Source organism: Hemiscyllium ocellatum, chromosome 3 (genome assembly GCF_020745735.1).
Source record: "Hemiscyllium ocellatum isolate sHemOce1 chromosome 3, sHemOce1.pat.X.cur, whole genome shotgun sequence".
NCBI classification, from domain to species: domain Eukaryota; kingdom Metazoa; phylum Chordata; class Chondrichthyes; order Orectolobiformes; family Hemiscylliidae; genus Hemiscyllium; species Hemiscyllium ocellatum.
In genome coordinates, this window is record NC_083403.1 from 128,586,689 (window position 1) to 129,163,404 (window position 576,716).

Consider the following 576,716-nt stretch of genomic DNA (forward strand, 5'->3'; position numbering starts at 1 on the left):
GCATGATGACCAGTACAGAATTCAGCCAACTGCAGCCACCTCCTAGATCTTATCGTTTGGGGTTTTGGATCATCTCATTTCTCAATTAGAAAGTGCAATGCAAGTAAGGCGCATTGGTTTATTAACAATACAAATAAGCTAGATACTACTCATGGGCGCAACTCTGAAGTTACCAGTTAATACGAGAGAAGAAAATCGTGCAAGATTTTCTTGATGTCAAGAATCAGATGTTCTTTTCCTTCTTGCAAAATGCAGTCACCTTACCCTACCATTGCTCTTCCCACACCAATGAAGGGAAAATTCTACCCATTCTATAAATGAGCAAAGTGCACTGAAACAAATTTTGCCTTTTAAGTGGAGTTTTCCCAAATATTGTAAAACTCCTGGCTATAATATTTGAAACAAATATATTAAACCTATAAGCTGTAAACATAACTTTTTTCTGGAGATTTAGCAGCTTTTTTGACCTGAGAATTAAACCCATGAACTCTATTAACAATGTATTAGTGACTAGTAATGATAATGAATGTCAAAACAAAAACTTTTCAAATCCCAAAGCTTTCTAACATCTTAAAGCTCCGAAAGGGAATGTTTATCTCAGAGAAATGTTTGAAATGCACCCAGTGATTGAGCAGTAATTTCCAGGATCTTAGAACTGTTCAGGCAGTCAAGAACTTCCATACAATTCCATCTGGGTCATTCAGGATGAGCTAGAACTTCTTTAATGTAACCCAGAATGGAACCAGATGTCAACACAATGAAATGCAAAGCAGGACTTAGTGTAAAGCCTACTTTATAGTTTACTTGGATTGCCATTAGCTAAACGCACCTCTACTGAATTAACTTCCATTAAACAGTGTGGTACAAATGTTGTCATGTAGCTTCTAGTGATTTTACTAGGAAATAAGTACAACACAATATCAAGACAATTATTGAGGTGCTTTAGCCATCAAGGTTCCTAAGAAAGTGAAAGCTCCTGCACGGTCAAGGACATTGACACTAGAAATAAAAAGGAAATTGATTTGGTTGCATGTCTTGTCAGTTCCTTCTTGCAGTTTAAATCCCTTGATAACACCACAGTTTTCAAAATGGTGACTGCCTTAAGGTTTTAGGAAAGTACCTTCTATAATGGTGAAGGGTGAGTTTGAAACTGGACTAGTATATGCCAATGAGCAATTCAACTTTTACATTCCAGTCACAGATGCTGAGCGACAAAATTTGACTCAAAAAAAAGCGCATTTGCTCTAAAATTACATTTAATCTGTTTCCAATCAAGAAAGATTTGTCACTCAAAGAAGCTTTTTGGCTTCTTGCAGCAAGTTCATGGAATAGATAAAGAAGCAATTGTCAATTATTCCTTCAAAGTGATAGCAGGAAAGTGATACGAGGATTGGATTGGACTATTTCACTATGTTTCATGTCATTTTGTCATCTCTGGACGTGACTATTCCAACACATTCATTGGTAGTCTCCTAACTGCTAAGCTATAAATTTATCTGAAATTGGCTGACTGCAATTTAACTTTACCACATCCCATTCACTCATAACCCTACTCTAGTTAATGATACAAATAAGCTAGGTACCACTCATGGGTACAACTCTGAAGTTACCAGTTAATACGAGAGAAGAAAATCGTGCAAGATTTTCTTGATGTCAAGAATCAGATGTTCTTTTCCTTCTTGCAAAATGCAGTCACCTTACCTACCATTGCTCTTCCCACGAGGAGAAAGTGAGATCTGCAGATGCTGGAGATCAGAGCTGAAAATGTGTTGCTGGAAAAGCGCAGCAGGTCAGGCAGCATCCAAGGAACAGGAAATTCGATGTTGCCCGAAACGTCGAATTTCCTGTTCCTCGGATGCTGCCTGACCTGCTGCGCTTTTCCAGCAACACATTTTCAGCATTGCTCTTCCCACACCGATGAAGGGAAAATTCCATCCATTCTATGAATGAGCAAAGTGCACTAAAACAAATTTTGCCTTTTAAGTGGCTCTCACTTTAACACCTCAGCTTTTACATTCTTATCTTTGCTTTCACCTCCATCTATGGCCTCATCCTGATGTCTTACTGAAACCACACCAGGATGTCTGCGCTTGGACAATTCCAGCCTTCTTGCTCTTCACTCATTTTACTTGCTCCACCAATGATGGCAAAGCTCTAAAATTCATTGAAAGTATCTTTGCCTCTCTAAGGCAGGAACAGGATACTGATTGTGGATGATCAGCCATAATTATAATGAATGGTGGTGCTGGCTTGAAGAGTCGAATGGCCTACTCCTACATCAATTGTCTGTTGTGTATTGTCTATACTTCTCCTTCCTTCACCTATACTTCCCAGTGCCTCAGGAAAGCAGCCAACATAATCAAAGAGGTCTATTGCCCAGAGTAGGGCTGTCCAACACGAGAGGCATCTGGATGGGTATATGAATAGGAAGGGTTTAGAGGGATATGGGCCAAATGGGACTAAATTAATTTAGGATATCTGATTGGCAAGGACAAATTGGGCTGAAGAGTCTGTTTCTATGCTATATATCTCTATGACTCTATGACTCTAATTACCCAAATCATTACTGACTATCTATGGCTAGATCTTATATCAGAATTCTGTGGAACACTTCCTTGACAATGGCAAGCAAGATTTGCCTTCTCGGGATTATTTGTTTCCAGGCTATACATCTCTATGACTCACTCAATCCTCCCACCCAGGTTATACTCCCTTCCACAGTCTTCAGTCAGCCTAGTAATACGAAAGCTTGAAAACATGTACTGACAGATTCAAGAACAGCTTCTTCCCTGTTGTTATCAGATGTTTGAAGGAACCTCTCAAATATTAAAGCTGCAAATGTGTTGCTGGTCAAAGCACAGCAGGCCAGGCAGCATCTCAGGAATAGAGAATTCGACGTTTCGAGCATAAGCCTTATTCCTGATGAAGGGCTTATGCTCGAAACGTCGAATTCTCTATTCCTGAGATGCTGCCTGGCCTGCTGTGCTTTGACCAGCAACACATTTGCAGCTGTGATCTCCAGCATCTGCAGACCTCATTTTTTACTCGAAGATTTTAACCTACTGCGAATCCTCTTACAAGGATGCCTTCCTTGAAGAAGCTCTCTTCCTCCCTCTACAAGGATTTCAGTGAGTCTCTCTCTCACTGCACCCCCCAGGTCATGCTCTTATTCCTGATGAAGGGCTTATGCTCGAAACGTCGAATTCTCTATTCCTGAGATGCTGCCTGGCCTGCTGTGCTTTGACCAGCAACACATTTGCAGCTGTGATCTCCAGCATCTGCAGACCTCATTTTTTACTCTCAAATATTAAAGTTGATCTCTCTTTGTACTTTGTCTGTATCTGTGACACTATAGTCTGCACTCTGTTCTATCACCCTAATGTAGTTACGTAAGGTATGATTTGTCTGTGCAGCACAATACAAAACAATAATTTTCACTGTATTTCAGTACATGTGGTAATAATAAATCAAACCAAATCATTTAAGTTGTTCTAAAAAACCTACAGCTTTGACTAAGCTTTTAGCCATTGTTTCTATTGTGGCTCTGCATCAAATGGATTTGAATGATTTTTTTTTATATATATATATAAAATGTGTTCAAGGCATAATGGTTATGACCAGGTGAGAAAGGGAAATAAGGTCTCGTCTATTTAACTCACTCTCAGTCAGCCTAAATGTTTGTTATTTCTTTTTAGCACATTGAAGAATGCTAGCTATTAGAATTAAAATTTCTATTGCTAGAAAATGAAAAATTTAATTACCAAGATGCTCTGAAGTAAAAGAGTTATTTTATTGTCTAATAACTCAGAAATAAAATTAAAACACAAGATTAAATATACGCACAAATACAGGTAATAAGTTTTTTTTATGTTTAGGATGGCATGGACAGGGGAGAATAAATAGTTTGAGTTCTTAGAAGTTTTGAGGTATTAGATACTAAACCTATGATGGTCGATTAATGGCTGACTTGTATCCATAGCAGGAGCACAATCTATAGTTCTGTGTGGATAGTTATTTTCTCAATTTGTATTTTTTTATTGAGACACTTTTCTAAGATGAAGTAGGTTGGAAAAAAAAGTTCCAACTCTCATTGTCACAGATTAATTTTGTCTTCACTTGACATTACTCTTCATAAAAACAAGTCAGCTAGGTTGCTTCAGTCAACTTGCTTATTAACAAACTTGTTCAAGCAAAGATGCAGATTAATGACAGTTTGGATTATGCAAATACATACGTTCAAATTTGTAATAAAAATTGATATAGATACTTAGCACAAACACACTGTCTGAGGTGAATCAAAAAATGAAACACTGTAGAGAGTTACTTTAAAGTACTTTGGCCTAGTAATAATTAAACTCATGATAAATGGATAAGTCATGAATTGTCCCGGAAGGTATTCTGATTCTAAAGCAATTCTGTATACATACAACCTACTGACACTGAGTGTCCTCCAGGAACAGCTGTAATTTTTGAATTTTCTTTGCTTCAGACAATCAGGTAGACACCAAGAAATCCTCTTCAGAATCTCTCCTCGAATAGTAATGGTGACTTTCAGTGTCTTTTCATCTGATACATTTCGCTGAGATATTTTGCAAAGTGAGAGAGAGAGCAATGGGCTATTGTTACTCAGGTGGGGCTCAAATTTCATCCTGACTGAGTTCAAACTTGCAATGGTCTTATACCATCAAAAAACTAGATCATTTAACCTCCCTCTAAAAATTCTCCAGACTGCGTGACTTAATTCAGGTTTTCTGCTCTTAGCAGGTCTTAGCCTCCTCAACCGCGACCTCAGCTCCCATCACCAAACCATCAGCTCCCAGACCACCCACAACCTCGTCATCTCCCATCCACAGACTCCAACCTCATCGGCTGCAAACCCCATAAGCCTAATTCTACCTCCTACTGAAGATTCACGAACCTGGCTTCCCCAGTCAAGCCAAGGTCTCATATTGCTCCTGTCCCACTGAACTCATCTCTGCATACCTTGACACCGTCCTGTCCCCCTTAGTCCAGGAACTCCCCATTTACATTTGGGACACCACCCACATCCCTCATCTTCTCCAAGACATTCATTTCCCCGGACCCCTACACCTTATCTTCACCATGGAAGTTCAGTCCCTATACACATTTATTTGCCACAATGAAAGCCTGCAAGCCCTCCATTTCTTCCTCTCATGCTGTCCCAACTAGTACCTTCCACCCTCATCCACCTGGTTAAACTGGTCCTCACCCATAACAAACCTTCCATTTCCTCCAAACTAAAGAGGTGGCCATGGGCATCTGATGGGCCCCGGCTATACCTGTCTCTTTGTTGGGTATGTGGAACAGTCCATTTTCTGCAGCTACACCGGCACCATTCCCCACCGTTTTTCCTCCGTTATATCAATGACTGTATTTGGGCCACCTCATGCTTCCATGAGGAGGTTGAACAGTTCATCAACTTTTCTGACACCTTTTATCCCAACCTCAAGCTCACCTGGATCATCTCGGACACCTCCCTCCCCTTCCTGGACCTCTCCATCTCCATCTCCGGTGACCGACTAACAACAGACATCTACGACAAACCCAGATTTGCACAGCTACCTGGTCCACACCTCATCCCACCCTGCCTCCTGTAAAAACACTGTCCCTTATTCCAAGTTGTCCCTCCGCCACATCTGTTCCCAGCAAGAGCAATTCAACCAAAGAAAATCCCAGATGGCCTCCTTTTTCAAAGACCACAATCTCCCATCCAATTTGGTTGACGATGACCTCCAGCACATCTCCTCCACATCCCACACCTCCGCAATTCAAACCCACCCCTCCCAACACAACAAGGACAGAATGCCCCTAGTCCTCACTTTCCACTCACCAACCTCTGTATACATCGCATCATCCTCTGCCAATTCCACCATCTACAAACAGATATATTTCTCTCCCCAGTCCTATCAGCATTCCAGAGAGACAATTCCCTCCGCAACTCCCTTGTCAGATCTATACCCCCCGCCAGCCCTCACCCCACTCCCGGTATCTTCTCCTGCCACTGCAGGATGTACAAAACCTGCACCCACACTTCCCTCTTCACCTCTATCCAAGGACCCAAAGAACATGTCTACATCCAACATAAATTTACCTGCACTCTACTGTATCTGTTGCACCCGGTGCGGTTTCCTCTACATCGGGAGACAAGACATCAACTTGCAGATTGTTTGAGAGAACATCTCTGGGGCACCCACACCAACCAATCCCACCGCCCTGTGGCTAAACACTTGAACTCCCCCTCCCACTCCACCAAGAACATCGCCAAACGCTAACCACCCGATTCCTGGGGGAAAAACGCCTCATCTTCCGCCTTGGGACCCTAAAACCATACGGGATTATTGGGGATTTCACCAGTTTCCTCTATTCCCCTCCTCCCAGCTCATCCCAGTCCCAAGCTTCCAACTAGGCACTGCCGTCTTAACCTGTCCATCATCCATCTATCTGCTCCACCCTCCTCTCTGACCTATCCCCTTTTACCCCACCTTCATCTACCTATTACATTCTCAGCTATCTCGCCCCTAGCCCCACCCCCTCCCATTTATCTCTCAGCCCCCCAGCCCACAAACCTCAATCCTGATGAAACAGTGTGGAAACAGAGCCTTTGGCCCAACCAGTCCACACCGACCCTCCGAAGAATAACCCACCCAGACCCATTTTCCTCTGAATGATGCACCTAACACTATGGGCAATTTAGCATGGCCAATTCACCTGACCTACACATCTTTGGACTTTGGGAGGAAACTGGAGCAAACTCCACACAGACAGTTGCCCAATGCTGGTTTCGAACCCAGATCTCTGGTGCTGTGAGGCAGCAGTGCTAACCACTGAGCCACTGTGCTACCCATGCCGCCCAGATGTACAGCACGGAACCAGACCCTTTGGTTCAACCCGTCCATGCTGACAAAGTGTGTTTTTCCAGCACTGCAGTCTTGAATCTGATCTCTAACATCTGCAGCCCTCACTTTCTCTTCCTGTTAGCAGGTGTACTGTTGGTGTTGTTATTCTCTTAGCAAGGTGATCTTTACTTGAAAGTCAACATATATTTCTGTGAGTCCATACATTCTTCTCAGAGTGAATATTTGGATCACATCTCTTCAGAACACTGTTCACATCTGTTTCAGATAAACTGGTGTTTCTCCACTTTTCTTCATTAAGCTCACAGCCAGAACGTGAGGCAATCATTAAATTTGAATTGTGATAAATGTCCAGTCAACAGGAGGTGTAAATATACGCTTGGATTCACCTCTCATGTGCATAATCATGAAGGCCAACTCACTTATGTTTATTTACTTTCTTAGAACCTTCAGGAGAATTGAGCTAAATTTTTTTGTCTGTCACCTGACTCACAGCAGTGAATGACGTTGCAAATCTGACACCTTCCCTGGGCATGACATAGGTACTGCAATGCCCCCTCCCACGTGAATGATGATGCTCTCCTGCGCATCTCATCTGCTTCCTGCATAACTGCCCTCGAACCCTACCCTCCAACTGCAACAACGACAGAATGCCCCTGGTTCTTACCTTCCACCCCACCAATCACTGTATACATCGCATCATCCTCTGTCATTTCTGCCACCTATAAATGGACCCCATCACCAGAGACATATTTCCCTCCCCACCTCTATCCACTTTCCATAAAGACAATTTTGTCAGGTCCACGCCCCACAACAACTTCCCCCCCCCCCCCGGCACCCTCTCCTGCCACCACAGGAATTGCAAAACCTGTGCCCACACCTTCCCCCTCACCTCCGTTCAAGGCCCCAAAGGAGCCTTCCACATCCATCAAAGTTTCGCCTTCCACACATGTCATTTACTGCATCTGTCTCTCCTCATACGGTCTCCTCTGGGGAGACAGGATGCCTACTCGCTGAGCGCTTCAGAGAACATCTCCGGGACACCTGCACCAATCAACCCCACCGCCCCGTGGCCGAACACTTCAACTTCCCCGCCCACTCTGCTGAGGACATGCAGGTCCTGGGTGTCCTTCACTCCCTAACCACCCGATGCCTGAAGGAAGAATGCCCCATCTTCCACCTCAGGACCCTCCAACCTCACGGCATCGATGCAGACTTCACCGGTTTTCTCATTTCCCCTCCCTGACCTTATCCTAGACCCAACCTTCCAACTTGACCTGTCCCACCTGTCCATCTTCCTTCCCACCTATCCGCTCCTTCCTTCTTTCTGACCTATCACCACTACTGCCAACTTCATCCACCTCTCGCATTCTCAGCTACCTCTCCCCCCAGCCCTACCCCCTCCCATTTATCTCACCTCCGAGGTTCCTAGCCTCATTCCTGATGAAGGGCTTTAACCGAAACATCGATTTTCCTGCTCCTTGGATGCTGCCTGACCTGCTGTGCTTTTCCAGCACCACACTCTCAACTCTTATCTCCAGCATCTGCAGTGCTCACTTTTGCAGAGAGGTACCATTACTTAAATCATCAGCAATTCAGTTCAAATTCACAACTGCAAAGGAAGTCAATGCTTACATTCTGTGTCTGCTCTTCATGCAAACTTTGCAAAATAAGTTCTGAATAGCAGAAGTGAAACTTTTCCATTCAACATTTATTTTCATTACATAGTTCTCTATAAATCAAATATCTAATTATTTGAAAACACTTATATCTCTTTTGGTTTGGAAATAATCAATACTGTGGTTGTTTCTTTTTGTTTATTCAGGCAAGTGCCAGAGTCTGTGAGAAGCCATTATAACATGGCATTGCAGAACAAGAACACACATCATCCACAAAAAACTATTGTAGGTAATGATTTTGTGAAAGATTCATTTGTTTCTTCATCCAACATCTGCAAGAGATCTCCAGGTTTTAAAGGTCACCTTCTGTGGGTAATGCTTCAAACTGAGGAATAGCCATGTCATGGCCATACATTTTCTTTCTAAATGCAGAATGATAACAATGCCGAGGAAGGATTCTGAACGAGCCAAGCTCCTGTGCTACAAGGTCACTTTCACAAATATACCATGAGACAGCATGACCAGCTGTTGAGATTACTTTCAGAAATGTCTTGCTGCATTTCTGATTTGATGAGACTGGAATATAAAGTGGTTATTAATCCTTTCTGTGTTCTATTGTCACATTGGACTTTAAAAGGTGTCTAATTACTGGATAAATTAACAATGCATTTTGAGGCATGGGGCATCACAGTTATATAGTCACAGATTCACAGAGATATACAGCACAGAAACAGACATTTCAGTCCAACTTTTCCATGTGAACCAGAAATCCTATATAAATCTGGTTCCATTTGCCAGCATTTGACCCATATCCCTCTAAACCCTTCCTATTCATACACCCATCCAGATGCCTTTTAAATGTTGCAATTGTACCAGCCTCTACCACTTCCTCTGGCAGCTCATTCCATACACGCACTAGCCTCTGCATCAAATAGATGTCCCTTTGCTTCCTTTAACATCTTTCCCCCTTACCTTAAACCTCTAGTTTTGGACTCCCCCACCCGTGGGGAAAGACCTTGTCTATTTACCCTATCCATGTCCCTCATGATTTTATAAACCTCTATAAGGTCACCCCTCAGCCTCTGTGTTCCAGAAACAAACAGCCCCAGCCTATTCAGCCTCTCCCTACAGCTCAAACTCTCCAGCCTGGCAACATCCTTGTAAATCTTTTCTGAACCCTTTCAAGTTTCACAACGTTCTCCCCGTAGGAAGGAGACCAGAATTGCATGTAATATTCCAACAGTGGCCTAACTAATGTCCTCTACAGCCGCAACATGACCTCCCAACTCCTGTACTCAAAGCACTGACCAATAAAGACAAGGATACCAAACACTTTCTTCAATATCCCATCTACCTGTGACACTACTTTCAAGGAACTATGAACTTGCATTCCAAGGTCTCTTTGTTCAGCAAAACTCTCCAGGATCTTATCAATAAATGTATAGGTCCTGCTCAGATTTGCCTTTCCAAAATGCAGCACCATGCATTTATCTAAATTAGACTCTGTCTGCCACTCCTCAGCCCATTGGCCCACCTGATCAACATCCCATTGTACTGAGGTAACCTTTTTCGCTGTCCACTAAATCTCCAATTTTGATGTCATCTGCAAACTTACTAACCTATATTCATATAAATTACAAAGAGCAGTGGACCCAGCACCAATCCTTGTGGCACACCACTGGTCACAGGCCTCCAGTCTAAAAATCAACCATCTACCATCACTCTCTGTCTTCTAACTTCGGGCCAGCTCTGTATCCAAATGGCTGACTCTCCCTGTATTCCATGAGATCTAATCTTGTTAACCAGTCTCACATGGGGAACCTTGCCAACTGCCTTGCTGAAGTCCATATAGATCACATCCACTGCTCTGCCCTCATCAATCATTTTTGTTAGTTCTTCAAAAAACTCAGTCAAGTCCATGTGACATGACTTCCCACGCACAAAGTCATGTTCGCTATCTTTAATCAGCCATTGTCTTTCCAAATGCATGTAACTCTTCTCCCACAGGATTCTCTCCAACAACTTGCCCACCACTGACATCAGGCTCATTGGTTTATCATTCCCTGGTTTGTCCTTATCACTCTTCTTAAACAGTGGCACCACCTTAGCCAACCTCCAGTCTTGTGGCACCTTGTCTGAGGCTATCAATGATCCAAATATCTCAGCATGAAGCCCAGCAATCACTTCCCTAGCTTCCCACAGAGTTCTAGGGTACACCCGATCAGGTCCTGGGGATTTGTCCACTTTTATGCGTTTTAAGATATCCGGCATCTCCTCCTCTGTAATACAGACATTTTTCACGAAATCACTATTTCCCCACATTCTCTATCTTCCATATTCTTCTTCATAGTAAACACTGATGCAAAATACTCATTTAGTGTCTCTTCCATCTTCTGCGGTTCCACAAGTAGGTGGCCTTGCTGATCGGTAAGGGGCCCTATTCTCACCTTAGTTACCCTTTTGTCCTGAAAATATTTGTAGAATCCCTTTACAAGTTATTTCATTCCTTCTAATGTCTTTGGGGCAGTTTTTTCTCCATCCAGTCAGTCTATTAGGCTGGGAAATCTTAGCAACTATTGGTAGATCTATCATTTAATTAATAACAAATAAGAAACAATAACACGTCAATGTTTTTGGTTGAATAAGGGGTGCAATACCATTGCCTTCAGACACCTTTGGCAGGGTCATTATATTGACCCTGATTTTGCAGCCATTCCCTGACTGAGTTTACCTGTCTGTGCAATTGATTCTAGGACTCCATAATGATGTTGTCAGTAGTTGAGTTTTAATGATATCATAAAACATTCCAATCAGCTAATCACATTAAAGAACTTTACAGTCAACCAACCAGGAAATGAAATGGGTGAATATGTAAATTACTTTTTAACAAGCTTCACCGATAGAAACATCAAGTTTGAGACTTAATCATGGTTAAGGCAGAAAGTGAAATACAAACTTTCACAAACAAGTACATATTTCAAGGATCTAGTTTACAAAACTCGGCACTTCATCATTATGGAGATATTGCATAGCATTCTACAAATGCAAAATTACTTTTTCGGAGCAGGTTGTTTGTTTAGACACGGTTATAACCAGATCACCACAGGAATAAGGGCTTTATTAATGGATTTTCTAACAGCAATGTGGGAGCAGAGCATAGGTCATTCTCACCAATTGAACTAATTTCATAGCTTGAAAAAAATTGAAAGAACTGTGGATGCTGAAAATCAGAAACAAAAATAGAAATTGCTCAGCAGGTCTGGCAGCATCTCTGAAGAGAAATCAGAGTTAATTCCTCAGATTCTGTTTGTGTTTCTAATTTCACAGCTTGTTGGCTTGGAGCAAGGTGACAACTTGTGGCGGAGCAGTGAGTTACAGGTCCCAACTTCAGGACATCCACATTAATTTGTGTTCATGTTAAATCTTGGAAGTTTCATCAGATCAAGAAAGCTAATGCCAGCAAACAGTTCACCATCAAATTCCCTCCAATTCTGGTCCAATTCAAAAAGAGTTGGTGTACATCCCTCCGGAAAAAGGACTAACTTGTTCCTGGCCTTGAGTGATAAAACATTCTTGTCATACCTACATTTAAATGGACAATGAGAGTGTTGCTGGATACACGGGCTTCTATTTTGTCTGTATGTGTGTTGGCTTCTTATTTGGGTTACACAGAAAAGTATTGAGTAAACTATTGGGATTGAAGGAAAACAAGCCTCCAGGGTCCATTGGTCTACGTCATAGGGTCTTAAAGTAAGTGACTGGAGAGATAGAAGATCCACTGATTGGATATAAACAATGACTGCAGATGCTGGAAACCAGATTCTGGATCAGTGGTGCTGGAAGAGCGAAATCGACGTTTTGGGCAAAAGCCCTTCATCAGGAATAAAAAGGAATAAATATTTTCTTCCTGATGAAGGGCTTTTGCCCGAAACGTCGATTTCGCTGCTCCTCGGATGCTGCCTGAACTGCTGTGCTCTTCCAGCATCACTAATCCAAGATCCACTGATTGCACTATTCCAAAATTCCTTGGATTCATGATAGGATCCAATGGATTTGAAAAATGCTAATGTAACAAGCTTATTCAAAAAGGCAGGGAGGCAGGAAGTACCATACTACAAACTAGTTAACATGTGTTGTTAGGAAATTGTTAGAATTGTAAGGAACTAAGAACACTTGGAAGGTCAAACTACAATACATCAGAGTCACAGCTTTATGAAGAGTAAATCATGTTTAAGACATTTGTGAGAGTTCTTTGAAAATGTAACAAGCAAAATGGACAATGCGTATCCTGTAGTTGTAGGAAATCTGGACTTTCAGAAGGTGTTTGCTAAGAAACAGCACAAAAGGTTGTTACACAACATAAGGTCACACGGATTAGATTAGATTACATTACAGTGTGGAAATAGGCCCTTCGGCCCAACAAGTCCACACCGACCCACAACCCACCCATGCCCCCTACATTTACCCATTACCTAACACTACGGGCAATTTAGCATGGCCAATTCACCTAACCTACACATCTTTGGACTGTGGGAGGAAACCGGAGCACCTGGAGGAAACCCACGCAGACACGGGGAGAATGTGCAAACTCCACACAGTCGCCTGAGGCAGGAACTGAACCCGGATCTCTGGCGCTGTGAGGCAGCAGTGCTAACCACTGTGCCACCGTGCCACCCACGAAAAAAAAATCAAAATGGGGTTGGGGTAATTCATTACTTTGGATAGAGATAACTATTCAAGATTACAATTTATATAGAATTTACTACCCCAGAGTGTAGTGGATGCTGGACCATTCAGTAAATTTAAAAGGAGGTAGAGAGATTTTTAATTAGTAATGGGTTGAAAGGTTATGGAGAGTGGGCAGGAAAGTGAGATTGAGGTCAAGATGCAATTAATCATAATCATATCAAATGGCAGAACAGATTCAACAGGCTGAATGCCTACTTCTGCTCCTAGTTTTTATGTTCTTATCATCGAATAGTTTTATTTCTGCAGAATTTTCATAAGGTCCTGGAATGTTGCATTCAAGTATCTTGAGTAACTCTGTAAGAAAAAAGATTTTTTGCTGAATATGTGGTTAGTGTTCACTCCACATTCCCAGTAAAGCCTGGAAAGGTTAACAGTACACTTAAATCTGAGGAGTCCAAGTAGATGCGAATTCCTAGTGCTTCCTTATGTATTAGGCTTCGTAACATATACCACAATGACTGAGTTTTTGTTCAGACTGATATATTGAAATTTGCATTAGCACTGCTGCCTCACAGCACCAGGGTACCAGGTCCGATTCCGGCCTTGGGCGACTGTCTGTGTGGAGTTTGCACATTCTCCCCGTGTCTGTGTGGGTTTCCTCCTGGTGCTCTGGTTTCCTCCCACAGTCCAAAGATGTGCAGGTCAGAAGAATTGGCCATGCTAAATTGCCCATAGTGTTAGGTGCATTAGCCAAAGGGAAATGGGACTGGGTGGGTTACTGTTCGGAGGGTCGGTGTGGACTTGTTGGGCCGAAAGGCCTGTTTCCACACTGTAGGGAATCTAATCTAAAAAAACCCTTGTATCAGAATTGTCTGTGCCGTGATAGTACCTAACTGTCTTAAAGTTACAATGCCTCTTTCGGATCTGTGTAATAGCATAACACAAATAACCCAACACCTGGCATTTTCCTCAAGTAATCTAAAGATATCCGTATGCAACCACAGCATATTTTGTATGTGCACATTTATTTTTGACAATTCTGTATGAAATACTTGGGGACATTGCTCAATATTAAAGCTGCTACATGAATGCAAGTTGTTGTTGTCACAACAGGTTCTAAATGAATGTGATGCAACCTGAACCATCACAGATTCAAAAGAAAGAATGAATGCAAAAATCTGAAGTAAAAATAGAAACTGCTACAAGTACATTGCAGGTCAGCCAGCAGCTGGAAGACACAGATGTGGAACTCATTCAGATTTAGAGTCTCCAAAGGATGATCCTGTCTGAAGCACCAATCTGCATTTCTTCCTGAAATTGCTGCATGCTGCATGCTGTCAGCAATTTCTGACTTCATTTAGTTTTTAGCACTCTGTGGCTCTTTAGAAAAGAGAAACAAGCGATAAAGCTAAATTAATGTGAGGCACTTATCTTTTGATGTGTTCTATTTGATTTTTTTTTCAAAAGTATCATTATCTGGTGAGAATTAGGATTTAGGGTCTTGATAAAGGCCAAAACACATTCATTTCCACAATGATGGGAAAAGAAAGGTTCCTGTTGACAGTCACTAAAGTGCAAACTGGTGACTGATTACTTCACTAATAATGGATAGAGTTGGTTACTTTCTGAATTATATTGTTTTCTTTTAACAATCAATGCTGTCAATGTTTTTTTTGTGAAACACAAGGATTAGAAAAGTCAGATCGTTTTCTTCTCACATCCCTTCCTCTGTGTCTCTTGAAGGTGCTGCTTCCATTAGGAATGTGTGTGGGAAAGATTTTATGTAAAAATCTACTTCAATTTAAGATTACATTCTGTCACAAACAAACTTCTTTCCCAGAATCTGCCAGCAACAAAAGTCTGGAAAATGTTCAAAGCTCAGCTGATGCAGTTGGCATCTTCAGGAGAGTTACTTGTTCTTTCCAAAGCTCCACCAGCTAAGATAATCTTATTACTGTCTTGGAAACATAGGTCAAAAATCACTCGACATCAGGTTAAAGTCCACTGGGTTTATTTGAAAACACTAGCTTTTGGAGCGCTGCTCCTTCATCAGGTGCTGAGGGAGCAGAACTCTGAAAGCTCGTGTTTTCAAATAAAACCGCTGGACTGTTAGGTAATATCATGACAGGGACTATTCTGATAGAAAGGTTTAGTAGTGTTAATAAATTTTAACATGTCAGTCTCAACAAAAACTTAGTCATTGTGTTAAACATTACAAGGCCTCATGTACAGGGAAGCACTCAGACCTAAGAAATCACATCAATTTGAACCCCTCAGATTTAAGCATACTGTTAGCCTTTCCAGGTATTTCTGGGCATGTGGGGTGACTACTGAACACAAGTAAATCATACAGCAAAAAAAATCTTTTTTCTTACCGAGTTACTCAGGATATTTGAATGCAACATCCCAAGATCTCCCTTGATGTTATGAAAGTTCTGATTTTTGACCTTGTCCAACCCAGTTCACCACCGGCACTTCCATCTCTTGGAAACGTAGGGTGATTCTTTTAACAAATGATCATGTTTTCTGCCTCACCACCCTAAGGTTTAGCAAGGAATATATTTCCATTTATACTGGCTGCTCACAACCATTTAAAAAAAAACCTTATTGAGGGTGATACACCACTCCCAAAGTTCACAGCCAACTAAGACTTTCCCCACCCTATGAATTTCTCCTGCCCATCTCATAATTGAGGCTGGGTGAAAAATTGATCTTAAGGGGTTATGGGTGCTTCGATTGGGCCTGGCTTGGGCCTAACCTGTCCTCCATGCGATTGTGGACAGGCCAGGACAAGCAGGAAGGCTACGGGATGGACAGCAGAATATGGGATGGAGTGAAGGGCTGTGAGATAGCCATCCAGGAGATTTTATGGGCCTACCTACGTGCACACTCACCTGCGTTTACTTGTACAATTCAACAAAGATCCTAGTTTGCCTTCCACCAACCTGGTATTCAAGTGTCCCAGTGGGCGGCATGGTGGCACAGTGGTTAGCACTGCTGCCTCACAGCGTCAGAGACCTGGGTTCATTTCCCGCCTCAGGCGACTAACTGTGTGGAGTTTGCACGTTCTCCCCATGTCTGCGTGGGTTTCCTCCGGGTGCTCTGGTTTCCTCCCACAGTCCAAAGATGTGCGGGTCAGGTGAATTGGCCATGCTAAATTGCCTGTAGTGTTAGGTAAGGGGTAAATGTAGGGGTATGGGTGGGTTGCGCTTCGGCAGGTCGGTGTGGACTTGTTGGGCCGAAGGGCCTATTTCCACACTGTAAGTAATCTAATCTAATCTAATCTAATTATGGTGCTGTTCACAATGGTGAGCATTCTTGATTAAGAAGTCTACAGTTATCCAGAATGGAGGCAAGGAAAGTTCACAGTGATATGAAACTTTGGAAACAATGTTTTCTCCAAAGAATGCAATCCATACTAGGCATCATGTCTAAAGACTACCAGAAGTGTAGATGAGTTAGATAATGAAAACTTACAGCCTGCAACACAAGTCTTCGATAACTGGAATGACACTTTAATGGGAATCAAGATTAAAGGTCAAGAAGTGCGCGGCACAATGCAATGATCTTCTAGCTGAAGATAAAAGCAAGTCCGTTGTCATGAACATTACGAGGAACTCAGTAGCTAATCACCATGTGACTGAGTCCAGCAACTGCAACACGCAATCTCCTGCAGCCTTCACATTGCTATGTCTGTCATTTCCTCTAATAAATCTATATCTGGACTGCACATTCCTGACACAGATATAACATCTCCATGTTTATTTGCCTTGCAGCATTAATCAGCATTGAGGTATGTGAGTGCTGACCACTGTCCTGTGCCATGGGTAACCATCATATACGAATGAACCTTTACGATCACAGCAGGAATTTATTTGTCCCGCTTCCATCAGCAGAGCAGCTCAATGGTTAGCACTGCTGCCTCACAGCGATAGGGGTAGGGGTTTCAATTCTACCCTCGGGTGATTGCCTGTGTGGAATTTGCACACTCTCCCCATGTCTATGTGGGTTGGCTCAGTTCACAGATGTGCAGGTTAGGTGTATTGGCCATGGGGAATGCAGGGTTACAGGGATTGGGTAGGGGGTGGTTCTGGGGGGGATGCTCCTTGGAAGGTTGGTATGGGTTTGATGGGCTGAATTACCTGCTGACACACTTTAAAAATTCTATGCTCTCCACAATGTGTCAGACAGGCTAGACACAATGGCATTACCATCTCTCCTCTCGCTCCCCCAGCCTCTAATCACTCTCCACTCATGACCAATTAATTCCTGGCTGCAGCAGAGATCCCCAATCATCTACAACAACTTATATTTGTGTCGCACCACAACATAACACAATACTGGTAGGTGCTTCACAGAAGCATTTTATTCCAAAAGTATGATAGTGAGCCACACAAGGAGATATTAGATCAAAACTTGGGTCAAAAAACAGGTTTTAGGAAGGGTCTTAAAGGAGGAAAGTGGCATAGAAAGGCAGAGATATTTAAGAGTGAAGGTCAGGCACCAATAGTGGATCCATTATGATTGGGAGTGCACAAGATGCCAGTATTGGGAGGATAGTTACCTCAGAGAATTGTAGGATGAGAATAGATTACAAAAATAGAGAATGAAAAGGTTTTAATGGATTTAAAACAAGGATGAGAGTTTAGAAATGAAGACATTGCCTGATGGGAGCTAATATGCACAAGATGACCATAGTGGATCCAGATGACATGAATTAAACATGGGCAAGGGAGTCCTACATGACCTTCTATTTATGGAATCTGATATGGGTGTGCTGGAGTATTGAAGTATAGAGGTAATGAAGATACAGGCAAAGAGTTTTAAAAAAGCTTTTCAAATAGGATGCCCTGCAAATGTTGCCTATCCCTATCTGCTCTTGAACTGAGCGATGATTTTAGCAGGCAGTTCTAAGGCACGTTGTTGAGAGTCACATGAGGTAAGGATCACCGATTTCCCTCCCTAAAAGGCATTAGGGAGCCAGATGAGTTTTACAACAATCCATGATAAATTCATGGAACCCATTATTTTCAATTCCCAATTTTATTCATTAAATTTAAATTCCACCAGCTGCCATATCCCATATCATTAAGGCGTCTGGATTATCACCATCTCCCCCTGTTTTAGCACCAGCTGAACTGAACAAGGATGAAGTTGAATGAGATTGTTCTCGCTCCCTTGATCTTTGCCCCTTCAACCTATTACCCAAATCTTGCTTCAACACCACCCGTTCAACACTCAGTCTAATCCCTTGCCCCAATGCTTAACCTTACCCTCATACAAATCTGATATCCAATCAAAATTCAAGACTAGATTAAAATTTGGGTAAAGGAAAAATTGTTGAAAGGACATTAGAACAGGATGAGTAGATTTAATTAAAACCATTTGGTTGTTTTTTGAGGTTGGTGAACAATGACAGAGAATGCTTGGGCTTTTTGTGCTGTACTTTTGACATTGTCTCCATCCAAACTATTCACATTTGTAATGCATTTCAACAACAGCAACTTACATTTATGGAGTACATTCAACAGAATAAAACCATCCAAGACAGGTCACAGGAGCACATTTAGCTAGAAACATCGTCTGATCAAAGAAGGAAAAACATTAAGTGATTAAATACTTAGTCAGTAATGTAGGCTTTAAGGAACATCATAAAGGAAAATAAAAAAGAGGGAATTTGAGAGTTTGGAGACTGGACAGCACCCACCGTGAGTCAAGGAGAACTGGGAATGCACAAAGAAGTCCAGGGTTGGATGATTGTGGAATTCTTGGATGGTTTGCACTAATTTTATTCCCTTCTGATCTTTGTTTAATACGTATCTTCTTTTATGTTAATTTATTCATGCAAACTTTCTGCTGGAGAATATTAAAAATGCTGCTTAAACAATTAAATCCCAATTTGCAACCATCTTTACCCACTGTATTCTACAATTAATAAGTGGAAAGTACTAATTTTCTTGTAACAAGGCTCTTCACACAAAGGAAGGGTTGAGTAACTTGCGTCAAGAAATACTCTTTACTCAAAGAGCACTCACTTCTCTACAAAGTGATGAGATAATAGCCATTGGGAGAGACTATTGTTCAGACATGTGGAGGTCTCTGAGATTGGGTCTTGAGCTCCTGTATATCTCTGCACATCACGAGTGCAGTAATTGGTAGTTTGGTAGTAGGATATGGTCATGAGACCTTGAGGGCAAAACAAATGAAATGTTAATTTTGAAGCAAGAAAAACCAGTGTTCAAGTGATACGGACATCGATTGGATAGACAGCTGTGTTCATGTAAGATTCTATGGGTGTTGTCTCCAGTTCTTTATCTGAATAATCCATATTCCTGTCTGAAAGAAAATCCGTGATGGGGATATTGTGGAGTCTCACCATGTTCTTAACCTGTCGTTCAAATCACAGAATATGTATTTTATCTGCCGTCATCATTACAGTGATCAGCAAAGGAACTCAGGTTGACATTCTTCTGCTTCTGTCCACATTCACCAAAAGCAGTTTTCGTGCTCAGTCCCTATAATCTCCGGACTAAGATGAGTTAACTCAGAAGAGCTAAATGGAAGACCAGCAACTGCTTTCCTGCATGTCAAGAAACTTCATGCCAACCCCTGAGCTTTCCCTTGTACTTCACTGGTGCAGTGCTGTTTCACTACTGTGACAGCAGTGAGAGACAAACAGATGGTCAACAACATTTAAGCTAAAACTATACATAGGAATGGGGTGACATGGACCAAGGACAGGCAGAAGGGATTTGTTTAATTTGATCGACTTTTGGCACAACATTGTGGGCCAAAGGCCCCATTCCTGTGCTGGAGAAGTCGTTCTGCTATAACGCCCGTTTTGTCAATGTGAATTAGCTGTAACGCAATTGAAGAATTTAGACCATTATTTGTAGAATGCAAGCTTTCCTTACCCAACGTGATTCTGGCCTCATTAGTCTAAATGGCGTGGCTATTACGCGATTTTCGTATAACGGGAGATCACGAGAATGGAACTATCACGTTATATCAGAACCAACGTGACGTTATATGTTCTGTATGCTTGATTCTTAGAGAGTCAAATTTTAAGCTTTCAAATGACCTGATTGGTTGGAAAACAGACAAAGCAATAACACAGATGAGTAAGTGAACCCCATAAGATGTATTGTTCCAAGAGCTTTGAATTGCAATCAAGAATGAGAATATCTTTGAATTGTAGTGAGTTGTAGGTACTGAAAAGGTAAGATCAGGAGCATGCACATGTCCACACATGGTGAAGAGCATGGAGCTGATACTGATTGACAAAAATCATCTGACCCCCTACAATGTTTCGGAACAGTTGGAAGTGACAGTACTTCTGTTGAATAAAGAGAACTATGGAGCTATGAGGGAGGAGCTGGCCAAAGTTCAATGGTGCAATACCTTCGCAGGGATGACCATGGTGGAACTATGGCAGATATTTCTGTGTATAATGCAGAAGTTGCAGGATCAGTTCATTCCTAAAAGGAAGAAAGATCCCAGGAGGAGGCATGGGCGGCCGTAGCTGATGAGGGAAGTTAAGAAACATATAAAGTTAAAAGAGAAAAGGTATGACAAAGCAAAGGTAAGTGGTAAAACAGAGGACTGGGAAGCTTTTAAAGAACAACAGAGGATTACTAAGAAGAAAATATGCAGAGGAAAAATGAGGTATGAAGGTAAACTGGCCAATAATATAAAGGAGGATAGTAAAAGCTTTTTCACATATGTGCAAGGCAAAAAAATGGTTAGGACTAAAATTGGGCCCTTGAAGACAGAAACAGGAAAATATATTACGGGGAACAAAGAAATGGCAGAAGAATTAAATGGGTACTTCAGATCTGTGTTGACTGGGGAAGACACAAGCAATCTCCCTCAGGTAACAGTGACTGAAGGACCTGAACTTAAGGGAATCTGTATTTGCCAGGATTTGGTGTTGGAGAGACTGTTAGGTCTGAAGGTTGATTAGTCTCCGGGGCCTGATGGTCTACATCCCAGGGTACTGAATGGGGTGGCTCGAGAAATTGTGGATGCGTTGGTGATTATTTTCCAGAATTTGATAGATTCGGGATCAGTTCCTGAGGATTGGAGAGTGGCTAATGTTATACCACTTTTTAAGAAAGGTGGGAGAGAGAAAGCAGGAAATTATAAACCAGTTAGTCTGACCTCAGTGGTGGGAAAGATGCTGGAGTCTATTATAAAGGATGAGATTACGGCACATCTGGATAGTAGTAACAGGATAGGTCAGAGTCAGCATGGATTTATGAAGGGGAAATCGTGCTTGACTAATCTTCTTGAATTTTTTGAGGATGTAACTCTGAAGATGGATGAGGGAGATCCAGTAGATGTAGTGTACCTGGACTTTCAGAAAGCTTTTGATAAAGTACCACATAGGAGGTTATTGAGTAAACTTCAGGCGCATGGTATTGGGAGCAAAGTACTAGATTGGATTGAAAATTGGTTGGCTGGTAGGAAACAAAGGGTAGTGATAAACGACTCCATTTCGGAATGGCAGGCAGTGACCAGTGGGGTACTGCAGGGATCAGTGCTGGGACCGCAGCTTTTTACAATATATGTTAATGACATAGAAGATGGTATCAGCAATAACATTAGCAAATTTGCTGATGATACAAAGCTGGATGGCAAGGTGAAATGTGAGGAGGATATTAGGAGATTACAGGGTGACCTGTACAAGTTAGATGAATGGGCAGATGCATGGCAGATGCAGTTTAATGTGGATAAATGTATGGTTATCCACTTTGATGGCAAGAACAGGAAGGCAGATCACTACCTAAATGGAATCAATTTAGGTAAAGGGGCAGTACAGAGAGATATGGGTGTTCTTGTACACCAGTCAATGAAGGCAAGCATGCAGGTACAGCAGGTAGTGAAGAAGGCTAATAGCATGCAAGCCTTCATAGCAAGAGGGATTGAGTATAGAAGCAAAGAGGTGCTTCTGCAGCTGTACAGGGCCCTGGTGAGACCACACCTGGAGTACTGGGTGCAGTTTTGGTCTCCAAATTTGAGGAAAGATATTCTGGCTATTGAGGGAGTGCAGCGTAGGTTCACGAGGTCAATTCCTGGATGGAGGGATTACCTTACACTGAAAGACTGAAGCGACTGGGCTTGTATACCCTTGAGTTTAGAAGACTGAGAGGGGATATGATTGAGACATATAAGATTATGAAAGAATTGGACACTCTGGCAGCAGGAAACATGTTTCCGCTGATGGGTGAGTGCCGAACCAGAGGACACAGCTTAAAAATACGGGGTAGACTATTTAGGACAGAGATGAGGAGAAGCTTCTTCACCCAGAGAGTGGTGGCTGTGTGGAATGCTCTGCCCCAGAGGGCAGTGGAGGCCCAGTCTCTGGATTCATTTAAGAAAGAGTTGGATAGAGCTCTCAAAGATAGTGGAATCAAGGGTTATGGAGATAAGGCAGGAAGCAGATACTGATTAGGAATGATCAGCCATGATCATATTGAATGGCGGTGCAGGCTCAAAGGGCAGAATGGCCTACTCCTGCACCTATTGTCTATTGTCTATTGTCTATAATGTTATCCTGACTTCCAGGCTCTCCACAGATGTTATCTGATTGTAGAAGGATTGAAGGATTTTTTTCATTTTTAATTTCAGATTATCTGCAACTGAAGCATTCTGCTTTTTGCCACTTTGATTTGGTTCTTGGCTTCCAATTTACATGGAGTTATCAAGATAGCAATAAATGTACCAACATGCTGAAACATTGACATCCCTAATCTGAGCATGGGTTTAACTGATAAATGCCATTCTATCCCATTTTAGATGTCTGTAATGATTTCATCATAATTATTCAAAGATGATTTTATTTTATCAGTGATAAAATTCTTGATAGCTTTTCTTCTAAAACGGTTCCAATCTTTGGACAGCACTGGCTGTTTGATTTTGAATGCATGAAGTTGACCTAAAAATGGCAGACTGTTGGAATAGATATTGCAACATTATTGAGAAGAGTCCACTGAAATAATGGGTTATTTAAAAGCGAGCCTGAAATTAAATAAGCAATTATGAATAGATAATGACAGCAGAGCCGGAGATGAAAACAGACTAAATTGCAAGTAAGGATTAACTATTTCAACATTCTCTGTTATGATCTTTGCTATTCAATCTGCTTTCAGTCTGCAGATCACCTGAGGAGTTATGCCCCACAGGTGATCAGAATTCAACATTCATAGCCAGTGTGATGGATACAATCACCCATTTTGTGTCAGATCAATCCCTCCTGTGGCAGTCTTTCAGAGTTTCAATGAATAAGGTAACTTTTGGCATAAAGATATGGTTAATTCATTGCTTTAAGCTGTGTTTAGATTTGAAATTATTTTATTCTCTCCAGAATGCTTCTTATCTAAAGTTGAAAGTCTCAAAGCATTCATGGTTCTGGTATAATATTGCCCCAGCTGAAAATGTGTTGCTGGAAAAGCGCAGCAGGTCAGGCAGCATCCATGGAGCAGGAGAGTCGATGTTTTGGGCATGAGCCCTTCTTCAGGAATGCCCCAGATTATTGCCCCAGATCTTATACAGAGCAGTAATCATCATTGGATTACCACTCTGCTTGATCTTTCCTCTGCCTCAATGCTGGTCCAAATTTCTTGCTGTCTTAGGACCACTGTTTCTCCAGAAATGTAGAGTGTAATGCTCCTTAGAGAGTTCTCTCACAGTGCTGTACAGTGGAAAGACACAACACTGCCCCATTTTAACAGCATTGCAGCCATAAGGTCAGTTCAAAGGCTCATGATTGTTTTGTGATTGGGAAATGGAACGAATGTTGTGAGTGGGTGAGTGTATGAATTTGAGAAAGAGAAAGGTGTGGCCTGGGTGGGTGGGTGATGTAAGTAGACAGAGTGAGTGAGGGAGAACTTGGATAGAGTAAGATATAGCTAGAGTTGCAGTTGGGTGAGACGAAGGTTGGATAAGGTGGGTAGGAAGGCAAGTGGGTATGGTAGGAAGGGGTCAAATGATGGGGGGGGAAGGTCACAGGTCAGAAAGTGCAAGTCAAACCTGGGATTGGGGAGGGTGCGGGCCAGATGAGGCTGTAGTCAAGTGAAGTTGGATGGGTAACTCAGAGGTGTGGAGTAGTCAGGTTTGGTTTTTGGATGGGTGGCCATGTCAGGGGTCTCAGAAGGGTGGGTGGGTCGGCCAGGCAGGGAGTCAGAGGATGGAAAGGTTTCAGAAAGTGTTTATTTTAAATGCAATCCATGTGGTGTAGGTGGACCACAATACTGTTAGGGAGGATTTCCAAGATTTGACTCAGTGACACTATGGAACAACTATACATTTCTAAGTCAGGATGGTAAATGGCTTGGATGGCAACCTATGTTCGAATGCATATGATCCATCTAGATGTTAGTGACCAAGGGTTGGAAAGCACTCTCCAAGGAGCTTTGGTGCAGCAAGTTCCGAAGTCTGCAGTATTATTGCCGGAATGTTGTCAGAATCCATAGCCTTTGTGGTATGCAGTGTCTTCAATTATTTCTTGTTATCATGTGGAGTGAACCGAGTTGGCTGAAGACTGGAATCTGTGATGTTGGGGATCTCAGGCTCTTTTTCCATTCAAGATGGTGGCAGTAGGGTAGCTAGGAAGTGCTCAGGCTCCTGAGCCTGTCTGCTTCTGATCACCAGGCCCACTGCATCCATTTCTCTTTTCTTTTTCATTTATGTTGAACATCAAAATTTACCTTTCCTTGTTTTAATGTCTTCAGTGGAGCAAGGAAGTTTCGGGAAGCTACTGAAGTGGTGATGGCAGTGAGGTCCATTCCTCAGGGCCCTTGTGGCTGCGTCCTGGTGACCCATGTAGAGTGGTGCTCCAATTCAGTGCTTCAGGATCTTCAGTGGCGTGGTGTGTCTGGCCCGGGATACTAATGGCCCAGTTTGGTGGCATCTTTGGCAATGAAGCTGGTTTTGGCCTGCGTTTCCAATGGCCTATTATTCCTTGAGGCGTCATGGATGCCTGACCTTGAGTTGCTAGTTATGTTCAAAGTCTGTCCCGTTCAGCACAGAAATAGTGCCACACAACACAATGTAGGGCTTTCTTAATGTGAGGATGGGACTTTGTCTCCAAAAGCACTGTGTAGTGGTCACTCTTACTGATACTATCATGGTCAGATGCATTTTCACCTGACAGATTGGTGAGAATGTGCTCAAGTATTTTTTCTCCTCATGTCGGTTCCCTCACCACCTGCCGCTGACCCAGTTATGTCCTTTAGGGCTCAATCATCTTGGCTAATAGTGCTATTGCCAAGCAACTCTTACCAATGGACAGTGAAGAATATCCCTGTGCCCCCAAGTGAACCCTTGCCATTCTCAGTGATTCCACCAAATAGTGTTCAATATGGAGGAACACTGATTCATCAGCTGAGGTAGGTTGTAATAATTCAGAGATTTCCGAGCCCATATTTGGCCTGATGCTTTGAGACATCATGGGGTCTACCATCTGTGCTGATGACTCCCAGCGCAGGTCCCTCCAGGCTATACGCAACTGCTGGCACCAGCTCTGTTGGGTCTGTCGGGATAGTGACCAGGTAACGATGGCAGATTTCCTTCCCTAAAGGGCATCAGTGCACCAGATGGATTTTTACAAGTGATAATTGGTCACCATCAGACTTTTAATTCCACAGGTTTTATTGAATCCCGCCACGGAGGGATTCCAACCCAGAATGTTTCCTAAGTCTCTGAGTTAAGAGATCAGTGACAAGAGTAAGTGTCACAGGTAGACAGATAGTAAAGGAGGCATTTGGCACGCTTGCCTTCATTGGTCAGAACATTGAGTGTCGGAATTGGGATGTCATATTGCAGCCGTACAGGACATGGGGGAGTCCACTTTGGAGTCCAGGTCATTTTGCTATAATGTGTGTTTCGTCAGTGCAAGTTGGCTGTATTGCAATTGATGAATCATTATTTGGATAACTTGAACTTTCTATTTAAAGGGGATAGCGATTTTCTATCAGTGAAAATCCATAGGAAACATGTTTCTGCTGATGGGTGAGTGCCGAACCAGAGGACACAGCTTAAAAATACGAGGTAGACCATTTAGGACAAAGATGAGGTGAAACTTCTTCACCCAGAGAGTGGTGGCTGTGTGGAATGCTCTGCCCCAGAGGACAGTGGAGGCCCAGTCTCTGGATTCATTTAAGAATGAGTTGGATAGAGCTCTCAAGGATAGTGGAATCAAGGGTTATGGAGATAAGGCAGGACCAGGATACTGATTAAGGATGATCAGCCATGATCATAATGAATGGTGGTGCAGGCTCAAAGGGCAGAATGGCCTACTCCTGCACCTATTGTCTATAGTGGTTTTCCATAGTGTAATGTTCTATAGTGTGAGGTCACAGCAGAACACAACTGTTGCGTTATAGCAGAACAACCTGTATCACATACAATTCAGGTCACCCCGCTATAGGAAGGTTGTTATTAAACTGGAAAGGACACAGAAGAGATTTATATGGATGTTACCGGGACTGGAAGATTTAAGTTATAATGACAGTTTGGATAGACTGGAGCAAAGGCCGTTGAGAGGTGACCTTATAGAGATTTACAAAATCGTGAGTGGCATAGATAAAGTGAATAATAAAGGTCTTTTTCCCAGGGTAGGGGGGTTTCAAAAGTAGAGGGCATTGATTTAAGGTGAGAGGGGAAAGATTTAAAAGGGACCTGAGGGGCAACGTTTTCACACAGAAGGTTGTGTGTATATAGAACAAACTGCCAGAGGAAGTGACAGAGGCAGGTACAGATACAACATTTAAAAGGCAAAAGGACAGGTACCTGGATGGAAAAGATTTAGAGGGATATGGGCCAAACGCAGGCAAATGGGACTAGTTTTAGTTTGGGAAACCCTGTGAGTTGGGCTGAAGGATCTGTTTCATGTTGTGCAACTCTATGGCTCTATGTGTGTTAAGCTGGTTCTCAGGTTGTCCTTTGTATTTGAGAAAGCTAACCTTTCAGTTGTGAAGAAGCTCTAGCAACCATTAATATGGCTCTATTAAATAACATGACAGAGCTGGTAACACACTGCACCACTGTTTTACATATCCAGCTTGCTAACAGCTTCAAATGTTTACATATGCCATTCTGAGTGCTGATCCTGAGCTGCGGTATAGGTCATGTTTGTCTCTTTATCAAGCAGCCAATACACCAGATACTTGGCATTGTCACTGAAAAGGAAGGCTCCACCTGCTGGCACCAAGATGTAAATTGAAAGCCATCGATCCACCATGTGTCTGGTCTGTCTGATGTTAATTTTTCTGCCGTTGAAATGTAAAGGTTTTCTCTCACTCTTCTAACATTTTCAACCACTTTTCCAGTAAAACTGGCTCTTCACAACCCACTTTGTCAAACTGTCATTAAATCTAGTTCTTAAATTGACTCTGATTTTCGTATCATCCATTAAGTGTCTCGTATTCAAAACCCCATCAGCTTTTCTTGTATTTAACATGAAATCATATTTTTCACTGTCCATTGACAAAGTCGAATTGACAGATGATCCTGTTCTGTACTTAGGAAATGAGGCAGATGTTGGTTACAAGAAAAGTAATAACTCAGTTTTAACAGACTTTTCACATGTTCAGAATGTCCCAAGCTGCTTGACTAGCAGTTAAAAGTTTTGTTTTACGGTGAATTATCGTGAGTTCTTTGCATCTTGATGCACGTTCAGGCCAGACATCTTATTAACTCTTAAACAATGTCTATTGTTACACTGTATTAAGGCTACAGAGCAGTATGCTCCAAATAGCACAAAGTCCAAACACTCAGTAGGAGACTAACAAATGTTAGAATGGTCAGATTCTAGGAATTACAGAGGATCAGAGGGGTCTGGGTATACTTGCCCATCGCTCCTGCAAGGCAGCAGGACTGGCAGATAACATGGAACCATAGGTAAGCAATTCGGCCCATTAAGCTTAATGCGCTATTGAATAGGATCATGACTGATCATCTAAGTTGGACCTTGTTCCCACTTTAACCCCACACCCCTTAATCCCTTTAGTCCTAAGAACTATATCTAACTCTTTGAAAACATTCAATTTTTGTTTGTCTCAACTGACCTCTGTGGCAGACCATTCCATACACTCATCACTCTGTGGACGAAGAAATTTCTCCTCATCTCTGTCCAAAATAGCTTACTCCGTGGTTAAGAAGGCATATAGGAAACATACCTTTCTTAGTCAAGATATTGAATATATGAATAAGGAGGTTATGATGGAGGTCTATATAATGCTAGTTAGGGCACAGCTAGAATGTTGCTTGCAGTTCTGGTTGTCACACTGTAGAAAGAATGTGATTGCATGAGAGAGGGTGCACAAGAGATTCACCAGGATGTTGCAGGGTTAGAGTGATTCAAGAATGAAGGGAGACTAGATAGTTATAGAGCAATAGTCATTACAGCTTAGAAACATGTCCCTCGACCCTCCACGTCTATACAGACCAACTAACACTAAACTATACTAATCCCATTTACCAGCATTGGAGCCATAGCCTGCTATACCCTGGCATTTTAAATATGGGATAGTTTTCCTTAGGGTGGAGAAGGCTGAGAGGTATCTGATTGAGGAATACAAAGTTATGGTGGGCATAGATAGGGTAGATCGGGAAAAGATTTTCCCCTGACTCGAGAGGTCAATAACCAAGGGCCAAAGTTTTAAAGTAAAGAGCAGGAAGCTTAGAGGGGATTTGAGGAAATAGTTTTTCATCTGGAGGGTGGTGGGTAACTGGAAGCATGGGAGAGGTGGCACTCTCAAGATATGTAATAACACCTGAGATGAACACTTGAAGCACCAAGGCATAAAAGTCTATGGCAGCATCTGCAGTGCTCACTTTCTCCCATACAAGTCTATGGGTCAAGTGCTGGAAAATGGGATTAGAGAGGATGAAGGTTTCATGGACACAACGGGCAAAGGTCTTCTGTCCGTGCTACACTAATCCTGGCAAGGCAGGACTGATGTAATGAAGAGAGACGGGATCAGTTCGGACTGCATTCACAGGAGTTTGGAAGAATGCGGGGAATCTCTTGGGAATGTAAACATTTTTAACAGGACTTGACTGGGTAAACACAGGAAGGATGTTCCCACTGACCAGGGAATCCAGAATCTGGGATCAGAGTCTAAGCACACACAGTAAGACATTTTGGGCTGAGCTTAAGATTCACCGTTAGAATGTTGAGCCTGTGGAATTCACCACAGAAAGCGATTAGGGCCAGAACATTGAATGTTTTCAATAAGCAGTTAGATATAGCTCTTTGGGCTCAACGGATCAAAGGGTATGGGGATAAAGCAGGAACAGGATTAGATGATCAATTGTGGTCAGACTGAATGGCAGAGCAGGCTCAAACGGGCTGAATGGCCTACTCCTGCTCCTATTTCCTGTGTTTCTACATTTCTATCTATGACTCTCGAAATGATGAATGTGGTCACGGTGACGTCTCAGCTGGCCTCTTGAGGTATTCATTAAACCCTATCTCTACAACTGCACTTCTCCATCCCAACTCAAAGTAAACTTTACCAGTTTCCATCTAAAAAAACCTTCTTAACTCCACAGAGGCCTGTATCCCATCACCACGTTACCCCAGGTACACGCCTTTGATACAAAAGAGGAAGAAAAGGAAAAGTAGCCGCATTACTTGCAGTGACTAAAAAAATGAATTAGGAGTAATATAATTATAACATCGTTAAAGGATTGACGTTGCAGTCCAGTAAAGAATTTCAGATTGACATTACAATGCACCACTTCAGCTAGCACGTGGCCTGACCATTCCCCCCAGACCCCAGTCCCGCTCCACTCCAAGGTCTGCCAGGCACTCAGCTGCTCCAAAGTAAGTTGCTTCCCCTCTCCTTGCTCCAGGACTCATTTTTCCTCTTCCTGCTCCATGAATCACTTCCCCTCATGCTGTTCCATGACTCACTTCCCCTCATGCTGTTCCAGGACTTGTTTTCCCTCTTCCTGCACCATGACTCACTTCCCTTCACACTGCTCCAGGACTCACTTTTCCTCACCCTGCTCCAGACTCGTTTCCCCTCGCGCTACTGCGGGACTCACTTCCCCTCACACTGCTCCGCGATTCACTTCCCCTCGCGCTGTCCCATGATTCACTTCCCCTCGCACTGTTCCAGTACTTACTTCCCCTCGCGCTGTCCCATGACTCACTTCCCCTCACCCTGCTCTGGGACTCACCACTTCTCCTCATGCTGCTTCAGGACTCACTTCCCCTCACGTTGCTACGGGACTCGCTTCCCCTCACATTCTTCCATGATTCACTTCCCCTCGCACTGCTCCAGGACTCACTTTCCCTCACGCTGCTCCAGAATTCACTTCCCCTCACTCTGCTCCGGGACTCACTCCTTCCCCTCGCGCTGTTCCATGACTCACATTCCCTCACCCTGTTCCATGACTCATTTCCCCTCCTGCTGTCCCATGACTCGCTTCCCCTCGTGCTGTCCCATGACTCACATCCCCTCGCCCTGTTCCATGACTCATTTCCCCTCGTGCTGTCCCATGACTCACATCCCCTCACCCTGTTCCATGACTCATTTCCCCATCTGCTGTCCCATGACTCACTTCCCCTCGCACTGTCCCATGACTCACTTCCCCTCGTGCTGTTCAATGACTCACATCTCCTCACCCTGTTCCATGACTCACTTCCCCTCGTGCTGTCCCATGACTCAATTCCCCTCACGTTGCTCCGGGACTCGATTCCCCTCACGCTGTTCCATGATTCACTTCCCATTGCGCTGTTCCATGACTCACTTCCCCTCGCGCTGCTCCGAGACTCTCTTCCCCTCAGGCTGCTCATGACTTACTTTCCCTCGCGCTGTTCCATGATTCACTTCCCCTTTCGCTGTTCCAGGATTCACTGCCCCTCATGCTGTTCCAGGATTCACTTCCCCTCATGCTGTTCCAGGATTCACTTCCCCTCGCACTGTTCCAGGACGCACTTCTCCTCGTGCCATTACAGAACTCACTTCCCATCACCCTGTTCCGGGACTCACTTCCCCTCGCCCTGCTCCAGGACTCACTTCCCCTCGTGCTGTTCCATGACTCACTTCCCCTCGCGTTGTTCCAGAGCTCACTTCCTCTTGCGCTATTCTGGGACCCACTTTCCTTCATGCTGTTCCATGACTCATTTCCCCTCGCGCTGCTCCAGGACTCATTTCCCCTCACCCTGCTCTGGGACTCGTTTCCCCTCACCCTGCTCCAGGACTCATTTCCCCTCACCCTGCTCTAGGACATGTTTCCCTTTGCGCTGTTCTGGGACTCACTTCCCATCACCCTGTTCCGGGACTCACTTCCCTCGCACTGTTCTGGGACTTACTTCCCATCACCCTGTTCCGGAACTCACTTCCCCTCACCCTACTCCAGGACTCACTTCCCCTTGCGCTGTTTTGAGACTCACTTCCCTTCACGCTGTTCCATGACTCATTTCCCCTCGCGCTGCTCCAGGACTCGTTTCCCCTCGCTCCGGGACTCACTTTCCCTCGCGCTACTTCGGGACTCGTTTCCCTTCACCCTGCTCCAGGACTCACTTCCCCTTGCCCTGCTCTGGGACTCACTTTCCCTCGCCTTGCTCCGGGACTTACTTTCCCATGCGCGGCTCTGGACTCGTTTCCCCTCGCCCTGCTCCAGGACTCATTTCCCCTCGCCCTGCTCCGGGACTCACTTCCCCTCTCGCTGTTCCGGGCCTCGCTTCCCCTCCTGCTGTTCCGGGACCCATTTTCCCTCACCCTGCTCCGGGACTCACTTTCCCTCGAGCAGCTCTGGAACTCGTTTCCCTCACCCTGCTCCGGGACTCACTTTCCCTCGAGCAGCTCTGGAACTCGTTTCCCCTCACCCTGCTCCGAGACTCACTTCCCCTCGCCCTGCTCTGGGACTCACTTCCCCTCACCGTGCTCCGGGACTCGTTTCCCCTCACCCTGCTCTGGAACTCATTTCCCCTCGCGTGGCTCTGGAACTCGTTTCCCCTCGCGCAGCTCTGGAACTCATTTCCCCTTGTGCGGCTCTGGAACTCGTTTCCCCTCGCGCGGCTCTGGAACTCATTTCCCCTTGCGTGGCACTGGAACTCATTTCCCCTCGAGCGGCTCTGGAACTCGTTTCCCCTCACCCTGCTCTGGAACTTGTTTCCCCTCGAGCGGCTCTGGAACTCGTTTCCCCTCACCCTGCTCTGGAACTCATTTCCCCTCGAGCGGCTCTGGAACTCGTTTCCCCTCACCCTGCTCTGGAACTCATTTCCCCTCGCGCGGCTCTGGAACTTGTTTCCCCTCGCGTGGCTCTGGAACTTGTTTCCCCTTGCGCGGCTCTGGAACTCGTTTCCCCTCGCGCGGCTCTGGAACTCGTTTCCCCTCACCCTGCTCCGGGACTCATTTCCCCTTGTGTTGTTCTGGGACTGGCTTCCCCTCATGTTGCTCTGGGGATTACTTTCCTGAACGCTTTTCCAGCACTGCTAAAATGAGAGAAAAGACAGTAAAGAATAGGTGGAGCAGAGCAGCTCTGTCTGGAGTGTGCTACACTGCCGCCATCTTGGAAGGATGGTATGGAGCTGTCCTTATGTGATGAATAATACCATTCACCTTTAGGAAATACTCAAATTCCTTGCTGGTAAACAATGGCCCGTTTTTTGTGACCAACATTTCCAGGAATCCATATATTGCCAAAGATGTGTGCAGTTTTTCTATCATCATGCCTGTGTTTGTCAAATGAATTCTATGTACATCCAACTATTTTGAGTGGTCGTCCACAATGACTAAGAACTTTTAGCCTATGAAAGGACCTGCATAGCTGACGTGTATCTCAGTCCATGGTTTACTCGGCCATTCCAATGAATGTGGGGAAAATACTGGTAGTAATTTTTGTCCTTATTGGCACTCTAGACAATTCCCTACTGACACGGTGATGTCTGCATCCAACCCAGGCCACCAGACAACTTCTCACCAACACCTTCATTTGGGAACATGTGGATGACCCTGGCGAAGTTCAGCCAGTATCTGGCAGTGGCCTTTGCTCAGGGCAAACACCCTTGCTCCCCGTAATAATATGCCATCCTTTACTGTGATGAGGTCCCTCTGGGTCCAAAAATGATTTCAGTTCTGGTTGTGAAGGCCCTTTCATTTCCCCCATCACCACCAGCTGTTTCAGTTTGTCAGGATCTTTGTGTCTAAAGTCTGATATTTTCAGCTGTGACTGGGTATTTTTCTAGAAAATGTAAATCCCTGATGAACTCTGTCAATAGTGGTACCACCAGTGGTGTATCTGCCAATGGCAGACAACTCCAATGCATCCGTCTATGCTCGTTGGCCTCTCGGACAGTGTTCACACTGCAATTATATACCCTTAGTATCACAGCCTCCCACTGAATTCAGCCTGAGGCTGTGGGTGGCGCTGCCTTGACCTCTTTAAATAGACCTAGCAGGGTTTTGTGGTCCATTATTATTATAAATTTACTTTTGTAGAAGGAGTGGTAGAACATTCTGACTTCAAATATGACTACCAAACCTTCTTCCTCTACCTGGATGTATCTGTACTCTGCAATCGCCAAAGTACTGAATGCATGTCCTATTGCGCACTCCTCTCCATTGGGCCACCTATGAGCTATCACTACCCTGATGCCGTACAGGGAGGCATCACAGGTCAATACCAGATCTCACATGGGATCTTACAAGGGCAGCATGGTGGCTCAATGGTTAGCCTTGCTGCCTTACAGCGTCAGAGGGTTCAATTCCACCCTCTGGTGACTGTCTGTGTGGAGTTTGCACATTCTTTCCATGTCTGCGTGGATTCCCTCCAGGTGTTCCAGTTTCCTCCCACCATCCAAAGATATGCAGGTTAGGGTGGATTGGCCATGCTAAATTGTTCTATAGCATCCAGAGATGTGCAGGTCAGGTGCATTAGTCAGTGGTAAATGTAGGGAAATGGGTCTGGGTGGGCTAATTTTCAGAGGGTCAGTGTTGACTTGTTGGGCTGAAGGACCTGTTTCCATACTGTAATTCGATGGTGATTATTATTATAGTGTGCCAACACCTTATAGGATCATAGCTTTTCCTTCACTTCCCTGAAAGCTACAGTTTGGTTATTCAATCATTTCCAAGGCTGACCCTTTTTTACGCATTGCTGCATAGGTGCCGTGATGAAGGCTGGGTTAAGTCCAATCCAAGGAAAGATCTAAGCCCTGCTATAGATGTGGGAGTCAGAGCACCTCAGATCGCCTCTCTTCATCTTCCAATGGGTATAACCTGGTCTTGTCAACTCGGTAGCCCAAGTAGGTGACTAGGAGTGCCTAGAACACTTATATATCCTTTCAAAGGTGTACGTCCTATCTGGGAGAAGTGTATTAGGACTATGTCCAAGTTCTCTAAGTGCTCTTTATTTGTCTTCCCTGTGATTAGCATATCATGCAGATAAATGGCAACCTGGAATAAACTTTGTAAAATGTTCTCTAATGTAATTTGAAAAATTGCACAGGCTATGATACCACTAGTAGCAGTCTCATTTATTGGTAAAACTTCTTATGGGTATTAATTGGAGTATACTTCTGGCAATCCTCATCTAATCACAATGACAAGTATGCATGGTTCATGTCCAGCTTTATAAAGGACAGCCCCTTGCCAGCTTTCCATATAAATTAACAGGCTCAAGAACATCCCCTTCCCTGCTGTTATTAGGCTTCTGAGTGGACCTCTCAAAGATCAAATCTAATGTTGATCTTGCTTTTTGTGCACCTTCCTTGCAGGTGTAACTTTGTGTTCCTCGTTCTGTTCTATCACCCTATGATCTTTGTTATATATGATCTGCCGGTGCAAAACAAAACTTTTCACTGTACCTAGGTACATATGACAATAATCAATCAAACCAAATCAAATCAAATCCTCGATGTGAGGGATTGAGTATTTATCCAGCTGTGAAAAGCAGTTTAATTCCCACAAAGGTAAACCAACCTGTCAGGCTATTGCTATGACCTGTGCTGTCCATTCTGCAAACTGACCTTGTCTGATGATTCCTTCACTTTCCAACTTTCTGATTTCTGCCTCTACTTTTGCCCGTGAGGCAAATGGCACGGGGTGGCCTTGCAGGATCATGGAATTGCTTCCCGGTCAACATACAAGGTGGCCTTCCTGAAAATCTTCCAGGCATTTAATTAGGACTTCACTCACGCAGCCATGTTTTAATTGAAAAATGTTGAGCCAATCTATGTGAATCCTTCTCATCCAATTTTAATTCATCAAGTTTGGGCCCAGGCCTTTTACTACAATCACTGGTAACTGAACCAATTGGTTTTCATAAGAAACTGGAACTGAAATTGTACCTTTAACCTGTAAGGGTTCCTCGGTATCGGTTCTCAGTCTAACTGAGATCTTGTGCAAACCTAAGGGCTGGAGTCCAGAGTGAATTTTGTTTGAGACTGATTCTGTGATTACTGAAACGGCCGCACCAGTATTGAATTCCGTTAGAACCGGGTGACCATTTGACTAGATATTTATTTTGATTGGTTCTGATTTAGATGTTCTAAGCAATTTAATTGTTCCAAACCGTATGTAGGTGGGCTTTCCAGATTGTCTGGATACCAGCCCATGAGTTCTCTTACTCCACTTATGTCTAGTAGGATTCACTTGCCGTCTCAGGTTCACATATCAACAGCAACTACAATGGCTTGCCAGTCGGGATCCTGAAGAAAATTGTAACCTTTTGGTTGTGACTTGACTTTGATTTGGAGTTTTGCTGTGGGCTGATCTATAGTCCCTCTGTACTGGATATATCCTGGGTGCCTTCACTCAACTGTTGTTCCCCAAGGTCAGTTGGATGGTGTGCGGTTGCATCAAGATGAAGACAGATGACTCCTCATCAAGAGGATATCACTTCTGTTTGATTGGACACTGGGTCACTTTATCTCTTCCTTCTATAAAAGGGAAGGTCTGACAGTGAAACACTGACTGCTGAAGTTGCACCATTTGCTTGCAATAACAGGATAGTAACATCTTGAGATTCCTGCACTATTTTTAACTTTTAGAATGAAGAGGTGAGGAAGGTAGCAGAGCACTGATTCATTTCTTCAAAGGAAATGATGAAAAATGTCCATGTAGAGATTTCACTGGAAGATTCACAATCATGACTGGAGTCACACTAAACCATTGGGTGCTAACAGAGGAGATGAGAGGAACTTTAAGGCTCTCTATTGATTCTGGAACATGAGCTAAGAAAATGTTCTGGGCTCTTGTACAAGAGTCAGGGCTGCCAGAAAATTTTCCATCACCTGTATTTGTACAAATTCCTCAATGCATTTGCTGAGTGGAATACCAATGTGATCACCCAGTGATGCTGAATGTAATGGAAACTCCATCATGCATCTCTGGTCACACAGACTGGGTTCACTCACTTGGAACATTAAGAATACTTGTTTTGGTCTTATAACTTGCACAATTTCGTTTAATATATAGGACAGTACTGCACAGAATTTTTGCACATGATTTGTCCACTTCTGAGCTAATAGTCCCATTTGAGAAAGGTCAAACAAGGCTATATAAAAACATGATGGCTAGTTCCATACAATGACACTGATTATTTGAATTCACCACCTAAATTTACCAGGCCTCTCTAGTTCCATTGCTTGTTAACATTTTCACAGACTGTTTGGCAGTTCCAACCTTCAATGTCAATCAGAGTTCCAATTAGTTCTTTGTTGTGGGGCGGCACGGTGGCGCAGTGGTTAGCACTGCTGCCTCACAGCACCTGTAGACCCGGGTTCAATTCCCGACTCAGGTGACTGACTGTGTGGAGTTTGCACGTTCTCCCCGTGTCTGCGTGGGTTTCCTCCGGGTGCTCCGGTTTCCTCCCACAGTCCAAAGATGTGCAGGTCAGGTGAATTGGCCAAGCTAAATTGCCCGTAGTGTTAGGTAAGGGGTAAATGTAGGGGTATGGGTGGGTTGCGCTTCGGCGGGTCGGTGTGGACTTGTTGGGCCGAAGGGCCTGTTTCCACACTGTAAGTCTAATCTAATCTAAAAAAAAAATATATCCTAATATACCGTCATGACTGCGATTGGAGGAGTCACTGTTTCCTTTTCTAGCTTAATTATATAGGTCTCAGTCTGTGTCAGGTTCAGTATTAAGAACAGAAACGAAGAAGGGCTCCTGAAGGGTTTCTGAAGAAGGGCTCATGCCCGAAACATCGACTCTCCTGTTCCTTGGATGCTGCCTGACCTGCTGCGCTTTTCCAGCAACACATTTTCAGCTCTGATCTCCAGCATCTGCAGTCCTCACTTTCTCCTCAGTATTAAGACCAAGTCAGCAAGGTTTCTTTCATTGATAATAATCACTAGTACATTACCAAAAAAAAGCTTAGTCAAAGATACAAAGTTAATGACAAAGAGTTTAGCTATGCAAATTTTGTTTGTATTTACTGAAAATTTAAAAACATTAACGTGAGCATGTGCAAGTCTGAAGGCCAAATGGTAGTAAGCCTCATCGAAAATTATTCATTACAGATTGTCCTGATGCAACTTTAATTCTGAAGTATTCTGCACACACAAGCTTCTGACATGGGGTACATAATTGGCTGAACCACTTTTCTTCTGACAGCGGGGTCGATTCCAAGACAATCCTCTTCAAGAACTCTCCCTGAGTGGTAAGGATGACTTTTGGTGGGTTTTCAGCTCATACACCTTGCTGCGAGAAGTTGCGAAGAAAGAAAGTGAGAACAACAGACTTTTGCTCCTCAAGTAGGTCAAATCCTCTCTCTGACCCGGGTCAAAATGCAGAAGTCTTGCCCCAGGCACAAAGTGAGCCATGTGACCTGTCTCCGACAGTCCTCTAGACTGTCTGACTGCATCCAAGCTCCCTCCTCTCTATCGGTTACATAATGCTGGTGTTTCAGTGCCTTTTCCTTTGCAAAATATTCTTTATGTTAAAGTTCAGGAGATATTTGTGTCCACATAATCTTTTAAGAATTCTTAATCAGATTACATCTCTCCATAACAATACATATCAACACACAAATTAGGATCAGCAATAGGCCATTTGACCCCTCTACCTTGCTCTAACGTGATTGTAGCATGGACTCCCCAATCTCGTCGACTCGCAATATGCTTCAAAACCCTTTTCATAGTTAAAGCGCTGAAACAATTGGGCACTTGGCATAACAGATGGGAGACCACTTTAAAAAGTGGAGCTATGTCTGTGATGTTACGGCTGAAGTTGTTATCCTTTAATGGCAGACAGAAATGGCCAAAATCCACCCCAAATGTGTAAGTACTGTTCTGTTAATAATAATCTTATCTTGAAATATTATAGTTTATTTTTCCAAAAGCAGACACTTAGGTTAGAAATAAAACATGTTTGTTTTAAGGCATGCAGTCAGTCAAACCTCAGTAAAATACAACAGGAATGCATTTTTGGAACCATAATTTGCCTCTTCCTCACTTTAGTCAGATGAAAAACACAATGCTGAAGGAGATGAGCTTCTGATAAGAATAAGCTGCTTGTGCGTTTGACATTGGCTCTGCAGTTATATCATTGCCCAGTGCCCAATAGGCTTTCACAATCCAATTCCCATCATTTCTTTCGTATTTAGTTGTAACCTATTCTAGGCACCACTGCAATGCAGAGATTGTGTTATTACCTCTCATATCCATCCAGGTAGCTATACAAAAATGGCACTGTGTGATTGGCATAAGAAATCATAAAACTATCTTGTTATTGCTGAAGAGAAAGCTCAGTTGTTACAAAAGTTTAAAGATGTGCTTGATATTTACTTTTGGATGACTCTAAAGCATAATGAGGGACTCAAACAAAAGCTAACTGCAATTCTGAAAAGCCACTTTCTAAATACAAGGTCTTCTTCTGTTTTGTTCATGATCCAGTAAGATAAAATAACAATGCTGTATTAGTAGGAAAATAAACTAAGTTGTTAAATCAGGTTAGCTAAGTTGGAGGAAGAGCTGGAAAACCCACAAGGTACCAAGAGCTCAGATATGCAAAAGGAATAAGGTCAACAAAAGATCACAACCTTTCTTGTTTATTCAAAGTCACAAACAGCCCTGCTCTCCCATTCAATCATGGCTGTACATTTCTCAGCTCCATTCCCCCGCCTTCCCCACATCACCTTTGATCCCCTTGACAATCATAGAGTCGTAGAGATGTACAGCACGGAAACAGACCCTTCGGTCCAACTCGTCCATGCCGACCAGATATCCTAACTTAATCTAGTCCCATTTGCCAGCATTTGGCCCATATGCTCTATTCATATGCCCATCCAGATGCCTTTTAAATGCTGTAATTGTACCAGCCTCCACCATTTCCTCAGGCAACTCATTCCATATCCGTACCACCCTCTGAGTGAAAACATTGCCCCTTAAGTCTCTTTTATATCTTTCCCCTCTCACCCTAAACCTATATCCTTTATTTCTGGACTCTCCCACCCCAGGAAAAATACTTTGTCTATTTATCCTATCCATGCCCCTCATGATTTTATAAACCTGCATAAAGTTACCCCTCAGCCTCCGACGCTCCAGGGAAAACAGCCCCAGCCTGTTCAGCCTCTCCCTATAGCTCAAACCCTCCATCTGGCAACATCCTTGTAAATCTGACGAGGATCTTTTCAATCTTACTGAAACCTTTCAAGTTTCACAACATCCTTCCAATAGGAAGGAGACCAGAATTGTACACAATCAAGAACCTATTTATCTCTGTCACAAATAGACTCAATGACCTGCTTCACAGCCTTCTGTAGCAGTGAATTCCATAGATCTCCATTCTAAAGGGTCTTCTTTTTATTCTAAGGATGTGCCCTTGAGTCCTATTCTCTCCTGCCAATGGAAACAACTTCGAGTAAAAAATGAGGTCTGCAGATGCTGGAGATCACAGATGAAAATGTGTTGCTAGTTAAAGCACAGCAGGTTAGGCAGCATCTCAGGAATAGGGAATTCGACGTTTCGAGCATAAGCCCTTCATCAGGAATGAGAGAGAGTAGCCAAGCAGGCTAAGATAAAAGGTAGGGAGGAGGCACTTGGGGGAGGGGCGATGGAGGTGGGATAGGTGGAAGGAGGTCAAGGTGAGGGTGATAGGCCGGAGTGGGGTGGGGGCGGAGAGGTCAGGAAGGAGATTGCAGGTTAGGAGGGCGGTGCTGAGTTCAAGGGATTTGACTGAGACAAGGTGGGGGGAGGGGAAATGAGGAAACTGGAGAAATCTGAATTCATACCTTGTGGTTGGAGGGTTCCCAGGCGGAAGATGAGGCGCTCCTCCTCCAGCCGTCGTGTTGTTATGTTCTGCCGGTGGAGGAGTCCAAGGACCTGCATGTCCTCGGTGGAGTGGGAGGGAGAGTTAAAGTGTTGAGCCACGGGGTGGTTGGGTTGGTTGGCCCGGGCGGCCCAGAGGTGTTCTCTGAAGCGTTCCGCAAGTAAGCGGCCTGTCTCCCCAATATAGAGGAGGCCACATCGGGTGCAGTGGATGCAATAGATGATGTGTGTGGAGGTACAGGTGAACTTGTGGCAGATATGGAAGGATCCCTTGGGGCCTTAGAGGGAAGTGAGTGTGGAGGTGTGGGCGCAAGTTTTACATTTCCTGTGGTTGCAGGGGAAGGTGCCGGGGGTGGAGGTTGGGTTGGTGGGGGGTGTGGATCTGACGAGGGAGTCACGAAGGGAGTGGTCCTTGCGGAACGCTGATAGGGGAGGGGAGGGAAATATATCCTTGGTGGTGGGGTCCGTTTGGAGGTGGCGGAAATGACGGCGGATGATACGTTGTATGCGGAGGTTGGAGGGGTGGTAGGTGAGAACCAGTGGGGTTCTGTCTTGGTGGCGGTTGGAGGAGCGGGGCTCAAGGGCGGAGGAGCGGGAAGTGGAGGAGATGCGGTGGAGGGCATCGTCGATCACATCTGGGGGGAATCTACGGTCCTTGAAGAAGGAGGCCATCTGGGCTGTGCGGTGTTGGAACTGGTCCTCCTGGGAGCAGATGCGGCGGAGACGAAGGAATTGGGAATATGGGATGGAGTTTTTGCAGGGGGCAGGGTGGGAGGAGGTGTAGTCCAGGTAGCTGTGGGAGTCAGTCGGTTTATAGTAGATGTCTGTGTTGAGTCGGTCGCCCGAGATAGAGATGGAAAGGTCTAGGAAGGGGAGGGAGGAGTCTGAGACAGTCCAGGTGAATTTCAGGTCGGGATGGAAGGTGTTAGTAAAGTTGATGAACTGTTCAACCTCCTCGTGGGAGCACGAGGCAGCGCCGATACAGTCATCGATGTAGCGGAGGAAAAGGTGGGGGGTGGTGCCAGTGTAGTTGCGGAAGATGGACTGTTCCACATATCCTACAAAGAGGCAGGCATAGCTAGGGCCCATGCGGGTGCCCATGGCAACTCCTTTAGTTTGGAGGAAGTGGGAGGATTGAAAAGAGAAGTTATTCAGGGTGAGGACCAGTTCAGTCAGTCGAAGGAGGGTGTCAGTGGAAGGGTACTGGTTGGTGCGGCGGGAAAGGAAGAAGCGGAGGGCTTTGAGTCCTTCGTGATGGGGGATGGAGGTGTACAGGGACTGGATGTCCATAGTGAAAATAAGGCGTTGGGGACCGGGGAAGCAAAAATCCTGGAGGAGGTGGAGGGCGTGGGTGGTGTCCCGAACGTAGGTGGGGAGTTCTTGGACTAAAGGGGACAGGACCGTGTCGAGGTATTGGGAGATGAGTTGGGTGGGGCAGGAGCAGGCTGAGACAATGGGTCGGCCGGGGCAGGCAGGTTTGTGGATTTTGGGCAGGAGGTAGAAACGGGCGGTGCGGGGTTGTGGGACTATGAGGTTGGAGGCGGTGGATGGGAGATCCCCTGAGGTGATGAGGTCATGGATGGTCTGGGAGATGATGGTTTGGTAGTGGGAGGTGGGGTCGTGGTCAAGGGGGCGATAAGAGGAGGCGTCCGCGAGCTGGCGTTGGGCCTCAGCAGTATAAAGGTCAGTGCGCCAAACTACCACCGTGCCTCCCTTGTCTGCGGGTTTGATGGTGAGGTTGGGATTGGAGCGGAGGGAGTGGAGGGCTGCAAGTTCTGAGGGTGAGAGGTTGGAGTGGGTGAGAGGGGTGGACAGGTTGAGTCGGTTAATGTCACGGCGGCAGTTGGCTATAAAGAGGTCGAGGGCAGGTAGGAGGCCAGCACGGGGTGTCCAGGTGGATGGGGTGTGGAAACAACTTCCCAATGTCCACTCTATCTAGGCCATTCAGTATTCTGTAAGTTTCAATTAGATTCCCCCTCATCCTTCTAAACTCCACCAAGTAGAAGCCCAGAGTCCTCAAATATTCCTCACATGTTAAGCTTTTCATTCCTGTGATCCTCTAGACCTGTTCCAGGGCCAGGACATCCTTCTTGAGATTGGGGCCCAAAATCGCCCACAATATTCTAAATGTGACCTGCCCCGAGCTTTGTGAAGTGTCAGAAATACACTCCTACTTTTTTATTCTAGTCGTCTTGAAATGAATGTCAACACTGTATTTGCCTTTCTAACTCCCAACTCAAGCTGCACGTTTACCATAAGAGAATCCTGCACCAGGACTCCCAAGTGCCTTTGCATTTCCAAATTCTGAATTTTCTCTCCAGTTAGCAAGTAGTCCATGCCTCTACCCTTCCTACCAAGGCACACAACCTCACACCTTCCCACATTGTATTCCATCTGTCACTTCTTTGTCCATTCCCCCATTCTGTCTAAATCCTTCTGTAGCCTCCCTGCCTCCACGCCTCCACAATCCTATCTGTCCCTCCACCAGTCTTTGTATCAGCTGAAAACTTAGCCAAAATGTCCTCAGTTCTTTCATATGGATCTTAAATATATAAAGTGAAATATTATGGTCCCAATACTGACCTCGTGGAGCATCACTTGTCACTGACTACCATCCTGAGAAGGACTCTTTTATCCCCAGCCTCTGCTTTATGTCAGATATCCATACTAGTACCTTGTCTCTAACACCATGGGCTGTTAACTTACTCAGCAGCCTCCTGTGCGGCGCTTTGACAAGTCCTCCTTGAAGCCTAGGTAGATAACATCCATTGGTTCTCCCTTATCTAACCTGTTCATTATCTCCTCAAAGAATTCTAACAGATTTGTCAGACATGAAGTCCCCTTGATGAAACCATGCTGACTTTTCCCTATTTTACTATGTACTTCCTAGTATTCAGAAATCTCGTCCTTTGCAATGGACTTCAAAATCTTACCAACAGCAGAGGTCATGGTAATTAGCCTGTAATTTCCCATCCTTTACTTTACTCCTTTTAGGAGAAGGGGGTTACATTAATGATTGACCAGTCATCTGGGACCCTGTCTGACTCCAGTGATTTCCAAAAGATTACCACTAACACCTCTAATATCTCTTTAGCTATCTCCTTCAGAGACTCCGGGATGTAGTCCATCTGGTCAGGTGATTTATCAGCTTCAGTCCTTTCAGTTCCTCTAGCACCTTCTGCTTGCCGATGGCCACCATACTCACCTCTGCACCGCCCTGGCCCCCTTACTCTCTTGAATTTTTGGGATGTTATTTGTGTCTTCCACTGTGAAGACTGACACAAAGTACTTGTTCAGTTCGTCCGGCATTTCTTTGGAATTTCTCCACTGTGTTAGTGAGTACACAGTTCACTGGAGTGCGACAATGCCAATGACCTTGTCGTTAGAGCAATTCACTACCACCATCCTCGTTCCTTCACCGGGTCTCAGGGCCTAGTTAGTGCACAGTAATAAAGAGAAGCCACCAGTGACTCTTAATAAGAAGCATTTTTGTATGAAACAAGATGTAGTTAATTGTATGACAGCAATCAGATTCATTAGTAAGAAAGACATGGTAAACCTGTCCATGTAGGCCTTCACTCTACAAGATCCTAAGATGTACTGCCTTTTCTCTATCAAGTCCACAAGACATCATCAGATTGGCTGGAACTTAATACAATCTCTGGTATTAATCCTTTCAGAACCATGACCTTACATGACACAGGTCATTGATTAAGTAGATCACTGGAGCCATATTCATGAAAGTAAACATTTTTATCACTTTTTTCATGACAAACTGGAAGTAGGGAACCGTTTTCTGATTTATGACGTTGCAGATGATTCCAAGTCCACATTTAATGACAGGATGTGACTGGCGTACATCAAAAGCCCATTGGCTCAGTCTCCTCCACCACATGTGCCATGCTGCAATGGCAATCCTGGGCAGCAGCCTGACACCCTTTGGCAGCTGCAGGCACAGAAAGCATTTTCCTTGTGATAGCGAGGAACCTGCCACTCAATGGCCAGGAATACCTTTGGGATTCTCTCAATAGGGCAACATACCTTCACGGAAAATCCATTACAGCACGTAAAAAGGATATCTGCCGGTGCTCAGTTAACTTGACATCATTCAATTCAGAAAAATGCCACAAAATGTCTGAGGTTGTGCATCTTAGTCCTCTTCAACAGAACCAATGTCCATGTCTTTACTCCCGAATAACAATGGGCTTGGCTTTTCTTTTCAATGACGTCTGCTCCTGCTCTGCCAATCGAACGGAGGAGACTTGCCAACATTACTATTTCAGAGATAAATTGCAGACAAGTAATCTTATGTGCAGATCCATAGTGTTAGGTGCATTAGTCAGAAGGAAATGGGTCTGGGTGGATTACTGTTTGGAGGGTCGGTGTGGACTGGTTGGGCCGAAGGGCCTGTTTCCACACTGTAGGGAATCTAATCTAATCTAACCTAATCAAGCTGAGAGGAAACTGTTTCCACAAATAACTGAGTTTCATCTTTGCCCTTGTCAGGACGTGAGTGTTGGTGACTAGGCCGACAGATATTGCCCTCTGCAATGTGTTTATGTGAAGGTCCTCCTTCTTTAACCACAGTACTCTGGTTCTAAAGGGAGTCCATGCATTACATAGGACCTAATAGGATTTTGACTCCTAGATGAGGAAAAAAACTGTGATTTATGCTTAATTTGGAAAAACTTGCATTTTTGAGGTGATGATGCGCATTCTGTCCCGAGCCTTTCAAAGGTTGTGGGGTTGGAAGGTGATAAGAAAAAAAGCCTAAGAAATCTTGATGAGTTGTTGTTGTAAGGAATATATATTGCAATAATAGTATACAGTGCTGGGTGAGGGTGATGTTTGTTCTTGTCGATGGGCAGCAGATGAAGCAGCCTCTTATCCCTGAATGTTAACACCGTTATGTTTCCTTGTAGCTTCATCCACCTGGATAAGTGTGGAGTCTTCAAACAAACCTTTAATTCGTGGGCTTGTAGATTGTGTAGAAGCTTTGACATTTCAGGACGGTGAGTTACACACAATCAGATCTTGTAATAGACGAGCTCAGTTCAGTTTACTTTCATGTTAATGAATATTAATGAGAGGGGAATCAACCAAAAATAATATATTTGAATATTAAACGAGATGATTAGCCACGATCTTGTTGGAGATGGTCATTGCTGCACACTTCTGTGGTACAAATGTATTGTGTCACTTTACAGGTAAGCCCTGACCTTATTCAGGCCGTGCTGAATGCAAGTTCATAATATGTCACTATCCGAAAAGAGTCCAATGGAGTTGAAGAGTGCGCAACCAACTCAGCTCAGTTCACCATCTAATCTCACAAAGAGAGTAAGAAGGGATGAAGGAATAAATAGAGAGAGAGGAAGCAACGAACAGGAGAAAAAGTTACCTTTCAGCACCTCGAGATATCTCAAAGCACTTTACATCCAATTTAAGGACTTTTCTTTCGAATTGTTATTGTAGCTTTGGTGTAGGAAATGAGGCACCACTTTGTGAACAGCCAAAAACCACAAAAATCAATATGATCAAATATTGTAGTTTCGTGTTGTTCTTTGAGGTTTAATTACGGGTCAGGGGCATTTTGGAGAACTGTACCTCTCCTCCATCAATATAACAGCCCACTAGTTTGTGTATAATGGAGGGGAGATTAAACAAAAACCGAAAGCACTGTAGGTGGAGGACGGTGAGGGTGTGACAGTGGGGGAGTGAGGGTGTGAGAGTGGGGGAGTGAAGGTGTGAGAGTGAGGGAGTGAGGGTGTGAGAGTGGGGGAGTGAAGGTGTGAGAGTGAGGGAGTGAGGGTGTGAGAGTGAGGGAGTGAGGGTGTGACAGTGGGGGAGTGAGGGTGTGAGAGTGGGGGAGTGAAGGTGTGAGAGTGAGGGAGTGAGGGTGTGAGAGTGAGGGAGTGAGGGTGTGACAGTGGGGGAGTGAGGGTGTGAGAGAGGGGGAGTGAGGGTGTGACAGCAGGGGAGTGAGGGTGTGAGAGTGGGGGAGTGAGGGTCTGAGAGAGGGGGAGTGAGGGTGTGAGAGTGGGGGAGTGAGGGTCTGAGAGAGGGGGAGTGAGGGTGTGACAGTGCGGGAGTGAGGGTGTGATAGTGGGGGAGTAAGGATGTGAGAGTGGGGGAGTGAGGGTGTGACAGTGAGGGAGTGAGGGTGTGAGAGTGGGGGAGTGAGTGTGTGACAGTGGGGGAGGGACGATGTGAGAGAGGGGGAGTGAGGGTGTGACATTTGGGGAGTGAGTGTGTGAGAGAGGGGGAGTGAGGATGTGAGAGTGGGGGAGTGAGGGTGTGAGAGTGAGGGAGTGAGGGTGTGACAGTGGGGGAGAGAGGGTGTGAGAATGGGGGAATGAGTGTGTGACAGTGGGGGAGTGAGGGTGTGACAGTGGGGGAGTGAGGGTGTGAGAGAGGGGGAGTGAAGGTGTGACAGTGCGGGAGTGAGGGTCTGAGAGAGGGGGAGTGCGGGTGTGAGAATGGGGGAGTGAGGGTGTGAGAGGGGGGAGTGAGGATGTGACAGCGGGGGAGTGAGGGTATGAGAGAGGGGGACTGAGGGTGTGAGAGTGGGGGAGTGAGGGTGTGAGAGTGGGGGAGTGAGGGTGTGACAGTGGGGGATGTGAGGGTGTGAGAGAGGGGGAGTGAAGGTGTGACAGTGGGGGAGTGAGGATGTGAGAGAGGGGGAGTGAGGGTGTGACAGCGTGGGAGTGAGGGTCTGAGAGAGGGGGAGTGAGGGTGTGAGAGGGGGAGTGAGGGTGTGACAGCGGGGGAGTGAGGGTGTGAGAGTGGGGGAGTGAGGGTCTGAGAGAGGGGGAGTGAGGGTGTGAGAGTGGGGGAGTGAGGGTGTGACAGTGCGGGAGTGAGGGTCTGAGAGAGGGGGAGTGCGGGTGTGAGAATGGGGGAGTGAGGGTGTGAGAGGGGGGAGTGAGGATGTGACAGCGGGGGAGTGAGGGTATGAGAGAGGGGGAGTGAGGGTGTGACAGTGGGGGAGTGAGGGTGTGAGAGTGGGGGAGTGAGGGTGTGAGAAAGGGGGAGTGAGGGTGTGACAGTGAGGGAGTGAGTGTGTGACAGTGGGGGAGTGTGGGTGTGACAGTGAGGGAGTGAGGATGTGACAGTGGGGGAGTGAGGGTGTGAGAGAGGGGCAGTGAAGGTGTGACAGTGGGGGAGTGAGGATGTGAGAGACGGGGAGTGAGGGTGTGACAGCGGGGGAGTGAGGGTGTGAGAGTGGGGGAGTGAGGGTCTGAGAGAGGGGGAGTGAGGGTGTGACAGCGGGGGAGTGAGGGTGTAAGAGACGGGGAGTGAGGGTGTGAGAGTGGGGGAGTGAGGGTCTGAGAGAGGGGGAGTGAGGGTGTGAGAGTGGGGGAGTAAGGATGTGAGAGTGGGGGAGTGAGGGTGTGACAGTGAGGGAGTGAGGGTGTGAGAGTGGGGGAGTGAGGGTGTGACAGTGGGGGAGTGAGGATGTGAGTTGGGGGTGAGGTTGTGACATTTGGGGAGTGAGTGTGTGAGAGAGGGGGAGTGAGGATGTGACAGTGGGGGAGTGAGGGTGTGAGATAGGGGGAGTGTGGGTGTGACATTTGGGGAGTGAGGGTGTGAGAGAGGGGGAGTGAGGGTGTGACAGTGGGGGAGTGAGGGTGTGAAAGAGAGGGAGTGAGGATGTGACAGTGCGGGTGTGAGGGTGAGACAGTGGGGGAGTGACGGTGTGAGAGAGGGGGAGTGGGGGTGTGACAGTGGGGGAGTGAGGGTGTGAGAGAGTTGGAGTGAGGGTGTGACAGTAGGGGAGTGAGGGTGTGACGGTGTGGGAGTGAGGGGGTTAGAGAGGGGGAGTGGAGTGTGACGGTGGGGGAGTGAGGGTGTGACAGTGAGGGATTGAGGGTGTGACAGTGGGGGAGTGAGGGTGCGACGGTGGGGGAATGAGAGTGTGACGGTGGGGGAGTGAGGGTATGACAATGGGAGAGTGAGGATGTGTCAGTGCGAAAATGAGGATGTGATGGTGGGGGAGTGAGGCTGTGACGGTGGAGGAGTGAGAGTGTGACAGTGGAGGAGTGAAGGTGTGAAGATGGGGAACTGAGGGTATGATGGTGGGGAGTGAGGATGTGATGTTGGGGGAGAGAGTGTGTGACAGTGGGGGAGTGAGGATGTGACGGTGGGGGAGTGAGGGTGTGACAGTGGGGCAGAGAGGGTGTGACGGTGAGGGAGTGAGGGTGTAACAGTGTGGGAGTGCGGGTGTGACAGTGGGGGAGTAAGGATGTGAGAGTGGGGGAGTGAGGGTGTGACAGTGGGGGAGTGAGGATGTGAGAGAGGGGGAGTGAGGGTGTGACATTTGGGGAGTGAGGGTGTGAGAGAGGGGGAGTGAGGATGTGACAGTGGGGGAGTGAGGGTGTGAGATAGGGGAAGTGAGGGTGTGACATTTGGGGAGTGAGGGTGTGAGAGTGGGGGTGTGACAGTGAGGGTGTGAGGGTGAGACAGTGGGGGTGTGACGGTGTGAGAGGGGGGGAGTGGGGGTGTGACAGTAGGGGAGTGAAGCTGTGAGAGAGGGGGAGTGAAGGTGTGACAGTGGGGGCGTGAGGGTGTGAGAGAGAGGGTGTGAAGATGTGACAGTGGGGGAGTGAGGGTGTGACAGTGGGGGAGTAAGGATGTGAGAGTATAGGAGTGAGGGTGGGACAGTGAGGGAGTGAGGGTGTGGGAGTGGGGGAGTGAGGGTGTGAAAGAGAGGGAGTGAGGATGTGACAGTGGGGGTGTGAGGGTGAGACAGTGGGGGAGTGACGGTGTGAGAGAGGGGGAGTGGGGGTGTGACAGTGGGGGAGTGAGGGTGTGACGGTGTGGGAGTGAGGGGGTTAGAGGGGGGAGTAGAGTGTGACGGTGGGGGAGTGAGGGTGTGAGAGAGGCGGTGTGAGGGTGTGACAGTAGGGGAGTGAGGGTGTGATGGTGTGGGAGTGAGGGGGTTAGAGAGGGGGAGTAGAGTGTGACGGTGGGGGAGTGAGGGTGTGAGAGAGGCGGAGTGAGGGTGTGACAGTGAGGGATTGAGGGTGTGACAGTGGGGGAGTGAGGGTGCGACGGTGGGGGAATGAGAGTGTGACGGTGGGGGAGTGAGGGTATGACAATGGGAGAGTGAGGATGTGTCAGTGAGAAAATGAGGATGTGATGGTGGGGGAGTGAGGGTGTGACGGTGGGGGAGTGAGGCTGTGACGGTGGAGGAGTGAGAGTGTGACAGTGGAGGAGTGAAGGTGTGAAGATGGGGAAGTGAGGGTATGACGGTGGGGAGTGAGGGTGTGATGTTGGGGGAGAGAGTTTGAGACAGTGGGGGAGTGAGGATGTGACGGTGGGGGAGTGAGGGTGTGACAGTGGGGCAGAGAGGGTGTGACGGTGAGGGAGTGAGGGTGTAAAAGTGTGGGAGTGCGGGTGTGACAGTGGGGGAGTAAGGGTGTGACAGTTGCGGGGTGAGGGTGTGACGGTAGGGGGTGAGGGTGTGACGGTGGGGGAGTGAGAGTGGGACAGTGGGGGAGTGAGGGTGTGATGGTGAGGCAGTGATGGTGTGACGTTGGGGGAGTGGGGATGTGACTGTGCGGGAGTGAGGGTGTGACAGTGGGGGAGTGAGGATGTGACGGTGTGGGAGAGAGGGTGTGACAGTGGGGGAGTGAGGGTGTGACGGTGAGGGAGTGAGGGTGTGACAGTGGGGGAGTGAGGGTGTGACGGTGAGGGAGAGAGGGTGTGACAGTGGGGGAGTGAGGGTGTGACGGTGAGGGAGTGAGGGTGTGACAGTGGAGGAGTGAGGATGTGACAGTGAGGGAGTGATGGTGTGACGTTGGGGGAGTGGGGATGTGACTGTGCGGGAGTGAGGGTGTGACAGTGGGGGAGTGAGGGTGTGACGGTGAGGGAGTGAGGGTGTGACAGTGTGGGAGTGCGGGTGTGACAGTGGGGGAGTAAAGGTGTGACGGTGAGGGAGTGAGGGTGTGACAGTGTGGGAGTGCGGGTGTGACAGTGGGGAGTAAGGGTGTAACGGTGGGGGGGAAGGTGTGACGATGGGGGGGAGAAGGGTGTGACAGTGAGTGAGTGAGAGTGGGACAGTGGGGGAGTGAGGGTATGACAGTGGGGAAGTGAATGTGTGACTGTGGGGGAAAGAGGGAGTGACGGTGGGTGAGTGAGATTGTGACGGTGGGGGAGTGAGGGTATGACAGTGGGGGAGTGAGGTTATGACAGTAGGGGAGTGAGTGTGTGACAGTGGGGGAGTGAGGGTGTGACGGTGAGGGTGTGACAGTGTGGGAGTGCGGGTGTGACAGTGGGGGAGTGAGGGTGTGACGGTGAGAGAGTGAGGATGCAACAGTGGGGGAGTGAAGGTATGAAGATGGGGGAGTGAGGGTGTGACAGTGGTAGAGTGAGGGTGTGACAGTGGGAGAGTGAGGGTGTGACAGTGAGAGAGTGAGGGTGTGACAGTGGGGGAGTGATGGTGTGACGGCGGGGGAGTTAGAGTGTGACAGTGGGAGAGTGAGGGTGTGACGATGGGTGAGTGAGGGTGTATCTATGGGGGAGTGACAGTGTCACAGTGGGGGAGCGAGAGTGTGACAGTGGGGGAGTGAGGGTGTGATGTTGGGGGAGAGAGGGAGTGACTGTGGGGGAGTGAGGTTGTGACATGGGGAAGTGAGTTTGCGATGGAGAGGGAGTGAGCCTGTGAGAGTGGGGGAGTGAGGGTGTGACGGTGGGAGAATGAGCGTGTGACAGTGGGGGAGTGAGGGTGTGATAGTGGGCGAGTGAGGGTGTGACATGGGGAAGTGAGTTTGCGATGGAGAGGGAGTGAGCCTGTGAGAGTGGGGGAGTGAGGGTGTGACAGTGGGGGAGTGAGGGTGTGACAGTGGGGGAATGAGGGTGTGACAGTGGGGGAGTGAGGGTGTGACGGTGGGGGAGTGAGCGTGTGACGGTGGGGGAGTGAGGGTGTGACGGTGGGGGAGTGAGCGTGTGACGGTGGGCGAGTGAGGGTGTGACGGTGGGGGAGTGAAGTTGTGACAGTGGGAGAGTGAGGGTGAGTCGATGGGGGAGTGAGAGTGAGACGGTGGGGGAGTGTGGGTGTGACAGTGGGAGAGTGAGGGTGAGTCGATGGGGGAGTGAGAGTGAGACGGTGGGGGAGTGAGGATGTGATGATGGGGGAGCGAGGGTGTGACGATGGGAGAGTGATGGTGTGACAATGGGGCAGTGAGGGTGTGACGGGGGAGTGAGAGTGTGACAGAGGGGGAGTGAGGGTGTGAGAGTGGGGCAGTGAGGGTGTGAGAGAAGGGGACTGAGGGTGTGACAGTGAGGGAGTGAGGGTGTGACGGTGGGGGAGTGAAGGTGTGACAGTGGAGGAGTGTGGATGTGATTGTGGGAGAGTGAGGGCATGACGGTGGGGGAGTGAGGGTGTGACAGTGGGGGAGTCAGGGTGTGACAGTGGGTGAGTGAGGATGTGATGGTGGGGGAGTGAGGGTGTGACAGTGGGGGAGTGAGGATGTGATTGTGGGGGAGTGAGGGTGTGACAGTGGGGTGTGAGGATGTGATTGTGGGGGAGTGAGGGTGCGACAGTGGGTTGTGAGTGTGTGACAGTGGGGGAGTGAGGGTGTGATTGTGGGGGAGTGAGGGTGTGACGGTGGGGGAGTGAGGATGTGACAGTGGGGTAGTGAGGGTGTGACAGTGGGTGAGTGAGGATGTGATTGTGGGGGAGTGAGGGTGTGATTGTGGGGGAGTGAGGGTGTGACAGTGGGGGAGTGAGGGTGTGACAGTGGGGTGTGAGTGTGTGACAGTGGGGGAGTGAGGGTGTGACAGTGCGGGAGTGTGGGTGTGACAGTGGGTGAGTCTGAAACAAAAACAGAAATTGCTGGAAAAGCTCAGCAAGTCAGGCTGCATGTGTGAAGAGAAAACAACATCTCATCTGAAAGTCAGCATCTTGTCCTTCGTGGTAAATGGTTGGGAAAGAGATGCTGAAATAAGTGGATTTTATGATGAAGGATGGTCCTTGTGGACTACAACTATTTTCTGATATTTCTCAGGCCAGGGCAGGATGTTCTCCCAGTCTGGCTATGCTTGTGGACTTTATTCTACAGATTAAGCTTTACCTTGATTCCCACTTTTTCCATAATTCTTTTTTCTTTGATATTACCATGTCTCGATGCGAGCTCTTGAGCAAAAGTACAATTTGAAAGCAATAATGAAATGGTAAGCCTCTGTTCTCTGGCCAATATTGACTAAGCCCAATGGGGACATAGTTTACCTTCTTAGATTAGATTACTTATAGTGTGGAAACAGGCCCTTCGGCCCAACAAGTCCACACCGACCCTCCGAAGAACAACCCACCCAGACCCATTCCCCTACATCTAACACTTCGGGCATTTTAGCATGACCAATACACCTGACCTGCACATCTTTGGACTGTGGGAGGAAACCGGAGCACCCAGAGGAAACCCACGCAGACACGGGGAGAATGTGCAAACTCTACACAGACAGTCACCTGAGGTGGGAATTCAACCCGGGTTTGTGGCGCTGTGAGGCAGCAGTGCTAACCACTGCCACCGTGCCACCCTTACCTGGGAATTGTACTCGACAGTAGCTAGCAGCCAGTATTAATCTCTAATATTTTTATTTCCATTTAGTTTGCAACAGTTATTATTCACTTGTTTAAAATTAATAGACACTCTGGGGTTTAAACAACTTTCTGCATTTCATGCACATTTGATTTTTCAGATTCGGTTACTTCTGTATTATTCATATTGTCAATAAAAATGCATGTTATACCTCAAACTAATCAAATTCAAACAGCTTTTTGAGCCCTTGCTTCCAAAGGTAAATGTATCGACCAATTTACTTCCAAACCCAATAGCTTTTAAGTTGTGTGAGAGATTTTCTGATCAGCTATGAGTGGTTAATCTTTTGCCATGTTTCTATATTTTTGAAGAACCGTTCTATTTCATTTCCAGCTTATTTTACTAAACAACTGAGGCTGGTAGTTGATGCATTCACTTTGTGGGCTATTTTGAAAAGAAGAGAATCACCCTAATAATATTGATTGACATTGTTGGAGAAGTCTGCTGTTCCTTTTTGTATTATTTAACAGATGAGCAACCTTCTTTCTGTTCAGCAGAGAGTTGAAGCAATCTTTGTCATTTACATTAGATGGTCTCCTTTCAAATACATGTAAGCTATCACTTCAGAACCACAAACATTCGTCTGTTATAAATAGGTCTAGTTATGAATATTTTATACTTCGATCATTCCTGCTGCCCTAGATCCCACCAAATGAAAGAAATCCATTTCTGGAATGATGTTTAACCCTTTCATGCTTCATGAGGCACTGGTTCAACCTCAAACATTTCCTCAAATATCCATCACAATAGGACACTCTCTTTGCAAAAGGTAGTGGTGTTTAATTCCTATTTATGAGTTTCTGATACTGGCTGCAATGCTAATCATTAAATACTTCAATCCCTACACCATGTGCTTCAGGCAGTTACAGCAGAGAAGATATATGCTAATGTGCGAAGGCAAATCCAATCTTGGGTGCCATAGAATTATACTTACAATCAAAGAATTTTTTAATTGAAGTCATTTTATTACCAAATTAAGTGATTCCAAATTAAAATAGCCATAGATGGTCTATGGTACAATTGCTAAGTATTTCTATAAATTAACAATTTGATGATTTCAGCTACCAATCTATGAAGCAGGAGGCTGGAAGAACACAGCAAGCCAGGCAGCATCAGGAGGTGGAGAAGTCAACGTTTTGGGTGTAACCCTTCTTCAGGACTGGGGGTGGATGTAGGGGGAACTGCAGTTAAAGGGGGTTGAGGGACAGGGTGGTGAGGTGGGGATGGGTGAATACAGATAGGGGGTACGATCTGGTTGGTTGATGGGAAGAATGAATCCGGTTGGAGGCTGGAAGGAAGGGTCGATGGAAGGGAGGGGAGGGCCTGGGAAGGGAAGTGGGGGATGGGAAGGGAGTCTATTTGAAGTTGGAGAACTCAATGTTGTGTCCTCCGGGCTGTCGGCTACCCAGGCGGAAGATGAGGTGTCAATTCCTCCAATTTGTGATGTGGTTTGTTGCGGCAATGGAGGAGGCCAAGGATGGTCATGTCGGAAAGGGAATTAAAATGGGTGGTGACTGGGAAGTCTGGTTGGCCCCTGCAGGCCCGGCTGTAATGCTCGGCGAAACATTCCCTTAGTTTATATTTGGTCTCCCCGATGTAGAGAAGACCAGGTGGGGAGCACCGGATACAGTAAACAAGGTTGGAGGAGAGGCAGGTGAACCTCTGTCTCACCTGGAAGGACCGTTTGGGTCTCTAACCAAACTATGCAGACCGTGCCTAATTCCAGAATCATGAAAGTCCATTTTATTGGAATATAAATTCCTTCTATTTTCTCTCCAGGTCCTTAACGCACTTCAGTTGACAAGATGACAATATTCGGAGCAAACTGCTGGGAACTGGAACAGTAAGTGACTTCTTGTCTGATTTTGTTCTACCTAGTGGGGATGCTCCAGTGTCCTGTACTGTTTTTACCAGGGATCATCAATGGTTATTTTAATTACAAAATATATTTGGAAAATAATCTTGCATTTTAATTTTTTCTATCACTTTTGTATTACCGATCGTGGAATGATGGCATCTGATGGTATGACTGCAACAGGTTTACAACAGTAAACAAAATGTATCCCTGTGGTTCCTAGTTCGAAAACATTAGCCCAAAGTTCCCTGTTAAAATTAAGATGAGACTAATAGAGCGTGTATTTGTTTATTCACAAATACCAGAGTAATTTTAGCCAAGGGTAGATGCATGATTAAATTCAGAAATTGAAAAGTTGCTGTTGGAGATACACCAGTTCATAGTGAAAATTACTCCCCACTGAGCATAGTGCAGCATAACATTCCTGTAAATGCATGGTAGATTCAAATGCCTCTTGCCTTGGGAAGTTAAGTATAGTCATTTGATGTCAATGTATGTTTTTTCAATTTTGTAATAACAGTTATCACTGTCAGAAGCCCCAGTAATACTGAAAATTAACAATTTAAAGCATAAAGTCTAATTCCTCTCAGTCCTTGATCTGTTTCAGAACCCGAGTAAAAAATGAGGTCTGCAGATGCTGGAGATCACAGCTGCAAATGTGTTGCTGGTCAAAGCACAGCAGGTTAGGCAGCATCTCAGGAATAGAGAATTCGACGTTTCGAGCATAAGCCCTTCATCAGGAAAGGGCTTATGCTCGAAACGTCGAATTCTCTATTCCTGAGATGCTGCCTAGCCTGCTGTGCTTTGACCAGCAACACATTTGCAGCTGTTTCAGAACCCTTCCATCAGATAGCTTAAGGAGATACATAGTTTCTTGACCTGTTATTGAGTCTCTGATCCCCCTTTGATGGGACCCCTGCAAATCCATATTGCAGCTCCAGCAACTTACCAAAGAGTCATGCTGAAGAAGTGGCCACTTACTAATGACCGGCATCAAGTCTAAGCCATTGAGTTTTGAACTATATTGAACAATTTTTGAAATTTAGTTGAAGCTCACAATCATATTCCAATTTCTTGACTGTACAATATGCAGTAGCTCAGGAAGTTTCGACTTAAAAGGACAGCTCAACTTTGTCAGTAAAGTTGAGTTCAAAGTAACCACAGGATTATACTTCCCATGAAGCTATGTTTGTTGTTATTAATAAAGGCTTACTCCATTTCAATCAGATTACATTCTAGTTTAAACAGAATATAGATCTATTAATTTGTGTGAAAATGACATCAGCTGCTATTTGAAAAGGACTCGCACAGAGAATAAAAAACATTAGTGAAGATGGTCAAATACAGCAACACAATCATTATCTATCTCCCAGATGAACAAATTGACACTAAATTTGCCAAATCTATGCATGAACGAGCTGTTTGAGTTCTACACCCTAAGTTTGAATTCTCAAAGACTCTTACAATTATACTTGCTAGCACAGAAATAACTTCAGAAATAATACATGATAATTAATTTGACTATTGATAGAAGAACTGAAGGAGGGATGATAATATTTCTCACGCAACGGTGGCTCTGATGTGAGACACACTGCCTGAAGGGGCCATACAAAGTTAAAAATTACACAACACCAGGTTATAGTTCAACAGGTTTATTTGGAAGCACTAGCTTTCGGAACGCTGCTCCTTCATCAGATGACAACTACCTGATGAAGGAGCGGCGCTCTGAAAGCTCGTGTGCTTTCCAATAAACCTATTAGACTATAACCTGGTGTTGTGTGATTTTTAACTTTGTACACCCCAGTCCAACACTGGCACCTCCAAGTCATGAAGGGGTCATGGGAGGAAATTCAATAGCAAATTTCAAATGTTGAATAAACACTTGAAAATGAAAGAGATGTAAGACAATGGGGAGGAATTGTTAGAATGGAACTAATTAGCTCCTTCAAAGTGCTAGGACAGGCATTACAAACTGGTAATCTTTTGTGTGGTATTGTTTGACATTCTATTAAAATACTGCTTAAACAAGATGTGGAAATATTTTTAAAGTTTCAATTCTTCTTTTAAAATGAGTCTAAATTGCCTATTTTCTTTCCAAAAGCTATAAATGAAATTGTACCCAGGGGAAATAAGCTGTACAATGGAGAAAGACGATATTTTAGGATTGCTGAGCTAGAAATCAATGAAATGCAAAGGTCTGAACAATAGTATTTACTACTTAGTGTCAACATCAATAATTTGCATTTAAATAATGTTTCTTGATATAGGAAAATATTCCAAGCTATTCTGTAGAGTGCAATTAGTCAGACCTTATGTCAGGGAAGAAGATAACAGAATGAGTGCCTTAATCTTTTACCATTGACCAAAGGTTAAGCTTCCTATAAATTCACTATAGCTCAAAAACCTAAAACTCCCTCCCACCTTTCCATAAATCTGCTTAGTTTTCCCTCTGTCTTTCGCCAACTGTGGTAAGATACCATATTTCAAACACCAGACCTTTTTATAGTGACAGTTCGTGTGCCTCAGATTATTGTGATATGAAGCCGTTTACTTTAGAATAATTTGCCTTGGCAACCTTAGATCATTGTTGTGGTTCTGTTCGCCGAGCTGGGAGTTTTTATTGCAAACGTTTTGTCCCCTTTCTAGGTGACATCTTCAGTGCTTGGGACCCTCCTGTGAAGCGCTTCTGTGCTGATTCCTCCGGCATTTAGAATGGTTTGAATCTGCCGCTTCTGGTTGTCAGTTGCTGTCCGCTGCAGTGGCCGTATATAGGGTCTAGGTCGATGTGTCTGTTAATAGAATTTGTGGATGAGTGCCATGCCTCTAGGAATTCCCTGGCTGTTCTCTGTTTGGCCTGCCCTATAATAGTGGTGTTGTCCCAATCGAATTCGTGTTGTTTGTCATCTGAGTGTATGGCTACTAGGGATAGCTGGTCATTAACCTTAGACATTAAACAGTACGATCTCAAATTTCTTTGGCGTCTTTCTTGTTGAATTCACTCATGGGACATGGGTGTCACAGAAATCGTGTAGGGTATCTCATGACGTGGCTTGACCTAGTGAGGAATTGCATTTTGGGTATGGCGCAGTTGCCGTGAATCCCAGAGTGGTGAGTACTTCTGCTGCTAGAGAGTGGAAGGTACTGTGAATGGATTGTCACAGAGGCATGATGCAAAGCTATTAAGGAAAGCTGCAGACAATAGCATGAGAAACCTCACTGGAGCTCATAGCAAGAAGCCTTTCATGAAACTCCTCAAAATTGATACAGCCTATTTCTGGTATATTCAGCCCAATATATCCGGAATTGCTAGTCTCAGTAATAATGACCACGAATCTATTATTGATTTTAACAACTCATCTGATTCACAAATGTCCTTTTGGAAAGGAATGTTGCCATTCTTGCTTGGTTTGACTCCCTCGCAGTCTGACTCCAGACCCACAGCAACTTTAAAGTGTTCTCAGGACCAATTATGGATAGCAACACCAACATCCTAAAAAGGAATAACAGAAAATAGTACGGCTCGACTTGTGATGATTTTTACTATTTACGTTTCTGCTCATATGCAGGAACAGTCGAGGCATGACACTTACACATAGCCCAAAGTTCAAAGTCATTTTGTCAACATGCTGCCCAGGTGTGTCTGGCAGTTCCATTTAAGCAACTTCCCAGGACAAACATAAGACCATAAGACATTGGAGCTGAAATTAGGCCATTCAGCCCATTGATCCTGCTCTGCTGATAAATTTCTCAACCCCATTCTTCCACTTTTTCCCCATAGCCCTTGATCTCCTTGATACTCAAGAACCTATCTATCTCAGTCTTAAATACACTCAGTGACCTTGCCTCCATAGCCTTCTGTGGCAATGAATTCCATTGGCTAACCACTGTCTGGCTGAAGGAGTTTCGCTTTATCTCCATTCTAAAAGGTCTTCCCTTTACTCGAAGGCTATGCCCTTGGGTACTAGTCTCTCCTACCAATGGAAACATCTTCCTTACATCTACTCTGTCCAGGCCATTCAGTATTCTGGGGCAAACTGAAAATGACCAAAATTGTATGATTATATTTGAAATAATGAGTGAAACTGAGTTTGGCAATAGTCTAGTGGTATTATCGCTAGACTATTAATTGAGAGACCCAGGTAATGTTTGGGAGATGCACATTTGAATCCTGCCATGGCAGATGGTGTATTTTGCATTTAATAGTGATCTGGAAATGAGAATCTAATGATGTCATAGAGCCATTGCAAATGATCAGAAACACCCATGTGGTTCACCAATGCCCTTTAAGGAGGGAAATCTGCCATCCTTACCTGGTTGTGACTCTACACCCACCGCAATGTGCTTGACTTTTGCCCTCAGCTTGATTAAGGATGGGCAGTAAATGTTGGTCCGGCCATGGAACCCACATCCCATTAATGAATGTCAAAAAGAAACAAGAATATGTATCTAATACAATATGGACTGGCATGTTCTGTTACTGGATTGTCTTTTTCCCTTTGGCTTTCGCTTGGTATCTTTATCTCAGCTTTGCACTGGCTACAAGAACTGCAAGGTCAAATTAGCAAAACCGCAAATACCTCTGTGCCTGCAATCAATTAATCTCTGTGACGGGGTGTTTTCTGTTCAGAACTGCCTGAATCCAATCCTGTGGTTAAGACATCAAGTATAAATCAGACTGCATTAAATGGATTAGTGAAAGCCATAGCATGCTCTTCCAAGTTCTGAATGCCATTTCTCATTGCTGGCAGGTATTGTTGGTAATTATCAGTAAATAGCACATCCTCATTAGTAGATTTGGAATTGATTTCTGGTTTGCGAAGGGGTAGCTTAAACACATTTACGAACAGATGTGTTTTTGTCCTTTCAATGTGTTTCAGTGACTATTCTTCTCGATATGGAACATAGTCATATTGTGGGAAACATGGGACGAAAATTTCCTGCTGTCTTCAGAAGGGGGACAACAGAGAGAACCTCAGCTGATACTGTACTTCTAAAATGGCATAATTATTATACATACCAGACTGAGACAGGAATGACTCAACAGTGTAAACTGCTGTAAAAGGAATTAATTCAATACGAACTCTGAAAGTAGGAAGAAATCATTAGAGGAATGCAGAGGATATTTCACCTCTGATGTATATGCTTTGTGACTGCACCTTGATCATGTAAATAATGCTGTTTATCACTCCTGCCGACATGCAGATTATTAACTTTTAAAAATCAGTCTTTGCTTCCCTGGTAGTTTTACAGGAACCAACAGCAGAACAGAAACAAGGATTATTTGAATAACAAACAGTGTTGTAAATTTTCCCTTTGGTGGAAACTGGCAGTGGATGAGCCACCCTGTTAAATACCTCACAAGATTTTAACCTTCCACTGACTCCAATATGAAAGAAAACTCAGTCAAATGTCTAACAAACAGACACTCTGAAAAGGATAGTTAATGACAGTTCAAATTTATGTCATGGATCTTGTTTGACCAAGTTGCATATATACCGTGTATAATAGATGTATGGCAAAACAGAAAAAAATATTTTTGTCAGACAGGGCCATCTATGATCTTTAGATAGGTTCAAAAAAACAATATTTTCCAATTCTCATGAAAAAGGATAATAAAACATACTGGGATGAGGCAAGAACTGGACAATGGTTATGACATGGGAATAATGACCTTTTGTTGTTTGCTTGAAAGCTTCAAAGAACGAGGAAGCCATTTACAGAGTTTTTCCAGAAATTGGTCACTTTTTATGTCCTCATGATTGTGGTTCCAGGAGGTCATGCTAATTGTGATCAGGAAGGCTTGTGCGTAAGGAGTTCCACTGTCTGTGGGTCTTTTCAACATTCCCTCTTACAAATCTTTGTGTAATTCCCTGTTGCCACAAGCTCAACTCTCTGCAGTTGGTGGGCGGCACGGTGGCACAGTGGTTAGCACTGCTGCCTCACAGCAGCAGCGACCCGGGTTCAATTCCCACCTCAGGTGACTGTGCGGAGTTTGCACATTCTCCTTGTGTCTGCGTGGGTTTCCTCTGGGTGCTCCGGTTTCCTCCCACAGTCCAAAGATGTGCAGGTCAGGTGAATTGGCCATGTTAAATTGCCCCTAGTGTTAGGTTAGGGGTATGGGTGGGTTGCGCTTCGGCGGGTCAGTGTGGACTTGTTGGGCCGAAGGGCCTGTTTCCATACTGTAAATAATCTAATCTAAAACTCGTTTGCTAATTCTCATCACGAAACATTATGAATGGTATTCAAAGTTGGGTGGGGAAGCAGGATGCTTTGTTTTTACACTTTGGCTTTAACGTAATGAAATGCCCCAAGTTGCTTCAAAATGGGGTATAAACAAAGCAGACACCAAGCCAGAGTTCAACAGGAATGTAACTTTGATTAAAGGTCAAAGGGGAGAGCTGGAGGAAGGTTTCTAAGGTGGGAGAGAGAAGTGCAATGTTGCTATGATTTAAGATTGCATGTACAGAGGTAAGGATCTAGAAAGGTAATAACTCTGTCACATTGATAAAGAGAAGGCGAGATGCACAGAATTTCAGAGCCCAAGGAGCACAGTGTTTGCAATCAACATAAAAGTTGAGAAAATTGCAGATAGAATGAGTAATTTACACACAATAGATTTCTATATTTGCATATAATAGGTGTTGCGATATACACATGCACCTATGTGATGCCAGTAACTTCAGCACGAGAAGTCCAGGTGAAAATTATTTTTATGCATTCTTGGGATGTGAGTACTTCTTATCCATTGCCAACATTGTAAAACATAATGGTTCTTAAAGTTGGAGACTGCATTAAGTTTCACCAAATCTGATGGCGTCTTAAGAATTTGGGGGTTGGTGGTGGGGTCAGGCAGAACAGCTGAGGATCTTGAAAAGGACAAAGCTGATGGCGCTAAGTCTCCTCATAGTCTTAGTTTTTTTTATTCCTGATGAAGGGCTTTTGCCCGAAACTGCTGTGCTCTTCCAGCACCACTGATCCAGAATCATAGTCTTAATGACAATGCCTCTTTAATAAAGGTTCACTGGTGGCCTTTTCCCTACCACTGCAAAGCAAGTAGACCATTAGACGCAGGCAAGGAAGTGGGATGGTGACGGCAAACTACCCGAAACACAAGCTGGTGATGGTTGACATCTCAGCACTTACAATATAGTAGCTGTGGGTGATGTCATTACTTAACATCAGAACGTAACAATGGTAAGAATCGCAGTGGACCCAGGGGCAGTATCTGACATTTACAACATTAAATATTTCACAACTTATTTCTAAAGGCTGTCAGCAGCTAAACAGTGACAGGGCCTGCAGACAAACTCATGGGTAGTTTGACAAGGGGAAAAACAAACAATTGATGGTGAAAACCTTGACTTCAGACCTGATATGAAGAGAAGAAACAACTGGGAGTTAGAAGCTGTTCACAAAAAAAACAACAAAAAATGCTGGAGAAACCACCGGTCTGGCAGTATCTGTGGGAAGAAAGCAGAGTTAACATTTTGAGTCAAGTAACGCTTCACCAAAACTCTGAGTGGACTGAAAATTAAATTCTGCTTTCCCTCCCCAGATGCTGCCAGACTGGTTGAGTTTCTCCAGCAATTTCGATTTTGTTTCAGATTTCCAGCGTCCACAGTTCTTTACTTTATAGAAGCAATTCTATAAAAGGTGCAGCACGGTGGCTCAGCGGTTAGCACTGCTGCCTCACAGTGCCAGGGACTCAGTTTTGATTCCACCCTCAGGTGACAGTCCGTGGGGCATTTATACATTCTCCCTGTATCTGTGTGGCTTTCCTCTAGTTGTTCTGGCTCTCTTCCACAGGCCAAAGGGGTGCAGGTTAGGTACATTTGCCATGCTAAATTGCCCATAGTGTCCGGGCATGTGCAGGCGAGGTGGATTAGAGTCATAGATATATACAGAACAGGAACAGACCCTTCGGCCCAACTTGGCCATGCCGACAGATATGCCAACCCAATCATTTATCCCACCTGCCAGCACCCAGCCCATATCCCTCCAAACCCTTCCTATTCATATATCCTTCCAGATGCCTTTTAAAAGTTGAAACTGTACCAGCCTCCACCACATCCTCTGGCAGCTCATTCCATACACGTATCACCCTCTGCATGAAAACGTTGCCCCTTAGGTCTCTTTTATATCTTTCCGCTCTTACCCTAAACCTATGCCCTCTAATTCTGGACTCCCCCACCTCAGGGAAAAAATTTTGCCAATCTACCTTATCCATGCCCCTCATAATTTTGTAAACCTCTATAAGGTCACCCCTCAGCCTCTGACACTCCAGGGAAACCAGCCCCAGCCTGTTCAGCCTCTCCTTATAGCTCAAATCCTCCAACACTGGCAACATCCTTGGGGATGGGGTGGGATGCCCTTCGGAGGGTCAGTGTGGATTCAGTGGGCTGAATGGCCTGCTTCCACATGGTAGGAGTTCACTTTGTGCCCAGCAGATACATTAGGTAGCAAGGATCTGGAGAAGCAAACTCAGAGATTCAACATGGAAACAAACAAGGCATCAGAGCTCCAAGTGGAAAGTTAAAATTCCCTTTTGGGCAATGGTAAGACTTTAATTGAAGAGCTCAAGATGGACTGAAAAGGCTAGAAATTGAAATGGAATACTTACAGCTCATAATGAGTATTGTTGCCATAGTGAGTAGATGCTATAAGGCATGGCTACAGAAGGGAAATCCAGTCCAGAAGAAGGGCCACACCTGAAATGTTGACTTCTCCATCTCCTGATGCTGCCTGGTTTGCTGTGTTCTTCCAGCCTCATGCCTGTCTACTTTGGATTCCAGCATCTGCAGTTTTTTTTGTCTCTACAGAAGGGAAATCAGCAGCTATAGAAATAGTATAATTCAACGTTACAGCACTGGTAACGATGCAAAACCAGAATTAAGGCAACAAAGACAAACTTAAATTGATAGAATTTAACAGTGGCAGATGGTAAAGAAAGTACTGAGACTGTGGTAGGCAGAGAGATCCAAAATTAAATAGTGGTTCAAAGAACAAAGAACAAAGAAAATTTACAGCCCAGGAATAGGCCCTTTGGCCCTCCAAGCCTGAGCTGATCCAAATGTACTGTCTACACCTGTCGGTCAATTCCTAAGCATCTGTATCCCTCTGCTCCCCACCTACTCATGCATCTGTCCAGATGCATCTTGACTGAATTTACTGTGCCTGCCTCTACCACCTCTGCTGGCAACATGTTCCAAACGCCCACCACCCTCTGTGTGAAGTACTTGCCGCATGTATCTCCCTCAAACATTTCACCTCTCACCTTGAAAGCATGACCTCTCGTTATTGAATCCTTCACCCTGGGAAAAAAAACTTGTCTCTATCCACCCTGTCTATACCCTTCAAGATTTTGTAAACCTCAATCAGGTCCCCGCTCAATCTCCATTTTTCTAGTGAAAATAAACCTAACCTACTCAACCTCTCTTCAAAGCTAGCACCTTCCATACCAGGCAACATCCTTGTAAACCTTCTCTGCACCCTCTCTAAAGCATACACATCCTTTTGGTAATGTGGCGACCAGAACTGTACACAGTATTCTAAATGTGGCCAAACCAATTGGGAGATATTCATAAAGACAACAAGCTCTATTTGAGAAAGTAGTGGATAAAGGCGAGAATTGTTTATTAGGCTCAGAAAAGTGGAAAATCTTTTATTTTGTCTACAAAATGGCAGAAAACTTCCATTGAACCTGCATATTTTCCACAGAATCCTGTTCACGGTGGTATAGTGGTTAGCACAGCTACCTCACAGCGCCAGAGACCTCGGTTCAATTCCAGCCTCGGGCGACTGTCCGTGTGGAGTTTGCACAATTTCCTCGTGTCTGCGTGGGTTTCCTCCAGGTGCTCCGGTTTCCTCCCACAGTCCAAAAATGTGCAGGTTAGGTGAATTGGCTGAGCTAAATTGCCCGTAGTGTTAGGTGAAGGGGTAAATGTAGGGGAATGGGTATGGGTGGGTTGCTCTTCGGAGGGTCGGTTTGAACTTGTTGGGCCGAAGGGCCTGTTTCCACACTGTAAGTAATCTAATCTCTCTAGAAGGTATGTGACTTCTATTTTAACTACAATCCCCAATTTTAAATCCCCAAAGCAGTTCCATCAGCAGTTATCCCTTGTTTCAGTGCTTTCTTCATTGAGGTGACCAGTCTTGTACCCATTTATATTGACTATAATACCGTAAGATATTGAAGTCTAAGTAGACCATTCAGCCCATTGAATCTGCTCCACGATTGATCATGGCTGATCTGTTAATCCTCAGCTTCACTTTCCTGTCTTTTTCTCATAATCATTGATTCCCTTACTGATTAAAAATCCTTAGCCTTGAATATACTTAATGACCCAGCCTCAACAGCTCTCTACCGCAAAGAATTCCACAGATTCTCTCACCTGTCAGATCTTGTATGTTTCAATAAGGTCACCTCTCATTCTTCTATATGCCAATGTGTACGGGCCAGATCAACTCTGCCTCCCCTCGTAAAATAGTCCTACTAGTATTGAGTTAAAAAAATCACACAACGCCAGGTTATAGTCCAACAGGTTTAATTGGAAGCTCACTAGTGAACCTGGTGTTGTGTGATTTTTAACTTTGTACACCCCAGTCCAACACCGGCATCTCCAAATCATGACTACTAGTATTGAATTGTGTACAATTGGGTAGTCAAGATTATAGCTGAAAATGTGTTGCTGGAAAAGAGCAGCAGGTCAGGCAGCATCCAAGGAACAGGAGATTCAACGTTTTGGGCACAAGCCCTTCCTCAGGAATTCCTGAGGAAGGGCTTGTGCCCAAAACGTCGAATCTCCTGTTCCTTAGTTGCTGCCTCACCTGCTGCGCTTTTCCAGCAACACATTTTCAGCTCTGATCTCCAGCATCTGCAGTCCTCACTTTCTAGTCAAGATTGTAACCAGTAGACATTGAGTAAATACTGGCTAAAATCTTGAGGGTGGAAATTCATCCATGTTTTGCATTTCTAATGGTACTAAACATACTTAAGTTGACTCACCAGATTAGACAGTGCTACAAAGTGATTTTAGTATCTGGTGCATGTCAATAAAATTTGGTATAAGTAGAAAATCAATGTAAAATGCTGATGGAATGCTGATATTTATCTCAGGGGGATTTCTAAGCAGAGTTTATATTACTGAGTTCTGAGGAAGAGTCACTGGATCCAAAACATTAACTCTGACTTTCTCCACAGATACTGCCAGACCTGCTGAGCTTTTCTAGCAATTTATTTTTTGTTAGAGTTTATTGCACTTCAATTGTATGCCATCTTAGCTAGTGTTTTAGACACCACACTGGTAAGGTCCCCATTAAATTTCCCTTCAAAGTGTGGACACCCAAGGTCCGTGTAAAGCAACAGGAACAGACGCTTTGTGTCAGTATGTGTAGCCACATGGCTTAGAAGGAATGTTGCACATTGAGGAAGGATACATTGGCCTCAGAAGAGATTAAATACTGATTCATCAGAATGATACTAGAGGTTGAAGATTTAACCAATGAAGGGGGTTCCAGAACCTTGGAATGTATTACCTTGACCTGAGAAATTTAAAAAGGAGATGCAATTGAGGGGTTGAAATGATTGAAAAGTTTGATGAAGTTGATTCAAGGAATCCATAAACTCTGGTGAGGGAATCCAGAACACATGAGATACAAAGTTAAAATTAGAGGCGATGCTTTCGGGCTGAAATCAAGAAACATTTTCTCACACAAAGTCTAAATGTGGAGATCGGTCCTCCAAATTGTAAAGATTGGGGGGTCAATTGGATTTTTTCAGACTGAAATTGACGTTTTTTGTCAGGTTAGGAAAGTGTGTTGAGCAAAGGCAGGCAAATTGAATTGAGGGCAAGTTCAGCCACATTCCTAGTGAATGGTCAAACAAACTTGAGGGGGTGACTGATATACCCACGTTCCTAATACTTACACATTCAATACAAAGGTGCTAACGTGCAAATACAGAATTCTCTGAAAATGATTTTTAAAAATGTTAATTGCAATTTTTCAGAGAAAGTCATTCATAAAACACCCTTTTAACATCTTGTTGATGCCATACTGGCACACATCAAGGGTTGGTACTTGTATTGTCCACACAGTGTTCTTCATTAACATACTATTAAAAACCTCAAGGGATTCAGAAAAGCTATTTTTTGGGTTTCTTAACTTCAAAACAGCTGAGTCCCTGCAGGATGCAAATTCGGGTTAAAAGCAAGAACATTATTTATGGAAGGCAGCACGTCATTAAGTGCTTTAGGTCCAAATGGCACTTACGTCACCTGAGAGAATAGTTCGGGCTAATTCGGTGATGGGTCAAATTGCGATCTAACGAAAAACATTGTTCCCATGATATAAATGAAACACTTGTTCTAAGGGGAAATGAAGCAGAATCCTTCAAAGATCAAGTTCCATGTCTTTGTTTTCCAAAATATAGATTGATTGATTAATTAAATAAATGAAAGAATTGTTCATGTTTACAAATGATATGAAATGGTGCTGAACTCTGATTAACATTACTGAAATGGATATTATCCACAAGATATAGAGAGACTAACAGCACTGCACAAAATTGGCAAATGACATTTAAGGTAAGGTGATGCCTATTAATGCAAAAGATACAAAAGTAATTACAGAATATGAGGCAAACTCTGAAAGAAAGCTGTAAGTGTATGAGGTTTGGGATTATATTTCTAAAATCCACTTTCACAATACATGACAGCAATTTCAGGAATACTTCAGCTGACACTGAATCTTAGCACCTAGCTCATGTCCACATGGCCAAACAAAATTAGGAAAATTGACACACAAAAAACAAAGAAAAAACCTGTCTTAAATGTTATATCTTCAATGTTTCCAAGGCTGGTCTTATAAACAGGAGCGTGGAACTCACTCATGGTCTCCTTCCATAGTTGGATTGTTTTGTGTCCCTTCCAGGCTGGAGCAACTGTGACAGAAAGTGCAAGTCAGTTTGAATTTGGCTGACAGCGCAAAATTAAAATGATAGCCATTCAGCTGCTTGTTTTACATCGTGGCCTTTACTTTGTTTTGATTGAAATCAATGGGAAGGAAAATTGAGAATGATGTACAACCGACTTCTGAATCAATATCACACATTTTACGTTGTCACAAAGCCGAAATTACCCACATAATGTGCATCAACATTGCAAATACAGTCACAAAACAACGTTTACAACTGAATTACACATTATTACCTAGTGAAGTGATCAAACATTGCAGCAAGGATTTGAGAAATTTGCATACTGTGGGGTATAGGTAAAGTAGTATTTCTTCTGCAATCATCATTACTTATGCAAGGCAAATGAACTCACACCAGTGTATAATTGTTTCAACCAAGAGCTGAGTCAACAAGAATGAAAGCTATGTGAAGGAAATATATAATTGTTTTTGTATTAGCTAAAATGTGCATACAAGAATGAAACGTGCCTGCAAACAATGGTAGATGTTAAAGACAAATAGATAAGGTGCTGTGAGGATGTAGGTTAAGCCAGATATACTTGTACAAACAGTAGTTATAAGCATCTGTTTCACACTTCTGCAAAAACAAAAAAAACCCAATTAAAAGGTCATAAGGTTCAATATGGTTGAACCATGAGGAATGGGAGGAAATGTCACAAGTAGGGGAAATAGATGGTAGTGAAGGAGGATATACCTAACAATGGACCACAGCAGGATGCAGTGAAATGGCCAAGTAAAACTTGTACTTTGTTATGCACAAGGCCGGATAAGGCAGGAGATAAACAATAGTAATGGTTTGCAGTAGTGAATCCTGTATAAGATATGTACTTGCTAAACTCTGCATGTCTATTTTAGACACCACGCTTGCAAGCGTATAATAAACACACTGATCACTTCAGATCTTGTCACGGACTGAAATTATTGAAGCTTCGTTTCTCACAATACTTTTCCTGGAATTGCAGGATGTTGATGCTCCAAATCCTACTATATGCATCGTAAAAGACACAGGGCATCTGGGTTTTTACAGAGAAATTTCCCAGAAATATGGTATATGAAGAGACCTAGGAGTGTTGCTAACATCAAGGTGCTACAATCTACATTTTCAAAATGCCAGGGAAGATGCCAAATTTGCCAAAGTTGCCAGGGTAGTGTCCTAGACCTAAACATCTTCAGCTGCTTCATCAATGACCTTTCTCCATAAAGTCAAAAGTGGGGATATTCACTGATAATTACACAATGTTCAGCATCATTCATCTCTCCTTGGATACTGAAGCAATCTGCATCCATGTGCAGCAAGATCTGGACAATATCCAGGCTTGGGTTGATAAATGGCAAGGAACCTTCACACCATGTAAGTGCCAAGCAATGACCATCTCCAACAAGAGAGAGTCTAATCATTGCCCCTTAATATTCAACAGCTTTTGAATCGCTGAATTCCTCCACAGGAACTGAACTGGACTAGCCATATAAATACTGGGGTTGCTAGAACAGGTCAGAGGCTAGGAATTCTGCAGTGGATAACTAACTCCCCAAAGTCTGTCTACAATCTAATAATTACAAGGAAATAATGCAATCAAATACTCCTTACTTGCCTGGATGCATGCAGTTCCAACACTACTCAAGAACCTTGACACCATCCAGGCCAAAGCAGCCTGCTGGATAGCCACCCTATTCATCACCTTCAACATTTACTCTCTTCACAAGAGAATCAACACACAGAGACAGGCTGCACTGTGTGCCATCTGCAACATGCAATGCAAAAATCACTGAGGATTCTTTAAAGGCACCTTCCAAACCTGCAACATTTAGAAGACCAAGGGCAGTAGATGCATGGGATCGCTAGACCCTGCTCCCGTCCCACGTATATATCATTTTAACTTGGCACCATATTGATGCTCCCTCTGAGATATTATATTGGAACACCCTCCCTGACAGTGTTTTGAGTCTACTGTCATCAGCAGCATTAAAGTGTTTCAAGAAAACAGCTCCCCACTACCTTCTCAAGGACAACCAGAGCTGGACAATAAGTGAAGGTGCAGCCAGCAGTATCCTCACCCTGTAGTAAATAAAAATAAGATTCCCTCCTGCTTCTGTGGGATCATGCTGTGTGCAAGTTGACAGCTGTGCATTCCTATTAAATAACAGCAAATATTCTTCAAAAGTAATTAATTAGTGGTAATGTGCTTTGAGAATATAAAAGGTAGTATTTGTTCTTTTTTTTTACCTCTTCTGAATACCCACTGTCTCAAAGAACCTCAGTATTCATCTGTCTTTGTACTTGTCCGTACAAACTTCTAAAGCAAAACTTGGCATCTCGGGATCATTATTTCCTGAATTACTTCACCGTTTAATCCTTCAACAATGTGGTCCTATGTTTTGCTTTCTCAACAAAAAAAGTTGCTGAGATAAATCTACCTCTTATAACTCCACAGGTGAGACTGTCAAGTGACAATATGATGTCAGGAAGAGACTGTGTTCGGTTTAGTCTTTTCAATTTCCTGTAGACGTTGTGCTCCTTCTTTGCATTTGCAAAGGCCTAACATCTGCTTATTGATGTGCTCGTGACATCTTTACTCTTTGCTTTTCCAATGCAGTGGGAAAATGCCTGTGTTGCCTGGCCTCCATATTGATGCCAGCTCGCCCTGAGAAATGGGGGCGATGCAGCCATATTTATAAGCCACTCACTTCGACGAAGCAGTGGCGATGAAGTTTTCCTTGGCCAGTGAAACTGTGCTCATAGGCCAGCAGCACATTTCACACAGCAACTGGTTTTCCCTTCCATTCCGAAAGAATGTTACCGGGATATAACACGGGTCTATGCTTCATTAGTGTGCATTTTGCATTACCTTTATTGTCCAATCTCATTCCCCACAGCTTTAGGATTAGATGGAATCAAGTTCCATAAATTGTAGCTAATGTGAGGCACAGCTCCATTTCAATTTTCTGCCTTTACCTTTTAACTTTTCTTGCACTGCTATTCGTCGTTAGGAGTCTCAGGCAAGAAAAAAATTGAAGTCGGTTCAATTGGGCGGATTCACTCCACTAGAGCTGACTTCAGCATGAAACAACGCCAAGTTCTAAAGTGGATAATGGTATAAAACAAATCATGGTAAAGAAGACGTTTGAATTTATGAATGCAATTAGATTAATTAAACACTCCAGTCAAATTAATTTTCAAATGAGATCTGGTCAGACACTATCACAAGCAGTGCACAATATATAGACAAATTATGTTCTTAATGGCTTCCAAAATCCTCGAGTAATTTTGAGGGCTTTCTGAATGATTAAACTGAACTGATCAATAACAATTTTAAAAATATATTTTCACATAATATTTACACAGGGTCCTACTTGGAATTATATTTCATGTAGGTGGTGCCAACAAAACTTTTCATGTCTTTGAAGTGGAGCCGCAGGACTATAATCTGAAAACTCCGTCCAAAAATCATGAAAAAAGTGATGGCTTTTTTGTTGTAAAAGTCACTGTTTCCCAACACAATCTGCAATAAAAGTTAAATCATTCAATGTAGTTTAATGTGACTGGTCAGAATCAACAGTTTCAGTTGTCATTAGCTTCAAGGTTAGTGATGTTTCCGAACTTTGCACAAATCTGAACTTTAAGATCTGATAACACCTGCTCAATTGTCTCCATCAGAGTTTGCAAAGCCTGGATCTAATCTCGGAGACTTTGCTTTGCAGCTTTTACCATCGTCTGTGTCCCATCCTGAGAGTAGCTAATAAAAAGACCTATCCTCCTTTGGATCTATTCTGCCTTTTTAAACTCCATTGTTACTGGTACTGCTGCATCATCTCCAGGAATATCATTCTGGCAGTGGCAAGCTCCCATGGTAGCCAGGATCCTGCAGGTAACTGGTGGTGATGCAGGAAAAGGAGTCATGGCTGCAGAAGCCGGAGGAGTTGATGGGAGTGGGTCATTAAGTTAGGCAAGAGTTCTTTATCATGAGTACACAGAGACAAGAGTAAATCAATGTTATGTAGAAGACTATTCAGCACATCATTGGTGCATCAGCTCTCTGAAACAGAAAACCATTTGGCCCACATTCCCAAAGTCTTTTAATTTCCTCCATTTGAACGATTTCACCTTCTAAAAGCTATTATAGATTTTGTGCCAGTCACTGTAGACTATTTAATATGGAGTTTCATCATTCAATCACTCAATTGTACAGAGAGATATTTTACTAAGTTGAGCCAAAAATAATGAGTAAGATCACCATCCCAATACGGTTTCAGGTTGGATTGAATTTAAGCAACTGCTGACTGATCCAAACCGAAGCCCTCATTGTACAAAATGTGTCCATTTGTTAATTGCGCTACTCTGTACAAAATGGATTCATTTGTTAATTGTGCTACTTTGTACAAAATGGGTCTATTTGTTAATGGTACGCTTGCAAAACCATCCTGTTGCGGTTGCGAATGAGATACACTTTAATGGAGTGGAAGTCTTGTAGTTGATGAATAGTGCTAGATTTTTATGGGGTTGTTGGGGTTTATATGTGGATTCAATTAGGGAAGCCAATCAGAACCACAAAGCAGGACTCTCACTCTTTTTGACTTGGCTTCATTCTGGGCAAAATTGACATTATAACCAGCCTCATCAAATAAACCACCAGTGCGTTATGTGTTTTGTGGATGACGGATTGGAAGGCCCTAAATATGACAAGAATTCAGATCCAATATTGAGAGTGGAGATGATTATTACAGGCATTATAAACATCCGTTCACCAGGTTCAATGTGCAACAGGATACAGCAGGGGCCTGTGACAACCTAATGTCCCAATCTGAGACTTGCATTCAAACATGTCAAAGAAACCGAGACCTTGCGTGTGGACCCAATTCAATAGGTAGCTGAAAATGTGTTGCTGGAAAAGCGCAGCAGGTCAGGCAGCATCCAAGGAACAGGAGATTCAACGTTTTGGGCATAAGCCCTCCTGAAGAAGGGCTTATGCTCGAAACGTCGAATCTCCTGTTCCTTGGATGCTGCCTGACCTGCTGCGCTTTTCCAGCAACACATTTTCAGCTCTGATCTCCAGCATCTGCGGACCTCACTTTCTCCCCAATTCAATAGGTAGTCCACCCTGAGAGTGGTGTCTCCCTCTGCGCAGCCAAAGGTCTGTGATCAGTAGCTTGCAGGTGCTGAGGTCCAGTCTAAGGCAGACTGAGTGGCACCAACCCAAAAGGATACAGCCAGCGTTAGAAACAAGCAATCCCCAACATGTAGTGAGTAACCTCTCAGTGAAAAGGTTTCAGAGCTGAAAGAGGAAACATGGGAGTGGCATTCAGGATCATGAGGAGTTGTGATTGAGTAAATACAGCGAAACAGTTTCCATGGGCAGGAAGCTCAATAACCAGAGGACACAAATTTAATCTTATTGGAAAAAAATCAAAAGGGAGTTAAGGACATTTTGGTTTAATGCAGCGAGTTATCCCAATCAGGAATCTATGACTGAAATGTGGTAGAAAAAGATTCAATGCTAACTTTAAAAATTAAATTGCATAAATAATTGAAGGGAAAGTCTTTGCAATGTTTTGGGGAAACAGAAAGAGAGTGGGACTATTTGGCTAGTTCCAGCATCTAGCACAATCCAAGTGCCCTGCTATTCCATTGTTTCTGTCTCTTTATATCTATTTAAAGTTTTGCTGCTCAGGTCAGTTTTATTTCGACTGATAAGGTATAGGCACCATTTATTATACTTATATTTATTGAAATAATTCAGATGTAAGGGGTGATTAAAAAAACACAATTTCGACATGCAAAACAGTTATTTTCCCCTTGCTATTTCTAGCCAGATTCAAATGTTGTCTTAATAACAGAAATTATTTTGTCAAAGATCACTGTCGTGGTTTTTTAGATAAAAGCAGACTTCTCTGTACTGACGCATACTTATTTTGAGCCTAAAAATATCATTTATTTCTCCTAGCTAAATTGGACAAGTATTATTCCCCATTACCCAATAGATTAGATGTAATGGGAATTCAGTGAATACTATTGACAGAGCCCTTGTACTTTGCCTACTGGCAGGCATGAATTAATCAAAAAGATCCTCTGGCAAATGACAAACAGCAGAGTATTTGAAATTTGTTTTGAATCTTTCCAGTGCACTATGGCACTGATAAAAGTTGACTTGCTTAACATTATTTTGGTGACTTTGTGGTATGTTCATATTTTTGTGAAATGCCTGTAGTTTTTAGATTGCTTTAAGAAACTGCATGTTTTATTTCTCATGAACCCAGAGAGAAGAAAGGCAGAGGGCATCCTTTGTTAGTATGAAAATGCACTTTTGTTCACCATTATGGTGCTGACAATAACTAGCACAGATTTTGTTCTAACGCCTTCATAACATTACACAATATCCTGGAAACACTGTGTTAAAATAATGTCGTTTCTTTTACAATTCATTCATAATTTCATTGGTAATAGCAAACATAAAAAAAAGTCTGTTTATGATGTCACAAAATTCATGACCACTTCCATCTAGAAGGTCAAGGGGAGCAGATACATGGGAACACCACCATCTTCAAGTTCCCCTCCCAGCCACTCACCGTCCTAACTTGGAAATATATCACCATTCCTTCACTGTTGCTGGATCAAAATCCTGAATTCCCTCCCTAAGGGCATTGTGGGTCAACCCACAGCAGGAGAACTGCAGCAGTTCAAGATGGCAACCCACCACCTTCTCAAGAGCAACTAGGGACAGGCAATAAATACTGGCGAGCCAGCAACACTCGCATCCCACAAATGAATAAATTAAATATATGGAAAAAAAGAAACTAATGGAAAATCAGCAATTTGGAAGGATTTTGAAATAATGACTTTTTTTGATAACAAACTCAAGGATCACAAAGGTTCCGGGCAAAGTTCCAATTAAGAAGCTATCTGTGGATCACCATTCATCAGGTCAGAGGGCAGGCTGAGAAGGCAGGAGGGTAACTTGGTGCACAGAACAAGAAGTTCAGGTGGCATCCGTCATTGTGCCTGCAATGAGACTGCCGCTGAAACTGGATGTGATGAGATGGGATAAAGCGAAAAGGAGGTGCCAAAGAGCTGATGGAAGCTGAAATCACGTCTTTGCCAGTAGTACTAGCTGAAAATGAGATTGCAAGAGACAAACATGGAATTGCAAACTTCTGTCCATGGATATCAAAAGCTTTACTGAGTTGCATGTCTAATGTGCAGAATATATCTTATTTCCATGGTGCTGTGACCCCTCCTCCTCTCCCCCACCGCTGTGCACCCTCCTCCGGCACAATGACAAGCTGATGACAAGCCCTGCCAGCACCACTCGCAAAACCTTCTGCAGTTGGAAAATGTTAATTGCTTCATTAGCAGGCTCAATTTCTTTCCCTTCACTGTGAGGGGGTTTGCATCTTGCACAGAAGCTGTCTTGGGGAGAAGTAAGAGGAGGCAAGGACGCCTCAGAATTCATCAAGTCATAGAATCACACAGCAGGAAACAGACCATTTGGTCCAACTCAGTAATGCTGACCATTACCGCAAACTAAATTAATCCCTCTTGCCTGCAGTTGGGTCATATCCCTCCAAATATTTCTTATTCATGCACTTATCCAAATGTCTTTTAAACATTGTAACTATATCTGCATCCACCACTTCCTCCGGAAATTCATTCCACACATAAACCGCTCTCTGTGCAAAACGTTTGTCCTTCATGTCTTTTTTAAATCTTTCTCTGCACCTTAAAAATTATGCCCCCTAGTCTTGAAATCTCCAACCTGAAGGAAAAGGCACCTGACATTCACTTTATCCCTGTCCCTCACGGTTTTATAAACCTCTATGAGGTCACCTCTCAATCTCCTACACTCTAGTGAAAAAAGCCCCAAACTATCCAGCCTCCATTTATAAATCAAACCCTCTTTAATATATATTTTTTCTAATTTTCCTCAACAATCCCCTTAACCTTTAAGCTGTTTTCAGCATCCCATTTCCACATTATTTAAATATCCTGGTATATTATTTAAAAGACTCTCATCATTTTTCGTAGATATGTATAAAATTCTAAGAGGACTATCAATGCAGAAAGGACGTTCTGATGATCAGGGAGTCCAGAACTAGGGGTGACGCTCTAAGGATATGGGGTAGGTCATTTCGAGCTGAGATGAGGAGAAACATCTTCATCCTGAAATTAATTGATCTATTGTTGTCACATGTACTAAGATTAGATTCCCCACAGGATGGAAACAGTGCCTTCCACCCAACAAGTCATACCGACCCTCTGAAGGGTAACCCACCTAGACCCATTCCCTTATCCTATCATTCAAGATTTATCCCTGACTAATGCATCTAACCTACATCTCCCTGAACACTATAGCATGGCCAGTTCACCTGACCTGCACATCTTTGTGACTGTGGGAGGAAACCAGAGCACCCAAAAGAAACCCACGTAGACACAGGGAGAATATGCAAACTCCACACAGACAGTTACAAGGCTGGAATCGAACCCAGATCCCTGATGCTGTGAGACAGCAGTGCTAACCACTGAGCCACTGTGCCACCACTAAGATACAGTGAAAAGTATTGCTTTGTGTGCTATTCAGGCAGACCGTACCAATCAAAGTGCATCAGAGTAGCAGAACCGAGTGCAGAATACTGTACAGTATTACCTCTGCAGAAAAAAGTGCAGAGAGAGAGAGATTAGATTTAACATTTGAGAGATCTGTTGAAAAGTCTGATAACAGCAGAGAAGAAGCTGTTCTTCAATCTATTTGTACATATATTCAAACTTTTGTATCTTCTGCCCAATGGAAGAGGATGGAAGAGAATATAACCAGGGTGGGAGGGGTCTTTGATTAAGTTGATTGCTTTCACAGAGTGATGAGCCTGTGAAATTCTTTATCACAGAAAGCGTTGAAGCCAAAACATTGAGTGTTTTCAAGAAGGAGTTAGATACGGTCCTTAAGGCTGAAGAGACCAAAGAGTATGAGGTGAAATTGGGATCAGGGTTGGATGATCAGCCATGATCACAGTAAATAGCAGAGCAGACTGCAAAGGGCTGAATGGCTTCCACCTGTACCTATTTCAATATTTTTATTTGTAAATGTTTAAGGAAAATCCAATTCAATATAGCAAAATGTTTTTCAGATGGATTTGAGAAACGAAATTCTATCGTGCAAAATATTGATAGTATATTTGCTGGTGTATCTGAATAAAGATTCTTTGGCTTCCTCCCTTGGCAAAGTTGTGAGACATGTTTGTCTGGTGTCAGCCTTGGCTCAGTGGTAGTATCCATGCCTCTGAGGCAGAAGTTATGCATTTGCAAGATTTGAGTACCTTATATTTGAGCAGGTTCCTAACTGTAACCAAAACAGAAACCCTACTCAAAATAGTTATGACAGAAAGAAACAGGAGGATGGTTGTGACTCTGTCAAGTACATCAAAGTAACTGATCAAAACAGATCTTATCTCCTTTCAAGAATCAGTTAGATACATGACTGAACAAAAGAGCAAAAATCTATGGGAACTGGCATCTGAGATTTGGAGTATGGTTATGGATGGATTAAATCAACACATTATGGTGTCCATGTGCTTTCCTCTTTCTTGCCACAAGGGCTAGAGGCAAGACTGTGCTGCTGGAAAAGCACAGCAGGTCAGGCAGCATCCAATGGGAGAGGGCTGTTGTGGGGGAAGGTAGCTGAGAATGGAATAGGTAGATGAAGGTGGGGGAGAATGGGGTAGGTCGGAGAGGAGGGTGGAGTGAATAGTTGGGAAAGACGATGGACAGGTCAAGAGGGCTGTGGCAAGTTAGAGGTTTGGGACTGGTATAAGGTGGGGGGAGGGGAAATGAGGAAACTGGTAAAATCCACATTGATCCCATGTAGTTAGAGGGTCCCACGATGGAAGATGAGGTGTTCTTCCTCCAGACATCAGGTGATTAGGGTTTTGCGATGGAGGAGGCCCAGGACTTATATGTCCTTGGTGGAGTGGGGGGGTGGGGGTGGGGTAGTTGAAGTGTTTAGTCACGGGGCGGTGGGGTTGGTGTCCAAGAGGTGTTCTCTGAAACGATCCGCAAATTGGCACACTGTCTTCCCGATGTAGAGGAGACCACATCGGGTGCAATGGATACAGTAGATGATATTGGTAGAAGTACAGGTAAATTTCTATCGGATGTGGAAGGCTCCTTTGGGGCCTTGGATGGAGGTGAGGGGGGTGGTGTGGGCACAGGTTTGGTGGTTCTTGCAGTGGTAAGGGAAGGTATTGGGAGTGGGGTGTGTGCTGGTGAGGAGGATGAATCTAACGAGGGAATCGCAGAGGAAAAGGTCTCTCTGGAGTGCTGATAGGGGGTGGGGTCTGTGTGTAGGTGGCGGACGTGGAGGAGGATGATGCAATGTATCCTGAGGTTGGTGGGGTGGAAGGTGAGAGCCAGGGGAGTTCTGTCCTTGTTGCGTTTGGAGGGGTGGGATTCAAGGGCAGAGGTGCGGGAAGTGGAGGAGATGCGCTGGAGGGCATCGTCAAACATGTGGGAGGGGAAATTTCAGTCTTCGAGGGAGGAGGCCATCTGGGACTTTCTATGATGGAATTGGTCATCCTGGGAACAGATGAAGTGGAGGCAGAGGGTTCCTCCACTTCCTCTGCATTTGTACCCTGGATTATTCCCAGGCAAAGTCTTTTCCCTGGGGTCGGAGAGTCCAGAACTAGAGGGCATAGGTTTAGGGTGAGAGGGGAAAGATATAAAAGAGACCTAAGGGGCAACGTCTTCACGCAGAAGGTGGTACGTGTATGGAATGAGCTGCCAGAGGAAGTGGTGGAGGCTGGTACAATCGCAACATTTAAGAGGCATTTGGATGGGTATATGACTAGGAAGGGTTTGGAGGGATATGGGCCAGGTGCTGGCAGGTGGGACTAGATTGGTTTGGGATATCGGGTTGGCATGGACGAGTTGGACCGAAGGGTCTGTTTTCATCTCTATGACTGTATGACTCTGCCACATCAGTACCCAGGATATTTCCCAATTCCTCTGCTTCCACCACATCTGTTCCCAGGTTTATTCCCAATTCCTCCATCTCTGCTGAATCTGTTCCCAAGATGACCAATTCCACCATAAAAAATCCCAAATGGCCTCTTTCTTCTAAGATCGCAATTTCCCTTCCCACGTGGTCAACGATGCCCTCTAGCGCATCTCTTCCATTTCCCGCTCCTCTGCCCTTGAACCCCATCCCTCCCAACGCAACAAAGACAGAAGCCCCCGGCTCTCACCTTCCACCCGACCAACCTCCGTATACATTACATCATCCTCTACCACTTCTGCTACCTACAAACAGACCCCACCACAAGGGATATATTTCCCTCACTACCGTTATCAACGTTTTGGAGAGACCATTCCCTCCGTGACGCCCTTGTCAGATCCATGCCCTCACTCCAGCCCACACCCCACTCCTGGCACCTTCCCCTACCACCGCAGGATGTGCAAAACCTGCGACCACAACTCCCCCCCTCACCTTCATCCAATGCCTCAAAGGGTCCTTACACATCCGAAAGAAATTTACCTGTACCTCCACCAATGTCATCTACTGTATCCCTTGCACCTGATGTGGTCTCCTCTACATTGGGGAGACAGGACGCCAACTTGCGGATCATTTCAGAGAACATCTCTGAGACATCCGCACTAATCAACCCCACCGCCCCGTGGCTGAACACTTCAACTATCTCTTCCACTCCACCATGGACATGCAGGTGCTGGGCCGCCTCCATCACCAAACCCTAACTACCCGATGCCTGGAAGAAGAACGCCTCATCTTCCACTTTGGGACCCTCCAACACATAGGATCAATGTGGATTTTACAGTTTCCTCATTTCCCTCCCTCAACTTATCCCAGTTTCAAGCCTCCAACTTGGCACTGTCCGCTTTACCTGTCCATCATCTTTCTCATCTATCTGCTCCAGCTTCCTCTCTGACCTATCACCTTCACCCCCACCTTCATTTACCTATTGCTTTCTCAAATGCCTTCCCCAAACCCACCCCCCCATCACGTTTATCTCTCAGCTCCCCTAGCCCTCAAGCCTCATTCCTGATGAAGGCTTTATGCCTGAAACATTGGTTATCCTGCTCCTCGGATGCTGCCTGTCCTGCTGTGCTTTTCCAACACCATACTCTCGATCTCCAGCGTCTGCAGCCCTTACTTTCTCCACAAGTGACAGAGGCTTTGTAGAGATATAGAGATGTACAGCACGGAAACAGACCCTTCGGTCCAACTCATCCATGCCGAGCAGATATCCCAAACTAATCGAGTCCCATTTGCCAGCATTAGAGGCCTATACCCCTCTAAATCCTTCCTATTCATATACCCATCCAGATGCCTTTTAAATGTTGCAATTGTACCAGCCTCCAATTCTTCGCTGTCCACTACACCTCCAATTTTGGTGTCACCTGCACACTTACTAACTATACCTCCTATGTTCATATTCAAGTCATTTATATGAATGATAAAAGTAGGGGACCCAGCACCGATCCTTGTGGCACTCCACTGGTCATAGGCCTCCAGCCTGAAGAAACAACCCTCCACCAACAATCTCTGTCTTTTACTTTTGAGCCAGTTCTGTATCCAAATGGCTAGTTCTCCCTGTATTCCATGAGCTCCAACAGTTTCCCATTGGGAACCTTGACAAATGCCTTACTGAAGTCCATATAGATGATGTCCACCACTCTGGCCTTATCAATCTCTTTGTTACTTTTTCATAAAACTCAGTCAAGTTTGTGAGACATGATTTCCCATGTCCAAAACCATGTTGACTATCCCTAGTCAATCCTTGCCTTTCCAATACATGTAAATCCTATCCCTCAGGATTCCCTCTAACAACTTGTCCACCGCTGACATCAGGCTCACTGGTCTATAGTTCCCTGGCTTGTCCTTACCACCCTTCTTAAGTAATGGCACCATGTTAGCCAACTTCCAGTCTTCTGACACCTCACCTATGACTATTGATGACACAAATATCTCAGCAAGGGGCCTAACAATCACTTACCTAGCTCCCACAGAGCTCTAGGGTAAACCTGATCAAATCCTGGGGATTTATCCAACTTCACATGTTTCAAGTCATCCATCACGTCCCCTTCTGTAATAAGAACATTTTTCCAGATGTCACTACCTATTTCCCCACATTCTGTATCTCCCATGTCCTTCTCCACAGTAAACACTGATGCAAAATACTTGTTTAGTATCTCCCCCATCTCCTGTGGCTCCATATAAAGGCCGCCTTGCTGATCTTTGAGGGGCCCTTTTCACTCCTTAATTACCGTTTTGTCCTTAATGTATTTGTAAAAACCCTTTGGATTCTCCTTAACCCTATTTGCCCTCCTGATTTCCCTCTTAAGTATACTCTTACTACCTTTATACTCTTCTAAGGATTTACCCAATCTATCCTGTCTATACTTTACATATGTTTCCTTCTTTTTCTTAACCAAATGCTCAATTTCTTTAGTCATCCAGCATTCCCTATACCTACAGCCTTTCCTTTCACCCTAACAGGAACATACTTTCTCTGGACTCTCGTTATCTCTTTTCTGAAGGCTTCCATTTCCAGCTGTCCCTTTACCTGTGAACATCTCTCCCCAATCAGCTTTTGAAAGTTCTTGCCTAATACCATCAAAATTAGCCTTCCTCCAATTTAGAACTTCAACTGTTTAATCTGGTCTATCCTTTTCCATCACTATTTTAAAGCTAATAGAATTATGGTCGCTGGCCCCAAAGTGCTCCCCCACTGACACCTCAGTCACCTGCCCTGCCTTATTTCCCAAGAGTAGGTCAAGTTTTGCACCTTCTCTAGTAGGTACATCCACATACTGAATCAGAAATTTTTCATGTACATTCTTAACAAATTCCTCTCCAGCTAAACCCTTAACACTATGGCAGTCCCAGTCTATATTTGGAAAGTTAAAATCCTCTACTATAACCACCCTATTATTTTTACAGATGACAAATCTCCTTACAAATTTGTTTCTCAATTTCCCTCTGACTATTAGGGTGTCTATAATACAATCACTTTCTTATTTCTCAGTTCCACCCAAATAACTTCCCTGGATGTATTTCCCGGAATATCCTCCATCAGTACAGCTGTAATGCTATCCCTTATCAAAAACGTCACTTCCCCTCCTCTCTTGCCTCCCTTTCTATCCTTCCTGTAGCATTTGTATCCTGGAATACTAAGCTGCCAGTCCTGTCCATCCTGCCACATTTCTGTAGGGGAGCTGAGAATAGTTTACAGATCGGTGCAACTTCGAGGGCCGAAGGGCCTCTTCTGCACTGTATTGTTCTATGTCCTACCCTTCATTATGTTTGAGCCAATCTTGATATCAGAAACTTGGCTATTCATGCTACATTCCCCTGAAAGTTCATCACCCCCTAGATTTTTCAAAACAGCATATTTGTTTGAAATGGAGATAGCCACAGAAGTATCCTGCACTACCTACCTACCTCTCCTACCTTTCTTAGAGTTAACCCATCTCACTGACTATATCTGCAGCTTTTCTCCCTTCCTATAACTACCATCCGTCACACCCTCAGCTCTTGTAAATTCTTCATTGCCTCTAACTGTTGCTCCGACCAATCCATTCGATCTGACAAGATTTGCAACCAACAGCATTTATTGCAGAAATAATCCTCAGTAACCCTTAAACTCTCCTGAAACTTCCACATCTGACAGGTAGAGCATATCACTCTACTAAAGGCCATTTTGCTCCTTCCAATCTACAGACCCAGAAAATAGCACCATTTTATTTTTCTACAAAACAATGCTCCAGGCTAACTTAATATTTATGGCTTATATTTTAAAAATTTAATCAAGAGACAGATCCTAATAAAAACATATAATCAAGAACAAACCCACTCTACGCACTAATGTAGATTTACAGCAAGGCTACACTTAAAACTATTCACTTATCTGTTTCTGTGCTGTGACCTCTCTTAACAGGTTCCTCCAAGATCAATTGTGAATTTCGTTGTTTGTTAAGTTTTCCAAGATGCACTCCGATGTTCAGCTATGAATTCAAACAACAAAGGTAGTAACTGAACAGATTCACTGCTGTGTCAGGGAGCAGTGTGGGTTTCTTTCTCTCTCTGGGTAAAAAATGAGGTCTGCAGATGCTGGAGATCTCAGTTGAAAATGTGTTGCTGGTTAAAGCACAGCAGGTTAGGCAGCATCCAAGGAATAGGAAATTCGACGTTTCGGTCATAAGCCCTTCATCAGGAATGAGAAGAGTGTGCCAAGCAGGCTAAGATAAAAGGTAGGGAGGAGGGATTTGGGGGAGGGGTGATGGAGATGTGATAGGTGGAAGGAGGTCAAGGTGAGGGTGATAGGCCGGAGTGGGGTGGGGGTGGAGAGGTCAGGAAGAGGATTGCAGGTTAGGAGGGCGGTGCTGAGTTGAGGGAACCGACTGAGACAAGGTGGGGGGAGGGGAAATGAGGAAACTGGAGAAATCTGAGTTCATCCCTTGTGGTTGGAGGGTTCCCAGGCGGAAGATGAGGCGCTCCTCCTCCAGACGTCGTGTTGTTATGTTCTGCTGGTGGAGGAGTCCAAGGACCTGCATTTCCTTGGTGGAGTGGGAGGGAGAGTTAAAGTGTTGAGCCACGAGGTGGTTGGGTTGGTTGGTCCGGGCGTCCCTGAGGTGTTCTCTGAAGCGTTCCGCAAGTAAGCGGCCCGTCTCCCCAATGTAGAGGAGGCCACATCGGGTGCAGCGGATGCAATAGATGATGTGTGTGGAGGTACAGGTGAACTTGTGGCGGATATGGAAGGATCCCTTGGGGCTTTGGAGGGAAGTGAGGGAGGAGGTGTGGGCGCAAGATTTACATTTCCTGCGGTTGCAGGGGAAGGTGCCGGGAGTGGAGGTTGGGTTGGTGGGGGGTGTGGACCTGACGAGGGAGTCACGAAGGGAGTGGTCTTTGCGGAACACTGATAGGGGAGGGGAGGGAAATATATCCCTGGTGGTGGGGTCCGTTTGGAGGTGGCGGAAATGATGGCGGATGATATGTTGTATACGGAGGTTGGTGGGGTGGTAGGTGAGAACCAGTGGGGTTCTGTCTTGGTGGCGGTTGGAGGAGCGGGGCTCAAGGGCGGAGGAGCGGGAAATGGAGGAGATGCGGTGGAGGGCATCGTCGATCACGTTTGGGGGGAATCTGCGGTCCTTGAAGAAGGAGGCCATCTGGGCTGTGCGGTGTTGGAACTGGTCCTCCTGGGAGCAGATGCGGCGGAGACGAAGGAATTGGGAATATGGGATGGAGTTTTTACAGGGGGCAGGGTGGGAGGAGGTGTAGTCCAGATAGCTGTGGGAGTCAGTCGGTTTATAGAAGATCAAGGACCGCAGATTCCCCCCAAACGTGATCGACGATGCCCTCCACCGCATCTCCTCCACTTCCCGCTCCTCTGCCCTTGAGCTCCGCTCCTCCAACCGCCACCAAGACAGAACCCCACTGGTTCTCACCTACCACCCCACCAACCTCCATATACAACGTATCATCCGCCGTCATTTCCGCCACCTCCAAACGGACCCCACCACTAGGGATGTATTTCCCTCCCCTCCCCTATCAGCGTTCCGCAAAGACCACTCCCTTCGTGACTCCCTCGTCAGGTCCACACCCCCCACCAACCCAACCTCCACTCCCGGCACCTTTCCCTGCAACCGCAGGAAATGTAAATCTTGCGCCCACACCTCCTCCCTCACTTCCCTCCAAAGCCCCAAGGGACCCTTCCATATCCGCCACAAGTTCACCTGTACCTCCACACACATCATCTATTGCATCCGCTGCACCCGATGTGGCCTCCTCTACATTGGGGAGACGGGCCGCTTACTTGCGGAACGCTTCAGAGAACACCTCAGGGACGCCCGGACCAACCAACCCAACCACCTCGTGGCTCAACACTTTAACTCTTCCTCCCACTCCACCGAGGAAATGCAGGTCCTTGGACTCCTCCACCGGCAGAACATAACAACACGATGTCTGGAGGAGGAGCGCCTCATCTTCCGCATGGGAACCCTCCAACCACAAGGGATGAACTCAGATTTCTCTAGTTTCCTCATTTCCCCTCCCCACACCTTGTCTCAGTCGGTTCCCTCAATTCAGCTCCGCCCTCCTAACCTGCAATCTTCTTCCTAACCTCTCCACCGCCACCCCACTCCGGCCTATCACCCTCACCTTGACCTCCTTCCACCTATCACATCTCCATCGCCCCTCCCCCAAGTCCCTCCTCCCTACCTTTTATCTTAGCCTGCTTGGCACACTCTTCTCATTCCTGATGAAGGGCTTATGCCTGAAACGTCGAATTTCCTACTTCTTTTTCTCTCTCCCTTACAGACCATGTGCTTGCTGCCTTTCTCTGTCTTTCTCCCTTTTAAAAGTGCTGTTGTGTTGACTTTTTTTTCTCCAAAGTTCCAAAACAATTACAACACCATATAAAACAATAATTGCTACTCCTGGAATTTGAGGCAGTCACCTCCAACACCTAAAATACCTCAAAACAGGAGCAGCCTATTACAGTCAGAAATCTTTCCTGTTCTCCATCTTGGATTACCCAGAATCTTCCTTAGTTAACTGCTACACTGACATTCACTCCTTACGCTCTTCGCATTGCTTTTTTTTCTCAACAAATTAAGAAACTGGTTGTGAAGCTAATCATGTCATTACAGACTTGATGGTCTCGTAGATCATCAATACTCCTTCACAATACTAGTTATAGACAGTGGCCCCACAGCACTAATACACTTGATTGTGTGTCATGCACTGAGCAGTTACACAATAATTCATTGGAGATATTGAAACAGTGATTCACTTTCACTGTGCTTTCAATTCAAGTGTTACTGTATCTGAGATTGTTTTGTATGACTATGTGTGACCAGTCACTGATATGATATATTGAATAAACCTAGACATCAATCTAATTTTGTTCAATATATCGTATTTGTTGCATGGCACTGTGATCTTTTGCTATAAATTCTGTGTCTTATGATCCTGCACCATCTACCTGATGAAGGAGTATTGAAAGCTAATGCTTCCAAATAGACCGTTGGACCACAACCTGGTGTTGTGTGGTTATTGAACAGTTCACTGGGTCATGGATTATTTCGGTGCATACTAGAAGTCTATTGTAGTGCTCTTATTCAAATGGACCTCATGTTAGATCCAACAAATGAAACTTCCTTGACTTCAATAAAAGGGAAGACATTATGAGACCATTGGACATTTGAATATTTTACTACAAGGGAAGGCATGGTGGTTAGCACTGCTGCCTCACAACAGCAGAGAACCGGGTTCAATTCCAGCCTTGGGTGACTGTCTGTGTGGAGTTTGCACATTCTCCCCTTGTCTGTGTGGGTTTCCTCTGGCTGCTCTGGTTTCCTCCTGCAGTCCAAAGATGTGCAGATTAGGGTGGATTGGCCAGGCTAAATTACCCCATAATGTCCCATAGAGTTGGGCAGACTAAGTGGGTTAGCCATGTGAAATACAGGGTTGCAGGGGGCTGTTCTTCAGAGGATCAGCGTGGACTCGATGGCTGAATATAGGGATTCTACGATTCAGATGGCAAGTTGGGAACAACAAATCAACTGCAGATTGTAACCCCCATCCAATTTTCATTTCCATTGGGAGCACCATTGATTTTCTAAGGGAATACCTGTCTCATTAATGTATATCTTGTGGTAAATGTCAAAATAACTTGCTGTCCCTCATTGCATTGTGCCACAGGATATTTTAAATCCACCTGAGCGATCTTATCTACTGTCATTCCTCAATAATTGTGGCACATCCTCAGTACAACAACTGAATTATTAGACTAGAATGAGACAAGCTTGTTGCATTGCACGTTCTCACTTTACAAGTTGTAATGATGTTTTCTTGCAACCTTTCCCAGTTAAGTTGTAGTTTTCCCAAATGCAGAGCTATTTGGATTTAGAGAGTTTTTTTAGGCAAAGTACAGTTTCCAACAGATAATATGTCACTGCCAATTAGCTTGCAGGTACCATGAGGAAAATTACAAATGATTTATTAATAGGTACTCCATTAAGATTATGAAACTTGATGAAGCAAATAAAATTACCTAGTGTCACAACCAGATCCAGGAGGTGTTCCTCAAGTTATTACGGTTCACGTTGGGACATTCTCAAGCTCTTTGGTAAGGAGAAATGATCTGGCTCTCCTTCTCTATTCACCCACCTTTTTCAATGATCAGAGTGAGGTTAATTTACAAAGCAGCTCTTCTGATGTGAGTATCTCTCTTCCAGACCTAATCCATCCACGGGCTGAATTTCACTGGAAATAGTTAAAAATCACACAACACCAGGTTATAGTCCAACAGGTTTATTTGGAAACACTAGCTTTTTGGCATTTTTGGTGAGTTTCATGGAGAGTTTCTCTTCACAAGGACCTAATGAGGTTTCTCACATTATCTTCCTATGACATGCCTCATTGCCCTTGGTTCCCCACTCCTTGTATTCTCTCACTCACCAGGATCACTGGCGCTGATGCCATAGTTAGAATGCAGTGACCAGGTCAAGCACTGGCAGTGCAGGGCTGTCCTACACAGTCCATGTCATTTGCCCAGAAATGTCAGATAAAGAAATTATTTGTGAAAGAGTAACTACTCTAACATTGCAGCCATTAGAGTGGATGTTACTGATAATATTGGCATTGGTAGTTGTAGAGTTAATTTTGAGATTCTTGACTTTGATGGTTGATTGAGCTTGCTTTGTTCCAAATAGTTTTAGCAATGGCTGAGTGGTAGTGCACAGAATGAGAATCATTTCTTAACTTCCTTTACCTGCCGTGCAGGAGTGTTTAATAGCTGCTCTTAGAGCTGTGACCTTCATCGTACACAATTCCACACATTAGAACATCAGACCATTAGTGTACATAGCCCAGGGTTGAAACTTGATTTTAATCTCTATTCTTATGTATTATTGAAAGGGAAAATTTAAAAATGTCTCTCACCTGGGCTGTTGTTATTTTTTGTAACCATCGTGTTCACAGTCTGAGATACTCACAGGGAATTACAGTTTCGTTTGCAGTGGCTCTGACACCTGCAGGTGTGATATTCCAGAATTCCTCTCCAGAGATTTAAATTCATTTTTGCTGCAATCGTCCCTATCTTAAACAAAAAACATGTTGAAACTTAAAAGTTCAGTATGTCCGTAGGTAAGCCAGAGTTATGATGCATGATCACAAAAGAGGGGAACTTCTTAAAATAATGTTAAAAACAACATCGAGTAAGATTGAATCTCATAAGATTTGGTGAATATAATATGCAAAAGAGGTTCTGAATCTATTGCAATGACACAAGGCTAATCTACAGTTAAAAGCACCATCCACAGCCTTTTCATAGAGATACCCCATTTGTGATCTTCCAATATGCAGCAGGATATAGGTATATCAACAGAACAGAGCTCCGCATTGCCATTAACTCCATTCACATCAGTCTGTGTTTAATCATGTATGAGATTAACAGGTGGGTGGTAATCTGTTTTTTTCTTTAAGAACTGTCAGTAAACCACTTTTAAAAGCCAATGAAACTCTCATATTTCTAAACGAGCAGATATTTCTGCATCACCTGCGTCAGAGCCTAGCTGCTGTGTGAAGATGGCAGTGTTTTAGTAGAAGCAGTTAATCATGCGCAAACTGCATCTTCAGAGCCTCAATACATCTGGGAAATCGACACTTCTAGTGCTGCAATACAGACCAACATTGTGTAATTTCTCTCTGAACAAAGTTTGCCTGATAACTAAAATTCGATTGACCAGTGATATTGCCAGATTTAAAGTTACAGTCATTGTGCTACTCATCAAGCATATCCAGCATAAACCATTCGTGAAGGAAGGTGAATTGTAAAAAACTTATCCTGTTGTCAATGAGCAGTTCCAAAGCCAGGACAGTGCCTTCACTGGGGAATTCCTTTGGATTAGAAAAATTCATTTAACCCTCAATGGTCAGTCAGTCAACACAGAAAAGGCACATAAGTGGAAGGCCCAGTAACAAAAGTTCAAGATCTTTGTGAGAGTAACATCCAATTATTCAAGAAAATGAAAACTTCTATTCCAACTGCTTCTTATATCCAAATCCCAAAAATTATACTTCAGTATTCCACTGGCCTGCACTAACCAAAGCCCACTAGAATAAAAACCCTCATCCTATTAATTAAATTGCATTCAAAGCAAGTTTGCTGATTCAGCCTAATGCCCTTTCCATTCACTTGACATGGTCCAACATTTTTCCACGTGGCCATTCTGTTTATCTAAAATCTGAATGCAATCCCCCAGTTCTTCAGAACGCTAGCCAGTCACAATAACTAAAAGCAGATATTCTTATGATTGGATAATGTCTGTTTTTGTAACCTATATCCAAAAGGTTTTTCAGTTCCCTGAAGTGATCAATCTAAAAGCGACCAAGATTTAGGGAATTTATCACAAATTGACAGTATCAAGAATTAGATAGCCTTATAACTTGAATATGTAAGTAATGGAATATTTTTTGAGTACTTTTACTGAATCATACTCATGGGCTATTTATCTCAATGTACAAAATGTGGGCCTTGAGAAAATCCAAACTAGGAAATAAAAACCACGGCACATTATCCAGAACCTTAACCACGACTGTCCAACAAATGTTTGAATATATTTTGAATTCTGTTCATGCAAAATATCATTCCATAATCCACTCTTACTAAGTAACTCGTTTTTGTTTCTGCCGAGATCTCTACCTGCGGGAATAGGAAGGATATGAAAAGAGAAAACTACACTCAATCTTAAAAGACACAATTATAGCTTTGTATAATTTTAAGTTGTTTTCCAAGATGCGTTACTAAAATAATGATTTACCAATCTGTTTCTGGACAGTTGTATATAAAGTTTTTAAAAGCTGTGAATGACAGATCAAGCTCTATAATAAATAGCACATTTGTACTTATTATGCTCATTAGGAATGGTCATTAAGTCTAACCTACCATCAAGGCATCAGTAAATCATGAATAAGGTAAAATTCAGTACAATAAAAATGCACTGGCCCATGTCTTATGCCTTGTTTGGTTGAAAAATAGGCGTAATGGACATTGATTTTATAACAGGTTGGGCTGCAGCCAATTTATGCAGCCCATTGCATTTTAGACAGACAGCTAGAACATTAATTAGGCACCTTGATTATGTAAACTATAGATCTGAAATCTGTCACAATTTTCTATTTCAAAATTATATATTGAGAGTTGGGCAGGTGTCAGAAGAAACATGAGGAGAAAGAAGCTGCCTTCACGAGTGTCAAAACTATCTCACAATTCCATCCCTTGGTCTGCTCATACCCACTTAGCCAAGGGTTCCTGTTGGTGTCTGACCTTGATACTTGTTTCACAAGAGTGTGCAGTGTATGGAGTATCCTGTTTCATGGGATATGTCATGAGTATCCTCAGCTGATGAATGTAAATGAGCTCTGAAACTGAATTTATAGCCCCCTGTGTGCAAATGCAATTACTTTGCTTCACCAGAGATCTCACTGATGATGTTACCAAGTCATGGTGATGAAACATCTGAAAACAAGCCTTCCAGCTCAGTGAGCTAGCTTACATACTTATCATCAACCTGAGCTACAAATCTCAAAAATTGCTAAGTGCAAATACTGTTCCCTTCATCCACCTCTAGGTTGATATTAAAGCTGACCCTGAAATCTTGACTTCAAGGTACTTTAACAGGTTTAGACAAGTTTTGTGTATTTATTAACAGCACGTTCAGTGGGATCGTGACTGAATGGGTGCATTTCTGAGTTTGCACTAATAGCTCATATTCAATGTTCGTTGAAAGCTCATTGTGATGTTCATACAAAGTAGCTCCCCAAAGACAACATTATGATGCTTTGAACATTGTTCTGTATTACTTCAAAGCACAAAGCCTTCCTTTTCATGAAAGTCAGGTTTTTTTTTTAAATCACTTAAAAGAACTTTCCGGCATGCTTTTTCTTTGGCATGATTGAATTCCCAGAGCAAATGTAAGGGAATAAATTTATCGTGAATGAGGCGATGCAAAGATTGAAGCCACTTTGTGGTGAGAAATTATAATATTCTTTAAACAAAGAAAGACTTATTTTGGATACGTGACTCTTCCATTTAACACAAACTAAAAATGATGTACCCATTAAGTGCTACAGCTTTTCCATCAGGGAGTAAAGCATGGAACAGACCACCTGAACATTAATGGATTTGATGTGGGAATTCGTTGGCTGAATTGTCCTCTAGATGTCTGAACCTCAAAGTCAGGCTCATATTTTAGATCCTGCTGGCTTCAGGCCTCTTTATTTGATAACTTTTCCGCAGACAACCAAAAATATCTTCATGTTTGAGCCTCCCTCATGCCAGCCACCTGCCTACCTGATTTCAGTATAGTCTCTTCTGCATCTTTCCCAGAGCCAGCCTCTTTATTCATTATCCCCAATGAACCATCTTATCTAGGACAGCAGGTTGAGTCCTAAGTATGGGGATGTTCAGGGCACTGCCCTGGTAGGCAGGTGGACAGGCACGAGGGTGGCTCATACGTTGCTTGCAGAGAAGTTATCAAATAAAGCCACTGAGCCATTACAGTGGATGGGCATAGTGGTTAAGGTGGCTCAGTGATTAGCACTGCTGCCTCACAGCGCCAGGGACCCAGGTTCGATTCCTGCCTCAGGTGACTGTCTGTGTGGAGTTTGCACGTTCCCCCCGTGTCTGTGCAGGTTTCCTCCGGGTGTTCCGGTTTCCTCCCACAATCCAAAGATTGCAGCTCAGGTGAATTGGCCTTGCTAAATTACCCATAATGTTAGGGGCATTAGTCAGAGGGAAATGGATCGGGATGGGGTATTCTTTGGAGGGTCGGTGTGGACTTGTTGGGCTGAAGGGCCTGTTTCCACACTGTAAGGATTCTAATTTAATCTAATCAATGTCTTCCCAGGAGTATGGGTGGATACAGTGGTGGTTTTCATCTCTATCATGGCAGCACTGGGATTATGTAATGTCTGGCACCAACAGTCAATTGCCTCACGTGGGAGATTATTTCCTTTGAACTGGCATCCTTCGTGCACATTGGAGGGTCACTCTGAAAGACAGAAAATACTGTCATCATCGCAAAATAGCCTCTGTAGAACCTCAATTTCTCTAATTGAGTGCTGTACAACAACTGAGAGTGTTTCCCTGAGGCAGGGATGCATCAGAGAGCTGTCCCAATGTACTTTGCCATATTTTCCCAGCACCACTCTACCATTTCCAAATCGATATTCACAGGGCCAGCAATGTTCAGCCTGTTAGGTTAGTCTCCTTCTTTTCTTCACCACAAATTGGAAAATAAGTGATCTTACAGCAAATGACAGACTATCTCTTTTACAAGATACATTTGCATTACAAAAATACATCATTTCCAATGGCACAACATGATCAAATATAGTTCAGCATTTGACAATTGCTTTTACCAGCAGATCAGCTTTGTTTTAAAGCAAAGACTGTATTTCTGCAAATATGTTTATGTCTAGCATAAATCAATATATTGTTCTTAATAAAGCCAAAGAATTCAAATGCATATTATAGTCTGTAAACTTCTGCATGTTGAAATATTTTGATGTTTGGATTTCTGAAAAGCATTCAATAAAGTACGACATGAGGTTATTCAATAAGATAAGCATTGGAGGTTTTAGCATGGATGAAGGATTGCTAAGACAGACAGTTGTAACAAATGGCATTTTCAAGGTGGTGACCTCTGACTAGAGGTGTGCCACAGGGATGACTGCCGGGATCACAATTATTTACAAAATAAAAATCACTTAGAGGATAGAACTGAATGTACTATCAGCTTTGGAGATGGTTCAAAAATAAGTTGGAAGGCAAGTAGGGAGAGGGATACAGACAGGTTATATGGGTGGGCAAAAACTTGACAGCTGGAATATAATGTGGGGAAAGTAAGGTCATGCTGTTTGGCAGGATGAATAGAGGAGCTGAATATTATTTAAATGGGAAAGACAGCAGGAAACTGCAGCATGGAGGGATTTGAGCTTCCTTGTCTGTGAATCACAGAAAAGCTGTCATAAACATTCAGGGTAACATGGAAGGCAAATGGATTAATGGCCTTTATTTGAAGAGAATGTATTTACCCTGAAGGACTGTTACTGCTGGCCTGAGGTTAAAGCATCACTAGTAATTACTCTCAAATGAGAGAGCAGTGATCTGATCAGGTAGGACTATAGTGACTTTACCTTATAGCCTAGCCCACCTTCTCCTGTCCCTGTAGCCTATGTATAGTCCTCAATTATAGTGAAGGGCCTTATCTCCGAAAATCACAATTTTAACGGAAAAACACTAGATTTAGGTTCTGCACAGTCTTCCTTAGCAGAAGAAATTTAAAACATCATTCCCTCTAAGTTGAAATACAGCACTTTAAATGACTCATTCCTACATGGGAAAATGAAATAGCTGTTTAAATTAAATTAAAAATATATAAGAAAATGTAAAATGCTACAATCCCAGGACACTCCGAGATTGGAGCTGGGGTCTGTTCATCAGACTCTGAATCACTTTCTAGGGCTACGACTTATTCCTGGCCACTTTGTGAAAACTGTCTGATGGCATCTTATGGTAGACGCCTGAACATCTCTCACTGCTGGCTGCTGCTGTCTCACTCAGGCCATCACTATTTGCGACTCTTCCTCTTAACCTTCCTCAGCCGGCTGGTGTGTGTCAATTGTTCACTGGATCATTGGCGTTTTCTCCTCTCTCTATTGTGATGAAGCATGGTTTGTGGCCAGTGGAGAAGTGGAATTGACCAGCCTGGGTGATGGGGGATGGCTGCTGTGCTCTCCCCTGCATTGTTCCACTAGATGAGGGTCAGCCACAGATCTGACTGCCATCTCAGGAATGAGGAGAAATAAGTTTCTGCTGAGGTCAGTGAGTCAGGGGAGGAGTGCCTGTGATTACAAAAACACAGATATAGAAAAAACACACCGAATCATCAACGCCACACTCACAGGAATCCGATTCACACGAGAAGAGGAAAAGGATAGCCAACTCCCATTCCTAGATGTGTTAGTAGAGAGAACACCCAACGGAGAATTCACCACAAGGGTACACAGGAAACCAACACACACAGACCAAGTCTTAAACTATGAAAGTAACCACCCCAACACACACAAACGAAGCTGCATCAGGACACTATTCAAAAGGGCCACAACACACTGCAGTACACCAGAACTGCGAAAAGAGGAAGAGGAACATCTATACAAGGTATTCGCCAAAAACGGATACCCACGCAACTTTATCACCAGATGCCTAAGAGATAGACCGAGGAATGAGGACATGCCACAACCAAAAGGACTAGCCACTCTACCATACGTCAGGAGCGTCTCAGAACTGACAGCCAGACTACTGCGACCCTTAGGACTCATAACAGCACACAAGCCAACATCCACGCTCAGACAACAACTCACTAGAACAAAGGACCCAATACCCAGCATGAGCCAAACTAATGTAGTTTACAAAATACCATGCAAGGACTGCACAAAACACTATATAGGACAAACAGGAAGACAGCTAACAATCCGCATCAATGAACATCAGCTAGCCACAAAACGACACGACCAGCTATCTCTAGTAGCCATACACTCAGACAACCAGCAACATGAATTTGACTGGGAAAACACCACTATCATAGGACAAGCCAGACAGAGAACAGCCAGAGAATTCCTAGAAGCATGGCATTCATCCCCAAACTCCATCAACAGACACATTGACCTGGACACCATATACAAACCACTACAGCTGAAACTGACACCCGGAAACGGCAAGAACATCCATCAACAGACACATCGACCTGGACCCCACATACAAATCACTGCAGCCGAAACTGACACCCGGAAGCGGCAAGAACAAACCAATATAAATACCGGAAGAAACATCAAAGCAGCGCTTCACACGAGGCTCCAACAGCACTGATGATGTTCCCTAGCCAGGGAACGAAACGTTTGCAGCAAAAGCTTCCAGCTCGGCGAGCAGAACCACAATAGCCTGCACATCTTTGATACTATGGGGGAATTTATCATGGCCAATCCACCTAACCTGCACATCTTTGGACTGTGGGAGGAAACTGGAGCACCTGGTGGAAAACTACACAGACACTGGGAGACTGTCCAAACTCCACACAGTCTTCCAAGGCTGGAATCGAACCTGGATCCCTGGCGCTGTGAGGCAGCAGTGCTAACCACTGAGCCATAGTGCTGCCATAGTTGTGACTCTGGTTGTGGCAAGCAGAGTCCACGAATGAAATGGGTCACTCCAAGCACGGTTAGGGGCAGTTCTATCATGTCCTTGAAACCCATCATAACCCATCCTAGTGAAATTCCAGGTCTCAGGTTTCTTTCAAATTAAAAGATTTTTGATGGTGCTTCAAAGTTTTTAGGTGCCTTCAAAGCAGTTTTCCTCAGTGTTACCAGATTAGTTAATTCAGCCTATTATCTATCTTCAACGCTTCATGTACATTAGTATTATTGCAATCACGAAGGTCCTGAGTCATCTCTGGGGTATGTTCAGTGAGGTGGAGTTAAGCTAGGAGCAGCCATTTTTAACTGTGGAATCTCTTTTAATAGTTCTTGGTAGGTTTCCCATGTGATAGACAGCCATAACTGATGAGAGGTGGCAGTCAGGGGGAGTCAGATCGCGGGCTGGTGGGTACAGATGGTGACCATGAATGCATCAGAACATGACAAGTGAGGTGAGGGGTTTATGCCCGAAACATTGATTCTTCTGCTCCTTGGATGCTGCCTGACCTACTGCGTCTTTCCAGCGCCACACTCTCAACAAGTGGGGTGAATGCAAACAAAGCACAGTGGGAAAGTGAAAATGTTACAAGTGATCTTACTCCGTGCATGAAATGTTCCTGCATTCCCAAGTGGCCCACAAGAAGTATGTCAAAGGCACTTGCTTCTGTCATCTTTCTTGCTTTTATTGATTCTTTCATGGGATGTGGACTTTTATTGGTTGGGCTAGAATTTGTTGCCTATCCCTGTGTGCCTTTGAGAAGCTGGTGGTGAATTGCCTTGGTGAACGAGTGCAGTCCATTTGCTGTAAATCAGGAAGGATTTCCAGGATTTTGAAACTAGTGCCACTAAAGGAACGATGATATATTTCCAAGTCAGGGTGGAACCTGGCCTGGAGGGGAACTTGTGGGTGCTGAGGTTTCTAGGTTTCTGTTCCTTTCAAATGGACATAGTTTTGGAAGGTGCTGTCGAAGGAGACTTGGTGAATTTTTGCAGTGCATCTTGTGGACGGTACACACTGTCGATATTGTGTGTTGTGTGATGCCATGGGCTGTTCTTTTTGTCTCGAATGGTGTCATTACCTGAATCCTGGAAAATCCAACTAATGTAATTAAAAATAGACTTGCTAATAAAATGCAGCCTCACTTTACTATCTAAATGACCATGCTGTTTGCTGGAAGTGGATGGGTCAGCCACCCTTAACCTGCCTCTGTGAAAACTGAAAATGGCTATGGTCATGATGAGTTATACTCCTGTTTCGGCTTTTTATTCTTCAGCTTGAAACAAGATTAACCGGACTAAATGTCGCCCCCTAATTAAAACAATGTAACCTCCTGGGGAACTCTACTGCAAAGTTTCTTCCTGTTCACTTCCAAAACATTGCAAATATCTCATCGAGTACGTATTATTCACTCGTGACTGAATGCCTTTGTTACTGTGACATTTTCAATAGGGAAACTATTTATCAAGACAGTTCTGGCAGCATTTTCTTGGTTAGAAGTCTTTTTTTTCATTAACATACTCCACCCACTTAAATCTAAAATAGTAAGGACTGTCATTGCGAGATAATGACCCTGATGAGACATTTTACCTGATTGGACAGCAGTTTGGAGATTGAGGCATGATTTACTCTAAGAGGAACTAATACCAATTTTAATTGAATCTGTCAGTTTTTAATCATGGATTTTGAGGTTTTAGTTTGGAATTCACATTACAATCTCAAAGCAAAGCAGTTCACTTCAGGGCAAGATCCTGGGTTCATCTCCCAGCGATGCCTGTGCCTTACATTGAAGGTTCCTCATTTAAACTTCTCTCAAATGCCATGTCACTGATCCAACCTGCTTTTGAGAGGGAAACTCCACATCAAGTTCCTGAGCAATACCATCCTCCATTAGATTAGATTACTTACAGTGTGGAAACAGGCCCTTCGGCCCAACAAGTCCACACCAACCCGCCGAAGCGCAACCTACCCATACACCTACATGGCCAATTCACCTGACCCGCACATCTTTGTGACTGTGGGAGGAAACCAGAGCACCCGGAGGAAACCCACGCAGACATGGGGAGAACGTGCAAACTCCACACAGTCGCCTGAGTCGGGAATTGAACCCGGGTCTCAGGCGCTGTGAGACAGTAGTGCTAACCACTGTGCCACCGTGCCGCCCACTCATGTACTCATTCAAGAGGAGGCTTCATATATTGGCTAAATATCACTTTACTTTCTGATGTTCTGTTCCCTTCATATACAAATATATGCACATACCAGGAAGGCAGGTTCCGACCCCAAACCTAATGTTACTGATTCCACTCTCGAAGTGTTACCAATTTCACAGATTGCATCTAATTTTGAAACCATTACCAATGAAACGGTGTAGCAGTGACAAGCCTCATTCAACATGCTCAGGCAATCCTGCTGCTGTCTAAATGGAAATGAGCCAACTCGAGTACATTAAGGTCATCTCAATTTTCAACACAGAAGATACGACTGAAGAAAATTACATAGCTTAGCCAGGGAGTGAATGCACTTTACAAGCCAGGAAAGTAACTGACTCGATCTCCAAACCATGTCGAATTTATTGACTGCTGTCAGGGCAAGGGTCGGGTAACAGCTACTGACCATTCTTGTCTCTGCGTCAGGGATGACCATTTGGCATAGGTTCCTGGCTCTGCATTTAATTACTAACCAGTGATTCATCTGGAAAATACAGTGAGCGGACAATTGAAGAAGAGATAATTGAGCGGGAATGATAAATATGCCAATACTTATTGTCAACGAGTGATGATTGCGATATTTTAAAATGATCGGATAACCACCCGATGAAGGAGCAGCACTCCAAAAGCTAGTGCTTCCAAATAATAGACTATGACCTGTTAGACTAATAATGTTAGACTATAACCTGGTGTTGTGTGATTTTTAACTTTAAAATTATGTGCTTTTGGAGCTACAGCAAGGAATCTTCATGTTCATGAGAGAGGATGGAAGAAATTAAGAAGGAAAACTATTGAAAGAATGTATATAACAAAATATCAAACACTTATTCAAAGATATAGATATAAGTTTGCATTTATTATGAACAATGTTGGAAGGAAAGTCAATCAATAAATACTCTAAGAACAAAAATGTCAAATTTAGGAACACAGGAACAGGAGCAGACTGCTCAGCACATGGAGTCTGTCCTGCCATTCAATCTGATTATGACTGATTGAAAAGATTAGATTTTTTTTTAGATTAGATTTACAATGTGGAAACAGGCCCTTCGGCCCAACAAGTCCACACCGACCCGCCGAAGTGCAACCCACCCATACCCCTAACCTAACACTACGGGCAATTTTTTTAAGCATGGCCAATTCACCTGACCCGCACATCTTTGGACGGTGGGAGGAAACCGGAGCACCCGGAGGAAACCCACGCAGACACAGGGAGAACGTGCAAACTCCACACAGTCAGTCGCCTGAGGCGGGAATTGAACCCAGGTCCCTGGCGCTGTGAGGCAGCAGTGCTAACCACTGTGCCACCGTGCCGCCGCCACTTCAATGCTTTTTTACTTAAACCCATCCCTGTTACCCTGGTAATCAGAAATCTACCAATCTCTACCTTAAACATGATTGAGCCTCCCCAGTCCTCTATATTCAACATTTTCAAAGGTTCACAACCCTTTGAGTAAAAGATGTATTCTTATCTTGGACTTATTTTTAAATTGTGCCTCATGGCAACAGACTGCCCAACCAGGGCAAAATCCATCTCCAACTGCAGTTTTAAGTATTTTTCAAGTTTCAATGTCATCGCTTCTCATTCTTCAAAACAGGCTCGGTTTTCCTAATCTCTCTTCCTGGGACAATACTGGGAACGAGTCTGGTGAAAATGTGTTATACTCCCTCCATGGCAACACTGCCTTTCCTGAGACAAGGAAAGCAAAACTGCACAACTGAATCACTTTGTTACTCATATGCTCAAATCCACTTCTAATAAAGGCATACATTTCAACAGCCTTCCTAATAGCTTTCTTCACCTGGGTGTTCACCTTCAGTGACTTACTGACAAGTCCTATCATTCGTCTACATTTTCCAATCACTTCCAAACTAAGAATTACACTGCATATCTGTTTCTCCTACTAAAGTGGATTATTTCATATTTTACTACATTATGTTCCATTAGCCACATTCTTGGCCATTTACTAAGATTGTGCAAATCCTCCTGAAGCCACTTCACATCTTCCTCGCAACTGATTAGCTTCACATCGACTATAAATGTGGAAATGTTACACTTCATCCCCATTTTAAAATCATTGATAAGTATAGAGTGAACAGCTAGAGACCAAGTATTTATCCTTGCAATTCCCAATTAGTCACAGTCTGCCAACAGGAGAATGACCTATTTATTCTCTGTTATCCAATCCTTAATCCATGCCAGTACATTAGCTCCTATCTTGTGTTGCTTTCATATTCTAACTAGCTTCCTATGAGGGATTTTATCAAAAAGCTTTTGAAAATCTATGTCCATCAACTCTATTTGTTTTGTCAGCAAGATCTTCAAAAAAACTCTAACAAGTATATCAAAGACAATTTCCCGATGTCAAATCTATAATAACTGTCGATTAGATCATTATCAACCAGGCATCTATTTATCCCATGTGTTACTATGGATCCTAGTATTTTCCCTATTGCTGATGTAAGGCTTATGGGTCTATATTCCCAAGCATGTGCAACAGGGAATAAGCCCTATGGTCCAAATGGGTGTTATTTAAAGAAATGATCAATTACTTAGAAGTATGGTTCAACATACTTTTGGCTCTTTCCACAGCTGTTTCAAGTTTTAAAGTCTGCAGGGTGATGTCACAATACATTTCACTGACTTCAATGTTGCTGCATAAATGATTTGCTTCCAGGCAGAGAAGTCTTTCATGGCATTTACCTTGGAATCAAATATAATGGGGAGAATGATCTGAGGCCAAGCAGAGCAGGACAAGCTGCTGAAAGATGGAGGAGAAGGGGAGCGGAGCTATCAGAAAGAGGTCATGATGGCCCAGCAAGTCTGTATAGAATCATAGAATCCCTCCAGTGTAGAAAGAGGCAATTCAGCTTTGCACCCAGCTACTGAAGAGCATCCCACCCAGAACTCACACAGGCACAGGCAGAACATGTAAACTCCTGACTGCATAACAGTCTTAGTTCAAACATGGACAAATGAGCTGAACTCCTGAGGTGAGGTGAGAGTAACTGCCCTTGAAGTTAGGCTGCATTTGACTGTGTATAGCATTGAGGAGCCCAATAAAACTGGAATTAATGGGAATAAAGGGAAAATTTCTTATAGCCATACCTGGCACTAAGAAGATTGTTTATGATTATTTCAGTCCTTGTACATCACTTCAGAACTTCCTCAAGATATTGTCCCAGATTCAGCTATCTACAATTGCTTCGTCAATGAACTTCTCTCCATCATAAGGACAGAAGTAAGGATGTTTGCTGATGATTGCACCATGTTCAGCATCATTCACCACTCCTCGGGTACCGAAGCAATCCATGTCTAAATAAAGTAAGATTCAGATAACATTCATGCCTGGGTCATTAAGTGGCAAGTAACATTTGTGCTTCACAAGGACCAGGCAATGAACATCTCCAAATAAAGAGTATCTAACTATCTCCCCTGGATGTTCAATGGTTTTATCAAGGCTAAATCCACCACTATCAATACACAATGGATTACCATTGACCAGAAATTGCACTGGAGCAACAATTAAAAACTATGGCAACTAGAACAGTCAGAGGCTAGGGACTGTGTGGCAAGTAACTCACTTCTTGACTTCCCGCTCCTGTCTATCATTGACAGGGACAGGTCATGATGTGATGCGATAATCTCCACTACCCTAGGTGAGTGCTGCACCAGCGATAAAAAAGGACAACACCATCCAGGACAAAGCAGTCTTCTTGACTGACACCCCATCTATCACCTTTAACATTCATTTCTTTCACTGCTGATGCACCATGACAGCTATGTGTCCCAACTACAAGATGCACTGCAGCAACTCACCCAGGCTCATCAAAAGTACCTCCCAAACCTGTAACCTCTACTACCTGGATCGACAAGGGCAGCAACTACATGGGAATACCACCACCTGTAAGTTCCCCTCCAAGCCATTTGGCATCCTGACTTGGAAATATGTCAGTGATCCTTCACTGTCACATGGTCAACTCCTGGAACCCCCAGGTCACTCTCTCACTGCACCCCCCAGGTCATCTCCTCTGCACAGAAGCTCTTCAGCCACGTTCTCAAACAGACTCGTTACCACAGCCACATCTCCTTCCTCAGCACCTGCCTAAACCTGATGAAGGGCTTATGCTCGAAACGTCGAATTCTCTATTCCTGAGATGCTGCCTAACCTGCTGTGCTTTGACCAGCAACACATTTGCAGCTGTGATCTCCAGCATCTGCAGACCTCATTTTTTACTCCTGGAACCCAATCCCTAGCACCAAGGCTGTACCTAATATTCTGAGAACTGTAATGATTCAAGAAGGCACATTCTTTAAAACAATTAGGGACAGACAATAAATACTGGCCTAGCCATTAAGGCCCACATCCCTTGAACAAATAAATAAAATGTTTTGCCAGCTGTCGGACGTAAATTTGATACTAGCAACAATCTCTAGCAATTGGGATTAATATCTAACATTCATAACTTTACCTAAGATTGTTATGATTTAAAGATGCCAGTGTTGGACTGGAGTGTACAAAGTTAAAAATCACGCAACACCAGGTTATAGTCCAACAGGTTTATTTGGAAGCACACTAGCTTTTGGAGTGCTAACCACCTGATGATGAAGGTCCAGCGCTCCGAAAGCTAGTGTGTTTCCAATGAAACCTGTTAGACCATAACCGAAGATTGTTGTTAGGGGTATGAAAAAGATATTACAAATCTAACAGTGACTGAGGCTGATTATGTAGATGGCATTTGAAAATGCAAATATTGGCCTTTACATTATTAATCTTCTCATCATTAAACTTCTTGCTGCACTCCATCAATGTCTTGCAAAGATATTCCTCACAGTGATTCCTGCTGCTATCTGTTCTCACTGTCTTTCCCCTGTTTCTGGATAGCATTCTATCCACTGCTGAGGATACAGGACATCTCTCCTTTTCAGCTCATCCATCAGACCTTCATTTTAACCTGGATCCTATCTCTCCCTGATGCTTAGCCATTCTTCTGTCCATTACAGTTCACTGGTCAAAGGAGGTTCAGTATTTTCTCCAGCCAGAAAGCACCATCTTTTTAAGATGTACACATGACGTGCCAGCATTGCAGTAAGTTACAATAGTTCTCCTGCTACTGTGTGCAGTCAATCAATAGTGTAAGCGGTGCTAGTGGCCTGTGGAAATCAATGTTTGCTGCACTGTATCAAACAGTGCTGAGATTTTGTGCTTTGTGGTCCCTATACCTCTTCCTGTTATTGAATTTAGCCCCCTGCTTCATCGTCTGGTATGAATCAATCAGCAGACCATATCCTGAGAGAAGTGTGTGTTCACTTGTAGGTGTGTAATGTCAAAACAAAAAGTCATTTTGTTCCATCTTTCCTATGTTTCACCATTGAGTTGGAGATGTCTTGCCTGCAGTCCATTGGAAACCTTGTCTGCAGAATAAGAAATAACCTCACTGTGGCTCAGTGGTTAGTGCTGCTGCCTCACAGCACCAGGATCCTGGGTTCAATTCCCACCTGGCTGTGTGGAGTTTGCACATTCTCCCCATGTCTGCATGGGTTTCCTCCTGGATCTCTGGTTTCCTTCCACAGTCCAAAGATGTGCGGGTCAGGTAAATTGGCCATATTAAGTTGCCCATAATGTTAGTGCATTAGTCAGAGGGAAATGGGTCTGGGTGAGAAACTCTTTGGAGGTTTGGTGATGATTTATTGGGACAAAGGGCCTGTTTCCACACTGTAGCGATTCTAAAAAAAAAACTCCTTCCATGCAATTTTCTGCTATTATTTACATACAACTCATAGCTAGACATAGGTATAGCCTATTTCTCCAGTTTTGTCATTTCCCCTCCCCCCACCTTGTCTCAGTCCCAACCCTCAAACTCAGCACCACCTTCCTAACCTGTAATCCTGACCTCTCCGCCCCCACCCCCACTCTGGCCTATCACCCTCACCTTAACCTCCTCCCACCTATCGCACTTCCAATGCCCCTCCCCCAAGTCCCTCCTCTCTACCTTTTACCTTAGCCTGCTGGACACACTTTCCTCATGCCCGAAAGGTCAATTCTCCTGCTCCTTGGATGCTGCCTGACCTGCTGCGCTTCTCCAGCAACACATTTTCAGCACAGGTATAGCCTGTCATGATTACATTTTCACATCAATGATAAAGCTTACCACCAGCCATCTATTGTAAATGAACAGGACTGTGTTTCTTTTGAAAGTGGTGTAACTGAATTAGCAACCTTTGTGTGAAGTAACAGAACCAGTAATGGCTGTAATTATATATTCATTCAGTCAAACTGCAATGCAGTTTCTGCAACGCATGCTTTTTACTGTGAGCCACAACACAGCAGAACCTTACAGTTCATGGTAGCTTTTGATAGAAAAATCTCAGAGCCACCACAGATTGAAATGTTACTGTGAATACTGAAGGTGAAAAACATTTAAAACATTTTTCTCCAGCAAAGAAATGCAAGGGACGTAAGAACAAGATCTCCACCAGTTAGCTAGAAACTATGATACTAAATATTGAAATGACAAACCTCTGATTGTAATATCAATCACACAAGCTGACAGTTTTGCAGTCCATCAAATTCATTTTTCTAATTACATTTATCTGCAAAAGTAAGCAGATAAAAATGTCGCATTAATATTAAATGCCAGCCACCCCACAACCTGACGGATCAACAGGAGTAATTTTGTGAGCTTCTACTGACCACTGACAAGATGGAAGCACTGTCCCTATAGTATTACAACTCTGACCTGGTGTGATGGTGCTGTGGTCGGGTGGTGCAGTGGGGTGGTGGGGGGGAGCGAGGTTTGATGTGTAAAATAAGATTTCAGGATGAAATGATGAAGACTGCATTTAGCTCAACGCAGTTAGATGATATCATACTGGGTTGGTTGGAGATAAAACAGAGACCTTATATCCTGTATCTCTAAGTCTCCTCCCAGTCTTAGTAACAAAGTCTAACAAACTAATGTAGCTTGAACTTAATTGCTATCTACTAATGAACTAAATATCCTCAGCAGATTGGGGAGAGAGAGAGATGACTGATGGTGGTTTAACCGGAGGGTAATCATGCCTCAGACGAGGGGAGAGGTTGGGAAGGAGAGTCCTTTACGGTAACCTCAGCTGGTGCAGGAATTGAACCCAAACTGCTGGCAATGTTCTGCATGGCAAACCAACCATCCAACCAACCCAGCTAACCTCGGAATAAATGACATTTTGTAAGACAATAAGGTCTTGTTAAGATGTAATCGTGATTTATCCTTCACCACTGTAAGCCAAATAGGCCATAAAAGCCAATCAAAATTAAGAGGGTTGATGTAAGTGTTGAGTATTGGAGTCCCTTAAAAACTGAATTTACAGAGTATTTACTGTGTAGCCTGAGATTTCGTTTAACAGTTGTTACAGCAGTACTTAACTTTCCGAAATTCGAGTAAGTGAAAACAAAGAGCTACGAAAGAAACATGTTCCAAATGTTCATTGATTGAGTGTTAACTATTTATCTGATGCCAAACACAATCTACTATCAACATGTTGTTGTCATAAGAAGATTTTGCTCTTAGAAGGAATTAAAACTAACTTTCAAATGAAGGTGAACAAGAGAATGACAATCTCCAATGCTGTGCCTGGCTGCCCCAGGTCATTGGCAAATAAGAGTTTAGACAGTAGATTGACACAAAGGAACCCTGTCTCCCAGAAATATAACAAGTTGCGCCAGACTCAGAGAGAGAAGTATCCAGGATAGAAGGCTCCAGGGATGCCTACAAGGGCTAGGCCAATTCTGCACTAGAATAAACGTGCTGGGACCAAGGAGAAGCCAAATCCATGATGGAAAATCCGTGTGGGTGCCAAAACTGTTCAGGAGCCAGATTCTGCGCTTGAGTAACCACGCCAGAGCTAGGTCAATACCACACTGGAGGCACCAAGAATAGAGTTGACTCAGAGCAGAGGGAAGTTCTCTTAGAGGGTAGTTCTCATTAAGCAGACCTTGGAGGCGGCAGTTCCCATTGGGCAAGTCCCAGAGTACAGTTTTCATCAGTCTTTACCAGGCAAGTAGAAGGCAGACTGCAATGAGAGGAGGAAGACTGAGCAAAGAGTTCTCTCACACCGTGGCGAGAGAACATGATGTTGCTCCCACCACTTTAATGAAATTGAAGTGTTCTTCTCTAACAGCCTGATATCAAAGAACCATCCCCAATTATCACAGTTGTATATTTTATCTAATTAACATTTCTAAACTATTTCACAAACTCCTTCTTAACAAACTCAATAAACTATCAGAAAATTGCAATAAATTGTCATTTCTGGTCTCTCTGCTAGAAGAAGGATATTGTGAAACTTGAAAGGTGTCAAAAAAAATTTACAAAGATGTTGTCGGGAGTTGGAGGGTTTGAGAATAGGCTGGGAACACTTTCCCCGGAACGTTGGAAGCTGAGGGGTGACCTTACATAAATTTATAAAGTCATGAGGGACATGGATAAGGTGAATAGACATGTCTTTTCCCTGGGCTAGGGGAGTCCAAAACTAGAGGGAATAGGTTTAGGGTGAGAAGGGAAAGATTTAAAAGGGATCTAAGGGGCAACTTTTTCACGCAGAGGGTGGTGCATGTATGGAATACATTGCCAGAGGAAGTGATGGAGGCTGGTACAATTACAACATTTAAAATGCATCTGGATGGATGCCTGAATAGGAAGGGTTTGGAGGGATATGGACCAAATGCTGGCAAATGAATCCTAGATTAATTTAGGATATCTGGTTGGTAAGGATGAGTTGGACCAAAAGATTTGATTCCATGCTGTACAGCTGTATGACTCTATGACTGCCTATTTTAGGTAACCGTGTTTACATATCCTTTAAATCATCAAAGCATCTCTGATGGTTCATAGTTCCTTGAAAGTGAAGTCACAGGTAGATAGGATAGTGAAGAAGGCGATTGGTATGCTTTCCTTCATTGGTCAGAGTATTGAGTACAGGAGTTGGGAGGTCATGTTGCGGCTGTACAGGACATTGGTTAGGCCACTGTTGGAATATTACATGCAATTCTGGTCTCCTTCCTATCGGAAGGATGTTGTGATACTTGAAAGGATTCAGAAAAGGTTTACAAGGATGTTGCCAGGGTTGGAGGATTTGAGCTATAGGGAGAGGCCAAACAGGCTGGGAGTGTTTTCCCTGGAGCGTCGGAGGCTGAGAGGTGACCTTATAGAAGTTTACAAAATTATGAGGGGCATAGATAGGATAAATAGACAAAGTCTTTTCCCTCGGTTGAGGGAGTCTAGAACTAGAGGGCACAGGTTTAGGGTGAGAGGGGAAAGATATAAAAGAGACCTAAGGGGCAATTTTTTCACGCAGAGGGTGGTACGTGTATGGAATGAGCTGCCAGAGGAAGTGGTGGAGGCTGGTACAATTGCAAAATTTAAGAGGCATTTGGATGGGTATATGAATAGGAAGGGTTTGGAGGGATATGGGCCGGGTGCTGGCAGGTGGGACTAGATTGGATTGGGATATCTGGATGGCATGGAAGGGTTGGACAGAAGGGTCTGTTTCTATGCTATACATCTCTATGACTCTACCCACAAATACCACATGATGACAGTGGTGAGGTTACAAAGCTGACAAGGTCCATTGAACCCAGGAGAAGAAATTTCCAGAAGACCAAGTGGTTTACACTTTAAGGATTTTACCGCTTGCAGAATGACTCAAGTTGTTAGCTGCAAGCACTTGAACAAACAAGCAGTCTGCAGAAACTAATGGAAAGACCAGCAGGAGAAAAGGAATGCTCCAGGCTGAAAACAAGAAAGCAATGTGGTTACCTCTTAACTGCCCTCTGGGCAATTAGAGACAGGCTATAAATGCTGGCCTAGCCAGCAATATCCTCAGACTGTGAATGACTGATAGGAAAAAGTAGAGAAGAAACAATGTGGACAGGAAAGATTTCGATGACTCGGCCCTCCAACAGTTATAGTTTCCATCAGGAAGCAAGAATCTACAGAAGAATTCCTGGTAGAGATCTGACTAGAAAACAATCATATCAGAATTCCAAAAAAAAAGTTTAATAATCTCTGTTAGGCAAAATCAAAGGAAAACTCCCAGTTAATAGTACAGACATCACTACTTAACACAATTAAAAGCTTTAAAGGAAAACAGTAGAGCATTGCTACACTGCACTTTAAAAATCTTTAATACATGGAAAATAAAACAGCATTTTACAGAGGGTAAAAGTCTTCAAAGGAATGAAATTCCAGCAGTATTAAGATACTGCAGAATTCAAAAGGTTTAAGGTAAAAAGAATAATAAACCATGCCAGGAAGACCAGGCAGGCTCAAGAAGCAAGTGTCACTATCTTATCAGATCAAAACCCATGGCTGAACAAACAAAATTTACAGCTAGAAACATTGAAGCTGCTCAGCATTCAATATGATCATGGCTGATCATCCAACTCAGTCCCTGTTCCTATTTTCTCTGATATACTTTGATCCCTTTAGCTCTAAGAACTACACCTATCTCTGTCTTGAAAACATTTAATGTTTTGACCTCAACTACTTTCTGTGGCAGGCTCACTATTCCTGGGTGAAGAAATTTCTCTTGTTAAGACTCAGTAGTGATTGATCCTCTACATCTGCAAATCTATTGGGACTATTGATCCAGAAAACAACAAGAGAATTGGCGGCGGAATCAGAATCCTATCATTTAGTATGAGTTATTGTTCCTTATCTGAACAACAGGAGATCAGTCGTCAACAAAAGGAGAGCCGTGGGGCAGCATGGTGGCTCAGTGTTGAGCATTATTGCCTTATAGCACCTGGGACCCAGGTTCAATTCCAGCCTTGGGTGACTGTCGACCCATTCTGCCCATGTCTGTGTGGGTTTCCTCTGGGTGTTCCCACAGACCAATGATGTACAGGCTAGATGGATCCCCAGTGGGAAATGCAGACTTACAGCAATAGGGTGGGTCTGGGTGGAATGCAATTTGGAGAAATGGTGTGGACTTGATGAGCTAAATGACCTGCTTCCACAATGTAGGAATTCTAGTTGCCTCAGTTACCAGTGCTTGCAAATGTGTCAGCAATTGGACAAACTGTGGATCCATTTGATAATCTCTTTATTAGTTTAAATATCAATTTTTATTATTGTCTGATAACACTGCACTGAAGGGCTTTGGAAAGACTTACAATGTGAAAAGTTCAATTTAACTGTAAGATATTGTTATTGTATCCGGCAGTGAGCACATTAACCAGCAGATTTCAAACCAATGACTCAAGGAAAGGATCAGAAATACTTTAGGGATTGCTACAGAACTAGTTCCTGGTTCTGTAAAAGTAGTGATGTTTACTGCTCGGCTATGGTCATGCTTGATTCCACCACCACCCCACCCCCCCGACCACCCCACTTTGGAATCATACTCCTGATATACGTCATCTGTCAACTCAGCATGAAAAGTTTTCAATTGCCCCTCCTCCAGCCAGCAATGAACAACAGTGTAATGATGCCATTCACATGAGCCCCAAATTCAAAGCTAGTTTATGAGGACATCCCAAGACAACTTTTAGCCTTCAGAATACTTTTGCAGTATAGTCATTGTTATAATGCAGGTAAACACAATAGACAACTTGCCATAATACACGCCTACAAATAAAAAGGTAATAATGATCAGATAATATATTTTTGGATTAGATTACTTACAGTATGGAAACAGGCCCTTTGGCCCAAAAAGTCCACACCGACTCCCTGAAGAGCAACCCACCCAGACCCATTCCCCTACACTGAACACTATGGGCAATTTAGCATGGCCAATTCATCTAACCTGCACATTTTTGGAGTGTGGGAGGAAACCAGAGCACCCAGAGGAAACCTCTGGGTTTCAGGAAACACAGACAGTTGCCTGAGGCGGGAATTGAACCTGGGTCTCTGGCACTGTGAGGCACCAATGCTAACCACTGCACCACCCACAGCTGTTGTTTGTGGGATACATAGTGAGCAGGACTTAAAGAACATTCCTGACTCTTCAAAAGTGCTATGAAGACTTTACATTCTGGGAGATTCGCAATTTACTGTCTCAAAAGAAAGCCAGCAGTGTTGCCAGAGACTGAAACACTTGTTGAGTAACAGTTCCAGTCTACAGTCCAGGATTACTCTGTTATTTTGGCTTGTTGCTACACTATATGGCCAGAATATTAATTTGTTAGAAATGCAGGTTGATGATGTTGGCAAACAGCAGACTACCTGAGGCCATAGTTAAAAAAAGGGACCAAGCATACATCTCATTTACAAATCAGATCAGGTATTGAAACAAACATTTGCAGGTCTGGGAGAGGTAAAAATGTCAAGTCAGATACAGAAAGTGAAACAAAGGTAAATTAAAATTAGGTTCCCTACAGTATGAAAACAGGCCATTTGGCCCAAGAAATCCACATTGACCCTCTGAAGAGTAACCCACCCAGACCCATTCCCCTATCCTATATTTACCCCGACTAGCACAATGAGCAATTTAGCCTGGCCAATTCACCTGACTTGCACATCTTTGGATTGTGGGAGGAAACCCACACAGACACGGGGAGAATGTGTAACCTCCACACAGACAGTCACCCAAGGCTGGAATCGACCCCAGGTCCCTGGCGCTGTGTGGCAGCAGTGCTAACTACTGAGCCAACGTGCTACCCAACTAAGTGCGTGACCAAAAAAAGAGACAGGTTGAAGCATACTGGTTAGGAGCAATGATAGACCATTTGGCCCCTCGATCCTACTCAGTCAATCAGTAAGATGGTGCTTGATCTGATTGTGGCCGCACTCCCATTCACCCCTACTCCTGAAAACCTTTTGACACCCCAAGTTTGTCAATAGTCTCTGCCTTAAAGATGTTCACTGATCCTACCTCCACTGCTCTCTGGAAAATAGAGTTCCAAATGGATACAGGCCCAAACTGTCGAACCTTTACTTCGAAGACAAGCATTCCCATCCCAGGAATCAGTCAAGTGGACCTTCTCTGGACTGCTGCTAATGTATTGATATTAATTCTTAAGTAATAGAAAGAAGAACCAACTTGGCAGCTATGGAAATTTTATTTAATTAATTAAATTAGGGAGGATATTTTTAACATTGGAGGAGAAAGGCTTGCAAAAAGACACGAAGGGCTTTTTTTGTACATAGAGGGTGATTCGTGTGTGGAATGAACTTCTAGAAGAAGTGGTGGATGCAGGTACAATTACAACATTTGAAAGAATTTAGGTAAGTACATGAATAGGAGGGGTTTGGAGGGATATGGCCCAGGAGCAGGTAGGTCAGATTAGTTTAGTTTGAGATCACAGTTGGCATGGATTAGTTAGACCGAAGGGTCTGGTTCTGTGCTGTATGGCTCTATGACTCTAAAGCAATAAGTTAAAATTTGGAACTTTTTTTAGAATCTTCAACAAAATCCACAGTCTGAAGACCTGAGACTCCATTTTTTTTATTTTCCAGGCCAGAGAGCTTGATTAGCAATCATTAACATTTCTCACATCACTAACACAGCGCTTAGTAGTTTTTTTTATTAAACTTGTCTCACAATGTGATGTCTAATTGGCAAATAATGTGTGAGTGCAGCCAGGTTATGAAACCTTTGGAAGTTTAAGCCGAGATATCAATTTTATCCAGCAAATCATCCAACATCTTGTGAAAATCATACATCATGGGGTATGTCATCACCACGGGAAGTTCATGGCCCAATTGGAATGTGATAACAGAATAGTCAGGATGTTACTGTAGTCAGCACATTCTTGATGAATGTGTTTTCAGGTATCTGTTGTATTTCAGTTATCAAATTGCTGCTGACTGCAAATGTTTCCAGAGTTAATTATTGTTCCGCATGTTATCTGAAGTCTACAAATTATCCTTGAACAGTCTCAAAATTGGCATATACCCATTGATAAGAGGGGCGAGGATCTCCAGTCTGTTTGAATTGGTGAGAATGGGGAAAAAAAAACATTGAGCAACAGGAATTCAGGATTTAAACACTGATCATACAGAATACAAGCCTGGCCACATTCTGTCATTTTTCAGATGATGCTGAGTTCCTTTAGTGAGTAACTATTTTCCAGTCATAATTGAAAATCCACTGGGAATCTGCTCTGAAGCCATCGAGATTGATGACTTAAAACGAATAAGAAGAAAAAAACTGGATAAAAGCAAATTACTGCAGATGCTGGAATCTGAAACCAAAAGAGAAAATGCTGGAAAATCTCAGCAGGTCTGGCAGCATCTGTAAAGAGAGAAAAGAGCTGACGTTTCGAGTCTAACTGACCCTTTGTCAAAGCTAACAACAAGAAGAAAGACGCTGGACAAGATTTCATACCTCTTAATGATGTATTGTAATAAATCAACAACGATTAAGTATTTCAAACATTAATAGGATGTTTCAAATCAAAAGATACATTTTGCTTTAAAGATACATTTTACAACAAAGATATACCTCAGTTATAAAATGTCACATGGTTTCCTGTACAAATATGGGAGCAATTTCACAGTCTATTCAACTTGACCTTTGTTTTATCGGATCACTCACCTTTAATCCAATACTCTCGGTCGTGTGATGTCTTTGGATACTAACACCATCAACAAGGCAGATATCTACAAACACCCTGAAATTTGTCCTGATGACCTAGAATCCCCAGAGACCCGCTTCTCCAATGGCTTTAAATGGTCTGGTTGCTTCCAGCACAGGTTCAACAGGCGTGATGGTGGTGTAGTGGCAAAATCACTGGACTAATAAACCACATCAAAAGGCTAATGTTCTAGGGCTAGGGTACAAATACCAGGTAATGAAATGTGAATCCAATAAAAGACTAGCCTGATAGTACCCATGCAATCACTTTGATTGCTGCCTGACCTCCATGCGTCTGTAGACACATGGAAGTGTGGCTGACTTCGAACTGCCTCGGAATATTTAGGGATGAGCTCCATCCCGTGAATGATTTTTTAAAAACATAATCAGCAATATGACAAACTTGCAAATGTGGACTTGACAGGTTGGGTTGCATTTTTATTTTTACTGTAATCACAATCCAAACTTATATATGACCCAATTTACACTTAATAAAATATAGTTTTCCTTAAAAACAAGTTTGTGTTTAACAAGAATATAATTGATTGACAAGAAGTTATGAAAATGCCAGTCCGTTTCTCCTTCCTTTCTGCATACTTTCAGATCTATCTTTTTTCTGTCTGGACATATTCTTTAATTTCGATTTGTTTGACTCTGCTCACTCAGTATCTCTGACCAGGTCAACTCTGAACTTTAACTGTGACTATCAATTCCCTTTAATCTTTGGGACAATGGCATTGATTGATTTTCTGTAATCAAAACCCCTGGGCAGATTCTTATAGGGGCCTGCACAATGTGTGCTCGGCAAGAACAATGGCAGAATACATGACAAAGAACAAAGAAAATTTACAGCCCAAGAACAGACCCTTCGGCCCTCTAAGCCTGAGCCGATTCAAGTCCACTGTCGAAACTTATCACCCAATTCCTAAGCATTTGTATCCCTCTGCTCCCCACCTACTCATGCATCTGTCCAGACACACCTTAAATGAATCTACCATGCCTGCCTCTACCACCTCTGCTGGCAATGCGTTCAAGGCACCTACCACCCTCTGTGTAAAGTACTTGCCACCTGTATCATTATTGAATCCTTCACTCTGGGAAAAAGCTTATCTCTATCTACCCTGTCTATACCCTTCATGATTTTGTAGACCTCAATCAGGTCCCCCTTCAATTTTCTTTTTTCTAATGAAAACAGTCCTAACCGACTCAACATCTCTTCATAGCTAACACCTTCCATACCAAGCAACATCCTGCACCCTCTCCAAAGCGTCCACATCCTTTTGGTAATGTGGTGACCAGAACTGTACACCATATTCTAAATGCAGCTGAACCAATGTCTTGTACAATTTTAACATGACCTGCCAGCTCTTATACTCAATACCCTGTCCAATGAAGGCAAGCATACCATATGCCTTCTTGACCACTCTATCTATCCATCTGTGCAGCTACCTTCAGGATTCAATGGACCTGAACTCCCAGGTTTCTCTGCTCATCAACTTTTCCCATGGCTCTTCTATTTTTACAGTATTGTTCGCTCTGGAATTAGACTCCCCAAAATGCATCACTTCATAGTTCCCTGGATTAAAATCCATCTGCCACTTCTCTGCACAACTCTCCAGTCTGTCTATATTCTCCTGTATTCTTTGACAGTCCCTTATGCTTTCTGCTACTCCACCAATCTTCGTGTCATCTACAAACTTGCTGATCAGACCAACAGTGCCCTCTTCCAGATCATTTCTGTATATTACAAACAACAGTGACCCCAATACTGACCCCAGTGAAACACCATTGGTCACCTTTTTCCATTTTGAGAAACTCCCTTCAACTACTACAACTCTCTGTCTCCTGTTGCTCAACCAGTTCTTTATCCACTGAGCTAGAACGCCCTGCACACCATGTGACTTCACTTTCTCCATTAGTCTACCATGGGGAACTTTATCAAATGCCTTACTTAAGTCCATGTATATGATATCTACAGCCCTTCCTTCATCTATCAACTTTGTCACTTCCTCAAAGAACTCTATCAAGTTAGTAAGGCACGATCTACCCCGCACAAAGCCATGTTGCCTATCACTGATAAGCTCATTCTTTTCCAAATATAAATAGATTTTATCCCTCAGTATCTTCTCCAGCAACTTTCCCACTACTGACATCAGGCTCAGTGGTCTGTAGTTACCTGGAATATCCCTACTACCCTCTTGTACAGGGAGACAACATGAGTAACCCTCCAGTCCTCCGGCACCTCATCTGTGTTTAAGGATGCTACAAAAATATCTGTCAGGGCCCCAGCTATTTCCTGGGTGGTAACAAATGGGAAAGATGTTGCAGGTAATCATGAGAGCATGAAACTTGGATGGAGGGAGGGGTACAATAGTCAGAGACATAGTAAGTGTGATGTGTTGGAAAGAAGATGGTAGCACCTATACTGGCAGAGTGGAGATGGTCATTGACTAACTTCTTACAGCACTGGGCATTCCTCCAGATGGCTGAGGCTGCACTGACCCAGGGGGTAACCTCAGACTTGGTTGGCATGGCTGGGACCATGCCCTCCTCTGCTGGTCCTTGGGGAAAGAGAAATTACTGCCTCTCCCCCATCCCATCCAGAAGGACCTTTAAGTCCCCGCCCGCAAAGGGGTGACAAATATCCCCTGCCTGCCATGTCTGGGGCAAATATCAGAAAATGTACACAGTGGCTCCAGACTGACCGAACATGTCCTCACAACACAACAATATTTACAGATGGCGCCAGCATCTGGATTTTCCCAAACATGGTAAGTTGTTCCAGGGATGACGCACGGTAAGATGTCATTAAAATTGAGTAATGGGGGCACCATGCAGGCGGGATGGGTAGTTAATGAGGTGAGTTTGGTAAGATAAGCTGAGAAATCTCACTGAGCCTTGCAGAGAGAAACTTCCAAAAAAAATGATAAAACCAGCACGTAGCCAAAGAAAAGTACGGTTCAGTCCCCTGACTTGCCTTTCTCTGCCGGTGGATTCTGTAATAACAGAAAACTGTCAATTTCTATTTGAAATTCACTTGAGACTGTAGGAGGAATTTGTACATAAGAGTTTTCTGCTGCATTTGCTTTATTAAATTTGCCTCTTATAAACATAATTTGATAGAGTCTCTGGCTAATCTTCACTCGGTCTGTGAATTCTCCTGGTGTCTGTACAAAAACTCCAAATATGTCCTTCTCCTATCATCTCAGTGGTTTTCCACCATTACCTTCTGACTAGACCTGAACTCTCCCTAGGTTTCATGCTTTTTGTATCATGACTCATTTGCACCTTGCCTTGCTTTTCTCTTACCTTGCTCTTGAATTCAGGCTCATGCACACAAAACTTTGTCCTAGCCGCATGTTTAAACACTAACTGACGAGCTGAGCAATCGATTGCAGACTCTGGGGTTATCCTGCAAGAATAGAAACTTGTGTAGGCTGTTTCAAAGAGAAACATGGAAATTACTGCCTTGCTTGTCACTTAGCAAAGGCCTCTTCACAATCTGTACATGTCTTTTCTCAGCACCATTTAAAGCTGGGTTATACAGCATCTTAAAATGTGATTAGATTAGATTACTTACAGTGTGGAAACAGGCCCTTCGGCCCAACAAGTCCACACCGACCTGCTGAAGCACAACCCACCCATACATATACCCCTTACCTAACACTACGGGCAATTTAGCATGGCCAATTCACCTGATCCGCACATCTTTGGACTGTGGGAGGAAACCGGAGCACCCAGAGGAAACCCACGCAGACACAGGGAGAACGTGCAAACTCCACACAGTCAGTCGCCTGAGGTGGGAATTGAACCCAGGTCCCTGGCGCTGTGAGGCAGCAGTGCTAACCACTGTGCCACCGTGCCGCCCATGTGCTTGATTCTATTCTTACTCAGAAGTACATTAAACTTGTTCATGTAAATTGTGGACGATTATTTGACACCAACTCCTCTAGCATCCCATAAATCACAAACCAACTTCACAAAAGTGCTGCAAGTCTGATGAAGGGTGACGGGACTCAATATATTAACATTGTTTTCTCTTCACAGATGCTGCCAGAATTGCTGAATTTCTCCAGCGATTTCTGTTTTTGTTTGCTTCTGAAAAGCACAATAATTTTGGCACTTATGGTATTGAGCATAGACCCAACATTTATCCATTTGTTAACATTATCAGTGAAAACAAAGTATTTTTCCCCTTCCACTTCAAAGAGGTCAATATGTAATTATTCTCATTATTATTTTTATGTTCTTTCTAACCTGTCCAGTTTTTTTTTTACTTATTGTTTTCAACTGATAACAAGGCACTGGCTTGGGTTAATAAAATGTCAACTGTCCACCGTTCTTTATCTTGGCTTTGTGATGCCTAATGTTATATCCTCCTTGCTCACAGATTATAGTGTTCCCTCTTAGCTTTCTCATATGAGGGATGGTCTTAATGAACTATACTGTAAATGACTTGACACAGTTTAATCCTATTTTCTTAAGCCAATGTAATTCTCCCTTACTGTAAACAAAAGCAGTTATCATCATTTTGCAGTTTAGCACTAACCCGACCTAATATTGGAATACTGTTATTGGAATAATTAGTCATGTATACACTAGTTTTGTGTGAGCCATGAGAGATGCATTACCATTTTTCATTTACGTACCATGCTAACTCATTTAGTACCTGAACATGGTGTTTGTGTGTGTGTGGATCAATCTTTCAAGTTTCCTAAACACTGTCAAAATCAGTTTTAAAAGTTGCAAAACATATTATAATATTCTTCATTGCTTACTGTCTCAAGTGAAATGAAAAAAAAAATCCACTCCAATTTCATTGATATCTTTCTGCTATTTTGCACTCCTCTCCTTGCTTCCTCTCCAGTGAGGATTACAAAAAAAACCCCCCTTCGGCAACAAAGTGAGGGAAAAGGCAGTCAGTTTGATTTCTTTCAAAAGCATTGCTCCTCAGAAACATGTACCAGCTCAACAAGATTTTCTAATCTTACTTTTTGACATTGATTTTCACTGCTGGAAGGTTTGAAGAGAGGGCTTGTGAATTTTTAACATAAGTTTCCCGTATTCTACCCAGAGAACATGCCCTAATATTTTAAAGTCCAGAAGTAGGAGACCAAATTTTTAATTGTTACTTATATTATTGAGTAAAAAGCATTTTAAAAAAGCACCAGCTGTTTGTCATTACCGTGTACCTGCGTTTACCTGAAATGAAATTATTTCCTTAATCTTCATAAATGCCTTTAGTCTTCCTGCAATAAATTAAGGAAATTCACTTCGTTTTGACTCGTAGAAATGAGTTCACTCTCATGGATTCAATAAGGCTCTGGCTTCGCTCACAGAATAAAACAGTAGGCATGACGAATGAAATGATAAAATAACAGTTCTAAGACAATATACCTTGCTCTCATTAAACTTTGCCTGTCTGCACATTTCCTTCAACCAATGCCACATCAACAAGAAAGATTCGACTATTGGAAATAAAAGTTTCAATTAAATCAAAATATCTACATGGATTAGTGATCCAAGTAACAATTTCTTGAAATTCCAACTCCTACAAAGGGGTGGAAATGCCAGGATCCATAACGTATAGATAAAAAAACTGCAGATGCTGGAATCAAAGACAGGCAAGTAAGAGGCTGGAAGAACACAGCAAGCCAGGCAGCATCAGGAGGTGGAGAAGTCAATGTTTCCAGTGTAACCCTTCAGGACTGGACCCTTCTTCAGGATCCTGAAAGTGCCTGTTTAGCACTCCTTGTCATGTATAGTTCAAATATCTCCTTGAGGGCCAACAATGCTTTCAGTCTTTCTGACCTTAGTTACGCTTGTAATAAATTAAGGATCTGCATGACTGCATGCCTCCACTGTAATCTACAACTTTCTCAATCAGCACATCATCCTTCCTGACCACAGTCTACCTACAATAATCTCTCAGCCTCACCCCAACACTGGATTCAACCATCATCATGATTTCTTTCAATCTGTCCACATGCTCTCCAATTGTGGCTTTTCTGTCCAACAGGCAGGTGACCTGTTGTTCAGGTAGAAACATACTTTCCTGACTATAACTCTTCTTCATCTAGTCCAAGCACACAACCCTAGGTTATCACTGCCTTCCTTTTTGTTATCTCTTGCTTCAGTCTCACCTGACCTACAAGTGCTCAAGCTTTCTTTGTTTCAGTTTGCTTCTCTTCCTTTTGTCTTTTTGATATTTCCGATTTGTTCTTTTCTTTCCTACAATGACATTTTTTCTCTTAACTGCTGCTTCTAAATGCTTCTCTCCGATTCTGCCTCAGGCTGCTTTCTGGTGGTTTAAAAGTGCCATGTTCAATTTATGTTTCTTCTGCATCAGTGTAAGCCATCAACAATTACTCAAGTCTGCTCCCATGAACATCACAGCTGTATGGTCCCATATATTGTGGGACAGCACAGTGCAGTTGATAATCTGGTTCTGGCATCTCCACATCTTTCCAATGATAACAGGTGACCAAAACCTGAAACATTAACTCTGCTTTCTCTCCACAGACGTCGCCAGACCTGCTGAGCTTTTCCAGCAATTTCTGTTTTTGTTTCTGATTTGCAGCGCCTGCAGTTCTTTAGGTTCTTATTTAGCAACAGCAGCTGTCCAGCCTCTGGACAGTCCTGTTCAGGTGGAATCTTCCGAGGGCCAGGATAATCTGAGCTATGGTGAGAAAGTTGGGGAAAAAAACATTGTCAGAAGGAAGTCAAATGAGACGTTTCTCAACACTGGGAGCAATAGGTCATAAATTCCAACCTAGTTCCAGACGTTGAGACAAGATTCTCACTAGTAAGCAATGAGAGGCCGTTGAATAGGAATTCTAGCTCACTATCACCGTCAGCATTCTGTAATCTCCCCTCATTAATATAAGGGTCCCTGTTCTCCCACCCACCAGGTAGAAAGTGAATGCTGAGGATTCCTGGCTTGAAAGATGGAATGACTCCATCTTGCTGCATGCTCCTCTAGACGTCCATCTTGAACACCCAGCACCAAATCTCAGGACACACTCCATTGGCAGCAACCACACACTGTTCATACCCATTGATGCTAGCACCTAACCCATGCCTGAATTGAACTCAGTTTAACTGAGTTAGCTTTATTGTCACATGTACTTACATGAGTACAGTGAAACACGTACAAATCACCACTGAGGTACATCATCTGAGGTACAAAGGTACAGATTCTTAGCTACAAAACAGAATGGTAAGGAAAGCAAAGTTAAAAAGTTAAAGATTTCAGCCCTTCTTACTAAAAATTGGAAATAAAAAGTAAGATGGTTAACTGTTCAACACCACAGTTGTGGAGCACCTGGCAATGCTGGGTTTGCATTTCTCACAAGAGATTAACCACCCCCCATTTCAGACTCAACCTCCCCCCACTGCCGCCCGGGAATCCCTGCTCCCACACTCCCATCGGAGCGCCACTCTGGTTTGCTTCAGACGTCGAAGAAGCCACGATGCTGCTGACCACCAGAGCTCTGCCCTGGCACAACAGCCGCAGTGTGGCTGACCACCAAAGGCCTCAGCCATTATTGACACTGAGACCATTCCTTTACCAGACCTTTCAGCCTCGACATACAAGATGCTGATGGTGTAAGGAGAGAAACTCTTACTGTCTCCTCTGTCCTCAATATAATTCAGTTCAGTGAATGGGAAGCCCCATTGTCTCTTGACTACTCACTCAGAACCACCAGCTCAGATACTGACACTGATATTATTTAGGTTGAACGGGTTGGGTTGGAATCTCCATGTGGTCATTCCCTGAGCACCAGTGCCCAAAGGCCAGTAAGGAGGATAGTAGATTGCAGCTCACTAAGAGGAGTAGTGATACATGTGCGCTGCTTCAGGGGACTTGGTCATGATTTTGATGGGCCGTGCTACAGAGGACATAAAGGCTTGGTGCACTGGAAAACCTGTACCTAAATGTCCTTCCTTTTAAACTTGAAATAAGGGAAGTGTCAAACAATACACATGTGGAACTGGCCCCTGTTGAAACTTCTGAAGGCCACTGTTTCAGCTTCAATGGTAGATCAAGCAATATCAACCCAACATCCAAGAAGTGCAGCTTTGTTTGGATTGTTATTGTCCAATCATGTTTTACTGTGAAAGCAGTGTATAAAGTATCTTTTGAAATTTTTGTTCCTCATTCTCTGGGTGTAGCTGGCTCGGCCAGCAGTCATTCCCCATTCCTGCACTCCTACAGTTCACTCTCCAGAGTCCTTGATGACATCCTTTCTTGCCCTCTTTCTCATCCACTCCCTACAACTTCTTTCATTCTGCATCAACTCTACTCGTTCTCATTGTTAAGGTCCTATTAAGTTTGGAAGCAATTGTTTTGTCTCATGCCTTTAATTTAGAGAATCGTTGAATCCCTACAGTGTGCAAGCAGGTCATTTGGCCCACTGAGTCTACACTGACCCTTCAAAGGGCATACCACCCCATTCCTGTATCCATGCATTTCCCAAGGCTAACCTACCTAACCCACACACCCCTGGTCACTATGGGCAATTTAGCATGGCCAATCCACCTAACCTGTACATCTTTGGATTGTGGGAGGAAACTGGAGCTCCCCAACAAAACCCACCAGACACGGGGAGAATGTCCAAACTCCACACAGACAGACGGCTGAGGGTGCCATTGAACCCAGATCTTGGGGGCTGTGAGACAGCAGTGTAGGAGGGAGGGCTTCAGGTATTTGGACAATTGGACTGCATTCTGGGGAAGGTGGGACCTGTACAAACAGGACGGGCTGCACCTGAACCAGAAGGGCATCAATATCCTGGGGGGTAGGTTTGCTAGCACTCTTCGGGGGGGTTTAAACAATTTGGCAGGGGGATGGGATCCGGACTTGTAGTCCAGCAAGTAAGCTAGCTGTTTGTCAGGATGTCCAAGAATGTAAGGAGGCTGTGGAGAAGGCAGAACTGACAGGGAATACTTCCGGACACAGAGATGGGCTCAAGTGCATATACTTCAACGCAAGGAGTATCAGAAAAAGGTGGGTGAACTTACGGCGTGGATCGGTACCTGGGACTACGATGTTGTGGCCATCACGGAAACGTGGATAGATGAGGGACAGGAATGGTTGTTGGAGGTTCCTGGTTACAGGTGTTTCAGTAAGATTAGGGAGGGTGGTAAAAAAGGAGGTGGGGGGTGGCATTGCTAATTAGAATGGTACAATGGCTGCAGAAAGGAAGTTTGAGGGGGATCTGCCTTTGGAGGTAGTATGGGCTGAAGTCAGAAATAGGAAAGGAGCAGTCACCTTGTTGGGTGTTTACTATAGGCCCCCCAATAGCAGCAGAGATGTGGAGAAACAGATTGGGAAACAGATTTTGGAAAGGTGCAGAAGCCACAGGGTAGTAGTCATGGGCGACTTCAACTTCCCAAATATTGATTGGAAGCTCTTTAGATCAAGTAGATTGGACGGGGCGGTGTTTGTGCAGTGTGTCCAGGAAGCTTTTCTAACTCATATGTAGATTGTCCAACCAGAGGGGAGGCCATATTGGATTTGGTACTCGGTAATGAACCGGGACAAGTGATGGGCTTGTTAGTGGGTGAACATTTTGGTGATGGTGACCACAATTCTGTGACTTTCACCTTGGTTATGGAGAGAGATAGGTGCGCACAACAGGGTAGATTTTACAATTGGGGGAAGGGAAATTACGATGGTGTAAGACAGGATTTGAGGAGCATAAGTTGGGAGCATAGGCTGTCAGGGAAGGATGTGGTGGAAATATGGAACTTTTTCAAGGAACAGATACGACGTGTCCTTGATATGTATGTACCTATCAGGCAGGAAAGAAATGGTCGTGTGAGGGAGCCTTGGTTGACGAGGGAGGTTGAATGTCTAGTAAAGAGGAAGAAGGAGGTTTACATAAGGTTGAGGAAACAGGGTTCAGACAGAGCAGTGGAGGGATACAGGATAGCCAGAAGGGGCCTGAAGAAAGGGATTAGGAGAGCTAAGAGAGGGCATGAAAAATCCTTGGCGGATAGGATCAAGGATAACCCCAAGGCATTTTATGCGTATGTGAGAAACATGAGAATGATGAGAACGAGGGTAGGTCCGATCAAGGACAGTAGTGGGAGATTGTGTATTGAGTTGGAAGAGATAGGAGAGGTCTTGAATGAGTACTTTTCTTCAGTATTTACGAACGAGAGGGACCGTATTGTTGAAGAGGAGAGTGTGAAATGGACTGGTAAGCTAGAAGAGATACTTGTTAGGAAGGAAGATGTGTTGGACATTTTGAACAACTTGAGGCTAGACAAGTCCCCCGGGCCTGACGGGATATATCCTAGGATTATGTGGGAAGCAAGAGAGGAAATTGCAGTACCGTTGGCAATGATCTTTTCGACTTCACTGTCAACGGGGGTGGTACCAGGGGACTGGAGAGTGGCGAATGTTGTGCCCCTGTTCAAATAAGGGAATAAGGATAACCCCGGGAATTACAGGCCAGTTAGTCTTACTTCTGTGGTAGGCAAAGTAATGGAAAGGGTACTGAGGGATAGGATTTATGAGTATCTGGAAAGACACTGCTTGATTAGGGACAGCCAGCACGGATTTGTGAAGGGTAGGTCTTGCCTTACAAGTCTTATTGAATTCTTTGAGGAGGTGACCAAGCATGTGGATGAGGATAGAGCAGTGGATGTAGTGTACATGGATTTTAGTAAGGCATTTGATAAGGTTCCCCATGGTAGGCTTATGCGGAAAGTCAGGAGGCATGGGATAGAGGGAAATTTGGCCAATTGGATAGAAAACTGGCTAACCGGTCAAAGTCAGAGAGTGGTGGTAGATGGTAAATATTCAGCCTGGAGCCCAGTTACAAGTGGAGTTCCGCAGGGATCAGTTCTGGGTCCTCTGCTGTTTGTAATTTTTATTAATGACTTGGATGAGGGAGTCGAAGGGTGGGTCAGTAAATTTGCAGATGATACGAAGATTGGTGGAGTTGTGGACAGTGAGGAGGGCTGTTGTCGGCTGCAAAGGGACTTAGATATGATGCAGAGCTGGGCTGAGGAGTGGCAGATGGAGTTCAACCCTGCCAAGTGTGAGGTTGTCCATTTTGGAAGAACAAATAAGAATGCGGAATACAGGGTTAACGGTAGGGTTCTTAGTCAGGTGGAGGAACAGAGGGATCTTGGGGTCTATGTACATGGATCTTTGAAAGTTGCCACTCAGGTGGATAGAGCTTGTAAGAAGGCCTATGGTGTATTAGCGTTCATTAGCAGAGGGATTGAATTCAAGAGTCGTGAAGTGATGTTGCAGCTGTACAGGACTTTGGTTAGGCCACATTTGGAGTACTGTGTGCAGTTCTGGTTGCCTCACTTTAGGAAAGATGTGGAAGCTTTGGAGAGGGTGCAGAGAAGATTTACCAGGATGTTGCCTGGAATGGAGAATAGATCGTACGAGGATAGGTTGAGAGTTCTCGGCCTTTTCTCGTTGGAACGGCGAAGGATGAGGGGTGACTTGATAGAGGTTTATAAGATGATCAGAGGAATAGATAGAGTAGACAGTCAGAAACTTTTTCCCCGGGTACAACAGAGTGTTACAAGGGGGCATAAATTTAATGTGAAGGGTGGAAGGTATAGGGGAGATGTCAGGGGTGGGTTCTTTACCCAGAGAGTGTTGGGGGCATGGAATGCGCTGCCCGTGGGAGTGGTAGAGTCAGAATCATTGGTGATCTTCAAGCAGCAATTGGATAGGTACATGGACGGGTGCTTAATCTAGGATAGATGTTCGGCACAACATCGTGGGCCGAAGGGCCTGTTCTGTGCTGTATTGTTCTATGTTCTAAGCAGTGCTAAACACTGAGCCACTGTGCCACCATCATAAAGGGACTTCAGCTCTAGTCAAATGATATTCTGAAATAACTATTGACAGTATCAAAATTCTGATAACCCGTTAGAAATAACGCAGAGAATTGGAACAACAGCCCAGGGGATAATCCAGCAACCATTCTGTGCTGGTAGTGAATCCTTCATTGAACATATCTTGAGAGGTTAAGAAAGGATGTAGCCTGGGTATTGAGCTCCAAAGTGGTCACACCGACATTGCAAACTTAGGACTTTCGTCATGAGCTGCCAGCTCCGCTTGCTTTCAGCAGGCGTGGGATGTTGTGAACAAATTCCTCAACCAATAATGGGAGAAAGTGAGGACTGCAGATGCTGGAGAGTCAGATTGGAAAGTGTGGCGCTGGAAAAAGCACAGCAGGTCAGGCAACATCCGAGGAGCAGGAGAGTCAACGTTTCGGGCAAAAGCCCTTTGTCAAGAATATGGAGGGGGGTGGGGTCTGAGACATAATTAGGAGGGTGGAGGGAAGGTAGTTGGGAAGAGAATAGGCAGATGCAGGTGGTGGGGTGCAGCAATGATTGTGATAGGTCCTTGGGGAGGATGGAGTGGATAGGTGAGAAGGAAGATGGACAGGTAGGACAGGTCAAGAGGAGAATGGGATCTGGGATGAGGTGGGTGGAGAGGAGATGAGAAAACTGGTGAAGTTGATGCTAATCCTGTATGGTTGAAGGGACCTAAGGTGGAAGATGAGCTGTTCTTCCTCTAGTTGTTAGGTGGCCTGAATTTGGCAGTGGAGGAGACCCAGGACTTGCATGTTCTAGAGGGTTTGGGGTTGGGGTTGGGGTTGAAGTGGTCAGCCACAGGGAGATGGACTTGTTTGGTGCATGTGTCCCAGAGATGTTTCCTGAAATGCTCTGTTAGTTGGTATCCTGTTTCCCTGACATAGAGGAAACCACATCAAGAGCAACGGACACAGTGTTTGGATGAGGTGCAGGAAAATCTCAGCCAGATGTGAAAAGATCCATTGGGCCTTAAATGGAGGTCAGAGGGAAGATGTGGGCACGGGTTCCACACTTGTTCAGTGGCAAGGAAAAGGTGCCAGGTGTGGACCTAATGAGGGAGTCATGATGGGAATGGTCTCTGCAGAATGCTGATAGGGGTGGGAAGGGAAATAAATCTCTGGTGGTGGAGTCTGATTGGAGATGGCAGAAATAGCGAAGGATAATGCACTGTATCTGGAGATTAATGGGTTGGAAGGTGAGGATCGAGGGGGTTCTAAACTTGTTGCAGGGGTAAGGTTGAAGGACAGATGTGCAGGAATTGGAAAAGCTGTGCTGGGGGACATTGTTGATGTGGTCCTTGAAATAGGAGGCCATTTAGGATATCTGGGAGTGGAATTGCTCCTCCTGGGAGCAGATACAGTGATGGTGGAGGAATTAGGAATAAGGATTGAGTTTTTATGGGAGTGGGGGCAGGGGTGGGAGAACATGTAGTACAGGTAGTTCTAGGAGTCAGTGGGTTTGAAATAGCTATCTGTCTTGAGTCGATCGTTGGAGATGGAGACAGAGAGGTCCAGGAACTGGAGGGAGGTATCCAAGATGATCTAAGTGAACTTAAGGTCGGGGTGGAAGATGTTAGTGAAGTTCAAACTCCTCACGGGAGCACAAGGTGGCGCCAATACAGGAAAAGGTAGTGCCAGTGTAACTGCAGAAGATGGACTGTTCCATAACTGGGCCCATGTAGGTGCCCATGGCTATCCCTTTGGCCTGAAGGAAGTGAAAAGATTCAAAGGAGAAGTTTTTCAGGGTGAGGACCAGTTCAGCTAATCAAATGATTGTGTCAGTGGAGGGGTACTGATTGGGTTGGCGGAAGAGGAAGAAACGGACGGCTTGGAGGCCTTTGCCATGGTGGATAGATGTGTTTAGAAACTGGAGGTCCCTGATGAAGATGAGGCATTGGGGGGACAGGTTGGTGTCCGGCATTCCTTATGAGAGATATTTACTCACATGACATGAACACCATTTTGGAAAGTTAAGAACCCTAATTTATCCAGCTCAATTTGGTCCCCACTATGAATACAATTATCAAGTTACTGTTAGTTAAATCCTGCTGAACACTTGGTGCTATCACAGTTTCCTTTCTACCAACAGTACAAGCAAACAAAATATCAGGTTTCTATATGCTGACCTTTACAATCTAGCATGTCAAACTAAAGCATAATACCACAGATACTGGAAATCTAAAATAAAACCAGAAAATTCTGGAAACACTCAGCATGACAGGCAACATCTGTGGAGAGAGAAAAACAAGAGTTCAATTTGTGATGATACTGTTCCTTTCACAAATGTTTTATTGTTTTTTTCAAAAGTGTTATACAAGACACAGGTTCTGAAATGTCTGGCTTGATCTATTTGAAGAAGCTTTATAAGTTTAAACAAAAAACACTTCTTTTCAGCTTTTCTGTGGGTTGGTTTGGCCTTAGCAGTCAGGCTGTTCAGAGAAAACAGTCAGTCAGTCAGTTTTGAGGCTGCTGGTCAAAGAAACAGCTATGTGGAAGAAGGTGTTCGATGCTGAATCTCTGCATCTTTCCTGTAAGACCTTGTGTTTGATTTCTCCTTTTGTGCCAAGGGGCGTTTACCAAAATTGTTGCAGGAATTTGGAAAAGCAGCATTAAGTTGGGGTAGTCTGTTGGGTTTGCGGTTAGATTAAGTTATTCTGTATTATGTACTGTTTTGTTTGTGTTTCATTTAGTAATCTTGCAAATAAATTCTGTTTTGTTTAAAACTTCGTGGTTGGGCCAGCTGCATCATTCCAGGAATATCCACTTTACACCTGCTTAACATAACTCACAAAGTTAGAGTCCGGGCTAATTCCTTGAAATGTTTTGAGGGGTCTGACCTGGTCCATAAACATATTTACATTAATAGTCTTTTGTCAGAACTGAAAAAAAGTGAGATGTAATGGGGTTCTAAGCAAATAGAAGAGGGTGCAGGAAATTAATGTAAAAGATGGGAACAACCAGATAGATTGGAAGGCAGGAGAGATTAAACAATGAAAGGGGTGGAAATACAAGAGAGACAGGAACAATATGAAGCCAAATAAAGAATCAAAAGATAGAGGTAGAGGAGGTGCAAATGGCAAAAAGCACTCCTGTCCAAAATGGTAGAAGAGTGGTCAGGAACTGAAGTTGATTTAATGAAATGTTGAGTCCAGGACATTGTAACGAGCCTAATCAAAAGAGATGTGATTTCTTGAGCTTGCATTGAACTCCATTTGAGTTCAAGGAGGCCAAGACAGAGAGGGAAAACTGGGATTGGGCGAAAGAATTAAAATACCAAGTGACCAGATGCTTAGGATCTTTCCTGTGGACTGAGTGAAGTAATCTCGAGGAGACTGCAATGTGAGCACCGAATACAGTTTTTCTGTAAACTGCTATCTGAAGAGGGAAATGACAAAATACTCAGCAGTCGATTTATCACAAACAACATTTGGTTTTTTAATAGAATTCTTTCTTTGCCTGTGCCTAAATATGAGGGGTTTGTGATCTTGAGTGCATGTGACATTCCTTTCTTGAAGAGAGACTGGGGAAGTGAGATAAGCATTAGGTTTTATTTATGTAACTGTTGGACAAAGGGGACTTTGCATGATAATTTAGATAGCTGCTCCATTAAATAAAGACAGTATATTTTCAATACCTTCATGTCTACCTTAACCTTATTCGCACAATGATTGTGCAATGTGATATCTTATCAAAAGGATAGAAGCAAAATTTATTCATTTAATTATTTGGAAATATTTTGAGTAAAGCAGCTGGAATATCAGCTTTCTTGTTGAAAGCAAATTTTGCTTTACATGCAAACATTTAAACAAGGAACAAAGTCGGCCTACTCCATCATTCAATAAGATCATGGTTTTTATCACTTCAACCTCAAGTCTACCTTCCTTGAACCCCCTCAATAATCTTTCATCTCCTTAGTAATTAAGAACTTCAGCAAGGCATTCAACAAGGTTCTGCATTGTAGACTGCTTAGCAAGGTTAGATCACATGGAATCTAGGCACAGCTATCTATTTGAATACAAAATTGCGATGAGGGTAGGATACACTGGGTGGCGGAGGGTTGTTTTTTGGACTGGAGGCCTTTGACCAGTGGTGTGCTGCAAGGATCGGTGCTGGGTCCACTACTTTTTGTCATTTAGATTCGGATGTGAATATAGGAGGTATGGTTAGTAGGTTTTCAGATGACACCAAAATTTGTGGAACGTTACCTCAGAGTACAATGGGAACTTGATCAGATGGGTTGAGGAGTGGACAACGGAGTTTAATTTAGATAAATGTGAGGTGTTGCATTTTGGAAAGATAAATCAGGGCAGGACTTACACACTTAATTGTGAAGCCCTGGGGACTGTTGCTGGACAAAGGAACCTTAGGCTGCAGGTTCATAGATCCTTGAAAGTGGAGTCACAGGTAGACAGGGTATTTGGTACACTTGCCTTTATTGGTCATTGTGTTGAGTATAAGAGTTGGGATGTCATGTTGCAGCTGTACAGGACATTAGTTAGGCCACTTTTGCAATACTGCATTTAATTCTGGTCTCCAGAATTGTGAAACTTGAAAGGGTGCAGAAATGATTAACAAGGATGTTGCTAGGTTTGGAGGGTTCGAGATATAGGAAAAGACTGATTAGGCTCGGGCTATAATCCCTTGAGCATCAAAGGTTGAGAAGTGACCTTATAGAGATTTTGAAAATCATGAGGGGCGCGAATAGCCAGGATAGTGGATTCCAAAAGTAGTGGGCATAAGTTTAAGGTGAGAGGGGAAAGATATAAAAGGGACTAGAAGGGCAACTTTCTCATGCAGAGGGTGGTGTGTGTACGGAATGAGCTGCCAGAGGAAGTGGTAGAGGCTGGTACAATTACAGCATTTAAAAGGCATCTGGATGGGTATATGAGTAGAAAGGGTTTAGAGGGACATGGGCCAAGTGGTGACAAATGGGACTGGATTAATTTAGGATATCTGCATGGATGAGTTGAACCGAAGGACCTGTTTTGTGCTGTACATCTCTAAGATTTTATAACTCTAATCCATCTAGCTCTGCGTTAATAATATTTAAAGATTCTGTATCCAGTATCTTTTGAAGAAAGAAATTCCATAGATTCATAACTCTTTGAGAGACAAGATATTTCCATGCCTCTGTTTTAAATGAGTGAACCCTTATTTTTAAACTATGACCCCTAGTTCCACATTCTTCCACAAGAGGAAACATTCTTTTAACATCCACCAGATCAAGTCCTCTCAGGATCTTATATGTTCAATTATGCCACTTCTGACTTATAACTCCAGATGATAAAAGCATGGACTCGAAAGCTCATTAATCTCGTAAACCTTCTCTGAGCTGCTTCTAATGCATTAACATCTGTACGCACTGTGATTGGTACATCAGATATGAATAGTACATCAGATATGATGTCACCCAGAGCAAAGCCCTGTTTAACTCTATAAATGCTACTTGCCACTTTTCAGTCTAGGCTTAGATGTTTTCCAGGCCTTGCTGGACTTGGACACAGACTGTTTCAGTATCTGAGAAGTCTGAAGCCTAACCGAACAAAGCATACTTCATCAAGAAACTCCAATAATTTAGTTAAATGTGATTTCACTTTGATAATATTGTGTTGGCTCTGCCTGGTTATCTTAAACCTATCCAATGGCCCTATTATAGTGCCCTTAGTAACATTCTAACACTTTCCCTGGGATGGATGTGTTAGGTCTCTAGTTTCCTGTTTTCTGCCTCCCTCCTTTTTAAATAAATAAGTTACATTAGCTATTTTCCAATCTAAAAGAACCTTCCCCTGAATGTAATGAGTTTTGGAAAATTAAAACCAGCACATCAGCTATCTCACTAGCTACTTCTTTTAAGACCCTAGGATGAAATCCATTTGATCCTGGGGACTTGTCAGTTCCCAATTGCAATGATTTGCTGAGTACTCCTTCCCTGATAACTGTAATCTCCTTGCGTTCTTCCCTCCCTTTCAATTCCTGATTTACAGCTGTTTCTGGGATGCTAGTTGCATCCTCATCAACACAAAATATTTGTTCAACTCTTTTGCCATCTCCTTACCCTCGATACTCCACAGGCTCATTTTCCATACAACAAACACTTTTCTTTTTTATATGTCTGAAAAAAACTTTTCAGATCAGTTTTTATATTTTTGACTAACACTTTCTTGTACACTAATTAATTTTTAATGGTTATTTGCTTTTTTTTTATCTTGTGTCCAATCTTCTGCTCTGCCACCAATCTTTGCAGAATTAGGTCTTTTCTTTGTGTTGTCTTTGGCTTTTTTAGTTAACCACAGATGGCAGAAGAGAGTTGTTTGTATTTGTTGGAATGTATTTAATCTGCGCTTTCTGGAATATCCCCTTAAATGTTTAAAATGGAAAGTTACAAGCTTAAATGTTCACTGTTGCATTGTTATTTGCTTCAGTATACTTCTCTCAATGTTTTCTGTATCTTAGAATCACAGAATCTCTACAGTGTGGAAGCAGACCATTTGGCCCATCAAGTCTACACTAACCCTCCAAAGAGCATTAAAACTCAGACTGGATCCCCCAACTCTGTAACCCTGCATTTCCCACGGCTAATCCACCTAATCTGCACATCCCTGGATACTATGGGGCAATTTAGCATGGCCAATCCACCTAACCTGCTCATTGTTGGACTATGGGAGGAAACTAGAGCACCCAGAGGAAACCCACAGACACAGGGAGAATGTGCAAACTCCACACAGACAGTCACCCGAGGGTGAAATTGTGCCTGAGTCTCTGGCACTATGAGGCAGCAGCGCTAACCACTGAGGCACGGAGCCGTCTGTATCTTGATATTAGAATATACAGAAGCCGTAACACCATAGGTTGGATCTCATTCCTGTGCAGACTGAGTTAGTTTCGACCAAAGCAATAGTTTTTAAGAGTTGTTTACAATGTTCATACATCTTGACAGTCTTTCTCAGCATCTCCCAAGAAGGGAGGGAATAGATCAGCTCAGATTGTTGCATGTGACTGCTATCTAGTGACCATTTTTTGAATTGCATCTGTCCGATGGCTTATGACAGCCAGAGGAAAATATTGGACGTGTCGGTGAGGAGTACACTGTGAAAAAGCCAATGTTAAGGCCCTGATATTATTGAGGAGGACAGGACATTACACAGGGATAATATTAACAGGGATAAAGGGATGATGGAGGGCAAAACATCTCACAAGGTTCAGGACTTGGAGGCCATGCTGACCTCATGGTAGAGAAGAAAGTGAGTGCTGCAGATGCTGGAGATTAGAGCTGAAAATGTGTAGCTGGAAAAGCGCAGCAGGTCAGGCAGCATCCAAGGAGCAGGAGAATCGACGTTTCAGGAGAATCAGGATTCCTGAAGAAGGGCTCATGCCCGAAACGTCGATTCTCCTGCTCCTTGGATGCTGCCTGACCTGCTGCGCTTTTCCAGCAACACATTTTCAGACCTCATGGTAGAGCCTTATTGACCTAATCTGGGCCAGTTGATGTTGACTACCTTGTCAGGCCAGAGGCAGGAGGCTGCTTTCAGAGAATCCCAGCGGTCAGGTAAACTGCAGTGGACAGAAGAGCAGGTTCGAGGGTAGGATTGGGCTCATGTGGAAGATTGTCAGAAAGCAACAGCTTCCTTGTCAGGCCCGTGGGAAGCAATCCTGTTCCTCCTGGTCCTGTAAGGAGCTGCTGTTCAATGTTTACCTCAGGCACCTCTTATACCTCCTGAGCTAGAGCGCTGGTCTGGTGCCTATGAGGATAATGGGTCACAGCCTTTGAACAATACTTAAGACTCAGCTGCCTTCTAAAGGAGCCTTGACGACGGCCCAATGTGGGTTTGTAAAGGTTTAAACTGATAAGATTAAGATTGGATTGATCAGTTTGCCAGAGTTGGAATTTCAGACATGTGAATAACAACCATAGAATCAAACAAGATTTCAACTTAACAAGTAAGACTATATATAATAAAACTTCATACATATGGTGCATTGGAAAGTTGTATTTCCAAAATAATTTTAAAACTGTGGCCTTGTCCCACCCAAAATGTGTTGGAGGGAGTGGATGGGTTAATATTGTGGTCCAGTTGTGCAAGGGAATGCTGAGAAATGGTCATGTGGATATGACATCAAAGGGTAAGGATCATTCATGTGATCCCGGATCAAGCCGATGAGTTGGAGGAAAAATTCAGGAAAACTAAGCAGCTGTCATATGCTGATAACCAGACGCTGTTTTATTTGATGTCCTTAATAAGAATTATCTCACCTGCAGGTTAACGACTGAACAGTCGGTGCTCAGTTTCAAACTCCAATCAAATTGTGTTGTTTTAATGGTGACTATAAACTGGATGTCAAACTGCCTTATGCACAATCTTATGTGAGGAGAGTGGTGCACTGCAGTTTGCAAACTTACAGAGACTTGAACAATTAGGCCAAAGTTCATTAATAATGAAGACACTGATGAACGTGTCTGCAACAGAAACATTCTGTTCACTGATTTCATCACTTCTCCTCGAATGCACAATGATAACACGGTGATTAGTGAGCTGGTTATGTTATATCTATGTGGTATACCCAACCTCACTCCTTACATATTGGAACTGAAACACAACTGTCTGAGTTAATTCTGCTCTGAACTTGCAACCTTCATGACTAGTCCACCAAAAATACTGCCTATTTTCATCAAATCTCCAACTCTGGCTGCCCAACTGTCACTGAAAACAACTTAGGGGTCCCTGCTGCTACTCATCAGTCTACTGAGATCCAGTTTAGGGAAACTCTAACTCAAACACAGTTAAACTGTTCAAGTTGTACTCCTCCAAGATTATCTCACTCCGCTATTACCCTTTCGTTGTAACATTGACTGACTCCACCATCATCAGAGCAAACATTTTCTCCAGGGAAACGGATCAGTCCCGAGTGAAAACGCATGCAATTTTTCCAAGGGGTTCTATCTAAAATATTCATGGCAATTTTAATGCCAACATGTGACCAATGGAGCCAAAAGGTGGTGATGTGGGCATGATGTAAATGGATTAGCAATTCAGAACCACAATGTCTATGTTCTGAGGTCTTGAGCTCAAATCCCATCATGGCAGATGGTAAAATTTGAATTCAATTAAATCTGGAATAAACAGGTCTAATGGGAACTATGTAACTGCTTTCAACCATCGGAAAACCCCATCTGGTTCACTAATGCCCTTTAGGGAAGGAGACTTAGCATCCTTACCTGGTCTGGCCGACATGGGACTCCACAGCATTGTGGTTCACTCTTTGTCTGAGCAATTAGTGATGTCCCAGCCAGCGACGCCCACATCCTGTGAATGAATAACATGTATTAAAAAGAAACAGGTTCCCTACAAAATTACTGTCAGAGAATTCATGAATCACAAGGAATTCCACCACATCAATGCATCTGGCAGCATTTATTGTGCAAGTATTTCTTTCTCCATAGAGATGCCTGATGGGTGGCACAGCGGTTAGCCATGTTACCTCACAGCATCAGGGACCACTGTTCGATCGCAGCTTTGGGTGACTGTCTGTGTGGAGTTTGCACATTCTCCCCGTGTCTGTATGGGTTTGCTTCAGGTGCTCCAGTTTTCTCCTACGTCCAAAGATACGTAGCTTAGGTGGATTGGAATGCAGAATGGAGGTGAGGATCTGGGTGGGATGCTCTTCAATGGGCCAGTGGCCGCCATGTGTAGAGATTCTGTGTGCTGAGTATTTTCTGTTTTTATGAATGAGCATCCTTTATTGTCACATGTTCTCCAATATAGTAGTGCAGAAGAACAATGAAAAGTTTTTACAATGGCTGTCTCTAATGGAAGCGTCTTAGGTACAAGTACCTGGGTACAAATCTTGGATGGAGAAAGTGAGGACTGCAGATGCTGGAGATCAGAGCTGAAAATGTGTTGCTGGAAAGAGGAATAAAATGAACAAAAGGAAAAGGAGTAGCATAATTTACTGAACCAAAGAAGAAGTTAGAATTAAGATAGTTTAGATTTCCATAGTATTTTATTTTTCGGTTTCTGTTATATCAGGGGTCCAGGTAATTATCAGGAGATAGTGAGTACTGCAAATGCTGGAGATCAGAGTCAAAAAGTGTGGCGTTGGAAAAGCGCAGCAGGTCAGGCAGCATCCGAGCAGCAGGACAGTCAACGTTTGGGGCACAAGCCCTTCATAAGGAATATGGGGAGGGCAGGGGTCGGGGTGGGGAAAGAGGTGGAGGGGGTTGAGAGATAAATAGGAGGGTGGGAGTGGGGCTGGGGGGACAGTAGCAGGAAAGGCAATAGTTAGGTGCAGTTGTGGGATGATTGTGATAGGTCAGTGGGGAGGGTGGAGCAGATAGGTGGGAAGGAAGATGAACAGATAGGACAGTTCAGGAGGACATTGCCCAGTTGGAGGATTTGATCTGGGATAAGATGGGGGAGGGGAGATTTGGAATCAAGTGAAGTCAATGTTGATGCTGTATGGCTGGAGGGTCCCAAGGCGGACGTTGAGGCGTTTTTCTGCCAGGCTTCAAGTGGTTTGGATTTAATGGTGGAGGAGCTCCAGGACCTGCATGTCCTTGGGGGAGTGGGAGGGGGAGTTGAAGTGGTCAGCCACAGGGAGGTGGGATTGTTTAGTACATGTGTCCCAGAAATATTCCTTGAAACATTCCACGAGTTGGTGTCCTGCCTCCACAATGTAGAGGGGACCACATCGAAAGTAACGGACACAGTAGATGAGGTGTTTGGAGGTGCAGGAAAATCTCTGTTGGATGTGGAAGGATCCTTTGGGATTTTGGATGGAGGTGTGGGCCCAGGTTTTACACCACTTGCAGTGGCAAGGGAAGGTGGCCGTGTGTGGAGGGTGGGTTGGTGGAGGGACGTGGACCTAACAAGGGAATCAGGGAGGAAATGGTCTCTGCAGAATGCTGATAGGGCTGGGGAGGGAAATATATCTCTGGTGGTGGGTGGTGGAAATGGCGGATGATAGTGCGCTGTATCTGGAGATTAGTAGGGTGGAAGGTAAGGACCGGGGATTCTATTCTTGTTGGAGGGGTGGAATTCAAGGGCAGAGGTGTGGGAAGTGAAGGAGATATGCTGGAGGGTGTTGTAGATTATGTGTGAGGGGCAATTGCGGTCCTTGAAATAGGAGGCTATCTGGGATGCCCTGGAGTGGAATTGCTCCTCCTGGGAACAGATACAGCAGAGGTGGAGGAATTGGGAATAAGGGATCATGTTTCTACAGGAGGGGAGATGGGAGGAAGTATAATCCAGGTAGCCGTGGGAGTCAGCGGGTTTGAAATAGATGTCCATGTTGAGTCAGCCACCGGAGATGGAGATGGAGAGGTCCAGGAAGTGGATGGAGAGGTCCAGGAAGTGGAGGAAGGGAGGTAATTAATGACACGCAACTCGTGATCAGTTAGTAACTGCTTACTAGGCCCTTGTCCCGAGTTCTTTCTTTAGCGATGATCTTCTGGCCCTGGATCACCTGAAAGAGGAGACAAAGAGGAAGGATAACTGCCAAGATGCAAAAGCAGCCGCGGTAAATGTGACATTGAGAATCCTCCCTGTGTACAGTATTGTCTGGCTGCAATGACAGTATCCTCAAACTGGGATCAGAATCCTTAACATCTCATTAACCTAACAGCAAACCTTTTGAAAAGGACCTGCCAGTGGACATCTGAATGCCTCCCTGAATCAGGTGATCACCTGGTTTTCACACACGAATCATGGGTCATCAGTTGGTAGTGGCGGAGTACATACTTTGGGAACTCTGATCACTTCCAGAAATATTTAGAGAGAAGTTCAGACAAGTTAAGTTCAATGCTGCAGTAATCCTCCAGGTCCCCACAACAGTAAGCTGGGTCACTGAGATGGCTGTCCTATGCTGTAATTATCCCTCACCCAACTGATATCTCAATGTAGAATTACTGCTGCTTCTTTCTAATGGCCCCATCTCTGGTGATTTCCGTACTGATTTTTAAGATGAAGAAGCCTTCAATACTATTTCAGTATTTCACATTTTCTATTCCTTGCAAAGCCACTACTGGTGGGACTTCTTCAGCGCTTTGGGATGCTTGACCAAGTCTCCAAAAGCACACAGCAGTTCGGGGGTCACTGCTTGACCTTAGCATTGGGCTTGATATTCTAAACTTACTTAGGAACACATGACTCATTTAAAGTTATTGAAATGAATGTTGGACTGTGTAGATGGAAAACATTTTGAAGACACTTTTCTGCCTTCTGCATGTTTTAGTCTGTGTATCATTGGCTTAAATGATAGTGCTCAAATTTCACATGGTTACATCTATCATACCCAGCACGCTCTGGAAGGAGTAACAGCTTGGAATCTTTGCTGTGGCCTAGAAATGAATTCAGATTCCTGAAGGAATGAGTCAACTCTGGGACAGTGCAATAATCACCTCTTGACTACAGCTCGACAGAGTGATCTGGCTAAGAACTTAAAACAGCCCCCAGCAGAAAATAAAACCTTCTGCCATCTGTGACGCATCAATGACCATCTCAATGACCAAACAGCTAAGAAATTGAGTGTTGCTGTCAAATTAACAGGCATGTGCACACTGTTTTGAGGCATTGAAACATGTCCAGTTCAGATGCAAGTACAGCTTCACCATTTCTTTCCTCGTGATTTTCTTCTGTGATCTAATTCCATCCTTTGACATGATTCAGTGATGGTGATCCTTCAGACCCCTTCAACTCCCAAATACCTCCCCAGGCTGGAAAATCACCACTCCTGCTTTATATTCAGCCTGCTTATTTTTCCATCAGTTCCCATCTGACAGTACCAATGTAAGGCATTAAGATTTGCATCTTCATAACTGTCAATATGAAAGTGGTAAACGATTGTGCCAGTGAATATTTACAGAATATTCATCAATATTAACATATATTGAAAAGCAGAATTTTAAACACCATAATAAGATTCATTTCACTCATAGAGTCATAGAGCTGTATAGCATGGAAACAGACCCTTTGGCCCAACTTATTCATGCCAACCAGATACCTTAAATTAATCTTGTCCCATTTGCCAGCACTAGACCCATTTCCCTCTACACCCTTCCTATTTATATACCCATCCAGATGCCTTTTAACTCCCTTCTGATAGCCTTTGTTGTCTTTATGCTATTAATAGTAAGAAATGACCACTGAGTTAAGCTCATGTAGCCAGCACCATTTAACACTATGTAAAGGAATGTTGGTAATTTGTGTCATGTTCTACAAAAAAACTCTCTATAAATTGGTCCACTGGTCACTCACCATGAAGGGAGGAAAATCCCTCTACTGGTTGCCAGCTCTCTGTTGTTTCACTGAATAAAGACTTTTGCAAAATTTGGAATTGCAACACCCCTGTGGGTGCATTTGGGTATCCAACGTAGTGTTTGCAGCACACGTATACACTTCTGGTGAGAGCTGGCTCAGATGTTATTTCCGTGAGGGCATAAATGTGGTTGCAATGAATGACCAGCAAAATTACACAGCACTGGCTTATAATGATGTCAATCAGCACACAAGTGCTGCCATTTGTCACTCAACACTCCAGGTGATGCCCTCTGGTCACCTTGCACTACTGAACACATGTCGACACCTGAAGGATCCCCCACCAGTGTTAAGCAAAGGAATCACAAAGCTCTATCGCTGTCAGGTGGTAGTGTGGGGGGATAGAAATAAAGAAAAAGAATAGAAAAAAGAAAGAAGAAAAAAAAGAAAAAGGAATCACTAACTACTTACAGGTGGCTTGTTTGTTTGTTTCTTCTAACTGTTGCTTTGATTCTGCAAGCGTTGGGTGATTTCTGTTGTTCAAAATCACAAACATCTGCAGCAAGTGATGGTGCAGGTGCTTGAGGCATTTTCCCTGACTTCTAGGTCTTTCCAAAAAGCATTTGCTCTCAGACACGGGTGCACAATCAGACACTGCCCTTGCGTTATAGCGTGACTTGAAGAATGGGCCTTGCAAAGCAGCGAAGAGAAGGGAGATAAAGATGTGAGTAGCAGATGCAGTGGGCACCGCAACTTCAGGTGCTCAGGGACCAATTCTGACAGCCGAACCTCAATCAGAACCAGAACTACTCTGTGAAATATACCATCCGCTGTGACCAGAGCTGCAAACTCAGAGCATGACAAGAATATTCCTGTGACTGTGAAGGTGACCGTGACATTGAGGCTTTATGTGCCTGGCCGCTTGCTGGTTGGTATTGGAAATATTTACAGTACCTTGCAGTTTTCTGCCCACTGTTGGGTAAAGGAGGTCACCGATTCATCAAGAACTAACTACATTTCATTCTGCCTGGCCAAAGAGATGTGTGTAGAGTGAACACATAGTTATGCTATGATTACAGACTTCCATATGATGCAAGATGCCATTGTGAGTATCAACAAAAACAAATTTCACTTCTTCAATGTCCAATTTGTATGTGACACTGGGCATCAAATCCAAATCCTGTAATGAGCAGTGTGGTCAGCAGCCAGAGGGCTCATTGTGTCTCAACATTGCCAACGCTACATGGTCAGACATTGGGCAGTCACATTGGCTTTGACAACACAAACTCTGAAAGGGGAAATCCTTTGTGTGGAATGTTCCCCTCCCTGGTGTGGCTGGTGAGAAATTTGGGAAAATGGGGTGAAAATGAAAAAAAATCAGAATCTTGACATTGTGATATCAATCTGGGAACTGGGCTTGGCTCACTGAGGACTATCCTGCCCAGTCATTTTGGTGGGACCCACTCACTCTAAGGGGGGCATTTCAGCAATAAGGTTCGAGGGCAGTCCATGGAGTTTCAGGGGTGCAGATAATGTTGCTTGCTCATTGTGCCTCATTGACTGTAGCCAATGCATCGATACTGGGGCCATTGGACCTGATAGAGGACACTGATATCAGAGCACCTATCGCACCAGTGGATTTACAACATTTTTCAGAGGTATTTGCTGGTGACATTTCTTGACTGTTGCTTCTTACTGAACTAAGTTGAAAATCACATAACACCAGCTTATAGTCCAACGGGTTTATTGGGAAGCACTAGTTTTCAGAGTGCTGCTCCTTCATTAGGTAGCTGTGGAGCAGGATCATAAGACACAGAATTTATAGCAAAAGGTTCCAGTGTCATGCAACTGAAATGATATATCGCACAAACCTAGAATGCTGTTAAGTCTTTCATCTTTTAGAATGGGTTGCAGGTTTTGGTTCATTAATGTGTGAATTCCAGAGCTCCTTTTAAGTCACATTCTCAAGATAACTTAAGGTTTTATAAAAAAAGGTGACATCTCAGCTGAGACAATAATTGAATTGAATTTATTGTCACGTGTACCGAGGCTCAGTGAAAAGCTTTGTCTTGCGAGCAATACAGGCAGATCACAGAGTTAAATAGCACAGATAAGTAAATAATAGGTAAATACCAGCAAAACAAAAACACAAATACAGGTGAATGTTAAGAGTTTGTGAGCCCATTCAGGATTCTAACAATAGTAGGTTAGAAACTGTTGTGAAACCAGCTGGTGCGTGTGTTCAGGCTTCTGTACCTTCTCCCCAATGGTAGAGGTCGTAGAAAAACATTGCCAGGGTGGGGTGGATCTTTGAGAATGCTGGTGGCCTTTCCTTGACAGCAGGCCTGGTAGATGGATTCTCTCAATGGGAAGTTGGCCTTTGTGATTGTCCAAGCCGAGTTCACCACTCTCTGTAACCATCTCTGACCTTGAATGGTACAGTTGCCATACCAGGTAGTGATACATCCAGACAGAATGCTCTCGATGGGGCACCTATAAAAGTTGGCAAGGGTATTCGCCATCATGCCAAATTTCCTCAGCTGCCTGAGGAAGAAGAGACGTTATTGGGCCTTTGTAACCAGTGCATCCACATGAAAAGTCCAAGAAAGCCTGTTGTGGATGATCACTCCCAGGAGCTTGACACTCTCCACTCGTTCCACCTCTGTGCTGTTAATGTGTAGAGGGACATGGGTAACATCCCGCCGATAGTCAATAATGAGTTCCTTGGTTTTGCCGGCATTGAGAGTAGGTTGTTCCCAGTACATCATTTTTCCAGGCCTTCCACCTCCCATCTGTAGTCTGTTTCGTCGCCATCTAAGATTCGACTGACTATGGTGGTGTCATCAGCGAACTTGTAAATGGCATTAGTCTGGTATTTGGTGACGCAGTCATGGGTATACAGTGAATACAGTAGGGGGCTGAGTACACACCCCTGGGGGGCTCCAGTGTTGAATGTTAGTGAGGATGAAATATTGTCCCCAATTTTCACTGTTTGTGGCCTGTGGGTCAGGAAGCTGAGGATCCAGTTGCAGAGAGTGGGGCTTAGTCCGAGATCACTAAGTTTATAATCAGTCTCGTGGGGCTAATAGTGTTGAAGGCTGAACTGTAGTCAGTGAGTAGGATTCTTACGTAGCTGTTCTTGGTGTGAAAATGTTTTAGGAAAGAGTGAAGGGCAAGTGAGCTGGCATATTTTGTAGATCTGTTGATCTGATAGGCAAATTTGATTCAAGATGTGAGGTCAGAGTCTGCCTCTATCCTAATCTTGAATCAGATCGATTCTATTTCCAAAATAGGAATTAATAAAATATTACATGGATTGATTGCCTACATTGATTGACTACAGATTGTGTGCTTTTTGAGCAAAATAGAATGTCTCTGCAAGTATAATTCTGCAATTGCAAAATCAGCCCAGACTTATATGTGTGTGTTTGTGCATTAGAGAGAATGAGAGAGAGAGAGAGAGAGAGAGAGTGAGTGAATGTGTGTGTGTGAGCATGTGTGTGAGAGAGTGTGTGTTTGCATGCTTGGTAGATTGTGTGTGAGTATGATGGATTATAAGCTTGAGAGAGGACGTGTCTATGCGTGTGAATGTTGGGGGTGTATGTGTCTGTGTACGAGAGAGAGTGCGCGTATGAGACAGGGTCTGCTTGAGTGTGTATGTAAGAGAGAGTGTGTGTGTATGTGTGTGTGAGAGAGAGAGAGTGTATAGTGTAGTGGGGTCACCTGTAGTGTGACATGATGAAGGGCTTTTGCCCGAAATGTTTATTTTCCTGCTCCTCAGATGCTGCCTAACTTGCCGTGCTTTTCAAGCACCACCCTGATACTGTAATCTGCCTTGTGATCCTGCTCCACAATCACCTGATGAAGGAGCAGCGCTCCAAAAGCTAGTGCTCCCAAATAAATCTGTTGGACTATAACCTGGTGTCGTGTCATTTTTAATTTTTTTAATTGCAGTCCAACAGTGGCACCTCCACATCTTACTGAACTGAAAAAGGACATGGCCTTGTGATGTGAAAGATGTCCGTTTCTTTATGGGATGTTGATGGAATAGCCTTAGTGGCTGAATTCTAGCCCCTTAACATAGCTTGGAAACTTCAGCTTTGCAACATACATGACATACTTCAATGCTGCTTATCAAGGCATAACAATGACCTCCTTGGGAGAGCACCATACTTTGTAAGGTCATAACATGAGGCTTCGTTAGAATGGAGGTGTAGGCTCAGGAACTCCTTCAATAAAATTGTGTCATTTTTCTGACATTCTACACAGATTTGTCTGTTCATGCAGCTCACCTGGAGATCATTGTAGCTGAAGTACTTGTGATTCTGGATTAGTGGTGCTGAAAGAGCACAGTAGTTCAGGCAGTATCCAAGGAGGTCGCTGCTCCTCGGATGCTGCCTGAACTGCTGTGCTCTTCCAGCACCACTAATCCAGAATCTGGTTTCCAGCATCCTGCAGTCATTGTTTTTACCTGAAGTACTTGTGATCTTGCTTCAAATCCAAAGGCAATGTAGGAGGACACAACAATTGCAGCATCATCCAGTGAGTCCAGCAAGTACAGAAATCTCCAGCTGCTGCTGTTCACCTCCAGAGGGAGGAGGTGGAGGAGAATAATGAGACAGCATATCTACAGGCCGCTGTTGGTTTTGTCCCTGGAAGACAGTGCAGGGGATAATTAATGAAATACTAGGCCATCATTGCGGAACTGTGCCAGCTACTAGAGCATGCCTTGTGCTCATAAGGACTGGATGGCAACTGCATCCCACAGGCCGTCAAAGTCAAGTGATGAAATCGAACCCACACTATGAGGGACAGTAGCAGCATCTGAATTGGTGTGCAGCTAGATTTAAAATATGACACCGATGGTACAAATGCCAGAACGTTGCTGCTGTGGCTTTCCTCTCCTGCAATTGCACGAGATGGGCACTGATCAGTCCAGATTCATAATTATTGAGATGTGGAGCAGAAGTTTGTGGGGAATTCATCATTCTGAGCCATGGTAGACAGATGTAACTCAATAAAACACCAAGCAAAAATGGGACATTTCCACTCTCTGTACTTCATTTTGGCTATTTCCTTCTGCCTTTTTAAAGCACAATTTTCTGCAGCCTTGGTTGTAATTCGTGTAAAGTTCAGGATGCAAGAAGTTTTCATCCGAATGCATTTTGCTAGTACAGCGAAGGATGGCGATTCTGAATACACATGGCACAGTAACAAACATGTTGCGCTGAGTAAAACATCTTGGATATTATGTGGTGCCTATTCACAACAAGACTCCTGTTTCACAACTCACTTGTATCCTGCACAATAAAATGACGGATTCTTCCAAAACATACTCAACTCTGAGCTTTTAACCTGCTATCTATTTCTAATTCATCCTTACAAGGAGTTCCATTGCTGTCTTCCATTTCTGTGACGGATGGTTTACAGATTCAAATGTCAAATAATTGGACAGGAATTTTCTTTGTTTATCAACATGAGTTTTTGTCGTTTTAAAACAAATCCTGAACAGCACAAAATTCTTACTATTAATCAATTCAATCACAAAATTGAGGGTTCGTAATACAAAGCATTTCTTCAATTTATGTTATTCTGATCCGCATAAAGTGTAAATTGAAGTTGGACTCAGTTAAAGATCTTGTGTGTTAGCCCGTGCTTGGACAGGTTTCTTCTTTCTGAACTGCATACAAAACCCAATGTTGCTATGGTACCAACATTTGATTACAATACTTTAAACAAACAATGGGATTTGTAAAGTTTGACAAGCTTCCATTAAGTTTTTCTGTTACATTCTAGTTCCTGATGTCAAAAAGGAGTAATGGTGCATGCCCACACAGCAGTCAGTCCATTCACTAGCTGATTCATGATTTCCTGCACAGCTGACACATTGCTTTTTTCTGTTGTTTGCCATGCACTTACCTCCTCACCCACTCTGTCCCTCATCCAATCTCTGACCCACACATAAGCCTTTGTTACCTCTTTCCAGAACCGTTGCTGCCTTCCTGCTTGATACTGCTGAAACTGTTACTTTGGGAGTCATCCAAAACTTATGCAATAATATCAGGAGTTAGGTGTTTTATTTTAAAAAAGGCAATTTTTTTTTACAAATGGGGATAAGGCAGTTTCCAGCTGAAGGTGGAATACTGTTCTACTTCAGGCTGGTCTGTGCCATCTTCGATTTGAGCAGCTGCCCATAGACACTGAAATGCATGTGTGGATGGTGCATCCTTTGCAATTGAGGCGGCAGTGATTCAAGTCTTCCAGTTACCTCAGTCTGTTCCAATAATTGCCTTAGGTTTGTAATTTGCCTATTCAGAAAAAGCAAGTTTGGTATACACTTTAGAAAGTGGCAAAACGTGAGGCTGTGCACTTTGGCAGGAAGTATAGAACAGCAGAATATGATTTAAAATTGAGAGTGACCGCTGAATGCTGCAGTGCAGATGGATCTGGGTAACATTGTACCTAAAGGTCAGCATGCAGGTACAGGTAGAAATGAATGTCCTTTAGCTGTCTGCATTGAGCAGCGTGCCACTCATTCTCAACCAGCCCATGTGACCAATCCCTTGAACACCACATCCAACATTGGATGTAATTCTGTAATAGAACAACATTGATTAAATAATCCTGACTGTGCCAACATTGCATTGGAAACTAACTTAAAATGATCAGTTTGTCTCACAGTATGATGCATTAGCATGTGTTTCAGCTACATATATTCAAACACAGTGCCTTTTATTTGTTGTATGTTGAAGGTTCATAATATTGCTTGAGACCTGGGTTATATAGTGGAGGAATGATGTGTAGCTTTAAGTTTACTTTGCATTTCTATATTGTGAATATTAAGAAGGGGAGGACATAGTTTTTAGTTTCAGTTTAGATCTGTTCTATGACTGGTACAGGAGTGTCTGGATTTTTGTTTTGTTTACTTGCACTTAAATGAAATCTTCAAAACCCTGGAGATAAATAGGTTGGTGCCTTAGAAAAAAGGTAGAAGAGAAATAAAAAGACTGCTGCTGCCTAGCAAGAGGAGGCCAGTAGCATGAAAATTCAGAACAATTCAGAAGCAGGCACACAACATAGATCCCTCCAGAGAAATAAGGTCTGTAGCCCTAGAAGACATCTTCAAAGTGGTCAGGGCTGGGGAAATAATCCTGAGTTGTTTACAGGATAACTCCAGAAGCAGAAGCTGTATATGACATTGGCAGGAAGAGACATTAACGAAAGAAAATAGCATTGAGTTAGTGCTGAAATTTGCCAAAAGAAACAGAGTACAGGCATGCCAGTTGAACAAGCAGCTTGAGCAATAACAGTGATCCTTCTCTGAGGTTTGAGTATCCGTTGGTATTAAAATATTTGAATCTTTCTGTTAGTTTTAGGCAGGTCATTTCAAATAGTAATAACCTTGTATATTCTTTTCAGTCTCTTGGGAATATGTTCAGTGATTGACCCCATAGTAAATAAACTACAAATATAAAATTAGTCATCTATCAAACCATTGAATGCTGGGATCTGACTTGCCCAGTATTGCCATTAGTTAAGATCATAAGAAAAGACAAAGGGAATTTTTCCACCCGTGACACTTCTTCATTGAGGAAAGGGTATTGGACATTGCCAATTCCCTACAACTGTACCCTAACCAAACAAGGTCTATCCAACTGACACTGTAGTTAATCTGCTCCCCAGGATTAGTTAAATCTTCCTGACTTGTCTCTATGCCAATCTCCTTTTCAAACATTTGTTTCTTGCTTCCAAATCTGGTATGTGCAAAAAGAAAATATTTATCTCCCTGAGGAAGGGCTTAAGCCATTCGATTCTCCTGTTCCTTGGATGCTGCCTGACCTGCTGTTCCAGCAACACATTCTCAACTCTGATCTCCAGCATCTGCAGTCCTCACTTTCATTCAGTTTTGAAGTTCTATACTACAAGTAATTGTTAACAAGTAATTAGTAAATAATGTAAGAGACTTAATTATACACTCTGATTAGTTATAGGTTAGATTAGTAGTTGTAACCTGCAATCTTCTTCCTGACCTCTCCGCCCCCACCCCACTCTGGCCTATCACCCTCACCTTGACCTCCTTCCACCTATCGCATCTCCAACTCCCCTCCCCCAAGTCCTGCCTTCCTACCTTTTATCTTAGTCTGCTGGACACACTTTCCTCATTCCTGAAGAAGGGCTTATGCCCGAAACGTCGATTGTCCTGCTCCTTGGATGCTGCCTGACCTGCTGCGCTTTTCCAGCAACACATTTTCAGCTCTGATCTCTAGCATCTTCAGTCCTCACTTTCTCCTCCTAGATTAGTAGTTAGTTGAGTTTTGTCTTTTTTTCTCTCGATATTATTCTTTTGTTAAATTTTGGTTATTATTTATTTAAGATTTAATTGTATATCAATGTTTATACCTGGGTTTTTTTTAATTTTGTAAACTTGTAAAAATATGTTAAATTTTCAATAAAAATATCTATTTAAAAAACAAGCAATTAGTAAAGCAAGTTTAGTATTATAGTAGGAATGTGTTGTTACAGGATATGGGACTTCAATGAGACGACAACTCAATTACCAGTACTTAAGGAGTGATGTTTTAGCATCTAAAGCAGTTCAGGGAAAGTTCATTAAGCTGATTTCTGGGATGAGGGGTTGCCTTGCAAAACAATGTTGAGCATGCTGGCATGTAAATGAATGAGAGATGACCTTATTGAAACATATGAGACACTGAGTGAAGTAAACAGGGCAGATGCTGACAGGATGTTTCCCTTCATAAGATAATGCAGAACGTGGAGGTAGGCACAGTTTCAAAATAAGGGATCTCCCATTTAAGACAGAGATGTGATGGAATTCATTCCCTCGGAGGGTTTTCAATCTTTGAACTTCTCTAGCACTCCAGTATTAGCCTTGACAATCAGGTGTTTTACTTCTTTGCCCCATTTAAATCAATGGCAAATCTTGAATTTCCTGCTTTTATTGCACTGTCACAAGGATGGTAAAATAACAACACTGCATTGCCTCAAAGCAGTGTAATTTAAGAATTAAAGAATCCACCAGTTCAATTAATTACTTCCCAAGTAAATTATTTTGGCTTCCTACTGCAAAATCTGTAAGGGATTTATTACCTTTGTGAATTAGTCACTGCTTTATTAACCTTTTGATTTAATGGGAATGGTGAGCTGAGTCACTCTTACAAAGAGCCAACAGTCATGATGGGCCAAATGGTCTTTTTCTGGGCTTCTCTGACTCTATGAATGCATTTAAAATGTGGCCTGTAGGTATTTTATTTCAAAAAGGTAACCCAGTCTGTTAAATATCCAGGAACTATTTAAATATGAACTCAATTCTGCATGCAGAAACAATGCTCAGAGCAAACAGATGTCAAAACATTTCTACTCATTTTATATGAGTTAAAACTATAAATAAATCCTTGGTGGAACAAAACTGTCTGTGCCATTGGAAAAAATACATTTGTTTCTGTTTTGGCAGAAACAGTTTGACTTTTTTTTTAATATTGTTATATCTATTTTTAACATAGCAAAAGTGGAGCATCTAGCTAACAAGGCAGTAAAGGAGATGCTTGTGGGGGAAAATGGACACTTCATACACGGAATGTTTGAGGACCAGAGTTTGAGGACTTGAGTTTCACTGTTGTGGGTGTGTGGTCATGGTTGGGGGTTGCTCAATCAAGGAGGGATGGAGATTTGGAAGGAGAAAGTGAGGACTGCAGATGCTGGAGATCAGAGCTGAAAATGTGCTGCTGGAAAAGCGCAGCAGGTCAGGCAGCATCCAAGGAGCAGGAGATTCGACGAAGAAGGGCTCATACCCGAAACATCGATTCTCCTGCTCCTTGGACGCTGCCTGACCTGCTGCACTTTTCCAGCAACACATTTTCAGCTCAGGGATGGAGATTTGGGCAAGGGAGGAAAACTCATTGAGAGGTCCTAGACCATTTTAACTTTTGGATTCATTTTGAAGTTATTTTTGTTCGCAGCCTTCACTGGGCCAGCTGGAAAAGCAGGATTCTTTCTCCCCCTGATTCCACAAAGAGCCCTGGATCTCCCAAGCCCTGGGCCTGTCTTCCCCACTCAGTGCTGCTGTCAGTGGCCAGAGCTGTGACTTGATGCTGGGAGATGTTGCTTTGGATTTTGGGTGTTCCTCTGTTCGTGGTAACAATCCTTCAGTTTCAGGAGGAAAACTACACTACTGCAATGATTAAGTGAATTCTTGGAGTCAAAATGATCTGGGCTTCCAAGTATAGGACACATAGCCTTTAACCTCCTCCGTTACCATTGGTCACAGGCTCTTCACTACTGAACCAAGTGAAACAACAGTTACTGCTTATTATGTTTTCCCATATACTGGGGAGATTAGGTTTGCAAAGCAAGCATCTATTCTGGAACTTTCTCTCTGATCCCTGGCCCTCCTCTATTCCCTGTTTCTGTTTAAAACTTGCCACATTTCTCAATGCTTCCAGTCTTGACAAAATATCCTTCAGTTGAAACACCCACCGAGGCTATCAGACCTGCTGAGTACATCCAGCATTTTATATTATTATTGCAAAGTAAAATCAGCTGTACAAAATGTTACTTAAAATCACACAATCTTTGTTGCAGAATAGTAGATATTTTGAGGCCTTCATTGACCTCAGGCACAACATCAACTATATATGATACATAAACTTTATACGTGGAATCAGATGTCTCACCAAGTGTTTAATGAATCCTAGCTTATCAGTTGCAAAGTGAATTAAAAATTCACTAAGGACTTGGAGATCTAAGCTGAGGCAAAGGTATATTACAAGGCTCAGTAATTGCATTATGGTTTGATAGTGAGTTAAGTGATACTAATTAACAAGTTTATTGGTAGGAACATATTTTATTAAACAGTGATGAATATATTAAGAAGTAAATTAATATATTGAGATAAATATATGAAAGTACATTAAGTGATAAATAAGCAGTAAATATGTATGCATAGCAGCAAATATATATTGAGCAGTAATCTACTTTAGATATATTAGAAACACATGCAAACTAATGAGTGCTGAAATGAATTTCAGCCACAAGTCTCACTGCTTCCTGTCCGAGGGGGGACCCCCGCTTTACGACAGCTGGGCTGGAGAAGTCGGGTTTCCTGGCACCATTTGCAATAGCGGTCCAAGGTGAAGTCCCTTGAATAGGGCAAGTTGCCTTCTGAATCTAAGATGACGTGCTGTATCATCATTCTGTGGTGTTTCCCCGGATATTCCATTACACAGAAAAACACCTCCAGATGTCTCTGTGTGACGACCGAGCAAGACAGATCTCACACCAGTGCTGTATCATGCAGCCATTCCTCAGTCAAAACGAGTTGCCTTCATGTTCAGTGTGTTTCCCACATACTTCTCCACTTCATTCATTTGCTCGTTGTCATGTCCAATTAACCCTTAATGATCTGGTTTGAAGGTATCATTTTTAGTTCCACCACTACACAGTGTCAACTAAAACTGGAATGCACAGATACCAAGACAACATGATACAGGAAGGAAGCTTCTGAAGACGACAGTAACCTCTGACTAGCTCATCACAATTTCAGTTTAGCAGTAACAAGAGCCTCTGGAAGGAACAGGTAAATCTTTTGCCATCTCCGTGCTTTTGTTTTACAGAACTTCTGCCGAAAGTTACAGTGAACAAGGAAGCGAATTCCACCAAAATTCACCTCTCAATCTTTAAGCTTTTGATACGTGGCAATTCCGATATAGTGTGCACGCTTATGTTAGCTGCAATGATTTGCAATTTTTTTTTAACATTCCACCTCATCAAGGATGACTCATTCTATCTTGAAATGGATATCAGCCAAGGAAGATATATGTTACCCAACAGAGTGTTCCAGAAAGTAGACATTTTAATAGATCATCACGACTGAGGAGTATTCTGATGAAAAGTCATGGTAGGGTCCTGCATTGTGTTGTTGAGCAGGGAGATTGAGACGTTCAGGTACATACCACTTTGAAACTTTGTGACACAGGTAGATAGGGTGGTGAAGAGGGCATTTAGCACACTTGTCTTCATTACTCAGACAGTTGAGTACAGGAGTTAGGGTGTCAGGTTGAGGTTGTACAGTTCTGGCCCTGCTATAGGAAGGATATTATCAAATTGGAGAAACTTCAGAAAAAAAATTACCAGGATGTGGCATGTTTGAGTTATAAGGGTAGGCTTTTTTTACTGGAGTGGAGGCGGTTGGGGCAGGGTGGGGGGAAGTGACCTTCCTAGTTTATGAAAACATGAGGAGTATTGGTAAAGTGATTAGCAAGGTTCTTTTTTCCTCAGGTAGGAGTTATCAAAGCTAGGGAACAGATCTTTAAGGAGAAAGATGCTCCTCAGGTCCTATTTGAATCTTTTTCATGCAAAAGGTGGTTTGTATATGGAATGAACTGCCAGAGGAAGTGGTAGATGCACATACAGTTACAATATTTAAAAGACATTTGGACAGATACATGAATAGGAAAGGTTTAGAGGGATATAGTCCAAACATAGTTAAGTGGGACTAGTTTAGTTTGGGAAACTTAGTCGGCATAGTGGACCAAAAGGTCTCTTAGACTCTATGACTCTAAGAGTCACCTGACTCAAAAAGTTAACTCTGTTTTCTCCCCACAGATCCAGCTAGCTCTGCTAAGTTTTGCCAAAACTTTTGATTTTTGTTTCAGATCTGCAGTTCACTGACCCATGGTCACAGCCCAGGGACACAAGGCTGCAGCCACCTCAGCAACTGAATACAGAATGAACCAGTCTGTTGGCGACTTTCCTGACTTAACCACTTAAAGCTCTTAAGTGGCAGCTAATTGACCAATTAAGGGCTTCAACTCATCATTAGGTCAATGACCTGCCATCCCAGCAGGTGAGAGAAAGGCTGTTTCCTGCCAACCAAACCAGGTTAACAGGGTTGGAGAGGCCTCCATGTGCCTTGATCTGAACCCAATCAAGGAGCACGGATAGGATCAAGGAGTGGACTCTGAAAGCCACCTAAAAATGTCTTAAACCACTTCATTATCAATTCAGAAACCTGGAACAATTTTGATTGCAATTGACCTGCAATGACTTATTAAAATAAGCACCTGACAACTCAGTAATCCATAGTAGTTACTGAAAGTTGGGGTTAGCAATTTGGGGGTAATATAAATAACGTGTTTTTGTTTTCTTCTTTTTTCTCTTTACCCCCACACTACTGCCTAACTGCGGTAGTGCTTATTTTTTCCCCAGAACCCATGGTGTGTGTGCGTGCGTGCAGGTGTGAGACACAGTGAAAGACACAAGGTGCACGAATCTTTTTCAATTTCCACCACCAGGAAGATAGGAAAACACCCGAGTGGCCAGTGACAAGCAGTGCCCTTCACATCAAAGGGCAATGTTGTGTGATCAAACAGTGAAGGGGAGGGCAGGGACTAAATCAAAATAGAGTTGGAGGGGGAAATGATGCACTCCACTCCCTGCGGCACCTACCTCTCCCTGAACAACTCCAGGGTGGACACCGCGTGCTCCTTCTCCAAGGACACCCGGGCTTTAACGTAACCGCGGAAGAGGGGCAGGCAGTCGGCCCTCACGACCCCCTCCACGGCCCGCTGCCTGGACCTGTTTATGGCCAGTTTGGCCAGGCCCAGGAGCAGACCCACGAGGAGGTCTTCAGACCTGCCCTCCCTCCTCCGTACCAGATGCCCAAAGATCAGGAGCGTGGGACTGAATTGCAACCAAAAGCAGAGGAGGAGGTTTTTGAGAAAATCAAAGAGGGAGTGCAAAAGCCCACACCCAATATACACGTGGTCCACGGACTCCACAGCGCCACAGAACAAGCAGTTGGGCTGGGAGTCCGTGAACCACCGCAATCTGCGGTTGCAGGGGACTGCTGTATGCAGCACCCTCCTCCCCAGACCCCCAAGAGAAAGGGGGAGGACTCCCGCGTAGAGAGCCCTCCATTGGGGATCCCCACGGCCCGGTGGCAAATGGCAAGGCGTGTCCGGATGGTGGATGAGGGAGAAGAGGTGGACGGTGTGCAGCAGCAGTCGATACAGGCCCGCCTTTTTACCCCCTGAAAGGGAACAAAATTAAAATTCCGGAGGCGGCTCAGGTTGTGGGGCACAGGCTCCCGCGGGAAGTACAGGACCTTGGGGCCAATGTGAAATTCAGTCCGGGCTGGGGTGAGCGTGGACGGGATAATAATGCGTTTATTTTTTTGTGGGATGTGAGTGGTTGTTCATCCCTAATTGACCTTTCAGGGCAGATTGCCAACCAGATTGCCATGGGTCAGGAATCACATGGCTAGACAAGATAAAGATAACAGATTTCCTTCCCTTATGACATTAGTGACCCAAATGAATTTCTATGTCAATCGATGTTTGTTTCAGGATCATGAATTTGAAAGGTTTAAAATATTACTGAGTTATTTTATCTATAAATTATCCACAACTTGATAAGTTGAGTTCAATGTGATCATACTAAATTTTCCTTCTAAAGCACGTAACTGATATATTAATGCTATAGTACTTCGAACACAGTGCTGCGTATTCATACTAATATATATATTATACACACACAAACATTATAACAAGCTCCTCACAATAACTTAAATTATTTCATTTTTACCCAAATAAAACTTTGATTAAAATCTAAAATGTAGCATTTCTAAAAGCAACTCCTTTGACAAGGCCACACATTTTAAAAATTGTGAAGGTGTTTTATATGACTTTCAACCCAAATTGTAGACATGAACCCACAATCTTTATTACATTTGTGAAGTCCCAATGGTGGGCCCAATAGAATTCCCTACAAATTTAATCTGGACAGATCCAGGTTAAAAGAGAGATAAGCAATCCATGTTTACACCATCAGCTGTAAATGTTTGCGCAACATCGAGGGCCAAAGGGCCTGTACTGCGCTGTATTTTTTTTTCTAGGTCCCTTTCTAAAAAAAGAGAATATGAAAAGGTCAAGGGTAAATCAGCAGGAAATAATAGGGTTAATTTCTTCTAGTAGCTCACAGGTTTGCAAGTTTGCTAAAATAACAGGGAAATACTATACACCAGTTGGTATATTACCAGAACTCAGTCATCATTGTTGAAGAATAGAAGCAGAAACTAAAGAGCTACAAATAACTATCAATAAATAAAAATATATCCAATTGGTGGAATCTTCACAGCCCCTGATCAGCGTGGCTATGATGGAAACTTTGGATAATTGGGTGTGATGTCGAGCAAGACACTTCTCAATGTCAAGATCAAAAAGACCCATTTGTGACCCAAGTCCTGGATGACAAGATTGTTCCTGTTAAGCAGCAAGAAGCTTTTGTACTCAGATTATTACACTCTATCGCACTCTACTATCTAATCTCAGCTCATTACTATGCGGCTCTTCTTCTCCCACCCTTGGATAAAAACCAGATGGCAGGTGTCTTGCGGCAGTGTCCCTACCTCTGAGTCAGGAAGCTTGGGTTCAGGTTCCATCTGCTCCAGAGGTGTATCACAACAGGTTGATTTGAAATACCTAGAAACTAGAGGTGGGGAAATTAGTGGGACATGATTAGCCCTGTAGGTCCAGTGCAAGCAGATGGATAATTTGTGGTTTGACATTCAGGGGCCACAAGGCAGTGGGATGATTTAAGTCCTGGGTTAATTCAGAGATCCAGGGAACGTTCTTGGGATCTGTGTTTGAATCTCACAATACAGACAGTGGGATTTGATTTCAATTTTTAAAGTCAAGGGGTGAGGAACCAGGGGACACTTCCCAACACGAAAGTGGGAGACACAATGATGCTGATTAGAAGCTTAAACCTCGCGGATGCGGAGGGGATAAAGACCCTACTATAGCTAACCCTGGTTAACCAGGGAAGTTATGGACAGCATCTTTTTGAAGGAGAAACATATATGTTGCTACGATTAGTGGTAAACCAGGGGATTGGGAAAGTTTTTTTTAAAAAGTCCAACAAAAGCAAATTTTAAAAAAGGAAGAAAATAAACTTTAAGGTAAAATTGTAAGGAACATCAAGATGAACAGCAAAAGCTTCTTTAAATACAGAGGAACCTTGATTATCTGAACAACATAGATGGGGAGTATTTTGTTCTGATAAGTAAATGTTTCGATATTTGAATGCCAGTTTAGCCAAGTATCAGATCCTGTTCAGATAATCGAGGTTCCACTGTAGGTTAAATTGCTGGGACTCGATATGCAAGCAGTTGGCTTCTGTTTTAAAGGGAAATTTAGGGAAGGCAATGGCCCAGTGCTATTATTGCTGGACTGTTAATCTAGAGATCCAGGGAATGTTCCTGGGATCCGTGTTTGAATCCCACAATACAGACAGTGGGATTTTATTTCAATTTTTTTTAAAATCTGGAATTAAGAGTTTAAAGATGACCATGGATCCATTGTCAATTGCCAAGAAAAAAAAAACATTTAATGTCCTTTAGGGAAGGAAACTGCCATCCTTACTTAGTCTGGCCTAGATGTGACTCTACACCCACAGCAATGTTGTTGACTCTTACTCCCTGGGCAATATGGGAGTCCCTTAGTCCCTACTCAGTGACTCCAAACAACCAGAAACTGCTTTTTAAATTTTATTCATGAGCCACATCCAGTGGATGAACAAAGAAAAAAACATTTTTTGGTTGTTGTTTTCAGTTAACTATTTTGGTGTTGTTGAGCTGTCTGAATGCTTTCCTGTATTGGATGATGATAACATGTTGGGCTACTCTGGGCATTTAGAAATTTGACTTCCAGAGGGTTGTAAGATGAGATGTTGTTGAGGACAGAGAAGCCCACCTCATCATCGATCTCTCTTTAAACCAGCAATACAAAGACCAGCAATCTGCCCTCATCCACGTTGAATAGCCTTCAAAGGTTCCCTGCCTCCCAATTCAAAAGTCCTCACTTCATCTCCCAACTCTTAGTCAACCTTGCAAATCTTACCCCACCCCATCATGCAACTGCAGCCTTGTCTGAATCCTTTTTTCTATGTTGGAATTTGCAGCTCACCACGGGCAACAGGAACTATAGCAGGATAATTCAACTAAATCCACTCTGGTTTTTCCACTCTCTGTCCCACCAGTAAATGCTGGTGCTGATTCCCTGTGTTTCTCTCTCCAACTCTCTCTTCCTGCAGGGGTTGACTGATTCCGGTGAATTCTCTCTCGCCTTGCTGCTCTTTCCTGGGTTCCTGTTTCTAATAGCGACAGTAAACAAGCTGCTATTGCCTGGGGCATTGCAGAGTTCTCCAGTTCGAACAACTGGCTCGCCAAAGCTGAAGAAATCCCGCTGAATTGGGGAGGGTTTACAGAGAGAGAGAGAGAGAGAGAAATCACAGCTGCCCATTCGCCGAGGGAAGCTGTTAGTGAAGGGGAGATGGGGAGCAAGGAGCTGCAGTTCAGCCGAACCACTTCGGCGGGTTACCGGCTGGCAGAAAAACCCAACGCTGGGACCCTCCCTGGCTACGGTAAAGCAGCGGCAGGCAACCGATCCCAGAGCAAGGACCCTTACCTGGGCACAGTGCAGCAAGACCAAGTGTGGAGAGAGTTCCTCAGAGCTGAATGGCAGGGACTCAGACAATGGTGAGCTCACTTCTCTGCTCAACACCCACCTTGCACCTTTAACCAGAAAAAAAAAATCTATTTTACAAAGAAATCACCAACGCTTTCTTACTCCAGGGCAGAACCGTTGTGCTTTACTTGTCTTTCTTTAACTCCCACAACTTCTTTTCCAACAGTTACTCTCAGCACAAACGGTGAAACTCTGGTTCCCAGCATCTGCAGTCATTGCTTTTACCTCGTTGATTTTACAAACGCCAATACATTCTGGGCAGACTTAAGGCAGTCTTTCACCAAGTCCTTCAGCAGCTTAGTTGGATAAGGTAATGATTCTGAAAGGGTTGATGGTGAAGCATGCATTAAGCTCTCTGATGATCTCTGAAGGACTTGGGCAGGGAGCAGTAGAAGCGACTTTAGCTAACTAATAGCTAAACCTGCTATTAGGTCTCCTCAGTCTTACAATGTCATAGGAATGTAACCTATACCTGATTGCTTTTATGCAGTAAACTACATATTGGTTAAGATAGGAGCCTCTTCTCACTTGTGATTTGGAGACCCTAGTGTTGAATTGGGGTGTACGAGGTTAAAAATCACACAACACCAGGTTATAGTCCAACAGGTTTAATTGGAAGCACTAGCTTTCGGAGCGCCGCTCCTTCATCAGGTGGTTGTGGAGAGTAAGACTGTAAGACACAGAATTTATAGCAAAAGTTTATAGTGTGATGTAACTGAAATTATAAATGAGAAAATACCCAGGAAAAAAAAACCTTCTTATTTGACTAGTGTGTTTTTGTGCCATATTGGAAAAAGCAGCCCGTGTAAGTACCAGACTAAAAACAAGATGGTGGTAGCCAATTCACTTTATGGTGACCCAGAATCTGACCAGGTCATGATGCTAGTAGCAACAAAAGCAGAAAGTACTGGTGAAGCTGAGCAGGTCTGGCTGGGGTTCTGAGGAAGTGCCATATCAGATTTGAAATATTAATTCTGTTTTCTCCTCACGGATGCTGCCAGACCTGCTGAGTTTCTCCAGCACTTTGTTTTTATTTCGGATTTCTAGCGTCTGCAAGATTTTGCTTGTGGTGGTCATCTGAGGATTCTATTTAGTTGCAAGAATTGTGCATCCCTGGGAACAGCCTGGAGAGCAGAGAGTCTTGCACCATGGAGCTGCTTGGCACAAACCCCCAACTAGACTTGCTGCATCTCTTTCCAAACCTTCATTGTAAAGCCCAATTCCAGGAGAGGAGGGGAATAATCTCATCTCCTATCACAGCATCCTCAAGGGCAACATGGAGAGGAGGTGAAACTCTATGCCTGTTGGCACAGTCACCCTTTCTCAATACCTGCCAAATCATGGTGCTTTCTAAAGTCTGTACCGTTCTGTTACTTTACATATAGGATGGTGTCTCAGCATTCTCATAGATATTTATTTTGTTTCTCTGAGCATTGTAATTCTTATTCGCTTAATACACAACTTAATTCCATTGTGGAATGGGTATTAAGTAGTGTATTCATGAAGGACTAATTCACTTGGATAACGACATCAATTCTATTTGTGCTGTTGTTACTTGATATTCACTTTATTGTGAATTTGTGTGGTGTGTGCCTCTGACTACAAAATGAAATTGGTCCTGTTATTGTACCAGTGCAAGAGATTCTGATGGTTTGCTAATTACAGGTCTGAAGCAACATACATAATCTTGTGGTGTTACTGCAAACTAATCTCTTTGCCTATATAAGTTCTGTCTTCCCTTACTTACTGTTGTTTGGATATGATTGACCTGAACTTCAAATTACCTTTCGATTCTCATGCAGTCCTAAGGAAATTGGCTTTCTCTAGAAACATATATGTATACAACAAATTATAATGGCACCTTCCTTTTCCCATATTCCCCACTGCATTAAGAATTTGTCCTTTGTCTTACCAGGGAAAAGAACTGGAGTTTTCTGAAAGATTATGATGACAAGGTAAGTATTGCAATTAATATGAAAAGGCTACATTTCAAAATATTTTCCTGTAAAGATACATTTGGTATAATTTATATTTGCATTTGATGACATTTTCTCAGTCTTGAGAATGCATTGTTTGTTCGTGCTACATAATAAAACGGTTCTGTCATTATGTTGCTATATCTATGTGGTGCTTTCATCTAGATGTGGAACTCAGTATTAATTTCAAACAAATTTTCTGCCAAAGTTGCTTAGATGTGCCAAAATGAATCGAAAACCTAATTTTTAAGATTGCGAGAAACGTAAAGAAAAAGGGACTTCGGAAATTGCTAACATTTTTGTCGTGAAAATAAATACTGCAAAATTGATCCTAATGCACTTTTACATTCCAAGAATACAGCTGTGCTGCTTAGATAAGGAGATGGCATTAACAGATTTTACTTGGTTCCAAATGGTTTAGGTCAGCTTTCTATTTTTTCAGCACACTTTTTCTGTTTTCATGTATCAAAGTATTATTGGATACATGGAGTGTTTAAATTCCCAACCCTAGTTTAGAAACCCTGCACCATTTTCATTACTATTACATGAATTATTTTAGACATCATGCCAAGTATCCTGTTGCTACTGGGCCGTGAAATAGTTGCAAGAGTAACAACCTGTACTCGTTATTTAAATATTCATTTCCTTTCACTTTAATTCTGCGGCTCTAGTTTAGCAACAAAAAAAGCAACTTTCTAAATGATTTAAGGACGATAGAATTGTTTTAAGAGGTGGATTTAAGAAATGTGTTAAATGCCTGCTGTGTCAAAATATCAGTGAGAAAGTAATGTTTCATAATTTGGTTTATTTTTTGCCAATGGATGTCTCCAGTTCCAAGACCACAGAAGCTGAATTTACAGCAGAACTTTGTAGGTGGACAGTGAGAGAATGATTGTACTCCAGAAAACGAGTCACTGCAGTCTTAAAATTTGCCATCTCTGTTGCTTTGCTGCAAAGGGAGTTTCATGGCCCACCATTACAGTGTCCAAGAAGAATATGTCTTATAGTTTCTGCCAGGTCTTTCTCACAATTTTAACTTGTCCATCTCTTCTTTGATCAACTCGATTGTAGCATCTGCCCTTCTGAATCTACCTCTCAATTTTCAACAAGTATATTATAGTCTCATGTTCTTCCCTGCATTGAAATTAACAGCTGTCATAAAGTACATGTGACTTACTGTTTTTCAATGCATACTTCTTCTGCACCAGTACAGACATTAGAACTTGGGAAGCATAGAGGGTGAGTAATAGGGATCTTCTCATACTGAGAGATACTGCACTTCAGCAGCGGTAGGTAGGGGTGACAGCAGTAATACTGAAAATGACTCATGAAAGGATGCTGTCCTCTTCTTGCTCAACTTGGGGAGGTGACAGCCTAGTGGTATCATCACTGGTCTGTTAATCCAGATACCCAGGTAATGTTTTGGGGACCAGGATTCGAAACCTGCCAGGTCAGGACAGAACATGAAATCAATAGCAATCTGGAAAGAATCTATCGATGACCATCAAACCATTGCTGATTGTCAGGAAAAACCCATGTAGTTCACTAACTTTTTGAGGAGGTAACGAAGATTGAGGGAAAAGCAGTTGATATTGTCTACGTGGACTTCAGTAAAGCTTTTGTCCAGGTCCCTCCTGGCAAACTGGTATAAAAGCTGAAGTTACGTGGTATCAAAAGAAGGCTGGCAAGATGGATACAGAAGCTAGCTAAGTCAAAGAGACAGAGGGGAGCAGTGGAAGGATGCTTCTCAGAATGGAGGGTAGTGACTAGTGATGTTCCACACAAGGATCTCTTGCTGTTCTCTTGCTGGGACCTCTTGCTGTTCGTGATCTACATAAATGATTTTGGAGGAAAATGTAGCTGGTCTAATTAGTAAGTTTGCAGATGATACAAAGATTGGTGGAGTTATGGATAGTGAGGAGGATTGTCAGAGGATACAGCAGGATATGGATCAGTTGGAAGCATGAGTAGAAAAATGGCAGACAAAGTTTAATCTGGACAAGTGGGAAGTGATGCATTTTGGAAGGTCAAGTACAGGTGGAAATTATACAATGAATGGCAGAACCATTTGGAGTATTGATATGCAGAGGGATCTGGGTGTGCAGGTCCACAGATCATTGAAGGTGGCAGTATGGTAGTAAAAATGCCTTAGGGCATTGAGTATAAAGATAGACAATTTATGTTGCAGCTTGCTGGGTCTTTAGTTAGGCCACACTTGAAATGTTGTCTACAATTCTAGTCACCACACTACCAGAAGGATGTCGATGCTTTGAAGGTACAGAAAAGGTTTACCAGGATGTTGCCTGGTATTGAAGATTTTAGCGACGAAGGAAGTTTGGATAGACTGGGTTTGTTTTCACTAGAATACAGGAGATTGAGGTTTGTAAGATTCTGAATGGCGTGGTGAGAGTGGAAAGTATGAGGTTTTTTTCGCTAGAGTGGAGGGATCAATTACTAGGGGACACAGGTTCAAGGTGTGAGTGGGCAAGTGTAAAAGATATGTGCGAGGCATGTTTTTCAACACACTGCCAGAGGTGGCGGTGGAGATACATTAGCAGCATTCAAGAAGCACCTAGAGGAATACATGAATGAAAAGGGAATAGCGAGATATGCACCCTAGATGCAAAGACAGTTTTAGTATGGAAGGGCAAAATGTGGTGCCAAAACATTTAGCACTTGGAGAAATCTGTGTTGCCAAGATGAGAAGTGTTCTGTCTAATGGCATTACTTAAACTGAGGTGGTGTGACCAATAGATGTATCATGTTGTCATGGTTTCTCAAGGCCTTGAAAATACCCAGCATCCCTTTAAATCAGTGGCAATGGTGAGCTGCAGTTCATTGTGAGTGAGAATGGAACTGCATTCTTGAGGTCTGTATCCCAATCACCTTTCATAAAGAAAAGTGGCATGGGATGAAATTTTGAGTGAATTTGAAAAGGTAGAAATTATTGTTTCTGAGATGCATAAATGTTAATTAAATCTGTGCAGAACTACTTAGAGATTGGAATATGCTCAAATGAACAGATCCTTGAACATGAATAAATATACTTGGATTTAGCTCGGTGTTTTCTTTTTTTTCCATGTTAGTACAATGCATTTACTGCATGCCTTTTCAAGTAATAGTTTTTAACTTCATTTTCATCATTTTCTTTCTCCAGGGAAGACTAAAGGTGAGGGAACCACTACCAGAATACATTCCTGTGTTCTCTGACAAAGTTCCAAATACCACAAATCAGACATTTGGCAGTAGAATAGACTCCCAGCTTGGCCAGACAATATTAAGGATGGACTTTGGGCTTCAGAAAGAGAACCGAAAGAAAAAACTGGATAATGAGCTTGTCCTAAGTTAAATGAATGAAAGTTTTTTTTAAATCATGAAATTGATATTTGTTCAGGGAAAAATTTAACTGATCCTGTTAAAATAGACAAATTAAAGACTTGGGCCCCAAGTTAATATTTTGGGGCCTAAGAGGGGGATGTGTTCAGGTTGGGGAGGTATGTCTGGGGGAGTTTGCAACTTTAAAGTCAAGGAATCCAAAGCAATTCTTCAGATTGTGCTGGCATTGACAGTAGGACCCCACTCAGACAGGATGAAAGGCTGGGTAAGCTGTCCAGTGAGACCAGGCCACAGCCACAGGGCAACGGAGCAAATGGGTCAGGGATCAGTTGGCAGTGGGTGGGGGAGGGGGTGCTAACAACATCATGGCTTGGGTTTATTCCAGCATTGGGACTTTTTAAAAAATCTGGTGAGGAGGGACAGCCAGGGCAGTGTAGGCAATGACATTGAGGGCAGGGGGTGGTGAAGATAAGGGCTGGTGAGAAGGAACAGAGCCATGAGGTGGATCAAAGGCATTCGGGGTGTTGCAAGCACGCAGGGACTGGAGACCTCAATGTTGCTGAGAGCTGGATGGGAGATTAGAAGCATCTTGAAGAAATTAATTTCAATCTTTGAATTTAATTCCTTTCATATTTTGCCCCTTACCACCTATACTATTTTCAACCTGTACAAATTCTTCTTCCCCAAAGCGCTCTGTGCCTTTGAACGTAGCCTGTTGTGTACCCTACCTTTTCACACTATTATTGGTGATTGTGCCTTTGATGTCTGGATCCTGGGTTTAAATTCATCCCAAATGGCATGGTTTAACAGGTACAATCCAGGTTTAACAGTCTTAAATCATGATGAATTAATTAGCTCCTAATTAGTACTGACAGTGTCACTCCGAGGCATTGAAAGATGACTACTATGTGAAATCCGAAAATAACCTCACAAAGCTGTGCTCTTTTTAGATTTCACCCATTATCAAGTGAAATGAATTTTACTCGGTTACACCGAATCTGGGAAATGAACACAGAGTATTAGAAAATGATTCCCAGTCCTAACATTTTCCAACTTGAGTGCACAATAATGCCAGAATCTGTGACCCTTCAAACAATTGTTGTTTCTTTGGAAAGCCATCAGCCAAGAGTCTGTCAGACATTCCCCCACAGCATTGAGCAACAACTCGACTATTGCATTCCCTCACCCACCTGCAATGACCATTGATGACCTGGCCTTGGTCTACCCTGCATCTGAGTCTTGATGTATCTGCCTATTACAAATGCTAGCACAAGACTTGTGACCAATACCAGGAAATCCAACTGCTTCCTGAGCCAAAGCAAAGCTGACAGCAACAAATGAAGAACTGAGTGATCTGGGTTGGCTACTTTCTGACAGCCTTTTTGGAACTGAATGATGGGCCATCTTTAACAATATTTTATACTTGTTTGGGAGATGGAAATGCTTTCTTTTTACTGCTACATAATGGTTTTCCTGTGAGCATTTCTGCATTATTGTGTTGCTGTCACACTAATCTGAAGTAGTTTATGCTGGAAATCTCCAACAACTATCATCTTTCCCTGTAATGAATCCAAAAGTCCAATTTTGCAAATGTATTAAATAATTCCTTTGCTTTTATCATTTTATTGAAAACCTATTTGGCAAGTGTGCCTATATAATTTCTGTAGTGTTCTTAGAAAAATTTATTGAATCTTGGATGTGATTGATGTCCGAGAAAAAGCTTAGACCATGTTTGTTTTCCCTGTTGCTAAAAACTGTAAAGTCTTTTTGTCTTTATTCAGAAGTGAAGCCCTTGGGTTGAATGCTGATATTTTATTCATGACATGGAGGTGCCAGTGTTAGACTGGGGTGGACAATGTCAGAAGGCACATGACACCAGGTTATTGTCCAACAGGTTTGTTTGAAATCACCAGCTTTCAGAGCACTGCTCCTTCGTCAAGTCAAATCAAGTCACCTCACCTGACGAAGGAGCAGTGCTCTGAAAGCTGGTGATTTCAAATAAACCTGTTGGACAATAACTTGGTGTTCAGTGACTTCTGATGTTTTATTCAATTGTTTACAGAAACAGTAGATGGCGCTCTTTGCTCAGAAGCAGTGTAGCAATGTTCCATTGACAAAACAAATGGTTCTCAACTTGAGTTAGAAATATTTTAATAACATTTTACTTGTCAAAACTCTGTACTTTACACTCTCAAAGGAGTGGAATTTATGTAGTCTGATTTTGTTTTTTGTTCTGAATAAAGGCCTCATTGTAGCCAGAAGGGGTGTACGGTCCAGCTGCTTTAGACTGGCTGGAAGGTGGGAGGGATGGATGGGTTGCTGCGTTGCCAGGGGTGTCTGTGATATATGCAGTGTTTTATTGTTCGGTTTATCGGACTGTTTGTATGTGATTGTTCCTAATGTTTCCTTTTTCGATGTGGTAAGGTGGGATTTGAGGTTCCTCCTCTTTTCCCTGTGAACTGGTTGTATGGTGGGTCTGGCTTTGCTGCCCCTTTCCCAGTAAATTGCTGTTTCTTGTAAAACTGCTGTTCATTGTTAACTTGTAATTTGTACTGGTTAATAAAATAAATAAAAGTAAAGGCCTTTATTCTGACATAAAAGCAGTGGTACTTTCACTTCCCTCATGTCAACATTGCAGGACTGTGTGTTGAAATTGACTATAGGTTTTAGAGTTTCCCCTGCTATCTGAAAGTAGAGCATTCCTATGAACCCTTTCATAACTCAAAATGATGTAAAGTGGAGAAGCAAATACTATTAACTTATATGGGGAAAAATGTTTGTGTTCCCAGACCCCAAAAAATAACCTACCACATACTACACAAAACTTCAAATAACACCAATGTACTGTAAAAGCAGGAATGATATGATAAGTAGAGCCGATATAAAGTAGAAATAATGTATGTGGGGGATACATGTAACTTACATTGATGATGTAATCACACATTGTTTGGATTAACTGTTGAACTCCTTCAAACGCACCAGAATTGGGAAGACAGTGAGCACGCTGGAAGGCTGAGTGGTGGTGGTGATGGTAATGATGGTATGTTAGGCTTAGTCATTGGAGATTGGGGTGGTGGGAGGTACAGGAGCCTTGGGGTGTTGGAGAGAGAGGAAGAGGGTCACCTACTAACAGTTTCAGGGAAGGCACTTGGTGGTGCCACTCTCGCAGTGTGCGCTTTTTCGTAAATTAATTAACTGTTGTACTCCTTCCAATGTAGTTTTTTTGTATGGATTGGTATATGAAAAGAAGTATAGAAGGAAAACACACTGAACCAATCACAATTAAAGTTTACAAGCAATAAAGTGTTTCTGAATTTTAGTTGCTGCTGTAGTATAAGGAAAACATGTCAATCTGTTTGTATAGTGCAATGTTCCAGAAACAGCAAAGTAATATTAGCCAAATAATCTGTTTAAATCTGAAAAGATAAATATTCGTCAGAAGACAGGAAGTGCTCAGTATGACATTGAAATACAATAACACAGTACTAGACTTGAGCCGCCAGGCTTTCTGTAGTCATGTGACCTTAACCACAAGACAATTATGAAGAGCCATCTTGCAACCAGTTCAATGAAGGATGTAGTACAGACAATGTGGTACTGGATTGAATTCAGAACATAGTGTCAATTTGCAGTTGAGACTGAATATTGAAGAGCTATATAAAGGCACAACGACCAATGGAGAGATACATAAATGTTCAAAGCTGCCACTGAAAAGGAACAAAGAAGCAAGCCAGAGCTGAAACTGGGCTGAATATAATGGCAGCAATTTACTCTCTCCCAGCTGAAAGGAAAGGTGATGTTAAACAGAACTGGCAGTTCTTTTTTTCCATCCCCAATGGCAAAGTTACAAAATTGTGACAGATCTATTTAAAGAACAAGAGTAATTATGCATAGCTGCAGAAGTATTACTGCTGGGAAGAGACTGATTCAAAATGGATTCAACCATACATCTCCTGAAAGAACAAAAAACAGACAGCATAGATTTTATAGACTTGAAGACTTTGAACGACAAGTAAATGTAACTTATAAAGTGTTAATGTTCAATATTAGGACCTAAAGTGAAAAGGAATTTTAGATCAATACGTGTCTTTATTATCATGTGAATTTGCTCAACGTAACAATATTCCAATTAAATACAGGATAGTATTAGGCATCAATGATGCCTCAGTATGAGCACATAAACTGAGAGGTGAGGAATTTACTCTCAGGAAAGTGATGATCAGATTCAGAAGCTTTGAGTTTATCAATTAGTGGCTAGGACATTTTAATGGCAGAGCTGATCAGGTCTTGCATTATGCTGACAGATACTTCAGATACAAAGGACCAGATGGAAATACTGAAGAGATCATGCAAAAGCAAAGCATAGGGAAAGCCGTCCGTTTATACTGGAAGCAAGTGGCGGCATGGTGGCTCAGTGGTTAGTACTGCTGCCTCACAGCACCAAAGTCCCAGGTTTGATTCTAGCCTTGGGCGACTGTCTGTGTGGAGTTTGCACGTTCTCCCTGTGTCTGCGTGGGTTTCCTCTGGGTTCTCCTGTTTTCTCCCACGATCCAAAGATGTGCAGGTCAGGTGAATTGGCCATGCTAACTTACCCATAGTGTTAGGTAATGGGTCTGGGTGGGTTACTCTTTGGAGAGTCGATGTGGACTTGTTGGGCCGAAGGGCCTGTTTCCACACTGTAGGGAATCTAATCTTCCGTACAAGTGTACAGCCAGGAGAGAGTACAAGCAGGTTCAGATGGCCACAGGAGAGATAGAAGCTAAAGATTCCAATGAATCACTGTACACCAGTTTGTAACTGTTGCAAAGATGACTACAAAAGGAGAATATTAACTCAGCACAAAGTATTAGATAAATACTGGTGCCTCAGACAATGTCATGATCTTCACAGACTTGTGTGAGGTGACTCAACATTGTAATTCAGAAGTTAAACCCTCAAAAGTAAAGTTGAGGCTGTATGATGGCGAAGTATTTTTACCGAGAGGACAGGTTTCTCTGCAAGCCTAATGCAACATCAAAGATAAAGATCGTGAGTTCCAAATCATTGATGGCAAGAAAAAGCCACTCATTCCAGCTGGAGGAAGTCTAAAACTTGAACCAGTAATCCTCAAAGTGCCAATGTATAACACACCAAACCAGTGATTCTGGGACAGACCCAGTAATGTGTTCTCAAAACTCACTAGTGTGTTTACAGGTTACAATTCTTCCAGGAGAATATCATCTCTATAGACCATAAGGAGAAGTAGGCCACTTGGCCCATCAAGTTTGTGCCACCCTTCAATGAGATCAGATCTGATCTGTTAATCCACATTTCTGCCTTGTTTCCATAACTCTTGATTCTCTCACTTTATTGACCTCGAAGTAGAGGAGAGGGTTATATCAATTTAGCATCTGCTGAGGAAAGTTCCAGCTGGCCTCCAGATAGAATAAAATGGAGGAGAAAGGTGTAATCAAAACAGGGACAACTCTGACAGAATGGGTTAGCAAACTGGGAAGCTAAGGTTGTGCATTGATCCAAAGCACCTAAATAAAGCTCTGAAGAGATATCACTACCTCATGTTAATCATCTAAATATTTTTTTCACATACATGCCAATAAAAAAACACCTTCACCATCCTAGCTGCAAAGAATGCTGGATGAAAACAATAATTACATTTGCCATTTAATTCCAGAGAAGTGTCCATGCAGGCAACATGAGATAGTTAGTGGTATTCCTGGAGTGGGAGCTTTAATGGATTATCTGGTGGTTTAAGGATATGCACTCACAATAAAAGAAGCTACTGCTCGCCATGATTAAAATCTAGTGCTGCTACTGGGCAGAGAGATTGTCAGAGTAATATGAAGCTGAACAAGCCAAAAAAAACAAGTAAAAATGTAATGACACCTGGATCCTGACATGGTGATGCGGTGAACGTCAGATGTAAAAGTTGTGAAACAATTTGTTGGATTTATTAACCACTCAGTGACATTCTTGCTTATTTTGTTGTCAGAGGGTGAACCGTGACACTGACTTACACCGAGCTGATACACTGCTATTACTAGTATGTAAACAAACAAAATCACCTTGTAGTGTGATGCCAGCAAGACAGGACTCGGAACAATCCTAATGCAGCAGGGACAACTGGTTGCATTTCTAATCAAAGCCTTAATATAAATGGAATATACTGCACTCATATCGAGAAACAATATCTGTCCGTTGTCTTTGCTTGTGACCATTTTCAACAATACCCACTTAGAAGAGGCAAAATGAAGGTACAGTTGAACACAAACCACTTCAAAGCATTTCCCTGAAGTGCTACAATACTTGCTCCAAAACATCTGCAAAGGATGTTATTCTAGTTGTACCATTTATATTCCAGTTACAGCCATCTGGGCGTGACCATACAAGCAAGGAAAGCAGATATACTTCATTGACATGCTGTCAAGAGTGACATTCCCACCTGAGGCAGGAAAGAACATGAGAGGAGAGTAGGAAGTAGCCCCTCAACAGGCCCTGAAAGTCATCGACTCAGTCAAAACGTTCGATCTAACAGAGAAACTCCTTGCTCAGAGCAAACAAAGTAATCTCCAAATATTGCAAAACGTCATGAAGAAAGGATTGCTTGCTGCATAATGGAGCCAGCTATTGCTGGGATAGTGTATTGTGCAGATTGAGATTAAATGACAGCCCAAGGTGGCGAATTAAAGGAACAAAATAAATTCCCTAATGAGTTGAGAGGAGAGATACTCAAGCACATCCGTGCCCGGATTTGAGTCAGGTTTGAGGAAGGCAAGAGACATTCTCTACTGATCAAATCGTATCATTGAAATCAAGGATTACATCAGCAGTGTAGTGCTTGTAATGAGTCCACATTAAGCAAACTAGAGAGCTGCTGATGACACATAACATCCTGGAGAGACCATGGATGAAACTGAGACTGGACCTCTACAATCTTACAGGAACTGATTACGTTGTCTTGTCACCATTGACTGCCATTCAGACTACTGGGAGATAGTCCAGTGGACTTCATGACTGTCAGTGAGCTTGTAGAATGGCCGAAGGCACATTTCAGCTGCTCCAACCTTCCTGACATTGTGATGAATGACAATGGGCCTCCTTTCACAAGTGAAGGCTTCAGTCACTTCATAAAAAGATTGTCAATATCTGTGGGTGTGAGGGTTGATATGGTTGGTTGATGCCTATGAAGTAGATCCTGAAATATTTATGCCAACATGGAGATCGAGAGGAGCAAGCTGCGAGCTGGAACAACCAGGTACCCACTTTCATGTCAGGAATTCTCAGTGTCTAGTTTCTAGCTTGCAGGTGGGAGAATGGTAAATTGCATAATAATGAGGTGACAATAGGGAGTACATAGGGTGCTAATTGAGTGATATTCCTGGCAATCGGCCTCTCGGTGCTCATTAGCAAGAATCTTCACTCATGGTTCAACATTTGGTTGGAAAATGGGACTTTTTGATCTTGCTGTAGGGAAGGTCCTCACTGGACATCTCACTCAATTTTCCAAAATTTCTCATCGTGTCTCAAGTAGTTCATGTGCTGGTAAGATTTTACCTATAATGTATTATATGTTATAGAATTATAGAGTCATAGAGATATACAGCAGAGAAACAGATCCTCTGTCCAACCTCTCCATGCTGACCAGATATCTTAACCTAACTTACTCCCACTTTCCAGCACTTAGCCTAGATCTCTCCAACCTCTTCCTATTCGTATATCCATTCAGATGCCTTTTAAATGTTGCAATTGTACCAGCCTCCACCACTTCCTCTGGCAGCTCATTCCATACATGCACCACCAAAAGTGTGAAAAAGTTGCCCCTTATGTCCCTTTTATATCTTTCCCTTCTCATCCTGAACCTAAGCTCTCTATTCTGAACTCCCACACCCCTGGGAAAAGACCTTGTCTCTTTACCCTATCCATGCTCCTCAAGATTTTATAAATCTCTATAAGGTCATCCCCTTAGCCTCCGACACTCCAGGGAAAACAGCCCCAGCCTATTCAGCCTCTCCCTCCAAATATTCCAAACCTGGCAACATCCTTGTAAATCTTTCCTGAACTCTTTCAAGTTTTGCAACATCCTTCCGATAGGAAGGAGACCAGAATTACACGCAATATTCCAAAAGCAGCCTAACCAATGTCCTGTACAGCTACAACATGACCTCCCAATTCCTGAACTCAATACTCTGACCAATAAAGGAAAGCATACCAAACACCTTCACTATCCTATCTACTGCAACTCCACTTTCAAGGAACTATGAACCTGCACTCCAAAGGTCCCTTTGTTCAGCAACACTCCCTAGGACCTTTCCATTAAGTGTATAAGTCCTACTAAGATTTGCTTTTCCAAATTGCAGTACCTCTTAATTATTTAAATTAAACTCGATCGGCCACTCCTCAGCCCATTGGCCCATTTGATCAAGATCCCATTGTAATCTGAGATAACCTTTTTCGTTGTCCACTACACCTCCAATTTTTGTGTCATCTGCAAACTTACTAATTAGGCCTCCTATGTTCACATCCAAATCATTTATATAAATGACAAAAAGCAGTGGGTCCAGCACCAATCCTTGTGGCACTCCACTGGTCACAGGCCTCCAGTCTGAAAAGCAACCCTCCACCAACACCCTCTGTCTTCTACCTTTGAGCCAGTTCTGTATCCAAATGGCTAGTTCTCCATGTATTCCATGAGATCCAAGCTTGCTAGCCAGTCTCCCATGGGGAACCTTGTCGAACGCCTTACTGAAGTCCATATAGATCACATCTACTGCTCTGCCTTTATCAATCTTCTTTGTTACTTCTTCAAAAAACTCAAGCAAGTTCATGAGACATGACCGCCCATGCTGACTATCCCTAATCAGTCCTTGCCTTTCCAAATACATGTAAATCCTGTCCATCAGGATTCCCTCCAACAACTTGCCCACAACCAACGTCAGGCTCACTGGTCTATAGTTCCCTGACTTGTCCATACCACCCTTCTTAAACAGTGGCACCACGTTTGCCAACTCCAGTCTTCTGGCACCTCACCTGTGACTATCAGTGATACAAATATGTCAGCAAGGTCCCTAATTTCCCACAGAATTAGTGGACACAAGATCAGGTCCTGGGAATTTATCTATTTTTATTCATTTCAAGACATCCAACAATTCCTCCTCTGTAATATGGACATTTTTCAAGATGTCACCATTTATTTCCCTACATTCTATATTTTCCACGTCCTTCTCCACAGTAAATACTGATGCAAAATACTCATTTAGTATCTCTCCCATCTCCTGTGGCTCCCTACATAGGCTGCCTTGCTGATCTTTGAGGGCTGGAAATGTGTTGCTGGAAAAGCACAGCAGGTCAGGCAGCATCCAAGGAACAGGAGAATCGATGTTTCGGGCATGAGCCCTTCTTCAGGAATGAGGAAAGTGTGTCCAGCAGGCTAAGATAAAAGGTAGGGAGGAGGGACTTGGGGGAGGGGCGATGGAAATGCGATAGGTGGAAGGAGGTCAAGGTGAGGGTGATAGGCCGGAGTGGGGGTGGGGGGCGGAGAGGTCAGGAAGAAGATTGCAGGTTAGGAAGGTGGTGCTGAGTTCGAGGGATTTGACTGAGACAAGGTGGTGGGAGGGGAAATGAGGAAACTAGAGAAATTTGAGTTCATCTCTTGTGGTTGGAGGGTTCCTAGGCGGAAGATGAGGCGCTCTTCCTCCAACCGTCATGTTGTTATGGTCTCACGATGGAGGAGTCCAAGGACCTGCATGTCCTTGGTGGAGTGGGAGGGGGAGTTGAAGTGTTGAGCCACGGGGTGGTTGGGTTGGTTGGTCCGGGTTCCCAGAGGTATTCTCTGAAACGTTCCGCACGTAGGTGGCCAGTCTCCCCAATATAGAGGAGGCCACATCGGGTGCAGCGGATGCAGTAAATGATGTGTGTAGAGGTGCAGGTGAATTTGTGGTGGATATGGAAGGTTCCCTTGGGGCCTTGGAGGGAAGTAAGGGGGGGAGGTGTGGGCGCAGGTTTTGCATTTCTTGCGGTTGCAGGGGAAGGTGCCGGGAGTGGGGGTTGGGTTGGTGGGGAGTGTGGACCTGACGAGGGTGTCACGGAGGGAGTGGTCTTTTCAGAACGCTGATAGTGGGGGGGATGGAAATATATCTCTGGTGGTGGGGTACATCTGGAGGTGGCGGAAATGATGACGGATGATACGATGTATGTGGAGGTTGGTGGGGTGGTAGGTGAGGACCAGTGGGGTTCTGTCCTGGTGGCGATTGGAGGGGCGGGGCTCAAGGGTGGAGGAACGGGAATTGGAGGAGATGCGGTGGAGAGCATCGTCGATCACGTCTGGGGGGAAATTGCGGTCCTTGAAGAAGGAGGCCATGTGGGCTGTATGGTATTGGAACTGGTCCTCCTGGGAGCAGATGTGGCGGACACGAAGGAATTGGGAATATGGCATGGCTTTTTTACAGAGAGCAGGGTGGGAGGAGGTGTAGTCTAGGTAGCTGTGGGAGTTGGTCAGTTTATTGTAAATGTCCCTGTTGATTCGGTCACCCAAGACAGAAATGGAGAGGTCTAGGAAGGGGAGAGAGGAGTCTGAGTCGGTCCAGGTAAATTTGAGGTCGGGGTGGAAGGTGTTGGTAAAGTGAATGAACTGTTCAACCTCATGGGAGCATGAGGCAGCGCCGATACAGTTATCGATGTAGCGGAGGAAAAGGTAGGGGGTGGTGCCAGTGTAGCTGTGGAAGATGGAATGTTCCACATATCCTACGAAGAGGCAGGCATAGCTGGGGCCCATGCGGGTGCCCATGGCAACTCCTTTGGTTTGGAGGAAGTGGGAGGATTGGAAAGAGAAGTTGTTCAGGGTGAGGACCAGTTCAGTCAGTCGAAGGAGGGTATCAGTGGAAGGGTACTGGTTGGTACGGCGGGAAAGGAAGAAGCGGAGGGTTTTGAGTCCTTCGTGATGGGGGATGGAGGTGTACAGGGACTGGATGTCCATGGTGAAGATATGGCGTTGGGGACCGAGGAAGCAAAAATCATGGAGGAGGTGGAGGGCGCGGGTGGTGTCCCGAACATAGGTGGGGAGTTCTTGGACTAAGGAGGACAGGACCGTGTCGAGGTATGCGGAGATGAGTTCGGTGGGACAGGAACAGGCTGAGACAATGGGTCGGCCGGGGCAGTCAGGTTTGTGGATTTTGGGTAGGAGATAGAAATGGGCGGTGTGGGGTTGTGGGACTATGAGGTTGGAGACGGTGGATGGGAGATCCCCTGAGGTGATGAGGTTATGGATGGTCTGGGAGATGATGGTTTGGTGGTGGGAGGTGGGGTCATGGTCAAGGGGACGGTAGGAGGAGGTGTCCGCAAGCTGACGTTTAGCCTCAGCGGTGTAAAGGTCGGTGCGCCAAACTACTACCGCGTCACCCTTGTCTGCCAGTTTGATAGTGAGGTTGGGGTTGGAATGGAGCGAGTGGAGAGCTGCAAGTTCCGATCTTTGAGGGACCCTATTCTCTCCCTAGTTACCCTTTTGTCCTTAATGTTTTTGTAAAAATCCTTTGGATTCTCCTTAACTTTATTTGCCAAAGCTATTTCATGTCCCCTTTTTGCCCTCCTGATTTCCCTCTTAAGTATACTCCTACTGCCTTTATACTCTTCTAAGGATTCACTCGATCTATCCTGTCTATACCTGACATATGCTTCCTTCTTTTTCTTAACCAAACCCTCAATTTCTTTCTTTAGTCATCCAGCATTCCCAATACCTACCAGCCTTCCCTTTCACCCTGACAGGAACATACTTTCTCTGGATTCTCGTTATCTCATTTCTGAAGGCTTCCCATTTTCTAGTTGTCCCTTTACCTGTGAACATCTTCCCCAATCAGCTTTTGAAAGATGTTGCCCAATACCGTCAAAATTATCCTTCCTCCAATTTAGAACTTCAACTTTTAGATCTAGTCTACCTTTTCCTTCACTTTTTTAAAACTAATAGAATTATGGTCGCTGGCCCCAAAGTGCTCCCCCACTGACACCTCAGTCACCAATAAGGTGATCATCCTTTATGGGTTATATTCATATTATAGATACCTTTACAACAATCACTCCTTCATGGTCTTAAGGTGTTCTGTCTGTAAGTCCAGTTGATGTTGTCAGTTTGGTGCTTGTGCACTTCTCAGTGTGAACTACATAAGACTCATATTCAATATCACTCACATATCATACCATATATATACCAACAAAATCCAGGAACTACATCTGAAACAGGCTTTGTACCTTTTTTTATTTGCAAATAGAACTCGACACTTGCTTGAATCACGGTCTACAAGACCTGCTTGCCTTCATAGAGGCAGCATCACCAATCACTTCATTTTAAGAAAGAAATACTAAACTGACAACAAAAACAGAAATTGCTAGAAAAGCTCAGCAGATCTGGCAGCATCAATGGAGAGAAATCAGAGTTCATATTTTGGGTCAGGTGACCCTTCCTCAGAACTCTGAGTTCTGAGCTTTTCCAGCAATTTCTGTTTTCATTTCTGATTTACAGCACCTGCAGTTCTTTTGGTTTTTCGCTAACCTGATAAGCCTTACACAAACTCCGAAAGCTAGTGCTTCCAAATGAACCTGTTGGACTATAACCTGGTGTTGTGTGGTTTTTAACTTTGTACACCCCAGTCCAACACCGGCATCTCCAAATCATGACTAAAAAAAGTAAGGTCTCTAAAATAATTACACTGCTGTGAAATTGGGTGGAGCAGTGGGACTGATCTCCACATTAAAATCATATCTGATTGGAGGCTACCCTTTCCCCAAAATTGCAAACCCAATCACCTCACCTGATTTCCGTTGTCAACCTCTGTGAGTCCAGCTGGTCCTACTCTCTGTCTTGAAGTCCCCATTGCTTGCTTCCTCCTCGGATTTTCCCTCTACTCCCAGTTGTTACTTCTCCCATCCCCCTTTAAGGGACAAGTTAGGGGACTGTAAGTGGCAATCTCCATGACCTCTACTCTCACAAACAGCCTGGGGATATTCATTACCTGTCCACAGCACTCCAACCTGACGAAGACTGAGGTCCATTATAAAATGCACCTTTGGACTATCAGGAGAGTGTTTCCTGCACACCTACTTTATTGGCACACATGAATTTTTACATCACAATGACCAGAAAGAAGTTGCAAGATGGGAAGATTCAGGTATTTCATAGACAAATATTTTTCCATGGGTCCATATTTCTAGCAATTGTGTTTAATGTAGAGGATAACTATAACCAGAGACATTTGAAGTGGCCCATCTACATTTAGAACCAAGTGTTGGTTCTCAGGCGTGGATAAGCTCTAACACAGAGCCTCTCCATTAGCAAACACCCAGATGGGTACTATATATGGACATGCTCTATCACACAGAAGCACTCAATTTGACCATTTGATAAGGGAGGCAGAGTCTTTCTAATTGAACAAACCTAACACACAGTGTAAACAGAAGCAGTTGGAGGAAATGATGTTGGATTGATTCCAAGTGCTATTTTCATAGTCAATGCCCTCAGACTGGATCCCTGCTCTGCACAATCACAGGGATAGCCAGCAACTGGAAATTACTCTTTCTTTTCAAAATTCAACATAGATGACCATTACCTGTAACATTCTTCCAGAATATAGATTTGGATTAGGGACCTTCAGAATCTTAAGCAGGTATGAGGTGTAAAAGGCTCAACAAAAGTATCACCCAGTAAAACAAATGCTCTGAAGCAAACAATCTATGAAACAGATCAGATCATGATGTTCTTGTTTACAGCAGAATGTACCAGTTTCCTGTATCAGAGTCTCGCAGACTCCACTGTGGTAATATAAACAACTAATGAATTGGACTAAAACTACAAAAAATGTGTTTCAATTCTTTTGATTTAAGTGAATAAAATTCATCAGCCAAAAATACTTTAAAGTTGCAAATTATGAGTTTTGTTTCCGTTGGAAAGTTCAATAAATGGAAGTACATAGGAACGAGGAGCAGGAGTAGGCCATCAGGCCCTTGGAGCCTGCTCCGCACCTCAATAAGATCACGGCTGATCTTTTCGTGGACTTGGCTCCACTTACCCACGTTTTCACCATATCCCTTAATTCCTTTATTTTTCATAAAAGTATCTCCCTGAGCTTTAAAAGCGATTACTGAAGTAGCATCAACTACTTCCCCGGGCAAGGAATTCCACAGATTAACAACCCTCTGGGTGAAGACGTTCCTTCTCAGTTCCGTTCTAAACCTGGTCCCTCTAATCTTGAGGCCATGCCTTCTTGTCCTAGTCTCACCTCCCAGTGGAAACATCCTATCTATTTCTATTTTAATGATTCCCTTCATAATTTTATATGTTTCTATAAGATCCTGTCTGATTTTTCTGAATTCCAATGAATATAATCCTAGTCTACTCAGTCTCTCCTCATAAACCAACCCCCTCAACTCCGGAATCAACCTAATGACCTCCTCTGCACCCCCTCCAGTGCCAGTGCATCCTTTCTTAAGTAAGCCTGTACACCGTACACCAGGTGTGGCCTCCCCAGCACCTCTTACAGCCATAACATAACGTCCCTGCTTTTAAACTCAACCCCTTTAGCAATGAAGGAGAAAATTCCATTTGCCTTCCTAATTACCTGTTGTACCTACACACTAACCCTCTGCGATTCACGCACAAGGACACCCAGGTCCCTCTGCAAATCAGCATGCTGCGACTTTTTACCATTTAGGTAATAATCTATTTTGCTGTTACTCCTCCCAAAATGTATGACTTCACATTTACTAACATTGTTTTCCAACTGCCAGACCTCTTCTCACTCACTGAATGGGTCTATATTCCTCTGCAAAGTTTCACAGTCCCTCTGCACACTTTGCTCTGCTCCTATCATCATGCCTGTTTATTTGTAACTTGTTCATGCTCATTTCCATTTGAACACAGCTAATTCCAAGGTGCTGCTATTCCCCCCCCCCCCCCCCCCCCGTCCTTCCAATGATCAAAGTGAATGTTATTGTAGTTCTTGCATGTATGAAATCGGGGTACACCTTTAACACGACTTGCCATCTTTGATGCTGAGATTTTCTTTTCTCAATCTCTAGGTTGTCAGCAATTGTTAGTGTTGGAGGGGGAAATAAGGATTGAAAGTTGAACTTATAGATAGCTGGACACAGCGAGGGCCTTGTATCTGCACCAGAAAAGTGGGTGTGCAACAATGAACAAGCCGCAAAGGGTCATCGCAGAAAGGCAAGGCATTTTCTGAATCTCAGGTTTCCATAATCTGCAAAAAGCAAATATTTTAAAGGATTAGGAAAGAAATGAGAAGTGGGAAAGGAAGACTTAGGGCTGACATTCAGAGTGTGCTGTTTAATCATGAGGAACTCCCACATGCTTGCTAAAGAATCTCCACAGTATGGAAGCAGGCTATTCAACCCATCAAGTCCACACCAACCCTCCGAAGAACATCCACCCCAGTCCCACCCCACCCTTTGTAACCTTGCATTTTCCACAGGAAATTGACCTAACCTGCATACCTTTGGATCATGGGAGGAAACCAGACTCCCAGATAAGATCCACACGGCCACACGAGAATGTGCAAACCTCACGCGATCAGTTGCCTGAAGGTGGAATTGAACCCAAGTCCTAGCGTTGTGAGGAAGCAGTGCTAACCACTGAGTCACTGCGTCCTTCAGGATACTGACCAGGTGAAGGGGAGAACAGCGTGGAAGTTGGAAGTTGATAAAAGTTTCCAATTTCAAATGAGGCATAAGAGTTTTCTAACCAGTTTTTTTAGTCCATTCACCAATCAGCACCCACCCCTCATAGAGTATAACATTTCTGTCTATTGAGACTTTGATATTCCTGTGAATGGCCTGGTGGGTGCAAGATAAATGCTTTAACATAATATTCCTTTTTGTTACCAGCACAACTGAGTTCAACTATTCAACTAGTTCTTGGAGCTAAAGGGGTCAGAGGATCGAGGGAGAAAGCAGGGACTGGTACTGAGACATAAATCCAAAATTCCCAGAGAAACTCGATGGGCCTGACAGCAGCTGTGTCGAGTCCAGGAAAAAGTGGCATTTTTGCAGCAGGCAAGTTTGTGGGAGGGGGCAGTCATTGGTGGGTGGGGAGGGCACAGTAGTGGTGTGTGGTGATGGGGAGGTGAATGGTTAGGTGGAGACAGAGCCCATGGACAGAGCAATATGAAAAGGGTAGGCAGATGTGGCTTTTGTTGTTAACAGGCCAGGACAGCAGAGAAGCTGAATAAGTGGCAATGAGAGGTGAGAGTTGGAGGGAATGAGTAGGCCTTGCTGAAAGCAACCCGTGTCACGACAGAATAACGTGCATGGGGGAGGAGGGTGAGTAAAAACATGGAAGAGTGGAAACAGGCTTCAAAGTTATTGATCTCCTTAAAGCTGCAAGGTCCCCGAGTGGAAAATGTGATGTTGTTTTTCGTGCTGAGGCACCGTGGAACATTTTAGCAAGCCTGAGACAGACATATCGCCATGGGAACATGGTGGTGCGTGGAAGTGGCAACTGACTGGAACCTCAGAGTGACTTTTACAGACAGATCTGCAGAGCGGTCACCTGGTTTTGCGTTTTGTCTCTCCAATTAAAAGAAGGCCAAACTGTGATCAATAAATACGGGTAGTCCAGTTTGAGTAAAGTGCAAGAAATCAGCGCCTCCCCTTGGAAGGTGTGTCTGGGGTCTCAGACAGTGAGCAGGTAGGCCTGAGTTGGATGATGACATTGAATGGTGGAGCAGGATCAAAGGGCTGAATGGCCTATTGTTAGTGTTGGAGGGGGAAATAAGGATTGAAAGTTGAACTTAGAGATGGCCGGACACAGCAAGGGCCTTGTAACTGCACCAGGAAAGTGGTTGTGCTACAATGAATAAACTGCAAAGGGTTGTCATAGAAAGGCAAGGCATTTTCTGAATCTCAGGTTTCCATAATCTGAAAAGAAAAGCAAATATTTTAAAGGATTAGGAAAGAAATGAGCTGTTTCCATCTTAATGTTTGGTCTATGAGGGATCAACAATTAAGGTTGCTAGGAAACCAAAAAAAAAGCTATAGATCAGTGTGTGGGCAAAACCCCAATGAGCTCCTCTGTCCAATAAATGACTGTAAACATCCCGGAGGGGGGAAAAAAACACTGCTTGAAAAAAACATCGTTTCCTAATCAACCTGTTCCCACTTCTGGCACAGGCCTCCTGGCGCAGAGGTAAGGATGCTACCAGGGCACCACAAGAAGTTCAATCTGAAGCTGAAAGTTGCCAGGAATGAGTTTCTCTCTGGCAGTGGGGCTGTCTCTAGGAAACTAATACAGTGTTTGTCTGGCCCGGCTAGTAAGAGCTAAAAGTGCACACAGAAAACGTGCACTGGAAAGTAAGTGCATTAGTATGTCGCAAGAAGTGGCCTATCTTCTTCCCCCCCAATCAGCACTGACAGCAATACACTGTGTTAATATTTTATAGTGAGCTCAGCTTCCAGCTCTCAGACCGGGGAAAGTGGATGCGAGAAGGAAATGAGTAAGTAGCAACCTCCAACCCGGGTCCGCCTACTTTTCTTGTGAGAGAACGGGTCGACTTCCACCTCGCTGTTTGTTTAAAGGCGTATCCGGAAAGGGTGCTGTGTGTAGAGGGCTGTGCCGTGAGAGTGAGACAGACACAGACAGTGAGACAGAGACACAGAGTGAGACAGAGACAGAGACAGTGAGAGAGTGAGAGCGCGGTGCCCGGCGGAGATGCTGCTCCTCACTCTCGCCAACATCAGTAGTTTGCTGGTCTGCTCCGTCCTCAAACTGCCCCAAATCATCACCGTCATCTCCGCCAAAACTGCCCGGGGACTCAGTGTCCGCAGCCTGCTCCTGGAACTCATCGGGTCAGTGTCCGGGCAACGGGGGGTTGGTCAGTGTCCGGGCAACGGGGGGAGGAGGTTGGTCAGTGTCCAGGGAATGGTGGGGGGTTGGTCAGTGAGGGGGAACAGGGGGTTGGTCAGTGTCCGGGGAATGGTGGGGGGTTGGTCAGTGAGGGGGAACAGGGGGTTGGTCAGTGTCCGGGGAATGGTGGGGGGTTGGTCAGTGAGGGGGAACAGGGGGTTGGTCAGTGTCCGGGGAATGGTGGGGGGTTGGTCAGTGAGGGGGAACAGGGGGTTGGTCAGTGTCCGGGGAACAGGGGGTTGGTCAGTGTCCGGGGAATGGTGGGGGGTTGGTCAGTGAGGGGGAACAGGGGGTTGGTCAGTGTCCGGGGAACAGGGGGTTGGTCAGTGTCCGGGGAATGGTGGGGGGTTGGTCAGTGAGGGGGAACGGGGGGTTGGTCACAGTGTCCATGGAACGGGGGGTTGGTCAGTGTCTGGGGAACGGGGTGGGGGTGGGCAACAGAATATCCACAGTGAGGGGACACAGTGAGAGGGTGTGCCCTGGGTATACACTGTGTGTGTGTGTGCGCGCGCGCGCGCGCCCTGGGTATACAGAGTGTGTGCGCGCGCCCTGGGTATACAGAGTGTGCGCGCGCGCCCTGGGTATACAGAGTGTGCGCGCGCGCCCTGAGTATACAGAGTGTGCGCGCGCGCCCTGGGTATACAGAGTGTGCGCGCGCGCCCTGGGTATACAGAGTGTGCGCGCGCGCCCTGGGTATACAGAGTGTGCGCGCGCGCCCTGGGTATACAGAGTGTGAGTGTGCGCCCTGGGTATACAGAGTGTGCGCGCGCGCCCTGGGTATACAGAGTGTGTGTGTGCGCGCGCGCTGGGTATACAGAGTGTGCGCGCGCGCCCTGGGTATACAGAGTGTGAGTGTGCGCGCGCGCCCTGGGTATACAGAGTGTGAGTGCGCGCGCGCGCCCTGGGTATACAGAGTGTGTGTGCGCGCGCGCGCCCTGGGTATACAGAGTGTGTGTGTGCGCGCGCGCCCTGGGTATACAGAGTGTGTGTGTGCGCGCGCGCCCTGGGTATACAGAGTGTGTGTGTGCGCGCGCGCCCTGGGTATACAGAGTGTGTGTGTGCGCGCGCGCCCTGGGTATACAGAGTGTGCGCGCGCGCCCTGGGTATACAGAGTGTGCGCGCGCGCCCTGGGTATACAGAGTGTGCGCGCGCGCCCTGGGTATACAGAGTGTGCGCGCGCGCCCTGGGTATACAGAGTGTGCGCGCGCGCCCTGGGTATACAGAGTGTGTGTGTGCGCGCGCGCTGGGTATACAGAGTGTGCGCGCGCGCCCTGGGTATACAGAGTGTGAGTGTGCGCGCGCGCCCTGGGTATACAGAGTGTGAGTGTGCGCGCGCGCCCTGGGTATACAGAGTGTGTGTGTGCGCGCGCGCCCTGGGTATACAGAGTGTGCGCGCGCGCCCTGGGTATACAGAGTGTGCGCGCGCGCCCTGGGTATACAGAGTGTGCGCGCGCGCCCTGGGTATACAGAGTGTGAGTGTGCGCGCGCGCCCTGGGTATACAGAGTGTGCGCGCGCGCCCTGGGTATACAGAGTGTGTGTGTGCGCGCGCGCTGGGTATACAGAGTGTGCGCGCGCGCCCTGGGTATACAGAGTGTGAGTGTGCGCGCGCGCCCTGGGTATACAGAGTGTGAGTGTGCGCGCGCGCCCTGGGTATACAGAGTGTGTGTGTGCGCGCGCGCCCTGGGTATACAGAGTGTGTGTGTGCGCGCGCGCCCTGGGTATACAGAGTGTGTGTGTGCGCGCGCGCCCTGGGTATACAGAGTGTGTGTGTGCGCGCGCGCCCTGGGTATACAGAGTGTGAGTGTGCGCGCGCGCCCTGGGTATACAGAGTGTGTGTGTGCGCGCGCGCCCTGGGTATACAGAGTGTGCGCGCGCGCCCTGGGTATACAGAGTGTGCGCGCGCGCCCTGGGTATACAGAGTGTGCGCGCGCGCCCTGGGTATACAGAGTGTGAGTGTGCGCGCGCGCCCTGGGTATACAGAGTGTGCGCGCGCGCCCTGGGTATACAGAGTGTGTGTGTGCGCGCGCGCTGGGTATACAGAGTGTGCGCGCGCGCCCTGGGTATACAGAGTGTGAGTGTGCGCGCGCGCCCTGGGTATACAGAGTGTGAGTGTGCGCGCGCGCCCTGGGTATACAGAGTGTGTGTGTGCGCGCGCGCCCTGGGTATACAGAGTGTGTGTGTGCGCGCGCGCCCTGGGTATACAGAGTGTGTGTGTGCGCGCGCGCCCTGGGTATACAGAGTGTGTGTGTGCGCGCGCGCCCTGGGTATACAGAGTGTGTGTGTGCGCGCGCGCCCTGGGTATACAGAGTGTGTGTGTGCGCGCGCGCCCTGGGTATACAGAGTGTGTGTGTGCGCGCGCGCCCTGGGTATACAGAGTGTGTGTGTGCGCGCGCGCCCTGGGTATACAGAGTGTGTGTGTGCGCGCGCGCCCTGGGTATACAGAGTGTGTGTGTGCGCGCGCGCCCTGGGTATACAGAGTGTGCGCGCGCGCCCTGGGTATACAGAGTGTGCGCGCGCGCCCTGGGTATACAGAGTGTGCGCGCGCGCCCTGGGTATACAGAGTGTGAGTGTGCGCGCGCGCCCTGGGTATACAGAGTGTGCGCGCGCGCCCTGGGTATACAGAGTGTGTGTGTGCGCGCGCGCTGGGTATACAGAGTGTGCGCGCGCGCCCTGGGTATACAGAGTGTGAGTGTGCGCGCGCGCCCTGGGTATACAGAGTGTGAGTGTGCGCGCGCGCCCTGGGTATACAGAGTGTGTGTGTGCGCGCGCGCCCTGGGTATACAGAGTGTGTGTGTGCGCGCGCGCCCTGGGTATACAGAGTGTGTGTGTGCGCGCGCGCCCTGGGTATACAGAGTGTGTGTGTGCGCGCGCGCCCTGGGTATACAGAGTGTGTGTGTGCGCGCGCGCCCTGGGTATACAGAGTGTGTGTGTGCGCGCGCGCCCTGGGTATACAGAGTGTGTGTGTGCGCGCGCGCCCTGGGTATACAGAGTGTGTGTGTGCGCGCGCGCCCTGGGTATACAGAGTGTGTGTGTGCGCGCGCGCCCTGGGTATACAGAGTGTGTGTGTGCGCGCGCGCCCTGGGTATACAGAGTGTGTGTGTGCGCGCGCGCCCTGGGTATACAGAGTGTGTGTGTGCGCGCGCGCCCTGGGTATACAGAGTGTGTGTGTGCGCGCGCGCCCTGGGTATACAGAGTGTGCGTGTGCGCGCGCGCCCTGGGTATACAGAGTGTGCGTGTGCGCGCGCCCTGGGTATACAGAGTGTGCGCGCGCGCCCTGGGTATACAGAGTGTGCGCGCGCGCCCTGGGTATACAGAGTGTGCGCGCGCGCCCTGGGTATACAGAGTGTGCGCGCGCGCCCTGGGTATACAGAGTGCGCGCGCGCGCCCTGGGTATACAGAGTGCGCGCGCGCGCCCTGGGTATACAGAGTGCGCGCGCGCGCCCTGGGTATACAGAGTGCGCGCGCGCGCGCCCTGGGTATACAGAGTGCGCGCGCGCGCCCTGGGTATACAGAGTGTGCGCGCGCGCCCTGGGTATACAGAGTGTGTTTGTGTGTGCACGCGCGCGCCTTGAGTATACAGTGTGTGTTTGTGTGTGCACGCGCGTGCCCTGGGTATACAGTGTGTGTGTGTGTGTACGCGCGTGCCCTGGGTATACAGTGTGTGTGTGTGTGTGTATGTGTGTGTGTGCGCCCTGGGTTTTCAGTGTGTTTGTGTGTGTGTGTGTGTGTGTGTGTGTGTGTGTGTGCGCGCGTGTGCTCTGGGTTTACAGGATGAATGTATGCCCAGTGTTTGGAGGGGGTGGGTGTGGTGTGTGCGCGTGTGCACCCTGGGTTGTCGAGGGAGGTGGCAAGATGGGGTGCCTTAGGCTTGGTGGTGTGGTGACCCATGTTTAAACGGTTGATTGGAGAGGATGAGTCCTCCTGGTGTGGTGGCTGGAGCCTGGTGATGAACAGGGCCATGGTGGGGAGCACAGGGGTGAGTGACAGTTGGTAGTTAGCAGTTTGCAGGCCTGTGGCTGCCCCAGAAATACAACCCAGTCCAGAGAGATCTGGTGTGGTTCTGCCAGGAGGAGGGTACCACAGGCATTGCTTCACCTCTTAGCTCTGTCGTGATTAGTATCACTTGAGAACTTACACGTTTTTTAACATGTAATGAACATTTCAGTATTTCACTCCCAAATTCTAAGGATATTGATCCAAATGTACCTGATCAATTTTACTCTCTCATTCCCTAATCCTAATGCTATAATTCTGAAACTTTCAGCTTTTCAATCTCAAATCTCAGGATTATTTCAGTCACTACTTTATATCTTTGCCTTAGCCAAATTATTCATTTGAAAGTTTGTGAGATGTGTGATTTGACCAGAACCAAGGCTACCCTGTTTTGAATGCGAGGTCTCTGGAGTGTTCCTGTTTCAAACCCAGAGAATCCTATTGAAAACTCACCATAATCTGCAACGTGGTTGCAGGATAATCTTCCTGATCTTGAGTCGTTATTTTGGACTTGCAGAACCAAAAGGACAGCTCCTTTTACACCAAACCTGAATACATTTTCAATTTGCATTCATCTGGTTTGGTTCCTAATTTAAGCTATAAATGTGCAAAATGTTTGTTCAAGACAGGTTAAAAATGAAACCAGTGTTTGTTTATTACTACAGGTTAGGCCAGCATTTATCTCCTGTTACTAATTGCCCAGAAGGCAGTTAAGAACCACCCACATTACTGTGGGTTTAAAGTCTGCAGAGCAGACCAGGCAAGAATGACAGATTTCCTTCCCGAAAGGACCATAATGAATCAGATGGGTTTTTCCTGACAATGGTTTCACGGTCATCATTAATTCCAGATTCTTTGGTCCATCACCTGCCATGGCAGGATTGGAACCCAGGTCTCCAGAACATTAGCTGAGTTTCTGGATTAATAGGCAAGTGATAACACCAGTAGACCATCACCTTCCCCTAAAGTGCTCCCCCTCCATTGATGAAAGCATGGTCAGGGTCATTTGAGGCTCTGAAATGCTTGTTATCTGTTCTTTGAGTCTACTCTGAACACAGAATTCATGTAAAAATGGTCTTTTTAGTTGGGAGTGAAGAAAAAGTCATTACTTTAAATGAGAAATAACAAAATAGTATTTGAACAGTTTTCAAGGTGTGTGTGCCCATTTTGAGAGGTCCATTGTAGAGCTGTGGTTCAGATTATTTTGAAATATAATGTGGGAAATTCTATCTTTTTATAATGACCGTATTGTATTTTCTTTACCTTGAGGCATGCTGTGCCTTCAAGAAAGTGTTGCTGATGTCTCCACTAGCAAGTGCTGTTTCTGATCCAGTTAAATTGGAATGGCTGATTTTGAAAATGTGTTTGCTAGGTGCTAGTTTGGTAATGGGGTCATGTTAAAGCTACAGTCTAGATAAAGCAGGAATCTTAGACTCTACTCTTATTTCAAAATTATTTAAAACTTTACTTAACACAATCATTTTTTTTGTCATGTTGAATTTCCATTATTTGGAATAGATTGTGTATTATAGAACAAAAAATATGAAATTAATATTGATCGGCAAGTTGGAATTTGTGATTTCGCTATTAACTGACCAAGTTGGCTCCCTTTATAAAATTATTTTTTTTTATTTGGAGGTTAGAGGTATTTTAAAATCAGAATAATCATTTACTAACTAGGCAGCTAAGTCTCATCCAAAAATCCCAAATGATTCAAAACCAAGTCAGTCAGATTAATTGGAAAAGGCATGATTTAGAACTGAACCTAAAATACTTTGTGTAGATGTAAAACTTGTTTCAGTCTCCCTGGAGGTATAACTTCCCAGGTAGGGGAGGAGTTTGATGGCCTGGATGTTTTGTTGTCTGATGGTCATGATGCCTATCAGTCTCCAATGTCCTGGTCTTCACACAGCAGATCGGTAGACCAGCGTTGAGTCTGGTCATACTACTCTCGACTCTGGACTCATTCATTGGATTCTTTGGTCAGCAAGGAGATCTTCTGTGAAGTCCAGATGTATCCAGATGGTGTTGCCATTGGACACGAGAGTCTGGGCCTGTCTTCAATTTCCCCATGATGGAATCAGTGAGCAAGAAGAAAAGGAACGGGAAAAGAGGCAACATTGCTGTACCCCATTGTTGTCTGGCTGTTGAAGGGGTCTGTAGTGTCCGTAGCAGCTGAAGTCATGATCTATGGCTTTGAAAATGTTGATGCACTGCTCTGGGATTCTGCCCTGTCTTGTGATGTATCAGAGTAATTTCTGCCACATGCTATATAAAGTCATCTTGAAATCAATGAAGTTGATTACAAATGGCTTCCAATATTTTAGGCTTTGCTTAATAATGGCCCTTGCTGTACGGATCTGCTTACAGCATGAGCTGCCAGCTTGGACCGCTGCCTGTTCTTCACAAACAGTACCATCTACTTCTGTCTCCAGTCTGTTTGGGAGCACTGTGCTGAAGCCCTTGCCAGATATTGGCAGCAGTGTTCTGCCCGTCCGATAGCTGCAGATACCGAGGCACTCCTTTCTTGGCAGCTTGATTCTTCCACCTGTTGTTTGGGACATCCTCCAACGTGATCTCTCCTTAATCTGGTGTTCTTACATGTTTGAACAACTCTGGTAATGTCATCAATCCTGGGTTGTTTGATCTTTAGTCTCATGGTGGCTGTATCTTTTGGACCTCTGATCTGGCAATTTCTCCCAGGTTGGCATTCAGCTGCTGAGATATGGTGATGTTGCTTTAAGCACCAATCAGTTTCCAAATGGTTCTGCAGCATGTTGAAGTTATTTCAATTTGCTGTTTCTTCAGTCTCCCTGCTTTGTAACTCGTTCTATCCTTGTTTATCTCTACTGCAGCTCTCCTTCATGGCTTCATCTGTACTTTAAATTGTTTTCATATCTTTACTCAATGTTCTTTTGCTGGTCCCTGTTGATGGTCATTGGCTTTCTTTCACTCATCAACCTCTGTGTTGGGTCAGAACTTTGTTGTTCTTTGTTAGTCTCGCTCCTCTGTTCTTAAATTCTCCTTAATTCCTCATTTGAGGAAGTGGGAATTATTCAGGTTTTGTCTGACTCCATTACCATTTTAAATCTGTTGGATAGGGTCAGCCAGAAATATGTCCTTCTTCAATGTTTTTGTTGTAATATTGTTGTATTTGTTCCTGGCCTGTGTTGCTGACTAAATCAGCATTTACTGCCCAGAGAGCAGTTAAGAGTCCACCACATTGCTGTGGGTCTGGAGTCACACAAAAGCAGTTTCCTTCCGTAAAGAACATTACTGAACCCAGATGGGTTTCTATGACAATCGATAGTGGTTGCCATTAGGCTAGTTTTTTTAATTCCAGATTTTTATTGAATTCAGATTTTCACCATCTGCCTTGATAGGATTCAAACCCACACCCCCTGAACATTAATCTAGGGTTGTGGAATACTAGATCGATGACATTATCATTAACCTACTGCTTATCCTGAGGCCTCGATGCCTTTGTGGCTGTTGCTTTTGTCTGCTTCAGGTACACCATGTCTAACACAAGGTTGTGGTCTGATCCTGTGTCAGCACCTTGCCAACTCCAGGTGTTTTGTAGGGATGTCTCCTGTCTCCTGATACGTACGTAGTAATCTAGTTCCGTGTGTTATCGTCTGGAGATTCCCATGTCATTTTGTGGATATCCTTGTGTTTATACAAAGCCGCATTGGTCTTCCAGTGACTCCAAATGGTATGTGAATCAAACACCATCAACATGGCCATTCTAGAATGATCTGCAATTTATTGCAGCAAGGCATGTAAGAGAATAACCTATCTAAGATCCTGGGCGTCTCTTGGAGAGGCAACGTCACTCATGTAGAGGTACTACACTGGGCTGGTCAGAGGTGCTGCTGGACTTTGTGTGTGAGAGAGAGATGTCTGAGAGTGCTAAGAGATGCATGTAAAGCCCTAGAATGCCAATTGAATGGACACTACCAGGTGGGAAAAGAAGATCTGGTGAAGTACATTTTAGGAGAACCTTTAAGACCATCACTTTGGATGGGACAAGAAAGATTACCAAGGACTTCTGCTGCCCATTGTCCCATGTGGAATTGGGGGAGCTATGTATAAGTCTGAAGGTATAAGCTGTCTTATTGTTAGACAGAACAAGTTGTTGTGATTCCTGGGAATTATGTGGTGATTAACTCAGTTCCTGCTTCTCCAAACCACCATCAACAAGGTACAGGTCAGGAGTGGTTTCCAATATGGTCCACTCGCTGGATAAGTGCAGCCCCAGCACACTCTCATGAAACTCGACACCAACCAGGACTAAGCAGCCCATCCACTACCTTAAATATTCACACCTCCATGACTGGTGCACAGTAGCAGCAGCGTGTGTACCTTGCACACAAGGTATTGCAGAAACTTGTCACATCACCTTCAACAGCAATTCTTTAACCCAATCACCAAGGAAAACAATGGTGACAGATTCCTGCGAACACCACCACATGCAAGTTCCTATCCAAGCCACATACCGTCGTCAACTGGAAATATGTTGCTTATCTTTCACTGTTACTCGTTCAAAATTCTGGAGTTCCCTCCCTAAATCCATTGTACTACTACTTTAACCACTATCTGCTCAAATATAATTGGGGCTGGACTTGCCAGTGACATTCTGTGAATGACTTTGGGGAAAAGAGAAATCCAACTTCTCTACACTGTCCAAAGCTTCAGTGTGTTTTGTAAAGTGTGATCGACAGAATTATAAAAAGGAGCCATCAGGGTAAATGTGGGCAAGGAAACCTCCCACTGATAACCACATCCCATCCTCCCTCAGCTGATGAATCAGTACTCCTAACATTGAACACCACTTGGAAGAAACACTCAGTGCAGCAAGGACACAGAATGTGCTCGGATGGTGCTTTCATTGTCCATCACAGACTGGCTTAGTATAGAGCATTACTGATGGAGCTGGTGAGGTCCCAAAGGACATAGCTGCTCGACTGGGCTGCACAGGTGGGAAGGGAACCAACAAAAGAGAAAGAAATATTTGACTTAATCCTCAACAATCTACCTGCTGCAGATGTATCTGTCCCTGACAGTATCAGTGAGAGTGATAACTGCACAGTCCTTGTGGAGACAAAGTCCTGTCATCACGTTGACAATATCTTGCGTCCAGTTGTGTGGAACCGTCACTACTGAATACAAGAAGTTTCAAACATGTCTAGCAACTCAAGACGGGGGCCATCAGCAGGAGTGGAATTGTACTCCGACACAGTCTCATGGTCTGGCACCATTCCCCACTCTACGACCACTACTACTGCTCTCAAGCTCAAGGACAAATCCTGCTTCAGTGAAGAGTGCAAGAGGGCCTACTTAAAAATGAAGTGCCAATCTGGTGAAGCTCCCACACAGGACTGTTTGTGTTCAAAACAGCATAAACATCAAGTGGTAGGATAGGGCAGCATGGTGGCTCAGTGGTTAGCACTGTTGCCTCACAGCGCCAGGGACCTGGGTTTGATTCCAGCCTTTGACGACTGTCTGTCTGTGTGGAGTTTGCACATTTTCCCTGTGTCTGTGTGGGTTTCCTCCGGGTGCTCCAGTTTCCTCCCACAGTCCAAAGATGTGCAAGTTAGGTGAATTGGCCATGTTAAATTGCCCATAGTGTTCAGGGGTGTGTAGGTTAGGTGCATTACTTAGAAGAAATGTAGAATAATAAGCATAGGGAAATGGGTCCGGGTGGGATACTCTTCGGAGGACTTATTGGGTCAAATGGTCTGTTTCCACATTCTAGGGATTCTATGACCCTACAACCAACGGATCAGATAAAAATTCTGCAGTCCCACCACACCCAGACATGAATGGTGGACAATTCAACATCTCATTAGAGGAGAAGGCTGTGCAAATATTCACAATGATGGAAGAGCCTATCACATCAGTGCCAAAGATGAGGTTGAAGCCTTCACAACAATCATTAGCCAAGTGGGTAATCCATCTCAACCTCCTTCAGAGCCACCCAGCATTATAGATAATCCGGCTCATGCTGACTAGTGGCAAGGATCAATTACTCCTTGGAAACACTAGGCATTGACCATCTCCAATCAGAGACAATCTAATCACCAAGCATCTTGACATTCAATGGAATTACCATCGCTGAATCCCCCACTATCAACTTCCTGCGGGTTCCAATTGACCAGAGACTCCCCAGTATCAATACCGTGGCAACAACAGCCAGTCAGAGGTTAAGAATATTGCGGTAACTCACCTCCTGATCTCCAAAGCCTGTCCACCATCTACAAGGCACAGGTCAGGAATGTAATGGAATATTCCCCACTTGCCTAGATGGGTGCAGCTGTAAAACACTCAAGAAGCTTAACGTCATCCAGGAAATAGCATCCTGCTTGATTGGCACTGCATCCATTCTCTCTACCACTGATGCTCAATGTGTACCATTTACAATGCGCACTGCAGAAATTCACCAAATATCTTAAGACAACATCTTCTGAACCTTCAGACCCCTTCCATCTCGGACAAGGACAGAAGATACATAGGAATGCCACCAGTTGTAAGTTCCCTTCAGAGTCATTCACCTTCCTGACTTGGAAATGTACTGCCATCCTTACAGCGTCATTGGGTCAAAATCCTGATTGCTCTTCCAAATGGCATTGTGGGTCAACCTACAACAAATGGACTGCACGATCCAAGAAAGTAGCCCACCAATATCTTCTGAAGGGTAGGGCAACATGGACAGGTAAATCCTGGATGAGCCACAACGTCTTTCTCCCACAACGTAAACAGAAACTGCTGGAGAAACTCAGGACCGGCGGCATCAATAGTGAGAGAGAAACCGAGTTCACGTTTCAAGTCCATTATGGCAGTTCTTCAGAACTTGATTTCTTTATTGAGATCTCCCTGCTAGAGTTCTATATGAATTTAATGTAAGTTTGATTTTTATAGCCTCTGCCCTCCTGATGAAAGGTTAAGCCTGAAACATTGGCTCTCTTGCTCCTCAGATGCTGCCTGACCTGCTGTGCTTTTTCCAACACCGCACTCTGACTTCTCCAGCATCTGCAGTCCTCCTATACCTTCTATTTATACAACCTGGAATCTCTCATGCTCTATTAACTGCTTTGTTAACCTATCCTGAGACCTGCAAAAATATGTGCATATACATGCCAAAGATTATCTATCCGTTAACCACTTTAAATTATTAAAAAATTAGCATGTATTGTCTCTCTCCCTCTTCCTTCCAAAATACATTGTCTGACATATTTTTGTTTTAAATTACATTTTTCACATACTCCATTACACCAGTTTATTTTGTATCCTCTTTAAATCTATTACCTAGAAGTTACCAGAGCCGTATCAGACCATAGGGCTGCTCTCTCCTATTAGAGAGGCAGTCAATATGGTTTTACCTGAGGGTCACCGTTCCTCAGACAAGAGGTGAGATTGAGAAGGAGAGTCCCCCATGGTAACCTTAGCTGGTGAGAATTGAACCCACACTGTTGCCATCACTGTACATCGCAGTCCAGCCAACCAAGTCAAACCTAATTCAAAGCTTACAGATAACACAAAGCTTGGAAGTAAAGTTAATCTTTGATAGTTTTTTAAAAAAAAAACTATTTCCTGATTAACTTGTTTGAAGATGTTATTATACAACTCTGCAACAGGTATGACTTGAACCAGACCCCTGGTGCAGAGGAAGGACATTACCATTGTGCTACAGGTACCATAGGTAGTGATAGCATCTTTGAAATTGTGCAATGTCATTATAGCCTTCCACTGAACTTTCCTGTCTGATACTGGGTACAGGATAGGCAGCATTCAATTTAAAACACACAAACATTGCAATAATCATCCCAACCACTTGTTCTTTAAGTTTAAACTTTGAACAGATTTTTTTCAATTGTAAAACTATACAGCATGTAGATAAATTTTCCAGATTATTAATTTTCTTATTACACTGAAATGTGGGAATCCAATGCAAAAATCACTGTAGTTGTAGTTGTTGTACATTTCCCTTAATTGGTAACAGGAAACTAATATAGTTAAACTGTAATTGAGATACAATTAATGAATAACTTGATGCTCCCATGGAGAGTGAGATATGTCAGCTTAGGTTTTCTGCTGTTAAATGCATATCCAGCTCGAGATAAATGGATCATCCATCTTCTGTTTTGCCAACATTTGTTCCTTTGGTAGACTTGGTGAAAGCACTTTTTAGTCATTATGAACATGTTTTAGTCTTTAGTTCAATTTTAATCTTTATGAACATCTAACTTGTGAGGCAGAACTGAGAGAACTTGGGTTAGTATAACACAAATATAATTTTATACTCGTACTTTAGGTTAAAAATTTGAGATAAAGCTTGACTAGAATATCTATGCAACTTGAAGCATTAATATAATTGCTACATTGATCAGTGTATAGGAAGTGTAATTGACTAATAAAGCTAATCTGAAATGTACAAAAATTTAATTTTAAAAATAATACGACTTAACATTGGGCTCTAATATGGACAACCAACTGAAGTGAATGCTGTTAGCTGTTTGGGGGAAACAAAATCTAGTGTAGCCCTAGATAGATAGGTGCCTGAAGTGTTGGCACTAATTCAGAGAAAGTACTGTACAACGTTTGGACTAGTGAGCTAAATACAGGCCCAATATGTGGTTATACTGATACACTGCAGGTTTTTATTTTGACAAGTTCGTTAGTAATTTGGAAGCTGTACAATGGTAGCATCTATACCTGAGGAGGAACCTGGCTTCATACCTGTTTTAGGTCAGATGCGGTACAGGATAAAAAATTCTTTGTAAGTAACAAAATGCTTGCATTGATGAACGGAGGTTAATGGGCAGAAAGATCAAATCCGTGTATTATCAAAACTCCAGATATGGACATGTAATATTTTAAATGCTGCAATTTAGTTGTGTTGTGATCAGACGATGTGCCTTACCAAAGGGGAAAGCAGTTCCTACATTTTGCTCTGAATAAAACCAACCCCACAGTGGGAAATGGCAACCATATCCATATATTTTAATAGTTTTAACATTTTTGAAATTCCAAATGAACAGGCAGGAACCAGGCAGTTTATTTTGCCAGGTACTAGTTTGAATTTTATTGCGTGGGAATGTTAGGCTGGCCTTTTAAGAGCGTGGGAACGTCGTCGTTGCAGCCAGCCTTCTGTAAAGGGACCAGTCGTGAAGTCCTTTTCACGACGTTCCCCTCTATGCCCAGAATGACCATGAGTCACTAGTGTAACAATTCTGCTTCCAGGAAGTTATTGATTGAGTAAAAACAAAATCTTGTCAAGGCTGGAGTTTGGAAATGAAAACCGAGAAACTCAGCAGGTTTGGAAACATCTGTGGAGAGAAAATCAGAGTTACTGGGTGGAATCTTGCCTTTTCTTGGCTAAGTGTAAATTGTAGGCAAAAGTGAGGACTGCAGATTGTGGAAATCAGTCTAGATTAGAGTGGTGCTGGAAAAGCACAGCAGGTCAGGCAGCATCCGAGGAGCAGGAAAATCGACATTTCGGGCAAAAGCCCTTCATCAGGAATGAAGGCAGGGAGCATACAGGGTGGAGATAAATGGGAGGGGGGCGGGGCTGCTGGAGGCTCCCTACCCTCATTCCTGATGAAGGGCTTTTGCCCGAAACGTCGATTTTCCTGCTCCTCGGATGCTGCCTGACCTGCTGTGCTTTTCCAGCACCACTCTAACCTAGACTAAGTGTGAATTGTGTCGAATTTAGTTGAGTGAAACTTATCGCGAGGCTGGTTACCTTTCCTTGCCTGATTTCGCCAAACTTCAATTGCTGTTGTTGATCCACGAGTTTCAAGAGAAGTCTCTGTCCCAGAGACCATGTGTCATTCCTGAAAGAGATTTCCACTTACCTGACAGCCGCTATAAGACTGGCATCTCTTGTGGCCATGCCATCTTTAAGAGTCCACAGTGCGTCTGGAGGAGCACTGGCTTCTGCCTTGGTCGAGACCAGTGACTGACAACGGCTGACCAGGGCAAGGTGTGCATCCTCTTCCCAGGGAACGGACAGAGGGGGGCGATGTCACCACATGATGTCTGCTTGCTTAAGAGATTGCCACCCAAGACAGGGCCTTGTCCAGGGTTGAGAGAATCAGGCAGAATGCAAAAGGAAGGTTGATGACCTTCTCTGTGCCACAAGAGTACTATACTCTGCTGTCTGCTCCCTCTCATTCTCACTCGATTTGCACTCCTGCCCTCTCCTCCCATCCAGCCTCTGCTCTGACAGCCTCCTCTGTTGCATGCAAAATCTTTCTTCAATTTCTTCCCGTACGTCCATTCCCCCCCCCACAGTACTAACCCTGCATCCCCAACCCTGAATCCCCTCTGAGCTGCCTATTTATTCTCCTGGAATACCCCAAGGCCATTTCAAACATGCACCAGCACTAACAGTCACACCATCCTCTTGTATCTAACCCATTTGCCCTGTGTCATTACTGTAGAAGACATCCCACATCAGGATGGAGCGAAGACAAATGGGGAGGGGGAGGGGGGGCTTTCCAGAAGACAGAGTCCTTATTGCCCCACAAGGAGAGGATTCTCTTCCTCACGGGGAAAGACTGGTCCATGTTAGGCAGGAGTACAGAGCACCACGTGTTGTTAGCCTTGGAACACTGACATCGAAATATCTCACAGAACGGAAACAGGCCCTTTGGCCTAACCTGTCCAGGCCGGCCAGGTTTCCTAAATGGAATGGGTCCCATAGGAGAAGGGAGTGTGGGATGTGAGGTTGCTGAGGACCTCTGACCCATGGTCATGCAGATGGATGAGGGAGAGAGGCCCCAGGTCACTGGCACTCGAGGGAGAGCTGCTGGCCATCTCTCTGCACAACCCCCAGCAGGGACTTTGTGGGTGTGTTTAGAGATGAATAAGATCAGCCAAAATATGTACGAGCCGTTTTCGCTGAGGAGCTGGAGCAATCCAGTGGACTGAGATAGACCCAGACCCTCTGGGAGTTTAGATTAGATTAGATTCCCTACAGTGTGGAAACAGGCCCTTCGACCCAACAAGTCCACACCGACCCTTCAAAGAGTAACCCACCCAAGACCCATTCCCTACATTTACCTCTGACTAATGCACCTAACCTACACATCCCTGAACACTATGGGCAATTTAGCATGGCCAATTCATCTAAGCTATACATCTTTGGATTGTGAGAAGAAACTGGAGTACCTGGAGGAAGCCTACACAAACACTGGGAGAATGTGCAAACTCCACACAGATAGTGGCCCGAGGCACTATGATTGGAAGATCACTGTTGTAACCCCCTTGTTCAAGAAAGGATCAAGTCAAAAGATGGAAAATTATAGGCCAATTAGCCTAACCTCGGTTGTTGGTAAAATTCTAGAATCCATCATTAAGGATGAGGTTTCTAAATTCTTGGAAGAGCAGAGTTGCATTAGAACAAGTCAACATGGATTTAGTAAGGGGAGGTCGTGCCTGACAAACCTGTTGGAATTCTTTGAAGAGGTGACAAGTAGGTTAGACCAGGGAAACTCAGTGGATGTGGTCTATCTAGACTTCCAAAAGGCCTTTGATAAGGTGCCACACGGGAGGCTGCTGAGCAAGGTGAGGGCCCATGGTGTTCGAGGTGAGCTACTGGTATGGATTGAGGATTGGCTGTCTGACAGAAGGCAGAGAGTTGGGAAAAAAAGGTTCTTTTTCGGAATGGCAGCCGGGGACAAGCGGTATCCCGAAGGGTTCAGTATTGGGGCCGCAGCTGTTCACATTATATATTAATGATCTGGATGAAGGGACTGGGGGCATTCTAGCGAAGTTTGCCGATGATACAAAGTTAGGTGGATAGGCAGGTAGTACTGAGGAAGTGGGGAGGTTGCAGAAGGATCTAGACAGTTTGGGTGAGTGGTCCAGGAAATGGCTGATGGAATTCAATGTGAGCAAATGCGAGGTCTTGCACTTTGGGAAAAAAGAATACAAACATGGACTACTTTCTAAACGGTGAGAAAATTCATAAAGCCAAAGTACAAAGGGATCTGGGAGTGCTAGTCGAGGATTCTCAAAAGGTAAACATGCAGGTTGAGTCTGTGATTAAGGAAGCGAATGCAATGTTGTCATTTATCTCAAGAGGGTTGGAATATAAAAGCACCGTTGTGCTACTGAGACTTTATAAAGCTCTGGTTAGGCCCCAGTTGGAGTACTGTGTCCAGTTTTGGTCCCCACACCTCAGGAAGGATGTACTGGCACTGGAGTGTGTTCAGCGGAGATTCACACGGATGATCCCTGGAATGGTAGGTCAAAATATGAGGAACGGCTGAGGATCCTGGGATTGTGTTAATTGGAGTTTAGAAGATTTAAGGGGAGATCTAATAGAAACTTACAAGATAATACATGACTTGGAAAGGGTGGACGCTAGGAAGTTGTTTCCGTTAGGTGAGGAGACTAGGACCCGTGGACACAGCCTTAGAATTAGAGGGGGTCAATTCAGAACAGAAATGTGGAGACATTTCTTCAGCCAGCGAGTGGTGGGCCTGTGGAATTCATTGCCGCAGAGTGCAGTGGAGGCCGGGACGCTAAATGTCTTCAAGGCAGAGATTGATAAATTCTTGATGTCACGAGGAATTAAGGGCTACGGGGAGAATGCGGGTCAGTGGAGTTGAAATGCCCATCAGCCATGATTGAATGGCGGAGTGGACTCGATGGGCACTCCTATGTCTTATGGTCTTATGGCAGGAATCAAACCCGGGTCCCTGGCGTGCTGTGAGGCAGTAGTGCTAACCACTGAGTCACCGTGCCATCCTACGAGTTTCAGTGTTCAGGACCAAAGCCAGGGAACAACAGGGTGGAGAGCTAATTCCTGTTGCCGATTTGCACTCACTTATTTGTTCAATCTCCTGTCTTTTAGCGTTTCATCCACTATTTAAATGCTAACCTCAGATTTGCCATTGTATTACTGTGTGGTGTCACTCCGGTCTGACAACTATTGAGATTTAACTGAGAGGTTTTAGTAAACGTCATGTTGGAGGTAAACTGTTGAGCTACCCTTTGCACCTGTTAAACTTTGTTTCTGTTCTTTTAACAATTAATACAAAAACAGCGAGAAAAGAGAGAGAATAGTTTGTCAGTCAGAAATAAATATTTAATTGTAAGTAGCATTTGGAATCTCTTCCTGTCTCTTTGACAATTTTTGAGTGTGTTAATAATTTGCTCAAATAGTTTGTCTACTGACCTTTACATAGAAAACATTTAATTCCTACAACTGGTTTTAAATTGACTGATTTAAGAACAAATTTGATTTGTTTTAGGTTTTTGATTTTCCTGACGTACCTGACTTACTATGAGTACCCATTGACAACATACTTGGAGTATCCAGTCTTAATTGTACAAGGTAACCAATTATTTAGTATGCTGCTATAACGACAAACTAAGCAGGGGACAGGGTGAAGAAAAGTTGTCATACTCCTGTCTTTGTGTAAAGGGTAAGAGGACTCTGACAGTGCATTATGGAATAAGAATGGTTGTCTCCAAGCCAACACCCTCAGTCACTGAGTGGGATAAATGGCAGCACTGCCTACTGTCGTTTCTATAATTGGTGTAGAGGCGCACTAGACAGCAAGCCAGGAAGCTGCACAGGCTGTGTGTTTTCAAGTCTGATCCTGTATAAAGTTAGCCACATTCAGGGTACTGCTGCACGAAAGCTAGCACACAGGAAACTTTTCAATCCGACAAGTGGTTTTAAAGCATGAAAATTAACTGTTTTGAGAACAAATGATTTGACCCATTTGATCAGCAGGCACTTGGGAAGGCTAATGGAATGCTGGAGGAGGGAAATGTTATTGCAGATGTATAAGGTGCTGGTCAGACCACATCTGGAGTAATTTGAGCAGTTTTGGTCCCCTTATTTAGAGAAAGATATTTCATTTCAGAGAGGATTCACTAAGATAATTCCTGGGATGGAGTGATTGTCTTATGAGCAAAGGTTAAACAGGTCGGGATTGTACTCACCGGAGATGACAAGAATGAGAGGTGATCTCATGGACACAGGAAGGATCCTCAAGGGGCTTGCCAGATAAATGCTGAGAGGATATTGTGGGACTGTCTAGGGCAGGGCATAGTCTCAGGATAGAGGGGCACCAATTTTAGACTGAGATGAGGAGGAAGTTCTTCTCTATAAAGTCAAGAGTCCTTGTGTATATTTAAGGCTGAAATAATGCATGTTTTCTTAATCAGTGGGAGAATCAAGGATTACAGGGAAAAGGCAGGAAAGTGGATGTGAAGAATTTCAGATTTGCCGTGATACTATTGAATAATGCAGCAAGCGTGATGGGCCAAACAGCCTATTCCTGTTCCTTATAGTCCGTATAATTACCTAAAGGACAAAAAGGAAATCCCCAGCTCCCTGTAATTCAGCATTAACCAGTGATCTCTGTTGGAAAGTGTCCATGAAGATGCTTGGATGCATTGGGCATGGTTTTGACTTGCTCTGCAAATGGATGATTGATGTCTGTCAGCCTCTAGGCAGCCAGCCTGAAAAGGAGCCAGCAAGTAGGAAGGAAATAGGGCAAACATCCAGAAAGGAGGAAGCGAGAGTGTGGTGCTGGAAAAGCACAGCAGGTCAGGTAGCATTCCAGGAGCAGGAGAATTGACGTTTTGGACAGACTCCCTTCATCAGGAATGTAATACCCGATGTTTAATATTCTACAAGCTGAGATTCAAAATGTACTGAACCAAAGGAATCCCTAAGCTTATATTTCATCACGTTATCACATTGGTATAGCATGTGACCCGTGTTTAGTGCTCTGCTTTTTTAACTTTTCCCACTGGGACCCCTTACTGAGGCTTAAACATTGGCATGCACCGTTTGGGAGTGAGCACATGATGGGAGAGGGAAGATCCATGATAGGGGGATGCAGGGAAGAGATAGAGCTCTATGGAGCTTCTGAACCCCCAAGGCGTATCGACCTTTACTTTGGAAAACCCAGATTTAGTGTTTGACAAATAGTACAGAATGGTGGTGGCAAAAATGCAACAAATAATTGACTGAATGGCATAAAGAACATCAGTGCCTGAAATCTGAAATAAGAGAGAATGCGACAAGTGGCTAACAGGTCAGTCAGCATCTGAAAGAGAAAACACTTGGCTAGTGTTTCAGGTGGGACCCTTCAATCACAATTAAAATTATTGTCTCTTGTTGATTGGTTTCATGGGAATTTACATTTTAATTAATGATTCCATTAATTTCTGTGAGGAAAGCCAATTGTGCACCTGTGTTTAAATTGTATATCACTAATGCTACTGTTCTTTGTTTTTGCAGATGTTATTCTCTTAATGTGTATTCTGTTTTATAATGGAAACATTGGAACAGCTTTACCGTACACAATCTTGTATCCTTGGCATTTAACTCTGAATAAGGAATCTATTTGCAATTCTTTTAATCCATTCACAAGGACGTTTTACTTGTGTATGCTCTTGTGAATCATTTTCATTTTTGGTAATTCCACTAATTCTATCACAAATGGTTTTAAGAAGAAACCGATTGCTGGTAATTAATTAGAGTACTATGTGGACACCCTGTTTGGTCCATCTGACATTCAGTGCTATGACTCGGCTGCGTGTGTGTGACATGTGAGGCTTGTGTGGAATTTCTCATGTACATCATTCTGATCTGGAGCACTCCTGCTGTGAGCAGAGGCCAATGAAGATTGTAAGTACATTTCAATCCCGGATGTCTCTTAAGCATCTCAGAGTGAGAGTGGGAGGAAGTGGGTGTAGTGAATGTCAACATCTTTAGCTGCAATAGAATGTAAGAGGGCTAAATTGGAAAAACAGGAGAGAACAATGTTAGCGTCTTTGAAAAGTGCATTGATTGTTTCATATCTAAGATCTGCCTAAGTATTTACTTATCCTGTGCAGGCTTGATATACGAATGCCTAATTCTGTAACAGCTTTGCAACAAACTGGAGTCATGTGTTCCCATTGTGCTGTATTTCCAGGATTAAGGTATTACACTGACCAACAGCACCAAGTGGTGACGTGAGAGAGGCAGCTGTAGTGCACTCCAACATTGTTTTTCTTCTCATTCAGTTAAGTTACTCCAATGAATCAAGCACATCATTACTCAGAGGAAATTAAGCCTTAGCTAAATGGACTGGAAGTTATGTTTATGGAATGGGAAGAGCGACTGGAGGGAAAGGAGATGGGTTCTGGCATGTTCACTATTAGTCTTAACAAAACCTTGCTCATTGAAGATTGCTCAGGAGAACAAGCAGGTTGAGTCTCTTTGTCTTGGAGGGCCATTGATGTAAATACCACAGGATTTGGCCCCATGACCCAGGCTAGTTTTTGAGGAGTTTTCAGATGGTGCAGTCTCCTGCTCTGCCATCCAAAGGACTGGCAGGTCATGCATCCCCATTGATTATAGCAGCTGTTTGGCAGTGCCAGGAGCTTTAATCAGCTTGTGCCATGCTTTCTGCTCCACACTCAGGAGTTGGACAGTCTTGAGGTGTTCAATAACAAATAATTGATGAGTCAATGACGATGGTGGAAAGAATATAAAGATTATAGAGTCATAGTCCAGTACAGCATGGAAACAGACCCTTCGGTCCAACTCATCCACGCTGACCAGATATCAGAAATAAATCTAGTCCCATTTGCCAGCATTTGGCCCATATCTGTCTAAACCCTTCCTATTCATTCACCCATCCAGATGCCTTTTAAATGTTGTAATTATACCAGCCTCCACCACCCCTTATGGCTGCTCATTCCATACACATACCAACCTTTGTATGAAAATGTTGCCTCTTAGGTCCCTTTTAAATCTTTCCCCTCTCACCTTAAACCTAAGCCCTTTAGTTTTGGACTCCTCTACCTTGGAAAAATGACCTTGTCTATTTACCCTATCAACACCCCTCATGATTTTATAGGTCACCTCTCAGCCTCCGACACTCCAGGGCAAATAGCCCCAGATTATTCAGCCTCTCCCTATAGCTCAAACCTTCCAACCCTGGCAACATCCTTGTAAATCTTTTCTGAATCCATTCACGTTTTAAAACATTCTTCCTATAGCAAAGAGACCAGAATTTGTTTAACTTATTAATATTAATCAAATAGCTTAAGTTAAGAAAGAATATAATAAAATCATAGACTCCCGTGGTGAGAGATTTTTAGTTTTATTTCATGGATCTTGCTGTTCCTTTCTAAGGCAGTATTTGTTCTTAATTGTTCTTGAGAAGGCGATGATGAGTTGCTTTCTACATCAATTCAGGTGGGTGCAGGTTAGTTAGCGAGGGAAATTGGTTGCGATAACAAAGGTGGGTCCTGATCTTACACTTCAGTACACCTCACGGACAACGTTACAAAGGCTCTAATTGGGAAGATGATGAACTTGGTGTGGAATTAGTGGTGCCAATTGCCTCTGGAAAGCAGGAGCTGCAAAGTGGTCATGATCTGCTGAATAGAAAGGGGAGTGGTTCAGAGGGTTAGCTAAAGCCAAACTTGACATGGCCGAAGACAACCTCATGAACAAACACCTTTCAACTATTTAAAAGCAAATTTTCTGATCTCTCTGCACTGAATCTGACAGCCAGCTACGAACGTGCATCAGATTCTCAGGGCTTGTCCGAGTTACCTTTGAAAATTACAGTTTTAACAGTCCCTACCTGCCAACAGCTCCGAAAGGAGTTACTGGGTCATAAATTGGTGGGGAGAGGGTTCCCTGTCCCTCCCCAGTTGCTAGCACTTCGGAAATTGTAAACTGTAACAGAGTTGTCAGGACCCGAGTCAATTTCTGAGACTGCAATTTTTGAATCCCACCAGTTCCCTGTTTTGAAACCCACCACTTTTAAAAACCCAGTTTCTGTAATAAAACCAAAAGATATTGGACATGCTCAGCATCTGTGGACAGAGAAACAATTTCAGATTGACGTCCTTTAGTTCAAATTTCCAGCATCTGCAATATTTTGTCTGTTGTCTCAGTATTTCCTTGTGTTCTGTCCAGTGCATGAGAGTTATGGGTACCTCCTCAGACCTGAGAATAGAATTTGTCTCATTGTTGATGTTTTGTTTTGGAACTTCTGGTTGGTGCAGTGAGTTTTGCAACTTTTTGGATGAAGAGTTGTAACAGTGGTGTGGTTAGAGTATTGGAAACTAACAATTCAAAAAATGTACATTTCAGCTTAAGAGTTTGAATTCCGGGTCATTTTTAAAAATAATGGAAAATCAAAGGTTGGTACTAGTATCAATGACCAGACAGCTTGTACTACAAACTCAATTGGTGTATTAATGTTCTTTAAGAAAGGAACACTACCAATCAAGCTCTGCAATGTTAGCTGCCTTCTGAAGTGGCCCTGGGAACGAGCACTACCCTGGTCAGTGACACCCACAGCCCAGGGGAATAAATGTAAAAAATCTGTTCATGAGAATTTTTTTTCTGGTAATTTATTCAGAATGATATTTGCAGAAGATTTTCCAAGGCAAAAGCAGATGACTCAACAAAATACAGTCGGTTCTGCTATGACACGTGTTTCTTCAACTTGAATTGGCTTTAATGCGTTTGAAGAATTGAGACCATTATTTGTAGAAAGTGAACTTTGCTTACCTGTATTGGCTATAATGCGATTCCAGCCCCATTAGTTTGAGTGGTGCCGCTATTTTGCGACTTTCCTGTAATGTGGGGTCGCACGGGAACAGAATTATTGTGTTATATCAGACGCGACTGTTTTTAAAATATGGATGAGTGGTGCTGGAAGAGCACAGCAGTTCAGGCAGCATCTGAGGAGCAGTAAAATCGATGTTTCGGGCAAAAGCCCTTCATCAGGATTTAAAATAGCTCATTCTTGTAGAAAACTCAATTATGAATTAGACGACAACCTTTTACGTTTTTAGTCTGAGTGTTAATAACAGGTTTCATATCTTTGGAAAGCACAATATAAGCTTAGAATGGAATATTCATGAATAAGAAAGGTAGTAGAATTTAATATCAAAACATACACAATATACATAACTAAAAGATTGAATTCAAAGAATTAGAAACATTAACTTGTATAACATGTCTAAGAATGTCCAAATATAAATTGATTTTTAAAATTATATTTACAGATGGTAAAATGGTGTTTGCATGCAATATATACTTGATTAGTATTCCATTCCTAGTTTCTACCTTAGCGACATTCAGATTTATCATTGGTTGGCGTCTGTTAACAATCCATAAGTTAATCATAGACTTAGCTATGGTAAGTATTGCATTAAGCAGTCTGTATTTGTGGGTGATAATTTACTTTAAATTGCTGCCAATGCTGACAACAGGTGTATGCTTCATCCAGTAATGGACTGACTAGTACAGCACATTCCAACTGGTCCAATTTGGATTATTAATGACAAACTACAATGGACCTTTTCACATTAATGACAGCCAGTTATATCTGTTACTGACTGAAGGAGGTGAGATTGAATTGGGGCACAGCTGAATTCCCATTTTCTCTACCTTACAATATCAGCTGGAATATCATTTCAGGGATATGGTGATGAACAGAAAAGGAAGTCACCAGAGGAAACCAAGCATGTGGGACGCCATTTGTTTTCATTCTTACAGCAGAATACACTGAAATTCCTACAGATGTAGCCATTGCTAATATAATAACTTGTTTGTTTAAATAATTAAAAATCAATCCTTGGTGACTCACCTTTACCAACTTGAGTAAATTGCTTGACTGAAGATGTGTAGAAGTGACCCATCACTTTGACATAATCTACAGCACTAGGGAACTAAGAGCACTTCAAATGCTTAATTGCTTTCAGCATTTAACACTTGTACCAGGTAATGCCTTTTCTGAAATTTTGAGTGACCCTGTTTTCATGTGAATGTGTTGTACCATGCAGATATGTCCAGTTGGTGTTCTTAATTTTAATCCTGGAGGAACATAGAGGGTCTCATCTGTGGCTTCACTCTTTGTTTACACTGTAGTGATTCTTCTCGTCAAAGAGATCCAATGGCTAATATTCAAATTTGATTGTCGATTCTAGCATTGTCCTTGGATTTGACAGTCTTCTTTCGTTGGCAGGTTATGTTATTTTTCTGAGTGGACTTAAAGGTGGATAGTGCAGTCAAATAAAATTGTGGGCTCTGTGTTGTAATTCTTGTGGAAGTCTTGATGCTAATGTACAAAATAGAGAGGAACATTTGCAATGCAATTTTTATCTCTTGAGAAAGAACTGTACTTGCTGTCATTTTGGTTTGAGATTATTAGAAGGAGAAAGAGTACTGGCAATACATCCAAAAACACTAGCAGACAACTAGCCCAGTATGAGTGAAAAGCTAGGCTAGAATAAAGGGTGCCAAGAATATCCATTACCAGGTTCGAGAAATCATTGGAAAAACATTAGCAACTCGATCAGAATTGTGTGTTAAATTTGTCACTTAGTCTTAAGAGTATTTTGTGATTCTGTATCTTGCATATACAATTTCAGACTGTTAATATTGTTCGGAATTTGTTTTATTTAAGAAATAATGGTAATTCAAACATAGATGACAATTGATCAGAAACATCAGCTCTAGTAATTCAGTATTAAACTCTTCAGCCACACATGCTTTCAATCCAGCTGCCAAGTTCCACACCAGCACATAAGACTAGGAGTAATCCAAACATTTCAATCTTTGAAGTCCTGCTTTATAATCTGCGATCTAGCTCCCTACATTTTTGTTGCAGGACCCTGTCCATCTTTCGACCTGCGTAAACTGTCCTGCAGGCATTCAGTGAAATCCTAGATCCTGGACCTAGATTGACTATACACCCTCCAGGAGCCATGTCTCTGGCTGCGGAAATGCCTCTGTACCCCTCACTATTGAATCTCCTACCAAAATAGCTCATCCTGTCCCACCTACCCCCTCTGGCTGCAATCCCCAGAGGAACAGTCAGTTGCCCATTTTCCTTAACCACACAAAAACTGTTCTTGAGTGAGGACTTTCCAGACTGCTTGCCTTCCTTCTAATTGATGGTCACCCATTCCTTCTCTAATAACTCTCTTAAGCTTGTTTTATTTAATTCATGGAATGATAGCATTGCTGGCTAGGCCAGCATTTAACACCCAACCCTAATTGCTCAGACAGCAGTTCAGATTCAACCACGTTGTAGTAGGACTGGAGTCACATGTAGGCCAGACCAGGTAAGGATGGCAGTTTCCATCCCTAAAGGACATTGATGACCTAGTTGGGTTTTTCTGATGATCGACAGTGGTCATCATTAATGTCAGTTGAATTTGTTGAATTCAGATTCCATCATCTGCTGTGGTGGGATTCATACCCAGGTCCCCAGAACATTACCTGGGTTTCTGGATTACCAGTCCAGTGATAATACCACCAGGCTATTGCCTTCTCAATGGGTGACCACATCTAAGAATATACGATCCAATGACTCTCAGCCTCGTAGATACACTGCTGTGCCTCCAGCTGATGCTCAAGTTCAAAACCTGGTGCTCAAACTGATTGAGCCAATGGCACTTCCTGAGATGGCCAAGAGACCCTGCCAATTCCCTCATACGGCAGGCTGTCAATACATGGCGCTGAACCTGCCCATTCATGCATTTAGTTTAAAAAAAAATTCCTCCCCAAAATCTAAATCAAGTAATTTTCTTTCCCTAGCGCAGCTTTAGTCAACAAAAACAATTTATCCATGACCTCTCACTGCTTCTTTCTGATGACACCATTGTCAGTCCTTGCATACTCCTCCCAGTCTGTTACACAGTGATACTGACCCCACCTACACATCCCCGAACACGATGGCCAATTCACCTGACCTGCACATCTTTGGACTGTGGGAGGAAACTAGAGAGTCCGGAGGAAACCTATACAGACACTGTGTGGTGTTTGCACATTCTCCCAGACAGTTGCCCGAGGCTGGTATTGAACCTGGTCCCGGGCGCTGTGAGGCAGCAGTGCTAACCAGTGTACCACCCAATTCTGGTCAAATTATAGGGAAAAGATGTTATTAAGTTGGAAAGGGAGCAAGAAAGATTTCCAAGGATGTCACCAAGACGGGAAGAGTTGAGTTATAAGGAGAAGCTGGGGCATTTTGCACTGGAACATAGGAGGTTGAGGGGTAACCTTATAGAGGTCTACAAAATCTTGAGGGGCATAAATAGGGTGAATAGCCAAGGTCTTTTCCCCAGGGCAGGGGAATCCAAAATTAGACAGCATAGGTTAGGGTGAAAGGAGAAAGATTTAAAAGGGATCCTAGGGGCAACTTTTTCACGCAAGGGGTGGTGCATGTATAAAATGAGCTGCCAGAGGAAGTGATGGAGATTGGTACAGTTGCAACAGTGCAACATTTAACACTTTTGGACAGGTACATGAATAGGAAGGAATTAGGGTGATATGGGCCAAATGCATGCAAGTGGGACTAGTTCAGTTTAGGAAATCTTGGATAGTTTGGGCTGAAGGGCCTGTTTCCACGTCATAGTGTCATACAGCAAGGTTCTCCGAGGGTTTAACACTAAGGAACGTGACCTTTGTAACTTGGTTCTTAAATAGCAACACATTTCTGAATATACACTTTGCAATGAAGTGTCAGCCATGCTACCTCTTTGCCCTGAGAGCATTAAGTTTATGTTCCCTTGCCACTATACACACTTTAAGGGTGTGGTGCTGGAAGAGTACAGCAGGTCAGGCAGATCCAAGGAGCAGGAAAATCAATGTTTTGAGCATAAGCTCTTCATCAGGAATGGCATTGTGGCCTAAGGGGGCTCAAAGATCAATGGGAGGGAGTGGGGCTGGGTGGAAGGTAGCTGAGAATGCAGTAGGTAGATGAAGATGGGGGTGATGGTGATAGGTCAGAGTGGAGGGTGGGATGGCTAGGTGGAAAGGAAGATGGACAGATCAAGAGGGCAGTGCTGAGTTGGAGAGTTAGCACGCCAACTTGTGAATCGTTTCAGAGAACATTTCTGGAACACCCACACCAACCAACCCCACCACCCCGTGGCTGAACATTTCAATTCCCCTCCCACTCTGCCAAGGACATGCAGGTCCTGGGCCTCCTCTATCGATAAACCCTTACCCAAACCCAACACCTGAAGGAAGAATGCCTCATCTTCTGTCTTGGGACGCACCAACCACACAGGATCAATGGGGATTTCACCAGTTTCCTCATTTTCACTCCCCCAACCTTCTCCAAGTCCCAACCTTCCAACTCGGCACTGCCTTCTTGACCTGTCCTACCTGGCCATCTTCCTTTCGCCTATCTGCTGTACCCTCTGCTCTGACCTATCATCACTACCCCCTCCTTCATTTACCTATTGCACTCTCAACTACATTCCCCCCAGCCCCATCCCCCTCCTATTTATCTCTCAGCCCCTCAGCTCACAGCCTCATTACTGATGAAGGGCTTATGTCCGAAACATTGACTCTCCTCCTCGGATGCTGCCTGACCTGCTGTGTCTTTCCAGCACCACACCCTTCGACTCTGATCTTCAGCTTCTGCAGTCCTCACTTTCTCCTAGTTGACTATGCACATTGTGAAGGGCAGCTCCTGGTTGGTGGACTCTGAGCTTTAAAAATGGCACTAGACTTCCTGGTAGCAGCACATACTTAGTTGCTGGTTAAAGGGAAGGTAGTGGGATGCCATAGAGCTGTAGGGCAAAGATAATGAGGTGAACCTCGGAGAATAGTGTGAGGAAATTTGCTGGAGCTCAGTGAGAGAAACCATCCATAAAACTGACTGGAATTGTACTTAGGAATGAATTATACCGGAAGTAGGCCATGTTTTAAAAGTAGTTCATTGCCTATAGAGCACCTTGGGATGTCTTGAAGTCATGAAAAAAGGAGTATATGATCACAAGTTTTTTCATGGAAGCAACTGATAATTGCTAAAAATTAATCAATAAAGTATTCAAACTGCTTTATCTGTTTCCCACAAACTATGTTTGGTAGAGAGATAGATTATTTTCTTTGCAAGTTTAATATTTCTGTTTATTCTGGAATCAAGAGTCCTCACATTTGGGATGTTTAGAAAGTACAGAGCATCTCAATATTCGTGTTCTGCAAGAATTTTTATGGATTTGCACACCTTGCGTTCAGTCCTTTTGTAAAGTGCAGAACCAATTAGATGGAAGCATCCGGAATATCAAAATAAAAATATTTACTTTTTTTTTGAAAAGGAAAATCTACACTAATTTATAATATCTGCTAGGGAAATGAAGAGGGAATCCCTATGAAAAAGACATTCAAAAAATCTTGTAGTACAGTATTTCCATGGAATCACACAACACCAGGTTATTTGGAAGCACTAGCTTCCTTCATCAGCTGGTTGTGGAGGTTAACCTGATGAAGGAGCGGCGCTCCAAAATCTAGTGCTTCCAAATAAACCTGTTGGACTATAACCTGGTGTTGATTTTTAATTTTGTATGTGCCAGTCCACACCAGCACCTCCAAATCATATTCATGGAAATACACTCGGGTTACTTTCATTTGCTTATCACTGTTTTACTGATTGCCAAACTTCTGTTCCCATCATGGTTACTGCTATCTAACCTTTTATTGGCTTTTATTAATGTGATAGTTAGTTTTAATTTTTTTTCAGTCTGTTCATCCTCCTTCCTTTTGCTCTCAAAGACAGTTAATATAAAGTATTATAAATTGATAAGATTGAAACAAAGTGAGGGACAGTGTGTAGGAGTGAGGATGTAGGACTGGGGACATGTGCAAATTCATGCAGTGCAGAGTGCACATGTGTTTGTGTCTTTTCAAAGTACAGTATGGACTGAATCTAGTCAGCACTCATCAGTGACTTGGAACAGTTAGTTACTGTTAGAAGTTATGCCATTAGTTATCTGATGTCTAGACACTCTGTGGTATGGTATGCAGTATTAAGCAAAATTGTTTTGTTAGCAATTTACTTGTCACAGGATGTGTGCATCACTGGCTAGACCAGCATTTACTACCCGTTCCTAATGACCTGAAAGCAGTTAAAAGTGGGTCTGGAGTCAGACCAAGTAGGGATGGCAGATTTTGTTCCGCTGAAGGACATTGTTGAAATGGATGGTCAGTTGACATTGGTTTCATCAGGCTAGCAATTTATTTTTTTTTAAATTGACCTTCACAATCTGTCTTGGAGGGAATCAAACCCATGTCCCCCGAACCAGAACCTTGCATTTGGGATTACTAGGAGAAAGTGAGGACTGCAGATGCTGGAGATCAGAGCTAAAATTGTGTTGCTGGAAAAGCGCAGCAGGTCAGGTAGCATCCAAGGAGCAGAAGAATTGACGTTTTGGGAATGAGCCCTTCTTCAGTAAATTCAGGATTACTAATGCAGAGACATTACCATTATGCCGCCTCTTCCACTTACGTAACTCAGTTATCTGTAATATTGTCACTTTACAGACTTTGTGAGAATGAGCACTGTTTGCTGTCTGGGTTGATCTACCTGATCAGTGTAAAAGGAATTTGGTAAACGTAGACCTTCTAAGGTTGTGGATATCATGGTTTGCCTGATCGGTCAGATACTGGAAGAGAGAACATTTTGTATATGTGTTTAGTTTTGTTTGGAACAGTTGAACAAAATAATGGGAAGAATGACATCTTGAGGAATAGCTAAATGATGTTTTAAGCATCTTCAATAAATGTGAGTGAAGCAAAAAATCTAAATCTAAATCCTTTCCAATTTTATTGTGTTGTTTTTATTAAGACGAGAATACCGAAGGGCCTGTTTCCACACTAAGTCTAATCTAATAACCAGATTTTTTTTTTGTGGTGCTGTCCTGTAAATGTATGTGATAACCATTTGTTCAGATAATTTCACACACCTGACCATCAAGGGGTCTCACACCTTTTGAATTTTGTTTTTGAGACTTTGCATCATTTCTGCGTAGCTTTTTGACAACCCACCCCCACCACCGAAAGTGGAAGGTTAAGCTAAACCATGGACTGGCTAAATTAAATTTGCTGATTTGGCAGTATCTTAGTGAAATATCTCTGAATGTTTTTATGATCCCAGGAACCAAGACATCAGTTTTGGTACTGTTTGGGGTTAAAAAATAAATGTCATAATTAATGTGACCTGAATGTTGGACTAACTTGGTCTTCTGCATAACAATAATTGATCAGCCAGTCTGGCTATATACTACGTTTTAGCCAATACAGTTACTCATTTTTTGTAACTTTGTATTAGTATAAACTGCAAATTGTGTTGAATAAGGAACACAAAAGATATGAATGTAGACATGATCGACACTTTTATTATTGTTTACCCATGGGATGAGGGTGTTGCTAGCTGTCAGCATTTATTGCCCATCCCTAATTGCCCAAGTGGTGGAGTTCAAAGGTAACCACATTGCTGTGAATATAGCCCAGGTAAATATGGCAGATTTCCTTCCCTGAATGACATCAGTGAAATGGATGTTTTTTTTCTGACACTTGGCAAGACTTTCATGGTCATTGAGAGATTCTTAATGCCAGATTTTTGTTTTATTTACTCAATACAATTCCACTGTCTACCATTGCAAGACTGGAATCTGGGTCCCCAGAACATTAGCGGAGTTTCTGGGTTAAGAGGTAAGAATAACACCACGAGACATCGCCTCTTCAATTATCCCAAGGTGTTATTGCATTTTTATGATTATCAAATTAATCTTTGCAGAGAGGATTGTAAAAGTGAGATTGAAACTTACTCATGTAAACTATCTTTATTATGTCACAGAATGGTACACAAGGAGGCAATTCTTGTGTAGCTCAGTAGTTAGCACTACTGAATCACAGTGCTGGGGAACCCAGCTTCAATTCCAGTCTTGAGTTAACTGTGTGGAGTTTGTATATTCTCCCCATTGTTTGTGTGGGTTTCCTTCCACAGTCCAAAGATGTGTAGGTTAGGTGGCTTAGCCATGATTTAAAAACCCCATGCAGGGGGATGAGGTGTGCTTGGGTGAATGCTCTTCAGAGGGTTGGTGCAGATTTGATAGACCAAATGGCCTTTCTGGGTATTCTACAGCTTTTATAACTCCATTTTTGCTGCATTGTGAACATACTGGCTGTGCATTTTAACTTGGTGCCCATTTCCTATCTTTTTCCAAAAGCCCATGTTGTTTCGATTGAAATGATCATCTGATGCGGCCTGGACTGCCTGAATTATGGTCCTAGAGATTAATCCCAATAGATTTCCACTGATATGGTGACAGCATAATTCTTTAAATTTCAGATTTATAGACTGAATGAAAATAGTAACACTCATTTCTAAACAGAAGAAAGAATCCAACCAATGATAACAGGATAGGATGGTATGAAGTGATAATGACATACCTGTGCTATGGGCTGTCTTCCTAGTCTATCGTATATTTCACTATTTAATACAGGTCCAAAACTCTGTTTATGCTTTATGTATTTAACTACAAAAATTTGCTGAAGTAAACTGTCAAACTTTTAGCACAAAATTAATAAATTACAAACTGGGAATATAGAAAATATAAGTAAACAGGTAGTGTTTAAAAATTGATATCCCACCACCTTTTTGTATTTCCATCTGTGTTTCCATTTCTATTTTCTTACTGTTTTATTCTGCTTTTCTTGGCTTAACTTTTTCTCATGTTTCTCTTTACTATTCTCTGCTCACGAAACCTAGAAAGGTGGACATTCGAAGATGGGGAAGTCTTGAAGTGGAATACAAATGACGGTCAGGCTTCAACCTTAGTACGGTGGTTGTCACCAATGGGGACACCTAACGATGTGGAGTGAGATCAACTGTATCTGCTTTGAAGGGGTCAGATTTGGCTTAGTGGTAGTATTCTTTCCTCTAAAAACCTGAAGATTGTGGGTTCAAATCCCAGTCCAGATGTTTGAGTACGTAATCTAATTTAACACTTTTTACTGCAGCACTGAGTGAATGCTGCTTTGGATGCAATTTTGAATCCGAGGCCCTGTTTTCCTTTGGGGGGTAGAATTGAAATATTCTCTGCTATACTTTGAGGTTAGCAGGAATGCTGTTCCCATAACCAATCAACATCACTTGGAAAATATTATCTGGCCATTACCTCGTTATGCCACCTTCCCACATATCAACATTGACCTCACTTTGAAAGTACTTCATTGGCTACAGTGTGTTTTGGGGCATTCTGAAGTCCTGAACAGTGCCTTCCTTCTTAATTTTTAAACTGCTTTGCTTTGTTAGAACTGTTACGAGTAAGCTCATTTTTGAAATTGCTGAACAAACTCTTATAGGTGGCTGATTTGTCTTTCAAGTACAAGTCTCTCATCAGATTCTAGGTTGACATTCCATCCAACAACCACAGTGTTGTCATCAAGTAATGAACTTACAAGACATCAAATATATAAGACTGTCAGGACATTTCATAGTAACCTATTAGACTCAAATTGGCCATTACCAAAAGATAGAAAGTCATTGAGGGAATCAATTAAGGCCATTTTTGTTTTCTCCTTGGTGATTAGACTAAGAATAGCTTCACTAGTGATATTCTGCATGCCATTTGACCTTAATGGATGGGGGAGGAACTTGCAGAGAATAAATAGGAAGAACTTTTTTTTTGAATAGTAGAGTCTGTGTCTGTCTCAAGTAGGCAAATAAAGTGCCAGTGAATTAATTCGTTCTTTGATTAATTTTTGATGATTTCACACAAGTCATTGTTTTGTTGTAGAGTTTGTCTACATGTATCAGTGCATTAAGTAAATACGTTCAGCTCCAGTCCTTGTGGAAGACTCATGATTCTGACCAGGTCAGTGCCCTGACATGGAGCCTTGCCATCTATACTGTTTGCAGTAAGTGTGATTTTCTTTATCAAAAAGAAAAAAAAAGCTCAATGCTTGACAATACCATGTCTGCTTTGTAGACCTTAAAGGGAACGTACATTGAAATTTTACAGGATTATCAAACTTGAAGTTAAAATAAGACTTTAATAGCAAGATTTGCAGGTTGTTAGGGATATGGAGAGACTTAAATATGACAATGAAAGTTTTAAATATGAGGTGATTGGGAATTGGTTGGTCAGAAGACTGGTTGACATGAGTAATGGGCAAACAAGACTTGGGGCTAGATTTTATGGGCATACCTTCAGTGCACACCAATAGGGCAGGTGCACAGACTCCGACCACCCTTTTCCTGGATGAAACCCAGAAGAATAACAAAACAAACACTGGAATAGATTACTTTGGTAACAAGATGCAGTAACTATTGGAACGTTTAAATGCCTGCATTATTCCAAAATAGTCAGCTCTGGATTATCTTCGATGTGGCAATGTCAGTGTTGGGCAGGTTTATTTGGGGGAATAAAAAGGGAGAAAGTGAGGTATGCAGATGCTGGAAACCAGTCGAGTGTGGGGTGCTGGAAAAGCACAGTAAGTCAGGCAGCATCTGAGGAGCAGGAGAATTGATGTTTTGAGCATAAGCCTCATTTTTGATGAAGAGCTTAAGAGCCAAGGGGGCTGAGAAATAAATGGGATGGGTGTGCGGCTGGGGGAAGGTAGCTGAGGTGGGGGTAAAGGTGATTGGTCACAGGGGAGGGTTGAGTGAATAGGTGGAAAGGTAGATGGACAGGTCAAGAGGGCGGTGCCGAGTTGGAGGTTGGATCTGGGATAAGGTGGGGGGAGAGGAAATGAGGAAACTGGTGAAGTCCACATGTGGTTGCAGGTTCCCAAGGCGGAAGAGGAGGCTTTCTACCTCTAGGTGTCGGGTGGTTAGTGTTTGGCGATGGAGGAGGCCCAGGACCTGCATGTCCTTGGGAGAGTGGAAGGGGGAAGTTGAAGTGATTGGTCACAGGGTGGCGGGCTTGTTTTGTGTATGTGTTCCGGAGATGTTCTCTGAAGTGCTTTGCAAGTAGGCATTCTGTCTCCTCAGTGTAGAGGAGACCACAGATACAGTAAATGATGTGTGGAACTGCAGGTAAGTGCCTTCCACATCCGTCAGAGATTTACTTGCACCCCCACCTTCACCTATCGCATTCTCAGCTACCTTCTTCCCCCCTCCCATTTATCTCTGAGACCCCTTGGCCCACAAGCCTCATTCCTGATGAATAGCTTATGCTCAAAACGTTAATTCTCCTGCTCCTCATATGCTGCCTGATCAGCTGTGCTTTTCCATCACCCCACATTCGAGATTTATTTGTAACTACAAGCTTTCGGAGCACTGCTCCTTCAGCTAGCTATCTGTCAGAGGAGCATTGCTCTGAAAGCTTGTACTTTCAAATAAACATGTTAGAGTATAGCCTGATGTTGTTGGATTACTTTTGGCATTATGCAATTACTAATAATTGTATTATTCTTTATACAGCCAGAATCTTCACCACCCTGGTGACAACGGCAGATACTGCAGGTGAATGGATTGTATGTGATTACCAAGTAATCCCAACTAAATTTTAATTTGGGTTTGTACATTTAGAGAGATTAATACAAGCAATAATAGAATTAGATTCCCCAAAAAACTTAATTTTTAAAAATTTTTAAAAGCTATAGTATCTTTTAAACTTTTCACTGAAAGTATTAACATCCTAAGACCATGAAGTCAAAAAGGAATACTGTTTTCCAAGGCATTGTGGTATAAAATATTGCAAACATGAGTATGCCATTTTCTACTGTGCATAAATGGCATTATCAGCTGAATTAAGTGACTCCTAAACTAATACCACAACCACAGTAACTATCTTCTTGAACTGATCTACCACTTTCCATTTAATCATTGCTGTTGAATTTGAAGGCTTTTTTTTGAGCAATACTTAAGCTCAGTTTCCATTTATTCAGCTTACAAATGTATAACTCACCTTTTGGAACAGCAGTTATGTAGTTCCATACAGAAGTAGCTCCTTGGTTCAGTACATTCATTCTGCTGCATAATGCAGCCGCAAAGAATTGGCAACCAAACCAGAAGCACAAACACTTAGAGTGGGATGCTTGTATGTTATTTGATGTGTAAACAATTGGGCATAATGGTCCCAGTTCATTCAGGCCACATCAAAAGGCAACTACTCCCTTAAATTGTTTTGGCCAGTGGATTCCAATAGCACTTTCCATTGCTGCATACTATCCTTGTAATCAGCCTTTCCCTTGTAGGAAAAGTTTCCTTCTGCTCACTTAGTAATCAAAGAGCTGTAAATATAATTTTCAGTTAACAAATCACCAGGAACCTAGATGTCAGCTATTTCTAAAGTTAATATCTTTAACTTGTCTTGCTTCTGGATCATTAAAAGTATGTTTAGGTTGTTTGAAATAAATGCTTTAACAGAAACATCATAATTTAAGTTAATAAATGCATGCAGTTGAATGTTGTTTTGGTTTTAGAATATCTTTAAGAGCAAGTAGCCTTTCATTCTTAAAAGTGAAGCTGTAAGATTAGTAATAAGTTATTAGCCTTACTACTTACATCCTTCCTCCTTGATGTTTCTTAATGGAGGTTCCCCAAGTCTAGAGCGGTTTGTCTCTGTAATAGACTTCCTATACGATCATTTTAAAACGTAATGACTGTCGGACATAGATGGTGCTTCTGTGAATGAGGTGCTGGTTAAATGAAGGATTGCATCACTCTTCAGACTCTCAACAGCTTCTTTTCAAAGTTATAATATCATACCTTTTGTGACATGGAGCCAAACACTTACGCTCATCATTCAACTTCCTTCAGCAATTCAGTCTGATTTCAATTGATCAAGTTGTGTTTAGACAAATTATTTGTACATTAAGGGAAAGCAAAGTTTAGAAGCAGCACCTCATTCACAGGAGCACCATCTATGTTCTGCAGTGTAATGGTCATTACATTTTAAAAATGGGCTTCTTCGAATTGGGATTATTCTTCAAAAAAACCAAACCCTCTGCCTTATATTGAAGCTGAAATTCTAAAAACGGAATGCCACATCCTGGGATTTCGGCACATATTTTCAAAAAAAATCTTTATAAGCTGCAGCCAGCTTATTCAAACCAGATATTTAATTTGTACGATAGCCCAGGATAATTGGATTAATAAATGAGGATTTGTAGGTAACATTCTGACTGGAAGCTTGATTTGCCTGTTTCTTTAAGCTGTGCATGAAAGTAACTTCAAAAAGGAGGTATTGTGTCAAAGGAACTAAAGCTCTTCTGGCTAACTGCTGATTATAAGTAATGGAAAAAGCAGTTGATTGACCGGTGTCTTAATTCATTATTGCTTGGTCTGCTCTCAGAAGGTCTAAAGAGACATTACAGATATCCAGAACCATTGATGTAGTCACGTTACTGGGCTTATTCTTTCATTTATGAATATTTGAGTCAACTCACAAAGGAAATACTTTGACTGATTATGACAGTGGTTGAAACCACTGAAGCAGAAAAGGCACGGATGGAATGCTTGTGTACTCTGTTGTATTTCAGTTAGCAGATACTAAATCTTTGCGTTCTAAACTATTATTGGATGACTTGATTGTTCTGTGTGGTCAATAATGATGCTTTAAAAGTAACTCATTAATTGTTCTGATCTTCTTTCCAGTTCTTATACGTTATGCCGTTATTGGTGTGTTGAATGTGTGGGTTTTGATCACGGTAATGTACTACAGGAAGACTGGAAAGAGAAAGTAGTAAACATGGTGAGGATCTGCAACCTACCAAACCAGTTTTCTGGATTAAATCAAATATATCGCCTTGGTGAAAATTGACAAACAACACTTTGCATTGTATCACAATAATGAGTAAAAACAACCAATCCAAATATACTGAGTGAATTTTGGATCTATCCAGGGAATGCTAGAACTCTAGCCATCAATCTGAACCCCTGACATAGTGTAGGAGTGATTAATTGATTAAATTAGGAGGTAGGACATCTCATGATTTCAGCCTATTGTCTATTTGACCTCAGTGTGATCCTTAGAGATTCACAGCAGTTCAGTGGATGAGAATGATCTGTTTTAAGATTATTTTAAAAGCTTAAACGAAAACATAAATTGCTGGCAAAACTCAGCAGGTTTGGCAGCATCCGTCACAAGAAAGCAGAGTTAATGTTTTGAGTCAGTGAGACTTCATTACAACAGATAATAAAGTCACCAGACTCAAAAAATTAACTCTGCTTTCTTCCTACACATATTGCCAGACCTGTTGAGTTTTGCCAGCAATTTGTCTTTGTTTCAAATCTCCAGCATCCACACTTTTTTTGGTCATTTCAAAATCTTACCATTTGAATAATTCACAGCTAACCTGAACAAAATAAAACTAATAGGAGATGCTATTTATAACAATCACAATATTTTAACAATAATAATTGCAAGTACTAGTTTCTAACCTAAGTCAAAACTTTAAGGGCAGAGCTGTATAAACCCTTTGTGGTGAGCATCTATGATCTGCAAACAAAACCCCAGAACTCTGATAAATACAGTCAAAAAAACTGAAGTTGTACTTTGTTGCAGATGTCTTCTGTTTTCTACACAAAAGGTACTAAATGTACATTTTCTGATTTCTTTTCCACAAGCATTTAATATAACAGTATAGTCAAAAGGTATAGGCGGGCAATCTGGATAAACCAGGAAATAATAAACCATTGAGATATACATCAGTGATAGGAAAATTATTGGAGAAGATTCAGAGGAACAGGATTTGCTCACATTTGTAGCAGAATGGACTTATTGGAGACAGTCAGCATGGCTTTATGCAGGGAAGATCTTGTCTCTCAAAGTTGATTGAGTTTTTTGAGGAAGTGACACAGGTGGTTAAGGCAGTTAATGTTGTTTACATGGACTTTTACTAAAACATTTGACAAGGCCACTCTTGGTAGGTTGGTCCAGAAGATTAAATCACGTGGAATCAATGATGAATTATCCAGGTAGATGCAAAATCGCTTAGGTGTGGATGACAGAGGGCTGTTGTGGAGGGGTGTTTTTCTGACTGAAAGTTTGTAACTTCTGGTGTTCCACAAGGGTCAGTGCTAGGACCTCTCTTGTTTGTTTGTAAATATAAATAAATGATTTGGATGAAAATGTTGATGGGATCTGATTAGTAAGTTTGCAGATGACATAAATTGATGGGTTGTGGATAGCAAAGGATACAGCAGGATCAGTTGAAAGGTTGGGCAGAGAAATGGCAGATGGAGTTTAATCCAGACAAGTGTGAAGTGATGTATTCTGGGAGGTCAACTACAATATGAAATTATACAGTAAATGGCAGGATTCTTTGGAGCATTGATATAGAAAAGTATCTTGGGGTCCAAGTCCATAGTTCCCTGAACATGGCAACACAAGTAGATAAGGTGGTAAAGAAGGAATGCTTGGCTTCATAAGTCAGAGCACGGAATATAAAAGTTGGCAAGTCATGTTGCAACTGTATAAGACTTTGGTCAGGCTACATTTGGAGTATTGTGTACAGTTCTGGTTGTTACAGTATAAGAGGATACAGAAGAGGTTTACAAGGATGCTGCCTAAATTGGAGTGTATTAGCTTAAGGCGTGGTTGGACAAACTTGGGATTGTTTTCACTAGACCATCGAAAGGTGAGGGGCAACCTGATAGAAGTGTATAAAATTGAAAGGCGTGGATAATCAGAGTCTCACTTCCAGGATGGAGATGTCAAATAATAGGGGGCAGAGGTTTAAAATGAGTGTGGTTGGGGGCAGTTTAAAGGGGATGTGCATGGAGGAACCTGGAATACACGTCCAAGGGAGGTGATAGAAGCGGATAAATTTTACTATTGTAAGTAGCATTTAAATAGATAACAGAGAGATAGGGACCATGTGCTGGCAAATGGGAGTGGTTTACAGAGGTAACTAAATTCCTGTGTTGTATTTTTCATTGTTCTAGGACAGTAGAAATTCACATACTGCATAAGTGAGAATGGAAAAGTAAATATAAACTGTAAAATGGACTTAGAAATGAACTTGTACTTATTTCAAATATAGTGGCTCTAGATAAACAAATCTTAGGTGTCAACATAACATTAATTAAACTCCAAGATTCCATATATTTTAAGTATGAAATCAATATAATCAAGGAATGTGGCATTTATAGTATTTCACCAGTGTTAATAGCTGCTGGTTTCAGAGTTACAAGTGATCATGCCATGTTCAGAAATTCCATTACAAACAACATGTTTTTTTAAAAAAAAGTTTGAAAACTAGTGACTTTCTTTAAAATCTAGGACATCTTAAAGGTTTAAGATGTTTCAGTTTTGTTGTAAATTTAATATTTGTTTTTTTATGTTGTTTTTAATCAAATTTTGAATTCAATGAAGTATGCAGATATTTAATAGAAAAATTTCTTCTGTGATTTAACTATAGTTAGAAAGAGTTGGAGACCGAAACCAGTCAGTTTTTCTTTTCAACAGAAACTATCCCATGAATTTCAGTTCTGCATTTTTAAATGAAAATTACAGCCAGATTTTTAACTAAACTTCTCAACATTTATAATATTTATATGATTTTAGCAACAGAATTGGTTTGCATATTATACTATGTATGGTTGCAGTGAGTGAAAGCACATGTATATAAGCCATTACCAAAATTAAAATTACTAAATGTAAATATGATTCGAGGTGCATAACAAAGTATAATCATTGTCCATTTCAAAGAACTAGAATTTCCTTTTGAATGTCTCATTTGAACCTGTCTCCATCACTCTCAGACCTTAATGCTTCCCATATCACTTTAAATCTCTTATTCTTGATCCTTTTCTAAGTAGCAAAAGTTGCTCCAACATGCCAGGATTTTGAATACCTCTTGCAAATTGTATCTTGGACAAATAGAGATTACTGGAGAAGCTCAGCAGGTCTGGCAGCATCTGTGAAGAGAAATCAAAGGTGACCTTTCCGTCACTTGACTGGAAAAGTTAACTGAATTTTCTCTACAGATGCTGTCAGACCTGCTGAGCTTTTCCAGCAATCTCTGATTTACAGCATCCATAGTCCTTTCAGTTTTTACTTAAGTTGTATCTCGATCTTTTCTAAGGAAAAGAGTCTCAATATCTCTAATCTAATTTCATAACTGAATTCTTCCTCCATTGAACCATTCACATGAATCTTTTCTATGCTCCCTCCCACGTCTTCATATTCTTCCTAACGTGTAGCACCGAGAACTGCATGCAATACAAAAATATAATGTCCTTGTTCTTTTTCTCTACGGCCCTATTAAAGCCTTGGATGCCATGTGTTTTATTAACTCCTCTTTAAGCCTATTGTGACACCTTCAATAACTTGTGCATATACGCACCCAGTTTCTTCTCTTCCTGCTACCCCTTTAAAAAATGTACACTTTTTATACTGTTTTCCACCAATCAATTAAATCACAATGTTTCTCTGCATTACACTTGATCTGTCACCTGTCCATCCATTCCACTAACTCGTCTATGACCCCTCGAAAATCCTACAAAATGAACTAATTTTAATGTAACTTCATTCATGTTTTCCTGTTAGAACTAAATATGAATATAAATTACAAAAAACATGGACTTACTTTTGTACTTGGACTACATTTAAGTTTTTTGTCTATAACTGGTAAACATGGAACTTAAAATTTGTACAAGTGACTCTTCATACAATGTAATGTGACTGCCTGTTTTTACATAAGACACACCAATTAGTCATAAATTTATCTTTGATATCTATCTGCCTTCATGTCTTAATTTGTTTTATAAAATATGTAAAGCTCTCATCGTTTTCTAGTCTAGGTTTATTCCTGCTTTTTTGATTATTTTAATGGTTGTGTATCGCAGTTTTATTTTATCGTTGTTAAGAAGGAATTACTACTAATCTAGTTGAGACAATTTTGCTATCGAATTATGCCACTTTTATGTGTCTTGTTTCATTATTTGGTATTGGTAGAAAATGCCATGTTTCTGCATTGAAGCTTTGAAAGATGTATATTCAGAAGATGTTGTAGGTGTACCATTGACTAAAAGGTATAGTCTTATAAAACAGGGACAGCAAGCCCTTACTATAACTGAGTTTGCAATGGTGTACACATAGTTCTCCTATACTGCCGTAGTTGCATTCCAGCGAAGCCTCGCTTAATAGAAATAATGGAGCCTGTGGGAAAAGGTTGGCGCAGACCAGCAAAAAACACTCAGAATCGCTCAAAAATCACCAAAAAGTCTAAAGTAATGTATAGCACAGCCTGAATGAAGGTTCAAATCATATTTATTAAAAAAAAGTAAATTTAACTCAGTACATTTAAAAATGTCAGAAAGTTGCTCTCTGTCAGCAGCTGACATCACGCAAGTGCAGGACAACACAAAGACTGGCACTGAAATTGTGTATGTGCAGAACAAAGTGTGCTTTGCCAATGGTAGTAAACGTTCTCCAAAATACCATTCCCTAATACTTTAGCAACGTTATAGGTAAATTACACTGCTGAAATGTGCATTATATCAGAACTACCTAACCCTCAAATTTGCCCAGTTGTTTCTAACTACATTTTAGAATTAATTACTTTTAAACAAATTGTTATAAACTTTATGGCCAAGTGTATTATTTGGCCATAAAGTTAAAGTAATTTAAGCTCTAAAATCCAATTTTCTTCGAGCAAAACCCCCACACTCACTGGTAGACACATCTAAGGGATAAATTTAAAAATGTAATTTTGTCAGTACAATTAACTTTTCAATTGATGGACTCCAGGCCTTCATGAAGTCCTTGGAATTTTTTTTAAAAAATAGGCCTCTATAAAGCTGTATATCTTGCTTGAATTCCAAAGTCACCAGTTAATGCAAACAGCTTCAGCAGATCATTAGAACATTCAACAATTCAATAACTTGAAATTAGAGAGAGCAGAACATAGCAGTCTCTGCAGCTTCCAAAAATGACTTTCCTGCTTTTAGTAGATTGAATTGCACTTACCAGTACACTGATACAGGTGTCAGTTAGCTCAGTTGAGTGGATGGCAATGGGTTAAATTCTCACACTAGCTGAGGTTCCTTTTCACCTTCTCCCCTCAGGTGAAACCATCACCAGTCGTCCCTCTGTAATGAGAGAGCAACTGTGGAGTCCAAGAGGATTATGGTGACTTTGCCTATACATTGAGATATCCTACAGTTTTCTTCTTCACTATCAACCACATAGCCAACTTTCAATGTATCTAAACTTCACAATTGTGCTCTTTATTAAAACAAAATCTGATTTCTATCATATTTTCCAGGGGGCTTTTTTTGGTTGTGAATTAACATAAATGGGCCTGTCATTGATGGAAGGCATGAACTATTTTGAAACCTGATTCTTTTTCAAAAATTGGACCACCTTTTTTGGACTCAAATGGCCTGGGCTGATCACATGGTCATATTCCTAGAAACTTCTGAATCCCACCTGCATAATATAAAATAAAGGACTTCCAGCCAGCACAAGGCAAGAAACCATGGAGGCCTACTATGCTAAAATGAATGCCTATGCTTTTAATTCCCTTTTGAACTTGCAATGGTGGTTGGGGGGGGGGGCTACTGTTAAAGTTGCACTGCTAGGTTAATTGGTAAGTTCTTAAGCTATCAAAATTGGCGTTCAGCATCTGAAATGCCAAACTCTGTCACATGCATAAAAGCAGAGTTTGTTGATGACTTAGAATTCCAAAATTCAGACAGTTGGGCTCTTAACATCACAAGATGTTAAGCAGCTACAAGGCTTGCTTTACATCGCTCTCTCTCAAAAGTCTCACCTCAAGAAAGAAGCTTAGACATCAGCTGCCAAACTGCACTAATTGTCTGCATACAAGAATAATTGTCACATCTTTGCCATCATCTGCTTCCCAGGAAAAGAACTGCTACAAATTAAGACAACATACTTTCAATTGGCCACTAACTCAATGGACTCAAAGTTATGCACTGTTAGCAATATTGTTGGATTTTGAGAAACTCATAAATTGTAACTCTTTCTTTCACATTGTATGCTTGTGTGTTTGAATGAAATAGCAGAACAATTTCCCACAGGTTGAGTGTTTTGTTAATAAATTCTACCTTTAATTTCACCTTAAAGGATTTTGCTGTGGGTTTATTTCAATAGGTAGAATCCAAAAGCAGGTTTGCAGATCACCCATCGGCTTGCCTCAACAAAGAAGTAATTTAAATTCTTTTAATTCCCCATTTGTCAGTGTCAAATTAAAATAACTCTCAAATTTCTGTTATTTTTCCACCCAAAATTCAGGCCTGAAAATTCACATGGATTGTAAAAACAAAATGGTGATTCAATGTTTTGCACAGAAATACTGCTCCATCATGGCATATTGAAGTAAATGAAAATACTGTACACTATGCAAAGAGAGGCAGATTAGTATTATAATAGAAACCTGATTTGTATATTGTTAAAAAGTAATGTCAGTAAATGGAAAGAAAATGATTTTAAAAATGGAAACAAACCCAAATTCAATGCTTTATGTCTGAATGTACTGATAGCAGAAATAGAAATAAGATATGGTTGCACAGTGACCAGAACATTCAAGAGGTATTTGACATTATGGGAAGAAAGTAGAAGGAATGAAATCTGAATTAATTTTGGTACAGAAGATGTAAGTAGGAACTATTTAAGAAAGCACTAGTGCAAGTGGTTTATAGTTGCCTTGTTATAGCTGCATTGCAGGACAGAACATATATGTAAAGCTATGACAGGATGGTGTATGGACCATACTTCAATAATTGAGATGTTAATGTTCAAAATGATTGGACAAATCAAATTGGTAAAAGGTAGTCTAAAAGAAATGTTCATAATGTATTTAAGACAGTATCTCAAAATAATGCCTTCTGGAACCAATATGGAACAGACTACATATCCCTAGGTCAAGAATAATGAGACAGAATTAATTAATTATTGTCATATATAAAAGAGATCTTCTAGGCAAAAGTGATCATAAAATGCTGTAATTTCAATTTCAAGTGAACCATGTGGGTTTAAAACTAGAGTTCTTAAAGTTAATTACAAGGGTTTGAAGACAATGTTGGCTTGATTAAACTGATTATGTAGGTTAAAGGGATAAAACACATGGCAAGCTGCACATCTGGCTGCGGGTGACCTGTAATATCAATCTGAGAACAATAAGAAATAGATGGGGTCAAAGGGGTGGCTTCTGAAAGCAACCCCTCTCTCACCCTTATCTTTGAACACTTTGCCCTTATAATCTTGACCCTGCAACAAAAATTTTAAAATGACTTACCTTCTTACTGCTCGATTCTTCATAGAGTAGGCCACATTGTTAGGACCCAGGAGGTCAGCAGCTTCTAGCGACATGGGACGTCAATGTCGAGGGCAGTGATTCTTGTCCTGTCAGCTGAGTGTGTTGATTGGCAGGCAAGCAGATGAATCATTTCCATAGCAGAGTGGCCACTTGCCATCTAACAACCAAACTCATATTTACAGAACAAAATCAGAGAACCCAGTTTTATAATCAGCACTAAAAATAACTTTCTAATTATGCTTTATAATCAAAGTTTATGTTGTCAGTGTTACTTTTAGCTAATCTTTTATATTTTATATCTATTTAGTCCCATCTCCCATCCTATTTGTGGGATATGTACATTATACAATGAATTTCATTAAGTGATCCATTTAAATCACAATTGAATTAAAATTCTGATTGTTCCTGAAACTTAAATCAGTAACCCACGTTTTCAATTCTTCAACTCAAACCAAGTCTTCCATATATTAAGAGTCCATTGAGAGAAAACAGAAGGCCAGGTCTCTCTCCATTGACGAAAGGGGTCAAAGCTATTGTTGTTTCACCTCTGGATACCTGGATTTGAATTTAGCCAGAATGGCAGCTGTTTTTCAGATTTCTGTTTGGGTGGGATCCCAACTGAAAATAATTTGAAAGGACCCAACTTTAGTCTTTATAGGCACTGGTGCATAGTGCAAAATAGCTGACAAGTAAAAGGGGGAAAATGGCAGAAAATAAATTTTAAAAAAGTAATGGCACCAAAAATAGTCAATTCTCTTTACCTAAACTTCAAGTAACATCTAAACAATATTTTTCAATGGTACAAGCAAATATCAAGCAAGAGCACATCAACTTGCTTTTTTCTCTGGATGCAGAGAGAAAGGAATCTCCTGGACACGGTCTCAGCTTGAATGCTGGGTGAACCTTGCAAACACTGACTGAAGTGCACCTCAATTGATCAGGTGTACCATATGCTGGATCTTCGAGATATGGTTAGAAAATCATTTTTTCAAAAGGACTCCCCTCCCCCCGCTGGGGAATATTAGTGGTAGGATAGGAAACCTTGCTGGACATGTTCGAATAACCATGTCGAAGTGAAGGGATTTGGAAAGGAAAGGAAGATTGGAAAAGAGTAGTGTGTTTCAGTGCATGAAAAAGAAACACTATTAACATGTGAAGAATAGTTAAGGAAAATAAATGTACAATCTTGGGATATTCTAGAAGTATAATTAAGTAATCCTTATAGAAATGTCAGGAATTCTTTTTAAATAGGTGGTATTTGAAGGCGTCATAACAAAGCATTCCAGTTTATCCATCAATAAGTGCAGAAAAGCCTTGCAAAATATAATCAGAGACTCCACATACTCCAGATGAATATTACACCTTTACAGCAGTTCAAAGCTGGCAGGTGCTGTGTAACCTGACAACCACAGGAGAAATGAATACCAAAAAGCGAGACTTTCATTTTATATAACAAATTCCAGAATTTCCAAAGGCTTTACAATCAATTAATACCTTAATGAGTGCACTGCAAAAGTAAGAAACAAGAATTGTACAAAATAAATGCGCACACAAAGAAAATACAGTGATGACCAGGTAATCAATGATTTGTAAAGAGAAAATAATGCCCAGGCACCTAAGAAAACTCCCCATTCTCTTCTTGAAATTGTACCATCAAATGTTTTATGTTCAACTGAGAGTTCAGAAAGAAGACAAAGGTTTAACATTTGGTGGATGAGCATCAGTATCTGCTAATGATCCAATTTCCATTCTGATCGATGTTCACACATCTTGACTGGTATAAATCAAGGAAGATATTTCATAATTATTAAATATATATTCCAGTAAGAAAGGTATTAGAGGTGGGACAAACCATCCATATGGGGCTAATTAAATATTGTAACAAATTGAAAAAGCATACAATTCCACAAAGACTGATAGCAGTGAAGGTCAGAAGATTGGATGAGGTATACTGAATCACAATTTAAAAAGGGACAGTTAAGATATAGCAGAAAGCTGGCTAACAGCAACTAAAAATATACTAAGAGTTTCTACAGGTATTTAAAAAGAGCAACTCACTTTAAGTGTCTGGGAATTAATCATGAAAATAAATGGCAGATGAACTGAAAGGATTGTGTGTTTATCTCTACTGCAAAAGATACAAAATCCAAAAAGTAATTTTAAGTGAAAGAAAAGAGAAAATTAATTACAACCATCATTCTTCCTAGAGTCTTAAAATAAGCTGTTGCTGAGATAACGGATGTATTACTTTTAATTTTACAAAAATCCATAGATTTTGGAGAAGTCCCATCAGATTGGAAAATAGGCAGGGAGAAAAAAAATCATTCCCTAATATATCCCCCACTCTACCATTATCACCACGCTAGGAAATTGATGAAAAATGCATGAGGGTATACAAGAAGCAGCACCAGGCACACCGAAAAATGAGATGTCAACCTGACAAAGTTACCAAACAGGACAAACAGCAAGTGATAAACAGAGCTATACGATTCCACAACCAATGGATCTGCAGTCTTGTCACATCCAGTCATGAATCGTGGTAGACAATTAACTCACTGGAGGAGGGGAGTTCCACAAATGTCTCCAAGTTTAATGATGGTAGAGCCTTGTACATCAGTGCCAAAGATAAGACTGAAGCATTTGTAACAATCTTCAGCCAGAAATGCCAAGTGAATGATCTATCTTGGCCTCCTCCAAAGGTTGCAGCATCACAGATACCAATATCCAGTCAATTCAATTCACTTCATGTTATACGAAGGAACAGCTGGAGGGACTGGAGAATGTAAAGGCTATGGGCCCTGACATTCTAGCAACTGTACTGAAAGTTTGTGCTCCAGAACTTGCTGAATCCCTAGCTAAGCTGTTCCAGTACAGCTACAATACTGGCACCGACCAGACAATGTGGAAAATTGCCCAGCTGTGTTTTGGACACAAAAATCACGACGATTTCAAACCAGCCAATTACCAAAATTTCAGCCCACTCTCAATCATAAAAGTGTCATCAACATATTATCAAGCAGAACCTACTCAGCAATAACCTGTTCAATGATGCACAGTTTGAGTTCCACTAGGACCACTCAGCTCTTGACCTCATGACAGCCTTGGTTCAAGCATGGACAAAAAGGCCGAATTCCAGAGGTGAAGCAAGTATGACAAAAGGCCACATTTGACCAAGTCTGGCATCAGAGAGCTCTACCCAGACTGGAGTCAATAGGGATCAGAGGCAAAGTATCTGATGGCTCATGTCATAGTTTGCATATGTGAAGGTGGTTGTGGTTGTTGATCAGTAATCTCAGCTGTAGGATATCTATGCAGGAGTTCCTCAGAGAAGTGTCTCACGCCCAACCACCTTCAACAGCTTCATCAATAACTTTCCCTCTGATGGAGGCCAGAAGTGGGGATGTTCAGCACCATTCACAACTCCGCAGGTATTGAAACAGTCCATGCACAAATGCAACAAAATCCAGGTATGGGCTGAAAAGTGATAAGTAATATTCATGCCACAAAAGTGCCAGACAATGGTTGTCTCCAACAAGAGACAATCTTCTGTGGTATTACCATCATTAAAATCCCCCATTATCAACATCTGGAGTGGTGGTGATGGGGGTGCCTAAAAATCATTGACCAGAAACTCAACCGGACTCACCATATACATAGTGGCTAAAAGAACAGGTCAGTGGCAAGGAATAACCCATATCCTGACTCCTCAAAGCCTGTCTAACATTTACAAGGTTCTGGATCAGTGATGCTGGAAGAGCACAGCAGTTCAGGCAGCATCCAAAGTGCAGCGAAATCGACGTTTCAGGCAAAAGCCCTTCATCAGGAATAAAGGCAGTGAGCCTGAAGCGTGGAGAGATAAGCTAGAGGAGGGTGGGGGTGGGGAGAAAGTAGCATAGAGTACAATGGGTGAGTGGGGGTGGAGTGGATAGGTGGAAAAGGAGCTAGGCAGGTAGGACAAGTCTGGACAAGCCATGGGGATAGTGCTGAGCTGAAAGTTTGGAGTGTACTGGAATATTTCCCACTTGCTTGGTTGAGTACAGTTCCAACAACATTCAAAACTATCATCATACAGGACAAAGCAGCCCACTTGACTGGCATTAAGTCCACAAACATTCAGTCACTCCACCAAGAATACTCAGTAGCAGCAGTGAGATGCACTGCAGATGTTCACTAAAGACTGTCATCCAAACCTACTACCACTTAAAAAGAGAGAGGCAGCAGATACATGGGAATACCACCATCAGCAAGTTCCCTGCAAGCCACTCACCTGACTTGGAAACAGACCACTGTTCCTTCACTATCGCTTGTTTAAAACTTGGAATTCCCTCTCTAAGCACATGGACGGTAGTAGTTCAAGATGGCAGCTCACCACCATCTTCTCAAGGGAAACTAGGGACAGGCAATAAATATTCCTGATGAAGAGCTTTTGCTCGAAATGTCGATTTCACAGCACTTTGGATGCTGCCTGAACTGCTGTGCTCTTCCAGCACCACTGAACCAGAAATAAATACTGGCCCAGCCAGCAACGCCCTTGTCTAATGAATGGATAGACATAAAGAACAATTTAAGTTTGTTTTTAATCGTTAATGGAAGAAATCAGAAAGATAGTTAACTTCTGACAGTGGGAACTGTTGGAATCTATTATAATGGAAGTTATAACACGGCATTTCAAAAATCAGTCAGAGTCCAACATTTTTTTGAAAAGGAAATAGTGTTTGAATAAAATATTAAAACCTTCAAGAAGGTAACAAGCAACATAATTACAGAGGAACCTGTAAATGTGATGTAAAATTTTCAGAAGGTATTTCATAAGACATCACATCAAAGGTTATGAAGCAAAATACAAACTCATAATGCCATGGACAACATGTTATCATGGACAAAGGATAGGTCAGCTAACAGGAAAACAGTAGGATTTAATGGGTAAGTGCAAAGACTAAAGTACAAATTGTGTAAAAATAAGCCAGTCAGTTTAACCTCAGGAGTGGCTGAGCTTCTAAAACTAACTCAGGAAAAAAATAATAGTTTGTTGTGTATGGATTCAGAGCTTCTGTAAAATAGCATGAATAAATGCCTCTTTAAAGCAAAAGACTTACAAAAAATGATTGAAAGATTTAAGCAAGGTTGGTTTTCATTTGTGAACACAACATCTCTCTAATAATAGTATTAAAGACTTTATACAACAAAAAAATGGAAGGCTACATAATGGTTTTATTGTCAAATATGTTTACATTATCTTCAGCATACTGTAGTTGTATAAAACATGCATTTCAGGATGAAAGCCTTTATAAATACAAAATGGCCAAGCCAATATAAATTATGTATTTTGTAAGATTGCATGTAAAACAATATATATGTACGAATGGCCCATTTGCAAGGGCTCAGCTTTCCAGCTACACACGAGTCCTCATTATGAACTACTGCAACCGTGCTAGAGTCTACACTACAGCTACAGTAATAGAGAACTCTATACAAACTTTTAAAATACATCTACAGTATGACTTTAGTTAAATCATTTGAGAGTTTGTAAAAATTTTTATATATGTGCTGTGAGAATGTAGTAAAAATAACAGACACGGATGCTTTTTTTAAGAAATAATAATGAAAATAAAACATCTAGAATGGTACACAAACCAAGGCAAATAAGGTTTCATAGCACTTAGTGAGTCTAATGGATTACAAATCCCATAAATTTGTTATTACAGTAATATAACTGAAAGGGCCAATACCATGTCATTCCTTGTACAATTAGTTTTCAAAGGGTAGTAACAGTTGTACATTAGCTAGCTCTTTTTACTATTCCATACATGAATATTTTCTTCAATAATTTTATAGAAACACATTCAAAATTGGCCAATGCAAATGGTTACATGTAAAAATAGTGCACTATTTTTCTTAACAATAAACTTTCATTTAATTTCCATTATAACAGTCATCAGTAAACTTCAATTTAACAGAATGGGCAAACATTTAGAAAATGTTAAGGCGTTATTTTGATACGAAATGAAAATCACGACTTGCCCATTATAAAATGTGTATTTCTGACTGATAACATTCTCAAAACTTCCTCAACCTGAAGGACTGCAATTTTCCCAGATTCCTTTCAGATGCAGCTTCCTATAATATGCTCATAAGCAAATCTGTTAAACTCTATGGCTTTATACAAGTGCATAGATGCAACTGTGATAACAAAAGCTTGTTCTTTATACATACCGTGGATGTACTTTGTGCCAAGCCAATTGTGGTTTCCTTTCACTAATTACTATTCTGAATACAACTGAAAAGGTATGACTGACTCAAATTCCGAAGCTCTCTTGGGTTGTTCCAGACAACATACTTTCATATGACCATCATATTTGGTTTCTTATTCTAGTTAAACTGTTGTAACCACCTCAAGTTCATCATTCTGCTTGAAAACATTTCAGTTCATTGGGCAGTGGCGCATTTCTCCATCCTGCGTCCCAACCAATCTAGTGGTTATTTCACTTGGTTGCCAAGTAGTATCACATCCAAGAGAGCTTTACAGAGATTATGCATAACAACCAACCTGGGGGCATCTTTACATCAACTTCTATTGCTGTCTGGGGTTGCATCACACCAATACTGTTCCCAGGTTTAGAATTTTACATTGCTGCAAAGTGCTGTAAACTATTGTGAAACTTTTGATCTGTAGACAGTCATGTTTAGCTCCTTTCATATAAAATAAATTGCAGCATTTTGTGCACTCATTTGAATGTCAGAGTATACTACACAGTCTATTTTTTTTCTGCTGAGGGAAACCCATAATCTCGAACATTGCTGCATTCCCCAGCACACAGTTAGCTGAAAAAGAAACAAAGATAAATGGAATTAAAAGATGCCTTCAACCCAGAGCTGAATATCAAACAACTCTCAATTGCTATTTCATGTTGAACTTTGACAACAAAAGAGGATAAAAATAGCAGATCCACTTAATGCTGTTTAAAATATATCATGCTGGTAGCATACTTACATGACATCAGATCAACACTAATCATTGCATCTTGACGAAAAGTTGAAAATGCCAAAATCATGCATGCTATTACTATCAAAATGTTGCCTCATCCTATTTTTTAAGGAATACGAATGGGAAATGGAACATAAAAGGAATGAAACGTGGCTGAAATGTAATCAATGACAATAAGGGGAATCTTTTACATAGAATACCTCACTTAATATTTACTGTACAGAAAGGGTATTTAACTCAACAGATCCAGGCTGATGTTGACGGTCCACACCAGTGTAACAAGCTTGATGATTAAGAAACTTGAAGTTACACTTTTATGAGGAATCCATCAGCAATTGATCTAGATTTGGCAACTTCTGCACAATCTTCTCAATGCCATCAGAACAAAGAAATTAGTGTCCAATGTTCAACAAAACAATGTGGATTTTTCACATAAACAGCAATCCACATTGGTGCAAAGAAAAACCACATGGGTTTTAAAAAAAATAGCATGCCCATAGTTAAGATAGTGTATACTAAATAAGCAGGTGTATTACATAATTTGTCTCAGCTATGAGCACAAAATCAGAAATAGATGAAGGTATCTAAGATTTCAACCCTGCTGGCTCTCACTAAGATCACAAATGCAGACCTTTTTGTAAGAAAGCATAAAGCAAATTAACTCAAGCAAGCTTATCTGTTCCAGAGTACCATTTAAGAACCAAGGTTAGCGGTGAAATTATGAATAACTAGAGCCAGAAGACTCAAAGTGAGCTCCTACATTGGAAGTTCTACTTCAGCTAGTCACTGAGAAAGATCAGATATTTCCTTACAGAAAAAATGGCATCATCAGGGGAAAAAAAAAGAGGTGCTTTTGCACAACTCTTAGTTTCTGCAACTCTGCATTGGATGTTGGGAGTGGTAGTAATTATCTGTTTTGCATTTCAAAGTTTCTCAGGTACTATTACACAAAGATGATACACCTCAAATCAGTGCAAGCTAACCTCCTGGGAAGGTGACATGGATTTTGCATCAAGGTCAAGTATTGATATAACTACAAAAGACCATAAGATATAGAAGGAGAATTAGACAGTTCCCCTAAAATAACAGGAAAACTAATCGGTTGAAATCCAGTTGCTTCAGCCATAGGAAGATCATATTATTGTGTACTAAAAGCATATGTATTCTGATCCAGCAAATAGTTTGTGGCTTAACTGCAGTGTTAATCATTAGATAAATACATAATCTGCAACTTCACTATTTTTGCCACTGAAAATTGATGGAATTAGTATTTTCCCCCCATTTACTAGTCTTATTGCAAACAAAAAATCTCAAACAAATGGATTTCTACAAACCATTGTACACTGATAAGATATGGTCCAAGTTCTGATTAGTTTGTGGTGAAGGTACAATTCCAGTTTGAGGAATTTATTTCTACAAGATCGGCTAACATTGGGAACCAGAGCAAATTGATTTTAAAAGAAACATGGATTGTCTCAGCAGTTGAGGTTAAATTTGGCCAAGCCATCAAAACATGATCAGTGCTCACAGAGCAGGTTGTTAGATGTGATTGGCTGAAGCCTCCACTTTGTGCTCCCTTTAAGCTGCATAACTGCACAGACATTCAGTTTCCTACAAGGTTTCGTGCACATCAGTGTGCTGATGCACTGAATTCCAGTTTTGCAAACTGGTGCTGCGTACAGACCTTTTGAGGTCCATGCTTCGAGAAACAAAAAGAGAATATTGCTCTTCAATGTGGTTCAATCTCTTAATAAAGCAACTCTACAGTTACACCACATCAACCATGTAAGGAAACGTCTCAAAGAAGAGCTGTATGTCATAACAACATTGACAGAGTGGCACAGGCGTGAGCTCTAATAATGCCATCTTCACTTGTTAACATCTGCAGAATTTAACTTTTATAAAAAAGAAACTCCCTTCTTATTTTAAAAAGTTTACGAATCATTAAAACAGATAGAAATGCATGCACAGTGAAAACAACCACACTACATACAATCATTTGCATGCTTGTAGTAAAACAAACTTATTAAAGTGTGCCATAAGTACCAGTGGTAAATGCATATATAATAATGAGCAGTAAATTGTTAAATACAGACTGACAAATCAAACAAAACTATCCAGAATGTAACAACTCAATTATTTGTTAGGTATTAGTAAAATATTTTAAAACAAACACAGTATTAAATTTTTTTTTGTTTAACATCGAGAAGGGTAGAGGTTGAGATAATTACTATGAGTGCCCATCAGATTGGTTTAATTTTACCAAAATTTCGCTAATATGCTGCAATTATGATGATGACATGTCAATAAGGAGAAATTGTCCTGGCTACCCCCTGGGCAATCACCCTCCTAAAATATTAAATTACTTCAATGAAGAACCTTTATGTTTTCTGTTAAATTCTATGGAAAGCTGTGCAAAAACCACATCTTTTCATTTTTCTATACTTTTGATTGTGGACAAAAATGGGAAAGGACTGTTTTATGAAATAAGGTTTATGGAAAAGATTACTGCTCTTTTTAAAAGCAATTTCACTCATTCTTATTCTAAGTGCTGTTTACATTGCTGTTTGTTCAAGCAGGGCGAGGGGGGAAGGAAGGAGAATGCAACACCACCTGATGCAATTGCAATCTTATCTCTGTTATTAGAAAAGACCTTAAACCTGAAGTAAATCAGTTTATTTCTCCTCTCATTAGTGCTGCAAGCTATGGCTCTTTAACAATAAGTTATAAATATGAACCAGACACTCTGCACCTCCCACAGGCAAGTTAAAGTACCTGGAGAACAAAAATTGAGTAACAGTAGGAACTGACAAGTCAAAAGGATCATGTCAGAAAAGCCTCTGGACAGGAACCTCTTAACTGCCTTTACAGTCTTTCCCTCTGCCAATGACACCCATTTATTTTTGTGTTTGCCTGCCTGTATGTGTAAGAGGAATCTTAAAAGCAGTTTAGAGTTTTAACTAGTAGAATTATATGTTGACAGTTCATAATTGCTTATCGGCAGTTAGAATCTTTTTATTTGTAATAAACAGTAATTCTTGGTAGGGAAGGAAACCTAGTTCATGCTTTCTATCAATCTGAATTTAAAATAGGTAATTTGGGAATTCCATGTGCTCTGTAATATCTTTATATTTTGTCAATATTGTCACTCTGGAAATAATGAGGCTCAAATTCCAGTGGCTGAGGACTCTGCGGCTGTACTGAATGGGCTTCAGAAGGTTGAGTCAGGATCTGGCTGAAACTTACAGAATACTGAGAGGCCTGGATGGAGTGGACATGGAGAAGATGTTTCCACTAGTAGGACAGATGAGGACACAAGGCACAGCCTCAGAGTAAAGGGACAACCCTTTAGAACGCAGATGAGGAGGAATTTCTTCAGCCAGAGGATGGTGATTCTATGGAATTCATTGCCACACAGGGCTGTGGAGGCCAAGACATTGAGTGCAATTAAAACAGAGATAGATAGGTTCTTGATTAGTAAGTGGATCAAGGGTTATGGACAAAAGATAAGATAAAGGGGCAAAGAAACAAATCAGCCACAATTGAATAGTGAAGAGACTTGATTGGCTGAATAGTCTAATTCTATTCCTCCATCTTATGGAAATAATCCTCTGTAAGGGCTATTCTAAAATGGCCTGCCATTTTATACATTCATACATTCAGAAAATAGAAATGATACTTGCCTATTTATTTACAAGGCCACAAAACATCTCTATAAATTTAAAGGAAGCTCATACATGGATTGATTTGGTCCTTAAGGAATAATATAATTTTTACTTAACCCTGCCTTCAAAAATATTGAATTATGTTTAATTCATGTAGTATTTAATGTTAAATTATCTATGGCAAATAAAACACACTTAGCAGCTCCAAGGAAACACTAATTTGTAGAACCTGTTTGTTCAGGAAAAAAAGCTGTCATGAATTCTATTTAAAAAAAACAATTTGCTGCTGAATTGCTTGTGGATAAGTCTTGAGATAAGGAATTCTGATCACTGATTTAGTGATGAAAAACAGGCACTGAATTATCAAACTGCCCTGCTATAGTTGCCAAAAAACACAATGGAACTTGAAACTATGTGTATGGTTAAAAAAAAGCTATCAAAATGCCTATTTTTAGGAATCACACTACTACAAAGCTAGAATTTCACATTTTCTACTTTCAATGAAAGTTACAGAAGCACTCAAGCCAAACCATGCTTCATATCAACATCACTGCAGACTTCAAAACCAGTACTTTGATAGGTTACCCCCTTCAGGTAAAATAACTTCTTCAAAAATCAAAAACATCATCATCATCATCATCATCAAACGGCCAGTCCCAGTCTTTAAAGGCCATATCAAGCAATCTGTAACAGTTCAGGGAATGCAAATTGATTTAGTGAACGTACATCATTTCAACTATCATTTTTTACACTTCTTTACATTAATAACTTTTTTCCCCAATTATACAACTCCTGTCTAAACACACAAATGAAAAATGACAATTAGACAAAGCATCAGAATTCTGCTTAAACCTATGGAACTGGGTCATTGTCTTCAAGAAATAGGAATAAAGTATGAGATTTATACTCCTCCATCAAGAACAGAAGAAACTGCACAGTTAACAATTCCTGCAGTGTTCTTTTTGCTCCTACAAATACAGGAACTGATTGAATTGACATAATTTTAGCAAGTACTTGATCTAGAGACTTTTAAGACTTAGCCAGAGTTGATATCAGATTTCAAAGCATGAATTTGAAATGAAAAGTATAATTTCCATTTGCATGCAGATGCAAAATTATCATGCAGGATGAAATAGTTAGGGCAAAACTTTTAAAATCAGTGTTGGCACATGCAAAGCAAAATTACAGTGACCCGCTAAACTTACTGGTACAATTAAAATGTATCAATGTAGGATGATTCGAAGAATGGGGCCAGAGTCAGAGCTACAAGAATAGCAATAAAGATGGAAATGAAGCAAATAATTACATGTTAGAGAAGCATTAAAAACATGGTAAGATAGAATCTGCATAGCTTCTTCCTGACAGTGAGTTTATCAAATAAGAAGCAGAACCATACAGATAAATAAAAATAGAAAATAGATCTCTGGTCTAAATTACGTTAGCTGATTGTACAGATGATGAAATTAGATGCAATTTAAATGAATTAAGGAGTGAAAAATTGGTCAAAGCTTCTACTTCTCAGACCATTATGCTGCAGAAATAGATAGGTACATTTGAACAGTACCAAAATTGGTGTGATGCTCACTGGTCCCAATTACTGTCAAAGCTCATACATTTATACTGCAATGGTTACTTCAAGAGCAACTCGGAGGATAGTTGGGAATCATTTTCTAACAATGAAAATAAGTTCAGGAGAGGGGTAGGATAAAAAAATTTACAAATCATGCAATCACACCTCAGAATGTGGAATATTAGTAGCGGTTTATTGTTTTCTCTCCCTTAGACCAACATTGGTCTCCTATGCCACAAATCAAATCAAATTTTTACAATTAAAAATATTTCAATTTAAAGCTGTTTAGCACCAGAAGTTTTATTCAAATGGTGGACAATTTTAGTCAGCAACAGAATTATGAGTTGTCAAACCGGTTTGCTGTATTGGTAAAACCTAAATTATGCAATGTGCCATTCATTTGACCATAACATTGTTGTATTATACAGTATAAGGGGTATAACAAAGGATTTTTAAATGGCTAACAGCAAGTCAAATTATCGGCAGCAAATAGTAAAGCTATTCTAAAAAAGGAAGTTAGTGCTTTCAATGTTGCAATAATTAGCATGTGGACTGTAAATAGAATCAGTGTGAATATCAGGGGAGTAGGCTACATCTCTGAAAAGCCTGTCAGGGCTAACCAAAGTAATGTTACAGGGGATTGGTTTGTGGAAATGCAAGAGTGCAAATTAGTTAAACAAATAAGACAATAAGGAGAAGAAGACATACTTGAGAGGATTGGGTTCTGTGAAGTTAGCTAAAACAGTAGTTTAAATTAGATTAGATTAATTAGATTCCCTACAGTGTGGGAACAAGCCCTTCAGCCCAACAAGTCCACACAGAACCTCCGAAGAGCAACCCATCCAGACCCATTTCCCTCTGACTAATGCACTAACATTATGGGCAATTTAGCATGGTCAATTCACCTGACCTGGACATCTTTGGACTGTGGGAGGAAACTGGAGCACCCAGAGGAGACACAGGGAGAATGTGCCAACTCCACACAGACAGTCACCCAAGGCTGGAATCGAACCTGGGACCCTGGTACTATGAAGCAACAGTGCTAAGTACTGAGCCACCGTGCTGCCCCTTGATAGAAAACATATGAACAGTGGAAGTAACCAGACTGTTAATAAGAGAACACTTAGGTTTCAACATTGGGATCACGTAAGTGCAGAATAAGAATAAAAGGATGATGTCAAAACATTGAAAAAATAACAAAGATCAACCTTAGTGTTAGAATGTTGAATGCATTTTGCTGACTCGTACATAATTTAAATTAGATTCCCTACAGTGTGGAAACAGGCCCTTCAGCCCCACAAGTCCACACCAACCGTCCAAAGAGTAACCCACCCAGACCCATTCCCCTTTGACTAATGCAACTAATAATACGGGCAATTTAGCATGGCCAATTCACCTAACCTGCACATCTCTGGACTGTGGGAGGAAACCGGAGCACCCAGAGGAAACCTACGCAGGACACAGGGAGAATGTGGAGGCACGGTGGTTAGCACTGCTGCCTCATAGCACGAGGGACCCAGGTTCGATTCCAGCCTCAGACGGCTATCTGTGCAGAGTTTACACATTCTCCTTGTGTCTGCATGGGTTTCCTCCGGACTGGAATTGAACCTGGATCCCTGATATCTTGAGGCAGCAGTGCTAACCACTGAGCCACCGTGTCACCCTGAATTTAAAAGGAAAGTGGAGATAGGAGGTGGTTAGTGAAGAGAGGTTTCCGAGGAAGAACTGTTCAAAAATAAAATCCAAAAAATATTTTTTGACAAGTAGATGATTATTGCCAATCATTGTTATGTTGAGGGTATTAGGAGTTCATTATGCTTGTTGCTCCATGTAGGCTAGTGCACTCCTCATTAAACTAAAAAAACTACATATCTGGAAACTGTAGATTATTTGGACTGCTAAATGTTATAAGGAATACATTGTTAATAGCAGAATAATGAATAACTTTGTGAAGATTAGACTGGTTATAATGATTCTCAGCCTACAATTCTCACTGAGGTGATAGAGGCTTTAAAATTATAAGATCAATAATATTTACCTGGGCTTAGTTGGTGGCAGCTGTCGACTTGGCCTCCTCATGGATTGATTAGGAGGAACCCGCATTGAGGACCTCGGTGAAGATCTATGGAAGTTGGGATCATGTGCAGGAGGTTTCTTTGGAATTTTTTTCACCAGTCGACTCACCCATTTCTGCTGTTCTTCTGTTGAATTGGCTAATAATAGCAGATCTTTTGCAGATGAAACATCATAATTCACTGCAAAAGAGAAGGAATTAGGTTAATGAAATTCAATATTGACTAAATGTGAATGTTGTCTATGCCTCTCTCAGTCAGGTGTTGCAACTATTAAAAGCCTATGAAGGCTAAGGAGAAGAATAAAACACTGAGTTTTGATGAGATTATTATTGTTGTAGTTACAAAGTGAGGTACTGTGGTTGTTAGAAATCTGAGACAAAAACAGCAAAAACTAGAAACATACAGCAAGTTTAGCTGCATCTTTGAATTTTCATCAGAATGATCATTCTTGTATTGCAAATTGAATTCCAGGGTGAAGACGGATGTGAAGAGCTCTAATGAAGTAGGCCACAAATATTCACTGCCAATGACAAAATACCAAAAGTTTGTTACATTGAAGGTAAGGAGAGGAACAAATTTTTTCTTCCTAGCAACCCCCTGGCCCTGGAAGGTTCCCTATAATACGTTCTGGTCGCGGTAAACCGCAGGTAACTGAAACCACAGAAAACGATTCCGCAGGTATGGGGGTCGCCCTATAATTGTATGCATACATAGAATCCCTACAGGGTGGAAACAGGCTATTTGGCCCACCAAATTGACATCCACCCTCCAAAGAGTAACCCACCTCGACCCATTCCCCTCCCTATTATTCTATGCTACCCCTGACAAATGCACTTAACTTACACATCGCTGAACACTATGGGCAATTTAGCATGATCAATTCACCTAACCTGCACTCTTCTGGTGTGTGGGAGGAAACTGGAGCACTTGGAGAAAACCCATGCAGACACAGGATGAATGTACAAACTCCACACTGAAAATGCCCAGGAGTGGAACTGAATCTGGGTCCCTGGCGCTGTGAGGCAGCAGTGCTAACCACTGAGCCATTGTGCCACACTGCTTAGTTATAGAAGCTGAGAGAAACAGAAGTAGAAAGTGACAGAGAAAATGCATTTATAAGAATGACACAGATCACCAATAGCAAAATAAAGATATACAGAGTGAGACAGAATTGTAGGAAAGAGTGCATTAGCGAACATGAAAAGGACAGAGACTGAAGTCAACAACAGCAAATTCCTGCAGAAGTAGGAATTGGCAATAAAATCACAAAATATTGGAAATACCTAAGTCACGTAGCATCTGGAATGAGATATAAAGTTACAATTTTCTGCTGCTTATCTCAAAGAATGATTACTTCCTACCTCAACACCACCTTCCTTCTCTTTTCCTGTGTCTTCTCATCTACATCCATAACTGCCTAACAGCCTCTGTCCATTTTACTAGTGTTTACTTTCCTTTTACAAACCTCCCCAACACTTGCTTCATATCCACTGCCCCAAACTGCATGCAGGACAGATCAAAAATCCCCCATTTGCTCTTTGAACAAAGGGCCATCTTCTGCTCCATTGGCTGACATCGTACCTGACACAAGAAAGATTGCTGTGGTTTTTGGAGGTCGGGCATCTCTGCATGAATTCTTCAGGGCTCAACCATTTTCATAAATGACCTTCCCTCCATATTAAAGTCAGAAGAGGAGATGTTTCACAATGTACAGCACCATTTGCAATTCCTCAGATCATGAAGCAGTCTTTGGTCAGTTTCTGTTCAGGCAAGGCTTGGACGATATCCAGGTTTAGGCTGACAAATAGCAAGCGATATTTGTGCCACACCAGTGTCAGGCAATAACTATCTTCACAACAGAGAAACTAACCATTGCCCTTTGACATTTAATGGCATACCATCATCCTGAATTGCCCATTACAACATCTTTAGAGTTACATTGACAATAAACTTAATTGGACTAGCCATAAAAATGCTGTGGCTGCAACTGCAGGTCAGGGCTAAAACTTTTACAATGGGTAACTCACCTCACACTCCCCAAAGCCTGTCCACCATCGACAAGGCACAAGTCAGGATTGTGATGGATCCTGCTTGGCTGGTTGAGAGCAGCTCCAACACTCAAGGAGCTAAACACCATCCAAGACAAAGCAGCCACTTGGTCAACACCATATCCCTAAATATTCACTCCCTACACCACTGACACGGAGCATCACGTGATTCCAACAGGTGGTCGGGTTCTTGAGCTCAGAGCTGTGAAATGGACTTTCTTTAAAAAGTTTTCCTTTTTTTTAAACAAAAAAAGTATTTTATCATGGAAAGGCTGTTACTCTGAACATTTTATTTCCTTATTTTTCAAATTTATTACTATAATTTTGTATTTTCGAAGGTCTCTAAATGCTGGATTTTTAAAAAAAAATTCTTTTCATAAGAATTTGTGCTCAAGAATCTATACCTCTATCTAAAATAGCACAGCAGGTGATGACTTGCAAACTTTTCACTGTACTCATGTGAGTACATGTGACAATAAAGATAATTCAATTCCATCAGCAGCATGTATCATCTATTTCACAATTTCACCAAGGTTCCTTCAACACTACCTTCCAAAGCCACGACCATTACCATGTAGAAAAACAAGGGCAGCAAATGCATGGGAAAACTACCACCTGCAAGTTCCCCTCTAAGCCACTCATCATCCAGATATTACCGGTCACTGGGACAAATTCCTTCCCTAACAGCAATGTTTGTGTGCATAAATCAAACAGATTTTGGTGGTTCAATATGGCAGCTCACCACCATCTTCTGAAGGGCAAGAAATGCATGACCGGTCAGTGAAATCCAACGAATGAATAAAAAAACTCACGACCCATCTCACATTGAGAACTTGTCCTTTGACTTCACTCACTTTCTCCAAAGCAAAGGTATTACTATTAGTTCTTGACAGACCTGACTTTGTGGGTGATACAAAACATGCTTTGTTCTAATCTGACATCATGCATTTCTTTGATGTAAGAGGGCTGTTTCCTGAACACGTCCCACTAATTCTAACAGCTGTCTTGACTCTATTTTGTCCTATCTCACTTTCTGTTCAGACACCATTTATTCTCCCAGTTTCTTTGGCTCATATCTGTTTTGACCAACCCACCTTCAATCAGCATGATTCCAATAGCTCTTCCATTTTCCTTCAGGAAAGCAAATGGAATAATGGTATTTATTTCGAAGAAATGGAGTATAGGGAGGGAAGACTTGCTAAAACTACCAAACACACTAAACAGACCACATCCAGAATATTGTGAACAGTTTTGGGCCCCTTATCTACGAAAATATACACTAGCAATGGAGACAGTACAAAGAAGGTTCATTCCATTGATTCTAGATATAGAGGGATTTCCTTAAAAGATGGGAATTGAGTAGTTGGTTCTATACTCTATGAGGTTTAGAAGAATGAAAAGTGACAATATAGAAGATTCTTAGTGAGTTTGACAGGATAGATGTTGAGGGGTTGTTTCCCCTGTGGGACAGTCTATTATCAGAGAAATAGCCTCAGACTAAGTCAATACTAGAGTCAATAGGCTGAATGACCAAATTCTGCTTCAATGTCTGAAGTCTCTTACAGCCACCTTTCTTTTCCACTTTCAGTTCCTTTCTCTCAGCCCCTTGAAGCTTCCTACTTACCCCAAAGCTCAATGGACAGAGGACCCCTAGACAAAAATGCAGTTTGCCACTCCCCCTGCTGACAGAATGGACAAGATCTGTTCCGAGCCCAACCTTCCTGCATCCTGCTCGCTGTTCCCTCCTGGTCCCCAGTGGTTGCCTTCTTGCTGGTACTTACTTACCTAGCTACTCATCATCCTCTAATCACAGGTTGCTTCTCTCCCATTATTCAAAAAGTGAGATGCTGGAAAAGCACAGCAGATCAGGCAGCATTTGAGGAGCAGGAGTGTTGACATTTTGAGCATAAGCTCTTCATCAGGAATGACAGGCTGTGCTTTTCCAGCACCACATTTTTGGACTCTAATTTCCAGCATCTGCAGTGCTCACTCACTCCACTCTCGCACGATTGCTGTTGATATATTTACTAGTAAGTACTGGAGTAAATGATCATGCGAATGAAGCACAGCTTCTCACGCTTCCACTCAAATCTATTTGATGGTCCAATTGCTTGCTTGAAATTGAAATGTTCCTGATAATTTGGTGAGTTTGTGGCTTTGCCCTTATGGATTTTGGTCACTAAAGCACATTTACCCCAGCATAATAGATAGGGTAAATATGAATAATCTGGTGACAGTCCTGGATTTTAAACAATTTCAAGCTTCTATTATTGGATGTGAAGCTGAAAAAGCACAGCAGGCCAGACAGCAGCTGAGCAGCAGGATAGTCAACTGACCAAGAGCTTAGGTCTGAAATGTTGATTTGTCTGCTCCTGGGATGCTGTCTGACCTGTTGTGTTTTCCAGTTTGACATCTATTGACTGTGGCTTCCAGCATCTGCAGTCCTTACTGTCTTCAAACTTCTTTCATTCTCCTACTTTGCATACAAATTTGTAGCACCTTTCCTATTATGCTGAAATTAACCTAAACTAGATTTTCAGAGCACCTCAGACAAACACAGCTTAAAGTACGATGCACAATCATGATGTTTGTGACTTGAGTTCACATGGGAGAACTGCCTATTTAAGTAACATCAAATAGATGCAGCAAAAATAAACTAATATTTCGAAAAACAAAATGCTACATCGACACAAAAGGATATTCTGGGGACTCTGTAACACTATTTTGTTCTTTCAAAAATCTAAGAATAAGTTGTGCTATGCTATTTTTCTTCCATTTCTTCATTTGTTTAACTTTTCATCTGGATGCAATGTATGAGTTTTAGGTTAAAACATATCAAACTAACAAACTTAAACAAAGAAATTCGCAAGTCACTTGTGGATGATCTGTAATATTTTAAACATTATCCAGGAGAAAAGGGGAAATTGTTATATCCCATTCACCACACTTGAAAGTTATGCTTTGGTGTGATGACCAAGACGAAAGACCATTGGGAAAGAATTCCTCCAATTTCAATACATACTACCTTTATAGCAAATAAATGCAGTTAGAAACAAATTTCTTTACAAATGTACACTGAAGGAAAATACTACATTACAACAAAAACAATATTTCAAAGGCTTCAAATTATTTGCAAATGCAATTTTTGGTGAAATTATTGAGATATTTAAGTTTCAAATTGTAAGCAAACTGTAAAAACATTTTGCCTTGTACAAAAAAATATGAAACATGGACAAACCCCTAATACCTACCTTTACATGGTGCTATAAGGTCCTCCTTTTTATCCATATGATCTTTGTGACATTTGATATGGCAGCGACGACACTCCAAAGCTGGTGGAGGTTTAAACATATGCCACAGTGGCTTTGTACAGGCTTCACAGTTGGTTGGGAAATGGTATAGCGTGGGTATAAATTCATGACCTTTGTGAGGAATGTAGCTTGACTTCTCGCCCAAAGCAGGTGGTTCCACTGGAAACTCTTGCTCCTTTCGACTCTCTCCCTCATTAGCATATAGGATCTATAAAGTATAGAACAGAGATGTTTCAAATGCCGTCAATTTGAAACTTATAATCAATTGTATATATTTTTAAGGGAACATTTTCATTAAAACAAAGCTTTTCAATGAGTTTCAAAGGCAGAGATTGCAAAGTCCCACTTACTTGAAATATTCTAGGAATCTCTTTGGCATCTGCTCTATATACATCACCCTGCGTAACTGGGCGAACATGGAAAAGTTTGCTGTGAAAAGCGACATTTAAACAAAAAAATATAAATTTTCAATGACACTATTCTATCACCAGCCATTTCCAAATGATAATTTTAAAATATATTAGTTCAAAAACAAATTAAGAAAAAGTGAAAGCCACTCGCTGTTGTATCAGACCAGCAGATACCACATTATTTTAAAAAGACACTGTAAAACTATTACCCCTTTTGCAGTATGATGATTTTACATGACAAGGAGAGTTACATTCATAAGCTTTCATTAGATTGCATCTAATTACACACAAAATAATACAGGTCAAGCAGAAATACTGGATTGAAAATTGCCAACTATAACATGAAAAAATTGATCCTTCTTTACAGGTAACTTTTCTACCAAGGGGGGGAAAAAAAACAAAGATGAATTTTGTTTTTAATCTAGATTTTACTTTAATCATTGGTTTAAATACCTGTTGTTGCTCCTGTTAAGATTGACAAATTGTAACTATTTTATTATTAAAACTAAAGCAGTTTAGCCATGAGGTTTAGTTACAGCAGCACTTATCTTTGTTCAAGATAAAATTAGGCACTGACACATTTGTGCCTGTCACTCAAATACTCATCACCAAAACTGCAACACACCACTTTGAAAGGTGCATTTTTGAGCTTCATTCATTTGTTATCTGCAACTCTTTTACACAACAGGACATTAAAATTTTGTCACTATTTTGGATGACAGAAAGGTTACTCTATTCAGTAATTCACAGACTTCACAAACTGTTGAAGATTCTTTTGGGAGTCACTTGAGAATGTCTTGTGTGCACGTGTGAACTGTGATTGAAAGTGAATTGGACAATACACAAAGATGGAACGTTGACTTAAATTATCATATCAACATTGACAATTCTATTGCAGCTACACTTTTATACTTTATTGCTCCAACCTATATTTAAGTATAACTTGAGTAGCTATCAAAAACTAAATGAAGAATTACACAGGGTTCTCGAAAGTACAATACAGATTCATAAGCATCATTTTCTTGATACACTGAGATGGCACCCAAAGTGTATTTGGCTTTGAATGTTCAAAATCATTTTAATTTGTTCTTGAATTAGGAAACAAATGAATGATTTTCAGATGGCACATAAGAAAGCCTGACTACCTCTGTATAAAAAAGGAACAAAGGAAATATCAGTAAATGTAAAGGAGCCAAAGCACAAAGAATGGAAAATACTTTCCATCTTTGACATGAATTGTCAGGATCAGGCACTCTAACTGTGGTACATGCCAAGCATAGAGAACACTCCATTAGCGATGCTGATTTGCAAACTCAGAGGTAAATAATTTAGACGATGAAAATACTAATGATGTGAAGTGTGCATAACTTCACCACAGTATAGTTAGATTAACACTTGCTTATTTTCAAATTTGCTCATGGGATACAGGCATCACTGGCAAAGATTACCCACTCTTAACAACAGAGTGTGGTAGTAAGAGACTTTCTTGAACCACTGCAGTCAATATGGTGCAAGAGCACAACTGTTCAAGAGACAAGCTCCAGGATTTTATACACTGCCAAATCAGAATGTCGCAAAATGGTGAGCAATTTACAGGTGGCAGGGTTCTCAAGTATCTGCTGCCCTTATTCAACATATTGGTAGGAACTGTATTTGAAGGGTGCCAGCAAAGGAGCATTAGTGATTTGCAGCAATCCATTTTGCAGGTGGTGACATGATGTTACCAGTCCACCAGTGATGGAGGAAGTAAATGTTTAAGGTGGTGGACGGAATGCCAGTCAAGTGGCTAGTGTTGCATTTGAGTGGTGCTGGAGCTGCATTCATTCAGGCAATTGAGGCATATCCCTTCACATTCCTGACTTGTGCCTCAGAGGTCGGTTGGATAGCCCAAACACACTTCACCTTCATAATTTAATGTATCATTTATTCCTTCAATGCAAATTTTACACATGATTCATTACTTACTCTATATCCAACACCATAGAAGGATTAGACAATTCTTTGTCCTGCTCACTGTCATAAAATAGAATCTTCTTACTGCTCACAACTACATACTGTAAAACATAAAAAAATTATCAAAGAACAGTCAAACTATAAGTCATGCTTTGATAAATGTTTTTGTTAAAAATTTGAATTTTTAAAATTCAGTTACTACAACCAAAATATTTGTTCCATCATACTCTTAGGACTAATCACATCACTCTTAGGACTAATCAATGTAAACAGCTTGCATTTATAAAGCACCTTGAGTGTCAAAAGGCATCGCAAAGTACTGCACAGAGGTATATAGGGTCAAAAATGGTCACCATTATTAAGTTGGTGGTGTGGTCAAGCTCAAGCTCTCTCACCGGCTTTTGTAGGTCTCACTCACCAACAACAGAGAGGACCTTTTTAATGAGAGGAGAGAGATTTAATAAAAAAGACATGGGTGCAATTTATTTTATACAGAAGATGGTTTGTGTGCTGAACGAATTTCCTGAGGAAGTGGTGTTATGTGTGTACAATTTCAACATTTAAAAGACATTTCGATAAGTACATGAATAGCAAAGGTTTGGATATGGACCAGAAGCAGGCAGGTGGGACTGGTTTAGTTTGGGATTATGTTTGGTGTGGACTGATTGGACCAAAGGGTCTGTTTCTGTGTTGTATGAACTCTGAGGCCAAACCCTGGGCACAGGTAAAGTAAGATGATAAATGATGCAGGGTACTCCACGGAGGGACAAAAAGTGTACAAGATCACAAATTCTAGACTCAGCATGGGAAATGGGGACAATTAGGATTTGATGGTGGACAGAATCCATTTTATAATTTTATTCCAAAACATGGATATAATGAGGAGCACAGTTTTAGACAATATCTTATTTATTGTCTGTGGCTTTGGGTGCCACATTAGTGGGCGGCCCGGCGGCAGTGGTTAGCACTGCTGCCTCACAGCGCCAAAGACCCAGGTTCAATTCCCACCTCATGCGACTGACTGCGTGGAGTTTGTACATTCTCCCTGCGTCTGTGTGGGTTTCCTCCGGGTGCTCCGGTTTCCTCCCACAGTCCAAAAATGTGCTGGTTAGGCGAATTGGCCATACTAAATTGCCTGTAGTGTTAGGTGAAGGGGCAAATGTAGGGGAATGGGTCTGGGTGGATTGCGCTTCGGCGGGGTCGGTGTAGACTTATTGGGCCGAAGGGCCTGTTTCCTCACTGTAAGTAATCTAATCTAATCTAATTATGGGAAAGATGTGAATGTATTGGACAGAGTGCAGAAACAATTTACTAGAATAATTATTGAAATGAGAAACTTCAGTTCTGAGGTTAGATTGAAGGTGGCTGGCACAGACATGGAGGGCCGAAAGAGCTGTTCCTGTGCTGCACTGTTCTACGCTTCATGTTCTAAGTTAGGACTGTTCTCCTTGGAGAGTAGAAGACTGCAAGGAAACAAACACAGAGCACATTGGAGAATCTCAGCAGGTTTGGCAGCATCTGTGGAAAGAAAAATATGGTCTTGGTGGGTATATGAATAGGAAGGGTTCAGAGGTATATGGGCCAAATACTGGCAAATAGGATGTTAATTTAGGATATCTGGTCGGCATGGACGAGTTGAACCGAAGACTCAGTTTCCATGCTGTACATTTCTAAGACTCTGAGTTAACACTGAGTCCAGTTTATTTCCAGAAAGGATTTGTAATAGAGTTTTGCAAAATCATCAGCAAGCTGAGTTACAAAAAGGAACAAGAACGAGAGGGCATTATTTTAAAGTCTAAGTAAAGGAAAGGAAGCGAGAGAGAAATTTCTTCACTCAGTGAGTTGTTAGAATGTGGAATGCACTGCCTGGAAGTAGTGCGGAGGCAAATTCAGTAAAGTTATTCGAGAGGATATTGGATGATTATTTGGAGAGAATCACACTCTCACACCCACACACACGGAGGGAAAAGGAGGAAATTGACATGATGCAATGATGCTCATTTGAAGAGTCAGTGCTGACAAGATGGGCTGAATTATCTCCTTCTATGCCATAACACATCTACAAATCTGTATAGAGAGGATGAGCAGATGGACTGAGAGATAGATTTGAACAGTGTACAGCTGAAACATCTGCAGATATGGTCACTCATGGTGGAGCAAATAAAGGGCAAGGCGTAGACTACTTAGCCCCTTAACTTGTTATCTGTTGTTAGGTCATATCAGATCTGTACCTCAACTCAATTCATGCACTGTTGGTCTATATCAATCAAAAATCTACTCATCTCAACACTATTTTGGTGAAGGGAGGATGAGTAAGAGACAAGAATCAGATTAAAAAAAGGAGTTCTGTTTGGAGTTTTAGTGCTGGAGGAGATTTCAAAGGTAGAGATGAGAAAGGCCAAGAATGTAGTGCAAGATGAGAATAAAACTTTTAAATCTACGGTGTGGGTCAATGTAGATCACCAAGGATTGTAGTCACTTGTGAATTTTATGACGGTTCAATATTAGCAGAATTTTAGATAAGCTGAAGTTAACGAAATTAGCAAGAAGGGAGATCTGCTATTAGACCATTGAAATAAGATCGCTGGAGTTGACATGGTCAAGAGTTTCAACAGTGGATTGGGGAAAACAGAGATAAAGGATGCTACAGAGGTGAAGTATTTACAATCAACAGCATACAGCAGAAGTTAAGTAACATTAAACAGGATGTGCAGGCGGCAAACATTTATAGAGTCATAGAGATGTACAACACAGAATCAGACCCTCCGGTCCAACTCGTCCATGCCAACCAGATATCCCAACCCAATCTAGTCCCACCTGCCAGCACCCAGCTCATATCCCTCCAAACCCTTCCAATTCATATACCCTTCTAGATGCCTTTTAAATGTTGCTATTGTGCTAGCCTCCACCACTTCCTCTGGCATATCATTCCATACACGTACCATCCTCTGCGTGAAAACATTTCCCCTTAGGTCTCTTTTATATCTTTGCCCTCTCACCCTAAACCTATGCCCTCTAGTTCTGGATTCCTCCAATCCAGGGAAAAGACTTTGTCTATTTATCCTATCCATGCCCCTCATAATTTTGTAAACCTCTATAAGGTCACCCCTCAGCCTCTGACACTCCAGGGAAAACAACCCTAGCCTGTTCAGCCTCTCACTATAGCTCAAATTCTCCAACCCTGGCAACATCCTTGTAAACCTTTTCTGAACCCTTTCAAGTTTTACAACATCGTTCCGATAGGAAGGAGACCAGAATTGCATGCAATAGTCCAACAGTGGCCTAACCAATGTCCTGTACAGCTGCAACATGACCTCTCAACTCCTGTACTCAATAATCTGAGCGATAAAGGAAAGCATACCAAACACCTTCTTCGCTATCCTATCTATCAGCAAATCCACTTTTAAGGAGCTATGAATCTGCATTCCAAGGTCTCTTTGCTCAGCAACACTCTTGAGAACCTTATCATTAAGTGTATAAGTCCTGCTAAGATTTGCTTTCCCAAAATGCAGCACCTCGCATTTATCTAAGTGAATCTCCACCTGCCACTTCTTAGCTCATTGGCCCATCTGATCAAGATCCTGGTTGTAATCTGAGGTAACCTTGTTCGCTGTCCACTGCACCTCCAATTTTGGTGTCATCGGCTGACTTACTAACTATACCTTGATTCAAATTAAAACAATGAACATGGAAGGGTAAATGGAATTATTGACAATGATATGGAGCTTGTCATGGGAAGCAGAGATTGACAGAGAGAAATGCAAGTCTTATAACTATTCCCTTTAACTTAAGGAATTACAAAGGTATGAAGAAGAGTTGGCCAACCTGGACTAGATAAATAGATATAAAAGATAAGATGTACAGAAGCAATAGTAATTATTAAAGACAATTTGGAAAGACTGCTGGAAGGAGACTAACAAAGGAAGTTAAAGATGGTATCAAATTGAAAGAGAAGGTGTACAATGGTTGAGAAGTTTATTGGTAGGACAATGGAGTCACAATGTTTTAGAATGCAGGAAAGGATAATTACAAAACAAATGGAGAAAGTAGTGTCAGAGAAAACTAGCATGAAATATAAAAATAGAAAATATAAGCTTCCACAAATATTTAAAAAGGAAAAAAGTAATTAAAATCAGCTGCAAATGATTGTTCAAATCAATGCACATTATCATGGGCAGGAAATGGAGTCTGCACGTGGAACTTGGACATGCCTCAAACGATACAACAGAGATATAAACTAAGTTGTATCAAATGTAGAAATTGAAGTGATACTTTTTGCCTCTATTATTTACAGCAGTTTGCATTACAGATAAATATTTACTTTAATCTACTTATAATCTAGTAATTAGTTCAAAGTTTCAAATCCTTAGCCAAAGTAAATTTAGCATGTGGGATAATTAATTAACAAAATAAAATTACAATGCGAGGGAAGGATAGCATAGTAGCAGTGCTTTTGAATGAGTAATCTAGAGGTCTGAACAATTGCATCAGACTTAAGTTCAAATCCCACCGTGGCACCTGGTAGAATTTAAAGTCAATTTGTTTAAAAAGCAGGAATACAAAACAACCATCAGTAAGGTCATAACTGTTCCATATGATGATATCACGCAATCTTTGGATAGATAATCAGGCAGTCTAGCATGAGGTCTAGTTCCTGATTGACTATTTACACATATTTACTCTACACTATGTAATTTGTACCTATTGCTATCATGCAATAAACTGCCTTGTGTTATGTAGCACAAGTGCCACTTCTTGATTAAAAAAAACTCATACTCTGTCCTTGATAATTAGACAAACCCACAGACAACAGAGAAAAGAGAATTGATGGGAGCACAGTACCTCAACCACTCAGAGCCCAATATGAAATGGTCATCAGTGGTGGGCCCTGTTACTGAAATACCTCAAGATAGAAATGCCAAAGTGAACCCATTCAGCCCAAGGAAAATTTTAAAAATCTGAAAACAAGTGAGTTAATCATTAAGCACATTACCACTTGAAGAAGATAAAGCAACTGAAATGTATACCCCAACAAACAGTCAGCAGCACTCGTGCGGCTCACAATAGGACAAAAGCAGCACTCCCCTTAAGACATGGATATCTTTGTCTCAGAGCTGGTAAGAGGTAGAAGAAAAACAGTGCAGGCCCAAAATGAGAGAGTCTTCAGAGAAGAGGGTTTATTGGGATTGAGTGGGAGCTCAGGGAGCAAAATTAAAGCTCCCTAAAGATAATGGGGAAGAAAATATTACAATAATGATTCAAAAGACCAGGCTGGGAAGGATACTAGGGCAAGGCAGTACTTAACCTTCAAAAAACCCATTGCCACTGTCATGAATGAAGAGTCACAAGACCAGCTACAGCTAACAAGAGCAAAGACCGGAAAATCGATTCACACTGATGCCACAGTGTCAGAAAAGTGACATAGTTTACTTAAGGTGCCGCCATATAAGTTTCACTAAAAAATTAAAGAAGGGATGTGTATTGTGTTTTGGGTTGGGAAAGGCAGGAAATGTCTATTTTGCCAGTGAAGAAATGGGAAATTCCACCTTGGCTGTAGAAGACGTGAAAAATCCTCCAGGAGGAGATAAACCAACATTTTGATTATTAAAAAGAATTGTTCTAATTTTTCAATTGGAAAATTCAAGTAAATGGTGCAGATACAGTATTGCTATGTAATGCAATTTAAAGCTTGGAAGAAATAACACAAGACAGTTTTGCTAAGAACTTCATACGTATAGTCATAATACCAAGTTTTGTATCATCAGCAAACCTGGTCCATTCCACTATATTCCTTCATCTAAATCATAAGATAGATTGTGGACACTTAAGGTCTGAGCACTAATTATTGTTGACAGCTTCACAACTCAAAAATGGTTTATTTATCCTATTCTATTTTCTGCCCTTTAAACAATCCTCTATTCATGCTAGACTATCACCTTCAACCCCACGGTGATTTGTAACAACTTTTCATGAGACATTTTATTTTCTACTTTTTAAAAATCTAAATATACAATTACTGGTTCAGTTTTGAAATTCCCTAATAGTTGCATCCTCAAATATTCAAATGCATCAAACACAATTTTCCTTTCCTAAATCCAATCTGAGTCAAAGTAGTCAAAGTGACATTCTCACATCTTCAACAATGGAGTCAACATTTCTTCTCTTGGCCAAAGAATTTCCTTCACTACTGTCTTGTGTCATTCTTTTTTAAAATTAAGTCTACTTTCCCAGCTCCTTTTCTTTTCTGGTTATTTCTGTTAGGTGCTGGAATATTTAGTTCCAATCTCAGCCATCATGCATTGCAGTTTCTGTGCTGGTTATTAAGTAGATCAGAACCTCTTTCTGTCAATAATCTACTTACTTTGTAATAAATTTTTGGCACATCGTAGCTGGTGTCAGTTATTCCCAGATTGGGAATTCAAATTTCAGTTCATGATCTGAGCATAAAAATGCGGGCTGCTATAATTTTCCAGCATTCAGGGATTTTTGCACAGGTCGAGATGTCATCTTTCAGATGAAATATCAAACCATGCCATCTTCCCTCTGAGAACAGTATAAAAGTTCCTCAGACAAAATTTCACAGAACAGTGAAGAAGTTACCAAGAGTATAGGCCAATTTTAACCTCTTGAGATTTATCTGGCCATTACTGTTTGTGGGTAATGCTGTAGCTGCAACATTTTCTACATCTCAACAATGTGAGTGTTTTCAAAAATGCTTCACTGAATGCAAATCACGAGATGATCTTCGGTTGTGAAATAGGCTACATAAATATTGAGTTTTTAAAGGCTGTTTGCTCTGATTTGACCTTATTCGTTAATGCATAAAACTGTGTCTCTTCTTTTGTTACTCTAAACTAAATTGCTGTACTGCTCATTTGCCTTGGATTTTCTCCTTACATTTATAAATTTCCCATGAATACACATACCCCACACCATTTTTAAAAAGTTTAAAATCCTACCGACTATGCTGGTTATTCAAAGTGCAAAGATACTATTCCCAGCCCAATTTAATTGGCATCTCAACAAACAGAACAGCTCTCTCTTTCCACAGTCCTGTTGCCAGTGTCCAATGAATCAAATCCTTCATCTCCCACACCACTCATCAAACCACCAATTAAACCCTGATCTATCTGACACTGTGCGAGTTTAACAAGGTCGAGGGGGTGCAGAGATTACCTAGGGTCCAAATTAATAAGCAGAATTTTAAAGGCAATAATCTCCTCCAATGGAACTTCATTCTACCAACATTATTGGTTTCCACATGGACTATTCACGATAGGATCTGCCTCCTTAAATTTCTTTTCCAACCATAACAGTATGTCCTTAACAAATCTTTGGGTCTCCCTGTAGTGCCTACAATATTTAACCTCAACCATACTGCCCCCATCACGACCACATTCCCCATCACATTTCCCACTTGAATGTCCTCATACCTCATGGTAGTGCAGTCAGTCTGCCCATATCCACCCAGGCAGTAACAACCTGGATAAGAGACAAGGCTAATCAAGCGATACACTCAGGATCTACTTACAGCCTGATCCCTTGTCTCTTATATGACCATGAATGGGACATTCCAGTTCTAGTCTAATAGGGGAGAATTCCTTTTGGATCAGTGTCCAAGAAATTCTCCCCTTCCCTGATACACGACAATTACTGTGCTTTGGACTGTAACTCAAAATTTCAGCTGGAGCTTCTTGAAAAGCAGTGACTTAACTGCATACAGTATATGGTTGTCCAGGATTGTATCACCTTTCACAAACATCACAGCTGGAGTGTGGTATTCCACCTGCACTTCCTTCCCTGTTTATATTTATTTATTTAATTAACTGAAGTTCATTTATAATCAACTTGGCATAGAATTTTGAATTAATTCCTTGATCCACTTTAACTTATAGTTAGATTATATTAAACATTTACCTGCAACACAAACCACAAGTAGGAGGCAAAAAGCAGAACTGCACAGCCCTCTCCACCAAAATTTCTATATTTTAGATTCCTTTGTGAGCATATTATGCGTCAACAGTCTCTGTGTACTTTTAAATTTTGCAGCCTTTTTGAGCCACACCAAAGTTAAAAGTACTCACACGGCTCCGCACTCAGAGCAATTTGCCCTTATTCAGACAATTGAGTATTGACATAAATTATCCCTTGATGGGTTTTTTTTTAATATATTATCTGAGTTGCGGTTTCTTTTACAGTTTTCAAAAGCTTAAGTTAAATTCAATTTCAGTTTGAGTCTACACATTCAAAGACTATCAGAGAGCCCCGACAGCCAGGTTTCATAATGGCTAATTGGATTAATGTCCAAATCTGGTGGAATTGAGGGAACAATGAATAGAACTCTCAACCATATCTACATTGTTAATACATGTTTTGAAAACCAAAATGACCATGACCTTTTTTTTAATATAAAAAATTTTATGCAAAGTCTTTCTTCACAGTTAACATTTTTGCATTAAATACTGTATTATTTTCACGTCTGCAAATCAGACAAATTATCAGAATAGGATTTAACAGACAAGCCATTCATCAAAACACTGAAAATTATATGCAAATATATTACCCAACTGGTCACCACCTATAAACCACGAAAGACATATCGTTGGCTATTTCAATGCCGTCATCACCAGACAGGACAGAGACTAATACTAGTAGTACTAATACTACTCACTCTAAATTTCAAACAGATACTTTATCCAACTGAGGATTATTAATCCAGATATTCACTTAAACGGGAAGTTCATTAGAAGGAAAAACCATACCTGCTTTCGCCATAGGAATTTCTTTGTGTTGTTTCTCATGGGTAAGGAAAGCCAACCCTCCAATCGGGATTCTGAGAAAAATGGAAATGAGCTTTAAAAAAAATACACTAGGTAAAAGTCGGTACTGCAGATACTGGAGATTGGAGACAAGATTAGAGTAGTGCTGGTAAAGCACAGCAGGTCAGGCAACATCCAAGGACCAGGAGAATCGATATTTCAGGCAAAAGCCCTTCATCAGGAATGGCTCTTGATTCCTGAAGAAGGGTTTTTGCCCGAAATGTCGGTTTTCCTGCTCCTTGGATGCTGCCTTACCTGCTGTGCTTTATTTACCAGCACTACTCTAATCTCGGACTTTAAAAACTTACACTCCCAGTTGACCAAACATTCTGGGCATCTAAATGGAGTAGCATCCATACTTGGTTCCAGCTTTGACACCAATATCTCACCATTGTTAAATTTAGAAAGCCTAAGTCAACTGACCGTTTTTACTTTACATTTGTTATCCAGCTTTAATAAACCATGTGTTGACAAATTACTGCCAGCCTGGAAGCACATCTTCCATCCGCAATTAGTGTGACTAACTATAAAAGTGAAGAAATGTAGAAATTCAAACCTGCAGAACATTTTGTTTCATCTTCAATCATTTGAATCTGTATTGTTTTCTCATCATTTATAGAGTCATACACTTGTGCAGCATGGAAACAGACCCTTCAGTCCAACTCATCCCTGCTGACCAGAGATCCTAAATCAATCTAGTCCCATTTGTCAGCACTTGGCCCTTAACCCTCTAAATTCTTCCTATTCATGTATCCATCCAGATGCCTTATTAAATGCTATAATTGTATCAGCCTACACCACTTCCTCTGGCAGCTCATTCCATACACGCACTACTCTCTGCATGAAAAAGTTTCCCCTGAGATTCCTTTTAAATCTTTCCCCTCTCACCCTGAACCTATGCTTTCTAGTTTTGGACTCCGCCACTCTGGAAAAAAGACCTGGTCCATTTACCCTAACCATGCCCTTCACGATTTTATAAACCTCTATACTGTTACCCTTCAGCCTCTGATGCTCCAGGGAAAACAGCCCAAACCCACTCAGCCTCTCCCTAAAGTTCAAACCCTCCAACCCTTGTACATCTTTCTGAACCCTTTCAAGTTTCACAACATCCTTCCTATAGGAGGGAGACCAGATTGCACAGAATATTCCAAAAATGGCCTAACCAATGTCCTGTACAGCTGCACCATGACCTCGCAACTCCTGTACTCAACGTTCTGACCAATATTTCTGACTACTAAATATTATGTCCTAATTACAGTAATTCCCAAACTTTATTACAAAAAGAATGAAATTTGACTTATCCAAACCACTGGATCCCTTTAATATTAATTTGTTTGAACAAAACAGAACATGCTACAGTCAAGAATCTGCATTACAAATGAGAACAAAGCCATATAATTTAAAATTAAGAGATTAAGGCAATAGGCCATGCCAAGAATTAAATTCCAAGTTAATAAGTTATAGGTCAGCATTTTACTGTATCTTTAGCTGAATATATTGATTTAAAAAAAGGGGTTCTACATATAGGTTCAATGCCAATGCAAAAGATGATAAGGGAGCTTTACATAAAAGTAATATTTCCTTCTTCTGTATTCTTCTGCATGCAGTCATACTCCAAACAACATTTTGTCAGCTCAAACTTTGTGTATACAAAGACTATTAGAGAAACTCTAATAACAGTCAAGCTATTTTCAAAAAGCAAATAACGCTCAAGTCACATGCAGTACATCACCTGGGGAATCAGGTTCAAGTTCAGGCTCAGAGCCAGGATCAGACTGTGTACGTACAAAGGGCTCTGCATCTTCGTCTGACTCAGACTCAGAATCAGAACCATGGATGTAAGAATAAGAGGGCTTAGTGGCAAGGGTGACAGAAGTGGAAGAGCGTTTGTAGCTAAAAGACATGGACTCCGTTGTATGGGACTGAGTGATACGAACTGAGAAAACCAAGGCAACAAACAGGTAGAAAAGTAAAGATATTTATTTTTCATAACTTCAGTGTAGAAAAGGATTAGAAAATGAAAAACAAAACTAAATTGAAATAATCAGGTAGAAAAAAAGATGGGCAAGAAGTTAATGGAATTTTTAAAAAAATTACGAATGTGTTTTTTTTAAAGATGGATAAAACAGCCGAACTTTATATTGTTACACAAAAATGAAGAATTTTAACTGGTCACCTCTCAAAGTAAATACTGAACTTCTACAGTTATTGAGCAAAGAGTGAAACACATTTCCTTTTGTTACCAAACCACTGCTGTGAATTCACATCCACTGGGACATGGGTCAAGACTGCATAAACATATTTTACTACAGATTATTTAAGTACAACTTCAAAGTCTTTGTTCTTGCAAACTTGAGTTATTACATATTTTATGTAGGTAGTCCCAATTTACAATCAACAGTGAAAAGGCATAGTTTTCAAAGGTCTTTGCGATTATTAATCGTGAATACATTCTACTTGGTTGATCATTTTCTTTGGAACAGGTTCTGAAGAACAGTTATGAGATTTAAAACATTAACTCTGTTGCTAACAAACCTACTGATTTTCTGCAGCACTTCCTATATTAATGGCAAACTATTCAAATTCCCCAAAGTAAATTTCCAAATAATGCCTGATCTCCAAAGAGAAAAAAAATTCAGAATAATGTATCTCTAGCCAAAATTTTACTTTTTAATCTTGGCCTGCTGCTCTCAATCTTGAACATACGCAATCCCTGAAACCCAATATCATAGAAACCGTTAAATCCCAGTCCACAGCCCTCACATCAACATTCTTGGAAACAACAATGTAGACTTTGAAGTGCACAGTCGTTTTTTTTTAACAAACTATTATAATTTTGGGCTCTCATTCTAAATTGTTTGCTTTACTTCTGGGTATAAATACTTTGTAGTCTAAATAATTTATGAATACATAAAACTACAGTTAAAGCAAAGGGAATTAAGGATGGGCTAATTGAATCAAATGTCTTCACTTGCCACAGCATACTTTGAAATAGCCTTTCGTCAATTTCTGTAACATTAAGCCCTGCATGCAACCAGATATTTCTTCATCTTTGGTAATTAAATAACACATCAAATATTTGTCATATTTTTATTTTACATATTTTTTAAATCATTTTACAGCTCCTACTGTTTTATAAGAAAAGGAAAATGCATTCAAATCTCTTTTTAATCTTACTGATCTTGATCTACTGTCCTCTAGTTTGACACACTCATTCTAAGGCAAACAGTCTATTCATTTTGGCATTATCTACAACAATCAGTATTTAGTGCCTCCCCATCACCAGAACCGTAAGTGAATAGAGTTCTGTGCCATAAGCCCTTCTGCATAACTTAAGAATCCCAACTCCTAGTATCAACCATGTTGTTCTCCTTTGAATCCTCCCCAGAATATCAGTATACTAGTTTCTGTACTATTAGCAAGTCAGGAGTTAAGCAAAATGTATTGAAATATTATCAAACCAGCAAAACAAACTCATATGCACCATTTGGATTTAAAACAATTTGTTAGAATAGTGACCACAAACTGATTATATAAACGTACAAAATAAAGAAATTTATTAAACATCTTTCAGTTCGAACTTTCTTCCTGAAAACTGTAAATGTAGTTTTATATAATTGTCATTATTAAGTTAATCAAGATTTCATCTTTACTGTAAATGAATAGGTAGTCAAATAATGAAAGGTAACTTCAAAGTATCAAAGACAATATATCACATTACTTTTAAGAGGAAAATAAAACACACACATACCAGGAAATCCATCATCTGCTTCTGCATCACCTGGCCCACTGCCAATACTAGTAGTGTCAAGTCCCACCTGCACTAACTGCAGCTGAGAACGAAGTTGCTCAATATCACTGTCTTTGCTATCCAGTGCCATCTGAAGCTCAATTCTCACCTGGCTTTCATCTGCAATTTGCTGTTGGAAAATTAATGTTATACAAGTTAATTACACTGACTGTAAAAGTATTTGCTGTTATCTATCACTCAAGTCTAACTGTCGACCTAATATAAATCCCTAAATATCAACCTCAACAACAATAAAACTTTCCTGTACTTTTTTTTTTAAACAGATTGTTTTTAGTGACTCGCTCATTTGTAAGAATACCTTCTGCCTTCAATTTTGGAGGTCTGACTATTTTCATGGCCAAAAATACAGTTTGATGCCTCAAACCTTCATTTATACAGTGAACTGCCAAAAAGCCATTAAATCAGGTTGCATACTAATGGAATATAGTCCTTACCTACAGTACTGCTTTATATATTTGTCGGTGGAATGGGCACAGACCCATAGTACTGTTCAGCATAGGAATCTGCTAGTCAGTCAAGTGAGCATCTGGTGGATCAGTGGACAAATCATATTGCAGTGCCTTGTACCTCTGACTCATATTTATATTTCTGTCAACAAACATCAAATTATAATATGGAAAGAGGGTATTTGGCCCAAGAGGCTTATGTTGGGGTTACTTCCCCATAAGGGCTGCAGCCCTAATCCCAAGAGCCAAATCCTCTACTCAAATAAGCATTGACAGAATCAAAGTAGTGTTAAGGCACAGAAGAGGGCCATTTGACCCAATCGTGTCTCCAGCAGCTCTCTAAATGAGCATTTTAATTTTGAGCAACTCATTGTATCATGAAATTCCATTCATTTTTGCCCGTTTGCGATATTGCCTTTCAGTAGTGAACTTGAAACCTCAAATTCTCTATACTGGCCACTTATTCCCTTTAAAAACTCTTATTTCAAAACAAAAGAAAAGTAATACAATCTCACTGAACTTTGCCTCGTTCTTTAGCGCTCATTTCACTAACTTATCGATACCTTCCTGCAGCTTCCTTTGGTTATCAGAATTATTTGCTTTATCTCCTATTTTCATTGTATTTACAAACAAACCCTCCAGTTTTTTGTCTTAGTGTTTATCCAATGAATAGTAAAGGTAGCAGAACAGCACTCGGTGGATCACTGCCATCTATTTTCAATCACTATCAGAAACAGCCTTATACTTCTACAATGATTTCTTCCTTCAAGAACTTGCATTTATATGATAACATTAATGCAGGGAAAAAAAATGTCTAGTCATTTTTCAGAGGCATGCCAAATGGAAAAGTGGCATGCCAAATTCTCCAAAGTGTTAAACTTTGCAAACAGATACTCAAATTACCCTTCCAATTTCTGCTTATTCTCCAGCTCATTTGCCTCGCACCCACCTCATACTTAACTTTCTTTTCATTAGTATATTTACAGAATACTAGTTTCTAAGAATATACTACTATAAATTTGAATCCTGAACACGGATATTGTTAAAATACTCAATTGGTTGGAAGAAAGCTACTTTCTTCAACGATAGATGCTGCTTTTGAGAATTTTTTTCTTAAAATAATATTGAGCCAATCATATGAAAATCTGCCTATTTCAAATCAGCAGAAAACATTTTGAACTAGCTCGCTTTAACCTTTACACCTTCTGTACTCTAGATCTTTTCCAAGCTGTCCTTTGAAGGAGTAATATAGAGATAACAACCTCAAGATCCCTTCACAAGCCTGCTTTCCCAATTTCTAAAGTTGTTTTTCTAGACTTTAGTGCTTTCTGTTACTATATCAGTGCCTCCCACATGAACTGCAAACATTAGATTTCCACCTTCCTATTACATCAACTTCTCTACATTTCCCAGAATCTCTCTTACCCTAGCACTTCAAAAGGCAACAAAGCATATATGGCTCTCGGGGAATTACAAAACTGCCTTTCCATTTAACAGTCAATGCCAATAATTACTGCATTTCAAACTGAACCACTGATTGGATGTAGGTTTGCCCGCTGAGCTGGAAGGTTCATTTTCAGATGTTTTGTCACCATACTAGGTAATATCTTCAGTGAGCTTCTGAATGAAGCTTCATTTGGAGACTCACTGAAGATGTTCCCTAGTATGGTGACAAAACATCTGAAAACAAAGCTTCCAGCTCAGCGAGCAAACCTACATCCAGAACCTGAGCTACAAATTTTCTCAAAACTCGCTGAACCACTAATTCTTAACCCAAATCCACTTTTAGTGTTGTTGCAATCTCTGATGGTTCTGCCCAAAGACCTTATCCTTCTAACTAGAAGTCAGTGCTTCAAAGTTGTCATAAGGGAATGCAATTAAATACCAAAGTTCCTGCTCGAGCCTGTCTCTCCTTGCTGTTCCTGAAATTTGCAAAGCTGTGATTTTCCTCCCTTTACAATAGCAAGGTCCACGTTTTCCAGCAACTACCGTCAACTCTTCTTGTAGCAACATCTCTTACACACTCCACCGCACCCCCCATATTTGAACTCCTGTACACGTTCAGGGACCTTAAGTAATCTAATTTATGACAGATTTTTAGTTGAATTAACAGTTTAATTAAATTTCTGTAATATACAGAAATCACACTTCATTGTCCTTCCACGAGTTATCATTCTCATGATAAATGTTAGTCAATTCATATTTCACTTTTAATGCTATCAATTTAAATTACAATTAAGGTACAATATTCCCCTTTCACTCTCACTGTGAATTAAATTCTTGTTGTGCAAATACTATTTTCATTCTAATCTCATCTCATTCTATTAGGAACTCATTGATTACTTTCTATTTGAACTCATTATGGTGCTAATATGATACAACAGCTTTCTCTGCAAGGTGTTAAGAAGAATAGATTAATGCTTGCAGTTGTATGCACAGATATCCATGGATATTTGTGCCTAATAATTGGATGATGGAGAAAGGAGGAAAAAATGCATGGTTTTTTGCTAGAAATAGAAACTATTAGGATTATATAAAGTGTAATGCTCCAACTAGAAATATATTATAGTAATGGACACATCAAATGTAACAGTAATCTTTTGCAATGAATGCTTGCTGAGGGAAAATATGAATACGATTCGAACCACTCCAAAACTAATTACCAAAAGCAATGAATTTCCATAACAATGTTCCTCACTAGTTTCAGATGGCAATTTTCACTTTCCTTAACCATATAATGCTTAACAATTGTTTGAAGAAATCACATGTTTAATATTCAAATGTTGTATTAAATAGTAACTCCTAATGCTCATCTCACATTATTTGAAGTGATATAGCACTGGAGTGTAATCTTGAAGATGTTCAACTGAGTTATCCCCAAATGGCACCCCGTGAAAGCGACATGGAATTATTCTTCTAATGGTGCTCTATTAAGTTGGGAGAAGCAAGCAAATAAATATTTCAAACTGCCAGGAAATTTTTGTTTATCCCTAATTGGATCTGAGATCACTAGCAGGCCAGGCAACAATCAACTTTGGTTAAATGGTTGCTATTAGGACAGCTTTTTATTCCAGACTTTGATTGAATTCAAATTTCATCATTTGCCATGAAGGAATTTGAACCAATTCCCCAGAACATTAGGCAGGGGTTTTGGATTACTAGTCCAATTAGATAATCATTGGACCACATCTCCCCATATGTATGCATCTGTCCATTAGGTTATTTTCAAAGAAAAGTGATAGCTAGTTCTAAGCTAAACAGGTCACTGTCAAAATGGGAAAGTAGAGGTTACAAGATATGCAAACTTGCAAAATCCTTCACTATTAATGAAAACTTGAATTTTTCATCTTAAAGATTTGCAAAGTAATCAATTTAGTTTCCAAATTAATCTTTGATTCTATACCTAAATTTCAATAAAATCCTACATGAACAATGAAACTATAACATTGAAAGAACATTAAGCTGCACATCAAATTGTACAAATTAAATGACTGAATTATTTTTATGAAATGCAAACAATTATGAAATGCTTTATTGATTTGAAAATTATACTTTAAAGAATTCTATGCCAGATCAAAATAATGTTAACCCTTCAAATGCTTTTTATATTTTTAAACCCAAAATCCATTATGTAGAATTATAACAGGACAGCCTACAGCAATGCAACAAACTGCCTACTTTTAAAATTTCTACAATCTTTACCCATTTCACTTTTTTAATTTCAGACTGCATTTGTACAGTTCATTAGTCATTATTATTAAAATCAACAGCATCAAAATCCAAGTATTGCTGCAGAGAAAATGGACATAATCCATACATTGACCTCAAGACCAACTTTTTATGCAATTGAGTTTTCATATAGCATAAATTTATATCTTGCCCTGTGTGGCAATCTTCATGAATAATCTTACCGCTTGCATTTCATTCAGCTCTCTCTGGTATTTAATCATCATTTGCGACAGCTTTTCCCGCTCTGACCTCAGCTCCAATTGCAGTTTTCGATTTTCTTTTTCTTTTTTACGAACATCAGTGTCAGTTCCACGTCTGCCATGGTCTCTCTTCATGTCCTTTCGATTCATAATCTCAGCTAATTTATTGACAGCCTAAACATGATAATTTTCATGTGAATAATCCAAATATTAAATAAAATTCCTAAATATTCAGCCAGCCTCATAACAAACATTATTCAACTGTATCTAATTCCATTGCTCAGCACAGCATTTAGTCAAATCCAGGAGAAAACCGTGGTATTGCTTCCATTTATGAGGAACTTTGTTTATAAAGTTTTCAATCCCAGTCCAAAATCATAAAAATACAGTCATTATTTAAATAACCAACACTATGCAGCAAAATAAATTAGTTCCAAATTCCAGTCACATTAGTGGCTGGTTTAGTACTTGTTTAAAACCTTGCACTAGGTTTATCACTGAAAAATTTTACTTGTATCATTTATGTCTCAAAGCAGGTCCTTAATGAAAATGGGGAGCCATTCAAAACCTTTTCCCGTAAGAAACTTTTACAAAGATGTCATTATGATATAACAATTGACGAGGTGAAATTATCAATTTTAATTTTTAAAAAGGTTTGTTGGGGAAAATCAATCTTGCAGCAGGCTTAAATCTTACTGCAAAAATTGCTTTGTGACAAAATGGCTTCTACACAGTTTTGAGTCAAGTTTGGTCAAATTCTCCCATAAAGTTGCAATTTTGATCTAGTTTATCTTACAGCTATTGGTGATGTTGTACATTTCAAATTAAACAAAATTCTTCTCATATTTTCCTTAATATCTACAATCTTATCTATTTTCTACTGCTCTTGAAATTCTTTACCTTAACCTCCAATTTTACTTTTTAGTGATACAAACTCATGATGAATGTACTGTTTACAATGGCCTTAAGAAAACAGACCAATAGAGATGCAAATCATTAACTTGCATCCAAGACCAAAGATTGAACAATGAAATATTGTAAAACACAATTGTAATGATATATGTCAATACTTGAGTTTTAAAACTTACCACACTGTATCAATGCAAGAGCAATGACTTTTTTAAAGATTTGTATTATTTAAAATTTTAAAAGTATTACATGCTATTGCATTGTTAAAATGATTTATTATGGAAAAGTTGTTGGACTTCATAAGACTGAACAGCATAATATCTCCAACGTCAATCTCAGAATTTAGCAACATCGGTGAGGAAATTGCAAACACTTATCATAATTTTCCAAAAACTATCAATTTTAAGCTTGTATCCTCTGATCAGAAAACAGCCAACATCACACAATAATTTAAGTAGAGTAGTGAAGAAATTAGTGACCTACTAGTTCCTAGATTTTGATCATGGGGATAGAGAGAGCAAGTATCTGACCAAAAAATAAATTTATTAGCTAGCACTGGCATGGATTTGCGAAGAGTAGGTCATCTTAATGTAACTAAATTTGTTGAGCTTACCACTGTGATAAATAAGTACAATATTTATAATATGTTTCTACAGATATCAGACAAAGTTCCACACAAGAGCATTAAAGACAATCAAAAGGGTTCAGAATTGAAAACAAACTTCTGACAAGGAGTGAAAATTGATTAGGAGATAGAAAACAGAGCTAAGTCAATGAATGTGTCCTCCAAACCTTACCTATCCATGTACCTGTATAAATGTCTTTCCAAGCTTTGAAAACTAAAATCTCTGTTGTCTCTGAATGATCTTTTCTGTCTATAATGACTAGAAGAGCTGGCCACTCTGCGTAATGCAAAGACTGATCCTGTACACGAACTAGGTGATTGCACCAACTATAGAGGAATTTCCCTTCTGAGCAATGGGAAAAGTATTTGCGCTGTCCTCATCACATTACAAACTCTGGAAGAATGCATCTATATGGAATCCTAGTCGGAACATGAAAATCTACAACTGACATGATTTTCTCAGTTTAACAGCTGCAAAAGAAATGTATTCAGCAAAGGAGACTGCTATGTAGTGACTTTATTGATCTCACAATGTGCTTGACTCTGAGCAGAGGTAGTTTAATTAAGAGGCTGGAGAAAATGTGTTGTCTGCTATACCTGATCAATGTAATTTCTTTTCATGACACAATGAAGAAGGTACCCTATGATGTGGCAAGATCAAAATAGTCATCCATAGTGCAGTTGAAAAGGTTCGTGTTCTGGCACTGCCACATTTTAGCACAGTCTTTCCTGGCTTCGGCTGTATGTCTTTAGATCATCCAGAGGTTGTCTACATACATAGCAGTACTGATTGAAAGTTGTTCAGCCTTACTCCTTGAGATCCAAGGCAAAGTGTGCCAAATTCTCAGAATGGAGCTCTGTACAGATGATGGTGCACTGACACTGCATAATGATAAACACCTTCATCTGAAAATTGAGATTTTCTCATGCTTGTGAAGGGTTTGGGCTGACTAGCAATATAGTCCAGGAAGATGCTATACCACTAACTGTCAGCACGGACAATGTGAAGCTAGTAGCTGTTAATGGCTTCACATGCCCTAACTCGACAATCACCAATCTGTGACTTCATGTTAAAGTGACACACATTTTAAAAACTGAAGCTTTCATACCAAAGCTAAATGAGGGGACGTGTGGAATATTTGACCTGACTGACAAAACTAAATACAAGCCTGCATCCTCAATGTGTTTCTCTACAGTGCTGAGATCTCAACAACATATACTAAGCAAGAGAAAATGCTGAACAGTATCTAGTGTCCCAGGTATAAATCTTGGCAGAACAATACCACCAACACAAAGGTCCTGATGTGTGTTAATTTCATCGGCAAGCACAGAGTTTTAAAACAACAAGGTCTGAGCTGCTTTGGCCATGTTCATTGATGATATGATGGCAGTTTGCTGCAAGGGCTTTGCAGGATTAACATGGGTGTATGCGTTTTTGAAATATCCAACACCTAATTCAATGCTTGGTTATCCATCTGGTTTAACTCTTAATATAGTTTTATCATGATATTATACGACAAAGTAACTTGTAAGGTTATTTCAGATCGCAAAGAATACGTATGTGCTACCATCAGGATTTTCTTTTACACCTTTTGGTTGTGAATTGGCCATTAGGTCATGAACACATATGACTATGCCTCTGTTATAAGGGCACCTGCAAATGCGATACATTGACGGTAGACATTAACACTGATGACTAGAAGTCAATGACCAATGGTCATAGCTTCTGGAAGCTGATGAATTGGAAGTGAACAACACAAATAAATGCTCAGAAGAGGGCCTAGAGAAAACAGAAGCCAAAAAAATCAAGTACCTTCTTAACCCAGTGGCTTCATCTGGAGAGACTGCCAAACACAGTATGGCTCCCGGTCCCCCCGCCCCCACGCTTAACCCCGCCCCCACACCAAGCTTCGTCACCACATCTAACCCCGCCCCTACGCCGATCTCTGCCCCCGCCCCTAACCCCGCCCCCACTCCCAGATCCAGTCCCACACCAGGTCCTAGCTCCCAACCTTGCCGGATCTTCACCATCCCTCCAGTCCTCCCCCTCTCTGAGGATGAAAGATCAGTCCTCAGCAGAGGCCTCACTTTCATTCCCCTACGCCCTCGGATTAATGAGTTCAACACGCGGCGAGATATTGAACAATTCTTCCGCCGCCTTCGCCTCCGTGCCTACTTTTACAACCGAGACTCCCGCCCACCCTCTGACGACCCCTTCTCCCACCTCCAACACACCCCCATCCACCTGGACACCCCGTGCTGGCCTCTTACCCGCCCTCGATCTATTTAAAGCCAACTGCCGCCGCGACATTAACCGACTCGACCTGTCCACCCCTCTCACCCACTCCAACCTCTCATCCTCAGAACGTGCAGCCCTCCACTCCCTCCGCTCCAACCCCAACCTCACCATCAAACCGGCAGGGAGGCGCGGTAGTAGTTTGGCACACCGACCTTTATACCGCTGAGGCCAAACGCCAGCTCGTGGACGCCTCCTCCTATCGCCCCCTTGCCCATGACCCCACCTCCCACCACCAAACCATCATCTCCCAGACCATCCATAACCTCATCACCTCAGGGGATCTCCCATCCACCGCCTCCAACCTCATAGTCCCACAACCCCACACCGCCCGTTTCTACCTCCTGCCCAAAATCCACAAACCTGCCTGCCCCGGCCGACCCATTGTCTCAACCTGCTCCTGCCCCACTGAACTCATCTCCGCGTACCTCGACACGGTTCTGTCCCCTTTAGTCCAAAAACACCCCACCTACGTTCGGGACACCACCCACGCCCTCCATCTCCTCCATGATTTTCGCTTCCCCGGTCCCCAACGCCTTATCTTCACGATGGACATCCAATCCCTGTACACCTCCACCCCCCATCACGAAGGACTCAAAACCCTCCGCTTCTTCCTTTCCCGCCGCACCAACCAGTACCCTTCCACTGACACCCTCCTTCGACTGACTGAACTGGTCCTCACCCTGAATAACTTCTCTTTCCAATCCTCCCACTTCCTCCAAACCAAAGGAGTTGCCATGGGCACCCGCATGGACCCCAGCTATGCCTGTCTCTTTGTAGGATATGTGGAACAGTCCATCTTCCGCAACTACACTGGCACCAACCCCCACCTTTTCCTCCACTACATCGAGGAGGTTGAACAGTTCATCAACTTTACTAACACCTTCCATCCCGACCTCAAATTCACCTGGACTGTCTCAGACTCCTCCCTCCCCTTCCTAGACCTTTCCATTTCTATCTCAGGCGACCGACTCAACACAGACATCTACTATAAACCGACTGACTCCCACAGCTACCTGGACTACACCTCCTCCCACCCCGCCCCCTGTAAAACTCCATCCCATATTCCCAATTCCTTCATCTCCACCGCATCTGCTCCCAGGAGGACCAGCTCCAATACCGTACAGCCCAGATGGCCTCCTTCTTCAAGGACAGCAGACTCCCCCCAGGCGTGATCGACGATGCCCTCCACCGCATCTCCTCCACTTCCCGCTCCTCCGCCCTTGAGCCCCGCCCCTCCAACCGCCACCAAGACAGAACCCCACTGGTTCTCACCTACCACCCCACCAACCTCCGTATACAGCGTATCATCCACCGTCATTTCCGCCAACTCCAAACGGACCCCAGCACCAGGGATATATTTCCCTCCCCTATCAGCGTTTCGCAAAGACCACTCCCTTCGTGACTCCCTCGTCAGGTCCACACCCCCCACCAACCCAACCTCCACTCCCGGCACCTTCCCCTGCAACCACAGGAAATGCAAAACTTGCGCCCACACCTCCTCCCTTACTTCTCTCCAAGGCCCCAAGGGATCCTTCCATATCCGCCACAAATTCACCTGCACCTCCACACACATTATCTATTGCATCCGCTGCACCCGACGTGGCCTCCTCTATATTGGGGAGACGGGCCGCCTACTTACAGAACGCTTCAGGGAACACCTCTGGGACGCCCGAACCAACCAACCCAACCACCCCGTGGCTCAACACTTTAACTCTCCCTCCCACTCCACCGAAGACATGCAGGCCCTTGGACTCCTCCATCGCCAGAACATAACAACACGACGGTTCGAGGAACAGCGCCTCATCTTCCGCCTGGGAACCCTCCAGCCACTAGGGATGAACTCAGATTTCTCCAGTTTCCTCATTTCCCCTCCCCCCACCTTGTCTCAGTCAATTCCCTTGAACTCAGCACTGCCCTCCTAACCTGCAATCCTCTTCCTGACCTCTCCACCCCATCCCACTCCTGCCTATCACCCTCACCTTGACCTCCTTCCACCTATCACATCTCCATCGCCCCTCCCCCAAGTCCCTCCTCCCTACCTTTTATCTTAGCCTGCCTGGCACCCTCTCCTCATTCCTGATGAAGGGCTCTGGCCCGAAATGTCGAATTTCCTGTTCCTTGGATGCTGCCTAACCTGCTGTTCTTTAACCAGCAACACATTTTCAGCTCTGATCTCCAGCATCTGCAGAGCTCACTTTTTACCCAAACCATTCAAGGTAATGCTTACCACAGAGGTGACCACCATGATTTAAACCATCATATTCAGATGGAAGGCTGCCTTAAAAACACTGTGTAGCACATGCTTATTCTTTGTAATCTGAAATAACTTCTCAAGTTCCTTTGTTACAAGTGATAAAAAAACGTTAACCTAGGTGGAAAACTGAGCACTGAATTAGGTATCAGATACTACACAGACACATGCAGCCCAGTTAATTCTGCAAAGTCCTCATTTCTAGCATTAGAGACTTATGACAATATTTGAAGAGCTGTCTACAAAGCTGCTGAGCAACAGCCCCACAGTCACACACACAGGATCATGCCTTGCAGACAACATCCCAGATTCCTCAATCACCAGGTCTTGTGGAGCACTGTCAGAACAGGGTTGCCCTTCGACTCTTCTGCAGTGATTCTAGGCAATCTTAAATCTCATGACATTAGCTCATGCATTAATAGGCTAATTTTCTGTTGATTACCACCCACTGCCCTCCCTCAGTGAGCGAAACAATACTCTTTCAAAAATCACTATTTGGAAGAAGTATTAAGAAAGAAAAGACATTGATCTGCTCTGGTTAAAGGACTTCAAGGTCCATCAATAGTGAATTGATAGCACCATTCCTGACAATGCCCTGAAGGACATAGGAACTGTGATGGATCGTGGGAGAATTAATATCATGAACTATCGATTTCATCCTCACCTATTTGGCCAGAGCTTCAGTTGCCGATAGGCATTGGTAGGAGCAATCACTGATCTATTCCTGGTCCTCTAATCTACAATATAAATGGAATTTAATGAGCTGCATGATGGGGTGCGGAAGTTATGGTCTTGCTCCTAAAACACACCACAAGGTAAATTCATGTCAGTCTTACTAAGAACAGCTGTCATTGTACATTATTTTTTCTACAGGAATTAACGGATTACAGCATTCAAAGAAAAACAAATGAGAACATTCTTTGCACTTCCTAGTGGCTGGATCAAGAATGTCATAAAGAATGCATTAAAGAATAAAAATACTGAAATTAAAAGTTACAGACTCTTTTGACATGAAACATGTGAAGAGAGAAAACCTAAATAGATAGAGACCTGATGATCAGTGATACCATAACAATATGACCAAGTCAAGAAAGTGACAGTGCACAGAAATAACATCATTTGAATAAATTTAAATATGAACACCAGTGATATCTTATTCTATTTTCTTACCTGGGTTTTGAGAGTCCTCTCAGTCAGCAGCTGCTTGTCAAATTGAAATTTTATACTTGCTAAATTTGCATCCTCTTCTTTCAGCTTCTGAACCTCTGAAAAACAAAACCCATTGGAGATGTCAACATGCTGCGCTTGCACAGCAGAACTTCATAAATTTATTTTGCATGGAATATAAAACTAAATCATGACAACTTTTTTTATTCATTCACAGGATATGGGTGTCACTGGTTACACAAGCATTTATTGCCCACCCCTAATTCAGTTAGTACTGATCCACTTTGTTGTTCTTCTGGAGTGACATGGAGACCAGATAATGATGGCAGTTTCCTGACTGAAGTATGAGTGAATCAGATGGTTTTTTTCTGGCAATCAACATTATCATCTTTAGACTCTTAATTTCAGGTTTAATTGTTCTACCAACCGTCATGGCAGGACTCAAACCCAAGTTCCCAGAATATTGCCTAAATTACTGGATTAACAGTCTAGTAATAAAACTATCACATTGCTCAACTAATACTTAAATACACTAATAACTTAACAAGATAAGAGTTTTCCATTTGACAGGATTCAAAACAACTTCCCAAGATGAAATACTACATATCTTATTAAATATTTTGAAATAAAAATAAGCTTGTATGAAGCAGCATAATAAAGAAGAATGGCAGCAATGAGCAAGGCTGTCAGGTTGGAAGATATGGGAGAGTTGGCATGCTAGCAGAGTTGGGGTGAAAGGAAAATAAAATCATACATCGGGGAGTGTATTTGCTATAATGAGAGGTTGTTTTCGCTAGAGTATCGGAGTCTGAAGGGTGACTTAATGCAAGTATATAAAATTCTGACAGACATGGATAGGATGGATAGCCAGAGTCTTTTTCCCAGAATGGAAACATCAAACACCAAGAGCATAGGTTTAAGGTAAGAGTAGGAAATTTAAAGGGTACAAGTGGGCAAGACAATTTTTTTCTATACAAAGGGTGATAGGTGCCTGGTACATGATGCCAGGGGAGGTGGCAGAAGCAGATACGATTCCAATGTTGAAGAGGCTTTTGGATAGGCACATGAACATGCAGGGAATAGAGGGATATAGATCGTGTGCAGGCAGATGGGATTAATTTAGTGTGGCACAGAAATGGTGGGCTGAAGGGGCAGTTCCTGTACTATGTTCTAATTGCTTTAGTATGAACCTTAAGCTTCATTCTTTTAGTAAATACCTTGAGTTCAGGATTCTAAAAAGAAATTGAAACAGGTTATTGGTCCCTACTGAAATTAGAGCTGGATATATTTCAAGACATTCAAGAAATCAGTGAAATGAAAATCTTTTTATCAGGAACTAAATTGGCCTTTTTTACTCATACAAGTTCCTCAATTTTGAAAAGTAAATTGTTGGTTGCAAATATATTGACAGAATATAAGGTGCTACATAAATATAAGTTGTTCTCCAAATTGGACTGTTCACTGAAAACTTGGTTGACAAGTGCACAAAGGAATTGGAACATTGACAGTTTCTGCTGAAATTGAATTTGTACTTACGGTCCTGAAGCTCCTTCATTTTGTTGTTCAGTTCCTCCTTCTCATTTGCAAGATTTGCTACATCTGCAGTCAACATTCTATTAGTCTCCTCTAGCTAAATGGCAAATTAAAATATTTAAATCAAACACCCAAGTTATACAAATGTTTAACTTTATTAAACTATTAACATCTTGCTGGTTTACAATAGTTCCAAAAGTGCCTAATCTAGCAGCTTCCAAACTCTCAAACTTGACCTGAATAAAAGTTTACTTCAGCAAATTGTAGGAATTTGCAACAAGATTTTCTAATATATAAATGTATATTTGTGTTAGGTATTTAAGGCCTCTCCAAAGGAATTGTGACCTTGTTTTAATGATTTATCGGTGTTACATGCATGACATCAAGAAATCATCTAACAATGCCAGAGATTTTCTTAATTCAGCAGTGACAATAACTTTGAATTCCATGCCATTTTGATCTTTACATATCAAAATATTTAGTAGGAAGTACAATAAATAATATTCAAATTTATCTCAGAAAAACATTTTAAAGCTTTCACAAAATAACTACTCAATCATTATCCTTATGAACTTGCAATTTAAACTTTGACATAAATTATTCCCTTTCAGCAATGTTTGTGTTTAGAATTTCATTTCCAACTGGAACCATTTTAAATCCACAGATTATATGTGATAACTTGTGTTTCGGGTTAACTGAGCTTTTGACTCAAGTATGATTGGAATGGGACAGCTTTGGGTTAGATGGGAAAATAAAATTGAAAGATTTTCAGAGCCTCTTTCAGTTTTAATTGAGACTAGTTGGTAGACAAACAACCTGCTCCCCAGGAAATGGAACACTCATTTCATTAATTTAATGAGATTCTGCAGTCAACCAGCTGGATTTCTCATGCCCTCGGAAACCTGGCATATAAATGGTTGGGGGAGGAGAGGAGAAGGGGTAAAGAATTGCTACATGGAGGAGGAAACTGCTTTCACAGCATTGCCAGGAGGAAGAGTGTTTACATCCCAAACCCCCTTGTTAATACTCAGCCCATTCAACCCAGTCACTCTGAACATCTGAAATTCTCCTGATGTCCTTCATGGCTTAACATCACCTTCAGAGAATGTGATCTCCTTTATAGTGACCCAAACTCAAATTCTGAATTCCTCCAGGGCCCACCACCCCAAATCTTCTCCCAAGGAGGCACCAGCAATCACCGCTGCTTTTCCTCCAACCACTTTCAATCCAAGTGACATCTCCCATTCCCAATTTCCAATCTCTCGGGGTAACATATTCCTCAGTCTTGCTGTCTTTGGCTGGGAACTGTTTCCCAAATTCCCATAAATATTAAGGCTGAAATGTCTCACCCCTACTTTATGGCACTAATCATAATGGACAAAATGTACCCAATTTTTTAATAAACCAAGTACCACCGATTAGCTGCTCTGGAGAAACAAACTGGAAATTTTAATACTACTTTTAGAGGTGCTTATGATTCATTTTTCTATTCACAAATTTTATGAATAATGACAAAAAATTAACAGGTAAAATTTACTCACAGATGCAATTGTAGCATCCTTTTCAGCCAGCTCCTGCTTATGCCTTGCCATCATCTCTTTAATTTCTAACTCCTTCATAATTTTTTCTTTCTCTAGGTCAGAATACTGTTCTTCCGCAATTGAACGTGCAAGCTGCTCAGAGTCTGCCTTCGTTAGTGTAATCTCAAGTTGTGCTGCCAAAGAATCTCTGAGGAGGAGGATCACCAGTTTATTCAGCAAGTTTGATTGATGTTCGCAATGCAATATGGCACCATTATTTGAATTTAGGACTCATCTCAGAATTTGAATTCAAACACAAGCACAGACTAGTTTAAAGACAAGCCTTCTCCTTTCATAAGATACAACTTTCCATGCATTGTGACTCTGTTATATTCCTTCTAATTTATGTTTATTCTACACAAAACAGGAGATCAATTTGTAACAAATATAACCTGGAAATTCAGGGTATTAATTTTATACTTTTTCTTGAATTGTGAGAATTATACCATTTTAAAAGTTCAATAGAGGTATATTTTTGATTTTGCTTCAAACTAAACAAAAACTGTTCTGAGGTTACATCAATGAACCCATACCTCTCATCCTGCAGCTCCTGCATTTTTTGTTGCAAATCTTTACAAAGCTTGCTTTTCTCCTCACATTCTTCCTTCAGCTCTCTTACTTGAGTCTTGTACAATGTCTGTAAATTTGAAAGTAAGGAATAATATAAGCCACAGCCTACTATTATAATGTTGCTGTGTGAAAAACCCCTATAACTTCATTCTTAACGGCACTGAAGTTGTACATCCAACCACTTGCACTGCAGCAGGTCAATTCATTCAAAAGGGAACTTTGACAACAAATTCTGGTCTTACCCGTGAATAAAAGTTTAAAGTTTAAAAAAACACAGGATTCTACAGCCTTCAAAATTTTACACTTCAGCCATTTCATGATCAGTGAACCATAAATTTTGAAGTATATCTATCAAACTTATTGGATGTACGTTCAAGCTATTTTTTAATTCTCCATTTTCAATTCTGCTCTATTTTCTCTGGCATACTGTTTTTCTTTGGATTAGATACAGAAGAATTTGAAAGATGATTCACTTATTTGATTCTTATTTCATTGTCTCTGTGTGATCTCAAACAAATGAAGAATTTATCTTCATTCTTTATCTAATAGGACATGAATACTTTCAGATACATACAGCATCACAGTAATAACTCTATATGCACACCCTTCCCTGATAATATCAATAGGGTTGCGCATTTTCTCACCTGTAATTTAGTTAGCACCCAAATTTAAAGTTCATCAATTGACTTAAAGTTAGTTTAAAAGTAGGTCAACACAAATTAATGAAAGAGTCATAGAGCACGAAAACAGGCCCTTTGGCTCAACTTGCCCATGCCTATCAGATTTCCTAAACTGAACTAGCCCCATTTGCCTATGTTTAGCCCATATCCCTCTAAACCTTATCTATCCATGTATCTGTATAAATGTCTTTTAAAATTTTGTAATCGTACTCGCCGCTACCATTTCCTCTAACACCAAGTTCCATATATGCACTAACCTGTGTGTGAAATAAAACTGCCCCTCAGATCCCTTATAAATTTTTCCCTCTCACCTTAAACCTCTGCCCACTAGTTTTGGACTCCTTTATCCTGGGAAAAAGACCGTGGCTATTCACCTTATCTATGCCCCTTATGATTGTATAAGCCTCCACACGGTCACCCCTCAGCTTCCTAAGCTCCAGGGAAAATAAATGTCCCAGTGTATATAGCCTCTCCTCTTCCAGTCTCAGTGACATCCTTGCAAATCCTTTTAGAACCCTTTCCAGTTTAATTACATCTTTCTGACAGCAGGGTGACTAGAACTGAACACCTTACTCCAAATGTGGCCTCACCAATATCTTGTACGGCTGTAACATAATGAGCCAACTCCTGTACTCAGCACTCTGATCAATGAAGAAAAACATGCCACATGCCTTCTTCACCATTCTGCCTACCCATGACACCACTTTCGAGGAACTCTGTACTTGAAGCCCTAGTAAGCCCTGCCCTGGTTTGTCTTATGAAAATGCAACACCTTGCAATTATCTAAATTAAACTTCATCTGCCATTCCTCAGCCCACTGGCCCAGTTGATTAAGATTCTTTTGGACTCTAAGATATCTTTCTTCACTATCCACCATACCACCAATTTTGGTATCATCTGCAAACTTACTTTCCATGCCTCCTACATTCTCATTCAAATCATTTACATAAATGATAAACCACTAGTCACAGGTGTCCAGTTTGAAAAACAACCCTCTACCACCACCCTGTCTCCTACCATCAATCCAAGTTTGTATCCAATTGGCAAGCTCTCCCTTGATCCCATGTGGCCTAACCATACTAACCAGTCTACTATGAAATACTTCATTGAAAGCCTTGTCAAAAGCTAAAGCTTCCACACAAGAGTTTAAGAGTCTTACTTAATTGTATCAAGCTTTCCCTACTATGAACTCATAAGTAGAGAACATACTGAAAAATACTGTTCTGCTTCCAGCTGGTCCTGAAGCTCTTTCATCTGGCCATCAGCATCCTGGCGCTCTCTGAATGATGGACAAAATTCAGATAAATATTATTTTACAAATTGATGAAAATACAGACAAGTAATTACATTATATTTTCAGGTTGCAATGACAAATTTTTGAGAAGTTGTCTAAGTCACAAAAGACTATTAATTTCCTGTTTTATCAGACATGAGGTTTGACCCAGTTATTTTTAAAATGCTCAGCAACCTCCATATTCTTTGATTTATTTGGTAGTCAAGGATATAAATTCCTTTAAGATATTCAATTTCTGCTCGTCTCAATTTTAAAAGGAATAACTGTTATTATTAAACCCTGTCCTTAGTTAGATTGTATATCAACTTGTTTGTGATTCATGGAGACCCAGGTGCCTCTGCACCTCTCACTCCTGTTAAATAGTCTGTTGCTCTTCTATTTTTGCTGCCAAAGTGGAGAAGATCACATTCTCCCACATTTTACTCCATCTGCCACATTTTTGACCCTTCACTGAACCTATGTCCCTTTGCATTGTCCTTATGCTCTCTTCACAATTTAATTTTCTGCCTATATCTGTGTCACAAACAAACTTCACAACTATACATTTGTCCTGCCATCTAATTAATTGACAGGGATTGTAAATAGTTAAGGTCCCAGGACACATCCTTGTGGCACTCCTCTCATTACGTCCTAGCAATCCAAAAACTACTCACTTATGCTTACTCTGTATTTTCTTTTATCCAATTCTACAACCATAAAAATATGTTACCCCTTAGTCATGAGCTCTTTTTATTTGTGGTAATCTTTAATGTGGTATCTTGTCAAATACCTTATGAAAATCTAAATACATTACATGTACAGGTTGCCCATTATGTTGCTTGTTACTCCCTCAACGAAATTTAATAATTAGTCAAACATGACTTCCCTTTCATAAAACTGTATTGAAAATTTCTAAATTTCCTTTCTAAGTAGTATAACCTCCTTAATAACAGATTCCAACTATTTGCTACAATGGGTAACTGAGTTCCATCCTTTCATAAAAACTGCTTTTTTTCCCTGCCAGGAAAGGATAATAGAAAACACAGATTTAATCACTGCACAATGTATTTGTATGGTATTTTCAAGTGATTAAACCCAAGAAGTCATATCAATTCAAGTTTGGCATTTATATACAATACTTAAAAGTTATTCTTGTCAAAATGATTGCAATCAGAATCTGTGTTCACTGTCTACTGTCCCAGTCAGTAAGTTCCATATCTTTAAAAAGAGAAAAACTAGAGCGTTTCAGCCAAAAGGTATTTCCAAGTGTTTTATCACCTATTCCGAAAAGTCATACATTACAAACAGCTGCCACTCCACAGAAAACATGCAGGAAGGGTTATTAAATTTTAAAGGAACTTGTCACCATTGAAAACATTGTTACACCTTCTTGTTTACAAGCTATCATTTTCAATCGTACCCGTAATTTAAAAAAAACTGGAGAGAACAATGCAGAATCGTCAAATATTAGTCAATTAAAAGCTGTCCAAAGCAGGATTAGGTGTAAAAACCATTAAGGGATAGGGTGGGCAGGATGATTGTAGGTGGAGTTAAAACTTCTTTTAAGCAATCAATAACATCTACAATGGATAAACTACCATGCTGAGATTTGTGTATAGTATTATTGTTATGCTGGCCTTCTAGTTCAAGATTTTCAAGAATTCAAGTATTCACCTCTTGTCAAATTAACAGTAGACAAATATGTTAGAATTAAATAATTTACATAAGTAACTCAATTAGCAAGACAACAATTATTATTTATTAATAAATTGTTTAGGCCATTGGAGAGACTCAACTGCTCTAGACACTAAAATGGAAAAACAGGAAGAGAATATTTAGCATAAACTAAGTAGCACAGAGTGGAAAAGTTTAGAGTTTATATGAACAATTTTATGAAGAAAATCAGAAAACAAATTGTTAGATAAAAATTGATTAGTACTAAAGATCTTTATTATGATTCCTGGGGTTTTAGGTCTAATAGGACTCTTATGGTTGGGTCCTAACTCAGTATAGCTTGAAGAATATCTAGCCTTCCTCTGAGAATGCTATTAACCCAGACATTGCTAACCCAATGGGCAAGATGTCATTTGGTTATTCTTATCGTGATATTAGATGACTCAGGTTACTAAATCAAATCAGAGATCTCAAGTTCAAAATGTGAGTCTGCTCGATTATAAAAACAAGTAAATTAATCAGTAAAACTAATCATTCACAGATTGATTCACTAAAAATTTATAAGAACCTGAAACAAAATTAACCTGAATCAAGAACAAAAGTGCAAAAATCAAGGTTAAAGCAAAACTGCTGAGTGGTCATTCATGTTGAACTCGCCAAAGTACCCATTATTAGAAATGCCAGATCATCTTTGGCCAAGTTAATTCATTCCACTGAGGACTGAAAATAGCCAAGGCTATGGGCTCTCATAAGTATTTAGTATCTCTGTCTGGAGTTTATGTTCCAGAACAAGCTGCAGTCCTAATTAAACTGGTCCCATATTGCTACAACATTGGCAACCATCTGACAAAGTGGAAGACAGCATCGGTTGGTGATACCCAACACAAAGGAACATGCTTTTAGTTGTTGCAAATGAAGTGCTAAATAGAGCAAATGCTGAAGGTAAATCCAGCAATACCATTACATTGGTAATTTCTTTAATAGTATCCAAAATAGTATATTTTTCTATGTGGGAGATAAGAACGAAGAATTTTAGTACTGAGAAAGCAATTCTGAAGTTACTTACAGAAACGCAACTTAACACTTCATTGATTCCAAACTGACCGTTCAAAAAACAAGCTATTAGTCATAATACAGCACTTCTAACTGTGATTTAAACAAACCCAAGTCAAATAACATACCTGGGGAAAAGAAATATGTCAGATGCATTTAGGGGATTTGACAAAATTCTTATGAAGCTTTTTCAGTTGGAAGTTAAGTTATAAGTGTCTCAGGTTATATTTGGTTATATTTTCTACCCTATCCTTTCTAGAGTGAAGCAACTGTAGAACTTATTGATAATACTAGTTAGAATATTATGACACTCCAAGTCAATGCAACTTAAAAAATATAGCTGAAGGTAATATATGTCTGTATCCTATACGTATCAGCACTTAGATGGCAAAGGAAGTATAATTCTACTTTATGTGGAGCAACCCTGCATTTTTTTCTAGCAACGCACATAAAAGTAAATAATCGCTGCACTTACCATTACAAATCTAGAAGTCAAAAGACAAATTGGTGACCTCTCACAACACCAGGTGATAGGATACAATTGATAACCCTTGAAAGATATCCCTTACAATTGAGATGTGAAACGTTGTGAGCTTCATAAACTATTACATTGTTGGTTTTCTTGCACAAGTCTTTGATATTTACATGGAATATGTAGAAAGAAAAGTACTACTACTTAGGACCTACTTTCTCAGCTCTCCAATCTGCTTTTCCAGGCTCAATTTAGTCTCCAATAAGTGATTTATCTCCTGCTTCAGTTGTTTCTCTGACATTTTCAATGCATTTACTTGTTGTGTCTGCATCTTCAAGTCATTCTGAGTTAAACTACGTTTTTGCGTCTCCTGTTCTATTTTCAGTGACAGATTTTTAACCTGCAAAATAAAATGTTGTCATAAAACGTAAAACATACAAATGCAGTTTAAAATGCAAGTATAAAGCAATCATCTGTTATTTGCCCCCTTTTCAAACTATACCAAAGATGAATTAGTTAGCATTCAGCAGAATCACATCAGTGGCCCATGTGGCAGAATCTGCTAATAAATCAACATACTTTCAATTTTAACACTACTTGGAAAAAAGCCTTGAGGGTTGGAAGGCACAGAATGTACTCTGGGAGGTCTTCATCTTCATCATCAAGAGTGGTTCGCCAGCACCACGAATGACCAAGCTGGTTCATCCTTGAAGGACATATCTGCCAAACTAAACCTACAGAAGATGGCGAGGGAATCAAATAGAGGGAAAACCAACTTTACTTGCCACTCACTAAATCTACCTGCCCAAGATGTGTGTCATCATGATAGTAGGGTGTCCTCATTTAAGCTGGGGTTGCATTCCTGAAAACTGTGACTTCAGTGAAAAGATTTTTCAAGTATTACATTCATTACTATAACGATTAAACTGGATAAAATCGGAGTTAGGTTCTGTGGGCCTTTCTTATCAGGGAAAGAAAAAATTATATTTGTACTTTCAGACTTGAAATGTAGACATTTAATGTACAGGTAGTGCTAAATTTCTACATTGGTACATGACAATTCTTAGGCCAAAACAAATGTACAATTGCAAAAGAAAAATGTAATATTCCAGTATTTGGCTGGATGGACTAAGAGGTGAAACATGGAAATGGTGGGGCAGAGGAGTGTATACAGTACTGGATTCTGATTTGCAATGCTGGTAAACATTGATAATATACATAAACATGCTAAAAACAAAATAGCAACATAAAATGTAATGAACTGGGCTCAAAGAACAGACAACATTATAGCAAAATAATGCGAAGGGGACAGCATTAAATGAGGATTACTGTATTTTAGTAATGACCATCCACACAGTCCTTTTGGAAACAATGTTGTATTTTTGCACTGAGGATGCTGTACACTGTTTTGTCAGGTACCACTACCTTACTAAATGACGAGAATTCAGAAAAGATATAGCAACTCAAAACTAGGTACCCATGAGCCATCATGGGTAGTTAGCAGCAGCAGAACTCCATTCAACCAGAGTCTGTAACCACAGAGTCCTGCACATCTCTCACTCAACTTCTATCATCAAGCCAGGGGATCAACCCTTGCTTAATGAAGCACATAGGACAGCATGTCAGATGCAGCATCAGGCCTAGCTAAAACTGGGGTGCTGACCTGGTGAACCAGAGCACAGGATGACGTGCAGGTCAACCAATGGAAGAAGCATGCAACAGAGTTAAATGATTCACGAACCAAAGGATCACATCCAAGCTTTTCAGTTCTGCCACTTGAGAACAGTGGTGAACAATTAAAATCACTAATTGGAGGAGAGGCTCCACAAATATTCTCATCCTCAAATGATGGGAATCAAGAACAAAAGTGCAAAAATCAAGGTTAAAGCAAAACTGCTGAGTGGTCATTCATGTTGAACTCGCCAAAGTACCCATTATTAGAAATGCCAGATCATCTTTGGCCAAGTTAATTCATTCCACTGAGGACTGAAAATAGCCAAGGCTATGGGCTCTCATAAGTATTTAGTATCTCTGTCTGGAGTTTATGTTCCAGAACAAGCTGCAGTCCTAATTAAACTGGTCCCATATTGCTACAACATTGGCAACCATCTGACAAAGTGGAAGACAGCATCGGTTGGTGATACCCAACACAAAGGAACATGCTTTTGGTTGTTGCAGGCCAATCACCTAGCCCTAAGAAATTGCTGCAGGAGTTATTAAAGCTTGTGCCTCAGTTTTCAACTCAATTACCTTCCCTCCATAAGTCGGAAGTTGGGAAATTTGCTGATGATTGCAGTGCTCAGTGCCATTTGCAACTCCATAGGTACACTTCTGGAAAAACCTCCAAGTTTAGGTTGATAAGTGACAAGCAGCATTTATATGGCACAAACACTAAGCAATGTCCATTGCCAATAAGACAAAAGCTAACTATCGCCTCCTGTCATTCAATGGCATTACCATTGCTGAATTTGCAACCAGTAACATCATGGAGGTTCCCAGTGAGCAGTTGATCAACTAAGCGAGATATAAATATTGCAGCTATATGACCAAGTCAGAGACAGGGAATTCTGAGGCAAGAAAATCACCTCCTGATTCACAAAGCACAAGTGAGGAGATCATTGGAATACACTTCATTTGCCTGAATGACTGCAACTCCATGTCCATCACCCTCAAACATTCACTCCCTCCACAACCGATGCACATTAATTATTGTCTACTTCACACACTGAAGCAACTCAACAACATTCCTTCAACAGCATTGTCCAAAGCCAGGCCCTTGACAATCTTGAAGGACAGAGGAACAGATGCATGACATTTTACCACCTGTAAATTCCCCTTCAAGCAACTTTCTCCTCTAATTTGTATCAGTATCACCATCATTCACTGTTGCTCGAATGAAATCCTCTAACTCCTCCCCTAAAAAGACTGGATATACCAAATCAGATGGACTGCAACAGCTTCACAAGGCAGCATATCACTATCTTCTTAGCAACAATTAGGGATGAATAATGAATTATGGCCATGGCAGCGATTCTCACATCTCATGAATTAATGAAATTTTTAAAATCTCAAAATATTTATGCAAAATTGCAATTAGAAAGAGCCAATTAATGAGTGCTCACATTCATATTCTTGTACAGATGTACAGTTTAAGCTAAACAAATTGAATCATTTTCATTGTTAAGCACAACTAAGTGGTGAGTCTCACCTCTTCAGTTAATTTCTCCTTTTGCCTAAGCAATTCTTCGATCTTTTGTTGTGCTTGTTTAATATCACAGTCCAACATTGAACGCTGCTTTTCAGCTTCCAACAAACGGTTTTCAACTTTTTGCTTTGAACTTCTCTCTTCCTGGAGTTTCTTCTCCATTTCTGTTCAAACAGCAATTTTACAAGAAGCTAAATAGAACACATTCCATTGCAGTAGCAAGACATTGATTCTGACAAAATAACAATTCCTGTAAATTACACAGTCCCAAGTTTGCAACAAAGCTGTCATTTACAATTTAAGACTATTGAAAAACAGAAAATAAAAAGGTTCTACAGGCATATAAAAAGGAAAAGAATCATTGAAATAAATGATCACGTAGAAGACAACACTGCAGAATTCAGAATGGGAAAGAACAAAGTGGCAGACACATGCACAATATTTTGTACTTGCCTTCACAATAGATGACACAAATAGTATAGTATAAAAACGTATATAAAGAAGTGTAGTAGAAAATCAAGAGGCAAAAGGAAGGGAGAAATTAAAAATGATCACTAGAGAAACAAATGACACAAAAGGCTAACAAGCAACATTCCCTCTACACTATGCTTGGAGGCACCGCACCAGTGCGTGGATGCATTGATTTTCAGCTCAGGAAAACTCTGCCATGCAAGGATCTTGGAGGTCTGTGCAGACGGAGAAAAGTTAGACTGAAAGTTAAGTGACAAATCCCTAAACCAGAAGTTTTGCATCCTCAGGTTTTAATAGAAATTGCAGCAAAAATCATGGATTCATTAATGGCAATTATCCAAATCTCATTAGAATCTGTAAAGATGCAAATGTAATACCTCCATAGTCAAGGGGGGAGACAGAAAGCAGGAAATCAGATGGAGTTAGCCTAACATCTGTAACTGGCAAAATTTTAGAATCCATTATTAAGGAAACAGTAGTAGATTGGAAGTGGAGACCCTAAAGTAGGGTTGGCGTCCAGAGCTCAGAGGCAGCAATTGCCAACACGGAGCTTGAACAGTTAAAACAACTCTGCTCCTGTTATAACAGTTCTGCGGTCATTGCCCTCCTACATCATTCTGCTCTTGAGGTCATTACCCTCCTATGACACTTTGTTCCTGCAGACACAGCCCTCCTCCTTCACTCTGCTCCTGTGGTCACAGCGCTCCTACTTCACTCTGCTCCTGCGGACACAGCGCTCCTATTTCACTCTGCTCCTGTGTTCATTGCCCACGTCCATCACTCTGCTCCTGCGGGCACAGCGCTCGTTCATCACTCTGCTCCTGCGGGCACAGCCCTCAGACATCACTCTGCTCCTGCGGGCACAGCCCTCAGACATCACTCTGCTCCTGCGGGCACAGCCCTCAGACATCACTCTGCTCCTGTTGGTACAGCCCTCCTCCTTCACTCTGCTCCTGTGGTCATTGCCCTCCTCCATCACTCTGCTCCTGTGGTCACTGCCCTCCTCCATCACTCTGCACCTGCGGGCACAGCCCTCCTCCATCACTCTGCTCCTGCGGACACAGCCCTCTTCCATCACTCTGCTCCTGCGGTCATTGCCCTCCTCCATCACTCTGCTCCTGCTGACACAGCCCTCCTACTTCACTCTGCTCCTGCGGGCACAGCCTCCTACTTCACTCTGCCCCTCCAGGCACAGCCCTCCTACTTCACTCTGCTCCTCCGGGCACAGCCCTCCTACTTCACTCTGCTCCTCCGGGCACAGCCCTCCTACTTCACTCTGCTCCTGTGGACACACCCTCCTACATCACTCTGCTCCTCTTATAAGTGTCCTGCTCTCTCAGCCCTCCTATTTCACTCTTGCTGTTCTCACTGAGGAGTTGGCACAATAGAAAAACAGATTATTACTTAAGTGGGGGAAGTACTAAATGTTCTAGTACAAGGGGATCTTCGTGCTCTCATATATGAATTACAGTAAGCAATTAGAAAAGCAAATGGAATGTTGATATTTATTCAAGGGGAAGTAAAGCCTAAAATTAGGCAAGTGTTCCTGTAACTAAATAGGGCATTGGAGAGAGTTGTCTTACACTGAGAAATGGAGGTTGAATCATTCATTATATTTAAAGCCAATTTAGACAGATTTCTAATTGACAAGGGAGTCAAGCGCAATAGGTGACAAGCAGCAAAATTGATATGAGCTCACAATTAATCAGTCGTGATCTTGATAAATGGTGGAGCAAGCATAACAGACCATGTGGCCTGGCCTGATCTGATCCTGTTTCTTATGGTTTTCAAATGAAATAGGAAAACAATCATGTCATACTTCATCATTCTGATAGCTAGCTCAAAAACAGAATTAGTGAAAAACTGTGAGAATAGAATTTACAATTTCTCTTTGGGTCGGAACTGAGATATAGCATATATCTTGATAGACAGAAACAAAGTAAGGAAAAAAAACACTTGCAAAACATGTACAAGATCAAAGTATAAGTGCAATATTACAATGACTGTAACAGACTTTTGAACTACTTAAGAAAATGATATGATGTTCAGTTAGCTTTCAAAAGAGAATCACTTTAATAATTTGTATCATCTTAAAGTGGTGCTAGTTCTTTGCAAATCTGTAATATAGCTCTTTGCTTTGTAATACTGTGGTTACTTATTTTCATGTTTCTGTAAATTCAATTTTTGATCTACAAATAAAATTTCCTTTTTTAGATTTTTTTCATGGATGTAGATATTACTGCTGGACCAATATTTACTGACTATCTCCCACTGCCCTTGATGAGGTGGTGGTGAACCATCTCCTTGAACCACTGCAGTGCTCGCAGGATAGGGACACCCACAATGCTGTGAAGGAGGGAGCTCTAGGATTTTGAACTAGCAACACAGTGAAGGAGCAGCAATATAGTTCCAAGTCAGGATACAATGTTGCTTGTGTGGATGTATGCTTTTGTCAGTCCAACTTGTTTCTTTCACTTCTTTTAAGTTTCCTCTCAGTTTGATAGGCCATTTCAAAAGACAGTTAATAGTCAATCACATAACAATGGGTCTGAAGACTGAAGACAGACCATGTAAGGATCTTAATGGAAATGTTGAGTTTCTTTTAATGATAATTGGCAGTGGTTTTAAGTCATCATTACTGATATTATTAATTCTTAAAATTAATTTAAAGAATTTGAATTCTTCCAGTTGCCATGGCATATTTTGAAACTATGTCCTCAGAGCAATGGCTGGGAGCGAGTTCAATGATATTAACACAAAGGGACCACCTCCTGTAGATGCACTCAATTCTCAGTTTATTGGTCTTCAATGAGAAGTTGGCTTACCCTATTTGTTGCTATAAGATGAGCAAAATGTTTAATTGAGTGAAACTAGCTTGTTTACAAAGAATAGCAATTGCAATGTTACGTTAATCAGCAGCTTGGGCATTAGTGAAACAAGTCATAAAGAACTCATTCACTACCATAAATGCCCGGAAATAGTCTGTATCATCCAGTAGGTCAGGAGTCACACGATACCAGGTGATAGTCCAATAGGTTTATTTGAAATCACAAGTTGCTCCTTCATCAGGTCAGGACCAGTAGGCAGACTTTTGTATCCTGGTGCAGTAACATGAATGCCCAGTCTACTTTCCCCACATAGTGGGAAGAGTTTTAAAAAATTAACAAGTCACAATATTTGCTTCTATTAACATTAGTCACAGGACACTGTAATTTTGTGGAGACAATGGAATAAGTTACCAAGAGAAACGTACAGTACAGAACTGGCTGCACCAAGGCAAAGCTTTGCGGCATCATTAGAGGCAAGGACATTTATGCGGTGTTACAAAGCATGTCTATTAAAATAAGTTCAACCCACCTGATACTTAATTTTCTTGGTCTACAATGAATACCCATTGTAGAGCAAAGGATATAATTCGCTGAAACAAAATTCAGCTATATATTATCAATTTCTTTACATGCTTAAAGCTATTTCTATGAAACAAATTCACATAATGTGGATTAATGCGATCACACCAGGGTGGACATCATTCATCTAACCATCCAGGGCACCAGCTTAGGTATTTACCAAGAAATTGTGTGTTAAAATAGAAGAGAATGGGTGAGGCATGAGCAGTTCAACCAATTATTATCAGTCAAGTCATTTTCAGTTTGTGAAAGTATTAAGCATTGAATGGGAAGGACATTGTTTGCTTTTGTTACTTTGCTATTCATAACTCAACAACATCACAGCTGATGAATAATAATATATCATTCAAGTAGAAGCTGCATCTGGAACATTCTCCAAAGGATAGTGTTTTTGCAAATATATTTCCTTTCTCATTCTCTCACTTGGATAAAGGAACCAAATACAATTTGAGCAAGCCATATCTCCAGCATGTTGCACTAATCATTCTAATTTTCCAAGCCAACAGCTCAAGAATATGTAACCAAGTGGGACTGCAATTTTGAGGTAGAAAAGACTGGACTGCTTAAGAAATAGCAGACCCAAGTCTTTGCACAAAAATGTGAATTTTTTTGCCAAAGAATGCAACAAAAAAATAAAATGCACCAAAAGGTACTCAAGGAAAATACAAAACTCTAACCTGAGCAATCTGAAAAAGGAATACTCACATTTTTTCCTACATTTCCAAAGGAAGTTTAAGTAAACCAACTCAAGTTCAAGTTACTCTCCCTTGGAAGTTTATGACTAACCTTTCATGGCTTCTGATTTTGCTTCTTCTATTGACTCATAAATCTTATTTTTGTCTGCTAATCGTGCCTTGGTAGCTTTGTGTTCTGCTTCTTCCTGTTCAAGTCGTTGCTGTAATACTTTCTGCTTGTATGTCATATCTATTTCCATATTATTCTTCTCCTGCAAGAAATCCAAGAGAATAAAATGGGGTTAGGTTTAAAGCAAAATGGTGCAATTACAAACAACAAAATACATTAAATGTATCACATGATTCTCAGGGAAGAATGTGGTCTGTTAATTTCTCTTCATAAGAAGTAAATGCACTTGAGAAATAGTATAATATATGGGCTTAAGTAAACCAATTCCGAAAGAAAAGCTGTTTTACCTTTTCTAAATCAGTCAGTTTATCTTGCAGTTGTCTTTTCTCCATTTCCGTTTTGCTCACTGAGCTCTTACTGCTTTGCAATTCATCTCCAAGCGATAAAATCCGCCCTGTAAACATATTGATTAATTGAAGCACATTAAAGAATTGATACATCAGCAAAATCAAAGAACCATTACCTGTGAACAATAATTTCACGATAGAATCTGTACAGTGCAGAAGGAAGCTATTCAGCCCATCAAGTCTGCACGAATCCCTCTGAAGAGCATGCCACCCAAACCCAGCTGCCTCACCATATCCCCATATTTACAATGGCTATCCCACCTAGCCTGCACATCTCTGGGCACTGCAGACAATTTGCCATGACCAATCCTCCTAGCCTGCACATCTTTGGACAGTGGAAGAAAACTGGAATGTCCAAAGGAAACCCACGCAGACACAGGGAGAATGTGCAAACTCCATACAGATGCTCATCCAGGGCTAGAATCAAACTTGAGCCCCTGGAACTGTGATGCAGCACGGAGCCTTATTCTAAGGTAAACTTTCATTTTAAATTTGTGCATTCTGTAACCTTTTTCCAAACGAAGATGAGGAGGATATGGTAAATAAGTTACGCAGAACTATACTTACCATGCCCCCCAACATTTTGCAGACAAAAAGAACATGTACACGTAATGCATCTATTTCAGCTCAGTGAAATAGATGATGTTATTCACAGTTTCATCCCTCAGCCTTGACCAGAGTTCATCTGCTTAACCTAAAATTTAAACAAAGCTTGGTAGTTAACTGTCATCTTGTCTTTCATCATTACCTGGTGCATTCCCCTCAGCAATGCCTCTACCATACGGAGTCCTCTTGCCAACCAGTTAGCACATTCTTGCCTTTCCTCACAACTTTGAACATTTGTGTAATTCTCAATCTTGATTCAATGTCTTTAAGTGTTTGGCTTGCTACCTTATTTTAATTCTAAGTGTACAAGAGCAAGGAGATGATGTTGAACTGACACAAGATACTTGTTAAACCTCGGCTAGAATACTGTCTCCAGTTGTGGGTGCAACATTATAGACAAGATGCAAGTTCATTGGATATGCTGCATGTGCGCTTTATAAGAACAGTTCTGGGAATGAGAAACTTCAATTGAGGATAGATGGAACAAGTTGGGATAATTTGCCTTGGAGAGGAGGCAATTATAGGAGACTGGATAGAGGTTTTCAAAATCATGAGCTAGCTGGCTAGGGATAAGCTGTTCCTGTTCATAAATGGAACAAGAACAAAAGTGATTTGTTAAAGAAACAAGGGTGACGGGAGAGTTAACATTTTCACTCAGTGTGTACTAACTGCATAGAATACACTGTCTGCAAACGTGGCAGAGGCATTCGAGGGGGCATTGGAAGGTTATTTGATTTATTTATCGTCACGTGTATTTTGTTATAAAATACAGTGAAATTGAATAGCAATAGTGTGCAAAGACACAAGGGAAAGAAAGCAGGACATTTATACAAGGTAATGATGTTCAATTGAAGAGCCAGTACCGGCACAATGGGCTGAATGACCTCCTGTTACACCGTAACAGTTCTGAGATTCTGAATTTTAGAGACATCCCAACTGGATAACTTGAAACCACAGTACACAATTTTAGGTTTAAAAATCCATACCAAAGGCATGAATCTGAGTACTGCTACTACTTTCCATCATGCACACCTCATGACAATTTGAAAGAACTACCAATGTAAAGAGAAGTCAAATTTGAATTGTATCAGAAGAATGTGCTAACTGGTTGGCAAGAGGACTCTGTATGGAAAAGGTGTTGCCAAGCAGAATACACCAGGTAATGATGAATGACAATGAAGATGACAGTTAATGACCAAGCTTTGTTTAAAGTTTAAATCAAGCAGATAGAATCTGAGTGGTCAAGGCTGAGGGATGAACCTGTGAATGACATCATTATGTTATTGAGCTTAAACAGACGCAGTATGTGTAAATGTTCTTTTGTCTGCAAAGTACATGTCTCTGTATATTAATGTATATAACTTCCACTGCATGCAAGTGTGCCACATTATGAGCTCACATGATAAACCTCAATTGCTGTTTCTGTAGTTCTTCATACAATCAGGACCATTTCGCTGTCGAACATGATAATTATGGAATCTCATGTTGGACAGCGTGGAGTGTTTTGGAAGACAGGTTGGGTTAGGGAAGATCATTATCTTGCTGTTACAGTTGAACAGATATGCTTGATATGATTTGCAAAATTCTTTGACAAAACGCACAAGATCGAAGAACAGCAGTTCATCTTCTGCTTAGGAACCTTATGGTCTTCAGGATTCAATATAGAGTTTAATAATTTTAGGGCCTGAAGACCACCCTCCAGTGCTTTACTTACCTCCACAACCTAGGATTTGACATCAGATGGGTTGTTTTTAGTACAGCCAATTCATTTTCACCTATTCACTGCCCCCATTACCAGCTTTCCTCCTTCCCCTGCATTACCATCTGCCATCATTTTGTTCAGCTGTCTTTTTCACACTTTGGGCCTCATCTCCACTTACCTGACCACTCCTTTATCTCATCATACCTCCCTCCCTGCCCTCCAAACAGTGTTGAGTCCCACATGGACACGTGTCTTAAATAGGTGCCTGATTTTAATTTAAAATTCTTATTTTTTTTAGTCGGTTCCTTTCACAACATTTCCTCTCCCATTCTCTTTCATCTTCTCAAATCATACAATTGAAAGATATCTCCATTCCTCTATGCTCTTCATTGGTGGACATGCCTTCAGCCATGCAGACCCATCTTCTTGAATTTTGTCTGCCTCTACAAGTCTTTGTTTCTTATAGATTCTTCTTTAAACATTTCTCTATTCCACGTGTCTAAAGGACTTTGGGATACTTTTCGACATTGGTGGTATTCTATTACACAGGCTTTAAGTCATGAACATATATGTACAACAGACCAGGCAAACTGCCACACTTGCTCAAAGTAATGGAACCATTTTCTACAATTTGATATGCACTGGATTCAGATCTACCTCATCTCAGAGTGGAGCAAGGTAATGCCAAAAACCTTTCCAATAAAGCCAAACAAAATAACAAGATTAATCAAACTGTATACTTTCACAAAACCAGAACTGTCGGTCGACCAATACTTCCAAATCAGTGGCCAATCCACCCTCCCCCGACCCTCTAAAGAAAAAATAGCATAATCTAATGTAATCGTGGAAACTCCTTTCTTGTAAGTGCTAAGATGATTATAGCTAGCAATGGAGAGTGTGGTTTGCATTCCATTTAGAGATTAAAATGGCCATAACCATTTCATTTATATTGTCAGGATCTGAAACTTTGATACAATTCCTGTTCTATGAAAGTTTCGTTCAAGAAGCGAATTGTAAATCACTTTGGGAATTTTTAAAAGTATTCAAGCCGTCGGGGCAGAACTGGGTAAATACCTTTTTCAATGTGGTTTTCCTTGGAAAGGAAACAAAATACTTTGGCAATTGGAGGTGCAGAAGGAAAGCCATTTGTTTTCCTATCACTCCCATTCTTCTCTTGGCAGCCATAAATACATTTAAACACTTTTATTTAGTAAACAAATTATATCTTCAGGAACTTACCACTTTGTTAATCCCACCTGGGATGAAGCCTTGGATTAAAAATATTGCTTTGTATTTGTTCATCTAAATATGACAAAATGATACACAAACTCCTCATAAGGGAATTAATAAAGGCTGAAGCAGCTGATGCATTCGTCAAAATCAGTGGAAATGTTAACTTGAGATTAAAAATAAAACAATGGATTGTAGTTACTGGATAGTTCGATATCTTGCGTAAAAGATCCCTGCAAGAACACTGATCCAATTTTAAAGCAGATGGTGTTATCTACCACCCAATATATTCGACTATGGTTTGAAGACAAAGTGAACTCTGAATTTCTGAAGTTTTCTGTTTAATGAATAATAGTTATATAGCTCCTCTCTGAAGAATTGTGAAATAAATTTAGTTTAATGGAAATAGTTTTATAATAATTTCATCCACTGTGTTGGTTTCAGAGGAAGAATAGATATTTGGGTAAGTTCTTGGAGGTCTGTCAGGATCTTTTTCTTCTTCACCTCCCCTGCCATGTCCATAAGTCAATTTTGAGACAGGAGAGCTGAGAAGGGTGGTGGGGGAGGGGTGAGAAGATAACCATTCTGTAATAGATATTGTAAACTAATGAAAGTATTATTAGTATCGATATGTTATTATATAGTAGCCAAGGTCCAATAGTTACAGACAATCAATTCTAAACATAAACATGTCTGTTACCACATACATGGTTCAAAGCTCTAAAAACAGTTTCAAGTTTCAGCTACATTAAGAAATAAAGAAATGTTATACTCCACACCTATCTTAATCATCAATGTTGACATTTAGTACAATAATCGTACCTTGTAAATCACTGATCATCTCAGAACCGTGGGTGCGGTCTCTTCGTTCAGCTTCTAGTGCTGATTGTAAACTTATGTAGTCCTTTTCAAGTTTGAGTTTGGTATTATCCAATGTAGCATTTTTGTCTTGTAGCTCTCTGTTGTTAGTTTCCAACTGTCCTAATTGCTTTGAAAGTTCTGTTTGGTTCTTTCGTAATCTTGCTGCTGTCTCAGATTCTGTTCGCAGTAAGGCATTAGCTTCATCCAGCTAGTTTTCATGAAGACAAAAAAAGTAAACAGTAAATAATACAATATTGTCTGAATGCACCTCCATATCTTACTTGTAGGTGAGGGAAAAATGCATCCAAAGCATTTCACATACAAATATTGGTCTTGTCATGATTGTATAAAAATATATTTATCATACATAGCAAACACTTACATTTATAAAGGGGAAGAATTAAAGTAAAACACATGATGAGGACAAAAGACCTAATTGCACAGACTTTTTTTTAGAAAGGAAGACACTTAAGGGTGTTCTGCAATGAGTTCCTCACATTCAAGACTGTGGTAGATTGGGATATTCACAAAGTGAAATAAGATAGAACCAGCTGTTAGACATTGATCTGCAGGTGCTACATTCCAAAAGTTTCTGAAGATCAAAAATAAAAATTGTAGTAAAAGTTCTCTGACATGTAAGTGGCTGATTATGGAGTCATAGAGATGTACAGCATGGAAACAGTCCTTCAGTCCAACCCCCAAGCCAATCTAGTCTCACCTGCCAGCACGCAGTCCATATCCCTCAAAACCCTTCCTATTCATACACCCATCCAAATACCTTTTAAATGTTGTAATTGTACCAGCCTCCAACACACCCTCTAGCAGCTCATTCCATACAAGTACCACCCTCTGTGAGAAAAAGTTGCTCCTTAGGTCTCTCCTATATCTTGTTTAATTACTTTGCCAGAATTCAATATTGAGGTGCATATGTGTAAATTATGACGTGGACCAAGTACCAGAGGGATAACAGTACATGGAATTGCCCTTTAGCAAAAAAAATCAACCACCTCATAACAGGAGAAAATTTACAACTATAAATGACACCACATGTTTCAAGTGGAACAGTATCAATGAAATGATCAAGAGAGACTGTATTTAAAACAAACTAATGTCATTGAACAACCTTGAACAAACAGCTACCACGAACTTGGCTTGTATTTGCAGCACTTTTAATAAGACAAAATCTAATCGCTGGCAAATTTATTTTGCTGTTTATGCAAATATAAAATCTGCCATATATTTACATGAGAACCTAACAATGGGGTTGAAATTTTAATTAGCTGACAGTCTACCAAGTGGAACCCTATTCTAAAAGATTGCAGGCATTAATAAAAACAAATGCCACAGATATTCAAAGGGTTTTACTGCATGCAAGCATCATCATAGAATGCAAATACAGATGAGCAATACTATCATAAGCCATAACTGTTTACCAACCTGAATACAGAAGGAAGATCACTAAGGGAAAACATTGAAAACAAATTCATGGTGGAATACTTAAATAGAGATGACTGCATTACAAGAAACAGAACTATCTTTGTGCTAGATATAACTCCGCCTATTACATGGCTTTCTTCCTGACTCAACAGACTGGTTTTCCAAGCTGCCACTTTTGGCTAAATATCTTGATTTTTGAGGGCAACCACTCTCATTTCACCCCTGAAATTTATCTCATGTTTAGACTCAGGCTGTAATGAGACACGTGCTTCTGTCAGAGTCCAAAAGAGCATTGCTGGGCATTTGTCACATTGTCACATCGATACCAGTATCATTTAGTGTGCTTAGCGGTGTGTTTTAGCATACAGGTCTCCATCCATTCAGATGTTTCTTGATATCTTGGGGCTGAACTGAACTAAAAAGACAGCCATCTATGTTGGTGGGGCAATTAAGAAGCCACTCCACCGAGGACATGCAGGTCCTTGGACTCCTCCACCGGCAGAACACAACTACACGACGGCTGGAGGAGGAGCGCCTCATCTTCCGCCTGGGAACCCTCCAACCACAAGGTATGAATTCAGATTTCTCCAGTTTCCTCATTTCCCCTTCCCCCACCTTGTCTCAGTCGGTTCCCTCAACTCAGCACCGCCCTCCTAACCTGCAATTCTCTTCCTGACCTCTCCGCCCCCACCCCACTCCGGCCTATCACCCTCACCTTGACCTCCTTCCACCTATCCCGCCTCCATCGCCCCTCCCCCTAGTCCCTCCTCCCTACCTTTTATCTTAGCCTGCTTGGCTCTCTCTCTCTTATTCCTGATGAAGGGCTTATGCTCGAAACGTCGAATTCTCTATTCCTGAGATGCTGCCTGGCCTGCTGTGCTTTGACCAGCAACACATTTGCAGCAATTAAGAAGCCAAGAAAGATTAGACAATCTTCAGACCTGTCATAAGATGATTGCAGATGCTTCTATATTGTCTTTGGCACATGCACCAAAGATGCTAACAGAGACTTCCTTTCCTTGGTTACTTGTTTAAATGTCTGCCATCATTTGTGATGGAACTGCAATGTTTTGACCAATCACACTGGCATAAATTAAAATGAACAACTGAGCAGGTACACTTTAGCCCAGAAAAATGAAAAAAAATTGTAATCTGAGAAAGTAAAACTTAATTTTATTTATTGAAATGAAGCAAAATTGATTTTTTTGTCTATCAAACACATCAGCAAGGTTTTGTTATAATTTAACAAATGCTTCAGATAAAAATGGAAAATGTCTAGCTAAGATTTCTGAAGGTCAAGCCATTGGAATCCCAAAAGTTCAAACAATACAGTTTCATTTTGATATTACAAATACACAGTCAATGCACAAGTACTTCAGTTCCATTGTCTTGAACCAATTTCACAAGATTACTTGCCAAGATAGTTTAACTAACCTGTCTCTGTAATTGAGCCATTTTCTCATTTGAAATTTGAGAGTTCTGATTCCTTTTCTTTAGATCTTCAAGTTGATCCTTCAGACTATTAACTGTGAAGCATAATTTTCTCATGAGTACCTGATAAAATGACATATTCCAACACAGGCTAATCATCTGAAAAGTAAATTTTGCTTTTCTATACAACACTAACATGCAACTTCGGAAGATCTCTTCCCCTGGGAAGGCACTGGCAAACACAGATATCCATTTGTTGCAGCCATGGACTGACAAATGCACATGTCCTGACTGACTTCAGCCTAGGGTTTTACAAGAAGTGACTAGGGAGCTAGTGGATTCACTGGTCTTAATTTTAAAAACTCCCTGATTCAGAGGTTGCCCTATTAGATTGCAAGATAACAAAAGTATCCATTCATAAAAGTTGGGAAACGAAGCAGGAAACTGTCAGCCAGTAAGCTTAATATTGGTGTACAATTGGGAAAATGTTATAAATGATCATTAAGTAAGTTACAGGAAGGCACTTAGATAAGTTTAAGGTAATAAGGGAACATCAGCATGGTTTTGTGAAAGAGAAATCAAGATTGACCAGGAGTAGATACTGAATGGTAAAAACCAGGACTGCAGATGCTGGAAACCAGAGTCTAGATTAGAGTGGTGCTGCAATACACAACAAGTCAGGCAGCATCCGAGGAGCAGGAAAATTGATGTTTCGGGCAAAAGCCCTTCATCAGGAATAGAGCTGATTTCTGATGAAGGGCCTTTGCCTGAAACATCGATTTTCCTGCTCCTCGGATGCTGTCTGACCTGCTGAGATACTGAATGGCCTAATCCTGTTCATTACTTGTATTCATATTTGCTTTATGTTGGTTCAGGGATATGCTTTGACAAGGTACTACTGTGGTTTGCTGTTGCATTCCATCATATAGCTAACCAGGAAACCCTCCCACTCTTACTGTGTACCATCAGGCACATTGGAAGGATTTAAGGTTAATCAGCCTGTTTGGCCATGCTACGAATGTAACATGAATGGCCAGCAAGTCTTGGCAGGGACTTGAGTGGGAGCTTCCAGTTCACAGGTAGCAATGCTACCACTGCCACAAGAACTCCTCACCATCTCTAAATATACTTGACAACATTATGGTGGCGAGTTGTTCGTAACAGAAATTTCATTAATTCAAGTTGTTCCGCTAACTATTCTGCAAGAGCTAGGACTGAATAGTGTGAGATATCTCTCATGAGGTGCTCAGCAGTTTTTGGATACTTCAGAATTTCAGAATCTTGACTTCATACCTATAGACTTAGAAACAAACTTATGATCTCATTTATGGCAAAAGCTTCGAAGATACTCAATCAGACAAGTTTCAGCAAATAAACCTGAACATCAATTCCAGGTGATCAACAAATTAGTGAATTTCATTAAACAACCTATTGATGAGGTCAATTCAATTAAGAATCTTCCAAAACCACAATTTCAGTTGCTAAGCTGAGTATTCCATTGAAGTTGGATATTGGTACTGCCATTGGCAATTTAACCTTTTATGCCCAAGTAAAGATGCATTGAATTGTTTCCAATAAATCTTTCTGGAGGCTCAATACCGAAAGCAAGAATATCATGCTTCAAGACAATCTGATTAATTTTGGTTCTGTACAACTTGAGTACATTCTCATTTCTGAGTTCTAATGTTTTAAAATATATTCCATTCATGCACTGATTACATTTCAGACCTCTGCAATAGCTTTTAATTATACAATATAATCTCGATTATCCAAATTTCAGATTATCCAAACAAGATCTCAAGGTCCCAATGCTTGGGTAAACTGTGTTATCTGAACAAAATATTCCCCACCCGTGTTGTCTGGATAATCGAGGTTGTACGGTGTATGCCTCCAAATCTCCGAGCCTGTCCTCATTAAGAAAATATCCCAACTTGTCTTGACAGATCCAAAGTAGATAACCTCACACTTAAACAATGAACTTCAGACCCACAGTTCTGGCTGTGTCCCTTTGTAAATTTCTCTTTTTATCGACTCAACATGCAGTGTCTCCTAACTTTGTGTCACCTGAAATTTCACCTAAAACATCAACTTATATAAACAAAAACTGAGTTCCCCAAAATCAGGAACATGTCTGGTCATCTATTTAACAGTTATTTTTAAGCACAGTAGTATCTTGCCAAGCATAATACGGGACCACCATTAATATTGCTGAGTACAAATTGGCTGTTATATTTACCAAATGGATAGCTGCAACTACACTAAGTAATTTTTGCTTTGGATCGTCTTGAGGACATCAACAGTGCTTTAGTGATGCAAATTCTCTTTTCCTTTAATCAAATGGATGAGATATTTGTTTTTCAATGAAAATGCAACAGCACTTTCTTCTAAGGAAGTGGTTAAGTTCACCTTTACAATTTTGCTGCTTCCACAATAACATGAATAAGATAACTACAGAATTTTTACACAACAATGGCAAGAAATAGAAACATTTATGCAAGTTAGAGAGGTGCAAGACTTATAAAAGAACTGGGGATGACTGGATAGTGAATATTTAGTTACTTTGGTGGAGGAGATCAGTGCGCTGAGAGCTGCTGCCAAAGTAGCATTGTGAATTACTATTAAGCTGCCTGTAGTTGCTCGGGAAGACATGATTTACCACTGAGTTTACAATGCAATTAAAGAGAAAGATTTAAAAGGGAACTGACTGTCAAATTTTTCACACATGAACCGCTAGAGAAGGTGGTAGGTGCAGGTTCAGTTACAACAGGTACAAAAATAGGACAGGTTAAGAGGGATATGGGCCAAACCCAGACAAATGGAACTAGTTTAGTTTGGGAAAAGTCTGTTTCCTGTGAAGACTGTGTCACTATAATAGTATAACGAAAGTCAAATAGACTGCTCTAGTCTGAATAGTACCAAATTAAGTTTCTTGATGAAGAGCTTATGCTTGAAACATTGATTCTCCTGCACCTCAGATGCTGCCTGACTGGCTGTGCTTTTCCAGCACCACACTCTGATCTCCAGCATCTGCAGTCCTCACTTTCTCCTGGTATCAATATTGAGTTAACTTGTGTCTGGCACCTCCAGGAGAAAGTTAGCATTCTATCATAATCTTGAATTGAGCTTCAGTGAAGGTGGGAAACCATTAAAGGATCAAGTAGTGAGCCATTTGGCAGACAATTCTGCCTCTCTGAAGCTCTTGCAGCAATGGTGTTGGTGACTGGTCAGTCTGGATGACTGGATATGATTACTTCAGTTTAGCTGCTAGCTAATGATATTCGGGCTGGGTAGGGCTCAGCCATTATGCTGATGTTGAAGATTAGGGGCAGGGAGTTGTTTGAGATGATTACTATCTAGTGCTTATGAAACCTGAGTGTTACATACAACTTGTCAGCTCAGACCTGGATGTTGTTCAGGTCCTGCTATAAATTGGCAAAGGTTGTTTTATTTTCAGAGATCTTAGAAACTGAATTGTTCATCAAAAGACTCATGCACAAGATTATAATGGAAGGAAGGTAACGAAGCATGATTGGCCAGGAACTATTTCCTGAAGCACTCAGAGATTAATATTCAAGATTTTCTGGGAATAGTAGTGAGTGGTAGGGATTATGTTTTTGTCATTTTCAGTTCAATTTTGTTTATTCTGATTTCCATCACCATCTTGTTTGCATTGTGCTATCACTATCTTTGCCATTTAATCACTCCTGTCTTCAACCATCACAAATATTCCCATTTGACCGTCTTGCATCAAAGCTGTTTAAGCTCTGATGAAAGGTTACTGAATTAAATGTTAACTTTGTTTCTCTGTCCATAGATGCAACGTGATTGCTGAATAATTTCAGTTTTTCTTTTTTTTTCCTCAGCATTTGCAATATTTTGCTGTTGTTACATCTGTTGGTCCACATTTATCAAAAAGCTTTTACTCTGTTGAAGATTTCCTGGCGTAATTCTTGCTACAATTGAAAATGTATAGTGATATCAGATAATTGAGCCTTACCTTCATTTTCTAGGCCACGCTTTTTATCAGCTTCCATTTCAGCTTTACGGTGATATTCTGCATTCTTGTGCTGAAGAAGTGCCTTTTCCCGTTCCAGCTGCCTTAATGCTGATTCTACATCTTTTCTACAAGTTATCTAAATGTCAGAGGCTTAATTAATAAACAGTATATTTTGAAAATGTCCTCAGAACGTACTTTTGCTAAAATTGAAATACAATTCTAAATTAGCACAACTTTAAAAGAAAATTGGAATTATTATATTTTCATTTATGATTACCAGAAATTTCAATCCGAACTAAAAAATGCAGAAAAAATAATCAAATTATGCAACATGAACAAATTAATAAATCCAATACACTATCATAATTTATCTCATTCCAAACGCAACATATTTAAATATTGTAAACTAAAAAAACACTAGCCTCTACATAAAACAGAAAAGCACCAAATGAAGATTATTGGAAGGAAACCTGCTAAAGGAATTATGGACAAACTGCACTTATTTTGCACTTCCAGCGACTGAAATCCATATTGAATTATCAGACAAGAACTCCACTACTTTCTGTAATTTAAAATTAACTCTTGAAGTCCCACTACATACTCCTGTCATGCAAGCCTCTAAAGTCAAAGCTCCATGCTGTTATATAAAGTTAAAAAACAAAGAGAATACAAACATACGCTGTGGTAGATTAACCATGCAGGCTGCGAGAGGGAGAACGAGTGGGTGCAAGATAGAGTGCATGTGAAAATGAACGTGTGAGAAAGACTGTACATGAGAGACAGAGTATCTGTGTGTGAGTATGTCTTTGAGATGGAAAATACGTGTGTGTGTGTGTGTGTGTGAGTGAGAGAGAGACACAAGAGAGAGATAGATAGATAGATAGATAGATAGATAGATAGATAGAAAGAATGAAAGAACGAAAGAAGAGAGAGAGCGTGTGCGCGCACGTAAGAGAGGTGCATGTGAGAGTGAATGCGAGAAAATTATTCCTTTTACAAGTTGGGTTTCAATGCGTACGTTTGCTTTGCATCAGGCTTCTGGTGGAGAACTACAATGTAATCGAACTAGTTGAGTCACCATAAAAAAATCTTAATGCGATAAAAACAAAATACCTTTCGAATCTAAAAATATGCAGTGTGTGTTGCAGGTTTTGATTCCAGAACATTTTGTCACTTTATCTCATTTTCATTTTTCGCTCACCATTTATTTTTGCTGAATACAAGTATGATGATAATTCATTTCCATTTCACAGAGAGAAATTGAATAGGCTGGGCATGTTTTCCCTGGAGTGTCGGAGGCTGCAGGGTGACCTGATAAGGTTTATAAAATCGTAAGGGGCATGGATAGGATAAATAGACAAAGTCTTTTCCCTGGGATGGGGGAGTCCAGAACTAGAGGGCATAAGATTAGAGCGAGGCGGGGGGGGCGGGGGGGGGGGGGGGGGGGGGGGGGGGAAGATATAAAAGAGACCTAAGGGGCAACTTTTTCACGCAGAGGCTGGCACGGGTATGGAATAAGCTGTCGAGGAAGAGGTGGAGGCTGGTACAATTGCAACATTTAAAAGGCATCTGGATGGGTATCTGAATAGGAAGGGTTTGGAGGGATATGGGCCGGATACTGGCAGGTGGAACTAAATTGGGTTGGGATATCTGGTTGGCATGGAAACGTTGGACCGAAGGGTCCATTTTCGTGCTATACATCTCTATGACTGTATAACTCTACTGAGAGGGAGCTTGACGTTTCTGAGGACAGTGTGATACAGGTTGACATTAGGAAGGAGGATGTCCTAAAAATTTTGAAAAACAAATGGATAAATAAATCCCCTGAGCAAGACAGGATATACCTCAGGTTATTACAGGAATGAGGGAAGAGATTGCCGCACCCCTGGCAATGATCTTTGTGTCCTCACTGTCCATTTTAGTACCAGATGATTGAAGGGTGGCAAATGTCATTCCCTTTTCAGGAAAGGGAATAGGGATAATCCTGGGAATTACAGACCAGTCAGTCTTATGTCAGTGGTAGGCTAAGTATTGGAGAGGATTCTGAGAGATAGGAATAATGATATTTGGGAAACCACAGTTTGATTACAGATAGTCAGCATGGCTTTGTGAGGGGCATGTCATGCCTCACATGCCTTAATGAATTCTTTGAGGATGTGACAAAACACACGGATGAAAGTAGAGCAGTGGATGTAGTGTACATGGATTTTAGCGAGGCTTTTGATAAGGTTCCTCTTGGTAGGCTCATTCAGAGTGTAAGGAAAAATGGAATACAGGAAAACCTGTCTGTCTAGATACAAAATTGGCTGGCCAATAGAAGACAGAGGGTGATGGTAGATGGAAAACATTCAGCCTGGAACTTGGTGACCAATGGTGCTCTGCATGGATCTGTTCTGGAACCACTGTTCTTTGTGATTTTTATAAATGACTTGGGATGAGGAAGTGGAAGGGTGGGTTAGTAAGTTTGCCGATGACACGAAGGCTGGTGGAGTTGTGGATAGAGTGGAGGTCTGTTTAGGTTGCAACAGAACATTGACAGGATGCAGAACTAGGCTGATAAGTGGCAGATAAGTGGAGTTCAATCTGGAAAAGTGTGTAGTCATTCACTCTGGAAGGTCGAATTTGCATGGAGAATTCAGAGTTAAAGGCAGGATTCTTGGCAATGTGGCGTAACAGAGGGATCTTGGGATCCATGTCCACAGATCCTTCTAAGTTGCCACCCACGTTGATAGGGTTGTTAAGAAGGCGTATGATGTGCTGGCTTTCATTAGTAGAGGGATTGAGCTTAAGAGCGGAAAGGTTATGCTGTAGCTCTATAGAGTCCTGGTTTGACCACACTTGGAATATTGTGTTCAGTTCTGGTTGTCTCATTATAGGAAAGACATGGAAGCTTTACAGAAGGTGCAGAAGAGGTTTACCAGAATGCTGCCTGGACTGGAGTGTTATGAAGAAAGGTTGAGTGAACTAGAGCTTTTCTCATTGGAGCAAAGATGGATGAGAGGTGACTTGATAGGAGGAGTGTACAAGATGTTGAGAGGTATAGACAGAATGGATAGACAGAGACTTTTTCCCATGGCAGAAATGTCTATCATGAGGAAACATAATTTTAAGGTGATTGGAGGAGGGTTTCGAGGATATGTCAGTTGTAGGTTATTTACTCAGAGTTCTGAATGCGTGGGATGCATTGCCAGCAGTGGTCGTTGTGTCAGATACATTAGGGACATTTAAGCAATTCTTCGATAGGCACATGGAAGTTAGTACAATGAAGGGTATGTAGTTCGACTGATCTTAGAATAGGATAAAAGGTTGGCACAATATCAAGGGCCAAAGGGCCTCTACTGTGGCACTGTTCTGTGTTCATTCCATCGAGATCAGGTGGCAAACTAATTTTCAGTAATGCTAATCTAGTGCATATCTTCTCTGTCTATTCCTACCTTGTCCACAACTCTCTTCTCCTTTAGTATAACTTTTACATCATCCATTTCCTTCGTAAGTTGATTACTGTTACAATTGACTACTACATTTGTGTTTTACTCTGCCCTGCCTGCCAAACCAAGTATCAGAGATGAAAGATCAAGATAATGGAATGTTTAACTTAAAAATGATCTAACGCTGTTTCTTTAACTGAATACAATGGACCTAAATTAGAGACAAAAATTAAAATGCACTTGGACTAGAATACAGAAAACAGTACTGTACCTCATCTTCCAAATCTTTGGATACTTTTTCAAGACGATTACTTGATGTTCTACAAACCAGAAGCACAACGTTATGACTGAGGTTGAAGGAATGCAGTGTCTCCCTATTCGCTTTACTTTATCAGTTACAACTCAAATAATACTACTTCATCCAGTTGCCAAGATGATTACTTAATTACCTTATGCACATCAGATTTTAAACAGAAAGATTAATCAACTCTTAATAAATACAATTATGGCTTATTATCAAAACACAAATTATTCTTTTACATAAGGTTATACAGGCAGAAGGTAATGATAAGATAAAAATCAAAAATCTGGAAGGAAAGAGAAAAAGATTAAAAATTGAAACACAGCTGGTTTTGTTAGTTCTATGAAAAAAGGACTCAAGTTCAAACAAAAACTCAGATTTAGATTAGATTAGCTACAGTGTGGAAACAGACCCTTCGGCCCACCAAGTCCACACCGACCCTCCGAAGAGAAACCCACCCCCTTATATTTACCCCTGACTAATCCACCTAACACTACAGGCAATTTAGCATGCCAATTCACCTAACCTGCACATCTTTGGACTGTGGGAGGAAACTGGACCACCCGGAGGAAACCAACACAGACAAGGGGAAATTGTGCAAAATGCACACAGACATTTCCCTGAGGTGAGAATTGAACCCGGTCCCTGGCGCTGTGAGATAGCAGTGCTAACCACTGAGCCACCGTGCCGTCCCTGTGTAGTTATAATCAAAAAAATTAATGTTACCAATTTCATACGATCATTTTGATTTCATTTAAAATGTGTGCATACCATGTTATATTCAATCCATTACAGTATTACACGGTATTTAAGACACAGTTTGACTCTATTAAGAATGATCTCTGATCTAAACTTGAAACTGAATCAGTTTTACTTTAATATAATACTGAGGAAAGGCTATATCATCGAAGGTAACATAATTAGGTATGATTTGGAGATGCCAGTGTTGGACTGATGAAGGAGCGTCGCTCCGAAAGCTAGTGTGCTTCCAATTAAACCTGTTGGACTATTACCTGGTGTTGTGTGATTTTTAATAATTAGGTATAACGTTGAACCAAAGGCCCACCTATCCTTGTCCAGTTTGGTGTGAATTTGAACAAAAGTAATGAGTTGCCCCATATATAGTTCATCAGTGTTCTCTTCATCAACAAAAATAAAGTTGAATAGTAATCATATATGCAGTGTACAAATTGGCAGCCTCAATTATCTCTATAAGCAATAACTAAACACAGAACAACCTTGATTATCTGAATGAGACAGGTGCGGAATATTTTGTACAAATAACTGATTGTTCGGAAAACTGATCTGATCGTAAACAAAGGAAGCTATACTGAACATAATTATTTGAAAAAGCACGCTTACAGAGTTTTTATTTCAATCGATAAAATATGTACAAATACTGGATTTTGCTTAAAAATTCATGATATTTTACATATAAAATCACTTTTTGTGTAAGTGAAATTTATTGTGGTGGAGGTTAGTTATTATCTTTTGAAGAAAACAGTTGCTTGAGGTGCTTGTGTTTGTTTCTGCCAGCGATAACATTTGACAATGATCCATCAACTTCGTTTTGTGCTTGATACCGCTCCATGAAAAGTCGCAAACCGCTTCGCTAATGGGGTCTGAGGTGGTGTTAGCATCCGAGTTTCCTTATCGCTCACGGTGTCCATACTTTTCTCCGCTGTTCTTCTGTGACTCTGTTGATAATCTGATCATCGCTGAGCATATCTGTTCCAATGTTGTTGCCACAGTTTACCCAAGCATCCATCTCAGCCTCTACTTAGTCTCCTAATCCCAAATATCTGCAATTCTTAGTGATTTCAGTAGTTACCCTTTGATCTGGATGGGTGTCCTCTTCACTGTCACAGCTACGAACATGCAAACCATTGTACCAACACTCTAACTGTCGATGGCTTGATGCGGTCTCGAGATTCAGCAATCATGAACAAAGCATTCTTGACCGTGAATGACTTGATAATTTGTGGCAATTCTTTGCGTGTATTCTCTTCATCAACTATATAGCTCAGTGGTTAGCACTGCTGCCTCAGTGCCAGGGACCCGGGTTCAATTCCCAACTCAAGCAACCGTCTGTGTGGAGTTTGTACATTCGCTCAGTGTCTGTGAGAGTTTCCTCCAGGTGCTCTGGTTTCTCCCACAGTCCAAAGATGTGCAGGTTAGGTGAATTGGCCATGCTAAATTGCCCATAGTGTTAGGTGCATTAGTCAGGGGTAGATGTTGGGGAGTGGGTCTGGGTGGGTTGCTCTTCAGAGGGTCACTGTGGACTTGTTGGGTCGAAGGGCCTGTTTCCACACTGTAGGGAATCTAATCTAATCTATTGCACGCAACATGTTTTGGCAATAATATTTCTTCATCATTGCGATGACTCCCTGATTGAGTGGCTGTAAGTTTGGAGTGGTGCTTAGTGGTAAAAACAAACACTTGACAGCTCCATCTGGTGACTCTAATTGGCTGTCTATCATAGCGTATGACCCTGCGTTGTCAACAAGAGGGGCACGTTGCTCGAGTCCAACACTTGCTAAATGTAACCTGATGACAGGTACAAATTCTTCCTGAAACCAGGATGAAGAAAGTGGATAGGTCATCCATGCCTTGTTCTGTGATTTGTATTTCATGGAAAATGAGTTCTTGTCACAGTTCTTGAAGCAACATGGATTAGAATAATGCCCAGTGCAGACAAGCAGCAACTTATGAGTGCCAATGGCATTGATGCAAGGGAAAATCGCAATGCAATACTTCTGCACTGTATGTCCCGATACCTGGTTTGCCTCGGTGGATGCAAGTGTTTTGTCTGGCAATGCACGCCAAAACAATTCACTTTCATCAGCATTTGTTCAAGTTCATAATTTTCTTCACGGATGATGGATTGTAGTTTCTGTCTGAATTTTTCCACAGTGCTGTCATCCATGGACATCTGCTTTCCAAGAACGCTGAGTTGCCTAATGCTGTGACAAACTTTAAAATACTATATCCAGCCTGTGATATGCTGTGATTGGACTCTGGATCTGCTTCACCTGCACGGATTCGTTCATGGAAACTGGAACCCATTTCTTGGAACATCGGGCCAGATATGGAAATCCCCTTCTCACGTTGCTTTGAAAACCACAAAAATATGGCTTGGTCAAGTTAATCATCTTTTGCTGGCTTCATGGATTTTCTTTTTAAACACATATGAAGTGTCACTTTGGTTGATAAATTTCTCAATCACAGGTCTTGCTTTAGCGATGTTGGACACTTGCTTTTGCAATGCTGTAAGCTTGGGAAATTTTGATGCATTTTCACCACAATCCAGACGCTGTAAAATCTCGCTTTTCTGTATGATTGTCAATATGATTCGCTTTCTCTTCACTGACATGGTAACAGCAATAAACTCAATCACTTTTAACTGATACATACTCGGAACAAAGTTGTACAGCAAACGAAGACACCACTCATTTTTCCATGCTTTTAAGTCCTTCAGCATGGCAATCATTTTTATGTGCGAAATGTATTTTAACACTGTTTAAAGATCAAACTAGAGAACTGTAAACAAAAGACGTGATCGTTGCACCAGTGTCAGTAACACTTCTTTCATGTAACGTTTTCACATGTTCTTCAGTAGAGGTAATCCAAGTTCACTTTTAATCAATGTAAACAAGACACGATTGTCACACCAGTGTCTATAACACCTCTTTGATGCAATGTTTTTACGGAACCTTGAGATCTTGTTCTGAAATCAGATAATTGATGCTCGGATAATTGAAGTTGTTCTGTGCACCTGTAATTAGTTAGCTGTGAATTATTGAGATAACATTTCATTTTGTCTTCAGGTTTTGCGAACAAAAACACTCTTTCTTATTCACAGCTATGATTATGGTAATTTAGTGAACTACAGGAAGATTATATTACACACTTAATTTTAAAAATTGAGTACAATGTAGATTATATCACAAGCAAAAAAGGGTACTGCTAGAAACAGACAGCAAGTCAGGCAGCACCTGTGGAGAGAAACAATTAATTTTGGGTTGATGATCTTTCATCAGAACTCCTGAGAAAAGAACATTTACATGAAACATTTAACTCTGCAAATCATCAGAATGCTATGTGGCCTGCTGAATGTTGCCAGAATTTCCTGAAGAAGGGCTTATGTCCGAAACTTCGAATCTCCTGTTCCTTGGATGCTGCCTGACCTGCTGCGCTTTTCCAGCAACACATTTTCAGCTCTTGCCAGAATTTTATGTTACTATTGCAAATTTCCAGCATCTGCCGTATTTGGCTTTTGTGTTACAAGATCAACAATTTTATTTAAATGACATGATTTTTTCAATATGCAATTAATTCTTACAAAAATAATGCTTTCCAAAATGAAATTGTAATTGGTTCCCGACATTTTTTTGTTGAATCATGTTCAAGGTGATAAATATCAGGAGTGGTATTAATCAACTTATTATTGAGAACCAGCAATTGATGGCAAACATGCTCAAATCACACAGTATGGACTAGATTCATACTAAACTTGTCACTCAGAAAGGATTCCAGCAACAGCCTCATAACAAACAAGTACTGCACCAGTAAGAAATGTACAAACTTGCATGCTAACCATCCTTTAGACAAATATAGATAATTATGCTCAAAAGACATTTTAATGTCCATAAAGCAGATTACTTTTAATTCTTCAAGCGAAGTTGGATTCAAACACAAGTTCTAAACGTGATAGGACAATTGTCCATGTTGCCACATACCTATATTTTTGTTCCATTTCGTCTTTGGCTTGCATTTCATTGTTCAATTGTTCTTCAAGTTGATGTAACTTCTTCTGTAGCTTTGCGGACTATAGTAATAATATGAACACGTGCAACATTGCAATAAGTTTGTACACAATTAGTTTTCAGAAAAATGTTGTCAGAGATAAAGATAATACACTTCTAAATTATCATATATATATATATTTATAGGTATAAATGGTTGAATGTTATTTTATATTTCACAAATTATTAAATATTATTGTATCATTTACTATTTACTTCTGTGTCATTTCTCTTAAGTTGAATTTGTAAAATCCACATTCGTCACACTTGTACTATATTCTATTTTTTAGTGGTAACTTTTTAAAACTGCATAATATCAATTATCAAGACTTGCATTATACTACTCTGCATGAAGTAATATTGTCATTTGCTTTCTATATTGTACAACCAAGCCGTACAAATCAAGAATGAAATAATTAAAATAAAAACACAAAAGTGCCGGAGAAACTCAGTTTGTCTGACAGAAAGTGTAGAGAAAAACAGAGTCAACATTTCAAGTTCAGTATGGCTCATGTGATATAAACTGAGAGATTTATCTAATTATTTTCATATCATTTATTCCAAGTTTGGGACTTTAGGTTTGAATTTGTAATTTGTAGGTTTTCTATATGTCTGAAATTAATAATTAATTTGTGACTATAGCAATGGTGATTTCTTTTAAAACAGTTTTTGAGACCAGGCTTTAGAATTAGTGAGTTTTTTGTATAAAATGGTAAAATTTTACAAATGAATATGATAAAAGAGTTCCAGATTAGACAGTCAAGACAGTATTTTTGAACTTATGGGAAACACCCATAGCTTAGAGGGAGATATTTTTCTTAATTTATTTGAGTTTTGGACATTCTCTGAAGTCCTTCAGTGAAAATGTTTGTATAGACCAGTGCTCCTGAGAAGGGAAGCATATAGTGTTAGTCCCAGACCAGATGCAGTGGGATAACCTTGAAAGGTTATTTAAAGCTTATTATGTTTACGCTCAGGTGTATAACATCTGCAGAGTGAAGCTGTATACAGGTCCACTCTATAATTTAAAGTCACAGATGGCTTAAGCCTAACGAGCTGTTAAGAATCAGAGACACTGGAGTGAGCAATGTTTTCAAGTACAAGGTGTGTTTATGGGTACTCGAGATGTGTCTTAGGTACTAGCAAAAAGCTGTTGCTTTTCTTTTAGCTTATTAAGGAGTGCCTTATATTTTCACTGTGTTTAAAGATCTCTGAATTTTTATTTCAAGTAGATAGTATGGTTTATTTTGTTTTATCTTAATAGTTTTTGTTAATAAATTTTTGTTTTATAATTGAAACAAAATTAGTGTTACATGCTTACACTTCAGCGAAACAGTACTACATTAAAATGAAAATGAATGAAAATATAATCTATCAAGTCAAGTTTCAGTCTTGGGTCAAACTTGCCCATTAATAGTATCAGCTGGAATCACAACAAACTTTTACCCTCAAGAACAATCACATTGGACGCGAAACGTTAGCTCTGTTTCTCTCTACATGGATGCTGTTAGACCTGCTGAGTTTCTGCAACAATTTGTTTTAATTCAGACCTCCAGCATTACAAGTACTTTGCTTTTGTTAGAACAAAATAACTTTTCTATTTATTTAGTTGAACTGAAAATTTCTGTATGTTATACAAATAAAATGCATCATGGAGGTCCATGATTTATAGCAATTAAACATTAACAAGCTTGGTTTATGTAATTCAAACACTCAACTTTTCATCCTGACAATGTTCACATGAATTAATGTCATTTACTTTCTATTACAACAAAATTATAATGTCTACTTGGCACAACATAAATTTAAACACAGCAAAGTCAACTCAATGTAACCAATGCCAGTTTAAACAGGGAAAATTATTTACATAATATATTGTTTTAAATTTCTGCACTAAAATATTTACTGTTTGCATTAGTATTCAAATTAAGAAAAATGTGACTTCAGTAAACCATCCTTATTCCTAATGCCCACCTCCACAAAACAAGTACCAACTGACTATTTAGTTCTAATGAATAGAAATATTTTAACAACCCACATTTTGAAAGTAGTCCACAGATTCAATTTAGCTGACTTCTCTAAACATGCCATCTATTGTCTGGTGAACTGCAAAGATTCACAAAGCAGGTTCAAGGTTCAACCCTGGTCTTTACTGGGGCTAGAGAGACATAACAGTTGGTCTCACTACTATAGGTTAGAGGGGGTAATGTTCCACAGTTTCACCTTAAAACACTATGTGGGAACCCTCAACTGAATTATCAATGTGAGTCTCAAATGAAAGGACTGGGCTGAGAAAAGATCCATAAGCATCGCACACATCCTTACTCTCTGCTCTTGTTGTCTAATACCCTATTCATGTTCAATATTTCGGACTCGAGAAGAAAACTTAAGATTGCTGAATGCTGATGGAACTATAAATCCAGAAGTAAATAGTTTCAAAAATAAACTGGGAAAAATAAAGTCAAGAGAAAATTAATATCAATTTTCAGAGTTTCCTTTTCTTATTTCTTTCAATCATGGTTTCTCTCGCATCCTTTCACTTCCAGAGCAAGTATTGATGATATCAGTAGCAAAGCAAATGGCTTGGAGGAGGTAGAAGCAAATAGTATATGAAGTCAAACTGAAATTACTAATTGCTGCAGGCATGATATGGTAGGTCTTGCTAAAGAGAAGCATTAATGTTTATGCAAAAGATAATCTAACAGAAAAAGATATGCACAATCACACACTGCCACCATAACCTCTACCTCCCAAAATGTTAATCATTATATTTTATTTTGATTCTTATAGGGTTCTCATTAGTATTGATTCAATCTATCTACATAAGATCATTTCAGTTCAATTGACAGGCACAAGCCTAAATGAATGTCAATTATACTTTGGCCCCACAGTTCTTAGTTTCAATTCAACAAGAGCTGAGGAACAGTACTAATTAGCATTTTAAAGTAGATAGGTTTTTGCTATTTCCAGATTTCAAGCATTCGACTATTCGGACAATGTTTATTCAGAATACAATGAAGTGTTATTCTTAATTGCCGCCTGGCAGTGGTCCCAAACATTAACTGAAAAGTAACATTAAATAAAAACTCTAATTAATAAATGCAAAGTAAGTTGCATCAGATAAACTAGATTTAAATAGAGTGCCAGCTAAATTATATTAATACTTCTTCAAAAAAAAATTCAACATTATTTTACATTGTAACTATTAAACAGATTTACACCCACCTCAATTTTACTGGGTAAATTAGGTTCATTCTCTTTGTACGATGCAGGCGAGTCACTTAGCAACCTGGGGGAGAAACACAACCCTTCTATTCAACATTTGACAACTTCTGAGATCATTCCAATGCACTCGTTTTTTAATTAAAGCTCTCTTGATCTCCTACAGCTTAGTGGCTTTAAGTGCTTAGCTGAATCATAGAGAGAAAGAATTTTTTTTCAGAAATTATTAATTCAAATGACTTTGGCATTGCTACCAAAGCCAACATTTAAAGTCCATTCCTAATTGTTGCACTATGATGAAGGCACAATTAAGGAGGTTGTTTCATGATTTCTGATCGAAGGACTGTGATAGTTTTCCAAGTCAGGATTGTGTACAACTTAGAGTAGTTCTTAAAAATGTGCTGTTCCCCGTCTGCCTGTTTCTCTAGCTGGAACAGATCATGTTCTTGGGAGGTCTATCAAAAGATATCTTTGCAAGTTGTTGCAATGCATCCTAAAGCTGGTACACCCTGCATACAAATTGCAAAGATGCTGAAGAAATGAATAGTTACATCGATAGATTGGCTGCCAATCAATTACGATTCCCTGGAGGACTTCAACTTTGCATGCTATTGAAGCTGCATCTATCCAGGCAAGAGAAAATTATTCCGTTGCGCTCTTGAATTATAATTTGATGGTAGCATCCAGGTTTTAAAAAGACACCAACAAATGCCCTGGGATACCGAAGTCATGGGAATGTTCAGCACTCATGTTGAAGATGTTAACTGTCTGACACTGTGTGGTACAAATGTTACCTGTCACTTAACAGTAGCCTGAATGCTGTCCAGGTCTTGCAGCATGTAAGCACAGACTAAGGAGTTATCTAAGGAGTTCTGATCAGAATGGAATGCAATTATCAGCCAGCCAACATCCCTACATTTATCATTATGCTGGCATGAAGGTCACTGATGAAATACTGATGATGGTTACCCTGAGACAACATCATGAGCAACTCTTTCAGCAAATGTCCTGGCGCTGAGATTATTGACCTCCAACAATTAAAACTATATCCTTAAGATCAGAGTATTCCCTACTTCCCACTGACTTCATTTTTTCTAGGGCTTCTTAATGCCACACTCCGTCAAATACTACCTTGGGGAAGACCGTACCACCTCACTTCCCACATTTTCTGGTGGATATCTATACAATAATTGTGCTGGAATATCTAGCTCATGTCATCTGCAGTGTGGCCAGGACGCCTTCAGACAAAAGCTGGCATTGCATCCAATGTCCTCAGGCACCGATTGATAAAGGCAAGAATCTCACAACACCAGGTGATAGTCCAACAGGTTTATTTAGAAGCACTACCCCTTGATCAGGTGATCTGATGAAGGAGAAGCGCTCTGAAAGCTAGTGCTTCCAAATAAACTTGTTGGACTATAACCTGGTATTGTGAGATTTTTAACTTTGTTCATCCCACTCCAACACCAGCACCTTCAAATCACTTCCGAATAGCATGCGAAGAGCAACAAATTGATAACTGGCATCTGCGAAGCTGAGAACTGCAGCAGAAAACAGAAATGAATCAATGACATAGCTCTTCAGGCTGAAGATGTTGGGAAAGCTTCAGATTAATCTTCTGCAATTTAGTTTGAGTCAGAAAACTGGAGCTGTGGCGTATGCACTAAAATCCACTCAGCGTTGTAGGCAGCTGGGAGATTAATACAGATAAACAATGCAATGTAGCTTGTTATGCAATGGGAGTTGATTTAAAGCATGGGCACTGCAGACAAAATAAGATGGCCAGCATTCATTCTCTACACTTAAAAATTAACGCTTGAATTATTCTGGTAATTGGTATTGAAAAGATAGAGGAACCATACAATTCTTTTTGATAAGGAAACACCATGTTGTTCTGTGAGAATAAAGCATGTGAATCATTGGATAACTCTTTTAGAGGGACAGGCTGTTTTTCTGCTCCATGATTCCATAGGCAAGAGTTCTTAAATATTTTTTTGAACAAGGACCTTGAAGAAATTGGTGTATATGCATACAACTATTTGGCAAATGAGACCTGATGCTATGTTAGTACAATGCTGACCTTTAAGTTTGGAGTTCAACGTTTTAATTAATACCATTTCAACAGCGGAAAGGATTCTTCACCAGTTCTATTTAAAGGATTCAAGTCCAAATGTAGATCAATATTTGGATGATTTTTTTCTAGCAATTATTCCAATTCTACAAATTTCAAGCAGTTCGTTTGATTGATTAAAATTGATAACATTTTCAGGAAGTGGTTTGGCAGCTGCAGAAGAACTTTTATTCACTTCCAGGCTTTTCCACAAACTGGATGCTCAGAGAGACTGATTCATGAACAGGTCATTCTTTTGGAATACAGTGCCACAGGGAGAATGAACAGAGGCCATATTGTCCAGGGCACAATTAATTGATGTAACTAGAAGGGGTTGGGGCTGTGGGTGGAAAAGGAGAAATCAGTAGGTCACATACAAACATAGTATTCAGGACCATTTCTGCAAATTGAGCCACAGCAAGGAAGTTTTGTAATGTCCATGTTTTGGTAAGATACCCCAAAGAAATTGCGACATCTGCCACAAACCCAGAACAGGGTAAGAGCCACACGGCCAGTGGCTGAGAAGGTGACCATAACAGTGAATCATTATGGATCTGCCTCCTGCACTTGCAGCATTTCACATTTTGCTAGCACTTGATGTGACTGAGGTCACAGACTCTCTATTCAATGAGACAAATGTGGAACAAATACCCAAGAATTGCTGGGATGACAGGCTTTCCTAAGGTGCAGGGTTGCAAGGGTTGTATGTACATCATTTTGTGGGCACTGTACAGCAACTCTGTCGTAGATAAGAACCAAAAGGGGTTCCATTCCCTTTCGCAGATTAACACCCAGCATTTAATAGTTACAGCAGTTACTAAGCCTCAATTCTTGGACTGTCCTCTATTTCAACTATATTCAAGTTACCTTGGAAAATAAAAGGTGGCTATCGTGCATCAGAATTTATACCACTGACAACATGGCTATTGATACTAGTACACATCCTGTGCACAAAAGAAAATTCGTACTGCCATACAAAACATTATAGAGCTGGCCACTGTCATGTTGAAACAAAGAATCTGCTTCTCAGACTGCTTTGCAGCAGTCACACTTTACTTAACAGAACATCATCAAGATTTATCATCGTTTGTTACAGGGTGGAAAACTTCATTATTGTGAGGAGACAATGCCACCAATTATACAGACAGCAGTTAAGGAGCAGGAGCATGAGATACAGAAAGAGGAGGAAGAGGCAACCAATAAAACCTCTTTCTATCCAGGATTATTGATGTAGAATCCATCTGGTTGCAGTAACTGCAACCTGAAATTGCTATTCATAAACAGCCTTATATTCCCTGTATCACTGACCATCAGAGTGTGCTTACTTACAATGCAAAGTTAGTACAGAACAAACATTGCAAATCAAATTTACAAATAAAATCATTCAATATTGCGTACTAAAGCCAAATAATCACTTTAGTGCATTCACTAGTATGTCTTTGCCTTGTCTACCGATTCCATGCAGTGTTGCCTCGGTGGCGGAAATATGTCTGGTAGAAAACTGGTTTTCAGTTGAAGAGACTGCAGACAGTTTGGTCTGGTTTGGTTTGCTGTCAAGCACCAACAAAGGCACTGGCACAATGGCAGTGGTTGGAGGATATATCCATCCTAGGACAAGCCAAACAAGGACATGCACGAGAATTCCTAGAAGCATGACATTCCAACCGGAACGATATCAACAAACAAATCGAGTTAGACCCCATCTATCACCCTCTGAGAAAAGAAAAACAAAGTGACTTCACCACAGGAAATGACATCACTAACCCAAAGAAATCCAAACATATAAATAGAAAGCAGGAATTTTCAGCATTGCTTCACATGAGGTCCACTGTTATCCTCAAACAGAGCAAGTTTGTGCTCCACTGAGCTGGTGCTATACCTCGAAGGTAATGGCCGAGGAATTCTAGTAACCTGTTAGAGGACAGGTTGTTAGTTGGTCGTGACAGTCTGCAAGTCCCATTGAGCGTTACAGATTCGCAGCCATTACAACAAAAATTTGATCTTTAATAATCTGTTCCAAGTTAGAACTTGGAATCTCTGACGTCAGACACTGGCCACCGTTTCATTGTTGGCTGCACTAGTGCACATGGAATTATTAGCCACTGTCATGTTAGAAAGAATGGGTTCCAACTTCTGTGAAAAGTCCGGTGGAAAGTTGAGAGTGGACTGATCCATGTTTCTTGATACCAAACATGTCCTGCTGGTTGGCTTCACAATGAACCAAGCATTTTGTGTGCACACTGATCAATCCCCTTCTATATGTTGCGCCAGTGCTCATCCTCAGTTAAATGGGTACAGAACACAGGTGCAACCTCACCTTCCGAAGAACTAGCACCTGCACTATCTTTGTCCCTTGCCCAAGTTGGGGATGATTTGTTCCCAATTTCTCACAACAGGTATGCGCCTCCTCCAACTTATCTTCCAAGATACTGTACTGTCAGGATCTAAGCAGATACCTGCAAGTATGAAATCAAGTGATGGTGCTGTGTCTTTACCACATGGGCAAGGATTGATGTGGTCAAGTAAGAAGTACACATTTATGCTTCAATATGTGGATGAAAACATAGCTCTGCTTTCTTGGAAGAGAATCTCCAAGCCTCACTTAATACCTTCACAGAAGCATAGTTGGTCTCAGCTGTAACCTCAAGTAGACTCAAATTCAAAATTTGTAACGCGTATAACATGCAAACAAATTTAGTTTATTTCTAATTCGTTTAAATAAAGACAGTTAGCACTTCAATATTTTAAAATAAAAACAACTGGAATTATAAAGCGGTTGATGCTACAAGAATAAAAAATATGAAAAATTGTCATTCTTTCCAAAAATTTTACCTAGGAATTTCAAATTGTTAATTTACTGAAGACAGAAAAAGAAAGAAACAAATGGAGCAATTAACCAGTCCCACACTCAAATACAATTCTTACGTTAATTTCAGGTACAAATCTACAAAAATACTCACTGGCTGTCTCTGAAGTAAGTGAATCCTACAAACGGTAACTGGTTTCCAGCAAAGGCTTTTGGGGTTGGAAAGGTTTCCACTTCTCCTTTATCATCCTCAATATCATCAAAGTTACTCGTATCTACGTCACTGCTCAATTCAGGCACTACAGGGGCAGCAGCTGTTTTTCATAATAGGAGAAAAATTTCAAATATTGTATTAGCTATCATTTTTCTTCTCACTATTAAATCAGATGCACATGTGCTACCTTACTGATAAGCTGGTTATTGCAAAACCCAACATGTTAAATATAAAACATCGATATCTGAGAAAATATTAATTACTGCTTTGCTTTAGCACAACATTGAAACTGCCAATTGGCATAACACTGTTTGAAAACGTAAAAATTGTATTCATGGTTTCCTTTCCCAAAATTATTTTCCTCCTCTTATCAAATCTAAAATGTATCAAATAAACCCTAACTTTTGCAAATTTAGTAATTGTCACTTCTAATTTGTAAACACAATATTATCACAGTTCTTTAGTTGCTATTCTTTGAGTATCATAATATATTGCTAAGTCGCTGGATTTGAATCTGATATCATGTCTGTATGTTCAAAATCACCAGCAAGCAAAAACAGGAACTGCTGGGCAAAAGCACAGAGCAATACTGAAGGGCAATTACAAAATTTTTGCCAGTGATCATTGAAATTTGCTGTCCATATAAAGCAAGAAACCAAAAGCTAACTAAACTTGGAATATTCTGGAGTAACCAAAGACAAATCCACCCTTTGTCATAAGTTCTACATTAGACATCACAAGTGAAAGGACAATGAAAAGGTGTAAAGTCACAAGATCAGGAGACAAACTAAGATATACATTAATAAAATATTTCTCAATGACAGGCCAGGCTAGCACACTAAGCATTCATTATATCAGCACACAGTGTTTTTGGAATTAAGTAATAAATTCAAATGTGTCCTTTGACAACACTAAGACAAAGCTGCAATCGGTGTTATGAAGTTGAAGGTGTGTATTGTACGTTTAAAGAGAGAGTGAATGGTGTTCTGGACTTTATACTGAGACTTTATAAAGCTCAGGTTAGGCCCCATTTGGAGTACAGTGTCCAGTTTTGTTCCCCACACCTCAGGAAGGACATACTGGCACTGGAACGTGTCCAACGGAGATTCACACGGATGATCCCTGGAATGGTTGGTCTAACATACGAGGAACGGCTGAGGATCCTGGGATTGTATTCATTGGAGTTTAGAAGATTTAAGGGGAGATCTAATAGAAACTTACAAGATAATACATGGCTTGGAAAGGGTGGATGCTAGGAAATTGTTTCCGTTAGGCGAGGAAACTAGGACCCGTGGACACAGCCTTAAAATTAGAAGGGGTCAATTCAGAACAGAAATGTAGAGACATTTCTTCAGCCAGAGTGTGGCGGGCCTGTGGAATTCATTGCTGCAGAGTGCAGTGGAGGCCAGGACGCTAAATGTCTTCAAGGCAGAGATTGATAGATTCTTGTTGTCTCGAGGAATTAAGGGCTACAGGGAGAATGCGAGTAAGTGGAGTTGAAATGCCAATCAGCCATGATTGAATGGCGGAGTGGATTTGATGGGCCGAATGGCCTTACTTCCACTCCTATGTCTTATGGACAAATAGATTATAAGCACTTGTACAGATGACTCGATGGCAGTCGCACAGTCTATTGGAAAATTGAAAATGTTTAACATTTGGCTGTGAAATGGATGCTTGAGTTTTGGTTGCTGCTTTGGCAACAATTCGAATTTAACCAGTTTAAATTATGCCCCAAGATACTAAAACCCAATTGAGTTTCAATTTATTGTTGTGCCTACATCAAACCAATGAGATGATCCAATATGGGGAGGGGGTATAAAATGCAGACATTTTTGAAAATTGGTCAGGGAGCAACTGCTGTCACGACAGAAATGCAGGGAGAGCTAAGATCTTACTGTCCAAGAAATTAGGAAACACCATCTCAGGTACCTTTTCATATGGAACATGCAGTAAAAAGAAAGACAACAGGTAGATCCTCATCTGGAAGAAGAATGGCACAGAGAATGACAGCGGCTGTGTGGTTTTGAAATTAAGTTGCTGTGATTTTAATAAGTGTCTTATTGGAACAGCATATTGTTATAGAGTTGGAGGCAGATAGTAATCAATTAAGAGAAAGGGGGGCTTAGAGTTGTGAATAGCTATTTAATGCTCACTTCTAGAGCTAAAAAAATAATTTTTGTTATTTCCTTTAAATAGTGGAATTTGGGAGTTCTCGGTCACTCATATTCTAACAGATTATGAGGCGAGGTGACCTTTTCTGGGTGTTTGGTTTAGCTAACAGAGGGGATCACATCCATGACATAACAGAGGACAAGGAACTTAATGTGCTAAATGGTCTGTAGGTAAGACAAAGAAAATGGTAAAAGGAATAAGTAGTCTGAGCAAATTAAGGACAAAATTCCTTCAAGTAAATGAGAGGATATAACGAGAGGTATGAGAAGTATGTAAGGCTCCAGTGAAGATACAAATATGGCCCAGGTATCAACTACAAAGATTTGAAATGTGTATAACAAAAGGCAGAGACATTTTATGGAGAACTTTAACTTTCACGTAGTATGGGATTAGCGGACAAGCACATATCAGAGTGGCAGTGACTTTCTTGAGTGTGCTCAGAGTATTTCTGAAATACTATATTCTGGAGTTAACAAGAAGGCATGTCATATGAGATTTAGTTATGAGTGATGCGCCAGATTTAGTTAACAGCTGTACTGTGCACAAACATTTATCTCATCACAAACTAGTTTAATGAAATTCACACAACAAAAAACATGAAATGGCTAAGACCATAGATATAGGCAAGGCTAATATCAATGAAATGATACAGAGAATACCCACAGTAAATCAATCAACCCCGTAAATGACTAAAAAGGCAGACGTTCAGTGGACTATGTTAAAAAAATGTGACAACATAAGAGTTTTGTTAAAAATGCACCTCTGGCCAACAAGGCCAAGCAGGTTGATATCAAACTGTGAACCCATCCAACATGCCTGATGGAAATCAGTAAGAATGTCTCTAGGTCACAGAAGGCAATTGCAAAGTAGTTTGCAAATAGATAAATCTAATGGAAGCTTATGGCCAAAACATTGGAAACAAGGACAGGAGATAGATAGAAAGAAAAACAGGGGCACAGGTAGTCAGGCCTAACTTGCGCTCCTTGAAAGCTGACAGCACTGATTCCAAAGCAAATCAGGAAATGACAGGAATTTCAGGAACTTTTATAATTCAAGAACCATCTTTCCAAATTGGAAAACTATGCAATTTATTCCACTACTTGAACAAGGAGAAAGGTGAAAATTAAGGAATTGCAGACTAATTAGATGAACATTTGATGTTTTGAAATACCAGATTCTATATTGAAGTTCTTTAGAATTTTCATGAACAATTTTGGATTAGATTAGATTACTTACAGTGTGGAAACCGGTCCTTTGGCCCAACAAGTCCACACCGACCCGCCAAAGTGCAACCCACCCAGACCCATTCCCCTACACCTAACACTACAGGCAATTTAGCATGGCCAATTCACCTAACCTGCACATTTTTGGATTATGGGAGGAAACCGGAGCACCTGGAGGAAACCCACACAGACATGGGGAGAATGTGTAAACTCCACACAGAGAGTTGCCTGAGGCGGGAATTGAACCCGGGTCTCTGGTGTTGTGAGGCAGATGATAGAGAATGTTTCTGGTTAGCAGGATGTAACAGTGACCAACAATAATGTGCGTTGGTGCCTCTACTATTCATGAAATGTACTCTATCATGTAAATCATGGATACACAGGTCACAAATTAAATTTGCGGATTACAGAATGTATTTTAAGCAATGGTAATGGAAGCATAAAATTACAGAGTAATAACAGAATAAGCAAATTGGCAGAACTGTGACAAATGGAGTTCAGCGCAGGAAATTCTGAGGTAATTTACTTCGAAGTTAAAAAGATTGATCAGAGAATTTTCTAAATGGTGAAAAACTAGAAATAGTGGAGTTTTGAAGAGACTTAGAGATCCAGGTGCAGAGAAGGTACTGAACTGTCATGAACTGATAAAGAAAATGATCAAAAAATTAAAACTTAAAAAACAAAGTGTAGACATCATGCTATATTGTATCAAGCTTTGACTGGATCACACCTGGAATAATGCACCTTGGAGGAAGTAGAACATGAATTTACTCGAATCGTACCTGCATTTCAATGAATGATAATGCTCCCTGGAATTTAGAGGTTTCAGGTGTAGATTAATCAAGGATTTTAAGATACTGAAGCAACAAATAGCATAACCAAAAACTCTTTTATTGGTTTGGGAGGCTAAGACGAGGGACCAAGGAACAACATTTATAGGATTTTAACTGCTTTAAGTTATTGTTTGTCACATGTACACAGATACAATCAAAAGTATTGTTTGTGGGCATATCATAACTTCCATAAGTACATCAGAGTAATAGAACAAAACGTGGAATATATTTTACAGCTAAAGAGAAGTTGTAGAGAAAGATCAACTCTAATATACGAGAGTTCCATTCATAAATTCGCAAGTCTTATAACAGTGGGGAAGAAGCAGCTGTTTTTAAATCTATTGGCATGTGCTTTCAAACTTGTGTCTTCTGCTTGATGAGGGTGGAAAAAAGTACAAACAGACTTTGATTATGTTGGCTGCTTTCCAGAGGCTAGAGTGGGGGAGGGGGAAGAGAAGAATGTGGGCGGAGTCAATGGAAGGAAGGCTGATTTTCATGATGGACTGGGCTGCACATTTTAACAAACTAAAGTGATAGGAGCTCATAACACTTCTGAAAACAACAGATGCTCTGTTGGTTGTTAAACTTTCAAAGCAAATTCAGAACATTTTTATTTACCGAAGACACTATGGGATTGAGGCAAAAAACAATATGGAGTTGGTCGCAGATCAGCCAAGGTGTCACTGAATGGCTGAACAACCTTGATAGAATGAAAAGGCCCGTTTATGGTCTTAGGTTGTCCATGAATGGTTTTACATTTTGTGAAATGTAATAGCCCTGTACAGCCAAAACAGGTGCTTGGTCAAACAACTTTAACTTGCTGGTTTAGAGAATTTCAAACTCCTTGATTCACAGTAATGTGTCTAACTAATCAAAAGAAGAAATATCCATTTCAGATCACAGGTTGTCAAATAGTAAAGTGTGGCTCAAAGGTAAATTTGCCATATTCACACCAGACCAGAGGGCTGCTCTCTCGTTAAGAGAGATGGTTGGTGGTGTTCAACCTGACGGTCACCAGCAGAGGTGAGGGAAAAAGCGGAGGAGTTCCTTTGTGATATCCTCAGACTGTGTGGGAATTGAACCCATGTTGTTGGCATTACTCTGCTTTGCAAACCAGCCGCCCAGCCAACTAAGATAACTGACCCCAATGAATATTCACCACAGTGAAGTTCTGGTAGCTAATTTGTTGGCTGTGTTCCAAGTCTCTCCCTCTCCCCAATAAGGTTTTTAGTTTTGGATTTAGGTTTGCTCGGTGAGCTGAAAGGTTCATTTCCAGATGTTTCGTTATCTTACTAGGTAACATCTTCAGTGGACCTCATGCGAAGCAATGCTGAAAATTCCTGCTTTCTATTTATAGGTTTGGATTTATTTGGGTTGGTGATGTCATTTCCTGGGGTGATGTTATTTCCTGTGGTGAAGTCACTTCCTGTTCCTTTTCTCAGGGGGTGGTAGATGTGGTCTAACTCGATGTGTTTGTTGATAGAGTTCCGGTTGGAATGCCATGCTTCTAGGAATTATCATGCCTGTCTTTGTTTGGTTTGTCCTAGGATGGATGTATTGTCCCAGTCAAAGTGGTGTCCTTCCTCATCCATATGTGAGGATACTTAACACCCCACTAGCCATCAGAATAGCAGAGCAAAACGGCCGCAGAATGCTCAGAGAAATGATTAATGATGCCCAGAACAGATTCCGTAAATACAACTGGGAAATTGTACACCAAAAATCATTACTCAGTCATGCAACAGACCATGAGTGGACAGATGCAGTACAACAAGCCATAGATATTAGACAGCGGCAAACACAGAAAATGAACAATCTAGACCTGCACAAAACACTAGACAAACTTACACAAAGTAACACACTGACAACACAGACGCATGAATTAAGAAAAAACTTATCTGACCAACCCTTAACAGACACTGAAAAAGCCATCTTAGTAAGAGGATTAAATTACAACTGCCACAATATGGACAAGAAAGATTTCTTAGCAGCATTAGAAACAACACTAAAAGACAACCAACTCAGAAGAAACCCAACAATCCATCAGACAGGTAATCGCACCATCATTACACACAAAAAAAGGAAGAAACACACTCAATACATAAGAACGGAAAGCACTGGAAAGACTTAAAAAAAACATTGTTATCCAACCTGCAGACAAAGGACGCTAGACAGTCATTCTAAATCGGAGACTTACAGATACCAACACTTACCAAGTGGCAATAGACCCGACCCCACAACTAGAGAACCGAATCACAGCCCTACTCAAAAAGCTTCAGAAATCTGGACAAATAAATAAGACCGACTTCCAAAAAATGAAACCAGACAGATCCAACACACCACGCTTCTACAGATTACCCAAAATTCACAAACCCGGAGCCCCCCTCAGACCCATAATCTCACTACCTGGAACACCAACTTACAGATTGGCCAAAGAGCTACACGAAAGACTAAAGCACTTAGTAGAAGGCTCATGCCACTCCATCCATTCCACCCAAGAATTCCTGAAGACCAAAGACACAAAGATAGAAGAGGATGAAATAATGGTCTCCTTTGATGTAATAGCCCTGTTTACTTCAATCAACATAAACCTGGCCGAGAAAACACTGACTACACTATTAGCAGACCGAAAGATACATACATCAAACACCACTAACTTCATCAACAAGGAGATTATCAGGTTAGTGGACCTATGACTTACCACCCACTTCACCTTCAATAACAAAACTTACAGACAAACCAATGGAACACACATGGGAGCTCCAATATCAGGGTTCTTAGCAGATGCAGTCATGCAAAGATTTGAGCAAACAGCTCTGCCAACCATCCAACCCGAAGTCTGGGTCTACCAAGTGGATCACTAAACGAAACAAGTTAGAGGAAACCTTGAAGACCATCAATAATACTCTTACTTGCATAAAATTCACTAAAGAGAAAGAAAACAACAACAAACTGCCATTCCTAGTACAGTACAGCAAACAGCCAATAGGGAACTTCAAGCCAGCATCTACAGATAAATATCACATACATACCAAATATTGAACTACAGAAGCAATCATCCCAACACCCACAAACGAAGCTACATCAGAACATTATTTCAACGAGCCAACACACACTGCAGCACAAAGGAACTATGCAGAGCAGAGGAAAATCACCTATACCGTGTATTCAAAAAGAATGGATACTCAATGAACATAGTCCATCCATTTCTCAGCAACAAACCCAAACACGCAGACAACACACATCCAGAAACCCTTGCCACTCTCCCCTACATCAAAGACATCTCGGAAATGATTGCCAGACTACTCAGACCCCTTGGCATAATTGTAGCCCACAAACCCACCAACACACTAAAACAGACAATGAGCAAAACTAACGTCATTTAAGAAATACCATGCAAGGACTGTAACAAACACTACATTGGACAAACAGGCAGAAAATTAGCCACCAGGATACATGAAAATCAACTAGCCACAAAAAGACATGACCCTCCCTCACTAGTATCCTCACATACGGATGAGGAAGGACACCACTTCGACTGGGACAATATATCCATCCTAGAACAAGCCAAACAAAGACATGCACAATAATTCCTAGAAGCATGGCATTCCAACTGGAACTCTATCAACTAACGCATCAAGTTAGACCCCATCTACCACCCCCCTGAGAAAAGGGGCAGGAAGTGACTTCACCACAGGAAATGACATCACCAACCCAAAGACATCCACACATATAAATAGAAAGCAGGAATTTTCAGCATTGCTTCGCATGAGGCCCACTGAAGTTGTTACCTAGTAAGGTAACGAAACATCTGGAAATGAACCTTTCAGCTCAGTGAGCAAACCTATCCAAAACCTCAACCTCAGCTATAAATCTTCTCAAAACTTGCTAAGGTTTTTAATATTTAATATATGGGAAACTAAGAAACAATGATGTCAGAAAATAATTCAGTTGCACTGAAAGCGCCATATACTACCCAGTACATCAGCCATATTGTACCATTGTCTTTATCAGGGCTTTCAATGGTCTCAGAGTCATAGAGATGTACAGCACAGAAACAGACCTTCAGTCCAACTCGTCCATGCTGACCAGATATCCAAACCTAATCTAGCCCCATTTGCCAGCACTTGGCCCATATCCCTCCAAACCCTTCCATTTCATATACCCATCCAGATGCCTTTTAAATGCTGCAATTGTACCAGCTTCCACCACTTCCTCTGGCAATTTATTTAGACACGCACCAGCCTCTGTGGAAAACATTGCCCCTTAGGTCCCTTTTATATCATTCCCCTCTCACACTAAACTTACGCACTCTAGTTCTGGACTCCCCCACTCCACGGAAAAGACCTTGTCTATCCATCCTATCTATGCCCCTTATGATTTCATAAACTTCTATAAGGTCATCTCTCCCAGCCTCCGACACTCCAGGGAAAACAGCCCCAGCCTATTCTGTCCCTCCCTATAGCTCAAATTCTCCAATCCAGCTACGATTTTGTTCATTCCACAGTTGCAACCATCTGTATCAGCAGCCTGTAATGTGACTTCCCAAAGCCCTGCTCATCTGGAACAGTTCTCAAGTGGATCTGAAGTTGAAATCATCGATTCTTAATGTAGACCTGTTCCAGAACTTGTGGGCATTCAATCTTTGCAGCTAATCAAGGGCTACTTCAGCCAGTTAAATTTATTTTCCTTTCAAGATTAATTAGAATTCTTCTGACACTGACTTGTTTTTCTGTACTACTTTTGAAGAAAAATGAATATAGTTGATTAGCAATCTCCTTTCATGGTGCAATGTCTCTGATTCTGAAATTGTACATTCCTAGATCTCCCTTTTTGGTCAAGTAAATTATGATTTGAAAATGTTTATCCATCAATTATTACAGGTTGAAACACTGCATCATTTCCCATACAAACTAGACTGGAGATAAAGCAAACTGCTGTATAGTGGATCAATGTCTATCTTTACTTAAAAAAGCCTATTTGTATGAGCAACTGAAATTACTTTCAGTCAGCAATCCATCTCTCACTTACCATTGTGAACTGTCAGACTCCTATTTTGTACCAATGCTGTATTAAAAAGACCTAGTTCAAGATGAATCCAAGTCAATCACATTCTTTGTAAATTTACAATGAATAAAAATAAGATTGCCTTTGTTTTGTTACCTGAATATCAGCTAACTTATTCTCAAGAGCTATTACTTTCAAACAAACAAATGGGAATACTTACGTGAATCACATTTTTAAAAAAAAGCACCCTGTCATAGGAAAGATACCCTCCAAGTGGTACTTGTACTCAAAGTTTTGAAGTTTGTGCAGGTTTAATCAATATGCCCAGACTTTTAAATATGTATACAGAAGAAAATATGAAGTGCTTGATTCAATGGATTTCAACATTTTTGTACTAATCTTTGCAATATATATATATATATATATACTTTACACTCAACAAAGTAGCAAGTGAGTGCTGACAATGTTGTATTATGAAAACTTACCAACTCCCTTAGTTTAATTTCCTTGTTGCCTCTCATTTTAAGAGAAAATACTGAACTGAATATTTCATAGACCTAACCTTCAAGGTGTTTGAAGGTTAGGTCTATGAAAGACCAATAAAGGTCTTAGCTAATGTACTGCTAAAACAAATTTATTATATAAAAGTATTTTTTTTTAAATTCTGACTCTCCTTTACAAACATAAAACCTGCAAGTGCTGGATATCTAATATATGACTAAAAATATTGGAAGCAATGAACTGGCATGGCTGTATCAATACAGATAACAGCACTGATCATCACTACTTCCAAAATGCTTTCAAACTGAGTGTTTCCAACATTTTCAGTTTTTATTTTACTTTTTCCAGATTTACACTATACTGACAGTTTATTTTAATTTACTGAAGCAAAATCTATAAATCTGCAGCACTCAGTTGATTTCAAATTATTTTACTTCAAGCATAATATAGCGAATATTCTCATGTTATACGATATATGCGTGTCTTCATTAATATTTCTACATTTGTGCTGTAATCTTAGAATCACTGACTAATACGCAAGTGTGATCAGGTTTCTGGTGAATTTGCTGAAATGAAAAGAACTTTTTTTTCCCCCAATTAAGAAAATACTTTAAACAATATCACATTCAAAAGCAGTCTGAAAATAACAAATGACAATTTTGAATACCAGTATCATGTCATCAATGCAATATCCAGAGTCAAATGTCTGCTTCTTGTTCAACTGAAATCTCTGGGAACGTGCAATTTACAGTGAAAAGAAAAGTTTATGATTGTGATTATGACGCAGAATGTACAAACTGCAATTTTCAAATCAGAATTGAAGCAAAATAAAATTAAAGCCTGGACCTTCTAAACAGGATCCAAAAATCTAAGAGATTTCTGATGTCCATAAAGTCATCATCTTGTTTCATTAGTTTTCTATATATTTCTTTATTTGTTGTCTGACTAGCATATTATTTCTGTCACTATATAAAATAGTATTCTTTACAAATTTACTGTATTCCTTTTGATACTCCATGTTGCCAGTCAGAAATTAGAATTACGATTGTTTGTAAACAACTTCATGTTTAAAGAGATCTTTGGTATACAAAAAAAATTGAAAATCACTGCAATAATTTGAAAGACCGCCTTAAAAAAAGTTACCTTAGTTGATGAATACTTTGAAAGCCTTTGATTGAATTTTAGTACATTTCTAAGCAAAGGGAAAATACACAACCATGGTTTGACTAACTTGCTCAGTTACATTTCTGCCATTTAAACATTAACTACATCTTGAACATAAGCCAGATCATAAACACCATAATGGACTCACCATCACGTATGTTGTCCCATGTCCACTGATCATTTTTGAAGAAAGGATGACGCTTGATTTCTTCCACTCCATTTCTTCCTAACCGCACCTCCCTGAACATTGAAATAAATTAGGAGTACTGAGGTATAGCAACCTAAATCAAGATGTCCTTGCTACTCAGAAAAAAATCCTTTTTGGTGAATGCTTTTCATCAATTTTTAGTCTGTGTTAAATGCTTCTGCTTTTTGGTTAAGTATGAACATGGCTGTAATGCTGCATTCTGCCACGTGTGGAATAGACCCATTTAAACACTAAGAACCTTATTGGGGGAGGGGGACTCAGAACACAGCCAACAAAACAGCTACCAGAACTTCAGGTGGTGCCAAGCAATTGCAATATACTGGATGATCTTCAACTATGACTAAGATATTTAAACTGAGAATTAATGTAGCTAATCAAAAAAGTTCCAGTCCTAGAAGATTAGCTATAAAGTACCTTTTATTTCCAAAAAGGTTGCATTCCTTTTTAATATATTGAATTACAGAATGATCAGCTGGAATTTGTTCAGGCTCACGGGATCAAATTCTGAATTGCTAACTTGTCACTGTAACGTGAGCAGCTGTTTCAAATATTTCCAGTTCTAACTTCAGTATAAACAGGAAACTATCCGCACGTGGTTAAAGTGCTCCTGAGTGTTTTTTTTAAATCAATATCTGAATTGGACACAAACTCTAATTTCCTTTTGCCTTTTTAAATATTAAGACTGTTTTTGTTCATGGACACTATTTCGAAGTTTGATATTTCCAAATTAACTATTTAACAAGTTATCTGTTTAGTGTTGTTAACAACCATATGCAATAAATAGCAATTTTGTAATAGCTTAACAAGTATGGTTATATACAGCAAATTACGTACCAAATAAAAATATTTATTTTTTTCTCCATGTATTGGAGTAGTAGGAGCAATACTTTGTCCAAGTAACTGTTTTCAATGTAAGCTCACATACAAGATAGCAAAGAGGAAACACATCTTACAGTTCAAAATATGTTATTCTTGTCTAACATGCACACATGAACATTTAAATATGAATTTTTATTCATCCACGGGATGTGGGCATCGCTGACTAGGCCAGCATTTATTGCCCATCCCTAATTGTCCAGAGAGCAGTTAGGAGTTGACCGCATTGCTGTGGGTCTTAAGTCAAAGTAGGCCAGACCAAATATATATGACAGTTTCCCTTCCCTAAAGGATATCAGTGAACCAGATGTGTTTTTCCGACAATCGACAACAGTGTCACGACCATCATTAGACACTTAATTCCAGATTTTTAATTGAATTCAAATTCCATCATCTGTCATGTCAGGATTTGAATCTGGATCTCCAGAACATCACATGGATTCTGGATTCTCTGGACTAATAGTCTAGTGATAATACCACTACCTCCCCAAATGACTGGACAATAATTAGTGTCAGAATTCCCAGATAATGTTCTCTCCCCAGGATGAAATTACAGTGCTCTTATCTCTAGTTAGACTGAGGTCTACTGAATCAGAACAGGACAGGGATAAAACCAAATACATATGATGCAGTAAGACAATGTGGAGATTATGTTCAGAAGGAAATTCGTTGCCTTTTCAAAATGTTAATGCTGACAACCCAGAAGAGGGCACCACCTTGATCTGCTAAACCATTTCCCAATATCCTCAACGAAGAGTTAGTGCGAGTGCAAACTGATTCAGAGCTTTCACAAATCAGTCAATGACAGGGACAACAGTGGATCTCATTAACCAACAAAATTTAAAAGCCGAAAAAAGTGAGCAGCGTTTAAAAAGTCATGATTTCAAGTAAAAACAAACAAAAAAAAAGGAGAAGGGAAGAAATAGAAAAATATGAAATATTCAGCATGTTAGGCAACGTTTTTGCAGAGAAAGTAGCAAATGTTTAATCAGGACTGAAAAATGTGACAGATTTTTTTTATCAGGTTTTAAACAAATAGGAAGACAGAGTTGGGACATCATGTTGCAGCTGTACAGAGCGCTGGTAAGGCCACCTTTAGAATACTGCGTACAATTCTGGTCACCCTTCTATATGAAGGACAGTGTTAAACTTGAGAAGATGCAGGAAAGATTTATAAGGATGTTGCCAGGGTTACAGGATTTGAGTACAGAGAGGCTGAATAGGCTGGGGTTTTTTTTCCATGGAGGGTCAGAGGCTGAGGGGTGACTTCATTGACGTTCATTGACAATCATGAGGAGCATCCATAGACTAAATAGCCAAGGCCTTTTTTTTAGGGTGGGGGAATCAAAAACTAGAGGGTATAGGTTTACAATGAGAGGGACAATATTTAAAAAGGTCCTAAGGAGTAACTTTTTCATGCAGAGAGTGTTACATGTATGGAATGACCTGCTGGAGAAAGTGAGTAGAGACAAATAGAATTTCAACATTTAAAAGGCACTTAGACAGGTATATGAATAGGAAGGGTTTAGAAGGATATGGACCAAATTCTGGCAAACGAGACTGGGTCAGATTGGGATGTCTGATCGGCGTGGACAAATTGCACAAAGGGTCTTTTGTTGTGCTGCACTTTATGATTCTAAATGGAAGATTGGTGTGAAGATAGAAAGCAGAAATGATTAAATGACAAAAGGAATAACTTGGGAAGGCAAAAGTGGGTAGGCTAGGATAAGAAGCAAAATAAAAAGTGGGGCTAGAGGAGATAGATGGCAACAGTACAATCAGTGCCAAAAATAGGAATAGTGGGAATGATTTTGAAGTGCTGAAATAATGTCAGGTTGATCAGACTGTAAAATGACATATGGAACATTTTAGGAGGCAAGATGGCAAATGGAATGGGACAGAGATTTAAAACACTGGGGGACCAGAAATATAGGTTGACATTTGTGTCGTGAATGATGTCACACAAAATCTATGTTTGATCTCCCGAGTGTAGAAGAGAGCACATTGTAAGCAATGAGTTACTTAACTGAAAAATTGTATATTTCTAATTAAAAAGCAACATTTTGAAAATCAAAAGCAGCTTGCAGCACCTCACAATTCTCGTGGCTTCTTTTCTTTGCTGACCAACTTGTGCATTCATTCACAACAATATGCTATGTCCACATCAAATATGTGAGTAAAAAATGAGGTCTGCAGATGCCGGAGATCACAGCTGCAAATGTGTTGCTGGTCAAAGCACAGCAGGTTAGGCAGCATCTCAGGAATAGAGAATTCGACGTTTCGAGCATAAGCCCTTCATCAGGAATAAGAGAGAGAGAGCCAAGCAGGCTGAGATAAAAGGTAGGGAGGAGGGACTAGGGGGAGGGGCGATGGAGGTGGGATAGGTGGAAGGAGGTCAAGGTGAGGGTGATAGGCCGGAGTGGGGTGGGGGCGGAGAGGTCAGGAAGAGGATTGCAGGTTAGGAGGGCGGTGCTGAGTTGAGGGAACCGACTGAGACAAGGTGGGGGGAGGGGAAATGAGGAAGCTGGAGAAATCTGAATTCATACCTTGTGGTTGGAGGGTTCCCAGGCGGAAGATGAGGCGCTCCTCCTCCAGCCGTCGTGTAGTTGTGTTCTGCCGGTGGAGGAGTCCAAGGACCTGCATGTCCTCGGTGGAGTGGGAGGGGGAGTTAAAGTGTTGAGCCACGGGGTGATTGGGTTGGTTGGTTCGGGCGGCCCAGAGGTGTTCTCTGAAGCGTTCCGCAAGTAAGCGGCCTGTCTCACCAATATAGAGGAGGCCACATCGGGTGCAGCGGATGCAATAGATGATGTGTGTGGAGGTACAGGTGAACTTGTGGCGGATATGGAAGGAACTTGCGCCCACACCTCCACACTCACTTCCCTCCAAGGAAACTTGCGCCCACACCTCCACACTCACTTCCCTCCAAGGAAACTTGCGCCCACACCTCCACACTCACTTCCCTCCAAGGAAACTTGCGCCCACACCTCCACACTCACTTCCCTCCAAGGAAACTTGCGCCCACACCTCCACACTCACTTTCCTCCAAGGCCCCAAGGGATCCTTCCATATCCGCCACAAGTTCACCTGTACCTCCACACACATCATCTATTGCATCCGCTGCACCCGATGTGGCCTCCTCTATATTGGTGAGACAGGCCACCTACTTGCGGAATGCTTCAGGGAACACCTCTGGGACGCACGGACCAACCAACCCAACCACCCCGTGGCTCAACACTAACTCTCCCTCCCACTCCACCGAAGACATGCAGGTCCTTGGACTCCTCCATCGCCAGAACATAACAACACGACAGTTGGAGGAAGAGCGCCTCATCTTCCACCTGGGAACCCTCCAACCACAAGGGATGAATTCAGATTTCTCCAGTTTCCTCATTTCCCCTCTCCCCACCTTGTCTCAGTCGATTCCCTTGAACTCAGCACCGCCCTCCTAACCTGCAATCCTCTTCCTGACCTCTCCGCCCCCACCCCACTCCAGCCTATCACCCTCACCTTGACCTCCTTCCACCTATCACATCTCCATCGCCCCTCCTCCCTACCTTTTATCTTAGCCTGCCTGGCACCCTCTCCTCATTCCTGATGAAGGGCTCCGGCCCGAAACGTCGAATTTCCTGTCCCTTGGATGCTGCCTGACCTGCTGTGCTTTAACCAGCAACACATTTTCAGCTCTGTCACGATTATATAATCAAATTTGAGGCAAACTTCATGGAACCAGCATGAGATATGCTAAACCCATCAGTACCAAGATTAGCATTCTAAAGACAATGAAACCAGACAACTAAGCTCAAGCATGATGAGCCGAATGGCCATTTCCTGTGCTGTAATAATTCTTGAAGTCAGCAACAAATTTGCATCTTCTGTCCAATTCTCACTTTTGTGGTAAGTACACATATTAGACATCAAAGGGCCATTTGCCATTGTTCACCTTGAAAGGACAATGGAGCAATACATTTAGAAATGTACAAACAGGTCTTATTTTAATCAGTATCCTTCAGCAACAAAACAGCGAGAACAAAGATTTGTAACAACAGAACCTGAAAGGTTTGTGCTCTCTCTCTCTCTCTGTCTCTCGTTCTCTCAGCGTCCAAAGTTAGTGCCAAGTTTTAAAAACAAAAGTAACTTGGAAAAGAACCATTCACAGAACTCTTGAATTCTACATATTTCCTTATCATTAAGGAAACAAGACAATAGTTAAACAGTCGCAGGCAAGAGTTTCATTCTTGCAATTGAAGAACTTTAAGAACCTACACTACATTTAATTTCACCTTCCTGATTGTGCTAGACATCTTCAATCTATTCATTTAAACCTATTACCTGTATTTGTGTATTTACTGTTACATTTATGCGCTTATTTTCTCAGGGTTGGTAGGCAATAAAGTGCCCCTTTTCTTGAATTCAAGAAAACCGCTGAAATAAGCTCTTTTGTTTCCTAGTGAACTACATTTTAATACTATTATGTATGCTAAAAGAAACGCTGGGACTAAACAGTGAGGGTTAGGAGGAGGGATATCCCTCCACAGTTGGTTGCAACATACTACATTATTAGGGAGTAGTTCCTCAAGGTGGTGTAGTCAAGAAAAGATTATGTTTCTTTGAATAATTAAGTTATTGGACATGTGCTTCAATTTGCTCCTTGATTTCATTTGCAATTAAACCAACTTGCGGATGGAACTGTAGATCTATTTTGTTAAGGCAACAATGGATTACTCTTTTCCTGTAGTTTGCAAATTTACATTCAGATGAACCATTAACCTCTGAAACTAACATAACTACGTAATCACCTCCAAACAGAATGTATACTTCATTGCTTTTATGAATGGACATTTGTCTTTTGTGTTGTAATCTGATTAGAAAATTCCAAAACTTGGCAGATTGTTGGATTTAAAGGCTGATGATAAATTAAACTAGCCTTTAAATTCATTTTAAAAATAAATTTGATTTGTACATGTGCAATTTAATTCAACTTACCCACTTTTTTTACCCTATTAAATTAATGGAACCAGGTATTAATGCAGTCACTTAATTTTCACATTTGTCCAAAATTAATGATTGCACTTTCAGCTTAATGGGTACTCACTATGTAAGAAAGCTTAAATTTTATTTAAAACGTGTTATCTTGACTACATTTTTCAAAGATAAGCAGCAAGGTCTCTGGTCTCATTTCACACAGATTGATTACAATTACAGGATTCCTTCAAGCCACACTCTGCCAAATGCTACTTTGATGTTGGGCAGTTTTGCCTTACCTCAAGTTCAGCTCTTTCAGGTACATTAAGTACTCGCTCTCTGTAAGGGATAGAGGCAAGCATTTTCTACAGATACAAAAAAAATGTGAATACTACTGATATTGCTAAACCTCTCTCCCAACATATCCAATGCATGTGCAATGAAACATGCTCGACTATGTTGGACAATTAAATTATCTAAAAGGAACTGATATTATTTAGTTATCAAAAAAATATTTCACTTAAAATGGTTCTGCACTGCACAGGGCAATCAAAGATGCATATACAGTGCAATACCATTAATGGAGTACCCTATTCAACACAGATACAGAAGTCAATAACATGAGAAGTGGGTGAAGAGGCATGGGATTGTGATTCTTCCACTGGCTTTGCCTTTGCAACGGTATCATTGTGGGGAGGGGTGATACTCTTTTTCTTGAATTCCCTTTAAATTCCTGAATAAGGAGCCAAAATATTTTCTGCATTCCTTTTAATGTGAATGCTATACACACGTAACAGTTCATAATTAAACAATAAACCTGTTAACACTTTCATAGTTCTCATCACTACCAGCTTCTTCAGCACACAGACAGTGATTTCAACCTCTTGTTTATCTTCTGTTGTTATGACAGAATGACTTCATGTCAATTTTTCCAAATTTACATTGTTAGAACTTTGCCTTTTACGTGAAGCATCTCGACAGCTTCTTCCTCTGCTTTGTTGACAATTCCTTCTCCAATTCCATAGTTCAACAATGTGTCAGATTTCAGATTATATGGACAGAAATCTTCTAGCCATAACTTCCACCGTCAATTACTGACCGTTGCCAATGTCAACTTATCCTGAGCTCTTTTTATGTTGCAATGCAGTCAACAATGTTACAATCTTTCCAACCTTTTCATACATCGAGGGCTGCATCAATGCCCGTGGACTGAAAGTATGCCCAACATAAGAGGCCTTACACATTGAGATCATATGCTGGTCGAGAGACTGGGAGAAAGCAACATCAACTGGACCTTATGCTGTTCGATTGTAAGGCTCTTTGGGTGGTTTGGAACATTATCCAAAATCAGCATCACCTTGAACTCCATTCTTTTATTTTGCTGCTATTTCTCCACCTCCTTTATGAAGCAATTACGAAAAAAAATTCAAATACACACCTGCTGTCACCCAAGTCCTTTTATTTGACATAGAAAATATCCATTCAGTAGTCCTGGCTGAGCATGGTTGTCTCTCTCTCTCTCTCTCTGTGTGAAGTCCCCGTGACCTTCTTTATAAAGCAGTGCTCCACAAACTGCAAGATGTTACTAACATCTAACAGTGCCCTGGAATGAGCTAAGCTAAATTCAGAATCACAGCCAGCTTGACAGTCATAGGCAAAATGGTACTTATCCTGTTCTGAGGTTAGATGGCCAATGTCAGTTGGAACCTCATTTGTTAAGTGCAATGATCTCAAGCATCAGTCACTGTGGGAATTTCAGTCCCCTCAAGATCCTCTTTGGGTCTGAACTTTGCTGACCCTCTTGCTCTGTGTGACGTCTTTTCATTCTCTCAGCCTTACTCAATTTCGAGAGGAAAGTCTACCAGGCCACTTGTGTTCAGAGACATCTGGCTCTTCAGCACCAGTCAGGACACTCCCTACAGAGAACTAGAAACTTGAGACAAGTACAGATCAATTCCAAAAATACACAGCAGTGCACTCAGAAATGATCCAGTAACTAAGATGAGATCCAAAATTGGCTCTGAGGCGAGAAGCAGAAGACATTGACCAATGAGTGCTTTTGTGACTGCATTTCCAAAAGAGGTTCTGCAAGGCTTAGTCTGAGGCCTCTTACTTTTTGTGATGGATATCAAAGATTGAGATTTGGATATAAGAGGGATGATTAAAATGTTTGCAAATGATACAAAAAGTAGTTGAGTGGTTGATGAAGAAGAAGAACGGGCAGCACGGTGGCTCAGTGGTTCGCACTGTTGCCTCACAGCGCCAGGGACCTGGGTTCAATTCCCGCCTCAAGCAACTGTCTTGTGGAGTTTGCACATTCTCCCAGTGTCTGTGTGGGTTTCCTCCGGGTGCTCTGGTTTCCTCCCACAGTCCGGAGATGTGCAGGTTAGGTGAATTGACCATGGTAAATTGCCTGTAGTGTGAAGTGCATTAGTCAGGGGTGAATGCACGGGAATGGGTCGCTCTTCAGACCGTAGGTGTGGAGTTGTTGGGCCAAAGGGCCTGTTACCACACTGTAGGTAATCTAATCTAATCTAAAGAAGTAGGTTGCAAGAACGTATCAACAGACTAGTCAGATAAACAGAATTGAGTATATCAATGGAGTATAATCCAGAGAAGTATAAATACAAGTGCTCTCGGCTAACAAGACAAGGAAATAGACAGTCAAGAGTGGGATACTAAAAAATGTAGATGAACTGAAGGGAACCTTAAATTGTATGCCTATAGATCCCTGAAGGATGTTGGACGAGGAGGATACTTACCTTATATTGTCCAAGGCACAGAATCCAAGAGAATGGAGAGTATGCTCAAATGGTATAAAACACTGGTTAGGCAACAGCTCAAGTACTGTGTCTAGTTCTGTTCACGGCACAATAGCAAAGATGTGATTGCACTAGAGGGCACAGAGGAGATTAATGAGGATGTTGCCTGAAGTAGAGAACTCCAGTTTTCAGCAAAGATTAAATGTGCTGGAGTGACTTTTATTAGAACAAAGGAGAGGCTGAGGGGATACCTAACCATGAAAGGTCTAAATAGAGCGAAAAGAAAAGCCTTATTCCCCTTAATATCTATTTACATATTAACATGTCAGTCCACAAATTAACACATTTACTAAATTTAATCTTAAACTTACCATGCCATCAACTGAACTCACGACCCCTAAGTTTTAAGCAGAATAACCATTATACCATCATACCTGAGAGAGGCACTTGTCAGAATTTAAATTGTAGCTTATTTTCATAAATATAACAGAAGTTAAATTCACAAACCTGTTATGGGTAGGGGACGGCTATTTGGCCCATCGTGCTTGCACCGGCTGTCTGAGCATTTGAACTTTGTGCCAAACTCCTGTCATTTCCGCAAAACTCTCCATTTTATTTTTTATTTAAATAGTCATTCAATGTCCTCTTGAAGCCTCAGCTAAACCTGCCTCCACTGCACTTCGAGGCAATGGATTCCACACGCTGTCAAGTGTCCTAAATACTCACTGTGTGAAAAAATATTTTCTCAACTTGCATATGCTTCTTTTGCAGAACACTTTAAAAACTGTGCTCTCTGATTCTCCACCCTTTTACAAGTGGTAATGGTTACCCCTTATGAATTTTAAGACTTCCATCAAATCTCTTTCAAACTTTTGCCTCTGAAAGGAAAGCAGTCCCAACTTCTCCAATCTATCATTAAAACTGCAGTGTCTCATCCCTAGAATAATTCTTGCAAATGACTTATGAACTCTTTGCAATGCATCTAGATCCTTTCTAAAACGTGGCAATCAGACCTGAAAGGATGGAGTCAGCAGTTAGGGAATGGAGTTTGGAGTGTGCACTAAAAATAATGGCTTCAGTCTTCTCCATATTAATTAAAGGAAATTTCTGCTCCTCTACTACAAGAGGTCAGACAACCAATCTAATAACTTAGAAAGAGGGGAAGAATTGAAATGGATGGTGAGGTAATGTCAGATGTCATCATTGTATATGTGCAAACTATTGCTGGCTACAGATGACATGCCAAGGAACAACGTGGAGATCAAGGATTGATCATTGAGGGATACTAGAGATAACAGTACAGGACTAGAAAGTGAAGACATCACATTTGATTCAATTGTAGCTACAATTAGATATAAAAGAACAGGAGTAACACGAGGGCAGAGCCACACGACTGGCCAACAGTATAGAAATTGGATGTTGAGTTCATCCTCATCAAAGGCTGCAGATGAGTTGCAAAGATTGCAGACAGCAAATGTACTTTGTCGCTGTCAGTTGCAGTCAGGTAGGATGTCTTTTGTGACTCTGATAAAGAGACAAAGCCATTCCACAACTGCAGGCAGGGACAGAAATATGAGTAGAGGAAATCAACAATGTAGTGCTGAGTATGATAGAGGAATGATTTGGCGGGGAGTCATTCAGCTAATGACTTAAAAAAGGGACAACTGGAGAATGGTAGTTTGCAAGGGTGGAGGGTTCAGGGTGGTTTTCTGGTGGAGAGCATGTGAACAAGAGAGCAAGAATAGGCCACGCGACCATTCGAGCCATCAACATTCAATAAGATCTCTGCTGATCCGAATTTAACCTCAATTCTACATTCCTTCATTTCCCTGATAATTGTTTATCCCCTTGGTAACCTATCTACCTCTGACTTTAAAAGATTCTGTATCCACTGCCTCCTGAGGAAGGGAATTCCAAAGACACTCAACCCTCTGACAAAAAAAAATTAATGAACTGTTTTCCTCAAATGTTTTAAATGCGTGATTTCTTATTTTTAACTTGTGACTCTTAGTTCTAGATTCTCCCAGAAGAGGAAACATCCTTTCCACATTTGCTGATCACGTCCCCTTTGGATCTTCATCTTTCAATTAAGTCACCTCCAATGCTTGTAAACTTCAGAGGATACAGGCCTTGCCTGTATAGCCTTTCCTCAAAGGCAATCCACTCATTCCAGGTAATCACCTAGCAAACCTTCTCCAAACAGCTTCCAACACATTTACAACCTGATATGTTGGAACAGCAGCAGATCTGACGGGGAGGGAAAACACCGAAAGACAGCAAGAATCATTTACAACCTCAGTAACAGATTTCAGAAGGGGAAGTTGGGTGAAAACACACAAAAGGCTGGAGAAACTCAGTGTGCCTGGCAGCATCCATGTAAATACAGAGTTAATATTTCAAGTCAAATGACTCCTCTTCGAAACTCCAGTTTTCTTTCATTAAAAGGCATTAGCAATCCAGATGGGTTTTTAAATAGCATCAATGGTTGTCTCACTGTTACTATTAATGGAGCTAGTCTTTTTTAAAAATATAGTCCAGGTTTATTAACAACAGATGAAATATGAATCCATATCTGAATCACTAGATTACCAGACGAGTATCAAGATTAGAGTGGTGCTGGAAAAGCACAGCAGGTCAGACAGCATCAGGGGAGCAGGAAAATTGACGTTTCGGGCAGGAGCCCTTTATCAGTATACATTGATTTTCCTGCTCCTCGGATGCTGCCTGACCTGCTGTACTTTTCTAGCAGCACTCTAATCTTGACTCTAATCTCCAGCATTTGCAGTCCTCACTTTTGCCGACTAGACTAGTATGCCTCCATGTAAAGCTCTCTAGTTTATATCATGTTCAGAAATAGATTGTACCATGTCATACGGATTGCATTTGTTAACTTGCTAATTATTACTAAAAATGCGATTGAAACTGTGGAAGAATACCTGTCAGTCAAGAAGGCACAGATGAGGTCTTTGGCATGCTTTGAAATTTCAACATCATCTGGAAAATTGAGCGAATTTTTGTGATCCATGATTTTACTGTATGTCCCCACAAGGGAATCTGCATAAAATGGAGTATCACCTGGCAGAAAGAAATACAGAAGAATTCAGGTGCAACATATTTGGATAAATGATTAACTTTTCTCTGCAAAGAAAATCAGAAATATGTTGAAATCCTCATCATATACATGTATAAAATAAATGTACCAATTTTGGAATTTATTTAACAATTTTAAGTCAAATTTTAAGTCAAAGTTACAATTATGAAAGAAGGCATGACAAGTATAATGATGACAGAGGATATCTAATGTATTTGACTGACAGGTTGGCAGCTCAGATCAATCTAACATTTTCATGTACTTTGATGGGAAGTATGCTGGACAAGGCTTCCCACATATACAGTCTTGATTAATGTCAAAAGGTAAAGATCCATAAAAGGTTACTAAATTTATTGCTATAGCCTTTAGTTTGCGAAATGAAAAAGCAGAAATGAAGGGCACAAATGAAAAGTCCTAACTCTTCTTTTGAGACATCAAATGATACTGTATATTTTCAAATTGTTTACCATTTCAGGATTTGAGCAGCTGCAATCTCCTCTCCACAAGAAGTATCAATAATGAATACAAAGAAATTATGCAAGCTGAAGTGATGAATCCACAAAAAAAATCAAAAACACAAATGGGGTGGGATAGATTATGAGTAAAATCTATTGATATAAACAAGCATTAGAGAAGAAAACACAGCAACTACTTAAATGAAACAAAAAAAAAATCACAGCATGAATGAAAGCGAGGTTTGAGAAGATTTGTAGCTCTGGTTCAGGTTCTGGATGTAGGTTTGCTCGCTGAGCTAGAAGATTGTTTCAGATGTTTCGTCACCATAGTAGGTAACATCATCAGTGATAAAACACTACTGGCCTGGCCCGCTTTCTGTTTATGTGTTTACGGTTCCTTGAGTTGGTGATGACATTTCCCGTGGTGACATCATTTTCTTTCTTTTTCTCATGGGTGGTAAATGAGATCCAAGTCAATGTGTTTGTTGATAGAGTTCCTATGCTTCTAGGAATTCTCGTGCATGTCTCCGTTTGGATAGTCCTAAGATGGATGCATCGTCCCAGTCGAAGTGGTGCCCTTCCTCATGCGTATGTAACAATACTACTGAGAGTGGGTCATGTTGCTTTGTGGCTAGTTGATGATCATGTATCCTGATGGCTAGGTTTCTGCCTGGTTGTCCAATGTAGTGTTTGTTACATTCTTGCAAGATATTTTGTAAATGACATTAGTTTTGCTTGTTGTTTGTATAGGGTCTTTCAAGTTCAATAGCTGCGGATGGGTTTGTGGGCTACCATAATGCCAAGACATCTGAATAGTCTGGCAATCATTTCAGAGATGTCTGTGACGTAGGGGAGAGTGGCTAGGGTTTCTGGACGTGTTCTGTCTGCTTGTTGGGATTTGTTGCTGAGAAATCGGCGAACTGTGTTCATTGGGTACCCATTCTTTTTGAATACCTGTATAGGTGATTTCCTCTGCGCTGCACAGTTCCTCTGGCTGCAGTGTAGCTCATTGAAATAATTGTTCTAATGAAGCTCGTTTGTGGGTGTTGGGATGATTGCTTCTGTAGATCAGTATAAAGGTGTCATCCATTTAGCGGACCCAAAGTTTGGGTTGGATGGTTGAGAGCTATTTGTTCGAGTCTCTGCATTACTGCCTCTGCTACGAACCCTGGTATCGGAGATCCCATGCGTGTTCCATTGGTTTGTCTGTTGGTTTTGTTGTTGAAGGTGAAGTGGGTGGTAAGGTATAGGTCCACTAGATTAATTACATTGTCCTTGCTGATGAAATTGGAGGTGAGTGGTGTATGTGTCTTTGGTTCTTCTGATAATATAGTCAGTGTTTCCTTGACCAGGTTGATGTTGATGGATGTGAACATTGGACAAACAGGCAGAAAACTAGCCACCAGGATACATGAACATTAACTAGCCACAAAAGGATATAACCCACTCTCACTAGTATCCTTACATACGGATGAGGAAGGACACCGTTTTGACTGGAACAACACATTCTTCCTAGTACAAGCCAAACAGAGACACGCATAAGAATTCCTAGAAGCATGGTATTCCAACCGGAAACTCTATCAACATACACGTTGACCTGGATCCCATTTAACATCTGCTGAGAAAAAGAACAGAAAACGACATCACCAACCCAAGGAAATCTAAATACATAAATAGAAAGTGGGCCATGCCACCAGGGCTTCATCTGGACGCTCAGTGATGAGGTTACATAGTATGATGTCGAAATGTCTGAAAACAAACCTTCCAGCTGAGCGAGCAAAACCTACATCCAGAACAGGTGTAGGCCATTCAGCCCCTCAAGCCTGCTGCACCATTCATTGAGATCATGCCTGATCTGTGGCCTAGCCCCATATACCTGCTTTTGGCCCATTTTCCTTACTACGTTTACTTTACAAAAATCACCAAAACAAAACACACAGTGGATGCTGGAAACCTGAAGTTAAAACAGGAACTTCAGGAGATCTGGCAACACCTATGGAAAAGTAGAGTTGACTGAAACAAAGATCTAGGTCCAGTAGTGATGCAGTTTAATTACATCAATGAGCAGACATTAGTTTATAGGGTCAGCAAAGGCAATGCTAGATATCTCATTGAATCAGTCTTCACTATACTGTAAAGACGACCACAAATTAGCCGTCTCATTTTATTTCCCTAAAGTTTGCTCAGCACCTCCCACCCCCCATATTGAGTGAGAAAAGAATATAGCTCTCTTTGATACAAAAAGGCTGGATAAGCCTGATTTAGACAAAAGCATTCCACTTAATCAGCAAATCACTCCCCAACTTCAACAGCCAATCAATTCACCATCAACACACAAAATGCACACAATAAACAATACATAAAGGAGAAGCTTGGTGAGCAATCAAGATAAACTTTTTTTTACAAAAAGACATGGGAGTTTAATGTTCTACACTCAGTCGGAAGTGTTCAAATAAGGTGGTTCCATTGTCTCATCCCAATTGTTGACTAAGATTACATTTTAACATGGCTGAGGACCCAATCAGGCTGTCATAGGTCAGACTGTCACGTGTATTTAACAAGAGGCTTAGCAATGAAGTAGCAAAGCTTTCAAATAAACGTGAAGTGAGAAAAATAATGTGATCTCCAAGAAACTTAAAAGATTTCCTGTGTGAAATAATGTGAGTGTTTGCCTTTCTATGGTAACAGATTCTGTCCAAGCAAAGTAAGACCCTAATATACCGCAGGCATGATTCCATCTTAATTTCTGCCTGCTACATATCTGAAAGGCAGAGTATGCCAATGGGCTATTAGATGGTCATCTACTTGAGGCTGTTCAATGCTCTTTTTTAATATTCTGACTTGCCCTGTAATTGAAGTAACATCAGTTAGATGGCTTTAGAGTCAAAACACCTTGTGCTTGAACCCAAACTCAACCCACTTTCTACTCTCCACCCATATCATTCAAAACCTGCTCAATATCAATAACAAACAGGCAAAATTGTGATGTTGAGCTTAAAGAAGAACTGGGGGAAACTTTGAAGCTACAGAGTGACATACATTAAAGCACATGAAGGACCAGACAGCAACGAAAATGTACTAAACTGTGGAAAGGGTTTAAAACAATTAGGAAAATGAATATGTCTAAAATTAAAACATTAAGGAATAGAAAAAGAACACGTATCGCACAGTGACATAAGCAACAAATAGAAGTCTGAAATAGAAATAGAACCACTTATGGGATACGCAAGATGCATTCTCAGTATTCATGTACAAAATCTCAATTTATGAAGGAATAGCAATGGAAAACTTACAATGTAAATCTAATTCACACCTACAAAAGCAGAGCTACAAATCTAAGGAGCTAAGGAGCAACAGTAGGAACAACTAAAAAAAAGTGAGAATGCCAAAAATCTAAAACACAAATAGATATCGTTGTGGTTCTGTTCCCCGAGCTGGGGAATTTGTGTTGCAGACGTTCCCTGTCTAGGTGACATCCTCAGTGCTTGGCAGCCTCCCGTGAAGCGCTTCTGTGATCTTTCCTCCGGCATTTGTAGTGGTTTCAATCTGCCGCTTCCGGTAGTCAGTTCCAGCTGTCTGCTGCAGTGGCCGGTATATTGGGACCAGGTCGATGTGCTTATTGATTGAATCGGTGGATGAGTGCCATGCCTCTTGGAATTCCCTGGCTGTCCTCTGTTTGGCTTGTCCGATATAGTGGTGTTGTCCCAGTCGAAATCATGTTGCTTGTCATCTGCGTGTGTGTGGCTACTAAGGATAGCTGGTCGTGTCGTTTCGTGGCTAGTTGGTGTTCATGGATGCAGATCTTTAGCTGTCTTCCTGTTTGTCCTATGCAGTGTTTTGTGCAGTCCTTGCGTGGGATTTTGTACACTACATTGGTTTTGCTCATGCTAGGTATCGGGTCCTTCGTCCTGGTGAGTTGTTGTCTGAGAGTGGCTGTTGGTTTTTGTGCTGTTATGAGTCCTAGTGGTCACAATGGTCTGGCTATCAGTTCAGGAATGCTCTTGATGTATGGCAGTGTGGCTAGTCCTGTGGTTTAGCAACTTTGCAACTTTCAAGGTATGTGCCACAGGAGCTTGGTGATGCATTTTGTAGATGCACACTATTGTTAGTGTACCATTAGTGAAAGAAACTAACGTTTAACTTTGCAGATAAGTGGTCAATCAAATGGAGTATTTTGTCCATGTTTTGGACATCCGTTACAACATCCTCCTTCCAATCACCACCTAGAGTGGGATCATCCAGCTGGTAGGACAGAATATTTTCACAATAATGATTGGTGGTGTCAGGGAATTTTGACTTGGTGAGCATGCCAAGCTTTTACTTAACCAATCTGTGAGACAGCTCTCCCAATATTGACATAAGCACCTGAGGTTAGCAATGAGGACTTCGCAGGGCTGAGTGTATTACTGTCATTTCCAATACCCAGGTCTACATGGAGGTTTCAGTTCAGTTTCATTGCTTCATGATTCCATTATGGTTTTCAATGACTAAGTGGCATTCTTGGCCATTTCAGAATTAACCATGTTGCTGTGGGTCTTTCGTCTCACATGGGCCAGACCAAGTAAGGATGGCAAATTTCCTTCCACAAGGACATCAGTGAACCAGGGTGGGATTTTACACCAACAGACAATGGCCTCAATTACTGCCACAAGCTTTGTTCCAGATTCATTGAATTTGTATTTCAAAAGCTGCCATGATGTGTTTTCAATTCCCCCATCTCCACAGCATCAGCCAAGAGCTCCAGATCAGTCCTCAGCAAAGGACTCACCTTCATCCCTCTCTGTCCATGCATCAATGAATTTAATACATGCTGTGACATCGAACACTTCTTCCGCTGCCTCCACCTCCGAGCTTACTTTCACAATCAGGACTCCCGCCCACCTTCCGAGGACCTCTTCGCCCACCTCCAACACACTGCATCTACCTGGACACCCCGCACTGGCCTATTACCTGCCCTCGACCTCCATTTCCAACTGCCGCCTCAACCCCCCTCCCCCACTCCAACCTCTCACCCTCACAACGCGCAGCCCTCCAAGCCCTCTGCTCCAATCCCGACCTCACCATCAAGCCAGCAGATAAAGGGGGCGCAGTGGTAGTCTGGCGCACTGACCTCTACACCGCTGAAGCCAAACGCCAACTCTTCCTACCACCCAGTCGACCATGACCTCACCACCCCCCCCCCCCCCCCCACCACCAACCATCATCTCCCAGACCATACAGAACCCTATCACCTCAGGAGATCTCCAACCCACAGCTTCCAACCTCATAGCCCGGGAACCCTGCACTGCCCGGTTCTCCCTCCTGTCCAAGATCCATAAGCCTGACCATCCTGGCTGACCCATTGTCTCAGCATGCTCCTGCCTCATTGAACTCATCTCTATCTACCTCGACACTGTCCTATCCCCCCTAGTCTAGGAACTCTCCACATACATTCGAGACACCACCCATGCCCTCCACCTCCTCCAAGACTTCAGTTTCCCTGACCCCCAACGCCTCATCTTCACCATGGATATCGAATTCCTCTACACCTCCATTCGTCATGACAAGGGCCTCCAAGCCCTCCGCTTTTCCCTCTCCGACGTCCCCAACAGTACCCTTCCACCGACACTCTCATTCGTTTGGCCAAACTAGTCCTCACCCTTGATTTCTCCTTCGAATCCTCCCACTTCCTCCAGACCAAAGGGGTAGCCATGGGCACACGTATGGGCCCCATCTATGCCTGTCTCTTTGTTGGCTACATAGAACAGTCGATCTTCCGTAAGTACATTGACACCACTCCCCATCTCTTCCTCCGCTACATTGATGACTGCACTGGTGCCACCTTGTGCTCCCGCGAGGAGGTTGAGCATCAACTTCACCAACACATTCCACCCTGACCTTAAATTTACCTGGACCATCTCTGACACCTCTCTCCCCTTCCTGGGGCTCTCCATCTCCATTAATGACGACCGACTTGACTTGACATCGACATTTTTTACAAACCCACCTGGATTACACCTCTTCCCATCCTACCTCTTGCAAAAATGCCATCCCGCATTCCCAATTCCTCCGCTTCATTTGCTCCCAGGAGGACCAGTTCCACCACAGAACACACTAGATGACCTTTTTTTTAGAGACCACAATTTCCCTTCCCAATTGGTTAAAGATGCCCTCCAATGCATCTCGTCCACATCCCACACCTTCATTTTCAGACCCCACCCCTCCAACCGTAACAAGGACAGAACGCCCCTAGTGCTCACCTTCCACCCTACCAACCTTCGCATAAACCAAATCATCCGCCGACATTTCTGCCACCTCCAAAAAGACCCCACCACCAGGGATATATTTCCCTCCCACCCCTTTCCGCCTTCCGCAAAGACCGTTCCCTCCGTGACTACCTGGTCAGGTCCATGCCCCCTACAACCCACCCTCCCATCCTGGCACCTTCTCCTGCCACTGCAGGAACTGCAAAACCTGCGCCCACATCTCCTCCCTCACCTCCATCCAAGGCCCGAAAGGAGCCTTCCACATCCAAAGTTTTACCTGCACATCCACTAATATCATTTATTATATCCGTTGCTCCCGATGCGGTCTCCTACATTGGGGAGACTGGGCGCCTCCTAGCAGAGCACTTTAGGGGACATCTCCTGGACACCCGCACCAATCAACCACACCACCCCGTGGTCCAACATTTCAACTCCCCCTCCCACACTGCCGAGGACATGGAGGTCCTGGGCCTCCTTCACTGCCGCTGCCTCACCACCAGACGCCTGGAGGAAGAATGCCTCATCTTCCACCTCGGAACACTTCAACCCCAGGGCATCAATGTGGACTTCAACAGTTTCCTCATTTCCCCTTCCCCCACCTCACCCTACTTCCAAACTTCCAGCTTAGCACTGTCCCCATGACTTGTCCTACCTGCCTATCTTCTTTTCCACCTATCCACTCCACCCTCCTCCCTGACCCTCCTCACTTTCATCCCCTCCCCCACTCACCTATTGCACCCTATGCTACTTTCTCCCCACCCCCACCCTCCTCTAGCTTATCTCTCCACGCTTCAGGCTCTCTCCTTTCCTGATGAAGGGCTTGTGCCCGAAATGTCGATTTTACTGCTCCTCAGATGCTGCCCAAACTGCTGTGCTCTTCCAGCACCACTAATCCAGGCTCCAGATCATTAGTCTAGTGACATCATTACTGTGATGCCATCATGAGGTAGCAAGACAATTTTGCAAGATCGCAAAATGTGCAAATGGAGTTCAAATCATGAGGGGTACAAATACAGCAGATAGCAAAGAATGTTCCCCTTAGCAGAGGAGTCAAGAAACAGAAGGCGCAGCAGGCCAGGCAGCATCTGCAGAACAGGAGAATCGACGTTTCGGGCATAAGCCCTTCTTCAGGAAGAAGTGCTCATGCCCAAAACTTCGGTTCTCATGCTCCTCGGATGCTGCCTGGCTTGCTGCGCTTTTCCAGCACCACACTTTTCAACTCTGGTCTCCAGCATCTGCAGTCCTCATTTTCTCCAAGAAACAGAAGGCACCAATTTAAGGCGACTAGCAATAAAAAGCAGAGAACGCAACACAAAAGGTTTTTTCTGCAGCAAATGGTTGAGATCTGGGTGTTATTACTTGACTGAGTGGTGAAGACAGATTTAATCATGGCCTTCAAAAAGCAATCAGATAAGCAACTGACAAGGCAAAATGCAGAACCACAGGGAAAGGACAGGAAGGTAGGATCAGCACAGTTCCACTTGCAAAGAGATAACAAACATGTCGGATTGGTTGGACCAAAGGATCTGTTTCTGTGCTGTATGACTCGCTAAGAATGATGACGACCACAACGGCGTACCAACTGGCCTCCTTCTTTGCTCTAACCATTCGAGGATTTCAGAACGAACATAAAAGCTGGGAGGTAATGTTAAATTTGTACAGGACGTCAATTAACCCACACCTGGGGTATTAGATGCAATTCAAGTCGCTAAACCAAGAACATAGTAAAGCACTTGAACAAAAACTGAAATTGCAGGAAAAGCTCCGCACTTCTGTCAGCATCCGTGGAGAGAAATCAGAGTTAATATTTCAGGTCAAGTGACCCTTCCTCACAATGTTCCTCAGGCTTCTGAGGAAGGGTCACCGACCCGAAATATTAACTCTGATTTCTCTTCATAGATGCTGCCAGACCTGCTGAACTTTTCCAGAAATTTCTGCTTTTGTTTCTGATTTACAGTATCCACAGTTCTTTCAGTTTTTATTTTGTAAAGTACTTGAAATGCGCAGAGAAAAATGTTACCAGAATTAAGAAAATGCAAATATTAAAAAGGTTAAAAAAAACCCAGAGATTTATTTTGTGAAAGAGTAAATTCACAATAAAAACAAAATCAGAAATTGCTGGAAAAACTGAACAAGTCTGGCAACATCTGTGGAGAGACAGCAGAGATAACGTATTCTTTAGGATGCGTCAATGATCCCGAAATGTTAATTTTGATTTCTCCCAACGATGCTGTCAGACTTAGAGTTTTTCCAGCAATTTATGATTTTGTTTCTGATCTCCAACATTTGCAGTTCTGTGGATTTTAGCATAATTAATAGGCTTGAAAATTAAGCAGGTTTGATTTAGGCGCTCATATGTACAAACAACTGGTATACAAGCAGAAAACAAAGTAAATGAGATGTTGCCTTTTATCAGAAGGGACTGAAGTACAAAAGTGGTGCTTTGGCTGTATAATACAAGTTCATCAAAATGATTTGTGCTTAACAGGTGTACTGCTACGAGGAAAACTGTAAAGCAGTAACTCAACAGGTTCCCTATAACTGTACTTTTCAATCACCCAAACTTAACCAATTAGTTAGACCAAGGCAGTAGATGAACCACATGCAAATTCAAGTCACAAAACATATTGACCTGGCTATCATAGGGTCCAAATTCCAGAACACCCTCCTAAATGTAGTCTAGTGTACTTACAACACATTCACTGCAGTGGCTCAAGAAGGTGGATTACTGCTATCTTCAAAGGTAATTCGGAATAGGCAATAAGCGCGAGTCATGCCAGTGATGCATGAACTCCAGGAACAAATAAAAAGTTACATAAACCTGATTTGTATTATTTTGAATTAACAGGGTGCAGGCGATGTAATTCAACTAAATAATGCAGTGATATAATAAAGATCCAGATCAAGAATGAATCTGGGCGGCACGGTGGCACAGTGGTTAGCACTGCTGTCTCACAGCACCAGAGACCCGGGTTCAATTCCCACCTCAGGCAACTGACTGTGTGGAGTTTGCACATTCTCCCAGTGTCTGCATGAGTTTCCTCCGGGTGCTCTGGTTTCCTCCCACAGTCCAAAAATGTGCAGGTTAGGTGAATTGGCCATGATAGTTAAGGGGTACATATAGGGGAATGGGTCTGGGTGGGTTGCGCTTCGGCAGGTCAGTGTGGACTTGTTGGGCCAAAGGGCCTGTTTCCACACTAAGTAATGTAATGTAACATAATGAATGTCCCTTGGATTAGAGGTGGGCAACCTAGCAAAGAGATCAAGAAGCACCTATCCCTCTTGAAATATAGTAATCAGGAACATTTCCTTGAAAATGTGCTGAGTCAATTAAAATTTTCAAGATTAGCTAATTGTATCAACGGACATAGATCATTTTCAGGTAAATTCATATACAGGGCAGATCAGCTAGAATCTAGTTAGCTCATCCTCACTCACTGAGGATGAAAGAAAATGATAAGGGCAAAAGATAAACAGATCAAGAATGAGAATTGTGTGGAGAATAAAGTTGCTATAGAGCAGTTAGACCAAATGGCTACACCTGAGTAGTAGATTTTATATACTTAAAATAGCATTCTCTCTCTCGTTGCCAGGTCCTGTTAACCCCCCAGAATTATTCAGCAACTTTGTGTAAAGACATCTGTTACAGTACCTGAGATTGAGGATTGTGAAAAATACCAAATACAAAAAACTCTGCAATCACATAGCATAACTGTGAATCAAGTCAACAAAATATTACAAGGTTTAATTATTTAATTGAAGAAATGCACCATGTTAAAACCTGTCGCCAGCTGTTAACTGGCTTATCTGCAGACGAAACAAATTTGTCACCGAAAAATGCTATTATCAGGCAATGCCATCTTCTGTTTACATTTTTTTTAAACAAATTTAATACAGGTTTCTAAACTTACCAACTAGCATTTCATACAGGAAAACTCCCACAGACCACCAGTCGCACTCCCGGCCATAATAACCATCCCCTCCCTGTGATTTTAGTACCTCAGGAGATATGTAATCAGGAGTTCCAACTGCAGTGTCACAGTGAACCATTCCAGTCTGTGTATTTAGAGGATGGCAATGAGAAAAAGAAAAGAAAATGCTTTACAAAATGCAATGAAAATACAAAGCATGCAGTTTTAAATCATGCTCTGAAGTTAGTGTTTAAATACAGTGTCATCAATGCAATGCATTTTATCAGGCCAAATATTTTACAGTTTCTAAACTGTACACATTTTAGTGAATGCGCCTTGGTTTATCAAAATATAGTCTGAAAGAATTGGAAGCTGGTGTATGGTATCTTCCCAACCATACACAATTTTACAATAGACTGTGGTTAATTTAACAAACTAAAAACAATTTTTGAACAAACGTGTGCCACATGGTTTATCGGGTGAGTGCTTGTCATGCTGTCCTCCAGCAAAACCGTATGCTTCGGACAGTTTGCAATGAGAAGTTGTTTATGCACAATTCAAAGTGTTTTTTGCTTTTTGCTTTGCAAACAAAAGAGGGCGCCAAAAGAACTGATTCCATATTCGGCAGGGGAACAAAACAAGACAATCATTTGCTTCTATATTCAAAGATTCAAATGATAGTTTGCATCAATAAATAAAAGTCTGGATTTAATATCAAAAGCAACAGTCTAAATTTTAAAAAATACAACAAAAATTAATTTAACATGAAATGGTATGCAATAGAGTTCTTGCTTTGACATTGAAAGTCAAGCATCTCAGGGTTTAATTCACTTATGATAGGGTACGGGGTAGGTCAGTTGGCTCAACAGCTACTTTGCTTTGCAGAGTGAGGCCAACAGGGCAGATTTCATTCCTGCATTGGCTGATGTTACTATGGGGGTTTCCTCGGCTAAGGTGTGGTGACCTTCAGGTTAAAGCACCACTAAGTTATCTCTCACTCATGAGAGCGCAGCCTTCTGGTCCAAAAGGGCTGTAGTTTACGTTGCTTTAATGCAACATCGCTTGAAGTCAATGGAAAAGTAACAAAATTATGCAATAAAAACACTCAAAATAATTCAATTGTTTCTCCAAAATGACTTTTTGGTACATGCAAATTTTGGTTACATTTTCAATTAAGATGATTACATGGAAACAAATGAGAGATCACAATAAAAATACAAATCTAAAAACTCGTCATTTGTTTCAACTTAAAATCAGGTGACCTTTAAAGAATAGTAATGCAGTCACATTTTAAAACGAGCAAAAGATGAGGCAATTTATTTTATTTACATTGAGACAAATATTGGTTTTACACACAATTTTCAAAATATAGACATATTAGAAAACCACAGTGATTAGTTAATCATATAATTAGCAAACGTCCAGCCAACAGAAATAGTCCCTGCACAATGGCACAATTTTTTTTAAAAAAGAAACCTTGTTAGGTTCAATGTTAAGAAACTTTTTGATACCATTTCACCGCAAATCAACTTACCGAATCCATTTTCATACAAGTACCAAAATCTGCCAACTTTAAATGTCCAAATTTGTCTAACAACATATTATCAGGCTTAACATCTCTGTGTATAAAACCCATTGAATGAATGCCATCCAAGGCGAGCACGACTTCAGCAGTGTAGAACTTGGCCCATCTTTCAGGCACATCATAATTGCTCATGAGGTTTACAAGGTCACCACCAGGCATATACTCCATTACCATATAGAGATATCTGTCATCTTGAAAGGCATAAAATAGCTGCAAGAAAAATAGCAAACATTATAACAATATTTTTTAATAGTACCAAATTATTTGTGAACATCCTGTTCAACATCAGTGCTACTAAACCAACTGTATACACAACTATTTTTAGAATATGGGTCAGCATATTCCATAATACACATCCACCCTCTGACCTCATGAGGAAATCAGATAGCATCTCTTAATTATACTGAACACCCCTTAAATTTCTATTCAGAAATTATAAAATAAGCTCCTAAATACAAGTAAATACACAACTAAAACTGTTCAGTCCATACTGCTTAAACATTTGAACTGTTCAACTGTTTAAATCAGGAATATTGCACCAATTATTTTTATGATCATTCTGCGAACCATAAAGTCATCACATTCATCCCATAACAATGTATCGGACATTTCTGGCAAAAATAGCTATTTAGTGAGGTGTCGCATTCCATCAAGGCATAATTACTTTGTATACAATGTCTAAGTCAAATGTGAGTTATTAACGTACTTAAGTTTGCCTTAAAATATGAAATTATAATTGATTTGAGCAGTATTTATTTCAAGAACGTTAAATTCATCCAATTGCATAATGAGTGTAGAAGGCAAAACGCTATAACGCAACAGGTGGGGCCTTCATAGATTTATACAGCAACACTGGATGAAGGATTTTCTTAGAAAACTGAATGAAGCCATACAATAGTCAATCTGATACTTGTCCTATTTGATACACCATATATCATTTGGCTAACTTAAAAGTTACTGCAAAATATACTGTCACCAGAAAATAAAAGAAAAGCAAAAGAGTACCACAATGATGTCAAGTTTTTACAATAGATATGTTAAACAATACATCAGTTAGCAATGTGGTATTAGATTGATCCAAAGTTAACGTAAATTGAAATACCTACAAATACAAAACCTTTTCTACAACTAGCTACATGCGTGGAGCAGATGGAGACCAAGAATTATAAACATGCAGAAGCTTTAATACTAGAGAAGATTAAATCACCAACATTGCTTTGTTGGTTCTTTCGCAGAGCAGTATTGTCCAGAATAGTAATTTTTATGATTATTTAAGAAATGCACATGTAGACAAACTTCTAAATATTATGTGGAAACAAAAAGTTTTTTTTTGTTGGGGGAGCAACTGTATTCATAATTGACATGTGTTGCTTAGAACAAACTTTTATACAAAAAGCAGACTCGGAATTAATTTCATTGTCGTCAGCACACTACTTCTGTGGTTACTAAATAGTGGAAAAACTTTTGTTTAGCAAACATACACTTGAACTAAGTTTCCCTGAATTGCGCAAGTGTACACACAAATTTTTGTGGATTTAAGTGCATTGCACACCCGCACCATTGCTCAGTCAGCAATTTCTATTGGACAACATCTATTGCACTGTGGTGGGTTTTTAAAAGGAAGTCTGAAAGGGAGAAGAGGCATATTTGAAGCTACATTTAAGAATGAAACATTCTAAACCATGTGATTGTTGAATTGTAAGCACAGCCAATGATGGGGTGAAGAAAATTTGGGCTCAAGATAGGCTAGATTGGAGGGTCAGAAAATCAGAATTTGTTTTCTGCTTCGAGACTGTATTTTATTTCATTTTTATGCTTGTTACATATGATTTTCAAACACTTCAGTCTTGTTCAGATAACCCAAGCAGAGAGCTGTGGAGAGTTTTCAAGCAGAACAGCACAAAAAACTCAATTGTGTTGAAAAATAAGTATCATCCACAGCACTATTAATACTGTAATTAATTGTTAGAAGACATTCACAAAGTACTTTCAATAGATTTAACAAACATGCAATTTGAAAATATTTTAAAATAACTTTACCTGGACAACCCAGGAACTGTTTGCAAAGGCCATGATATCTCTTTCCTCCCAAAAAAATGCTGAATCAGATCGCTTGATCATTTCAAACTTGCTCAGCAGTTTCATTGCATATACTTTTTGAGATGCTTTATGTCGAACCTATTGGGAAAGTATAATTTATTACTCTGGATTCACATATCTTTAAATGTAAATTTGATGTGTTACTTGGAAATATTTAGAATTTCCAACAACCTAAATTTTCATTGCCTAGTTGCGTGGGATATTTTTTATATATATATATATATATATATATATATATATATATCAGTTAAATTTTTATGTATCTAGTCACTACCAAGGAGTCACTCGCGATAGCTTCTTTTTCCACTTGCATTTATCCTTTGTTTCCTCCCAAGTATCCTTCAGATGCTTTTCTCCTCATTGTTAGCGTTTGCATGTGGAAAAGGTGCAGCTCTGCTCACTGCTCCCTATCCCAAACTGCCCACTGCCTCAACTTTTAGCTGCTTGTCTGACACCCACTGGCAGATGAGCAGAATTCAAAACCAATATCTTCAGCTCTTATCACAAACTATATTGCTTAGCCAATGACTCATTTCCCTTTTCCTGGCAACTGTTGCAGGATCAATCAGACTATTTGCATCCTTATCATCATACTTGACACAAAAAGAGCTTCTGATCATGGATCTGCGTCATTTGTAAGAGTGGTTATATAATCATATCCTTATCTCAGTTTACTTGCTGTCAAATCCTATTGGTACAAACTTGACCAATATTCTAATATTTATCTGACAAGCCTCCCATATTCAATCCGCTACAAAATGTAAGTTCATGCTTACGTATAGTTAGGGGATAGATACTGTTCTCTACACCTAGGATCGAAGGCTGTGTAGCCTGCCTGGTGCCTGGGTTCAAAATATCTCACCTGGGTTGCAGGAGAACTTGGGAGTGGGAAAGGAAAGGTCCAGCTGTCATACCTATTGAAGGTACCATCAGTGGACGTAGAATGAGGAAATAGATTTTGCTGAGGGAATGAGAGCAGTTGGCGTCTAAATTAAAAAACATAACCAAAAAGATAATAATCTTCAAATTACTACCTGAACCACGAGCTAATTCAGACAGGGAAATCAAGATTAAAGAGATACACATGTGGCTCAAACATTGGTTTGCAACAAACTAGCTTGATTCAGGAGGCATTAGCATGAGGGAAGGACAAAGCTGTTCTAATGCTTCAGAAACCTGAAGCATTCTGAGACCAGATTCTTGGTGAATCTCATAACAAGGGCTGTAGTTAGGGCTTTAAACTAAATAGTTGAGGGGGAGAGTTCAGTTGCATGGAAAATTATAAAATCAAAAGTAAAGGAGCAATTAGGATTGCAGGTTAGTGATGAGGTTGATTGCTACCAGAAAGTGTAAATGTCATCCTGCACCAAGCAATCATTGAAGTGTACGGAAACTCAGTAATAGAACAAACTTAAAGGCTTCATATCTTCATGCACAAAGCATTTGAAATAAAGTTGAATAACTTACAGCAGAAATCAAGGTAAATGATTATGATCCCACAGCCATTAAGGAAATGTGGTTGCAAGGAGATCAAAGCTGGGAACTTAACATTCAGGCATATTTGACCTTTCGGAGAGACAGGAGGGATGGAAAAAGTGGTGCAGTACAATTAATACGATATAAAAGCTATAGTGATGATCTAGGCTCAGATGATGTAGAGTCTATTTGAGTGGAGGTTCTAAAAAAAAACAAGGGAAAGAAGACATGGGTAGGAATAGTGTACAGACTCCCAAAGAGTAGCTGATGTGTGGGTGAGACTAGAAATCAATAAATAATAGGAGTATCTAAAAATAGAGAAATAATTATGGGTGACATTAATCTTTACATTGACTGAGTTAATCAAATTAGAACGGACTGCGACAACAACTAAATCAAAGAGTGCATTGGGGATGATTTCCTGGAGCACTAAGTCATGGAGTCAATGAGGCAGCAGGCGATCATGCATTGGGTATTGGGTAAAGAGGTAGTTTAATAAATTATCTCAGAGAAAATGATCCTGTAGGAAGTAGGGATCATAGCACGATGAATTTAATATGTAGTTCAACAATGAGAAACTTGGCTCAGAAATAACTGTTTAACTTAAATAAAGAGAATTACAATGAAATGAGGATGGAGTTAGCTGAAGTAAACTGAGTAGATAGATTCTTCTGGGAGAAAGTGAGGACTGCAGATGCTGGAGTTCAGAGCTGAAAATGTGTTGCTGGAAAAGTGCAGCAGGTCAGGCAGCATCCAAGGAGCAGAAGAATCGACGTTTTGGGCATGAGCCCGTCTTTCCTCATTCCTGAAGAGCTCATGCCCGAAACGTCGATTCTCCTGCTCCTTGGATGCTTCCTGACCTGCTGCATTTTTCCAGCAACACATTTTCAGCTCTGGGTAGATAGATTAGCAGGAATGATAGCTAGCAAGCAGTAGCAGATACTTAAGGAGGTAAGTCATACAAAAAAGTAAGGAGAAAACATTCTAAGGGATGTCTAAACTAACCATGCCTACCCAAGGAAGTGAAGAAGAATATTAAGTTGAAAGAATGCCAAAGTCAGTGAAAACCCTGAACACTGGGATAAATTCAGAATCCAATAAAGAAGGCTTACAAAGACAATAAAGATACAGAACATAAGCTATTAGGGCAAACTAGTGAGGGATATAAAAACTGACAGTAAGTGCTTTATTAGATATATGAAAAGGAAGAGAGAGGTCAAAGTGAATATAGACACCTTAGAAAATGAATCTGAGGAGACAGTTTGGGGAGCAAAGAAATGGCAGAGGAGTGAAACAGATATTTTAGCATCAGTGTTTACAGTGGAAGATATGTTGCACATTTCATTAATATTAAAGAATACAGGGGAGGGATCATGTACCATCATAATCATTAAAGGAATAGTATTAGTTGAACTAACATAGGCTCTCTGGCCCTGATGGCTTCCATTCTAGGATTCTAAAAGAGGCAGCGACAAAGACAGTGGATGTATTGCTGGTAGTTTTCCAAAAATGATCGGGTTCTGGAAAAGTATGAGAGGAGTGGAAATTTGCTAATACAACTCCCCAATTCAAAAAGGGAGGGAGCCAAAAAAGCAGGTACCTATAGGCCAACATCTATTGTTCAAAAGGCATTAGAGTCAATTATTTAGGAAGTAATTGCACAACATTTGGACAATCATACTCTCATCAAGCACAGTCAGCATGGCTCCATGAAAGGCAAACTGTGCCTGACTGATTTATTAGAATTTTCTGAAGAACTGTCAACCAGAACAGATAGAGGGGAACCAGCAGATGTGTTGCATTTGCACTTCCAGAAGATGTTCAACAAGATACCTCATAACAGCCCATAGTGCTGTAGGTAGTATATTGGCATGGGTAGAGAATTAGTTCATGGGCAGGAAACAGCAAGTGTGAATATGGAGTTCTTGTTGTCACCAGTGGGAGAACAAAAGAACAGAATATTATTTCAATAATAATTGAAAGTTTTCAAAAACTGCAATACAAAGGGACTTTGCGTACTTGTTGATGAAACACAAAGCTAGCATCTAGTTGCAACAGGTAATCAGGAAGGCTAATGGAATATTGGCCCTTATTTCAAGGGGATTGGAGTAAAAGAACAGAAACAGCCTTACTGCAACTGTATTGTACAAGGTGCTGGTCAAACACACAGCTGGAATACTGAGAGTAGTTTTGATCCACCTATTTAAGGAAAGATATCAATTTATTGGAGGCAGAGAAGTAAAATGATTCATGGTATGGGGGGGGGGGGGGGGAGTTGTCTTATGAGTGAAGATTAAACAGGTTGGGATCTACTTACCAGAGATTAGAAGAATGAGAGGTGATACCATTGAAACAGATAGGATGCTTAAGGGGTTTGACAGGATAAATGCTGAGAGGACGTTGCCCCTCATGGGAAAGTCTAGGACCAGAAGGCGCCATCATAGAATAAAGGGGTGCAAATTTAAGATTGAGATGAGGAGGATTTTTTTTCTCTCAAAGCACTGATTGATGGGGGCAGTGTCCTTGCATACACTTAAGGCTTAGATAAATAAAATCTTAATCAGCAGGAGAAAGCAAGACAAGGGGCAGAAAAGTGGACATTCCCACTGTGTGGAGGAATGGGCTTTAGGGGCTAAATGACCTACTCCTATCCCTATCTCTTGCAGGCTTATGCAAAACCCTGTTGCTTCTGTCCTAGTCCACACCAAGTATTATCATCCATCATTCTCTGCGCTTTGAGTGGCAATGGCTCCTGGTTGAATCATGATTTCAATATTTTTATCATTTTCAAATTCTTTCATACCTCACCCTGAAACATGTATTCCTCTAGCTCCACAACCTTCTGCAACACATGCCCGCTTCTAAATTCTTAACACCTACTAATTCTTAATTTTATCTGTTCTACCAATGGCGGCCACATTTTAACATCTGAAACTCTTTACTCTGAAATTCCCTTCATAGCCCACTTTGCCTCTTTTTTTAAACCTTTAAAACATTTGAAACTCATATCCTTGACTAATCATCTGCTTTGATACTTTTTTTGAATTAATCTTAAATTTTGTTGAGTTAGAACTCCTGTGAAGCTTTAGGATACTTTACTACATTAAAGGCACAAACATAAATATAAGATGTTGCTGCTGTAATTGAGCAATTTCATATCCAATTGCCTGAACTCGATACCATACGTTTATGCCAAACATTATTCCTGGATTTCCAAATTAATTCTCAAAACAAGTTGCAAATGCAGAGAGAGAGACGTCCCACACATCTAACACAGTAATATTCAGTGCCAGTTTTATAGGTAATTGTCATGCTTTTGGTATTAATACATTGTAGCAATAAACAAAAAAAAGACTCACTGAAATAAAATGGTTTCATTACACTTTTCAAGTCGTGCTCTATTACTCAATAATATTGCTCAACTCCAAAAGAACCTTTGGAAAACTGCAATGAAATCATAAATATTTTCATAACTAAATTCACTCCTTAATTAAATTTGAGTTGCTATCATATGTTTCACCAAGGCAATGTCTTTATTATGAGGAAATAAAACAGGCAGGCACTACATTTGTGGGACTACACCTCCTGTGTTTCTATCAAGCAATGATGTTTGGCAAACAGAATAAGTATGCCCTGTGTTTTGACACAAAAGTATGATGTGGAAGAGCCATTGTTGGTCTGTGGTGGACAAAGATACACATGACAATTCAACGGGCTTATTTGAAATTACAATCTTTTGGAGCGCTGGTCAGGTGAAATCACTTCACCTGACAAAGGAGCAGCGCTTCGAAAGCTTGTGATTTCAAATAAACTTGTTGGACACAAAAGCAATCATCTAAATCCAGATCACAAGTCAATTGTAAACTCCACTGCTATTTCCTGTGCTGTTAAAATTTCATTACTCACCAATTCACTTTAGTGTAGAATTAACAGTATGAATCCCAGAAATGTGTGAAGAGAAAGCATTAGGAATTCAAGGCTTGTCCAAATGAATAAGATAATCTGAAGGTAAATATCTATCAACCTGATCTTAATTTTGAGTTTAAATACAACTCACTCTGCCATCATGATTGTTCACGTAATTTCCACTCAAAAGACTCTTCCCACTTCTTATTAACTTTGGATGGAGTCAATGGTCATTTGGTTTATTTGCTCCAAAGGATTGAAGATTACCTACCAGCTGAACTTCACCGAATGCACCTCGTCCTATCACTTTCACAACCTCATAGTCCTCTGCTTTCATTTGCATTTCTCGAACTTTGCCCATTACTTTGTCATCTGGAGAGAAAAGAAATTCATTTAAAACCGCTTTTGTTATCTGCAAACAATCTTACAAAACCTTGGTATATACATTGATTCGAGAAAATATTCATTATCTAGGTTCAAGCAGGCAACAGTTTGAATAAGCTGTAGCACAGTGGCGTATGAAGATATTCAGAGATGGCTCTTACAATCTTATTTCCATTGGTCTAGTGCCAAACTTGCTAAACTCCCTCACAAGGTATTAGTAATATTTATATACACAACCTTGGTTTCACTGTGGACCATGAGTTTTTCTTTCCTGGTTTACCACCCATTCTGTGACATTTTTCACTCAAGCACTAATGCTCCCTCCAAATTTTCTTTGTACAGGCGTATTAGATAAACTACAAATTCATCTAAGCAGTATTTCCCTGTCCATGACCAGCTTACATTTTTACAAGTCAGTGAACTTTCACAAGCTGTGAACAGCCTGCATGCATTTCAATGCATGACTCATTCCCAATTACACGTTAGCAGCAGCACTGCTTGCTTCCCATGGGTCCCATTCCATTTATAAGGCCCTATTCCACCTCTACCTCTCATGTGCCATATTCTGCCTCTGATCTAAAAGTCCATTCCAGCCTTCCACATATCTGCCCTACTTTGTCTCATTTTACACATCGCACATCCTTGCCCTAACACAAGAACTGGCACTTGTAGGATAGCAAATGCAATTTCGAAGAAAGAGACAAAACGCAGAATTTGAAATTCAGCCTGAGGTCACATTCCACCTTAACAATCCAGTGAATTGAAACTCTCAATCCGGTCACTGCTCACACCCATGCTTGCCACTGAGTGGCTTGCTTTATTTTAAAACTTGATAAACTTCAAAAGCGTTGTGTGGACATGCAACCTAGAAGGAACTCTGCGCAAAGAAGTTCTAGTTAAGGGTCTGAGACTTGGCTACACAGCATGAATATTTCCTTACTTATAGAATCTTTCATGACGAACAGAGTGATATTCGTGTAAATTACCTGTCTTATCCTTCCTTTTTCCTCAAACCCACGACTCTCTCAATCTATGCTTATGTCTATCACTTACTTATGAATATTACCTATTGAACTATTCCACCACTTCTATTAAAACGAGGTTCATTAAAACGAGGACATACTTGCTCAAATCATTCCAGACAATACTTTAGCTATGTGCTTTAAAAACACAACACATTTTTAAGTTTTGCACCAAAATTTCTAAAGTAAACAATAATAATGGTAACTCTGGTGACTAATGATAAAGTACAGTCATTAAGGCACACAAAAAGTTTAAACTTACATCTATTTAAGAAATTTTCAATATTTTTGTTCTTCCTTAGAGCAGGAAAGTCCAAATCCTGGACCAGCGCATTGAGGCCATCCTGAAAAATAAAGCTTGTGTTACTCATGAAATGTATACAAGTGTAACATTAATAGGGATATTTTGATTTAAAGAAAAGGAAAGCACAAAATAGTGAATTTTAACAGTAGAACCACAAAGATACATTCACCCATTTAAAGCTAAGGACCAAAAATCCAGAAAGCTGCTAGTCAAATATGTAGGCTAAGTCACAAATCTACGTATATTTTGAAGAATTCATTTGAAGCATAGCATTAATGAAAATAGTCAAAGCATAGTCAGAAGTATCAATCCTCAGGTTTGGACTATCCATTCTGAAAAAATGCGAAGTTTCTTGTTCATTTTACTCAAATTTCTGTACATCATCCCGAACACCATTTCATTTCAAAGGCCATAAGTAACACACATTTTTATTCATTTGTGGGATGAGGGCATCATTATCTAGGTGATCAGTTTTTGCTGATCCCTAATTGCCCTGGAGGTGGTGAGCTGCCTTCATGAACTGTTGCAATCCCTTGGAGATACAGTCAACCACAATGCTGTTGGGAAGGGAATTCTGGGTTTTTAACCCAGAGACAGATGGGACAGAGGAACTTGGTGAAGTACTGATGGTACAGGACATACTCAGGTCATGATGGTGATGCCTGGAACATTGTCCAAGTACGAGTCCCGGAGTATAACTTTGTCAGGCTGCTGTTCAATCTGCGGGATAGTTCTCCCAATATTGGTAAAAGTCCCTGGATGGCAGTATGTAGGACTTTACATGGTTAACAGGACTGTGTTTGCCTGCATCGTTTCTGGCAATTTATATAAATATAAAGCAGCCAGCTAGTAACTGCCTTCCAAAAAAATTGTTTTTTTTCCCCTTTGTTGATTCACAGTTGATCAAGTGACTAGTAATTTGTCCAAGATGATCATTTCTGAAGTTTCAGAACCACAGTGATTAAACTGACCAATCGATCAGGTTGGGTTTATCTTTACACCCCTTTCCAAAAAAGGATAACATTTAAAATTCTCCAGTTCTATGACCGCACCTATATCCAAAGAGTTCTGAAAGACTACCTTTGTTGGAATGGTCACTTCTGCACTAGAGGGTGACTGGGTCCCTCTGGAGCTTTTCCCTTGCTCCACTGAATGCTAGGTTAGAAGAAACGTAGCAAAGAAGGAAGAAAATACACTTGCTTTGTTGCTCAATTTTGATCAAGTTATTTTCAGGTAGCTGATAATCAACTATGCCAGTATAAAGTTATATTTATTTCAATGTAAGAATACTGTTGTATATTGAATTTTTGGTGTTTGCTATAATAAATTATCTTATTTGGATCTTAGATAAGTTTGAACTGTTAATGAAAGCTGAAAGCAAGCTTTATAGTCATTTCAATGATACACAGTTGTATTCACCATCTTAAGAGATCGGTAATTTTTTAAACAGTTGTATACTACTATATTACAGCTCACTCTGTTTTCTGTGATAATACATACAAGGAAACAGATCATTTTCTCAATTACCAGAGATTCTTCCATCACAACTGAGCAGAGGATATTATATAGAGAAACAAGCTTATAAAAACTATTTTGGTTGCAGTGGGACCAGCTACATTTAACTTTGGCGTACAGAATGCTGTATTGATAGCTGTGCAACTCAAATATACAAGAACACATAATTAGCAATGTTGCAATTAAGTTAAGATATGGATTCATTAATGAATAAACAACATGGATGAGGTGTTGGGTGTGGGGGAGGAGGAGAGAGAGACAGACAGACAGTTAAAGGTTTGTGATGGCCTGAAGATTGGCTGGGTGGTTAATAGGTAAGAACAAGATTTCAGTTTACAGGAAGATACAAACAAGTTGGTCAGATTGGCAGATCAGTGACAAATAGAATTTAACCTTACAAAATATGATACGATGCACTTTGGAAGAAGTAACAAGGTAAGAGAGTACTCATTGAATGGCAGGACACTGGAAAGCTCAGAGGTGTCAAGGACACTGAGGTGTCTGTCCACAGATTCCTGATGGCCACCACTTCATTAACCTTTATTTTGTGACACAGACTATAGAGCGGGGAGGTTGTATAACAGCTGTGCAAAACTTTGGTTAGGCCACAGCTAGAGTACTGTATGCAGTTCTGGTTATCACACTTTAGGTAGGATATGATAGACTGGAAGGGGTGCAGGAGAGATTCACCAGGATGTTGCCAGGGTTGAACCATTTTGGCTATGAAGAGAGATTGGACAGGCTTGGATTGATTTCTTTGGACCTGATTGAGTGTAAAGGACGGACAGAGTGGATAGGAAGCAGCTGCTCCCCTTAGCTGAAGAGTCAATAATATGGGGACATAATTTTACAGTGGGAGAATGGAGGGTATTTGAGGCAAAAAAGTTTCAGAGGATGATGGGAGTCTGCAATGCACTGTTTGGGAGAGCAGTCGGGATGGAAACTTCAGAACCTTTAAAAAGTACATAGATGAATACTTGCAAATAAGATTCAAAGTTATGGCCTATGTGTTGAAAAGTAAGATTAGTGTAGCTAGGTCAGTGCAGACTTGATCAGTAAACAGCCTTTTATGCGCTATATAGCACCATCAATTCATTCCAATTATAAATAGGGGATTAAAAGTAAGCTTTTATTTGTAACAGTCTTTGGCTATGAAGTACTTTACAGTGTCCTTTGACAATAATGTATTTACCATGAAACCTATGACTATTTTTTACTATATTTGTTTATATCATCTCAAAGAGAACACTCACACAAGAACAGCAATATAGGTTACAATGTAGAAAAAGTTCCATTCAAAACATAAAACCAGTAAGATTTCTGTATAAGATAACTAACTGAATACAACTGAAAGCTTTTTTAAGTGCATCAAATACTGACACAAATAAATCAGAAGTTATCAAATAAGTTGCAAGTGAAAGCTTTTCAACATAAAAAGCAAGCAAGATACCATTACAAAATACATAGGACATTCTGCTTTAAAATTTAGAGAGAGCTCATCAGAGAATAAATCTTTTGGCCCAAACACTAAAACATGCAGAGAACAAAATAGATTGGTTATTAAGTTATTATGCAAAAGAGAACATCAGGTAGTTACAAGTTTATAGAACCATTGAGTCACGGAATTACAGAGCCATACAGCACAGAAACAGACATTTTGGTCCAGCTCGTCCATGCCAATGAGATGTCCCATTTGCCCAGCATTTGGCTCGGATCCCTCAAAACCGGACCTATTCGTGTAGGCATCCAGATATCTTTTAAATGTTGTACCTGTTCCAGCCTCCACCATCTCTTTTGACACCTCATTCCAAATATTCACCACTTTCTGCGCGAAAAGATTGCTCCTTAGGTCCCTATGTATATCTTTCCCTCTCACCTTAAACCCATGCTCCCCAGTTTTGAGCTCCCTTACCATGGGAAAACGACCTTGTCTATTTATCCTATCCATATCCCTCATGATTTTTATAAACCTCTATAAAGTCTCCCGTCAGCCTCCGATGCTCCACAGAAAACAGCCCCAGCCTATTCAGCCTCTCCCTCTAGCTCAAACTCTCCAACCTTGGAAACATCCTTGTAAATCTTTTCTGAACTCTTTCAAGAATCACACAACAACTTCCTTATAGCAGGGAGATCAGAACTGAATGCAATATTCAAAAAGTGGCCTCACCAATGTCCTGTATAGCCATAACATGACCTCCCAACTCCGATACTCAATGCACTGACCAACAAAGGAGCGCATACCAAATGCCTTCCTCATTAACATGTCTACCTGCGAGTCCACTTTCAAGGAAATATGAACCTGCACCCCAAGGTTTCTTTGTTTTGCAACTCTTCCCAGGACCTTGCCATTAAGTGTAAAAGTCCTGCCCTGACTTGTCTTTCCAAAATGCAGGACCGCACATTTATCCAGATTAAACACCACCTATCACTCCTCAGCTCATTTGCCCATCTGATCAAGATCCCACTGTGCTCTGTGGTAACCTTCTTCGCTGTCCACTTCACCAATTATGATGTCATTTGCAAATTTACTAACCGTATCTCCTATATTCACATTCAAATCATTTATGACAAAAAGCAGTGGATCCAGCAGTGATCCTTGTGGCACAGGTCTCCAGTCTGAAAAAATAACCCTCCACTGCCACCCTCTGTCTCTTACCTTTGAGTCAATTTTGTATTCGCGTGGCTGGCTCTTCCTGAATTCCACGTGGTCCAACCTTGCTAATCAATCTATAATGCTAACCCTGTCAAACGTCTTGAAGTCCATACGAACAACATCTACCATTCCGCCTTCATCAAAGTTGTAAAGTATCAGAAAAGGTTGAGGTCAGAAACCTTTACTCAGATTCTTCCAATGAAACTACCCCTCCTCCTTGATTCTTGAAACAAACAAGTGAAGTTATTCAAACACTCATTTACCAGGGTGACCTTTTGGCCCTTCTGTCTGTGCTGGCTAACGAAGATTTAATTATTCAAATCCTATTTTTCAGCTCTTGATCCATTGTCCTGGAGGCCTTGGCAATGCCAGTGAATATCTAAATACTGCTTAATTGTCGAGAGCTTCTGATTTAACCACCCTTTAAGTAGTCACTTTCAGATTCCCACCACCCATTTGGTGAAAACATTTCTCTTCAACTCTCCTCTTAGCCTTCTCCCTCTTACCTTAAATTTATGGAAAAAGTGTCTTCTTATCCATACTATTTATGTCCCTTATAGTCTTATACACCATTAATAGGTTCCCTCACAATCTTAGATGCTCAAAGGAAAATAACTGACTTTATCAATCTTTCCTCACAGCTCAGACCCTCCAGTGCAGGTAGCATCATGGTAGCTCTCCTCTGCACCCCCTCTAAAGCAATCACATCCTTCCTATAATGGGGTGATCAGAACTGTATGCAGTACTCTAATTGTGGCCTCACCAGCATAACCACCTTGATCCTGCAGTACATGGCTTGATTAATAAAGATGTGTCCCATATGCCTTTTAATATCTACCTGCTCTGGAACTTTCAGAGTTCTGTGCACATGCATACCAAGGACCCTCCTATCTTCAGTACTCTTTAGGATCCTACTATTTATGGTCTACTCTATAGGTCAACTAAATTTCTATTTTTTTCAACTGTTTTGAAACTTTTTGATTCAAGTTTCTTATACTTTGAAATAAGGATAGAGAGCATTGAAATTAGAAAACTGGTCACTATCTATCAGGCCATTTCGTGCTACCCTGTGTAATAGACAAGTTACATATGTATTATAAAACAATCAGAACACCCTGAAATCATTTTAATATTTTCCTCACAACACTAATTATAATTAGCTGCCAACCACTTTAAATGATGTTAATTAAAAGATGTCAGGAGATGTTGACTAAATTCTTTGCATGATCAATCATCTTCCCTAAATTCTTAACAACCCTTCAGATTGTTGACGTTTTAGGAAAGATGATAAAAGGTTGGTAAATTTTTTAAAATACACTAAATTTGAAGAGAGTTAATATAGTGCATATAAGAATAAATAGGGTAGTTCACACTCAATTACTCCATATGTGACACATATGTTGCACATGCCAAACTATAGGTAGAGCTTCCATATATTGCAAACATCTTCATACATAAACAGGCTCATATGTTGCAAAAGTGCTCCACAAATAGCCCACCTGAATGGTCAAAATGATTGCTGGCATCTGTGGAATATTTTTTATCCCAATGAATTACCACCTTCAAGAGCAAACAGGAAAGGACAATGTGGAAGACTAGAAATAATACAACTAGACACAGAGCAAACAGTCATAATATATTAAACCGAATCAGGTGTCCAAAGGAATGTGAAGTTAGATGCACTGCTCATAACATCAATATGAACGTATTTGCAAATTCTAGAGTGTTAAACAAAACTGGGAGTTCAATTACACCAGGTACAGTCTTACGGTGTGCACAGTGGTGTAGGTTGTGGGCATTATGGATGGATGTCAGATCACATTTCTATTCCAGTGGTTAACATGAAACCACAGTTTTTGACAGATCTCCTTTACAGAGCTATTGGCCTAACAGGACAAAGAACTGCTGGAGACCCGAAACAAAAACAAATTACTGCTGAAACTCAGCAGGTCTTGTTGCATCTGTGACAAGAAAACAGAGCTAATGTTTCGAGTCCAATGACTCTAATGTGTTCTGATTAAGATTCACCAGACTTGAAATACTAACTCTGCTTTCTTCTCAAAGATGATGCCAGGCCTGTTAAGTTTTGCCAAGTTTCTATTTTTGTTTAGAGCTACTTGTGCTTGTGAAACAGGATCTTACGCTGAGCTAATGCATTCAGTGAAAATTATGGTTTACATATTGTTTTTAATAAAGACACACATTCAATTAGGAGATGCTGATATTCCCTCTAACTTTCCTCTCAAGAGGGAGATAGAAAGAGCCTTGGTGACATTCTTGGAAGTATCTCAGAATTTCTGGTACAGTGTATTGGTTCTGTATGCTCTATGATCATGCAGGTGGTTGATTAGCTCAGTTAGCTGAATGGCTGTTATGCGATGTAAAGAGATATCAACAGCAGAGGTTCAATCCTTGCACCAGCTTGAGATTATAATGAAGACTCCAATTTCTCAACCTCTCTCCTCACCTGAGGCATGGTGTATCTCAGGTTAAGTCATCAGTCATCTCTATAATGTGAGACCAACCCTATAGTCCTTGACAAGTATGGTGACTTTACCAATAAACACGCTAAGGAAGTGATCAAAATCAGTTGTACAAAGTTATGCTGCTTTAGAAACTTTTGTCATTTTCATGAACTGGCTTTTGGGAGAAGATTAAGCAAAAACTGCTAGGTCCAGTTTTTCAAACGTTTCATTTTTTTATTTAGCAAATAATTATGTTCTTTGCATTACAATCCTCATAGAGACCAATAACATTAACAAGAAATTTCAAGTTCCACTCAACAGCTGAAAAGAAAAACATCACAAGATTTCACATTAGCAACTTTTAATGTGATAAATGATCAAAATACTACATAGAGAACACTACTTGCCTGGGCAGCATCTACTTCAAAAGACAGAACATCTCCCCCTTAATGCTTACCATACATCACCCTCCAAAGTCTTTACAGCAAACCACCTACATTTGCTCCCAGTTTCCAATGGCTTTGCATTTCCACAAGTAATAACCTCAAGTGACAATCACCAGGTGTCTCCTTTAGTTTTTAAAGCAGTTCCTTATCTGATTTTAGCAGTAAAGCTTGTCCAATATTTCTTGACATCATGTCAGGGTGAATTTTCTGGAATCTTCAAAGAGCTGTAAGGTGTATCTCTTTGACTGGACACCACCTTCATTCCATACTTGTTGCGATCATTCACAAAGCCAAGAACCAAACTCTTTCTTGGACTCTTCATGTGGACGCATTGGTTACAAAGGCCCAACACCTCTTCTTCCTCAGGCAGCTGAGAAAATTTGGCATAATGGCAAATACCCTTGCCAACTTTTATACGTGCACTATCGAGAGCATTTTCTCTGGATGTATCACTCCAAATATGGCAACTGTACCATTCAAGATCGGAGACTGTGACAAAGGCCAACCTCCCATCTATAGAATCCATCTATCAGGCCTGTTGCCAAGGAAAGGCTGCCAGCATTCTCAAAGCTCCATCCCACCCTGGCAATGTTTTTCTACAACCTCCTCCTTTGGGGAGAAGGTACAGAAGCCTGAACACATATACCAGCCGGTTTGGATGCAGTTCCTACCCTACTGTTGTTAGAATACTGAATGGACAATCAAACTCTTCAGATTCGCCTGTATCAGTGTTTTTGTTTTTGCTGCTGTTTACCTATTATTTACTTATCTATGCTACTTAACTCTGATCTGCCCACACTGCTTGCAAAACAAAGCTTTTCACTGTGCCTCGGTACACGTGACAATAAATTCAATTCAATTCAATTCAAGAAGTCTCATAGCTGATCACATAAAACTGTTGAGATAATTATTGCAGAGAAGCCTGTAACCTGACTTTAGAAATGGCTTCTTCCATGCCAACTTTAAATCTATTAGCCTTGCATCCAGGCAGAAATGCTGATTTGGTTGTTATTGACCCCAAATCTCTTTCGTCTTTAGAAATAAATAAACAAGCCATAGCACCATTGTTTACATCCTGATTATTTTCAACATCTTTCTGGGACTTTGGAAAACAAGTCTGACCATTGTGAATTCAAACTGCTGCCATTGTCATTCAGTCATGGAGCTGTGCAGCACAGAAACAGACCCTGCGGTATAACTCGTCCATGTTGACCAGAAATCCTAAATTAATCTAGTCCCATTTGCCAACATTTGGCCCATATCCATCTAAACCCTTCCCATTCACGTAGCATCCAGATGCCTTTTAAACATTGTAATTGCACCAGCTTCCACCACTTCCCATCTCTGCATGCAAAGATTGTCCCTTAGGTCCTTTTTAAATCTTTCCCCTTTCACCTGAAATCCATGCCCCCGAGTTTTGGACCCCTTTACCCTGGGAGAGTGAGCTTGGCTAGTCACCCTATCCATGTCCCTCACGTGACACGCAAGGGAAAAGAGTCCCAGCCTTTTCAGCCTCTCCGAATAGCTCAATCCCAGCAACACCCTTGTAAATCTTTTCTGAACCCTTTTAAGTTTAAGAGCATCTTTCTGTAGCAGAGAGACCAAAACAGAGTGGCCGAACTAACCGCAAAGCCCACTAGTCCAGTAACACAATCCATTTTCCCCTTTGACTTTGCTCAAGGAACTGCTCCAGCTTGCTTGCAAACAGGCTACAAAGATCACATGACCATCTTCATTTGGTCTTAAGTTTAAAGAAATAGCTTCTAAATAATAAATAAAAACCGAAAGAACTGCGGATGCTGGAAATCAGAAACCAAAACAGAAATTGCTGGAAAAGCTCTGTATGTCAGGCAGCATCTGTGGAGAGAAATCTGAGTTAACATGTCAGTACATGACCTTTCCTCAGAACCTTCCTCCCCGAATTCTGAGGAAGAGTCACTGGACCCAAACTGTTAACTCTGAATTCTCTCCACAGTTGCTGCCAGACTTGCTGAGCTTTTTACTCCATAATAACGTTCTTATAAACCTTATAATTATATCATTAGACATGAAGGCTCCGTCTCAGCAGTTTGACTCTCAGAAAACGCAAAAAATAAAATGACTTTTTCCCAACTAAAATTATGCTCAGCACCAAAATTCCTTCGCAACAAAATGACATTGAGGGGGAGGATGTTGAGGCTCAGTTTTAGGAACAGAGGACAGGAAGTTAACTAGATTCCCAAGGTTCTTGCTTAAAGTAGAAAATATTAGCAGGAAATGGAATCACAGTTAACAGAAATATTTTAAGGAAACGCTTTTAAAAATGACATTAAGTTGTATGAATTATATATTCAGATTTCAATAGCATTAAATAAATTTGCTAATAGACTTATCAAATTGTAGCTTTCTTTAGAATGCTAAGACTATGATTTTGCATGCACTTGGGCACTTAAAGCTATTATCTGCTGAAATATGAACCACAAATGTAACAGAAAAAACAATAAAACATTCTGATTTGTTGTTAAAAAAAATTACCAAGTACATCAGTCTGAAACTTCAAGATTTATCCACTCTAAGAATACAGCAGATGGAATTTACCAACATGTTTCTTTCAACCTCAGCTATGTACAGAGTAGGTGCCCATATCATGTACAGTAGTCCACGGTCTCTGTGCCTTGCCACGCAAGTGTCAAGCAATGATCATCTCCAATGACAGAAAAATCTAACCGCCCTATGAATTCAATGGTATTACGAGCAATGAATCCCCCACTCAGAACATTTTGGGTGTCACCACTGACCAGGAATTGAACTGAACCAAGCCATATAAATACAAGGATTAACAATCAAATCAGAACTAGAAATTCTGCAACAAATAACTCATTCCTGACTTTCAAAAGCATGTCCATCATCAATAAGGCACAAGTCAGGAGTACAATGGAATATCTTTCTTACCTAGATATTTCAAGAAGCTTGACACCATCTGGATAGAGTAGCCTGCTTAATTATCAAAAAGTCAGACATTTATTCCATCCACCATTGATGCACAGCAGAAAATTACCAGGCCACTCAGCACCTTCCAAACCTACAAACACTATCAACTAGAAACACAAGGTCAACAGATACATGAGTACACCACCATCTGAGAGTTTTCTTCAAGCCATTCATCATCCTAAGCTGGAAATATATAACCCTTCCTTCAGTGTTGCTGGGCCAAAATCCTGAAACATTCTCCTTAACAGCATTGAGCGTGTATCTGCACCAAATGGACTACAACGTTCAAAGCTCCAGGGCAATTTGGAATAGGCAATGAATGCTGGCCAACTTCCCATGAATGAATTTTTTTAAAAACCCACTTAAACTACTTTTTCCAACCACACTTCTGCCCCAACTCTCGGAAGTCAAAACTTTCCAAATTAATCTCTATACATCCTTCACATTTTTAAAATCTCCCTAATCAGGCTTTTGATTATGAATCCTCTAATAATAATGAATTTCAAAGCCCCTGGAAGGGAAACAAGAGGAGAAAGTGCTTGATTACACAAAATGTGAAAAATGCACTGAATTGTCAAATTCATTGCTAATAGTAAACAATTTATACTTTAACCCTGAGACATGATTAATGAATGTTCAACAAATTGAAGTATAGGCCAGTATACCAGGAAATTATAATCCTGTGCTTCAGAATGGCAGTTTTTATATTCAGGTCAGGAATCATTTAATTTGTTTTTTACTGCTCATTTCGTTTTTCTGGTGTCACTTTGTTTTCTCTACACCTACTCTAGAACCCAAAATAGTGCCAAACAAACCACTTGTCAGGTACACAGTGAGTCACTTCATCACAACCTTTATTTCCTATATTTTCAAAGGTTTCTTCATTAGTTTCTTAAAAAAAGGAATTTTTAGCATTTATTTCTCACTCCCTACCAATTTCAATAATTCCCTTACATGAATGCAACAAGATTGTAGCAAAGAAAGGATATTACCACCAAAATAGTGGTTAGAAATATTAAATCAACACTTTGACTCATCAGGAGTCAATGTAGGTCATCGAACACAGGGGAACGCCATTAAAGGGGAATGGGTTTTGTCGCGAGTTAAGACATGAGCAGTTGAAGTTTTGATACCTTCAAATTTACAGAGCATAGACCTTTGGAGACTGCTCAGGAGTTTACTTAAGCATTTGAATCTGGAGGTAACACAGGCATGAGTATAAGGGCTACCGCAGATAAGGTGAGAGAGGGCACAGTGAATGAAATTATGGAGGCTGAAATAAATTATTTGTGATGCGCAAATAAACTTTCAGGATTAATGTAACAATGACTGTTAACAGACCGCTTAGCCTCAAAGTACCAGGTTGAAAGATAGAGTTGGTAGGTCGACAACAGAATTGGCGTGGGGAGTGAAAACTGTGGCTTCAGTCTTCCAACATTTAATTCATGGAAATTTCCGCTGTTACTGGATGTTGATAATTTAGAGTAGTGGAGGCGTCAAACGAGCTAGTGTTGACAGAGCTGAGTGATATCGATGTACCTATGAAAACTAAGATCATGCCTTTGAATGATGCTGCCAAGAGGTAATACGTAGATAAGTCTAAGTGTATAGGAAACAAGATAATGATGTGGGAGTAGGAAGGGAAGCCATTGCAAATGATTGTCTACTTTTGATTGTTTAAGTGAAAATGGTAACATATGACAGCAGTTTCATCTAGCTAGATGACAGCACAGAGGCATTGCAGGAGGTGGCATGGCAAACATTATCAAATGCAGATTAAACATCAAAGGACAAGGAAGGAAACTTAACTCATGTCACAGTTAAATAGGTGCCATCTGTGCCTTTGGCAAGAGCTGGTTCAATATCGCAAAAGGGAGGAATTCAAGCACTGAGTTCGAAAAAAGCAATGAATGGATTTGGGAGATGACAACATGTTCAAGGACTTTCGAGCAGAAAATTAGGTTGGAGAGATGATAGTTTGCAAAAAATGAAGGGATTAACAGTTGCATTTTTGATGCAATGGAAGACAATAGCAGATGTTTAAGTGGAAAGAATTTGCTAATCTAAATTTAGTCTAAGTTAGAGGGACTCCATAAAATTAACTAAAACTTCAACCAGCAATTTGAATATTACACCATTGCTGTGGTTTGGGGACAGGGTCGCAGAGGTTTCTGACTATGATTTGTCACTTTCCCATTTCAGACAAAACGTTGGAAACACTGCTGGATATTGCCTTGAAGAAAGGATTGCCAATCACAGATTCGTGGGCGGCACGGTGGCAGTGGGCTGCACGGTGGCACAATGGTTAGCACTGCTGCCTCACAGCGCCTGAGACCCGGGTTCAATTCCCGACTCAGGCGACAGACTGTGTGGAGTTTGCACGTTCTCCCCGTGTCTGCGTGGGTTTCCTCCGGGTGCTCCGGTTTCCTCCCACAGTCCAAAGATGTGCGGGTCAGGTGAATTGGCCATGCTAAATTGCCCGTAGTGTTAGGTAAGGGGTAAATGTAGGGGTATGGGTGGGTTGCGCTTCGGCGGGTTGGTGTGGACTTGTTGGGCCGAAGGGCCTGTTTCCACACTAAGTCTAATCTAATCTAAAAAAAGCTCTGCTCATGCACAATCATGGTGGTAATTTGCACACCCAGTTCTAATGTCAAAAAGGGGGTTGAAAGTAACTGAAGATGATGGGATTCTGTAGATGTTATCAAAATATTTAGGCAAAAATCTGACAACTTATAGTTGCTTACTAACTTATCTCATCAGTGTACAGCTTTCTCATACATGCAAATCAAACTATTTGAAATCTTTTAATACATGTGACGTAACTGTAAATTTAAAAAATACTTCCCCCCCAATTGGTCTTTTTTTCTCAATGTTCACAACTTAGCTTGCAAAGTACTTCATCTTTACGTTACATGAGAAGTTTGATATTATTACATCTTTAGAAGTACACAAGGTGGAAAGTGACTGTAATAAATACAATACGAACAAAGCTTGTTCAAGCCTCCCTGTTCAAAGTTTTGAGATGAAACCAACAATCTTACAGTACAAGAATATGAAGGATACTAGAATTGAATTACAGCAGGTGGTTGCCTGTATGCTCTTGCTTTCAGTAACTCAGAAAAGTTGAAATTAAAGAAATACTACCTGACACAAACAAACCAACCCTCAAATCAATTGTTAGTAATGCTGCAAAAGGATCAGATTGGTGTTCTTTTAAGGACTGTAAATGAGTTGCTCTAAAAGGGTTAAAAACACAGTCAAGGGGAATAAATACCAGTTTTGATAGTAATGTTACTATCCATGAACAAATATAAATATTATATTATTCAGTGGTTTTTGTGCATTTAATGTACTGGGTTTCAGAAAAATAACACATGAATCACAAAGGGTGCTTATAACTTACACTTCCATTTCCAATATCCATTTTCTCTCCAAAATCTTTGAACATTTTAGAACCTTGTAAATCCATGCCCCTCCTTCCCAACAAGTCTACATTTGAATATTTCCAATCAGGTTCTACCCAGTTATTTCACTGAAACGATCCTAAAAAATCAAATACCATCCCATATATGTGTGAATGTGATTTAAGTGGAGTCTTTTGCACAAGTCAACACACCTTTCTCATATTTTTCATCCATTATCTAGCGAACCAGCTGGTGCCACTCTTATCTTTCCAGTTCAAGGTCACAGAATCATTTGCAACAGCTTCTCACCGCCACAATTTTTACCTCTGGAATCTGTCAAGGATTTAGTTTTGCTCTCCTCTCCATTTCTCATTGACAAGTTATAAAAGCAGTTATCCTGGAGATGCTGTGGAGCAACAGCAGCAGAATTGTATTAAGCCACAAGCTATAATCTCATGGTCCCACATATCATTCTCACTATAATCATCATCAACCCAGACAACCAAACCTCAACAGTGGACAGCAGGCAAGAGTAAACACAGCAAACTTGTTACAACCCTATTTGGAACTGTTAACGTTTGAAGAAGAAATCCAAACACCCAACAATTATCCAACAAGAATTCCACAAGATTTCACATTTTTAAACAAAACAAACTTTACCGTTTACAAAAAAATTTCAAAGTAAACATCAACATTGTAGCACTTTATATAGTATAAATATATTACTTCCCCATGCTGTTCAGGAATTGTTTGTTCATTCACTTTCACAGGGAGTAACTGAAAGGTATATCACAGCTCACTGGAATTTTTCTCATTTTCCTTACTATTTGAACTAATCCTCTGCAGTAAGCCAATTCTTCCATTTGATTTTGGCAACATGACTCTCCACCTTTATTTTTAACCGAACCTCAAGACTGTAGATGCCTTAGCTTCTCATTCTGGTTGCTGTCATTCAAGTGCTAACCCCAAGCTTTATTATTTAACTCGAACAGTTTACTGCCATAAGGCTGTGTGAATACCACCATACTAGCTGCAATCTCAAAGAAATCATCCAGTTCCTTTTATCTTATGAAACCCAATTTGAGATAGAATCTATCTGCATTTCATACAGTGAACAGTAAAGTTAGTTCCTTCTCCACTTGTAACACCTGAGTACCACTTCCTGTTGGCTGTCTCTTCAATCTCACCATCTTCAACAAAGCAAAGCTCACTACTGCTCTGTATGCTGCCAGTTGGCAAACACACAAGTTAAATCAAAAAAAAACTTTGACCCAAGACTCCACCCTGAATCACTATGGCAACGTGGCATGCTTTGGGATGATTCAACCATTAATATAAAACAAGCTATTTTATCTTCAACACTACTTGAATTCTGCAATTTGTGAATAATTTATATTTCTGATTCTGTTTAAGACTCTTCCCTAAAATTGTTAGCTCTTAGCTTCTTTATTGAGATAATAGACAAGTTAGTTCCACCAGAGGTCAAATATGAGCCTCTTAAGTTTTTATTCCACTCTGATCTTGGGATATAAAACATATATAAATTAAACCTAGGCTTCTTTGATTTGCATTTACATCAGAGCTGTTTTGCTCACATCTCAAACAAAAACCTCATTCATCTAGATTTAATACTATAATTTGCTGAGACTAAAATCAAATCAAAAAAATTCTGAACTCGTGATTCACAACACATTGAACAATTAATGAGAAATGGCAGCTCCAAAAACACCAATTATTGTCAATGACGGTACAGCATGTCAGTGCAGAGGTTAAGGCTAAAAGATGCTTGAGGCCATATTTAGCTAGAAACACCAAATCAATAATACATCTTGATGTCCTTCTAAAGGACCCAGTATCAGAGATGTCAGTCTTCAGTCAACTTGATTCACTCAACATGATATTCAGAAACAGTTGCAGGCACTAGATACAGCAAAGGGTATGGGCCTAACAAAGTCTCATCTGTAGCATTTAGTACTCCTGACCAATCCACACCACTAGCCAAGCTGTTCCAGTGCAGATACATTTCTGCCATCCCTCTAACAATTTGGACAACTCCTCAGGTACATTCTGTCCACAAAAGCAGGACAAATCCAATCTATTCAATTACTGCCACATCATTTCAATGTGAATAATCGGCAAACTGATAAGTGACACTGACAGTGCTAGTTTGTCCAGTGTTATCTAGCCCAACAACCCATTCGCATTCCCTCTGACTTTAGTATCTTGAATATTCTGATTTCATTTGAAACACTGGCAGTAACATCTTCATCTATTTTGGTTTCAAGCTCTGGAATTTCAATAAAACTCTGTACCTGTTTTGTCCTTGAAGCCCTTCCTTAAAGCTCATCTCTCTGGCCATGCTCAAAATCTTCTATAGTTTGGCTGTTATTCATTCGATTGTGTTCCTTTGTTAAAGGCATTACATGAATTTAAGTTCTTGCTGTGAATTATATGAAGTAGAAATTAAATGTAGGAAGGTTAAAGTAAAGGAAGATGATCTAGAAAGTGGAGTGTTCTGACAGACTACAATAACCCCAACGCTATTGGTCTCCAATATATGGCACTGTGAATGCTTGCTCTAATTTAGCTCATAAAACAGACATTATCCATAAGCAGATGTGGGAAATAAAAGAAAAATCTGAAATTATTTATATAAGCTGTTCTTTAACTTCTTACAAGGCTTAGCAGAGCAGCTTGGAACACTCCCTTTTTATTTTTGGAAATGGAGCCCCAAATCAAGAGGTGACATTTTGACCACCTATCACATGGATCAGAAACAGTGTTTAGTGAAAGGAAAATATAAATAATTTCGGCATAATTTCAATTTTGCCCAAAGAAGGACACCATTTATCATCACATTTCTACTTACAGTACTATGACTGTTTTGCTGCCAACATTGATGACCTAAGTAACGGTCTAAATGCTGTTCCTGGCTGCAACATTTTTAAAGTTTTGCTTGGCAAAGAAGATGCATAGCATTGACTATTCAGTGGAAGTGATTATACTGTCTAAAAATATGCAGCAGCTAAGTAAGTAAAGGCAAACAGAAGAAACCTGTCTTGCTGACACCATCACACTACAGATCTAGAAATATGGTTCCCTACATAGACAAATTAAGCGTGTCACAATATCACCTTCTTTACATCTGAAAGGCAGATATACTTGTGGAAAAGAATTCAGCAAAGTATTTAAAAAATCTAAAAAGATGCTTGATCCATCCAAACAACACAATCTTAGTTTCACCCCTTTTTCCTTTTCTTCAAGGTGAATTTTAACATTTTTGTTTATTTTCCAGCTATCCCACATTTTACCTCACTGACTGATTTTGCAGGATCCTGAGCCAGATTGGTTGGATTGCAATCGATGTATCTTTTGAAAATTCTCGTATAATAAAACAAAGAACTGCAGATGCTAAAGATATAAACCAAAAAGAGAAATTGTTGGAGAAACTTGGCAGATCTGGCATCTGTGCAGAAAAGGCACAGTTAACATTTCAAGTCCAGAGACTTTTCTTTAGGCCTAATAGAAAGAGAATGTTTTTCAATGTCACTGTACTTTCCCAACTGATTCACCATTGTACACGATGATCAGGGGCTGGGAAGATTGAGCCCAAACAGTCAGTTCTGTTAGTGCAGAGAAAATAGCTTAAACTTATTAGCTTATTTACGAACAAAAGCTATTCCCCAACTGAAACTCATTTTCCATCCCACCAGCATCCCTAACTAAAAGATCATAAGCCATCATTTCTGCCACAACCAGGTATTCCCCTATCCCGCCCCTTACCAGGATTTCACAGGGACCATTCCCTTCAGGACCCAACACCTTCTCATACATTCACAAAAGTACACCACGTACCTGCTTACCTCGTTCCTCAACATCCAAGGTTCCAGATACACTTTGGGGCGGCACGGTGGCACAGTACCTAGCACTGCTGCCTCACAGTGCCAGAGACCCGGGTTCAATTCCCGCCTCAGGCGACTGACTGTGTGGAGTTTGCACATTCTCCCCATGTCTGAGTGGGTTTCCTCCCAAAGTCCAAAGATGTGCAGGTCAGGTGAATTGGCCATGCTAAATTGTCCCTAGTGTTAGGTTAGGGGTAAGGGTATGGGTGGGTTGCGCTTCGGCGGGTCGGTGTGGACTTGTTGGGCCGAAGGGCCTGCTTCCACACTAAGTAATCTAATCTAAACTTTCCAGTTGAAGCTACAATTTACCTGAATGCCACTCAAATGTAGTTAGTCTACTGAATTCATGGCTCACAATGTGATCTCCTCTGCATTGACGAGATAAAACTAGACTGAATACCTACATTCTGTCCCTAAAATTAACCATGAGCTTCCAGATGCCTGCCACTTCAACACATCAGCATATTCCACGGTCAAAATTTGTCTCAAGCCTGCTGCAATACTCCAGCAAGGCTCAAGGCAAATTGGAAGAACAGCATCTCATATTTCTCTTGGAGGCTCTGCAACCTTCAGGCTTCAATAGAGTTTATGAATTTTACAGCCTGAACACCACCTTCCATGTCCATAGCACAACCAACTCATTTTCACCTACTCATTGTCCCCAGCTTTTCTCCTTCCCTGACTTACTATTAGCCATCCCTTTGACTGCCTGTCGCACACTCATGCGCTCGCTCTCTCTCTCACATTGGACTGTGTCTCCACCTGCTTACTACTGCCACGTCCACCACCTCATTCATAAAAATACCTGTTTCTAGCTACTATTAATTCTAATGAAGGATCACTGGACTCAAACCATTAACTCTGCTTTCTCTCCACAGATGCTACCAGATATGCTGAATATCTACAATTCTTGTTTATTTTAAAATATTTGCCCTTTGAAGACATGCTACTCTTGTTATTACAAACAGTTAAGCAAAAATCCACTTACTACATCAAGCTATTATCAAGAGTACCTTCCAGTTTTTTTTTTAAAAAAACTATTTTTCACTATTTTCCTCTATCTGACTTTACTGAATCACAAAAGTGTTACAGTGCAGGAGAAGCCATTTAGCCCATCATGTCTGCACCACCTCTTCAAATGAACATGGTCACTTACTGCCAATTTGAACACATATCACATGGTCAAGCCACAGCATTGCACTCAATGTAATGGAATCACAGAATTGTTATGACGCATGAGGCAGCCATTCAGCTGATCATGCCTGCACTGGCTCAGTAAATGAACTTCATTACCCAGTGACAACCTCCTGCTTTTCCCTCATGCTGCTGTACATTATTTTTATTCCAGTTATCTCAATTAAACATGCCTCCACCACACTTCAAGGCACTGTATTCTGGACTGTAACTACTTGCAGTGTGAAAAAAATTCTCACTTGCATTTGCTACTTTTGCAAATCACTTTAAATCTGTGCCCACTGGCTCTTGATCCTTTTATGAGCAGTTTTTCCCTATCTACTCTACCTAGCCCACTTGTGATTTTGAGAGCATCTATTAAATTTCCTCTTAGCTTTCTTTGCTCCAAAGAGAACAGTTCCACTTTTTAGAATTAATCTGTGTAAGTGAAATTTCCCATCCTTGGTTCCATTCTTGTAACTCACTCTGCACTTCTTACAATGCATTCAGTCTTCTTATACGGTGTCATCCATCTTAGGTCTAACAAGAGCAGCGCGAGAAAAGCTAGTGCTTCCAAATAAACCCGTTGGACTATAACCTGGTGTTGTGATTTTTACCACCCCAGTTTATCCACAAACATCTTATACAAATTCAACAACACCTCCTTGCTTTTACACACTACACTTTATGCCACATTAATTGCACTCTCAAACTTCTCAGTCACCTTCAGTGATCTATGCACATATACATCTAGGTCCCTTTGCTCCTGCGCCACTTTAGAATGGTAACCACTTTCTTTCAATGTTCTTCCTATCAAAATGGGGGAGGAAGAGAGAAAGCAGAAGGGAGAGAGAGAAAGAAATAATCCATATTAAGTCATATATTATTTTGTGAGAGGTGGAGCAGGAAGTGTGGGGTCGTGATAACTTTCCGTCCAACAATAGACTCTGATAAATATGTCAGAAAAGTGTCATGAAGTAATAATGCTGGCTGTTGGAAAATTATCATGAAGGAAAATTAATACACATTTACTTCCATTCATACATCTTTTCTGTCCAACTGCAGTTCCGTCCCTCTGGGCTCCATTCCACCTAACTTCTCGTCTCCCTCCATAACGTGCTCACACACAGTCTTCAGCCTTACCAGCCATTGTAGGAATTAGCTAATTAATTTGACACAAAGTTATGCTGGAGACCAAATTTAACTTCTGCAAGCTTAGGTTTTTCTTCATTTTTCATCAAGATTTAATTCTGCTGTAATGCTTAACTCAAATTCAATCTACAAACCTCACCTGGCATTTCTTGAAGTCTTCCAAAAACTTAAGTCAGGATTGAGTGGATAAGTAGGAAAACAGGCAAAATGTTTTCAGGGTCTAACAGGTCTTATCTAACAGATAAAATTTTATCTAAGTATCACAGCAGTTGACCCAAGACCCAAACACAAACGCTCATTTTCCTACCGTATAGTCCACTATTTCATCCACCTATCAAATATTATGGCACAACAGATCACCAGCAATTCAGAGGGCCCAAACCTGTAAGTGAACTCCTTTGCTACACTGACTCTTGTTACTCTTAGTACAACTCTCATCTCCAAGGTACACAAATTTGAATGGACATAGTGGACAATTTGTTGAACTACTCACCACCAAATCAGAGAGGTAATGCAAAGTACTATTAGTTCCTGCCCTCTTCTTCAAAAACTGCTTTTTGTTTTTCTTTTAGGTTCCCTACAGTGTGGAAACAGGACCTTCGGTCCAACCAGTCCACACCGACCCTCCAAAGATTAACCCAACCAGTCCCATTTCCCTCTGACTAAACACACCGAACACTATGGACAATTTAGCATGGCCAATTCACCTGACCTGCACATCTTTGGACTGTGTTGTCCAAGATAATTTTAAAATGTAAAAGATAAATCTCTCTTGGCCCCCATCCACTCAACACTAGCTTTTTTATTCTACAATGAACCATCTCCCGAAAGTCCCCAGGAGCCACAGGTCCAATAAGAGCTTTATCCCAAGATTGAAAACTCTCAAACATTTGCCTTTGCAATTTCCCTTTCTTAAGCTCCCCATGTCAAGTCTCTCAGATTTCTCCACCCTTGCCCTGAACTGGTTTCTATTCAATCTCTCCTCCAGCTCTTTACAAACTCAACATCCATGAGACCTGCAATGTTCTCTTCCCAAATCTGAATCTTGCACCATTACTTTTGGTGATCTCTCAGGTCTATTCCTTGCCCCCTCTTTCCCATTTACATGCTGGGCCTTTGCAGCTTCAAGAACACAGAGCAGTTACCACATATAGAGCTTCACCTCATCACCACTTCTCTCAAAGCTTTCACTCTCTATATCATGTGACTGCTTTCACTATACCAAGTGCTGGTTTAGTAGGACTTTCTACTGACCAAATACTAAGAAGATCAAAATCATTGTTGTTGCACTCTGCCACACACATTTGCCTTGACACCAATTCAGTCTTGAAAGTTCTGTCCTCTGTTAACTTGAGGTCATCCAAACTCTACTGCTCATTTACTAACCATACCAAGACAGAGTCTAGAAATGTACAGCACTGAAACAGACCCTCATTCTAACTTGTCCATACTGACCAGATATCCTAAATTAATCTAGTCCCATTTGCCAGCAGTTGGCCCATATCACTCTAAACCCTTCCTATTTGTGTACCCATCCAGATGTCTTTTAAATGTTGTAATTGTACCAGCCACTTCCTCTAGCAACTCATTCCATACACACACAACCCCTTGCCTGATAAAGTTGCCCCTTAGATCCCTTTAAATTTTTCCTCACTCACCCTATACCTATGCCCTCTCGTTCTGGACGCCCCCACCCCAAGGAAAAGACTTTGTCTATTTATCCTATCCAAGCCATTCATAATTTTATAAACCTTCACCCCTCAACCTCAGACACTCCAGGGAAAACAGCCCCAGCCTATTCAGTCTCTCCTTATAGCTCAAACCCTGGCAACGTCGTTGCAAATCTTTTCTGAACCTTTTCAAGTTTCACAACATCCTTCCTTTAGGAGGGAGACTAGCATTGCATACAATATCCCAAAAGTGGCCTAACCAATGTCCTGTACAGCCACAATATGACCTCCCAATTTGTATAAGTCCTATTCAGCTATCAGCTATTCAACTACTGATTTACACTGGCTCAGAACTTAGCCCTACAATTTAAAGTTTCAGTCCTAGTTACAGGTCCCTCCATGGCCTTACCCCACCCTGCCTCTGTATTGTTCCAAATCCAACAACCCTCTAAAATATCTGAGCTCTTCCAGTTCCTTTACATTCCCAATTTTAGCTGCTGCATCATAGGCTCTCAAATGCCAATCCCCTGAAGCTTTGGAATTCCCTCCATAAAATTCAAAAACCACTATTTTCTTCACCAAGATATTACTTTTTCAACAAAACATTTCATTATTTGCGTTACTTCACATGGTTTGGTATCAAATGTTGCTTGATAGCATCATGTGAAGTATCTTGGAATGCTTTGCTGCATTAAATGCTGGCCTCATTATAATGTGTGTAATAATACATACTCACAAAGCTCAGGTACATCTTTATAAAAATAACTGAGTCATTTCCCATCAGATATTAAATTTTGTACCAAGTGAATAAACTAATTCAATAACCACAAAAGATACTGAAATGTTTACCTTTGAAATATTTTATTTGTTACAGTATGTTATTGACAAATAAACGATGCTGTGCTAAAATTATACAGCTATCTTAAGGATGATGAGTAAGCAACTACTTCATCAAAAAGCCCAAGAAACACGTTTGAGCTGTGAGTACAGTGCAGAAAAGAGCCATGTATTTCACCTCAGGCATCACAACTTAATTATTTTAACAACTTGGACCTTTTCTGAACAATAAAGATAGGGGTGGGTGGCCCAACTTAGTAGCATGAAATTTATCAGAAGTCTAATTTCCAACAATGATAATAGACAATGGGATTTTAGTACATTATTCATAATGTTCAAGTTCCTGAAACCATTTTTCTATATGAACAGCATTGTTCGGTCACAATTGTTTCGGTCTACTGGAGTAAAAGTGGATTTTCTTCCTAACCTCTCAAAATGAGCTTCAAGCAGCAGGGTCAACATTAACATCAGTGTCAATTACCAAACTGAAGACAGAATAGGAAGAACAAGCTAAGCCTCCTCACTCATAAAACTACTGAAGAGTCTCCTGAGCATAGCAGATTATTTCTAAAGCAAAGTATACAATACATGGGTTACACAATACAAATTGAGAGAGACAAATCAATCCCAGTTAGTTAATTATAACAGGTTGGGTCAAGGCCTAATTAAGAGAACAATTATCTCACCATCTTCAAACTGACTGGGACGACTGAATATCTGTATATGTGACCTTTACTACAACAAGTACCTGCTCCAAAGAGTCCCACGAGGATTTCTAAAGTGAGTGACTGTTAAGCAATATTTTAAATGTAGAAACAGTCTTTGTTTAAAAGGGATCCAAAACCTGATAAGACATAGAGAAACCTCTTATCTGCTTCTTTGGGCAAATAACAACGAAATAGAATATACTCAGCATATTGACATGAAACTTTCTGAAGTAAATGGCTGAAATATGTAATTTTTATTATTCTCTAGCAATTATTAAACAGAAATACAGGGCAACCGCCATATCTGCAGAATACTTTTCCATGCTTTACAGCAGCTCAAACATATTACAGAGAACATTCCAGAATCAGGGGAGACGACTGTAACTTTAAATGTACCATGTGAATATAATATTCATATAATGTTCAATTCTGAATAAAGCAGAAGGAGCCAAATACTGGCTCATCAAGAGTAAATCATCCATGCCATGAGCAACTGAATGGAGTACAAGCTTACAAAGCAAATTATAGAAGGATTTACACACCTGGGTCCCAGTATCATGCCAGCAGAACATTACAATGGGGTTACTGACATTACTGAATCAGAGAAGATACCTGCAGAATACTGTACCTTAATTGTGCTAGATAGATGCAAAATCTCAGATTATGCATGAAACCTGGCACTGCATACCATTCAACTGAAAGCATGCAATCGAATAATCAAGGAGATTTTACAGTTACAAACTTCGATTGGGTCATGAACAAGCACCAACGTTTTTCACCCAACTGTAATATAATCAATTGCAAATCTACAGTTAGCAGCAGTGGAGTAATTTGAAATTACAAATTAACATAATAAAGTATATCAACAACATTAAAACATATTGTCTTACATTTTATTTTACTACAGTAGGTTTCTACCATTACATTTTGTTGTCTGGTGGCAATACAACATTGTAGTGAAGTATAACTTTTATTCTGGTATTCTGAAGCAATCTTCACACACCTAACAATCAAATTTCAAATGGAACCCAAAACGCAATGAGAAAAATTCCTCATCAAAAAAAAAGGATGAAAATGTTGTCTTGCATAATTAAATTGAGTATTTCTACTTAAAAAGGTTCATCTGACATGACTAGAGTCATACAGCACAGAAACAGAACTTTCAAATCAAACTTGTCCATGCTGAGCAAGTTTCCCAAACTAAACCCACCCCACTTGCCTACATGTGACCATATCCCGCTCAACCTTTCAGATGCACATACCTGCCCAAATGTCTTTTAAATGTTCTAACTTACCGACATCTACTTCTTCCTCTGGCAGTTCATCCCACCTATGGATCAGCCTCTGCGTGAGGAAGTTGGCCCCCAGGTGCCTTTTAAATCTTCCCCCGCTCAATTTAAAAATATGTCCTTACTTTGAACTTCCCTACCCTAGGAAAAAAGATCTTGACTATTCAACTTATGTGTCCCTCATGATTTTATAAACGTCTATAAGATCACAGTCCAAAGCCTCTCCTTATAATTCAAACTCTCCAGTCCAAATATCACCCTTTCAATTTTTTTATGAATATTCTCCAATTTAGTAATATCCTTCCTATAGCAGTGTGACCAGAACTGTACACAGTACCCAAAGTGTACTCACCAATGTTCTATACAACCGCAACATGATATCCCAACTCCTTTATTCAATGGTCTGAGCAGTGGAGACAAGTTGCTAAACATCTTCTAAATCACCCTACCTGTGTCGCAACTTTCAGAGAACTACGTACCTGAACCCTGAGGCCTTTCTGTTTGGCAATACAACACATGGCCCTATCATGAACTGTATAACCCCTGCCCTTGTTGGCTTCGCATATATCCAAATTAAACTCAATCTGCCATTCCCAGCCCATTGGCCCAATTGATCAAGATAAATGTAATGTTAGATAACCCTCATCACTGTCCACTATGCCATCAATTTTACTGTCATCCGCAACGTTATTAATCATGCCTCCTAAATTCTCATTCAAATTTATATAAATGACAAATAAAAGTGGACCCAGCATAGAACACAGTTGGTCACAGGCCTCCAGTTCAAAAAACAACCATCCACCACCACCGTCTGTCTCCCACCATCAAGCCAATTCTGTATCAAATTGGCAAGCTCTCCCTGAATCCCATGTGATTTAATTTTACTAATCAGTCTACCATGCTGAACCTTGTCAAAGCTTTTACTAAAGTCCATGTAGACAACATCTACTGCTATACCCTCATCTGTTTGGTAATGTCCTCAAACAAATTCAAATCAAGTTTGTGAAACATAATTTTCCACATCAGTAGTCATGATAACTACTCCCTAATCAGTTTTTGCCTCTCCAAATGCATGTCAATCCTAGGTCTCAGAATCCCCTCCAACAACTCACCAATCGTGATGTCAGAATTACTAGTCTATACTTCCCAGGCTTTTCCTTCTTGAAAAAAGGCACAATGTTAGCCACCCTCCAATCATCCACCACATTACCTGTGGCTGTAGACGATACAAATATCTTTGCTAGGAGTCCCGCACTTTCTTCCCTGGTTTCCCACAATGGTTCTGATTTATCCATCTTTATGTTGTTTTTAAGACCTCCAGCACCTCCTCTAAGGTAATGTGGACTGTTTTCAAGACATCAATGTTTATTTCTCCAAATTTGCTAGCCTCCATGTCTTTATCCATAGTAAATACTGATGCAAAATATGCATATAGTATTTCTCTCAGCTCCTGTGGTTCTACACACAGACGACCTCACTGATCTTTAAGGGACTTTATACTCTCCCTAGTTGCTCTATGTACTTTTAGAATCTCTCTGGATTAACCCGAACTTCATCTGTCAAGAGTCTCTCATATCCCCAGTTCGTCCTCTTGGTTTCCTTTTTAAGAATGCCCCCACAATCCTTATACTCTTCATGAGATTCAGTTGATCCCTGTTTTCTCCACTTAACATATACTTCCATTTTATTCTTGTCCAAAATCTCAGTATCTTTATTCATCCATTGTTCCCTGTTCCTACCAGCCTTACCATTCATTCTTAATAGGAACATGCTGTCTCTGAACTTCTCTTACCTCACTTTTGAAAGCCTCCCACTTGCCAGATATCCCTTTAACTGAAAAGTCAATTCAAATCAACTTTTGGAAGTTCCTGTACCATATCGTCAAAATTGCCCTTACTCAAGAATTTAAACTTTTATACCAAGCCTATCCTTTTCAAAAACCTTTTCAAAACTAATAGAACTATGATCACTGGCCCCAAAGTGATGCCCCACCAACATTTCAGTCACCTTCTCTGCTTTATTTAGCAAGGGAAGGTCATGTTTTGCTCCTTCTCCTGTAGGTATATCTATGTATTGGAAAATGTTCTTGAACAAATTTACCCTCATCCAACCCTCTGACACAATGGTCCCCATCTGTTTCAAAAGTTAAAATCCCTATTATAAATGTATAATTCTTACAGAAATCTGAGATCTTTCTACATATTTTGCTCCTCAGTTTCCTGCTGATTATTGAGGGGCCTATACTACAATCCCATCAAGGTGATCATCTCCTCATATAGCTTCACTGGATGATATCTCAGAAATATCCTCTCCAAGTATGGCAGTAATGCTTTCCATAATCAAACCACTCCTCTCTTGCCTTCCTTTCTACTCACCCTTTAGCATCTTCACCCGAAAACATTGAGCTACTAGTTCTGTCCCTCGCTCAGCCACGTTTCTATGATAGCTATGATGCCCCTGTCCTAAGTTCTCCTACATGGCCAACGTTCATCCACCTTATCTGTCACCCTTGGCATTGAAATAAATGTAGTTTAATTCTGAGTGACCTCAATGTCGGACTTAAGCAGGTGCAAGAATGTTAATAGGACTAAATTGCTGAACAAATGCTGGTTATTAAAAATATGCTTAACAGCTTTCTGAAACTAGGATTTAAAAGCAAGATAGAGGCCAAACTACATAGTAGACAAACAGGAGGCTGGAACAACACAGCAAGCCAGGCAGCATCAGGAGGTAAAGTCAATGTTTCAGTTAAAACCCTTCTTCAATTCTAGATATGGGATTAGGAGCTGGAGTTACATAAAGGGCCAATATGCCTTTACACCTAATCATACTGAACAGGAAGCCACTTAACCCGTTATGTTTGAACTTTAAAAGAGTGGATGCATTAGTTCTTTTGCTGTGATAACCTTGTATCTTTTTCACTCAGCAAACTTGACCTACTCTGGGAAATAAGGCAGATGACGGAGGTGTCAGTGGGGGAGCACTTTGGGGCCAGCACCCATAATTCTTTTGGATTTAAAATAGTGATGGAAAAGGATAGACTAGATCGAAAAGTTGAAGTTCTAAATTGGAGAAAGGCCAATTTTGATGATATTAGGCAAGAACTTTCGAAAGCTGATTGGGAGCAGATGTTCACAGGTAAAGAGACGGCTGGAAAATGGGAAGCCTTCAGAAATGAGATCATGAGAATCCACAGAAAGTATATTCTTGTTAGGGTAAAAGGAAAGGCTGGTAGATATTGGGAATGCTGGATGACTAAAGAAGTTGAGGGTTTGGTTAAGAAAAAGAAGGAAGCAAATGTAAGGTACTGACAGAATAGATGAAGCGAATCCTTAGAAGAGTATAAAGGCAGTAGGAGTATACTTAAGAGGGAAATCTGTACGACGAAAAGGGGACATGAAATAAGCTTTGGCAAATAGAATTAAGGAGAATCCAAAGAATTTTTACAAATACATTAAGAACAAAAGGATAACTGGAGACACAATAGGGCCCCTCAAAGATCAGCAAGGTGGCTTTGTGTGGAGCCGCAGAAAATGGGGGAGATACTAAACGAGTGGCACGGTGGCACAGTGGTTAGCACTGCTGCCTCACAGCGCCAGGAACCTGGGTTCAATTCCCACCTCAGGCGACTGACTGTGTGGAGTTTGCACATTCTCCCCGTGTCTGCGTGGGTTTCCTCCGGGTGCTCCGGTTTCCTCCCACAGTCCAAAGATGTTCGGGTCAGGTGAATTGGCCATGCTAAATTGCCCGTAGTGTTAGGTAAGGGGTATATGTAGGGGTATGGGTGGGTTGCGCTTCGGCGGGTCGGTATGGACTTGTTGGGCCGAAGGGCCTGTTTCCACACTGTAAGTAATCTAATCTAATCTAATTGAGTATTTTGCATCAGCATTTGCTGTGGAAAAGGATATGGAAGATGTAGAAAGTAGCAAAAAAGATGGTGACAACTTGCAAAATGTCCATAGCACAGAAGAGGAAGTGCTGGATATCACGAAACGCATAAAGGTGGATAAATCCCCAGGACTTGATCAGGTGTACCCTAGCACTCTGTGGGAAGCTAGAGAAGTGATTGTTGGGCCTCTTGCTGAAATATTTATATCATCGATAATCACAAGTGAGGCGCCGGAAGACTGGAGATTGGCTACCGTGGTGCCACTGTTTAAGAAGGGTGGTAAGGACAAGAACTATAGACCAGTGAGTCCGATGTCGGTGATGGGCAAGTTGTTGGAGGGAATCCCGAGGGACAGGATGTACATGTATTTGGAAAGGCAAGGACTGATTAAGGATAGTCAACACGGCTTTGTGTGTGGAAAATCATGTCTCACAAACTTGATTGAGTTTTTTTAAGAAGTAACAAAGAGGATTGATGACGGCAGAGTGGTAGATGTGATATATATGGACTTCAGTAAGGCGTTCGACAAGGTTCCCCATGGGAGACTGGTTAGCAAGGTTAGATCTCATGGAATAAAGGGAGAACTAGCCATTTGGATACAGAACTGGATCAAAGGTAGAAGACAGAGGGTGGTGGTGCAGGGTTCAGACTGGAGGCCTGTGACCAGTGGAATGCCACAAGGATTGGAGCTGGGTCCTCTACTTTTTGTCATTTACATAAATGATTTGGACGTGAGCATAAGAGGTACAGATAAGTTTGCAGATGACACCAAAATTGGAGGTGCAGTGGACAACGAAGAAGGTTACCTCAGATTATAACAGGATCTTGATCAGATAGGCCAATGGGCCGAGAAGTGGCAGATAGAGTTTAATTCAGATAAATGCGAGGTGCTGCATTTTGGGAAAGCAAATCTTAGCAGGACTTATACACTGCTGAAGAAAGCTCTCAAGACTTGGACCTTGCAAACTGATTAGTTCCTTACATGATATATCATGGGGAATTCACCGTCCTAACTGTGGCTCGTTATTATTCCGAAGTACATCGGATGCTACAGGATTATATAGAGAAAACAGCTAGGAGCTGACCGTTAATTACACAGTTTGGCATGCTTACAAGTTGGTACTAAATTAGAGGTTAGTCATTAAGTTCAAACCTAAAGCATTATTATGCATTCCACAAGTGGACAGATCAAGTGGTATCACCACCTACCCTAGTTACACAGATTGCAAACACTAACCAGAGATACCCCTAATTGGCTGAATGACCGTGAAGAGGCAATAATGAGAGAAGGGGAACTAATTGGAAAGTCTATGTCAGCTTGACTGGTTCTACAGCCTGCACTGATCATTCAGCAAAGGGAGGAGACACTATCTTGAGAAGGAAGATAAGGACAACCTTTCACATTACCTCATAGTAAGGAATGCATAGCCAGGAAAAGGTCTGACTGGGAACACAAAATGGAACTCTCAGCCGAATCAGGAAAATGGCTTCCAGGCAAACAATGTTAACTTTTCCCAATATACACTTAATGGTAAAGTCCTGCAGAGTGTTGCTGAACAAAGAGACCTTGGAGTGCAGGTTCATAGCTCCTTGAAAGTAGAGTCGCAGGTCGATAGGATAGTGAAGGCGGCGTTTAGCATGCTTTCCTTTAGTGGTCAGAATATTGAGTACAGGAGTTGGGAGGTCATGTTGCAGTTGTACAGGACATTGGTTAGACCACTGTTGGAATTCTGTGTGCAATTCTGGTTTCCTTCCTGTTGGAAAGATGTGAAACTTGAAAGGGTTCAGAAAAGATTTACAAGGATGTTGCCAGGGTTGGGGGATTTGAACTATGGGGAGAGGCTGAACAGGCTGAGGCTGTTTTCCCGGGAGCATCGGAGGCTGAGAGGTGACCTTATAGAGGTTTACAAAATTGAGGGGCGTGGATAGGGTAAATAGACAAAGTCTTTTCCCTGGGGTCGGGGAGTCCAGAACTAGAGGGCATAGGTTTAGGGTGAGAGGGGAAAGATATAAAAGAGACCTAAGGGGCAACATTTTCATGCAGAGGGTGGTATGTAAATGGAATGAGCTGCCAGAGGAAGTGGTGGAGGCTGGTACAATTGCAACATTTAAAAGGCATTTGGATGGGTATATGAATAGGAAGGGTTTGGAGGGATAAGGGCCAGGTCCTGGCAAGTGGGACTAGATTGGGTTGGGATATCTGGTCAGCATGGACAGGTTGGACCGAAGGGTCTGGTTCCATGCTGTACATCTCTATGACTCTATAAGTACCAGTATTTATGCAGTTTATTTTTGAAGGTTATCTACTTCCATGTCCTATAGGCATAATGATTCACTGCATTAGAAATATTTTCGAGTGTCTCTGGTTGTTTTGTCAATACTCTAAACCTGCGCTTTCTGGTTTCCAATCATTGTGCCAATAGAAATGGTTTTTTCCATATTATTCAATATCCCTCTCAATTTTGAAAAGCTCTAACTAAATTTCTCTTCAACATTAATGTAAAATAAATTACTAAAGATGTTAAAAATCTGATAAAGCAAAAGTTTGACAGTTCTGAAGAGTCATACTGCAATCAAAGTTTTAACTGTTTCTCTCTTCACACATGCTTCCTGATCTGCTGAGTATTCCAGTACTTCCTGTTATTAATTTCTCAAGTTCCTCTGCTTTGAGGAAAGCAATATCAACTTCACTAGAGTCTCCATATAACTGAAGTCTACTTTCCATCAGTCCTGAGTTAAGAAAAGCTAGACAGTAACACTAAGAGGAAAAAGGAAAAACAAAATTGGTATTATGCAATCCCTAAAATATATCAAAACTGCTGTGCCCCCACACCCCCCCCCCCCCCCACCCAAAATAAGCAATCACATCAACTGACTATATTTATGGACCTTTCTTCTCCTGCCTTACAGTCAGCACTTTAAAGCATGGAAAAGTGTCCTGTGGCCCACGGTGTCCGGATGGGTCAAACAACACCTCTCTTTTCTAGCAGAAAGTGAGGACTGCAGATGCTGGAGATCAGAGTCGAAAAGTGGAGCGCTGGAAAAGCACAGCGGGTCAGGCAGCATCCAAAGAGCAGGAGAATTGACGTTTCTGGCATAAGCCCTTCATCACCGAAACATCTATTCTCTGCCCCTTGGACACTGCCTGACCTGCTGTGTTTTTCCAGCACCATACTACCACACTCTTCTCGAGTCCCATGTTATAGCCCTTGGCTCATGGCCTTGTATGCTGTGGCTCTTCAAGCCTTATTGACATATTTCTTAACCGTTGTGAAAATTCCCACCTCTACCACCTTTTCAGGCAGTGAGTTCGAAATGCCCATTATCCTCAGGTGAAAACATCTTTCTTTAAATGCCAATAAATTTTCTGCCCTTCCCCTTAAACGCTTGTTATTGATGCCTTCTACATTTCATCACGTAGTCCCTAAATGCATCATTTGACACTTGCAACATTCGGGTTACACAAATAATTAGAAGCTTCTAGTGAAGTATTTATGACAGAGTTTCTAGTTCTGGAAATCTCAGATTTGCTTAATTTAGTTATATAAGCTAAGGCAACAGGAATTTCAGGGCTAAAAGGACCAAACTGAAGGAAACTTTAGAAACTGGAAGACCAAGAAAAAGCCAGAAGCTGCTTCATGTTGGGAAAGCCACGTAATGGCAATCACAGAGTAAGCTAGACAGAAGAAGAAATGCAGTCAAACAACCATATCCGGATGGAGGGAGAATATTATAAGGCAAAGAGCCCAAGTTTTACAAAAGAAAGTACTTGAATTTTCAGAAAATAGGACAGCATGTTTATGTTTCACATTAAAACCCAAGAAGACTGGCACAGTAATTACTCACCAAAAAGGAATTTCAAACATGTTTATTCTAAAGTAAGTTTACTAGGGATGGACAATAAATACTGACCCATATCCCATGAGCAAATTTTGAAAAAGTTACCACATACTGCATAAATATTCCTGAAGGCAAAACCAGAGATGGTACTGGTTATTAAAACAGGACACAAATCATCACTGAAATTACTAGCAATTCTGCCAAACTGCTATCAAAGTTACAGCTACATAATTTTCATGCTCATCCGATAACCTTGTTTGAAATTGCCCATACAAAATCAACACTTGAAAGCAATTATAGCCCTTTGTGCTGTAAATTTGATTGAATCAGAGGAATACTTTCCTGAATTATGTACTTCAATATCTCACATGCACATTTACCTGCTAAGGCAGATAGTTTAAGTATTAAAAAATAGGCCATGTCAATTATCATGAGTGCAGTGGCATTTTCCTCCAGATGAGTCTGTTGGTCAAATTCCCCTCATCTTCTCACTTTCCAGAATTGAGTGCTTACACATCTCACAAAGTCTAAACAGGCTGGAAAAGAGAGCAGATGGGTGACCTGATTGATCGTGGTCTTTAACAAAATGATGTGGGGGTGCCAGTGTTGGACTAGGGTGGGCACTTCACCTGAAGAAGGGGGAGCACTCCAAATGTTTGTGATTTTACATAAACCTTGAATAAAATGAAGTAGCTTAATTGGGTAGTTATAGAGAAAACATTTGCACTTTTGAGAACAATCAGAACTGGGGACCATAAACAGAAGTTAACAAATGATAAATCCAATCAGAAATTCAGGAGACAGTAGCTACCAAGTGAAACTCATCCTCATAAGGAGTAGCTGAGGTAACTAGAATAGATGTATTTCAGAGAGAATGAGTTAAACAGATGACATCGAAAGGGCTAGCAGAGGGTGGTGGGTGTATGGTGTATGGAATGAGCTGTCAAAGGAAGTGGTGAAGGCTGGTACAATTGCAAAATTAAAAGGTATCTGGATGGGTGTATGAATAGGAAGGGTTCGGAGGGAAATGGACTAGGTGCTGGCAAGTCGGACTGGATTAGTTTGGGATATCTGGTCGGCATGGACAAAGTTGGACCAAAGGGTCTGTTTCTGCGTTGCACATCTCTAGGACTCGAAGTCAAAAGACAGGTGGTCAGGTGCCAAAAATAATGTTAAAACAAAAAACTGTTCCAACAAATGAAATTACCTAAAAAAGGAAACATTTAACATATTTATTTAACCTGAGTTTTCATGTCAAGAAAGCGGTTTCAAGTTTCAATTTTATTATTTCTGCAATTCAAATCCTTTATTGTAGCAAACATTCTTTTAAAATAGCAAACTTGGGTCAACTGCAATGGTGTAATATTCACTCACAGAAGCTGAAATGTCTATTCTAACACCCATTAGCATGGTAAAACCTACACAGCTTTCCTATGCAAACAACATTTGCCACCTCTAATTCCACGAACAAAACTGGAAAGGTTATTGAATATGGATAAATTGGAAAAACAAGCACTGCTCTTTGGATACCTGACAGAACCTTGTATGGCTCATATCCCTTGCAACATCAAGGAACAAAAACCCTAATGCACAAAAAAAGTGTTCCTCATCAAATCATGGAACATTATGTTATTTAGAACCATGTTAACGTTATTCGACTATCGAAATGTTACATCCAACATAACATTCAATACCATAAAAACAGAAAATTACTTTAACCTTAAAGACTCCACTAACTGCTCCACCACAATATCGAATACTGACAAAATTACCAGTTGCTTATCCCTGTATTGTCCATGTGAATCAGTGTTAAATTTTGTCTGACAATATTCTTCTTTAACAGCACTATACAAATAGCTGCTGTTGGTTATGGCCTCACAATGACTCAGAAGCCAAGTGTTCTTTACCTAGCGAACTACAACTAATCAAGGCAGAAATTGATAATTCTTCGAGACAACAAGAATCGAAGGGCTACGGGGAGAACGCTGGTAAGTGGAGTTGAAATGCCCATCAGCCATGATTGAACGGCGGAGTGGACACGATGGGCCGAATGGCCTTACTTCCACTCCTATGTCTTATGGTCTTATAGGAATACCCAGATTTGCACGTCAGTGATGAACAAAGGTTATATGTAGCTGTAATTTTCATAGCAATTAGATAGAATTGCTAACAATTTCAGAGGTAGTCTGTGGCCTATTTAATAACCATCTTCTAATCTTGAAGAAAGCTGTCCACGAAGAGCGAGTGATTTCTGGGTAGTTTGATCCTGAGCTAATGTCAGTTTAAATATGTGCCAGTCAAGATGGTGGTCATGGCAGACAGCAGCAGTTGATTACAAAGTACTGCGTTTGTACATTGCAAAACAGGAAGTTCAACACTCAAAATCCTGCAGTTATGAATTTAATTTTTCAGTTTGTGAGATAAATGATTATGAATTAATTAAGATAGATGTTAAAATAAGGTTGAATATAAGTTTAAACAACTAGACTTTTTTCATATTATTGTGAAGGTGAGGTGGTGGCATAGTGGTGTCACTGGAGAAGTAATCCAGAACCTCCAGGTTAATTTTTTTTTTAGATTAGATTAGATTCCGTACAGTGTGGAAACAGGCCCTTCGGCCCAACCACTCCACACCGACCCTCAGAAGAGTAACCCACCCAGACCCATTTCCCTCAAATCCTACATTGGCAGATAGAGTCATAGAGATGTACAGCATGGAAACAGACCCTTTGGTCCAACCCGCCCATACCAACCGGATATCCCACCCAATTTAGTCTCACCTGCCAGTACCTGGCCCATATCCCTCCAAACCCTTTCTATTCATATACCCATCCAAATGCCTTTTAAATATTGCAACTGCACCAGCCTCCACCACTTCCTCTGGCAGCTCATTCCATTCCCCTACCACCCTCTGTGTGAAAAAGTTGCTCCTTAGATCTCTTTTATATCTTTCCCCTCTCACCCTAAACCTATCCCCTTTACTTCTGGACTCCCCAACCCCAGGGAAAAGACTTTGCCTATTTACCCTATCCATGCCCCTCATGATTTTGTAAACCTCTATAAGGTCACCCCTTAGCCTCTGACGCTCCAGGGAAAACAGCCCCAGCCTGTTCAGCCTTTGCCTATAGCTCAATTCCTCCAAGCCTGGCAACATCCTTGCAAATCCTTTCTGAACCCTTTCAAGTTTCACAACATCTTTCCGATAGGAAGGAGACCAGAACTGCACGCTGTATTCCAACAGTGGTCTAACCAATGTCCTGTACAACCACAACATGACCTTCCAACTCCTGTACTCAATACTCTGACCAATGAAAGAAAGCATATCAAGTGCCTTCTTCACTATCCTATCGACCTGCGACTCCACTTTCAAGGAGCAATGAACCTGCACTCCAAGGTCTCTTTGTTCAGCAACACTCCCCAGGACTTTACCATGAGGTGTATAAGTCCTGCTAAGATTCGCTTTCCCAAATTGCAGCACATCGCATTTATCCGAATTAAACTCTATCTGCCACTTCTCAGCCCACTGGCCATCTGAGGTAAGCCTCTACGCTGTCCACTATACCTCCAATTTTGGTGTCATCTGCAAACTTACTAACTGTATCTCTTATGCTTGCATCCAAATCATTTATGTAAATGACAAAAAGTAGAAGACCCAGCACCAATCCTTGTGGCACTCCACTGGTCAGAGGCCTCCAGTCTGAAAAACAACCCTCCACCATCACCCTCTGAGCCAGTTCTGTATCCAAATGGCAAGTTCTCCCTTTATTCCGTGAGATCGAACCTTGCTAACCAGTCTCCCATGGGGAACTTTGTCGAACGCCTTACTGAAGTCCATATAGATCACATCTACTGCTCTGCCCTCATCAATTCTCTTTGTTACTTCTTCAAAAAACTCAATCAAGTTTGTGAGACATGATTTCCCATGCACGATCCCTAATCAGTCCTTGCTTTTCCAAATACACAAACATTCTGTCCCTCAGGATTCCCTCTAACAACTTGCCCACTACCAACGTCAGACTCACTGGTCTATAGTTCCCTGGCTTGTCCTTACCATCCTTCTTAAACAGTGGCACCACGTTAGCCAACCTCCAGTCTTCCGGCACCTCACTTGTGATTATTGATGATACAAATATCTCAGCAAGAGGCCCAGCAATCACTTCTCTAGCTTCCCGCAAAGTTCTCGGATACATCTGAGGAGGTCCTGGGGATTTATCCATCTTTACCCGTTTCAAGACATCCAGCACTTCCTCCTCTGTAATATGGACATTTTGCAAGATGTCACCATCTATTTCCCTACAGTCTATATCTTCCACATCCTTTTCCATGGTAAATACTGATGCAAAATACTCATTAAGTATCTCCCTCATTTTCTGCGGCTCCACACAAAGGCCGCTTTGCTGATCTTTGAGGTACCCTATTGTGTCTCTAGTTATCCTTTTGACCTTAATGTATTTGTAAAAACCCTTTGGATTCTCCTTAATTCTATTTGCCCTCCTGAATGCCCTCATAAGTATACTCCTGCTGCCTTTATACTCTAAGGATTCACTCGATCTATCCTGTCTATACTTATATATGCTTCCTTCTTTTTCTTAACCAAACACTCAATTTCTTTAGTCATCCAGCATTCCCTATACCTACCTGCCTTTCCTTTCACCCTAACAGGACATACTTTCTGTGGATTCTCGTTATCTCATTTCTGAGGGCTTCCCATTTTCTACCATCCCTCTACCTACGAAAACTGCCCCCAATCAGCTTTCGAAAGTTCTTGCCTAATATCATCAAAATTGGCCTTTCTCCAATTTTGAACTATCCGATTCTATCACTATTTTAAATCTAATAGAATTATAGTCGCTGGTCCCAAAGTGCTCCCCCCACTGACATCTCAGTCACCTGCCCTGCCTTATTTCGCAAGAGGAGGTCTAGTTTTGCACCTTCCCTAGTAGGTACATCCACATACTGAATCAGAAAATTGTCTTGTATGCACTTAACAACTTCCTCTCCATCTAAACCTTTAACACTATTCCAGTCCCAGTCTATATTTGGAAAGTTAAATCCCCTACCATAACAACCCTATTATTCTTCCAGATAGCTGAGATCTCCTTTCAAGTTTGTTTCTCAATTTCCCTCTGACTATTAGGTGGTCTACAATACAATCCCACCCAAATAACTTCCCTGGATATATTTCTGGGAGTATCCTATCTCAGCACAGCTGTAATGCTATCCCTTGTCAAAAATGCCACTCCCCCTCCTCTCTTGCCTCCCTTTCTATCCTTCCTGTAGCATTTGTATCCTGGAACTTTAAGCTGCCCGTCCTGCCCAACCCTGAGCCATGTTTCTGTAATTGCTATGATATCCCAGTCCCTTATTCCTAACCATGCCCTGAGTTCATCTGCCTTCCCTGTTAGGCCCCTTGCATTGAAATAAATGCAGTTTAATTTATTAGTCCGACCTTGTCCCTGCTTGCCCTGACTGTTTGACTCGCTTCTGTTCTCAACTGTACCAGTCTCAGATTGATCTCTTTCCTCACCATCTCCCTGGGTCCCACTTCCCCGATCTTACTAGTTTAAATCCTCCCAAAATGCCCTAGCAAATTTCCCTGCCAGTATATTAGTCCCCTTCTAATTTAGGTGCAATCTGTCCTTCTTGTACAGATCACTTCTACCACAAATGAGATTCCAATGATCCAAAAATGTGAATCCTTCTTCCATACACCAGCTCCTCAGCTATGCATTCATCTACTCTAATTTCCTATTCCTGCCCTCACGTAGCATCGTAGCATTGGGAGTAATCCAGATATTACTACTCTCAAGGACTTCCTTTTTAAATTTCTGTCTAACTTTCTCTAATCACCCTTCAGAATCTCAACCTTGTCCCTTCCTATGTCGTTGGTTCCAATGTGGACAATGACCTCTGGCTGGCCCCTCTCCCCAGAACATTCTGCACCCTCTGAGACATCCTTGATCCCGGCACCAGGGAAGCAACACACCATTCTGCTTTTTCGTTGGTGGCCACAGAACCGTCTGCCTGTACCTCGGACTACAGAATCCTCTAACACAATTGATCTCTTGGAAGCCATCGTACCCCTCATTGCATTACAGCCAGTCTCAATACCAGAAAATTGGCTGCTCTTGCTACAGTCCCCCGATAATCCATCACCCCCTACATTTTCCAAAACAGCATACCGGTTTGAAATGGATATATCCACAGAAGACTCCTGCACTAGCTGCCTACTTCTCTTACCTTCCCTGGAGTTAACCCATCTATGTGACAGTATCTGAGACTTTCCCCCCTTCCTATAACTGCCATCCATCACATACTGTTGCTGTTGCAAATTCCTCATTGCTTCTAACTGTCTCTCGAACCGATCCATTCAATCCGATAAGATTCGCATCCAACAGCATTTATGTCAGATATAATCCGCAGTAACCCTTAAACTCTCTTTAAACTCCCACATCTGATAAGTAGTACCTATCACTGTACTATAGAACATTTTTGCTCCTTCACACTCTACAGACCCAAAAAATAACACTGACTTATTCCTCTACAAAACACTGTCCCAAGTTAAATCAACAGTTATGGCTTACATAAGTTTAATCAAGAAACATATCTCCAAAAAAAATGTAATCAAGAAAGAACCCACTCTACTCACTACTGCAGCCTTTCTGTTGGACACTTAAAACAACGATTAACTTATCGGATTCTGTGGTATGAAGTTTGCCAAAGAGGTTCCCCCAAGATTAGTTGTGAATTTCATTGTTTGTTAATTTTCCCAGATGCACTCCAATATCCAGCGATACATGAACTCAAAACAGCAAAGGCATTAACTTTGCAGGTTCTCTCTCTCTCTCCTGCACTGATGATGAAATTTGAAGTAAAAAGCTCACCTAATGGCAACCATGTAACCACCATCAATTATTAAAACCCTCATCTTGTTCATTAACTGCCTTTGGCAGTCACTCTGAAGTTACAATGTCTTTATGAGCACATTTAACAGCAATTAAATCATACCTGCAGCAAAGAGTGCAATCTGTGGGTAATTTCATATTGCACTTTAAACAGAAACATAGACTTTGTGGGAGAAAAACAGAAGTCTGAAGGAGGGTCACTGGGCTTGAAATGTTAACTCTGTTTTCCACAGATGCTGCCAGACATGCTGATTTCTCCAGCAATTTCTGTTTTTTTTAAATCAGCATCCACAGATAATTGTTTCATTACAGACTTTCTGCATGGTAATGTACATATTTTGGGAAATTGTTGCAACTCATTAATAAGGAATAATTAACAGGATGTTTGGAAAGTCAAAGTACATCAGAGGCAGCATGGTTTTACAGAAGGTAAACAGCATTCTTCAAAGATATACCAAGTGGATAATGGTGGTCCTGTAGATGTAACATATTTAGAGTTCCAGAAGGTATTTGATAAGGTGCCACACAAAACATTAATACAAAAGCTAAGATCACAAGGAGTTGGGAAAATATGTTAGCTTGGATAGACAATTGGCTAATCAACAGAAAGTAAAGAGGATTAGTAGGTATTTTTCTGGTTGGAAACAGTAGCCAGTGGGGTGCCTCAAGGATTGATCCTTGGGCCCCAACTATTTACAAACCATATGAACGATTTGGATGGGGAGATAGAATGCAGTTTAGTTAAAATTATCAACTTGTAATGAAAAAATAATAAATTTACAAATGGATAAGATAGGTTAGGTGAATTAGATAAAATTTAGCAGACGGAGTTTAATGTGAATAAGTGTGAGGTTATCCATTTTGGTCAGAAGAATAAGGCCGCAAATTATTTGAAACTTCAAAATGCTTGGGTGCTGATGGATCAAGATAGCCACATGCATGAATCTCACAAAACTAGAATGCATATAACAGGAGGTATAGCAGGACAACAACTGGAATATATTGCTAAATTAGCGAAAAGTTGTTATAACTATAAAGGGCATTGGTGAGACCACATCTGGAGTTCCCTTGAAGTGCACTGGAGGCAATTCAGAGAAGGTTCACAAGATTAATTCCAGAAATGAAAGGTGTACCTTACAGTGAGACTGAGCAGTTTAAAACTATACCCATTAGAGGTTAGAAGAATGAGACAAGATCTCGTTAAGGTATATAAGATGCGAAAGTAGATTGACAAAGAAACCTTATGGGGAAATCTAGAATATGTTAAAAAGTGGGAGATTTAAAACAAACGAGGAATGCAGACTGTAAGAGTTTTTTTGATACTTAAAGGAGGAATTACTTCTCTCAACGGGACATGAATTTGTGGAGTTCAATAACCCAGGGTGTTGCAGACATCAGAGAAACTCAACAAATTTAAGGAGAGACACAGAATTTTAATTAGTAACCACTTAAATGGTTATGGAGAGTGGGCAGGAAAGTGGAGTTGAAGCCAAGATGAGTTTAGCTGTGATCTTATCAAATGGGCCAGCAGGCTTAAGGGATGAATCGCCTACTCATAGATCTCGTTCTTGTATTCGTATGTGTAGGATCCCAGAGTTGCTCTCTGTTTCAGTCACGTAATGGCAATGAACATTGACAATTTTGTCAACATTATTACAGCAAAGTCTAGGTCAATGTTTCATACAAGAACTAATTCATCATTACATTCTGAACTATTCTTTTAAAAAAATCACAACACCAGGTAAAAGTCCAACTGATTTATTTAGAAGCACAAGCTTTCAGAGCACTGCTCCTTCACCAGGTAGCGAGTGGGGCAGGATCATAGGACAAAGAAGTTACAGTTAAAAAAAAGCCTCATTCAACTGATGTATTGATGGATTGCTGTTAAATATTTAATCCCTTAAATTGGGGATGCAGGTTTTGATTAATTAATATGTAAATCCAGAACTTCTTTCAAGCCACAGTCACAAGATAACGCAAAGATTTTGTAAAAACAAAAGTGATATCTCAGCTCAAACAATGCATTAAAGGCACGAGGTTAGAGTCTGTCTGTATCCCAACCTTGAGTCAGACTGGTTCTATTTCTAAAGTTAGAATTTATAAATGTCACATGGACCGACTGCCAACAGATTGCGTGCTTTTTAACAAAATAGGATGCATCTGCAAATATAAATCTGTAAATGCAGACTCTAAGATTTTAGTTTCTTTAGATACCTAAAGGGCAAAAGAGGACACTGGATCTCTGGAAACTGACACTGGAGAGTTAAGGAAATGGCAGAGGAACTGAATAATAACTTTCAATTAGTCTTCACGGTGGAAGACACGAGTAAGATCCCAAAAATTCGAGAGTGAGGGGTCAGAACTGAGTATGGTGGCCAACACGAGAAGGTGCTAGAAAAATTGAATGGCTTGAATGTTGCCAAATCACTTGGATCAGGTGGACTACACGCCAGAGTTTTAAGAAAGATAGCTGAAGAGATAGTGGAGGCATTAGTGGGGATCTTTCACGAATGGCTGGAATCAGGAAGGGTCTCAGACAAAAAGCAGAGAGTGGGGATAAAAAGGCCCTTCTCAGGACGGCTACCAGTGACAAGTGGTGTCCCGCAAGGTTAGTATTGAGACCACAACTTTTCACTTTCTACATTAACAATCTAGTTGAAAGAACGGAGGGCATGAAAATGTGTTGCTGGAAAAGCGCAGCAGGTCAGGCAGCATCCAAGGAACAGGAAATTCGACGTTTCAGGCATAAGCCCTTCATCATTCCTGAATGATGAAGGGCTTATGCCCGGAACGTCGAATTTCCTGTTCCTTGGATGCTGCCTGACCTGCTGCGCTTTTCCAGCAACACATTTTCAGCTCTGATCTCCAGCATCTGCAGACCTCACTTTCTCCTCGGAACTGAGGGCATACTGACTACATTTGCAGACAATACAAAGATAGGTAGATAGACAGGTATCACTGAGGCAGTGGGAAGGCTGAAGGAGGATTTGGATTGGTTAGGGAAGTGGGCATTGAAGTGGCAGATGAAGTACAACGGGAAAGTGAGAGATCATGCACTTTGGTAGGAAGAAAAGAGGCATGGACTATTTTCTAAATGAAGAGAAAATTCAGAAATTTGAAGTGCCAAGAGACTTAGGACTTCTAGGTTAAGTCAGCAGTTAGAAAGGCAAGTGAAATGAGAGAACTTAAGTATAAAAGCAGGAATGTACTTCTGAGACTCTAAAAGGCTCTGATCAAACTACATTTGGAGTACTGTGCGCAATTTTTGGGCTCCATATCACAGGAAGGGTGTACTGTCCTTAAAGCGTTCAGAGGAGGGTCACAAGAATGGTCCGAGGAATTAAAAGCTTAACATATAAGGAATGTTTGAGGACGCTGAGTCTATGCTTGATGGAGTTTAGAAGAATGAGGGTGGATCTAATTGAAACATACAGAATACTGAATGCCCTGGACAGAGTTGATGTTGAGAAGATGTTTCCATTGGTAGGAGACACTAGGACCCAAGGGCATAGTCTTAGAGTAAAGGGAAGAGCTTTTAGAACTAAGCTAAGGAGAAACTTCCTCAGCCATAGAGAGTGGTGAATCTAAGGAATTCATTGTTACAGAAGGCAGTGGAGGCCAGGTCACTGAGTATATTTAAGACTGAGATAGATAGATTCTTGAGTACCAGGAGGATCAAGGGTTATGGAGAGAAAGCGAGAGAATGGGATTGAGAAAATTATCAGCTATTATTGAATGGCGGAGCAGACTCGATGGGCTGAATAACCTAATTTCTGTTCCTATGTCTTATGGTCTTATTCTGTTGCAGAACACTGAATACAGCATTCAGAAGCCTTTATTACTGCAGTCAATAGAAATCAGGTAGTTGCTTCACTGGAAGAGTCCCAGCTAAACAAAGGATGATATTGAGGTCGACAAAGACCAATCACCTCAGTCCCATGATAACACTGCAGGAGTTTCTCAGGGCAGAGTTCGAGGCACAACCATAATTAATGTTTATATATTAATCACAAAATCAGATTTGGCAATGCTCTTAGATGATTGCATAGTGTTCAATGCAACATATCTTCAATTTTTTTTTGATGGGTCTGGACTTTTAAATGTTCTTGTGCAGCCATGCACACACATGGCAACTTAAAGGGCTGACTACTGCATGACCTACAAAGAAACATTTGGTTCTCGTATAGCCACATTTCAAGGACATTTCAATCGTACATCTTAGAACAATTAAGTAGCCCATACCCACATACAGTAAGAACTAGATGACACTCAGGTTTTAGCTGATAAATGGAAAATAGTCACTTGTGTCACACAAACACCAGTAACCGCCATTGCTGAATTCCCTTTTCAACTCTCATTGAACTCTGATTATTTGTCATTTGATGATAATGGAAGAGTGGGTGATATGCAGGGACATGAGATTCAGACTGTGATTGCATTCAATTGAGATCACTGATGGCCCACAGCATCTCATCGACACCCAGTTGAGTTGCTAGAGTTGTTCAAAGTCCATTCCATTTAGCCCATCGTTGATGTCATATACCATAATGGCGATTATCTTCAATAGGAAGATGAAGGTTAGTTTCCAGAAAGACTGTGCAGTGGTCACTCATGCTAATATGGTAATGGGCAAATTGCCAAAGGTAGACTGATGAGGGTAATGTAAAGTAGATTTTCTCTTGTTGGTTCCTGCATCACTTGCTACGGATGCACTTCAACAGCAATGTACTTTAGAACCTGACTAGCACAGTCTGTAGTGGTGCTACCAAGCCTCTCTTGCTGATAGACATTAAATTCCGCTGCCAGGTATGCAATCTGTACCCTTGCTATCCTCAATGCTTCCTTCAAATAGTGTTCAACATGGAGGACACTGACTCATTAGCCAAACAGTAGGTGGCTATCAGATGAATTCCTTGCTCATGCTTGAGCTGGATCCCATGAGATTTCATGGAATTTAGAGTCAATGTTGTGGAATCCTAAAGCAACGCCTTCTCAAATGTATACCATTGTCCCACAACATGTTCATCTGCCATGTCAGCATGCACCTAAGGATGGTAATGGTAGGGTCTGAGACATTGTGTATATAAAGTATGATCCTGAGAGTATGACTATATCAGGTTGTTGCTTGACTAGTCTATGGGTCTCCACACATGCTGCTTTTTGCAGATTTCCAGCATCGATAATACTGTGCTTTTAAGATGGACGATAAGCCTGAGCAAGCAATACAAAGAAAAATTTTGCAGATTTTCTACTACCAATAGCACTGGCGTATGACAAAAAAGCAAAATGTTTTCAAAAGAGTCTGAAACAGTCAGAACGGTTTGTGGAATAAATTTCAAAGCATGCAACATAAAGGGAAATGCAGAGTAAGTTGGGATCTGACAAAATGTGTCTCGAATAGGGGTGATAAACCTGCAAGGAATTAGACGAAGAGAAGGGCAAGACCACATAGTAAATCAAATACAAAGATGAGCATTTTAAATGTTAAGTTGCCAGAGAACCAGCAAATAAAATGAATCAGCAAATTCATAACTAATTGGTGAATAGCTCCTGGTACAAAAATAAATAACAGACAATAGATTTTTGGATAAACCTGAAGTTTGAGGATGGGAGGCCAGCCAAAATAACACTAGGATACTTGAGTCTGAAGGTCACATTGCATAGGTGAGGGCTTCAATAGCAATGGGTTGAGAACAGAGCAAAGTGGCAATGTCCTTGTGAGGTTAAAGCAGACAGCTTTAATAATGGATAATACATGGGGTAAGGATTCAACTCAGCATTGAACAGGATATAGAAACTGCAAAAGTCCATCAGACTGATATTAACGAAGCAGGGACAGATCAGTGTCAAGAGTTGGCAATATAGAGTGCGATCACTACTCCTAACTAGAACAAAGATAATGGGGGAAATTCCGCAGCAATTGTACCTCACTGTTCTACGTGACTTGAAGTTAATGTTACATATTTTGTAGCATGTAATTTTTTTTTAAACTATCCTCCACTCTCTCATTTTGCTGGAAGGATAACTGTTTTCATTCACAGGCACTGTTTGCAATTTGTCAAGATGCTATGAAACAGACTAAACAAATACATTTTCTTTGCCATACATCGTTCAGCCCCACCTTCAAATCATTGGCTGATAACACATAGCCCAATGGCACGCTAAGAATTTTCTACATGTAGATTCAAGTATGCTTGCTGAGCTGGAAGGTTCATTTTCAGATGCTTCATCACTATACTGGGTATCAGTGAGCCTCCAGTGAAGCACTGGCATTAGTGACCCACTTTCTATTTGTATGTTTAGGTTTCCTTGGATTGGCGATGTTGTTTCCAGTGGTGATGTCATTTCCTGTTTTATTTCCTCAGACGGTAAATGGACCCCATTTACCACACTGAGAAAAAGAACAGAAAATGATATCACCAACCCAAGGAAACCTAAACACACAAATAGAAAGCGGGTCACTAACACCAGTGCCTCACCAGAGGCTCACCGATGTTACCTAGTATGGTGACGAAATGTCTGAAAATGAACCTTCCAGCTCAACGAGCAAGCTTACATCCAGAACCTCAACCTGAACTATAAATCTTCTCAAAACTCGCTGGTTTTCTACATGGTCTAGGTTTAGTATGGTATTTTTGATTTGTAACATTTTGATGAAATGTCTATTTACATTCCTCAACACAACTTGCTAATACCATAAAATACAGTAACTAACATGACTGACTATTGTTCATGCTGAGAAATATGGCACAGTGGTAATGTCACAAGCAGTCCAGGGATCTCAGAAAATGATCTGGGGATATGGCTTTAAATCCCACTTTGGCAGACTGTTCATTTTCTTTCAACAGATGAAGATCTGAAACAAAACACTAGTTTAATGGAACATGCAACAATCGCAAATTGTTGCTAAAAACCCATCTAATTCAGCTTTACAAAAAGAAAATCTGTCGCCCTTACCAAGTCTGGCTTACATGTGACTTCAGACAGCAAGTGGCCAACTCTTAATTGCCCTTTGGAATGGCCCCATGCATTTATGATACAGTAATAAATACTGGCCCAGCCAGTGACCCTCAAATAAAATTAGAAAATATTTTGGCATGAAAGTAAAGAGAAGGGGATTTTTTTCTAAATCTGGTTATTAGCTATTCTGAAGAAGAGCTACATCATTACTAACTTGCTACAATGCCAACACTCTTGCCACCTCCAACCGAAAAGAACACCCTGCTAAAAACTGCGAATATACTTCCTTTAATCTCCACAAAACCATTTTAACAACAGGCAAGGCATGACGTGGTCCAGCCTGATGTGAAAACTACTGTATTCTATAGTATGTAAAACATGCAAAGTTCAACGCAAGCCATTTTATACAAATAAGTTCAACTTGTTTGTCATCAATTGTGGTGGTAGATTCTTTATTGAACCAAAAAAAATACAAATCCCTTGTTGACTGATCCTGTAATCTCTCTCGTGCTTTTCACAAAGGTCAAAAGTATAACATGAGTGCCTTCTTAAATGGTCAAAGATGGCTAACAAATTAATCAATTGAGGTTTGTCATCTTATCCCACATTGCAATCAGGAAACATTAGAGGCATTCAGGATATCAGGTTGTATTTGTGGAGGGGACAACAGACACGGTCATAGTCAAATTTTCAAAATGTATCTTCTTCACAGATGCTAGATGACTTGTTGGATGCTTCCAATGTTTTCCGTTATTGTTTCAGATTTCCAGCAGAAACATTTTGCCTTTGTCCAGACTTAATCACTCCTGGCTGGCAAACCCAATTCTCAGCTGGAAAACTATTAACTGTCAGGCAAGTTTTGCTCAAAACACATGTTAAGATAGCTCAGCTGGGTTGTATCTACTGGGGATAACATGGCCCCAGATTCCCCAACTGTAACACAAACTACGGTTTTGAATACCAGATTCAATCCTCAAATATCAAGTCAGAAATCTGCTAGCATCTCTGCACTTTATTTTTATTTTAGGGCCTTTTCTATCCTCAAAATACCCAAATAGAAATTTCCCACAAGCAATTTTCAGTCTCCATCACATATAGCTAGATCATGGAATTCACTAGAGAATGGGCAATTCTGGATTTAGTGATGTGTAATGAGGCAGATTTGATTAGGGAGTTCAAGATGAAGAAACCTCTGGGGTCAGTAATCATAATAAGATGGAATTCACCCTGCAGTTTGAGACATAGAAGCTGGAATGAGGTGTAATGGTATTACAATTGAGTAACAGTAACTATAAAAAACATGAGGGGGAACTGGCCAGAATTGATTGGAAGGAGAGCCTAACAGGGAGCAGAAATGGCAGAAATTTCTGGAGGTAATTTTGGAGGGTCCCAGAAGATTGGAAAATGGCTAATATAACACTCCTAGTTAAGAAGGATGCAAGGCAGAAGATAGGAAAGTATAGGCCAAGTAGCCAAATCGCGGTCATTGCTAAGATTTTAGAATTCGTTATTAAGGAGGACATTGTGGAATACTTGGAAGTGCAGACTAAAACAGTGTTGAGCCAATATGACTTTGTCAAGGAGAGATCATATCTGACAAATCTGTTAGAATTCCTTGAGGTGGTAATGAGCAAGTTAGACAAAGGACAGCCAGTGGGCGTGATCTATTTATACTTCCACAAGTCCTTTGACAAGGTGCTGCACAGGAGGCTACTAAATAAGACAACAGTCTGTGGTTAGGAGCCAGGTATTGGCATGGTTAGAGGATTGGCTGACTGACAAAAAAAAAGAGAATGGTGATAAAGGGGTCTTTTTCACTAGGACAGCTACTGACTACTGAGGTTGTGCAGAGGTCAATGTTGAGACCACAACAATTCACCTTTCACATTAATGATCTGGACAAAAGAGCTAAGGACGTTGTTGTTAAGTTTGCAGACGACACAAAATGCACATACAGTGCCTTCAATATAAACCAAGCAGTTGTTTATTCCAGAGGAAAAGACAGATTTGTTCCTCAGCATTTTAAAAATCTCACCACAGAATCTGAAAAAATCACTGAACCCAGCCTGAAAAGGAGTCACAACAAGATCATTCCAGGTCAAGTCTTCAAAATGATTGGATTAAAATAGACAAATGATCCCTCCTTTTAGTCAAGGTCCATCGTCCAAAATGATTGAGTTAATAGCTTGGTCCTTAACCAACTGAGCAATGGAATTATGTCAGAGTACCTTTGAGTAGTTCTGGAGTTGGCAACTTATCCTCATTTAAGTTCTTGTCCTTTTTGGAACATGTCCTTACAGAAAGAACTTTTAGAATAATCGCCAGCCAATACATAAAATCCCACCATATTCTGGAAGCTAACATTGACAATATTCATTTTTAGAAACTGATAATTTGAACTAAGATAGCACCATTCTGCATTTCTTCTTACTGTGTAACACTGTTAGTTAAGTTATCTTCCTCATGCTCGGCTAATGGCCCATGATTAGGAAACAGCTGGTGTAATCATTTGTGGTGACTGGCTGTTAGCATTTTGCTTTGCTCCATTTTGCCTCTACAATCAAATGGTTTGCATTTTTCAAAATTGTCACAAATAAGCAATCTCATTCAAACACAAAGTGGAAGCAGGCCAGGTTCTTCAAACCTGCTTCGCTACTCAATATTATCATGGATGGTCATTCAACTTGGTACCTCTTCCTGCTTTCTTCCCATATCCTTTGAGCTCATTAAGTCTTAAGAATTAAATTTCAACAACTTCTTGAAAACACTCAACGTTTTGGTCTCAACTGCCTTCTGTGGTAGAAAATTTCACAGGCTAGTCATCCACTGTGAGTTGGTGAGTTGGATACAAAACTGACTCGGCAATAAAAGACAGAGGGCAGTTGTGGTGAAGTGATTTCCTGATTCGAGGTCTGTGACCATTGGTGTTCTACAAGGATCAGTGTTAAGATCGCTGTTCTTTGTAATATAGGATTTGGATGAAAATGTAGGTGGCCTGATTAGTGGGTTTGCAGATGACACGAAAACTAGTGGAGCTATGGAAAATGAGGAAGGTTGTCAAAAGATACAGCAGGATATAGATCAGTTGAAATAGTGGGCAAGGAAATGGCAGATGGTGTTTAATCTAGACAAGTTTAAGGTGATGCATTTTGGGAGTTCAAATACAAGAAGAAAATATGTAACACATGGTGGGACCCTAGACACATTGATATACAAGGGGATCCTGGGTGCAAGTTGAAAGATTCTCAAACAGTCACACCACAAGTGGATAAATTGGTTAAAAAGGTGTGACATGCTTGCTTTCATTGGTCAGGACATTGAACATAAAAGTTGGCAAGTCATGTTGCAAAACTATCAAATTTTAGTGAAACAATATTTAGATTATAATGTGCAATTTTGCTCATAACACTATAGGAACGTCATGGAAGCTTTGCAACAGATACAGAAGTTTACCAGGATATTGTCTGGTTTGGAGTATACTGTGAGAATGTGTATAGGGTAGGGAAAGAGTTAAGTTTTGAGTTTTGTGAAACAAGAGGTTCAACTGAACATGACTCAGATCAGATAAGAACTCACAGTTAACAATGGGGTGCTGGAGACAAGGGTAATGGGTTAACAAGGTGGAAAAGCATTCATTATGTAGAGCCATTTAACAATATTCAAAGCATTCAGAATGTAATGTCAGTTTAACAAGGTGAAAAGTATTGATTATGTGAAGTCAGTTATTCATTGTATAACAGCAGATGGCTTAATCTCCACTATTGATGCTCGCTGATTGTAATGGTGACCCATTCAATCTGTATTGGGCCTTAAATGGATGCTCATCCCCGTAAAACGACATTATAATTCATTAAGAAACTGCTGTTCAGGAGTCATGATTTGGAGATGCCGGTGTTAGACTGGGGTGTACAAAGTTAAAAATCACACCACACCGGGTTATGGTCCAACAGGTTTAATTGGAAGCGTGTTAGCTTTCGGAGTGTCGCTCCTTCATCAGGTGGTAGTGGAGGGCTCAATCCTAACACAGAATTTATAGCAAAAATTTACAATGTGATGTAACTGAAATTATACATCGAAAAATTGATCGTCTGTTAAGCCTTTCATCTGTTAGAATACCCTGATAGTTTCACTTCTTTCGTGTGTAAATCACAAAGCCTTTTCTTAAAAAGGTTGCATTTTCAGATTAGCTGTTAACAATGGGGATAGCTAGACAATATGTCTTCAAAAACATGTAACAGACATTTAGGCAGACACCTGAACAGGCATGAAATAGAGGGATATGTGCCATGTGCACACAGATGAGATTGTTTAGAATGGCATCATTATAGGCACTGACATCAAGGGCCGAAGGGCCCGTTCCTGTTCTGTAGTGTTCTATGTTCTTAATAAGCTACATACCAACAAGCTTTTACGATGGATTTCCAAACCCAAACAAAATTATATTTATTGTTTTGGGGATTAACAGTGAAGTTTGCTAACTACTTTAGCATATGACATTATGAGTCTTGAGCTTTCTCTTGGGCTCATCCTAACACTTTGACAATTTTTTTTATATAAAGCACTTTGGGAAAGTACGCATCAATGTTTCGCTCACTTTCCTCTTGCCAATTCAAGCAAGAAATTAAGACGACAATATTACATGGCATTTGCAACTTTGGCTTCTTTCCCACAAACATTTCATCCCTTCACTGCAGCTGTTTTTTAAAACCCTCATGAAAAGGAAACAACTGGAATTTTTTTCTTAAAAACTTCTGTACTCGCAAGGTGTAATGTATGGGTTGGGTCCTCTGCCTGAAGGCATGTCCATATCTCAGACTGATGTCTCAGCCTTAGCCGCTTTCTTGACTCTGTTTTTGAGAGTGGTGCTGTTATCACCTTCTACTCTCAGGAGTTAGGATGAGGATGCAGATTCCAAATCTACTTCAAACTAAATGGGATTCAAACCATGTAGTTAGTGTTATTCTGAACAACATGCAAGCCATTTATCCAATGGAGCAAACATGGCCCAAAACAGAGAGCTGAAACTCACTTTGTTTAAAATTACAGAAGAAAATAAAATCAAGGGTTGAACTATCATGTGACTTACTGCTTGCTTATTTAACTTGAATTTCTCCGCATCTACATTCTTTATTTTTTTTTCCCTTATTTCCTTCCATATTCTGCAAATACTTTTCCTCCACCACTTTCATTCTGAAATACAGAGCTGAAAGGATTTATATTTTGTCAAACAACAGTAATGTTTAAGCAACCGTATTCGGTAACTACCCTCAATATTATAGCTGCACTCAGCAAAAGTATGGCAAACAAAATAGCCCAACACAACTGAAACCAATAGCTCAGGTCTAGGACATCTGTGCAGGAGTTCCTCAGGGTACTGTCCTCAGCCTAACCATTTTCAGCTGCTTCATCAATGACCTTGCCTCCATCACGAGGTCACAAGTGGGAATGTTCACCAATGGTAGCACATTCACAGCTCCTCAGACACTCTACTGGACAATAGCCAGTAGAAAGTAATATCCATGACAAACAAATTCTAGGCTATGACCATCACCAGTAAGACACAATCTAACCACTGCCTCTTGACATTTAATAATGTTACCATCACTTGATCTTCCACTATCAACAGCCACGGGAGGTGGGGAGGTTTTGGTGGTGGTTACCGTTGATCAGAAACTCAACCGGACTCACCATATTATTACAGCAGCAGTCCAAGAAGGCAGCTCATCACCACCTTCAAAAGGACAACCAAGGACAGGCAGCAAATGCTGGCAAGCCAGCCATACTCTCAATCCACAAATTGGGAATGAACGCAAATACGCTTCGGTGGTGGGAGCCATTACATCTTGAATGAAGATGCCTGCCGTTATCATAAACCATATCAATACAGCGGCAATACCATTCTGACCTAACTGTTTCAATGATTTTCCTTCTGCCATGAAGTTTGCTGCTGACTTCAAAGTATTTACCATCACAAATCCGCTGATACGTGACATAGCAGGACTTGGATAACATTCAAATGAGGACTGAGAAACAGCATACAACATTCCCACCTATGAACACCTGGTATGACCATTAACAAGAAAAAAACTCAGCTGAAGCACATGATCTCCACAATGCAGCAGCACTGCAAAGTCTTCCATCAACATCTTATGCAATCACAACTGACTGGTAGCTAAATAGAATAAGCCTTATCAACAGCACGATTATAACAACTAGGTACTGTGCAATATGTGGCTCACCTTCAGATCCTTCAAAAAAAAAGGTCCCACATCTACAAGACTAAAATTATACATTTTTGAGACATTCACCACTCAACCTAAATGGTGAAGGCACAATCATAAATTTATTTAGCACTACATAGAGCAGTCGCCAACTTATGTCCAATCCCTCCACACTGTAACCTCCACGATGCAGTGTAACTCATGAATGTTACCTCAACAGCATCTCCATCCACCAAGGATTAAGACCAACAAGGGCAACAATATGGAGATAGCACCAATTACCTCAAGCTTAGCAAGTGAAACAGATTGAGAAGATGCCCAGGGCTAATGACAACAGAAATTTCAGTGGTGGTAAAGAAGAGCTGGAAATGGAAAATGGATGTAAATGAAGGTGTGAAAACAAATTGTCTCTTGTTGATTTTCTTCTCAAAAGAGTGGATCCAAATGAGATATAGGCAGGGAGATTGAAGGACTAAAGGAAAAATGGAGTGTAGAGATCATACTTTGGCGCTGCTGAATTCAATGTTGAGACTGGATAGCTGTAAAGTACTTCAATGGAAAATGAGGTGTTGGGGCATTCAGATAGCATTGAGCTTGGTTGGATCTCTAGCAAGACCCGGATGAAAATTCTACCATGGGATTAAGGTAGCTTATTAAAATGGCAAACAACTGAAAGAGCAGGATAATTTCTACCCCAGACAGAGCAGATGTGATCTGAAAATAGATCATCCAGTAAGGGCTCTGGCCCGAAACGTCGAATTTCCTGTTCCTTGGATGCTGCCTAACCTGCTGTGCTTTAACCAGCAACACATTTTCAGCTTTAGTCTCACCAATGTAAAGGAGACAGAATTGTGAGCAACAAATACAGTCCACTCAATTGGAAGTAGTACAAGTAAAACACTGCTCCACCTAGGAGGTGTATTTGGTGCCTCGGATGGTGAGAAGCGAGAAAGTGAATGGGCAAGTGACATATCTTCTATGATTGCATGGGAAGGTGCTTTTTGTTTTGGAGGGGGTATTCGGAGTGGCAGAGAAACGGACCACAGTGTGTAACAGACGGAATGATCCCTGTGGAAGTCAGAGTGCAAGGGAGGAGATGATATATTTGGTGGCAATGTCCTGCTGGAGATTGCAGAAATTGTGGAGGATGATTCTTTGAATGTGGAGGCTGGTGGGATGGCAAGGGAGGGCAAAAGAAACCTCACTGTCGTTCTTCAAGGGAAGGGAAAGAATGAAAGTAGAAGGGAAGGAGATGGGCTAAACATAGTTGAAGGCCCTGTCAACCATGTTCAGGGAATCCTTGATTGAGGGAAGTGGAAGACAAAATGGAGGCAGCCCAGTAGAAGGTAGCATCAAGATAGAGAAATTGGGAAAATGGAATGGAATCCTTGCAGGTCCACTTTTCTCTCCCTTATTCAGCATCTTTTAGTTTTGTCATTTAAAGTCAGAGAGCCATAGGGTACCGTATATACTCGAATAAAAGTAGGTAACTTATTTTTGACCATGAAAATCTGGAACTTTTCATATTTCTCATGTAAACATCAACCCTAATTCTTCAGATAACAGATCAACATTTGAGAGTAAAGGTGTTATCCTGTACAGAAATGCTACGATGAGGAAATGAATTCTTTTTCATACTATAATGTGTTTTGATGTACAATTCACACCAACGTTAGGATATGGATTTCTTAAATTCAATATCAAATGGAGCACTATAATTAATATAATTAGTTTGATACAAAGTTTAACACACCATCATTTCCTATATAAGATAGGCTTTTATGCATTTCCTTCATTATAATTACTGTGCAGCTGTTGATGATTTTACAAGGCTACAATGATCAGTGAGCCTATGTAAGAGTCAAATGTCTGAAAAAAGTTGCATCAGAAATAAAAGCTGAAAATTAGTTTGAAAAACTAAAATGACAGCAGAAGTGAGAAAAAGAGAGAAAAATGGAAAAATTTGGCATAAAAATATAAGATGCATCAGGTCAGAGTCACGTGACAACCTCCCTTTGTGAGCAGCTCAGCTGAACTCAGTTCCCCTGTAGCACTCATGGAATTGCCGTAATTCATTGTGTGTTTCTTTAAATTCATTTAGAGATCAATTGGGCTTCTGCTGATGACACAAAAATTGAACTGTTGCATGAATTTCAGCCCCTCAAAAGTAATATCCATGAAACAGTTGACCCGATAAATTTAACCTCTAAAAAAATTTGACTTTTACACAAGTATATACAGTAATTTGTGTGTATCACAATTGTTATGACTTCTGAAATGATTGCAGGTATTAAGATTGTTCAGCCTTTGCAACACAGCAACTGCATGCAATGCTGAACAAAAGCAGCACAGATCCAGAATCAGGGTTTCCACCAAATAATGCAAGTATGGAAGATCAAAAAGTAGTAGAAACACAAGTTTTGGACTTACTGAGAATGTTTTAACTTCTACGTATCATTCTTCACATTGTTAGCCCAGTTCTAGTTTTTAAAATATATCGAGTTAAAACTGATTGATAATGTGCAACTGAGATCAGCAAATGAACTACAGTCAAATTTAGGAGGTACACCCTGGAAAAGGGATGGGAGATGGAGAGCAAAAAACAAAAGAAGGTTTTTTTCTGACAATTATATACAATTACTTTCTTTTATAACCATATTACTTTTCCTCAAAACGATAGGACCAAATGAACATTTACACAACAACAAACAAAAACCAACATGAATTTTCTTGCCCAAAATATTCTTTATTCCCTTGGAAATAATTACATAAAACCCAAAATGTTTTGCACATTATAAATCAAGATTAATGCATCAATTTTGAATGGCTTAAGACTTTAAAGATTATTTTGGAATCTCCATTTTTAATGTTAGTTGAACTTGATGCTTTTCTCAATACCTATTGACAATTTTCTTCAATCAAGCTTGCTGACTCTTAATTTAGGTTGATATGCTAAAAATTCTGCTTGTGATCTGTAAAGTTACTATTCTCAGAATCCTGTTGTACAGAGCTTTCAAAATAACTTTGCCTCCCTGAAGTTGATGTTATGCAGCTGGTGTTTCATTTTGATGTTATGCTGATAAATTACAAGGAAACTGGAGCAGACATTTTTGAAATGCTTTCAGCTTGTGCCACTTATTAAATTTCCACAAGCTGCGAGAAACAAGAAAAAAAAATGTCCGAACTGATAAGCCTTTGATTATACCAAGTCCACATTGACAATAATGCTCTGTGACTTTTGAAATATTATTGCGTATCAATTCAACATTCTAAAACAAGTTATGGGCGATGACAACAGCCTCAACTTTTTGAATCCCAAGATTTATTGCTACTGTCACTGTCCCTTTAGTCAAAACTTCACCAACACTAACAAAAATGATTCAAGTGTTTTCTCTTGAACTTCAACTTAAATTGCATGAGCAATTTGAGCATGACAATGATGAAGGAAAGGATGGATAAAGTTCCCCATGGTAGGCTGATGAAGGTGGTGAAGTTGCATGGGGTCCAGGGTGTTCTGACCAGATGGATAGAGAACTGGTTCGGCAACAGCAGAAAGAGAGTAGTACTGGAAGGGAGCTTCTCAAAACAGTGACCCGTGATCAGTGGCGTTCCACATGGATCGTGTTGAACCACTGTTGCTTGTGATATACATAAATGTTTTGGAGGAAGGTGTAGGTTGCCTCATTAGCAAGTTTGCAGATGACACTTGGTAGAGTTGCAGATAATGACTGTCAGAACATACAGCAGAATATAAATAGATTGGAGAGTTGGGCAGAGAAATGGCTGATGGAGTTCAATCCGGACAAATGCGAGGTGATGCATTTTGGAAGATGCAATTCAAGAGTGAACTATACAGTAAATGGAAAAGTCCTGGGGAAATTCGATGTACAGAAAGATCCGGGTGCTCAGGTGCACTGTTCCCCGAAGGTGGCAACACAGGTCAGGAGAGTAGTCAAGCGGCATACGGCATGCTTTCCTGAATTGGACAGGGTATTGTGCACAGAGGGGGAAGTTGTATTAGACTTTGGTTTGGCCACATCACCAAAAGGATGTGGATGCTTTGGAGAGGGTGCACAGGAAGTTCACCAGGATGTTGCCTGGTATGGAAGGTGCAACTATGAGGAGAGGTTGAGTAGATTAGGATTATTTTCATTGGAAAGAAGGATGTTGAGGGGGAACCTGATTGAGGCCTACAAAATAATGAGAGGTGTAGACAGGGTGAAGAGCAAGAATCTTCTTCCCCCAGAGTAAAGGACTCAATTACATGGGGTCACGAGTTCAAAGTGAGAGGGAAAAAGTTTACGGGAGATATACGGGGAAAGTTCTTTACACAGAGGGTGGTGGGTGCCTGGAATGCACTGCTAGCAGAGGTGGTAGGGGCAGGAATGATCACATTATTTAAGATGTATCTCGACAGATACATGAATGGGCAGGGAGCAAAGGGATACAGATCCTTAGAAAATAGGCGACAGGTTTAGATAGAGGATCTGGATCAGAGCAGGCTTGGAGGGCCAAAGATACTGTTCCTGTGCTGTAAGTTTCTTTGTTCTTTGAGCACTTTTGGGTATTTGCTTAAAAAAACACATCTAACCCCCACAAATAGATGGCATGACAATTGTGATATTTTGCTTCATGAATAGCTTGGCAACTGCTTATACATTAGATTACTTCACTGGCTTGTGCACCATTTAGAAGCAATTAAAGCATATTCTATTAACATTAGATCCTCCTGAAACGAAAGCAAAATTTTGTTTTGGAACAATAATGGAGGTTCCACATTAAGAAAAAATTGTGGGCCTCAATCAACTGTTCAAGATTCATTAAAACTAAAAAGGAACTGTTCAGATTTCTTAATTGGGACTAAGTAGTAAAAGATTATGAATACACTCTGCAAGGTATATCAATACCACCTTATAAATCAACGGGAGCTACAACATATTTGGGTTGCTTTTATAAATACTTGAGATATATTTAATCAACCCATTCAGGCATTGTGACACATCTCTGAAGCAGGTGGGCCTTAGAACCCCAATATTCAGTCCACAAGTCTGGACAGCACCACTGTGCCACAAAAGTCCTGTAAAACTATTTGAAACTCAAAATGATTTCCATGAGAATAGATGTCATCTTGACAACAATCAACAAGACAATTAAAAGGTTCTTCCTAGAAATTGCATTTTGATTCACTTTTGTCAAAACATTCATGAATTTGTGGTCCCATGTATCTGCTGACCTTATTCTTCTAAATGGCAGTAGTCATGGGTTTGGAAGGTGCTATCTAAGAGGCAGTGAATTTCTACATTGCAACTTATAGATAGTACACACCGATGCAAATGTGTGTCAATGGTGGAGGGAGTAAATATTTATGGATGTGGAATTGGCTGGAAAGCATTTCTGAACACCCCTGGGAAATCAAGATATTATTTAACCAGATGGTTTATTTTAGTTAATTTATTTTGTCAAATGATATTAGCAGCACAAACGACAGTACAACTACATTATGATCAAATTCTTAACCTACTCTACATTAAGCAAAATGGATAAGGTAAAGAGACAAAGTCTTTTCCCTGGGGTTGGGGAGTCCAGAACTAGAGGGCATAGGTTTAGGGTGAGAGGGGAAAGATATAAAAGAGACCTACGGGGCAACTTTTTCACACAGAGGGTAGTACGAGTGTGGAATGAGCTGACAGAGGATGTGGTGGAGGTTGGTATAATTGCGACATTTAAGAGACATTTGGATGGGTATATGAATAGGAAGGGTTTGGAGGGATATGGGCCGGGTGCTGGCAGGTGGGACTAGATTGGGTTGGGATATCTGGTCTGCATGGACGGATTGGACTGAAGGGTCTGTTTCCATGCTGTACATCTCTATAACTCTATGACTAAAGAGGAAGAAGGCTTATGTTAAGATGAGACGTGAAAGCTCAGTTAGAGTGCTTGAAGTTAAAGTTAGCCAGGATAAACCTAAAGAGAGAGCTAAGAAGAGCCAGGAAGGGCCATGAGAAGTCATTGGCAGATAGGATCAAGGAAAACCCTAAAGTTTTCTATAGGTATGCCAGAAATAAAAGAATAACTAGAAGAAGATTACAGTCAAAAATAGAGTGGTGCAGGAAAAGCACAGTGGGTCAGGCAGCATCCGACCTGCTGCATGCCTGATGAAGGACTTTTGCCCGAAATGTTGATTTTCCTGCTATCGTCGGTATTTGCAACACCCACTTCTGCCGAGAAAATTACAGCCAATCAAGGATAGTAGTGTGAAGGTGTCCGTGGAGTCCACGGAGATAGGGGAACTGCAAAGTGAATATTTTTCATCAGTATTCACACTAGAAAAAGACAACGTTGTCAAGGAGAATACTGAAATACAGGCTACCAGACTGGACAGGTTCACAAGGAGATGGTGTTAGCAATTCTGGCAAGTGTGAAAATAGATAAGTTCCCTGGGCTGGATGGGATTTATCCTAGGATTCTCTGGGAAGACAGGGAGGAGACTGCCAAGCCTTTGACTTTGATCTTTATGTCATCATTGTCTACAGGAATACTGCCATAAGACTGGGGGATAGCAAATGTTGTTCCCTTGTTCAAGAAGGGGAGTAGAGACAACCCTGATAAATAATCGACCAGTGAGCCTTCCTTTGGTTGTAGGTAAAGTGTTGGAAAAAGCTGTAAGAGATAGGATTTATAATGATCTAAAGAGGAAGAAGTTGATTAGGGATAGTCACCACAGTTTTGTGAAGGGTAGGTCGTGCCTCATAAACGTTATTGAGTTCTTTGAGATGGTGACCAAACAGATGCACGAGGGTAAAGCAGCTGATGTGGTGCATTTGACTTCAGAAAGGCTGTTGACAAGGCTCCTCACTGTAGACTATTGCACAAAATATGGACGCATGGGATTGATGGTGGTTTCGAGGTGTGGATCAGAAATTGGCTAGCTGAAAGAAGACAGAGTGGTGGTTGATGCGAAATGTTCATCCTGGGGTTCAGATACAAGTGATGTACCACAAAGATCTGTTTTGGGCCACTGCTGTTTGTCATATTTATAATTGGGCTAGGTAAGGGCGTAGAAGGATGGGTTAGTAAATTTGCAAATGACACCAAGGTCAGTGAAGTTGTGAAGCTGAAGAATGTCGTAGGTTACAGAGAGACTTGGATAAGCTGCAGAGCTGGGCGGAGAGGTGGCAAATGGAGTTTAATGCAGAAAAGTGTGAGGTGGTTCACTTTGGAAGGAGCAACAGGAATAAAGAGTACTGGATTAATGGTAAGATTTTTGGTAGTGTAGATGAGCAGCGAGACCTTGGTTTCCATGTACATAGATTTGGGGCTGTTAAGGCGGCATATGGTATATTAGCTTTTATTGGAAGAGGGAGCCACGAGGTCATGCAGCAGCTGTACAAAATTCTGGTGTGGTTGCACTTGGGAGTATTGCATACAGTTCTGGTCACCACATTATAGGAAGAATGTGGAAGTCTTGGAAAGGGCTCAAAGGAGATTTACTAAGATGTTACCTGGTATGGATGGCAGATCTTATGAAGAAAGGCTTTATGAGGAAAAGTTGAGAGACTTGAAACTGTTTTTCTTAGAGAGAAGAAGGTTGAGAGGTGACTTAACTGAGACACATAAAATAATCAGATGGTTAGATAGGGTGGACAGTGAGAGCCTTTTCCCTCGGATGGTAATGGCTAGCATGAGGGGATATAGCTTTAAATGGAGGGATGATAAATAAAGGACAGATATCAGAGACAGTTTCTTTACTCAGTAGTAGGGGTGCGGAATGCACTGCCTGCAATAGTAGTAAACTCGCCAACTTTAAGGGCACTTAAGTTATCAGTGGATAAACATATGGATGAAAATGAAATAGTATAGGATAGAAAGGCTTCAGATTGGTTGCACAAGTCGGCACAACAGCGAGGGCGGAAGGGCTTGTACTGTGCTCTAATGTTCTATGTACTATAGTTAAAACACAATCAAAGAGAAATTTAGAATAATTTAACTCAATTGCAAAGCTAATAGAATTTATAGATACAGTTACTGTTACTAATAAACTGTTCCAATATGGTAAAGTCCCATAAACACACACCTTGGCAAAAAGGCAAATTCAGAAAAAATGATTTGCCTCAGGTAATCCAGCAGTAGAGCAACAATCCCAGTTTCTACCTGTAACTGAGAGGGGAGTAAGTAGCTTCTACTTCTTCAAAAGTCCTGCAGCTTCTGCTCAGCACCTCTCATTCAATCTCTCTCATAAAAAACGCAGAACAAATAATGATTTGACTGTGGTGATGTCGGACTGAAGTGTACAAAGTTAAAAATCACACAACATCAGGTTACAGTCCAACAGGTTTATTTGGAAGCACTAGCTTTCAGAGCACTGCTCCTTCATTAGGCTGTCCATAGCCACCTGATAAAGGAGCAGCGCTTCAAAAGCTAGTGCTTCCAAACAAACCTGTTGTACTATAACCTGGTGTTGAGAGATTTTTAACTCAGGACAAAATAATATCTTAAAGATAGTGCACTATCACGACATTTGTCAAGGAATATGCAAATGAACACCTTTTTGCATGGATTATTTTATTTTAAAATGAATGGGGCAAATGCATGTCAAAAGCTTTTAATGAAGCCAGGCTGCCCTATGAATTCCAAGAAGATCAAGTACAATGAGAAAAAATGCTGCACACTAAAATAAATTAGAAAATGGGACAGGAGAGAGAAATGGGAAGAACATAACTGGACTTGTCAAATCAAAAATACACTCCATGTTGTAGCTGTAAAGTGTAAATAGTTAATGCCTAAAACTCAGTGTTCAACAAATAATATACTTTACCCGATGGGTCACTCATCAAATACAAACTACTTTTTAAATAAAAACTCAAAACCACTCTAACATGAACTCTAAAATTAACTTGCATTCATTCAGACTGCTAAACTTCTTACTTATTCCTCTCTTTTCTGATAGAAAAGCCAGCTATTCCTCATCTTTTCTTGGTCATCCTCTTCCACAATATTTCATTTCATTATTAATTAAAGCACGAAGATCTAACAGGCTAGATGGCTAACAAAGGATGAGGCATAAAGCATTGCCAAAAGGAACTAAACTAAGAAATTGGAGCATTTCAGGAATTTAGCCAAGGAAGCAAAATAAAATGATAAAGTTAAATTACTGTAACTGACAAGAACCACAAAATCAGACTATAAAACGTTCCACGGGCACGTAAAGAGGAAAGGAATAAAAAAGAAAAAGTTGGGTCCACCAGAGGCAAAGAAAACTGAATTTATACTAATAAACAGGGAAATGGCAGGTGTGTCAAATAATTACAGCTTTTTAAAAGATGTTACAAGCAGAACACACAACAGGAACCTGTTAGGATTTTCTGAAGGCTTTCGGTAAGGCCTTATACAATTTAATAGACAGAAATTGAAGACCATGGATTACCAGATAACGTATTGGCATGGATCGAGAATCAGTTAATAGACAGAAGCGAGAAATAATTTGGTCATTCTGAAGATGGTAGGATGCAAGGGTATCTCAAGTATCACTCCTTGGTGCCCCAGGTGTGTACAATCTGTAATCAAAGAACAGGTTGTGAGGATTATATATAATGGATCCGATTTTCCAAAGACTGGCTAACTCTCAGATTGAAAGATGAATGGCCAGGGTAGCATAGTCACGAGTAGACTGGCTAGTGCAGATTGGGAGAAACTGCTTTGACTCATAAAAATGAAAAAGAATAAGAGGACATAGATTTGAAATCATCTACAAATGAAACAACAGTGAAGTCAGGAAAAATGTTTTCACTTAGGGAGTAATTAGGATATGGAATGCTCTGCCTGGAAATGTGGTAAAGGCAGGTTCAGTCGAGATATTCAAAAGGACATGGATTAGTTATTTGGATACAATTATTGGAATAAGGGTATGATGGAAAATCAGGAGATTGGCACTAGATAAAGGTGCTCATTCAATGAGCTGGTATAGGCACAATCAGCTGAATGGTCTCCCTCTGTGTTGTAAAATGTCTCGGATTTTGTTGCACTGAGAGATATACAGTCAGTCATAATCTAAATGGCAGACCAGGTTCAAGGGTTTGAATGGCCTATTCCTGCTCCTCTGCAACTAACAACTTTCATAACAAGAAATCACATTGGTCAAAAGAGTTAAATCCTTCTGATACACCCCAAAATTAAAAATGACCACTATATGAACCTGGAAAGCAAAACATTATAAATTAAAACCTTTCCAAATTGAAAGATAATGCTGGAAAATTGCTTTAAACTCTCAAAAGTGCAATAAATCAATTTATACAGATTCAGGCTATTCAAACGATCTTTACAAATTATTTCAGTAAAAATCCAATCTCTTGATTCTTTTTTCTAAACCACATTGTCACAGTGCTTCTTTGTATGCTTCTTTGCAATGCTCCAACCCACAAAAGGATATATACACCACTGGCTTTTAAGAGGCTACTTAATAGGAAAAAGGAATGTTCTGCAATAGTATTTGTTTCCATCAGATATTTTTGAAGTGAAAAACATTACTAGAACGTCTCACCAACCCCTTGTCAAAGTATCAAAACTACTGGCTATAATGTAAGGAACACTGTATTATGCTTCTGAAAATCTGTAGTCTTAACTGAAAATTAATCAAAATCGAGCATCATATGCAGTTTACTTAACACAGAACCACAGCAGATTATCCCCTACAGTCCAAACTGATAGTAAAATAGCTAACTATGCATTGGGCTTTTTTTCTGACCACTGGTTTTGCCTCCTTTCAGGCATATATCTTGCTGGGATGTCCAGCTTTCTTGGGCAGCTGCAAGCCTGGATACTGGGCAGGACTCTGCCCTGAATAATAGCAACCCCTCCCAGATGTTTGAGATGTTCATCATTGAGGATGGCAGCTGCAGTTGGTAGGAGATTGTGGGTCACCGCACTGTCCCAAGCAATGGTCCTTGCAAGATCGAGAATTTCACTGCTCAGTAATTCATCGACAGGTGACCAGGTAAACCACCGCACTGGCCCTGATCCACTCAGCCTCATGTTGTTTACATACCAACTGGTGGATATGGTCAACTAGGAATTGCTTTGGGGTGAGGGTTGTGGCACGGTGTGTCCTTCCCCTCTGGTTTTATTGCAAACAGACGTGATTCACCGTGACGTCTCAGTAATGTTTAAATTTTAAAACAAACAGCATTTGAATGAAAGACTGCCAAAGCAACAACTGCTCCAGAATGTTCCATAACAATTGAAGTTGCACAACATCTTTGGAGATGCGAATTGTAAATGCTGAAGAAATATATTAAGATGTCTTTTCAAGGGAGAGGTCCTGATCTCAATGAACATGTTTTATAAATTAATCCTTCAAGCAGATGCTTTGTCAATTTCAACATAGGGTGTTGCCACACCAACTTCTTTGGGCTTCCAAGGGCTACTTTACACCAACTCAAATCACCTAAATCTTATGTTTTAATATCAACAGAATCTTTACAGTATCTAGCAATTTTAACAACTTTCATCTTCAAATCCAGCTGCAGTTTCTCATCTCTCTACTGTTCCAAGCTCCTCTAGTTCAATAGCCCTACCCGGTTTTAAACTTGAAAATCACTGGACTATTACTTGTTTTACCTTTTCATTTCCACCGACCCCAAATAATGTTTCAACCCATCCTCATCACGCATTTCTCTCTATCTTAAGGCTGCCACTGCCTTTTGAGAAAATGAGTTCCAAAGACACTCAATCCTCAGAGAAAAACAAATTCTCACTCCTTACTTTTAAACAATAGCTCCCAATTCTATATTCTCCCACTGAGAATGTGCACAGAATGAGAACGTGTATAGGGTATAAGCAGGCAAGGAAAGAGTTAAATTCTGAGTTTTGTGAAACAAGAGGTTCAGCTGAGCATGACTCGGATGAACTTACAGTTAACAATGGGGTGATGGAGGCAAGTGTAATGGGTTAACAAGGTGGAAAAACATTATGTAGAGCCATTTAACAAGATGAGGTAATACTCAGTATGTGAGATCAGTTTAACAAGGTGAAAAGTATTCATTATGTGAAGCCAGTTATTCATTGTGTGACAACAGATACCTTAATCTTCACTGTTGATACTCACTGATTGTAACGATCACACAATCAATATGTATGTTGCCGTATCTGGATGCTCTTCCCTGTAAAATGACTATATAGTTCATTGAGAAACTGCTGTTCCAGAGAAGACATGAACTCAAGTCCCTGTGCATATGGACGATCGTTCTCTCTCCCTCCAAGGCCGGGATAAAGATGAAGGAGGTAAAACTATACTGTGTCTCTGAGTGTTTTGCTTCGAATGAGGGGGAGAAATAGGATGACACCACAAAAGGAAACATCATCTTCATTTCCACCATGACAAGACTGCTTACAATCTTACATTTCAATCAAATAGCCTCTTATTCTGCTAAACTCTAGCATATTGAAACTTTTTGCATAAGACAACTAACCCATTGTAAGTATTCGTTCAGTGAATCTCTGAACTGCTTCCAATACATTTATATCAATCCTGAAATGAGGATATCAATATTGCACACAGAACTTAAATTGTGATGTCATCAATGCCCTGTATAAGTGAAGACTCACCTCCCGTTGTTGTATTTAATTCCCCTCACATAAATGCTAACATTTATTGGCTTTCCTAATTACTTGTACACCAACCTTTTGGGATTTAGAGTCATATTTATGTACGAGGACAACAGGAGATTTCTCCATCTTAGAGTTCAGCAATCCCTCATCATTCAAATGACATGTTTATTCACTCTACCTACCAAAAACAAAAAAAAATTTACAATTTCCACATCATGGACCATTTTCCAGATCTTTGCCCACCCACTTAACCTATTTACATCTCTCTGTAACCTTATGCTTACTTACAAATTAGTTTCCTATCTTTACATCAGCCAATTTAGCAGCCACACCTTTGGTTCCCAAGTCTAAGTCAAAGTCATTCATATAAATTGTAAAATGTTGAGACCCCAGCACTGATCCCTATGGCACACTGTTCCTTATATCTTGCCAACCAAAAACCTATTTACACATGTTTTGAGTTAACTAGTCTGTTTCCTACCCATGCCTTTTACCATGAGCTTTTATGTTCAGCAATAAATATTGATGTGGCACCTTATCAAATATCTTCTGGAAATCTGATACACTGCATCCACAACACTCATTACTACTTCAAAGAAGTCCAATAAATTGGTTTATCTAATTTTCCTTTCACAAAACTTACGATATTTTTAAAAAGAGACCTGCCAAAACATCTTTGATAATAGCTTCTAATATTGTCCCTCTGTTAGATAAAAACAAACAGGCCGGAAACGTCCTGCTTTTGTCTCCCTCCCTTTGGAATAAAGGAGTTACATTTGCTATTTTCCAACATAAATGGAACATGACAAGAATCTAGGGGATCTTGGCAAATTAAAACAAACACATCAATGTCATTTCTTTCATGATTCTAGGGTGAAGTCCATTTAGACCAGGAACTGCTGAGCCCGTAGCTCCAGCAATTTGCTCAATTTTGAGTTCCTCCCATTTCCTGATCTATAGCTATTTCTGGTATATTGCGTGTATCGTTTACGATGAAGACCAATGCTTAACAGTGATGCAAAACACCTCTATTTATCTACTTCTCCTAGTTACCCATTATTAATTAACAAGACGCATCTCCAAAGGACCAACATTCACTTTTTGAATATCTATAGAAAGTACCTAGCATCTTTACAGTTTTAGTTGGCTTTTGCTTCTACTCCAACATTCCTCTGAATCAGTGATTTATTTTCCCTTGTTTAAAACATTCTGTCCAACTTTCTGACCCAATACCCACTTTTGCAAGTTTTATATATTTTAAGTATTATGTTGTGAAGTTGGTGTGTGTAAAATTGTAAAAATGAGGGAAAGCAATGTGTGGTCCTTTTAAAAGATAGTATATTTTTCAGTGCTTTGAGTTAAAAAGGATGTCTGAACAGCAGTTCAAAATGCAGGTGCATAGGCAGCACCCAAATTGAAACATTTTGGTATCAAACAGCCAAGCAGCATTTTTACCAATACAAGTCTTTTCAAATTTAGCCAATCAATGATACTGAAAACCTATCATGTTTAAGCTTCATGGTTTTGATTACCAGTAATTTCTTTACATCGAGGACATAAAAAATGCAGGCATTTTGCAAAGTTGGGGAGAAGCAAATACCATTCACCACAATTAGAAGTCCTCAGCTCTATAGAAAGAAATTAGCTCTCAGTCACCTATGTATTAGAGAAAGCACAATCTAAATAACATCGATACAAACATCGGAGAAGGTATTTTGTACAGAGGAAAACAATTGAGAAGGCATTTTGGAACAAATCAAAAAAACATTTTGGAAAGAAGATCAGCAGAGTCAGGAAGGTGCATTTTGGAAGACTTCTGTGCGAACTTTGAGAGACTACGTTATCATTTATTGCTTTGTAATATAATTGGGAGTTGTATTTATTCTAACAGCAACCTATTAGGATCTTGCTCAATTTGGGAACAGGTAGTTAGAGAGGAATGGCTCAGTTTCTTAATTAGAATCATAGAATCCCTACAGTGTGGAAACAGACCCTTTGGCCGAACTAGTCCAGACAAACCCTCCGAAGAGTATTCCACCCAAACCTAATCCCCATTACTCTACACTGACTTCTGACTAATGCATCTAACCTACACGTCACTGAATACTGTGGGCAACTTAACATGGCCAATTCAGCTAGCCTGCACATCTTTGTGATTGTGGGAGGAAATTCACGCAGACATGGGGAGACTCTGCACAGACAATTGCAAGAGGCTGGAATTGAATCCAGGTCCCTGACGCTGTTCGGCAGCAATGCTAACCCTTACACTATGAAAATGCAGGTTTCAGTAGTCACTACGTTAAACATTGAGCGAACTGCACTGTTGACATAACATGGCTCTAGTGAGTACCAGCTACAGGATGTATTGTAGATTATAAAAGGCTTCTTCAACAGCAGTTTCCAAATCCAAATTGTTCTGTTAATTTATTCACTGTTGGAGTTAATAAAATAAATTATTACATTCATTTTGTTTAACCCACTCCTTTATAACATGATGTGGAGGAGCCAATGTTGGGCTGGGCTGGACAAGTTAAAAACTACACAACACCGGGTTATAGTCTAACAGGTTTATTTGAAAGCATTAGCTTTTGGAACACTGCTCGTTCATCAGGTAGCTGTGGAGCAGGATCACAAGACACAGAATTCTTAGCAAAAGATTACAGTATCACGCAAATGAAATAATATATTGAACAAATCTAAATTGCCGTTAAGTCTTTCAGCTTTTCGACTGGGTTGCAGATTTTGATTCATTAATATGTAAATCCCAGAACTTCTTTTAAGTGACATTCTAGAGATAATTTAAGGATTTACATTAAAAAAAGCGACATCTTAGCCTAGACAATGCATTAAAGGTGTAAGCTTAGAGTCTGTCTGTATCCCAATCTTGAGTGAGACTGGTTCTTTATAAAACATTACATGGTTTGACTGCCTGCAGATTGTGCGCTTTTTGAGCAAAATAGAATGTGTCTGCAAATATAATTGTGCAAACGCAAATTCACCCTATGGACTAGTGTGTGCACGTGAGAGAGACACAGACAGTGAGTGAGTGCATGAGAGTGTGCGCGCACATGAGACTGTGTTTACACGTGTGCAAGCATAAGCCTGTGAAGGAGTTCGCGCGCGCGCGTGTGTGTGTGTGTGTGTGTGTGTGTGTGTGTGTGTGTGTGTTAGTTATATGTGTGGGTTCAGAGAGAGACAGAGTGTTCCCTCAACCGGCAGGGTATACCTTTGTCTGGCGATTGTTGCACTGAGTCCATTCATCTGTTGTTATTGCATCTGCCTGTACCATGTCTCTAAGCACCCTTGCCTGCAACGTATGAGACAGACAACGTTGGCTGAGTCACATGAGTACCTGCCGCATACATGGTAGATGGTGTAATGGTGATATCCATGTTGACACACACACACCTTGCAGTGGTTGCCATGACAGGTTTGTACAGTATTGTAGTCCATGTTGTCCTGAAGGCTGGGCAGTTTGCTCTGAACAATGGTCTGTTTAGGTTTACAGGTTATTTAAAGGCGAGAAGTGGAGGCATAGGGAAGGTCTTGGCGAGGTGCTCATCCTCATGGATAAAGTGTTGCAACCTTATCCCTATGTCTCGCCTTTAAACAACCGCCAGACCTTAAACAGACTATTGTTTGCAGCAAACTGCCTAGCCTTCATGACAACATGGACAACACTGCTTCTGTCACGGCAACCACTGCAAGATGTGCCAGAGTACCAACACTGATACCACCATTACATGGCTGGTACTCATGTGACTCTGCTAATGTTGTGTCTCATACACTGCAGGCAAGGATGCCCAGAGACATGATACATTGGTGAGATGAAGCAGATGCTATGACAACAGATGAATGGACACGGCGCAACAATCGTCAGACAGAGGTGTACCCTCCCAGATGGGGGAACACTTCAGTGGTCAGGGACATTCATCTTCAGATCTCCAGGTGACCATCCTCTAAGGCGCACTTCTGGACACGCAACAATGCAGAGTGGTCGTGCAGGAGCTGATAGCCAAGTTCAGAACCCATGGAGGGTGGCCTTAACCGGGACCTTGGGCTCACGTCACATGATAGGTCAGCCCACTACACTATTCTTTCTTTCTCTCTCTCTCTCTCTCACACACACACACACACACACACACACACACACACACACACACACACACACACACACACACACACACACACACACACACACATATTCAGGCAGACCTTCTCTCATAGATACACCCTCACACAGGCTTATATTCGATCACACACTTCACCAAGCATGCACACATGCAAACACACACCCTCTCGTGCACGCAGACTCTCACACAAACAGAGGCGCGCGCACACACACACACACACACACACTCTCTCGCTCATGCATGCACACACATTTAAATCTATGGGGTGAATTTGCATTTGCAGAATTTTATTTGTGGACACGTACTATTTTGTTCAAAAAGCGCACAATCTGCAGTCAGTCAATGCAGGCAATCAATCCATGTAATATTTGATAAATTCCTACTTTGGAAATAGTCTGATTCAAGATTGAGATAGAGACAGACTGACCTCAACTTTAATGCATTCTCTGAACTGAGATGTCACTTTTTTAAATAAAACCTTAAGTTATCTTGCGACTGTCATTTAAAAGTAGTTCTGGGATTTACATATTAATAAATTGAAACTTGCAACCCATTCTAAAAGATGGAAAGACTCAACAGTAATCTAGGTTTGTGCAATATATCATGTCAGTTGCATGACACTGTAATCTTTTGCTATAAATTCTGTTTCATAATCCTGCTTCTTAGCTACCTGATGAAGGAGCAGTGCTCCAAAAGCTAGCGCTTCCAAATAAACCTGCTGAATTATGATCTGGTGTTGTGAGACATTTAACTTTGTCCTTTATAACAGACTGGATTGTGGGAGATAGGTTATATCACTGTCACATTTCTTTAATAGGCTACAAGGCGACGTGAGCTTCTCTGGGTGTTTCAGTTTTAATTATCAGAGGGGTGTTGACCTCCACTCCATAACAGTTACTATTGTCAACCTTTTCAGTTAAACAAGATATTGGGTCCTCCCTTTGGAATTTTGCTTACTCGTTGGAATTTATCCATATTGTAAATTTTCAAATACCTTATTGAACATGCACCACTTCACCTCTATTAATCACTTAACCTAATTTATCAATCCACTCTGGCTAGCACCACGTTCACAACTGCCCTCGACCCACTCTTCTCTCCTTCAAACTGAATGCAAAATTAATCACTGCAATCTAGGGATGCCTTCACTACAAGGTTGGTTATTAATTCCATATAATTTCACAATTCCAAATACAGTACGGTCTGATCTCTGGTTGGCCCCAGAACATACTGTTCTGAGTAATGAGCCAAAAGAAATTCTATAAATTTAATTCTGCCTCCTGGGTCTACCTGATTTTCCAGTCTACATATTAATTAAAATCTCTCAGGATTATCGCCATACATTTCTGTTAAGCTTTTATTTCATCCTGTATTCTACTGTGTGTTATTGTTAGGGTGTCCATATAGCCATCTCAAAGGTGACTTATTGCCTATATTAGTTCTCATCACTGTTCAAACTACTTCTGCATCTTAATTTCCTGAACTTTAAGTCATCCCTTTCTATTGTGTTTCCTGGCCTTCATAAGTGCCAGACACCCTTCAATATTCAGGTCCCACCCAATGTCATCTTTCAGTTATGTCTTGTAATGGCTGTCAGATCTTTCTTACTTGTATTTGTACTCAGTTTATCTTTTTCACTTCGTACATTCAAATACACGGCCTTTAGTTTTATCCCTTTTTCCATAACCGCTAGGCTTATCTTTTGATACAGATGTGTACTTTCTACCCCTTCCTCTCAGTCAGTTTGTCATTTCCTATATTAAGATCATTCTATCTAGTCTTGGCTCTACTCTTTTGACTTGCCATTCTTGACAAATTTAATCCCTTTCTCCCACTGTTTAGTTTAATAGCTTCTCTCCTTCCCTCATTAGACAGTTCTCAAGAACACTGGTGTCTGCATGGTCCCAAAAGTACAGACCCAACATTCCCTAGTACTGGTCCCAGTATCACAAACCAGAAGCAATCCCTATTACACCAGACTTTCAGCCAAGCATTATTTCATTAATCATATTTAACTTATGCCAATAGGTGGCGGCTCAGGAAATATGCCATAGATTGTTACCTTTGATGCAGTTTCTTAATTTGGTGGATAGATTCTCATGCTGACTAGGCAGAACTGCTTTCCTTGTCCTGCCTATGTTGGTACATACATCATTGACAGCTACTGGAACATTCCAACCAGAGCAAATTTCCCAAACTCTGCCACTAGGAAGGGCAAATTTCTGGATTCTAGTTCTCTATTGCAAAGAATTGAGTCAGTCCCCTTTACTATTGTTCCTTCTACTACTACATTAGTAATTATTCTGCTCATTTGATTGACGCTCAGCATCATGGTGCCAGGAGGAGTTAGCTCACCCACTTTGCAACCACCATTCTCATGCAAACAACCTGAAACAACCTCAAAATCTCTGGGTCAATTGCAAAGGCAGAATCCTGCCTCTAGGTACCCTTACTTTCTTTAGCTGAAGCCACATAACCCTATTCCCAAGAGCTGATCAAACCAGAAGACCCAAAATGTATATGACAACATCTCGGGACATATATGTAAGGTATTTTCCCCCTGAACTGTAGAACTTGCAGGAAGAGAAACTGATTAAGAAAATAAAACAGCACTTCCACTCCATGTTCATCCAACTCTTTCACGCACTCGGTTTCATTATTTAATTATTTTCTTTTTCTATTTATTTGGTAACCAATCCATCAATTCCTGTGCTTTTTTTAAACGTTAGTAACAGAATAGATCTCAACCGCTAGAAACTCAAACAGTTTCTTCCTCTGCAGGGTCAAAAAAGTGAGAGAAAGAAAAGGAGCACCTCCTTTCCCCTCTTCAGCAACTCCCTTTTAATGCAACTCCTAGCATTCTATTCATAGTTGCACGGAGATGTCTGCATTTACATTCTTGGAGTTAGCTCAGCCCTCATTTAGACAAGTTATCTGAATGAACGAAGTTCAGATGCACTCCAGTGGAGAGCTTGTATATTCCAGGATAAAACATTGAATTCAAACAGCAGATTTCAATTAAAATATGAAATAAGAAATGAAACGATATTGTAGAAAGTGATCAAGATTCCCCTCACACATCCAATTCCCAGAACTGTGTTCAAAGTTGCGCATACTACCACCGGTCTCATCCAACAATTAAATCTTAATCCAGTGAACATGCTTACTATCTCCAAGTAGTACCTAGCATTTCTTGATACACATTACAGGAGATACTGGATATAAAGCAACTTCTTTAACTCACATTCAGTTATAAGATTGCTTGGCTCTCAAGATGAATAAGATCATAAGGTTGGTTTCAATTAGTTAAGTCCTTTTGGTTCCTTTACTCTATAAAGCAGTTTTAACATTCAGCTAAATGGATAGGCAGGATCAATATTTACGATTTCATCCTAAAAACTGGTACCCATTAATATCAATATTAACCACACCTGGCACCCACATACTTTGCCTCTTCTGCTGTTATATTTTTTGTACTGTCCACTGCCAAAATGTGAACTATTTGTGGCATCAAGGAAACAGAGAAAACCTACTTCATTGCTCTTGCAATTAAAGGAGAATAATTTAAATTGACTAACAGATTTCTCCATTGCCACTCCAATCATCAAACAAAGTTCAACAGGCTAAAAACTAGACCTGACAGTTTGTCTGGCATTTAACCGAGCATACAACAATAACTTGTGAACAGCAATGACTGAAATAATACCTGACTGCCCACTTTATATTAGATCTTATTTTGGGACAGGAACTTATCTGTATGTTTTGTATTTTACATGTCATGAATCAGCTTCTTTACACTGCTGTTGCACTGTACAACAGGTCGCCTCACTATAAAGTGACCAAACTGATTTTTGATCATTGAGATAAGACAGAGTCGCACAAGTCAGTCATACAGCACAGAAACAGACCCTTCTGTCCAACCAGTCTGTCCCAAACTAAATTAGTCCCACTTGTTTGCTCCTGGCCCATATCCCTCCAAACCTTTCCTATTCATGTATCTATCCATTTTTTTTTTAAACATTGTAATTGTACCTGCATCCACCACTTCTGCAGGAAATTCATTCTACACACAAAATACCCAGTGTAAAAAATTTGCCTCACTTTTTTAAATCTCTCCCCTCGCATTAACAATGTGTCCCATAGTTTTGAAATCCCCCATCTGAGGGAAAAGAACTACCATTAACTCTTGCTATACCTGATAAGACTGTGGCTTTCGCTGTGAAAACATCTTTGTTGAAAATGCTTAGCATAAATCAATTTCTCTATCTTGGAATGCAATCAGCATGTCTTACTTCTTTCATTGATAAGCCATTAAGCCCAGCTTATTGAAAAGAAATGGCATTCTGCCAATGATTTGAATGTGTTCCCAACCACAGATAATAATTCAAGAACCTTGGTTAAACAAGTGATAATTTATGGACACATTTATTCTCAAGTGTTATAATCCACTACAACTATTTTACATTTACCAGACAGCACATTCAACACCAAATATGCTAAATCTGATGCGAGACTATTTACTGCAACTGGATTGACCTGAGATACAGTCAACTGCTACACCAATATATGGTGTCTGTGTCTTTATTACTATAATGTATAATTGTAGAGTTATAGTACAATTCAAGGCAAATTTAAATAGAATGAGATAATATTTTCTGAACGTTAAATTCAAAATCAACACTATATGGTCAAAAATAATTCTGCTGCAATCTACAAATTCCAAGGGAGAACTCTTCTAGAGATTTGCTGTGAGAAAGAGTATAAGATATCAGCAGGTAAGGAAACAGTTATGTTTTGAGTTTTGTGAAACAAAGGTTTAGCTAAGCATGACTCAAATCAGGTAATAACTTGCAGTAAACAATGAGGTACTGGAGACAAGAGTAGACTGAAGCAGAAACGGCATGACAGCTGGGGCCACTTTTTGGTTACCCCCACACTCCCCAATTGCCTCTATCAAGCTCTGTCAAGACACATAGCCACTGCAAATGTTGCAGTCCCCAGCAAAAACTCTGGCTCATGGTACCTCTTTCACTGCTACTGACTATTTTCTTTATCACTCACTGCTCCTCTAATCATAGGCCACTTTTCTCTAGTTTGCTGCTAATAATAGATTACTTTTTGAAAATAAGGGGCTGTCCATTTTTTAAAAGAGAGGTTTTTTTCCTTCCCAGAAGGTTGTGAATTCTTGGAACTCTTCCTGAAAAGGTGGGGAAAACAGGGATTTTGAACATTTTTAAGACTAAGATAGAGGGATTCTTGTTAAGCAAGACGAAGAAAGATTAGAAGCTGATCAGCCACGATCATATTGAGTGGTGGAGCAGAGTTCTCTAGCACAAAAAGTCAATATCATAGTTTCCTACATCTCAAAGGAAATAACACGTTCATAAGATAACGCATATATAAAATAATAAATAAATTGAACAAATATAAGTGAAGCACAGAACCAGCACTAAACGGAAGTTGATTATATTCAGTGCTTTATTCACATCATAAGTACAGCAATCAACTACAGTTCTATGCAATACCAGTCTCTCAATAGTTCCTGGGTCAATTCCTACAACAGCACAATTTAACTCCTAAATGAAAAAAACAAATTTTACTTACCAATTAATTGAAAAAACCTAAGGTAACTTATTCTTCAAGTACTTAAAAATTATTATTATTATTGTGGCTGAAGGGAGCCTGCAAAAATAATCACAGTATGTCACAGCTCCAATAACTCGATGCAGAAGTTTAAACAAAATTAGAGGTAAGCTAGTGCTTGGGTGCTTAATTGACTGCCATCTCTCTTCTTGGAAGGTCTACCTTGAATAAGGTATTCTCATCTGACCAAGGGGATTTCAGTTTGTTCATTTCACCTTATTCACTTTCATTAATTATGAAATAACCTGAAGGGCAATGAAAAACAGAGCAATTACACCGAATGCCAAAATACTTACCGACAGAAGCAGACCATAACAGGTCGTGGGAGGTAACTATGCATGCATTGCTGATGTAACTGCACTCTGTGCAGAGTGATGTGACCACCTGCACACCCCATAGTCATTGCAAGATGAGACTGAGGCAAGACAAAACTACCCCTCCAGGGGGAGCAGCCTTCTGCCACCTTGCTACCAGCCATCAGTCACCACAGTGGACAGCAATACACATGTGCAGCACCCTGATGCATTTAGAGCATGTGCAGTGTGAAGGCTGTTAATGAACTTGCTTGTTGGATCGACAACCATAATCACAGAATCCCCACTGTTGGACGCAGGCCATTTGCCCCATCAAGGGATTCGATGTTTCGGGCATAAGCCTTTCTTCAGGATTCCCGAAGAAGGGCTTATGCCCGAAACATTGAATCTCCTGTTCCTTGGATTGTGCCCAACCTGCTGCGCTTTTCCAGCAACACATTTTCAGCTCTGATCTCTAGCATCTGCAGACCTCACTTTCTCCTCGAAGATTTGCCCCATCAAACCCACACCGATCTTCTAAAGAGAATTCTATCCAGACCCACGCACTATCCTATGCCTGTAGCCCTGCATTCTCCATGGCTAATCCACATAATCTGCATCCTTGGACACTATGAGCAATTTATCGTGGTCAATCTACCTAACCTGCATACACTTAGACTGCGGGAGGAAATCGGAACATCTGGATGAAACCCACGTAGACACTTAGAGATTGTGCAAACTCCACATAGTCAGTCACCCAAGTTTGGAATGTAGTCCCTGGCGCTGGGAGACAGCAGTGCTAACCAGTGATACATCGAACCACCCACAAATTGTTGAGTTTTTTGTTGGGTACAGGGAGCAGCTGGATCACGCAGTTCCTGAAACCTGTGCAATCTGGAAATCCTGGAAAATACCCTTAAACAAAATTTAAATTTCAAGACTTGCAGTTGCAATTTTGATACTTTGCAAAGATGTGGCACTGCAACCCTGTATTGCTTGCATATGCAGGTACTGCTCCATTTAAGTGTTCACAATAATGCAGCCATTTTATATGGGGGTTGACAAAAAGTTAATTTCACAGCTAAGTCTCTGTCCACAACAACTGTCGCAGCTCCAATTTACCTCAAAGAACTCTCAACCTTCATGTTTCAAATCTATCCAGAATGAAAAGGTACCTCCAAGATACGCATGTTCCTCAGACTTCAGTTCTTGCCACATTGAGATCAACACTCAGTGCCCATGTGTTACGTCTACATGATTTACGTTCGGCTCAATCTGCACCAATCCATCCGATCTCCCCAGTTCCATTTAATTTTTCATCTTAGCTGGCACCTTGAAAAAGAATTTTCTCTCTTCCTTTCAAGTAGTTGGAATGCATGTTCCAATGTATGGGTACTAATTCAGTCCATATCCTTACTACCATCCAAAATCCCTCCAGTTCTTTCCTCTCATCCCCATTCCTCTGATTCCATCCATCCGTTCTTTTAATTCCACCTCCAGCAGCTCATTCCACACATGTACCTTTTGCATGAAAGACTTGCCTCTTAGGTCCCTTTTAAAGCTTTTTCCGCTCACCTTAAAACTTACGCCCTCTAGTTTTCAACTCCACTACCCTGGGGAAAAGACCTGGCTATTCAACCTTTGCATGCCCTTCATGATTTCATAAACCTTTACAAGGTCATCTCTCAGCCTCTGACTCTCCAAGGGAAACAGCCCTTAGCCTATTCAGCCTCTGCCTGTAGCTCAATTCCCTACAACCCAGGCAATATTCTTGTAAATCTTTTTTGAACCCTTTCAAGTTCCTACAGCATAGGGCAAAACTGAATGCAGTATTCCAAAAGTGGCCTATTCAATGTCCTGTACAGCTGTAACATGACCTCCCAACTCCTATACTTAATGCACTAACCAATAAAGGCAAGCATACTAAACAGGATTTGGAGATTTTAATGTTTGACTAAGGTGTACAAAGTTAAAAATCACAACACCAGGTTACAGTCCAACAGGTTTATTTTGAAGCACTAGCTTTTGGAGCGCCGCTCCTTCATCAGGTGGTGAAGGAGTGGCGCTCCGAAAGCTAGTGATTCTAAGCATATTAAACACATTCTTCACTATCCTGTCTACCTGGGACTCAACTTTCAAGAAACTATGAACCAGCACTGCAAGGTCTCTTAGTTCAGCAACACTAACCAGAACCTTACTATTAAGTGTACAAATCCTGCCCTGATTTACCTTTCCAAAAAGCAGCACCTCACATTTATCACAATTAAACTCCATCTGCCACTCCTTGACCCACCTGATCAAGGTCCCTCATGAAGTAGCTTTGGAAAATAAGGTTAAAGAACATCCAAAGGGATTCTACAAATACATTAAAGACAAAACAGCAATTCTGAATAGAATTTCTCTCACCAATTCACATATCCTTTCATCCATTTCTAGTACTCTCCCTCAATCTGGGTGCCTTCCTCTGGCCTCTTGCTTTTATCTTTTGATTAACAAATATTAGTATGTCATTGTTGCCTCAGTTTCTCTGTTTCCCTCACTGACTGTAACAGGTCTCTGAACTTGCTCTGCTGCATTCTCAGGTCTAACTCTGAATATGTTATCAAACCTGCTAGTAAGGGTGGTGCTGTTATCATGTGGTAGCAGCTTCTAAACTCCAGAGTCGAGACACTAACTCTATGAAGCTCTAATCTAGTCAACCACAGAACACCAAGGAAAGTCATCTTATCTCCTTTGGAGATCTTTCCCCTCAACAGCTATCTAATTCCATACAACCCGGTTCTACCTCAAAATTCACAAAAATTACTACCCTGCACATATCATTTTAGCCTGACCCTATCCCACTCAGTGTATTTCTTGAGTCTTATTTTTTTCCTCACCTTGTCTTACCATCTGTGGGCAGCACGGTGGCACAGTGGTTAGCACTGCGGCCTCACAGCGCCAGAGACCCAGGTTCATTTCCCACCTCAGGTGACTAACTGTGGAGTTTGCATATTCTCCTTGTGTCTGCGTGGGTTTCCTCCGGGTGCTCCGGTTTCCTCCCACAGTCCAAAAATGTGTAGGTTGGGTGAATTAGCCATGCTAAATTGCCCATAGGTTAGGTGAAGGGGTAAAATGTAGGGGAATGGGTCTGGGTGAGTTCCACTTCGGCGGCTAGGTGTGGGCTTGTTGGGCCAAAGGGCCTGTTTCCACACTACGTAATCTGTAAATCTGTATTCACAATTCTTCTGACAACTTACTATATTTCAACAACTTCTAGTTTCCTGGCCCTAAATATCTTCTCTTCACCTCACCATGAATGTTCAATCCATCTAAATTCTCACTCAACACTATGATGATCCAAAAGCTTTCCTCCTCTTCCTTCAATATAGATGCAAGCAATCGCCATCTTCATCACCATCTTGCATCACTGAGTTATGTTCTCTAAATGAACAAATTCACCTTTAATTTGTCTCAGTTCCTCCAAACAAAACAAGTGGCCACTGATATCTGCATGGATGTGAGCTATTCAATGCACGAGGTGAAGTAGTAATAAAACTTATACTTTCTTCAATCTAGCATACTGCATTTGCTGCTCACAACTCTTCCACAAGCAGGGACCAAACATAGGCTGAGTGACCGCTATGCAAAGCCTGTATCAGATCTTCTGGTTACTTCGAGTAAAAAGTGAGGTCTGCAGATGCTGGAGATCAGAGCTGAAAATGTGTTGCTGGTTAAAGCACAGCAGGTTAGGTAACATCCAAGGAACAGGAAATTCGAAGTTTCGGGCCAGAGCCCTTCATCAGGAATGAAGAAGGGCTCTGGCCCGAAACGTCGAATTTCCTGTTCCTTGGATGCTGCCTAACCTGCTGTGCTTTAACCAGCAACACATTTTCAACTTCTGGTTACTTGCCAATTTTAAGACATTGTCTTGCTTTCATGCTCCCATTTCAGTTCGATGCCCACTGCAATTTTCCAGTGAAGTGTTAACTCTGTTTCAACCCGACAGTTTACAGCCATATTCAACTAAATGTTGAGTTCAAACAACTGCCACTGTCCTCCATTTTCAATCCATCTCACCAATATTCTGCTTTCAGCAGAGCTGATCGATATTGTCTTAAACACAATACATTACACTTTCTTCTCTACAAACATTACCATATCCTTTTTCCTTTTGTTCTATGATATCTGTGATCTTTAATCCCCCTAAACTTCCAAGCTTCCCCTTCTCTTCTGCTCCATTTGCTCCTTTTCATCTTTATTTGCAGTATAAAGTACATCAGGATTCCACATCAGTTCTAAAGATGTTGGCTTGAAAGTTTTAACAGCTTCTTGCTCCATTGGTGCTACCAGAGCTGATTTTCTCCAGAACCTAGTTTTGCTTTCTAATAAATTAAAGGCAATCTAAGTTCCTTCTCCAACATATTCTAAACATACCATTTCAGTTGAGGTACAGCACAGGAATAGGTCTCTTGACCCACTGAGCTTGCGTTGACCCAAGATGCTTTTCTAAACTTCAAACATTTCATCTCTATTAGGTCCAAGTCCCTCTATTCTCTGCCAAGATGCCTCAAATACTACTCTTGTATCTGTTTCTTGCACTTCTGACAGCATATTCCAGGTACTTACCACCCTCTGTGTAAAATACGTAGCTTTCACATCTCCTTGAAACTCCACCCCCCCCCCCCCCCCCCCCCCCCCCCCCCCCCCCCCCCCCCCCCCAACCCCCCTCCTTTATGTTAAATCTATGTCCTCTAGTAAATGACATTTCTACCCTGGGATAAAGACTCCGACTATCCATGCATCTTGATTTTGTAAATTGTATTTGGTCACCCGCCATTGTCTGATGTTCAAGAGAAAACAAACCAAGTTTGTCCAATTTCTCCTCATCGCTAATATCCTCCAAACCAAGCAACATCCTGGTAAACCTCTAATGTATTGTCTGCAAAGCTTCCATATCCTTCTAGCAGTGTGCTGACCATAGCTATGTGCAAATTCCAAATGCAATCTAACTAAAGTTCCATACAACTGCAATATGGCTTTCAAATTTTTATTCTCTATGCCCTGGCCAATGAAGACAGGCATGTCATATACCCTCTTGATCATCTTATCCACGTATGATTCTAATTTGAGAGAACTGTCAACCTATATGCCTAGATCCCGCTGTATGTTTCTCAAGACTCTGCCATGTACTGCATGTACTGCCATGTATTTGTCTGGATTAAATTCCACCCGCCATTTCTCTGCCCAAGTCTCCAGCCTATATCCTATTGCAATTGTCCTCACTGTTCGTAGCTTCCCCAATCTGTGGCATCTACAAATTTATTAATTAGACCATCCATATTCTATAGATTAGATTCTCTACAGGATGTAAACAGGCACTTCAGCCTAACAAGTCCATTCTTGAAATAATTTGCTTGCTTACTGAATATAGCTGATGAATATGTTATTTCCACCCACCTTCAGGAGTGGAGGGAAAGATGGGAAAATCTAAAAGTAACAAATAAAAGGGAACCAACAAACTTCCTTCTTTTGCTCTATTGGATTCTCAGCAATGTACTGGAGGAACCAGCCTTAGGAATATAACAAAAATATGAAAAAGGTGTGAAATTTAGAAAACAAATGTGATCATCTGATAACATGTTAGACATTTCTGTTTTTTGTTGGAAGTGTGTGGTGTCTGAATTTTTGTAAGTGGACTTTTTTAGTGAAACTCTGGATAAAAAAAATTAAACTGTGTTGAAGGTGAGAGGGGGATAGTTTAAGGGAGATGTGCAAGGGATGTTTTTCAGGCAGACAATGATAGGAGCCTGGAACGCACTGCTAGAAGAGATGGTGGAAGCACACAGGTTGGTGGCATTTAAGAGGCATCTGGATGGTTACATAAAAGAGAGAGAGAACAGGATACGGACTGAAATAGGGCAGAACTTTTTTTTTAAGTTTAGTACGGGCATGATGATCGGCACAGGCATGGAGGGCTGAAGGGCCTGAGCAGTGTTGTACTTCTCTTTGAATCTTGACCCTCTGAACAGTAACCCACCCAAACCCAATCCCCTACCCTATATTTACCTGACTAATGCACTCAACACTATAGGCAATTCAGCATGGCCAATTCACCTGACCTTTATGTCTTTGGATTGTAGGAGGAAACCGGAGCATCCGGAGGAAACCCATGCAGACACGGGGACAATGTGCAAACTTCACACAGACAGTTGCCCGAGGTGGGAATCGAACCCGGGTCCCTGGCGTTGTGAGGCAGCAGTGCTAACCATTGAGATATTGTGCCACAAGAATATTTTATATATATGAGCAAGAGTCCCAGCACTGATCCCCACAGAACACGGCTGGTCACAAACTTCCAGTCAGAAAAGCATCCTTCCATCACTACTCTGTCTTCTAAAACTAAGCCAGTTTACTAGATCATCGCAGATCCCATGTGATTTTGTCTTTTGTATCAACCTGCCATGAGGGACCCTGTGAATGCCTTGCTAAAGTCCACATGGATAACATCCGTTCATCATGCCCTCAATCATCTTAACACTTCCTCAAAAAAACTCAAATCAACTTTGTGAAACAAAGTCATGCTGTAAACCACTGAGCAGTGTTTATTTTTCCAGGTGTAAGTAAACCCTGCCCCCAAGAATCTTCTCCAATAGTTTCCTTATCACTGATATAAATTTGACCAGCACATAACTTCCCAATTTATCCCTGTTGACATTCTTAAACAAGAGAGCAGTGATGTGGAGGTGCCAGTGTATGACTGAGTTGAACAAGATCAGAAGTCACACAACACCAGGTCATAGTCCAACAGATGTTTTTGAAATCACAAGCTTTCGGAGCACTACTCCTTTGTCAGGTGAAATGAAGACAAGTATACAAACATAATTTCTAGGCAGAGAGATCAAAAAATAAAATGGTGTGAGTGGAGTGTCGACAGGCTGAATGACAAGTCTCTACAGGTGATCAAAAGTGTCAGACAACGTGAATAAAAAGTCAACAGCTGAATAGCACGTGAAGTGATAAGCCATGATGCAATTAATTGAAGCAGAGAGATAATTACAGAAAATTAAAAATAAGGTGGGGCTGGAGACAAACCAAATGACTGGAATAAGATTATGGGTATAAGAGTTGCATGCCAAGGGTTTAACCAAAGTTAACAAATAATCCAAAATCGTATTTACTAATTAAGGTATAGAGATGGCAAGTTTTCAAGGTGATCGTGTCAAAACAGGACAGTAAGAAATATTATACAAATACAGGACAGAAATGGTGGGGTTATATAGCTCAACATGAACTCAAAATCATGGTTGAGTCCGTCTTCATGCGTACGGAATTTGACTTGTACCATTTTGGAATACTTGTTACCTTGGTTAGACCCTCGGCATGCTATTCTTATATCATCAAGGTTATTCCAGTCACCTGGCTTGTCTCCACCACCACCTTATTTTTATAATTATCTCATTGCTTCAATTATTCGGATCATAAGTCATTCTTTCACTTGCTATTGAGCTGTTGACACTTCATTCACACCGTCTGACACGTTTGATCCCCTGCAAAGACTTATTATTCAGTCTGTTAACACTCCACTCACTCCATTTGTATGATCTTTTGATCTCACTGCCTATAAATTCAGTCCCTGCATGTTTCTCTTCACTTTTTCTGGTGAAGGAGCAACCCTCTGAAAGTTTGATTTCAAATAAATCTGCTGAACTAGAAACTGATGTCATGTGACTTCAAACAAAAGAGCAAGAGTGGATAATATCCAATCGCTAAGCTCCTCTGGGACCTCTCCTGCGACGAAAGAGGATACAAAAATTTTGTACAGGGCCCCAACAATTTCCTCCCTCAACTCTTAGTATTGTGGGATGGATCCCATTAGGTGCTAGGGACTTGTCTACCTCAATGCTTTTCTAAACAACTAACAGCACCAGGTTTTTCACATCAATATACCCCTCTCTAGACTCACTATCCATCATGTCCTTCTCCTTTGTGAATACCACATTAAGGACCTCACTACTTCCACACAAACTCCCTCTTTTGGGAACTGAGTTGTGGATTTAACCTCACATATCTACCCCAATCTACATGCTCCAGCTTCTGCCTAATATTGTGATAGTGAACCTTTCCACAGTTTAGTAATTTCACCTGAGGCCTACTATTATCATTTCCTCTATGTAATTTAACCTTACAGTATAACGATTTTTGTTCCCAACATGTACCCCACTGAAATTTCAATTACCTGGCCAGGCTCATTCCCCTATATTTTAACCAACATGGATTCGCTGAAAGAGCCCTTCAAGAAGTTTCCTTCATCACAGCTGTGATATCCTCCCTAATCGGAAATGCAACTCCCCATCTACTTTGTATCCTTATTTTGGCTCATACATCTAAATCCCTGAACTTTAAACTGCCAGTCTTGTCCTTCTCTCAACCAAGTCTCTGCAATAGCTACAACAACATAGTTATATGTACTAATCCAAGCTCTAAATTAATCTGTCTTTCCTGTCACATTTCGCGTGTTAGTGGTTTGATCTAATCTTTCTTTTTAATGGCCCTGGTACCAAATGCCCTTTTAAAATATTCTGAACTTCTATGTAAACTAATTTATTTAAACTATCACATAATGACAATATTTTTTCAACTACTTCTTATAACATTCCCAGAGGAATGTGTTATTCCTTGGCTACCCATATTCATCAGAGTATAAGTTATTTAAAAAAAACTCGTCCTTTTCTGCTAACTTGTCTATGTCCTCCTGAAGTCTTTCCTCCACTGCTGATGAAGGGCTTTTGCCCGAAACGTCAATTTTCCTTCTCCTCGGATGCTGCCTGAACTGCTGTGCTTTTCCAGCACCGCTCTAATCCAGAATCTGGTTTCCAACATCTGCAGTCAATGTTTTTACCTTTCAGTGTTCCATACAGACTGAAAAGTGGTAGGTTTGATACTGTTATAAATTTAGACAACGCAGTCTCGATATCAAGTCCAAATCATCTTCACATGCACAAAGAACAACAGCATTTTCACCTTTCAGCTATTCACAATACACTCACTCATCCGTGTTCATTTTCTCAAAAACAAAAAAGATCCTGTATTTATACAGCACCTACCACAATCTCCAGGTATCCTAAAGTAATTAGCTGAATTAATTTAAAGTGTAGTCACAGTTTGGATGGAAAGCATGGAAACAAGTTAGCCAATTTTCAAGTAGCAAGGTTTTACAATAAGCAATGAGATTAATGATTACTTTATCTGTTTTTTTGTAAAGAAACGTCCCGATCTCCTTTACTGCGTGCCTTTTTCACACCTATTTAAGAGGACAAACAGGACTATGGGGTACAAGATTTTATCAAAGTCAACCCCTCTGACTGTGAAAAAGTGATCCAAATTTTATTTTTAGAATTTCCTTTGATAAAAGACGACGAAAGGAATCAGTAAATATATTTGGAATCCCTTTTTTGACAGTTAACTTGTACAAGCTAGACTGACAAAAAGAAACTTTAATTAAACAAAAATCAAAATGCGCCTCTTGCACAGCTGTACCACGATGATAGGCAATGTAAAAAACAACTGTTACTTTGAACAAGTTAAGATAATAATCTAAATCATACTACAGAACCGTTTGATGAAAATTAGTCACTGATTTGTTTCTAGTTTTCTTTCTAGTTTCTAGAGTTAGGATTGTATTACAAGCTTCCAGTCATTGGAAACAATCTTATGAGAGGAATAATTTGAAACAAGCAAATTTAAATAATAAAACTAAAAATGTTTATGTGAACCTTTCCATTAAAGAGTTTTCTGCATGTCTCCACTTCTGACAAGTTTTAAGGATGGAATTGTGCCCAACTTAAGAAAATTTAAACCATTTACTTATATTTACAGAACCATGACAAAAGGCAAGGCCCAATCATGCACTAGAGGCTAAAGGAATGAAACTCAGTAAGTTGACACTTGTGTTCTCGATACATCCATGCGGTCAGAAGAAGTTGGAACATAAACTATTCGTGCTACAGATTCATAATTTGAAAGCTTGACAATATTAGTGCACATAGAGTCATAGAGATGTACAGCATGGAAACAGACCTTCGGTCCAGCCCATCCATCCCGACCAGATATCCCAACCCAATCTAGTCCCACCTGCCAGCACCTGGTCCATATCTCACTAAACCCTTCCTATTTAAATGTTCCAATTGTACCAGCCTCCACCACTTCCTCTGGCAGCCCATTCCATACACGTACTACCCTCTGTGTGAAAACGTTACCCCATACGTCTCTTTCATATCTTTCCCCTCTCACCCTAAACCTATGCCCTCTAGTTCTGGACTCCCCAGCCTCAGGAAAAAGATTTTGCCTATTTACCCTATCCATGCCCCTCATAATTTTGTAAACTTCTATAAAGGTCACCCCTCAACCTCTGACGCTCCAGGGAAAACAGCCCCATCCTGTTCAGCTTCTCCCTATAGCTCAAACCCTCCTAGCAACATCCTTGTAAATCTTTTCTAAACCCTTTCAAGTTTCACAACATCTTTCTGATAGGAAGGAGACCAGAATTGCACGTAATATTCCAACAGTGGCCTAACCAACATCCTGTACCACCGTAACGTGACCTCGCAACTCCTGTACTCCATATTCTGACCAATAAAGGAAAGCATACCAAATACCTTCTTCACTATCCTATCTACCTGCGACTTTACTTTCAAGGAGCTATGAACCTGCACTCAAAGGTCTATTTGGTCAGCAACACTCTCTAGGACCTTACCATATAAAGAAACTAAAGATATGTTAGTCCCCAGTCATGAACTCAGATCCTGTGAAGACCAGTTGGAGGGAGTATTTGCAGAAAGTAGGAGGTTCCCACCTGCTTCACAAAGACCACGGCCATCCCGGTGCCAAAGAAAAATCTGTCAACATGCCTTAATGAGGATGGCAGAACCACTGGGTGATAGTCATTACGAAGTGCTTCGAGAGGTTAGTCATGGCACACATCAATTCCAAACTCTCAGATAGCCTTATTCTACTACAATTCACCTGTCACAACAAGTCCATAGCACATGTCACCTCCTTGGCTCTACTCATCACTAGAACATCTGGATAACAAGGTCACCATGCCAGGCTCCGATTTATTGACTTTGCCTCCACCTTCAACACCACGATTCCAACAAAACTCATCTCCAAACCTAGGTCTCTGCTCCACACTCAACTGCAACTGGATCTTCAAGTTCCTAACCCACAGACTGCAATCAATCAGTAAGGATATGCAACACCACTTCCTCCACAATAATCCTCAACACTGGTGCCCCACAAGGCTGCATATTCAGTCCCTACTATACACCTCATACAATCGTGAGTGTGTGGCCAATTTCAGCACTAACTTCATTTAAAATTTGCTGATGACACCACCCTAGTGGGTTGGATTTCAAACAAGACAATCAGCTGAGTGACATGGTGTAAAAACAAAAATCTCTCCCTCAATATGGGTAAAACAAAGGAGCTGGTCATTAACTTCAGAGAGTGGAGTGGTGAACACACCCATGTCTGTAGTGGTGGTGGTCAAGAGCTTCAAGTTCATAGAAGATAGAACATTACAGTGAAGCACAGGCCCGTTGGCCCTTGATGTTCTGCCACCTGTCAAACCAATCTGAAGTCCATCTCACCTGCACAATTCCATTTTTGTCCACATAACTATCCAATGACCATTTAAATGCCCTTAAAGTTGGCAAGTCTACTACTGTTGCAGGCAGTGCTTGCCACACTCCTACCATGGAGTAATGAAACTACCTCTGACATCTGTCCTATATCAATCATCCCTCACTTTAAAGCTATGCCTCCTCATGCTAGCCATCACCATCCACTGTCCACCCTATCCAACCCTCTGATTATATGTCTCAATTAAGTCACTTCTCATCCTTCTGCTCTCCAATGAAAACAGTCTCAAGTCCCTCAACCTTTCCTTGCAAGACCTTCCCTCCATTCCAACCAACATCTGAGTAAATTCCTCTGAACCCTTTCCAAAGGTTCTACATCATTCCTATAATGTGGTGACCAAAACTGTATGCAATACTCCCAAATGCAGCCCCACCAGAGTTTTGTACAGCTGCAGCATGATCTCCTGGCTCCGAAACTCAATCCCTCTACTAATAAAAGCTAACACACCATATGTTTCATAACAGCCCTATCAGCCTGGGTGGCAACTTTCAGGAATCTGTGTACATGGACAGAGAGATCTCTCTGCTTATCTACACTACCAAGAATCTTACCATTAGCCCAGTACTCTGCATTCGTTCCAAATAGAACCACCTCACACATTTCCGCATTAAACTCCATTTGCCACCTCTCAGCCCAGCTCTGCAGCTTATCTATGTCCATCTGTAGCCTATAACATCCTTCAGCACATCCACAACTCCACCGACTCTTATGTCACCCACAAATTTACTAATCCATCTTTCTATGCTCTTGTCCAGTACGTTTATAAAAAAGACAAACAGCAGTGGCCCCAAAACAGATCCTTGCAGTACACCACTAGTAACTGAACTCCACGATGAACATTTCCCATCAACCACCACCCTGTCTTCTTTCAGCTAGACAATTTTTGATCCAAACCACCCTTAATCCCATGGCTCCGTGTTTTGTGCAGTAGCCTATCATGGGGATCTTTATCAAACACCTTACTGAAATCCATATACAGCACAGCAATAACTTTACCCTCATCCACCTGTTTGGTCACCTTCTCAAAAGAACTCAATAAGGTTTGTGAAGTACGATCTACCCTTCACAAAAACATGCTGACTATCCCTAACCAACTTATTCCTTCCCAGATAATTATAAATCCTATCCATCTCTTATAACCTTTTCCAACACTTTACCAACACTGAAAGAAGGCTCACTGGTTAATTACTAAGCTTGTCTCTACTCCCCTTCTTGAACAACGGAACAACATTTGCTATTCTCCAGTCTTCTGGCAAAATTCCTGTAGACAATGATTACATAGACGATGAAGAGTTCCAAGTTCCTATGAGTAAATATCACCAATTATCTATCCAGGTCCATCCATATTGATGCTTTCATCAAGAAAGCACACCAACTCCTCTACTTCCTCAGAAGGCAGCGGAAATTTGGCATGCCCACAACTCTTGGCAATTTTTATAGATGCACGATAGAAAGCATCCCATCCAGATTCGTCACAGCTTGGTATGGCAACTGTGTCGCCCAAGACCACAAGAAATTACAGAGTTGTGAATATAGCCCAGTCCATTAGAAAAACGAGCCTTCCTTCCATCGACTCGGTCTACACTTCCTGCTGCCTCAGAAAGGTGGCCAAAATTATCAAAGACTCCATCCACCTCACTTATACTCTCTTCCTCCTTTTTCAATCAAGCAGAAGGTACAAATGTTTGAAATCCTATACCAATCAATTTAAGAATAGCTTCTTCCTTTGCTGTTATCAGACTTATGATATATTAGAATTCATTAGAGTTGATCTTTCTCTGTAACTGTAGCACTGTATTCTGCATTCTGTTCTATTTCCCTGATGTACTAACATATGATTTATCTGGTTAGCATGCAAAACAATACTTTTCACTGTCTCTCAAATCAAATCAAGAACATGATGCTTTTGTTAACATACAGTGAAACCTGAACTGTGTCACTGCACCTCCATTCCCAGGGCAGGCTGATATGTGGCAAGTAGAAAGTGAGGACTGCAGATGCTGGAGATCAGATTCAAGAATGTGAAGCTGGAAAAGCACAGCAGGTCAGGCAGCATCAGAGGAGCAGGAGAGTCGACGTTTCGGGCAAGACATGGCAAGACCACAACTGACGTTTGCAAAAGTCAACAGAAGACATGTAAAGGCACATGTCATGTAAGGGAAAATTAAAACTTTTACTGTTTACCAAAATATTAAAACTTTGTTCTTATATTACTCGTTTACATTTCCCTGGCTTTAAGTACAATCTTATAACCTTAGCAGAGTGTAAGGTCAGCAATGGGGATGTTTGCACAATGTTCAGCACCACTTGCGACTCCTCAGATACTGCAGCTGTCCAAACGCAACAAGGTCTGGACAATATCCAGGCTCGGGCTAGTAAGTGACAAGTACACTCACACTACACAAATGTCAGGCTATGAACATTGCTCATAAGAGACAATCTAACCACTGTCCCTTGACATTCACTGGTGTTACCATCACTGATCCCCCACTATCAACATCATGGGAGTTATCTTTGATCAGAAACTCAACTGGACTCACCATATTAATGCTGAGGCTAAAACAGCAGATTACAGGCAAGGAATACTGTGGCAATTACTTCACCTCCTAACTCCCCAGAGCCTTCAAGGAACAAGTCAGGAGTGTGATGGAATACTTCCCACTTGTCTGGATGACTGCAGCTGAAAATGTGTTGCTGGAAAAGCACAGGTCAGGCAGCATCCAAGGAACAGGAGATTCGACGTTTCGGGCATAAGCCCTTCTTCATGACTGCAGCCCCAACAACACTCAATATGTTTGACACCATCCAGGACAAAGTGGTCCACTTGACAGGACTACATCCACAAGCAGTCACTCCCTCCACCGCCAACTCTCAGTAGCAGCAATGTGTAATATCTACAAGATGCACTGCAGAAGTTCACCAAAGTTCCTCAGGCAGCACCTTCAAAATCGACAAACACTTTCATCTAGGACAAGGGCAGCAGATATATAGGAACAGCATCACCTTCAATTTCCCCTCTAAGCCATTCACCATCCTGCCTTGGAAGTATATCTCTATTTCTTCACTGCTGCTGGGTGAAAATCTTGGAATTCCACCCTGAATGACATTGTGGGTCAACCCACAGCAGGTGGACTGCAGCAGTTCAAGAAGGCAACTAACTCACCACCACCTTCTCAAGGGCAACTAGAGTCGGGCAATGAATGCTAGCCAGCCAACGTGGCCCATCTCCCAAACAATGAATTTTTGAAAAAAAAGTGAAATAGTAGTTGACATTTCCAACTTAAAAGTCATCAACATTTTTACAAATTACACACTTCTACTTTATCAGCCAATGACATAAATACGTATTTTTAAATAGAAGCAGTAGCCAACCGAATCACCACCATGTATCATTGCCATACCAGTTCCAACATTACAACATACTGTACTACAACAGCATTTCATTGGTTGTAAAGCAATTCGAGACAACCGGAAAATTGCGAAAATCTCAGTCACCTACCAAATCACACTTGATTGATTTCGAGAAACACCAAAATCCTAAATATGGATTGCATGCTTGTGCTCACTGTCAACAATCTCGTTGCAGTGCTTTGATTTTTCAATTCAACAAAAACGAAACCAACTGCCCGTGACAGAAATATCAGCCAACCGAAGATGCTGACCAATGCTTCCTACCGGGGTAGCTTAAAAAGGCAATAGTTTATGATATATGGGAAATATATCATATCATATAAAATATGATATATATATATATATTTTAAAATGCCTAGCCGCTTTAATGGATAGATCAACAATCTGAGCATGTAATGCAAAAACATCAAATAAGCTTTGCAAATTCTAAGTCAAGGTACAGGATGTAAATTCATTCCAAGGTGCTCTCAATTCTCGATGGTCTGCCTGGAGTAAACATCAAAGAGTCCTGCGATTCCACATTCACGCTTGATGCTCTCGTACATAAAGGGGGGGGAAAAAAAGCACTAAAGTTGCAGCTTTTTATGCTCTAAACACGCCCTGTGTTGGAAGGCTGAGACAGAGTCTGGCTGCACCGCAACTGGTGATGGAGGGGGATGGGGGGGGAGGAGGGAGGGATGAGGAAAGAACATTTTCCCATTCTCGGACTCACCAGCAAACATTCCGCGTTTACCGGAGACTTCGGGTCCCGGATCATGGCTTCGAGCTTTTTCAGCCGCGTCTTCAGGTCATCCGCCGACGACATCTCGAGGGCGAACGTGAATCCTCCCCCCGATTCTGACTCAGTGTGGATTCCTCGGAGTGAGGAACGGAGCCCGGGGGGGGGTGGTTGCGGGAGAAATGTACCCGGGCTCACGCTTCCCCTTACCCTCTCCTCTCTCTCTGTGTGGTGCTCCCCACTACCGCCGTCTCTTCTGAGGCCCCGGCAGCCTGGGCCTACAACAGCTGCCTTCGGGAAGACACAGGCGGACGGGAAACTTTGCCACAGACATAAGCTGAGAGAGAGAGAGAGAGGGTGGCCCGGCCCCGGGGCCGGCCCGGTGCAGCGTAACAGCACCACCCCCGCCGCTCTCCAACTCCCCCCACCACCTCTCTCTCCCCCCCGGGTCTCTGGCGGCTGCTCGCTCACGTTCCCCCCGGCGCGAGGCTAACGGCCGCCGGGCCGATTTGAATCGGAAGCCGCGAGGCAATTACTCGGAGCCGATGACAAAAACAACCGCACAGACGTTCCTAACGTCATCGGAATTCGGGCAGCGCAGCCTGACGGGAGGATGGGCGGAGCTTCGGGACATGAGCGGGCGGGCGCGCGCACTCCAGGCTGAAAGGACAGCGCGCGCCTCCCTTCCTTTCTCTCTCCCTCTGTTCCCGTCTGCCCTCCAGACGGGTTGGGGGGGGAGGGGCCGGGAGAGTAAAGAGGCAGCGCGTTCCCGCCTTGCCTGGCAGCCGGATATGTGTGTGTGGGGGGGCGGCCATCTTTGATACAGGCACCTCCCAGCTAAGCGCTGACAATGCCGCGAATTGCTGAAAACCTGAACAGGAATGTCAGGAATGTCGGAGTTGGCATCGTGGTAGAGGAGGACAGGTGAACTTTTCGGGCGCCGTTCCTTCAAATGAGAACAGTGTTTGCTGCAACGCCTTCGTGGACAGTCACAAAGCAATTGCATTCCAGGCCGTCACTTCAATTCTATGTGACAACTGCAGCCGCAATTAAATTATGAAGTCATGCAAGTGGGTTGTGCATAAGACCTGAAAAGGGAATTAATTGGTCATGAACCCTTCTCCTTTCGTTTATTTAATATTATTACCAATTCGTGCCTCATTTTGGCCCTTGAATTTCCAACATTTTTAGTTCGTTTTGAAAAAAGAGTACATAACTATGTAACTCAAAGACCAATATACTAAATGGATCTACTTTCCCTTGTATCGCAATACCTTTAACACTGTGTATCGGTATGTATTCCATGTGGATAATTATAGAGACCCGGTTACAATATATCTGTGGTCAGGGTGGGGGAGGGCGAGTAATTTAAGTCTCTTGCTTTTGAGACTTTCGAACTGAACTTACTGTATATCACATTCCTAAATCCTGACATGGCTGCACTAAGGTCAGGGCAAAAGTCGTAATTATTGTCACTTTGAAGTTTAACACTAATCTCTGTGGGAAATCATAAGCTGTCCAGAAAAGAAAACAAGCAAAGTGTTACGACAAACCTATTTATGAGCAAGTTCGTAATTTTCGGATCATTTGCTATTTTTCAGTGTCTAATCATAATTGTGAAAATAAAAAGATTGAGCTCTGTTAGCTTCAGTTCATGTTCTCCCAATTTGGATTCCTTTTAATCATTTGTCAGTGTAACAATTCGAGCACTTTTCATACAAAACATAATAAAGAGACAAAATCAACCTAAACTCGACCTGGGCATTTCATTATAACGTGGCCTTCGGTTTTTGTTTTGGAGGGATTTATCATGCCGTTGAAATAATTGTGTTTTTTTTATTCTGAATTACCTAAATTAGTGAAATAATTACTTTTCTGAGAACATATTAAATGAAAGAGAAAAAAGGCGACTGTCGAACAGATTGATTTTAGAAACGAAATCAGACTCGTGTGCATACCTCATTCGATTCTAAACCCTGAGGAATTAATTCCAGTCAATTGTTGCTCAATGAGTCACACAGTTTACACATGCTGAGTTAAGAAAAATAAGCCATTATAAACGCTGAGTTAAGATAGGTATTAGTGCAGTACTGTACTACTTTCCGATCTTGGTCTCTTGTAACAGAGGTGCCTAAGTACTAAATATAGTGTCAATAAAGAGAAAGCTAAGTATAGTTTGGTGAAATCAAACTGTGATTATGTTTCGCGATACTAGCTATTGCTATATTTAGTGCGAATCGGGTTAACCTAGCAATAATTTCATATTACATTTCACATGGCTGACATCAGATCTTTTCTAGCGTGACTTTTCTAAGATGTGCGTCAGCAGACCATTTTGTTTTCAGGTACATGTGTAAGTCATCTTCAGAAGGAAACGACAATTAGAGGAGTAGATTATCCAAAGAATTACTTTCTTCAATTTCCTCTATTCTCTTTAACTGTGCAATATTGTGTTCAATACAGAAGTAGGAGATAATTGAACTATTTGAGGAATCTATGGGAAAAGCTAATTTTAAAAGAAAATGTCCTAGTAGGACTTAAAATGTGTATTTACCATTTTTGTTGTTTTGTTTCATCTACCTTTGATGGACTCCTAAGTAGCATAGGTGATGTTTTACTGTTTGACAGTAATATAATGTAGAACTCCTCTGGAGGTTTATTCAAAATATATATTAAATATGTACACATACCATTTTACAGTCTGGATTTTTTTTTACATCTATGGCTCCTTTGCATCACAAGGTTCAAGATTCCAGTTCCTCTCATGGTGTAATGATCCCAGTGGAGATCAATAATTTTCAAGAAGGAATTCAAACTCTGTTATTAACATAAGGTGCTACACCACAAGATTTTAAACATCTATTGAAAAGGCATTAAATAAAGCAAGTATGAATGAATATACATCAAATATTAAAATTTCAACAGGACAATTCCTGATCTCTTATTTTGACTCAAGTTCCCCTATACTTCACAGTATCTTCACTTCTCCTGGAATTACACTGCATTGGGGTTAGAAGTGGATAATATAGGGATGCTGCTAAGACATACATCATCCAAATTTGGAAACCTGGTATCACATCAATCAATTGCTATTTCATGTACCAAAATCATTGAGTAAGGTTACTGAAGTCATGCAGATAATAACATTCCAGGGAAGCCAGTAGGCCATGTATAATTGCATCACAGATGTATGCAATTCAATTTTGTCAAGGTATCTCATGCTCTTGGCATACCGCAGCTCTCAGGAATTCACTTTAATTCTGTCTTCCACCTATCCAGAGGTATAAGATTTCTTAGAGTCCCATTGACTTGCATCTTATTCGCTAAATCCTCCATCACTCCTTCAATACCTCTCAATTGTGGATTCCCCAGCTTAAACATGGATCTCATGGCATTCCTGCTGAATGACTCTATATCAGAAATTACTGGTTTCTGATAACCATAACTTACTGCTCCTGGAAGATTGTCTGATCCCAGTTTGACTACAAATGCCTGTTGCTGTGAGAAATGAGCTGAAACAAAACTGAAAAAAAAAACACCTACAAACTATTTCAATGGAAACCAGGGTTGTGCAAAATAAATTTAAGCTAATTATTTCCAAATTCAAGATTTCATTTTATGTAATTCCTAATTGGGACAGTGTGGTAGTTTCTCCGTCAATGGTAGCTTCTCCATCTCTATCACAAAGCCCATCCAGGGATCACCCATTGTTTAGTGCTTTAGCAATTCAAACATAGACACCAAAATAAAGGACTCCCTTTGATTTGCAACTATTTTGGCTCTGTTGACTAACTTCTCAAACCATGTGCAATACTGAGGGTGTGCTGCATTTTAAATTAAGTTCAAATTATTTTATCAAATGAATCTAAAATATTCCATTGCACAATTTTGAACAAAAGCAGAGGAGTTATTCTCAATTAAAAGCAAAATACTGTAGATGATGGAAATCTGAAATAAAAACCATATGTGCTGGAAAAACTCAGTAGTCTGACAGCATCTATAGAAAAAGAAAGAATGTGAATGATTTGAATCCAATATGACTCTTTCTCAGGACTTTGTTGGTTCTGAATATTAACTTTTAGTGCATAAAACTTGCTACTGCATTTCACAGAATCCATAAGTGCAGAAAGAGTCTATTTGTCCTATCGAGTCCACACCAAACCTCCAAAAAGCATCCTACCCAGACCCAGCAGCAACCCCCTTCCCCACCTCTGTAACCCCACATTTACTATGACTAATCCATCGAGACTACATATCCCTAAACACTATCAGCAATTTAGCATGGGCAATCAACTAAACTTGCACACCTTTGGACTGTGGAAGGAAACTGGAGCATCCAACAGAAACCCATACAGGGAAAATGTGCAGACTCCACACAGGTAATCTCCCAAAGCAGGAATCAAACCCAAGTCCCTGGCGCTGTGAGGCAGCAGTGCTAACCAGTGTTAACAAATTTCTTACATGGTGACATAGTGGCAACTTTTCATAAATACGTAAGACAATAAAATGCATTGAGATAACTAGTGATCATGAGAAATAGTTTATATATGTATATTTCTATTTTCTTCAAAAATAATTTTAAAATATTGTTCAAAAAACATTAAGTGCACATTTAATTGTATTACTTGAATTTTGCTTTTTCTTTGCTATTTTATGTTGATTATGCCACCATTATGTAACTGCATCTTGTCCATTGATGAATTACCTACTTTAAGGAGTTTTTCTCAAGTCCGTCTTGGGTTGTTTGATCTTGGTGGAGATTAGTAACTTTTAGAAAGACACTTGAACTCTCAGTTATTAACTGAGGGTACTAAGTCACAGGATTACACATTTTAAACATCTCCTACTGCAACATTATTAAATAAATAATGCATGAACATGAATATTTCAAATCCAAAAATTTCAACTTTGCTTTCCACTTTTGAATCTTGATCTCCACTATATTCGCAATATCTTGAGCATACTTTCACTCTTCCTGGAACCACACTGATTTGGAGTTAGGGCTGGTTTATACATAGATGCCAACAGGATATGCAATGTTTAAATTTGGAATCCTGATATCACATCAACTAGCTGCTGTTTTGTGTACCAAAATCATTGAAACATGTCAATCTTCCATTATTTATTCTCTGATCGTTTCCATAAGATATTGCTAGTTTGTTTAATTGAGCATATACTTTGTAATATGGAACTAGTCCAAATATGTTCACTTTTGATGATTTGTTAACATAAATAATGTATTTGTGAAGACTTCACTGTGAAAATACGAAAACATTCTCTGGTAAATACAGCAAAACCTCCAAAAACTCTACAGAGTACTTTGTGACACTTACATATGAAACATTCTAAATGCTTAATTTACCCACAATCAGGGTGCCTGCCTCTATAAATAATGTGATGTCACGGCTGATCATGTGTTTCACATTTCTTTTTCAGGACTGAATAACTCAGATGCTGCCAGGACATGCATTGTCCAAATTTGGAATTCTGGCATCATATTAACCAGTTGCTGCTTTATGTACCCAAACCATTGAACAACGCATAGTCCTGCCCTTGGGAAGCCCTACTAGGAATGGCACTATACAATTCAATTCCATAGTGAAGGTATCTCATGTTCATGTCCTTTAAAGATTCAATTATAGGGATATCACTGGAAACTCGAACACTCTTTATTATCATTTAATGCCATATCTCCAAAATCTTTAACACTATTGGAATGGGAATGGGGGAAACCCAAGTAATTAATGTACTTATAATCTGCAACTTGACAATGCATCAGTCAATATCTTTTCTTTCAGCACTCACTCTTCCATGGAATAAGAAAGATTCCTTTCAAAATCCTGGCTTGTACTTTGCCAACTGGTTCTCCAACTACTGAATGATAGTAAGTTGAGAAATATGTTTTATTCTGCAGGAATAGATTAAATGCAGAATGGTCATTAGATCCACTATTGCAACAAAAAATGTGAACCAGGCTTTCTGGTAAGCTGTGACTACAGAACAAAACCTATTCGCATCTGACATTGGGAACTACTCAGTAATATTTCTACACAAAGGAAGCAACAAATTGTATCTGTATAACATCTTTAATGTTGACAAACATCCCAAAGACTTAATAGGATGGTGAAGAAAATTCATATCAAACCAAAGAAAGTCAGTTTAAGAGAGTGTGAAGTAGACAGGCAGGAGGCTGGAAGAACACGTCAAGCCAGGCAGCATCTGGAGGTAGAGAAGTCAACATTTCAGGTGTAACCCTTCTTCAGAACTGGGGGTGGGTGTTGGCGGACCTGTAGATAAAGGGGGGGTGACAGGGGCAAGATGGTGAAGGGGAGAGAGGTGAAGGCAGATAGAGGGTACGACTTGGTTGGTCAATGGGAGGAATGAATCTGGTTGCTGTTAGGGAGGAGTGAAATGGAGGGGGCGGGGTGGGGAAGGGAGATGGGGGATGGGGCAGGAGGTTATTTGAAATTGGAGACCTCAATGTTGAGTCCCCCAGGTTGTAGGCTGCCCAGGCAGAAGATGAGGTGTTGTTCCTCCAATTTGTGATTTGGTTCATTGTGGCAATGGAGGAGGTCAAGGATGCTCATGTTGGAAAGGGAGTGGGAAGAGGAATTAAAATGGGCAGTGACTCGGAGGTCCGCCTGAGATGCTAAGTGAACCATTCCTTAAGTTTATGTTTGGTCTCTCCGGTACCATCCTTGGCTTCCTCCATTTCAAATAACCGCCCTTCCCATCCACCATCTCTCTTCCCAGCCATTCCCCATCACTTCCACTCCTCCCTGCCACCAACCGGATTCATTCTTCCCACTGACCAACCAGATTGTACCTTCTACCTGTCTTCACCTCTCCCCACTTCATCACCCTACTCCCCCCCACCCCCCCACCCCCTTTATCTGTAGCTCCCCCTACACTCACCTGTTCTTCCAGCCTCCTGCCTGTCTGGATTCCAGCATCTGCAGTTTTTTTTTGTCTCTAACCAAGTTTAGGAGAGTGAGCAAAGGTTTATTTTTTTAAAAGTGCATTTTTAAAATATAACAGAGATGAAGTGTTTTGAGGAAGGAATCCCAGATAATATGTACTATACAGCTGAAGTGTGGCTACCAATGATGGGATAAAGGGAAGGACGATACACAAACAATTAAGTTCCAAATGGTTCTGGACCTCGGAATGGTCACTCTGTATAATGAAAGGGTTAAAGTACAGTAAGAGGCCAATTGAACCATCATGTCTGCTTGAGTTAAAATGCGGAACACCCAGCCTAATCCCTCTTTCCTGCATTTGGTTCATAGCCTAGATTCCTTTTATATTAATTGAGTGTTTCTTTTAGACAATGATTTCCAAAACCATTAGACTCTCTGGTTAAAAGAAATCCTTATCTCCTTCTCATCTTTCTAATAATGATTTAAAACTTATTGACCTCTCTGTTATGACAAATAAGCTTTTCCCATTCACTTTATCCAGGTCCCTAACAATTTTATACATCACAATCTAGTCTTTGTTCACCCATCCCAGCCTAACTAATCTCACTTCATAGCTGCAAATTTGCAGACCTGGCAACATCTTTGAAAATCTTCTCTGTACCTTCCTTAGGACAATAATACGCTTTCTGTAATGAGATGACTAGAACTCCACAAAGCACTCAAGTTGTGGCATAACTGGTATTTTATACAATTAAGCATACCCTCCCTGCTCTTACATTGTATGCATCTGTTAGGGAAGGAAATGATTCTATGTCTTTTAAGCACCTCAACGACCCATCCTCCTACCTTTAAAGATTTGTGTGCATCATTCCAAGGTTCCTCACCTCCTCTACCCTTCTCATTATTCTTCTATTATCTGTGTATTCCTTCACCATATGCACCACCTCATGCTTCTCCAAGCTGAATTCCATTTGCCACTTTTCTACCTACCTGACAAGTCCATTGGTATCTTCCTGCAGTCTACAGCTACCTTCCGTGCTATCAATGACACTACAAATTTTGTGATGTCTGCAAACTTGTTACCATGCCCCTATGTTTATATCCAAATTGTTAATATATACCACAAAACATTGGGGGCCTAGTACTGAATTGTGTGGATGCCATTAGAAACAACGTCCCAGTTGCAAAAACACTCATCAATATTTACTGTTTATTTCATGCCAATTTTATGTCCAACCTGCTACATTCCTAGGAAGAGTCACTGCAGCTGAAACATTAACTCTACTTTATCTCTACAAATGCTGCCAGACCTGCCGAATCTCTCTAGCAATTTTTGGTTTTGTTTCTTATACATTTCCTTGGGTAACTATTTGTTTAAACTATTTACAATTTGACTCTGTGCCAAAAGACTTGCTAAAATTCATGTCGACAACATCAACTGCATTATCCTCATCAATCCTCCTTGTTGCTTTTGCAAAAAATTCAATCAAGTTAGTCAGACACAATCTTTCCTTAACAAATCCATGTTGACTATCCTTCCTTAAGTCCTTTCCTTCCAGACAACAGTTTATTCCTTCTCTCCAAATTGATTTGGATAATTTGAAATCCAATAGTTCGAAAGTAGGTTGAGGCAAGAAGTGTGCAAAGTTAAAACCAGGGATAGAATTTTAAATTTGAGGTGCTGAAATCAATGCAGCCCATTGAGGTAAAGGCCTTGGACAAACAGAACTTGATGCAGGATAGGATATGATCAAGAGAATTTTGAACAAATGTGAGTATAGATGCTATTGAATGAGTCTGGACATTGCCCTACATATTTTCCTCAGAAATTCAAAGCTACAGAGTCACAAAACGTCCTCATGACACTTCCTGGCTGGCCTTACAGATCTTTTTCCTGTCTATACATTGCTAGCTATGGATTATTTGAAATTTGTCTGCTTAAACATTTGTGAAAATCCTTAAAGCAGTGATGTTTTTCTCTTTATCCTGCAGTTCACAAAAAATTGGCACAAATGGACTAATCATGAAATAGTTATAGAGTCAAAAAGATGTACAGCACAGAAACAGACCCTTCAGTCCAACTTGTCCATGCCAACCAGTGATCCTAAACTAATCTAGTCCAATTTTGCCAGCATTTAACCCGTATCCCTCTAAATCCTTCCTATTCATATACCTATCCTGATGCCTTCTAAATGCTGCAATTCCACCTCTTCCTCTGGCAGCTCATTTCATACACGCTCTCTTTTTGCAGCAGAGAGCGGCAGGAGCTGAGCAGAAGTGAAGTCGGAGCGCAGAGGCTGTTGGGAAGGTGGGTGAGTGTTATTTAAGTACTTATCTCAAAGCTAGTGATCTTTTTGCAGCAGACAGTGGCGGGAGCTGGACGGAAGTGAAGTCGGAGCGCAGAGGCTGTTGGGAAGGTGGGTGATTGTTATTTAAGTAGGTGTGTTCTATGCCCCAGGTCCTACACAATAGGGCCTCCCTCCCACCCTCCTCCTATAACCTAAATTAAAAGTCCACAGTCTTGCAACAAAACATGGGAGTTGAGGGAAGTTTCTGTTGAGAAAAGCGCGAGTCTTTGGCTCAGGAGTCTTCGACAAAGAAGTTGAGAGAAGTGATTACGCCACAATCAAAGAGGGTGTAGACATGACTGCCAAGCTGGTTCAGTGTACTGCGTGCATGATGTGGGAGGTCAGGGACTCTGGTGTAGCTGGCTCGTATAACTGTGGAAAGTGTGTACACGTTCAGCTTCTGATAGAGCATATTGCAGCACTGAAGAAAGAACTAGATGACCTCAGGCTCATCCGAGAGAACAAGATCTTTCTGGACAGGACCTTCAGTGAGGTTATTACCCCGAGCATACCAGAAAAGAGTAGAAGGGAGAAGATGATGAGGAAGGCAGAGATGAGGCAAGTGCAAGAGACCCCAGGGGAAGTTCCTGTCAGGAACAGATTGAATCTCTTGGAAACCGTAGAGACAGATGTCACTGCCAGACCGAGAGGTGGTCAGGTCTGCCAATCAGAAGTTGGCGTGGAGGCAGAGCCGAGGAGTCAGACCTCACACAGAGCCATGGGGATAGAGGACTCCATAGTGAGAGGGACTGAAAGGGATTTCTGCGGCAACAGGCGGGATTTGAGGATGGTGTGTTGCCTTCCTGGTGCCAGGATTAAGGACATCGCAGACAGAGTACAGGAAATCCTCAAGGGTGAAGGTGAAGAGCCAGATGTGGTGGTGCATGTCGGCACAAATGACGTCAGGAAGAAGAGGAGGGACATACTATGGCAGGACTTCGGAGAAGTTGGAAGAAGGCTGAAAAGCAGGACATCCAGGGTGGTTATCTCTGGTTTGTTTCTAGTTCCTCTGACTGGAGAGGACAGGAACAGGGAGATAATGGACTTGAATGTGTGGCTGGGGAACAGGTGCAGGAAACAAGGATTTAAATTCTTGGATCACTTGGGTATGTTAATGGTAAGAATAAATTATACAAGAGGGATGGGTTGCACCTTAATAGGTGGAGGGCCAGCATTCTGGGCAGGCAGGTTTACCACTGCAACAGAGCTATTAAACTAAATAGCGGGGGGAGGGGACAAACTGGAAGTTTAAGAAGGAAGTTAAAGGGAAAGCTAGAACAAGAGATGTCAAGAAAGACAACAGAATCAATGGAGCAGAAAACTCAAAAAAGGATCATGCCATAAGGTCAAGTGAAATAGGGATTGATAGGAAGGTTGAGGGGAGTAATAAATTAAAAAATATTATATGTGAATACACGAAGCATTAGAAATAAGGTGGATGAGCTTGAGGCTCATTTGGATATTGGCAGTTATGATGTTGTGGGGATAACTGAGATGTGGCTTCAAATGGACAGGGCCTGGGAAATGAATATTCAAGGCGATACGTGCTAATGTAAGGGCAGACTGACCTGCAGAAGGGGTGGGGTGACCCTGTTGGTAAGGAATGATATTCAGTCCCTTGCGCTGGGGCACCTAGAATCAGGGGATGTAGAGTCAGTATGGATAGAGCTGAGAAATTCTAAGGGTAGAAGGACCCTAATGGGAGTTATCTACAGGCCCCAAACAGTAGCCTGGATGTAGTGTACAAATTGAATAAGGAGCTGAAATTGGCCTGCTGCAAAGATATTACTACAGTTGTTATGGGGGATTTTAACATGCAGGTAGACTGGGAGAATCAGGATGGCACTGGACCCCAAGAAAGGGAGTTTGTGGAGTGCCTCTGAGGTGGATTCTTAGAACAGCTTGTGCTGGAGCCTAGCAGGGAGAAGGCAATTCTGGATCTGGTGTTGTGCAACGAACAGGACTTGATCAGGGACCTCTAAGTAAAGGAGCCATTAGGAGGTAGTGACCACAATATAATAAGCTTTAATCTGCAGTTTGGAAGGGAGAGGGTAGAATCAGAAGTGACAATATTTCAGTTGAATAAAGGAACTATGGAGCTATGAGGGAGGAGCTGGCCAAAGTTCAATGGTGCAATACCCTAGCAGGGATGGCAGTGGAGCAATAATGGCAGGTATTTCTGGGTATAATGCAGAAGATGCAGGATCAGTTAATTCCAAAAAGGAAGAAAGATCCTAAGGGGAGGCAGGGGTGGCTGTGGCTGACAAGGGAAGTTTAAGGACCATATAAAGACAAAAGGGAAAAGGTGCATAGCAAAGGTGAGTGGGAAATTGGAGGACTGGGAAGCTTTTAAAGAACAACAGAGAATTACTAAAAAGTGAAAAAAAGGGTACAAAGGTAAACTGGCCAAAAATATAAAGGAGGACAGTAAAGACTTTTTTAGGTATGTGAAAAGAAAAAAAATGGTTAAGACTAAAATTGGGCCCTTGAAGACAGAAACGGGTGAATTTATTATGGGGAACAAAGAAATGGCAGAAGAGTTGAATTGGTACTTTAGACACCAGCAATCTCCCTCAGGTAACAGTGGCTGAAGGACCTGAACTGAAGGGAATTTATATTAGGCAGGAAATGGTATTGGAGAGATTGTTAGGTCTGAAGGCTGATAAGTCCCTGGGACCTGAGGGTCTGCATCCCAGGGTACTGAAGGAGGTGGCTCTAGAAATCATGGATGCATTGGTGATTATTTTCCAATGTTCTATAGATTCAGTATCAGTTCCTGTGGATTGAAGGGTGGATAATGTTGATCCACATTTTAAGAAAGGAGGGAGAGAGAAAACAGAGAATTATAGACTGGCTAGTCTGACCTCAGAGATGGGAAAAATGTTGGAGTCAATTATAAAGGATGAAATTACAACACATCTGGATAGCAGTAACAGGATAAGTCAGAATCAGTGTGGATTTATGAAGGGGAAATCATGCTTGACTAATCTTCTGGAATTTTATGAGGATGTAACTCTTGAAGATGGACAAGGGAGATCCAGTGGATGTAGTACACCTGGACTTTCAGAAAGCCTTTGATAAAGTCCCACATAGGAGGTTAGTGAGCAAAACTAGGGTACATGGTATTAGGGCAAAATACTGACATGGATTGAAAATTGGTTGGTTGACAGGAAACAAAGAATAATGAAAACCGTTCCCTTTTGGAATGGCAGGCAGTGACCAGTGGTGTGCCACAGGGATCAGTGCTGGGACCGCAGCATTTTACAATGTACATTAATGATATAGATGAAGGTATTAAAAATAATATTGGCAAATTTGCTGATGACACAAAGCTGGGTGGCAGGGTGAAATGTGAGGAGGATGTTAGGAGAATACAGGGTGATCTGGACAGGCTAGGTGAGTGGACGGATGTGTGGCAGATGCAATTTATTGTGGATAAATGTTTGGTTATCCACGTTGGTGGCAAAGACAGGAAGGCAGATTACTATGTAAATGGAGTCAAGTTAGGCAAAGGGGCAGTACAACGAGATCTAGGTGTTCTTGTACATCGGGTCAGGCAGCATCAAAGGAACAGGAGATTCGACATTTCGGGCATAAGCCCTTCTTCAGGAATCAGACTAGGTGAGTTTCAGGCTTATGCCCGAAACGTTGAATCTCCTGCTCCTTTGATGCTGCCTGACCTGCTGCGCTTTTCCAGCAACACATTTTTCAGCTCTGATCTACAGCATCTGCAGTCCTCACTTTCTCCTCGTTCTTGTACATCAGTCAATGAAAGCAAGCATGCAGATACAGCAGGGAGTGAAGAAAGCTAATAGCATGCTGGCCTTCATAACAGGAGGAATTGAGAGTAGAAGCAAAGAGGTCCTTCTGCAGCTGTACAGGGCCCTGGTGAGACTGCACCTGGAATATTGTGTGCAGTTTTGGTCTCCAAATTTGAGGAAAGACATTCTGGCTATTGAGGGAGTGCAGCATAGGTTCACGAGGTCAATTCCCGGAATGGTGGGACTATTTTACGCTGAAAAATTGGAGCAACTGGGCTTGTAAATGCTTGAGTTTAGAAGGCTGAGAGGGGATCTGATTGAAATATATAAGATTATTAAAGGATTGGACACTCTGGAGGCAGGAAGCATGTTTCCGCTGATGGGTGAGTCCTGAACCAGAGAACACAGTTTAAAAATAAGGGGTAGGCCACTTAGAACAGAGTTGAGGAGAAACTTCTTCACCCAGAGAGTGGTGGGTGTATGGAATGCTCTGCCCCAGAAGGCTGTGGAGGCCAAGTCTCTGGATACTTTGAAGAAAGAGTTGGATAGAGCTCTTAAGGATAGTAGAATCAAGGGTTATGGGGATAAGGCAGGAACAGGATACTGATTGAGGATGATTAGCCATGATCATAATGAATGGTGGTGCTGGCTTGAAAGGCAGAATGGCCTACTTCTGCACCTATTGTCTATTGCCTTCTGCATAAAAAAGATGCCTCTTAGGTCCTTTTATATTTTTCCCCTCTCACCCTAAACCTATGCTCTCTAGTTTTGGACTCTCCACCCAAGGGAAAAGACCTTGTGTATATACCCTATCTATGCCCCTCATAATTTTATAAACCTCTATAAAATCTCTATGAGGTCACCCTGCAGCCTCTGATGTTCCAGGAAAACAGCCCCAGCCTCTCCAAATAGCTCAAATTCTCCAACCCTTGCAACATACTTGTAAATCTTTTCTGAACCCTTTCAAGTTTCACAACATTCTTTCAATTGGAAGGAGACCAGAATTGCATACAATATTGCAAAAGTGGCCTAATCAATGTCCTGTACAGCTGCAGCATTACCTCCCAACTCCTGTACTCAATGCTCTGACTAATAAAGACAATCACACAAAATGCCTTCTTCACTACCCTATCTACCTGTTACTCCACTTTTAAGGAACTATGAAGCTGCACGCCAAGGTCTCTTTGTGCAGCAACACTCCCTCAGATCTTGCCATTAAATCTATAAGGTTTGCCCTGATTTGCCTTTCCAAAATGCAGCACCTCACATTGATCTAAATTAAACTCCATCTGCCATTCCTTGGCCAATTGGCCCATCTGATCAAGATCCCATTGTACTCTGAGGTAACCTTCTTCATTGTCCACTACACTTCAAATTTGTTGTCATCTGCAAATTTGCTAACTATACCTCCTAGGTTTACATCCAAATCATTTATACAAATAATGAAAAGCAGTGGACCCAGCACTGATCCTTGTGGCACACCAGTCTGAAAGGCAATCTTCCATCACTACCCTCTGTGTTCTACCTTCAAGCTAGTTCTGGTCTCCCTGTATCTTACCCCTGCTAACTAGTCTACCATTTGTGAATAGCTTCTCAAGTTTTATTGCACTCCAGTTGAATTGTTCAACATTACTGGAAAACCACACACTGATTAGCTAGCCTCTACCTCAAAAGAGTAAAATTTGCTTGTTTTGGGAAAGATTCTTGGAACAGGAAAGCATTACCAAGTTGAACTAGATGATGACCTCTCTGCTGAGAATATTACAGTCAAAATGCTCAACCACAAGAAGCATATTATCAACTGAATCTGTATGGTTAAGATATAGGTGAATGTAGGAGCTCATAGTTCAGCCAGCCATGAGAAACAATGTCAGACTGAGCAGTTATCTGATCTTACAGGTTATAAGAAAAGCCAGTCTGCATGGAAGCTGAATAAGAGAGTGATGTGTCCCATGCTTTAGTGAGTGAGTTCGCTGGAATGAAGTGGACTCCTGTGGTATTGCCAAGCTACGAGGTAAGGTGATATACATGTTGATTTAAATGTTGCTCTAGGTACGAAGGAAAAAGAACAGCATTGATTTTGGAAATCAATGCTACAAGCTATCAAATTCCTTTGCAGCTAACTGACCATGACTATTTGAGGCAAATTGCAACATCCAGACCCAATGTTCCAGAGGGCAGTTTTAATGTCTGACCACAAGAAGAATGATCATGGTGAACTAAATATTACTGAAGAATCTAACAGAGCACATAGCCAAGGCACACAATTAAAAGATATGTACTGAAAAGCAAATGTTAAAAGGTAAACAGAAAGTGAGCAATAAATGGGGAAATGGGCTCATCTGAGAAAGTTTAAAGCAGCAGCAACAAGATAATAGTAACAGCCACATATCATCTTGAATAATATGGTGAAGATCCATGAAATCTTTTATGGGTATCTGTTTCAATCATTTAGTTTGCAAATGTCACATTACTGCTACACTGAGTCGCAGATCAGAGTTCCAGCCTTTCAATACTGGGTTGACATTTAACAAAGTATTTGCATACAAACGGATTTATCTAGTGACCACTTGTGCAGTTAGCCAATTGTCCTACTAGGGAGTTGTGAGTCATGGTAATGACTTGGCTATGTATAGATGGAAAAAGTTTGTTATGCAAACAACACGATCACAATCTGTTGAATGCAAAGCAATCTTTTGAGTCATTTAGAGTCATAGTTATAGAGACACATAGCACGGAAACAGACCGATCGGTCCAACCAGTCCATGCCAACCATAAAGTAGTCCCACATGCCTGTCCTTGGCCCATATCCCTCCAAACATTTCTTATTCATGTACTTACCTAAATGTGTTTGAAAATTTATAATTGTAGCTGCATCTACCACATCGACACACAAAGCATTCTCTGTAAAACAATTGCCCCTTATGTCTTTATAAAATCTTTCTCCTCTCACCACAAAAATATTTGGCACAGAGAATAGATACTTCTCCAGATTGTATAGCCTGGCATGAAATTAGGTTCAATAGAAGCCAAATTTTGGTGAGGATCCTTAAATGCCCAAAATGGCATCTGCGACATGTGTGCACACTTGTAAAGAGTATTGCCCCGGATGTCAAATTACTAAAGGAGTTAGTGTCAGCGTCTGAACTAAAGCTGCAACTGTGAAATCAAGTGGTAATGTTTCTTCATTATTGCTCTCTCCTTGTTCTTCTACCACAGCTTGCAGAGGTTGTAGTTCTTCAGTTCTTAAAGGAGAAAAGGACAAGCTTCACACTAAGTGGCAAGGAGGAAGTAAGAGCATGTCATTAGTCACTTTTCTGTCAGATTTTGACAGAAGGGAAAAGTGCAAAGAGAAAAGGTGTACAAATTTCCTTTTTGGTGATATAAGCCCAAATGATGGATACAACCTTTGTAATGGCTCTTCCCATAACTCCGTGGGTTTAGTACATGCAATTGCAGCTCTCACATATGAGCATATTAATTAGGAGGCTCCACAGCTCCTCAGTCATGCTCTACCATTTAATAAAGTCATGGCTGATCTGATTATTCCATAATTCTACTGAATTAATAACATTTCAGCCCCCCTTGCTTAGCAAGATTCCAACTGCCTCAGTTAAAAATATTGAATAACTCTACTTCCACGGCATTTTGAGGAAGCAAGTTCCAAAGGCGTAAAATCTTCTTGTAAGAAAATATTTCATCTCTGATTTTTTATTATTATTATTAATAATAAACAGTAACCACTCATTCAAGAATCTCCCACAAGAAGAAACATTCTTTCTGCATCTACCCTGTCAAGAACTCTCAGGATCTTATATAATTTAATCAATTTTCCTCTTAATTTCTAAAATCCAGCAGTTAGAAATCTCATTTCTCCAACCTTTTTCAATAACACTAAGCCTCCATTCCAAGTATTAGTCTACTAAACCTTCTTTGAACTGTTTCCAATGTATTGACATTTTGCCTGAAATAAGGATACTGATACTGGATGCAGTGCTCTCAGCAATGCCCTGTATAACTGAAGTATAACCTCCCTACTTTTGTATTCAAGTCCCCTCACAAAAGGTAATGATATTCTATCAGCTTTTCTAATTACTGGCTACAGCAGCATATGAATGTTTTGTGATTCATGTCCAAGGATATCTGGATCCTTCTGCATCTCAGAGCTCTGCAATGTCTCAATATTTACATTACGCGTCTTTGATTTATTTTCCTGCCAAAATGGACTTTTTCCCATTATAATCCACTTGTCAAATCTTTACCCCATCATTCAATCTATCTCTATTCCTTTGTAGTCTTCATGGATCCTCTTCATAAGTTCCTACCTATGTTTGTGTCATTAGCAAATTTTGCAACCATGACTCGCACTTTTCATCCAAGTCATTTATATAAATTGTGCAAGTTGAGGTTCTAGCACTAATCTTCATTCCACACCATTAATTACATTTTATCAACCAAAAATAGTGCATTTATGACAGATGCCTGTTTCTGAGGTAGTCAATATGTTATCGTCTACACTTTTGAGCTTTTATTCTCTTCAATAATGCAGCTCCTGGTTGAATGCATTCTGGAAATCTAGATACAGAATCCCTACAGTGTGGAAGTAGGCCATTTGGCCCATTGAGTCCACACAACCCTCTGAAGAGCATTCCACCCAGACCCACTCTCCTGTCCCCTGCATTTCCTATGGTGAATCCCAACACACAATGAGTACTATAGCATAGCCAATCCATCTAACGTGCACTTCTTTGGACCGTGGGAAGATATCAGAACACCCAGAGGGTATCTATACAGACACAAGGAGAATATGCAAACTCCACACAGATAGTCACCCAAGGCTGGAGTTGAACCAAAGTCCATCACAGTGTGAGGTATCAGTGCTAACCATTGAGTTACTATGCATCCACACATCCCTGTTTAACCACGTTACTTCTTCAAGGAACTACAACAACTTAGGTAAGCTTGATCTCCCTTTCACAAAACCATGTTGTCTCTGCCTGATTGCATTGGACTTTTATATATGGCCTGTTATAACATCTTTCATAATAAACTCCAATATGTTCCATGTGGCCTGTAGTTTCCTATGTTTGGACTCTCTTCATAAGAGTTATATCTGCTATTTTCCATTCTAATGGAGCCTTCCATGAATCAATGAAATATTTAAAAATTAAAACCCACTTATGAACTAATGTACGAGGCAGTTCTTTTAAAACTCTCGGATGAAGTCCATCAGGAACCAGGAATTAGGGAGTCCACAGCTCAAATAATTTAATCAGTAGTTTTTCCATGGTGATGAGAATTTTAAAAATAAATATCATATTTTCATTTTTATGTTTCTAACTGGCTTGTCTCTTATGCTAATTTTACCATTATTATGAATATTTTAGTAATTCTTTGCTGCCTTTAACATTCTTTCCAATTTTTTGACCTGAAATCCAAAATTCTGCAATTCTTTGCTTTTTGTTCAATTTTTACAAAAGCTTTAACTCTTTTAGTTAACCATGGATGGTGTGCTGTCCTCATGAATTTTTCTTTCTTCTTAGAATGTATCTATTCTATGTATCCTGAAATATCCCATTAAATGCCTGGTACTTCATCTCAAATGACATAGGACAAAACCAAATTTGTCCCCTTAGAAAAACTGAAAGAACTACAGATGCTGTAAATTAGAATTAAATACAGAAACTGAGGATGGCTCAGCAGACCCGAAACATTAACTTTGATTTCTTTTCACAAATGCTGCCAGACCTGCTGAGCTTTTCCAGCAACTTCTGTGTTTGTTTTTGTCACTTTAGCTTGTTCTGATTCCATGCCTCATAACTGCTCTCGTTTCAGCTTAAAATATTAGTTTTGGATCCAATATTCTCTTTCTCAAAATGAATGTAAAATTTAATTACATTATTGTCACTTCTATTTAGGGATGTATTCGCGCTGATATCATGTATTAATCCTATCTGGCATAGCCGGATCACTGGTTGGCTCCAGAACACGCTGTTCTCAGAATATAACCTGACAAAATTTGTCTAGGCTATCTTTGGTCATTTGACATTTCCATTGTGTATACAGATTAAAATTCCCTGTGATTATCACTGTACCATTTTGACAAGTTCCTATTACTTCTTCCTTTATACTCTGTCCTGCAGCATGGTTTTTGGTATTTTCTTTGGGGGGTTGCATGGGGGAGAGCGCTGGAAGTCATTAGAAAGCACATGAAAACAAGTGATCTCTTGCCTTTATCATTCTCATCTTTATATCACTTCTACATATTGCTTTCCTTAACTTAGATCACCCTCTCTATTGTGCTGATACCATTATGAATAAAGAGTGCTATCCCTTCATCTTTTTTCTGGGGGGATTCTGATGAGGTTAGCCGATGATACAAAGTTAGGTGGACAGGCAGGTAGTACTGAGGAGGTGGGGAGGCTGCAGAAAGATTTAGACAGTTTAGGAGAATGGTCCAAGAAATGGCTGATGAAATTCAATGTGAGCCAATGTGAGGTTTTGCACTTTGGAAAAAAGAATACAGGCATGGACTATTTTCTAAACGGTGAGAAAATTCATAAAGCCAAAGTACAAAGAGATCTGGGAGTGCTAGTCCACGATTCTCTAAAGGTTGACGTGCAGGTTGAGTCCATGGTTAAGAAAGCAAATATAATGTTTTCATTTATCTCAAGATGGTTGGAATGGAAAAGCAGTGATGTGCTATGGAGAATTTATGAAGCTCAAGTTAGGCCCCATTTAGAATACTGTGCCCAATTCTGGGCCCCACATCTCAGGAAGGACATACTGGCACTGGAGCATGTCCAGCAGAGATTCACACAGATGCTCCCTGGAATAGTAGGCCTAACATACGATAAATGGCTGAGGACTCTGGGATTGCATTCATTAGAGTTTAGAAGGCTAAGGGGAGATCTAATAGAAACTTACAAGATAATGCGTGGCTTAGAAAGGGTGGATGCTGGGAATTTATTTCCATTAAGCAGGGAGACTCGGACCTGTGGGCAAAGCCTTAGAATTAGAGGGGTCCAATTTAGAATGGAAATGAGGAGACATTTCTTCAGCCAGAGAATGTGGAATTCATTGCCACGGAACACAGTGGAGGCCGGGATGTTAAGTGTCTTCAAGGCAGAGATTGATAAATTCTTGATCTCCAAGGAATTAAGGGCTACGGATGAGTGTGGATAAGTGGAGTTGAAATGCCCATCAGCCATGATCGAATGGTGGAGTGGACTCAATGGGCCAAATGGCCTTACTACCACTCCTATGTCTTATGGTCTTACCTGAGACTCCACTTTCAAGGAACTATGAACCTGCACTCCAAGGTCTCTTTCTTCAGCAGCACATAGTTCTCAGCCATGCGCACAGCTGTCATTTCAGAACATGACCCTGGAACTCCGCATGGCTTTGTGATTGTCCATTGACCTTCACACATGGAAACTAAAGGAATTGGAAGGTAAAGAACAGATGGCTTCCAAGAAGGCAGCTCACCATCACCTTCTAAAGGGTAACTAGGAATGAACAACAAATAGCTTTTTAAAAAGGCAGCGATGTGTCATCATTGAGTCTCTGATTTGGTGAAGGCTGCAGCACTGGCGTGCTGTCACAGTAAGATGATTTTCTACTGTCAGGTCCTACAGCAAAACCATTAATTTGAGCCCCTCCTCAGTCATGTGCCCTGGTGATTATTTCTTCTGGCCCATACAACTCCTGTTTGTGGATCCCTCTGGCTTTCAAACTCTTTACAGGAATTGCCTGTCCTTTACCAGGACGCAATCAAAGGTTTAGTCATTGTCACCTCACATCAGAGCTCTCAGAGTAGGTGTTGTTGTTAGGGAGCCACTGGTCAGGTATCTACACCTCTGTCAGTAAGGGTTTTGGTGACCAGCAGAGGAGAAGAGTAGAGACGCTTAGGTGTCAAGACTCAAGGATGAGCTGGATAGTGAAGGTGAGGGCTGGATGGTGCCTCAAAACATTGGCATTCAATCCTGGGTCCAGCTGTGTCATTGAGCATACAATGGACTTCTATCTGGATTGATCCCTGTTCAGGTGGAATTTCATGTTGGCTCCAGGTCCTGAAGCCTCCCTTAAGGACCCATACCTTATGAATTAAGTTGGCTGGAAGAAATTCCTTTTGATTCCTCCCATTTGATGTGGGGAAGATTCCTGTACAGGCTGCTGCTGCACATTCTGCACTCCCTTACACAACCAAAACAGAAATTGCTGGAAAAACTCAGCAGGGCTGGAGGCATCTGTGGGGAGAAATCAGAGTTAAAGTGACCCCTCCTCAGGTCCTTTGAGTTCTATGGAAGGGTCACTCAACCCAAGATGTTAACTTTGATTTCTGAGGTTGACAATCAATTAAGGCTCACTAGCTCTACCAACCCAGAGCTGTCTGGTTTAGTGACACCAAATACTGAGTTCACACCTCTGCCCACAGTTCTAAACAGGGATAAACAAGTGTAGCAGGGCATGAGGTATTTGATAAGGAGATTCGAAAAGGGTGGTGCTGGAAAAGCACAGCAGGAATAATGAACAGTTTTGCCTGAAATGTCAGTTCTACTGCTCCTCGGATGCTGCCTGACCTGCTGTGCTTCTCCAGCGCCACCCTTTTTAACTCCGACTTCTCCAGCATCTGCAATCCTCACTTTCTCCTGGATTGTTGAGAAGAGCCAATTTGCGATACGGATCAGATGAGAAATTTTTAAAATGAAGAGCATTTTAACTCTCTTCATCAACCTGGTCCTTCTTAACATTTGATTCCACCTAACCCCCACTCTCCCAGCCCCGCCTCCTCCTCCCCCGCACCCCCCCCCCCCCACCCTCTCTCCCGGCTATTGTAGCTGCTGTACACATGCGACTGATCCAGTTAAGTTTCTGGTCACTGATGACATCTAAGTACTACATGGTAATGTTTATGAATGTCAAGGGAAGGTGACTATATTTCCTCTTGTTGGAGATGGCCGTTAACTCTCACTTGTCGAGCAGGGATATTTGCTCACTCCAAACGTAACTGAAAATATATCTTGACATCCGGGGGCACTAGGTGCTTCATCATCTGAGGAATTGTGGATTGAAGAGGACAGTGTGCTGCCAGTGAAAATCCCCACCTGGCCTTATGATAGAAGGAAGGACATTATTGGGGTGGCTGAAGGTTGTTGAGCCTGGAATACCACACTGAGAAATTCCTGCAGTGATGCCTTGAGGTTGAAATGGTTGGTGTTCACTGAACACAACCATCTTCCTTGGGCTACAAAGTTAAAAATCACACAACACCAGGTTATAGTCCAACAGGTTTATTTGGAAGCACATTAGCTTTCGGAGCACTGCTTCTTCATCAAGTATTTGTGGATTGTAAGATAAAATTTATAGCAAAAGGTTACAGTGTGATGTAACTGAAATTATATATTGAAAAACCTGAATTGTTTGTTACGTCTCTTATCTTTTAGAATGACCATGATGGTTTCAATTCTTTCATATGTAAATTTCAGAACTTTCTTAAAGTTACATTCTCAAGCAAACTTTAACAACAGGCTCAATAATGCAGTGAAGGTGTGAGGTGCCCTGTGTGAGGCTGTCTGTTCAAACTGATTCTAATCTAAAAAAGGGATTTACAGAATCTTACATGGATTCAAGAGGTTTTTGAGCAAAAGAAAATGCAATTCTGCAAGTACAAATTCACCCCACAAACGTACATGTATATGGGTGTGTGTGTGTGGTGGTGGGAGGCACAGTATGAGTGTCTGAGAAAGAGTGCGTGTATGTGTATGTGTGTGAGTGTAAAGGGGTATAAGTCTGTGACAGGGAGCTTATGTGAGTGTGAGCGTATGAGAAAGAGCTTGTGTATGAGAGAGAGTTTGCATGAATGTATGGGTCTGTAGGAGTGTGTGTGTGTGTGTTGCAGTGGAGTCACCTGTAGTGTGACATGGACCCAAGGTCTCGGTTGAGGCCATCCCCATGGATACCAAACTTGCCTATCAGCCTCTGTTCGGCCACTTTGTGTTGTTGGCTGTCCTGAAGTCCGCCTTGGAGGATGGTCACCCGAAGGTCCGAGGTCGAATATCCTGGACCACTGAAGTGCTCTCCAACTGGGAGGGAACACTCCTGTCTGTTGATTGTTGTGCGGTGCACATTCATCCGTTGCTGTAGCCTCTGCTTGGTCGCACCAATATACCATGCCTCAGGGCATCCTTGCCTACAGCGTATGAGATAGACATCGTTGGCTGAGTCACATGAGTACCTGCCATGTACATGGTAGGAGATGTCCCCACATGTAATGGTGGTTTCTGTGTCGACACTCTGATACGTCTTGCAGCGTCTGCTGTGGCAGGGTTGTATGGTATTATCCTGAAAGCCGGGCAGTTTGCTGCGAACAATGATCTGTTTGAGGTTTGGTGGTTATTTAAAGGCGAGAAGTGGAGGTGTGGGGAAGGTCTTGGTGAGGTGCTAATTCTCATTGATAATGTGTTGCAGGCTCTGAAGAACATGGCGTAGTTTCTCAGCTCCCGGGAAGTACTGGACAACAAAGGTTACCTTGTCAGTTGTAGCTCGTGTCTGTCTCCTGAGGAAGTCATAATGATTTCTTGCTGTGGCAAATTGGAACTGGCGGTTGATGAGTTGCGCATCATACCCCATTATTATGAGGGCATCTGAGAGTTCGTCCAAGTGCCCATCACCTTGCTCCTCATCTGAACAGATCATGTGTATGCGTAGGGCTTGCTCGTAGGGGATGGCTGTTTTAATATGTTTCGGGTGGAAGCTGGAGAGGTGTAGCATTGTGAGGTTGTCTGTGGGTTTGTGGTAGGGTGAGGTGCTGAGATGCCCATCCTTGATGGAGATACATGTGTCCAAGAATGAGACAGATAGTAGAGAGTAGTCCATGGTGAGTTTGATGGTGAGATGAAACTCGTTGATATCGCTGTGTAGTTTTCTCAGTGACTCCTCGCCATGGGTCCAGAGGAAGAAAATGTCATCAATGTACCTAGTGCATCGTGGTGGTTGGTGGTCCTGTGGAGAGAAGAAGTCTTGTTTGAACCTGTGCATGAAAATATTGGCATATTGGGGTGTAAATTTGGTCCCCATGGCTGTTCCATGTGTCTGGATCAAGAACTGGTTGCAAAGATGAAAATGTTGTGGTCAAGGATAAAGCAGATGAGTTTTAGGACAGTGCTCAGAGATTGGCAGTTGTTGGTGTTGAGTACTGAGGCTGTTGCCGAGATGCCATCATTGTGGGGGATGCTGGTGAAGAGTGCTGACATGTCCATTGTAATGAGGAATGTTCCTGGTTCAATTGGTCCATGAGTGCTGAGTAAGAAATCCATAGCATCACGACAAAAGCTGGGGATCTTCTGTACAATGGGTTTCAAGGTGCCATCGACATAGCAGAGATGTTCTTGCACAGGGTCCTATTGCCTGATATGATGGGAGGTCCTGGTGTGTTGGCTTTGTGTACCTTGGAAGGCAGTAGACGTCTCCTATGCGAGAAGTACATGGGATGAGGGTGTGTAGGGAACTCTGAAGGACTGGATCCAGAGTCCTGATCAATATGTTTAGTTCACAGGTATGCTGTTTGGTTGGATTGGCCAGAGTTACCTGTAGTGTTCCTGGTTGTTCAGTTGTCAGTACACTTCCTTGTTCTATTCTATTCTGAATGTTGATGGCTCCTCCTTTATCTGCTGGTTCAGTTACAATCACAGTATAATTCAGTTACATCACACTGTAAACTTTTGCTATAAATTCTTTGTCCTACGATCTTATATTCCACAACCACCTGACAAAGAAGCAGCGCTCTGAAAACTAGTGCTTCCAAATAAATTTGTTGGACTATAACCTGGTGTGGTGTGATTTTTAACTTTGTACACCCCAGTCCAACACTGGCATCTCCAAATCATTCCTTGGGCTAGGTCTTCAGCCAGCAGTGAGTGACATGTATTTCATTAGCTCTGCGTGATGCCACACTTGGTTACATTGCTTTGAAATGAGCAGCAGTGTCATGAAGCACTGAAAAACACTCTCCTACTCCTCAGATGCTTTCCAGCACCACACTTTTTGAGTTTGATCTCCAGCTCTCACTTTCTCCTTGAGATGAGGAGCAGTTGTATAGATCAGATTACTTACAGTGTGGAAACAGGCCCTTCGGCCCAACAAGTCCGCACTGACCCGCCAAAGCACAACCCACCCATACCCCTACATTTACCCCTTACCTAACACTATGGGCAATTTAGCATGGCCAATTCACCTAACCTGCACATTTTTGGACTGTGGGAGGAAACTGGAGCACCCGAAGGAAACCCACGCAGATACAGAGAGAATATGCAAACTCCACACAGTCAATCACCTGAGGCGGGAATTGAACCCGAGTCTCTGGCGCCGTGAGGCAGCAGTGCTAACCACTGTGCCACCCCACCTCACCTCACTCTCACCTCACTCCTGCCACATTGATTTTGAAACACACAGATGAGCTTTCATCAGCCTGGTGACTCCATGCTGCTGTGGACAACAGTGCAAGGAATGCTGGTTGCATGCTGTCCCTTCAACATCCTTCCTTGAGAAGGCAGCGTCAAATTGGTGTGCTGTTTACGTTACGTTAATATAATTCCCTGCATACATTTTCATGATGTCACTTAACTTCCACATGTTTGTGAAACAGGATGAGATACTCAGTGAAATGCTATTTTCTTATGCCATTTTTGATTTCTGCGCGCCAGAGGTCAGTTTTGCCTGAGCATTATTTCTGGAGCCTCTTGAGAAAGAAGTTTGTGGATTCAAGGCCCACACTGTAGGCTTGTGTCTGACACATCAGCCCAGTACTGCAGAAATGTTGGTCTTTGGCTGGAATGTGGAACCAAAATCTGATTGTTCCCTCAAATGAACATTAGTATACATAACCTTATTTGAGGTGGATCATGAGTGCCCTTGCTAACACCTTATCCTCTGATCACCTGGGCAAAAGGTAATCCTGTCATCAAATGGTTGCGGGATTGAACTGTGGGGAGATTGCCTGCTGCATTTCCTTGCATTACAACAGTGACTATGTTTCGAAAGCACCTTGCTGGCTGTGAAGAGTTTTGAGCTGAAAATGTGTTGCTGGAAAAGCGCAGCAGGTCAGGCAGCATCCAAGGAACAGGAAATTTGATGTTTCGGGCATGAGCCCTTCCCTTTCCTGATGAAGGGCTTATACCTGAAACGTCGAATTTCCTGTTCCTTGGATGCTGCCTGACCTGCTGCGCTTTTCCAGCAACACATTTTCAGCTCTGATACTCCAGCATCTGCAGACCTCACCTTCTCCTCTATGAAGAGTTTTGGCATATCCAGCTGGGATGAAGGGCGCTGTACAAAAGAAGTAACGTTCTTTCTTTAGCTCGGCTCACACAGGAGAAGGGCAAGGCTGTGTATTTTGGCAGAGCGGTAGGAAGAGGGCGCGAGTGTTCTTCCCAAGACATTGTCACACCGAATTTAAAACATGCAGAGTAGCTTCCAGCATCTGGCTCCAACAGTGCAGAGAGAGTGGCACAAGCATCATATCTCCCAGTGTTTTTTTTTAAACCTCTATCCTTTAATGAACATTGTTAACGTGACATCCTGCGGAACTCAGTCAAATTTGTAACATTTCTCCCTTCAGTGCGAGATCCTTTCAGCATTCAAAGCAAAATAAATGGCAAGAGGTCACCCCGGCAAGCAGGTAGAAATTTCTAAATTATATTTTAAAAAAAGACAAAAGGAGCCGAGATTAATTGGAGTTGTGTCTTGAGTAGTGGGTTTTAACAGAGCTGCTTAAAACCGTGTCGGTAAGAAGGGAAAGGAGATGGTGAAATGGAGTAAAGGTCCTGACACCCCCTTCCTCATCTCCAATTTACATTCGCTCTCTTCAGGGGGGGTTGGGAAGGCTCCACCACGTGGATTGCGGGGGGTTTCTCCGCACAGACGGTTCGGCTTGGGTTTGTTTCCCAAGGAGTTTGGCAGCGCTGGGCGGCGAGCGTGTGTCCTCTCGCTCCCTGCTTGGTATTTCCCAGGCACCAAAGTAACCCGGGACAGACCACACTGGACCGCTCTGGACCTCCAGCCGCTGCGGTAAGGGGCACTTTTATTTTGTGTGCGCGTGTGATCTATTGGCTTCCTCTTCTGCTGCGTGCAGGTAAAGTTTTTGTTTGACATGCTGCAAGCCACCCAAGGCGAAGTAGCCGAGCAGAGCGTTCATTTAGACCGACGAGCATGTTGGCACCGGGGGGTTTGAACACGCTTTGTCTGCGCTCACTTCTGTTGAATCAGTGAATTCGATCACAGCTTGGAAACGATGGTAGCAGTGGTGAGTGACTTAATAGTGAATGTGTCCTCCACCCCACACACCCCCCTCCCTCCGGATACAATACTCAAAATTGAGAAGGCAGCAATTTTTTTTTGACATCTTGTGAAATTAACTAACTATTGAACATGAGAGTGCACTGCAATCCAAAATACTCGCTATCCTCTCCCACCAGTTGAAAGCAGCACGGAATCCTGGAGCATGGGAACTTGCTTCCTTGGGTATCGTCAGCTTTGGTTGATTTTCTTTTTGTTTGTTTCTTGTTAAATGTTTCTTGTTAAACTGTTTCCAGACCGAAGTGTTGTTAGTTTTTGTAACTAACAGTTGCCACTTGTGTTCCCAACTCACACATCAACAATGAGCATGATCTTTCACAGCTCCATGTAATGACGGGTTATTGAAGAGTGGCGAGAAAACACAGCATTCTTATTGCCATTGTTCTGCTGGCTTCTTGCAATTGAAGAAAGTCGAGTGTTGCTAGCTAGCCTTTGCAGCAAGGCTCCCTCCAGGCGCGGGTTTATCTTACAACTCTCGGGATTGCATGAAGCATGAGTACGCTTGGGAGTTCTTGTCGAACGGGCACGACCATTCCCAAATCGATATTGCAGCCTGTTTTCCTCCACGTGTTCGCTTTTGCCGATTCGCGAGTGGTCATGAACAATCTGGGAAATACAGCTATTGCACTTCCCTGTGGCATATTTGAATTCTGTATCATAATGGCATGGACGAAGGTGTTCACTGCTAATCCTCTGCAGAATATTTCGGAGGAGCCTGTCGCTAACAGTAATTGCATTGCTTTGTTGATATCGCCAGTAAGATCCGGTGCAACTATATTTCGGTTAGCAACGTTTTAAATGTCCACACTTTAAAATGAAAACTTCTTGCACGAGTTTGCTTTTGTATAAACACATTAAAATGAATTCCTTATGGTATACATACATTAAAATATATTTTCTTAAAATATTTTGAAAAACAGTGCCATGTGGCCACTCAGTAAGTTGTTGTAAATAGTTCAGCTTAAATACATGGCTTTGACCTGGATTAGTTTCAGCATGGTGATATTGACCATTTGTCTCAGTCTGTGTTGGCAGTTTGTTCCAGAGCTGCCCTCCTGCTGTTTAGTCCCACTTTATTCTGCTTCAATGTTCCTTTTTGTTTCCTTTAAAAGATGCAATGATCTCAACATTTAAACTGTTCCCTGTAAAAAGCATTTCTCGCTCCAACAACAGGACAGAGATTTTTTTCTCTTGTATCTCCGCATTTCTAGTGACAATTTGAAATTAAGAAATTTGTTTAGCCATTCTAACTCGATGCAAGAGCATCTTTGAATTAAGCTGTCACGTTTAAAACCTCTTGAATCTCATCTTAGCCTCAAATTCCCAGTGTTTCAAGTTGTTGAGCAAGAGTTGGTCAATGGGTTCTTCACTGTCTTTTGTTTCAGAATAATTTTGTGCATATGATATTCAGATGGTTTCTCTAATCCAAACAATTCCTACTTGGTTATTTTTCCAAGATGTATTACAATGAACAAAAGTGAAAAAGATATTGAGGGAAGCAGATAGGACCAATTGAAGATGGCTGTGACATGGTATTTCATCAGGTCACTTAATACTGAGTGCACCATAGCAACAGTTACTGTCACGCTGAATACTGAGTATGCTGGTGCTTTCTATTTAAAGTAAGTGCTCACAAATAATATCTTTGAAAATAAATAGTAGGCAATGATGCTTTGTTACTGTTGTCCATGTGAAAATATTAATCTGAGGCTTTTATCTTAACAAAATAGGAATTTGTACTTTATAGGTATTTTAAATGTAATCTTTAAATACAATTTGCAATATTTTGGGCTGAACATGGAGTGGTTATGTCTAATGGCAAATGGCTCCTGTGCATCTGCAGCCCATGATTGCATCTAGCTGTGAATATGGCACCACCATCATCAGCAAGGGCTGAAGGGGCCGGGGAGGTGGAGGCTGCAGTTGACAAAATGGAGCTTCACCTCCTTGGTGGTCTCCCTGACTATCACTTGTTCAGCATGCTGCTTCCCAGGTCCCTCCAGCTTCTGCACTATCCAGGGCAAGGCTCTGTCCAGAACAGGGAGGCTGTGCCTGGAGGCTGGGGCTGCTCACATGCCTGTCCAGTCTTCTCCATTTCTGCCTGTGTTCCCCCTGACTCAGATCCACCTACTCATACAGATGTGACTGTGCCTGATAAAATGGCTGCAGACATGTGGATGGATGAGATATCAGGATGTCAACTGGGCGGCACGGTGGCACAGTGGTTAGCACTGCTGCCTCACAGCGCCTGAGACCCGGGTTCAATTCCTGACTCAGGCGACTGACTGTGTGGAGTTTGCACGTTCTCCTCGTGTCTGCGTGTGTTTCCTCTGGGTGATCCGGTTTCCTCCCACAGTCCAAAGATGTGCGGGTCAGGTGAATTGGCCATGCTAAATTGCCTGTAGTGTTAGGTAAGGGGTAAATGTAGGGGTATGGGTGGGTTGCGCTTCGGCAGGTCGGTGTGGACTTGTTGGGCCGAAGGGCCTGTTTCCACACTGTAAGTAATCTAATCTTAACTGGTCAGAATCTTGTGTTCCTGCGCGTACAAGCTCATTTCTCCAATTCACAATAAGCACGGTCTGTAGAAACTTCTACCGCTGTTCCTGCCAATATTTTCCTTTCTCATCTTTTGTGAATATATAGACCTTATGTTTCCCAAATGTTACTTCGACTCTGATACTTCATCCAAGCCCTTCCTAATGAAGGGCTTTTGCCTGAAACGTCGGCTGTCCTGGTCCTCTGATGCTGCCTGACCTACAGTGCTTTTCCAGCAGTACACTCTCGACTCTCATCTGCAGTTTTTACTTTCGCCTACTTCATGTCCACAGTAATTCAACTGCAGAGAGATATCACAATTGAACCTCTTCCTGTCCTTCAAAGCTAACACACACAAGCATCGGCTGTCAGAGTAAACTAAATTAACTAGAATTCAGCCATCACCAACTTGAAATTACCGAACTCAGTATAGCCTCTGTTGAACTATTTGTTTGCTGAGTCATTGCCATGTGATAGTTAACTTATTGTACTATTTGTAAAAGCATCTGAAAATTTGACATCTGGGAGGAACACGGTCAATATAACTTCCGTCATATTTTTCTTGCTAAAGATTGCATCTTTGAACTCTGAAATATCCTCATCCTTAAGATTGAGTCACCCAAGTAGCCATTATGGACAGGGGAGCTCTTATTGCGAAATTCTTGCATGTTATAAGTTTCTCAGTGAAAGACGATAGTAATGGGCCTGTGTGTGATCTACTAAGCCAGATGGACCATTTAGATCCTTGGTTCATGCACTGGCCTTTACTGAGTCATAGAACTGTTTAGCATAGAAACAGATCCTTCGGTCCAACTTGTTCATATCTTAAATTAATCTAGTTTCAATTGCCAACATTTGGTTCATATCCCTCTAAACTCTTTCTATTCATGTAGCCATCAGATGCTTTTTAAATGTTGTCATTGTATCAGCCTCCACCACTTCCTCTGTCAGCTCCTTCCATACATGTACCACCCTCTGCGTGAAAAATTGTCCCTTAGGTCCCTTTTATATCTTTCCTAAATCATGTCCTCTGGTTATGGAATTCTCTACCTACGGAAAAAGGCCTTGGTTATTAATCCTATCCATGCCCCTCATGATATTATAAACCTCTATAAGGTCACCCTTTAAAGTCTGACACTCTAGGGAGAATAGCCCCTGCCTATTCAGAATCTCACTATAGCTCAAACCCTCCACCCCAGCAGCATTCTTGTAAATCTTTTTGTGCACCCTTACATGTTTAACAACATCTTTCCTTTAGCAGAGAGACCAAATTAACCATGGTATTCCAAAAGTGGCTGAATCAATGTGCTGTACAGTTGCAACATGACATCCCACCTCCTATACTATGCACTGACCAATAAAGGCAAATGCCTTCTTCACTATTCTGTCTGTGACTCCACCTTCAAGGAAATATGAACCTGCGCCTCAAGATCTCTTTGGCAATGCTCTCCAGTCATTTGATATCAACGAGGTAGTAGAGGAAAGTAATAGGCATCAATGTTACTGGGCTCGCAAAATAAATAAATCCTTTTTGTCTTTTTGTCGTATTGTAGCACAATTTTTGGAATCCAAAGGTGAAAGAAAAATCTGGAAACATGAGTTCAAATTCCATCATGATAGGTGGGGAATTTCAAATCTGCAATTTAACTAAATCTGGACTCAAAGTATTGTATCAGAAATGGTGACCATATGACTTGAGACTGATAGCAGTGCAGGTCACTGTTAACTCTTTTCTGACATGATCTGGAAAGTCACTCAGTTGTTAAGAAGATAGCTTACCATTCCCTTGATGAGGATAATTAAGGATGGGCAATAAATGCTGGTATAAATGTTGGTCTCGCTGGTAACACCTACATCCTGTGAAAGAATAAAAAGAAGCAATTGTGTCATGACTGGAAAACAACAGCACAGAAGATAAAATTGCATTGAAGTGTGGTATTCTGGCCAATTTAAGGTCAAGCACAAGAAAGTTGTTCAAAAGCCTGGTTTCCACAAATAAGCCACTGTTCTGAATAGCATACTTAGGTTGTCAGTCCTATCGGAAGAAGAAGATTCTTCCCCCAGGCTCATTCTTACAACCCACAATGATGTTCTCAAATTTCATTGAAAACCAGCAAACTTTGTCTATTTACAACTGTGAAACAAAACCAAACCAGCAACTGCAGACTGATTGACGGACTAATGAACTAGCTAACTGGGATTAATTTAGTTTGGGATACTTAGTTGGCATGAATGAGTTGTATTGAAGGGTCTGTTTCTGTGTTGTATGACTCTATGAGACTAACTAGCAAAATTAATTCTCTCATGCACCTTGGGTTAATAGAGAAAACACAAAACTTGAGTCAAAACTTCAACTTGCTCTTTGTATTGGCTCCAGAGCAAATTAGCTTCATTAAATTGTCCAAAAATTGAGTCACCAGCTTAATAATTAGAATGGTAGCTTTTGCACAGCTACTGACCAGCTGCAACATTTTACTTTACAGAGAAGCTTGTTTTAGAAGTCATAATCCTTCAGATTTTAACAGGATGCAAATATGAAGTTTTGGAAAAGGACCTTTTGTTTATAATTCCACCAAGGCAAGGGGACTTGGTCCTGATTTTGCTTCTGCATTTCATTAACCTGGTGAAGGTTAACAAAACTACCATTGAATACTGCTGGAAAGACAGGTGCATTGCTAAAGCGTTTTGCCTGGAATGCATCGTAACAGTTGTAAGAACACCAAATTTCTTTTTACTTCAAAAGAAATGGTGCTGATTGCCAACTTGCTTCTGAATATTTGAGGTGTTGATTTGTAGAATTTGTGAGTGAGCTTGTTCTGATAAATTTAATGAAAGCATTAAAAGAACACTTGTTTCTTTCCCTGTGGATGACTGACTCATCTGTAGTGATTGTAATCAGTTCAGCCAGCTGGACCTCATACAATCTGAATTCCCTGGCTCGGGGTGTTAGCCTGATCCAAATAGGGAGCACTGACTGACAGATAAAAAGGTGAGTATCAGAGATTCTGGCACTCTGATAGCTGACTCTGAAGAGGCCGTATAGAGTCAAGGACTGTTCATGTGCAAATAAAGGGTGACTTGGTGACAGAATACCAGCCTCTGTGCTGTTATTTTAACATCCTCACACCTAACTGCTCACAGCTTCTGGAATTAGTAGATAAGCAACACTGCAAGCCTGATTGATGGCCATAAGTTAGTTGTCATTTTATTTTATCTTAGGATTATTTGGTTAGTGTTAAGAGTATGGTGCTGGAAAAGCACAGCAGGTCAGGCAACATCCGAGGAGCAGGAGAATTGACAGTTTGGGCAAAAGCCCTTCATCAGGAATTCTCCTGCTCCTTGGATGCTGCCCGACTTTTCCAGCACCACACTCTTGACCTCTAATCATCAGCACCTACAGCCCTCACTTTCTGCCCTGTTCGGTAAATGTTGTCCACTATAGAATCATATCTAATATTAGACATTACGTTCTGAGTTTCTTAAGCACTGTTTAATCTGTACTACCAATTGAGGCAAACCATTGTGTTCTTTGCTAATGACAGTTGGAATTAAAGGCCACATAGAATTGTTGTCAGCGCAAAAAAAAACAAGTCTGTAAAGTGAATATTTTTGCCTGAGGCTGTGATTTCCTGATAGGGATTCAGTTGTTAGTGTTCTTTCTCCATGTAACAGGTTTTTGTGATATAAGATTAATTATTGGTTGCTTGAATGTCCATTAAAATCAAAGCTAAATCTGTGACTTTCCAGTTCACTTTGGTTTATGCTGTTTGGGAATTAAAGATATGCTTGTTTTCTAATGAGCAGAAGACCATGAGATAGAAGAAAGCACAACTGCCATGGATAATAGTACCTCTGATGGTCACATGATTATCGGTAACCTTGCATCTTTGTATTTTACTTTGATTTTATGTTAATTGATGGTTGCTTACTTAAAGTGTCATTGAGTCATAGAGATGTACAGCATGGAAACAGACCCTTTGGTCCAATGTGTACAAGCCGACCAGATATCCTAAATTAACCTAGTCCCATTTGCCAGAACTTGGCCCATAATCCCTCTAAACCTTTCCTATTCATATAGTCACCCAGATGCCTTTTAAATGTTGTAATTATACCAGTCTTCACAACCTCCTCTGGTAGCTCATTCCATACATGTACTGCCCTCTGCATGAAACATTTGCCTCCTAGCTCCCTATTAAATCTTTTACCATCTCACCCTAAACCTATGCCCTCTAGTTTTGGAGTTCCCCACCCCCGGGGCAAACACATGTAATAACCATTGAGATTTTTTTTGTGACATTAGTCATTGTTGCAGTTATCTGAAAACTTGCTACTATTTATCATCAAGATTGCTATTTCATTGTGGATTTTCACTGAAGTTTTTTTTGCATTAGTAGTTATTATTTTCCATTTTATATCTTTTCTGTTGTCCAGGAAACCATTATTGTGGCCACAGATTATTAGATGAAAGGTCTGCTTTTGTTCCTCCAGTTATTATTCCCACAGGGACATTGTGAAATAACACTGTTATTCCTTGGATATTTTAGAAGCACTGTCCGTAGAAGAATGGGTATGATACTTGCGTAAAGTAATGACTGTAAACATGTCATCACAGTTCCAATGTCTGCATGTACCAAAATAAAGTTAGGATGATATTTTGTTTGCAGCCATGATTTTCAATCTTAAATTCATATCATGACCCAAAAAGGTACAACTATGATGAGTGGCACTGAGAGGGTCATCATAACCCATTGGTGCTTGGTCAAGGAATAGGATAGGAAAATCAAAAGGAGGAAGAGACTAAATGAATGTTAGTTTTATGAGTGACCTGTTCTTTTAGTAGATGCATTATGACATATCATAAGATGTATTTACTGTTTTGATAGTTACCGTATATACTCGTGTAAAGGTCGATCTCATGTAAAAGTCGACCCCTTATTTTTGGCTAAAAAATCTTGTATTTTCCATATATTTCATGTAAAAGTTGACCCTTCAATATCACATTATAAATCTCTTACAAAGGAAACTGCATGTTCCCATTAACCCATTTAAATGAAATCACATTCATTCATTCATACTGGTAACTCTACTCATTGCTCTACTAATTTCATTCATTCATTCATTCATAAATCTACTTAGCCCACTTGGTTTACTATAGCACGTTTTGATTCATTCAGACCTGTACTAAGTCTATTGGTACTTAGTGCACTTTGTTCACTATACCTACAAAAGTTAATATTGTTAAAAAGTTAATCATTTTAATTGTGCCACAATATGTGAATAGAAGTGTGATATATTAGCTACATATATCTTTAATTCTTTGACAAATGTGTTAATATTGCTGAGGTTCATTACATGTGAGAGTAAATGGGAGGGAAATGGAAGAATTTGGCGAGGAAGTTCAAGACGCTTACATATTCAGATAGTAATCAATGTTTCATTTTAAGTGTGCCATTATACCAGGCCATGACAATGTTGAACAGTGTGACTTTGCAGGATTTTAGTGAATCTTTGACATGTTGAATTTTTGTCCTGTTATGTACAAATAACATTTCCTACCAGTAATTCATCCTTGTTTCTCTTGCTTTTGCCTGGTAATTACCTTTACCATAATTCATTGTATTTTTCTTCTTTACCCGGGATTAGTTGAGCGATCCAATCAACTTCTGCTCATAATACAGTATTTCAAACTGCAGAATGAATTTCAACCCCTCAAAACTAGTGCCTGTGTGATAGTTGACCCTATAAATTGAACCTTTAAAGATAATCTAACAAATTTGACTTTTACAGATTATTTACAGTGTTTGAAATTCAGTCTAATGTTCTTGCTGTTTTAAATTGAAATTGTGTTAATATTGTCTCATAGCTCCTTCTTCAATATATTTTGGCTTGGTATTTTCTTTTATGTATTTGTTTCTTACACTTGTTGACTGCTTTGAAGTTACAGTTGTTTCTAGGCATGTTGACCTTTCAGTGATTTGAATTAACTTTACCCAAAATCCTAGTTAATCTATTCTTTTGTTCAGTCTCTCTTGCTTTGCTTTTATTTGTTTCCAGTTGAGCACTGTATGGTATGATTAAGCAGGCAGTTCATAGAACATAGAAGATTACAGTGCAGTACAGGCTCTTCGGCCCTCAATGTTGCGCCACCCTGTCCAACCAATCTGAAGACCATCTAATCTACACTATTCTACTCTTGTCCATATGCCTATCCAATGACCAATGTTCATTTTCTGCATTATGTAAATATCATTGTTGTTCACTTTTGAGTTAATTCAACAGTCCATGAGTGTGATTTTGCCACACCAATCTAGTTTATTTACGATTCAATATTGACAATATCAGAGGATTGGGACAACTATGTGCTATCAACCTCAAAGCATCTCCATAAATAGGTCCAGATTTTACTGTTAACAGGGAAATGATGGCATATCCTGTTTTGCTTCCAGAAAGTTGCCCACAAAGATCGAGTGATCTCTTTAATATGAATTTCCTCTTGCATGAGGCCAATTGAAATCTGGTACCAGAAAAGTGGACTCATATGACGAGCAACAATACTGTCAGCAAGCAGAGTAGGCCAATCACATTGAAGAATTCTCACAGACGGAAAACCAGGAAGTAAAATGTTCTGGTTCTCCTTCAATTTTGACCATATTGCATAAAATAGGTAAAAGTAACACCATAATATGGTGATCATTTTCATAACAGAGAAATTTGATATTTAAAAAATGTAAGATTAGTTTTAGAGAACCATAGAAGTTTTACAGCAGTAGCTATGAACTTAGCATGAAGTTTAAATACTCAACTAAACCATGGGATATGGGCCAGGTGCTGGCAGGTTGGACTAGATTGGATTGGGATATCTGGTCGGCATGGATGAGCTGGGCCGAAGGATCTGTTTCCATGCTGTACATCTCGATGACTCTATGATGACTGTAAACGATATTGATTACGATGTCTGTTTTTCAAGAAGTTTTACAGATAGACTAATAACATAAAGGAATATCATGAAATGATAAAAGGAGGGAATGAGAAAGTGTATAAGGTATGAGCAGGGAAAGAGTTAAGTTTAGAGTTTTGTGAAACAAAAGGTTCAACTAGCATAACTTGGGTCAGATAAGAACTTGCAGTAAATAATGACGTGCTGGAGGCAAGGGTAGTGGGTTAACGAGGTGAAAAAGCATTCATTATGTAAAGCCATTAAACAAGATAAAGAAGCATTCAGTATGTAAAGTCAGTTAACAAGGTGAAAAGCATTCATTACGAGAAGCCAGTTAACCAAGTTAAGAACATTAATTACGCTAGATGACTTAATCTTTACTATTGACACTCACTGATTGTAATGGGCACCCAATCAATATGTATATTGCCTTACCTGGATGCTCCTCCCTGTAAATGACTATATAATTCATTAAGAAACTGCTGTTCAAGAGAAGACCGAGAACTTGTGTCTCTGTGCACATGGGTGATCATTCTCTCTCTCTCCAGGGCCGGGGATAAAGATGAAGGAGGCAAGGCCATACTGTGTTTCTGAGCGTTTTGCTTCGACCGGTATGGTGATGGGGAAATGGGATGACAATATTGGTGTAGTCGACAGGATCCAAACAAATAGTTTGGATTTAACCTTGGTCCCTCTCGAAATTCCTGTGTGCTGGAGACAGTCCCCTCGTTCGATCGCTCCTCGACCAGTAATTAGTTCAGTCAAGAGACGCAGTTTCTCAAGTGTGCTGACAAACCAAGGTTTGAGTTCTCTGTGCTATATTGGGGAGGCTGGGGTTAAATTGAGGTTCAAGTCCTCTGTGGTGTATTGGGTTTCGAGTCCCTTGGGTTAAATTGGGGTTTAAGTCCCCTGGGTTGAATTTGAGGTTTGAGTCTTCCCCGCATTATTGGGATTTGAATCCCCGGGTTAAATTGAGGTTCAAGTTCTCTGCACAGTATTGGAATTTGAGTCCCCTTGGTTAATATGAGGTTCGAATCCTCCACGATGTATGGAGGGGGTTAAATTGAGGTTCAAGTCCTCTGTACAGTATTGGGGGGAGGGGGGTGGTGTTTAATTGAGGTCCAAGTCCTCCACACTGTATTGGGGTTTGAAGCCCCTGGGTTAATTTGAGGTTTGAGTCCTTCAAGCTTTATTGAGGTTCAAGTTCCCTGGGTTAAATTGAGGTTTAAGTCCTCTGCAAAGTGTGGGGGTTTGAGTCCCCTGGGTTAATATGAGGTTCGAATCCTCTGCGATGTATTGAGGGGGTTTAATTGAGGTTCAAGTCCTTTGCACAGTTTTGGGGGGGGGGTTTAATTGAGGTTCATGCAGTGTTGGGGTTCGAGTTCCCTGGCTTAATTTGAGGTTCGAATCCTCCGCGCCATATTGGGGTTCAAGTCTTCAGTGCAGTATTGGGGTTTGAGTCTCCTGGGTTTATTTAGGGTTCGAGTCCCCTGGGTATACTTGGGGTTAGAGTGCCCAAAGTGCTGACAAACAGGGGTTTGAGTTCTGTGTGTTTAAGTGGGATTCGAATCCTCTGTGTTTAATTGAGATTCGGGGCCTCTGTGTTTGATTGCAGTTTGAGCCCCCATGAGAAGTAAATTGAGAAAGGAGTTCAAGTCCCCTAGTGGCCAAATTTGAGGCTCTGCAAGTCTTTGCTCTGGGAGAGGTGAATGGCTTGGACTGTGGTGCCCTATGGTCCGCTCTGAGGGCTTTCTCTTTTTATAAATGTAATTTCAGTGAGAGGATGCAAAAAAAAAGAAACGCTGAAATTAAGGTTGTACTAATACTTGGGTTGAAAAAGTAAAGTTTCAATGTAAATTGTGCCATGCTCAGAGTGTTTGATGTTTAAAAATTTTGGTTTGTTAAAATACTGGTTCAGAAAATCCCTTTAAGTAACTGTTTTGCCTTGTTTGAATCAGGATCTCAATTCAATATCTTGTCTGCTATGTAATGGGGAAGATTTTGTTTTTACAACGAAATTGTACAACATTATGTCCTTTTTAAAATGATCAAATTTGAAACCTTAAAGCAAATTGATTGAGTGCCTGATTTGTTTGAAATTCTGTAATGCCTTTTGAAAAAAACAATTGGGTCACTGGTTATGCTTTAGCCAGATGAGAGTATTGCATTAAAATATCTTTGCTGCTGCTGTGTTTTTAATGCAGAATGTTCACAAAAGGAAGAGTACATTTTGAGCTTGATGTTTTGTTAACTTTCTCTGGAGAATATGAGAACATAGAACACAGAACATTACAGCGCCCTTCAGCCCTCGATGTTGCGCCGCCCTGTCATACTAATCTGAAGGCCATCCCACCTACACTGTTCCATGTACGTCCTTATGCCTGTCCAATGACGACTTAAATGCACTTAAACTTGGCGAATTTATTACCGATGCAGGCAAAGCATTCCATACCCTAACTACTCTCTGAGTAAAGAAACTACCTCTGACATCTGTCTTATACCTCTCTCCCCTCACTTTAAAGTTGTGTTCTCTCGTGTTTGCCATCCCCATACTTGAACTCGAGGCTGAGCTGTTTCAATTCTGTTAATTATTGGTAAGACTTCATTGGCCCCCTTCATATTGCAAATTCAAAGAATGTTGATCTCTACCAGAGTTTCCACTGTAATTCCAACTTTTATTTGGGAATTTTCCTTTGGAGAACACATTTTACAATATTCTGCATTTATTTCCTATGAATATTCAAGATTTAAATCTGAACTGAAACTGCCTCTTCAATTGCTAAAGCACAGGAAACAGTTTCTTGCTGTTCTAGACTTTTGAAATACTTTTCCTGGCAGCTTTCACATTAGCTAAGTATCAGTTTGTTAAAGGAAAATAATTTTTGAATAACCCCAAAGGGGATTGATTTTAGGATCATTGATTGTTGTTTACAATTATGACTGAATTATTTAGACAGTACAAATTAGATGTTAATAGATTGTATAAAACTTGATAATGTCATAAATAGTGAACAGAGTAACAAACTCAAGATGACTGAGAACGCTGAAATAGGCAGACACAATTTAGTGTCGTTAAATGTGTGTCTGTCTTCATAATGGTAACCACCTTGGCAAGAAAGGAATGAGAGAGAAAATGCAAAGATAATTTCAGCAGCTGACATCTTCTCTAGAGTTTCTCCGTTCATGCCTTCAGACCACCACACACCCCTCCACACCCTCATCCAACGGATTCAAACAGCTCCCCAGTCATGAGCACGAAAAGTGTAAAAGTTAACAACAGTGACGAGGAAGTCGGTACGCTTTTTGCCAGTGGCCTTCCTACAGACATTAAACCATACGAGCATTATCTTGTTTCTCTATCATTTAAGGGATATGAAGGTCAACTGATCAAGCTAACATCACAACAGTCAGTTGGCTTTGTTACCTTTAACAGCAGAGTGCGAGCTGAAGCAGCAAAGCATGCTGCATTCCCCTATCCTGCTGCTGCAGCTGCTGCACTACACACTCAGATGCGCTGGTAAATTCCATTGGAAACATCTCCAGAACGATGGAAGTCTTGTCAGTTTTGTGAAGCATTTAATTGGTCTTATCCAAGAATTCAGATTTCTCCATGGAGTGGTGTGCAAGGACAGACTAAGTTCTGTTTTCACATTGGACTTTACTGATAGAGATTTTGGAGAACTGGCTCGTTTCCATTCAACTTGGAGAGGATGGAGTGGTCACTAAGAACCGTGGATTTATGATTTTTACTAGTGAATTTTTTTCAACAAGGGAGGTTTCTTCAAATTCCATCTACTGTTACAGACTAGTTTTTTTGTTATAATTATCGTATGCTGAGCATCAATAACTTGCTTAAATACTGGCTGTCAGAGTCTTATGAAAATCGATAATGCTATTGGTTATTATGAAATGATAAAAGGAGGGAATGAGAAAGTATATAAGGTATAAAAAGGCAGGGAAAGAGTTAAATTTTGAGTTTTGTGAAACAAAAGGTTCAACTAGCCTAACTTAGATCAAATAAAACTTGCAGTAAACGATGAGGTGCTGGAGGTAAAGGTAGTGACTTAAGGTGAAAAAGCATTCATTATGCCAAGCCATTTAACAAGATGGAGAAGACTTGTTAACTGACTTCACATACTGAATTCTTCTTCATTTTGTTAAATGGCTTGACATAATGAATGCTTTTTCACCTTGTTAACCCACTACCCTTGCCTCCAACACCTCATTATTTACTGCAAGTTCTTATCTGATCCAAGTCATGCGAGTCGAACCTTTTGTTTGACAAACTCAAAACTTAACTCTTTCCTTACCTGCTCACACTTTCTCAGAATAAGTTTTCATAATTTCAATGATTTTCTACTTATTCACAGTAAAACAGAATTTCAACAGTGTACCCTAAAGAGATGCTTAGAATCACTGACAGTAACTTCCTGATTTCCAAGTTTTACTAACTGTGTGCAAACTTCAGAAACATTATCAGTTATGAAGGAATGATAAGCTCGTGCACTGCCTGATAATGTTGCCAATTTAATCTTGCTTCTCATACCAGATGGAGGGAGTGCAATAAAGGTTTACCAAACTGATTCTTGGGATGACCGGTCTGATATATGAAGAAAAACCTAGGCCTATATTCCTTGGAGTTTAGAATATTGATGAGGATCTCACAGAAACCTATAAAATTCTAACAGGACTAGACAGGGTAAACGCAGGAAGGATGGCTGTGACCAGGACTGGGGGTGACAGTCTAAGGCTACAGGGTAGGCCATTTAGACTTGAGATGAAGAGAAATGTTGTCACCCAGAGAGTGGTCTGTGGAATTCTTTACCATAGAATACGATTGAGACCAAACCATTGAACATTTTCATGAAGGAGTTATATATAGTTAAAAATCACACAACACCAGGTTATAGTCCAACAGGTTTAATTGGAAGCACACTAGCTTTCGGAGCGACGCTCCTTCATCAGGTGATTTCGGAGCGACGCTCCTGCATAAATTTTGTGTTACGATCGAGCCCTCCACAGTCACCCAATGAAGGAGCGTCGCTCCAAAAGCTAGTGTGCTTCCAATTAAACCTGTTGGACTATAACCTGGTGTTGTGTGATTTTTAACTTTGTACACCCCAGTCCAACACCGGCATCTCCAAATCATGAGTTATATATAATTCTTCGTGTTAAGAGGATCAAAGAATAAGGGGAGAAAGTGGGAAAGGTGTACTAAAGTGAATGGTCTGCCATGATCATATTAAATGGTAGAGAAGTTTTGAAGGGTGGAATGATCTACTTCTGCTTCTATTTTCTTTGTTCCTAATTTCCAGATTAGTTAGCTCTTGGCACCTATTCCATTTTGATAGCATGAGTTTTTCAGCCATAATCAACCATACTCAGGTAATCAAGAACAACCCAGGAAAATAGAGATTGACGACAATAGTCTTGGTATCCATGAATGATTTTAGAAATTGGGTTTGAGACAATGAGAACGTTGGTTATTTAGGCTATGCCAATTAAACTTTATAAATTGTAGTCATGAAGGGTAGCTCATAATGTTGATGGAATACAGGCAAAGGAACTGTAATCAAGATGCTGATGAAAAATTATCCAAAGAGTTACCTGAGCAAAGATAGTGGAGACATAATGAAATAGTTTGTTCAAAGCCAAGGATAGAAAATGAACTGTATTTTGTAAAAATTAGAAATTTAAGAAGAGACAGTCAGGAGTTATAAAGTTGCAAGGTTGAATGCTGAGGCTGATTTGATGGAAATATTTTACAAGTCAAATTGTTCTTGTACTTCATACAGATCAAATATGAGGACTCTGATGAGTTTTATGATTTCTTTAGAATAAAACGGCTGAACCTTCTCGGTTGCTACTTGAAATAACTGCAGTATTTGGAACCTTTGGAAAACTCTCCAGAACAGAGGCAAGTGCAACAATACAATTAATTCTGCTTTCACTTCTTTCATTATTGGCTTGACAGGATTAAGAACTCTGTAATTGCTGATAAGGCTTGAAAGCAAATTTAATTTCATTCCCAAAATATTTGTGTACACTGAAGGTATCCGCAGAAGTGCTGATGAAGTGGTTACTGTTGCCTTGTGGCTATTTTCACACAACCAAGAGGCCTCTTTTCCTAGTCACAACACTGACTGAAACCTGCCCATTCTCAGTGGCCTGTGATTTTTCACCATGAATATTAGGCTCCCTGTCATATCCTACCTACTCCCGAGTTGTTTGTAGTTACCTCAAAAATAATTTTCATATAGAAAAAATAGTTTTCATGTGATAAAATATTTGTTAAGTTTATGGCATTTTTTTTCTGGTCAAGGGCTTTAGTAAATTATTTGATTTTTTTCAATGTGTAACTTTGTATGCTACCTTTAGAGATCAGAAAATAAATTAGAGCACGGAGAATGGTGGCTGGTCAGTGAACAGAGAACAAAGTGGGATTAAATGGGTCATTTTCATTTGGCAGTCAGTTTGTCTAGTGACCAGATCCTCAACGATCAAGTGCTTGGGCCCCAACTATTTGCAATATGTATTAATAATTTGGATAGGGGGATTAAATGTGATATTTCCATATCTGCAACTGGCACAAAACTAGATGGAAGTGTGATTGTGAGGTGGATGCTTGGAGAAGCTAAGTGATTGGGTGAAAATTTGGCAAATGGAATACCATGTGGATAAATGTAAGGTTATTCACTTTGGTGGGAAACACAGCAATACAGAATAGCTTAAATAGTGTGAAAGACTAGGAGGTGTTGAACGCCAAAGAGAGTTGGGTGTCCATGTCAAGTCTCTGTAAGTTAACATGCAGATACAGCAAGCACTACAGTTAATTCATTTGTTGATCTTCACTCCTGCATTCAAGTCCTATTTGCGCTATAGACAGCACAGAAGAAACCCTTTGGCCAAATGAGTCTTTTTCTCAAAAAATAAACTATGACCTGCACTATTCTCACTTTGCTGTACTACCCCCATAACCTTGAATGTAATAACATTTCAGGCATTCAACCAAGTACTTTTTAAAGGTTGTGAGGTTTCCCGCCTCAGCTACCATTCTAGGCAGTGCATTCCAGATTCTCAGTACCCTCTGGCTGAAAATGTTTTTCCTGAAATTCCCACTAAATCTCTTGCCTTTCACTTCAAAATTATGCTCCCTTGTTATTGACCCTTTGACTAAAGGAAACACCTTCTTTCTATTCACCTTGTCCATGCCCCTCATAATCGTATACACTTCTATCAGGTCACCCCTCAACTTTCTCTGCTCCAAAGAAAATAATCTGATGGCTGTAAACTGGGAGAGGGGAATGCTCAAACTTTATCATTGAATCTCTGCAATGTGGAAGCAGGCCATTCAGCCATTCAAGTCCACACCGCTCCTCCAAAGAGCATCCCACCAAGACCCACCCACTTACCATATCCATATACCCCTGCATTTCCTATGGCTAAACCACCTAGCCTACACATCCTGAACACTACGGGCAATTTGGCATGGCCAGTTCACCTAACCTGCACATCTTTGGACGGTGGGTGGAAACCAGAGCACCCAGAGCAAATCCATCCAAACACAGGGGGAATGTGCAAACTCCACACAAGCAGTCGCCCAAGGCTGGAATTGATCCTGGGTCCCTGACTCTAAGAAGCAGCAGTGCTAACCGCTGCACCACTATGCTGCCAACTATATGCTGGCCTTCATCACAAGAGGGATTCAAGCACAGGGATAAGAATATCTTGCTCCAATTATACAAGGGATTGGTGAGGTCACACCTGAAAGTTTGTGTGCATTTTTGGTCTCCTTATCTGAGGAAGGACGTTTTTGCTCCAGAGGGGGAGCAGCGAAGGGTGATAGGACTGACATATGAGGAGAGATCGAGTTGGTTAGGATTGTATTCCCTGCAGTTCGAAAGAATGAGAGAGCACCTGACAGAAACCTATAAAAGTCTGACAGGACTAAGCAGGTTAGATGCAGGAGGATAGTCCCAAAAGTGAGGTAGTCCAGCGTCTGGTTTCATAGTTTAAGGATAAGGGGTAAACCTTTTAGGACTAAGATGAGATATTTCTTCACCCAGAGAGTGGTGAGTGTGTGGAATTCATTACCACAGAAAGTGGGTGGGGCCAAAACATTGTGTTTTTAAGAAGGAGGTAGATATAGATCTTGTGGCTAAAGGAATTAAAGGATATGACAGGGCAGAATGAGGGCGTTGAGCTTGATGACCGCCATGATCACGTTGAATGGAGGAGCAGGCTCGAGGGATCGAATGACCTATCTTGCTCCTGTCTTTTTCTGTTTCTATTCAGCATCTCTTCATAGCTGAAATGCTCCATCCCAGGTAACATTCTCTGCATGTCCTCCTGAGCAATCACATCCTTCCTGTGATGTGGTGACCAGAATTGCATAGACGAGTCTAGGTGTGGCTTAACCAAAGCTCTGCACAGATCCAGTATGACCTCCTTGCTCTTATAATCTGTGCCACGTTTGATAAAGGCAAGTGTCTCGTAAGCCTTTTTAACCAACCTGTCCTGCCATCTTCAGTGATCTGTGGGCAAGTGCCCCAACATCCCTGTGTTTCTCTAAGCTTTCGTTGTTCCTTCTTTCAAAATACATCACATTAATCGGGATTATATTCCATCTGCTACTGATATGCCCAAGCGAAAAATTCATAATGTCCTCATGTAACCAAACACCTTCCTCCTCACTGTCAACCACCCAGCCAATCTTTGTGTTATCCACAAACTTACTCATCATTCCTCCGCTCCTGACATTCTCATTTACATTATTTATGAATATCATGAAAAACAAGGACCCAGCACAGATCCATGTGCTACACCACTGTACACTGGGCTCCAGTCACACAAACAGCCTTCAATCAGTGCCCTCAGTCTCCTGCCATGAAGCCAATTTTGGATCCAACTTAACAAGTTACCCTGGATCCCATGAGCTTTTACCTTTTTCATCAGTTTAACATGTGAAAGGCCTCTGGAATCCACATAAATCACATCAACACTTTGTCACCTCCTTGGAAAAAGTTGACCAGATTTGTTAGGCATGACGTCCCTGTGACAAAGCCATGCTGACTGTCCCTGATCAATCCTTGACATTCTAAATGGAAATCAATTTTCTCTTCCACTATTTTCTCCAATAGTTTTCCTATGACTGATGTTAGACTCACTGGTCTATAGTTCTCTGTTCTATTTCTACCATCCTTGTTGTAAAATTGAACTACATTCGCTCATCCCCTGTGACCAGAGTCAATTTTTAACAATTGGGTTAGAACTCCTGTCATCTCCCACAACAATCTAGGATACAACTGATCCGGGCCTGGGGATTTTGCCACTTTTAAATCTACCAAAACCTCCAATACCTCCGTGTTTCTTGTATCAATCTGCTGAAGAACATTGCAGTTAATCTTCCTGAATTCTATACTTGCATCTTAGTTCTCCCAAGTAAAAATAGATGGCTTCTCATGTGGATTCCCCCTTTGATCCCTAATAAATCACACTCTTTCCTTTGTATTTTCTTACACTTGATATACTTGTTGAGTACCTTGACATTCTCCCTAATCTTGCCTGCCAGCATTTTCTCACTCCCCCTCTTTGCTCTCCGAATTGCTCCCTCCCCACCCCGTACTTCCTATACTCCTCTGTTGTGTCGCTCCCTTGGTACCTGTTATAGATACCTCATTTCCTCTTTATCCAATTCTGAATATTCCTATTCGTCATCTTCTAAGAAAGATTATAATATGCATGCTGGGAATCTGAAACAAAAATAGCAAGTACTGGATAAACTCAGTAGGTCTGGCAACATCTGTAGAGAGAAAAACAGAGTGAACATTTTGAGTTGGATATGACAATTCATCAGGACTGAGAAGATTATGAAGAAGAATCATACCAGGCTCCAAAAGCCAGACAAAGCCACCTTTTACCTTAAAGGTAGAAATGAAATATTGAGATAAATTATTCTAACCTTTGTTTTGACAAAGAAATAAAACCGAGCAGTTTTATTTCCTATTTCATGTTGATTCATTTCTAAATGTCAATAGCGTCACATTTTCAACAGAATTATTTATACAGCGGCATATCAGGCAGAAAGTAACATCAACCTTAATTGCTGAGGTTGTTTAAGAATTGTTAAAAGGCTTTTTTTTGCTGCACAATAACATAATGGATAACAAAGTCAATAATCTGTGCAATAAAACAAACAGGGGCTCAAACCTGAAAATTATGGAATCGTGAAGGAGCATGAATGTGCTCATTATCAAATTCCTCTTGCTACTGTTTTGAAAGAAATGTTCTTGATTTCGAGAGAGAAAAGCAGAGTTAACATTTCGAGTTGGGTATTACGCTTCTTCAGAAATGTCCTGAAGAACAGTCAGACTAGACTCGGAATGTTGATTCTGTTTCATCTCTAAATCAAGAACACTGCTTTCAAAACATTTGTAAGAGGAATTTGATAATGAACGCATTCAGATGCTGCCAGCCAGACCTGCTGAGTTTCTTCAACGTTTTCTGTGTTTATTTCAGATTTCCAGCATCCACTGTACTTTATCTTTATTGTTCATTAGATGTTGGGGACATCATTTGCAGTTTTTCAGGTGGTGCTAAGATCAATGAGATTGGTTATTGATCAAGTGATCTCAATGTAATTTTGGTGATCAGAATAGTTTGAAGAAGTTATGACCGTATTCCATGGTGAGTGGCCTAAGGGGAAGTTTGAAGATAATTTTCAAAATCATGAAGGATCTTGTCGGAGTAGATTGGGAGAAACTGTTCCCAGTGGTAAAGGATCCAGAACCAAACGGTACGGTTTTGCGAAAGAAGCAAGATGAGGAAAATCTTTTATCACTCAAACAATTGGGTTGGGTTTTGAATACATTGGCTGGAAATGTGGTCGAAGCAGGTCATTAGGGACATTCAAGAAGGAAGGCATTGAGTGATTGTTCCTGTTTAAGTAATGTGCAGGGTCATGGGATAAGGCGGGAGATTGGCACTAAGTCAGATATTCAGAGAACTGGTGAAGACACAATGGGCTGAATGGCCTCATTGTGCACTGTAATCATTCTGCCATGAGAGACCAGGTTGATGCATGGAAAATGATGTTTAAGTTGATGTGTACTGGATTTTGCATGTGGCTAGGATATTCAAATAGCCTTCAGGGAAAAGTACAAAAAATGGCTTAAGAAAGAACTTGTTCTAATAGCTGTCTAATGATATGTGACCTACATCATACTGTGGTGTTGGGTATTTTGATCTGACATTTTCTTTTAAGACGATGTATACTGCTTTGTCCTAGAGTAAGCAGACCTCGCCTAGATCTCACTTATAATACGGTGTCTAGATTTGATCTCCACACATGGTGAGTGATCTTGAGACCTTGGAAAATCTGTACGATGTTGGTCACTAGAAAAACCTGATGGATACAGCAACCTAGTTATTAAGATAGGTTAAAAGAGTTGGCATTTTACACCTTGGGTAAGTGCAGACTTGGAGTGATCAGATTGAAGTTTATAAGATACTGAAGAAAATAATAGATCGTTTTCCAGTTGATTTTGTTTCAGTAAAATAAAGAGGTGTTCACTTCCAAGAGAATAGGGCAGCTGAGGAATAGGAGCTGGATAGTACAGTGGACAGTGACTTCCTTAGACCCTTCAGATGACAAGTTGGACCGACTTCTGTTCAGGGTCATATAACTGTTTTACAAATGGTAAGGGATGTTTTTGGAAATTTAGGGCAGGTGTATTCCCCTAGACTAGTTTTAATTAACTAAATGCTTGAGCAAAAAGTATCAGATATCATTTTTACAGATTGACTTGTGTGTCTCTTCTACCTCTCCCAGTAGATAAAAAAAGTTTGAAAATGTCTGTAGTGTTATTCAAGTATCCCAATAGTGCATGACTGACTGTGCTGGATCAAAGGATCTCTAGCTGTCCATCAATGTATATTCATTGTTATTTTAACTTGATGAACCTCTGTGTTTAAATAGTGGAGAGTGTATCTCAATGTAATTGTGTTTGTTTGTTAAAGTTTGGTCTAGTGCAATTGTCATTTATCAAAGCAAACACTGTCAGTTTGTGGTTTGGGTTGAGTGGTGGAACCAATGTTTGTTTCTTCCATTTTAAACAAACACATTTAAATAAAATTAGGTCAGTCAGCCTTTAAGTGGTATTGTAATTTTTAAAAATTGAATCATAAAAGAAGCTTAGCCGTTCAAATTCTAATATCAGTTGCGGGGGGCTATTTATACACCCCAGCTGCTGTGGTGTCCACCCACTGTGGCAGTATTGAAGCATATTGGAAGAGAATGCAAGCTCCCTCTCCACACCAGGTATGGACTTAAGTACAGAACAGAGGCAGGGACGCAGTCAGGTGTAACAACCTATTGCACAGTCCATTCCCTGGAGCTGTTAGTGGTTTAGCAGCAGACCCTGACTTGCCTGCCCCACTCCACACCAGAGTCCCAAAGATTGGGAGCATGGGGCTGAAGGACAGCTGAAAGCTTAACTATAGTTCCTTTAAAAAAGAACAAACAAAACAGCATCAGTCACCCATCGCAATTTATATAAATGTGGTCGAAGGATTCCTCAAGGCTGCTAAACTGACATGCAACCTGGCCGGCAGTGAACCTGCTGAAGCTGCTGTTGCGCAGGACTGCTTCATGCAGTACTCTTTGGTTCAGGTCCCTGATGGTAAGGGGCTGAACTCTCATGTAGTGAGCCCTCCAATGGGGGCCAGACAAAGGGCAACCCTGACACACGCCTCAAAGTGAAGGGACACCATCAAGGGCAGTTCTTTTGCATCTCTTTACAAGCATGGAATCGTACTGCATCTGAAGGACATGGCAGGCAGTCTCGTCATTCATCTCATAATCGTCATGCTGACAGTACATAGACATGATTTGGAGATGCCGGTGTTGGACTGGGGTGTACAAAATTAAAAATCACACAACACCAGCTTTATTTGGAAGTACTAGCTTTTGTAATCTTTCACACCTGATGAAGGAGCGGCGCTCCAAAAGCTAGTGCTTCCAAATAAACCTGTTGGACTATAACCTGGTGTTGTGTGATTTTTAACTTAGTACTCAGGCAGTGTGAATAATGAATAACATGCAAAAAAACAATGCCTGGCTTTTGGAAAATTCAGCTTCTTTGACAGCGGGGTTTGGACCACTGTAGCTAGCTTAGTAGGAATGCTTTCATGATCTAAAAGCTGTGATAGAATAGCTATGGGGATCTTACCCAGAATTTCCAAATCCCAGTTCCACAGTCATACTCATAGAGCATGGAAACAGACCCTTCAGTCCAACTAGTCTCATCTGCCTGCTCCTGGCCCAGAACCCTCCAAATCTTTCCTATTCATGTACTTACCCAAAAGACCTTTCAATGATGTAACTGTACCTTCATCCATAAATTTCACTGGCAGTGCATCCCACACACTAACCACTCTGTGTAAAAAAAACTTTGCCTCTCATGTCCTTTTTAAATCTTTCTCCTCTCACCTTAACAATGTGCCTCAGGTTTAAGCTCCCTCTTGGTAGGGGAAAGACCTTTGCTATCCACCTTCCCCCTGCCCCTCATGATTTCATAAACATCTATAAGATCACTCTCAACCTCCCACACCCCAGTGAAAAAGGTCCCAGCCTATTTCACCTATTTTCATAACTCAAACAATCCGGTCATGGCAACACCCTGGTAAACCTTCTCTGAATCCTCTCCAGTTTAGTAGTGTCCTCCCTGTAACAGGGCAACCTGAACTGCACGCAATAGTCCAGAAGAGGCCTCACAAACATCCCATACAACTTCAACAGGAAGTCTTAAACCCTTTACACAAAGATCTGGGTAATGAAGGCAAAGCTGCCAAATGCCTTCTCAACCACCCCATCTACTTGTGCTGTAGATTTCAAAGAATTATGTATCTGAACCCATAGTCCCTGTCGTGCTCTGAATTTGACACCATTGTTCTCAGTAACCTCAAAGGCTAATTTCTGTGCAAAGTTACAAAATGCCATTCATATTAATCAGACTCAGAAATCATCATCCAATTCCTTTTACTGATCAAGGTGGTGTTTCCCTGTTTGGATGGTCGAGAGCAGGGGAGCATTATCTCAGGATGGGAAGTCATTCGTTTCAGAATGAGATGAGAAAAAAAATATTCCCTGAAGGAAGCAAATTTTCATATATTTTATTCCCATAGATTTGAGATGTTTCAGATCTTGATATAGACAATTTATTGATGTTCATGCATATATGTAAAACATAATGGCTTACAATTTATCAGAAAAAGTTTGAGAGATGTCTCAGTTGCCATGTGAAATTAAATACTTTGCCCAGCCCCAAGTGGTTAGTCTTTAAAAGGTCTAATTTTATTTGCACCCTTTCTGTAAGGATGCACAATTTTTCAATGTTACTAGGAATACTATTTACTTTTGTAACATATTTATGAACATTAATGAAAATGCTCCATTAAAACAAAATAGTGGATTGCCAGATAGTGCCAGGCTGATTGCCTTTAGCCTGTTATGGATTATTGGTTATGATAAATTTATATCTCTTGAACTTCTAATTTAATGTCAACTAGGTGGAAAATGGGAATGAAAATCCACTCCTAATACAATGAGAAATAGCCTAATGCCTTGAATGTGTTTCATAGATTTTAACTCTCATACTTTTGAACGTCAACTGGTACTGGATTAAGAGATAATTTTGGAGGGATTCAAGATGGCGGCAACCCAGTAAGTCTGAGTCTGTAGTGCTCTGCCGAAGAGTCGGGCAAAGTCTTCACTAAATTGTCTATATCAAGATCTAAAACATCTCAAATCTATGGGAATAAAATATATGAAAATTTGCTTCCTTCAGAGAATCTTCACCTGCCTTCACCACATCTATTAATTCATTTAAAATAGTTTTTGCCCAGCACACTTAGTCATTTTGTATCAAACTTGAACAGTTTGCTGGTGTTCTTAAAATGACTAAGGGCAAAAATTCCCGAAGTTCGCAACAGGCAGGGACCCCTCCCCCACCCCCTTCAGTAGCAGCGGAGACGTCCATGACCCCCTCAGGGGACTTACCTGCAGAGGTGAGCCTGATCTCCGGGATCAACAAGCTGCAGGAGAGGAATGACGCCTTCATCGAAGAATCCAGGACCAGGTGGGAGTCGTTTTCGGTCATGCTGCAGAGGCACGATTGGGAAATTGAAAAACTCGAACAACGCGTTGGAGGGGCGAAGCTACGAGCCGCGGCCTCCGGTCCAGGCTCTCAAGCAGCGAGTCTGCACCTTGATAATCGGGGTCGTCGAAAAAATATTCGGTTGCTGGGCCTTCTCGAACGGGAAGAGGAAGGCCAGCTTGCCGTTATTTTGGAGCAATGGCTCCCTGAAATATTAAAGTTGGAGTCCAGATCAGGCCAAATACAGGTGGAGTAGGCCCACCAGGTTGCTATACGCAGGCCTGGGCCGGACCAGTGCCCCGCCCGGTTCTGTTCCGGCTCCAATGCTATAAAGAGAAGCAGATGCTTCTGGAAGCCTCCAGAGTCCTGTGGAAGGATCCCCAGGCCATGATGCATAAGGGTTCCAGAACTATGTTATTCCAGGATTTTTCTCCAACCGTGGTCTGCAAGAGGAGGGCATTCAATGAGGTGAAGAAGTGCATAAGAGACTACATATCCAATATTCCTTGCGTTACCCAGCAACGCTGCACTTCAGCCACGAAGGATCCATATACAACTTTGGGGGATCACTGGAGAAGGCTAAAGAATATTTGGACTCTCTTAAATAGACTGTAAGATTCCAATCGTATGGAAAGCGATTTTGCTTTGCCCCCTCCATTCTGCCCCACCAGTTTACCCCTTCTTTCCTTCTCCATCCCTTTTTTGTTTATTACCTTTTCTGGGGGCAGGGAGGGGGGCTTATTTGTTATTCACTATGTGATTTCTCTTTTTACAGGCCATGCAGCTTATTTAATTTATCTGGGAGGTGGGTTTGGGTTTGTCCGATCTTTTTTTTAGAGCAGGGTTCTCTTCTTCTATCATCTGATTTAGTTTTCTAATAATTGCCAGGATTGTAACTTGGAAGTTTTATATATTCATATTTTGTATTATGTTTGCTTAATGCACCTAGTTGTTGGTGTGGTAGGTGGGGGTCGGGGGGTGGAGGGTGGCGGTAGGTCACTCACTTTTAACTTTTGGTTTTATAGAACACTTGAATTTGTCTACTCCATTTTATAATGCCTGGGTCGAGGGCGGGGCACTAGTTAGGAGAGGTTATGGTGGGGTTATTGATAGGTAGTTTCACCCCCTGGGAGCAATAGGGAAAATTTCCTTTCAAATGTGTTTGTATTGTTTGTTTTACTTAGGATTGTATTGTATTGGTGTAAATGTCTTAAAGAATTTTTGCTGTGGTGAATTCTTCATGGTCTTTACTCAGGGTGTTTTGGGTGGGGTTCTTCCTCCTGGGGGGATCTTGGACTTGACTAGACAATCATGGCTAGCTATTCGCTTAGGTGGTGCACCTGGAATGTCAAGGGGAGTAATTCACCAATCAAAAGGAAAAAGATACTATCAAACCTTAAAAAAGAAAGGGTTGATATAGCTCTTTTACAGGAGACACATCTACTTGACAAAGAGCACTTAAAATTACAACAGGGTGGATGTGACCAGGCCTTTTTTTCATCTTTTAGCTCAAAAAGTAGGGGTGTAGTCATCCTCATTTTAAAAACCTTTTAAAACCTTAAGCCAGACAAAAGATGAATCTGGACAGTATGTACTGATCAAAGCCTTAATAAATGGGGAGGAGTATTGGATTTTGAATCTTTATTGCCCCCTGGCACATCCCTTCAAATTTGTAACAGAAGCGTTCTCCAAGTTGATGGCTTTTGGGGCCCGCCACACAATTATAGGGGGAGATTTTAATTGTATTATGGACTCAGAGACAGATAGGATACCCAAGAGTACTGTGGGTATATCTCTTAGATCCAGACAATTGGCGGATCTGAATAAGGAGCTAGGGCTAGTAAATGTGTGGAGGTGCCTTCAGCCCCAGGGCAAAGAGTTTACTTTCTACTCTAATCCTCACAAGTGTCATACTAGAATTGATATGTTTTTTTGCTCCTATGACCCTTTTGAATTCCATGTTGTCCTGCAAAATAGGTAACATAGCAATTGCTGATCATGCCCCAGTATATATGAAAGTTAAGACTAGGAGCGATGGGACAGGCCCCAACATTGGCGTATGGATTCCTTTTTAATGAAGGATAGCTAATTTATAAAATATTTCTCTCAAGAACTCAAAACCTTTTCGGAAATTAATTCAGGTATGGGCAGTGACCCATCAACGATGTGGGAGACCATTAAGGCTTATGCCTGAGGTTTGGTCATCTCATACTCGGCGACCCAGAAAAGACAAAAGAGAGAGCAACAGCGCCTGCTCGAGGCTCGCTTGAAGGCAGCTGAGACAGCGTATGTTGATGGGCCCCCTATTACTAAGCTACAGCGGATCACAGCCCTTAGGACAGCCTTGAATACCGCACTTACCCAAACAGCAAAGAGGGAAATATGATTTGCAAAGCAAAGACTATATGAATTTGGTGACAAGCCTGGCAGATACCTAGCGTATCTTGCTAGGCAAAAGAAAGCTCCTCAAGTTATCACGTCCATTAGGGAAAGTGCTGGTACTCTGACTTGTGATCGTAATAGGATCAATACAGGGTGGCTCAGTGGCACTCTGGTTAGCACTGCTGCTTCACAGTGCTAGGGACCTGGATTCAATTCCCACCTCAGGCAACTGTCTGTGTGGAGTTTGCACATTCTCCCTGTGTGGGTGTGCTCCGGTTTCCTCCGACAGTCCAAAGATGTGCAGATAGGTGAATTGGCCATGCTAAATTGCCCGTAGTGTTAGGTGAAGGATCTGGGTTGGTTGCTCTTCGGAGGGTCGGTGTAGACTTGTTGGGTCGAAGGGCCTGTTTCCACACTAAGTAATCTAATCTATCATTTAGAAAGTTCTATTTTGAACTGTCTAAATCGCAGGATTGTGAGGATATAACTAAGACGATGGAGTCCTTCTTTAAAAACTTGGCCTTTCCGGATTTAACCTCGGAGCAGGTGTTGATCCTGAATGCCCTCCTGGTAACCAGGAAGTACTCGATGCAATTAGAAAGCTTCAGAGGGGCAAAGCACCTGGACCAGACGGATTCCAGGTTGAATTTTATAAAGAATTCATAGGGGAACTGGCTGGTCCACTTATAGACATGTATAATTACTCACATAGTCAAGGCTGTCTCCCACCTTCATTGAGAGAAGCAAATATTTCTCTCATTCTTAAAAAAGGAAATGCCACAGAAGATTGCTCATCATACAGACCAATATCCTTGCTAAGTGTAGATTTTAAACTCCTTTCTAAAACGTTAGCATTAAGATTGGAGAGGGTCTTACCATATATCATAAAAGAGGACCAGATGAGGTTTATCAATGGCCATAGATTATCTAACAATATTAGAAGGGTCTTAAATATGATTCAAGCCTGTCAACAGGAAAGAGTACCGGGGATAGTTGTCTCCTTGGGTGCAGAGAAGGCACTTGATCGGGTTGAATGGTCATTTTTTTTTACACACTGGAAAGGGTTTGTGTTGGAGAGGTATTTTATAAATGGGTCTCAATACCGTACACTGACCCCCAAAACAACCGTGATTACTAATGGTTTAGGTTCAGGTAGCTTCAGCGTGGGCAGGGGCTGTCGTCAGGGATGTCCTCTCTCACCGTTATTATTCACGCTAATAATTGAACATCTAGCAGAAGCTATACGAACCAACTCTAGCACAGTGGCTCTGAGGGTTAGTTCTGGTAAACATAAAATCACTCTCTATGCAGATGATGTCCTCCTGTTTTTAAGTAATCCTCTGATATCTGTACCCCGCTTAATTCAAGTAATTAATCTATTTAGTACGTTCTCAGGTTACAAAATCAATTTGACGAAATCGGAGGCCATGCCACTAGGTGGTCTCGCTAGTATATCCAATTTATCAGACAGATCTTGTTTTCTCTTTCGGTGGTCACTGGAGGGTTGTCTATTCCTAGGTATTTTTATCACCCCAGTATTTGGTCAGCTTATAAAGCCAATTTTATACACCTTTTAGAGAAAATAAAGCAGGACCTTCAACGCTGGGGAGATCTCCCAATATCCTGGTTAAGCAGAGTAGCTCTAGTTAAAATGAATATTCTGCCTCGTCTCTTATATCCTATGAGAATGCTCCCTCTGATGTTGCCGAGACTGATGTTACGTAAACTACATGACTGGCTTGGGTCCTTTATTTGGAATCTTATCAAATTAGAGAAGTTGCAGCTTCCACAAGCAAGGGGAGGACTGGATTTTTCAGACTTTAGGAGGTATCAGTTCAGCTTTCTATTAGGCTATGCAGCCGAATGGGTCTCTTGTGACTCACAATCAATCTGGTTAGACATCGAGACCGCCCAAGCAAAGTGTCCCCTCATCAATCTTTTATTTTTAGATAAGATAAGAGCTATTATGGACTATTGTAAAAACCCTATTGTATTAAATACAATGGAGGATAATGCGGCAAGATGAGGGTAACTTAGAAAAAACCTCTCCTCATACTCCTATAGTGGGAGCATGGGGTTTTCAGCCAGGGCAGACAGATGCTACATTTAAAACCTAGAGGTCCAGAGGTAGCTCTTGTTTAGGGGACCTGTTCAATGGGGAGGTTATGATGTCTTTTGAGCAGCTGCACTAGAAGTTTGGACTGCCTAATGGAGACCTTTTTCGGTATTTCCAAATATGAGATTATATACTGAAGAAGACAACATTATTAGACAGTACTCTTTATCACTCATTACATAATAAGGTATTGAAAGACATGGAACAATTGTTTAAAATATGGAACCAGGAATCGGGGTTAGAAATCGCTTCAGAAATGTGGGAGGACATCTGGGAAAATGCCAGAAAGATCTCTATTTATAATAGAACTCAAGCTATTCAATTAAAGATAATCCACAGGGCTCATATAGCACCGGAACGACTGGCAAAATTTAGGGTAGGAACATCCCCAATGTGTCCTCAATGTAAAATAGAAGTGGGCACTCACACACTGTTTATGGACATGTCACATAATCTGCAAATACTGGGACAGACTAGCGAATGCTCTGACAGAAATCTTGGGAACGGAAATTGGATTGGATCCAGTGTTTCTTCTCCTGGAAGAAATCTGCTCTCCCGGGAGGAAATTATTCTCCATTTTCTCTTTTTGGGCAAGGAAAAATATCTTTTAGATTAGATTACTTACAGTGTGGAAACAGGCCCTTCGGCCCAACAAGTCCACACCGACCCGCCGAAGCGCAACCCACCCATACCCTACATTTACCCCTTACCTAACACTACGGGCAATTTAGCATGACCAATTCACCTGACCCGCACATCTTTGGACTGTGGGAGGAAACCGGAGCACCCGGAGGAAACCCACGCAGACACGGGGAGAACGTGCAAACTCCACACAGTCAGTCGTCTGAGTCGGGAATTGAACCCAGGTCTCTGGCGCTGTGAGGCAGCAGTGCTAACCACTGTGCCACCATGCATCTTAGTGAATTGGGTAGCTGAGGGCCCTCCAGGACTTTCGAATTGGCATAGGTTAATCATGGAAAGTATCCCTCTTGACTTCCTCACAAAGATGATGCACCAAAAAACGGAATTATTCTATAAAACATGGCAGCCCTTTTTGAACTATATAGACACAGATATTTCGGCCATATTGTCAAGGGCTTTTGTCTGGCTGTGGTTGAGGTTCTGGCTGGTCTGGGGTACCTCTGGGGGAGGAATCCCGTATAAATACTGGTTTTATGATTTGATGTTAATCCATTTTGAGTACATATTTAATTATTACGTTATTTCTTACTAGTAATGTAAGATACTTTATGCTTTGGTTGTTTGCAGGATAGATTAGTAGTTAGCTGAATTTTTTTCTTTTGTTGTGTTGGCTATAATTTATTTCTTTTTAAAATATATATATTTAATTGTATATTAGTGTTTATATTTGTTTGTGTTACTTTGTAATTTTGTAAAAATGTTTAAAAAATCTCTTTTTTCTTTCAATAAAAATACCAATTAAAAAAAGAGATAATTTCAACTGAAGAATAGAATTTGGGGCTCCCTGCTACTGGTAAGAAGGACATTATTAAGCTGGAGAGGTTCGGAAGAGATTTACCAGGATGTTGCCAGGAATGGAGGGTTTGAGTTATAAGGAGAGGCTGGATGGGCTGGAATATGTTTCCCTGGAGCGTAGCATGTTGAAGGGTGACCATACAGCGGTTTATAAAATCCTGAGGGATATAGATGAACTGATTGGTAGGTGTCTTTTCCCTAAAGTGGGGGAGTTCAAGACTTGGGAACATATTTTTAAAATGAGAGGAGGAAGGTTTAAAAAAAGGCGTGAGGGGCAATTGTTTTACAGAGTGGTTCATATATGGAAAAAAAACTTCCAGAGGAAGTGGTAGATGTGAGTACAGTTACAACATTTAAAAGACATTTGGATAAGTACATGAATATGGGCCAGGAGCAGGCAGGTGGTACTAGTTTAGTTTGGCCTTATGTTTGGCAAGACTGGTTGGACTGAAAGGTCTGTTTCCATGCTGTATGACTCTAAGATACAGAGCCTTGACAGATATACAGAGGAACCTCGATTATCTGGCATTTGATCATCTGAATATCAGACTATCTGGCAACATCACAAGATCCCAGTGCGTGGCTGGGATTCGATTATCCAGAATTTGATTAATCGAATGAAATGCTGCCCGCCTGTGTCTTTCGGGATAATTGAGGTTCCTCTGGTAACTTAGAAACTAGGATGACCAAAAATATAGTACTGTATCCTGCATTCTCTGTCTTGTTGACACAGTGAGACATTGGTGTGTCTGAATTTATGTTGCCTATCATCCTGAACAAGCCAACACTTGTCATACAGATTATGGAAATTGAGTTGTACTTTAAAGTGTGTTTTATAAGTTTATTAGTAGGTAACAACCCATTATCAATGTTCTCTTCAGTCATGTATGATTGCTAGTTACAAAATTATACTTTTACAAGCAGTTTTATTGAAGCCTATAAATCCATGAACCAATATGTGGAAAATACACATTTTATTTGATCTCACATACTGATGTGTGGAGGAGAGTGAAAGATTGAAAGAGCTATGGCTAATTGGACAAGGATGTCTAGGCATAATTTAATCATTTCAGAGTAATGGCTTTTAAAGTGTAGTCCAGAGGCTGATACAGGATGCAAACCACTGATGTGCAACCATACAGGAGAAGAAGCCAGACCCTCACGCTTACAATTTGCATGTTGTCGCACAACCAGACCGGTTCCTAGGTACGCAGGGTAAAACGTCTCAAGGGTAAACATAGAACTGTAGTTTAATAAGTAAGATGCAGATTATCAGTGAAACATCCAGCTCAGTGTTGGATTTTCAGCACCTGTAGGGTGATAACGGGGGGACCGGCTGAGCTTAGAGTGCAGGACATGGCACAACCTCTCGGGTTTGAATCCATGTGTCACCTCATTAGTTTCCATTCACTTGGCATGCCATTTTATTCTATTGAGCTTTTTGTTTGTGGTAACAAGCAAAGGTGGGAGAGTGGGGCAGATAAATGATTGATGTGGTCTTTTGCTCTTGTCTAGATGTTGTATGGCTAGAAAGTTTGAGAAATGCAGTTTTTAAAATGCGATTTTTGTCCATTTTATTTTACTTACAATTTTAATGTATTAATAGTTAAGGAATATTATAGTGATTTGGGAGGCAAAGAAGCTGAATTAGGTTCCTGCACTGTCTAAACTGTGAGATGCAAACTTGAGGGGCTGGTCTAAGCATGTAATCACAGCAAGACAACTTTACTGAGGCAGTTTCCACTATAAATGCCAAAGAAGGAATTTGTGAAGAGGCTGACACAAGAACATGACACTAGGAAGTCTGATTTTATAAGGAGTCTTGTGAGCCAGTTAGATCCGAATGTAATATTCAGGTGAAAGGTCATATTGATTCTGCCACTCTCCCCACAGATACTGCTGAGGATTTATTGAAATGGCTAATAGACAATCTGAACCAAAAGCAGAAGTTGCTGGAAAAGCTCAGCAGGTCTAGCAGCATCTGTGAAGAGAAATCAAAGTTCATGTTTTGGATCCGGTGAGGAAGGGTCATTAGACCCAAAACGATAACTCTAGTTTCTCTTTACAGATGCTGCCAGACCTGCTGAGCTTTTCCAGCAATTTCTGTTGTAGTTTCTGACTTATAGCATTCACAGTTCTATCAGTTTTTAATAAATAAGTTGACCAGGGCACAGAGATCTGATTCGATTTCTTTTTCAGTAAATGGTACATTCTGTCCTAAATAATTTTCAACTTGCTGGTTTCCTTGCAGATTTAGTCCCAGTGTAAGGGATAATATTGAGGTGGATGTTCATTTAAGATGCCAGGAAGAAGTCAGCCTTCATTTCTGATCATGACAACAACAAATTGAATTTTATTCCACGACTTTGCAGTTTTGTTTCAAAAATAAAGCAGCTGATATTCTTTTGCTTGTCCAGTTTGCTAAACTAATTACCATAGAATCCCTACTGTGTGGAAACAGGCCATTTGGCCTAACAAGTCCACACTAACCCTCCAAAGAGTAATCCAGTCTTCTCACTCCACATTTACCCTGACTAATACACCCAACCTACACATCCCCGAACACTATTAGCAATTTAGATTAAATTAGATTCCCTACAGTGTGGAAACAGGCCCTTCGGCCCAACTAGTCCACACCCTCCCTCCGAAGAGTAACCCACACAGACCCATTCCCTGACACTCACCCCTGACTAATGCACCTAACACAATGGGCAATTTAGCATGGCCAATTCACCTAGCCTGCACGTCTTTGGACTGTGGGAGGAAATGAAAGCACAAGCAGAAACCCACGCAGACTCAGGGAGAATGTGCAAACTCCATACAGTTACCCAAGGTTGGATTGTGAACCTGGGTCCCTGGTGCTATGAGGCAGCAGTGCTGACTGCTGAGCCACCCTGTCACCCCAATTATATAGCCTGTTTACACTCCAGCATGAGTGGGAGTTATAATACCAGCAGAAAAGAAAAGATGATGAGAAAAAGAACCTGCTGTTTGCATTTAAAGTGTAGATTGAGAAATTTCAGAAGGGTCATATCTTGAAGCAAGGTTCAAAGGTGTAAAATGTACCTCAAAAGTGAGAGAGGATAAACCACATGGATTAAGTCCAAAATTTACTTGGTGAAATACTTATGTCGCCCAAGGACTCAGTAACTTTCCAGAGAGGATTTTCTGAGAATGTTCACACACGGGAGAAACCTATCACCAGCCAGTTCGTGTAATCACTGTGACAAATAAACGTACATGAACAAAACTCATTCCAGATGTGGTGTCAGCATTGTCCCCAATGTACTATGATGAAGAAACACTAACAGGAAAACACAGTGTAGCCATGACCGTGTATACGATGGAAGACTTTTAATGTATTTCACATTTAAATTCTTTCAACTTAATGTAAAATAAAAATTAAATAGGAAATAGACTGCAACTGTGAACAGCAGAAAACATAAAGGTGCAAGTTTTGTATTATCCAGACTTTAAGTATTAATATTTATTTTACCTTTGGGCAATCTGAAAACATTCACTCTCTTGAGGAACAAAGTGAAGCACAGTAGCCAGAGGATGTGAACAGCAGCAGACTAGCTGGAGCACTGTGGAGCAAGTTTACTCACTTAGAGCTTCTAATTCACAGCTCTATGCATTGAGAGTCCATATCACACGCTTGGAAGAGTTCTGAGTACGGGAGTGAAATGAAAGGAGAAGTTTATTTTCTCACCTGTCACATTTGCATGTTATAGAGTCAGAGAGTTACAGAGATGTAACAGCACGGAAACAGACCCTTTGGTCCAACTCGTCCATGCTGACCAGATCTCCTACTGTTGTACTGTTCCAACATTCTGTAAGGTGGTTTTGTTAACACTAAAGCAGTTTGGTTCCAAGAAGAAGGCTGAAATTATGAACCAGGTCTGTTGAGATTTGAAAGGTTAAGACAGGCCAGAATTTAGAATGAATTTATTTTAGCCAATTAATTCTTTGTTAGATGATGATGGAAAAGTTGTACATTTTCAGCTTCCTTTTGCTGATCATAACACTGCTACTCAATCTTCCTCCTCTTGGTACTTTGACTTGCTTTCAGGAGTATTTACTTAGAAAGGTCTCTGACTTCTTATTTAAAAGTCACAGCTGACATTAGCTGGTGAGAGGAGGGAAGTAGGCTGGCTATCTTCAGGCTTGAGATGCTTTATATTACAGACCAAAAACAGCTTCTTTCTTTTCTGATGATTTAATGGCTTTCGCCCGCGTCTGTCAGGGAGTTGCACAGCAATAAGTAAAGGGGTTCATCCTCTCATCAGCTGATGTTGCTGTCCATGTCGGTCAGGAGGAGTGGGCCATGATCAGTCCTGATAGTCCATCCATTAAAAGCAAGGAGGGCTATTGGATATATTCAAGGCTGAGACAGTCAGATTTCTAATCAAATTGGGAATCGAAAGTTATGGGGAAAAGGCAGGAAAGTGGAATTGAGGATTATCAGATCAGCCATGATCTCATTGAATGGCAGTGCAGACGTGGTGGGCTGAATAGCCTACTGCTGCTATATCTTACGGTCTGTCGGGGTGACTGCTGCAGGAAGGAAGCTGGTGTGATGAATACTATGACTCTAAGAAGAGTAATTTGTCCTGGTTTTTATTATGAAGAAAGATTCAGACTGAAGTCCTGAGCAGTCTGCTCAAAAGCAATAAAGTAAACAGCTTGTGAGTCCTGAGTTTTTTTAAGTTGGAACAATAGACGCAGCCTGAATGGGTGGGACCAAGCTCGCACAAAACCAAGAGCTTTTAGTTTTAGCTTTCTGCAGTTGCTGGGATCTTGACACTTGGCTGTGGAAGCTGTTTTTCCTCTCAGTTACTGCTAACAGCTGGTTTTCTTTTCCTGCTGCTAGAATTACATGTGAGACAATCTAGTTTACTGAATTTGCCTTTGTCACGGTATGTTTATGGGATGATACTATATTGAAACAGTTAATTAATAGTAATAATTATTTTGTTAAGCATTAGTAGTATATCATTTTATCAACCATTTTGATTGTTACAGTTAAGCCAATCTTTTACTTTCTTTTTAGTCTTTACTTTAACAGTCATGTAAAAATAAAGTCGGTTTTGCTTAAAGTGGAGGTTTCACCAATTGAATTGCATCTGGAATGCAACACCTCACACTTACTTTTAAAATAAGAAAAACTTAGAGTCTAGGCTATCTTCATAATATACTTTGAGGGTGACTAGTCTGGTCTATAACACTGGGAAACACAATTGTGGGGATAGGAGTCAGCATGCTGGATGTAGAGGGGCAACAATTGTGATGGGGGTCAAACTCAACATTGAAAAGGGTTAGATTAGATTAGATTACCTCATGTGGAAGCAGGCTCTTCGGCCTAACCAGTCCACATCGACCCTCCAAAGAGTAACCCATCCAGACCCATTTCCCTCTGACTAATGCACCTATCACTATGGGCAATTTAATGGCCAATTCACCTGGCCTTCACATCTTTGGACTGTGGGAGGAAACCGGAGTACCTGGAGGAAACCCACGCAGACACGGGGAGAATGTGCAATCTCCACACATACAGTTGCCTGAGGCTGGAATTGAGCCTGGGATCCAGTTGCTGTGAGGCTGCAATGCTAACCACTGAGCCACCGTGCAGCCCTGATAAAGCACAGAAGGGAAAGGGGTAATGCAAGGTATGGGGTCATCGACAGTCAGCACGACTGTGGAGTATAGTGCACTACTGTGTCTAGCACATTAACTCAATATGATTGGGGCTTAGGGTAAAGTGGGACAATGACTAGTGAAAATACAGCAACATGGACACGTTCAAAGCTGATGAGTTTGACAGGGAGAGCTACCAAGAAAAGGATGTGTACTTTTAGGGTTTCCCTAGAGAAAGACACTGAGCATGTGACTAATTGTGAAGCATGCCTCCTATTTCCTTCCATTGTGACACAAAAAGCAAGGGCCCAAGGAGGATGAAACTAGCTGCTGAAATAACTCCACAGAGACTGCTATCCATCACCTACTCACCTTCTCTTTACACATGAAGTGTCCTTGACACTAGAACATCGAACATAAAACAGTATAGAGCAGCACACGCCCTTTGGCCCTCGATGTTGTGCCAACCTTTTATCCTACTCTAAGATCAAATTGACCTACATACCCTTCATTTTACTATCATCCGTGTGCCTATCCAAGAGGCGCTTAAATGTCCCGAATGTATCTGACTCTACTACCACAGCTGGAAATGCATTCCACACACCCACCACTCTTTGTGGAAAGAACCTACCTCTAATATCTCCCCTGAACCTTCCTCCAATCACCTTAAAATTATGCCCCCATGATTGACATTTCCACTCTGGGGAAAAAAGTCTCTAGCTATCCACTCTATTATACCTCTCATCATCTTGTACACCTCGACCAAGTCACCTCTCATCCTTCTTCGCTCCAATGATAAAAGCCCTAGCTTCCTCAAACTTGCAACATAAGACATGCCCTCCAGTCCAGACAGCATCCTGGTACTTCTCCTCTGCACTCTCTCTAAAGCTTCCACATCCTTCCTATAATGAGGCAACCAGAACTGAACATAATATTTCAAGTGTGTTCTAATCAGGGCTGTATAGAGCTGCAGCATAACCAAGCAGCTCTTAAACCCAATCCCCCAACTAACGAAAGCCAGCACACCATATGCCTTCTTAACAACCCAGACAACTTGGATGGCAACTTTGAGGGATCTATGGATGTGGACCCCAGGATCCTTCTGTTCCTCCACACTGTCAAGAATCCTCCCTTTAACCCTGTATTCTGTATTTAAATTCAACCTTCCAAAATAAATCACTTCATACTTTTCCAGGTTGAACTCCTCTCAGCCCAGCTCTGCATCCCGTCAATGTCCTGTTGCAACCGACAGTAGCCCTCCACTTTATCCACAACCCTTTGTCATTGGCAAACTTACTAACCCAAGTCATCCAAGTCATTTATAAAAATCACAAAGAGCAGTGGTTCCAGAACAGATACCTGCGGAACACCATTAGTCACTGAGCTCCAGGCTGAATACTTTTCATCAACTATCACACTCTATCTTCTATGGGCCAGGCATGTCTGTATCCAGAGAACCAAATTTCCCTGTATCCCATGCTCCTTAGCAAACACCTTACTAAAATCCATGTACGCCACATCCATTGGTCCACCTTCATCAATGTTATTTGTCACATCTTCAAAGAATTCAACATGGCTTGTGAGGCATGGCCTGCCCCTCACAAAACCATGCAATCTCTAATCGAGCTATGCTTTTCCAAGTAATCATAAATACTGTCTCTTGGGATCTTCTCCAATAATTCTCCCACCACTGACGAAAGACTGACTTGTCTGTAATTCCCAGGGTCATCCCTGTTCCCTTTCTTGAACAAGAGAATAACATTTGCCACCCACCAATCATCTGATACTACTCCAGTGGACAGTGAGGACGCAAAGATCATCGCCAAAGGTGCAGCAATCTCTTCTCTCACTTCCCAGAGTAACCTTGGGTATAGTCTGGCCCAGGGAAGTTATCTATCCTTGTTTTTCAAAATTTCCAGCACATATTCCTTCTTAACATCAACCTATTCGAGCGTATCAGCCTGTTTCACGCTGTCCTCACGAATGACAGCGTCCCTCTCGGTGAACACTGATGCAAAATATTCATTGAGGACTTTCCCCATCTCCTCCGACTCCAGGCACAAGTTCCTTCTTCCAGTCCTGATTGGCCCTACCCTCACTCTGGTCATCCTCTTGTTCCTCACATAAGTGTAGAATACCTTGGGGTTTTCCTTAATCCTACTTGCCATGTCATTTTCATGCCCCATTCTAGCTCTTCTAAATCCATCCTTCAGTTCCTTCCTGGTAACCCTCTAGAGCCCTGTCTGATCCTTGCTTCCTCCACCTTAAGTAAGCGTCTTTCTTTCTTGTGACTAGATGTTCCAAATTTCTTGTCATCCAAGATTCCTTCACCCTATTATCTCTTTCTTGCCTCAGCGAGACAAACCTATCCAGCACTTGCAGCAAGTGCTTTCCAAACAATGTCCACACTTCTGTCGTGCATTTCCCTGAGAATATCTGTTCCCAATTTACGCTCCACAGTTCCTGCCTAACAGCATTGTAATTCCCCTTCCCCCAATTTTCCCATACCGTCTGCTTCTATTCCTCGTAATGAGTATAGTAAAGGTCAGGGAGTTGTGATCACTATCACCAAAATGCTTTCCCACTGAGAGGTCTGACACCTGACCTGGTTCATTGCCAAGTATCAAATCTAATATGGCCTCCTCTCTAGTCAGCCTATTTACATATTGGCCTCCTTCACTGCCGCTCCCTCACCACTGGACACCTGGAGGAAGAAACGTCTCATCTTCTGCCCCAGGGCATCAACCCCAGGGCATCAATGTGGACTTCACCAGTTTCCTCATTTCCCCTTCCCCCACCTCACCCCAGTTCCAAACTTCCAGTTCAGCACTGTCCCCATGACTTGTCCTACTGGCCTATCTTCCTTTCCACCTATCCATTCCACCCTCCTCTCTGACCTATCACCTTCATCCCCACCCACATTCACCCACTGTACTCTTTGCTACCTCCCCCCACCTTCCTCTCTGACCTATCACCTCCATCCCCACCCCATTCACCTATTGTACTCTATGTTAATTTCTCCCCACCCCCACCCTCCTCTCATTTATCTCTCCACCCTGCAGGCACCCTGCCTCTATTCCTGATGAGAGGCTTTTGCCTGAAACATCGATTTTCCTGCAACTCGGATGCTGCCTGAACTGCTGTGCTTTTCCAGCACCTCTCTAATCTAGAATCTGGTCTCCAGGATCTGTAGTCCTTGTTTTTACCTAGTTGTTTTTATCTACATATTGAGTCAGGAATCCTTCCTGGGCACACCTGACAAAGTCTGCTGCATCCAAGCTATTTGCACTAAGGGTATTGATCCACTTCCCTTGAGCCAGCTCTCAGAGTGAACAGGATGTCTGTCACTCCTGTTCATATCTGTCAGCCAGGGCTCCCTGATCAGACCAGATTATCAGCCCCAATCAGGGAACTCCTATTCTATGAGGTCCACTTGGCTGACCTTGTTACAATCACCCCAGTATACTTGCAACAACTTCATTATCCAAGGCAGGCTTTCAAGAATATTGGCATTATGTTTTCAGTCAAAATGATCTCAGGTAGAGTTCAGTGGTTCATGTTTTATTCTAATTTATTGTAATATTCTATCTTTTAATACTGTCACTTTGATCACTGAATGGCTGGAAAGGATTGAGGATTACAAAGAGCACTCGCTTGAAAGTGCAGTCAAGTGATTCGATAAATCCTGGCATGCACTGTTTCAAAATTTCACTTAGATCTGGAAGGGAGACAGCTGTAGAGCTGCATTCTGGGAACTAAGCACAGTGTGACACTGAAGGATTCCAGGAATTGCTGTATACTGCATGGTGGAGTCTCTTTAATCAGGGTCACTGATCAGTGACCTGGCAGTAGCGATGGGAAGTTTCATGAAGTCAAGTCACAGCAACCTGAAACAGGGCAGCATCCCAAGGAAAATATATTCACCGATCTTTTAAGTGGAGAAAAGGATATTATATTAGCAAGCTAAATTAAGTAATTCACAGTAAAATTGTTAAAGTTTGTGAAGAAAAGGACTGCCAAGAACTTTAATAACTTTTAAACGGTTGTCATTGCTGTTTTGTTGGTAAACACAGCAGCCAATTTGTACAAAATATACCCAGACGTTGATGAATGTCAAGATAATGGGCTGAATTTTATCAGGAATCAGCTAAGTGTTGACTTTGGCCAGTTTCATGAAATGTTTCTCTCCATGAGGCCGAACACAATTTCTCAAGCTATCTTTCCAAAGTCGCCTCATTACCTATGCGCCATGCCCTGTGCCATTCTGCTTGTCAAATTCTCCCACTCACTGCAGGTTTTTACCACTGCTGGGATTCATGAGGGCATAGTAGTTTGACACAGTATTTAAAACTCAGGAGTGTACCAAGCATCATGAGTCCAGATCTGTCCTAGCCCTGGACATCTCCAACGAAGGGAAATTGGCACCATACTTTGCAGAATGGGACCATTTATGTTAATGACATGCTGATCAGAGAGAAGACCAATAGACAGCACTTGGGCTGGTGAATTATTATGTAAAGTTTGTCCATAACCTTGCTTCCATCCTGGCAGCTTTGTAACAACTCGTTAACCTTGGAAATGGTTGTGTAGCCAAACCATAGCTTTCAGGTAAGAGAAGAAAATCATCCTCTAAAGTGTTGGCACACTGTGATCCCAAGTGAGATCTGGTGTTGACATGTCCTGATTCCCTGTCCAGCATTGGGGTAGTATTAGCTCATAGGTGGCCCAATGGAAAGGAATGCCCAATAGCTTATGCATTCAGGACTTTAGCTATTACAGAGCATATATACGCCCAGATAGAGAAGGAAGGTTTGGCGGTCACATTTGAAGACAGGAAGTTCTACTAATATCTTTACGGATGTAAATTTGCAATAATAAAGGAATACAAACCCCTGCTAGATCTCCTTAAAGAGGACAAGACAGTGCCACCCATATTTTCAGGCCGAATTCACTGGTGGGCTCTAACACTAAGTGCTGACAAGTCTGGCGCTGGAAAAGCCATTCCTGAAGGGCCTTCCTGATGAAGGGTTTATGCCCGAAATGACTCTCCTGCTCCTCCATTGCTGCCTGACCTGCTGTGCTTTTCCAGTGCCACATATTTCGACTATGATCTCCAGCATCTGCAGTCCTCACTTTCTCTTAGTCTCTACCACTAAGTGAGTATTTTTATATGTTGGGACACCTTCCAGGAGGCTGAGTAGCAAATGCCGATGAATTGAGACACCTCCCACAGGCAGACACACCCTTGGTGGTACCGTCAAAGGAAGAGTCCACAGTAGTTTAAAATTTTTTCTGGACACACTTCCAGTCACAGCTGACAATATCAGGCGCTGGGCCTGGAAAGATCCGGTCCTGGCAAAACGGAAACAGCTGGTGGCGATGGGGAGACCAAAGGACCGTCACAACCAGAATGGAAATCTCCTTGGACCCGGAGAGACCACATCACAAGGGACGGCATATTATTATGGGGAGCAAGAGTGATTGTCCTGAGCAAAGGCTGCTGCCAGATACTGGCTAAACTCACCAGGATCATCCAGGGGTTTCCAAAACGAAGATGTTGTCGCAAGGTTATGTCTGATGGCCAGGATCGGATGAAGACATGGCTGCGTTGTTGGGGCAGTGCCCGGAGTGCCAACAAGAACAAAGGTTACCACCAGCCGCTCCCCCACATTCATGGGAATGGCTGGGTAAACCCTGGACTTGATTATACATTCAGCTCGTGAAAATGACCTGCAAGTTAATGTTCTAAGTCATTGTGGATGCCCAGTAAAAGTGGATGCATAGAGTTCACTCATCAAAAACAGGTATGATGTTGGAAAAATGGTAGATATCCTATGCAATACACGGACCCCCTAAAGTGTTGGTCACAGCCAATAGGCCATCGTTTACCAGCTGAGAATTTGGATGTTTCCTAAAGCCGAATGGCATTGATGTTTAAGGAGAGCTCCATAACATCCATCATCCAATGGTCTGACAGAAAGAGCAGTTCAAACTTTGAAGACAGGCTTAAAGAAACAGCCTACAGCTTCACGAGAGACCAAACTGTCCTGGTTCCTGTTTGATTATAGGCCCAACCCACATGCAATCGCAGGGATAGCTCCAGCAGAGTTGCTCATGGGGACCTTAGTGGGGAGGGTGAAATGGCATTGGGAACACCAATGCCACTCACCACTCTTCATTTATGTAAGAGAGAGAGTTTACTTCAAGGGATGAAGTTTGGTGTAGGAACCATGGGAATGGCCCTGTTTGAGTAAGAGGCATAGTCAACATGAGGTCAGGTCCAGTGACATATAATATTCAGGTCGGTGTGATGGTCCTAAACAAGCACGTGGACCATGTGAAAACTACAAACTTGTAAACAGTGCAGGAACAAAATGTACCTGTCTCTGACTGCCTTTCTAACTGTTCCAGAACCCATGGGCTCTCCCTCTCTGTCCAGTGTTGAAGAGACCTCAGAATCTGAGTGGGATTCACAGCCTTGATGCCTTGGCTGCCTGAAGAGGAGAATGAATTTCCTTCAAGATGCTCCTGGCACAAGAGGCGTGTTACTGTGTGTTGCACGCTGTCTGTATCAGAGGCAGAGCTGGAGGAATCTGGCCTGATGCTAAACCATCCCCAGCAGGGGCTTCAACAAAAAAACTGACCTATGTCCTCAGAGTCGACGGGGGAGGGATGTACTGACTGTAGTGAGGTCAGCCAGGTGGGCATCATGGAATATGAGTTCCCTGATTGGGGCTGTTAGTCAGTCAGGTCCAATCAGGGAGCCCTGGCTGACAGGTATAAACAGGAGTGTCAAAGGTTCTGTCCATCGTAGAATGGTGGAAACAGGCCATTCAACCCAATAAATCCACCCTGACTTTCTGAAGTGCATCCTACCCAGACTAACCCCCCACCCCATTCCTGTAACCTTGCATTTCTCATGGCTAATCCACCTAAACAACATATCCCTGAACACTCTGGGCAATTTAGATGGCCAATCGACCTAACCTGCACATCTTTGGACTGAGGAAGGAAACTGGAGCACCCGGAGGAAACCCATGTTCATTCTGACAGCTGGCTGTGAGGGAGCTGGATCAATGTCAAGGCCTCTCCACGGGTAGAGGGTGACTTGTATCGACCTCTGTGGAGTTCTTTCAGTGCCATATGCTATGCTGATCCACGTTTGGTGCCCTGAGTGATCTGAGTAATTTTCCTAGTGAAAGAACAAGTCTGCTCACTGCCTCAGCCACAGAATTGTCTCTGCTACGTAAGTAAGAGAATAAATTTGAGTAAGTCATCAATCTCTGAAACCATGCTAAATCAAGTTTGCAGCCTTTACTATCGCTGCTCCATCCCAAACACTAAGAAATCTTGCTCTTGCTATGTGTAAATACATTGTGTTTCATTACTTATCTTCTGGCTGTTTCTTTTGTAAGGATTTGGATCCATTACTACTTCCTAATGCCAAGCATATAAACATACTTTGAAAAAGCAGTGTGTGTAATATCCTGATGATCAAATGCTCACACCTGTCTTTCTGCCAAGATTATGAAAACCTCTTGTTTTGCTTCTCAACTATACATACAGGATCTACCTTTAATCCACTTCTTTGAGATTCAAGCAGAAAGCATCAAGTGGTTTTTCCAAGGAGGAAAAGAGCAAGATAGCTGTAGGACCATGCTGAATGCTGCAACTCCATAAAAAATAATTTTAAGTACTGCTTGTGGAATTGCGTACAGGAGTTGGGAGGTCATATTGCGAGTGTACAGGACATTGGTTAGGCTACTTTTGGAATACTGTGTTCAATTCTGGTCTCGTTGCGTAGGAAGGATGTTGAAAGGGTTCAGAAATAATTTACAAAGATGTTACCAGGATTGGAGGGTTTGAGCTATAGGGAGAGCTATTTTCCCTGGAGTCTGAGGGGTGACCTTATAGAGATTTATTAAAATCATGAGGTGCATGGATAGGGTGACTAGCTAAGGTCTTTTCACCAGGTAAAGGTGTCTAGAGGGCATTGGTTTTCGGTGATAGGGGAAAGGAACCTTAGGTGCAACGTTTTCACGCAGATGGTGGTACGTGTATGGAATGAGCTGCCAGTGGAAGTGGTAGAGGCTGGTACAGTTAGAACATTTAAAAGGCACCTGGATGGGTATATGTGTAGGAAGGGTTTAGAGAGGTATGAGCCTAGTGCTGGCAAATGGGATTAGATAAATTGAGGATACCTGGTCAGCATGGACCAGTTGGACCGAAGGGTCTGTGCTGTACAGCTCTATGAGTCTGTGAATGCTCACGCATTAGAAGAATATGTCACATCAAAGTTCATATGCTTCTTTTGGCAACTTAAATTATGTTCCTAGAGATGCGAATATCAACTTGACCCAAAAGGTCAGTATCTTTGAAAAATAAATGAACTCGATTGATGTTGCGTTTTCCTGCTTTTCCCCAGACCCCATTGATACTTTATTTCTGATGTCCCCTGCAATGATCAGACACACTGAGATCCTGTTTGACAAGAGGTTATAGAGTCATAGAATCACAGAGATGTACAGCACGGAAACAGACTCTTCGGTCCATCAAGTCCATGACGACCAGCCATCCTAACCAAATCTAGTCCCATTTGCCAACACTTGGCCCATATCCCTCTAAACCCTTCCTATTCATATACCCATCCAGATGCCTTTTAAATGCTGCAATTATACCAGCCTCCACCACTTCATCTGGCAGCGCATTCCATACATGCACCATCTTCTGCGTGAAAAAGTTGCCCCTTAGGTCCCTTTTATATCTTTCCCCTCTCACCCTAAACCTACGTCCTCTAGTTCTGGACTCCCCAACCCCAGGGAAAAGATTTTGTCTATTTATCCTATCCATGCCCCTCATGATTTTGTAAACCTCTATAAGGTCTTGAGTCAGATGTGCCAAATTAGAACTTGTAAGTTTCCCCATAACCATGAATGAATGAGGGCTGTTCCACCTTTCCTTTTATTTAATCAGAAATCTGGATATCTCTTTCATTTACCCTTCCTGAATGATGAAAGATTCTGTTGTCTATTCTTGTTCGAAATTGCAAGTAGATATTTAGTTCTTTTGGTCCACCCAAGTAAACCATAACCTTTTGTAACTTTGGAGAAAGATATTTATGAACATCACATTAACAGAGTTCATGTACTATGTGCTATTTCTTTCTGATCTCTGTGAATCCTCCACTAATTTTTTTGGAGATGACTTGGAAAGAAAATCAACTTCAATTTAGTTTGATTTTGAAGTGTTAGTTTATATCCCCTCCTTCCCACCCGCTCCAAGTGATCATTTTTGATCATTGGGTTTTTTTGATACTGGTAATGAAGAGACAGCTGCCTGTAGAATATCCTGTGAAACTGCTACTTCTTTTGCGCTGACAGTTTGTTACCAGGAACAAAATGGCCCGATTATAAGTTAGGCTATTTTAGCCTGAAAATGTAATTTAACACAGGCATCATTTCGTGATTTCCTTTCCCATTCACAGTTCACCCAGCTTCCAAAAAGAGCTTGCCTTTACATGCCTCTTAGAAACACCTCAATGCATTTTCTATAGTAATTCACAATCGCAAACGTGTAGCTGAATGTGGCAGTTATTCCATGTACTGCAACCTCCCAAATAATGGAGTGTGATGACAGTTCAACTATCAGTCATGTTGTTTGAGGAGAAATGCTGGCCAGAATAACTGGAAAATTCCCTGCTCATCTTTCATATTTGCCACAAATCCCCTTCAATGAATAAACTTGCCCTTGGCTTAATATTTCAACTGAAGGATTTTACCTCCAAAAATGTAGCTTTGCTCTTTAAACGTCAGCTTCAATGTTTATGCTGATGTCATGAAACAAGGCTCGAAACTACAACCTTTTGACTCTGGTGTCATCAATTAATTACACCGTTACAAAATGATCAAAAACATTATCGTTAGTGCAATAAGTTTGTTGTTTATTTTGGGTATTTCAAAGCAATGATAGCTTTCACAGTGGGTGGCACAATGGCTCCGTGGTTAGCACTAGAATTCAAATTAGAATCCCTGCAGTGTGGAAACAGGCCCTTCAGCCCAACAAGTCCATACTGATCCTCTGAAGAGTAGCCCACCCAGACCCATTTTCCTACATTTAACTCCTGAATAATGCATCCAACCTACACAGTGCATATGTATCTAACCTGAACATTCTGGACAATTTAGCATGGCCAATCCACCTGACCTGCACATCTTTGGACTATGGGAGGAAACTGGAGCACCCAGTCGAAACCCAGACAGGGGGAGAATGTGTAAACTCCGCACAGACAGTCACCTGAGGCTGGAATAGAACCCAGGTTGTGAGGCAGCAGTGCTAACCACTGGGCCACCGTGCTGTCCCTGCTGCCACTACTGCCTCGCAGCACCAGGGACCTGGATTCAACTCCACCCTGGGGCAGCTGTCTGTGTGGAGTCTGCACATTTTCCCAATGTCTGGGTGGGTTTCCTCCGTGCGCTCTGGTTTCCTCCCACAGTCCAAAGATGGGCAGGTTAGGTGGTTTGACCATGCTAAGTTGCCTGTAGTATCCAGGGTTGTGCAGGCTAGGTGGATTAGCCATAGGAAATGCAGGGTTACACAGATAGGGTTGGGGGTGTAAGTCTGGGCGGGATGTTTCTTGGAAGTTCGGTATTGACTCAGTGCTTCCACGTTGTAGGAATTCTATGATTTAATTATAATAGAAAAATAAATCAAGCAAAGTTTTGGTGTAGCCTTAACACCACTGGCCGAGTTGTCCAGAATCCCGGGTCAATGTTCAAGGGAACATCAGTTCAAATCCAACCATGGTAGATGATGGAGTTTGAATTCAACAAAACTTTGGAAATAAGACATAGGCTAAAGTAACCACTATCAATTTATAGTAAATATCCACATAGTTCATAAGGAAGGAAATCTGCCATCCTTATCTGGGCTGACCTATGTGTGAGTCCAGACCCACAATAATATAGTTACCTCATAAGTGCCTTCAGGATAGTAAATGCTAGCCTCACTACTGATACTTACACCATGTAAATGGAATGAAGAGGAACAGAAATTTTGTAGGATGAAGCCGTGGTAAGAAATTACAAGAGTCTGTTGTCTGATAGAAACTCTTAGTTCAAAAAAGCTTAGTTTGAATTTATTTTTGCAGTACTTGCTTTCATTGCTATCTCTAAGATAGTGAAGCATGATATATGTTCGACCAAAATTTAGGATATCTGACTACTTACTAGTCTCCATTTATTGGAAAGGAACTGTTGCGCCACATTGTTGATTGTGGAATGTAATGGAGATTTCACTGTGTACTAGTAATCATTTTACCTCAATTGTCATCAATTGAATTAGAGATTGATACAATTTCCTAGTGCACAAAAAAGACTTTTCAATGGCACATATTATATTTTGGTTCTTTGAATAGTTTGAAGAATTGTCCACTTTATTCTAGGCTTTAAACCACAGTCACATCCATGACATGCAGTTGAAAGCAGTGGTTAGCACTGCTGCCTCATAGCGCCAGGGACCCGGGTTCGATTCCAGCCTTGGGTGACTGTCTGTGTGGAGTTTGTACATTCTCCCTGTGGCTGAGTGGATTCCCTCTGCTACACTCCAAAGGTGTGCAGGTTAGATGGATCAGCCATAGTATATTACCCTGTAATATGCGGGTTAGGCGGGTTAAGTATGGTAAATGTGGGTTTACAGGGATAGAATTCTCTTCAGAGGGTTGGTGCAAACTCGTTGGGCTGAATGGCCTTTTTGTATTTAGTAGGTATTCAATGGAAAAACCTGTAAATCATGTAGCACGACAATTTCAATCTTTACTGAAACAACCATTCCTATAGGAGAAAGTGAGGGCTGCAGATCAGGGTCAAAAAGTGTTGTGCTGGAACAGCACAGTCTTATCAGCTGTGCTTTTCTAACACCACATTTTTTGACTGCCATTACTATAGAGTCATAGAGATGTACAATATGGAAACAGACCCTTCGGTCCAACCCGTCCATGCCGACCAGTAATCCCAATCCAATCTAGTCCCACCTGCCAGCACCCGGCCCATATCCCTCCAAACCTTCCTATTCATGAGTTAAAGTGGTAAATCACTATTGTTGTGGAGAGAATGTATGAATTACCATTGAGTCTGTAATCAGGATGTACATGTGGAAAATATGGTGCATTTTCTTTATCCAGTTGTAATTCACATAATTCAGCAGTAGGCTTTTGGACATTGTAACCACACATACAGAAACATTGGGTAGCGAATAAATATCGAGTGTTTTAAAGATTAAATTCAACACAGTCTTTATTGTACAAACACTGGCTTCCCATGTGGCAGGCTTTCAGTATTCCATGGTGGATACAATATTCAAAGCTTCAATGAGGATTTCACAGATTAAAGGATTCATAGCAAGTTGTAAGGTTACTTGCAATCAAATATCCAGAACATTGATTTTCAGGTCAACTTGCAAGTAAATTGCATGAACTGCCCAATAGCTTGTTGTGATTTCAAACTGATGACTGAAGGCTGCATGTTTTCCTTTTCCCCTTTCCGGGGTAAAAAACACTGCGATTCTTGATACCCATTTCTGTGAGGTTAACACTTGCGTTGCTGGTGTGTTCTGGCCAGAATGGGGAAGCCATTGTCAAATAACAACATGAATATAATTGCTAAGTGGTGGCTGTTCATTTTGACTAGTCAAAAATTGAGATTCAGTCTTCCCTTTTGTCCTCTGTGAAGCAAGGAGACAAGTTCTGTACAAATCCCATTGTCTAGGAGAAAGTGAGGACAGCATGTGCTGGAGATCAGAGTCGAGAGTGTAGTGCTGGAAAAGCACAGCAGGTCAGGCAGCATCCAAGGAGCAGGAAAATTGACATTTTGTGCAGAAGCCGTTCATCAGGAATCTTCCTCATGAAGGGCTTATGCCCAAAACGTCGACTCTCCTGCTCCTCGGATGCTGCCTGACCTGCTGTGCTTTTCCAGCTCCACACTCTTATCCAAATCCCATTGCCTGTAGATTTTGGCCCAATAAAATATATGAACTTCACAAGTGGCTGTAGTTATCCATGTTTTAATTCTCAAGAGCAATTAAGGAAGGGCATCACATACCTGCCAGCCCGCGGTGTCCATGTCCCATATGTGAATAACAAAACTTGCTAAGAGTCTCAGTACCATCTGATATGGCCAAAGTCAAATTAAGTTGTCAACCATCTTAACTGTTATGTCCATTTAATTGAAAAATGAGGCTTTGTGACATGGAGTTATAGAGTTTTACAGCATGGAAAAGGAGGCACTTTGGTCCATCACATCTCTTTTTTTAAAATTCATTCATGGGATGTGAGTGTCACTGGCCAGAACAACATTTATTTCCCATCCCTAATTGCTCAGAAGGCAGTTAAGAGTTGCTGTGGGTCTGGAGTCACGTGTAGGCCAGACCAGGTAAGGATTGCAGTTTCCTTCCCCCAAGGACATTAGTGAACAGTGATTCGTGAACCCTGTTGACCATCAGGCACCTGTCTACTCTTGTGCCATTTTCTAGCATTTGGCTTATAGCCTTGAAAATGTAGTGCTAAATACTAATTTTAAAGTTTTAAATGCCTTTATCATCCTGTCAGGCAGTGATTTCCAGATACTCACCACCATTTTGGGGGGGGAAATTATTTTCCCTTAAATCCCCACTGAACTTCCTGCCTTTTATCTTAAATCTGTGCTACCTTGTTATTGATCCCTTGACTAAGAGGAAGCATTTCTTCTTTTTCTACTCTATCTAAATCCCTCATAAATTTTGTACACCTCAGTCACTTCCCTCTTCAGCTCCAAACAACCTTACTCTTTCTAGTCTCTCCTTACAGTGAAAGTGCTCCAGCCCAGGTAACAGCTCAGTGAATCTGCCCTGCACCCTCTATAATGCAATCCCATCCCTTGCACAATATCTTCCTGCCTCTACTGCACATGACACAATTTATGGTAAGAAATATGGCAATTTTTCCTACGTTACAACACTGCCAATATTTAAACACATTGCAGTGGCTGTAAAGCATATTGGAATGCCCAGAGATTGTGAAAGGTACAAAGTGAATACCTTCATTTTCGGATAAATACCCGAGAGTTTTAGAAAAAGTGTTTCTATTATTCATATTGGATGACAGTATTGCATTATTGGTTCCTTTGAATCCAACTATAATGGCACTAATGTTGTCTCCATTAAGTACTGTTATCTGTATAATGAGTAGTTGACATGTCGAAGCTCTTCTGCAGTTCCTTTAATAGTGGAAACTTAAACAAGATGGAGTGCCTAATATATAGTAGAAAAGTTCCATTTTTTGTGGAACCATTTTCAGTTTAAGATTAGGTGCAACAACTCCTTTAATCTTCGGTAAGTCTATGTTGCAAAGACAGTGATTCGCAGTGGTCTAAACTTACTATGTTAACAGGTATTGCACTCAATGTTATGACTAGTGGAACCAAAAATGACTTGACTACTCTGAGGAAAATGCATGATTTTCATAGAATATATTGCACCAAATTTGGTGTGTCACACCTATGCCAGCTCGTTGATCGAACTATTCAATCAATTCCTCTTCCTGCTGTTTCTTGGCTGTCTGTAAATCTTTTTCCTTTCCAGTGTTTGTCTAATTCCTTTTTCAAACTCAGCTTTACAACATCATTCGGTGATCTTAGTTCATCTTGAATCAAGTTTTAGCCTTTTTCTCAGTGAAACACTTGCTTTCTATAATTAGTGTTCATAGTAAGCAAAGTGCTTTTGTTTAATAAGTCCTCATATTACACATATGCGTACAGATATATGCAACAATGTGGTGGTTTGTCAGTTAATAATATTCTGCTTGAACGTATCAATATCTCTGTTGTTGGCACAGCAGCATGCTATCTGCCATGTGTTTTGCTAATCTCCCACTAATAGAAATTATTTGGATAATGGTTTGTTTTGTGAATTAATGTGGATGTATATTTTAATTGCACTGTAGTCCAAGGTTTGAAATTTCTGTGTCTTTTTTAAAATAAACTACCTAGAGGCCACAAAGAAAGATCGTGCAGTCTTCCCTTTCACCCTGTTGTTTCAGTTGGCTGCTAAATGTCATGCAATGTTGCCTGGCAACGTGACATCCTCTTATTTTTGTCATACTATCTGAAGTGATACTGTACAGAGGCTAAGCCTACACTTTAATGTGACTTACCGAGATTGAAATTGACCATCAGAACATAATTCCTGTCAAAATTATCCTTTGTTATACTGAAGCATTGTGCATCATAACTGATGATTTGGTTAAATTAAGGAACATTAATTTTTCAACATGTGAATTACTTTTCTATACGAGCTCCAGTTGTAATGAAATTGTGTACAGATCTTTACTGTCTCCCGCGAAATTGTGCTCAAACTTGTAAGTGAAAGGGAAATTCCCAATGAGAGCACAAGAAATTATTTCTCCAGTCTGTTCTCAATTGGTATTCAGAAGTAAGCTGATAAGAGAAGAGGGAAATCTCAGGCTCACTGACTTGCTGCTGAATAGCATTTTCGACTTGACTGACTCGTCCTAAAATGTGGCCTTTGTGTTCAATACGTAGGTCGTGATACAAGGGTTTAAGATGTCAAAGGTGGTGAGAATTGGGGTTGTGATTTTCAGCAATCTTTTGTCTCCACAGCCTAGTTGGTGAGGATGCTGCCGAGGGACATCAAAGAAATGTCCAGACTGTGTTTTATTGCCCCTTTCTTTGCCTCCTGCCTTTTCCCTTTCCAAGGGGAACATCACAATAGACTTGATTGAGCTATGATCAAGCTGGATAATAAAGCTACTCTATATACAAAACAGGGACGTTTAGCCACACCTAAGACTGTCATGTTCAAATTTACCAATATTTTATCTTGCTGTCTTTCAATTTACCAGCCAGCTACCGTTAGAAGCAGTTTATTTTCAATAAGCAGCTTTGCCCCCTCACTCTAAAAGGAGCTTTGTTTCCGAATGTTGAAATTCCAATTGTACTGTCACAAAATACCAAACGTTTTGAACTTTTCCCCCGCCCAAGAGAAAACAATGCTAGTATAGCTCAACAAATATCAAAATCGTAAGACTTCAACATACACACACTTTTTCAAATTTTCTGCATCTTGTACATCACATGATGCAAATTAAGCATTACTGACACATTGAAGCACATTTACCAAATACATCCAACAGAAAATCAATAAAACATCAAACATCTTATGGCTTTTTCTACTATGGCTACAATAGGAGAAATTTTAAAAGCCAAGTAGGAAGGTTAATTCTCAAACCTGTCAATAATATGGGTGAGTAAACATTCAGGATTCATATACTGGAAAAAAAAACCTGCTTGTAATTAGGTTTCTTTCTCCTCACATCCAGTTCTGACAGCCAGTTTTATCCTAATTTCTTCCTCTATCTAAAATCTGCTGATTTTGTACATTTGTAACCTGAGGTCCTGCAGGTGCAAAGGTTTTCTTCTGCTAATTTCTGCTAAGGGTGGATTTACGTCATATTCTTACTTGATCATCTCACTTGAAAAGATTTTGGGAAATAATTTTTATTTTAGACATTGCAGAATTTCAGTACAACTCTTCACTCGCCAGTCTACCCTCAGCCACATTCTGTGGGATTAGATTAGATTAGATTTACAGTGTGGAAACAGGCCAACAAGTCCACACCGACCCGCCGAAGCGCAACCCACCCATACCCCTACATTTACCCCTTACCTAACACTACGGGCAATTTAGCTTGGAATTCACCTGACCCGCACATCTTTGGACTGTGGGAGGAGGAGCACCCGGAGGAAACCCACGCAGACACGGGGAGAGTGTGCAAACTCCACACAGCAGTCGCCTGAGTCGGGAATTGAACCCAGGTCTACAGGCGCTGTGAGGCAGCAGTGCTAACCACTGTGCCACCGTGCCGCCCTAATGGAAACAAGCCCTTGGCATCCCTTCTGTCTTCAACAAGAGGCCTTAATCCCACTTCCAAAATCAATAAAATTGACTGAACAGCACACTGGTGACTATTTCCTAGCTGTGGAAATGGCATGGTTATTGGTGCTCTTTGCTTTCATCATGCAACACATCAGCAGGAAGTTTTCCTTTTACTTTGTTCCACACTCACTATGATTAGAGGTACAAAGTGCAAGGAAACAGTTTTATTTTCCAGAAAACGTGGAAGCCCTTGCACCACTTCAGTGCGAGGAGGCAAACATTTCTGAATATACAGAATAATTTGACCCAGTCTACTCAAACACCAACTCAGAGACTTGACAGTTTAATTCACATGGTTGATCACTGTACTCACATGTAGGAGCTTGGATAGAGGTCAGGATTTGATGGACATTAGCTCCTTGGGATGGCAAGCTTACTAGATAGCTGATGTAGGTGCTGATCGTTAGGACCCAGGAAGCTGTAAAATGCTGATGAACACACACTGAAGGAACTTGCCAATGTAACGTGCAATTGCTTACAGTGTGGAAGAGTCCAGCTAGATCTTGTGTTCAAAGTTTGGAGACTTGTTGTCCAACATCAGTGGAGTGTACAGCTTCATGAAAAGAACAGTGGTAGTTAACATAGTAGAATCTCTAATGATATTTTCAGACAACTGCCATCATAGTTTAGCTGGTTACCACCTTGCTCTGGGGGTTAGTGCTCACAGGAATTCTGGAGCGTCACATCACTCTTGCACTCTGGCCTCACGTACAGTGGTGGAAATGATGTGTAGATGTGTGACCTTGGCTCCATGTGTGAGGCATCTGCTTCCTTTAGGAAGGCAGTATGGCGCACTCCATCACCTGCTTTGTCAGTTAGTACCAAGCAGCTGGCCAGGCTGTCCTGCCCTACATACCGGGCATGTTCCAGAGGGAGCAGGAAGAGACCGGAGGCGGCAGCTGCAGTGGCAGTGGTGATGTCATCATGGCCTAATATGGGAAGAGCCAATGGTGAGGGAGGTCCCCCGCTCTCTGCAGCGGGGTGAGAACAGGCGCCTGAGGTCATCTGGAGAGTAAATCAAGTGCAGGAGATTGAACTCCCAGCAAGCTCTCATAAAAGACTATTGAACTTCACACTTTATTCCTTCACTTTTTCAGTTTATATTAAGAAGGACTCTAAGGTTAATGATAATCTTATTTTTTTGTTTCTCTACTTATTCTATGAAGGTCTATAATGCTTAACCTTTTAAGATTTAGAGATGCCGGTATTGGACTGGGGTGTAGAAAGTTAAAATTCACACAACACCAGGGTATAGTCCAAAAGATTTATTTGGAAGCATGAGCTTTCGGAGTGCTGCTCCTTCATCAGGTGGTTGTGGACACGGGATAAACCTTGTGGAAGCATTAACATAGATAAAAGAGCACACAAGCAAGCACTAAGGGGGCTGTCCTAGGGTGATCTTTAATTATCCTTGATAAACATTTGACATAGCTGGCTTTGCAAAATGAAATTGGTGTTGGTTGTTTGAACTGTGAATTCAGAAAGCAACTTATTATTTCCCATAGAGTGTAGATATGGACTGGAATGCACTGCTTGGAAGAGTGGTGGAGGTGGGTTCAATTGAAGAGGGCAGATTATTTAAATAGTAACAACGAGTGGGGTTAAAGGGAAAAGGGCGGAGGATAGCACAAAGTGAAGATGCTCAGGAAGCTAATGCAGACGTGATGGGCTATGTGATTTCAATCCACACCATAATCATTCATATGTCTGTGTAGGTCCACGTCAGATTAATCACAAGCAAGGGAAAGCCAAAGGTATATTGTCAGAAGATCCACAACATTCCCCAAATTAAATTGGGACACTGCATTTCTCCTAACAGAATTCAAGATGTTTAAACTGTGCTCTGAGAAATGGTTTTTAGATTTAGATGTGGCGAAACCAGAAAAGCAAGCCAGGATGATTTGCTTAGCAATTGGGAGTAAAGGTCAAAGTCAACACATACGTAACCCATCGGGAGTAACAGCCAAAATACTAAAAACTCTCCAAAAGATATGGACTACATTTGGAAGACTATTTAGAGTCAGATTACCATTTTCACCAACTAGAATTTCTATTGTTTAGACAGAAATCTCCAGAGCCTTTAGACCACGTCATGAGCAGATGACGAGAAAAGGAGCTGTTGTGATTTTTGAGATAATGAGGAGGCAGAACTCATGGAACCTTTCCAGAAAGATTTGCTGGATAATCCAAAACCTCCAGGAGAGCTCAGAAGGATGGATACAAGTACAAAACAATCCTTGCAGGTCAATAATGCTTATAGGTCCTGGGTCTGGATGGGTTACACTTCGGAGGGTCGGTGTGGACTTGTTGGATCAAAGGGCTTGTTTCCATGCTGTAGGGAATTTAATCTATGTGTAAACTCAGCAATTGACATAATGGTGAGATTCCTGATGAAGGGCTTATGCCCGAAATGTCAATTCTCGGACGCTGCTGAGTTTTTCCAGCACCACACTCTCGACTCTGATCTCCAGCATCTGCAGTCCTCACACTCTCCACTATAGCTAGAGCAGTAAACACAGTGAGATATGTGGAAGGTGTGGCCCTGAGCACGAACCAAGGAAATGTCCAGCTTTCAGTGTATTTTTCTGGGCGTGTGGCAGAAAAGGATGTTGGCAGGGACAGTGCGGTATCAGCAAAACCTGATACAGCTATTTGCAATTGTACGACAGACCAAACAAATCACACATGAGGATTACCTTCAGTGAGGATCATCTGCTAATTTCACAGAAACACATACGTGAAGTGATCGACAAAGCTGGATCTGATGAGCGTGAGACAGAGTAATGAACAGTGTTCAAAAGGCATAGGGACAAGGATGGATTTCATCCCAAAAATATCCAACTAGCCTGGGAAAATTCAATCATTGGGGAGACCAATCAGGGATAAGTCACTGTACAGCGGGAGCTCCTTCACTAATTGCTGGCTGATTAACACATAAATCAATAAGCTCTGGCTCTGTTTATCAGCAGCAAACATGGGAGAGGAGCAGTCTGTGATTGGAAGGACAGGGAGAGAGTACTTGTCATCTGTGAGCAAATCTGCCGAGGACGGTGGGCATGGACGGAGTGTGGCTGCAAGCTGGGGCTTGCAGTGCTGCAGTTGGGGTGGTCGGAACCAGCAGGACCGGAGGCCAGAGGAAGGAGGGCCCCGAATATATGGCCTGGCGATACAAGACCTGCAAGAACAGTGGGAGTGTGGCTAGGAAGCAGGGGAGTGGGTGTGGGAAGTGAGGGAGGCAAGACCAGTGCCCTGGGAGTGAGGATGGGGGTGAGGTGAATCTGCAAAGTAGAGTTGGGGAGCAGCAAAAGGGGAGGATTTACTGGAAAATGATGGGGGCAGAGGAATATCAAAGGAGGAGGTGTAGTTTTGCAGCTTACCAGTGTTAGGAATGGGCCCTGGGTGAGGTGGCCCAAGTTATTAGCATTACTCCAAACCCTTCTATGTGAGCAAAGAGGAACTGGCTCCCTGGCATTGTGAGGCAACAGTGCTAACTACTGAGCCACCGTGTATTAGATTAGATTACTTACAGTGTGGAAACAGGCCCTTCGGCCCAACAAGTCCACACCGACCCGCCAAAGTGCAACCCACCCAGACCCATTCCCCTACATTTCCCCCTTCACCTAACACTATGGGCAATTTAGCATGGCCAATTCACCTAACCTGCACATTTTTGGACTGTGGGAGGAAACCAGAGTACCCAGAGGAAACCCACGCAGACACGGGGAGAATGTGCAAACTTCACAGAGAGTCACCTGAGGCGGGATTGAACCCAGGTCTCTGGCGCTGTGAGGCAGCAGTGCTAACCACTGTGCCACCCATATTACACAATGACAGTTCCAAAATATTAAACAAAATTCATGCACTCTCTCCAACAAGGTCAGTTCACAAAGGATCCCCTTCCTGTGGATGCTGATCTCCCAGACCAAATTAACCTATGTCCTAAAAAAGTACCAACTTCACCAGGCTTTCTTGAATTAACAAAAATTACAAATTTGTGAACAAAATTAATAACACAGGGATACATGAGTACAGATCCCAAATAATAAGTGAACCCCCCCAAAAAAGAGAAAATTTGAAAACAATATGAATCATTCTCTCTGTCACTTGTGAAGAGGAGATCATGGACTGTCGACAGCTGAACATTCATTTTTGGGATTCTTGTCTTTTGGTCAGCTGGAACCCTGTCGTCCGGTTTTTTTGTGATGGTGGTTGACAGGTAGCACTTGGAGGAAGATGCTTCTTCTAATATTCTGTTTCCTTTCGACTGTTTCACTGGCTGGTTGGATTCCAGTACATAGAGCAACGACATTTTAAAAAGTTTAATCATTTATGGGATGTGGGCATCGCTGGCTGGGCCAGCATTTATTGCCAATCCCTAGTTGCCCTTGAGAAGGTGGGGGTGAGCTATCCTCTTGAACCACTGCAGCTCACCTAATGTATGTTGACCCACAATGCCATTAGGGAGGAAACTCCAGGATTTTGACCCAGTGACATGGAGGAACAGGTGACATATTTCCAAGTCAGGAAGGTGAGTGGCTTGAAGGGGAACTTGAAGGTGGTGGTGTTTCCATGTATGTGCTGCCCTTGTCCTTCTCGATGGAAGTTGTTGTGGGTTTGGAAAATGCTGGCTGTGGAACATTGGTGAATTTTGTCAGTGCATCTTGTAGACAGTACGCATTGCTGCGACTGAGCATCAGTGATGGAGGGAGTGGATGCTTGTGGGTCTAGTGCCAATCACGTGGGCTGCTTTGTCCTGGATGGTGTCAAGCTGCTGGAGTGTTGGAGCTGCACCCATCCAGGCAAGTGAGCAGTATTCCATCACAGTCCTGATCTGTGTCTTGTAGATGGCGGATAGGCTTGGGGAGTCAGGTGGTGAGATACTCGCAGTATTCATAATCTCTGACCCGCTCTTGTAGCCACTGCATTTATATGGTGAGTCCAGTTGAGTTTCTGATCAATGATAACCCCTGGGATGTTGGCAGTGGGGGATTCAGTGATGGCAACACCATTGAATGTCCATGGGTGGTGGTTAGATTGTCTCTTACTGGTGAATGTCATAGCCTAAGGTTTGCGTGGTGTGGATGTTTAATGTCAGTTGTCAGTACAAGTCCTGTTTCTGTATCTGAGAAGTCACAAATGATGCTGAACATTGTGCAATCATTGGTGAACATCCAAACCTCTGACCTTATGGCGGAGGGAAGTTCATTGATGAAGTAGCTGAAGATGGTTGGGCCTAGGACACTACCCTGAGGAACTCCTAGAGAGATGTTCTGGAGTTGCAGTGCAATTGCTTTACCTGCAATGCAGGAGGTGACTAGTAGCTGGTTCTTCAACTGTGACATTTACAGAACCCTAGGGCTTGAATTCAGGCTGGCACATCTTCCATCAGTACATGCAGACTGGATCATTGTCAGTTGTTCATTTTCTTCCTTGTGTCTTTCTAGGAGAGCATATTGTTGATATCTTCTAATTCTGTTTTTGTTGTGTCCAAATACCTTATAATTCAATACAAGTACAGAAGGTAATATGACTATTTGATAGCATCACACGATAGAAGAAATTAGTGAGAATGAAAAAGAGATTCCTGAACACTGAAACGTGCTCAAAAAAATCTTAAGATGACCTCTCAAGACAAATTATTTTCACCATTCGCAGTGAACACACGTTTCACATTGTAAATATTCTGGAAAATTTAAATGTCAACACACTGTCCAAAGTGTTTGCAAAATTTGAAACCCTGTATCCTTCGGTAATTGTTAATTATTGGTAACGAATCATGAAATCTCTGCAGTGTGGAAACACGCCCTTCAGCCCAACAACTTCACATTAACCCTCCGAAGAGCATCCCACCCAAATACATTCCTATTACTCTACATTTACCATTGACTAATGCATTTAACCTGCGCATCTATGGACTGTGGGAGGAAACCCATGCAGACACAGGTAGAATGTACGAACTCCGCACAGACAGTCACCCGAGGCTGGAATCGAACCCGGGTCCCTGATGCTGTGAGGTAACAGAGCTAACCATTGAGCCACTGCGCCACCCTTCCACTGAGCAATGCCCTTAATTATGTGGCCTGTTTACACGCTAGCATGAGTGGGAGTTTAATTACCAACAGTTTTAATTGAAACTTCTTTTGCGTCTTATCATTGAATACTTACTTGTAGTTAAGGAGTGTCAGTTAGAATCATTGGGATGTGCAGCACAGAAACAGACCCTTCGGTCCCAGTTGTCCATGCCGACCAGCGATCCTAAATTAATCTCGTCCCATTTGCCAGCATTTGGCCCACAACCCTTTAAGTCCTTCCTATTCGTGCACCTTCCCAATGCCTTTTAAATGTTGTAATTGTAGCAGCCTCCACTACCTCCTCTGGCAGCACATTTCATACACACACCACCCTCTGTGTGAAAAGTTACCCCTCAGGTCCTTTTTGCCTTTGAATTTTGGACTCCTCCATCTTGGCCATTCACCCTATCCATGTCCCTCAGGATTTTATACACTTCTATAAGGTTACCCCTCCTCCTCCAATGCTCCAGGGAAGCAAAACCCCAGCCTATTCAGCCCTTCCCTGTAGCTCAAACCCCACTCAAATCCTCCAGTCCTGGCAACATCCTTGTGAATTTTTTCTGAACCCTCTCCAGTTTAACGGCATCCTTCCTCTAGAAGAATGACTAGAATTGAATGCAGTATTCCAATAGTGGCCTCACCAATGTCCTGTACAGCACCAACATGATATCCTAACTCCCATACCAATGCACTGACCATTGACAGCAAGCATGCCAAATGCCACCTTCATCATCCTGTCTACCTGCGATTCCACTTTCAAGGAACTTTGCATCTGTTCCCTTCGATCTCTGTTCGGCAACATTCCCTAGGACCCTACCGGTTACTGTATAAGCCCTCTCTGGTTTGTCTTACCAAAATGCAACACCTCACATGTATCTAAATGAAACTCTATCTGCCACTCCTTAGCCCATTGGACCATCTGATCAAGGTCCGGTTGTATTCTGAGATGATAATCTTCACTGTCCTCTATACCTTCTATCATGGTGTCATCTGCAAACTTACTAACCATATCTCATACATTCACATCCGAATAATTTAATTAAATGATGACAAGCAGTGGACCCAGCAGTGATCTTTGTGGCACACTGTTGGTCACAGACCTCCAGTCCGAAAAACAACCCTCTACCACCACTCTGTCTCCGACGTTTAAGCTAATTTTGTATTCAATTGTCTAGCTGTCCATGTGATCTAACCTCACTAACCTGTCTGCCATGCGGAACTTTGTTAAATGTCTTGCTGAAGTCTAAATGGACAACATCTAATGCTGTGCCTTCATCAATCTTCTTTGTCACCTCAATCAAGTCTGAGAGACATGATTTCCCACGCACAAAGCCATGCTGGCTATCCCTAATCAGTCCTTGCTTTTCCAAATACATGTAAACGTTGTCCCACAGAAGCCCCTCCAACAACATGTCCTCCAACTATGTCAGGCTGAACAATCTATAGTTTCTTGACTTTTCCTTATCACTTTTCTTAAGCAATGGCACCACGTTAGCCAACCTCCTGTCTTCTGGCACCTCACCGTGGCTATCGCTGATACAAATATCTCATCAAGGGGCCCAACAATCACTTCCCTAGCTTTCCACAAATTCTGGACTACACCTGATCAGGTCCTGGGCATTTATCTACATTTATGCATTTTAACACATTCAGCACCTCCTCTTCTGTAATTTGAAGTCCTTTTAAAGTCATCACTAATTATTTCCACAAGTTTCCTAGCTTCCATATCTGTCTCCATAGTAAATACCGACACAAACCATTGGTTTAGTATCTTGCTTATCTCCTGTGTTTCCACACATAGATGACCAAACTGATTTTTAAGGGGCCCTATTCTTTCCCTAGTTATGCTTTTGCCTTAATGGTACTTACAGAATCACCTTGGATTTTCCTTAACTCTATTTGCTAAAGCTATCTCAAGTCTCCTTTTTGCCCTCCTGATTTCCCCCTTAAGTATATTCCTACCGCCCTTATACTCCTCTAGGGATTCAGTTGGTCTCAGCTAACATATACTTCCTTTTTCTTGATCAGACCATCAATTTATGTCGTCTTCCAGCAACCCCTACACCTACTAGCCTTACCCTTCACACTAACAGAGACACATTGTCCCTAAACTTCTGTTATCTCATTTTTAAAGACCGCCCACTTACCCGCTGTCCCTTTACCTGCAAGTAACCTCCCTCAGTCAACTTTTGAAAGTTCTTGCCTAATGGCATCAAAATTAGCCTTGCTACGATTTAGAACTTTAACTTTTAGATCTGGTATATCCGTTTTTATAGCTATTTTCAAACTAACAGAATTGTGATCACTGGCCCCAGAGTGCTCCCCAACTAACACCTCAGTCACTTGCTTTGCCTTATTTCCCAACTGAAGGTCAAGCGTTACTCCTTCTCTAGTAGATACATCCACATACTGAATAAGAGCAATTTCTTGAGAACTCTTAACAAGTTCATCCCCATCCAAGCCCTTAACAGTATGATAATCCTAGTTTATGTTTGGAAAGTTAAAATCCCCTATCATTACAACCCTATTATTCTTAGAGATATCTGAGATCTCTTTACATATTCGCTTCTCAGTTTCCTGCTGATGATTTGGGGGCCTAGAATACAATCCCAGCAACATGATTATCCCTTTCTTATCTCAGTTCCACTCTGCTGGACCAGCAACAGCAAGTCTACCAACATTCCACGACATTACACAAATCATAGTCCATGGAGTCACTCTGACATGATGCAATAAGTTAAAACTGTGCCTCTCCCTTCAATTGTTACAACATGGGGTAAACCCTCCTGCTTAACTTAAAACCAGCAACACAGAAAAGACTTATCCCATGCAGTAATCTGTAAAAATTCAACTGGCCAAGAACTATGTAAAGTAAAAATTAACAATTTTATTTCTTAACGTGTAACAGAGAATAATTAACCAACCACCATTTATAATTTCTTTTTCTCATCTATCTTTTCCTTCCCTCTATAATACTAGTCCAATAAAACTTCCAATTAAGAATTACAAAACAACATTTCTTATCTCAAAAATGAGGTAGCTTTCATTCTTCTATTTGGATCTTCCTGTGTATTCTTTTCTTTTCTTTGGAATTTCTTCATCACAGGTTACAGATCAAAAAGGTACTTTTAAGAGAGCTATTTTTCCAGACAGTCTGTTTACATGCTGGGCTTGTCAGTTCTCCTCTCAACTGTTCAATTGTGCCCCCCCTCCCCCGGTCTTATACCCCAGAGCATCAGATTGTGTCATTGACTTTTAAGATTGTCAATATACTCAATTCAAACTTGATTGGAAATTAGTATTTTTTAGCAGGGTATAACTTAAATTGATTTGCCGAATTTTAATTTGTTTTTGTCTCCAGGCAACAAACTACTTGAGTTGTTCAACCCAGTGTTACATACATTGTTGCCTTATTGAGAACACTTGGTGCTGTGTCCGGTAGTCCTGCTGCTTATAAAGGTACACTCTCTTAAAAGTACACCCACATCTTCAGAACAGAATTCACAACTCACCCCTGAAATATCCAGAATATTTTGATAAAATTGTCAGTTTCAAAGGAGCTGCAACATTGTACTTGAAGAACATTGACCCATCACCGAAATGCACTGTCCCTTAAAGCAGAAATTGAGGATTGCACGAGACTAGATAAGATGAGATGAAATTTTTCACAGATTGATGCAGCTCCATAACACATCGTAAAGAAGGATCAATCTTTGAGAATGTATCTCAAGCCACAACATCCAGAGGGTTTGAAATGGTAGACTTACAGAATACCTCTTAGAGGGAGATCTGAGACAGCCAAGTGTAAGATGTGTCGTGATGCTTGATATATGGCTCCTCATCAGTACATCTTGTGGAAAAGTTCCTAAATGTCACTACATTCCATGTCAGGGCACCATTCAGACTATGGTGTTTTTGAGGACTCCCCTTCAATCTATGTGTCAGTCAGGATTTCTTCCAAGCACAAGTGTTATATGCGATGTTCCACTATTTACATTGCTATGGTTGAAGAATAAACCAAGACACCAATAAACCACAAAATGCAATTATTGGTACAAGTGGCACACAATGAAGGATGGTACTCAGCAGTCAGAGATGTCACCTCAACATGTCCTGGAACAATGTCTTTTTGGGGTTCTGTTTATCCTACTGTAGGCGTGCATGCTGATCCAAGTGAAATAGAGCGCATGAAAGTCACGTCAGTTCCTCGAGTCAAGAACAACCTTTGAATATGTCTCGGTCTCCTTTACTTCTTTTCACCAAACATTTCCAATTTCTCTCAAAAGCCTTCCTCACTGAGGGGTTTATAGAGAAAGGCTGTACCTTTCCTATGGCACCGAGGATCACCAACACCTCTTTGAAGCACTCTAACAGTCACCTTCACAAGCATCAAACTTGCAGGTTTATGAGACAAAAACCCTGGAGATCAAAGATTTACAGAAAGTCTGGGATCATGTACACCATAAAATGGCAAGCCAATTGGATTTGCTTCAAAATTTCTGTTTAGTATAGTCCAACTACTGAAATGAGCAATTTTTTATAGATGCACCATAGAAAGCATCCTATCTGGATGCATCGCAACGTGACAACTGCACTGCCCAACACCGCAAGAACCCACTGAGAGTCCTGAAGACAGCCAAGTTCATCACGCAAACCAGCCTTCCATCCATTGACTCCATCAGTACTTCCCACTGCCTCAGAAAAGCAGTCAACATAATGAAAGGCCCCTCCCACCCTCTTCCGTTGGACAGAAGGTATAAAAGTCTGATTACACATACAAACAGATTCAGGAACAGCTTCTTTCATGAGGTAATCAGACTTTTGAACAGACCTCTCTAATATTAATTCTAATCCCTGTGGGCTGTAATACTGTATTCTGCACTTGTTCTGCTACCCTGAAGCACTTTGTATGACAAGACCTGTCCATATGCACACAATACAACACTTCTCACAGTACCTCAGTACATGTGACAACAACAGATCAAACTCCAACTGATAGAGTGGGAAACATTAACTTCATATTCTGCACTCACATACCTATCTATTTCGCCAACAATTTGTGTAAAGACTGACGACAGGCCATTGGAGATGATTTGGTGAAAACCATTGACTAGTGCACCATGAAAATTGTAGTGTCTCCTGATAAAGACTCAAGGTTATGTTTGTGAAATTAGCTACAAACTAAATAACCTGGTAGTCACATACAATGCACTGAGCAAGCTACCCAGAATGGTCAAACAAAATGAGAGTAGAGACAACCTTGGTAATTATAGACTAGCAAGCTTTACTTCGGTTATGGATAATGTGTTGGAAAAGGTTATAAGACATAGGATTTATAATCATCTGGAAAGGAATAATTTGATTAGGGATAGTCAATACCGTTTCATGAAGGGTAGGTTGTGCTTCACAAACCTTATTGAGCTCTTTGAGAAGGTGACCAAATAGGTGGATGAGGGTAAAGTGATTGATATGTACATGGATTTTAGTAAAGTGTTTGATAAGGTTCCCCATGGTAGCCTAATGCTCAAAATACAGAGGCGTAGGATTGTGGGTGATTTGGTGATTGGATCAAAAATTGGCGAGTTGAAAGAAAACAGAGAGTGGTGATTGATGGGAAACGTTCATCATGGAGTTCAGTTACTAGTGGTGTACCATAAGGATCTGTTTTGGGGCTATTTCAGTTTGTCTTTTTCATAAATGACCTGGATGAGAGCATAGATGGATGGGTTAGTAAATTTGCAGATGACACTAAGGTTGGTGGAGTTGTGGATAATGCTGAAGGATGTTGCAGGTTACAGAGGGACATAGATAAGCTGCAGAGCTGGGCTGAGAGGTGGCAAATGAAGTTTAATGCGGAAAATTGTGAAGTGGTTCACTTTGGAAGGAGCAACGGAACACAGAGTACTGGGCTAATCGTAAGATTCTTGACAGTGTAGATGAGCAGAGAGATCTCGGTGTCCATGTACATAGATCCCTGAAAATTGTCACCCAGGTTGATAGGGTTGTTAAGAAGGCAGAAGGTGTGTTAGCATTTATTGGTAGAAGGATTGAGTCTCGGAGTCAGGAGGTCATATTGCAGCTGTACTAAACTCTGGTGCTACCACACTTGGAGTATTGCGTACATTTCTGGTCACCGCATTATAGGAAGGATGTGGAAGCTTTGGAAAGGGTTAAGAGGAGATTTACTTGGATGTTTCCTGGTATAGAAGGAAGGTCTTATGAGGAAAGGCTGAGGGACTTGAGGCTGTTTTCATTGGAGAGAAGAAGGTTGAGAGGTAACTTAATTGAGATATATAAGATAGTCAGAAGGTTAAATAGGGTAGACAGTGAGAGTCTTTTTCCTTTGATGGTGATGGCTAGCACGAGGGGACATAGCTTTAAATTAACCGGTAATAGATATAGAACATATGTTTGAGGTATTTGCTTTACTCAGAGAATAGTAAGGGCATGGGAATGCTCTGCCTGCAACTGTAGTAAACTCACCAACTTTAGGAGCATTTAAATGGGCATTGGCTAAATATATGGATGAAAATGAATAGTGTAGCTTAGAGGGGCTTCAGATTGGGTTTCACAGGTTGGCGCAACATCGCAGGCTGTAGAACCTGAACTACGCTGTTGTGTTGAATGTTCTAAAAGATATACTGTTTGATCTGCAAGTTGACTGAATAGACTTCAAACTTAAAGATGCCTTCCAAATTGAACTGGAAACTAAGGCCTGATTCAAGTCAATGTGTCCATGAACATGTGAGACCATATTGGCCTATTTGAGGTAAGCTGGACATCTTCCAAGCAGTCAGTCTTAAAGGAAGACAGGAAATCTTTGTGATCTGATATTCCCTTTCCCAAATAGGCAAAAATTCAGTTTCTTGAAATGGAGTCCATTTTTTAAAGGTTTAATACAGCCCGTAGTCCATGTGAGCAGAAATATGCTGGAAATCTTTGAGGCTTTATTGCATTTTGCACAAAGCACTATATATCCCCGATTTAATTGTACCTTCTGCATTTCTGATGATCGGTTATCATTCTGAAAGGTTAACCCTCTCCCTCTCTTCACGTAGTCTACCTAACCTGCTGGGGTTGTTTTCCGTTTTTATTATTCATTCATGTTTTGCGAATGGAAAATCATTACTTTGCTGTGCTTGATCTTTCCATGGATCATGGGTTCATTCAGTAAAAGATTTGCATAATTATGGGTTCATTCTTCAAAATAGTGCTAACTCTTCTCCTTGGTGCATGAACAGGCTCCCACTGTGATCTCTGTTGCCAAATGGGGAAAAAAAAATTCTTCATTTGTAACACCCTTCACCTTGATAAAGACAAAAACCTTCAGAGGAAACTAAACCCGAGCTACTGAATATGACAATTACCTTATGAGTTACCTTCATCTTTGAAGTGAAATTGACCATTTTTAGATAACTACAGCAAAACTACATCAGCTTTTCTGCCTTTTATCATGTGTTATGTCTGATGCTGCTCCTTTCAGACCTTGCAATTACCCAATACAGCCAATGAACTCACTAGGTCACAGTAACCTTTTCACTTTGTTGCCTGTCAGGAGAGAAATGTTTGCTGTTCTTTTTGACTTGATCAAATATTTGACAAATCCACTCTTTTGAAACAAAATCTTTCTTGGACATGATTGCGCTGCTTTATTATATACGTGCTAATTATATTCCTCATGGCCCCATTTTCCCCAGTTCCTCAAAACAAAAAGCATTTCCCTGGAGTTTGTCTTTCAATCCACTTCAGTTTCTCTACTAGGAGGCTAACATCTGGGTTCATGTGAGGACGCGTGCAAAGAAAACATGTGATTGGATGACATTGCAAGTAATGGGGTTTAGTCAGCGTCAGGGTTTTTGCATATTGCTTTATATTGACTGGTCAAAATGGATGTTTTACCACATTTCAGTAAATGATGGTAATTTTCTTTCTTTAATCTTCAAGGTACTTCTTATATACTGATCATGGGCTTTCATACTTTTAGTAATACCGGGACAATTTTATATCTCCAACACAACTTCATTCACTTTTGATTCTCTTTTACATGATGTGGACATTCCCTGAAAGATAGCCAACTTTGTTTGGGTACTAACTTTTGGCAGTCTGCCTATTCAAAAGCAGGGTAGTATATTGTCATGTGACTTGCTTTTTAATGGTCTATATTTAAATTTTCTTGGTCAGCGTCATCTTTATTTATGATGTTAGCTTGACTTAGTGATGGGACTTGTCTGAATCAGAAAGTCATGGGTTCATCCTCATGCTACAGACTTTAGCATATGACCTGGACTGACATTTTAGTGTGACACTAAAACAGCGCTACATTGTTTGAGGTACTGTCTTCTGGATAAAATGTTAAACCTTGGTTCCCTATGTTTAAGTGGATGCAAAAGGTCTCTGTGCTACACAGACACAAGCAGAAGGTCGTGGTCAACAGTCATTCCTCAACTAAAGTCATGACAGCAATTTAACTGGTGATTTATCTTGATGATTCCAGGAGCTTTTGCTATGGACAAATTGACTGCTGTGTTTGTCTACAAAACGGTGAATATCCTTCACAAGAATTAGTTGTGAGTGGGTCTCTTTGGAATGCCACTCAATCATTGCAAGTTCTTTTTATTCCCATGGACTTCAGCAAGATGATCAAGCATGACAGCAGAAAGCTATCCCAGCAGATTTTACCAGTCACCTTTTGAAATACAGACTACATAAAACAAAAGCACTATTAATATCTTCACTGGTGAGTTTCATGAGATTCTGCATTTGAGATTCCAACCACAGCTAGTCCAGCCTGCAGAAATCGTACTGCATGTTCTTCTCTCTTCTCTCTTTCATTCTTTGATCTCAGGCTTTCTCTATTTCTCTGTCCCACTACATCTTTCACTCCCACTTTTGCTCTTTTCCCTCTTTCTCTGTAACTCTCTCTTCTCTCCTCTCTCTGTTTCTCTCTTTCGATGCTATCTCTTTTCTTACTTGTCATCTAGCTCCTTTCCATCCTTTCTCTCTCTTTCTTTCTGTTCTTCCTGCCTCCCAATGTTATGTTTCATCCACTATCTTTAAAACCATGTGTCAAATGGCTTCATCTTGCCTCTACATTCAAAGCCCAATTTTAATGTTCATACAGTGCAGTTGACCATGCAACATTAAAGAATCCTACACCACTTCTTGTCCAAACTTTCTGTAATCACAATCATGAATTGACATAATGAAAATATATTTTTTAGTAAGATGCCATTGAACAACGACTTGTTAATCAGATAGCTTAATCACCAGCTTCCACTTTTTATTTCCTGTGCCCATGATGAATTCATTGAAAGGTTTAAAATGCATTCAAATACTTAAGTTTTCCACTCCTGCCTCTCTTACCATTTGAACTTCAGGGTTTTGGGAAGCACCAGAGTACTTGCATTAGGCTGGATTGGGAGCCACATACAAGTATGAGTGATGTGTTCAAATTGTGCACCAGCGCAACAATTAGGATCTTAATTGTGATTTTAACTGTGTATTTTGGAAGTTGAACACTGTGCCACATCTAGCACAGAAAACAGGAAAGCAGGTCAAGTTATTTTCTGTCTTGGCTTTATTCTGTGAGGAGAGCAGGAGCCCTTCTCTCTCAATGCTCAAACTCAATGATCTCCTAATTCCCTCAATCTCCTGTACAAAATTCTGCCCCTACCAATTAAGCGCTGAGTTATTCCCTCTGGGATCCAATTTGCAGATTAGTGTTGGGTGTTAAAATGGTTTTGAGCTCACAATAGTGCCATCACCCAGTATACTCCTTGCCTAGCTGCTCATATGCAAGCCAAAGATAATTTTGGGCTACCAGTTTATTCTTTTTAATGATCATACATCTTGGTTCATTTTAAAGGAACTAGGCTAGAGATTGCTTTCCGTGGTTCCATTCTTTCTGCTGCAAATATGGATTGGCAAAAGACATTCATTTCATTGAGATTTTTAACAAAACCATACAACAGACTTTCTTTGGTTACAAGCCTTTAAATCCATCAAAGCAAAGTTACACCTTATGTTTTTTAATGCTCAAATCAAATGCATATAGAAAGACACGATGGAATAATAATTTCCCCTCTCCACCTTCCAAAATGTTTTGGCTGATTTAACTCGAATAGAAAATACATTTGTTTTTCACATTAAAAACTGATCTCCTACATTGTCCAAATTGTATTTGCAATTGTTTAATGTCAGGAAATAGAAACTATCCTCTGTGCAGTATACTTGTTAGAGGTGCCATAATGTTGTGACGTAGAATTGCTGAAATTTCCAAAAAAAAGATTAATCCGGGTTAAAAGAGGCACTTATCTGCATTATATATAGATAAAATGTAATTTGCTATTACAGTTGCAGAAGAAACCAGTATGGATACTAATTTATTAATCTCACACAGGAGCGACAGATCCTGTTAGAATTATATTTGTGATGACTGCAATGAATTGTCCCTCAGTTTGGAAGTGTGTGGACGCATTGGCGGGATCTTATGGAGCTCCTGTAAAGGTGATTAAATTTGGTGTGAGGTGATTAAATTTGACATGATCTGAAATTTCAATTTCTTACTGGCAAGATGAGATGCTGAGATTTGGTTTTCTCCTCTCAGTCAGTCTAGGTCATATGCTAAAGTCACTGGCATGAGCATAAATCCATGACTTAGCATGAAAACATTTTTAAATTATACCTTTTAAGATAAAATCAGTGGCTCACAAGAATCTCATGGGACCTGGTTCATGTTCATTCACAGTCAGCATTATGGACTTTCCTGATGTCAGTTGTTTATTAGGTTAAAGTCTGTGGCAGAGGGAGGGAACCAGGAGAATGGTAGCTCACGTAGAGACTTGGAACCAGGACAGAGGAGACAGTGGTGGGGTGGTGTGTGAAGTGGGGTCAGGCACATGGTGGATTGGAAGAGGGAAATACCTCGGTATGGTGCTGTCTAGTGGCATTGGTCAGTCACAATAAGCAAATGGGATTCTGAAGAGCAATGCCAGAATTGTCTGCATGTAGGTCCATCTTGGAGTGTTGGCTGGCAGAGTCCTTACACCGCTATGAGTTCGCTTATACCACTGCAATTATCCTTGCTAGGAGCAATATCAGGTAATGTCCTTTCCATGCAAGGGAGGGCCAGCTGAACTGGCAGGTTCAGCCATATCCCACAGGATTACTAATACAACACTGGACACTTGGATGAGCATTCAGGGAAGAGAAAAACAAATGCACATCAGGAGGAATTCTCCAGCTTTGTCTGGAGCTTTCCATAGAATCTTACAGTGGGGAAGTAGGCCATTTGGCCCATCAAGTCCACATTGACCCACTGAAGATCATCCCACCCCCCATCCTATCCCTGTAACCTTGTATTTCCTATGACTAATCCATCTAGCCTGCAAATCCCAGGATGTGATGGGCAATTTAGCCTGGCCAATCCTGCACATCCTTGGACTGTGGGCAGAGACCAGAGCATCCAGAAGATGCTCAAGACACAGGGAGATTATGCTAAATCCATACAGATGGTCACTTGAGGCTGGAATTGAACCCGGGTCACTGGCACTGTGAGGCAGCAGTGCTAACCCCTGAGTCACTGTGCCACTTCAACAGACTTTTCGAAGTCCATTTGGGGGAGGGTGGTGGGAAGGGGGTGTTGGTGGTGCTCACTTAATCAGGAGGGAAGCAAACTTTTCCTGATGGTGAGTTAAAGTTTTGATGTTAAGTTTTGGATGTTTGCCTTTATTAGCATGTCATGAGAGCTCATTCATATTCCAGCCTGTTGGAATTTAGTTCAAAGGGAGCAAACCTTACCAATTAGATAAAGTTGGGAAAGATGCATTCACAAATCTGACTATCTGATTGAGGTATGTAGCTGGTAGAAGATACTTCCATCGCCAAACGGTGGAGGGTACAATCATTTCAGTAACTTGCTCTTTCTCAACCAAGCATTTTTTTTGCTAAAACACTTTATAATGTAGAGGCTGAAGCCTGGTAGGATGCTGAGACCCTGGTCTCTTCCACAGAATTCCGTCCATATTTCACCATGGTTCATTCATATAAGTTCATAAGATATAGGAGCAGAATTAGTCCATTCGGCCCATCTAGTCTCTTCCACCATTTGACTGGTTTGCTCTTCACTCCCATTTTTCTGCCTTCTCTCCAAATCCCTTCAACCCATTACCAATTAAGAATCTGTCGACCTCCTCCTTAAATTTACTCACTGTTCCAGCATCCACCGTCTTTTGGGATAGCAAATTCCACAGAATCGCAACCCTTTGGGAGAAGCAGTTTCTCCTCAACTCTGTTTTAAATTTGCTACCTCTTGTTCTAAGATGATGACCTCTTGTCCGATAATGTCCCATAAGAGAAAGTATCTGCTCCACGTCTATTTTATCTACACCTTTTATCATCTTGAATACCCCAATTTGACCTCCCCATATTATTCTAAATTTCAGAGAGTATCGGCCTAAACTGTTCAATCACTCCTCACATGACAAACCCACCTGTCTGGGATCAATCTAGTGAACCTCCTCTGAACTGCCTACAATGCCACAACATTAGATTAGATTAGACTTACAGTGTGGAAACAGCCCCTTCGGCCCAACATGTCCACACCGACCCGCTGAAACGAAACCCACCCATACCCCTATATTTACCCCTTACCTAACACTACGGGCAATTTAGCATGGCCAATTCACCTGACCCGCACATCTTTGGACTGTGTGGGAGGAAACCGGTGCACCCGGAGGAAACCCACGCAGACATGGGGAGAACGTGTAAACTCCACACAGTCAGTCGCCTGAGTCGGGAATTGAACCCGGGTCTCTGGTGCTGTGAGGCAGCAGTGCTAACCACTGTGCCACCGTGCCGCCCACATCTTTCCTCAATTAAAGGGATCAAAACTGTGCATAATACTCCAGTGCAGTCTCACCAATACCTTGTACAGTTGCAACAATATTTCCTTGCCTTTATTTTTTTTCCCCCTTTAGCTGTAAAATCCAACGCTCCATTCACTTTCTTTATTATCTGCTGTACCTGCACGCTAGTTTTCTGTGACTCATGAACAAGTACACCTATATCCCTCTGTACCAGAGCATCCCAAAGTCTCTCCCTATTTAGATATTAAGGGGCGTTCCATTTCTTGACTCAAATGCATGACTTCGCATTAAACTACCACATTTTGGCCCACTTTCCTAATCTAATTATATCCATTTGGAAGATTCTTATTTCCTTATTGCAATTTACCGTCCTTTCTATTATTGCGTCATCTGCAAATTTGACTATAGAGCCTTCTATCCCTGTATCCAAGTCATTCGTGTAGATTTTAAATAGGTGGGGTGCAAGGACCGAACCCTGTGGCACACCACTAGTTACGTCTTGCCATCCAGAAAAGAAACCATTTATCCCTACTCTCTGTCTTCTGTCCTTCAGCCAGTCATATATCCAGGCTAATAAATTACCCCAATCCCATAAGATCCAACCTTGTGAATTAACCTTTTGTATGGCACTTATCAAACGCCTTCCAGAAGTCCAGATAAATTGCATCTACAGCATCCCCATTATCCACTTTGCTAGTTACATCTTCGAAGAACTCTAGCAAATTAGTGAAGCATGATTTATCGTTCATAAAACCATGCTGACTCTAATGGATAGTGTTTTGACTTTCAAAATGTCCTGATATTGCTTCCTTGATAATTTATTCTAACAGTTTCCCAACAACAGATGTTAAACTAATCGATCTGGAAGTTCCCACATTTGCCTCCCTTTTCTTTGAATAAGAGCCTTTTTTTAAAATATTAGCCATTTTCCAATCCACTGGAACCTTTCCTGTGTCTAGGGAATTTAGAATATTATAATCAATGGATCTACTATCTCCGCCACCATTCCTTTAGTACCCTGGGATGTGGATTTGTCTGTCCTCAATCCTAATAATTTGCTCAGTACCTTTTCCCTATCGATGGTGATTATTCTAAGTTCCATCTTACCTATTGCTTCTGACTTGCCCGTTCCAGCAGGAGTGGTACTATTGTCCTCCAACATGAAAATTGAGGGTAAAGTATTGATTTAGTATCTCTGCCATCTCGGTGTTGCCCACTATTAACTGTCTGGTTTCAACCTCTAAGGGACCAACATTCACCTTAATGACTCTTTTCCCTTTAATATACCTATAGAAGCTTTTGCTATCCTTTTTGATATTTTGTACAAGTTTTCTTTTGTAATTTACTTTAGCTCCTTTTATTACATTTTAGTATCCCTTTGTTTACGTATGAATGTTTCCCAATCTTCCAGCTGACCACACATGCACTCTGTTTAACAATTAGCTTAATCCTTATATGTAAAAAAAATGCTGAAAAGATTTACAATCAACTCTAGCAAAATAAAATCCACTAAGGATATTAATGCAAATATTTCTGGGGAAAACATTTATAAATACTTTTTTTTTCTCATTCATGTGTTTTGCAATCTTAAAACACAATCAACTCGCTTATTAATTTTACTGGCACAGAATTAATATTTAGCATCTGATGATACACAGAAACAGTAACAAAAGTAGCAACAGAATTATTTTTAGTGATGGCATTTTGTCTCTATTGCTACTTTAACCCTAAAGTTTTGTTCTGAAAAGGAGTTATTTTAATGTTAGCTCAAACTCTCTCTCTCTGTAGATGCTGCGAGATCTGCTGAGTCTTTCCAGCTCTTGCTGATTTTGTTTTTAGATTTCCAACATCCACAATATTTGCTTTAAATTCACCAACCTTTTGTAACCTGTTTTTCTGTGCCTCAAGGATTATGATGAAAATTAGAATTCTCTGGCATCGCAACCTGAGAATGGGCAGCTTCTGCTTTCTAGTGTACAGACTGGATGCTATTGGAGAATGATAATTAATCAATTACTTTAGAAGTGGATCATTGTTGGACTTGAAGTTCCATGATCTGTCTGCCAAAAATATGGGAAGCAAAAGTTCATTTGAAGTCCAGCAGACCAATCTTCAGGTCATTTAAATGGCAACTAAAGAGCTATCAATATTTAAACTACATGTAAAGCAACGTAAAACCATTGAATCTTTCTTTGGAATTAACTGAGCTTCTGCCTTCTTCTGAAGGGTTAGCTAAAGTAACTCTCCGATAGTGCCTAATAGGTAGACATTTTGTTAATTTACTGGAGTTGTGTCTCTATTTTCTTCTAAGACATTTAATCGGTGGCAAAGATCCAATCTTATAGTTCAAAATGTACCAGTTATAAAGCTTCTGGCATTACTATGTTATGAATAGTTTATACCAGTGTATTAGTTTTAATCTGTTGGAGCAGCTGAAGAAAAGCAAGGTTGTCTTTGACCTGATAAATGCTGAGCTTTGAAATTAGCAAAGCAGCACTGGTGTCATCGGGGTGTGAGTGCATTGTGACCATGACCTACCTATTTGTATAACGTGATGCCTGACCTTATGAGGTGGGTGTTATTACTGTTAACATTATGAAAAAAACCATTTTCAGACCATAAACCAAGGTGCGCAAAGGTGAATGGTGTTTGAGCTGTTTTACATGACTCCCTTTGCAAACTTTAATGTTGATGGAACAAAAACACACAGGAAAGGTTTGGTCAGTAGCCAGCATGTTAAAAAAGCATTGCTAATTGCGTACCAGTATAGAATGAAGCACAAAGCATTGGTGCATAAAGCAAATACTGTTCTTATCGATGTTTTCAATGCACACAGAACTGAAGGCCTGATTGATGAGGCATGAGGTTCCTTTTAAGGTAATCCTCTTGTGACTTGAGATAGCTTTTATGTTGTTACAAAGGAACATGCAGAGAGCCCTTAAAAAGTGGAGAGATAGATATTGTCAGTTATTCAGGAAATTATGTATCCAAAGCAATATTTCAACAAATTAGAATGGCTTGTGGCATTTATGTATTGATTAGGTAGAGGCCATTTGGCCCATTATGTTTGTTCCAGCTCCTGAAAGAGAAACCTAACTTACACATTATTTACATTGCACAGAGCACTTAATGACAATCTTCAAAGTGAAACCAGGTGGCTTACAACTACTTTTTCGTTGCCTCATGTTAATGACACAAGTGTTAAGAGCATCCAAAGAGCTAACAGATTTATCAGCCAAATAAAAATAGCCCTGCTCTGTTTCAACCTTGGAAATAGATGAGCAGACTAATCATTGTTGATTTAGCCAAAAATAAAAGATTGTTTTTAGTCTTGCTGTGTTCCAGACACAGACCTCTCAAGTCCTTGACATTCATCACAAAACCTGTCCACTTTGTTTATTTCCTCTGTCTTAGCTGAAGAAATTGACTCGAATAATGAAGCTTAATTATTAAAAATTTGATTTTATGTTGTTTTAGTGAAGAGAGTGGCATGCATTAGGATTGGTTTACTGCTTACTGCTTCAAATAGGACAAACGGAGAGTTTCAAGACTGCGAGAGGCCATATTTAGAGACGGTGTTAAATACGGTTTATTCACTGTGCACATTTAGTGCCATTACAAAGTGATCTATTGCGAAAAGTTGTACTTTAAATTCAAATTTACTCTACCAAGAAGGAAAAAAAAAGTGGAGTGGGAGAATGTGCAGTTTGGGGAGAGAGGGGTATTATCCTGCATAGTTTGACTCTGGATCAAATGTGAATTCAGGATCAAATGTGTCAAACCAGGTTTTCAAAGTGGTGGGGTAAATCACCTCATCCTAATTTAGAGGGCTATTAATTTTCCACCACCAGCTAGCCAAACCTTTTACTTCTAACCTTTCTGTATCCGGTACAGTGTTTGCTTCTGAACAAGTTTTCACCCTGGCTGGAACCAGAAATGTAGCTCTTGGTCTCACATCAGTAAGTACACCCACAGAAAGTCTGAGTTCATTGGGAAGTGCCAATGTTCAGTTTGTGAAGAGCAGCTGGTGCCTGACATGACTGTTGATGTGAGTGTTGAGCAATGTTGACTTGAACATTAGAGTTAAAGAAATGATGTGTGGATGCCCTAAATTATGCTACAGTGGCAGGCATGAAGTACAAATTGGCTAGGTTAATTAAACTCAGTGTACAGGGAAAATAGATCTGATATTTATGGCATCGTGCATTCTGTGACCTTAATGTTAAAAACTCTTGAAGGATGGGAAAGGCATGTAAAGCTGTGAGGCTATCAAATGATTTTAATCAACCATCCTTTAAAATGAAAACAAAAAAGCCTGAATGTAACTGAGTGAGCAAAAAAGAACTAGTTTGAGCAATTTCAATCCTAAGAGCTATCATTATAGCATTGTTGCTGGCCACTGCTTACGCATGTTGCTATTATCATAGTGGACAGTGGACTTTAAACTTAGAGTTTGAATGACAGGTTTAAAAAAAAAAGAGGTTGCTAAAGAATTAGCTGTCATGGATGTAGGGTTATGAATGCAAATGTTGGTTTTCATAAAGGATTAAGTATTTTACGGGATTTAGATATTATTGAATAGATTTTCAGTATTAATTTATTTAACGATAATGAAGTCTGTAATAAATACAGAACTTCTTTTTGATTTCACCTCAGTGTGAATCCTGTAGTCTGTTTGTGGTGGATACTTGGTGAGTTGCTACAGAGGATGATGAGTGAAAATGAAGTGGGCATGAGATGGCACTAAGTTGGCCTAAAGAAAATAAGTCATGAAATTCATCACCTTTAGTAATGTTTCACATGCCAGACTTCCAAATGGACATTCTAGTATAGCAGGGTTTATCATATTCTTGGAAAAGAATAGTAAATGTTGTTCATTAGCCTGGGAAACCAAAAAATATAAAAAGGCTACTTAGCCATTGAAAATCTGCCACTATGGCAAGAAGTAGATAATTGCCTAATATTCAGAAGCAAATACTGTACAAGAGACAAGAGAATGGATAATCATTCTTTCTTAGGATGATGCTCATTCAGCGAGGGGTGTTGGAAAGAATGAAAGTAGAGAATTGACCTTGCTTGTATGAAGAAGGTTTTGCAAATAGAAGAGATTTCTAAAATAAAATGGATCAGATTGTTTTTCAAAAAGAATGCTTACACTAAAAAATTGAGATGTCCTCAAAGAAGGTCATCTTGTTTTATAAGAACATGGAAAATCAATTGTTTGTTTGGATTTCTTTATAGCTGAACACAGTGTATTTTTTTTCATTGAGAACGAGGCGGCATTTGGAAGGTTGATATGTATTACAATGCAAAATATAAAACACAAACAATTTTGTCATTAATTTTAAGGATTAGTTACACATTTAAAATGTATTTAAAGAGACATGGGAAACCTGGAAATATAATAAGTAGCATGGTTAGAATGAAAACTTTAGGCTGTTAGTTTCAATATGAGCAGCTGAGACTGGAAGAGAGAGTTGACTGATTGGTCTGGTCAATAAACTCTCTGCACAAGCCAAGTCCATGCGCTAAATCTTTTTGCTAAGGGCAAGTTGAGTATTTTGGAGGGACTCTTGCCATGAGGCCCAGCAGGATTTCTTACCATACCTGACCAAACACGCCTCATCAACTACCTACCTTGCCTGTGTGATGTCTCTCACATCTGATCTCTATCCCTATCTTAGCACGTGGCATTTCACTCATTGGATATCTGCCAATATTCTAGAATAAGATGCAGTCGGTTCTGCTATCATGCGCATTTTGTCAACGTGAATTGACGTTAGTGCGATTGAAGAATTTAGACCATTATTTGGAGAATGCAAACTTACCTTACCCGTATTCACTATAACGTGATTCTAGCCCTATTGGCTTAAATGGTATTACTTTTATGCGATTTTCTTATAACACGGGATTGCATGGGAATACAGTATTGTAATATATCAGAACAGACTGTAGGATGTTGAATGTTACTGAGGCAAATTGCAGCATTAGCAAGGCTTTTAAAAGCAATAATCCCCTTTAATTAACAACTCAGCACTTCCTAGCAAGAATCTTTCCATGCCAATCAGAAATAAAAGATGGCTTCAAAATAGGCCTCATCTGACTTCTCCTGCAAACCTCTCATCTCTCAGATTATGCCCCATGTTTATTTATTTCCTTTTTGTCAGACTCTATTATCAGTAAGAAAGGACAGACCACACCAAGATAAGAATAGGCCAGCAAAATGAATTGGGAAAAAAATACTTTTAAGTGAATAAGGCCAGAGGAGAGGTGTGTGAAGGGCGAGTTAGAAATTCAAAGATAAATGTTGACTTGACATTAAAATGTCGCAGTGTGGATAAAGACAAACTGTTTGTTAAACTCTCAGTCTCTCCCTGTCTTAGTGATAGTGTACAGGGACTGTAATTAATTGAAAAGTCACTTTATATGATTCTGGAACATATGCTGTGAGGTAGATGAACCATAAATGGACATAAACAGTTTTCATCAGAGACATGGTTACAAGGTGACCAAAGTTGGGAAATAAATTTTCCAGGGGATGCAACAGTTTGAATAGACTGGAAAAATGGACAAGGAAGAATGGTAGCCATGAAATAAACGATGACATCAGCACTTGAGTGAAACAGGATCTTGACTCAAACAATCGGGAAGTAGACTCCATATAAGTAGAGATTTGATAGCACTAGGGTGAGAGTACACTGGTAGGTGTAGTTTATATACCCTATCACAGTCATTTACACTGTTGGATGAGAAACAATAAATTTTTATTTGTAACAAGGGTAGTACTAAAGCAGAAGAAAGTGAGGACTGCAGATGCTGGAGATCAGAGTCAACGAGTGTTATGCTGGAAAAGCACAGCCAGTCAGGCAGCATCTGAGGAGCAGGACGTGTCAGTCATAAGCCCTTCCTCAGGAAGTAGTATTGGAGCAGTGAGGCACTCTAATCTTCATGTAGACCGAACAAATCAGTCTACATGGAACAATATGTGCTTCTAACATTCCTTCATTACAGTTTTCTGAAGCAAGGCACCAACTAAGGCCAAACTATTTTAGATCTCATGTTGTACATTATGGCGGGCTCCAACTAGCCATGGCAGTTAGCCAGGGGGCTCAGGGACCGCAGTGTCCCATTAAATATAGTTCAACACTTTGCAGGATTGACTGGACAGTCTGTCCCTCAGTACATGCTAGGCAGACTCACTTTAGTTTATTTCCCTTTTGACCTTCCTGCAGTGGTTTGCACAATCAGGCCATTTGCTCAGCCATTTTGATGGTAGTTATGAGTCAACCACATAACCATAGTTGAAGGTGAAGAAGGTTATCTAAGTTTACAAAAGGATCTTGATCAATTGGATCAATATGCTGAGGAGTGATAGAGTTTAACTTGGACAAATGGGAGGTATTAAATTTTGGTTAAACAAACCAGGCAGGACTTATCCAGTTAATGGTAGGGCCTAGGGGAGTATTGTCGAGCAGAGCGACCTAGGGTTCAGGTACGTAGTTCTTTGAAAGTTGCATTACACATAGATAGAGTGGTTAAGAATTACAGAACAACCTCAGTTATCCGAACATCAATTATCCGAATTTCGGATTATCTGAAAAGATGTCAAGGTCCTGGAAAAATATTATCCGTTATCCGAACAATCAGTTGTCTAAACAAGATGCTCCCCACTGTCTTATTTGGGTAATCGAGATTGTTCTTCGAAGATGGCCTTTCGGAAAGGGCATCATGAACCAGATGGATATTTGTGACAATCTGGTTATTTCATGATCCACATTACTACCTTTTGATTCCATATTATTACTTCATCAAATTTAAATTGGACCAGCTATCATCGTGGGATTTGAACCTTTGTCTCCAGAGCATTAGATTCTGGAACCCCTGTGGACACAGGGGACATCATCTTCTTTCCACCCATCCACTGTGACCTCACGAAGCACCCAAACAATTTGGAACCTATTCTCTTCCAGTTGTACCATTCTTGTCAGTTCCCAGGGTACATTCAGTTCCTGCATGACAGTCACAATGTACTATAAGTAATGTTAACAAGTTTAAGATGCATGTAGCTATCAAATTGTGTGGTTAGGGCTTACCGCACACACAATTAATTACCATGACGCATGAAGAATAATATTGGCGTGCAGTCAATGGGCACAAGTTAATTATGCTTTGAGATTACCATGCTCCTGTTCAGCAGCTGTTGGATGTAGCACCCAGAGCACTTTGGACAAAACCCAATGATTTCACCTACTTTTTGTTGACAATTAGAAAGTATAATTACACCTTATTTATAGCCCACATGTTCCAGTCAGTGAAGAGTGGGAACACACATTACTGATCTTTAAAGATATCCCTGTACTATTTAAAGCTGGAGCCTTCAGGCTGTCACTCCTGATTTCAGCACCAGGTTATTGGTGAACAGACTGGGGAGGCCCAGAGACCAGGTGTAAATACACAGGAGCCCATACCAACTTCTACACCACAAGCTGCCGACAGCCTGCTGAGGTTTACTGATTTAATAAGGCTTGTCAATCTCAACAACTCACCTCTTCCAATTTGCCACACTGCTCACCCCTCTCACTCTGACACTCCGCATAGATCCCTCAAATTCCAACACCCCTCATTCCCTCCTCACTTCAGCACTCCTCATTCTCCCCTCACTCTGACACCTCTCATTCCCCCCACTCCAACACTCCTCATTCTCCCCTCACTCTGACACTCCTCAGTCTCCCCTTACTCTGACATCTCTCATTCCCCCCTCATTCCCCCCTCACTCCAACACCCCTCATTCCCTCCTCACTCTAACATTCCTCAGTCTCCCCTCACTCTTACACTCCTCAGTCTCCCCTCACTCTGACACCTCTCATCCCCCCCTCAGTCCAACACTCGTCATTCCCCCGTCACTCTAACACTCCTCATTCCCCTCACTCTCACACCCCTCATTCCCCCCTCACTCTGATTCCCCCCTCATTCTCACACCTCTCAAGCCGCACTCGCTCTAACACCCCTCATTCCCCCCTCACTCCAAAACTCTTCATTCCCCCCTCATTCTGACACCCCTCATTCCCCCTCACTCTGACACGCCTCATTCCCTCCTCACTCTGACACCCGTCATTCCCCCCTCACTCCAACACTCCTCATTCTCCCCTCACGCTGACACCCCTCATTGCATCCTCACTCCAACACCTCTCATTCCCCCCTCATTCCAACACCCCTCTTCCCCCCTCACTCTCATATCCTTCATTCCCACCTCACTCCAACACCTCTCATTCCCCCCTCATTCCAACACCCCTCTTCCCCCTCACTCTCATATCCCTCATTCCCACCTCACTCCAACACCCCTTATTCCCCCCTCACTCCAACACTCCTCAGTCTCCCCTCACTCTGACACCCCATATTCCCCCCTCACTCTGACACTCCTCATTCCCCCTCACTCTGACACCGCTCATGCCCCCTCACTCCAACACTCCTCATTCCCTCCTACTCTGACACCCCTTATTCCCCCCTCAATCCAACACTCCTCATTCTCCCCTCACTCTGACACCCCTCATTCCCCCTCACTCTAACACTCCTCATTTCCCCCTCATTCTAACACTCCTTATTCCCCCCTCACTCTGACACCCCTCATTGCCTCCTCACTGCAACATCCCTCATCACCCCTCACTCTCATACCCCTCATTCCCCCCTTACTCCAACACCTCTCATTCCCTCCTCACTCGCACCCCTCATTCCTCCCTCACTCACACCTCTCATTTCCCCCCTCTCATTTTCCCCCTCTCATTTTCCCCCTCATTCCCCCTCACCTCAAAACCCTAAATCCCCCCTCACTCTGAGACCCCTCATTTCCCCCTCACTCTGACACCTCTCATTCTCACCGCTCTGACACCCCTCCTTCTCCATCACTCCGAAACCTCTCATTCCCTCCACATTCCAATACTCCTCATTCTCCACCAACCTCTCCCCACAACCACCCCCAATCTCAAGAACATGAAGAGCAACTAGGGAGAGCATAGGCCCTCTTAAAGAGCACCAAAGTCGTCTATATGTGGACCCACACGAGATGGGAGAGAAACTAAATGAATATTTTGTTTCAGTTTTTACTGTGGAGAAAGAAATCGAGGTTAGGGAAATCTGGCAAGTGAATATTGCTGTCTTGAAAACAGTCCACATTACGAGAGAACATGCTGGATTTCATAAAATAACATGAAGGTGGATAAGTCTCCAGGACCTGATCAACTGTATCCAAGGGTGTTACAGAAAGTTAGGGAAGAATTTGCGGGGCCCCCAACAGAGATATTTGTATCAGCTAGGCTATGGGTGAAGTGCTAGAGGAGTGGAGGGTAGCTAATGTTGTGTCTATTTTTACTAAAAGCCGTAAGGAGAAGCTTGGGAACTACAGACCTGAGGAGATTAACGTCAACAGTGGGTTTGTTGTTCGAAAGGATTCTGAGAGATAGGATTTACATGCGTATGGAGAGGCAAGGCATGATTAACAATAGTCAGCATGGCTTTGTGCATGAGAAACCATGTCTTACAAACTTTATTTGAGTATTTTGAGGACATGACCAAAAAGATTGATGAGGACAGAGCAGTAGATTTTGTCTACATGGACTTTAGTCGAGCCTTTGACAAGGTTTCGCTTGGTAGACTAACTACTAAAGTTAGATCATGTGGGATTCAGGGAGAACTTGCCAGTTGGATACAAACTTGGCTTTATGATAAGAGACAGAAGGTGGTGGAGGATTGTTTTTTGGATTGGAGGCCTGTGATCAGCAATGTTTGGTAAGGATTGGTGCAGGGCCCACTTTAGTTTGCCATTTATATAAATTACTTAGATGAGAATTTTGGAGGCTTAGTTAGTAAGTTTGCAGATGACTCCAAAATGGATGATATAGTGGACAGTGAAGAAGGTTTTCTAAGATTACTAAGGGATCTTGATCAATTGGGTCAATGGGCTGAAATGTGACAGATAGAGTTTAATTTGGATAAATGTGAAGTATTGCATTTTGATAAAACAATCAAGGTCAGAACTTATACAGTTAATGGTAGGGCCCTGGGGAGTGTTGTCAAACAGAGAGACCTAGGGTTTCAGGTATATAGTTCTTTGGAAGTTGCATCACACATAGGCAGAGTGGTTAAGAAGGCTTTTAACACACTTTTCTTCATTGCTCAGACCATTGAGTTGGGATGTCATGCTCAGGTTGAAGAGAATGTTGGTGAGGCCACCTGTGTACAGTTCTGGCCCTGCTGTAGGGAGATTATTACTAAATTGGAGAGTGTTCAGAAAAGATTTACAAGGGTGTTGCTGAGAGTGGAGGGTTTAAGTTATCAGGATAGCTGGACAGGCTGGGACTTTTTTCCTTGGACATTTGAAGCTGAAGGGTGACCTTGTGGAGGTTTGTAAAATTATGAGGGGCATGGATAAAGTGAATAGCAAAGGTCTTTTCACTAGGATGGGTGAATTCAAAACTAGAGTGTGTATTTTTAAGGTGATAGGAGAAAGATTTAAAAGGGAACTGAGGGCAACATTTTCACACACACAGTGGTTTATGTGTGGAATGAATTACCAGAGGAAGTGATAGATGCTAGTACAGTAAGAAGACATTTGGATAGGTGCATAATTAAGAAAGGTTGGAGGGATATGGACCAAAACACAGGCAAATGGGCGAGGTTATGGACTCACTTGGTGTGGGATGAGTTGGATCAAAGCATTTATTTCCATGCTGTATGACTCTATTACTAGATCACTCTGGTAATCTTGAATTTCCTCCCAATACTCATTCTCACTCCCCACCCCACTCCGATACTCCTGATTCTCCCCCCAACCACTCCAACACTCCTCATCCCTCACCCCCAACTCTGACACTTTTCATTTTCCTGCACTATTTACTAAGATGGAGAGTGACGTCATTGATTCTTGGAAAGGTCCTGAGTCTAAATAGAGGAAACTATGATGGTGTGAGGCGCGAGTTGACTAAGATAAATTAAAGGGTTAACAGTGCAGGGAAGAACTAGCCGTTCCTGTCTTGCACTAAAGTAAAATGGGAAGAGTGGCTGGGGGTGGTGAGCAAGGGAAATTTAGGATTAGCATTAGATCCAACGAAGGGACACTCAAATGGGCCAAAAAGGCAGAGAGCCTGAGGTTTGGCAGCCATTAAGATTTCAGCAGATGAGGACAAAGGAATTGATTAAAGGGAAACATATAGGATATGAGAGGAAACTTGTGGAGAACATGCAAACTGATTTTAAAAGCTTTGATGGTATCTGAAGGGAAAAAGGCTAGTGAATACAAATGTAGCACCGGTATAGATAGAAGTAGGGGAACACAGAGCTGGCAAGTCAATTAAATTTATATTTTGGTTCAGTCTTCAAAACGGAGGACATAAATAAAATCCAAGAAAATGTTAGGCAACACAGGGTCTAGTGACAGAGAAGAACTGAAGAAAATCAATACTAGCAGGGAGATAGATGGGATTAAAGGCTAATAAATCTCCAGGGCCTAGTAATCTTCATCTCAGAGTATTTAGGGAATCTTTTAAGAATCTGTAGACTCTGAAAGAGTTCCCATGGATTGGAGGGTAGCTAATGTAATCCTATTTTTTTTTAAAAAAAAGAAATTAGTGAGAAAACAAGAAATTATAGACTTGGTTAGTTTGACATTGGCAGTAGGGTGAATGCTAGAGTCCATTATAAGTGATTTTATAGAAAACTGTGACAGGATTGGATCAAGTCAGCATGGATATATGATGAGGGGGAACCAGTGGTTGTGGTTTAGTTGGCCTTTCAGGATGTGTTTGATAAGGTTCCACATAAGAGATTAGTGTGTAAAATAAAAACACATCAAGGGGAGTGTACTGACATGGATGGAGAACTGTTTGACAGACTGGAAACAAAGAGCAGGAATAAATAGATCATGGCCTGTGACCAGTTATTCATAAAGATTTAGATGGCGGACCTGAATGCAATATAGACTCATTATCATAGAATCCTTACTGTGTGAAAGCAGGCCATTTGGCCCATCAAGTCCACACCAACCTTTTGACCCCCTCCCCCTACCCCGCTACCCTATCCCTCTAGACTTGTATTTCCCATGGCTAATCCAGCTACTCTGTGCATCCCTGGATCGTCTGCATGGCCAATCATCCTAACCTGCACAGCATTGGACTGTGGGTGGAAACTAGAGCACCCATAAGAAACTCATGGAGACACAGGGAGAATGTGCAAGACTTTGGATTAGTTCCTTAATTGCTCTTGAACTAAGTTGGGCAGGTGCTAGAGAAGGTAGGAAGAGTCAACCTCATTGCACTGCCTCCAGAGTCACATGTGGGCAAGACTAGGTCAGGCGGACAGATTTCCTTTCCTCTATTACATCAGTGAATCAGATGCGTTTTTGGTAGCAATCACTGAAACTAGTTTTATAAAATTCTTGATGTTATTACCTTCCAAATCCCAAAGGTGGGATTTGAACTCATATCCCACAGACAATTTACAAGGACCTCTGGATTGCTCATCCCAATATATTGCCAATATGCCAGTACCTCCTTTGTTTGTTCCTTTCATCATGCTCATTCACTAGGATGTTTATCTATGCAATGCTGTGATATAGTACTCAAAATGCTAACAGGTCAATAATAATTAACCGTAATCGGAGTGTCCAGTATTGCAGATCATTTTCTTCTGTTTCTACAGCCCTCCTAGCCTCGGGAATGTGTTCTAGCTCTTTTACACAAAAAGCCAGAACTCTTCCAGCATTGTATTATTCACTACATCTGTCATTAGCTTAGGCTAATAAGCACTCTGAGGCAGCAGTGGTTCAATAATCGAGCATGGGTGGAAAGGACAAAATGTTTTATAGTGCAGGAGCCTGCTGTTTAGAGAGCTGACTGATCTGAACACTACAAGTGAAAAGTCTCAGTTCTCAGATGTCCCTAGCTCACTGTGCATGACTGTACGAACAGGGATGTGTGGGTTATGCAGATGCAGGCTATTTAATATCCACGACAGTACTTTTTCTTTGCTTACAATCAAAAATAGGTATTGTTCCATAATTCCCGGACCAGGTCTTTAGTTAAAATGGCTGTGACCATTCACATACCAAGTCACAAAACAAAATCATGGTTTTGTGCCTGTCTTTATTTCCAGCTGCAATTGCTTATCAAAACTGTGCTATTAAAATTATTGGCGGCAAGGAACTGTTGCACCAGAATGAATTCTTGCCTGTTTGTCTTCGCATTCACTCATGATTTGCACAAACGCTTGCACCAATTTGAAAATCTGTCCCAAATGATCAGTTTTGTTATGTGAATGGGTTAACGTGCTCCTTTGGAGACGAATGGATACTCTCTCTCACTGCCAGGAAATACCATGACCATGACTATACTGAAAGTACAGGGGATGATGCAGGCCTGATATGACCAGCTATTGAAGGTCAGAACAACTGTGTGAAAAATGTTGCCTCACGTCAAAGTTTAATGTTAGAAAACCACCTCATATTCTGTATTTCCCATGCATTTTTTGTGGAAGGAGATTAATTTCAAAATATTTATGATGGGAATCAGCGAATTGAACTTTCTGTCCCCTGTGAATCACAAAGTTATATGTCCCCTTAGTGCTCAATGGTTTTCTTGGAGATAATGTTACAGTTAAGGAATTTATTAGGTTCTTTTTGAAAACCAGATTAAATTCTGGCAAAATCAGGCTCTCTATTTATTCTCATTTTTATACCAAGTACAGGATTTTTTTTCTCATGAGGCTACTGAGATTCATGATCAGAGCTGAAAAGCCTTTGGAAATCCAACTAATATTAGATTCTGTTGCCCGGATATGTGAAAGATCTGTGCTGTTTGTTTGTGTACAAGGATTTTATTAGGTGTATTTATAACATAGCGTCCAGTTTAAATCCCTCTTCTTACGTAGTCTTAAAGTGCTGGAATTTATTTCCAGAGGAGACATATTGATTTATGTAGCGAGTGGGGATTTACTGCAAGTATTCTAAAGAGAGTGGGATGATTCTTCCTGTGTTGCTGACGCAACTGGGTAACTGTTGAATTGTTCCAATCCCCATGGAAAACCATGACCTATAAACAATCACAACCGAAGAAGAAATGACTGGCAAGATTTAACCTTGTCTAAAGTTGAATAATGAAACCAAAATCAGCATAAATTAAATCAGCAAAGTGTATTCAATAGAAAGCAAACTTTGAATAGCAGATACATCTTCGTTGTAAGAAATTTGCTGGCGATCTCTTGAGCACATGTGCAATGCTAAAGTCTTTCACAACCGTGTCTTCTTCTGGTACTGTTCAATTCCTTTTCAATCACGCAAAATTTTCGGAAACTATTTTTTTGCCCCATCAGTTCCACAGAGACAGTTATTAACAAAAGGAACAGTTCTGCAGAAAGTTCTTAGCTTACACTTGTCTAGAAGACAGATTTCCCAGAGTCAGCTTCATTCAATTTCTTTGATTAAAACTGAAGTTAGTGGCAGTAACCTTTGTTCATTACCCCTGTCTCCGAGCGCAGCCTTCAGGTCCTATTCTTTAACTTGTCTGGTGTAGCAGCTGGGAATTCAAATTTATAGTCCATTTTCTGATAGTTTTTCTTTCTAATAGTGACGATCTCAAAAGACACAGGCCTTTGAAACCCAAAATTAGAGAAGAACAAATCAATTGCAAACTATGGATTTTATCAGTGATTGAGAGAGATTTGTTTCAGGGCTGGTGCAGAGGGAAGAGGAAGAAATTATTGTGATCAGTTTCACTCAGTCACAATAGATCAATTGATCTTTACTCATTCTCCATTTGTGGAATTGCATTCTCCACTTAAGAAGGCCTGAGGCTTTTATATTAAATCCAGGCTTTTAAAGTAGCAAAGAGTACTTTTTGAAAAGGACATTTTCCTATTCCCTACCTGGGACATATTTCCTTCTGTGGAAAATCAATTTGTGTGCTGTTTTCATATTTTACCAATACCAGTAAAATGCTTTCTTGAGTGCAGCATGCAAATTCAGTTTTAAGTTCTGTTTGTCTTTCAATATTACCCAGTTCTTTGTTCAAAGTCTTCAGCTTTACTTGTACTTAGTAATTGTTAAGCCCTGATATCAAGTTCTCAAAACAACAGGAAGGTTTTTCCTGATTGCCAACTCGCAGGCAGAGCTTTGTTAGTTGCATTCAACAAGGAATGCTGAAGGGAAACCTGCCCCATTGGAACAAAGATGAAGATCTGGCTGATACTAAATAGTAACCATTTCGACAAGCAGAACATTTCACCCCTGGAAATATGGTTTTCTCATTATTACTGTTGCTGAGGAACCTGTTATACCTGTCACCATACTGGTGTTTTGGAGGACAAATGTTCACTTTATTTTTCAAATGTTGTGTCAAGAGATGGTGTTGACTTTCATCAGAAATTGACTTAGTGTGAATTTAGATGAGTTTCTTGAAATAGCTCACTTCTGAAACTAGCTTCATTACTTATACCATACCTCTACAACATGCTGCTTATAGGATCTTCCCTGGAATTTACTTTTAGAGTAGCAACAAATTTATAACCAACAAGTATAACCATCTCACATCTACTTGAGTCAGGCAACAACGAAGTCCTGCCAACCTTGTAGTGTTTGATGCTACAGCGCACTATCAAACAGAAAGTGATGTGCCTCACCATCTTCCTCCTTGGAGAAAATAGCTCTTCAGGCTTTATTACATTCTCCAGAGCACAGCATGCCAGGATTATGCAGCACATCCTGTCTGCTCGGCCCGTCAGATTGATGCAAGCCTCAGAACCCCATCTTCAGCAGGCACTTTGCCCCTGCTCCACAATCGCTCTGGCTGAGGGAGCAATGTGCAGAAAGGCAAGGCAAGACAGCATAAAGCAAGCCAGAGATGCTGGGAACATCTAAGCAGGTTCAAAGTCAGCACTAAGACAGCAAACAGGCAGCCCTGAGATGCTCTGTCCTGTAAGATGGGTGCCAATCCCGGTACATAATGTCTCCTGACAACATTATTGTAATGATAAGTGACTGTGTGTTCCAAAGTATAGCATTAATGCACAAAACCATATTGTAAATGGCGATGTGCAGTCAATATTTGGAGAGGCTATTATGTGTTGGATGCCAACATCCATGGATTGGAATGTGGACTGGCCTTACCCTTGGAGTGTGTCCTGAGATGTCAGGGAGTGCTGTTGATGACCAGGCTAGGAGGAGCTCAAGTGGGGAGCTAGAGTTGCTAGGTATCAGCTCTGACCTTCATGTCAGGAATTGTCGCTGTCTAGTTTCAGGAGAATTGGAAACTGCATATCGATGAGGTAAGATTAAATAAAAATGGGACACTAATCCAAGAAAGTTGATGCAAATGAGCCTTATGCCATTCACTAGTGAGATTCTTTCCTGCCGTTTCAACATTTATTTGGAGAATTGGACTTTCTTCTCTTGAGACTGAGAATCCCATTTTTGCCAATCTCATTCAATTTTCCCAACTGACTTATGCGAGCCTTTGTGAGCCTCATGTGTGGCATGTTAGGTCAGTGGTTAGAACTGCTGCCTCACAGCACCAGGGACTCAAGTTCGATTCCACCCTCAGGTGTAGAGTTTGCACATTCTCCCTGTGTCTGTGTGGGTTTCCTCCCACAGTCCAAAGATGTGCAGATTAGCTGGATTGCCCATACAAAAGTGTCCAGGGATGTGCAGTCTAGGTGGAAAAGGCAGGGTTGCAGAAATAGGGTGGGGGGCTGGGACTGAGTGGGATGCGTTTTGGAGGGTCAGTGTGGACTTGATGGGCTGAATGGCGTGCTTCCAGACTGTAGGGATTCTATGACTTGTCAATGGCCATGTCATTCAGAAGCTGTGAGGATACCACACAGTGGATTGAGGGTTAATGAGAAATACTGTGAGTTATGAGTTGGGAAGCGTTCCCTGGATGCTTTGAGTTGAGTAACTAAGTGATCCATAGAATTCTGAGTTGCGTATCTGTTTATTTGCATCACCAGCTCCATGATCTTTTTCTTTTGCCTTGTTGTAGGAATCTTGGTCATCTGTTGAATGTTTTTTCTCTTCCTGAAGTCTAGGTGAGGTATCCCTTATTTCCTGCCAAAGCTATGTTCTCCATGTTATTTCTGAAACGTGAGGGCATTGTTACGTTTCCAGTGGTTCAGAGCTGGTGTTTTGAAGGTTGCTCATCATACTTTGTTCAAATCTTTAAGCAAATTAAATCCACAATAGTTTGAAATTACTCTGCCTTCGAATGTAGAATTATAATTGGGTTTTACTGTCATGTGTACTCAGATACAGAGATACAGGACTACCGTGAAAAGTGGTCCAAGTCACTATTTCTGGCACCATCTTGGGTATAAAGATAGACAAGTACAAAAGCTGAGATACATAGTAGAAAAATAAAGAAAACACGAAGTTCAACAGGACAGTTCTTCTTTGCTTAAAATGGGAAAATAAAGAAAGGCAGTTAAAAGTTCAGTGTTTCAGTCCTTTTTGAGTCATGGGCTCAACACTGGCCTCTCCTGATGAGAGCTTGAACTCCACAAAAGGGTCAGTCACTGGCACCCCCTCTCACCCCCTACACTGGGCTCAATCACTGCCCTCCACCTCCCATGCTGGGCCCGCTCTCACCCTTCCCCACCTCACTCTGGGCTCAGTTATACCCCCCCTCTTCCCCCCCACTCTCAAGCCAGGCTCCACCACTGTCCCCCCACTTCCCCACCTCCCAGCTCCGTGTTGGGCCGGCTGTCCTCTGTGCTGCCATCTTGCTGCCCACTGCCGGACTCCTGCCTGGCCACAGACCGCTCCGGTCCTTGGCTATGCCATGATGCTGCTGACCACTACAGTTCTACCTGGAATGCCAGCCGCCTCGTCACCGAGGGATAATGTCGCTCTGAGGATCCTTATCACTGCCACACTCTGGACCCTAATCCTGTCCCCTCCATGATCGACCTCTCTCCAGAAAGTAACTTATAAACAAACAACTACAAATCTTAAAAAAAAAGCAAGGAAGTGAAAAAAAGATTTAAAAAGTAAAAACCAATGGAGTGGCTGAGCCCCAGGCTCTGAGTCCAGATCCTGCACTCTCCACCAGTGCCCACTTGCTTCATATAAAATGTTCACATTAGATGGGAAGCAATGACCAATTAAACAATTATTTTCACACTCTTAGCCGTATAGCCCTCCCCAATACCTTCCATGAAACGTTGGTCAGTGTTGGCAGCTGATTCATCTCTCCAGAGATTTGTTTATATAATTCTGGACCATCCAAGATGGAGGACGGGAGAAAATTGTGGCTGTACGAGCTGCTCCTTTCTGGAGGTTTGTTTCAGAGTTGGAGCTGATTTCCTTAAACTTGTGCAGCAGTTGTTACTATTTTATTGGCTAATGTATTATTTTGGAACATTGGTGGGGGGGAATGAAGATCAAACCAAAGGGACTTTTAAAACAGGCGATGCTCAGAGAACAAGTTCCAGGTGGGAGGTGAAAGAAGGAACAGTGAACTTTCACACCTGACTGCCTGTGCTGTTTCGTTTCAAGTTCCTCTGGACATTGGAGTTCAGTCTATGAAAATGAACAAACAGTGAAATTCACAGCTGACCTTGGAGGGAACTGTTCACAGCAGAGGCGGGGGTTCAGCTAACCATTTTGTTTTTTATGACTAATCTTATTGATTTTTTTTGTAAATTTAAAATAGTGTTGTTTCATGTTTATTGAGACCTGTCTCTTGATTAAACTTTCTGACTATATAAAACATTGGTACCAAGTTATCCTGAAGCAGTGTTTTTAGGGCAGTTAGACAGTGCTATTTTCTGGGTCCGTAGATTGTTAAGCTGCAGAGATGACCTTTAGTAGAGTGAATTATTCTTCCTGTTGGAAGTGGAGGATTCCGGAGAGTTTTGTGTTCCTGATAATGATGTCTACAGGAAGTGTGTTTGGTTGCGAATCCTATCAGATCGCATGGATCAGTTAAAGCGGCAGTTTCTGGTAATGAGGAATTTCCAGGAGCCGGGGATGTGATGGATGGCAGTTTCAGGAAAGTAGAAAAACCATAAATACAGTTGGGAAGATGGGTTAGCTCTATGAAACGTAGGAAGAGTAGGCAGGTAGTGCAGGTGTCTCCTCTGGCTATCCCCATCTCAAACAGGTATGCAGTTTTGGAAAATGTCAAGGTGGTGCAGTCTCAGGCAAATGTAGTATGAACAGCCAAATTTCTGGGACTGAGACTGGCTCTAGTGTAATGAGGGATATGTCAAGTTCCAAGCAAGCAATTGTGACAGGGGACTAATTTGTTGGAGGAACAGACATATGTTTCTTTGGCCGGCAACGAGATATCAGAATAGTGTGTTGCTTCCCAGGTTCCAGGGTCAAGGATATCTCTGGGAGGGTGCAGAATATTCTCAAAGGGGAGAGAGACCAGCAGGAGGTCATTGTACACATTGGAACCAACAACATAGGAGGAGAAAAGAATGAAGGTCTGAGGAGAGAATATAGGAAATTAGGCAGGAGGTTTAATAAGCAGGTCCTTGAGGGTTGTAATATTGGGATTACTCCCAGTCTAGTGAGAGGAAGAATAGGAGGCTTGAGCAGATGAATATATGGCGGAGGAGCTGGTGCAGTGGAGAAGGATTCAAATTTTTGGATCATTGAAATGTTTTCTTGGGTGGAAATGACCTGTTTACAAAGGGCAGATTACACATGAATTGGAAGGGGACCAATATATTGCCAGGAGGATTTGCTTAGAGCTGCTCGGAGGATTTAAACTAGTGAAGGTGTGGCAGTGGGAAGGGGGTAGCAGGTTTGGGAGAGATAGTGAGAAAAATGATCAGTCTGAGGTTCATGCATTTGGGAAAAGGTGTTAATCAAACAGTCAAGGCAGGAAGGAACATAACAGAGAACGAGGTAGGACTGATAAATTAAACTGTGTTTATTTCAATACAGGAAGCCTGACAGGTAAGGCAAATGAATTCAGGGCATGGTTAGGAACATGGGACTGGGATATTGTCGCAACTCCAGAGACATGGCTCAGGGATGGATAGGACTGGCAGCTTAATGTTCCAGGGTATAGATGCTATAGAAAGGATAGAAAGGGGGACAAGAGAGGAGGGGGAATAGCGTTTTTGATTCGGGGTGTGTCCGGTGAAGTTTTTTGGATGGAACTGAGAAATAAGAAAGGGATGACCACAAGGGATTGTAAAGTGGACATGAGACAGCTTTGGCAAATAGAGTTGAAGAGAATCCAAAAGGATTCAACAAATACATGAAAGTCAAAAGAGTAACTGGGGAAGAAACAGAGGCCTGTAAAGATCAGCAAGGCTGCCTACATGTGTAACCACAGGAGGTACTAAGTGAGTATTTTGAATCAGCATGTGCTGTGGAGAAGGACATGGAAGCTAGAGAACTTGGGGGAATAAATCGTGATATCTTGAAGAGTATCCATCTTACAGAGGAGGAGGTGCTGGATGTCTTAAAATGCATAAAGGTGGATAAATTCCCAGGACCTGATCAGGTGTACCCCAGAACATTGTGGGAAGCTAAGGAAGTGATTGCGGAATATGGGTGGTTGGCTAACATGGTGCCACTATTTAAGAAAGGTGGGAAGGAAAAACCAAGGAACTATAGACTGGTGAGCCTGACATTGGTGGTGGGCAAGTTGTTGGATTTTGAGGGACAGGATTTACATGTATTGGATAGGCAAGGTCTGATTAGAGATAATCAGCATTTAATGGTAAGGTCCTGGGGAGTGTTGCTGAACAAAAAGACCTTGGACTGCAGGTTCATACTTTCTTGAAAGTGGAGTTGCTGGCAGATGGGACAGTGAAGAAGGCCTTTATTAAGTATAGGAATTGGGAGATCATGTTGCGGCTGTACAGGATATTGATTTAGCCACTCTTCGAATATTGTGTTCAATTCTGTTCTCCCAGCTACCGGAGAGATATTGTGAAACTTGAAAGGGTTCAGAAAAGATTTGCAAGGATGTTGCCAGGGTTGGAGGGTTTAGGCCACAGGGAGTGGCTGAATAGGCTGAGGCTGTTTTCCCTGGAGCGTCAGAGGCTGAGGGTGACCTTAGAGGTTTATAAAATCATGAGGGGCTTGGATAGGGTAAATAGACAAGATCTCTTCCCTGGGGTGGGGGAGTCCAGAACTAGAGGTCATAGATTTAGGGTGAGAGGGGAAAGATATAAAAGAGACCTAAGGGGCAACTTTTTCACACAAAATATGAGCTGCCAGAGGAAGTGGTGGAGGCTGGTACAATTACAATATTTAAAAAGGCAACTGGATGGATGCATGAATAGGAAGGGTTTAAAGGGATTTGGGCCAAGTGCTGGCAAATGGGACTAGATTAGGTTAGGATATCCAGTCAGCATGGATGAATTGGGCCAAAGGGCCAATTTCTGTGCTTTACATCTCTATGACTGTATATAATTATATATGTTTGCTTTAAGTAAAATAACTGAATCACACATGAAGGACCCTTGTCACAAGCACCGAGAATGCTGGAGAAACTCAGCAGGTTTGGCAGCATCTGGGAGAGAGAAACAGAGTTGACATTTTGAGACTGATATGACACTGCTTCAGAATTTTCTTTGTCAGCTTCCCTCCATGGGACCAATGGTTTTGGTCACCTCTGTGATTCTCCACATCTAGCTTCATGACGTCCCTCAATTTGAACTAACGGGGCTAAAGTAACCACCAAGTAATCCCTATCATGATGTTTTATCTGCTGAGGACTCACACCTCACACTGGTAGATAAACAGGGGAGTATTAAAAATAAATAAGCAAAGTATTTGCATTTAATTAGCAGCTTTCATGATATCCCAAATCACTTTATAGCAGGAGAAGTATGTTTGAAATGTTATCACTGCATAATGTGGGAAACACAGCAGCCAACTTACACATATTTCGACAAACTGTAATAAAATCAATAATTAAATTCTTTATTTTTAGATGTTGCTCATTGCGCAATTGTTGGCCAGAAAATTGAGAGCTTAACTGACTTTCTTTGGTGCCACCGTTTACATCTACCTTCGATGGCAGACTGGACCTTAGTTTAGCCTTCCAACAGAAAGGTAACACCTTTTACACCACGACACTCCCTCAGCGCTGAAGTGCCAGCCTAGCTGGTGTGGTCTAGCCCCTAGATTGGGTCTTGACCTATTTTGAAAGAGCGAATCCTTTGTGCCCAGACACACTTGGAGTCTGATTACAACAGCCGCACACAAGCTGTGAGTTCAAGGAAATACCTGTATGGAACGAGCTACCAGATGAAGTACCGTTACAACCTTTTAAAGGCATCTGGATGGGTACATGAATAGGAAGAGTTTGGAGGGATATAGGCCTAACGCTGGCAAATGGGACTAGGTGAGATTGGGATGTCTGGTTGACGTGAATGGGTTGTTCTAACGGGTTTGTTTCTGTGCTATATGAATCTGTGAAAAGTAGAATTCCTACAGTATGGAAGCAGGCCATTTTGCCTATCAAGTCGACACTACTCCCCTGAGGGGCATCCCATCCTGGTGCCCCCCCCCCACCTCTACCCTTTCCCTGTAACCCTACATTTCCCATGGCTAATCCATCCAGCCTGCATAACTTTAGATTGTGGGAGGAAACCCACAAAGACACGGGGAGAATGTGTAAACTTTACACAGACAGTCACCCAAGGCTGGTATTAAAGCTGTGTTCCTGGCACTGCGAGGCAGCAGTGCTAACCACTGAGCAACCATGCCACCCCCTAGAATTGAATGTTTTGTAGGGTAATGAATCCAATGATCTGAACAATAAGATTGAACCAATATTTCTATCTACAGTGAACAAGATAGCAGAGAGGAAATAAAGAGTAGGAATAATGAGCTATTCTCACACTGGCAGGTTATGACTAATGGAATTCCACCTGGATCAGCACCTGGGTAGATTGAATACGATGTGGAAAAATATGAGATTAACCTTTTTGCTGGACAAACACATATGCAGGGTATTTCTTTATAGTTACACGGTTGGAGAGTAGAGAGGTACAAAGAAACCTGGGTGTCCTTGTCAGTAAGCCACTTAAGGCTAATGTGCAAGTGGAGTGAGCTATTAGGAAGGCTAAGGAATGTTAGCCTTCATGGCAAGAAGATTTGTATTCAGTCATAGTGAGGTGTTACATCTCGTGTGTAGGAGTTTAGTTAGATTGCACCTGGAGTTGTTTCTGCAGATTCAGTATCCTTATTTCAGGAAAGATATCATTGCCAAAGAGGAAGTGCAACAAAAGGCACAATATAAAAATTTTAAAATTGCCATTTCGGTTTGAAATGAGGAGAAATGAGAAATTACTTAGTGTTGTAAAATTTTCTGTAGAGGCTGTGCCTTTAAGTACATTTAGGGTGGAGATTGATAGGTTTGACACCACTAATGGCATACACAGTATTGGAGATGAGGTGGTCAAAGACATTGAAATGGTTTGATTATTCGCGATTGTATTGAATTGGGGGGGAGGGGGGGCTGGTGCAGGCTGGATGGACTGAGTGGCCTACTCTAGTTCCCAGCTTCCTTTGCTCCAATGATGGGTAAGAAAATTAGCTGTCAGGACTGGAAATAATATTCACAAAAAGCCCAGTTTGACATTGTTGTCAATTGTAGAAAATAGCTGCACTGGTGAAACAGTTTATGGAGTAGTATCTGGAAGGGCATCCTTTCACAAAGACAATCTCTTTATTTTGTTAACCTAAAATGAGACTTGAAGTTTGTCTTGTTACTAATCTAAAACCAATTTTCCTGATTGTATTTTCCTTTGAACACCAGAAAATGACCTGAAAAGATTTCTGAATTGATGAGACTAAAGTTGTATTTATCTAATGCATTGCAGGACTTTGTATAGGCACTTTACTCTTTGCTCTTTTATAAGGAGACAAAATAGACAATTTTGTGTTTATTTTAGTTATTTAGCTTTGTGCAAAAGCTTATTTCATATCTAATGACAATGAAACCTACTGAGCTATTGAAGCGTTTAAAATTCTATACGTCAGAGTACAAATACTTTTAAAAATGCTTCTGACGATTTTGGACTCAGCACTGAATAATTCTGAATGAGATTTTACACTGTAACATGCCATATTATAGTTTTATGAATAATTTCTTCACATATGAAACATTAAATGTAAATTCTGAAAAATGGACAACACAATATTAAATCAGGTTCAGCTGTGCCTCTACCCTGTGTTTGGAACCCCATAACCTTGGCGGTGAAATATGATTAATTATCTTGTGAAGTATAGCACAGTCTACAAAGGGTTGTTGCAGGTACAAAAGCAGTAACTCTAATATTCAAATTGTTATTGCCAGCTTGCCTTTTCTTCCCGCAGGGGCCTGATTCAAATTATTGTTCTAATTAATTTGGTAATTCATGTTTTATTTGGCAGTACACTCAATGAGGTTATTAAACTTCAAGGGAAGAAGCATTTCATCAACCACAATGCCCACACATACCTGACCATCTTCTCGGGCACTCTGTGGAGCTGGTTTAAGCAATTCAGGTATCATTGCACTAAAGTTGCAGTTTTGTGGTTTAACTGACACACTCTTATAATGAAACATAATCCTCATGAGTAGTTTTTATTTGTGATGGCATCTGATAAATTATTTACAAAATGGAGGTTTCCTGTTTAACATTTTGTAATCAAGTTCAACAATTAATAGAATTTCCATCTGCTAGTTGTTGCTGCATTTATCGTTTTAGTTGAATATAATGTTTCCATTTAAATTCACTCGGGATATAGGTAGGCCCATTCCTAATTGCCCAGAGGGCAGTTCAGCATTAACCACATTGCTCTGAGTCTGGAGTTATATGTAGGCCAGACCAGGTAAGAATGGCAGTTTCATTTGATCACGGACGTGGGTGAATTAGATGGAGTGGACCATGACCAAGTTCATGAAACCTCTCCAAGCGTCTTTTTGTTGTGAGTTTGATTGTGAGGTGGTTGCTCTGAAAGCTTGTGATTTCAAATAAACCTGTTGGTCTATAATCTGATGTTGTGTGATCTTTGATGCTATCATAAATAATAATCAAGACAGCCTAATGATATACCTCATTATTTACTGCTTTGCAGTGTCACAGACTGAATGGAATATCAGATGATTTTTGTCACAATTCAAGTTTCTGATCTCTGGGAAAAATGCCAAATGGAAGTTGAACATAATTTTGATTTGATTTATTATTGTCATGTGTACTGAGGTACAGTTGATAAGTATTGTCTTATGTGCTATACAGGCAGACTGAACTATACAAGTGCATCAGGAAATATAGCTATGATTTTGTCAGTATTGTAGTGGCTAGCTTCTCTTGCAAGCTTCCCAGAAATATGCTTGGAAGTAAAACTACTTGTATTTATATGATTTCATTTGTATAATAAATAAAAGTGCCTTCCAAAAAAAAAGGACAGGAGGACATTGAAATAAAAAACAGAGCTGGGATACTGTTGCTGTTTTCAAACTGAAATATCTTTCTCCTTGAATCCCAGTGAGTCTGGAAGTAATCAGAATTCTGTGTGCTTTCTGTTTTCCCCTGATTTGCGCTCACATTATATGACTCCCTCATCCATCACCTCTGGGACTGGGTCTTTGCCAGACCACAGGGTTTACCAGACCACAGGAGGGAGGCCAGTGTGCTTGGGTCAACATAGGACGTTTTAAAAGACAGCGGAAGCACTTTTTTTTCCAGTGTGAGGTTGAAGCGTTTAATTCTTTATGTCTCCCACACCCAACTGTGAGCAACAACATAAATCATTTATTTTTACTGAAGGGTTAAGCTAGTACAATCCCGATTATTCCAGAGAAAAGAGATCCCACTGAAGTACGTAGGATGCAGCCTGAGCATGTGCTCTCCATAGCCACGTGACCCAAACAGTGGCCTTACATAGTCCAGAATTGCAACCATGTTGTGGCTGCTGGACCAGAGACTGCTGGCTTAGGAAGGTACAACCTGTACTCATATTGCTTAGAATAACCTTGCAATCATGGCATGTATTCTTTTTTAGTAGCTGACATTAATTTCGGAAGTGGGGAGTTAGATTTTTGTTTGAGTGAATCCTTATTTTTGAATTATGTCCAGCACTTGCGCACTCTCAATCCTTACCTGACATTTTATCACACACAGCCACACCTTTCTCCCTCACTTCCAGAATGTACTCAGAGGTTGGAGTGAGGGTTGCTTATGTAAGGTTGTGGTTTCCAATGGATAAGATTGAGCATAAGAATTAGGAGCAGGAGTAGGCCATCTGGCCTTTCGAGCCTCCTGCAGCCTTCAATAAGATCATGGCTGATCTTTTTATGGACTCAGATCCACTTACCCGCCCACTCACCAAATCCTTTAATCCTTTATTGTTCAAAAAAAGTCTATCTTAGCTTTAAAAACATTTACTGAAGTAGTGTCGTAACTTCACTGGGCAGGGAAATCCATAGATTCAGAGTCCTCTGGGTGAAGAACTTCCTTCTCAATTCAGTCCTAAATCTGGTCTCTCTAGTCTTAAGGCGATGTCTTGACTGCCTTGAAGGTTGCCTTGACTGACCAATGTTCCCACTTGCTTGTGTTCTGTGGCTGGATGCTGACCACATCGTCGTGCTGCTACGTGACACCTGCTTTTGGAAAGTTGTGCAGTTGAGAAAGGTGCTTCCTTTGGAGGTTTGTTGCAGCATGTTTCGATTTGGTGCAGATGAACAGTCACTGCCGGATAAAGTTACTATTCTGACGGCAGTGTAAACAAATGAATAAAGACATATACCAGCAACTGATGTGAGAAACCAGGATATTACTCCTGTAAAAAACTATAGGGGGCCATTCAGCCTGTCATGTCCATCTGGACTCTATGCAAGAGCAACTCAATTTGTGTCACTCCTCTACCATTCTCTGCAGATTTCCAGTTTTTCTTTTCTTCATCTGACTGTCTAATAGGTTCCTGTAGGTGTAACAGGTAATGCTGTTACATCCAGGGGCCCTGGTAGCAAATTACAACCAGAGCAGTGACCTCCATACTTGGAGGCAGCACCAACTTTCTGGGTGTTCCAGAGGTGTGAATCCAAAGACTGTCCTGCAGTTTGACCAGTGGATGAATGGTGTCATGAGCAGCAAGGTGAAATAATCATGAGGAGCGTGACCCTGGACAAGCTAAAAAAGAAACCATAAATGTACGACTTCCACATAGCATGTGAAAATTAATTTCAGTTCACAACTGTAAAAGGTAAATGTTGTCCCTGTGTGTCAGACAAAATATATCACTGAGAATTTGGAATGGCACACTCTAGATTCCGGGATGGGTATCATACAGTTAACAAGTTGCCTGCAACACATTGAACAGCTCAAATCACATGCCACAAACCCTGTGCATTTTTGGACATATTAATTTCAACAATTAGCCCCCAAGATATCTTCAAAGAGTCATAGAAATGTACAGCACGGAAACAGACCCTTTGGTCTAACTCATCCATGCTGACTAGATATCCTAACCTAATCTTGTCCCGTTTGCCAGCACTTGGCCCATATCCCTCTAAACCCTTCCTGTTCATATACCCATTCAAATGCCTTTTAAATGTTGTAATTTTATCAGCCTCCACCACTTCCTCTGGCAGCTCATTCCATACACGTACCACCTGTGTGAAAAATTTGCCCTTAGATCCCTTTTAAATTTTTTCCCTCTCACCCTAAACCTCTGCCCTCTAGTTCTGGACTTCCCACCCCAGGGAAAAGACCTTACCTATTTATCCTATCCATGCTCGTCATGATTTTATAAATCTCTATCAGGTCACCCCTCAGTCTCCGACACTCCAGGGAAAATAGCCGCATCCTATCCAGTCTCTCCCTGTAGCTCAAATCCTCCAACTCTGGCAACATCCTTGTAAATCTTTTCTGTACCCTTTCAAGTTTCACAACATTCTTCTGATAGGAGGGAAATCAGAATTGCACACAATATTCCAAAAGTGGCCCAACCAATGTTCTATACAACCACAACATGACCTCCCAACTCCTATACTCAATGCATTGACCAATAAAGACAAGTGTACCAAACGCTTTCTTCACTGTCCTATCTACCTGTGACATCACTTTCAAGGAGCTATGAACCTGCACTCCAAGTCTCTTTATTCAGCAACACTCCCCAGGACCTTACCATTAAGTGTATAAGTCCTGCCCTGATTTGCTTTTCCAAAATGCATCACTTCACATTTATT

At 41.3% G+C, this 576,716-nt stretch overlaps 3 protein-coding genes across 7 annotated transcripts; 2 read left to right on the forward strand and 1 right to left on the reverse strand.

Moving 5' to 3' along the window:
- Positions 1 to 154,317: 154,317 nt before the first annotated feature.
- c3h2orf50 (chromosome 3 C2orf50 homolog) lies at positions 154,318 to 159,837 on the forward strand. Its single transcript, XM_060821826.1, has 3 exons — positions 154,318 to 154,523; positions 156,428 to 156,467; positions 159,646 to 159,837. Exons 1-3 carry the CDS (start codon positions 154,318 to 154,320, stop codon positions 159,835 to 159,837), a joined length of 438 nt encoding a protein of 145 aa, XP_060677809.1.
- A 17,523-nt stretch (positions 159,838 to 177,360) lies between these two features.
- On the forward strand, positions 177,361 to 220,524 carry slc66a3 (solute carrier family 66 member 3). Of its 3 annotated transcripts, XM_060853461.1 has the most exons (8): positions 177,361 to 177,662; positions 194,980 to 195,062; positions 196,989 to 197,058; positions 200,847 to 200,904; positions 210,302 to 210,422; positions 211,930 to 211,971; positions 214,108 to 214,204; positions 219,526 to 220,524. In XM_060853461.1, the coding sequence occupies exons 1-7, from the start codon at positions 177,526 to 177,528 to the stop codon at positions 214,194 to 214,196; spliced, it is 600 nt and encodes a 199-aa protein (XP_060709444.1). In that variant the 5' UTR covers positions 177,361 to 177,525; the 3' UTR covers positions 214,197 to 214,204; positions 219,526 to 220,524. The 3 variants fall into 3 exon arrangements, with proteins under 3 accessions (XP_060709444.1, XP_060709453.1, XP_060709460.1); XM_060853470.1 differs by lacking the exon at positions 219,526 to 220,524 and having other exon boundaries at positions 210,302 to 210,379; positions 214,108 to 214,194; XM_060853477.1 differs by lacking the exons at positions 210,302 to 210,422; positions 219,526 to 220,524 and having other exon boundaries at positions 214,108 to 214,194.
- A 6,408-nt stretch (positions 220,525 to 226,932) lies between these two features.
- On the reverse strand, positions 226,933 to 448,339 carry rock2a (rho-associated, coiled-coil containing protein kinase 2a). 3 transcript variants are annotated; one of them, XM_060853491.1, is made up of 34 exons: positions 447,959 to 448,339; positions 357,442 to 357,523; positions 356,045 to 356,145; positions 350,332 to 350,469; positions 348,241 to 348,501; positions 346,707 to 346,851; positions 335,941 to 336,079; positions 324,345 to 324,436; positions 313,234 to 313,393; positions 308,167 to 308,230; positions 304,876 to 304,964; positions 300,107 to 300,155; positions 296,408 to 296,543; positions 292,414 to 292,505; positions 289,504 to 289,750; positions 285,084 to 285,190; positions 284,719 to 284,878; positions 280,058 to 280,218; positions 277,065 to 277,249; positions 273,587 to 273,656; positions 271,661 to 271,764; positions 271,089 to 271,275; positions 269,551 to 269,644; positions 268,018 to 268,112; positions 260,746 to 260,937; positions 256,329 to 256,497; positions 254,310 to 254,513; positions 252,521 to 252,591; positions 243,771 to 243,859; positions 241,746 to 241,824; positions 241,336 to 241,603; positions 236,000 to 236,216; positions 232,977 to 233,075; positions 226,933 to 228,563 (listed from the first exon to the last, which is right to left on the reverse strand). In XM_060853491.1, the coding sequence occupies exons 1-33, from the start codon at positions 448,049 to 448,051 to the stop codon at positions 233,000 to 233,002; spliced, it is 4,416 nt and encodes a 1,471-aa protein (XP_060709474.1). In that variant the 5' UTR covers positions 448,052 to 448,339; the 3' UTR covers positions 226,933 to 228,563; positions 232,977 to 232,999. The 3 variants fall into 3 exon arrangements, with proteins under 3 accessions (XP_060709474.1, XP_060709485.1, XP_060709480.1); XM_060853502.1 differs by lacking the exon at positions 254,310 to 254,513; XM_060853497.1 differs by lacking the exon at positions 232,977 to 233,075.
- Positions 448,340 to 576,716: the final 128,377 nt, after the last annotated feature.

Excerpts from the sequence above, each read along its gene's own strand:
- c3h2orf50 (XM_060821826.1), top strand. The coding sequence starts at position 154,318 with ATGGGGAGCAAGGAGCTGCAGTTCAGCCGAACCACTTCGGCGGGTTAC. Across the intron at positions 154,524-156,427 it reads TGGCAGGGACTCAGACAATG|GGAAAAGAACTGGAGTTTTC; the intron begins GTGAGCTCACTT and ends TTGTCTTACCAG. Across the intron at positions 156,468-159,645 it reads TGAAAGATTATGATGACAAG|GGAAGACTAAAGGTGAGGGA; the intron begins GTAAGTATTGCA and ends TTCTTTCTCCAG.
- slc66a3 (XM_060853461.1), top strand. The coding sequence starts at position 177,526 with ATGCTGCTCCTCACTCTCGCCAACATCAGTAGTTTGCTGGTCTGCTCC. Across the intron at positions 177,663-194,979 it reads CTGCTCCTGGAACTCATCGG|GTTTTTGATTTTCCTGACGT; the intron begins GTCAGTGTCCGG and ends GATTTGTTTTAG. Across the intron at positions 211,972-214,107 it reads GACAACGGCAGATACTGCAG|TTCTTATACGTTATGCCGTT; the intron begins GTGAATGGATTG and ends TCTTCTTTCCAG.
- rock2a (XM_060853491.1), bottom strand. The coding sequence starts at position 448,051 with ATGTCGTCGGCGGATGACCTGAAGACGCGGCTGAAAAAGCTCGAAGCC. Across the intron at positions 256,498-260,745 it reads AGCTGAATGAAATGCAAGCG|CAAATTGCAGATGAAAGCCA; the intron begins GTAAGATTATTC and ends ATTTTCCAACAG. Across the intron at positions 252,592-254,309 it reads ACTTGAACCTGATTCCCCAG|AATCCCGATTGGAGGGTTGG; the intron begins GTGATGTACTGC and ends CATTTTTCTCAG.